This window comes from Aegilops tauschii, chromosome 6 (genome assembly GCF_002575655.3).
Source record: "Aegilops tauschii subsp. strangulata cultivar AL8/78 chromosome 6, Aet v6.0, whole genome shotgun sequence".
Taxonomy (NCBI): Eukaryota; Viridiplantae; Streptophyta; class Magnoliopsida; order Poales; family Poaceae; genus Aegilops; species Aegilops tauschii.
The window spans coordinates 361156933-361733648 of NC_053040.3; the positions used below are offsets into that span (position 1 = coordinate 361156933).

Below are 576716 nucleotides of genomic sequence, written 5' to 3' on the forward strand. Positions count from 1 at the left end.
TGATATAATGTCACGAGGGCAAGGTGGGCGTGTATAACTTACACGCGGGAATCATCCGGGCTTATGCCCAAATCTTGGATATATTCCATGTATCGGAACTCCAATCCCTAGCCTTACCCCGGGAATAGAATGCCTCAACAAAAGTACTAAGGGCATCTCAAATGCTGACTCCCAAACCGAACACCGTATCCATCCGCCTGCTGGCCCGATGAACCACGACTTCGGCATCGTTAGATGAGCGGAGAGGTGAGGATGTGTGATGAGTGGAGACGGAGAGGAGCGGAGAGAAGGTGAGTGGAGAGGAGTGGTGCAGACAACGCCGGAGCCATGCTTAAATAAGTGCGGCCAGGCAAACGGACACACAACCGTCTTCAATGCGGCGCACTGGTCAGAGTAGGATTCTTAATTGCCGTGTCGGTATTAAAGCGGCGCCGCTCACTTGTCCAATCACGTCGCTTTGACCGACATCAATGCCGTGTGGAGTTAGTCCACTCTGGAGCGGCCTGATCGACATAAATGTGCGGCGACCGCTTCATGCGAAGAGGGTTTTTCGCGCGGAGAGGGTTTTGAGGTGAGACGCGGCGGGCAGGCGCGTACGTGGCGGCAGTCCAGATGCCACAAAGATCCCTCTAATTTGTGTCTGATTTACAAAATTTTGAAGAAGCAGACGCTTCCACGAACCGATGGGGTACTGCTTTGAATGACTTGCAGCATCTGGACACCATAGTCCAGACGTTTGCGGACGTTTTAAGAGGGAAAACGTTTGTTTTAAGCCGGCTGATTACAGCCCGACGTAAGCCTCCTCCAACATCTGCCACGCGTTCCAGTGGGGCTTGCGCATCGCTTCTCCCTCCTGAACGTTATCCCCGCGCGAGCTCGGGCACACAAAGAAATCCAATTAGGTCATTGACCCAGGTGCCCAACTCCTCTGAGTTCTAGCTCGTTTTCCTCCCTCCGATCGATGCTCTTCCTTCGTCGTCTGCCCCGTCTATTTCACCGGTGAATCAAAAGCAGCAGCCGAGCGCAGAGTCGTGTTGTGGGAGGCGCCGCTGTCAGGCTCTTTTTTTTGAAGGAGATGTTTCAATCCCAGCGGAGATGAAACTCACCGACGCTGGAAGACCAGTCGGAGACGCTGCAACGCGATGCTGCCAAAAGGGCTCGTCACCGATGTTGCAGCACCGACTGCCTGAGGAGAGGGGGTGCTGCCCCTGTGCTGCAATGGACAGCTAGGAGACGCCGCCGCTGCAAGCCCGCCCATGGACACTAGCACAAGGGGATCACCGATGCTGCGATGGGGAGTCGCACGAAGGTGCTGCAATGGGCGGAGGGTCGCGCGGCGATGCTGCAATGGAGCACTCATCAGCGGCTCCCAGTGCTACGATGCAGCGCCCGTCGGCAGCCCGGAGCTGCGATGCAAACCTCAATGCTACAATGGAGCTTCGCCAACGGCTCCTAGTGCTGTGATGCAGCGCTCGCTGGCGGCCCGGAGGTGCAATGCAACCTCGGTGCTGCAATGGAGCTTCATCGGCAGCTTCCGGTGTGCAATGCAGGGCTCGCTGGTGGCCCCGGAGTTGCGATGCAAATCTCGGTGTTGCAATGGAGTTTCATTGGCAGCTTCCGGTGTGCGATGCAGCGCTCGCCGGCGGCCCCGGAGCTGTGATGCATACCTCGGTGCTGCAATGGAGCTTCGCCAGCGGCTCCTGGTGCTGCGATGCAGAGCTCACTGGCGGCGGCCGTGATGCTTGCAACGACGGCACTTCGCGTTGCTATGACGTCAATGTAAGCTGCACCGTCTGTGCTGTGCTAGGCACGATGTGCAGGGCGCGGTGGAAAGCTGCGGTCAGAGGAGATCGAAGTCGACATCCAAAGTTAACGCGATGTGAAGAACGACATGGTGTGCGTTGACCGAATCCAACGGTTTACGAGTGAGCAATCTGACGGCCCAGTACCCAACTTATTTCTTCGGAAAATCAAATTAGTCGGTTGATTTGTAAAATGCCTTAGAATACCCATTACCTGAACCAACATGTGGTTGGATGGTTAGAGGGACTGTGGTATCCCCAACCCATCAGGGTTCAAATCCTGGTGCTCGCATTTATTTCAGGATTTCCGGCGATGTACATTCAGTGGGAGGAGACGTTCCCATCGACAACGAGGTGTCTATGGTGACTTCGTAAATTTCAAAATGATATGCCGGCTCAGTCTTTCAGAGGTGCTCATAGGAGTAGGGTGTGCGTGTGTGCGTTTATAGGGGTGAGTGTATGCGCGTGTATATAAGTGTTTGGGTGTGTTAAAAAAGAAAAAATACCCATTACCTTGTCACGGAGGTGTTACTCGGAAAAAAGATGATTATCAAATCGATGAGTATTCCGATTAATCACATCGATGCACAGGCCGTTGCGTTCTTTGTTCTGGTGTGTCACTGGATACGCCATCCGTTTGCTTAGCCGCGTCGATAGGTGTCCATCCAAGCAGTCAAAGTCAGCCCTCTCTAGCCTCGATCGGTTACGGACCGGTCAAAGTACCAAGTTAAACGCCTCAGCCGATGAGTTTTTTTTTTCCCTTTTGAGAACCACCATACCGGGATGCGTATATCTGCCTGCACTTCACGGCACCACACAAATGCCATCTTCATACGAACGTATGCGTCCACGTGCATGCATGCCTCAACAGTGTATCCGAAGGCTTATCAAAATGAGACCAACCAAGGGCTAAGGGCATCTTCAACGCCGACTTGTAAATTTCTCCAATATATGTCCGTTTTTATATTTGAACGTGGTTTGCAGACATAATACGGGTGAGAGCAATCCAACGCTAATTGCGGCTGTGAGGAAAAAAAGTAGATGAGGACCATTCATGTGGTGGAATATTTGTGGGTTGGGAGGAGAGAGAAGAGAGGGATCATGCATTTGCGGATGGGAGAAGAGAGAGAAGAGAGAGACCATGCATGTGATTGGTCAATTGTATGTCCGGACTCTGGTTAATCTTACGAAAAAAGGTCCCCCCTCGCTTTATATTATAAAGCACAACCGCCAAGCATCCAACAATATAAGAAAGTACAGGACAGAGTACATAAAGCAAATAAATGAGGTCCGGTTGGGGGCACAGCCAAACAAGCCCCAACTACAAGGAAAAGAACTCTAGTCAAGCTCCGGTGGTGGGGGTGGAGATGGCGGGGACATCGTGGCAGCCGAAGACGAAGACCGGCGACGATGGAGTCAATGGAGCCAAGATCACGCCGCTTGCTAAGCGGTCTCCAGAGTTGTAGAAATCCACACATTTTAAAGATGGCGTCAGTGACACGACAAGGAATGGCGTGCTCGATCACTAATTTATTACGACAGTTCCAAAGGGTCCATGCCAGGGTGCCCACTGCGACCCAAAGGGACGGCCTACTAATAGGTGGGCAATCTAGGACCTCCCTGAATAGGCCAGGGAGGTTATCATGGCGCCATGACCCGCCCACAACGTCCCGCAAGCAACTCCATAAGAATCGCGCCGCCGGGAATCGAAAGAAGATGTGGTTGGAGTCTTCCGGGATGCCACAGAGGGGGCATAGGCCATCACCCGGGCCATTCCGCTTCTGGACCTCCGCGCCCGAGGGCAAGCGGCCACGAACCCATTGCCACATGAAGATACGTATCTTAAGTGGCAACTTGATTTCCCAAAGAACCATAAGTTCATTGGGACCCGGAGCCGGCAAGATTGCCCGGTATAGGGACTTAGTCGAGAATGTCCCACTCGACTCAAGGTGCCAGGCCACAGAGTCTGGTTCGAGCGAGGGAGTGTGTAGAGCCACACACTCCAAAAGCTCGTCCCACTGTGCTCGCTCAAGATCCCCAAAGGTGCGACGAAAGGAGATGGTGCCAATGTCATGAAGGGCAGCTCCCACCGAAATTTGTGGGTGGGAGCAAATCGAGAATAAGGCATAGAACCTTTCCGCGAACGGCCTAGTTCCCGACCATCTATCTAGCCAGAATAACGTGTTAGAGCCTGAGCCCATAGCAATCGACGTGCTGATCCGGAGAACCGGCAGCAATTGAATAATTGACTGCCAGAACTGGGACCCCCAACCCGGGGGCAAAGGCGAGTGGTTGTTCGCGCAGATACTTTGCGCGGATAATATCCAACCACGGCCCACCGGTACCGGTCTCAATGCGCCACAACCACTTGGCGAGAAGAGCGATATTCATACGCTTCGAGGAGATCACACCAAGCCACCCTAGTCCTTGGGTTTGTAGATCTCAGACCACTTGACCATGTGGTATTTCTGCTTATTGTTTTCTTCGGCCCAGAAAAACCGGGAGAGGTATTTGGCAATCTCCTGGTGAAGGGATTCATGCAGACTATAGAATCCCATAATATACATGAGAAGGCTAATAAGGGATGAGTTCATAAGAACCACCCGAGCTGCCTAGGAGAGCCACTGCCCTTGCCACGGCTCTACCCGGAATTGGAGCTTGGAGACTGTAGGGCGGAGGTCTTTTCCCTGAAGGCGAACATCACTAATTGGCATGCCGAGGTAAGTCGTCGGGAAGGATCCCAAGCGACAGTTAAGGCGGTTAGCTATACTGATCGCCTCCTCCGTGGAGTAGCCAAGCACCATTACCTCGCTCTTTGCGAAGTTTATTGTAAGCCCCGACATCTCATGGAAACACAGGAGCAAGAACTTGAGGTGTTGGATGTCCTCATCCGATCCCTCCACCATCAAGATCGTATCGTCCGCATACTGCTGGTGCGTGAGCCCACTATCTCCAGTGAGATGGGGACATGTACCTCTAATGTGGCCAGCCCGCCTGGCCAAGTCCAGGATTGTAGCCAAGGCGTCTACCACCAAATTAAAGAGGAAGGGAGAGAGAGGGTCTCCCTGACGCACCCCCTGACGAGTGGGAAAGTATGGCCCCACCTCTCCATTGATATTGATCGTCGTGCGTCCGCTAGTCACTAATTGCATCACGCGCGTGACCCAATGAGGGTCGAAGCCGCGCTTCAACATTATTTCCTGAAGGAAGGACTAGTGGACTGAATCATAGGCCTTGTGAAAGACGATCTTAAAGAAGACCGCCCGGAGGCATTTATGCTTAACTTCATGCAGGATTTCGTGAAGGACTAGGATCCCATCTAAGATAAATCTGCCTTTGGTGAAGGCCGATTGGTTGGGGTGATGGATCCTAGGAGCAAGAAGGGCCGCCCTAGTGGCGTATCCCTTAGCCAAAATCCGAAAGGTTACGTTGAGGACCGTAATCGATCGGAATTGCCTAATATCCGAGGCTCCTCGGATTTTCGGGATCAAGGAGATGATCCCATAGTTAAGGCGGGCAACATCAAGGGTTCCTCTAGAAAATTCAAGGAACAAGGCTAAGACGTCATCCTTGATGGTAACCCAGAACGCCTGAAAGAACCGGCCATCCGGATCGGGCGCCGACGCCGGGTTCATGGACTTGACAAAACACTCAACTTCAGCAGCATCTAATGGGGCCATCAGGGCCGCATTCTCGTCCAGGGAGACCTGCTGGAGAGGGGTCCAGATGTGATCCGCCAAGGCAACACCCCCTAGGGCGCCCGGTGAATAGTTCCTTATAGAAATAATCCACATGCGCCCGAATCTCATTCGGGTCCTGGAGCACCCGATCACCATCCCATAATAGAGGGATGGTACCACGTCTACGCCTACCGTTGGCGATAGCCTGGAAATATGCCGTATTGGCATCACCAAAAAGAACCCAGTTCTGGGTTCCACGCCGTCGCCACTATTCCTCCTCCTTGGAGTAAATATCCATGAGAGTATCCTCAAGATTGTAGCGGTGAGCCCATTCCTGCGCGGAGATCCCCATAGAGTCTACCCGGAGGTCGAGAGCTTTGATCTCATCTAGGAGAGCTGCTTTGTGGACCCGAAGGTCCCTTCCTAAATTCGCCCCCATCCAAGGGACAACATGGACCTATGGGGCTCGGTACGAGCGAGGGTCCAACGCTCCCGAACCGCCGTCATGAAGCCTGGCTGCCGAAGCCAGAACGATCCGAAACGGAAACGAGGAGGAGGGTGCGGTCGTTCATCCCGAGATGAAAGAAGGACAGGGAGATGATCCGAGCCAATGCGAGTGATAGCCTGAAGCACAACTAGTGGGAACCGGAGTTCCCAATCGGGGGAAATAAACACCCGATCGAGTACGCTAAGGGTAGGAGCTACCTGTCTATTGGTCCAGGTATATCTTGCTCCTACCCCGTCGAGCTCACGTAGGCCGAGGTCGGCAACCCAATCATTAAATCGTTGTATCTCGGCAAGGTCTACCCGAGAGTTATTCTTGTCTGCGGCAGAGCGAAGGAGGTTGAAGTTCCCTCCTACAACCACCGGAAGGGTGGCGGATGTGATTTTGGCCCATAGTTCTGCCAAGAACGCGGTCGATCGGCTATGATCAGCAGGGCCATAAACTACATGACTTCCCATTTGAAGTTCACATCCCTCTCCCAAATCTCCATGCTGACAAGAAGTCGCCTCTGTCCATAGAGCCGACCTCAAAGGCCTCAAAGGTGGCATCCTTCACTCCAAGAAGGATGCCACCGGAGTGACACGCCACTCCACTAGAGGGCAACCAATGCCACGCAAACAAGTGCCTACTAAGGCGTTCCAGCTCGGCAAGGGAGAAGTCTGCCCTCATCGTCTCCTGGATTGCGACAATATCAATGGATTCCTCGCTCATATAATCGATTAACTGGCTGCGGCGGCCATCGTGGCTGAAGCCCCGCAGGTTCCAGAAGAGGGCCCGCATGATTACTCGCCTAGGGGTCCTCTCTGGACCCTACAGTAGTAGAGGCAGTCTATGCACGACGCAACTGGGCCTTGCGCGAACGGGTCCTGCCACGGACCTCCTCGAGGGCCAAATTGGGGTGGCCCCGTCTACCTAACGGGCGCGGGGTTGGGAGAGACCCCTCGTCAGCAGATACCGCCTCACAGGCCCGGGCGGCCGCAAGGCGGCCCTCGAGGATCTCTTTGGCCTGGAGGGATGCGGTTTGCTCAAGTACTGGGCCTTTCTCACCACGAAAAACTATGGCAGAGTCTACGGCCACCTTAGCAAGGTGGCCCAAAGGAACTCCCGCAAGAGCCGAAAAGGACGCATCCCAAATATCATCGAGAGCATCAGAGAAGGGAACGGCGGGGGTGGACGGACCTGCATCAAGGTTCCGTGCGGCAGCACGACGCACGACCTTCTCCACCGCGTTCGGCGAGGCCCCATCCGGACGTGACGCCGATTCCAGTCGGGCGCTCTTCCGGGCCGAAGATGCCGGTGTCGAGGCCGAGCGGGGGCGCCTCTTGGTCTTGGAGTGGGGTAGTGCAGCCGTCGTCGCCGAAGGGTCCGGTGCCACCGGGACCAGCGGCACCGGGACGGGAGGCGAGGCCCTGGAGGGGAGACCCCATCCATCGGAGCCGGAGACGGAGGTCGTGGCGAAGACGCGGGCTGGACCTCCATCCCGACACTCTGTTGTCACTCACCCCACCATCCGAGGAAGAAACTTGAGGCTCCATGAAGAGCGGTATGATCACATCGGGCGGGAGGGAGGCTGCCTCATCCAGCATTGCGGCGATCGCCGTGATGTCCTCCTCCCCAGTTCCCTCCGCCAAGAGGGCCGCGCCGCGCTGCTTGGGTTGCGAAGGGGGAGCAACGCCGGTCCAGGTGAGGGGTCTTCCTGTTCCCGCGAGTCACCCTCGGACTGATCCGAGCCAGGGGGCCAGCTGCGCGAGCGGCGAGGCCGACCGCGGTCGGGACGGTGATCGCCCGCCCCCAGGCCCATTTTCCCCATTCGAGTCTGCGCCATCATCGGGGTTGGTGGGGGAGGCAGTGAGATCATCTTCCACCGAGATGTGCAGGTCATATCCCGCATTGTTGAAGAACATCCGCAGAGTCGTCTGAAGCTTGGAGGGATTCGGAGATTTAATCTGTGCACGCACGACATGCCCCTTGATCAGAGAGAGGGTGTCAACCGCCACAATCTTGCCCAGGAGCTGGGACATGCCTCGGATGACGCTCTCCACACCAGCAATGGGAGGGAGCCCGCAAATTTGAATCCAAACCGAGGACAAGGAGGCCATAGCAAGCGGATCCACCAAAGGCATCAAGATGCGGACCTTAAGCTGGTTGAGAGCCAAGGTCAACTGGGCGCTGTGAGTGCCCAAGCGAAGGCTGGCCGCATCCGGGAACACCGCCTTGAACTCTTGGTCCGAGATTGGAGAAACTTCCCAATCCCAGTCCGGCCTGAACAAGTGGCGGAGCTCCTCTGACTGGGGACGTCGTCTTGCCATCGAGGACCGAGATGAGTGCAGTCAGGGCGGGGGAAGCCACTGGCACAGGAAGGTCCATCTGGAAGAAGCCCAGGTCATCCAAGGCATAGCCAAAGAGTCCGAGCACCCCGGGAGCCTGATGATCCGGACAAAGCGCAGCGGGGTGATCGGACCTCTTGCACTTGAAGCATGCGGGAGGTTGCTTGCAGTCCACCTGGCAATGCCCCTCCAGGCCATAGTTGAAGCACGTCACCACCGGTGCCGGCGGCCGGGGTGCCGCCACCGCAGGTGTGCTAGAAGGGTTGGAAACGGAAGATGTCGGGCCGGACGCTGCAGCCTCCTGTTGCTGCACTGCGCGTTTCTTCTTCTTCTTCTTCGCGAAAGCCCCGTGGCCATTGCGGTTGTTGGGCCCAGCCGGGGGAAGCTGCGCCTGACGCCGGGGAGGATCATACCGCCGTGGGGGGGGGAGATGTCGGAGCGGCCAAAACGTGCTGGGGAGCGGGAGCGACGCGGCGGGGAGCGCCGGTCCCGGTCGCAACCGCGGTCGCGCTAGTGCGCTGCAGAGCGATCTCGCGGCCGAGAATCGCGCCACCCAGCCCGCTCCGCTGACGCGGCGCCTTTGCCCTTGAGCATGGAGTCCCGGAGCTCCGATTCCCGACGAGCGCCTTCCGGGGAGGGGCGGCGCGAGTCTTGCGTGGCCCGGCCGTCCCGTCCCTCCGCACGCCGCTTGGGTCAGGGGTGCCCCATCGCTGGACTCACGCGCCATGGTGGCCGGGTTAGCAAGGGGTAGGGGGAGGGGAGCACAGGGGGAGGGGACATAGGATGGAGGCGGCACGGAGGGAGTGGGGAGCGAAACAGGAGCGGAGCGAGAGGGATCGAACCCTAAACGGAGAGAGGAGGCGGGGCCCAACACCGCCCGACCCAACATAGGTCCAGACCGGGCCGGCCCCGCCACAGCGGCCCAAGAGGGCACGGGGTCACCCCCCAACCCAGGCGGCCCATACGGCCTGGGTGAGGGGACGGTAGGGTTTCCCACGGGTGCGCCTGCGCCGTCGCCCGATCGCCGACCGGAGCCGGCGCAGAAGGGCGGAAAGGGCGGAACTTGGCCACGTGGACCACAACAGCCGGCAGCGCGGGAGGGACCAACGGCAGCAGGGGGCCCGAATCACCGGCGTCCCAGGGATCGCCGGCGGAGATCGCAGCCACGACAGTGCCGCGCGACCCAGCTCCGACCTCCCGGCCACCCCCCAAGCTTTCGCTCTGGCCCCACGACCACGGCGACCGGTAGCCTGACTAGTGCCAGATGGTGGTGGGGAAGGTGGTGCGAGACGGGCAGGACGCCGCATTCGCAGGGGGAGGGGAGGGGCCGAGCTCCTCGGCGACAATGGCCTCAGCGAGCCGGTCATCGAAACACCGAGGACGCCGGGGAAGGCCCGACGCGAGGGCCGCAGCCTCGGCGCTGTCCTCGTCAGCAGCCCAATCCACCCAGCAAATTCGAGCCGGGGAGGCCGGGGCCGGCGTCGAGGGGAACGAGGGCGACAGGCCGGAGAGGAAGGACTGGAGACGGAGGGGCGAGGACGGGGAGGCGGGAGAGGCCGCCGGGGGCGCACCTGCGAGGGGGGGTGGCCACCCGCGAGCGACACTGCAGACGCCGCCGCGGTCGCCTCAGGAGTCGCCTCAGCCATCGCTCCCACCCTCGCTACTCCCGGCTACAAAGAAGTTATCGACTCTGGCTAATCACCCCGACACTTGTTTCCAAAATACAGGAATTAGAACGTCCGAATAGCTTCGCGGACTAATACATTTCCTCATTGAATTGCAAAAGTGAACAAATGTGTCCGGTCGGACATATACCGGCATTTTAAAGGTCTCCCTTGGAGATGCCCTCAGAGCATTTACAGCCGGACTTGGAAAATCGGACCCCTCACGCGGACGTGAGCGGATGCGTCCGCGGACAGTGACCGGTCACGCCTTAAATATTTGATTCTACAACTGGATACCTCAAATTAGAAATCTCAAATCCATATTATTACTTGCAATGTAAACAGATTTTAAGCGGGCGGCTCCGCCGTGCCCATGTCCGTGCTCGTGTTGGTCTGGTCGTCGACAAGGTAGAGTAGGGCATGGGACACGAGCCGGCTCACGGGACTCAAGGCGCCGCCGTCTTCCATGCCCTACTCTTTCTCGTCGGAGCCCGGAACCCGAATGGTGCCGGTGGATGTCAGATCGATGATGGATCTGTCCTGAGACGAGCCGGCGACATGCACCATGACGAAGTTGCGGCGCCCGAACTGGTGCACCATACGGGGGCACTAGAGAATGCAACTCCGCCTCGTCGACGTCCACCGCCGCGAGGGCTGCTGCCGCCTCCCGCGCCAGCTGACTCACACGACACGTGATACGTCTCCAACGTATCTATAATTTATGAAGTATTCATGCTATTTTAGTATCATTCTTGGATGTTTTACAACCATTTTATAGCAACTTTATATCATTTTTTGGGACTAACCTATTGACCCAGTGCCCAGTGCCAGTTGCTGTTTTTTGCTTGTTTTTTACATCGCAGGAAATCAATATCAAACAGAGTCCAAACACCGCGAAACTTTTTGTGGATTTTTTATGGACTAGAAGACATCCAATGGGCCAGAGCATTACCTGGGGGGTGCCCCGAGGGGGGCCCAGGCGTGCCCTGGTGGGTTGTGCCCACCTCGGTGGCCTCCCGCACCCCCTCTTCGTCCTATAAATCACCAAATATTCCAAAAACCCTCAGGGTAACCCTAGATGAGAAGTTTCGCCGCGGCAAGCCTCTGTAGCCACCAAAAACTAATCTAGACCCCGTTCCGGCACTCCGCCGGAGGGGGGAATCATCACCGGTGGCCATCTTCGTCATCCCGGCGGCCACCATGATGAGGAGGGAGTAGTCCACCCTCGGGGCTGAGGGTTTGTAGCAGTAGCTATGTGTTTAATCTCTCTCTCTCTCTCTCATATTCTTGAGGTGTCACGATCTTGATGTATCACGAGCTTTGTTAATATAGTCGGATCATATGGTGTTTTTCCCTCTCTATCTTGTTGTGATGAATTGAGTTTTTCCTTTGAGATTTCGTTTTATCGGATTGAATACTTTTATGCATTTGAGAGCACTTTATATATGTCTTGCATATGAATACTCGTGGTGACAATGGGGTATCATATTGATTCACTTGATATGTGTTTTGGCACTCAACTCGCGGATTCCCGAGGTGACATTGGGGTAATCTATGCATAGGGGTTGATGCACGTTCTCGTCTTCGTTTCTTCGGTAGAAATCTTGGGGCACTCTTTGAGGTTCTTTGTGTTGGATTGAGTATTATGAATCTAAATTTGCCTTAGTGTTATTTTAGTACGAACTCTTGGTTAGACCGATCGGAAAGAATAGCTTGATGTTATTTTAGTACGAAGTCTAGAATAGATTGATCGGAAAGAATAGCTTTGAGGTGGTTTCGTACCCTACAAACAATTTTTTTCTTATGTTCTCCGCTAGATAGGAACTTTGGAGTGATTCTTCATCGCACTTTGAGGGATGGTTATATGATCCAATTATATTAGCATTGTTGAGAGATTGCACTAGCGAAAGTACGAACCCTAGGCCTTGTTTTCAAGCATTGCAATACCGTTTGTGCCCACTTTTATCGATTGCTACCTTGCTGTTTTTATTTATTCAGATTATAAAAATATATTTCTACCATCCATATTACACTTTTAGCACCATCTCTTCGCCGAACTAGTGCACCTATACAATTTGCCATTGTATTGGGTGTGTTGGGGACACAAGAGACTCTTTGTTATTTGGTTGCAGGGTTGTCTGAGAGAGACAGTCTTCATCCTACGCCTCCCACGGATTGATAAACTTTAGGTCATCCACTTGAGGAAAATTTGCTACTGTACTACAAAACTCTGCGCTTGGAGGCCCAACACGAGTCTACAAGAACGAGTTGTGTAGTAGACGTCAACCTCTTTTCTGGCACCGTTGCCGGGAAGGCTAGGTAAGCGGCACTCACACCCCGTCAACGAAGCTCTTTTCTGGCGCCGTCACCGGGGAGGTGAGTGCTTGAAGGTATATCTTTAGATCTTGCAATTGAATCTTTTAGTTTCTTGTTTTATCACTTGTTTGGTTAATAAAAGAAAAATACAAAAAAAAAAATTGAGATGGTCTCATATTGTTCATCTTTACCATGTCTTTCTTGAAAATGATGGAAAGGAAAATTGTGCTCAATTGATAGAAGAAGAATTCAATAAAATGTTTGACATAAAATCTTTGAATGATGAGCATGGTTGCAATGTTGCTAGTATTAATTCTTTGAATACCCACGATGCTAGTGATATGCAAAGCCATAAGCTTGGGGATGCTATGTTTGATGAAGATGATATTTTTAGACCCCCAAGTTTTGATGAGAATATTTATTATGATGATAGCATGTCTCCTACTTATGGTGATTATATTGATGAAAGTGGATTTGGTGAGGTCATGACTTTATTAGTGATGAATCCACTATCTTGGAAGAGGTTTCAATTGATTATGAGAACAAAGTTTCTATCTATGATGATTATTGTGATGACATGTATGCTATAAAGAATAATGATAACCATGAAACTTGTCATCATGATTTTAATTTTCAATCACATCAGAATTATTTTGTTGAATTTGCTCCCACTATTATTCATGAGAATAAATTTGCTTATGTGGAGAGTAACAAAGTTTCTATGCTTATGCATCATGAAAAGAGTGCTTTATGTGATGGTTATATTGTTGAATTCATTCATGATGCTACTGAAAATTATTATGAGGGAGGAACATATGCTTGTAGGAATTGCAATAATATCAAGTTTCCTCTCTTTGTGTTGAAAGTTTTGAAATTGTGCTTGTTTTGCCTTCCTATGCTAGTTGATTCTTGTTCTCATGAATTGTTTGATCACAAAATCCCTATGCATAGAAAGTGGGTTAGACTTAAATGTGCTGTAATATGCTTCATGATGCTCTCTTTGTGTTTCAATTCTTATCTTTTACGTGAGCATCATTGAAATCATCATGCCTAACTAAAAAGGCATTAAAAAAAAGCGCTTGTTGGAAGACAACCCAACACTTTTACCTACTGTTTTGGTGTGTTCACAGTATTAGGCTACTGTAGTAATCATGTTTTATAGCTTTTGTTTCAATAAAGTACCAAGTAAAGCCTTTGGGATAGTGTGGATGATAGTTGACTTGATTCTGTCCAAAAACAAAAACTTTTGCGCTCAGTTCAGGAATTTTGAAAATTCACTGGAACATGCTTTTGATCTGATTTTTTACAGGTGATAGATATACAAATTATGTACGTTGTCCTAAGTTTTCAGAATTTTTGGAGTAGCAGAAGTATGGTTGGAATACAGATTACTATAGACTGTTCTGTTTTTGACAGATTATGTTTTCAATGCATAGTTTGCTTGTTTCCTAGTTTCTATGGCCTATATTGCTCAATATAAATTGTCAAAATGATATGGTACAGTAGGCATTGTGTGAGAACAATTATGAATCTTTTCTTTGGCAGTACCAAAAGTGAGTGGTTTGCTCTTTATCATACTAACCTATCTCACAAAGTTCCGTTAAGTTTTGTGTGATTGAAGTTTTCAAGTTTTAGGTGAGATGTCGATATGAGGAGAATAAGGAGTGACAAGACCCTAAGCTTGGGGATGCCCAAGGCACCCCAAGGTAATATTCAAGAAAGATCCAAGCAACTAAGCAAAGGCATCCCCTCCTTCGCCTCCAACATTATCGGTAACCTCACTTGAAGCTACATTTTTATTCGTCACATGATATGTGTTTTGCTTGGAGCGTCATTTTCTTTTGTTAGGATTTACTTTATGTTATTTAGAATAATGTTTTGCATCTTTGTTTTCAATAAAAATGTCAAGGATAGCCTTTACCATGCTTATTTTGCAAGTCTACATGTTGCTGTTTCAAAACAGAAAGTTTATAGCTGTTGCAAAAATTCCCGAGAAAAGTCAGAATGTGATACAATGTTGAAACTTTTTGCAAAATAAGCTTTGATAAATTTTCTAAAGTGTGGTAAATTTTCAGAATTTTTGGAGTTAAAGAAGTATTGATACTCTTGCATCCTTTACAAACTATCTTGTTTTGGTATATTGCTGTTATGTTTGTATATGTTTGCTTGTTTAATGATTCTATTTGAGGATAGGAATATTAAATATGAAGAGGTATTTAGTATGCAATGTTAAATAATAATTTTAGTGATTTGTTACAGTATAGAATGATAAGGTTTTGCATTGGTTTATACTAACGTATCCCACGAGTTCTTGTTGAGTTTTGTGTGGATGAAGTTTTTGAGATTTAGGGAAACCGTGATATAAAAGGAATTAAGGAGACACAAAAGCTTAAGCTTGGGGATGCCCAAGGCATCCCAAGATAATATTTCAAGAAGTATCAAGCATCTAAGCTTGTGGATGCCCCGGTAGGCATCCCACCTTTCTTCATCAACAATTATCGGTTAGTATCGGTTGAGCCTAAGTTTTTGCTTCGTCACGTGAGATGTGCTATGCTTGGAATGCAATTTTATCTTGTTTGCTTGCTGTGTTAATAAAATACTTAGATCTGAAAGTTTTAAATAAGAGAGAGTCCTCACATAGCTATCTATTTACTTAACTACTCGATTGATCTTCACTTATATCTTTTTGGAGTAGTTCGTCATTTACTTTTGTGCTTCACTTTTATCCTATGAGTAAATTGTTGAATGAATCGAATGTAATGAAGTTGAAATTATATGTTCATATCATGCCTAGTGGTAGCTTCACATTGGGTTTAGAAAGTGAAATCTTTTGAGGCTTGACAATCACAATATTGGTCATACAGGAAATTCACGGATGATTAGTAGAAGGAAGAGAACTTTCACATGAAAATACACTATCTTGGAAATCTTTTGTGATTGTGAGCCCCCATTAAAATATTATATGCCAAAATTGTTGACGTTGGACAAGGAAGTCAACGTAATGATTTATGTTTTTTCATATTCACATAGAAGTTATATTGTCATAGATCCTTCAACATGTGGTGCTTTCCCTTCATCTTTGCTAGCCAAAAATTCCGCACCAAGTAGAGATACTACTTGTGCATCCAAAAATCCTTAAACCCAAATCTTATTCTCAAGAGTCCACCATACCTACCTAAGGATTGAGTAAGATCTTTCAAGTAAGTTGTCATCGGTGCAATAAGGCAATAAAAATTGCTTCTAAAAGTGTTAGATCATTTAGTGTAAAAGAAAATTGAGCGTCGTACGAACTTGTGATGGCGAAGAATAAAAGCGACACACTGCATAATAAAGGTTGCTATCACAAGGGGCAATATAATGTGATGTTCTTTTGCATTAAGGGATTGAGCATACAAACAAAAAGTGCATGTCAACCTCTGCTTCCCTCTGCGAAGGGCCTATCTTTTACTTTTATATATTTACTTTCATGCAAGAGTCAAAGTTTTTCTCTCTATTTCTTTTTATTTTGCTCTTTTGGCAAGCATCATCTGGTGAGGAAAGATCTAGGCACATATATCCAGTTGGATATGGGTAGCATGAGTCATTATTGTTGACATCACTCTTGAGGTGAATACGTTGGGAGGCGAAATTATAAGCCCCTATCTTTCCACGTGTCCGGTTGAAACGTTTTGCTCATATGTATGCGGTGAGCGTTAGCAATCATAGAAGACTATATGATGGTTGAGTATGTGGAGCTTTTACTTAAACTCTGTTGAATAAGTTGAATTGCAATTGCTTGGTGACTTAGAACATAGGTTGTTGAGTTTCAAGAAAATTCATTGTTTGAACCTTAACATGTGAATTGGTTGCTACTTTAACATGAGAAATTTTATGAGAAAGAATTGTTGTTATGATGCTAGGAAAAGTGATTGCACTTGTCATTGATCAAGCTTGTGCACTTTGCTAGCATCCACACTTCATAAATTGTTTTTTATCATTTACCTACTCGGGGACGAGCAGGAATTAAGCTTGGGGATGCTGTAAGTCTCCAACGTATCTATAATTTATGAAGTATTCATGCTATTTTATTATCATTCTTGGATGTTTTACAACCATTTTATAGCAACTTTATATCATTTTTTGGGACTAACCTATTGACCCAGTGTCAGATGCTTTTTTACTTGTTTTTTGCATCGCAGAAAATCAATATCAAACGGAGTCCAAATACCGCAAAATTTTTTATGATTTTTTTATGGACCAGAATACATCCCATGGGCCAGAGCAGCACCTGGGGGGTGCTCCGAGGGGGGCACAACCCACCAGGGCGCGCCTGGTCCCCCAGGTGCACCCAGGTGGGTTGTGCCCACCTCGGTGGCCTCTCGCACCCCTTCTTCGTCCTATAAATCACCAAATATTCCAAAAACCCTCAGGGTAACCCTAGATGAGAAGTTCCACCGCAGAAAGCCTCTGTAGCCACCGAAAACCAATCTAGGCCCCATTCCGGCACTCCGCTGAAGGGGGAAATCATCACCGGTGACCATCTTCATCATCCCGGCGGCCACCATGATGAGCAGGGAGTAGTCCACCCTCGGGGCTGAGGGTTTGTACCAGTAGCTATGTGTTTAATCTCTCTCTCTCGTGTTCTTGAGATGTCACGATCTTGATGTATCACGAGCTTTGTTAATATAGTCGGATCATATGGTGTTTTCCCTTCTCTATCTTGTTGTGATGAATTGAGTTTTCCCTTTGAGATTTCGTTTTATCGGATTGAATACTTTTATGGATTTGAGAGCACTTGATATATGTCTTGCATATGAATACTCGTGGTGACAATGGGATATCATATTGATTCACTTGATATGTGTTTTGGCACTCAATTCGCGGATTCCCGAGGTGACATTGGGGTAATCTATGCATAGGGGTTGATGCATAATCTCGTCTTTGTTTCTCCGGTAGAAATCTTGGGGCGCTCTTTGAGGTTCTTTATGTTTGAGTATTATGAATCTAAATTTGCCTTGGTGTTATTTTCGTACGAACTCTTGGTTAGATCGATCGGAAAGAACAACTTGATGTTATTTTAGTACGAACTCTAGAATAGATTGATCGGAAAGAATAGCTTTGAGGTGGTTTCATACCCTACAAACAATTTCGTCTTATGTTCTCCACTAGATAGGAACTTTGGAGTGATTCTTCATCGCACTTTGAGGGATGGTTATATGATCCAATTAAATTAGCACTGTTGAGAGATTGCACTAGCGAAAGTACGGACTCTAGGCCTTATTTTCAAGCATTGCAATACCGTTTGTGCCCACTTTTATCGATTGCTACATTGCTGTTTTTATTTATTCAGATTATAAAAATATATTTCTACCATCCATATTACAGTTTTATCACCATCTCTTGGCCGAACTAGTGCACCTATACAATTTGCTATTGTATTGGGTGTGTTGGGGACACAAGAGACTCTTCTTTATTTGGTTGCAGGGTTGTTTGAGGGAGACCATCTTCATCCTACGTCTCCCACGGATTGATAAATCTTAGGTCATCCACTTGAGGAAATTTGCTACTGTCCTACAAAAACTCTGCGCTTCGAGGCCCAACATGAGTCTACAAGAATAAGTTGTGTAGTAGACATCAACACGCCACGCCATGTTTGCGTCAGGCGATGCCTATGGTGTGTCCATGGCCTCGGCGTGCCAATGGAGGGGTTGCGTATCCGCCACCGTGTTCGGACGCCAGACGGATGGCACCGCCTCCGGTGAGGCATTGAGGGCTCACCTAGCGCCGGATCCATGCGCCATTTGAATGGACTCAATAGATTCTCGACAAAAGGAGTCCGAACGCTGCCTCACACGGGCCTCCTTCCGGGAGCGTCGGAGCGCAAACCAGATGGCCATCTCCCCCTCTGGGCCGCGTGGGATGAGCTCGTTGTCGACGGATCTGGAGGTGAAGGCAGGCCCGGCCTTAAAGGGGCGCGAACGGGGCGGCCGCTCCGGGCCCCCTGTTTGGAGGGCCCCCTAGGTATGTGTTATGCTTTTCTATGAGCCTAGCGCCTAGGTATCATCTACTGCCAGATTCAGAAAAAGAAGGGTATTATCTAGTCCCTCTGTCAGGTAAAGAGTGTGCATTTGACTTTAAAATTTGTCCACCAAAAAAGTGTACTCGTATCTTCCAATGCACTTTAAAGTAGAAAAAAATGTTTTTCTCTCTCACCACACGGTAATCAAGACCAACAACATTGTACACATGGTCTTCTTAATTTCTACATGCACTTAGCTCATTAGGAGTTGGGTAATTAATGAGGAGAGAGATGGTGGCTTGCACATTTTCAATATATTTTTTGCTCCACTCCATAATTTATCTTAAAATTTCCATATGTACATTTTTCACCGGGCAAAGGGGGTAGTTTGCAAATGAGCATCCGTCATTTTCCCTGATTTCCTTCCTGCTAACCGCTACTTTTGAGGAATATAGCAGTTATTGCACGCAGTTAATTAGGGGGTGGTTATGGGGGAAATCGCTCCTGAGTTCCTTCCCTAGTCCACGAGCCAATTGTGCACCCAATTTTTGGAAAAAGAACGGACGCTGAGATGCTAGAGAAATGGAAGAACCAAACGTGATCTAGATCGTCCCCTGCGGCAACCGCACGATGCTTGCTTCATGTGCCTGCGTGGCGCCGTTTGGAGTCGGAGGAGGCCAGGCGGGTTGCCGGAGATAGCCTCGCCGCTGCCTCCCACGCAACCACACAGACTCGTCGAGAGGCGAGATCGCACCGTGAAGATGCGATTACAGTTGCAATGAATTGAAAGTATGTCTCTAATCTCTATTTATATAAGTAGCCTATATGCTCTTTGAAATTTTACCATGTTGGTTCTTGATTGATTATAAATTGATGAATGATCATCAGTATTACCTCCCTGTTGTTGCAACTGGTCGCAGATAGATATTGTTTATCGTTATACATTGTTTGGGTTATGAATTTTGAGTTTGGCGACCTACTGATATTTACTAATCTCAGTTGATAAGACGACGGCTATACATGTGTTGACATCAACATGAATGATAACAACATGACTGTGATTAGGAGTATTTAAATCATTTGTTAGTCCTGATGAGGTATTTGTTTTTACTATGATGCTTCGCACAACTAAATACTAACACACTTTACTTCTGTACAATGGAACATATTTGTAAAGAATATAGTAATATATAAAATAATAGTGTATTTCATTTAGCTGACAATTCAACATATTTCGTACAATTTTCTTTTATGTTTATGTTAAGGGCATTTGAGTCTAGCTTTCGCCCTGGACCCCCGAAATCTCAGGACCGGCCCTGGGTGAAGGATTCGGACCCGCTGCCCACTGTGCTGGAGACGGCCGGAGATCGGCGAACGAGAGCTTGGGTGGCGGAGGGGAGTGGAGCAGAGTGGAGTGAAGTGGCTCGGGTTTGGTCCGGCAAGCGGATGGGGAGGAATATATGTGGGGTCGAGTGGGCCAGCGTGGGCCGGGTCCGACGTGGCGGACGCGCCAGAGCGCCCCATATCCACCCCATATTTGGGTTGGATATGAGGGGTGCCGGTCAGCCCGGCATTTGAGGCCCGTTTGAGGCGCCCGTCTGGATCGATTTTTTGTGACTGGTCAGTAACCGGGCAGTCCGCACAGACATTTGAGGCGGGTTTGAGGCATCCAGCTGTAGATGCTCTAACTCTCGTTGGCTTTTTTTATTGGAGATACTCTGTGAGCGCCACGCGCTAGAGCTCAGGCTCGAACGCTGACGGGATGGCAGCTACCCCAGCTGCCCAGCCAACGGGTCGATGCCCCGTTCTCTACCCGAAGGCTTATCACGCGTGCAACATCTCAGCTCAGAAACCGGGCATACATAAAAATGAGTTAGCCACTAGCAACAAGTGCATAATTTTACATAAGAAGCCCACTCAGATGAAGCACAAGAAATTCGCTCAGGGTTCAAACATACATAGACCGCACACAGATAAATTATTTAACTTTTTGCCTATGGTGCTGCGTTGTGGCTAACTGTTGACTGAGCTCACGTAGCATAAACCCAAAAGTTAACCCACTCACAAAGATCACTAAGATCACCGGTCAGTCTGATATAGGCTTCTTAGAGAAGGTTATATGTTACTCAACGTGCAGTAAACAATTGGCATGTTGCTCAGGGTATGAGAATAAAATTGGAAGGGACAAATGGTGGTAAAGGTGGAATAAAGATAGGTACGTACACGTGAAACTGCGTCTATGTACTGTTATTTCTTGAAAAGTACTTCTCTGTCCTTTTGCTTGGCGAACATAACACATTTCAGACATAGATCTTTTGACTGTCTTATTGGATTCTTTAAAGTGGTTATATCGTTTTGACCATAAAGTCCGTATGATTTCACATGAAGCACCCGCGTTGGGTTTTCATAAATTCGTGTGCAATGACTTTTCCTACAAAATTAGTTGCATTTTTATGCTCTAGCTACGATCGCGTGACAATAGTTTTCTTTTTTTGAAACAAGGCAAAAGATTTGTCATTTTCATTGATTAAGAAAGAAGGTTTACATTTATGCCCGCAACGCGGGGAAGAAAACAACTACTCTCGCGACATTACATTACTCAAGTATTTCGCACCCGCTAGAGCCCAAAGATGGGCCTCTTCCTTAATCCTCCCGACAATTAACATGGTGGGTGCGGCGGTGTTGCGGAAAACTCTCGCATTGCGTTCCTTCCAAATCTCCCAAGATACCAACATCATCAGCGAAGTGAGAGCCTTCCAGTGCGGTCTTGTATTGTTCACTGTATCAGTCCACCAACCTCTCACCGAGGTGGCATTTGCCCAAGCCAAAGTAGAGAAATCCAGGAGGCCAAGCCAGTTGGCGATCTCGGTCCAGATACGGGTCGTGAAGCGGCATTGGGCTAGAAGGTGCATAGCGGACTCAGGAGCTTGCTTGCAAAGAGGGCAAAGACCGCAATTTGGCCATCCACGGCGGCTTAGTCTATCGGCTATCCAAATCCTGTGTTGTAAGACCAACCAGGCGAAGAACTTGCACTTGGGGGTGGGTGGGTGGGGGGGGGGGGGGGGGGAACCCTTCCAAACGGTTGCAAGCATGGTCGAGATGGTAAGACCCTCAAATTACGCCTTGTAAGGCGAGGACGTAGAGTACACACCATCAACACAGAGCTTCCAAGTAATTGAATCGCGAACCCCGTCCGCGAGAGTGATGTCAGCGAGCCTTTCCCAAAGCATAACCACTTCCTGGATGTGTGTGAGAGATGCCCTGCTGGGTTACCCTTAGTTGTGACACTGTGATAATTTTTATTCCATTTTGTTACTTTACCCAACTAAGAAGCTATTAGATCCATTTGGGCGGAAAATTCCAATGCGTACTCGTTAGAGGCAATACAAAATTCCCCGCGAAAAACAGGTAATATAAAATGATGTCAAGCTTGATCATATTCAGTCAAATTCCAATGATGACTAGCTCACCACATTGCCCATGTGTCATACTAAGAATGAGTTGTCCAGCTAGTCGTTTTGACCCATCATCATTGACACATGGGTCCACCCTGTCAGCTTGGGTAAAATAATAAAATTCTTATTGTAGGTACAACCCCGTCACAAAGTCACTACTACTCACAAGATCACAACTAAGGGTGAAAAGGCAGAATTTACTCAAAAGAAATGTTGCTAACCAAACACAAGACAAGACGGACGAGGTGTTAGTGTAGCAATACTATCACTTGCCATTCCTGGCAACTAAATTGTTCTTTGCCCTTGCATACATCGATGAAGTTACAGCTTGTCCACATGCCAGTCTGCACTAAACTCACATGAATATGACAAGGGTGTGGCTAGGTCTCAGTCAATCAAGTCTCAGTCAAGTGATCTAATATGTAAGAAGAAAAGAAAAACTGAAAATAATGTTTTTTGTAGGAATCTCCTTGCAAAATTAAAGGAAGATAGCATTGACTGAGACATAAGTCTCAGTCGACTGAGACAGACTTACCAAAACTGATTTGACAAACCATGTTATACTGTCTACTGTCGAGTTGGCAGTTTGGAGAGATTATGCTGATTGCTAGCTACCATAGAATCCTAGAACATACTGTACTTGGTTTGCATGAGTTGTCACCTATGACTCCTAGCACAGACTTGCAGACAACTTTCGTGCCTATGAACCGCCAGAAAGTTGATAGTTCAGGGATTTCAGGCTAATTTTCTTATTCTGTTTTATTGGCTGGCATCGTTCGCAGGTAGCAGCAGCCAGCAGCCCATCTCGTTCCCTTTCTGAAAGAGCAACGTGACGTGCCTATGTTTCCAAAGGCAATGACCTGACAAGAATTGCAGTTCGGTTTTGTCGATAGACTGGTCAAGGCAAACCTCGGATACATGCGAATGCATGGACACTAGCTTGAAGCAACAAGAAAATGTCTCAACTTGCTCGTGCATCACATGCTGTGCTCTTTTTTAGGCCAAAGACTTTCCCCTGGTGTTATAAGAGCAACTCCAACCGGGCAATCCATTTCATCTGTCGACATCTGTTTTGGTTGGTGCGGACAAAAACGCCGGCCCAACACGTCGACCCATTTCTAAAATCCGTCTGCATTGCGTCCGCGCAGGCCCATTTCCAGCCCAAAATTGTGCCTGAAATGCGTCGACGCGGACGCACCGCGCGTCCCCTGGATATCCGCCGCGGTCCCATTTGTCGGCCGCCCAACGACCACCCACGTCTTATTAAATGCCAGCACCTAACTCAGGGCTCGCCTAGCAGCGTGTGGAAGGTCCGCGAGCCCGTCCTTTTTAATGGAAGCGTTCGGCGTGGCCGGCCTCATCCACTTCCAACACCCGTCCACATCTGGCTGCACCGTGCTCCCTCGCCGGTGACCGGGAACCCTAGCAAGCCCAAACCACCATGGGGTTTTTCAGTGGCAAGGGGAGGGGGAAGCTGACCCCCGGTGCGAGCTCTTCCCGCGGCTCGCCACTGGAGCGGCAGCGTCTGTATATACCAGTCCACCAGGCGCGGTGGCACTGGCAGTACCGCCGGCCACTGCAGTATCCGGATATCAACCCGCCTCACGGTTGGCATCTGAATCGGCAGTGGATCCCTATTCCGGTAGTGCCACGCACGCCATGGGCGCACGACGAGGAGGTTCGCCGGCGTCGCGAGGCCCTCACTCCATACTTGGTTTGCATGAGTTGTCACCTATGACTCCTAGCACAGACGTGCAGACAGCGTTCGTGCTTATGAACCGCCAGAAAGTTGGTGGTTCAGGGACTTCGGGCTAATTTTCTTATTCTGTTTTATTGGCTGGCATCGTTCGCAGGTAGCAGCAGCCAGCGGCCCATCTCGTTCCCTTTCTGAAAGAGCAACCGAGGTGCAAGTTGAGAGGTGCCATGTTTCCAAAGGCAATGACCTGACAAGAATTGCAGTTGGGTTTTGTCGATAAACTGGTCAAGGCAAACCTCGGATACATGCGAATGCATGGACACTAGCTTGAAGCAACATGAAAATGTCTCAACTTGCTGGTGCTTATTTGCTATGCTCTTTTTTAGGCCTGTTGTTATATACTCATGAAAATGTCTCAACTTGCTGGTGCTTCATATGCTATGGTCTTTTTTAGGCCTGTTGTTATATACTCCCTCCGTCCCAAAACAAGTGTTATAATAGAGTTGAGACACTTATTTTGGGACGGAAGGAGTAGGAGTATAAAGCCACAAAATCTTACAGTACAACAGACGCCACACACACTGAAAACCTCAGTTTGCAGTTACAGTCGAGAACCGGGCAGAAATGCAAGGCAAATCGGCAACCACGTACGCATCCTTTTTTTTAGAACGAAGATGCTAGGTGCGTCCGGCTTTAAATTAATAAAGCCCACAACATAGGCAGCGTACCAAGGATCCAAACCGTACAAACACAAAAGCCCTCAGGCCACACACGGGGGAAGTCATAGGGTTCAAGGCCAGAAGACCGCGAAGCAGAGTTACAAGGCACGGAGGCCATAAACTGGGCACGCAGGCTCGCTAAATACCAAAAGGGGCCACTCCATTAAGAAGTGGCAGCTGGCTCCCTAGCCATCACATACACCTGGTGAAGACGGGCTTGAGCTTGCTCCATCCTCTCAACATCCTTGCGCCTCGTCAACAGACTCCACTGCTGTAGAAACAGATTGCATTTGTAGATAACATTAGCCGGGTGAGACGGAAAAATTCCTTCAATGGCTAGTTTGTTCCTAGTCAACCAGAGAGCCCAAAACAGTGCCCCAACACAGCTCCACAATACACGATTTCCGCTCCCCTGGACCGAGTCTAGAATGCCAACTAAATCGCCGGTGGACCGCGGATCCCACTGAACTCCCGCCGCGGTCCGAACAGCGCTCCAAGCGAACCTAGCTAGCGGGCATCGGAAAAAGACGTGGTTTGCGTCCTCATTAACCCCGCACACCGCTCATGTGCATGTTGTCGGCCCCTGCCATTTTGCCACATTTTCGGACGTAGGTAATCTGTTACGGAACATTTGCCACATAAACACTTTGATTTTAAGAGGGATACGTGCCTTCCAAAGGCACCACTGGCTGGGCCGTCCCTTGGCATAGCTTGTGGTAAAGCGATTTGACTGTAAATCTGTCGAACGCGGTGAGCGCCCATGTCACCGAGTCGGGCGCTGTGGACAGCGTGGACGAGCTAATCAGTTCAAGCATCGATGTGTAACTCACCCGCTCTTGGTTATTGAGCTCGCGGCGGAAGTGGACCGCTGGGGAGGGGGCGAGGCTAAAGCCGAGGCCACTGTCATGTTCGGGTCTACAACTATGGCGTACAGGTCCTGGTATTCCGACCAGAGCGGTTGGGAGCCAACCCAAAAATCTAGCCAGAACCGGGTCGAGCGGCCATCTCCAATGGCAAACTTTGCCCCCATGGCAAAGTCCGGCTTGATGGCTTGGATGTCATTCCAGAAAGGTGAGCCCCTAGCTTCACCTTCAAAAAAATTCCCACTCGGGAAATACTTTGCGCGTAGGAGATCCACCCACAAGGCCGTCGCCCCTTGCGACAGCTTCCAGATCCACTTGCACATGAGTGCAATGTTTAAAATCCTGGTGTTAGTGATCCCAAGGCCCCCCAAGGCCTTGGGCCGGCAGACCGTCGCCCACTTAACATGTTATTTGCGCTTTGGGCCCGTTCCTTCCCAAAAGAAACGCGATCGTGGCGTGTCCATTTTGGCGTGGACTCCTTCAGCAAGAAGAAAGAGACCCATCGCAAACACAGGTAGGGAGGAAAGGCTCGAGTTCGTGAGCACTAGCCTCGCTGCGGCGGAGAGAAATTTGCATCGCCAAGGGCACACCCTTCCCCCTATCTTGGCGCAAAGCAGAGCCCAATCATCGATCGTTAGGCGTTTAGTATCTAAAGGTAGGCCTAAATACGTGAAGGTGAACTTCCCAACTTTACAGTTGAGCATGTCCGCGATGCGCCTACCCTCCTATAAGTCCAATCCCATGGACAAAACTTCACATTTATCGAAGTTGATCTTCAGCCTGGACATGAGCTCGAAGCTAAGGAGAAGGGCTTTGACCATCGCTACGCTGTGGAGGTCCGGCTGGAACAGCAATAACGTGTCATCGGCATACTGTAGGTGGGAGACCCCCCCTGGGATGAGGTGACCAACCACACCTTTTATGTGACTGGCCTCAATGGCTTTCCGCGACATAGCCGCCAGTGCATCGACCACGAAGTTGAATAGGATCGGGGACATTGGGTCGCCCTGACGTAACCCACGCCTGTTCCGAAAGAAGTGCCCTACTTCTCCATTGACCGAGATTGTTGTCTCGCCTCCCGAGACCAGCTGCATCACTCGATGAACCCAAACATCCAAGAAGCCACGGCTAAGGAGAACTTGACGAAGGAAATCCCAATTAACCTGGTCGTATGCCTTTTCGAAGTCCAGTTTTAGCAAGATGGTTGGTTCCTTCGTTCGTTTGAGCTCGTGGATTATTTCCTGCGGGGCTAAAGGACCCTCCAGGATGTTTCGGCCACGAATGAAAGCTGACTGCATTCGACTAATCGTGTGGTGAGCGATCAGGACGAGACGTGTCGTGCACGCTTTGGAACAGATCTTGAACGGCACTTTAATCAGCGGAATGGGTCTAAACTGGCGAATATTGTTAGCCCCCGCTACTTTGGGGATAAGCGAGAGAACACCATAGTTGAGTCTAGCGATGTCTACTGTTCCTCGCATAAAGCCATTACACAACTAAAAAATGGGTCCTCTAAGCAATGGCCAAAAATGTTTGAACATTGCCACCGGCCACCCGTCCGGGCCCGACGCCGTGTCCGACTTCATGCTCATGAGCGCGTCATCGATCTCCTTGGGGAGGAACGCTAGTCCGAGCTCCGCGTTCTCACTATCTAGGATGATCTGAGAGGGCGTCCAGACATCCGTGCGCAGGCCAGCCCTCTAGTCCTCGCAAGCCCCCATCAATTGGATATAGGACTCGTAAATGTGGCTCATTATGTCCGCTTGGCGCAACAACAACCCCTGTTCTGATTGCAGCCGCAGGATCACACATTTCCGACGTCTTCCATTGGCATAGGCATGGAAGTACTTGGTGTTGGCGTCCCCTTTTAGAGTCCATTTGAGGCCGCCCCGGCGCCGCCAGTATTCCTCCTCTGCACGGAGCAACGCTTCGACTTGTCCTTCCAGAGCGTAACGGTGCGCTCACTCTTGCTCTGAGAAGGACCTCTCATCGGCATGGGCGTCGAGCCGCGAGATCTCATCGACTTTACTCGCGCTGAGTAGCTTGTCGTCGCGCCCTTGGTTCGCGCCCCAGCCCTTGAGGCTAGCACGGAGGCAGCCCCCTGTCGCGTTCCATAACTCCATAGGACCATGTTGTGGGCCTATTTGTTGCACACTGTGCAACCATTTTTCCCTAAAAATGGTATCAAATTCAGGTATTTCGAACCAGGCCATCTCAAAAAAGAAAGAGGGCTTCGCCGGATCCGTCCTCCCCCGAGGACAGGACCAAGGGTACGTGATCTGACCCAATGCGAGTTTCCGCGATGAGCGAGCAGAGAGGATATAGCACCTCCCAACCAGGTGACACGAACACCCGATCCAGCACTGAACGCACCAGGGCGAGCTGCTTGTTCGTCCGGGTGTACCTGGCACCAGACCTAGCCACTTCCTGGAGAGCCATGGATGCAATTGCGTTGTTAAACATGGCCACCCGAGGCCAGTTGATGATATTATTGTTTTTGTCCGCTCCGGAGCGAATCAGATTGAAGTCGCCCCCTACCATCACATGGATCAGGGCTACGGAAACCGCAAGCACCTTGGCTTGGAGTTCTCCCAAGAACTCCGCCGAGCGTGAGTGAACCACGGGCCCGTAGACTTGGATGACCACTAGCTCCCTTAAGGATGCGCGAATGTGAATATTCGCAGCGATGAAAAAGAAACTGACATCCCAGGAAAGCACCTCGTATATGGATAAGTTAAAACCTAATAGCACGCCGCCCGAATGCCCTATCGCAGGTACGTGGTTCCAAGCGAAACGTTCCAGAGGGTCTACTTAAAGTAATTCATGGTGGCGAAACTCTGCTTTGATCATTTCTTGTAACCCTACTATGTCGACGTCCTCTTCCCTGATGTAATCCTTAAGTTGGGTGCGTCGCCCCACGTGTCCGAAGCCACGGATATTCCAGAACATAGCCCGCATCTAGATAATACGATTTCGCAACCGAACACCCCGAGAGGTGATCACCTTGGCCATGCGCCTCACCTTGCCACGACAAGGCGAGGGAGGAGAGGCAACCCCTATTGTCGGATCCTCTTCGGGCCGGACCACGAGCGCATCCGAGGCCCCTGCCTCGGTTGCCATCTGGTCCGCGTGCTTCGTAGCCGCCACCGCAAGCGCTGCTTGCGCCAATTCCTTGGCACGGATCAGCGAGATCAACTCGCCAGTTCCTCCCGCACCCAGTGGGTCCACTCCATTGTCCCCTAAAACCTCGCTCAAGTGATCATCAGAAAAGGAATCAAGAACCATGAAACGAGGGGGGGGAGGGTTACCCGAGATCTCCATGTTCTTCTGTGCTTGGAGGAGTTGTGCGCGTTGGAGAGATGGCATGTTCCCCTTGGCGCCCTTGGGACGGGAGCTGGTCCTCACCGGTGCCGCCGGCACCGCCTTGGAGCCCCTGGCCTTAGAGATGGGCGCCGTCTTGCTGGCCTCCTGAAGGAGAGGGTCGATGAGAGGCGGGGCCATGGGTGCCGCCAACGCCATGACCGTCTGGCGAGGGGTTGCTGGCGCTCCCAGCGGCTCCGCGAGCCGGACCGCCTCGGCACTCACCTTGCGAACTGCTGCCTTCTTAGCTTGCCTCACCGAGCCGGTCTTGCTGCTGCTGCGCCCACCCTGCATCGGAGAGCGCGACAGGGGGAGCTGCGAGGTGTCCGTTGACAGGACCAGAGGGGTGCGCGCGCCCACCGGCACGTCCGAGTCCTCCATGTCCGCGAGCCCCTTGTCCACCGCACGCACCGGTGGTGAGGTCACCGAGCCCAGGTTGGAGCCGTACTGGTTGGGGATCGACACCTCTAGCCCGTTGGACAGCCCAACCTGCGCCACCTCAGCCGCAGGGGCAGTCTGCCGAGGAGGAACCGCCGCCGTGCCCCTGTCATAGATGCCAAGCTTTTCCCAAGCCGTCGTGTCAATGGAATCGTCCTCCATACTTGTATCTTGTTCCTTGTCCCCATCCCGCCCCTGGTCGCCCTGATCTAAGCCCTTGCCATTGTTGGGAGGTGGAGGAAGGGGAAGGGCAGGGGCCCCCTGGCGGGGCAGGTCGAGCTCCAGCTCCACTTTGATGTTGTAGCCTGCTCCGTTGAACCAAATATGCACCATGCCCCGCAGCTTGGACGGGTTATGGCAGGCGAAGCACATGCGGACCGGCCCCGGACGGATTAGCAACTCCTCATCGACTAGAAGAGGCCTGCCGAGCATCATAGTTGCCGCCATCAGCCGATCTGTCCGCAGCTGCTTGGGCGGCACCCCCCGTAGGTTGACTCAAACCTCAGGCATAGCCTCTCCCTTTGGCTCGTCGAGAACGGCGTCGTGGATGTCAGTCGTGATGTTGTTGATGGAGAGGAAGAGCTTGCCGCTGCGCGTTGCCATCCGCAACATGGTCGGGTCCGGGAACACCACCGAGAAAGAATCGCCGTCAAGCTGGGTAACTTGCCAGTCCCAGGACCCCTCGAACAGGTGCGGCAGCTCCACCTCCCGAATCGCCTTCGAGAGCGTGTCCCGAGCCGCAGACAGAACGACCGCGTTGGCCCCGAGTAAGCCTTGCGGCTCCTGCCCCGAGTCTTCAGCGTACTGCAGGCAGAAGAACCCCTCCCCGGCGATGGCGTGCCCCATGGTTTGGAGCAGCAGGGGTCTCCCGCGAGAGGGGTCGTGTGCGGATGCGTGGCCCTCCTGGGTGCACACCACACACAACGGCTTGAAGGTGCAGGTTTTCTGGAAGTGGCCGGTGCGGGTGCACTTGAAGCACTTCAGGTCGTCCGCCTCCTCGACAGGGAACGGCTCCGAGAAGAAGGCACCGTAGGTTGCTGCGGGAGGGGCGGCTTGGAGGCCGTCGCCCTCAAGGTCTTGTACTTCTGCTTCTTCGCGAAGGGATCTCCGACGCGGTCGCCGCCATGGGGAAGTGGCAACACCTTGTGCTTGAGCTCGAGGCGCGCTTCTTGTGCTCCTCCTCCTTCTTTTTCCGCTCCTATTCCTTGAGCCACCAAGTGGGCGGTGGACGCCAGCCTCCCTCCTCGCTGGCGCGCTCCGCCCCCTGCGCCGTGGGTTGCGCCCGCCGCTCGCGGTCCCGTGACCTCTCCGCCACCGGATCTTGAGATCCCACGACCCTCTTGTCTGCCCGGCGATCTGCCTTGGAGCCCATCACCACCACCTCGGCGAAGGAGCGCACGAGGGGTGGAGGTGGGTGGGTGGGGAAGAGGGTGCGGGAGGATCGGCCGAATCGCCGCACCTCAGATCTGGTGGCTGGAAACCCTAGAGTGGCGTCTAGGGTTCCCCGGCGCAGCCACAACCACTTATATGGCCTCGCCAACGGGCCTGGGCCGGGCTAGGGAACCACTTGTTGAACCAGTTGGGCCTGAGCGGTGTTTGCGCATGATGGGTTCTCAGCAGGCGAAGACGACTGCACCAAGGCTGCCACAGGCTCCGGCGCAGGGCTACAGCCCACTTGCCCGACCTGGCCCACCATCCCTGGGTTCGTCTCCTCCCCAACCCTAGGCGCGGAATCCCGTGGCACTGTCGGTGCCGCCGCCCCCGCGGACCGAGCCACCGCCGGCTAGAGCTGCCCCGGACTAGCATGAAGGAGAAGGCCGTCGCCTGCCTCCGTACACATCTGCCCACACAAGGCCGCCCCCGTCGGAGCGGCCCGTGGCACCGGCCAGGGCATCGACCCAGCCTGCCTGGGGCCGCGGCCACCGCCCTGCCTTGAAGGAGCCCCCGAGCTCCTCCGCCTGCACCACGAAATCGCCAACAGAGCACGGGCCCTGCCACGCTCCGCATCAACCACTGCATCGCTTTCCCCCGTCTCCTCGTTTGAGCTCTCTCCGGCCAGAGCCTGGAATCTGCTCCCCGACCAGCCGCCAGCTCGATCTGGGCGTGGAGCCAGCTCCTTGCACGGCGAGAGGCGCATCTGCCCCGTCACCGGCCGGACCTTTGTCCACTCGCCCCCCTCGTCGATGGCGCCCGCGGCGTGGCCGCACGGAGCGGCGGCGCACGCGCCATCGCCGCCCGGACCGCCCAGGTCGCCAGACAGTACAGGAGCCGTTGGAGCCATCTGAGTCCAACCGGCAAGGGTCTTCACACGGAACTTTGACGCGGCCCCGTATGCAGCTCTCGGGGCCTACAAAGTCTTAATTAACGAGTGAAGAGCCCTAATCGCCTTCATTGCGGCCCCGGCAGCGCTTGTCCTTCCCCTGATGGCATCCAAAGCTACAAGAAAATAAGCATTTTGCGAGCCACTAAGTCATTATGCAGGTGGATTTTTTTTGTATGCAAATACTTTTCTTCTTGCCGCCACAAGAAAAATCCCACCTGCCCTATCACCCGGTTTTCAAAATGTGAAGATTTTCACATTCAAAATGGGCCGAATCGGGAGGTCAGGCTTGCAACAACATGCCAGCCTACTCAACAAGGATCCACGGGCCCAAGAAAAGCAGCCCAGGATAATAAAATTTCAATCGCCAGGCCGTAAAAGCAGTCCAAATCAGGACCGAACAAATTAACCTGTTCATGTACCGCGAAACTGTTGGCCTTGCTGTTACAACTGTTAGCTGCGAGTGTTTGGCCACTCCTCCGTACTGTCCAAAATATGTGGGCATGCAGTATGGACCAATGGCAAAGTTTCAGATCAGACGCTTTAGACTTTAGAGAGGCCTCCTGCCCTGTCAATATGTCTATCAATTCAATTCATGACCCCATTGTCCCCCCTAGCGCTTCTGAGACGGTCCCCATTTTGTCGCCGGTCGGGCATCCTAAGCATGTAGCCTCGCACAGTTGCGAGATCTGAAGAAGAAAAATGGCATATAGCCTCACACAGTTGCGAGATCTGAAAGCCTAGGTCTGCTATGAATAAATCCTTAATCCGGTGTTGCTCATCGGTTAACTTTTCTGAAGACGTAGCCAAGCTGGATTTTAAATACTCACCCGTATCAAAATATAAGACGTTTTTTGACAGTCATGGTATCAAAAAACATCTTATATTTTGAAACAGAGGGAGTAACTCGCAAACAGTACTTCTATTAATCACTTTGTGCAATTTAGCGATCAAGTGACACATACAAATTATGCTGTGTTTTACAACTTACTTGGAGACGAATTTCCTATATAAAGACATAAATAAAGAGCATAAAATAAGCAGTTCATGGAGCTACAACAAATGGCGATCCAACTTTGAGATCTTCTGAGCGATGTGCTTATGAGCAATACTATATACTCCCTTCGTTCCTAAATATAAGTCTTCGTAGAGATTCCACTATAAACCACATACCGATGTATATAGATGCATTTTAAGTGTAAATTCATTCAATTTGCTCCGTATATAGTCCACCTAGTGGAATCACTAGAAAGACTTATATTTAGGAACGGAGGGAGTAGATGCTATACTCCACTGGTGCTATTGGTTCTTGGCAGTCCAATACGTCTTGGCAACCAGGAGGATCTTCTCCCGGACGAGCGGGCCGTCTTCGTGGTCGACGATCTGGCTGTCCCACCTCATCCCGTCGGCGACGCTCTTGACCTTCACCAGCATGTCCACGTCGTCTCTGATGATCACCGTGCCCTCGGGCCTCAGGACCCTGTCCATCTCCAGCAGAATGGTGTCCATCTCACACCTTGCAGAATTGCAAGCCGGCCGGTCAGAGAGGGTGAACACTGACGCAAGTTAATTACAGGGAAGTTTTGATGCAGATTATGTATGTATGTTACCTGTTCTTGTACAGAGTGAACACCGAGTCGGCGTGGATGAGATCGTAGGTCCGCGGATAGGTGGACGTGCCCTCGCACCTGCAGTGAATTAATGGATGCAACGAGATCAGAAACCGTTGCCAGACCACGACGCCGACACCGACACCGGCACACCGCTGGTGATCACTGTGGTAGGGCCTTGTGGTGGTACGGTTGACGTGCCCTGTGGTAGAGGACTAACCAGTCCTGGTAGCTTCCGATGAGGCCGCGCTCGTAGACCACCCCGAGTGCGCTGGAGTTGGCCACGGTCGGGACCATGTTCATGACCCACTGCGGGTAACTCGCCAGCGCCGCCGCGAAGCCGCCGAGGCGGGCGTTCATGTCGAGCACGTTCCGGTACCGTCCTTTCTGCTCGAACTGGTTGATCACCGCCTTGTAGTGGCGGACCCGCTTCTTCCACAGCTCCGTGTCCTGCTGGAACGCCTTGGCCGTCACGCCCTTGACCGTGCCCCGGGAGACCCTGGGCGGCACGGCCGTGAGCCTCTGCGGCCATTTCTTCACCGCGCCGCCGGCCACCTCGCTCGCGTCCGAGACCTCCGGCAGCGGCGTCACGCAGGCCTCCATCTTGTCGTACCTAACGTGAGAGGTCAATTACAGCAACGAAACTGGTAAGTGTGCCATTGATTTGACTGACCAAAATGTTGATGACTCGGATGTGGTGCTATGATAATTACCATGCTGCGTCGGCATTCTTCTTGGAGCAGAAGGGCGGGGACTTGGCGGCCTTGCGGGAGGCCTTGCAGCCGGCGTGGTTGGCGGGTTTCTGCCAGACGGCGATGTCGCCGGCCTCCTTGATCTTCTTCCAGCAGAGGCTCCGGGCGACCGCCTCGATCGCCTCCTGCTCGGCGTTGAGGTCCTCCTTGCTCCTCTCCCACCCCTTCCAGTACTTCTTCCAGTTGATGGGCGGGCCGGACAGGATCCAGTAGCCGCCGGGGCGCAGGACACGGTCGACCTCGATCAGGTACAATCCATCTGCACAATTTTTCACAGTGCATGTGTATATATGCCTGAGTGACTAGGGTGGAATGGAATTGCGTTTGGGTGAAGAGATGAGGTGGGCGTACCGTAGAGGTGCCAGGGGATGAGGCAGCGGGAGCAGTGCGCCATGTCGAAGGCGCGGGCTGGGTAGGTGAGGCGGTTGGAGGCGAGGACGCCGATCATGGCGGGGACGCCGCGCTCCAGCGCGAACTGCACCTGCGCCTCGTGCGAGTCCCGCGGCGCGAAGGACATGGCCAGGATGTCCCGGGAGAGCAGGTACGCGCCCCAGCTCGCCACCTGCACGGGCCACTCACGACGCATCAGAGAGAAAGAAATGCTACCACTACTACGTGCCATTCCCATGCTACGTACTACCACCACGGTTGGCTTGTTCTGAGGTCGAAAGTGGAAAGTTTCTTCCTACGGAATTACTTCTGGGTTCAGATAGGAGGTCGGCATTTGTGCAGGCAAGTGGTACTGAAATTCAGCCCTATGCGGATCAGCAAATGCACGTGAAGGCGGTACATTTGATCGCAAAGAAAAGTTACCCTGTAAACGTTACTGAAAAGATAGACGACACTTGAACGGTGTCACAGGTGCAGACTGGCAGTGGCCATAATTGTGCTACTGTGCATTCGTTGAAAAAAGGCCACTATATTTTTGTCAATAATTTCGTGGCACCAGCTGAAAAGTGACAGGTCAAGTTTTTTTAATGAGTGACAGCTGAGAACTCAGCAGTCAAGTGACAAGCAGATTTTACAGTCCACTCGTGCTGTTTCAGTGGAGGGAAAAAACTTTACAAGCCAAATTTGTTACCATCTTGTACTAGTACTAGTTGTAGTTCATAGTTGCATAATTCGCAGCTTTAGGTGAAAATCGCCGATTCAAATATTGAAAAATTGAACAAATGTGATATTAGTACTACTAATTAATTCACCCCATGTAATATGTTTTCAACATTCTCTAGGACTGCTACTATCTGAGAGTATCTGACAGACCTGTTTGACCTCGGTTGAGCAAGAAATGTTCGCGTTTCCATTTCTCACTACTCCAGATGTAGTAATACTACCACAAGAACTAAGCCGGATTCGAGCAAGCAATCCGTTCTAAACCTAGTTAAGCAATCAGAGCTAATTAAGATTAAGAAGCTTGGTAACTTACCCCGCAGCCGGTGTCGAGCGCGGTGCGGATGGAGCCGTCGTGGAGCGGGATGAGCTTCCCAATGTCGTCGATGTAGGCGTCGGCGCCGTGCGGGAACATGGTCCCGCCGCCGGGGAACCGGAGCTTGTCCCCGTCCACGCGGATCCAGTTCTGCACCGCCTTCTCCACGGTGAGCTCCTTGTGCGGCACGTTGGCGAACCAGGCGACGTCGCGGCTGGCCGGCCACGGGAACGGGTTGCGGTACCCGGCCGGCGCCGGCACCAGGCACCGCAGCCGCTCGCGCCCCGAGGGGCAGTGCCGCTCCCGGTACACCAGCCGGTCCCGCGGGTACCGCAGCGACCGCTTCACGTCCTCGCACGGCGTGTACTCCGAGTACTCGGCCGGGCACGCCGGGTACCTCCGCGGCGCCGAGGACGCGGAGGACGCGGCCCTGGCCGCCACGGCGTCGACCGCCGCCGCGTGGTGCGCGGAGAAGTCGAGGGACTGAGCGGTGGTGGTGGTGGTGGTGGTGGTGGAGGGGGTGAGGGTGGTGGTGGTGCAGGAGATGTCGGTGGCAATGGTGACGGAGCGGGAGGGGGAGGAAGGGGAGAAGCCGCCGCCGTGGTGCCAGGCGCCCAGGAGGTAGGAGGCGGAGCAGAGGAGGGCGACGGCGGCGAGGGGCAGGAAGAAGGAGCGCCGGGCGGCGGAGTGGGTCGGGGGGATGTGCAGCTTCGTGGCCGCCGAGCGGACCCCCATTGCTCCTTCCTCGCTCTGCTTCGGCAAGCACCCGCCCTGTGCTCACTGCTCAGTGCCCACTTCACTCTGGCTTGGTCAGTGTGGTCACTCACTGAGCTGGTAGCCCTGCCCGTTAGGTAGCCAGGCGGGGACACGGGTGTGAATAGCGCGTTTGATTTGATCTACTGTGCGCGGATTAGGTAGTGATTACGAGTAAAAGTCACCCGTAAACAGCTTTTCACCGCGCATCGCTCTGTAATTCTGTGTTCTTATCATCGTGAGGCCACTGGATCTTGATGCTCATGTGACTTGCTCACTGCACACCATTGTAACCTTTTGTTATTTGTCTTTACTGCTCATGGCCGGTGGCTCTAGCACGTGTTGGAAACATTCGCTGAGCTCAAGTATAAACAAATAGCAACAGTTTTATTAGGGCATTGCCAACGTTAAACCGCCAATTTTCTCCCGCGTCTGTCCGCTAACAGGGACCAGTTCACCGACATTGATGTCTGAGACTGTCATCCAACGCTGTCAGCGTACATTTCAATAATTAATTAAACTAACCGGACGAAATTTATGCAAACACGACGAATTTTCATTACATTTCAAACATTTAGAAAGAAAGAAAAAAAGTCCCGGCCCTAAACCTATCCTAAGGCGGCGGCCAGCGTCCAAGCCCTTGTTCTCCTCCATCTGCCGTCTCCATGGGCATCAATGATAAGACCGATGAAATGAAGTTGCGTTCTCCGGCGAGGGAGAGTAGAATAAGGTAGACGGACTGGCCCACACAAGACACAAGGCCCCTGCCTCCCATGCCCTACTCATCCTCGGAGAAGTTTGTGCCTTGTCCGTCACCGGTGGGCGTGAGGTCCACGATGGAAATGTTGGTGCCGCGTTGTCGTCGTCCCACTCCTACCGAACCGCACGAAAGTTTGTCGGTGGCGCGTAGGAGGTGCAACTGGTGGTGTCCTCGTCCGTGATGCGCCTCTGCGGCGACCGCTTCCTGGCGAGTGGCGGCTTGAGCACGGGCAGGCTCGTAGATCGCACGCTGCTCTGCACCGAAGTTGTGGTTCGTCCGGCCATGCCCGCCACGGCCTCCTCACTCGCGCGCTCGCAGTCGATTGGAGGAACGGGTTGTACCGTTGTTTCTCCTACGCCTGCCGGAACACAGACATAGGCACCGGCGTAGGCCGCTCCTCCGCCGTGGCGGCCCTGAGATGCACTAACACTTTGCTAGTTAAATATGTGATCAAATTTAACCACGATAAGACTAATAAACATACACGGAGGGTAGTGCCATCAACGGCCTAGCATACTTGCTTTCACGGGAATACTGTTGATGGTGTGTAAGAGCATATAGTGATCACATAATTTGGGACCCTATATACCTGCGCGTCCGCTAGGGTGACTGGGCAAACCGCGTTTCTCTCACTTCATATCCACACACCTCATATGTCCTACCTTAAATCCTTAAAAAAACATGCAAATGACGTACTCCCAACGCAAACTAATATATAGCAATACGACACAGATAACATATAAACATGACAATCCGACATAGATATGACATTAAAAAATTAACACAATCTGATTCAAAAGGCCTGCCGGAATTCATCACCTAACTAATTTAGATACTTATTAAAACTAAGAGATAGGGCAGCCAGATTTCACCTCTTCCTAGCGGGACGCTTCCTCTTGGGGTCTCGGGAGCAGCGACTGTCCTCGTCGTAGGCGTCGGTGGCGGGTGGCACATCGCCGTCCGTTGTATCGCCCGACGGGGAAGAGGAGGAGGACAAGATGATGATTCCTTCGCCGGAAGCCATACGACTCCCTTCGTCGCTACCCTCTTCATTGCCAATCACCGGGACTCCTCGAGCCCCATGTGGAGCCCGCCGTATTTTTACGGTGATGTTGGCGTGCGTCTGTCTTTGCGGATGTGTAGGAGCGGCGGATGGCGTCGCAGATGGCCTCATCATCATTGTTGGGGGACGCAGCGATGAAGGAAATATGCCCTAGAGGCAATAATAAAGTTACTATTTCCTTATATCATGATAAATGTTTACTATTCATGCTAGAATTGTATTAATCGGAAACGTAATACTTGTGTGAATACATAGACAAACAGAGTGTCATTAGTATGCCTCTACTTGACTAGCTCGTTAATCAAAGATGGTTATGTTTCCTAGCCGTTGACATGGGTTGTCATTTGATTAACGGGGTCACATCATTAGGAGAATGATGTGATTGACTTGACCCATTCCGTTAGCTTAGCACTCGATCGTTTAGTATGTTGTTATTGCTTTCTTCATGACTTATACATGTTCCTATGACTATGAGATTATGCAACTCCTGTTTACCGGAGGAACACTTTGTGTGCTACCAAACGTCACAACGTAATTGAGTGATTATAAAGGTGCTCTACAGGTGTCTCCGAAGGTACTTGTTGGGTTGGCGTATTTCGAGATTAGGATTTGTCACTCCGATTGTCGGAGAGGTATCTCTGGGCCCACTCGGTAATGCACATCACTTAAGCCTTGCAAGCATTGCAACTAATGAGTTAGTTGCGGGATGATGTATTACAGAACGAGTAAAGAGACTTGCCGGTAACGAGATTGAACTAGGTATTGAGATACCGACGATCGAATCTCGGGCAAGTAACATACCGATGACAAAAGGAACAACGTATGTTGTTATGCGGTCTGACCGATAAAGATCTTCGTAGAATATGTGGGAGCCAATATGAGCATCCAGGTTCCGCTATTGGTTATTGACCGGAGACGTGTCTCGGTCATGTCTACATAGTTCTCGAACCCATAGGGTCCGCACGCTTAACGTTTCGATGACAGTTATATTATGAGTTTATATGTTTTGATGTACCGAAGGTTGTTCGGAGTCCCGGATATGATCACGGACATGACGAGGAGTCTCGAAATGGCCGAGACATGAAGATTGATATATTGGAAGCCTATATTTGGATATCGAAAGTGTTCCGGGTGAAATCGGGATTTTACCGGAGTACCGAGGGGTTACCGGAACCCCCCGGGGGCTTAATGGGCCATAGTGGGCCTTTGTGGAGAAGAAGAGAGGCGGTCAGGGCAGGGCTGCGCGCCCCTCCCCCTAGTCTGAATAGGACAAGGAGAGGGGGGCGGCGCCCCCCTTTCCTTCCTCTCTCCCTCCTCTTTCCCCCTCCACTCCTAATCCAAGTAGGAAAAGGGAGGGAGTCCTACTCCCGGTGGGAGTAGGACTCCACCTGGCGCGCCCCTCCTGGCCGGCCGCACCTCCCCCCTTGCTCCTTTATATACGGGGGCAGGGGGGCACCCTAGAAACACAACAATTGATCGTTTGATCTTTTAGCCGTGTGCGGTGCCCCCCTCCATCATAGTCCACCTCGATAATACTGTAGCGGTGCTTAGGCGAAGCCCCGCATCGGTAGAACATCATCATCGTCACCACACCGTCGTGCTGACGAAGCTCTCCCTCAACACTCGGCTGGATCGGAGTTCGAGGGACGTCATCGGGCTGAACGTGTGCTGAACTCGGAGGTGCCGTGCGTTCGGTACTTGATCGGTCGGATCGTGCAGACGTACGACTACATCAACCGCGTTGTGCTAACGCTTCCGCTTTCGGTCTACGAGGGTACGTAGACAACACTCTCCCCTCTCGTTGCTATGCATCACCATGATCTTGCGTGTGCGTTGGAATTTTTTTGAAATTACTACGTTCCCCAACAGTGGCATCCGAGCGAGGTTTTATGCGTTGATGTTATATGCACGAGTAGAACACAAGTGAGTTGTGGGCGATATAAGTCATACTGCTTACCAGCATGTCATACTTTGGTTCGGCGGTATTGTTGGATGAAGCGGCCCGGACCGACATTACGCGTATGCTTACGCGAGACTGGTTCTACCGACGTGCTTTGCACATAGGTGGCTGGCGGGTGTCAGTTTCTCCAACTTTAGTTGAACCGAGTGTGGCTACGCCCGGTCCTTGCGAAGGTTAAAACAGCACCAACTTGACAAACTATCGTTGTTGTTTTGATGCGTAGGTAAGAACGGTTCTTGCTAAGCCCGTAGCAGCCACGTAAAATTTGCAAGAACAAAGTAGAGGACGTCTAACTTGTTTTTGCAGGGCATGTTGTGATGTGATATGGTCAAGACATGATGCTAAATTTTATTGTATGAGATGATCATGTTTTATAACCGAGTTATCGGCAACTGGCAGGAGCCATATGGTTGTCGCTTTATTGTATGCAATGCAAATCGCCCTGTAATGCTTTACTTTATCATTAAGCGGTAGCGATAGTCGTAGAAGCATAAGATTGGCGAGACGACAACGATGCTACGATGAAGATCAAGGTGTCGCGCCGGTGACGATGGTGATCATGACGGTGCTTCGGAGATGGAGATCACAAGCACAAGATGATGATGGCCATATCATATCACTTATATTGATTGCATGTGATGTTTATCTTTTATGCATCTTATCTTGCTTTGATTGATGGTAGCATTATAAGATGATCCCTCACTAAATTATCAAAGTATAAGTGTTCTCCCTGAGTATGCACCGTTGCGAAAGTTCTTCGTGCTGAGACACCACGTGATGATCGGGTGTGATAAGCTCTACGTTCAAATACAACGGGTGCAAAACAGTTGCACACGCGGAATACTCAGGTTAAGCTTGACGAGCCTAGCATATAACAGATATGGCCTCAGAACACGGAGACCGAAAGGTCGAGCGTGAATCATATAGTAGATATGATCAACATAGTGATGTTCACTGTTGAAACTAATCCATCTCACGTGATGATCGGACATGGTTTAGTTGATATGGATCACGTGATCACTTAGAGGATTAGAGGGATGTCTATCTAAGTGGGCGTTCTGAAGTAATATGATTAATTGAACTTAAATTATCATGAACTTAGTACCTGGTAGTATCTTGCTTGTCTATGTTGATTGTAGATAGATGGCCTGTGCTGTTGTTTCGTTGAATTTTAATGCGTTCCTTGAGAAAGCAAAGTTGAAAGATGATGGTAGCAATTACACGGACTGGGTCCGTAACTTGAGGATTATCCTCATTGCTGCACAGAAGAATTACGTCCTGGAAGCACCGCTGGGTGCCAGGCCTGCTGCTGATGCAACTCACGACGTTAAGAACGTCTGGCCGAGCAAAGCTGATGACTACTCGATAGTTCAATGTGCCATGCTTTACGTCTTAGAACCGGGACTTCAACGACGTTTTGAACGTCATTGAGCATATGAGATGTTCCAGGAGTTGAAGTTAATATTTCAAGCAAATGCCCGGATTGAGAGATATGAAGTCTCCAATAAGTTCTACAGCTGCAAGATGGAGGAGAATAGTTCTGTCAGTGAGCATATACTCAAAATGTCTGGGTATAATAATCACTTGATTCAACTAGGAGTTAATCTTCCGGATGATAGCGTCATTGACAGAATTCTCCAATCACTGCCACCAAGCTATAAGAGCTTCGTGATAAACTATAACATGCAAGGGATGGATAAGACGATTCCCGAGCTCTTCGCAATGCTAAAGGCTGCGGAGGTAGAAATCAAAAAGGAGCATCAAGTGTTGATGGTCAATAAGACCACCAGTTTCAAGAAAAAGGGCAAAGGGAAGAAGAAGGGGAACTTCAAAAAGAACAGCAAGCAAGTTGCTGTTCAGGAGAAGAAACCCAAGTCTGGACCTAAGCCTGAGACTGAGTGCTTCTATTGCAAGCAGACTGGTCACTGGAAGCGGAACTGCCCCAAGTATTTGGCGGATAAGAATGATGGCAAGGTGAACAAAGGTATATGTGATATACATGTTATTGATGTGTACCTTACTAATGCTCGCAGTAGCACCTGGGTATTTGATACTGGTTCTGTTGCTAATATTTGCAACTCGAAACAGGGGCTACGTATTAAGCGAAGATTGGCTAAGGACGAGGTGACGATGCGCGTGGGAAATGGTTCCAAAGTCGATGTGATCGCGGTCGGCACGCAACTCTACATCTACCTTCGGGATTAGTTTTAGACCTAAATAATTGTTATTTGGTGCCAGCGTTAAGCATGAACATTATATCTGGATCTTGTTTGATGCGAGACGGTTATTCATTTAAATAAGAGAATAATGGTTGTTCTGTTTATATGAGTAATATCTTTTATGGTCATGCACCCTTGAAGAGTGGTTTATTTTTGTTGAATCTCGATAGTAGTGATACACATATTCATAATATTGAAGCCAAAAGATGCAGAGTTGATAATGATAGTGCAACTTATTTGTGGCACTGCCGTTTAGGTCATATCGGTGTAAAGCGCATGAAGAAACTCCATAATGATGGACTTTTGGAACCACTTGATTATGAATCACTTGGTACTTGCGAACCGTGCCTCATGGGCAAGATGACTAAAACGCCGTTCTCCGGAACTATGGAGAGAGCAACAGATTTGTTGGAAATCATACATACAGATGTATGTGGTCCGATGAATGTTGAGGCTCGTGGCGGATATCGTTATTTGCTCACCTTCACGGATGATTTAAGCAGATATGGATATATCTACTTAATGAAACATAAGTCTGAAACATTTGAAAAGTTCAAAGAATTTCAGAGTGAAGTTGAAAATCATCGTAACAAGAAAACAAAGTTTCTACGATCTGATCGTGGAGGAGAATATTTGAGTTATGAGTTTGGTCTTCATTTGAAACAATGCGAAATATTTTCGCAACTCACGCCACCCGGAACACCACAGCGTAATGGTGTGTCCGAACGTTGTAATCGTACTCTACTAGATATGGTGCGATCTATGATGTCTCTTACTGATTTACCGCTATCATTTTGGGGTTATGCTTTAGAGACGGCCGCATTCACGTTAAATAGGGCACCATTAAAATCCGTTGAGACGACGCCTTATGAACTGTGGTTTGGCAAGAAACCAAAGTTGTCGTTTCTTAAAGTTTGGGGCTGCGATGCTTATGTGAAAAAGCTTCAACCTGATAAGCTCGAACCCAAATCGGAGAAATGTGTCTTCATAGGTACCCAAAGGAGATTGTTGGGTACACCTTCTATCACAGATCCGAAGGCAAGACTTTTGTTGCTAAATTCGGAATCTTTCTGGAGAAGGAGTTTCTCTCGAAAGAAGTGAGTGGGAGGAAAGTAGAACTTGATGAGATAATTTTACCTGCTCCCTTATTGGAAAGTAGTTCATCACAGAAACCGGTTTCTGTGACGCCTACACCAGTTAGTGAGGAAGTTAGTGATGATGATCATGGAACTTCAGATCAAGTTGTTACTGAACCTCGTAGGTCAACCAGAGTAAGATCCGCACCAGAGTGGTACGGTAATCCTGTTCTGGAGGTTATGCTACTAGACCATGACGAACCTACGAACTATGAAGAAGCGATGGTGAGCCCAGATTCCGCAAAATGGCTTGAGGCCATGAAATCTGAGATGGGATCCATGTATGAGAACAAAGTGTGGACTTTGGTTGACTTGCCCAATGACCGGCAAGCAATTGAGAATAAATGGATCTTCAAGAAGAAGACTGACGCTGACGGTAATGTTACTGTCTATAAAGCTCGACTTGTTGCAAAAGGTTTTCGACAAGTTCAAGGGACTGACTACGATGAGACCTTCTCACCCGTAGCGATGCTTAAGTCTGTCCGATCATGTTAGCAATTGCCGCATTTTATGATTATGAAATTTGGCAAATGGATGTCAAAACTGCATTCCTGAATGGATTTCTGGAAGAAGAGTTGTATATGATGCAACCGGAAGGTTTTGTCGATCCAAAGGGAGCTAAGAAACTGTGCAAGCTCTAGCGATCTATTTATGGACTGGTGCAAGCCTCTCGGAGTTGGAATAAACGCTTTGATAGTGTGATCAAAGCATTTTGTTTTGTACAGACTTTTGGAGAAGCCAGTATTTACAAGAAAGTGAGTGGGAGCTCTGTAGCATTTCTAATATTATATGTGGATGACATATTGTTGATTGGAAATGATATAGAATTTCTGAATAGCAGAAAGGGATACTTGAATAAGAGTTTTTCAATGAAAGACCTCGGTGAAGCTGCGTATATATTGGGCATCAAGATCTATAGAGATAGATCAAGACGCTTAATTGGACTTTCACAAAGCACATACCTTGACAAAGTTTTGAAGAAGTTCAAAATGGATCAAGCAAAGAAAGGGTTCTTGCCTGTGTTACAAGGTGTGAAGTTGAGTATGACTCAATGCCCGACCACTGCAGAAGATAGAGAGAAGATGAAAGGTGTTCCCTATGCTTCAGCATAGGCTCTATCATGTATGCAATGCTGTGTACCAGACCTGATGTGTGCCTTGCTATAAGTTTAGCAGGGAGGTACCAAAGTAATCCAGGGGTGGATCACTGGACAGCGGTCAAGAACATCCTGAAATACCTGAAAAGGACTAAGGATATGTTTCTCATTTATGGAGGTGACAAAATCTCATCGTAAATGGTCACGTTGATGCAAGCTTTGATACTGATCCGGACGATTCTAAATCGCAAATCGGATACGTGTTTACATTGAACGGTGGAGCTGTCAGTTGGTGCAGTTCTAAACAAAGCGTCGTGGCGGGATCTACGTGTGAAGCGGAATACATAGCTGCTTCGGAAGCAGCAAATGAAGGAGTCCGGATGAAGGAGTTCATATCCGACCTAGGTTTCATACCTAGTGCATCGGGTCCAATGAAAATCTTTTGTGACAATACTGGTGCAATTGCCTTGGCGAAGGAATCCAGATTTCACAAGAGAACCAAGCACATCAAGAGACGCTTCAATTCCATCCGGGATTTAGTCTAGGTGGGAGACATAGAAATTTGCAAGATACATACGGATCTGAATGTTGCAGACCCGTTGACTAAGCCTCTTCCACGAGCAAAACATGATCAGCCCCAAGGCTCCATGGGTGTCAGAATTATTACTGTGTAATCTAGATTATTGATATGGAACAGTGATCCAGAGGCCTTCCAAAATGTAATCGTGTGCGATGCAGCACACACTAAATTCTTTCGCACGTGTGGTATCGGTGATTAAGCGTTTCTAATGACGCAGTGAAACCATACGGTCTGTCGTAACGAACCGTTTGGGAAACAGTATGTAAGGCACACGGGCCAACATATGAACTGTGTGTGATTTGTGCCCTATCGCACACGAGTTTTCTGCGTAACCCGTCTGCCATGCTAGACTCTATCGCACACGTTTTCCAACAATTACTGTCTGCGACAATGTTCTATCACAAACGGTTCAGGAGCCCCTTCGCACACATACAAGTGATGCAGACCGTTTGTGATTTGTTAGGTATCATCGACGGTTGCCGCAAGAGTGACGTGTGCTTTTCGTTTGGGATCACACACGTTTCCTGAAAAAAATACGACTGGGATTGTATTTTGCATTGGGCACGGTTTACTCCCAGTTCTCGTGTGCGATAACGCGATATCACAAACGGTTCTGGAGAACCTACGCACACGTAGTAGCGCTGCGAATCGTTTGCGATCTGCTGTGTATCACCAACGGTTCCAATACGATTGACATATGCTTTCCGATGTGGATCGCACACACTCATTTAGTTGAACCGTGTGCGGAGCAATTGCCAGGTTAAAACAAAAATATCCCATTTTGAATCGGCACGCAAAAAGCAAAGTCGCCACAATATTCAATTGAACAAATAAACATAAATATCCCATTTTGAATCGGCACGCAAAAAGCAAATTCGCCATAATATTCAATTGAACAAATAGTGTCCACAGGAAGAACATTCATCAGATTTCGCAACAATTGCAATTGAACATATGGTAGCTAAATTCCAATGATTTGTCCACACATATATGCATTACATAATTAATCATAGTGTACGAAATACGAAAACCTCATCAGATGGAAAACAATGGATCCATGCGTTATATGTTTAGCGGCTAACTCTTACTCAATGTTTCACGAGAACACATGCTGAAATCTTCATTATCACCAGTGGGATTGATGTAGTGATCCAGGAAGAAGTCGTTGGTAAATCTCCGAACCATCAGCAATTCACCAGCCGGGAGCGGTTCAGGGGTCCTCGGTTTTAAGATGAGTTGCAGTATTTTTAAGATCAGAATGTGTCATATGAGTGGAGTAGAAGATATTAATTAAGATAGGCTTACTGGTACTAATTCGCGAGGATCGTCACAACTATCAGCATATTTGCAGATGGAGATCATGTGTCTGCAAACATAGTATCCACAAAGGTTGGTCCCTGCTTCTTGCTGAGGACACTAAAATTTTTTGTACAAAATTAGTCATGTATTTGTCTTGTTAGGAACAACCTAACCGGTGTTAGATGTATTATTTTTTCTTTGGACAAAATAGAAAGAGGTTTATTTAGAAGCTTGAACATTTGACTAGCATAAGGAAAAGTATTTGCAGACTGTTGGATAAATTTTCCGAAAATAATGGATTTCGGTGTGTTACCGGAGAAACGATCTCGTGCTGCAGAGGTAATTTCCTCTTGAACAGGTTCCCTGTTTTAGTTTCCCACAATGGGAGCACACTGCAAATGATGATGAATTTTCACAACATCAATTATTTTGGATTTGCCCAAGATCTTTGGAATTCATTTATTTCTTGCAGGGGTGGCTTGCTTTGGCTTTGGGGCATTTCACATAACGGGTTTGTATGGTCCTGGGATATGGGTATCCCGTGCTTTTGAACCATAAACTAATGCCGCCTCTCGGGAGCGTGTGTTACTATTCCATTCTCTGGAGCACAATCCAACGGAAAAAGTATGTTTCCAACCTACACCTTTAGTTGTTCTAGCTCATGAGGAAGACGACTATGGAATTCAGATTTCCTTTCTCTCGAAGCAAGCCAGTCCTTAATTAATGATAGGGAAGGAAGGAATTGCTCTTAGGCTTGTGAGTCTTTTTATCATCCCAGATATGAATGCAAATTAATTTCAACATCATAGAATTCAATACCTATCCAAGAATTGTTGAAGGTGCGTCAGATCCTGGGCGTTTGTTGACTCTCTAAGAGAATCGATGTAGTAAACTGTGCTCTTGTTTGGAACAATGAATACCAATATCCAGTGATTGCTACATATTAAGAAAGCCATGAACTTACGAATGATGTCGAAATCTGAAAGACAATCAGTGTATGCGTGGTTGTTTACTTGACTTACCCTTCATGATATGGCCAGAGAAATGATTCTGCATGGGACGTGTTTTCGAAGATACGGACGACCGTGTTAACAGCCTAGTCCCGTCGGTCCTTTTCATGTAATGTTGTGCCATTTGCTAATGCAGGATCTATGAAATACACACTCTCACTTTGTCTTCTCTGCGCGTTCAATCCCCTGAGAGGGATAAAATGCAGTTAGTTGTTTATCATTTACAGCCTTGGATGGAGAAGTTGATCATAGTTTGTTAAGTACTTACAAAATCACGCATCTAATAAGAGTGGCATCGAGCACGTTGAAGTTGAAGAAGAGAAGTAAGTCCTCGAAACTCACAATGATGGAACCAGCATCGTGTCGGAAATGATCTCTGTTGTAGTGGACTAGCAAATGGTGATGACCTTCTTACATTTGATCCATGCAATATTCATGTAACTCGCGGCAACTGGAGCTGCATTCATCAAAGTATTTGCCAACAAGAAATGGCTGACCATGGACGTAATTGCGTGCTTCAAGTACGTCTGCTTTTCTTTTAGCAAGCAACAATTCTACTTCTTCATCATCCATGGCGTCAGAAATAATATTACTCCCCGATTCAAACAAGCTGCTATTAATTTGGCTCTGGGCGATGAGTGCTTTAAGTAAGAGGCAATCGTTCTCTTTCCTCTTCACTTTCCCGCTGCGCTTCCTCGTGGTCGTGGGTGTAGCCTTTTTGGCCACTTCCTTCTTGGTACTTGAAGCATTTCTGGCAGAACGTCTGGTTGCCTGCACGGTAGACTGCCGAGCAGACGGTGAAGTTTGGACGGACTTTTTAGCAGACTGTTTATCTATGTCGGACCGCTGAGCTGGCGGTGCTGCAGTGACGGACTGCTAGGCTGTAGGAGCAGAGGCATCGAACTGCTGACCATGCGTTGAAGCTATGTCGTGTTTCTGCGCAGGTGGTGCCAACTTGTCGGTGTGCTGAGGAGGCTGTGCCAACGCGTTGGTTTGCTAAGCAGGAAGTGCTGACGCATTGGTATGCTGATCACGTGCCTGCGGACCGACGGACTGATGAGCAGTCGGTTCTGGACCTACAGACTGCTTAGCAGGCGATTCCGAAGCATCAAACTGCTTAGCAGTCTGTTCCACTAGGTTGGTCTACTGAGCATGTGCTGCAGCTGGGTCTCCCCCCGCTGCTTCAGCGATCGGCATCTAGACCGGTGGTGCATCATCAGCAGTTGTAGGCCTTGCCATTGGCTGATTTGGGGCGGAGGATGACATGGCCTGTACGCCACAAAGTCGGTCCGGCTGATCACAGGTTGATGCATCAGCCCGTGAGAGCTGCTCTGGCAAGGAGAGCGTCACCAGTTGAGGGGCGACAGTAGTTGCTCTTGGCGGGGCTTCAGGAATCTCATCGATGAACTCTATTTCCTTTCGTGGCCACTGGATGTGATGTAACAGTGTTTATCCCAAGGTCCTTTGCTCATCGAAGTCTCCTAGGACATTCTTCAGGGAAAATTCATTGAATCCAGGCTTTACTTCAGTCACGTAGCACTTCACACAGCCCGGCTTCAATGGCACATTGTCCAAGAAGAGGACATCTTCGAAGAAGGGTGGGCAAACTCAGGCTGTGCACATTTTAATGTACCTTCATAATGTGTAAGCACGCCCTTCAGTCTGTCTTTCATTCCAGATAGATCAGATATAGCATCATCACGAGCAGCTGCAGTCTTAGTGTCGCCGGGGTCAGTTGATGCACAGCTACTCTTGTGCAGTGTTGTCACACAATAAGCAGCATCATCCATGCCCGCCTCCCCCCATCTGCTGGCTATCTGTCAGTTTTAGAGTCTTTTGCATCATCATCATTGACTCCTCAACATCCTTTCGAACAACCGGATAAATCTCCTTCTTCAACTTTTCAAACAATGCATTCTGCTTCATTTCACTCCTCGCTTTTTTCATGCTGAGCCTCTCTTCTTTGCTGAGTGTGAAAGCCCTCTTGTGCGGGACATTAACACCTATACCCCTTGCACGGCCAGGGGGCTCTTTTGTGTCCAGAGCAATGGACATAATGTCACATGGCCCTGAGTTCCTGTAGAACCTTCCAGGGATCTTGGAAGCCTCTACCATCACTTCATACAGTTTGGCGTCACGTGCGTTTTCAAAGTAATAAGTTCCGTCATCACGCCTCTTTGCACGTGCCCGCAAGTAGTCTCTGGCGCGTTCGCCCTTGATTTCACTAAAGGCTGGACTCCCAGCCGCCGCTACTGCTCCTTTGTCCTCCTGTTCCCATATCAGTTTCATGTCATAGTATCCTGCCACACCCATACGGTGGGGGTGTATGTTCTTCTTTTGAAGTTCCAATTGCTTGAAACTCTTCGCAGCAAACTCTGGAGTTGCCCTGACCCTTTTGAATTCTGCCCAGTCTGCCTTTGTAATTTGGGGATATGTGGGGATTGGGTCCTTGCCTTCACTCAAGTACTTCTTGTACAACACGTGCTTCCAGTTTCTCCAAGCATCCCTAGCCTTCTTTAGTGCAGCGTGTTCCACCTGCATTCTCCACTACTCTGGAACGTTGAAGTGATCCATGATCTCCCGGACTATCCTTCGCCGTGTTTCTGTGTCAGCCTTTCGAAACCGCGGCACATTAATGTTGAGCCTTGCCCTGCCAACAAATCCACAGACACTCCTGAACCTCACGCATGCTTTATCTGGTTTAGTTGGAGCCCAGGACTTCAAATCAATCTCGGTTACTTCATATACACCTTTAGGCTGGTGTGTGGGATTACTTGGAGCATTCCTCCGTGTCCTGACCGGAAGGGTAATTGCTTCAGCTCTATCCCGTTCAAGACTACTTGATCCCTCACAATCTGCCGAAGACCTAGGGTTGTCCGAATCAGATGAAGATACATGGCCTGAATGAGTGATGTCGCTGCTACTCGGCATCTACAGAGAACACATGCGAAACTCAAGACAGGAGGATAAGCATAAAACTAACAACTTGGTATCAAGTTTTCTAAACATGCCATGCAATAATTTAGAAAATGTACGGCTAATTTGTTAAGTTTGTGTGACTCGGGCGTCCGCGATCTGTAAATAGGCAGTAACTTATTGGAACAAATACAACTTATATGTAGCAAGGAAGGTAGATAATGAACATATATACGCTCTCCGTTATTTTATAGCCAATTTGGGAACATACAGAACGAAATTGGAAGAGGGATTGCGAGGAAATATGCCTCACCGCGATGGAGAGCAGTAACTAACAGGCTTATTAATGCAAACCCGGCCGGACCACAGGAGAGGCGAGGGTTACTGCATCGATATGCTCGAGGGTGGCTGGCGAGCAAACGAAGACGGCGAGGCGCGGGCCGCCGCGTGTTGGGAACGGCAGTGGAGGTAGGCTTGACGCCAAAGAGTGGGTACATGGCCGGGGTGAGCACGACGGCGCCAGAGAGGGTTCTGCTATGGATCTGGGGGAGGGGGGAGCTGGTGAAGGAGATTGGATGGATTAGTTGAGTGAAACACGGGCGGACGGTGGGGGGTGTTGGCGGCCTAGGTGAAAAGGGTGAAAAATATCCCCGGTCGCCACGCGCGCGGAAAGGCCTATGCAAACGGTTGCCTCTAAGCGCTCATGTGCACAAACAGAATAATTTCGTTTGAAATGAAGACGTACTAATTTTGAAATGAAGACGTGAGTTCATCGTTTCTCATCTAAATTTTTCGCACGTAAACCAATCACAATTTTACCACGGGTTTGATTTGCTGGTGCATTTCAGGTCTCGTGTGCTCTATGTAAGAATTTTTTTGGCATTTACCGTGCATGTTTGCATATAAATCAATTCCTAGCCGGACTGCATTTCCTGTCGAAAGGGATGAGGATTGTCGTTCGATCCGGGAGCAATCAACGGTGCAGACGTACGATCCGTGGGGTTTGGGTTCTGGCCAATCAGAACGCATGACTCAAATCGCACGCGCAGCGAGGCGGGGGGCATCGGCCACGGTTTGGTAGGCACACGGCTTTCGTGTGTGAACCGTGTGCTATTTGAAAACATTTTTTGGGGAGGGGCTATTTGAAAACATGTACATGTGTTGTCGAAAGGGATGAGGACCGCCGTTTGATCAAGGAGAATCCAACGGTGCAGACGTACGATCCGTGGGGTTTGGGTTCTGGCCAATCAGGACGCACGACTCAGATCGCGCGCGTGGCAGAGGGGTGGGGGGGGGGTGCATCGGCCACGGTTTAGTGGACACACGGCTTTCGTGAGTGAACCGTGTGCTCTTTGAAAACATTTACATTACCCATATTTTTGTTCGAGTGAAAACATGAGTTCATCGTTTCGCCTCCAATTTATTTCCACGGTAAGAAATCATGAGTATAGTGGAGAGTGTCATATACTAGTATCATGAATATCCAATACATATGATACTACCTTTAATTAATTATAGCGCATAGTATAATACATAGAGTATAGTATATCATATATATATAGATCATATTTATTGCCATGCATGACACAAATTAGCATCGCATTTAACATGATACAGTATCTACCTACTATGTGTTACTCTAACCCTCTTTATATATATTTAATTCTTTGCCACATCAGCATATATACTTGCTATTTCCGAGTGCATGACATCGCCGGCTATGATACCATCACTATGGCCAGCCTTATATAGGGAGTATCATATAGTACTATATATATAGTATCATGCATATGATACTACATACGTACCTTCATAGTGCATATATAGTATCATAGAGTAGTACTAGCTCCCTCTGTAAACTAATATAAGAGCGTTTAGATTACTAAATAGTGACCTAAACGCTCCTATATTAGTTTACGGAGGGATTATATATCATAGATGACCGTATTTATGGCCATGCATGACACAAAGTAGTATAGCATTTATTATATATATATATATATATATGTTACGGTATCTACCTATGTTACTGCTTATTTGCCACATCATCATATTTTCTATTCCCGGGTGCATGATACCGGCTATGATACCCCCACTATGGCCACCCTAATAAGGCTGGTCATAATATGGTAGTATCAAGCGGTATGATGCATGCCAACTAGACTTTTTGGATGATGTGGCACACAGTTAAATGATGAAAGAGAGGGTGTGTGGTATCATATCACGATACCGTATCATATTAAATGTTGTACTACTTTGTGTCATGCATGGTAATTAATAAGGAACCTAAGATACTAACTCATGATACTATGCATGCGCGCATTACGGAGGTATTGCCGATCATATACTAGTATCATGCATATATACTCCCTCCTTTCCGGTTTATAGGCTTATCTCAGAATTTTAGTTTTTCCATTTTATAAGGCTCAATTTGGTTGTTCCCCATCACATGTCCAGATTCCAAGGTGCATTAAATCATTGCATGCAAGTATTAAGAGAAAGTTGACCAATGCATGTACTTTATATATGCATGCATGTATTGCAATTAATACATTGGAAAACATAAATTTTTGAGGAAAACAAAAGCATTAATTGGGTGTTCTTGCAAACTACAAAAGGTATTCCACCACTCACCATATACCTTAGTTGGTGAGATTTTTGAATTGAGCCATATAAGGCTAGTTGTAATGGGGAGTATCATATATATACTAGTAGTATCATGCATATATATGATAGTGTAGCTAGGATACTAGCTACTTCTATAATGCATAGTATCATAAGTTAACATCTTAGGTTGCCTTACTAATCACACAAAGTAGTAGTATAACATTTAATATGACACGGTATCATGATATGATACCACATCCTCTCTTGTGTGCCACATCATCCAGAAAGTCTAGTTGGCATGCATGATACCGCTTATGATAATACCATTACAACCAGCCTAGCTAAACCGGAAAGGAGGGAGTATGAGACTAGCTAGCCACAACGGAGAGTAGTACACTGGTAACATACACATATCCCTAGACTATATATGTTACTACCTTCATAGTGGGTAGTAACATAGGTGTAGTGTCATGCAAATCTTCATTTCTTAGGTTATAGACTCATATTGCATTGGGACATGTGATGCTACAATAACTATCTAAGTTACTGAAACTATCTCTCTCCTCATTAACTTATTGCCACATAAGCAAGTTTGCTGAGTTGGAGTCGGTGTTATTGCTGAAGTTACTCCCACTGTGGCTAGTCTGATACTAGCTAGTCGTCTGTGATATACTAGCTACCTCACTAAGAGCATGGTTAATAATACATCCAAGGGTCGCTATAAGAAGTTGACATGTCATATACAGCCAACCTCTTAGCGGGTATGTACAATAATAAGTTTTATATACGTACTAGTTTATCAATAGTTGGCCCACCTTACATCCTCACAAAGTGTCTTGGGTCTCCTGTTGCAGCTGGCTCTACTAACCAAGAGCCCGCTTCTCTTCTCTTTCCTTGAACTAATAAGCACATATATATTATTCTATTCCTTATAGCCAGACTACCCATAGTGGGAGTAACATAGGTAGTAACATCACACATATCTAGATAAAATAGATGATGCGGCAAGCAATAAATGAAGAAATGGAGGAAAGTGGATATGTGTGATGTTACTACCTATGTTACTCCCACTGCGGGTATAGTCTCACTATAGTATGAGACTACCCACAATGGGAGTAACATAGGTAGTAACATCATACATATCTAGATAAAGTAGATGATGTGGCAAGCAATAAATGAAGAAAGAGAGGAAAGTAGTAACATAGCTAGTTACTAGTAGTATGAGTAACATCACATGTACATATCAAGGCAAGATATGTCTATAGCCTAATAAATGAAGTGTTGCATGTTACCACATATATATGTTACTCCCCACTATAGAGGTAGTAACATAGACTAGTGTAACACATGGGCATGTTACTAGTCTATGTTACTACCCATTGTGGCTAGTCTGAGTAACATCACACATCTCAAGGCAAGATGAGTCTATAGCCTAATAAATGAAGTGTTGCATGTTACTACACATATGTTACTCCCCACTATAGAGGTAGTAGCATAGACTAGTAACATTCTATGTTACTACCCATTGTGGCTAGTCTTATGTAGGGATGTAAATGGTACGGATAATTTCCGTTCCGAATCCGCATCCGCATCCGTTTTTAAGGATATGGTATGCACTTTCACAAATCCGACGGATACGGATGCGGATACGGATAATTGTTAACCGGATATCCGACGAATATGGTAGCAGATATGGTATCGATAATATCCGATGGATGTGAATTATTCGGTATTTTTTGCGGATTATCCGGTATTATCAAATAGGATTATCCGATAAATTTGGTCCAATCGACAAGCCCAACGACCCAATTAGACCACTGATTAGAATCACCACACATAAATATCATATAACCCTAAACCTAATAGCACCACCGTACGACTGTACACATAAAATGTACGTACAAGAGCAGCCAATAGACTTAAGAACACATACTGTACAAGCTCACTTACATAGTATATAACATATTCTGTTATGAACCAAGAACACTATGAACCTATGATGGCTAATGTCTTGCTTGGTGCAGCGTGTAAGTTATTAACTTCATTGATCAATAAAAATTGATTGGTTACTTATATATTGTTCTTCTTTGCATAGATCATGATATATATTATGGACAAGATGTACATAGATTTTTTATCCTCTTTCGGTCCGAATCCGCTCCGCTTCCGCTCCGAATCCGTAGTCTGATATAATCCGTATTCGAATCCGCATCCGGTCATTATCCAATCCGCTCTGAATCCGACAAAAAAATGTGGTAAAGGATATGGTAAAGGCATTATCTGATCTGATCCGATCCGTTTACATCCCTAGTCTTATGTCACTCTATTGTGTACTTACTTGCTCTAATAATGCATAGTATCATAGAGTAGCTAGTATCATATGTAGTACTTTATTTATATTGTCATGCATGACACATATAGTAGTATAACATTTATTATGATACGGTTTCATGATATGATACTTAACCCTCTCTTTCTTCATTTAATTAATTCTATGACAGCTCATCAAAATTGCCTAGTTGGCATGCATGATACTAGCTATGATACCCCCTTACTATCAGCCTAGCAAAGGTGTACAGATCATTTGTGCGTCACTTTGTGAGTTTTCATCCGTTTGTTCGAGAAGCGGGGAGAAGTTTCAAACATTTCGGCCGTGAGGTGCGGCCACTGGCGTAGGCCTAGTTGGTATTTTAATTACAGAAAATTCAGATGGAGTTCGGACATCATCAAAATCGATGTGTGCATGTGGCGTGGTGTCACGACCCCGTGGAAAAAAATTGGTAAAGTTTGGCACAAGTTTTGATGACCGCTCCTTCCAAACCGGAGCATCTCACATGAAGGATCATGGTTTTCCAAAAGGAGACGTGTCAATTCAAACTCCTGTGGCCGGTGACTTCATCGTTTGGCCTCATAAAAATTTCCACGATACGCAATCACCATTATACCACGGGTTTGATTTTCTGGCGCATTTCAGGTATCGTTAGCTATATTTAAGACATTTTTTGATATGAACATGCATTTTGTGCATAAAAATAAAATTACAACCGGAACTGCATGTGCTATCGAAAGGGATGAGGATCGCCGTTCGACCTGGGAGCATCCAACGGTGCAGACGTACGATCCATGGGGTTTGGGTTCTGGCCAATCAGAAAGCACGACTCAGATCGTGGGCGGGGTGGTGGCGGGGTTTGGTCGGCACACGGCTTTCATCAACGAACCGTGTGCTATTCGCAAACTAGATTGCATATTTTTGTTCACACATACTGTAGTGAGATCGATTGAGTGTGTTACCTCTATGATATAATAATAATAATATTAACAAAAAATGGTTCATATTCATTGCCTGAGCTGACAGCATGTCAAGGTCAACATATTAATGGTTCTTACACCAACAGAAAACCAAGCATTACTCACAAATTCAGTACACCCGACAGTTCTAAATTGAACGAATTAAGTTGCAGGGTAGGCATAAAGACTAGTCTTACAGCTTAATTCCCATGTACATGGGGGAACTGGGATCATTAAGTTGACCTCGAATGAACTTGGGGTTTTTGATGATTTTAAACTTCTTCTCTGTTGCATTGGTGCGTGATCCCTTGGCTGGCAACTCATCAAATTCATCGTACTCGTCCTGATCGGCAACATCGTCGACACCCAGTACCCTTCTCTTCCCATGCATCGCTAAATGGCCGTTCTTATGCAAGGGGTCTTCCACAAAGAAAATCTGGGTAGCATCGCTGGCAAGAATGAATGGGTCCGCGTGATATGCCATCGTTGTCCTGTTAACACAGGTCTTCCTATACTCATCAATCCTTACCTGACCAAGAGGGATCCATGCGCACCTGAATAAAGCCACCTTAACTTTCACATAGTCAAGCTCCCAAATCTCTTTGATGGTTCCATAGTATACCCTTTTATCAGCTTCATTTACAGTCATGCATTCTATTTGAACAGAGCTGTTCTGATACGAGGTCTTCTTATCACGTTCCTCAGTGTAGAACGTGTATCCATTTATGTCATATGCTTGGTACGTCAGCACCGTAGGTGATGGCTTTTGTGCCAACCACGTAGCAATGTCATCGATGGATCCCTGTGTCAAACGATTCTTCAACCATTTGGCGTAGTTCTTAGTCTGCTCCTTCATCTCCACCTCTGATGAAGGCACCATTGGTAAGAATCTTTGGCGTATCTCCGCCAAGTGTTCTTCGGCATAAGCGATGAGAACTGGGCTGTTAAGCAGTACTGTCAAATGGGCTTTCTCTACCAATTCTCCGGGTGCAGCCATTTGTGTGCCAGTAAGGACTGGCTTACCTTTCAGCCTTCCCTCGTGGCGAGAGAGGGGCAAACCTATAGGTATTTGTTTCATGTATTCGGTGCAAAACTCAACCACCTCCTCCACGGTATAACCTTGTAGGATGCTTGCCTCTGGATGGTTTCGGTTCCGACAAAAGCGCTTCAGGATTCCCATGAACTGCTCGAAGGGATACATGTTGCGAAGAAACACAGGACCACAATACTTTATCTCGTCGACAAGGTGCACAGTGAGATGGACCATGATATCAAAGAATGACGGTGGGAAAAACATCTCTTGGTTGGACAATATTCTTGCAATATCATCTTGCATATGATCCAACTCTTCAGGATCTACAACTTTTTGCCATAGTTGGTTGAAGAAATCATAGAGGTCAATGAGTGTGTTTCTTATATCTTTGTCCATCAGATTCCTGATGGCCACCGGGAGGATTTGTGTCAACATTACGTGGCAATCATGTGACTTCATGTGTCCCAACTTCATTTTACCTGAGCTCACATCCACGAGACTTTTGATGTTTGCGGAGTAGGAAGAGGGTGTCTTAACTGACAACAAATAGGTGAAGAACTACGTTGCTTCTTTTGTACTGAAATTGTAACTCTGGCGAGCTTTGATGAATTTGTCATCATCTTCTGCTTCACTCTTGCATTGTGATTGATCAGCAAGCATATCGAGCCGTGAACCGTCACCATCCTTTCTTTTACCTTTAATCTTGAACAGAGTACCAAGGATGCTTTCACATACGTTCTTCTCTACATGCATGACATCGATGCAGTGACGTACACGTAGAATCTCCCAGTGAGGTAATTTCCAGAACACCGATTTCTTCTTAAATACTTGATCCTTGGGTGTTAGTTTCACCGTCAAAGGGTGGTTCTTGCCAAGCACAACATTATTTTTTTAGCCATGTTGTGGACCACCACCCCTTCATAGGGTCTTGGGGATGCAGCTGCCTCTGCCGTACCATCAAATTCAGCTTTCATCTTTCGGTATGGCTGATTTTTCCGTAAGAACCTACGATGACGCAAATACACTGTTCTGTGCGAGTTGGGAAGTCTTCTGCTAGCTGTCCTATCCATGCATGTGACACACCCTACTTCTCCCCTTGTTTTCTGCCCCGATGTGTTGCCTAAGGCCGGCATTCTTGAATGGTGTGCACCAGCATGGCATGTAGATCGAAAATCTCCTTTCTGTAAGCATCATAACATTTTACAGCAGGCGCATCTATCCACACCGTCAGCAGTTCTTCTACCAGTAGCTGAAAGTAAATGTCGATGTCATTTCCAGGTTGCTTCGGGCCTTGGATAATCATTGACATCATAATGTATTTTTTCTTCATACACAACCAAGGAGCTAGGTTATATATGCACAGAAGCATCGGCCATGTGATGTGATTGGTGCTCATATCGCCAAAAGGATTCATCCCGTCAGTACACTCCCCGAGCCTTATACTTCTAGGATCCTTGGCAAAATTTTCAAACTTTTTGTCGATTAATTCCCACCGAGCCCCATCTTTCGGGTGCCTCATATACCTATCCGCAATTCGCTCATCATGATGCCACCACAACCTCTTTGCCTCTCTAGGGTTTGCAAACAAACGCCTCAACCTTGGCAAGTACCAAACAACCTTGAACGGGACTCTTGTCTTGATCTCGTCGTCCAATTTGTACTTGTCCTTTGCTCTCCTGCGCTTGTATCGTGCATGCTTACATGTGGGACATGCACAAAAATCTTTGTACTCATCATGGTACAATATACAATCATTCACACAAGCGTGTATCTTCTGTACTTCAAGTTCCTATGGGCAAACAATTTTCTTCGCTTCATTCGTGCTCCTGGGGAGCACATTATCTTCTGGAAAAATTTCTTTCAAAAGACCTAACATCTCTGTGAAGCCCTTTGCTGCTTTAAATCTTAGAAGCACCAGGATGGCACTCAACCTGGAATATTTCTTTTTGCAACCTGGATACAATTCTTTCTTGGATTCCGCATCAATGGTTGGCAGATCCTTGTACCCAATCATATGCTTATCTGGGCCTCAAAATCTTCAATCATAGCAGCAAAATCTGGCATATCAAGATTGTCGTCATCTGCGTCGACGTCTTGGTTTTCCAGTGGGCGTTTTGGCTTTCTGGTGTTCCATTGGTAGCTTGACGCCTCTGCCCCGATGTTAGATTCAACATCCATGTGACACTGATCGGGGTTTGGCATCTCGCTGCCCCGGGTATCTTCATCCATGACCTCCTCTTCACCGTGTCTGGTCCAACGTGTATATTCATCCATGAATCCCCTAGAGACTAAGTGCTTCTGGACATCTGCAACTTCATGTGACTCTGTATTGGCACAATCAGTACATGGACACAGGATGTAATCCGCATCACCAATTCTCCTCTTTGTACTTTCAGCCAAATTCATGAACTCTATCACGCCACTGATAAAATGTGCGGTTTTCCGATTCTTCATCCATCGAGATCGTTCCATCTGCACCACACGAGTGGTAATTAAAAACAAAACAACAACATTAATACACGGATTAACTGCTGTCCAAAGATGCGTGCATAAATCACAAGGTTTTATTTTAATAATTACTGAGGGCGCTCCATGTTGTTATCCAGACGTGCTATGACAAAAATTAATGGCCAGTCAATTTACACGCAGAGTACTAGTACAACACTACACTTAGGAATTGAATAACTAAATTTAGCCACTCACGAAAAGAATACCTTAATTAATTAGCCGCGCGACGATCTCCACCCTGCAGACAGACAACCGCGATGCGGCGGCACGCCGAGACAGCAGGGTCGAGGAGCAAAGCTTAGTGCGGCCGCCGCCTAAAGTTCGACCTCCACTATCCCGCCATCGACCACGATGGATGTGCTCGAATCACGCCGCCGCCGACCTCGATGGTTGAGCTCCTCCTATCTCCCGCCGCAGAACGAGGATTGACCTCCTATGATGCCACCACCACCCACCGACCGAGGATTGACCTCTTCTCTGGTAGCCGCTGCTTAGGCCGCCGCCGCCATCTCTATATGCAGAGCGACTATTTTTTTACGGATATCCGTGGAGCGGCTGTTTACACGGTATCTCACCGTAACTCAATTATATGGACAGGGTAGTACATCACATACAGTTATGTAACGGCAACCATGTCTAACCTACGTTGTCTTCTCACACGGTTTGGTGCGGAAATCGTGTGTGATGTTGTAATACCTAACACAAACGACATGTACAAAGAATGTGCCATATACAACATATATATAGTGCCATTAGTAGTTCTCGACCGTTAGCTTATCTCCACAGTTTCCCCATTTCCCCCAAATCCCTACATAGCTTCCAAATTCCCTCGCATGGCGCTGACATTGGGGGAATGCGGACGAGTGGTGCTGATGGTTTCGGTGCGGCTGCTCCTGCTCGTATCGCCGCCACGACGGCGGTCGCCGCCGAGCACTTGCCTAAGGTCATCAAAAGGCAGGTGTACTACGGACCCGAATCATCCTGTCAGGTTCCAATCTATCCCGATATTTTTTACCATGTCCAAAGTATGGCTCCTTGCTGAATCCGTCCTGAATGACCCCCCCCAGGAAAGCGATCTGCCGCCGGATCCGGAGCTTGACTCCAGACTCCCGCAACACGAGTTCGACTCCGAGTTTTGTGCCACCGAGAAGTACCAAAAGCTGAGTTGTGTGCACGGGCACACTCCCGCTCGACGTGTATGCACGGAGGGATTCGACATTGGCAGGCGGTTTCTCAGTTGCCCCTTAGAGGTTAGTGCTAATTAAGTTCATCATTTTACTTCAGTTAATGCCACCACTCATCCAGAATACTATTTAACATTGGCAGGGATATGAGGCTTGTGCCTTTGTTAACTGGCTGGATGAAGAACGGCATGGCAGGGCCCGGAGTGTTATCACCAAGCTCGCAGAAGATAACGTAAAGTTGAAGAAGAAACTGGCTGATCTGGAATGTACAATCAGTATGATGAAGCAAGAAAGAATCAATCACAGGCAACAAATGAAAGCAAGAGACAAGAAGGAACTAACATGTGTAGTTGTGGTTGTCGCATTAGCCATGTTCTATGCGCTGTTTGTAATGATGATTAGGGGTTTTGTTTGACAGTATTTCTAAAGCACATCTAGATGTGCTCTAAGTAATGCACATCTAGGTCTTATATATGCCATTGATGTTACGTGAAGATTCGTGCAGATTTTTTTGTCTTTTTTCTTTTCCTTTCTAGTTTGATTATTACTGGCTTTATCAATAAGAAGAGCTCAATGTATTGCTTGCCAACTGTGCTACTCCGTTCGTACCGGTACCGGTGCATAATCCCAAAACTCGTTCCTTGTTTTTGTCCTGAAAAAGGAAACCAGCCAAATAGCCAATAGGAGTCCTGCGCAACCCCGGGAATTTGGAGCGACTAGGTACAAATAACTACGGTTGATTATACCAGCGGTTAGATAATACGGCAACCCCGCTTCAATCCCCGCTTCAATTGGCAGTTCCTCTTCTCTGCATACCCCGCTTAAGTGTCCACCATCTTCATCGTCCCCGGCAGGCCGCGCTACACACTGCCACATACTCTGCAGCCATGTCGAGCGATAGCGAGGACGACAGTTCAGCCAGCAGTCTGGCGCCCAATGGTAGGTCAACATCAGAATCATCCCGCTCGTCTTCCATGAGTCCGACGTCGAGCCCAGACCTCGATTATATCCGGTTCATGGAAGGGACGCCGCCTCCGGAGTCGTCAGACGACAACCAGACGGACGAGGAGCCGTCAGAGGACGAAGAAGAGGACGACGATGATGAGGAGGAGGAATGGTCGAACAAGGAGGACGCCGACGATGACAGCAACGACGATGACGACGGCGGCGGTGATGAAAAGCCAACGGTCAGCGGCAAGAAGCGTCCTCGCCAAGACGATGTCACGGGGCCATCCAACAAGAACAACAAGAAGAAGAAGGACTAAATTAAGCAGACTGTATATATCTCTATTTATCCTGTCAATGTCATCACAGACGGTTAGTAATATGTATTCGACAGAGATCTTCTACATTATCGCCAACAGGTTGGTTTGTTGAACTGTGTGCCCTGACGAGCACACAATTCACAAAAAAAATACCGTATGGGCTGTCTATAATGATCGCACAGAATTCTGATTACCGACCTGTTTGCCGGGTATCACACACATCTTGTTACGCCGAATCGTTTGTGTTCACCTCAAGCATCGGAAATGGTTCATCGGAGTGAACTGTATGTCGTATATCGCACACCCCTTGATTTGGCTGCCCGTTTTTGTTGTTCTGTCTCATCGCAAACAGTTCATACAGATCAACTATATGCCCCTCATCGCACACGCAACTATAATCTGAACCGTGTTTGATGTATCATTCGTCGCAAGCGTTTTGCATCATTTCTGACGGTTTTCATACACCACCGTTTGCGATTATTGCATCACACATAGTTTCTCTAAGGGTCTCTGATCGTAGTGTCGCGTTAGCAACATCCTACAGTAGTGCTTGATGCATACAGTTGTCCCTATATAACCATTTCCCGTATCTCGAATATCCCAAACGCTTCATCCTTGCTACTCGTTTGTGCTCGCATTGCCATCGCAGTCCGAGTTTTGTGGTTTTGCCTAAAACCAGGCAGATTACAGCATGAGAGTTTTCTAGGTAGATTCTAGGCACGGGAGTTTTATGATGCCTGGCACGTCACAAACAGTTCATGATTATAAACAGTGTACGATAGGTAGACAATCACACACATTTAGTTATCCCGTAGTGTCTCACATCACACACGGTTTGCAAACGGCAACTGTGCATGCTTGCACAGGTTTCCTCTCTGTGAACCGTCTCGGATTATGGTGTATACCACAAACGTTTGTGTTTTACCAGCCGTGTGTGCCGTAATGACCTGCACAATGTAATTTCACCTTAATTTAATTGCTGCTATTTAAAATTGTACCTAATTTAAACTTGAAAGTAGGCTATAGCTTTATTCATATCCATTAGGTTCAAACAACCAATGCATTATTCGATTCACAGGTACATTTGTTTAAGAATTACATAAGCACCAAATAAAGAATGATGTACCAGGTTTCTATACTTGTACTATTACAGATGGTAAAGAAAGAGGCGACAAACATTCCAGTTGCTGAACAAGGTGAAGCGGAATGGCCCTATTCTGCTCTCCTGGATGCAGAAGGCATGCAGGACTCTAGTCCAACCCCTTGTGATGGCTGGCCGCCAATCATGTAGTTTGAGAGGTAATCTTGAGTAAACTGCTTCAGGATCCACTACAAAAGGAAAAAGATTCAGATATTGTCATCTAACACAACTCATTACGGGCAGTAAAAAGAAGGCTACAGGGTTCTTACTTACCATCCTGCAGTACACTGTTGTCTTGCATAAAGTGTAAACAAATAGTTAGATTAACATCTTTTGACCCATTTTAATAACAATCTTTATCAGTTTCCTCACTTGATGCTGGTTCATGAATATCTCATTGCCCCATACGCAGACAGGGTTGAAGTGTGGATCTTTGGCAATGATATATGTACCTAAAAGCACCAAGTTAATATTAGAAGCTAAACAACAATTGAAAAATGATGTAGTACAACACTCCACCCATCCCATTATATAAGATTTTATTACATGTATATCTAGACATCATCAGAACATCAAGGTAACACTCTTCCTTGTTGCTATGTAGCCTGGGATTGCATATTTAGTCATTCAGTACAATGCATGTTGCTAAACAAAAATTGAAAACGAAAAGGCATGTTACCTGCAATATCCTTAACAGCAACCAAATATCGTAATTCATAGTGGTATTGTTGAAACTTTTAGTGATGAAATTGAACTGCACGGCAAATAGTTGCACATATAGAGCATAACATTGTGAAGAACTGAAATAAACAAGTCATAAGGACATCTCTAGGTGATCCTTAAAAAGTTAAAGGACTAAAACCCTTAGTGGATATATATATATATATATATATATATATATATATATATATACTCCAGCAATTTTTGGCCTTTTCTAGTCGATCCCCTAAACTTAAGGTTGTAAACTTCAATTTGATCAAGTTCAAAGCAGGTTCAACCGAAAGTAGCATGCATTCAAACATAAACATAGATAGTTTTGCATAACCGAACATAAAACATAAATTTAAACCAAGCTAAACTACTTTCGGTCGAAGTAGAGGTCGAGCCAATCCTTCCTCCACTACAAAAAAAAGACACACCCGTGACATTTTGGGCTGAACGAATTTTTTTTCTGTCATACATATGACACTTCTATGACGATAATTGTGACAAAACCCGGTATCATCATACATGTGGTGGGCTCCTACTTCTATGACAAAAAACCATGACAGAAAATGGGCTTTTCGTCCTGGGCGGGCCGGAGATGCAGCTGCATGACATTCTTTGGGCCGTCCATGATGGAAAAAACCGTGGTAGAAGCGAGGGGGAGGAAAATTTCGGGGAGTTCCCGGTTACGGTGGGAGGCCGGGGGCCGAGCGATGCGCGTTTCTCTCGTACACGTACGCGCGTGTGTGCGAGGCGTTGGCTCTAACTGAACCCGAGCGAGGCGTCGGGCTCTAACTGAACCCGAGCGATTGCACTGCAGGCTACGCGTTACTGTACCCGAGCGATCGATCGATGGCTGTTAACTGAACCCGATCGAGTGATTCCTTCGCTATTGCTGCTAACTGAAGCCAATCGATTGGATGAACAGTGAGCGTTGCGGGGGGGGGGGGGGGGGGTTGGATGAACAGTGAGCGGTGGCGTTGCCTCTGGATGAACAGGACCCCGTGGTGTGGAGGGCTGGATGAACAGTACTCGGTGGAGGGGTGCCCGTGGAGGGGTGGTTGAACAAGACCCCGTGGTGTGGAGGGGTGGTTGAACAGTAGCCGGTGGAGTAGCGCGCGGTGGAGGCTGGATGAACAGGAGCCCGTGGAGGCTGGAGGAGGTCGACGGTGGAGATGAACAGTATCCCGTGGAGTCCTGTTTTGCGGTACGCCACACCCCTCCCAATCAACACGACCCTCGTTTCGACTGTAGCGCTCCAACACAAGTCCGTTTCCTCCGTTTTGCGGTATGCCCCACCCCACCCGATCAACAGGACCCTCGTTTCGACCGTAGGAGGTCCGTTTCCTCCGTTTTGCGGTACACCAGACCCCTCCCGATGAACAGGATCCCGTTTCGAACGTGGCCGGTCGAACACAAGGCCGTTTCCTCCGTTTTGCGGTACGCCATGCCTCGTTTCCATCGTCTGTTCCGTGCAAGCCCTCCCGATGAACACGACCACGCATTCCGTTCCGACCCAGCCGGTTGGCTCCCACGCGTTCCGTTGCCTCCCGATGAACACGACGCATTCCGATGCCTCCCCATGAACACGACACATTCCGTTGCCTCCCCATGAACACAACGACGACGCTGTTTCTCCATTCTGACCCAGCCATGTACACGAGCCCTGGCCGTACGTATGCGCGAGTAGGCATTCGAGACCCTGCCCGTATGTACGTACGTGGCCGTATTTTCTTTCTTGCACCCTGGCCGCTGTACGTATGTGTACATGCTACATGCGCGCCTCTACTACGACACGCACGCGCCTCTACTACGACACGTGCGCGCCTCTACATCGACCAGTATATATGTACGTACACGTTCGCGACCAGAATGACAACGCTACATACGCTTCGACCAGGTGGGTCCCGACTGTCAGGCACTTCCTTGCCTACGAAGATGTAGCTGGTGGGTCCCAGCAGTCAGGGGGGCGAATCGTTTTTTTTTGCCCGGACGCACTTCCTTGCGTGCGAAGGTGTAGTTGCTGGGTCCCAGCAGTCAGGGGGGAATTGTTTTGGTTTTTTTCCCGGACGCACTTCCTTGCGTGCAAAGATGTAGCTGGTGGGTCCCAGCAGTCAGGGGGGCGAATCGTTTTTTCGGACGCACTTCCTTGCGTGCGAAGACTGCTGGTGGGTCCCAGCAGTCAGGGGGGCGAATCATTTTTTTTCGGACGCACTTCCTTGCGTGCGAAGATGTAGCTGGTGGGTCCCAGCAGTCAGGGGGAAACGTTTTTTTTGCGAAATACGGTGGCCCGTCCGGTGGGTCCCCGCTGTCAGGTGGAGGAATAATTATTTTGCGTGTAATGAGGAGGCACTTCCTTGCTGCGGCCGTGAACCCAGCTGTCAGCCTCTCCACGTACAGTCCACGTCCGATGGAAGCCATTCCTTGACCACGTTGACCACGCCGCGCCGAGAGCACCAGGGCGGTGGACGACGGCGAGGCCTAGGAAGGGGACGACATGGAGCCGGGGAAGACGCGGCAGTGGATGCCCACGCGTAGAGGAGTATGAGGGTTCACTCGTTCGGCTGCGGTGTGAGGCTGCCATCGCCGCAGAATCACAGCCGGCCACGGGCGGCAGGAGTAGGCGGCACGAGCGGCGCTACTTTGGGTGGCTGGAGCAAGAAGACCAGAGGTTGAAGAAGCACTACGGCCGTTGGATGGACATCGTACGGTCACTGGAGCTAGAATCGTTCATATATTGACTAAAGTTGACAAAGGCCTCCGTCCCAGTCAACTTAGTAGGCCCACAAGTCAGCCTCCCACCAAGGTGGGTCCCAGCTAGCAGGGGGGTATTCATTTTTTGTGCGTAATGCGGAGGTACTTCCGGTGGGTCCGAGCTGACAGCGGGGGGGACGTTTTTTTCACGAAATACGGTGGCCCGTCATGTGGGTCCCAGCAGTCAGGGGGAAACTTTTTTTTTTCATGAAATACTGGTGGCCCGTCTGGTGGGTCCCTGCTGTCAGGTGGAGGAATAATTATTTTCCGCGTAATAAGGAGGCACTTCCTTGCGGCTGCCGTGGACCCAGCTGTCAGCCTCTCCATGTACAGTACTCTTCCGATGGAAGTCGGTCGTTGACCACATTGACCACGCCGCGCCGAGAGCACCGCGGCGGTGGACGACGGCAAAGCTTAGGAAGGGGACGACGCGGAGCCGGGGAAGACGTGGCAGTGGAAGCCTGCATGGAGAGGAGTACGAGGGTTCACCGGTTCGGCTGCGGTGTGAGGCTACAGTCGCCGCAGAATAACAGGGGGTGTGGGTGAGTAGAGGGATGCCCTGGCCAGCGGTGGGAGTAGTAGGGGGCGCTGATGTCACATCCCTAGTTCTGGTATGACCTAGGCTAGCCTTCTTGTGAGCATCATGTTTAAATTCAATTTAAAATTGAAATGGGGATTTGTGAAACCCTCAGAAATCATTTATGGAAATGACCCAGATAAAAATTGCTCCAAAAAGGTCCAAGAAAATGTTCACGTTACTCTCTGAAAATATTGGACAGAGATAAAAATCAAACCAATATTTTCAGGAGCTCATAAGTATTTATTTTGGCCATTTGGAATTAATGCATAATTATTTGCTTTGGATATATATTTGCTATATATATATATAATATATGTCCAAAAATTCTGTTAATTGGTGAGGAGTTTTGGAGCAATCCAACTAGTTCCTACAAAAATTGACAGAAGTAAATAAAATGATTTAGTGTTTAAAACGATATCAAAACAAATTACAGAAAACAAAAATAGAAAGAAAGGAAGAAAACCCACCTGCACTTACCTCACTGTGCAGCCTGGCCTGGCCCAGCGGCCCAGCCAGCTGGCCGTGCCAGTCGTCCCCTTCCTCGCGCGAGGAGGACAGGGGCACATGCTCGGTGCGCGCGGCCACGCGTCCGGCCACCTCCTGCTTCTCCCCCTCGTCTCCTGGAACACCCGCGCGACGCCACGCGCCGCCCCGCACCTCTCTCGCTCTCCCCCGTGCCCATTCCCTCTTCCCCTTCGCTCTTTCTCTCGCGGCCGAACGCGCCCGTAGCCGCCGTCCACAGCCACCGTGGCCTCGGCCACTGCCGCACCTCCCCGACACGCTCCACAGCTCCGCCGCGACCCCCTCTCCCTCCTCACCGAGCCAAGGAACCCGGGCGAGCTCCGCTTCGTCCTCGGCGTCGTCGTCTTCGTCTCCGGCCGCCAGAGATCAACGGCGACCCTCCGGCCGCACCAGCCCTTCGCCGAGCTCTCCGACGATGCCACCGAATCCGCCGTGAGCCCCTGCATCGGTTCCCCCTTCTGTTCTGCTTCCCCGTGCTCTGTAGCCCCCCGCAGCCGCTCGAGCCCGAGCTCCGGCCGCCGCCGCGAGCTCCGCTCCGGCGAGCTCCAGCCACCCCTCCTCCTCCTTCCTGACCCACCAGATGCGCGAGAGCCCGGGCTACGCCCCGGTGCCCTTAGCCGCCGCCCCCGTGGCCTGTAACGCGGACGCCGCCGCGTCCTGAGGTCGCCGACGACGACCTCGCCGGTCTGACAGTGGGCCCCGTCGGTCAGGTAATTAGCTCAGTGCTAATCACCACCTAACCTAAGCCCCTGACACTGACCAGTGGGCCCCAGCGCCACTAACCCTGTATTTAGGATAAGTTAAACCCCCTGTTTAACCTGTGAGACTGACGTGTGGGCCCCACACGTCAGGTTTGACCTGGTCAGCGCCGTTGACCTGCTGACGCAAGCATGATGCAGTGCTGACGCAGTTATTCATTTTCTAGATTTAAATTAAATCAGGAAATTCCAGAAAATGATATAAACTTCAAAAATTTATAGAAATTCAACCGTAGCTTAGATTTAAATAATTTATATATGAAAAATGATCAGAAAAATTCAATCTATCCATCTGTGCCATTTTCATGCATGACAAACCAACCTATACATGCTGTATATATGAAAACACACTTATGGCATTTAAAGGGACTTATATTAGAGTTGCATTTGAACCTTTGGTTCAAATGGATCTCTTCCAAGTTGAATGCTAAATGCATTGGCTCAAAACACATCACATATTCATACCATATTCATGCATCATATTGTTGCATATGATTGTGTTTTGATTGTCGACACCGTTCCTTCTCGATAGGTCCTGCTCCGGAGAGTGTTCCAGAGTACCTGTCTGAGGAGCAGTGCCACCCTGTTGATCTACCAGGCAAGCAAACCCCCTTTGTTCATTCCGATACAATCCAACTCTCTCGCTTATGCTCACCTTTACTGCATTAGGACAACAAAGATTCAACTGCTACTTTATGCTGCGGTAGTTGAACCCATTCCTCTGCATGACCTGTCATTGCCACAGTAAATAGTTGAAACCCACTAGCATGTGTAGGAGTTGTTTGAGCCATGTTGTGTTCCTACCATGCCTTGCCTGCTATTGCTTAGAGTTGTGTCAGGTCTGATTCATAGGGAATGAATTGGAGTGTTATGATATGTTCTGATGCTGAGAGTTAAGTGTGTGAACACGATTTGGTAAAGGTAGAGGTGAGAGGCCATGTAGGAGTACATGGTGGGTTGTCTCACTGGAACCGTCCTTAAGCACTGAGTTCTGTGTATGTTGTCCAATGACTAGCTACTACCACACATTGGAATGCTTAAGTGCCCCTCTCGACTTATTAACCAACTTGATCTCTGTCCAAGAGTTGCAACTAGTTTCTGGTGTTTGTAGGTAGTGCTATTTTTCTAACGAGTGGCACTCGGCAGGGTGGGCTTGGGACAGAATAGGCACACGTGGCCCGGTGTACCGAGTGGCACCCGGATGGTGGGCTCGGGAACCCTGCACACATCGTTTGGGGCAGTGAGCGAAACCCCGGCCGGATCTCCTTGCGGATGGAACTCGAATAGGAGATAAACCTGGACTAGAGTCTTGTGTGGTTAGTCAGGTCGTGGCCGACACCCTTGCCAGGCTTCCGCTTGAAGGTTGCCGAGATACATGACGTGTACATGGCGGTAAGTGGCGAGAGCGTGTGTGAAGCAGTACACCCCTGCAGGGTTATCATGATCTATTCGAATAGCCGTGTCCTCGGTTATGGACTTCTTGGATGCTTACGTGGTACATAGAAAACTTGAAGTGGATACTCTAAAATGCTCAAGATAAGTTTGAGTGCTATGGATGGCTTCTCGTAGTGAGACGGGAATGAATCCATAGTGGTGTATTGAGGTGGTGATTAGTGGACTCGTGTGCGCCTTCTTACCTCAAAGAAGTTTCTCGTAGTCGTAGAACAGGATAGCCACTGAGTCAAAGCTGGCTTGCTGCAACTAAACCCCACACTACCTTCTTGATACAAATGCATGTATGATAGGATCTGATGTAAGTCTTGCTGAGTACCTTTGTACTCATGTTGCTTTATTTATGTTTTCGCAGCGGAGACTTCAGTCTTACTAGTAGTTCCGCTTGGACTTCGACGAGTAGCTTGTACCTCAGCTACGATCTTGTACCCTTGGGAGGGGCTTGTAGATAGTCAGGCTTCTCATCCTTTTCTTTTGTAGTTGTCTGTACTCAGACATGTAATGCTTCCGTTGCTTGTATGCTCTGAATGATGGGTCATGTGACCCCTGTTTGTACTTAATGCTTTGTGGCTCTTCTGGGCCTTATATCTATATGAGTTTGGGTTATGTTGTGATGCCATGTTGTACAGCACATACTTGCATGTTATGCGTACGTGTAACGTGTATTGCTATGTGTGGGATCCGACAACCTAGTTGTCCATCCTTGGTAGCCTCTCTTATGGGGAAATGTAGTCTAGTGCTTCCACCGAGCCATGGTAGTCCGCTACAGCCCGGTTTACCGGACTCCTGCTAGCCCAGCACTACTGCTCCGGAACACTTAGGCTGGCCGGCATGTGATTCACTTCATTCCTGTGTCTGTCCCTTCGGGGAAATGTCACGCGGTGACATCCGGAGTCCTGCCTAGCCTGCTACAGCCCGGGTTCCCGGAGTCCTGTTAGCCCAGTTGCTACAGCCCGGATTCACATGCTGCTGACCGACATGCGCGATGTTGTTTCATGTATGCCTATCCCCGTAAGTTAGTGCCACTTTGGGTTCACGACTAGTCATGTCGGCCCGGGTGCTTTGTCATATGGATGCTAGCGACACTATCATATACGTGAGCCAAAAGGCGCAAACGGTCCCGAGCCATGGTAAGGCGACACCCGTGGGAATACCGTGCGTGAGGCCGCAAAGTGATATGAGGTGTTACATGCTAGATCGGTGTGACTTAGAATCGGGGCCCTGACAGCTTTGGTATCAGAGCCTGACTGCCTGTAGGATTTCCAAGCCAACCTGGTCGAAGTTGAGTCTAGAAATTCTTTAGTTATGTAAGGAAATTGATTGTGGAAGGGAACGTAAGGCTCTTTTTACTTCTTTTACCTCATGCCCTTCTGATCTGAGTCATCCTATCTTTCCTACGGGGTTAAGGAACTAGGCTTCCTCTTCTGTCTATCAGGATCACGTGTTACTACTCCGTAGTCTCTTAGGATTGGTTGATCAGAGTCATATCCCAGTTTGAGTACCTCCAGTGTAGCCTGTTTAGTAATATCTCAGAACCTTGAGTGATGATGTTGAGTATGGTGCTACCCCGTCCTTTGCAGAATGTCTCACTTTGAGCATTTTACTGCCGTTATGCTGCCGGAATTGTCCTAGGAGTTCGAGAGATACAAATCTCCTTGTGCTACATGTTGCATCCTATAGTTGTTGTTGACCTCGTCCTTGGTTCCGCTTCTCAGGATGTCGTCAGTTAACCGTTGCCTGAACCACGGAGGTGGTAGGGATGAGGAGGATCCTTCCGACCAGCCTTCATTGGCAGAGTTTATGTTAGAGATGGAGAGGAACAAGCATGAGTCTAACCGCTTGTTAGCACGTATCGAGGAGAACACCGCACCCCAGTGCAAAGAGTCAGCGACCATCTATGATTTCATTGGTCTGAAACCACCTACCTTCCATCATTCCATTGAGCCACTCGATGCAGATGTCTGCCTCCGTAGTATCACACACAAGCTGCATTCTGCGAACGTAGGTGAAGGTGACAAGGTCACCTATGCTGCATATCACCTGGAAGGTCTTGCTAGTCTTTGGTGGCAGAACTATGAGGCTATGCTTCCAGCTGGCCATATACCGACCTGGAGAGATTTCACTGAGGCTTTTCGCGAGCATCACATTCCTCAGGCTCTCATTGACCGCAAGAGAGAAGAGTTCTGTAGTTTCACCCAGGGTAAGATGGCTGTTGATGCTTACAGTAGAGAGTTTGAGAACCTCGCCCGCTATGCTACAGAAGAAGTGTCCACGGACGCTAAGAAGCAGGCTAGGTTCCGGAAGGGTCTCAACCCCAAGTTGCGTCGTGATCTCCAGTTGCACCATTGCAATACATTCCAGGCTCTTGTGAACAAGGCCATTAATGCGGAGACAGCTCAGCTCATCTACGAGGAGTCTCGTAAGCACACCCGTGATTTGGTTTCTTCCTCTGGTTCTAGTTCTCATAAGCGCCGGATTTGGGTTCCGAACTCCGCTCTTCCACCTGGATATGCACCGAGGCCATCTTATGTGCCGCCTCACCCAGTTCAGCAGTATGCTCCACCCAGGCCTATTGGTAGACCGCTTGTCAATGCGGGTCCACATCCAACTTCAGGGACTTGCTTCACATGCGGGAAGCCAGGACACTATGCACGTGACTGCTCTCAAACTAACTATGCCCCACCCCTGCCTGAGAAGTCTGTTGGCTGTGGTAAGCCATCACGCAAGATGATCAGTGTCAAGCCAGCTCCCACTGAACGTGGACTTGTGCATCACGTCTCAGCTAAAGACGCTCATGGTGATCCGGATGTCGTTCTTGGTACACTCCTTGTCAATTGCCATCCAGCTTCGGTTCTATTCGATACTGGAGCATCTCACTCCTTCATCTCTGAAGGCTATGCTCGTTTGCACGACATGTCATTTTGTGATATGCCAACTCCACTTGAAATCCAGACTCCAGGGTCTAGATGGCAAACTACCAGAATAAGCCATGGTAATGAAATCCTTGTTGACAGACTTGTATTCCTTGCCTCACTTATAGCCCTGAAGTCTACAGATATTAACATCATCTTGGGTATGGACTGGATGATAGCTCATCATGCCAAGATTGATTGTTACACCAGGTCTGTTCAACTCACACACCCATCTGGCAAGTTAGTCACTGTCTCCACCAGAGTTGCAAAGCGTCAACTCTATTCTCTTAATGCCAGTCCTCTTCCAGACCTTGAAGATATCCCGGTAGTCCGTGACTTTCCGGATGTCTTTACAGAGGAACTGCCAGGTATTCCACCTGACAGAGATGTAGAGTTTGTCATAGATCTTATCCCAGGAACTGCCCCAATCTCTAGGAGACCTTACAAGATGGCACCTTTAGAACTAGCTGAGCTTAGGAAACAACTTGATGAGTCCTTGCAAAAGGGTTTCATCCGTCCTAGTTCTTCTCCCTGGGCTTGCCCCGTCCTCTTCGTCAAGAAGAAGGATGGTACGGACCAGATGGTTGTAGATTATCGTCCTGTTAATTTGGTCACGATAAAGAACAAGTATCCGCTCCCCAGGATCAATGACCTGTATGATCAGCTCGCTGGATCCTCAGTCTTTTCCAAGATGGATTTGAGGTTAGGCTACCATCAAATCAAGATTAGAAATGGGGACATTCCTAAGACGGCTTTTGTCACTCGTTATGGCCAGTACGAGTACACCGTCATGTCTTTCGGTCTAACCAATGCTCCAGCCACATTCTCCCGCTTGATGAACTCGATCTTCATGGAGTACTTAGATAAGTTCGTCGTGGTTTACCTCAATGATATCCTTATTTACTCAAAGAATGAGGAAGAGCATGCCGAACATCTTAGACTTGTGTTAGAAAAACTCAGAGAGCACCGCCTTTATGCCAAGTTCTCCAAGTGCGAATTTTGGTTGCCAGAAGTGACCTACCTAGGCCACGTGATCTCTGGTAAGGGCATTGCTGTCAATCCTGAGAGAGTTCAGGCCGTTCTTGATTGGACTCCACCTGAAACAGTTAAACAAGTTAGGAGTTTCCTTGGTCTAGCCAGTTATTGTCGCCGCTTCGTTGAAAACTTCTCCAAAGTAGCCAAACCCCTCACGGAACTTCTCAAGAAGGATAAAAAGTTTGAGTGGTCCCCACAGTGAGAATATAGCTTTCAGGAACTGAAAAGATGCCTGACTTCTGCCCGCATACTTGTGCCACCGGATTTCACTAAAGACTTTGTTATCTACTGCGACGCCTCACGACAGGGACTAGGCTGCATTCTTATGCAGGATCGTCATGTGATTGCCTATGCATCTCGACAGTTGCATCCACATGAGGAGAATTATCCTACACATGATCTAGAGCTTGCAGCCGTAGTCTATGCACTTAAGACATGGAGACATTACCTTCTCGGTAAACGTTGCGAGATTTACACCGATCACCAGAGTCTCAGGTATATCTTCACCCAACCAGATTTGAACCTTAGGCAAAGACGTTGGTTGGAGTTGATATCAGATTACGACTTAGGGATTACCTACACCCCAGGCAAGGGCAATGTCATGGCTGATGCGCTAAGTCGTAAGTCCTATTGCAACAATCTTATGTTGCAGCAGGGCCAACCACTTCTCCATGAGGAATTTTGTAAGCTTAATCTTCATATTGCTCCTCATGGATTCCTTTCTACCTTGGTGGCGAAACCTACCCTTGAGGATCAGATCATTTCTGACCAGAAGTTTGATAGGGGTGTTACCCGCATCAAGAGAAACATTAAGAAGGGAGTTGGTGGATGTTTCTCCATGGATGATCGAGGTGCTATATTCTTTGAGAATCGCTTGGTGGTTCCCAAGAATCAACATCTGCGACAATTGATCCTTAAGGAGGCACATGAATCCCCTCTCACGATTCATCCCGGTAGTACTAAGATGTATCAGGACCTACGCCAGAGGTTCTGGTGGACTAGGATGAAGAGAGAAATTGCTGAGTTCATAGCTAACTGTGACGTTTGTCGTCGCGTTAAGGCAGAGCATCAAAGGCCTGCTGGCACCCTTCAACCTTTAGCCATTCCTGAGTGGAAATGGGATAAAGTTGGTATGGACTTCATCACCGGCTTTCCCAGGACCAAGAAAGGGAATAACGCTATCTTCGTAGTCATTGATCGTCTTTCCAAAGTGGCTCACTTCCTACCTGTTCGAGAGAGTATCACTGCTAGTTAGCTCGCTGACATATATTTCTCGAATAGTGTCACTTCATGGTGTTCCACTGGAGATCAATTCAGACCGTGGTAGTCTCTTCACTTCTCATTTCTGGGAGAGTTTCCAAACTGCCATGGGCACCCATCTTTCCTTCAGTACCGCTTTCCACCCTCAATCAAGTGGTCAGGTGGAAAGGGTCAACCAAATTCTCGAAGACATGCTTAGAGCTTGTGTTATCTCATTCGGTATGGATTGGGAGAAATGCCTACCTTTTGCCGAGTTTGCTTATAACAATAGCTATCAATCCAGTCTTAAGAAAGCTCCTTTCGAGATTCTGTATGGATGAAGATGTCGAACACCTTTGAACTGGTCAGAAACCGGTGAAAGACAATTCTTTGGACCGGACATGATCCAGGAAGCAGAAGAGCAAGTTCGCATCATTCGTGAGAATTTGAAAACAGCCCAGTCTCGTCAAAAGAGCCAGTATGACCGTCGTCATAAGGAAGTGGCTTATGAAGTTGGCGACAAGGCTTACCTTCGGGTTACTCCTCTAAAGGGTACCCATCATTTCGGTATCAAGGGCAAGTTGGCTCCTCGTTACATTGGTCCTTTTCGCATTCTCGCTAAACGAGGAGAGGTTGCCTACCAGTTGGAACTACCCCCACATCTTTCTCGAGTCCATGATGTCTTCCACGTCTCTCAACTCAGGCGTTGCTTCTCAGATCCCATCCGCGGAGTGGACCATGAAACGCTTGATCTCCAAGATAACCTCACATATCGAGAGTACCCTATTCGCATTCTTGATCAAGCAGAGCGTGTCACCCGACGTCAGAACATCAAGTTTCTCAAGGTTCACTGGTCTCATCATTCCGAGAGAGAAGCTACTTGGGAGCGAGAAGATCGTCTTCGACTGGAGTACCCCACCTTCTTTCCATCGACCCCTGAATCTCGGGACGAGATTCTTTCAAGTGGGGGCGAGTTGTCACATCCCTAGTTCTGGTATGACCTAGGCTAGCCTTCTTGTGAGCATCATGTTTAAATTCAATTTAAAATTGAAATGGGGATTTGTGAAACCCTCAGAAATCATTTATGGAAATGACCCAGATAAAAATTGCTCCAAAAAGGTCCAAGAAAATGTTCATGTTACTCTCTGAAAATATTGGACAGAGATAAAAATCAAACCAATATTTTCAGGAGCTCATAAGTATTTATTTTGGCCATTTGGAATTAATGCATAATTATTTGCTTTGGATATATATTTGCTATATATATAATATATGTCCAAAAATTCTGTTAATTGGTGAGGAGTTTTGGAGCAATCCAACTAGTTCCTACAAAAATTGAAAGAAGTATATAAAATGATTTAGTGTTTAAAACTATATCAAAACAAATTACAGAAAACAAAAATAGAAAGAAAGGAAGAAAACCCACCTGCACTTACCTCACTCTGCAGCCTGGCCTGGCCCAGCGGCCCAGCAGGCCAGCCCAGCCAGCTGGCCGTGCCAGTCGTCCCCTTCCTCGCGCCAGGAGGACAGGGGCACGCGCTCGGTGCACGCGGCCACGCGTCCGGCCACCTCCTGCTTCTCCCCCTCGTCGCCTGGAACACCCGCGCGACGCCACGCGCCGCCCCGCACCTCTCTCGCTCTCCCCCCGTGCCCATTCCCTCTTCCCCTTCGCTCTCTCTCTCGCGGCCGAACGCGCCCGTCGCCGCCGTCCACAGCCACCGTGGCCTCGGCCACTGCCGTACCTCCCCGACACGCTCCACAGCTCCGCCGCGACCCCCTCTCCCTCCTCACCGAGCCAAGGAACCCGGGCGAGCTCCGCTTCGTCCTCGGCGTCGTCGTCTTCGTCTCCGGCCGCCAGAGATCAACGGCGACCCTCCGGCCGCACCAGCCCTTCGCCGAGCTCTCCGACGATGCCACCGAATCCGCCGTGAGCCCCTGCATCGGTTCCCCCTTCTGTTCTGCTTCCCCGTGCTCTGTAGCCCCCCGCAGCCGCTCGAGCCCGAGCTCCGGCCGCCGCCGCGAGCTCCGCTCCGGCGAGCTCCAGCCACCCCTCCTCCTCCTTCCTGACCCACCAGATGCGCGAGAGCCTGGGCTACGCCCCGGTGCCCTTAGCCGCCGCCCCCGTGGCCTGTAACGCGGACGCCGCCGCGTCCTGAGGTCGCCGACGACGACCTCGCCGGTCTGACAGTGGGCCCCGTCGGTCAGGTAATTAGCTCAGTGCTAATCACCACCTAACCTAAGCCCCTGACACTGACCAGTGGGCCCCAGCGCCACTAACCCTGTATTTAGGATAAGTTAAACCCCCTGTTTAACCTGTGACACTGACGTGTGGGCCCCACACGTCAGGTTTGACCTGGTCAGCGCCGTTGACCTGCTGACGCAAGCATGACACAGTGCTGACGCAGTTATTCATTTTCTAGATTTAAATTAAATCAGGAAATTCTAGAAAATGATATAAACTTCAAAAATTTATAGAAATTCAACCGTAGCTTAGATTTAAATAATTTATATATGAAAAATGATCAGAAAAATTCAATCTATCCATCTGTGCCATTTTCGTGCATGACAAACCAACCTATACATGCTGTATATATGAAAACACACTTATGGCATTTAAAGGGACTTATATTAGAGTTGCATTTGAACCTTTGGTTCAAATGGATCTCTTCCAAGTTGAATGCTAAATGCATTGGCTCAAAACACATCACATATTCATACCATATTCATGCATCATATTGTTGCATATGATTGTGTTTTGATTGTCGACACCGTTCCTTCTCGATAGGTCCTGCTCCGGAGAGTGTTCCAGAGTACCTGTCTGAGGAGCAGTGCCACCCTGTTGATCTACCAGGCAAGCAAACCCCCTTTGTTCATTCCGATACAATCCAACTCTCTCGCTTATGCTCACCTTTACTGCATTAGGACAACAAAGATTCAACTGCTACTTTATGCTGCGGTAGTTGAATCCATTCCTCTGCATGACCTGTCATTGCCACAGTAAATAGTTGAAACCCACTAGCATGTGTAGGAGTTGTTTGAGCCATGTTGTGTTCCTACCATGCCTTGCCTGCTATTGCTTAGAGTTGTGTCAGGTCTGATTCATAGGGAATGAATTGGAGTGTTATGATATGTTCTGATGCTGAGAGTTAAGTGTGTGAACACGATTTGGTAAAGGTAGAGGTGAGAGGCCATGTAGGAGTACATGGTGGGTTGTCTCACTGGAACCGTCCTTAAGCACCGAGTTCTGTGTATGTTGTCCAATGACTAGCTACTACCACACATTGGAATGCTTAAGTGCCCCTCTCGACTTATTAACCAACTTGATCTCTGTCCAAGAGTTGCAACTAGTTTCTGGTGTTTGTAGGTAGTGCTATTTTTCTAACGAGTGGCACCCGGCAGGGTGGGCTTGGGACAGAATAGGCACACGTGGCCCGGTGTACCGAGTGGCACCCGGATGGTGGGCTCGGGAACCCTGCACACATCGTTTGGGGCAGTGAGCGAAACCCCGGCCGGATCTCCTTGTGGATGGAACCCGAATAGGAGATAAACCTGGACTAGAGTCTTGTGTGGTTAGTCAGGTCGTGGCCGACACCCTCGCCAGGCTTCTGCTTGAAGGTTGCCGAGATACATGACGTGTACATGGCGGTAAGTGGCGAGAGCGTGTGTGAAGCAGTACACCCCTGCAGGGTTATCATGATCTATTCGAATAGCCGTGTCCTCGGTTATGGACTTCTTGGATGCTTACGTGGTACATAGACAACTTGAAGTGGATACTCTAAAATGCTCAAGATAAGTGTGAGTGCTATGGATGGCTTCTCGTAGTGATACGGGAATGAATCCATAGTGGTGTATTGAGGTGGTGATTAGTGGACTCGTGTGCGCCTTCTTACCTCAAAGAAGTTTCTCGTAGTCGTAGAACAGGATAGCCACTGAGTCAAAGCTGGCTTGCTGCAACTAAACCCCACACTACCTTCTTGATACAAATGCATGTATGATAGGATCTGATGTAAGTCTTGCTGAGTACCTTTGTACTCATGTTGCTTTATTTATGTTTTTGCAGCGGAGACTTCAGTCTTACTAGTAGTTCCGCTTGGACTTCGACGAGTAGCTTGTACCTCAGCTACGATCTTGTACCCTTGGGAGGGGCTTGTAGATAGTCAGGCTTCTCAGCCTTTTCTTTTGTAGTTGTCTGTACTCAGACATGTAATGCTTCCGTTGCTTGTATGCTCTGAATGATGGGTCATGTGACCCCTGTTTGTACTTAATGCTTTGTGGCTCTTCTGGGCCTTATATCTATATGAGTTTGCGTTATGTTGTGATGCCATGTTGTACAGCACATACTTGCATGTTATGCGTACGTGTAACGTGTATTGCTATGTGTGGGATCCGACAACCTAGTTGTCCATCCTTGGTAGCCTCTCTTATGGGGAAATGTAGTCTAGTGCTTCCACCGAGCCATGGTAGTCCGCTACAGCCTGGTTTACCGGAGTCCTGCTAGCCCAGCACTACTGCTCCGGAACACTTAGGCTGGCCGGCATGTGATTCACTTCGTTCCTGTGTCTGTCCCTTCGGGGAAATGTCACGCGGTGACATCCGGAGTCCTGCCTAGCCTGCTACAGCCCGGGTTCCCGGAGTCCTGTTAGCCCAGTTGCTACAGCCCGGATTCACACGCTGCTGACCGACATGCTCGATGTTGTTTCATGTATGCCTATCCCCGTAAGTTAGTGCCACTTTGGGTTTACGACTAGTCATCTCGGCCCGGGCTCTTTGTCATATGGATGCTAGCGACACTATCATATACGTGAGCCAAAAGGCGCAAACGGTCCCGGGCCATGGTAAGGCGACACCCGTGGGAATACCGTGCGTGAGGCCGCAAAGTGATATGAGGTGTTACATGCTAGATCGGTGTGACTTAGAATCGGGGTCCCGACAGCTTTGGTATCAGAGCCTGACTGCCAGATTTAATACCAAAATGTCGAGCCAGATTTAAAGTACTTTGAAGATATATTTAAATTAGGTTAATGCCCAGTGGAATAGGAATCTGAAAATGTGAAAAAATTCAGAAATTATAAAGTAATTGCCAATTTGTCATCTGTTTTTATATTTACAACCCATTTCATATTACTTTCATGATTTGCAGGCGTCTTGAAAGAGTTGCAGCCTATCAGGGCGTAGAAAAATAAGTAGGCCTGGATTGGGTGTTCTTCAGAAAAAATAAACTGGGCTCATTTTCATAAAGAAAAAATAGCTGGGCTGGTCACATGGTGAACATAAAATATAAGCCTGGGCTAGACGGGCCACAGCCCAGTTCAAACCCTGCTCCGTCTCAACAATACCAAACAAAAAAAAATACTGCTCGAGTAGCTACGTCCCAGGTGTCAGCCGATCTTGTGCTGTTCTCTTGTCTATTGACTATATACGCTCACAATGTCGTGGGTCCCAGATGTCAGGAAAACACTAGGAGGAAGCATTTTATTTTTCCATACGCTGACGTGGTGGGCCCCTACTGTCATCCTCTCCATGTACTTCTGCCGATTCCTGTTGTTTGTTGACCATGTTGACAACGCGAGAGGGCGGCGCCGCGGCGAGCGCATCAAAGCGCGCGGAGGACGTCGGCGTTAACGATTTAGGAGACGGTGGGGCGGCGATGCATGCGCTGAGGCGCAGCCAGCCGTGGGAGGCGGAAGCAGGCGGCCCCACTGGCGCTGGTTTGGTTTTGGCGGCTGGAGGAAGACAGGACTGAAGAAACACGACAGACTGTAAAAGTAGCAGGAGTACTTAACAACCTTAACTGAAACCAGCAGGGGGCACTTAACAACCAAAGCTGAAAGCAGTATGAGTACTTATATAGGTTAAACCGTACAAAGCATGCCTCGAACAGTGCTACTTTGCCTACAGACCAAGGGTGAGGCCGCCAAGCCCCAGGACAAGGCCCAGGCGCCACCCCGCGCATCCACAACCTTCTGAAAGCGGCTTCATCTCGCAACATGGTCAATAAACAGGATATTCGCTTTAGAGCCATGGAAAAGCATGAACATAATCTTCTGTCCTATTTTCCAAGATGGACGGGCCTTCATTATTTGAGACCACCCATGAATAAGTATCTTTTCACCTCCAAGGGGAATTGAGTAGGTCGACATAAACATCATGTTGTGACCAAGCGCAAGTCTGACCCAACCATGGTCAGGCATCTGTATAGGAACAATAGAACTCGGCAGTTCCTGTTTCAAGATCACAGCTGTAAAACTGTGTATAAGCAATAGTTTATGAACAACATATATAACAGAAAACAGCTCGTACCATAAGTTTCTCAACACAGTTGGACCTGTTCAACGAGTGCAACAGTGGCACACATATCCCACGTGGCCTTCCACCATTGAAACGCCCCACAAGGACCTCAAGACGATCAATAAAGTGTAGGAACTTGTAGATGTCGATCCAGTCAACTTCAGTGCCATTAGTAACAGCCGAGTTATTACAGAGTAACAAACGAGAAGACTGCTTAACTCTGAAAAACCTACACGTGCCACCAATTATAAGAAAATATTAGTTAGAAGTAGCATCTTCGTGAGAGATTTGTTGCTACTTATAAAGTTAAATTGTGATTAGTTAGACAGAATAGGTGGATTAAGAAGTAATCGAGGCAACAAGCAAGAACCAGATACAAAACTAACATGGATGAACAATTGGAACGACGTCGGGGAGGAAGATCGCAGTGAAGATGAGACCAGGTTCTGCTATTTCCATCAACATTCGTGCGCCAACTTTCAGTTTGTAACACTTGAGAAAGTTTATCCATGTTCGGCCATAAAAAAAGCAGCGATCTTCTTGGTTCATGAACCCAACTCGGAACTTATATCCATGGCTTGTCTTCACTGTGACCATTAAACTAGTGTATTCAGTTATGGCAAGGCCGAGCATCTTGAGTACATGTGTTCTGGCAGAGCAAATAATACACTGCAGGAAAAATAATATGAGAACACAGCATGTTCAAAAAAACCCCACCCTCCCGGATAGAAAAGAGGATTCTAGGAACATACTGTGCGCGTTTGAAAATGCTGTGTTAGGATGAGAAGGAACAAGTGTGGCGTCTCGCCGAGGGCGCAGAAACCTGTAGGGTACTCGCACTTTGGGCACTGCAAATGAAACACACTAGATTCGGTAGGAAGAAAAATGCATCAACGGCGGCGACTGCCATCCTAGGATTACTTGCGACCAAGGGACTTGGATTTATCGGGGATGGATGAAGAATTCGTACCTGGTTCTCCATGAGAAAACCCTATGCAATCGCCGAGAGGGGGTTTTCTCTGAACAAGAAGATGAGGGAGAAGGGGATTCAGGCCCAGTGAAATATTGCCGCTTCGTCCGTCCAGCTTACTGCTAAAGCTGGAAAGGGGGGTTGTGATTTGACGGCTCATTGGGCAGTACTGCGGTGCTACGACCGAGGTGTGTCTACCGTGAAGTTGTGCACTCTAATTTGTGCATATGGCACGTGGACCCCGTTGCCGGTTGCCCCACATATCAGCGAAAGGAAGTAGAAAGATAGGAGTAACTAGTTACACATAAATATATATTTTGACAGAGAGATACTCCCTCTGTAAAGAAATATACAAATCTTTTATATCACAGGCTCAGCTTGCCGAGAAATATACTCCCTCTGCAACGCACGGGCATTATGGGGGTTCAACTTCTTTTTATGGGGGTTCAGCTGAGAATATAATACTCAGATAGGCTCACGGTTCTAGACTTTGGGCCGCAGGCGGACCTTGCATGTTTGGGGGCCCATGTGTTCTACCTCAGCGCTTTTTATATTGCAAGCGATCGGTACGGCGCTGGTTTTTGATGCTGTCGCAAGGCGAATACACAAAATTGAATAAAGCACGGCAGCTGTTGGAATGAAATCGAACGACAGTTCCTAACCAGCAATCAGAGTTGCAATTCTATCAACGATATACCATGTGATAAATAATACTGTCTACTACTTATACACACAGGACACTTGTTTCACCATCCCAGATTATTACATCAAAATCTCTCGGAGGATAGATCAGTTCGGCAGTTGCGTGCTGCTACTGAAGAATTCCAAAGTTGATTTGGACCAGCTCTCCTTGCCGAGAAAGTTCGATTTTGACATCATCCCCTACCGCAAGATATGATTTAGATTTGAACCTTGACCATCCTTTAGCATCAATCATCATGCGACCATCCTTTGTACTTACGGTATATTGAGCAGGTTCATTCACACCAAGGCTGCGCATGGTAAGAGAAACTTGGCCACAGTCACCCGGATTGTTGAACGACTCCCTCGTTGCTCTAGGAATTCTCTGTTTGCAAACAAGAAGACATACCCAAACAGTTAGATCAACACAGTGAATCATGTGAAACAACATACAGTGAATCATGTGAAACAACATGGAAAGAAAAAAGAACGAAGCACTTGGGCGGCCAATGCTTACCAAGAAGGTGGACATGTCGGTTTTTGTAAGGACTTTGGTATATGAAGTGCAAACTGCAGCCCAGTCTGTTGCCGGTGCAACTGCACGGGCCGGAGCAGATGCAAGTGCAAGTGTTGGTGCAGGTGCCGAAGCCGCTGCTGCTGCCGGAGATGGTGCTCCTTGTAGAGCTGGTGCCGGTGTTGGAGCAGGTGCCGGTGTCGATGCCCGATCCTCCGGTAGATCGGACTGATCCGCTGAAGCGGTCAGTGCCCAATCCTCAGCTGGATCAGACTGAGCTGCTGCCGCTGTCAGTGCTAGAGCAACTGCCGGTGCTCGATCTGTGCGAGACAGCGGCGATCGTGTCTGGTCTGCTATGATCAACTTTCTAACTTGACTAGGATCCGTGACCGTGATCCAGTTTTTTTCTTCATTTATTTAAACGCGAGAAGGACTAATTGTGGCGTTTTTGTTAAACCAAACTGCAGTTCATCATAGGGATTCAGCTTGTACTCAGACAACAGACTGATCCAATTTTTTTCCAGTAATATAAGTGATGGACAGTGCCTTCATTACTAACACGACATAAGAAGTGAAACCTGCAAAAATAGCCATTGTAGAGCAAACCAAACGGTTTATTCTGTGATGAATGTCACATGGCAAAACCTGCATCGTAAAATTGCAGGAAAAGAAAGAAAACATGACATTAAATCAATAAGATTTAGACAGTAAATCAATAAGATTTACTTGATGTGACACGAGTGAATCCTTACCAGGAAATCACTATGTTGAAGTACTAAACAAAAGATTGATCGTCCAACTACGCGTGGCATGCAGGGGCCCCGCCTACTCCCACAAGCAGGACAGTCCAAAGGACGTGACAAATCGTATGGACCGAACATCCATGGGACTGGAAATCCTGGTGGGTGCGATAAACCCTGCAATGCATACAAATATTGGAGTGTAACCATAATTGATAAACCGTCCTCACAAAAAATATGATCTGGATACTTCAAAATATATAGACTGAATTGAGTGGACAGACATTAACATAGACCGTTCACACACCAAAAGCGGCAGTACTAATAAACAATACAGGGTTCACAAACACAAATCAAGTACTGAACAATAGTACTTACTACAGACAAGCAAAGTTGCACTAACTAAACTCTGCAGACTATTTCTTACCACCGACCTACGGGATGAACCCCGCATAACTGACTAGGCCATGGACTTCGTGTGAGATGTCTACATGCACCATCACCATCTTGTCAACCTTGGAGAACCTAACAGAGTGGTCTTTCCACTCATAAACATGATGATGAAGATAGGCCGCATCAGATTTGTTGGGAAGCTTTACAAGAACCACACCCTTCGTAATCGAAGGCACAGCCAGGAAATTGTTGTGGTCAAGTACAGCCTCGAGAACACGCCTGACAACAATGCTACAGGAAAACACTAGTTTAGGACACGTGGCGACAAGGACACAGCAGCTGGATAGTTCAGCAATAGAACTCATCATTAGGTCTTCCAGTTCACACGGCATGACTTTGAGAACTTCATCTCCATCGCGGACCTGGTTCTAATTCAAACAGAAACCATATTTTATTACTACCTCCGTTCAGAAATATAAGATGATTTTCGTTATTATACTCCATATATGACTACATATATGCACAGAAATGAGTGAACAAAGACACTAGAACATGTCTTCAAAGGCATGAGAGCAGAGGGATTACATGCAATATCCATAACACAAGTTACTGAGGCAAATATACCCTCTTAAAAGGTAGCATTGATGTTCATAAAGTACTCCCTCCGTCCCAAAATTCTTGTCTTAGATTTGTCAAGATACGGATGTATCAAGTCACATTTTAGTATTAGATACATCCATATCTAGACAAATCTAAGACAAGAAATTTGGGACAGAGGGAGTAGTTCAAAGTAATCTATAAGAAATCAGTGTCAACCTCTCGCATGTTTTGGTCAAAAGAGGAATTTAGAACCATCATTTGGCACACTAAAATCACATGCAAGATCACCCAGAAAGTTGTACTACCAGTACTAGTACTGCGTGTTAGATGAAAAAACACGATCAAGATCGAGAAAAAGATCGTCAACAAGAGACATTACCTGGACTTGCTTAATGAGGGATCACGGAGAGGGGGGCTTGGACAGGGCGATGGCTTTGAGCTTGTCTGTGGTAGTCTCGCTGGGGTGCTTGCGCTTCTTCGTACCATGAGCCTCGACAGTTTTGGCCAGAGCCATAGACATCACGTCGGCCGGTGCTCCGGCGTCCATCCAAGAGAGGAAGCTGAGAGAGAAGAGTGAAAGGAGGAACGAGATGAGGGAGAAGCGAAGCGAGTGGGGGTTTTCTTCAAGAGAGGAAGCTGAGAGAGAAGAGTGAAATGATGGTTGCTTCGTCCGTCCAACTTACTGCTGGAAAGGAGGTTTTTTTGATTTGACGGCTCATTGGGCATTACTGCGGCGGTTCGATCGGGGTAGTCTACCGTCACTCTACTATGGAGTAATTTAGTGCATGGCTGGTGGACCCTGGTGCTGGCTGTCCCACACGTCGGCGAAAGTGAGTAATTTAGTGCATGGCTGGAGGAGGATCCGCACAGTAGAGCGTGTCCATTGTTTTTCTGAAGAAAAAAATGATTACAGCAAGCGTTTCGACTCTTACGACGGAGGAGTGCGAAACACGACAACCACTTGAACATACATAGTGCTCCTACTACTAGGCATGTGCAGTGGTTCATACGTCAGTACTACACAATCTTGTTCCTAGTGTAGTAAGATATGACGATAACAAATGATGTTGTGCGCATGTCAACTACTCCTATATAACATAGTACCGCTTTTTCGACTGTCTGGTCGAGAATGAACGGTGAGATCAATGTTAACAGAACTAGGTCCGTAGCGCACGGAGAGTACGGTGCTACAGTACTCCACGAAACATGAACCATATGAAGCACGAATAGTGTTAGGCAGGGTGTATGAAGGGTGCACGGGATGGGAGCAAAAGTTCCCTTCTCGACCCACTTGTTTGGCAGAGTGCATGAAGGGTGCATGAGTCCACACTAGTAGGTTGACAAAAATACACGAAGAGGAAACAACTATATTGAGATGAGAATGCAACCAAACACACCCACACGCTTTGTGCTACATTGACTGATCTGCATCGTCTGAGTTTGATCCAACGGTCATGTTGCGCCGAGACATGGACATGCCCATGCAGAGGGCGCCTAAACACCACCGAAGTCCCTCTGCTTCTCGAGACGCATGACGTTGGTGATGCAGGGTGCAACCGCCCACAGAGCCCGCTCCCGGTCGACGGGAGCCAGCTCGTTAAAGACGGCGTCCAATGGCACGAATGGATTCCGGTGACGGAGCCCTGAAAGGATTCGCCCGGCAATGGCGACGGCAGCCCGCAACCCCTCCTTGTCCAGCTCAGCCCCCACCATCGCGCGGAGACGGCTCAGCTCCTCAGAGATATAGGTGAAGAAGGAGACCAGGTCAGGAAGCCGCAGCTCGTTGAAGTCGACCGGGTGGTCGAACGGGTTTAGCCCGACGGCCGGCATCGTCGCGCTGGCACGACGGTAGGCATCGCGCAGCCGCAACACGTGCGTGGCAACTTGGTTCACCAAGTGGCTGAGGCGATCCTGGACCTCGTCACGATCGGCCCGCTCGCGCTCCAGCCGGCTCCCCTGACAGCCTATCGTATCTCCCGCTTTCTGCAGCAACGCCGCCGACGCCTCGAGCATCTTTGTGGTGGACGCCTGCCGCTTTTGAAGCTCCGTGAACTCCCGCACATAACGGAGGAGCATGGCACTCCTCTCCTCCTTGAGCTCACGGAGCTCCACATCCTTGGCCCTGAGCTCCGCATCCTTGGCATGGAGCTCCTGTGTCAGGCGCTTCACCTCAGACTCCGTGATCTGCTGCGCCGCCATGGCACCAGGTAGAAGCAATGGGGAGAGGAAGCAAAGGGGGCGAAACGGCTGAAAGGCAATGCAATCTACGGGAAGGCGGAGGGAGCGGGGAATCTTTTGGTTTTCACCATGGTAAAACGCCAGTCGACGACTTCTCACATCAGGGAGCAGTGCGTTTTTACAGGCGGAGTCATCATGACTAATTGCTGCCGCGCCTGCTCCCGTCAATCAAAAAATTAAAAATCCTGCCGTGCCTGCTCCTGTCAATCAAAAAATTAAAAATCCTGCCGCACCCAAACACCAGAGCAACGCCACGGTGGATATTTAAATTTACCTGCCGGCAAGTAGATAAAAAAGGGGTGAAAAAACAAATGTGGCGGCGGCCTAGCTAATCGGTCGAACTAGCCCAACTAGCTAGCCACCATGCTTCACTGATGTACTCGGCGGGAAAGGTGGTCTTTCGTGATTTGATGACTCATTTACTTGCTTTGGCGCTACGACCGAGGAGGACCTAGAAAACGCGTGGTAGGGCGTCCCACCTCAGGAAGAATATATGCGTGCACCACCCGGGAGGACCCCGAAACCGCGCGGTAGAGTGTGCCACGTCTCGGCATGGAGGAAAAATGTGCGTGTAAAAATATACTGTATCAGACGTAGTAGCTATGGTTCGACCTCGGAACCCAGCCAGTCGGTCAAAAACACCCCACTAGCCACACAACTTCATCATGCAAACATGGCACGGAGGATAGATGTGGTTAGCTCCGTCTCGACCAGCCACAACGTCTCTTGTTCTAGGCGATTCTTCTATTTTCCAATTTTTTTTAGTTGTAATAACACCACGGCAAGCTAGCGCCGCTCTTCGTGTGTGCCCGTGCAAAGGTTAGACGATGGAGAGAAGAGAGATTGAGATCGCAGACCTGGGACCCACCAGTAAGTGAGACAACGGTCATGCACGTGTTGACGAGGCACTCCCTCTACTCTACTCAACGCAAGTACTGTATAAAATCAAGTTATGAGACAAAGCCAACAACCGTTCGTTTTTTCAGGCTATCGACTTACGCTTTGTAGTCCAGGTTGCCAGTTCGAATCTCGTCTTTCAGATTTGTTAGTTTTAGGTCCAAATTTGATTAATGACAAGTGGGACCCCCGTGTGCTGTTCCGATATTTCAGTGTAGGATGGTTTTTTTGAACAAACATTTTGCGCGGTTAGACAAGTAACGGCACGAGTTACACGTATTTTGCAAGTTTACAAACAAAAATGACAGTGGCATAGAATATCACATCCACCCCGCAGCTTAGATACTATGGTGATACGAGTTTTTACACCGTTGGAAGTGAGATCCAATGGCTTCGGAGTAGTCTTTGTAATTATGCGCAATTTCCAAACTCTCCAAAGGTTTTTTTGCAAATAAAACATTCAGGCCTCGTGTGTGCCGCTGCATCTTCGATCCAACGGCTCCCCGGTGCTCATATTAGGTGCTCCCCGTAGCTTAATTACCCGCTACGGTGATATGAGCATCTAGGTCGTATGATCAGTGATCAGATGGCACATGCGTAGTACTTGTACTTTCTGCGCATTTCCCAAACTCTATCAGCCGTATATTGCAAAAACATTCAAACCTCCTACTGTGGGCCGTTAGATCTCAGTGAACTCGTGTCACCATAGAATCTACGGTGCGGGAGCACCTCATACTCTCCCATGCAAGAAAACATAAGGTGCTATCGCAGCTTGGATGCTACGGTGATACGAGCTTGGAGGTCGTTTGATCTGAGATCCAATGGCATCTGAGCAGTCTTTGTGCTTGTATGCAGTGGCCGAACTCTTTTGGGGCTTTTCTGCAAAAAACCATTCAAACCACCGAGGAGGTGTTGGGTCACAAATCCAACGCCTCCGAAGAGCTTGTATCACCAAAGCATCTAAGGTGTGGTAGCACATGATATTCTTACATACAGGAGAATATGATGTCCTCCTTCATCTTAGATGCTACGGTGATACGAGCTTCGAGGTCGTTGGATATGGGATCAAAGGGCATCTAAGTAGTTTTTGTACAAATTGTGTGCAATTCTCAAACTCATCAAGGTTTCCTGCAAAAATATTAAGACACATCATGTGATCTGCTATATCTCAGATCTACAAGCTCCAAGCAACTCGTATCGGCATATAGCCTCTAAGGTATGGGGGCACATGATATTCTCCCGGGGAGGAGGGGTGGGGGGTGCACAACCAATCGGTGGTTGGGAGGGTGGGGACAAATATAATCTAAACAACCCTAAATAGAGCTCCACAATTTTATCTAAGGTCGAGGGGTTGACCCCCGACAATTATAGCTCCGCCTAAACACAACATTTGCATGTACTGTAGTACTAGACTTAATATTCATGTTTCAGTTTCATGTTCATTTTAAATATTGAACTGAGGACCATGGATGTCTTACATTTTACTCTCTTCGTTCCTAAATATTAGTCTTTTTAGACGCTTCAAATGGACTGGCACATACTGATGTATATAGACATATTTTAGAGTCTAGATTCACTCATTTTGCTCCGTATGTAGTCACTTGTTGAACTCTATAAAAGACTAATATTTAGGAATAGAAGGAGTATTTTTGAATTCGTGTCATACATGCATGGTTTGGAAAAATAGATGCACTATACTTATTGGATTGTTGTTGTGTTCGTGCGTGTGTGTGTCTATGTGTGTGTCACAATGATGTTAATAACTACTTTTTAGCATCCAATTGAAACTCTTTAATTCCTTGTTTGTTTAACTGGTTTGCTGTTATAACTCCCAGTTGAGATGTTTTGCTAACTTCAACTTTTCTGAATCCAATCGGAACTTTAATGGCAAAACAGGTTAGCCCAAGATCAAAGAGCGAGGTCCCCATGGACGTTGCATCATCCCACAGCAGTGGCACCGACCCAATCGTGCATTATGAATTGCCAACTGCTGATGCTCTAGAGGCTAAACTAGTGGATTCTGCTTCTGCACTTAGAGATGGAGTTGACATGTTGAGGAAGCAAACAGAACAATCACAAGCAGTACTCAAGAAAACCATTAAATATTTGGTGGATTTCAAAATGAAGCAAGCTGAGACTGACCAGATTGTTAAGGTCCCGAAGGAAAAAAGGAAATTAAATTCCTACTTGGTAAATCATAGGTGAAATGTTCTTTCCATAGTTGAATAACCTTTGTGTTGTCTGTTCATGTAATCAATCAAACCATTTGTTTTAGAGATCATGTAATAATTGTTTTTTTTGTTTTTTGGTTTGTAATTTTATTTGAGCGCAAGTCTGTATTAATTGATAAGACTTGGAGACATTTCATTTGGATTGCTGTGCCAGACCTACAAATATGCCAATCGGGCTGAATGTGCATTTAGCAATAGTAGTAGTATAGATGGACCATAAGTGGCACGCATCGGAAAGGGCCAAGATGCTGGCTAAAAAAAGGATGCTGTTGTAGCCAAAAAAAAGTACAGCGGCCTGGCTTATGTATGTTAGTTGATATTATTGATCCATATACTCTATAAGTGTTTATATGTCTGTTAGTTCTGTACATTCTTGGTTGATTGACTTGGTATTTGAATCTTGATACATCGCTTGTGTACATATCTAAATGGGAGTACACATTATGCTGCGTGTGACATTTGAGTTGGACATGAAGTGTTCCAAATATTTGAATTCACCTTAAACTGGATTCTAGTTTCTGAATTTGAGTATCGGCATTTGTAAACCATATTCATATATGACAGTGGAATACATCTTTGTCGTCATTTTGAAGATATATAAAAACACATAGAATGATTTATAAAGATTCATATAGGAATACAAAATGGATTCGAATTTAGTTGCCAGGTTAAACGTGGATGCTTATTGTCCCAAAATTCGAAAGAAGCAGCAAAATGTCCACTCCCACGTCGGCTGCCCGAAGCCAAGTGTTTGGGAGATGGAAATTACTATCTACCCATTACACGGACAATCCATCGGCCCGATTTCCACTGCTCTAAATAGGGGTAGGTTAGTAACTTCAATTAGACGTGACACGACCGCCTTTGAGCCCATTCTGACACGGTGGGCGTCAAACATGGGCGGCAAAACTCATTTGATTCAAGCTCGTCCGAAAGACCTCTGTTTCTCCCTCCATTCCCCATTCATACACGGTGGGCGGCAAAACAAACTCGACTCGGCCGAAATCGATGTCGGTAAATATTTTCAATAGGGGCAGGTTTGTAACTTCACTCAGACGTGACACAACCGCCCTACCTGTCAGCCCCGTTCATACACCGTGGGCGCCAACCATGGGCGCCAACCACCCTCTCCTCGCCCGAAATCGCTCTGGGCAAATATTGGCGAGATGCGAGATTACCGTCCTATCCCCAACCGACGAGACGTCCAAATTTTAAACGGGGGCTAAGTTTGTAACTTTCCCATATTTCAGACAGGCGCGTCCCAAAAACATGGTTCCCCGTACCTCTCCCTCCATTTTCCCATTCATACACCGTCCGCGCTAGAACACCCCATCCCCACACCAGCCTCCGTCCGCCACCCCATCCATCGCCGCCGTCCTCCACCACATCCATCGCCACCGTCCTCCACAATGCCGGAGCGCCTACCAAGACCGCGTCGTCCACTGCTAGAGATGGACGTTTCTCATCCACGGCGACGGACAATTAGTCTTGCATCGCGTCCTCTCGCTTCATCGGCGCCATCGTCCTCTTTGCCGGGGCCGCTCACACGACCTTCTCTTCCACCGCAACGGGACTTATCCCCCGATGCACCCGTCTACCTTCGCAGATCTGCTTCAACGTCACCGACAGCCATCGCACCCCCGATGCCTACACGACGCCACAAGAGAGGTGGTACTTCATATCTCCTCAACTTTTTGATCTCAACCAGAAAATAGATCTTAACTTGGTTACTCTACTTTCTTTTCAGCTCTTAGAATTTAGTTCTTAGTTCGAAGCAAACAATGGATGCTAAATATCATTTCTCCGGTTTGCAGCTTCAAATCTGCCATGGCACAACCATAATACGATTTAATTGATCATGCTTAGGGTTTAATTGATCATGTTGGTTCTGTGGTGGTTTCTTTAATAGAAATCGGAGGGGAAACCCTCTTTTGCTAAAAAAATATGCTTAGAGTTTCCCCCTTTTATGATCACTATACGATCAGAATACGTGCTTCGTGTCATAATAACACTGCTCCACCCATCAAGCTAAACAAGCTTAGTTGTTCAAATACGAATATGATATTATGAAAACAGAGTTGTTTAATTGGTCAGCTAAATGTTCCTAAATTAGTTTCGAAAATGCATGTTCGCCGCTCGGGTGTGTATCTCTACAGGGTGCCCATGGTGGGCCGGCGCACCCTGGGATTTTGGGTCGTCCCAGGCCCTGATTCCCCTCTGTTCTGCTGCGCGCTTCCGATCTCTACTCGCCCCCAGCCGCCTGCCTCGCCGGCGACTTGCCGTCCCCGGACGGCATGACTCTAGGAGGAGACGCCGGACTAACAGGAGGCCAGGAGCCGCTCGCCCAACAACGTCACCGCTGCTCGGGCGCGCCGCCGTGCCTACCTTCCTAGTCCGTTCAGGGCTCAGGCGTGCAGCACCCACCAAGCCAACCCGATTTATCCTGAGATACATCCTCAACACTCAGTAGCCACTCCTCATCACCCATTTTCTAATTGATTCTTTACTCATTAGGCAGGACTGTCATTAGGGTTTGTTGTGTGCTCAGTGCTACCTACACTTAATGGTTCAGATGTATTTCGGTAATCTTTAGTACCTCTAAAGTTCACAGGGTTTTCAAAATTCCGGCCCTCAGAACAGAAACTAGTCATTTTGGATTGTTGGTCGTAGTGACATTGACCCAGATTACTACTGCAAGCTAGGTTTGTTAACAATTTTACTTGTCTTTCTTACTCATTCGATATAATATCCAATTATTCACGTCGATTAGTTGCAAACTATAAGTGCTAGACAAACTTCTTCATTAGGATTTTGGACGGTCTCTTACTGCAGTTACAATTCTGCATACTTGTCATAGTAAGCTCACAAGTAAATGATTGATTCACTACATCTATGCTTGCCTTGTCATATTTGTTGTCAATATTCTTTTAGGGTGGTCCACCCTATTTCTAAATACTGGAACCGTAGACATGAGTGAATAGTATTTCTCTATGTGATCTCTTCCATCATGTGTGGGTAACGAACACTGCATTGTATAGAAAGAAAGTATCATTTCCAGCTTTTACATAGGTTTCAATCTTTTACATGGAATACAATCTGCCTACTTGCTTTGTGTCTCACTACCAACACTCCACCCTTGAACCTAAAAATTACGCCAATCATAATTGCTTAGTTTATTTGTTCAAATACGAATTTCATATGATTCTAATGTTCCTACTTCAGTTTTGAAATGTGTGCCTGCCTGTTATAGAGACATAAGGGGTTTGTATTTCTGTCTGTGGTCTGGTCAGCACGGTTGGGGAGGTGAACTTTGCATATGCAGGGGTTTATAGGGAGACACTCTCCGAGTTGAATCCGCAATGCATTCCATAGATAATCTGACTACTTTTATGTTTTCATGAATCTCAGATTCTGAACAGCATCATAATGATTATGAGCTTGCGCGCATGAAAAGAATAAAGCAGAACAATGCCATGGCTGTCAAACTTGGCATTAAGGGACTGAAATCAAGTCTGGATGCAATGCAATGCAAACGCTCTCCACCTACAGATTCATGCTCATAATATGATCCTAACTATGATTCTGAGCTAGAGGGAGACCTAAGTCAATGTAGCTCCCTAGTGGAGGAGTCAGTGGAAGATGCCCTATCTTATTCACCCATCAAGGTACTTGCTCTAACTTTCCAAGGTTACATTGCTCGCACATATCTTGCAACTGATGCTTTGCATTGCTTCTACTTTGTTGAACTGCCATTAGCTTAGTTTACACATCGTGTATGTGAATACGCCCTGCCTATGCATTTTCAGTACATATTCCATCTGTCATCATACCATATTTATCCATTCAAATGTTGTTCTTGTGTATCAGACGTTCAAAAGGAAGAGGGCGATTGCTGATCGTGGAGGAGCACAAGCAAAGTATTTGGAAAAGGTAGTGGCACCTGATAAATCAAATAGCCCATTAGGTGTAGTTGCAATATCACCTGACCCACAAAATACCCCAACTCTAGCAGACTCTAGCCCTACTACACTGGTCATTTCTGATGCCCCAACTCAGCAGACCCCAACTGCAGCAAACAGTATGATTATGCCAGTTGACCTAGCACCAGCTGTACGACGCAAAACCCCCATTCCAGCAAAGAGTACAACAAATCCAGTTGCCAAATCCCTTTTCGAACCAGAGAGAGCCCCAATTGCAGCAAATAGGACCCCTGTTCCATTTCTTCCCAGTTTAGAAGACGAAGCTTATGTTGTTGTCAGGAACTTTGTGCGCATCTTTCCTTCATGGAAAGATTATACCGCAGACACAGAACAATTTCCAGTCTTCCTCCGCAACTTACGCGTAAGTAATGTACTAATGTTATTCATGGTCATTACTGGATATGTTTCTGCTGACAGAAGACACAAGATTTCATCTTTTAAATATGCGAGGAGCAAACTGGATTGTGATGACGAGCAAGGGTTGGTTGCGCTTTTCAAGCACTCGTTGATGAAGTATCGTTCCTACCAGAGGCAAGCGCACTTCGACGGCAAGCCTCTGAACGAAATTTCTGTGAAGTCTCCGGTGCTACATTTATCCGACGGTGACTGGAATAATCTTGTTACACATTGGTCTCGGCTGCAGCGTATGGTACTGTCTATGATATCACATCACAATTTGAACTACATTTCTGCATTTGCCTTAATGTCTCACTTGTATGAAAACTGTTAGCAGAAGAACATTCGTTCTCAAGGGACCACAGAATCTCGCAACTATACTGCACACTGCATTGCTCTTGTGAGTACCTCTTGCCCTGTATGACCATACTTACTTTCATAGTTGTTTGATTATGTAGCATCACTGCACATGATAGCCTCGTAATCGTCCATTTGGTGGACATTATAAGATCCTTATGGACTCTTACATAAATTTAGAATCAACCCAATGCTTTTGAAGAGGTTTAGCTCTGCAGTCCTCTTGTAAGGACTGAACGTGGTCTATCACTGTACTTACATTCACAACTACTCCCTCCGTCCCATAATATAAGAATGTTTTGTACAGTACACCAGTGTTCAAAACACTCTTGTATTATGGGAAGAGGGATTGGTTCATTTTGTAGCATTCTGCATCTTATCTCCCTCGCCCACCATTTACTAAAAAAGACCAGATCTATATTTAATCTTACCAACAAGTAGAATACACAGACAATGCCAGTGCAGAAGTGTAGCCCATTGCTCTTGTCAGTACATTTTGTCCTGTAACGCTTGTACTTCCAGGGATTGGTAGTTGATTATGTAGCATCAGTCTGCATCTTATCTTCATTATCCTCTATCCTTCCAGTATTATCATATCTATAATTACTCTCTACAAAATGTAGAGTACAGGCAGTGCTTATGAAGAAGATCCTGTGCTGAAATTCTTGAGTTATCCTTCCCTTGACATGGAGAAGGGCATTATAAAGCCGGTGTTAACTGTTAATGTAAGTCAGTCCTTCTAAAGCCTTTATCCTCAACAGCTGTTTAATTTGCTCATACTCCCTATCGTTTACTGCTGTTTAGTTTGCTGTTTCTACCAAAATGCATGTTCGTAAGAACCGTAAGTTCTAAGGTTTACTTGTAAAACCAAATGCCTTATTCATACCATGCACATTACTTAATACTCCCTGTATGCATGCTTGTTTTTGTGGATCTATAATCCAGTGTGTGGTGAAGCATCCCACGTTTGCACCTTGTCATCTCCTGTTTTATCTTACTGATGTGGCTGATGATATGAACAACATGCCATGCACATTATCCAAAATAGATACATTGATTTTCTTTACCCTTCATCTATGCTTGTTATGTTGACATGGTAATCCAGTAGTGTGGTGAAGCTCCTCGCATTATGAACAATGCCAAATTATGCTATTGATATTTTGAACTTACTCTTTATTTTCTAATTTGAAATTGGATAGAATTGACAGAACAGTTATCATCTTTGTTTATACACGTGCAAAACCTGTCACCTCTCTGCTTTGTTTCAGGGTGATATGCCTGATGGCATGCACAAGTCTGTTGAAGGCTGTGAGACAAACCCAACATATATTGCAGCAAAGAAGGCAAAACATCTTGAAGATAGCGAGACAACCCCAAAGTCTTGTCTTGATTCAGTGTTCAAGTTACTTGAGACTAACAGTCAGACAAGCTCACAGAATTCGTTGTCTCAATCAGTTCAACTTCTTCAGTCCCAAGTTCTAGCAGAAAGGCATTCTGCAACTCAACTTCAACTTGAAGTCCTATCTCTAAGAAAGATTGCGGAGAACACCAATGAGAACCTCATCGCTAAACAGCTACACCTGGAAGCTATGACCGACATGCTAGGCCGGTCTCACAGCCTTGCTCAGCAGCTTGTGCAGCTGTTCCTCCTCAAGGCTAACCTTTCTTGAACTGTCTTGGAAGTGGTCTCGGTTCAGTATTATTTTGTTACGCTGTAATGGTGCCCAGTTTTTGTAATCTGCTTCTTCGTTGCACTTTATGATCACTGGTGGCGAACTTCGATGCCTAGTGGATGTAATATACCTTAAATCCTTTATTGTATAGTGTAGGTTTATTCTTAGTTACTATGCCGTAATTTCTTTATTGTATAGAGTAGGTTTGTTCTTAATTCCTACTAGTTACTGCCATCATTCGCTATCTGAAAAAAAATCAGATGTAGTCGACCGGACCGAAACATTCGACTCTAACGGGCCAGGTTTTTAGCGGGCCACAATTGGGCCGGCCTGCGTCTTTCTTGGGCCCGAATAATTGGGGCCTTCACACATTGCGCCAGGCCCAAACTGACACCGGCCTATATTTTAGTTGGGCCTTTTGTCGACCCAGTGCTTAGTTTGGCCCAGGTAGCGTTGGGCCATTAACAGGCTGAATATTGTACTGGCCTGTTACGGCCGAGATGAAACCACGGGCCTTTAGCAGGCCAAAATGCATGTTGGGCCTCAATTTTCACTAGTCGTCGACGGGCCTTCAGCAGGCCGAAATGTAGATCGGGCCGTTTTGGGCCCAGTTAGCTCACGGGCCGTTACCAGGCCGAAACATATCTCGGGCCTTAGTTGGCCCACTGATATCATGGGCCTTTAAGAGGCCGAAAGCTTAGCAGAGGCATCAACGGGCCGCATTACGCGACAGGCCTTTAACAGGCCCAAAGTCACGTTGGGCTTAACTGTTGCCACCTTTACCACGGGCCATTAATGGCCCCGAAGTCCCGTCGGACCATATATGGCCCATGGGCGGCACGGGCCATTCCCAGGTCGAAAGTCACACCGGGCTGAAATGGACCCATGTCTACATCAGGCCTCTAACAGGCCGAAAGTCACTGGGCTGTAGTTGGGCCCAAATATTCGGCGAACAATTAACGGGCCAAATCTGGCTTCGGGCCGCAAATGGGCCCAAGTATTTGGCGAACAATTAACGGGCCAGATCTGGCTTCGGGCCATAAATGGGCCTTTATTAAGAAGGCCATTATTGGGCTGGCCCACTAGTACCTGATTAAGTTCTACGGGCCTTTGACTGGGCCGGCCTTTTTAACCTATATGGGCCTTTGTTGGGCCCAGCCATGTGTCGACGTATCATAGGCATGTCTCCTCCAATGGACGGGCGACATCTGGCCCACTGACGAGCTGACAGGTGTTCCCTTCGGCCAATCAGAATTTTACACGTGGAAATTTCCCATTGGTGAGGGCTGTTAACGGGTTATCGGATCCAAAATCCGACCGGATAGCTTAACGGCGTTCCGTTACGGTGGATGCCACATGTCGGTCACCCTTGACGAAAGCACTTCTGTGACGCGCGATTTATCGTCATGGAAGTGGACACTTCCGTGATGATAATTTTGGTAATGTCATGGAACACTTCTACGACAGCACAGGTATGACTATCTTGATTCTGTCATAAAATCGTCATGGATGTACATGCATGACAAAAAACGCGACCTACTGTGACAAACACGTATAATCACGGAAGTGTATTTTTTTGTAGTGCTCGTCATGTACGGTGTGCCGCGAGCCGGGTCCAGGCCGGTACCGTCGTCGGGGTCGTTGGGGAAGGCACTCCTCCACTCGTCGACATCGATCTCCTCGTCCTCGGCGCCCACCTCGACGCCCTCCGCGCCGCCGCCTTCGACCTCATCATCGGAGGAGAGTGTGGTAACCTCGCCGCCCTCCGCGCCACTGTCCTCACCGCCTTCAACCTCATCATCGGAGGAGAGCGCGATAACCTTGCCGCCCTCCGCGCCGGCAAAGATCGCCCGCTTCGCCTCCACGAGCTCCTGGTGCTGCCGGCGGAGCTCTTGCATGTAGGCCTCGTCGGCGGCCTCAGCCTCGAGGTGCTCCCATGCCTCGCGGTCCTCCTGCGCCATAGCCGAGCTCACCACCCCTAGCTCCGAGGAACGAGGTCGACCGGACGTGTGCCAAAGGGGAAATTGAGCCTAGCCACCGCACCGTGGTAGTGGACCTGCCAACAGTCATACTCCATGTCCGCGAGCTCGGCCGTGTGGAAGCTACCGAGCCACCGGCAGGTGTGGGTCTCTCAATCTATAATCTCGGCGACCCACGTCCCCCACGCCACTGCCGGACCCCGAGGTAGGACTTCGTCGGCTGCCGGGTCCGAGGGAGGACGGGAAGTCCTCGAACCGGCGTAGGGGCGTGCGGCGGGCAGATCGGGGGACCGGCAACGGCGGATTGGGCCCGCAGAGGACGACGGGGACACCTCGGCAGTCACCTCGCCGGCGCCGGGCGAAAAGGCCGTGATAAACCTCTTTTTGGCCATTAGCTCCTCGAGCTCCCCGGCACACAGGCAAAGGTTGAGGATGGAGGCGCCGGCGATGGCGGCAACCTACCAATGGTTTCGAGGGTTGTGTGTGTCTATGTGAACGGAGGTTTTGGGGTATGTGTGGAGGGGGGCGGGGGGGGGGGGGGGGGTTGTGTTTGAGGAAATACTGCGGCAACCAAATTTTTTACTAGGCGGGAGTAACAAGGCGGGGCCACTGAAAATTTGGATCAAGAGCGAGCAGATATTTTTGGGATTGTGAGGGATGCAGAGGCGGGAGTAAAATGCCAGTGCTACTGAAAATGTGAATCACGGGACTGAAGCAGAGCGGGAGTAATAGACATCGCACACGGTCCGCACATACTAATCGTGTGCTATCAAACATTAAAACCTTTCAGGTGGTAGATATTTTCGGGATTACGAGGCAGTAATATTTTCAAGATTGCGAGGGATGCAGAGGCAGAGTTTTTGGGGAGCATGCTAGTGTGCTTGACACGCCGGCTGTGGACTGTAGCCGACGCACCTTCTCGCGTAAGCCATATGCATACTATACACCAACGGTGCTCCAAGATATTTTGTACTACATCTCACACGGTTGGTGATAATAAACTGTGTGGGATCTACTTGATTTGAATTACAAAATGGGGTCACAGTTGCAATGGACGCTATTTGAATTGCTAGACCTTTTATCTGCAGTGAGCATGCAACTATATGTGTGTCATAAAAGAATTGGAATTATTCAGGGTTCGTTTGGACATTTTATACATTAAACTGGTTTTCTAGCCATTTCAGGTGCACAAATCAAAATTAAACTACATGCACATGCTCCGGTGCATACAAATTGGTTGAAAAAGCAAATCTGTGTCCTTCAATGCATGCTTAGGTCCCATGCAAGAAATGGGAATAATTTTTTTGGGGTTCGTTTGGCCTTTTTATACAATAACTGGGTTTTCTAGGCATTTTATGTGCATAATTCAAATTTGAACTACAAGCACATGCTCCAATGCACCAAAGTTGGTTGAAAATCACATGTGTGTCCTTGGGTGAATTTCTAGGTCCCATGCAAGAGATGGGAATGAATTTCAAACACCAGGGCACTGTTGATTGCCGGCAAAACGTTGAGATACCTAGTTTTTAAATTCTAGTAAATCCAAAACTCGTCTGAAATTCATGAAACTTGGCATGCTATCATGGAGCGGCATCAACATGCCATGGTGAAAATTTTATCCCATTTGGGGCAGGTTTGGGTATAAGCTTCTCACAAACTAGAGCTTCTCACAACAAGCATGATGGTTTCGGTAGGGAACGTACCACCTTTGGGGACGGGACGATATCTGTTGCCTCTTATTGCTTTCAAATTTTTTCTAGTGTCAACATAGAACAACAGGAGTGTTGTGTTTAATCTTGGAATTTTTTGGGGTTCATTTGGCCTTTTTTATACATTAACTAGGTTTTCTAGGAATTTTATGTGCATAATTCAAATTTGAACTACAAGCACATGCTCCAATGCACTAAAGTTGGTTGAAAAATCACATGTGTGTCCTTGGGTGAATTTCTAGGTCCCATGCAAGAGATGGGAATGAAATTCAAACACCAGGGAACTGTTGATTGCCGTCAAAACATTGAGATGCCTGATTTTATATTTCTAGTAAATCCAAAACTCGTCTAAAATTCATGAAACTTGGCATGCTATCATGGAGTGGCATCAACATGCCGTGGTAAAAAAAATTGTCCCATTTGGGGTAGGTTCGGGTATAAGCTTCTCACAAACCAGAGCTTCTCACGACAAGCATGATGCTTTCGATAGGGGACGTCCCACCTTTGGGGACGAAACAATATCCATTGCCTCTTATTGCTTTCAAATTTTTTCTCGTGTCAACATTGAACAACAGGAGTGTTGTGTCAATTTTTCTGATTTTTCGGGGTTCGTTTGGACATTTTTTTGCATTAACTGAGTTTTCAATGCATTTATGTGCATAATTCAAATTTGAACTACATGCACATGCTCTAGTACATATAAATTGGTTGAAAAATCAAATATGTGTCCTTGGGTGCATGCTTAGGTCACATGCAAGAAATGGGAATGAATTTCAAACACCAGGGCACCGTTGATTGCCGGCAAAACATTGAGATGCCTGGTTTTTAAATTCTAGTAAATCCAAACCTTGTCTGAAATTCATGAAACTCGGCATGCTATCATGGAATGGCACCCGACATGCTGTGGCATTTTTCATGCCCATTTTGAGAGAAGGCGCACTCGAATAATGACAGCCAACAAAGGCATTTTGAAAAAATAGCTGCCACTTTAATATCTCAAACATTTGTATAATTCAAACCATGTGCGTTCTGTTAACCATTCACGTGACACCACGTGTCTTGGTTTTAATGGCTGTAGGAGGTGCCTTGCGGACAGCTGCTTGACCATGACTGAACGGGAGGTGTGTGAGCGCAGTCCGGTGCGCAGGCTGACCGAGAGGCGTACAAGCTGTCCTCCAATGCGCAGGCTCACCGGGAAGCATGCGAGCTGTACGCTGCGCAGGCTCATTGGGAAGCGAGCCCTTTGACTTCCATGGCCGCCCGCCTACCTCTCCATTAATGGCTCCCTATCCGCTGTTTAATATGGGCGGCCTTACTGTTCGCCACCCATTCCCCTCCCTCCCGCAGACCTCCACCAACGCCATGGTGCAGAATGATCATCTGCCACTAGTCTTTAAGTTTGGTGAAGTCGACTCCGAGCCGGAGGAGATAGAACATAAGGAGGAATGGGGCCTCATGGACATAGCCCAGAACAAGCTGGCCGCGACGGTTGCTGCCCCCGCTCTCGTCCCAGCTCCCATCCCCGCGCCCGCGCCAGCGATCATCCCTGTAGCATTGAGGGGCTGGTCGCCGAGCACTATGGCAGAGCTGGAAGCCGCAGGCGTCAGGGAGGTCTCCGCGGACCCGCGTGAGCTCATGTACATGCCAGCGCCCGTGCCCATGCGCGCCCCTCCACCCATCGTAGCGCCGGCCCCCGTGCGTTTGGCTGCACCCGCCGCGCCCGTGCCCCTGCCCGTGCGCGCCCCTCCACCCACCGCGGCGCTGGTCCCCGTGCGTTTGGATGCACCCGCCGCGCCCCCTCAGCGGCATGGGATGCTGCCGTCGACCGCTACCTCTCAGCGGTGCCAGTTGTCGTCCTCCCGCGCCCCGCCCATCGATCGCGCGACGACATGATGTTTGATTTACAAGTGAAGAACATTTTGTGCTGCCTTGAAGACTTCAACAACGGCGTCCCGGAGGATGACAATGACAACGACGGCGCGACACGCCGCCTCCGCCGCCGCCGGAAATAGTTTTTTTGGGGTTTAATACTGTATCTCGAATTCTCGATCATATGAATATAAATTCGCAGTGTGACTGAATGAAAGATATGGTTTGAACGAACCTGCGTTTTTCTCTCTTAATATACAGATTTATCAAACGATTTTCTTTTGGAAAAAAGTCAATGGTTTTTAAATATAAAACACTCATCGCAAACATTTTAGTTAGAACACCCGTATGCAAACCGACAGCTTCCCCAGGAAGCCAAGGGAAAATGTGCCGAGCAGGATTTCTGCATCCCTTCAACGCAAACGGTTGTTTTGCATGACCCATGTGCAATCACGTACAAACAATTGGGTAAGATTTGCATATCTGTCATTTTGGGTATGTTGCCATTTGTCAAACTGGAAAGTTTGACATTTGTTTATCTAGTAACATTGCCATTTGTCAACCTTGTAACACTGCGATTTGTCAAAATATGCAGCTAAAAATCACTAGCACTATCTAATTTTTGCAACTAAAATCACTAGCACTGTTCATATGGGCACCAGTAGCAGGCGTGAGTTGATGGACGCATATGCAGATGTACCATTGATTACATACACCAAGTCATCAACCCACAACGACAACGAGGATACACGTTGGATTATAGATCATTTCCAACAAAACATTCTAGTAAAGTAAAGTTTTTCTCACACAACAAATAACAAAGCGATGAAATGAACTTCAGCTCAACCACTCGTCAGCGTTGGAAACGCTTGCTTTGAACCAGAAGTGATTCTCTGGGAAGGGCCAGCTACTGTCAATCTTGAGACCAACGCAGGACTGATCATCCAGGCCGAAGCGGCCTATTTCAGGACCCAGATTGGGACAGTAGGGAAGCATAGCAATTTCCGAGGTATATATACAGTTGCTTCTCATAAATGGTAGTAACGTTGTGTCAACAGCAGTTGGATCGCCTTCCACCATCATTTGATAGTTTTGTCCAAGGAAGAGCGAGTTTCCTCTAAGACTTTCAATACCGAACCAGGGAGAAGGTGTTGGCGCTAGTACACTAGTATCCATCCCGAATACCCTGCAACAGATGTTGGAATAGGTCAGGAGAGTGCGACCATGCGAGACAACACCTGCTTCCTTAGTAACATCAGCAGTGCCCTGTATACAGACAAGAAGAGGTGATCCATCGGAATAAGTTGCCAGGCACCACTGAGTATATGGGTCATGCTCGTCCTCATGCTCGTGATCATCAGCATCGTCATCTCCCCCTTGGTTATAAAAATTTTCAAGTATAGGTGGTGGAATGTTCACAGGACCTTGAAAACACAAGAAGGTTAATTAGTATAGGGAAACTAGCTAACCCGCATGCATGTGGATGAAACAATTATAATTATGGTGGAAGACAAACATACCGAAAGCATCAGGGTTCCATGCAAAAATAGTGCCACGAGTGGTGGCAGCAAACACAAGACCCTCGTATTGAATTGCATCACAGTACTCATCCGTGTACAGAAATTTATTTTTGAGCAATATCCATCGAGCGGGGAAGTAAGGACGGCAACAAGCTTGTCGAAGATAGCAACAACTTCATAGTTCGTGTAATCCCAAGAGCGGTTGGGAACTCGACAAATTTCTATCTTCCGTAGACGACAATCACCATGATCGTATTTGAACTCACGTAGAATACCGGTGTACTCAACCTCTGGGCAGTCATCTGAGATTTTTGGAATTGGAACCCGGTGACGAGTGTACACATTCACAAGTTCCCACTCGCAGTTGTACCCAATATAAACAACCCAATCTCCATTTGCGCCTGCCCAAGTCTTGCCCTCAAGCGATGGCATCTTAACATCATACGTATCATTATCAAGCGGCATCAACTTGCACAAGGCGAGGCTTCCCTCGTCCCCGCGCCAGTCAGCAGGGTGATGGCGAAGAAGATAGGGGAGATCAAACCGCTCCTGGACCCTTAGGTTCCTTGTAATGATGTTATTAGTTGAGTCGAGAATGGTCTTGAATGAACCTGCCATGCTAGCCAAGGTGATGACGTCGCACCGATCAATGAGTTCCTCCACCACGTCATCTTTCAGATCGGGGAAAGAATAACGGGGTCATTTTTGGCCTGTTCCCTCCATGGAGAAGATGATTGAACAATGGCAGAAGGAAGGGTGAAGGCAAATGGAGGGAGGAAGAGCGTGCCACTGTCGTTCCAAATCGAGAGGGAAAGGCGAAGGGGCGGTGGACGGTTGCCACGGTACACGAAGAGGTGCCTGGGGAGCGAACGGTTGCCACAGAGGTCACACACTGAGGACAAGGGCCGAGTGAACCGCATGCGTATATCGCACACACCTTGATCTGGCTGACTGTTTCTTTTGTGTTGCCTAATCACAAACAGTTCATCCGAGTGAACCATATGCTGTATATCGCACACACCTTCATCTGGCTGCCCGTTTCTTTTGTGTTGCCTAATCACAAACAGTTCATCCGAGTGAACCATATGCTGTGTATCGCACACGCCTTCATGTGGCTGCCCGTTTCTTTTGTTCCTCCTCATCGCAAACAGTTAATTGAACTGAACCGTATGCCCTTCATCGCACACGCAACGAAAATCTGAACCGTGTTTGATGCATCCGTCATCACAAATGTTTTATACATTTCGACGGTTTTCATACACCACCATTTGCGATTATTGCATCGCACACAGTTTCTCGAAGGGTCTCCGATCGTAGTGTCGTGTTAGCAGCATCCGTCAGTAGTGGCCGACTGCCTTGCAGCAGGCACGAGCACCCATCGACTCCCCGGAGGAGCAGCTCCTGGCAGTGTCGTGCGCCTTTGCTTGCCCTGTCACTTGATAGGGGATGACAGGGACCGCGTCAGGCTGTCGCGGGGTGCCCGAGAGCTGCAGTTGCCCACCCGGCTTGTCGGCGCCGCCGTGAAAGAGGACCTCCCATTCCGGTCCATCCGCAACCAACGGAGGCCAATGCGGAGTGCTACCTCCTCCTCGTCCGGTGCCGACGAGCTTGAGGACTTCACAACGAGATTCTTCCAGCTGATGGAGTCAAAATCGCTGCCGGCCATGGAGGAGGGAAGGGGATTGGGCGAAGATGGGAGGTGGATGAGACGGACGAGGAACAGATTGGTTGAGCTAGTGAGGTTTGACTAGGATTTGCTTGTCCGTCTTCAGGTATTTGTGGTGCAGGTGAGGTGGCGGCGTGGGACATCGTGAGATGGTTCGACGTGGCGAACGCGCCATGGCGCGTTTGAGTCTCCTATAATCGCCTCTGTATTGTATATAGGGTTGTTAGTCCGGACGTATGAAGTCGGTATAATGAGCCCATCTAGATCGGCTTTATTTTATCGTTGAGTGACCGAGCGGTTTCGTCGGTGGTGTTGGATAGCATGGCTGTTATAGTTGCTCTAAATACATGGTCTAAATCCTAGGAACGTCATATCTGGCTTGTTGAGGCTCAGGGTGGTTGCTTCGGCGTGGTCGACAGCGCACATCACATTGGGGAGAATATGGGCGGTGCTCGCCGTCGCCGGCAGCCCATGCGTGAGACGGTGAGAGAGAACTTTGAAATGGAAACGTGGGAGACGAGTAAGGGAACTCGGGCTGCAATATTTGTTATGTGGAGGGTGCTTATGAAAAATGTCTAGCATCTCTCCCCCTTTACTCGGTCCGTACCATAAGATTTCCATCGAATGGCCTTGTTGACGGGGGGAACTTGTATATGATCAGCACCTTAAGTGCGATCATGCGATCTCGTCAACAAGAATATTTTTTGAATTTGGAGCATTTTTAAAATACCATTTTCTTTTAAGAATCTTGAATAATTGTGAAAAACAATAAAAAAATTAAAAATGGGAAACTTTTTTCAAGTTCTGAATATTTTCCAAAATAGCAACAAAATTTTTGAGTTCTAAACATTTTCTATAATTTATTTTTTAAAAATTCTGAAAGTTTTTTTGAGAATTTTGAATTTATGAAATAAATTCTATAAGAAAAATAAGCTTCGAAGGTAAAAAAGAGATAGGGGAAGGAGAATAAAAATAGAAGTTAAAACAAAAAGACAGAAAAATGGGCCATCCCATTATATTGATTGTCCTGTGCGAAACTCCGACTATTTGCCGCCCGGTGCGAAAAATAGAATTTTCCCAGCTGTGTGAGCAGAAAAATAAGTGGGTTGGCTTCGCTGGGCCACAGCGCCAGGCCCACAGACGAAATTCTGGAAAAGCCTTTTTTCTCTAGCAGACGAATGCATAAGAATTTAGTACCATCTTGGATAGCAAAATTTCTTTTCGACGGTGAACGGATGAAAAAATTGGCGAAACGCACCTTGCTTTATTAGTAGGTATAGAGGTATAGATATAGATATAGATATAGACATAATTTTGTAGCATATGCACAACATTATTAATGGAGTAGTAGCACATATTCTGTTCTTCCCTAAAAAAATCACATATTCTATTCTGTAGACTACTAAAATGTCCAAGTACAAGGGCTCTAATGTAAAATGCACCATCAATCCCAGCTATGCTCGATCTGTACCACAAGAAATGCATCCAATGGTTCAGCCGACTAGATCGCATGATCGCACCACAGGTGGCAAAATTTCATTTTTTAACCCTTTTGTGGTCTAAATTGGGGATCTGGCCCCTGTTTGATTTTTTTTGAAATCTAACCTTTTTTCTACCGCCACAGGTCTCAGCGGTAGGGTCGGGCAACCTGTCGGTGTCAAAACCGGCGGATCTCGAGTAGGGGGTCCCGAACTGTGCGTCTGAGGATCGAAGGTAACAGGAGACAGGGACACGATGTTTACCCAGGTTCGGGCCCTCTTAATGGAGGTAATACCCTACTTCCTGCTTGATTGACTTTGATAAGTATAGGGGTTACAAGAGTTGATCTACCTCGAGATCATAATGGCTAAATCCTAGACGTCTAGCCTGTATGATTTTGATTGCCTCTACGGACTAAACCCTCCGGCTTATATAGACACCGGAGGGGACTAGGGTTGTACAGAGTCAGTTTATAGAGAAAGGAATCTTCACATCCGAACGCCAAACTTGCCATCCACGCAGAGGAGAGTCCCATCCGGACACGGGGGAAGGCCTTCTATCTTGTATCTTCACAACCCATCAGTCCAGCCCATGTCACATAGCCCGGACGCCCGAGGACCCCCTAATCCAGGACTCCCTAAGTAGCCCCCGAACCAGGCTTCAATGACGATGTGTCCGGCTCGCAGATTGTCTTCGGCATTGCAAGGCGGGTTCCTCCTCCTCCGAATACTTCAAAGCAATTTGAACAAAAGAACTGCATTTGGCTTTCCGATGACGACGCAATATCCGGCTTCATGTCTTCGGCTTTGTAAGGTGGCTCCTCCCTGATACTTCGGGCAGCTTCGGCTTTACATTAAATATCATACCCTTCAACTTCCGCGCCACCGTCGCCTCGGCTTCCATGTGTCAGACGAATACAAAGGGTCCAAGTGTTTTTACAGATAACACCCTGACTTGGTAGGGAAGGCGTCTATTTAAGGAGATTGGATCTCAGATGCCATTGCACAACAGGCGAAAATCGTTAGAGCTTGCCACAGGAAACTGCGCAAACATGGCTGGCGCTCCCAGCTCTTCCTCACGCCCCCACGATCCGCAAAAGGGCGATTGGGAGAGTTGCTCAGTATCCCACGCCCAGCTGACCAAGCTTCAGACGCAGGGATATCTTCCTCCCGCGGATCTGGTCCCCGTTCGGGCGGGATTAACTTCCATTAACGGCGAAGCCCTGGCGGAAAACTTCCCCAACCCTACTGAAGGGGAGCGAGTGTGCTTTGTTTCCTTCCTATTAAGAGGCGTTGGATTTCCAATCCACCCTTTCCTCCGAGGTCTCTTGGAGCACTACGGCCTCCAGTTGCACAATCTCACGCCGGCTCCATTCTGCATATCGCGGGCTTCGTTGCTCTTTGCGAGCTATTCCTAGGCTGCGAGGCCCATTTTGAGCTATGGAGGAGACTTTTCTGCCTCGTCCCCAACTCCCAAAAGGGATCTATATTCGAGGTGGGCGGCGCGAAAGTATGGCGTATAGCCAGGACAGGATACCTGTCCGGCACTCCGAAGAAGGCATCTGAAGAGTGGCCCTTAGAGTGCTTTTATATTGAAGACGTTGTCCTCCCAGACCCAATCATACGGGGCCTACCCGAATTTTCCAATGCTGTGGTAAAGAAGCGCCACAGCTGGCGCCCCCGGAGCCTCGAGGAGGAAGACAGTGCGGAGGTCAAGAAGTTAATGAGCAAGATAAAGACACTTGCCCAATCCGAATTATCTATAATCGAGGTAATGGCGATTTCAATAATGTGAGGTGTTCAGCCACTCCAATCCAGAGGGCTCCCCATGTGGCACTACAACGGGGAAGACGACGCATCACGCTGCGGGCACAAGGGGCCGGACAATTTTGCCGCCTTGGCTGCCATGTCGGCTGATCTTTACAAAGGGGAGAGAGAAGACTTTACTCGCCTTAAGTGCCGAGAGGGATTTTCCATGTACAATCCTCCTAGTTGGGTGAGCTTTCGCTCTGTAACCTTATTCAATCCTCTTCCTGAGTCGTACCTAGTTTGAACTCAATCCGACTATTTTTGACAGGAATGGAGAAAGGTTGTGGCGGGGATCTATAGCCCTGCTCCGCAGCCGGAGGACCATATTCAAGACTTGGATCCCGGATTTGAAGAGGATCCGGATATATTTATAGAGCTCAAGGAGGGGGTCTTCTATCGGGCGAGCTACAACGACACAGAAGTGGACATTGTAGCCGATTACCCCGGCCTTCTCCCCTCCTCCCACATAAGTACCCAAGAGACGTCTCCTCCAAAAGAGTTTTCTCGTTGCACCTCACCTACCGCACTGTCTCATGCTCCAAAGGGGCGGCGCTCGTCTCGCCACGCCGTATCAGAGGCGTCCCTTAAGAGGGTGGCACCCACGCAGGGTGTTTCTTCGAAAAGAAAGGCGGATGGCAATACTGCCGAGCCTTCATCACAGAGGTATGGTTTTTAATATGTCCTTGGCAGATAAACCAAATTATGACATTTCCTGTTGTGCCATATTTTCAGGAAGAGTATTCGCCGGACTATGTCTGGAGACCTGACTGGTCATGCATCAATCAATCCGGCCCTGGACCCTACCCCAAGGACTAGAGTTGATACAGGTGCAATGCCGGATTGTCCTCTCCCCGAGGATTCAGATAATGTATCCATCACGAACTCCGAAGTGGAGAGTGCAATGAACCATCGGCGCTGGAGGGCAGCTATGCGTGACCCAAACTTCACCGAAGAGGCATTCAATGCCTTCAGCTCAGCGGATGCATACATCCGAGCTGCCCGAGATGGGCTTGCTGGAGCCACTCACCAGCTTTCAAAGGATATGTGGGTAAGGACTATTGTGTAGATTTAATAATCATATGCCAGTAGCCCCCGAGCCTTGAAGCAGTTAGCCCAACTGATTTAAGGGTCGTTACGCCCTTAGGTACTCACGGAGAAGAATAACACATTATCCAAGGAGCTGGAAGAATGCCGAATGAAGCTAACTGTCGCCACTGCCGAATTTGAGAATTCGAAGAAATCCAAGGGGGCACCCGATGGTGAGTAAAATAGTATCAGGAGGATATTATTCCATGCCCACAATGATTCTAACTATGCATTGTTTTTGTATGCAACGGCAGGATCGTCGGACCGGTTGGACGAAAGGCTAAGGGCTGCTCAGGCGGACAAACAACATGCCGAAGGGCAAGAAGCCGCTGGTAAACGTGTATTAACATGGACCATTAATGAGAAGAACAAACTACAAGATGCCAACATCAAGCAAGCCGAAGAGCTGAAGGATAAATGAGCCCAACTGGCGGATGCCTTGAAGGAGAACAGAAAGCTGAAAGGCGGCATATTCAGTATGCTCTTAAACCTCACTTTCGTATGGTCCCCTGATGGAAAATTTAACAAGATTGTTTCTGTAGGTGTGCTGACTGGGTGGCCCTTGTTTCTGTAGGTGTGCTGACTGGGCGGCCCGAAGGAGAAGTTTCCGGGTTTCAAGGCAATCTGCTACAAGAGCTGTCCAAAGTGCATGAGCGAGCTCGGAAGGCAATGAGAAACATTGCTAAGGCTTTATGGCCATTCGATTCTCCTCCAGGAAGTATGGAGGAACTCGTGAATTTATTCAAGGGGCCTCGTCGCTGCTTCGGGCTATGGAAGATATCAGCATGCCAAGAAGGCGCAAGAGAGGCCTGGGCCATGGTGAAAATGCGGTACACCGGACTTGATCCGAATCATATGGCCCGGGTCGGACCTCGAGGACCAGATGGACAAGAAATTCCTGTTAGCTTGGTGTATGACCAAGTAAAGATAGCCGCCAAGTTTTCACAATAGGATTGCAAACTAGACAACCTGTTAGATGGTCTAGAGGAGGAAGAAGTTTTTGAGTCCAAGTAGCAATGTACTTTTATCGACAAACTTTTCTCTAGCCGAATTGTAAAACGATTGTCATGGCAGACCCTCTACTTCAACCTCCGAAACCCAAGGTTTGGAGTGTTTCCGAATACTACACCGTTGGTAAACACCAAAGTATGTACGGAAACAAGGCAGTCAGGTCATAGTTGCTTGAACAGACAAGTTGTATTCGGCGAGTTATGTTATATTACATTTATTCATAAGAAACATCTTCCAGAGAGAATAGTTCCGTTAAGGGTTCCTCTCCCTGGGTGTAGCATGCGTTGTTTTCATGCCTAGGCTGTGATGCTAGAAAGCCCAGTTCACTTTTATATTTTGGGGGCTTATGTTACAACGAAGGTAGTTCGTCTTTTGTTCGCCGACCAATTATTCCCTTAAGAACGCTAGCTTTCGGCTTCACCCGTCTGAGGTACACGTCCGGATGACCTGGCGGTAATAATCGTAGAGGTGCTCCCTTTATGCCCTAGCCGAACAATCAGGAACGTAGGGCATAAGCACAGGAGCCAGACAACCCAGCTTGGCAAGAACTTAAGTCATAAAGGTGCATATAATGGCGAATGAAAGACATATATGAGAAGGTGACACATATATACAGTGAGCTTGATGCTCGAAAAATAATAATAAGCTTCTGTGGAAAGAAGCCCCCAGGTATTGTGGGGCATGTAAATTTAAGGATGTATACCCCTTCAGTGTGCGGTTTATCCGAACGTGAGCTAGAAGTCGTATAAAAACGAAAAGAAGAAAGAGAAAAAAGAGAAAAAAGGTAACGAACAATGAGTCCGGACTTAGGCATAGAATCTTCGGAGTCTGGCGGCGTTCCATGGGTTCGGCTCTAAGCGATTGTCCGATGCATTACGAAGGCGATAGGCTCCTCCAGTGAGAACTTCATCTATAATGAAGGGACCCTCCCATTCGGGCTTGGGCTTGTCCTTTTTCTTCTCTGGTAGGCGTAGAACGAGTTCACCGACATTATAAGTCTTGGCCCGCACTTCCCTGCTTTGGTATCTTCGTGCTTGTTGTTGGTAGAATGCTGAACGAGCTTTTGCGACATCGCGCTCCTCCTCCAGGCCATCTAAGTCATCCTGCCGATCGAGCTCGGCCTCTCTCTCTCTCTTCATACATGCGCATTCGAGGTGAGTCATGAATAATATCGCAGGGCAAGATAGCCTCTGCGCCGTACACCATGAAGAACGGTGTGTATCCGGTCGTGCGATTGGGTGTGGTCCGCAGCCCCCAGAGTACGGAGTCGAGCTCCTCAACCCAGTGTTTATCTGACTCCTTTAAGGATCGCACTAGTCCGGGTTTAATGCCGCTCATTATTAGGCCATTGGCCCGTTTGACTTGACCGTTTGTTTGAGGGTGATACACGGAGGTGTAGTCGAGCTTGATGCCCAGATTAGCACACCAAGTTTTTACTTTGGCGGCTGTAAAGTTAGAGCCGTTATCGGTGATGATGCTGTGTGGGACACCATAACAGTGTACGACACCGGATATGAAATCTATCACTGGTCCGGTTTTACCCATTTTAACTGGTTTGGCCTCTATCCACTTGGTGAATTTATCTACCATGACCAGCAGGTATTTTTTCTTATGGCTTCCCCCTTTAAGGGGTCCGACCATGTCAAGCCCCTAGACCGCAAAAGGCCAAGTAATGGGGATTGTTCGTAGGGCGGTAGGCGGCAGATGGCTTTGATTGGCGAAAAGCTGGCATCCTACACATCGTTGGACGAGGGCTTGTGCATCTGCTCGGGCCGTAGGCTAGAAAAAACCAGTATGGAAGGCCTTGCTTACAAGGGCCTGAGCTGCACCGTGATGGCCGCCAAGACCAGCATGGATTTCGGCTAAGAGCTGTCGCCCCTCTTCTTCGGAGATACATCTTTGAAGGACTCCGGTAATACTTTTCTTGTAGAGCTCTCCTTCATGAACCTTGTAGGCCCTCGAGCGTCGAAAGATGCAATGAGCCTCATTCTGGTCCTCAGGGAGCTCCCGCCTATTACGGTAGGCCAGGAAGGGTTCGGTCCATGGGGCGATTACGGCCATGATTACATGGGCGGAAGGTGTTGGTTCTGTGCCCGAGCCCCCGATGATATCTGAATCGTGTTCGGCATCTGGGGGTGTGCTCGGCGCTGGACCGGTGGTTCCGCTCTCGTCCTACCATATTACGGATGGCTTGAATAGCCGCTCCACAAAGGTGTTAGGCCGAATGGGGTCTCGTTTAGCGCCCATTCGAGCAAGGATGTCCACTGCTTGATTACTGTCTCAGGCCACATGATGGAACTCAAGCCCCTCGAACTTAGCTGATATTTTGAGCACGGCATTGCGGTAAGCTACCATCTTTGGATCTTTTGCGTCGAATTCTCCATTTATTTGGGATATTGCTAGATTTCAATCCCCTCGCACCTCAAGGTGTTGTATGCCCATAGAAACATCCATCCAGAGACCATGCAGTAGGGCCTCATATTCGGACGTGTTGTTGGAGTCCGTATACATGATTTGCAATACATAACGAACTGTGTCCCCTGTACGGGATGTTAGGATAACACCGGCCCCTAATCCGGCTAACATTTTAGAGCCGTCGAAGTACATCACCCAGTTGGAGTATGTGCCATACTCTTTAGGGAGTTCGGCTTCTGTCCATTCGGCGAAGAAGTTGGCCAACACCTGAGATTTAATTGCTCGGCGTGGTTTGTACGTTATTTCAAATGGTAGGAGCTTGATGGCCCATTTTGCAATGTGGCCGGTGGCGTCCCGATTGTTGATGATGTCATTGAGTGGTACCTCGGAGGCCACCGTGATCGAGCACTCTTGAAAGTAGTGTCTTAGTTTTCGGGATGCCATGAAAACCGCATATGCTATCTTTTGATAGTGCGGGTATCGGGATTTGCATGGTGTGAGAACCTCCGATGCATAGTATACGGGTTTATGGAGTGGGAATTTATGTCCCTCTTCCTCTCGTTCGACGACGAGTACCGCGCTCACCACTTGGTGAGTTGCAGATATATACAGGAGCATAGGCTCGCCGATGTTAGGTGCGGCAAGGATTGGGTTGCTTGCTAGCAGAGTTTTTATTTCTGCCAATCCGGCTGTTGCCGCGTCCATCCACTCAAAGTGGTCGGTAAGCCGAAGCAGGCGGTATAGTGGCAGCGCCTTTTCTCCCAATCTGGAGATAAAGCGGCTCAAGGCTGCCACGCACCCAGCTAGTTTTTGGACCTGTTTTAGGTCTGTTGGTATTGCCAACTGTGACGAGGCTCGGATTTTGGCTGGGTTCTCGATTGGAAACAATGAACCCGAGCAGCCTTCCGGCCGGGACGCCGAAAACGCATTTTCTAGATTGAGCCGTATGTCATATGTTCGGAGGTTGTCGAACGTGAGACGTAAGTCGTCTACCAATGATTCGACGTGTTTGGTTTTGATGACTACATCACCTACATATGCCTCCACCGTCTTGCCAATTTGTTTTTCCAGGCATGTTTGAATCATGTGTTGGTAGGTGGCACCGGCGTTGTTAAGTCCGAAAGGCATAGTGTTGAAGCAGAAAGGCCCATACGGGGTGATAAATGCCGTTGCGGCCTGATCGGATTCCTTCATCTTAATCTGATGGTATCCAGAGCATGCGTCGAGGAAACACAGATAATCATGTCCTGCAGTTGCATTAATGATTTGGTCAATGCGGGGCAGTGGGAAGGGGTCCTTAGGGCAAGCTTTATTGAGGTCCTTAAAATCGACGCAAAGGCGCCAGGATTTGTCCTTCTTTGGCACCATGACCAAGTTTGCTAGCCAATCCGGGTGTTTTATTTCTTGAATAAACCCCGCTTCGAGTAGTTTGGCTAGCTCCTCTCCCATAGCTTGCCGCTTGGGTTTGGAAAACCGCCGTAGCCCTTGCTTAACTGGCTTGAACCCCTTTATTCTATTAAGGCTGTGTTGGGCCAGTCTGCGTGGGATTCCTGGCATATCCGAAGGGTTCCAGGCAAAAATATCCCAATTCTCGCGCAGGAATGCTCTTAGAGCTGCGTCGACCGCCGGATCCAGCTATGCCCCAATGGCTGCTGTTTTACCGGGATCCGTTGGGTGGACTTGGAATTTGACGATTTCATCTGCTGGCTTGAAGGAAGTGGATTTAGGCCTTTTATGTAGAATCACGTCGTATCTATCTACTGTGGAACTCAGAGCGGTGAGCTCCTCGGCCGCAAGGGTTTTGGATAGTGCCTCGAGGGCCAGGGATGCGGTTTTGTTTTCGGCGCGGAGTGCTATGTCTGGATCACTAGCGATAGTGATAACTCCGTTGGGCCCGGGCATTTTGAGCTTCATGTACCCGTAATGAGGTATGGCTTGAAAGCGTGTGAATGCATCTCGCCCTACCAGGGCATGATATCCGCTGTTGAAAGGCGCCACCTGGAAGATTAATTCTTCGGATCTGTAGTTCTCAGGCGTGCCGAATACCACATCAAGTTTTATTTTTCCCGCACACCGTGCTTCTCGGCTGGGGATAAATCCTCAAAAGGTTGTACTACTCTGCTCAATGCAGCTCCTGTATATTTGCATTTCGCCGAGCGTGTCCTCATAAGTGAGGTTTAATCCGCTACCTCCGTCCATGAGCACTTTAGTAAGCCGAAAACCGTCCACAATTGGGTTGAGAACTAAGGCGGCTGGTGCTTGGAATGATCGTCTCGTGGTTCGTCAGTGGCGTTGAAAGTTATCGCCATGTCGCTCCAAGGGTTTGGTGTGGTTACTTGGTTAATTTCGGCAAGGTCGCGGAGCGCCCTTTTACGCCGATTATTTGAGGAAAAGGTCTCGAAGACCGTGAACACATTGAGTTCGCTATCCTCAGGGGAGTACCTTGCCGGGGTAGTATTGGTGAGGATGACCTCACCGCTTTTAGCCACCTGCCGGAGTATCCAACATGCCTGAAGGCTATGTGTTGGTTCGGAATTCAGCATCGTGTGTATATGACAAGGCTTGTCGAGCCATTCATCAAGTACAGTTCTATGTCCCGTTGAGGGTTTAGTTTTCCTGTCCGTGAAGTGATGATCAGGTGCCCCGTAAGGGTGCGTCCTTTTGCCCGACCGGTGGGTGGCTTAAAGGCCGGTGGTTCCCACCGAGCTGTCTGGGCTTTCCATTGCACAATACTTCTGTACTATGTGTGCCAAATCTGCGAAGTGCAGTATGCGGCGTCTATTGAGGGCATTGAGGATCCCCTCGTCCGTAGAGTTGCGGCAAAATACTGATACCGCATCATCGTCGCAGCAATCTTTAATCTTGTTTTTAGTAAGTAGGAATCTAGCCCAAAAGTGATGGACTGTTTCCTGAGGTTGCTTTCGTATATACATTAAGTCGCATATGTCCGGGGGACCGGAATTGCTTGGAGAGTATTGATTGTGTTGGGAGGGTGGGCTTAAATCCGAACCCTGACCCACTGTGGAATCCGCATTTTGAAAAATTTCTGAAGTCATTGGCCCAGGATCCGGAGTGTCCTGGGGGTTTTTAGGTTTAGCGCCTGATTCTATGTTCGGAGGACACATGATCACTTTGATATGTCTCCAACATATCTACTTTTCCAAACACTTTTGCCCTTGTTTTGGACTCTAACTTGCATGATTTGAATGGAACTAACCCGGACTGACGCTGTTTTCAGCAGAATTGCCATGGTGTTATTTTTGTGCAGAATAAAATTTCTCGGAATGACCTGAAACTTCACAGAGAATATTTTGGAATTAATAAAAAATGATGACGAAAGAATCAACACCAGGGGGCCCACACCCTATCCACGAGGGTGGAGGGCGCGCCCACCCCCCTGGGGCGCGCCCCCTGCCTCGTGGGCCCCTTGAGGCTCCACCGACCTCAACTCCAACTCTATATATTCACGTTCGGGGAGAAAAAATCAGAGAGAAGGATTCATCACGTTTTACGATACGGAGCCGCCGCCAAGCCCTAATCTCTCTCGGGAGGGCTGATCTGGAATCCGTTCGGGGCTTCGGAGAGGGGAATCCATCGCCGTCATCATCATCAACCATCCTCCATCAGCAATTTCATGATGCTCACCGCCGTGCATGAGTAATTCCATCATAGGCTTGCTGGACGGTGATGGGTTGGTTGAGATTTATCATGTAATCGAGTTAGTTTTGTTAGGGTTTGATCCCTAGTATCCACTATGTTCCGAGATTGATGTTGCTATGACTTTGCTATGCTTAATGCTTGTCACTAGGGCCCGAGCGCCATGATTTCAGAATCGAACCTATTATGTTTTCATGAATATATGTGAGTTCTTGATCCTATCTTGCAAGTCAATAGTTACCTACTATGTGTTATGATCCGGTAACCCCGAAGTGACAATAATCGGGACCCCTCCCGGTGATGACCATAGTTTGAGGAGTTCATGTATTCATTAAGTGTTAATGCTTTGGTCCGGTACTCTATTAAAAGGAGGCCTTAATATGCCTTAGTTTCCAATAGGACCCCGCTGCCACGGGAGGGTAGGACAAAAGATGCCATGCAAGTTCTTTTCCATAAGCACGTATGACTATATTCGGAATACATGCCTACATTACATTGATGAACTGGAGCTAGTTCTGTGTCACCCTATGTTATAACTGTTGCATGAGGAATCACATCTAACATAATTATCCATCACTGATCCCATGCCTACGAGCTTTTCACATATTGATCTTTGCTTAGTTACTTTTCCGTTGCCACTGTTACAATTACTACAAAACTGTTACTGTTACTTTTGCCACCATTACCGTTACTTCCATACTACTTTGCTACTAAATACTTTGCTGCAGATATTAAGTTTTCCAGGTGTGGTTGAATTGACAACTCAACTGCTAATATTTGAGAATATTCTTTGGCTCCCCTTGTGTCGAATCAATAAATTTGGGTTGAATACTCTACCCTCGAAAACTGTTGCGATACCCTATACTTGTGGGTTATCAAGACTATTTTCTGGCGCCGTTGCCGGGGAGCATAGCTCTATTCTTTGAGTCACTTGGGATTTATATCTGCTGATCACTATGAGGAACTTGAAAGACAAAAAAACCAAGATTTATCCCTCAACTACGAGGGGAGGTAAGGAACTGCCATCTAGCTCTGCACTTGATTCACCTTCTATTTTGAGTAAACTTGCGACACCTAAACCTACTCCTGCTATTGATTCTGATATGTCACATGTTGTTGATGATGCCACTTCTGCTTTGCATGATACTTATGATGAAACTACTTCTATGCTTGATAATACTGTGCCATTAGGTGAATTTCTTGATGAACAACTTGCTAGGGTTAGAGAGAATGAAACTATTGAAACTGATAATATTGACGAAAGTGATGATGAGGATCCCCCCTAGATATGAATTGCCTGATGTACCTGAGGGTTATGTTATGGATGAAGAAACTGCTAGAGACTTTTTTTCTTGCAAAGATAGATATGATCTTAGGAAACTGTTAGCTAAGGTGAAAGAAAAGTCTTTAAATGCTAGAATGAAATATGACACTGCTTTTGCTACTTCACCTATCTGTATTTCTGATAAGGATTATGATTTCTCCGTCGACCCTGAGTTAATTACTTTGGTTGAATCAGATCCTTTTTATGGCTATGAATCTGAAACTGTTGTGGCACATCTTACGAAATTAAATGATATAGCCACCCTATTCACTCATGAGGAAAAAATTCGTTACTACTATATCCTCAAGTTATTTCCGTTCTCATTAAAGGGTGATGCTAAAACATGGTTTAATTCTCTTGATCCTGGTTATGTGCGTAGTCCCCAGGATATGATTTATTACTTCTCTGCTAAATATTTCCCCGCTCATAAGAAACAAGCTGCCTTAAGGGCAATATATAATTTTATGCAAATTGAAGAAGAGAGTCTCCCACAAGCTTGGGGGAGGCTTCTCCAATTACTTAATGCTTTGCCTGATCATCCTCTTAAGAAAATGAAATACTTGATATCTTTTATAATGGACTAACTGATGCTTCCAGAGACCACCTGGATAGTTGTGCTGGTTGTGTTTTCAGGGAAAGAACTGTTGATCAAGCTGAATTGTTATTGAATAATATGTAGTGTAATGATAATAAATGGACACTTCCTGAACCAACTCCTAAGCCAACTCCAAAAAAGGGGGTATTCTATTTCTCAGTCCTGAAGATATGCAAGAGGCAAAGAAATCTATGAAAGAAAAGGGTATTAAAGCTGAAGATGTTAAGAATTTACCACCTATTGAAGAAATACATGGTCTTAATAACCCGGCACAGGTAGTAAAGGTAAATTCTCTCTATAGATTTGATGAAGGTGGTATTCCTTGTTATAAGTCTGCTAGCCAATGCTTGGATGAGTTTGATAATTTTATTGTTAAACAAGAAAGCTTCAATGCTTATGTTGGTAGACAATTGAAACGCAATGCTTATATGATCGAACACTTGAGTGATTATATGTCTAGAGTTAAAGGTGAACTTAAACTTACTAGTAAACATGCTTCTATGGTTACCACTCAAGTAGAACAAGTGCTTAAAGCTCAAAATGATTTGATCAATGAATTAAATAATAAGAAAAATGAAAATGCTGTCAGAGTTCTGACTAGAGGGGGTAGAATGACTCAGGAACCTTTGTATCCTGAGGGCCACCCTAAGAGAGTTGAGCAAGATTCTCAGAGAACCAATGTTGATACACCTAGTCCTTCTAAGAAGAAGAAAAATAAAAATGGTAGGACTTTGCATGCTTCTAGTGAACCTGTTGTTGACACACCTGATAATCCCAATGATATTTCTATTTCTGATGCTGAAACACAATCTGGTGATGAACATGATCCTAGTGATAACGTTAATGATGATGTTCATAATGATGCTCAACCTAGCAATAACAATGATGTAGAGATTGAACCTGTTGTTGATCTTGATAACCCACAATCAAAGAATCAACGTTATGATAAGGGAGAATTTGTTGCTAGGAAGCACGGTAAAGAAAGAGAACCATGGGTTCAGAAACCCATGCCTTTTCCTCCTAAACCATCCAAGAAAAAGGATGATGAGGATTTTGAGCGCTTTGCTGAAATGATTAGACTTATCTTTTTGCGTATGCGTTTGACTGATATGCTTAAAATGAATCCTTATGCTAAGTATATGAAAGATATTGTTACAAATAAAAGAAAGATACTGGAAGCTGAAATTTCCACCATGCTTGCTAATTATACTTTTGAAGGTGGAATACCTAAGAAACTAGGAGATCCAAGAGTACCAACTATACCATGCTCCATTAAAAGAAACAATGTTAAAACTGCTTTATGTGATCTTGGAGCCGGTGTTAGTGTTATGCCTCTCTCTTTATATCATAGACTTGATTTGAATAAGTTGACACCTACTTGAAAGTGCGTTATATCGACTAGAGGGGGGGTGAATAGGCGATTTTTATGAATTCTTCACTGAGGAATTTGCCAGCGAGGAAATTCCTTAGTGAAGAACTACTTGCAGCGGAATAAGTACTCAAAAGTATGCATAGCAGAACACAAGCATGGTCATCATAATGAAATGAAGACAAGCACAGAGTACAGAAAGCGTAAACACAGGATGAAGACAAACAGACTGAACAAATTGAACTGAGAAAATTGACAAAGTCTTCAGTCAAAGTCTTCAAACACAGATATGAACAAGTGCACAACACAGTTATGAGGAAATGAAAGATTTGAGGAAATAGAACCAGTTGGGTTGGTGAAGACAATGATTTGGTAGACCAGTTCCAACTGTTGTCTCAGTTGTACATCTGGTTGGAGCGGCTAGGTATTTAAACTTGAAGACACACAGCCCCGGACACACAGTCCTCACCATATTGTCCTTGAGCTAAGGTCACAAGACCTCGCCCAATCACTCATGGTAAGTCTTTAGGTGACTTCCGAACCTTCACAAACTCGGTCACTCGGCGATCCACAATTCCTCTTGGATGCTCTAGACCATGACGCCTAACCGTCTGGAAGAAGCACAGTCTTCAAAGGTAACAAGCGTCAGATCCACGCAGGATCAATCTCTTCAGTGATGCTCAATCACTTTGGGTTTGTAGGTGTTTGGGTTTGGGTTTTCCTCACTTGGTGATTTTCGATCAAAGTCGTCGGAGGATGGGATGCTCTCAAATGACAAGTGTCAGTTTCTCTCGGAGCATCCAACCAGCTAGTGGTTGTAGGGGGCGGCTATTTATAGCCTAGGGAGCAGCCCGGCATGATAAGACACAAATGCCCTTCAATGATTTGACCGTTAGGTGGATAAGATATTTTGGGACAGCCGGCGCGTAGCACAGCAACGGTCGGAAATTTGAGTATCAAATTCCTCAGGGCTATCATGTTCCTCACTGTGTAGGCAATTCGCACTGGCGAATTCCTAACTCCTCAGCCAGAACAAATTCCTCAGAGACCAGAAGAACTTCATCTCTGTCACTGAAGAATATGACTGAACTGTATGAGATTTCCAATGGCTTCACTCGAAGGGATTGGTAGGTGTAGGATTTTGAGTTGAGCATCACATGGAAATTTTTCCTTAGTATTTCCTCGACCCCCTTTAACAGTACGGTGTTTCCTATGACTCAAGAAAGAGAAAATGAAACTACGAAAACAAAAGTCTTCACGCTTCATGTTCCTCAAATGAATACCAAGTCTTCAAGGTCACACCAATTTCTTCACTTTCAAAGTCTTCAGAAAGTCTTCAGAAATCCAAAGTCTTCAGTCGAAGAACTTCATTTTTAGGGGTCGACTTTCTCTGTAAATATCAAACTCCTCATAGACTTATAGACCTGTGTACACTCATAAGCACATTGGTCCCTTAACCTATAAGTCTTCAATACACCAAAATCACTAAGAGGCACTAGATGCACTTGCAATCTTCCCCTTTTTGGTGATTGATGACAATATAGGTTAAGTTTTCAACGGGGATAAACATATGAAGTGTAAATACTGATATTGAGGAATTTGATTGCAAGATATAGAAGAACTCCCCTTGAATATGTGCATACTGAGGAATTTGCTTTTGAAGCAATGCACACTTGAAGAGTAAAATCATGGAGATCTCCCCCTATATCTTGTAATTCATACACGCATTTGACATAATATATGAAGAATTTGAAATGCATGATGAAATATGGTGACTGATGTAATTAAGCATGCGTGCAATAACATTAACGAGGAATAAGCATGCAGAAGAAACATCAAAAGTATCAGGCCACCATAGAGTTTAAGTTTACAACTCGATCCAACAAAGTCATCAGAAGAACGAGAGTTGTAACTTAGAAAAAAATGCCCATATAAGATAGACCCGCTTGAAGACTAACTCAAATTTCTCCCCCTTTGTCATCGAATGACCAAAAGGTTCGAAAATGAGGACTAACGCCCCTGAAGAATATCAAGTTGATGAAGGAGCGCCAGCGTTGTTGGGGTCGTTTGTTGATGAAGGGCCTGCCGCAGTGTCATCCAAGTCTTCATGCTCGTCGGTATCAGGTCATGAAGAATAGGAGCTGGCCACCAAGGACGGAACCTTGACCTTCTTGTATTTCTTCGGTGGAGGTGCAGACCAGTCAAAGTCCTCCTTGAGACCCATTTTCTTCAGATCTTCTGCGCTAAAAATGTGCGACAGAACAGCCCAGGTGCGGTTGAGGGTTTCATGAAGGTAGTAATGGTTTTTCTTCACTGCATTGTGGGTAGCAGTCATGTTGTGAAGAATTGAACCAACTGACGCTTGACCCATTTGTGATTGCGATCAACCTTGTGGTGAAGACTAAGGAGAAGCTCACGGTCAGTCATCACCCTGAGAGCTGTGCCTTGAGGATTTGGCTTGGTTGCGTTGGCGGCAGAGTCATGGGTGGCAGAGTCATCATTGGTGGAGTAGGATGCAGCCTTGCGAAATTGACCATCCAATGGACGAATGCCTTCATCAATAACAGCAGTAGCCTTGCCCTTTTCATCAGCTGAGGAAAATGTCCGTTTGCGGACTTCAATCGGGGGCAAGTAGCTGCAATGGTTCAGTGTATCAACTTTGTAGTTGAGTGAAGACCTTGTTCTGATGAATCTCATAATCCACAGAGCATAAGGCTTCAACTCAAATGGTGACATTGCGATATTTGCCAGAGTCCTCATGAAGAAATCATGGAAGTTGACGGGAACGCCATGAATGATATTGAAAAGAAGATTCTTCATGATGCCAACGACTTCTTCTTCATTCGAGTCGTGGCCCTTGATAGGACTCAATGTCTTCGTCAGAATGCGATAGACAGTCCGAGGCACATATAACAATTCCTTCACAAGGAATTTAGTTCTTGGGGCCTGACCTGGCTTCAATGGCTTCATCAGCACTTGCATATAGTGATCTGTAAGCTCAGGTTCACTGTAGACGCAACGAGCAGCTTCAAGGGGAGGACTGAGAGGCAAAGCACGAAGCAATTCAGTAGCTGGTGCCTTGTAGTGAGTATTTTCAGACATCCAATCCAGCACCCATGAATTCACATCTTCAGAGTCTCCGGTGATGTGTAGAGTTGCATAAAATTGAAGAATGAGCTCTTCATTCCAATCACATATATCAGTGCAGAAATTTAACAGTCCAGCGTCATAAAGAACACTGAGGACTGGCACGAGGCACGGCAGAGATTCCATATCCACGTGAGGAATGTGCTCATGATCGAAGACTTTGTCTTTGTTGAACAACACTGAGGAATAAAAATTTGCCTGGCTGGCAGTCCAGAAACGCCTCTTCCTAATGCGAGCAGAGTCATAGGTGTTGTAATCAGTGAAGAATACGTGCTTGCCGAAGAAATCATTAGCCTTGAATTTTTGCTTCCTTGAGAATGGATCCTTTGGTTTGGGCAGAGGAGTGTCAGTCAGTTGCATTACAACCTCAGGAATCGCAATCTCAGGTTCTTCAGGCTAAGGAATTTCTGGTTCTTCTTCTGTGGCAGCCTGGGTCTTCAATTCTTCATTGTCATTTTCTTCAGCACTAGTCGCTGGAATTTCTTCATGAGCTTCATCAGATCCCATTTGAACTGTAGTTGCTGGGGACTGAGGAATTTGTTGCAATGGTGTGAAGAGTGAGGAGTTGGGGTGCTGAATTTCCCAAAAGTCATCATTCAACACAGGTGTGGTACAGCCAATGTCCACATCTTCATCTTCTATTTCTTCAACGCCGGCCTCTTCAGCAGTAAACTGAGGCATAGGCGAGGAAACTATGGGGGTTGAAAGGATTTTATCCACTTCAATTTCTTCATCCATCTGCTCTGACGAAGCAGCAGAAGGATTTTCTTCATCAGATCCGCTAGGGATCACATATTCTTCATCAAAAGGGACGATTTCCTTTGATGGCACGGAGGAAATGAGCTTGTCAATTTCTTCATCTTCTTCGGTGTTGAAGAATCTGAAGGAGCTGATGCTTTCCTTTTCTTCACTGCTACACGCTCTGCAGCCTTGGTCTTCTTCACATCTGATGCAGATGGAAGAATTGGAGTTGGGGTAGGCACAGGAGGAGCAGAGGAATGTGGTTGATTTTCTTCAGGCACAACTGATGCAGTTGCCCTGGCCTCTTCATTTTCTTCAGGCGCACCACTAGTGGATGCCCTGGCAATTTCATCAGCGGCTCGAATGCAGTCATCAGCCCTGGAACTCACATTTTCTTCAGCAGCCTGAATGTCATCAGCGGTGCTAGCATGTTCTTCAGTTGGCTGAGCAGATGCTTCAGCCTGAGGAATTTCTTGTTGCGATGGGGCTGCAACATTGGAGGTGAACTTCTCAGTCAGTTTAACAAACCTGACCTTGGCTCCTTTCCAATCAGCATAGTAAGCATTGAAATCATCGCTGGGGACTTTGATTTCAGACTGGATCTTCACAAGTTCATCAGTTATCATAGAGACAACGTTGTTCTTCAGGAATTTCTCCTTCCTGTACTGCGCTTTCTTGACCTGCCTGTCCTTCTCAAATTTCCATTTCTCTTCTTGGATGAAGGCAGTCAGGATATGACTTTGGCCAGGAGTCAGCTTGAATTCAGGCATAGGAGTGTTTGGGTCCTTGTGCCAGAGATCAATGTAATCAAGGATCAACTTTGGATCCAAAAGCAGAGGCACATTTGTGCCCTTGGCTCTAGCGTCCCTGACTTGCCTATCTCTGATGATTTCAGCAAGTTCTTCATCATCAGCTTCGTCTTCTTCAGACGGCACTTGGAAGGCGACCTGCTTCTTGTGAGGGCTTGGGCGAGAGCCTCATCCAGCAGTGGTCTTTGTCTTCAGCAGAGAGGGTCATGTTGAAGAATTTGGTGCAGCTAAGGAACTAGCTGAAGCTCCTGAGGCAATAGAGATGCCTGTAGTCCTTTGGCACGTGGCAAGATGCACAGGTGCTGAGGATTTGGTCGGAGCAGCTGAGGACTTTGGAGGAGCAGGAGCAGCGTGAGGAATTGGCCGTGAGGGCATTGAAGGTGAAGCACTTGGCTTACGCGCAGGCTTCTTTTCCATGGATTTCTTCGGCTTGACAGAGACCCCAGCGGCAGCAGCAACAGCAGAGTCTTCATTGAATTTCCTCACTGCTTCTCTAGCTTGTTTAGCCAGCTTGGCCTGGCGCTTGGCCCATTCATCAGGATAATCTTCACCACGCTTGAGGCTGGTGAGATCAGCTTCTTGGCCAGGTGCCAACGGAGGTCTTGAGCATGGAGGATTGAGTGCGAATTTCTTCATGTATTTGGGAGTCACATACCCGTACTCCCTCCACTCTCTTGCCCATCTCCTCTCTATCTTCTGAATGCGCACCTTGCGCTGATTTTTATCTTCCTCAGGGGGTGTGCAGTACCCAGCATAGATGTCCTCAGGGATTTCAAATGCAGTGTTGATCTCAGGCCTCTTTCCTCCTTTCTGTGGCTTCTTTCCATCAGCCATTTTCTTTAGATGAGGAATTTGAACAATTGAATTCTCTGAAGAAGTATGCAACCTTTCTTCGAGGAACGCTGCAAATGAGTTAAGTTGATGAGAACCTAGTGATTCAGCTGCGGACATGAGTACCTGTGAACAGAGTATAGTTGCGAGCAATTTGAAGAGGTCATATGCGTTCTCAGAAGATTTTTCAAAAAGAACAAGTTTGAGGAATTTGACCAAATGAGTCTTGAAGAATTTCACTAAGCGTTCTTTGTCTTAGGTTCCAGAGTTGTATAGATCGAAGATCCACACAATTGAGGAATCTTGAAGAAAAATTATTGCTTAGAGAGACGAATCAAGAACAGATGACATGTGAGGTGTTTAGTGTGTGAAGAATTTGAAGAATAAACACCTTTGAAGATTTTGTAGAAATCATTTGAATCAAAGAGGGAAGTAAAAGTAACTTTTAATTACCCTGAACGAAGAACACGACGAACTATGAGGTAGAGATGAGAAGTTCGTCTGTGCAGATGTTCCACGCCCTAACTCGGCGGAGGAAGACGGCTACGGCGGTGGCGGAGTGAAGATTTCCGCGGCCAGCGCGAGTACGGCGGCGACGAGGTCGAGGCAGTGAAGCTCTTCCTCACTGGCGACGATGAAGTAGCGGTGGTGCTAGGGTTTGAGAAGCTCGAGCTGGAGAGAGGTCGAGCGGAGTAAAGGAAGTGAGGAAGGGGAGAGGGGGTATTTATAGCCACGGTGAAAAACTGTTCGCCCAAAGAAATTGGACGACCGTGCCCCTGACCCTTCTCATTCGCTTGACATGTGTCACCCATGTACTGAGAAGTTGAGATCGTGTTAGATCGTGGGTGAATAGAATAGTATTTCATGGGATGCGGAACGGTTTGAGCGGCAACGCCAAAAATTTGGATAAGATAAGTTAAAAGTTCTATTTGCAAATTTTTCAGCTGACAAGGACACAGTGAAGATTTTGAACGAGTTTCAAATAGAACGCACATGAAGAATTTGTGAATAGATTGGGTTGAGTATAGCATAGAGGGGGAAGGGTACGATTACATTCACTTAGCAGAAAAACCAACTTGAAAAATTAGCCATAAGTGAATGCTGTAGAGGCCATAAACTATATATATACATATATATATATATATATATATATATATATAGCTAATGAAGAAAAATGACGGAAACAGTGAAGACATTGCAAAGTTGAAGAATTTGAACAACTAAGGAATTTCAAAAACCAAAAAAACTCAAATTGAAGATTTTCAACTTTTGTGGTGGCGTGACCCACCGTATAAGAATGATGATTTCAGACACCGCGTAAAATTGTCGTAGGGCTCTGAGAATCAAATTCTTCATTAATTTCTTCACACTTAGAGTGTTATTCTTCATTGGTTGAAGAAAAACGTTTCTTCATGTGTTGCACATCTAAGTCATCTATTTTGCATAAGTGTTAGGATGAGTGTCCTTTTCAAAGAACATTCGAAGATTCTAGGATATTTAGCTCACACCGCAACTTGCTAAATCTCTTCTCATCCAAGGGCTTTGTGAAGATATTGGCTAGCTGTTCTTCAGTCTTCACATGCACAATAGAAATGTCGCCCTTCAACACATGATCGCGAAGAAAATGATGACGAATTTGAATGTGTTTTGTCTTCGAGTGCTGAACTGGGTTGTGAGCAATCTTGATGGCATTCTCATTGTCACAGAAGAGAGGCACATTCTTCACGTTGACGCCGTAGTCCTTGAGAGTCTGCTTCATCCATAGCAATTGAGCACAGCAAGAACCAGCAGCAATGTACTCAGCTTCAGCAGTAGACAGTGATACGCAGTTCTGTTTCTTCGAGGACCAACAGACCAAAGATCGTCCGAGGAAATGACATGTACCAGATGTTGACTTGCGGTCCACACGATCACCAGCATAGTCAGAGTCAGAATATCCAATGAGATCGAAAGCTGAGCCCTTGGGGTACCATAATCCAAGTGTTGGTGTGTGAGCTAGATATCGAAGAATATGCTTCACAGCCTTATGGTGCGATTCCTTCGGTGTAGCTTGAAATCGGGCACACATGCAAACACTAAGCATAATATCTAGCCTAGATGCACATAAATACAATAAAGAACCAATCATGGAGCGGTATACCTTTTGATCGAAGTCAATACCATTTTCATCAGTGCACATATGGCCATTTGTGGGCATCGGAATTTTGACGCCTTTGCAATCTTGCATGCCGAATTTCCTCAGTAGATCCTTGAGGTATTTCTCCTGAGATATGCATATGCCATTGCGCTGTTGATGAATTTGAAGACCTAAGAAGAATTTCAACTCTCCCATCATAGACATTTGATATTCTTCACTCATCATATAGGCAAATTCATCACTATAACGTTGGTCAGTACAGCCAAAGATAATATCATCAACGTATATTTGGCACACAAACAATTCACCATCATAAGATTTAGTGAAAAGAGTAGGGTCGAGTGAACCAGGTTTGAAGCCTTTCTTCATGAGGAATTCCTTCAAAGTATCATACCATACCCGAGGGGCCTGCTTGAGGCCATAGAAGGCCTTATTGAGTCTGAAGACTTTTTCAGGATGCTTTGGATCTTCAAAACCTGGGGGTTGAGCAACATATACTTCTTCCTCAAGCTTACCATTGAGGAATGCACTTTTCACATCCATTTGATATAAAGTTATATCTTGATGGTTAGCATAAGGAAGTAATATGCGAATAGCTTCAAGTCTAGAAACAGGTGCAAAAGTTTCATCGAAATCAATTCCTTCAACCTGTGTGTAGCCTTGAGCTACAAGCCGTGCCTTATTCCTCACCACAAGGCCATTTTCATCTTGCTTGTTGCGGTAAATCCACTTCGTGCCAATGATATTGTGCTTGCGAGGATCTGGACGTTTAACCAGTTCCCAGACGTTGTTGAGTTCAAATTGATGTAATTCTTATTGCATGGCCTGAATCCACTCAGGCTCCAGAAATGCTTCATCTACCTTAGTGGGATCTGTGATAGAGACAAACGCATAGTGCCCACAAAAGTTAGATAACTGTGAAGCTTTTGAGCGTGTGAGAGGACCTGGTGCTTCAATGTCATCGATGATCTTTTCAACTTGCACTTCTTTTGCAACGTGAGGATGAGTTGGTTGTTGTCGAGGAATTTGATCAGCATTTTCTTCAGCACCATTTTCTTCAGCATTTTCATCAGGTGTATTAGCTCGACGTTCTTCACGTTCTGGAATGAATTCTTCAGCAGATTCTTCGGTAGGAATGACATCCTCAGTAGCCTTGAACTTGATAGCTTCCTTAGGTGTTGGTTCATCTATCACAGAGGGTAGGTGCTCTCTTTGCGAGCCATTAGTTTCATCGAACCGCACATCTACAGTTTCAACAACCTTGTGAATAAGGTTGTTGAAGACTCTGTAGGTGTGCGAGTCCTTTCCGTAACCAAGCATAAAACCTTCATGTGCTTTCGGTGCAAATTTAGCATTGTGATGAGGATCTCTAATCTAACATTTAGCACCGAAGACTTTGAAATAACTCACATTGGGTTTCTTGTCAGTGAGGAGTTCATAGGTAGTCTTCTTGAAGAATTTGTGAAGATATACCCTGTTGATGATGTGGCACGCAGTATAAATTGCCTCAATCCAGAAGTGACGAGGCGTCTTGTACTCATCAAGCATAGTGCGAGCCATCTCAACAAGAGTTCTATTCTTGCGCTCCACGGCGCCATTCTGCTGAGGAGTATAAGGAGCAGATAACTCATGAGTAATACCAAGTTCATCAAGATAGTCATCAAGACCAGAATTCTTGAACTCAGTTCCATTGTCACTTCTGATGTGCTTGATCTTCACACCAAAGTTGGTTGAAGCCCTCAAGGAAAATCGTTTGAAGACTTCCTGCACTTCATGTTTGTAAGTAACAATGTGTACCCATGTGTATCGAGAGTAATCATCAACAATAACAAAGCCATAGAGAGATGCGTCATTTGTGACTGCTGAGTAATGGTTAGGACCGAAGAGATCCATATGAAGCAATTCAAATGGTCGAGTAGTGGTCATGATAGTCTTCGCTGGATGCTTAGCCTTGGTCATCTTTCCAGCTTCACAAGCTCCACACAAGTGATCCTTGAGGAATTTGACATTCTCAATGCGAATGACATGCTTCTTCTTCCCAAGCGTGTGCAAATTCCTCATGCCTGCATGACCAAGTCGTCGATGACATAGCCAGCCTTCTGAAGCTTTTGCAAGTAGGCAGCTGGTTGCGGTCCTGTAGAGAAATCAACAATATACAAGTCTCCTCTCCTAAAGCCTTCGAAGACTTTGGAATTGTCAGCTTCCATAACCATAACACAATGATACTTGCCAAAGAGAACAACCATATCAAGTTCACAAAGCATTGAGACAGACATGAGGTTGTATCCTAAGGACTCGACAAGCATGACTTTGTCCATGTGTCGATCCTTTCTGATCGCAACCTTACCTAGACCCAGTACCTGACTTTTGCCTTTGTCAGCGAAGATGATATGCTTCGGATGGGATGGTGATAAGGGAGCGTCCATCAATAGATCTTGTCACCAGTCATGTGATTTGTACATCCACTATCGAGGACCCACTCAGTGGCTTTGGGTTGATCATCCTGCAGATGAATTAGTGCGACTTACGAACTTCATATACTTCATCAGTGAAGAATATGACATCACAATTCATCAGACCAATTTCATCAAGCAATGCAACAGTTAGAACAGTATGAGGACGTGAGAAATGAAAGTTCATTTCTTCATGATTAGCCTGCGTCCTTTCAGGCACTTTTCAGGTCTCCAGCAAATTCTTCAGACATTAAAGTACGTCTGGAGACCTGACCCGCATAAAAGATTAGTTGTTTTCCTTCACCACCCACATCTGAAGGGGTGGCAAAGAGTTCATCACTCTGTGAGCTCCATACGAGAAAGGTGGCATAGAAGCCAATCCATTTCGTTTCACATAAGAGGAGTTAGGGTAAGCATATGAATAAGCAGAGAAATTCTTCGAGGACTTATGAACATAATGATTAGAAGAATAATGCTCATATTCATAGCCCTTATCTCTTCCTTTCGAAACAGAGTTGTTAGCACGATGATGTTCATATGAGGACTTTGATCCTTTTGAGGAATATGATCCACGAGAGGAATTCGATCCGTATGAGGACTTGGATCCATATGAAGAATTTGGTCCATATGAAGAATTTGATCTAGGGTTCCTATTCTTCACAGGTGGTGTCATGAGGACATTCACCTGAAGACTTTCAAGGCACCTTTTGGGAACCCAGATTTTCTTCATAGGAGAACCGTTCCTGCAGTTAGTGGCAACATATCTAGCAAATACTTCACCATTCTATTTTTAAACAGTTTATAGTTGGAGTCAAATGACTCATCAGAAGAATGAGAAGATTCACATGTAAAGCCAGATAAATTAGATGGATCTACTAGAGGTCCCTTTGCAGCAACCCATGAGGTTTTGGGGTACTTCTCAGGCTTCCAATATGTACCATTAGCATTGAGTTTCCTCTCAAAGGCAATACCCTCTTTCCTAGGGTTCCTGTTGAGGATCTGCTTTTTAAGCACATCACAAAGAGTTTGATGCCCTTTGAGGCTTTTGTACATGCCTGTCATGTACAACTCCTTCAGCCCAGCATCGTCAGTGATACTAGCAATGTCCTCAGATGAGGAATTAGTGATAGCAGAGACAGTTGAAGAATTTGTAGCATTAGAAGCATTTGAACATTCAGGTGAAGAATTAGCAGATTCATGTTCAATGCATTTCAAACATGGAGGAACAAATTCTTCCTGAGCAGCGCTGATTTGTTGAGCAAGTAATGAATCGCGCTCCTTCTGAAGATCTTCATAACTCACTCTTAGCTTCTCAAGATCTTGCTTTCTTTGAAGAAATTCATAAGAAAGCTTCTCATGATCAGATAAGAGAGTGTTATGTTGATCTTGAAGGGTGTCATACTTAGTATGAAGTCTCTGAAGACTTTCAACCAATGCTTTTGACTGATCCATTTCTTCAACCAACATATCATCGCTCTTATTTAGCATGTATTGAAATTTTTCCAAAGCTCTTTGTTGTTTAGTGGCAAGGGAAGCAAGTTTGACATAGCTGGGTCCAAATTCATCACCAGATTCATCATCACTTGACTCGGATAGGTAGCATTCAGTTACCTCAGTACTTTTTGCCATAAGGCATGATGAAGAGGATGATGATTCTGGTTCGAATGTCATTGCTTTGAGAGATTCCTTGAAGTCCTCAAACCAAGGATCATGACAGGTTCGATAACCTTCATAGACCTTAGAGAGACGGTCCCACATAAGCTTCGCATGATTGAGATGCATGATGTTCCTGAAATGATTTTGAGACAGACAGGAGCAGATGACGTCCTTCGCCATGAGGTTGAGAAGAGTGTACTTGTGAATGTCATCAGCTTCCGCCGTCTTGCACAAATCGGTAAGACCAATCTCAGTGACGGTCCACAGTTCGCTGTTCATCGCCATGAGGCGCTTCTTCATCATGGCCTTCCACTTGGGATACTCGTGACCGTCAAAGATGGGGCATGTCACTTTCTTCATACCTGCGGTCGACATAACTAAAACTCCAGGCGGTTAAACCAAAATCACATAGAACAAGGGAGTACCTTGCTCTGATACTAATTTAAAGTGCATTATATCGACTAGAGGGGGGTGAATAGGCGATTTTTATGAATTCTTCACTGAGGAATTCGCCAGTGAGAAATTCCTTAGTGAAGAACTACTTGCAGCGGAATAAGTAATCAAAAGTATGCATAGCAGAACACAAGCATGGTCATCATGTTGAAATGAAGACAAGCACAGAGTACAGAAAGCGTAAACACAGGATAACACAGGATGAAGACAAACAGACTGAAGAAATTGAACTGAGGAAATTGAGAAAGTCTTCAGTCAAAGTCTTCAAACACAGATATGAACAAGTGTAGAACACAGTTATGAGGAAATGAAAGAGTTGAGGAAATAGAACCAGTTGGCTTGGGGAAGACATTGATTTGGTAGACCAGTTCCAACTGCTGTCTCAGTTGTACATCTGGTTGGAGCGGCTAGGTATTTAAACTTGAGGACACACAGTCCCGGACACACAGTCCTCACCGTATTCTCCTTGAGCTAAGGTCACACAGACCTCGCCCAATCACTCATGGTAAGTCTTCAGGTGACTTCCGAACCTTCACAAACTCGGTCACTCGGTGATCCACAATTCCTCTTGGATGCTCTAGACCATGACGCCTAACCGTCTGGAAGAAGCACAGTCTTCAAAGGTAACAAGCGTCGGATCCACACAGGATCAATCTCTTCAGTGATGCTCAATCACTTTGGGTTTGTAGGTGTTTGGGTTTCGGTTTTCCTCACTTGATGATTTTCGCTCAAAGTCCTCGGAGGATGGGATGCTCTCAAATGACAAGTGTCAGTTTCTCTCGGAGCAGCCAACCAGCTAGTGGTTCTAGGGGGCGGCTATTTATAGCCTAGGGAGCAGCCTGGCATGATAAGACATAAATGCCCTTCAATGATATGACCGTTAGGTGGATAAGATATTTTGGGACAGCCAGCGCGTAGCACAGCAACGGTCAGAAATTTGAGTATCAAATTCCTCAGGGCTATCATCTTCCTCACTGTGTAGGAAATTCGCACTGGCGAATTCCTAACTCCTCAGTCAGAACAAATTCCTCAGAGACCAGAAGAACTTCGTCTCTGTCACTGAAGAATATGACTGAACTGTATGAGATTTCCAATGGCTTCACTCGAAGGGATTGGTAGGTGTAGGATTTTGAGTTAAGCATCACATGGAAATTTTTCCTTAGTATTTCCTCGACCCCCTTTAATAGTAGGTGTTTCCTATGACTCAAGAAAGAGAAAATGAAACTACGAAAACAAAAGTCTTCACGAAGTCTTCAAGGTCACACCAATTTCTTCACTTTCAAAGTCTTCAGAAATCCAAAGTCTTCAGTCGAAGAACTTCATTTTTTGGGGTCGACTTTCTCTGTAAATATCAAACTCCTCATAGACTTATAGACCTGTGTACACTCATAAACACATTAGTCCCTTAACCTATAAGTCTTCAATACACCAAAATCTCTAAGGGGCACTAGATGCACTTACACTACTGAAATATCTTTGCAAATGGCCGATAAATTAACTGCTATACGTGTCGGTATTTGTGAGGATGTGCCTGTTGTGGTTGCAAACGTTACTATTTTAACGGCATTGTTATTCTTGATATTCCCGAGGACGATAGTATGTCAATTATCCTTGGTAGACCCTTTTTGAATACTGCAGGGGCTGTTATTGATTGCAACAAAGGCAATGTCACTTTTCATGTTAATGGTAATGAGCATACGATACACTTTCCGAGGAACCTCAAGTCCACAGTATCAATTCTATTGGAAAAACTTCATCGATTATTATTGGAGGTTTTGAATTTCCTCTTCCTACTTTCAAGAAGAAATATGATATTCATATTGTTGGGGACATACATATCCCCGTTGAGGTAACCTAGTGTTATTTCGAAAATTCTCCGGTTCATGCGATTCTGAAAGAGTTTGTTAACAAGACTTGATCAACCTTGTTAGTGGATTCCTTTAGATGAGCATGAGATGGATGAAGTTAGAAAGCACAACTCTCTGTATCCTCCTTTTACTTTCTGTTATTTAGATTAAACAAAGAAAATTAGTATTTTCTGTCTGTTTTCTGAATTATCCTTGCAATAAAAATACCCCAAAAAAAAGTTCTCCAAATGTCCTGAAAATGAAAGATGATTTTTTGTAGAATATTTAAGAATATCTGGCACTGAGAACTCACCAGAGGGGGCCACCACCTGGCCACGAGGGTCCAGGGAGTCACCTGAAGACTTCCAGCTCAAACCCGTGTTCTAGCTCATCTTGTTGCCATTTTCGATCTCCTTGCTCAAAGCTCCATTCACAAAACTGTTTTGGGTGATTGTTCTTTGGTATGTGACTCCTCCAATGGTCCAATTAGTTTTTCTTCTAGTGCTTTATTTATTGCAAATTTTTGCTGCTTAGGTGACCCTGTTCTTGAGCTTGCATGTCAAATTTATATGGTCCCAAGTAGTTCTAATTCATGATATAGTCCCTAGGCACTTGTGGTAGTAGTTGCTATCAATCTTGTTGAGTTTGGTTCACTTTTATTTTGAGTCACTAAAAATTTCAAAAAAAACAGAGGAAGAAAAATGTTTAGGAAAATGTACCAAGGTGGTTCCTCAAGGAAGCAAGCACCAAGGCTCGCGATACGTGAGCCAGACAATGAACTACCAAGGGAAGCTCAAGTGCGGCCTTGTGAATGGCCGTCAGAGGAGTTTATGGTTGGAGCAGGTTTCAAGGATGAATTTGACGCGACTGTGCGTAATGCTGATCTTGAGGGCTTCGTGTCAGATAAGTGCCCGCAATACTACTACCTTACTGATTCCTTTGTGAGAAGGTTTAAATTTACATCCTCACGCAATTCTCACACTGTTCTATTTGATCTCTATGATAAATCATATACCATGGACCTAGAAGATTTTAATACTGCTTGTATACTCCCGCAGTGGGGCAATGTTAGTGAGCCTCGCAAATCTGAATATATAGACTTTCTTGCTAGTATCAATGTGGGGGAATCTAGAGAAATCACACAAGCTACCATAGGGAGCATTCACTTTCCTTCCATACATTATTTTGCTCTCTTTATAGGTAGATGCATTAACGGTAAGGAGGAGGCATGTCACATGTGCGTTCCCGATCTTAGTGTTCTCAAGAGTGCTGTATTAGGAGATAAACAATATAACTTGGGGGCTATTGTTGCACGAAGGTTGCATCATAACAATATTAGTGGAGATTTGTTTGGTGGAATTTATGCAACTCGTGTAGCTAATTATCTTGATGTACCCATACATGAAAATGATATGGAGTTACCTCCTGCTTATTTAGATTATAATGCTATGGTTCGCCATCAGTTTGTTGAGAGGAATGAACAGTCCCTCCAGTACTGACTAATCTTTGACAGACGTTGCAGTGTCCATGTTGCTCTCCCTGCTCCTACTTTCTTTGACTTTCAGGCAAAAAGGAGATATGTTATAACGAGGGAGGAGGCGAACAAGTACGAGAGGAGGACGGGGGCAACTCGCCTCCAAGCTGCAGCTCATCAGGCAGTAGCTGCTGCATCTCAGTACGACCCCAGCTACAACTTTGGATATCCGCCAGGCCAGCCGTGGCCCTACACCAACTTAGGCCAAAAGCCTAAGCTTGGGGGAGTACGTATTTCTCACCGAAATTACATTCATGTTCACACTCATGCCAGTTGTCGGTGCTCATACTTTTTCATTGTACTATCCATGCTAGTTTATTTTCTTTTCTAAGCTTCTTCTTGTGTGTTTGAAAAACCTTAAGAAAAACCAAAAAAAATTAGTTATAGTTTTTAGCTAGTTTACTTTTCACGCCTGTAGTAGTAATAATGAAATGAAAACCCAAAAAGATTTCTCGTTCTTGTTGGGAGCTTTCCCGTGTAAATAGTTTTATTTCCTTTCTTTTCTTTGGGGGTCAAGAGGAGAAGACCATGATGAAAATGTTGAGTAGCTCTCATATGCATTATTGTTGATTTAACCAAAGAGCCCGTATTACCGTGTCTTCTCCCTTTAATTAAATGCTTGCAGATTCCAGCTTAGTCCAATGCACGTGCACTATTATTATTATCCACACCATTCGGTCGTGCAAGTGAAAGGCAATAATGACGATATATGATGGACTGATTGAGATGAGAGAAGCTGGTATGAACTCGACCTATCTTGTTTTTGTAAATATGATTAGTTCATCGTTCCTGATTCAGCCTATTATGAATGAAACATGTTTGCAATGACAATTAGAGATTATAGTTGCTCATGCCATGCTTAATTTGCTAGGAGTTTATAATGGGTTACCTTGCGTGCCAACATGATATTAAAATGGTTGTGATGTGGTATGATAGGGTGGTATCCTCCCTTGAACGATTCGAGTGGCTTGACATGGCACATGTTCATGCATGTAGTTGAAACAAAATCAACATAGCCTCCACGATATTTATGTTCATGGTGAATTATATCCTACTCATGCTTGCACTCAGTGTTGATCAAGTTAGTTTCGTTAGGGTTTGATCCCTAGTATCCACTATGTTCTGAGATTGATGTTGCTATGACTTTGCTATGCTTAATGCTTGTCACTAGGGCCGAGTGCCATGATTTCAGATCTGAACCTATTATGTTTTCATGAATATATGTGAGTTCTTGATCCTATCTTGCAAGTCTATAGTCACCTACTATGTGTTATGATCCGGCAACCCCGAAGTGACAATAATCGGGACCACTCCCGATGATGACCGTAGTTTGAGGAGTTCATGTATTCACTAAGTGTTAATGCTTTGGTCCGGTACTCTATTAAAGGAGGCCTTAATATCCCTTAGTTTCCAATAGGACCCCGCTGCTACGGGAGGGTAGGACAAAAGATGTCATGCAAGTTCTTTTCCATAAGCACATACGACTATATTCGGAATACATGCCTACATTACATTATTGAACTGGAGCTAGTTCTGTGTCACCCTATGTTATAACTGTTGCATGAGAAATCGCAGCCGACATAATTATCCATCACTGATCCAATGCCTACGAGCTTTTCACATATTGATCTTTGCTTAGTTACTTTTCCGTTGCCACTGTTACAATTACTACAAAACTGTTACTGTTACTTTTGCCACCGTTACCATTACTTCCATACTAGTTTGCTACTAAATACTTTGCTGCAGATATTAAGTTTTCTAGGTGTGGTTGAATTGACAACTCAACTGCTAATACTTGAGAATATTCTTTGGCTCCCGTTGTGCCGAATCAATAAATTTGGGTTGAATACTCTATCCTCGAAAACTGTTGCGATCCCCTATACTTGTGGGTTATCACTCTTCTCGAAGATGAGTGCCCGGCTTGTCTGGCTCGGAAATCCGAACATAGTTTGTTTTTAGCGTAGGAGGAGCGGTATCCTCGACTTGTTCTTCCACGACAGCCACCAGGTGTGTGACAGGTGGAGACCTGATTTCCCTCTGATCGGGTTTAAGCCCCATCATATCGTAATCTACTGTGACCCCTAGGGCGGCGATGCGATCTAGCAATTCGTTTAAAGACGAGATATCTGCCGTATCCATCTTATCGACGCTTTTGGGGTTGATGCAGAGATGATTTTTGGTAATCCGGGGGGTCGCCCTGGGCTTAACGGGTGGGCGGGCGCCTATGGTGAAACTGCCGATGTGGAGGGTTGACCAGGAGCTAGGGCCCTTCCATAGGTGATTTTGTCGTTGACGACAAGGTGAGCCATCGATCCTTCTGTCGACCACACAGAGGAACTCTCAATGAAAGCACCAATGTCGCTGTCAAAACCGGCGGATCTCGGGTAGGGGGTCCCGAAGTGTGCATCTGAGGATCGAAGGTAACAGGAGACAGGGACACGATGTTTACCCAGGTTCGGGCCCTCTTAATGGAGGTAATAGCCTACTTCTTGCTTGATTGACTTTGGTAAGTATAGGGGTTACAAGAGTTGATCTACCTCAAGATCGTAATGGCTAAACCCTAGATGTCTAGCCTGTATGATTCTGATTGCCTCTATGGACTAAACCCTCCGGCTTATATAGACACCGGAGGGGACTAGGGTTGTACAGAGTCAGTTTATAGAGAAAGGAATCTTCACATCCGAACGCCAAACTTGCCATCCACGCAAAGGAGAGTCCCATTCAGACATGGGGGAAGGCCTTCTATGTTGTATCTTCACAACCCATCAGTCCGGCCCATGTCACATAGCCCGGACGCCCGAGGACCCCCTTCTGAGTTGAATTTGGACCCAGTTATGTCAAACTTGCTTCCCTTGCCACTAAACAACAAAGAGCTTTGGAAAAAGTTCAATACATGCTAAGTAAGAGTGATGATATGATGGGTGAAGAAAAAGATCAGTCAAAAGCTTTGGCTGAAAGTCTTCAGAGACTTCAGTCTAAGTTTGACACCCTTCAAAGTGATCATAACACTCTCTTATCTGATCATGAGAAGCTTTCTTATGAATTTCTTCAGAGAAAGCAAGATCTTGAGAATCTAAGATTGAGTTATGAAGATCTTCAGAAGGAGCGCGATTCATTACTTGCTCAACAAATCAGCGCTACTTGTAAGTGCATCGAGTGCCCCGTAGTGATTTTGGTGTATTGAAGACTTATAGGTTAAGGGACTAATGTGTTTATGAGTGTACACAGGTCTATAAGTCTATGAGGAGTTTGATATTTACAGAGAAAGTCGACCCCTAAAAATGAAGTTCTTCAACTGAAGACTTTGGATTTCTGAAGACTTTCTGAAGACTTTGAAAATGAAGAAATTGGTGTGACCTTGAAGACTTGGCATTCATTCGAGGAACATGAAGCGTGAAGACTTTTGTTTTTGTAGTTTCATTTTCTCTTTCTTGAGTCATAGGAAACACCGTACTGTTAAAGGGGGTCGAGGAAATACTAAGGAAAAATTTCCATGTGATGCTCAACTCAAAATCCTACACCTACCAATCCCTTCGAGTGAAGCCATTGGAAATCTCATACAGTTCAGTCATATTCTTCAGTGACAGAGACGAAGTTCTTCTGGTCTCTGAGGAATTTCTTCTGACCGAGGAGTTAGAAATTCGCCAGTGCAGATTGCCTACACAGTGAGGAACATACTAGCCCTGAGGAATTTGAGCCTCAAATATCCTACCGTTGCTGTGCTACGCGCCAGCTATCCCAAAATATCTACCCACCTAACGGTCATATCATTGAAGGGCATTTTGTCTTATCATGTCGGGATGCTCCCTAGGCTATAAATAGCCGCCCCTACAACCACTAGCTGGTTGGCTGCTCCGAGAGAAACTGACACTTGTCATTTGAGAAAATCCCATCCTCCGAGGACTTTGAGCGAAAATCATCGAGTGATGAAAACCCAAACCCAGACAACTACAAACCCAAACTGATTGAGCATCACTTAAGAGATTGATCTTGCGTAGATTCGACGCTTGTTAACTTTGAAGACTGTGCTTCTTCCGGACGGTTAGGCGTCATGGTCTAGAGCATCCAAAAGGAAATTGTGGATCGCCGAGTGACCGAGTTTGTGAAGGTTTGGAAGTCACCTGAAGACTTACCACGAGCGATTGGGCGAGGTCTGTGTGACCTTAGCTCAAGTAGAATACGGTGAGGACTGTGTGTCCGGGACTGTGTGTCCTCAGGTTTAAATACCTAGCTGCTCCAACCAGATGTACAACTGAGACAGCAGTTGGAACTGGTCTACCAAATCATTGTCTTCACCAAGCTTACTGGTTCTATTTCCTCAACTCTTTCATTTCCTCGTTACATTAGTTGTGTGCTTGTTCATATCTGTTTGAAGACTTTGACTGAAGACTTTCTCAATTTCCTCAGTTCAATTTCTTCAGTCTGTTTGTCATCATCCTGTTTTATCCTGTGTTTACGCTTTCTGTACTCTGTGCTTGTCTTCATTTCACCATGATGACCATGCCTATGTTCTGTTATGTTTACATCTGAGTACTTATTCCGCTGCAAGTAGTTCTTCGCTTAGGAATTTCCTCACCCTGAAATTCCTTAGTGAAGAATTCATGAAAATCGCCTATTCACCCCCCCTCTAGTCGATATAACACACTTTCAATTGGTATCAGAGCAAGGTACTCCCTTGTTCTGTGTGATTTTTGTTTAACCGCCTGGAGTTTTAGTTATGTCGACTGCAGGTATGATCAAGGTCTCTGCTGGGTGTCCGACGTTCAATGGGACGGACTACCCTTACTGGAAGAATAAGATGCGAATGCATCTTGAGGCAATTGATAACGATCTCTGGTATGTTGTGGAAAATGGTGTTCCCTCAGTCACATCTACTCTGAACGCTACTGATGTGAAGAGATTCAAGCAACTCGATTCTCAAGCGAAGAACATCATATGTGGCCATCTGAGCAAAGGGCAGTATGGAAGAGTGAGTGCTTTGGAAACTGCTAAGCTTATCTGGGATAGGCTGTCCAAAGTGAATGAAGGAGTCTCAACTCAACGTGACTCTCATGTTGACGTTCTTCACAATCTCTTCAACCGCTTCAAGAGACTTGTAAGTGCATCTAGTGCCCCTTAGTGATTTTGGTGTATTGAAGACTTATAGGTTAAGGGACTAATGTGTTTACGACTGTACACAGGTGTATAAGTCTATGAGGAGTTTGATATTTACAGAGAAAGTCGACCCCCAAAAATAAAGTTCTTTGACTGAAGGCTTTGGATTTCTGAAGACTTTCTGAAGACTTTGAAAGTGAAGAAATTGGTGTGACCTTATAGACTAGGTATCCATTCGAGGAACATGAAGCGTGAAGACTTTTGTTTTCGTAGTTTCATTTTCTCTTTCTTGAGTCATAGGAAACACCGTACTGTTAAAGGGCGTCGAGGAAATACTAAGGAAAAAATTTCATGTGATGCTCAACTCAAAATCCTACACCTACCAATCCCTTCGAGTGAAGCCATTGGAAATCTCATACAGTTCAGTCATATTCTTCAGTGACAAAGATGAAGTTCTTCTGGTCTCTGAGGAATTTGTTCTGACTGGGGAGTTAGGAATTCGCCAGTGCAGATTGCCTACACAGTGAGGAACATGATAGCCCCGAGGAATTTGAGCCTCAAATATCCAACCGTTGCTGTGCTATGCGCTAGCTGTCCCAAAATATCTACCCACCTAATGGTCATATCATTGAAGGACATTTATGTGTTATCATGTCGGGCTGTTCCCTAGGCTATAAATAGCCACCCCCTACAACCACTAGCTGGTTGGCTGCTCCGAGAGAAACTGGCACTTGTCAATTGAGAGCATCCCATCCTCCGAGGACTTTGAGCGAAAATCATCAAGTGAGGAAAAACCAAACCCAAACACCTACAAACCCAAAGTGATTGAGCATCAATGAAGAGATTGATCTTGCGTAGATCCGATGCTTGTTACCTTTGAAGACTGTGCTTCTTCCAGACGGTTAGGCGTCATGATCTAGAGCATCCAAGAGGAAGTTGTGGACCGCCGAGTGACCGAGTTTGTGAAGGTTCGGAAGTCACCTGAAGACTTACCACGAGTGATTGGGCGAGGTCTATGTGACCTTAGCTCAAGGAGAATACGGTGAGGACTGTGTGTCCCCAGGTTTAAATACCTAGCCACTCCAACCAGATGTACAACTGAGACAGCAGTTGGAACTGTCTACCAAATCATTGTCTTCACCAAGCCTACTAGTTCTATTTCCTCAACTCTTTCATTTTCTCATTACAGTTGCTGTGTGCTTGTTCATATCTGTTTGAAGACTTTGACTGAAGACTTTCTCAATTTCCTCAGTTCAAATTCTTCAGTCTGTTTGTCTTCATCCTGTGTTATCATGTGTTTACGCTTTCTGTACTCTGTGCCTGTCTTCATTTCATCATGATGACCATGCTTGTATTCTGTTATGTTTACTTCTGAGTACTTATTCCGCTGCAAGTAGTTCTTCGCTATGGAATGTCCTCACCTACAAATTACTCAGTGAAGTATTCATAAAAATCGCCTATTCACCCCCCTCTAGTCGATGTAATGCACTTTCAATTGGTATCAGACCAAGGTACTCCCTTGTTCTGCGTGATCTTGGTTTAGCCGCCTGGAATTTTAGTTATGTCGACTGTAGGTATGATCTAGGTCTCTGCTGGGTGTCCTACCTTCGATGGGACGGACTACCCTTATTGGAAGAATAAGATGCGAATGCATCTTGAGGCAATTGATAACGATCTTTGGTATGTTGTGGAAAATGGTGTTCCCTCGGTCACACCTTCTATGAATGCTACTAATTTGAAGAGATTCGAGCAACTCGATTCTCAAGCGAAGAACATCATATGTGGCCATCTGAGCAAAGAGCAGTATGGAAGAGTGAGTGCTTTGGAAACTGCTAAGCTTATCTGGGATAGGCTGTCCAAAGTGAATGAAGGAGTCTCAACTCAACGTGACTCTCGTGTTGACGTTCTTCGCAATCTCTTCAACCGCTTCAAGAGACTCGATAATGAAAATGTTCAGCAAACCTTCGATCGCCTCACTGACATCTCAAATGAGCTTCAAGCACTTGGTGCTACTAACATCACCGACCATGAGGTGGTGAAGAAATTGCTGAGATCGCTTGATTGCTCATTTGATACTCTGGCACTGGTGATACAAGAACGTGCTAATTACAAGTCACTTGATCCCGCTGATAGCTTCGAGAGGCTAAACACTCATGAGTTCCAGCTTGCTGAGAAGAGAGATCTCTATGGTTGGAGCTATGGCAGATCACGTGCCCTGAAGGCCAAGGTTGTCTCTGAATCTGAAGGTGAAGATTCTGGTTGTAGCCTTGGTCATCCTGAAGAACTGAGCCAGGAGCTAGCACTGCTCGTGAAGAAATTCCAGAAGTTCTCAAGACATGGTCGCTTTGGAAAATCCTCAAGGAGCAATGATTCCTCATCCAGTGACTACAAGAAGAGGCTATGCCACAAATGCAAAAAACCCGGTCACTACATTCAAGATTGTCCTCAGTGGGAAAAGCAATCAAAGAAGAAGAAATACAAGGATTACAGTTCTGATGACTCGAAGAAGAAGAAGAAATCTTCAAAGTCTTCATCATCAAAATCTTCAAAGTCTTCATCTCATAAGAAGAGCAGCTCCAAGAAGGCTCGGGCATTCATTGGCAAGGAAATGGACTCTGAGGCTGAATCTAAGGAACATGAGGAAGAGGAGGCATCTGAGGAGTCCGAGTCTGGTGTGGCAAGTCTAGCTCTCGCTACTACATTCGTCAGCAAGTCTATCTTCAACCCTGAAGAAAATGGCTCCACCAACAAGGCTGATGAAGGCAATGATGACTAAGCTCCCACCTATTGCTTCATGGAAAAGGGTGCCAAGGTACTCAAATATACCTCCTCTGAATCAAGTGAGAATGAATCTGATGAAAACCTCAAGCCCAGTTACTCTAAACTTGCTAAGATTGCTGTGAAACAACAAAAGGCTTTTGAAAAGGTTCAAAACACATTAGACAAAAGTGATGATATGTTCGGTGAAGAAATGGATCGCACTAAAACCTTGACTGGAAATCTTCAGAGACTTCAGACTAGGTTTGACAACCTTCAAGGTCATCATAACACTCTCTTATCTGATCATGAGAAGCTTTCTTATGAATTTCTTCAGAGAAAGCAAGATCTTGAAAAGCTAAGAGTGAGTTATGAAGATCTTCAGAAGGAGCGTGACTCATTACTTGCTCAACAAATCAGCGCTTCTCAGGAAGAATTTGTTCCTCCATGTTTGAAATGCATTTAACGTGAATCTGCTAATTCTTCACCTGAATGTTCAAATGCTTCTATTGCTACAAATTCTTCAACTGTCTCTGCTATCACTAATTCCTCATCTGAGGACATTGCTAGTATAACTGATGATGCAGGGCTGAAGGAATTGTATATGACAGGCATGTACAAAAGCCTCAAAGGGCATCAGACTCTTTGTGATGTGCTTAAAAAGCAGATCCTCAACAGGAACCCTAGGAAAGAGGGTATTGCCTTTGAGAGGAAAATCAATGCTGATGAAACATATTGGAAGCCTGAGCAGTACCCCAAAACCTCATGGGTTGCTGCAAAGGGACCTCCAGTTGATCCATCTAATCTATCTGGCTTTACATGTGAATCTCCTCATTCTTCTGATGAGTCATTTGACTCCAACTATGAACTGTTCAAAAATCAGAATGGTGAAGTATTTGCTAGATATGTTGGCACTAACTATAGGAACGGTTCCCCTATGAAGAAAATCTGGGTTCCCAAAAGGTGCCTTGAAAATCTTCAGGTGAATGTCATCATGACACCACCAGTGAAGAATAAGAACTCCTGATCAAATTCTTCATATGGATCCAAGTCCTCATACGGACTAAATTCCTCACGTGGATCAAATTCCTAAAATGGATCAAAGTCCTCATATGATCATCGTCGTGCTAACCCCACTGTTTCACAGGGAAGAGCTAAGGGCTATGAATATGAGCATTACTCTTCTAACCATTATGTTCATAAGTCCTCGAAGAATTTCTCTACTCATTCATATGCTTATCCTAACTCCTCTTATGTGAACCGAAATGGATTGGCTTCTATGCCACCTTTCTCATATGGAGCTCGCAGAGTGATGAACTCTTTGCCACCCATTCAGATCTGGGTGGTGAAGAAAAAGAACTAATCTCTTATGCAGGGTCAGGTCTCCAGACGTGCTAAAATGTCTGAAGAATTCGCTGGAGACCTGAAAGTGCCTGAAAGGACGCAGGCTAATCATGAAGAAATGAACTTTCATTTCTCACGTCCTCATACTACTTTATCTGTTCTATTGCTTGATGAAATTGATCTGATGAATTGATGTCATATTCTTCACTGATGAAGTATATGATTTCGTAAGCTACACTAATTCATTTGCAAGACGATCAACCCAAAGCCAATGAGTGGGTCCTCGATAGTGGATGTACAAATCACAAGACTGGTGACAAGAATCTATTGATGGACGCTCCCTTATCTCCATCACGTCTGAAGCATATCATCTTCACTGACAAAGGCAAAAGTCAGGTATTGGGTCTAGGTAAGGTTGCTATCTCAAAGGATCGGCACATGGACAAAGTCATGCTTGTCGAGTCCTTAGGATACAACCTCATGTCTGTCTCAATGCTCCGTGATCTTGATATGGTTGTTGTCTTTGGCAAGTATCGTTGTGTTGTGATCATGGAAGCTAACCATTCCAAAGTCTTCGAAGGCTTTAGGAGAGGAGACTTGTATATTGTGACTTCTCTACAGGACCACAACCAGCCGTATGCCTACTTGAAAAAGCCTCAGAGGGCTGGCTATGGCATCGACGACTTGGTCATGCAGGCATGAGGAATCTGCACACGCTTGCGAAGAAGAAGCATGTCATTGGCATTGAGAATGTCAAATTCCTCAAGGATCACTTGTGTGGAGCCTGTGAAGCTGGAAAGATGACCAAGGCCAAACATCCAGCAAAGACTATCATGACTACCCCTCAACCATTTGAATTGCTTCATATGGATCTCTTTGGTCCTAACCATTATTCTGCAGTTACAAATGATGCATCTCTATATGGCTTTGTTATTGTTGATGATTACTCTCGTTACACATGGGTACATATTGTCACTTACAAACATGAGGTGCAGGAAGTCTTCAAACGATTTTCCTCGAGGGCTTCAACCAACTTTGGTGTGAAGATCAAGCACATCACAAGTGACAATGGAACTGAGTTCAAGAACTCTGGTCTTGATAACTATCTTGATGAACTTGGTATTACTCATGAGTTATCTGCTCCTTATACTCCTCAGCAGAATGGCATCGTGGAGCGCAAGAATAGGACTCTTGTTGAGATGGCTCGCACTATGCTTGATGAGTACAAGACGCCTCGTCACTTCTGGATTGAGGCAATTTATACTGCGTTCCACATCATCAACAGAGTATATCTTCACAAATTCTTCAAGAAGACTCCCTATGAACTCCTCACTGACAAGAAACCCAATGTGAGTTATTTCAAAGTCTTGGGTGCTAAATGTTGGATTAGAGATCCTCATCACAACTCTAAATTTGCACCGAAAGCACATGAGGGTTTTATGCTTGGTTACGGAAAGGACTCGCACACCTACAGATTCTTCAACAACGTTCACCACAAAGTTGTTGAAACTGTAGATGTGCGGTTCGATGAAACTAATGGCTCGCAAAGAGAGCACCTACCTTCTGTGATAGATGAACCAGCACCTGAAGAAACTATCAGGTTCAAGGCTACTGAGGATGTCATTCCTACCGAAGAATCTGCTGAAGAATTCATTCCAGGATGTGAAGAACGTCGAGCTGATGCACCTCAAGAAAATAGTGCTGAAGAAAATGCTGATCAAATTCCTCGACGACAACCAGCTCAACCTCGCATTTCAAATGAAGTGCAGATTGAGAGAATCATCGATGACATTCAAGCACCAGGTCCTCTCACACGCTCAAAAGCTTCACGTTTGTCTAACTTTTGTGGGCACTTTGCTTTCGTCTCTATCACAGAGCGCACTAAGGTAGATGAAGCATTTCTGGAGCCTGAGTGGATTCAAGCTATGCAAGAAGAATTACATCAGTTCGAGCTCAACAACGTCTGGGAACTGGTCAAACGTCCAGCTCCTCGCAAGCACGATATCATTGGCACAAAGTAGATCTACCGCAACAAGCAAGATGAAAATGGCCTTGTGGTGAGGAATAAGGCACGGCTTGTAGCTCAAGGCTACACACAGGTTGAAGGAATTGATTTCGATGAAACTTTTGCACCTGTTGCTAGACTTGAGGCTATTAGCATATTACTTGTTTATGCTAACCATCATGATATCACTTTATATCAAATGGATGTGAAAAGTGCATTCCTCAATGGTAAGCTTGAGGAAGAAGTATATGTTGCTCAACCCCCAGATTTCGAAGATCCAAAGCATCCTGACAAAGTCTTCAGACTCAATAAGGCCCTCTATGGCCTCAAGCAGGCCCCTCGGGCGTGGTATGATACTTTGAAGGAATTCCTCATGAAGAAAGGCTTCAAACCCGGTTCACTTGACCCAACTCTTTTCACTAAATCTTATGATGGTGAATTGTTTGTGTGCCAAATATACGTTGATGATATTATTTTTGGGTGTACTGACCAACGTTATAGTGATGAATTTGCCTATATGATGAGTGAAGAATATGAAATGTCTATGATGGGAGAGTTGAAATTCTTCTTAGGTCTTCAAATTTGTCAACAGCGCAATGGCATATTCATATCTCAGGAGAAATTCGGCATGCAAGATTGCAAAGGCGTTAAAATTCCTATGCCCACAAATGGCCATCTATGCACTGCTGAAATTGGTATTGACTTCGATCAAAAGGTATACTGCTCCATGATTGGTTCTTTATTGTACTTATGTGCATCTAGGCCAGACATTATGCTTAGTGTTTGCATGTGTGTCCAATTTCGAGCTACACCGAAGGAAGCACACCATAAGGCTATGAAGCATATTCTTCGATATCTAGCTCACACACCAACACTTGGATTATGGTACCCCAATGGCTCGGCTTTTGATCTCATTGGATATTCAGACTCTGACTAAGCTGGTGATAATGTGGACCGCAAGTCAACATCTGGCACATGCCATTTCCTCGGATGATCTTTGGTCTGTTGGTCCTCGAAGAAACAGAACTGCGTATCACAGTCTACTGCTGAAGCTGAGTACATTGCTGTTGGTTCTTGCTGTGCACAATTGCTGTGGATGAAGCAAACTCTCAAGGACTACGGCGTCAACGTGAAGAATGTGCCTCTCTACTGTGACAATGAGAGTACCATCAAGATTGCTCATAACCCAGTTCAGCACTCGAAGACAAAGCACATTCAGATTCGTCATCATTTTCTTCGTGATCATGTGTTGAATGGCGAAATTTCTATTGTGCATGTGAAGACTGAAGAACAACTAGCCGATATCTTCACCAAGCCCTTGGATGAGAAGAGATTTAGCAAGTTGCGGTGTGAGCTAAATATCTTAGAATCTTCAAATGTTCTTTGAAAAGGACACTCATCCTAACACTTATGCAAAATTGATGACTTCGATGTGCAACACATGAAGAAACGTTTTTCTTCAATCAATGAAGACTAACACTCTAAGTGTGAAGAAATTAACGAAGAATTTGATTCTCAGAACCCTACGACAATTGTACGCGGTGTCTGAAATCATGATTCTTATACAGTGGGTCACGCCACCACCAAAAGTTGAAAATCTTCAATTTGAGTTTTTCCTTAGTTTTTTGAAATTCCTCAGTTGTTCATTTTCTTCAACTTTGCATTGTCTTCACTGTTTCCGTCTTTTTTCTTCATTTGCTATATATATATATATGTATATATATATATATGAGTTTATGTCCTCTACAGCATTCACTTATTGCTATTTCCTCAAGTTGCTCTTTCTGCTAAGTGAATGTGATCGGACCCTTCCCCCTCTATGCTAAACTCTACCCAATCTATTCACAAATTCTTCATGTGCGTTCTATTTGAAACTCGTTCAAAATCTTCATTGTGTCCTTGTCAGCTGAAGAATTTGCGAACGAAACTTTTAACTTATCTTATCTAAATTTTCGGCTTTGCCGCTCAAACCGTTCCACATCCCACGATAATACTTATCTATTCACCCACGATCTCACACGATCGCCACATCTCAGTACGCGGGTGACACATGTCAAGCGAATGAGAAGGGTCAGTGGCACGTTCATCCAATTTCTTCGGGCAAACAGTTTTTCACCGTGGCTATATATACCCCTCCCCTTCCTCACTTCACTTTTACTCCGCTCGAGCTTCTCCAACCCTAGCGCCGCCGCTACTTCATTGTCGCCAGTGAGGAAGAGCTTCACTGCCTCGACCTCGTCGCCGTCGTACTCGCGCTGGCCATGGATTCCTTCACTCCGCCGCCACCGAAGCTGTCTTCCTCTGCCAAGTTAGGGCGTGGAAGATCTGAACTGACGAACTTCACATCTACACTTCCCAGTTCGTCGTGTTCTTCGTCCAAGGTAATTAAAACTTACTTTTACTGCCCTCTTTGATTCATTTGTTTTCTTCAAAATCTTCAAAAGGTGTTTATTCTTTAAATCTTCACACACTAAACACCTCACATGTCATCTGTTCTTGATTCGTTTCTCTAAGCTACATTTTTCTTAAAGATTCCTCAATTGTGTGGATTTTCAATCTATACAACTCTGGTACCTAAGACCATGAACGCTTAGTGAAATTCTTCAAGACTCATCTGGTCAAATTCCTCAAACTTGTTCTTTTTGAAAAACTTCTGAGAACGCATATGATCTCTCCAAATTCCTCGCAACTATACTCTATTCACAGGTACACATGTCCGCTGCTGAATCACTAGGTTCTCATCAACTTAACTCATTTGCAGCATTCCTTGAAGAAAAGTTGCACACCTCTTCAAAGAATTCTATTGTTCAAATTCCTCAGCTGAAGAAAATGGATGATGGAAAGAAGCCACAGAAGGGAGGAAAGAGGCCTGAAATCAATACTGCTTTCGAGATCCCTGATGACATATACAAAGATTATTGCACTCCAGATGAGGCCAAGTTTGGCAAAGAGGATAAAAATCAGCGCAAGGTGCGCATTCAAAGAATATAGAGGAGATGGGCAAGGGAATGGAGGGAGTACAGATATGTTACTCCCAAGTATATGAAGAAATTCGCTCTAAATCCTCCATGCCCAAGACCTCCGTTGGCACCTGGCCAAGAAGCTGATCCTACCAGCCTCGAGCATGGTGAGGATTATCCTGATGAATGGGCAAAGCGCCAGGCCAAGCTAGCCAAAATGGCTAAGGAAGCAGTGAGGAAATTTAATGAAGACTCTGCTGCTGCTGCTACCACTGCTGAGGCCTATTCAAGCAAGCCGAAGAAGGTCATGTCAAAGAAGCCTGCTCATAAGCCAAGTGCTTCATCTTCAATGCCCACACGGTGAAGTTCCACAGCAATGCCCTCACGGCCAGATTCTTCAAAGCCCTCACGGCCAACTCCTCAAGCTGCTCCAGCTCCTCCAAAGTCCTCAGCTGCTCCGACCAAATCCTCAGCACCTGTGCATCTCGCCAGGTGACAAAGGACAACAGGCATCTCTATTGCCTTAGGAGCATCTGCCAGTTCCTCAGCTGCACCAAATTCAACAACTGGCCCCTCTCTGCTGAAGAAAAAGGCCACTGCTGGATGAGGCTCTCGACCAAGTCCTCACAAGAAGCAGGTCGCCTTCCAAGTGTCGTCTGATGAAGACGAAGCTGATGATGAGGAACTTGCTGAAATCATCAGAGACAGGCAGCTCAGGGCCGCTAGAGCCAAGGGCACAAATGTGCCTCTACTTTTGGATCCAAACTTGATCCTTGATTACATTGATCTCTGGCACAAGGACCCAAACACTCCTATGCCTGATTTCAAGCTGACTCCTGGCCAAAGTCATATGCTGACTGCCTTCATTCAAGAAGAGAAATGGAAATTTGAAAAGGCCAGGCAGATCAAGAAAGCGCAGTAAAAGAAGGAGCGTTTCTTGAAGAAACACGTTATCTCTATGACAACTGAACAATTTGAGATCAAGAAACTCAGTGAAGAATTTGACGTATACCATGCTGAATGGCTTGGAGCCAAAGTCAGGTTTGTGAATTTGACTGAAAAGTTCACTTCCAATGTTGCAGCCCCAACGCAACAAGAAAATCCTCAGGCTGAGGCATCTGCTCAGCCGACTGAAGAAAATGCTAGCACCGCTGATGACATTCAGGCTGCTGAAGAAACTCAGAGTACCAGGGCTGATGACTGCATTCCAGCCGCTGAAGAAATTGCCAGGGCAACCACTAGTGTTGCGCCTGAAGAAAATGTCAGGACTGCTGAAGCTTCAGTGGCTGTGCTTGAAGAAAATGAAGAAGTCAGGGCAACTGCATCAATTGCGCCTAAAGAAATTCAACCAATTTCCTCTGCTCCTCCTGCACCTACCCCAACTACAATCATTCCATCTGCATTAGATGTGAAGAAGACCAAGGCTGCAGAGCGTGCAGCGGTGAAGAAAAGGAAGGCATCAACTTCATCAGATTCTTCAGCTCCGAAGAAGATGAAGCCACTGACTTGTTCATTTGACAACCCAATTGATGCTATTCCTTTCTCATGCATGCCATCAAAGGACCTTGTTCCTTTTGATGAAGAATATGTGATTCCAAGTGAATCAGATGATGACATTCCTTCTGCTGCTTCGTCAGAGCAGTTGGATGAAGAAATTGAAGTGGATGCAATCTCTTCAACCCCAATAGTCTCATCGCCCATGCCTCAGTTCACTACTGAAGAGGCCGGCGTTGAATAAATGAGCGAAGAAGAGGAAGATGTGGACATTGGCAGCACTACTCCAGTGATGAATGATGACTTTTGGGAAAGTCAGCACCCCAATTCTCCTCTGTTCACACCTCTGCAACAAATCCCTCAGTCCCCTGTCACTACTGAAGTACAAATGGGATCTGAAGAACCATTTGCAACCCCGTCTGTCCATGAAGAAATTCCAGCCACTAGTGCTGATGAAAATGTAAATGAAGAATTGAAGACCCAGGCTGTCACTAAAGAAGAACCTGAAATTCCTCAGCCCGTGGATCCTGAGATTGCGATTGCTGAGGTGGTGATGCAATTGACCGATACTCCTCAGCCCAAGCCAAAGGATCCCTTCTCGAAGAAGCAGAAGTTCAAGGCTGATGACTTCTTCGGCGAGCACGTGTTCTTCACTGATTATAATCCTTATGACTCTGCTCGTCTTAGAAGGAAGCACTTCTGGACTGCCAGCCAGGCCAATTTTTATTCTTCACTCCTCTTCAACAAGGATAAAGTCTTCGACCACGAGCATATTCCTCAAGTGGACTTGGAATCACTACCATGCTTCTCACCTATCCTAAGTGTGCTTCATGACGCAGGCCTCCTCAACTTTTGCTCTGACATTGTTGATTGGAATGAAGAACTTATTCTTCAATTCTACGCAACGATGCACATCACAGGAGATGCTGATGATGTGAACTTTGGGTATTGGACTGGATGACCGACAACACTCATTATAAAGCACCGGCCTCCGAATTACTTCACGCCCCGCCAACCAGTCCTCCCCTTGAAGGTGCTCATTGCCTGTAACAAGAGCCTGAGCTCACTGCTCATTACATGCAAGTGCTTATGAAGCCTCTGAAGCCCGGACAAGCCCCAAGGACCAAATTCCTCATGAAGGAATTGCTATATGTGCCAAGAACAGTCTATCACGTTCTGACGGCGACAATGAGTCCCATCAAAGGTCACGACTCGTCTGATGAAGAAGTCGTTGGCATCATGAAGAATCTGCTATTCAACATCATGCATGGCATTCCTGTAAACTATCATGATTTCTTCATGAGGACTCTGGCCAATGTTGCACTCTCTCCGTTTGAGTTGAAGCCTTATGCTCCTTGGATTATGAGATTCCTCATAACAAGGTCTTCACTCAACTACAAGGCTGATTTTCATAATCACCTCAGCTACTTGCCCCCAATTGAAGTCCTCAAGCGGACATATTCCTTAGCTGATGAAAAGGGCAAGGCACCTGCTGTCATTGATGAAGCCATTCGTCCATTGGATGGTCAGTTTCGCACAGCTGCATTTTATTCCACCAATGATGACTCTGCCACTCATGATTCTGCTGCCAATGCATCCAAGCCAAATCCTCAAGCCACTGCTCCTCGAGTGATGACTGACCATGAGCTGCTTCTTAGTCTTCACCAGAAGGTGGACCAAAACCATAAATGGGTTAAGCGTCAGTTTGGTTCTATTCTTCACAACATGACTGCTACACATAATGCAGTGAAGACAAACCATTACTACCTCCATGAAGTCTTCGGTCACACCTGGGCTATCTTATCTCATCTGTATGGTGAAGAAGATCTGAAGCAAATGGGTCTCAAGGAGGACTTTGACTGGTCTGCACCTCCACCGAGGAAATACAAGAAGGTCAAGGTTCCTTCCTTGGTGGACAGCTCATATTCTTCATCGCGCGAAACCGACGAGCATGAAGACTTGGACGACATTGCGGCAGGCCCTACTAGGACAAACGACCCCAACAACACTGGCGCTCCTTCATCAACATGATATTCTTTAGGGGAGTTAGTCCTCATATTCAACCCTTTTGGTCATTCAATGACAAAGGGGGAGAAATTTGAGTTAGTCTTCAAGCGGGTCTATCTTATATGGGCGTCTTTGCGAAGTTACAACTCTCGTTCTTTTGATGACTTTGTTGGATCGAGTTGTAAACTTAAACTCTATGGTGGCCTGATACTTTTGCTATGTTTTTTCTGCATGCTTATTCCTCATTAATGTTAATGCACGCATGCTGAATTACATCAGTCACCATATTTCATCATGCATTTCAAATTCTTCATATTATATGTCAAATGCGTGTATGAATTACAAGATATAGGGGGGGATCTCCATGATTCTACTCTTCAAGTGTGCATTGCTTCAAAAGCAAAATCCTCACTATGCACATCTTCAAGGGGAGTTCTTCTATATCTTGCAATCAAATTCCTCAATATCCGTCACTACAGGAAACAGCTACTTTGCCGTCTGCCACGGCGGACGGCAAAGGCTCGAAAGGCGGACGGCAAAGGCTCGAAAGGCGGACGGCAAAGACCTTTGCCGTCAGCCGCGGACGGTAAAAGGCTCCGGCAAAGAAGGCTACGGTAAACAGCTGCTTTGCCGTCTGCTTCCTGGAGGCGGACGGCAAAGGCTCTTTGCCGTCTGCGGCGGACGGCAAAGAGGGCGGACGGCAATAATTGCGCTGTCAGTCCGTTAAGTGGCTAACGGCAGACCTTTGCCGTCTGCCGCAGACGGCAAAATTTCTCTGGTCTTTGCCGTCCGCCTTATGATGTCATCTACACGTCACTAGATGGCAGGTTCTTTGCCGTCTGCCACTGATGGCAAAGTGCAGGTTCTTTGCCGTCTGCCACTGATGGCAAAGTGCAGGTTCTTTGCCGTCTGCCACTGATGGCAAAGTGCAGGTTCTTTGCCGTCTGCCACGGACGGCAAAGTCTTTGCCGTCTGCCACTGTAGGCAAACTGACCAAATGGGTCAGCTCCCAGGAAGCACAGTTGGCTGCCACGTGGCTTCTTTGCCGTCCGTGGCAGACGGCAAAGAGCTCTTTGCCGTCGGTGGCAGACGGCAAAGAGCCTGCATATTGTCTGTTTTTTCTGTTTTTTATTAAATCCCACAATTTTCACAGAAAATATATAAGTTTCATATCACATATCCAGCACATATCCAGCACATAAGTTTCATATCACATATCACATCAGTTTCCTCCATACACATTGTTCATACATAAGCAAGTTCCATCCATACACATAGTTCCATCCATATATATATATTACAATGCAAAGTTTCATCAACATAGCAAGTTAGATGCAATGATCCATATCACATAGTTCCATCCATCATAACAAGCTAGATACAATGCAAAGTTTCATGAAAGGAAAAGCAAGCACTCCATCATAGCAAGCTAGCTTCCATGAAGTGAATGAAATCTGCAAAATGGTAAATAAGAAAGTTAGAAATAGGTGACTAGAACAAGAAGAAGACTAGAACAAGAAGTATATGTCATTTATGAGCTAACTTAGGTGAAATGGATCATATATGAGCTAACTAAGTTGAAATGGGTTGTTTATGATCTAACTTAGTTGAAATGGATCATTTATGAGCTAACTTAGTTGAAATGGGTCGTTTATGAGCTAACTAAGGTGAAGGGCATCGTTTTTGAGCTAAGTAAGGTGAAATGGGTCATTTTGGAGCTAACCTAGGTGAATTGGGTCATTTTGGAGCTAATCTAGGTGAAATGGGTCATTTTGGAGCTAACCTAGGTGAAATGGGTCATTTTAAAGCTAACGTAGGTAAAATGGATCATTTAGGAGCTCATCTACGTAAAATGGGTCATTTTAGAGCTAATTTAGTTGAAATGGATCTTTTTGAGCTAACTTAGGTGAAATGGATCATTTAAGAGCTAATTTAGGTGAAATGGATCGTTTTTTAGCTCACTTAGGTCAAATGGATCGTTTATGAGCTAAATTAGTTGAAATGGATCGTTTATGAGATAACCTAGGTAAGATGGGTCATTTTGGAGTTAACCTAGGTGAAATGGGCCATTTTAAAGCTAACGTAGGTAAAATGGATCATTTAGGAGCTAATCTAGGTAAAATGGGTCATTTTTGAGCTAACTTGGATGAACTGCATCATTTATAAGCTAACCTAGGTAAAATGGGTCATTTTGGAGGAAAATAAGCTAACTCTAGGTCATTATGGTAAGCATATTGGAGGAAATAAAGCTAAGTCTAGGTCTTTATGCATTTGTTAAGCAAAACACTAGAGAAACTTACCGTGATCAGGGAGGTGTAGGAGCGGGGTGGCTAGTGCCGCTACCTGGAGAAGGATCGTGCGATGCGTTTCTGGAGTTAAGCTGCACCAAAGATCATTTCCAATGTCTCGTTAGCATTACGACACACAAATGTTAAGACTACCAAGTAATGTCCATTCAAACTAAACTCACCGTGCTCCCAGGAGCAATCACTGGCATCGGCGGAGCGGGCTGACCGGACTTCTCGCACACAGACTGCACATTTGGTTTTCAGAACAGAGTCATACTAGTTAGTAATGAGACTCAAATGTTAAGACTAGCAAGTAATCTGCAGAAGAAACTTACCACAAGGAGCTCGTACATGGCCCTTGCCTGCATGTCATTCCGTGCCCTCTCCTCCTCCATCATCTTTCTCGTCCTCTCCTCCATCTCCCGCTGCCTCTCCGCCGCCTCCGCCAGAAGTTTCTCCGTTCTATCTCTCTCAGTCTGTATAGCAGCCTGCAACACCACTCACATGACCATTTGTAATCATTGATGGAAGCGCACACAATGTAATGGAGAAAGATAACTAAGTACGTATCACTAACCTTGATGGCGAGTTGCACTGGCCGTTCACGAGGCCTTATCTCAGGAGCGGAGCTCGACTGGCGCGCCTTGATCTCCGGGAGAGTGCTAGGACAACGGATAAGTCCATCTCCAATGGCTATGGAGCCATGGGACCTCCCGCCACCAGATATCATCACCAGCTCTGGATCAATGGGACCCTGGCTCGGGTTAAAGTCCTCCCCTTTCCTCGCCTTCCCCTCATCTCTATATCTCACGAGCTTGTTGTGGGAGGAGATGTTGGTGAAGTTGTTTGCATCATCGAGGTCAGACTGAGAGAAAGCCTTGACTTTCTTGAAAGAGCCAGTGTGGGCCATGGCATACAGGTCGTACACCTCTGGCACCTTATCCGCCTTATTGTGGCGTGCCTGAAAGAGAGAAACAATGAAAATTAGTAATTAAAGGGCTCAAGCTAGCATGATGAATGAATTGCATGAATCATGAAGCAAACCACATACCCAGTTGCGCCCGAACTGATATAAGTTGGAGCTGCCTTGATGGTGTGGCACACCTTCCATTTGGGCACGTTTGTCCTTGGCCTGGTTGTGGAGGGCTAGCCATTCTTGTGAGCACCACTCATCGACCAACACCTCCCAACAATCCATCCGATCCGCACACCATCTCGGAGGCGCCTATAAGTTAGCAAATAGAAACTTGAGCGCTACGGCTAAGAATTACTAAATGAAGGAACTTAAGTAGAAGGCCTTAAGAATTACCTTCATGTACTGCTCCTTACTCAGGAACTTATCGCGGCACGCCGGCTTGGTCTTCTTGATACCACGCAAGGCGTAGTAGTCTCGAACAGCCTGCACCCGAGCCTCGTGCCGTAAGTTCTGGAGTAGGCGCTTGCGGACGTTCTGGATAACATTTGCGCTGTCCTCCTCGTATCCCTCCTCACACCTGTAGAATGTCTGCAATCAAATGAGACAATATTGATTAGTACAATTAATAACTAGCTAGTTGAAGATTTTGAAATGTGTAAAGGAGAAATTACCCAGAACGTCCTGATCACCATGTCAGCCCTCGTGTCGCACACGACACCGTCGATAATGACATCCGGCGGGGCCGGGGCAGCCACGTAGTGCTCCCAGCTCAACCCAAGCTCTGGAAGCCGACCCTCACCAGGCAACGTGACAAACCCCGGGAAGTTTTGCCGGCAAAGAACTCCAAGGACGGAGTTGGGCCGGCGGACACTATGATGGTGGTCCCAACCCCTGCAGCATGACAAGGCCAACGCATTAGTTATTTCAAGAAACGTGAATGCAGAAGGTACAAAAATATTAAATGCACTTACGTACCTCTCCCCATCAGGGAAGATCAACCACCTCTGCTCGCGGGTCGCCGGTACGGACGGGAGCCGTGTAGCACCACGCTGGTAGACGGTGCCACCCTCCTCCTCAAGATCAGTCGGCTCCCCGCCCTCATCAGCATGGCCACTCGGCTCCTCGGGCTGATCCGGCCAGGTACCCCATCCGGACGTGTGCTCCTCCGGGGTCTCGTGGGCCGAACTCTCGTGGGCCGAAGGCCAGTCGACCCGAGGCTCGTGGGCCCAAGACCCGTGGACCGGAGGCTCGTGGACCGGAGTCCGTGTAGCCTCCTCCTCGGACGAGTCCACCCTAGCAATCACGTGCTCGGGTGAAACAGCTGGGGGTGGCGGCGAGGAAGGTGCCCTAGCAGTCACCCTACCTCCTCTCCCGCGACCACGTGCCCCACCTCCTCTCTTCCTACCTCGTCCCCTGCTGGGCACCGCGGTCGACGAAGAAGGGCCCAGCGGTGTGGACATACTGTCCAGCAACGCTCGGCGGAGAGGTACGTCTGGAATCGAAGACCTCAGACCACGCGCCGACGAAGAAGGGGCCTTGGCGCGCTCCCGACCAGCGCCCACCATCTTTCAACACCTGCCATGACAAACAGTAAACGAAATTAGTACATCATAAAAAAAAGACCGACATGAATAATAATATGTGTATCACTTAAGTGTATCATCATCAAGTACAACATTAAAAAATTTAATACCTGACACTACTAATAATCTCGATCAGTATCATCAATAAATGCATAATCATCATCATCACTATAATCAATGACGGGCTCATAGGGTTCAGTGGCATCAACATGTGCAAGGCCACCTTGACGTAATCGGTCAAGCAATGACAGGTCATCCGCAGCAGTAACCTCTTCTTGTTCCGGCTCTTCTTGTTCCTCCTCTGGGGTGATGTCGGATTCACTATCGCTTTCTACTTCAATGTTTTGGGGTGAAGTATAGCGGTTCTTGAAACGCTTTTTGGAAAGACGTGTCTCTTGGAAGAATTCTCCTTCATATGTGTCTGGGTTAATGTGAGGTTCATAATCCTCTTCCTTTGGGGGAGATAGTCTAGCACGTGGCGGCACTTCATAAACGACATCCCAACCTTTTAGATTTGGATTAGTTTGGCAGGCCCACGGTAGATAGAATACTTGGGTCGCCTGTTGAGCCGTAATATAGACATCAGGAACATCTAAATGGGTGCTTTGGTTGATTACAACTAGCCCTATATGTTCATGAGTCCTTCTAGTCTCCTTGGCTGAAACCAATAACATTTGAAGACTACGACATTCGGTGGGTTTTCACCATAGAATAGAAGTTCGTAAATTGCTTCAACTCTCCCATAATACTCGGTACCTCCTTCGCCGATAGCAGATACACAACAATTTGTAGACTTTCGGTCGGCCATAGATAGCTCTTTGCCATAGGTACGAAAGCGATACCCGTTGATGTCGTATTTGTCAAATGAACGGACCTTATAGTCGAAACCATTAGCCACTTGTCTCAATTCGGCGTCCATAGACTCTGAATTAGCCTACAAGTTTAATATGAAAGGATTGTTGCATTACTCACAAATTAGCGAATGAAACCGGGATAGCCGCCTACAAATTAGCCTACAAGTCTAATAGAAATTACCGTTTGTTTGAACCAAGAGATGAAACCGGGATAGCTGCCTCCTTGCTTTGCGAGAAGCTCATACTCTTCGACAGAATCCTTTTGGATCACCGCTCCATACGAGAATAAGGCGACGTATTGACTGTATGAAATATCCAGGAATAAGAGCAGTTCAAAGGAAATAGAAGTTGCGAAACTATGTACCGAGAACTTACTCGATGTACGGCCGCACTTCTATCAGGTTGTTGAAGATATACAACGAAATGGTCTGCCATTGTTCGTTATCCAAAGATACTGGATTTGAAACACTGGCTGGTGCGAGATTCCCTTTGAAAAGGCTGAGGTTGGATCCACCCTTTTTAGGGTCGTCAGCATTGTACCGAGGCTTCGGATTATGCAAATGACGATTTTTGGCTTCGTAGTGTGCTGTCACGAAGTTTGCCGCCTCCTCAGTGATGAATGCCTTAGCCATCGATGCTTCAATTCTACGTTTATTTTTACATTTTTGTCGAAGCGTCTTCTGCATCCTCTCAGTTGGGTAGCACCAACGATTTTGCACGGGCCCCCCCCCCAATCTTGCCTCGGTCGGGAGATGCAAAATCAAATGTTGCATTGGATTAAAGAAGCCCGGTGGAAAGATCTTCTCTAACTTGCAGATCAACTCCGGCGCCAACTCTTCCATTTCTTCTAGCACGCCAGGCGATAGTTCTTTCGCACAAAGAACACGGAAGAAATAGCTGAGTTCTGCCAGTACTAGCCATTCATCCTCAGGGATGAAGCCACGCAACATCACCGGCATAACCCGCTCAATCCATATGTGCCAATCATGACTCTTGAGACCAAATATCTTCAATTTATCAAGACTGGCTCCCCTCTATAGATTCGCTGCATACCCATCGGGGAACATCAACTGCATTTTCACCCACAAGATAATTTCCCTCATAGCTGGCCTTCCAAGATTGAACCATGCCTTTGGCTTCGTCCAGTTCTGCTTTCCTTTCGGTTCTTTCATGTTTTGTAACGGCCCATCACATAGCGCCTCCAGATCGACTCTAGCCTTAGTATTATCCTTTGACTTCCCATCTATGCCGAACAATGTACCAAAAAGTGCCTCGACGATATTCTTCTCAGTGTGCATCACGTCGATGTTGTGTGGGCAAAGGAGGTCTTTGAAGTAAGGCAGATCCCATAAGCATGTTTTGTGAGTCCAGGCGTGCTTAGAATTATACCCCTTGAAGTACCCTGGACGCTCTGGATCTGGCTCGAGAGCGTTTAACTGATCCAGGGTCTGTTGGCCTGTCAATGCTTGTCTTTCCTGAACTTATGGCGAGGATTCAGGAACTGTCTATGCATGTCTAAGCAACAAAACTTGCGACCGGCCTGAAGCCAACGAAACTCAAGAGCTCCCTTGCATGTGGGGCACGGGAACCTTCCATGCGCACACCAGCCAACGAATAGCGCATACGCCGGCAAGTCATGCGTCGAGTACATGTACCAGACACGCATTATGAAGTTCCGTTTGCTATAGGCATCGTATGTCTTGAACCCATTATCCCAGGCTTCTTGCAATTTGTCCTTAAGCGGTTGCATGTACACATTCATATTTTTTCCCGGATAGTTGGGCCCTGGAATTATCAACGTCAGGAAAATGTTCTTTCTTTGCATAATCTGTCCGGGGGGGAGATTGAGTGGAAAGACAAATACGGGCCAACAACTGTATTGGGCTGCCGTCATACCAAACACACTGAACCCATCCGTGCTGATGCCGACTCGAGGATGCCTCGGATCTGCCGCTTTGTCACCATGTAATTCATCAAACTTTTTCCACGCAACACCATCCGATGTGTGTACAATCATCAGATTCCCATTTGCATCTAGTTCGGTTCTTTTGCCCGTTTTGTGCCATGTCATCTGTCTGGCCGTCTCTTCGACCATGAAAAGACGTTGAAGTCTTGGTACGATTGGCATATACCGAAGAACACTAACGGGGATTTTGGTCTGTGTCTTCTCACCCATACCGTTGTCTACCACAACATACCTGGAAGACTTGCAAATGGGACAATAGTTGAAGTCCGCATAGTCAAGCCTAAACAAGACACATCCTTTCTCACAGGCATGTATCTTATCATAGGGCATCTTCAGTGCACGGAGGATTTTGTCCGACTGGTACAGGTTTGCAGGCATTACAAGGCCTTTGGGTAGAAAGCGTCCAAATACTGTCATCATTGCATCGTAGCATTCTCTGCCCAAGTTGAACTGAGCCTTCAGAGCCATTACTTGTGAGATGGCATCCAACTGACAAAGCTCAGTGTGCTCATGGAGCGGACGTTTTGAAGACTCCAACATTTCATTGAAGGCCTTTGCAGATTCCTCCATCTCCTCGTCCGAATCCCGAGCATCATCAAAGTCTTGCACCATGTTTTCCATCCCGGTACCATGCTCGTCGGTGCGACGACGATCCACCTCAGCTCGGTCACGTTGGGCAGACTCACCATGAATATCCACACCGTATAATCGGGCGTAAAACCACTCTTCTGCAGGTGTTTGCCCATTTCAGCCTCTGTCCTCTTTTCCCAATTGCCGCACCGTAAACAGGGGCACCAGGTTTTCCTCTGGCCATTTGCAAATGCGGCTCGCACAAACCCCTTGGTTTTTGTGAACCATTCAGTGCTCCATTTGTTCTGACCAGTGTGACTGGTGTACATCCACGCACGATCACTCATCTTGACTTTCAGAGCTACTAGACACACAACAAATATATATATAATTCACCATGTATGTATTCATCAGTTGATCTACTTTGTCAATTTTATTATGTCCATGCAACCTACACTCTAATAGGTAATGATAGGTCCTAATCCCACCCGAGTATGTTTAGATTGGGTTCATTTTCCCATGCTATGCCCCGGATCCTACGCAAAATTTCGGCAGCACCTCCCCGCTGTTCTCTTGATACACGTCTCTGCAATAAACAGAGAGGATGTGTACCCGGAGAACAACAGGGGAGGCACTGACGAAATTTATGCGTCGGATCCGGAGCAAAGCATATGGGAAAACGAACCCAATCTAAACATACTCGGGCTGTCCATGGATAGCGTTGGACAATTCGACAGAATCAAGGTTATAAATATGCAAATGCATGCATATTTATAACTATGACGCTTTCGAATGGGAGACACATATTGGTTACGCATACTGATGATTCAAGACACATATATATCTAGCTATCAAGTTTCATCGGAATAGATCAAATAATTAATGGGGGAGGAGGACATGTCATTTGTGCTCACCCACGAACGAAGGGGCAGAGCTCGTCAAACGCACGGCGAGGTCGTCGAACACCAAACCTCGCAGCGATGAAACAACTGGACATTTAAAACTACCCGATCAACACAATTATATATGATGTTTTTCATAACAAAATCGAAAGATATATGACCTAACTAATAATTCACAAATATATGACCCCGTCGGCTTCTGGAAGGCCAAAGAACACCTTTTCGGGAGGTGTCGGGGGTCGGGGTGTCGTGTCGGTCTCGGGGTGCCGTGTCGGGGTCGGGGTCTCGGGGTCGGGGTGTCGGGTCGGGGTCGGGGTGCCGTGTCGGTGTCGGGGTCGGGGTGTCGGGTCAGGCTCGGGTTCGGGGTGTCGGGGTCGGGGTCGGGGTCGGGGTCGGGGTCGGGGTGTCGGGGTGTCGGGGGTGTCGTGTCGGGGGTCGGGGTGTCGTGTCGGTGTCGGGGTGCCGTGTCGGTGTCGGGGTGCCGTGTCGGGGTCGGGGTGCTGTTTCGGGGTCGGGGGGTCGGGCTGTCGTGTCGGGGTCAGGGGGTTAGGGGGTCGGGGGGTCGGGGTGTCGTGTCGGGGTCAGGGGGTTAGGGGGTCGGGTGTCGGGGTGGAGTCGGGGTCGGGTGTCGGGGTGTGGTGTCGGGGTTGGGGGGTCAGGGGGTCTTCTCATTCTTCTACTACTTCTACTTCTTCTCATTCTTCTACTTCTTCTCATCCCCCGTCTTCTTCTTCTTCTTCTTTCTCCTCCTCCTCCTCTTCTTCTTCTTCTTCTTCTTCTTCTTCTTCTTCTTCTTCTTTCTCCTCCTCCTCCTCCTCCTCCTCCTCTTCTTCTTCTTCTTCTTCTTCTTCTTCTTCTTCTTCTTCTTCTTCTTCTTCTTCTTCTTCTTCTTCTTCCTCCTCCTCCTCCTCCTCCTCCTCCTCCTCCTCCTCTTCTTCTTCTTCTTCTTCTTCTTCTTCTTCTTCTTCTTCTTCTTCTTCTTTCTCCTCCTCCTCCTCCTCCTCCTCCTCCTCTTCTTCTTCTTCTTCTTCTTCTTCTTCTTCTTCTTCTTCTTTCTCCTCCTCCTCCTCCTCCTCCTCCTCCTCTTCCTCTTCCTCTTCTTCTTCTTCTTCTTCTTCTTCTTCTTCTTCTTCTTCCCCCTTCTACTTAACCTAAACCTAAACTAAAAACCTAAACTAATTAAAACTAAACTATTTAAACTAATTAAACTAAATAACCTAAACTAATTAATTCTAAACTGAAAAAACATAAACTAAAAAACCTTATCTAAACAGAAAAAAAAACAAAAAACAGAAAAAAATGGGAGGGGCTCACTGTGGGGGGCGCCGACGGGTCGGGGAGGGGCCGGCGACGGGGGGCCGGGGCGGGGCGGTGGAGGAGGCGGGGCGGCGGGGGGCCGGGGCGGGGCGGTGGAGGAGGCGGGGCGGCGGGGGCCCGGGGCGGCGGGGGGCCGGGGCGGGGCGGTGGAGGAGGCGGCGAGGGGCGCGGGGTGGCGGGGGGCCGGGGCGGCGGGGGGCCGGGGCGGCGGTGGGGCGCGGGGCGGGGGGGGCGACGGGGCGGTGGGGCGGCGGGGAGCCGGGGCGGCGGGGGCGACGGGGCGGCGGCGGCGGCGGGATCGGAGGAGAAGGGCGCGCGAGGACGAAGTGAGTAACGGGCGGGGGGCACTTGCCGTTAGTCAAGTGCCCTCTTTGCCGTCCGCCAGCCTTTGCCGTCCGCCTTTCTGCCTCTTTGCCGTCTGCTAGCGGACGGCAAAGAGGTGAACCGTTAACATTTTTTCAAATGAGCGGGGGGTGGGGGCCACCACACTCTTTGCCGTCCGCCGGCGGACGGCAAAGATTCTTTGCCGTCAGCTGGCAGACGGCAAAGAGCTTCTTTGCCGTCAGCCTTTTCTTTGCCGTCTGCTTATGCGTAGCTGATGGCAAAGAGCTGTTTTGCCGTCAGCTAGCAGACGGCAAAGAGCTAGCAGATGGCAAATTAGCTGATTCCAGTAGTGCGTATTTACACTTCATATGTTTATCCCCGTTGAAAACTTAACCTATATTGTCATCAATCACCAAAAAGGGGGAGATTGTAAGTGCATCTAGTGCCCCTTAGTGATTTTGGTGTATTGAAGACTTATAGGTTAAGGGACTAATGTGTTTATGAGTGTACACAGGTCTATAAGTCTATGAGGAGTTTGATATTTACAGATAAAGTCGACCCCTAAAAATGAAGTTCTTCAACTGAAGACTTCGGATTTCTGAAGACTTTGAAAGTGAATAAATTGGTGTGACCTTGAAGACTTGGTATTCATTCGAGGAACATGAAGCGTGAAGACTTTTGTTTTCGTAGTTTCATTTTCTCTTTCTTGAGTTATAGGAAACAGCGTACTGTTAAAGGGGGTCGAGGAAATACTAAGGTAAAATTTCCATGTGATGCTCAACTCAAAATCCTACACCTACCAATCCCTTCGAGTGAAGCCATTGGAAATCTCATACAGTTCAGTCCTATTCTTCAGTGACAAAGACGAAGTTCTTCTGGTCTCTGAGGAATTTGTTCTGACTGAGGAGTTAGGAATTCGCCAGTGCGGATTGCCTACACAGTGAGGAACATGATAGCCCTGAGGAATTTGAGCCTCAAATATCCGACCGTTGCTGTGCTATGCGCCAGCTGTCCCAAAATATCTACCCACCTAATGGTCATATCATTGAAGGGAATTTATGTCTTATCATGTAGGGCTGCTCCCTAGGCTATAAATAGCCGCCCCCTACACCCACTAGCTGGTTGGATGCTCCGAGAGAAACTGACACTTGTCATTTGAGAGCATCCCATCCTCCGAGGACTTTGAGCGAAAATCATCGAGTGAGGAAAACAGAAACCCAAACACCTACAAACCCAAAGTGATTGAGCATCACTGAAGAGATTGATCTTGCGTAGATCCGACGCTTGTTACATTTGAAGACTGTGCTTCTTCCAGACGGTTTGGCGTCATGGTCTAGAGCATCCAAGAGGAAATTGTGGATCGCCGAGTGACCGAGTTTGTGAAGGTTTGGAAGTCACCTGAAGACTTGCCACGAGTGATTGGGCGAGGTCTGTGTGACCTTAGCTCAAGAAGAATACGGTGAGGACTGTGTGTCCGGGACTGTGTGTCCTCGGGTTTAAATATCTAGCCGCTCCAACTAGATGTACAACTGAGACAGCAGTTGGAACTGGTCTACCAAATCATTGTCTTCACCAAGCTTACTGGTTCTATTTCCTCAACTCTTTCATTTCCTCATTACAGTAGTTGTGTGCTTGTTCATATCAGTTTGAAGACTTTGACTGAAGACTTTCTCAATTTCCTCAGTTCAATTTCTTCAGTCTGTTTGTCTTCATCCTGTTTTATCCTGTGTATCTTGATCATGCGAAGCTTATCTGGGACCGTCTCTCTGAGGTCTATGAAGGTCATCAAACTGTCATGATCCTTGGTTTGAGGACTTTAAGGAATATCACAAAGCGATGACATTCGAACCAGAATCATCATCTTCTGCACCATGCCTTGCGGCAAAAGATGCAAAGGTAACTGAATGCTATCTATCTGAATCCAGTGATGATGAATCTGGTGATGAATTTGGACCCAGCTATGTCAAACTTGCTTCCCTTGCCACTAAACAACAAAGAGCTTTGGAAAAAGTTCAATACATGCTAAATAATAGCGATGATATGTTGGGTGAAGAAATAGATCAGTCGAAAGCTTTGGCTGAGAGTCTTCGGAGACTTCAGTCTAAGTTTGACACACTTCAATGTCATCATAACACTCTCTTATCTGATCATGAGAAGCTTTCTTATGAATTTCTTCAAAGGAAGCAAGATCTTGAAAAGCTAAGAGTGAGTTATGAAGATCTTCAGAAGGAGCGCGATTCATTACTTGCTCAACAAATCAGCGCTTCTCAGGAAGAATTTGTTCCTCCATGCTTGAAATGCATTGAACGTGAATCTGCTAATTCTTCACCTGAATGTTCAAATGCTTCTAATGCTACAAACTCTTCAACTATATCTGCTATCACTAATTCCTCAATTGAGGACATTTCTAGTATCACTGATGATGCAGGGCTGAAGGAATTGTACATGACAGGCATGTACAAAAGCCTCAAAGGGCATCAGACTCTTTGTGATGTGCTTAAAAAGCATATCCTCATCAGGAACCCTAGGAAAGAGGGTATTGCCTTTGAGAGGAAACTCAATGCTGATGGTACATATTGGAAGCCTGAGCAGTACCCCAAAACCTCCTGGGTTGCTGCAGAGGGACCTCCAGTTGATCCATCTAATCTATCTGGCTTTACATGTGAATCTCCTCATTCTTCTGATGAGTCATTTGACTCCAACTATAAACTGTTCAAAAACAGAATGGTGAAGTATTTGCTAGATATGTTGGCACTAACTGCAGGAACGGTTCCCCTATGAAGAAAATCTGGGTTCCCAAAAGGTGCCTTGAAAGTCTTCAGGTGAATGTCCTAATGACACCACCTGTGAAGAATAGGAACCCCAGAGAAAATTCTTCATATGGACCAAATTCTTCATATGGGTCCAAGTCCTCATACGGACAAAATTCCTGACGTGGATCAAATTCCTCAAAAGGATCAAAGTCCTCATATGAATATCATCGTGCTAACAACTCTGTTTCGTAGGGAAGAGCTAAGGGCTATGAATATGAGCATTATTCTTCTAACCATTATGTTCATAAGTCCTCGAAGAATTTCTTTGTTTATTCATATGCTTATCCTAACTCCTCTTATGTGAACCGAAATGGATTGGCTTCTATGCCACCTTTCTCATATGGAGCTCGCAGAGTGATGAACTCTTTGCCACCCATTCAGATCTGGGTGGTGAAGAAAAAGAACTAATCTCTTATGCAGGGTCAGGTCTCCAGACGTGCATAAACGTCTGAAGAATTTCCTGGAGACCTGAAAAGTGCCTGAAAGGACGCAGGCTAATCATGAAGAAATGAACTCTCATTTCTCACGTCCTCACATTGCTTTATCTGTTCTAGTACTTGATGAAATTGATCTGATGAATTGTGATGTCATATTCTTCACCGATGAAGTATGTGAGTTCGTAAGCTGCACTAATTCATCTGCAGGATGATCAACCCAAAACCATTGGGTGGGTCCTCGTTAGTGGATGTACAAATCACATGACTGGTGACAAGAATCTATTGATGGATGCTCCCTTATCTCCATTGCATCTAAAGCATATCATCTTCGCTCACGAAGGCAAAAGTCACGTATTGGGTCTAGGTAAGGTTGCGATCTCAAAGGATCGACATATGGACAAAGTCATGCTTGTCGAGTCCTTGGGATACAACCTCATGTCTGTCTCAATGCTTTGTGATCTTGATATGGTTGTTTTCTTTGGCAAGTATCGTTGTGTTGTGATCATGGAAGCTGACATTTCCAAAGTCTTCGAAGGCTTTAGGAGAGGAGACTTGTATATTGTTGATTTATCTTCAAGACCACAACCAGCCGTGTGCCTACTTACAAAAGCTTCAGAAGGCTGGCTATGGCATCGACGACTTGGTCATGCAGGCATGAGGAATTTTCACACGCTTGCAAAGAAGAAGCATGTCATTGGCATTGAGAATGTCAAATTCCTCAAGGATCACTTATGCAGAGCCTGTGAAGCTGGAAAGATGACCAAGGCCAAGCATCCAACGAAGACTATCATGACTACTACTCGACCATTTGAATTGCTTCACATGGATCTCTTCGGTCCTAACCATTATTCTGCAGTTTCAACTGATGCATCTCAATATGGCTTTGTTATTGTTGATGGTTACTCTCGATACACATGGGTACACATTGTTACTTACAAACATGAAGTGCAGGAAGTCTTCAAACGATTTTCCTCGAGGGCTTCAACCAACTTTGGTGCGAAGATCAAGCACATCAGAAGTGATAATGGAACTGACTTCAAGAATTCTGGTCTTGATGACTATCTTGATGAACTTGGTATTACTCATGAGTTATCTGCTCCTTATACTCCTCGGCAGAATGGCGTCGTGGAGCACAAGAACAGGTCTCTTGTTGAGATGGCTCGCACTATGCTTGATGAATACAAAATGCCTCGTCGTTTCTGGATTGATGCAATTGATACTGCGTGCCACATCATCAACAGAGTATATCTTCACAAATTCTTCAAGAAGATTGCCTATGAACTCCTCACTGACAAGAAACCCAATGTGAGTTATTTCAAAGTCTTCGGTGCTAAATGCTGGATTAGAGATCCTCATCACAACTCCAAATTTGCACCGAAAGCACATGAAGGTTTTATGCTTGGTTACGGAAAGGACTCGCACACCTACAGAGTCTTCAACAACGTTCTTCACAAGGTTGTTGAAACTGTACATGTGCGGTTCGATGAAACTAATGACTCGCAAAGAGAGCACCTACCTTCTATGATAGATGAACCAGCACCTGAGGAAACTATCAAGTTCAAGGCTACTGAGGATGTCATTCCAACCGAAGAATCTGCTGAAGAATTCATTCCAGAACGTGAAGAACGTCAAGCTAATGCACCTGAAGAAAATGCCGAAGAAAATGGTGCTGAAGAAAATGCTGATCAAATTCCTCGATGACAACCAGCTCATCCTCGCATTGCAAAAGAAGTGCAAATTGAGAAGATCATTGATGACATTGTAGCACCAGGTCCTCCCACACGCTCAAAAGCTTAACATTTATCTAACTTTTGTGGGCACTTTGCTTTTGTCTCTATCACAGAGCCCGCTACGGTAGATGAAGCATTTCTGGAGCCTGAGTGGATTCAGGCCATGCAAGAAGAATTACATCAGTTCGAGCTCAACAACGTCTGGGAACTGGTCAAACGTCCGGATCCTCGCAAGCACAATATCATTGGCACAAAGTGGATCTACCGCAACAAGCAAGATGAAAATGGCCTTGTGGTAAGGAATAAGGCACGGCTTCTAGCTCAAGGCTACACACAGGTTGAAGGAATTGATTTCGATGAAACTTTTGCACCTGTTGCTAGACTTGAGGCTATTCGCATATTCCTTGCTTATGCTAACCATCATGATATCACTCTATATCAAATGGATGTGAAAAGTGCATTCCTCAATGGTAAGCTTGAGGAAGAATTATATGTTGCTCAACCCCCAGGTTTTGAAGATCCAAAGCATCCTGACAAAGTCTTCAGACTCAATAAGGCCCTCTATGGCCTCAAGCAGGCCCCTCGGGCGTGGTATGATACTTTGAAGGAATTCCTCATGAAGAAAGGCTTCAAACCCGGTTCACTCGAGCCTACTCTTTTCAATAAATCTTATGATGGTAAACTGTTTGTGTGCCAAATATATGTTGATGATATTATCTTTGGCTGTACTGACCAATGTTACACTGACGAATTTGGTTATATGATGAGAGAGGAATATGAAATGTCTATGATGGGAGAGTTGAAATTCTTCTTAGGTCTTCAAACTCGTCAACAACGCAATGGCATATTCATATCTCAAGAGAAATACCTCAAGGCTGTACTGAGGAAATTCGGCATGCAAGATTGCAAAGGCGTCAAAATTCCTATGCCCACAAATGGCCATCTATGCACTGATGAAAATGGTATTGACTTCGATCAAAAGGTATACCGCTCCATGATTGGTTCCTTATTGTATTTATGTGCATCTAGGCTAGATATTATGCTTAGTGTTTGCATGTGTGCCCGATTTCAAGCTACACCGAAGGAGTTACACCATAAGGCTGTGAAGCATATTCTTCAATATCTAGCTCACACACCAACACTTGGATTATGGTACCCCAAGGGCTCGGCTTTTGATCTCATTGGATATTCTGACTCTGACTATACTGGTGATCGTGTGGACCGCAAGTCAACATCAGGCACATACCATTTCCTCGGACAATCTTTGGTCTGTTGGTCCTCGAAGAAACAGAACTGCGTATCACTGTCTACTACTGAAGCTGAGTACATTGCTGCTGGTCCTTGCTGTGCTCAATTGCTATGGATGAAGCAAACTCTCAAGGACTACGGCGTCAATGTGAAGAATGTGCCTCTCTACTGTGACAATGAGAGTGCCATCAAGATTTCTCACAGCCCAGGTCAGCACTCGAAGACCAAGCACATTCAGATTCATCATCATTTTCTTCGTGATCATGTGTTGAAGGGCAACATTTCTATTGAGCATGTGAAGACTGAAGAACAGCTGGCCGATATCTTCACAAAGCCCTTGGATGAGAAGAGATTTAGCAAGTTGCGGTGTGAGCTAAATATCTTAGAATCTTTGAATGTTCTTCGAAAAGGACACTCATCCTAACACTTATGCAAAATTGATGACTTAGATGTTCAACACATGAAGAAACGTTTTTCTTCAATCAATGAAGACTAACACTCTAAGTGTGAAGAAATTAACAAAGAATTTGATTCTCAGAGCCCTACGACAATTGTACGCGGTGTCTGAAATCATCATTCTTATACGGTGGGTCACGCCACCACCAAAAGTTGGAAATCTTCAATTTGAGTTTTTCCTCAATTTTTGAAATTCCTCAGTTGTTCATTTTCTTCAACTTTGCATTGTCTTCACCTTTTCTGTCGATTTTCTTCATTGGCTATAATATATATATATATATATATATATATATATATATATATATATATATATGAGTTTATGTCCTCTACAACATTCACTTATTGCTATTTCTTCAAGTTGTTTTTTCGGCTAAGTGAATGTGATCGGACCCTTCCCCCTCTATGCTAAACTCAACCCAATCTATTCACAAATTCTTCATGTGCGTTCGATTTGAAACTCGTTCAAAATCTTCACTGTGTCCTTGTCAGTTGAAGAATTTGTGAACGGAACTTTTAACTTATCCTTTCTAAATTTTCGGCTTTTCCGCTCAAACCGTCCCGCATCCCACGAAAACACTTATCTATTCACCCACGATCTCACACGATCTCCACTTCTCAGTACGTCGGTGACACATGTCAAGCGAATGAGAAGGGTTAGGGGCACGTTCGTCCAAATTCTTCGGGCGAACAGTTTTTCACCGTGGCTATAAATACCCCTCCCCTTCCTCACTTCTCTTTTACTCCGCTCGATCTCACTCCCGCTCGAGCTTCTCAAACCCTAGCGCTGCCACTACTTCATCATCGCCGGTGAGGAAGAGCTTCACTGCCTCGACCTCGTCGCCGTCGTACTCGCGTCGGCCGCGGATTTCTTCACTCCGCCGCCGCCGTAGCTGTCTTCCTCAGCCGAGTTAGGGCGTGGAAGATCTGCACAAACGAACTTCACATCTCCACTTCCCAGGTCGTCGTGTTCTTCGTCCAGGGTAATTAAAAGTTACTTTTACTGCCCTCTTTGATTCAAATGATTTCTACAAAATCCTCAAAGGTGTTTTTCTTCAAATCTTCACACACTAAACACCTCACATGTCATCTGTTCTTGATTCATTTCTCTAAGTTATATTTTTCTTCAAGATTCCTCAATTGTGTGGATTTCTGATCTGAACAACTCTGGAACCTAAGAAAAAGAATGCTTAGTGAAATTCTTCAAGACTAATCTGGTCAAATTCCTCAAACTTGTTTTTCTTGAAAAACCTCTGAGAACGCATATGACCTCTCCAAATTCCTCGCAACTATACTCTGTTCACAGGTACTCATGTCCGCTGCTGAATCACTAGGTTCTCATCAACTTAACTCATTTGCAGCATTCCTCGAAGAAAAGTTGCATACATCTTCAGAGAATTCCATTGTTCAAATTCCTCATCTGAAGAAAATGGCTGATGGAAAGAAGCCACAGAAGGGAGGAAAGAGGCCTGAGGTCAATACTGCTTTTGAAATCCCTGATGACATATATGCTGACTACTGCACTCCTGATGAGGCCAAGTTTGGAAAAGAGGACAAAAATCAGTGCAAGGTGTGCATACAGAGGATTGAAAGGAGATGGGCAAGAGAGTGGAGGGAGTACATGTATGTTACTCCCAAATACATGAAGAAATTTGCACTCAATCCTCCATGCCCAAGACCGCCATTGGCACCTGGCCAAGAAGCAGATCCCACTAGCCTTAAGCATGGTGAGGATTATCCTGATGAATGGGCCAAGCGCCAGGCCAAGCTGGCTAGACAAGCCAGAGAAGCAGTGAGGGAATTCAACGAAGACTCTGCTGCTGCTGCTGCCCCTGCTGAGGCCTCTGCTAGCAAGCCGAAGAAGGCCATGGCAAAGAAGCCTGCGCATAAGCCAAGTGCTTCACCTTCAATGCCCTCAAGGCCAAGTTCCTCTTCAATGCCCTCATGGCCAGATTCCTCAAAGCCCTCACGGCCAACTCCTCAAACTGCTCCTGCTCCTCCAAAGTCCTCAGCTCCTCCGCCAAAGTCTTTGGCTGCTCCAACCAAATCCTCGGCACCTGTGCATCTCGCCACGTGCCAAAGGATTGCAGGCATATCTATTGCCTCAGGAGCCTCTGCAAGTTCCTCAGCTGCTCCAAGTTCCTCAGCTGGCCCCTCTCTGCTGAAGAAAAAGTCTGCTGCTGGACGAGGTCCTTGACCAATTCCTCACAAGAAGCAGGTTGCTTTCCAAGTGCCCTCTGATGATGATGAGGCTGATGATGATGAACTAGCCGAAATCATCAGAGATAGACAAGTCAAGGCCGCTAGAGCCAAAGGAAGCAATGTGCACTGCTTTTGGATCCGAAGCTGATCATAGACTACATCGATCTCTGGCACAAAGATCCCAACACTCCTTTGCCAGAAATGAACCCCACTCCTGGTCAAAGTCATTTTCTGACTGTCTTCATTGAAGAAGAAAAATGGAAATTTGAGAAGGCCAGGCAGCTGAAGAAAGCTCAGTACAGGAAGGAGTGCTTCCTGAAGAAAAACTTTGTCTCTATGACAACTGAAGAACTAGTGAAGATCTAGGCTGAAATCAAAGGCCTCAGCGATGACTTCAATGCTTATTATGCTGATTGGAAAGGAGCCAAGGTCAGGTTTGTAAAACTGACTGAGAAATTCACTTCAAAGGTTGCAGCCCCATCGCAAGGAGAAATTCCTCAAGCCGAAGCATCTGCTCAACCAACAGAAGAGCACGCCAGCACCGCTGATGAAAATCAGGCTGCTGAAGAAAATGTCAGGGCTGATGACTTCATTCCAGCCGCTGAAGAAATTGCCAGGGCATCCACTAGTGGTGCGCCTGAAGAAAATGAAGAAGTCAGGGCAACTGCATCAGTTGTGCCTGAAGAAATTCAACTAAATTCCTCTACTCCTCCTGCGCCTACCCCAACTCCGATCCTTCCATCTGCATCAGATGTGAAGAAGACCAAGGCTGCAGAGCATGCAGCGGTGAGGAAAAGCAAAGCATCAGCTTCATCAGATTCTTAAACTCTGAAGAAGATGAAGAAATTGACCAGATCATTTGAAAATCCAATTGATGTTGTTCCTGTTTCCAGTATGCCATCAAAGGAACTTGTACCTTTTGATGAAGACTAGCAGATCCGATGAAGACATTCCCTCTGCTGCTTCCTCAGAGTAGATGGATGAAGAAATTTAAGCGGATGCAATCCCTTCAACTCCAATTGTCTCCTCGCCCATGCCTCAGTTTACTACTGAAGAGCTCAGCGTTGAGGAATTGGATGAACAAAATTCTGACGTGGACATTGGGAGTACTACTCCATTGATGAATGATGATTTTTGGGATAGTCAGCATCCAAACTCCCCTCTGTTCACGCCATTGCAACAAATCCCTCAGTCCCCAGCACATACTGTTCCATTGGGCTCTGAAGAAACTCACCCACTCCGTCTGTACATGAAGAAATTCCAGCCACTAGTGCTGAAGAAACTGCTGCTGCTGAATCACTGAAGACGCAGACTGCCACTGAAGAGGAACCAAAAATTCCTCAGCCTGAAGAACCTGAGATTGCGATTCCTGAGGTTGTGATGCAACTGACTGACACTCCTCAACCCAAGCCAAAGGATCCATTCTCAAGGAAGCAAAAATTCAAAACTGATGATTTCTTCGGCGAGCACGTATTCTTCACTGATTACAACCCCTATGACTCTGCTCGCATTAGGAAGAGGCGTTTCTGGACTGCCAGCCAGGAAATTTTTTATTCCTCAGTGCTGTTCAACAAAGACAAAGTCTTCAATCATGAGCACATTCCTCACGTGGATATGGAATCTCTGCCGTGCTTCGTGCCAGTCCTCAGTGTTCTTTACGACACTGGACTGTTAAATTTCTGCACTGATATATGTGATTGAAATGAAGAACTCATTCTTCAATTCTATGCAACGCTGCACATCACCGGAGAGACTAAAGATGTGAATTCATGGGTGTTGGACTGGATGACTGAAAATACTCACTATAAGGCACCAGCTACTGAATTGCTTCGTGCTTTGCCTCTCAGTCCTCCCATTGAAGCTGCTCGTTGCATGTACCAAGAGCCTGAGCTTACAGACCACTATATGCAAGTGCTGATGCAGCCATTGAAGCCAGGTCAGGCCCCAAGAACAAAATTCCTCGTGAAGGAATTACTATATGTGCCTCGGACTGTCTATCGCATTCTGACGAAGACATTGAGTCCTATCAAGGGCCATGACTCGAATGAAGAAGAAGTCGTTGGCATCATGAAGAATCTGCTTTTCAATATCATGCATGGCGTTCCCGTCAACTTCCATGATTTCTTCATGAGGACTCTAGCCAATGTCGCTATGTCTCCATTTGAGTTGAAGCCTTATGCTTCGTGGCATATGAGATTCATCAGAACAAGGTCTTCACTCAACTACAAAGCTAATACACTGAACCATTGCAGCTACTTGCCCCCGATTGAAGTCCTCAAACGGACATTTTCCTCAGCTGATGACAAGGGCAAGGCTTCTGCTGTTATTGATGAAGGCATTTGTCCATTGGATGGTCAATTTCGCAAGGTTGCATCCTACTCCACCAATGACGACTCTGCCACTCATGACTCTGCCGCCAACGCAACCAAGCCAAATCCTCAAGGCACAGCTCCCAGGGTGATGACTGATCGTGAGCTTCTCCTCAGTCTTCACCAGAAGGTTGATCGAAATCACAAATGGGTCAAGCGTCAGTTTGGTTCAATTCTTCACAATATGACTGCTACCCACAATGCAGTGAAGAAAAACCATTACTACCTCCATGAAACCTTCAACCGTACCTGGGCTGTTCTGTCTCACATTTATAACAAAGAAGATCTGAAGAAAATGGCTCTCAAGGAAGATTTTGACTAGTCTACTCCTCCACCGAAGAAATACAAGAAGGTCAAGGTTCCTTCCTTGGTGGCCAGCTCCTATTCTTCATCGCGCGACACCGACGAGCATGAAGACTTGGACGACACTGCGGCAGGCGCAACATCAACAAACGACCCCAACAACGCTGGCGCTCCTCCATCAACATGATATTCTTCAGGGGCGTTAGTCCTCATTTTCAACCCTTTTGGTCATTCGATGACAACGGGGGAGAAATTTGAGTTAGTCTTCAAGCGGGTCTATTTTATATGGGCGTTTTTGCCAAGTTACAACTCTCGTTCTTCTGATGACTTTGCTGGATCGAGTTGTAAACTTAAACTCTATGGTGGCCTGATACTTTTGCTATGTTTTTTCTGCATGCTTATTCCTCATTAATGTTAATGCACGCATGCTGAATTACATCAGTCACCATATTTCATCATGCATTTCAAGTTCTTCATATTATATGTCAAATGCGTGTATGAATTACAAGAGACAGGGGGATATCTCCATGATTCTACTCTTCAAGTGTGCGTTGCTTCAAAAGAAAATTCCTCACTACGCACATATTCAGGGGGAGTTCTTCTATATCTTGCAATCAAATTCCTCAACATCAGTATTTACACTTCATATGTTTATCCCCGTTGAAATCTTAACCTATATTGTCATCAATCACCAAAAAGAGGGAGATTGTAAGTGCATCTAGTGCCCCTTAGTGATTTTGGTGCATTGAAGACTTATAGGTTAAGGGACTAATGTGTTTATGAGTGTACACAGGTCTATAAGTCTATGAGGAGTTTGATGTTTACAGAGAAAGTCGACCCCTAAAAATGAAGTTCTTCGATGGAAGACTTTGGATTTCTGAAGACTTTCTGAAGACTTTGAAAGTGAAGAAATTGGTGTGACCTTGAAGACTTGGTATTCATTCCAGGAACATGAAGCGTGAAGACTTTTGTTTTTGTAGTTTCATTTTCTCTTTCTTGAGTCATAGGAAACACCGTACTTTTAAAGGGGGTCGAGGAAATACTAAGGAAAAGTTTCCATGTGATGCTCAACTCAAAATCCTACACCTACCAATCCCTTCGACTGAAGCCATTGGAAATCTCATACAGTTCAGTCATATTCTTCAGTGATAGAGACGAAGTTCTTCTGGTCTCTGAGGAATTTGTTCTGACTGAGGAGTTAGGAATTCGCCAGTGCGGATTGCCTACACAGTGAGGAACATGATAGCCCTAAGGAATTTGAGCCTCGAATTTCCGACCGTTGCTGTGCTACGCGCCAGCTGTCCCAAAATATATTATCCACCTAACGATCATATTATTTAAGGGCATTTATGTCTTATCATGTCGGGCTGCTCCCTAGGCTATAAATAGCCGCCCCCTACAACCACTAGCTAGTTGGCTGCTCCAAGAGAAACTGACACTTGTCATTTGAGAGCATCCCATCCTCCAAGGACTTTGAGCGAAAATCATCGAGTGAGCAAAACCCAAACCCAAACACCTACAAACCCAAAGTGATTGAGCATCACTGAAGAGATTGATCCTGCGTGGATCCGACGCTTGTTACCTTTGAAGACTGTGCTTCTTCCAGACGGTTAGGCGTCATGGTCTAGAGCATCCAAGAGGAATTTTGGATCGCCGAGTGACCGACTTTGTGAAGGTTTGGAAGTCACCTGAAGACTTACCACGAATGATTGGGCGAGGTCTGTGTGACCTTAGCTCAAGGAGAATACAGTGAGGACTGTGTGTCCGGGACTGGGTGTCCTCAGGTTTAAATACCTAGCCACTCCAACCAGATGTACAACTGAGACAGCAGTTGGAACTAGTCTACCAAATCATTGTCTTCACCAAGCTTACTGGTTCTATTTCCTCAACTCTTTCATTTCCTCATAACTGTGTTGTGTGCTTGTTCATATCTGTTTGAAGACTTTAACTGAAGACTTTCTCAATTTTCTCAGTTCAATTTCTTCAGTCTGTTTGTCTTCATCCTGTATTATCCTGTGTTTACGCTTTCTGTACTCTGTACTTGTCTTCATTTCATCATGATGACCATGCTTGTGTTCTGCTATGTTTACTTTTGAGTACTTATTCCGCTGCAAGTAGTTCTTCGCTAAGGAATTTCCTCACTCGCAAATTCCTCAGTGAAGAATTCATAAAAATCACCTATTCACCCCCCCTCTAGTCGATATAACGCACTTTCATGCTTGTCTTCATTTCATCATGATGACCATGCCTATGTTTTGTTATGTTTACATCTGAGTACTTATTCCGCTGCAAGTAGTTCTTCGCTTAGGAATTTCCTCACCCTGAAATTCCGTAGTGAAGAATTCATAAAAATCGCCTATTCACCCCCCTCTAGTCGATATAACGCACTTTCACTACTCAGGAAGAATTTGTTCCTCCATGTTTGAAGTGCATTGAGCGTGAATCTGCTAATTCTTCACCTGAATGTTCAAATGCTTCTAATGTTACAAATTCTTCAACTGTCTCTGCTATCCCTAATTCCTCACCTGAGGACATTTCTAGTATCACTGATGATGCAGGGCTAAAGGAATTGTACATGACAGGAATGTACAAAAGCCTCAAAGGGCATCAAACTCTTTGTGATGTGCTTAAAAAGCAGATCCTCAACAGGAACCCTAGGAAAGAGGTTATTGCCTTTGAGAGGAAACTCAATGCTGATGGTACATATTGGAAGCCTGAGCAGCACCCCAAAACCTCATGGGTTGCTGCAAAGGGACCTCCAGTAGATCCATCTACTTTATCTGGCTTTACATGTGAATCTCCTCATTCTTCTGATGAGTCATTTGACTCCAACTATAAAGTGTTCAAAAATCAGAATGGTGAAGTATTTGCTAGATATGTTGGCACTAACTTCAGGAACGGTTCCCCTATGAAGAAAATCTAGGTTCCCAAAAGGTGCCCTGAAAATCTGCAGGTGAATGTCATCATGACACCACTAGTGAAGAATAGGAACCCCAGATCAAATTCTTCATATGGACCAAATTCTTCATATGGATGAAAGTCCTCATACAGACCAAATTCCTCACGTGGATCAAATTTCTCAAAAGGATCAAAGTCCTCATATAATCATCATCATGCTAACACCTCTACTTCGCAGGGAAGGGCTAAGGGCTATGAATATGAGCATTACTCTTCTAACCATTATGTTCATAAGTCCTCGAAGAATTTGTCTGCTTATTCGTATGCTTACCCTAACTCCTCTTATGTGAAACGAAATGGACTGGCTTCTATGCCACCTTTCTCATATGGAGCTCGCAGAGTGATGAACTCTTTGCCACCCCTTCAGATGTGGGTGGTGAAGAAAAAGAACTAATTTGTTCTGCAGGGTCAGGTCTCCAGACGTGCTCAAACGTCCGAAGAATTTGCTGGAGACCTGTAATTGCCTGAAAGGACGCAGGCTAATCATGAACAAATGAACTTTCATTTCTCACGTCCTCATACTGCTTTATCTGTTCTATTGCTTGATGAAATTGATCTGATGAATTTGATGTTATATTCTTCACTGATGAAGTATATGAGTTCATAAGCTGCACTAATTCATCTGCATGATGATCAATCCAAAGCCAATGAGTGGGTCCTCGACAGTGGATGTACAAATCACATGACTGGTGACAAGAATCTATTGATGGACGTTCCCTTATCTCCATCGCATCTGATGCATATCATCTTTGCTGACAAAGGCAAAAGTCAGGTATTGGGTCTAGGTAAGGTTGCGATCTCAAAGGATCGACACATGGGCAAAGTCATGCTTGTTGAGTCCTTGGGATACAACCTCATGTCTGTCTCAATGCTTTGTGATCTTGATATGGTTGTTGTCTTTGGCAAGTATCATTGTGTTGTGATCATGGAAGCTGAAAATTCCAAAGTCTTCGAAGGCTTTAGGAGAGGAGACTTGTATATTGTTGATTTCTCTACAAGACCACAACCAGCCGTATGCCTACTTGCAAAAGCTTCAGAATGCTGGCTATGGCATCGACGACTTGGTCATGCAAGCATGAGGAATCTGCACACACTAGCGAAGAAGAAGCATGTCATTGGCATTGAGAATGTCAAATTCCTCAAGGATCACTTGTGTGGAGCCTGTGAAGCTGGAAAGATGACCAAGGCCAAACATCCAGCGAAGACAATCATGACTAGCACTCGACCATCTGAATTGCTTCATATGGATCTCTTTGGTCCTAACCATTATTCTGCAGTTACAAATGATGCATCTCAATATGGCTTTGTTATTGTTGATGATTACTCTCGTTACACATGGGTGCATATTGTCACTTACAAACATGAAGTGCAGGAAGTCTTCAAACGATTTTCCTCGAGGGCTTCAACCAACTTTGGTGTGAAGATCAAGCACATCAAGAGTGACAATGGAACTGAGTTCAAGAACTCTGGTCTTGATGACTATCTTGATGAACTTGGTATTACTCATGAGTTATCTGCTCCTTATACTCCTCAGCAGAATGGCATCGTGGAGCGCAAGAACAGGACTCTTGTTGAGATGGCTCGCACTATGCTTGATGAATACAAGACGCCTCATCATTTCTGGATTGAGGCAATTCACACTGCGTGCCACATTATCAACAGGGTATATCTTCACAAATTCTTCAAGAAGACTGCTTATGAACTCCTCACTGATAAGAAACCCAATGTGAGTTATTTCAAAGTTTTCGGTGCTAAATGCTGGATTAGAGATCCTCATCACAACTCTAAATTTGCACATGAGGGTTTTATGCTTGGTTACGGAAAGGACTCGCACACCTATAGAGTCTTCAACAACGTTCACCACAAAGTTGTTGAAACTGTCGATGTGTGGTTCGATGAAACTAATGGATCACAAAGAGAGCACCTACCTTCTGTGATAAATGAACCAGCACCTGAGGAAACTATCAGGTTCAAGGCTACTGAGGATGTCATTCCTACCGAAGAATCAGCTGAAGAATTCATTCCAGAACGTGAAGAACATCGAGCTGATGCACCTGAATAAAATGGTGCTGAAGAAAATAGTGCTAAAAAAAATACTGATCAAATTCCTCGACGACAACCAGCTCATTCTCGCATTGCAAATGAAGTGCAGATTGGGAGAATCATCGATGACATTGAAGCACCAGGTCCTCTCACACGCTCAAAAGCTTCACATTTGTCTAACTTTTGTGGGCACTTTGCTTTCGTCTCTATCACAGAGCCCACTAAGGTAGATGAAGCATTTCTGGAGCTTGAGTGGATTCAAGCTATGCAAGAAGAATTACATCAGTTCGAGCTCAAAAACGTCTGGGAACTGGTCAAATGTCCAGATCCTCGCAAGCACAATATAATTGGCACAAAGTGGATCTACCGCAACAAGCAAGATGAAAATGGCCTTGTGGTGAGGAATAAGGCACGGCTTGTAGCTCAAGGCTACACACAGGTTGAAGGAATTGATTTCGATGAAACTTTTGCACATGTTGCTACACTTGAGGCTATTCGCATATTACTTGCTTATGCTAACCATCATGATATCACTTTATATCAAATGGATGTGAAAAGTGCATTCCTCAATGGTAAGCTTGAGGAAGAAGTATATGTTGCTCAACCCCTAGGTTTTGAAGATCCAAAGCATCCTGACAAAGTCTTCAGACTCAATAAGGCCCTCTATGGCCTCAAGTAGGCCCCTCGGGCGTGGTATGATACTTTGAAGGAATTCCTCATGAAGAAAGGCTTCAAACCCGGTTCACTTGACCCAACTCTTTTCACTAAATCCTATGATGGTGAATTGTTTGTGTGCCAAATATATGTTGATGGTATTATTTTTGGCTGTACTGACCAATGTTATAGTGATGAATTTGCCTATATGATGAGTGAAGAATATCAAATGTCTATGATGGGAGAGTTGAAATTCTTCTTAGGTCTTCAAATTCGTCAATCGTGCAATGGCATATTCATATCTCGGGAGAAATACCTCACGGAAGCATTGAGGAAATTCGGCATGCAAGATTGCAAAGGCGTCAAGATTCCTATGCCCACAAATGGCCATCTATGCACTGATGAAAATGGTATTGACTTCGATCAAAAGGTATACCGCTCCATGATTGGTTCCTTATTGTACTTTTGTGCATCTAGGCTAGATATTATGCTTAGTGTTTGCATGTGTGCCCGATTTCAAGCTACACCGAAGGAGTTACACCATAAGGCTGTGAAGCATATTCTTCAATATCTAGCTCACACACCAACACTTGGATTATGGTACCCCAAGGGCTCGGCTTTTGATCTCATTGGATATTCTGACTCTGACTATGCTGGTGATCGTGTGGACCGCAAGTCAACATCAGGCACATGCCATTTCCTCGGACAATATTTGGTCTGTTGGTCCTCGAAGAAACAGAACTGCGTATCACTGTCTACTACTGAAGCTGAGTACATTGCTGCTGGTTCTTGCTGTGCTCAATTGCTATGGATGAAGCAAACTCTCAACGACTACGGCGTCAATGTGAAGAATGTGCCTCTCTACTGTGACAATGAGAGTGCCATCAAGATTGCTCACAACCCAGTTCAGCACTCGAAGACCAGGCACATTCAGATTCGTCATCATTTTCTTCGTGATCATGTGTTGAAGGGCGACATTTCTATTGAGCATGTGAAGACTGAAGAACAGCTGGCCGATATCTTCACAAAGCCCTTGGATGAGAAGGGATTTAGCAAGTTGCGGTGTGAGCTAAATATCTTAGAATCTTCGAATGTTCTTCGAAAAGGACACTCATCCTAACACTTATGCAAAATTGATGACTTGGATGTGCAACACATGAAGAAACGTTTTTCTTCAATCAATGAAGACTAACACTCAAAGTGTGAAGAAATTAACGAAGAATTTGATTCTCAGAGCCCTACGACAATTGTACGTGGTGTCTGAAATCATCATTCTTATACGGTGGGTCACGCCACCACCAAAAGTTGGAAATCTTCAATTTGAGTTTTTCCTTAGTTTTTGAAATTCCTCAGTTGTTCATTTTCTTCAACTTTGCATTGTCTCCACTATTTCCGACGTTTTTTTCTTCATTTGCTACATATATATATATATATATATATATATATATATATATATATATATATATATATGAGTTTATGTCCTCTACAGCATTCACTTATTGCTATTTCTTCAAGTTGTTCTTTCTGCTAAGTGAATGTGATCGGGCCCTTCCCCCTCTATGCTAAACTCAACCCAATCTATTCACAAATTCTTCATGTGCGTTCTATTCGAAACTCGTTCAAAATCTTCACTATGTCCTTGTGAGCTGAAGAATTTGCGAACGGAACTTTGAACTTATCTTATCTAAATTTTCGGCTTCGCCGCTCAAACCGTTCCACATCCCACGATAATACTTATCTATTCACCCACGATCTCACACGATCGCCTCTCAGTACGTGGGTGACACATGTCAAGCGAATGAGAAGGGTCAGGGGCACGTTCGTCCAATTTCTTCGGGCAAACAGTTTTTCACCGTGGCTATATATACCCCTCCCCTTCCTCACTTCACTTTTACCCTGCTCTATCTCTTTCCCGCTCGAGCTTCTCCAACCCTGGCGCTGCGGCTACTTCATCGTCGCCAGTGAGGAAGAGCTTCACTGCCTCGACCTCGTCGCCATCGTACTCGCGCCGGCCGCGGATTTCTTCACTCCGCCGCCGCCGTAGCTATATTCCTCTGCCAAGTTAGGGCGTGGAAGATCTGAACTGACGAACTTCACATCTACACTTCCCAGTCCGTCGTGTTCTTCGTCCAGGGTAATTAAAAGTTACTTTTACTGCCCTCTTTGATTCATTTGTTTTTTTCAAAATCTTCAAAAGGTGTTTATTCTTCAAATCTTCACACACTAAACACCTCACATGTCATCTGTTCTTGATTCGTTTCTCTAAGCTACATTTTTCTTCAAGATTCCTCAATTGTGTGGATGTTCAATCTATACAACTCTGGAACCTAAGACCATGAACGCTTAGTGAAATTCTTCAAGAATCATCTGGTCAAATTCCTCAAACTTGTTCTTTTTGAAAAACTTCTGAGAACGCATATGACCTCTCCAAATTCCTCACAACTATACTCTGTTCACAGGTACACATGTCCGCTGCTGAATCACTAGGTTCTCATCAACTTAACTCATTTGCAGCGTTCCTCGAAGAAAAGTTGCACACCTCTTCAGAGAATTCTATTGTTCAAATTCCTCAGCTGAAGAAAATGGTTGATGGAAAGAAGCCACAAAAGGGAAGAAAGAGGCCTGAAATCAATACTGCTTTCGAGATCCCTGATGACATATACAAAGATTATTGCACTCCAGATGAGACCAAGTTTGGCAAAGAGGACAAAAATCAGCGCAAGGTGCGCATTCAAAGAATAGAGAGGAGATGGGCAAGGGAATGGAGGGAGTACAGATATATGACTCCCAAGTATATGAAGAAATTCGCTCTAAATCCTCCGTGCCCAAGACCTCCGTTGGCACCTGGCCAAGAAGCTGATCCTACCAACCTCAAGCGTGGTGAGGATTATCCTGATGAATGGGCAAAGCGCCAGGCCAAGCTAGCCAAAATGGCTAAGGAAGCAGTGAGGATATTTAATGAAGACTCTGCTGCTTCTGCTACCACTGCTGAGGCCTCTGCAAGTAATCCAAAGAAGGCCATGTCAAAGAAGCCTGCTCATAAGCCAAGTGCTTCATCTTCAATGCCCTCACGGCCAAGTTTCTCAGCAATGCCCTCACGGCCAAATTCTTCAAAGCCCTCACGGCCAACTCCTCAAGCTGCTCCAGCTCCTCCAAAGTCCTCAGCTCCTCCGCCAAAGTCCTCAGCTGCACCAAATTCATCAACTGGCCCCTCTCTGCTGAAGAAAAAGGCCACTGCTGGACAAGGCTCTCGACCAAGTCCTCACAAGAAGTAGGTCGCCTTCCAAGTGTCGTCTGATGAAGACGAAGCTGATGATGAGGAACTTGCCGAAATCATCAGAGACACGCAGCTCAGGGCCGCTAGAGCCAAGGGCACAAATGTGCCTCTACTGTTGGATCCAAAGTTGATCCTTGATTACATTGATCTCTGGCACAAGGACCCAAACACTCCTATGCCTGATTTCAAGCTGACTCCTGGCCAAAGTCATATGTTGACTGCCTTCATTCAAGAAGAGAAATGGAAATTTGAAAAGGCCAGGCAGATCAAGAAAGCGCAGTACAAGAAGGAGCATTTCCTGAAGAAACACGTTGTCTCTATGACAACGAAAGAACCTGTCAATATTCAATCTGAGATCAAAAAACTAAGTGATGAATATGACATATACCGTGCTGACTGGCTTGGAGCCAAAGTCAGGTTTGTGAATTTGACTGAAAAGTTCACTTCCAATGTTGCAGCCCCAACGCAACAAGAAAATCCTCAGGCTGAGGCATTTGCTTAGCCGACTGAAGAAAATGCCAGCACCGCTGACGACATTCAGGCTGCTGAAGAAACTCAGAGTACCCGGGCTGATGACTGCATTCCAGCCGCTGAAGGAATTGCTAGGGCAACCACTAGTGTTGTGCCTGAAGAAAATGTCAGGACAGCTGAAGCTTCAACGGCTGTGCCTGAAGAAAATGAAGAAGTCAGGGCAACTGCATCAGTTGCGCCTGAAGAAATTCAACCAATTTCCTCTGCTCCTCCTGCACCTACCCCAACTCCAATCCTTCCATCTGCATCAGATGTGAAGAAGACCAAGGCTGCAGAGCGTGCAGTGGTGAAAAAAAGGAAGGCATCAACTTCATCAGATTCTTCAGCTCCGAAGAAGATGAAGCCACTGACTAGTTCATTTGACAACCCAATTGATGCTATTCCTGTCTCATCCATGCCATCAAAGGACCTTGTTCCTTTTGATGAAGAATATGTGACATCAAGTGAATCAGATGATGACATTCCTTCTGCTGCTTCGTCAGAGCAGTTGGATGAAGAAATTGAAGTGGATGCAATCTCTTCAACCCCAATAGTCTCATCGCCCATGCCTCAGTTCACTGCTGAAGAGGCCGGCGTTGAAGAAATGAGCGAAGAAGAGGAAGATGTGGACATTGGCAGCACTACTCCAGTGATGAATGATGACTTTTGGGAAAGTCAGCACCCCAATTCTCCTCTTTTCACACCTCTGCAACAAATTCCTCAGTCCCCTGTCACTACTGAAGTACAAATGGGATCTGAAGAACCACGTGCAACCCCGTCTGTCCATGAAGAAATTCCAGCCACTAGTGCTGATGAAAATGTAAATGAAGAATTGAAGACCCGGGCTGTCACTGAAGAAGAACCTGAAATTCCTTAGCCTGTGGATCCTAAGATTGCGATTCCTGAGGTGGTGATGCAATTGACTGATACTCCTCAGCCCAAGCCAAAGGATCCCTTCTCGAAGAAGCAGTAGTTCAAGGCTGATGACTTCTTCGGCGAGCATGTGTTCTTCACTGATTATAATCCTTATGATTCTGCTCGTCTTAGAAGGAAGTGCTTCTGGACTGCTAGCCATGCCAATTTCTATTCTTCACTGCTCTTCAACAAGGATAAAGTCTTCGACCACGAGCATATTCCTCACATGGACATGGAATCACTACCATGCTTCTCACCTGTCCTCAGTGTGCTTCATGACGCAGGCCTCCTCAACTTTTGCTCTCACATTGTTTATTGGAATGAAGAACTTATTCTTCAATTCTACGGAATGCTGCAAATCACAGGAGATGCTGATGATGTGAACTCTTGGGTATTGGACTGGATGACCGACAACACTCATTATAAAGCACCGGCCTCTGAATTACTTCACGCCCTGCCAATCAGTCCTCCCCTTGAAGGTGCTCGTTGCCTGTACCAAGAGCCTGAGCTCACTGCTCATTACATGCAAGTGCTTATGAAGCCTCTGAAGCCCGGTCAAGCCCGAAGGACTGATGGTGTCCTGGACCAGGGGGGACTCACCACGTCGTCTCCCGATCAGTTAGATTGGGCCGAGGACCCCCATGGCCGTATACTCATGGGCTAGTTCGGGCAGCCCCTGCTGCATACAAGGAAGACTCCACAAGACTTGGCGCCCAAGGCGAGGACTCTCCTAAACCCTAGGCCTCCGGTGTGTTATATAAACCAAGGCCAGGCTAGTCAATAGACAATCTAATATTCATTACTAGTATCTCGTGGTAGATACATGTACTCTGTACTACACCCATATGAGTACAATCAAAAGCATCATGTAGGGTATTATCTCTTCGAGAGAGCTCAAAGCTGGGTAAAATCCCGTGTCCATGTTACCGTCGCTCCAAGACGCCTAGCTTAGGACCCCTACTCCGAGATATGCCGGATATTGAACCGACATTGGTGCTTTCATTGAGAGCCTGCTGGGTGTTCGTCGCGGATCGATGGGATAATCAGGTGATATTCTTCTGATTAGATCGTCCTGTAATGAATAATCTATTTCGAGGCCTGTTGCTGGTCTCCACTAATTATTCGCAGATCAGAAGTATAGGCGGCCGTGTCCATGAGCGACAGGCGCCACCGTTCCCTGATGGTCTGGTCATGGACGTGTTGTGGCCGACTGGCCGCAAAGCATACAAGAGCACCAGCCAAATACTAGTCCAACTAGTGGTCAAATTGGAGATGATCGGCCGCCACTATTTTTTCCTCCACCGGCCAAAGTCCCAAGCCAAGTCCCCTGGCTGATTTCCTCCTGCTAGTAGTGTTCCCATAGAAAGATAATCTACTACACGTGAAGCATCAGGGAAGTTGTTCAATTTGTTAATTGATATTATTAGTATAAGTGCAACACGATCTTCGAGATCTAATCAATGCGTAGTATGCCTTAGCTTTGCTTTTCTAATTCACGTGAAGGCCAGATTTAATGCTTGATTTTTTGTTGATTCTTCGTCAATTGCCACTGCAATTTCTCCCGGAGGATGGTCTGGTTTAGTACTAGGTCACCTGGGGTCTTGAAGAATTTCCTCTTCGGTCTGCTACGTGCAAAATAATTCTAGGTTTCGTCTTTCCTAACTATTCGGTTAGCACATAAAGTTATTACGCATGGAATTTTTTTTCTCTGTTGGCGTGTACTGCATTATTTTGGCAGAGAAATTCTACCGACGTTTGTACCTGGCGTTAGTCCGGCCAGCCTCTCCCTGTCACCTGGGTAGGCCGACCTTCGCCGACATCGTCGTACCACGACGCCATCGCGCCATGGAGCTAGTCGCAGCGCTCATGCCATATTTACCAAACCTTTTTCGCATAAATTAATTATGCACATTTTTTTAACTATTATTATTTCTTGGTTGCACTACTTTGTGCGTGTAGGCAATCTATTTAGGTTGGGCCGCGCTAACACCTCGGCAAGGCGATATCGTCGTCCCGCCGACGTTGACCAAGTCATCACATCGCGTCAACGCGTGTCCCTGTGTCAACTTTTCCACATTGCGGCTCCGCCGGGCTGATCTTGTCGCCCAGGCCATATTTATTCAAAAAAATTCACTTATGTCAATTAAATAGAAGATTTTCTATTTTTTGACTGCACTATTTTATGTGCGCTGGTAATCACCTTTGACTACGTCACGCGGTCAACTCTATGGGGCCAACAACGTCGTCCTTCCTACGTTGATCAAGTTGGGGAGTCGCCTCGGCGCACATCCCTTTGTCAGCATTACCACGCGACCACTTCACCGAGCCGACCTCGACGCTCAGGCCATATCTCTTTCATTATTTACTTCACTTATATTAATTAAGTAGAAGAATTTTTTTAATATACATTATTATCTGTCATTACTTTTGGTTTGCACTATTTTATCTGTGCAGTCAATCGACTTAGACTGAGCCGCGCTGTCGCCTCCGTCGACCAAATTGTGTTGTCGCCTTGGCGCGCTGCCTTATGTTGGAAACCCCGCGTCGTCGCTTCGTCAACCTACTCAGCCGGAGACTCCGGTGTCACCCGCTGACCTGCTCCATCACTGCGGCTGGACTGGGGGCTTCACCTTTTCGGAGTGCCGAACTCTCTGGTCGGCCACCTCGGGACCAGCATGGGGGCTGGAACCTTGTCCCGCATCAAGCTCGGACCGCGTCATCAATACCGAACACATTAACTAGCTAAGTCACTTTCATGCTCAAAAACTTTCAGTTTTAAATTTTGTTCGGTCCGACCAAGCATTATACTTTTTTGGCAACAAGTTGTTTGTGAAAAAATTCATTGTCATAACTTTGTTTGTGACACGCAAATTCAAATACCCCGTTTACTTGGGGGCTTCCTTTATGAAGCCTTTCCTCTCGCATATGATTATACTTGTATGGCTTCGTTCCTTGTTCGTGTATTACGCCACAATATGCACCATATTGATTTAAGTGTTCCGCAAGCTGGGTTGCCTTGCTCCTGTGTTTACCCCTACGTTCCCGATTGTTCGGCTAGGGAGTAAAGGGAGCACCTCTGCGATTGTCACGATCGGGTCATCCGAGCTCGGACCTCAGTCTGGGTGAAGCCAAAAGCTAGCGCTCTTATTGTTTTCAATCATGGTTGGCACACAACGGAACTCATGAGTACAAAAAATCTATTGCATAGGTCTCATAGTAATAATGAGCAACCGAAGAAAGGTATCGGTGGGGGTACTATTTTCTTCGAAGATGCTTCTTACACTTCGTCAATAATATAGCATAAGTTCCCTGAGCGTGCTTTGTCTGTTACAGCCTTATGGCTTGATTGCCTGGTTATCGGAAACACCGTTGATATTCTCGACAGGTGGAGTACATAACACTTTTTGGCCCTTGACCGAAGAGGGAGAAGCCGACGGTCGGTTAAGACGTGTTTAAAGTTCGGGTGAACACATATATGATATAAGTACTTCGGTACATACAATCATTATACATAAAATTCTTTTACCCAAGTCACTTGGGGGCTCTTAAATTTATATGAGTTGTTTTATAATAAGTGTTCTTCTTCTTAGTCGTTGCAAAGTCTTTTTTATCACTCCTTTTTTTCCACGAGTGTGTGGTCACTAGCCGGGGAGCCTAATTTCTCTCTCAAAGCCGCTAGAGTTTAGTTTGCTAAACTGGCCTAACGAGAAGTACTCCGCCTTCGGGATAGGAGGTTGAAGCCGTAGGCTGACCCGCTTTAAGTATTGAGATAGGATGTGTCATGTTAAAGCATGATAGAAGCACTTTTTTTTCTAAGACCAATTTTTGATTTGGCACCGAACACTTGATCTAGTTCAGACGTCCAGTTTTTACTGAAGTTTTTTGGTTTTCCAAGCCTATGGCACTTTTAAACTATTTGCGTGTTTCCAGCATAAGTCTTGCAGTGCAACGCCGGACACCTTTAGAGATCTGGCAAAAACATCCTCGGATATTGCTATATATGCACTAGTTTCGAATTGTGTCTTCGGTCAATAGTTGGGTTGCCCGGCCCCTGTGCTTGCCTCCTACGTTCCGCTTTGTTCGGCTAGGAGCACAAAGGGAGAACCACTACGATTGTGCTTCCAGCTTGCATGGTTAAGCGCCTCATTGGAGAAAGCCGAAAACTGACTGTCACAATAAGCGTAAACTGGTCAGCGATCCGATGACTGTATTAAACTATAAAGATCGATATAGGTCACCCCGTGTTAAATGATGGTCCGTTCATAACATTGGCCGAAGTGTTTACGGCTTGACCTCGACTGTCGCCAAACACTAATCGGGGGCTAGTAACTAACCTCCCAACTTTAAGCTCCTATGACTAAGTGAAAGTTATAAAGCCCGCATATCTGATTGCCTCGTTTCCGCTAACACAACCGCCTTCGGGCACCGAGACTTCGGCTAAGGGTTGTCTTGTTATTACGGAAACACCCTGCATAGTATCTACAAGGGGGTGGAAGCCGACGATGGGCCACTTTCAACTGATAAACGGTCGCAACGGAGTGAAAATTATCATATCATTAGCATTTGTATTTAATATACGAGGGCTGCCTTCCGTAATCATCATTATAAAGCCATAAATATGCATCAATTTGACTTAATATTTTGGCCAAGCTGGGTTGCCTGGCTCCTGTGCTTACCCCTACGTTCCTGATTGTTCGGCTAGGCGGTAAAGGGAGCACCTCTGTGATTGTTACTGCCGAGTCATCCGAGTTAGTACCTCAGACTGGGTGAAGCCGAAAGCTAGCAATCTTAAAGTATCACATTGGTTGGCAACGACGGAAGTGAAAATTTTGGTTCATTAATACCATAGAGTTCGGGAACTTTCCCCAAACTAAATCCTCAATATTTTTCTCCTGCATTGATCGGAAGTGAGGTTTCATGATCATGGTTGGCATGACAACCCAAAGAAAGAAACCGATAGCGGGACTATTTTCTTTGGAAGATGTTTCTTACGTTATAAAGTAATATAACATATCTCTCCGCGTCCTTTGTTTATAAAACCGTATGGCCGGATTGCCTTGTTTGTCGTAATCTTTGCCCTTGTAAAGGCTCTATAAAGTAGGACAAACACTCCCCGGCTACTGGCCGAGGAGGTTGAAGCCGATGGTCGGTCAACAATGTTTTGTACAATGCGGATCCGAGCATTAATGATGTAGAGTACTTGGATACATAGAATCATTACACGTAATTTGTGATTTTACTTCAGATATCGATCCTTAATTCGGCCACCCGTGCCCACATTAAGGCTCGGGGGACTACTGGGCTTCGTGCTTATTATTTACAAATATTAAAGGGGTACATTGATCCCCTGATCTGGTGTTGCCACCCGACCAGTGTCTCGGGGGCTACTGCATTGCCTATTCAAGGCAGAAAATTCAAAGTGCTCAGTGTTCGGCTTGACCGAACTATGTGCAAACGCGTCTTCGGACAACAATAGGTCCCATATGGACCTATCCGGCATCAAGCTGGTATATTACGGCGACTTCTCAAAACCCTCTCTCAAGGGTCCGTCCGCCGATCACTATCTCCTCTAAAGTGCATCTCGGAATGTTAGACCGACACATACCTTGAGGGCTACTGGCTACATATCTTGTCAGTAATTAAATTGCATCAATCGGAAATAAAATGCGCAAACAATCAGCCCAAGCCCAAGGTGGTGCGTCACCTCGGAAGCAGCCTGGCATAAAGCTCGGGCGCTAGTGGATGGCTCCATAGAGGGCATTTCCGGCATTAAGCTCGGCTAAACTCCTTCAACTTTTTTGAACCAAGGTGATCTATGACACCTCGGATGCAGTTCGGCGTTGGAGCTCGGCTGTAACAATACTCTTCGGATACAGTCCGGCGGTGGAGCTCGGATACATTCCGGCGGTGGAGCTCGGAAGCGGTCCGGCGTTGGTGCTCAGCCGCAAAAGATACCTCTAATGAAGTCCGGCGTTGGAGCTCGGACGCAAGAGGACACTGCCGCCCGGGAACAACTTCAAACCCGAGGTGTGGCATAAAAATAACAAGGCATTGATAAAGGCCGGAAACTTAAAGGGGCTCCTCGGATACCTGACGTGTAAACTCTTTGGATTCACTTTGGCGATCCTCAAGATCGAAGATGGAAAGATTTGTTGAACCAGTTTTCAAGACCGACGACCGAAGATGAAGAACAGTTCGGAAGAATCGAGGAGCGTCCCCAACTTGAAGACCAGTTCAGGGGGCTACTGACGGTGTCCTGGACCAGGGGGACTCACCACGTTGTCTCCCGATCAGTTAGATTGGGCCGAGGCCCCCATGGCCGTATACTCATGGGCCAGTTCGGACAGCCCCTGCCGCATACAAGGAAGACTCCACAAGACTTGGTGCCCAAGGCGAGGACTCTCCTAAACCCTAGGCCTCCGGTGTGTTATATAAACCGAGGCCAGGCTAGTCAATAGACAATCTCATATTCATTACTAGTATCTCATGGTAGATACATGTACTGTGTACTACACCCATATGAATACAATCAAAAGCAGCATGTAGGGTATTATCTCTTCGAGAGAGCCTGAAGCTGGGTAAAATCCCATGTCCATGTTACCATCGCTCCAAGACGCCTAGCTTAGGACCCCTACTACAAGATATGCCGGATATTGAACCGACAAGGACCAAATTCCTCGTGAAGGAATTGCTATATGTGCCAAGAACAGTCTATTGCATTCTGACGAAGACAATGAGTCCCATCAAAGGTCACGACTCGTCTGATGAAGAAGTCGTTGGCATCATGAAGAATCTGCTATTCAACATCATGCATCGCATTCCTGTCAACTATCATGATTTCTTCATGAGGACTCTGGCCAATGTTGCACTCTCTCCGTTTGAGTTGAAGCCTTATGCTCCTTGGATGATGAGATTCCTCAGAACAAGGTCTTCACTCAACTACAAGGCTAATTTTCAGAATCACCTCAGCTACTTGCCCCCAATTGAAGTCCTCAAGCGGACATATTCCTCAGCTGATGAAAAGGGCAAGGCACCTGCTGTCATTGATGAAGGCATTCGTCCATTGGATGGTCAGTTTCACAAAGCTGCATCTTATTCCACCAATGATGACTCTGCCACTCATGATTCTGCTGCCAATGCATCCAAGCCAAATCCTCAAGCCACTGCTCCTCGAGTGATGACTGACCGTGAGCTGCTTCTTAGTCTTCACCAGAAGGTGGATCAAAACCATAAATGGGTTAAGCGTCAGTTTGGTTCTATTCTTCACAACATGACTGCTACACATAATGCAGTGAAGACAAACCATTACTACCTCCATGAAGTCTTCGGTCGCACCTGGGCTATCTTATCTCATCTGTATGGTGAAGAAGATCTGAAGCAAATGGGTCTCAAGGAGGACTTTGACTGGTCTGCACCTCCACCGAAGAAATACAAGAAGGTCAAGGTTCCTTCCTTGGTGGCCAGCTCATATTCTTCATCGCGCGAAACCGACGAGCATGAAGACTTGGACGACACTGCGGCAGGCCCTACTACGACAAACGACCCCAACATCGCTGGCGCTCCTTCATCAACATGATATTCTTCAGGGGCGTTAGTCCTCATTTTCAACCCTTTTGGTTATTCGATGACAAAGGGGGAGAAATTTGAGTTAGTCTTCAAGCGGGTCTATCTTATATGGGTGTTTTTGCGAAGTTACAACTCTCGTTCTATTGATGACTTTGCTGGATCGAGTTGCAAACTTAAACTCTATGGTGCCCTGATACTTTTGCTGTGTTTTTCTGCATCGTTATTCCTCATTAATGTTAATGCACGCATGCTGAATTACATTAGTCACCATAATTCATCATGCATTTCAAATTCTTCATATTATATGTCAAATGCATGTATGAATTACAAGATATAGGGGGAGATCTCCATGATTCTACTCTTCAAGTGTGCAGTGCTTCAAAAGCAAAATCCTCACTATGCACATCTTCAGGGGGAGTTCTTCTATATCTTGCAATCAAATTCCTCAGTATCCGTATTTACACTTCATATGTTTATCCCCGTTGAAAACTTAACCTATATTGTCATCAATCACCAAAAAGGGGGAGATTGTAAGTGCATCTAGTGCCCCTTAGTGATTTTGGTGTATTGAAGACTTATAGGTTAAGGGACTAATGTGTTTATGAGTGTACACAGGTCTATAAGTCTATGAGGAGCTTGATATTTACAGAGGAAGTCGACCCCTAAAAATGAAGTTCTTCAACTGAAGACTTTGGATTTCTGAAGACTTTGAAAGTGAAGAAATTGGTGTGACCTTGAAGACTTGGCATTCATTCGAGGAACATGAAGCGTGAAGACTTTTATTTTTCGTAGTTTCATTTTCTCTTTCTTGAGTCATAGGAAACACCGTACTGTTAAAGGGGGTCGAGGAAATACTAAGGAAAAATTTACATGTGATGCTCAACTCAAAATCCTACACCTACCAATCCCTTCGAGTTAAGCCATTGGAAATCTCATACAGTTCAGTCATATTCTTCAGTGACAGATGATACGTCTCCAACGTATCTATAATTTATGAAGTATCCATGCTATTATATTATCCATCTTAGATGTTTTATATGCATTTATATGTTACTTCATATGATTTTTGGGACTAACCTATTAACCTAGACCCTAGTGCCAGTTTGTGTTTTTTCCTTGTTTTTGAGTTTTACGGAAAAGGAATACCAAACGGAGTCCAATTGACGTGCCAATTTTTGTTGATTTTTTATGGACCAAAAGAAGCCCCTGGAGCAAAAGAGTTGGGCCAGAAGAGTCCCGGGCTGTCCATGAGGGTGGGGACGCGCCCACCCCCTGGGCGTGGGCCCCTGCCTCGTGGACGACTCGGAGACCCCCCTGACGTGAAACCAACGGCAAAAATTCCTATAAATACAGAAACCCCCAGAAAATAACCTAGATCGGAAGTTCCGCCGCCGCAAGCCTCTGTAGCCACGAGAAATCAATCTAGGCCCTCTCTGGCACCCTGCCGGAGGGGGCCATCATCACCGGAGGCCATGGAGGAGGATCCCGGAGGGGCCATCATCGCCATGAAGGCCAAGGAACAAAGGGAGAACCTCTCCCCATCTAGGGGGGAGGCCATGGAGGAGGAAGCACAAGGGGGAGAACCTCTCCTCCTCTCTCTCGGTGGCGTCGGAGTGCCATTGGGAGGGGAATCATCGCCGCGGTGATCGTCTTCATCAACATCACTATCATCATCACCATCCTCATCTATTTAACGCGGTCCACTCTCCCGCACCCCGCTGTAATCCCTACTTGAACATGGTGCTTTATGCCACATATTATGATCCAATGATGTGTTGCCATCTTATGATGTTTTGAGTAGATATCCTTTGTCTTTGGGTTGATTGATGATCTAGATTGGTACGAGTTGTATGTTATATTTTGGTGATGTCCTATTGTGCCTCCCTATCGTGCAAGCGTGAGGGATTCCCGCTGTAGAGTGTTGCAATACATTTATGATTCCCTTATAGTGGGTTGCTTGAGTGACAGAAGCATAAACCCGAGTAAGGGGGTTGTTGCGTATGGGATAAAGGGGACTTGATGCTTTAATGCTATGGTTGGGTTTTACCTTAATGATCTTTAGTAGTTGCGGATGCTTGCTAGAGTTCCAATCATAAGTGCATATGATCCAAGAAGAGAAAGTATGTTAGCTTATGTCTCTCCCTCATATGAAATTGCAATGACGACTATCGGTCTTGTTAACAATTGCCTAGGACAATTCCGCACACCAATCCATCATTATTCCACACTCGCTATTTATAATATTTAGTAATATATTCTAACTTTATGATAACAGCACCTACTTTTATATTTTAGCTCTCCGATACCATACAAAGTTATCCTCTTCATACCCACAACGTAGTTTTATTTCTCGTTTCTAGTTGGAAGCAAACGTTCGGTGCACGTAGAGTCGTATCAGTGGCAGATAGGGCTTGAGAGAATATTGATCTTACCTTTAGCTCCTTGTGGGTTCGACACTCCGTACTTATCACTTCCACCTTTGGAAATTGCTACGATGATTCCCTGCACTTGGGGATTATCAACAGAGACAAAGTTCTTCTGGTCTCTGAAGAATTTGTTCTGACTGAGGAGTTAGGAATTCGCCAGTGCAGATTGCTTACACAGTGAGGAACATGATAGCCCTGAGGAATTTGAGCCTCAAATATCCGACCGTTGCTGTGCTATGCGCCAGCTGTCCCAAAATATCTACCCACCTAACGGTCATATCATTGAAAGGCATTTATGTCTTATCATGTCGGGCTGCTCCCTAGGCTATAAATAGCCGCCCCCTACAACCACTAGCTGGTTGGCTGCTCCGAGAGAAACTGACACTTGTCATTTGAGAGCATCCCATCCTCCGAGGACTTTGAGAGAAAATCATCGAGTGAGGAAAACGCAAACCCAAACACCTACAAACCCAAAGTGATTGAGCATCACTCAAGAAATTGATCTTGCGTAGATCCGATGCTTGTTACCTTTGAAGACTGTGCTTCTTCCAGACGGTTAGGCGTCATGGTCTAGAGCATCCAAGAGGAAATTGTGGATCGTCGAGTGACCGAGTTTGTGAAGGTTCGGAAGTCACCTGAAGACTTACCACGAGTGATTGGGCGAGTTCTGTGTGACCTTAGCTCAAGGAGAATATGGTGAGGGCTGTGTGTCCGGGACTGTGTGTGCTCAGGTTTAAATACCTAGCCGCTCCAACCAGATGTACAACTGAGACAGCAGTTGGAACTGGTCTACCAAATCATTGTCTTCACCAAGCTTACTGGTTCTATTTCCTCAACTCTTTCATTTCCTCATTACAGTAGTTGTGTGCTTGTTCATATCTGTTTGAAGACTTTGACTGAAGACTTTCTCAATTTCCTCAGTTCAATTTCTTCAGTCTGTTTGTCTTCATCCTGTTTTATCCTGTGTTTACGCTTTCTATACTCTGTGCTTGTCTTGATTTCATCATGATGACCATGCCTATGTTCTGTTATGTTTACATCTGAGTACTTATTCCGCTGCAAGTAGTTCTTCGCTTAGGAATTTCCTCACCCTGAAATTCCTCAGTGAAGAATTCATAAAAATCGCCTATTCACCCCCCTCTAGTCAATATAACGCACTTTTAGTACGGTTGCACATCCTACCGCCAGGGCCTTTGGCGGTAGGGGCTTACCGCCACGACGCCTGGCGGTAGGGTATGCAACCCTACCACTGATTTGGTGGCAGTTTCGGTCACTGGAGGCTGGCGTGCGGTGGGAGGCCACTTTCGGCATATGTTGTCGTCCACTGTGGCCTTAGGCGCAGACAATGCTTGATGCCATCGTCGTACCACAGCAAGTGATCCGCGTACTCCTCCCAGTCAATCACTTTTCTCTCCACATCTTTGCGAGTTTTCCACTGGTTCCATTCAGTCACGTATTTGGCATGTTGCTCTCCCCAATCGGTTATAGACTGATTCTTCTTCCTGCTCAGCCTGCAAAGCATAAGAAAGAATGTAAAACACCATTAGGAAGAATGTAAAACATCAAAACGAAACTTGGTAACGATGAGAACAGGCGGTGGTACTCACAAGTGCAGGTCTTAGCCACCGGTATCTTTGACGATGCCGGCTGGTCGTGTACGTTGCGCCTTACCAAATTGCGCGGTAGCGCGCTCTAGCAAGTGGTACTCGACGGCATAGACACAAATCATGGCCACGATGCACCGCCAGAGAAGCCGGTCCTACTTGCACATCGCGTTCAGCTCAAACCCCCACTCTCGGTCGTCAGCATACGGCCGCCAGTTAACCTAGTACCAAAAGTGGTAAGCTCAAGTGAAAGTGTTGTCGACCACATTCGAAATCTAGTTCTTATACCTGGAAAGGTGTCAGAGCATCAAGCTTGTTGATGAAGATCTTGCACAAGGCCTTGCACTACAAAAAAAAAAGACACATCCGTGACATTTTGGGCCGAACGAAAATTTTTCTGTCATACTTATGACACTTCTATGATGATAATTGTGACAAAACCCGGTATCATCATAGATGTGGTGGGCTCCTACTTCTATGACAAAAAATCATGACAGAAAATGGGCTTTTCGTCCTGGGCGGGCCGGAGACGCAGCTGCATGACATTCTTTGGGCCGTCCATGACGGAAAAAAACATGGTAGAATCAAGGGCGAGGAAAATATTGGGGTGTTCCTGGTTACGGTGGGTGGTCGGGGCCGAGCGATGCGCGTTTCTCTCATACACGCACGCGCATGGGTGCGAGGCGTTGGGCTCTAACTGAACCCGAGCGAGGCGTTGGGCTCTAACTGAACCGAGCGATTGCACTGCAGGCTACGCGTTACTAAATCCGAGCGATCGATGGCTGTTAACTGAACCCGATCGAGCGATTCCTTCGCTACTGCTGCTAACTGAAGCCGATCGATGCTGCCTCTGGATGAACAGTGAGCGTTGTTGGGGGGGTTTGGATGAACAGTTCCCGGTGGGGGTGGATGAACAGGACCCCGTGGTGTTGCCTGTGGATGAACATGACCCCGATTGATCGAGCCGGTTGGGGCTGGATGAACAGGACCCCGTGGAGGGATGGATGAACAGGACCACCCCATGGAGGGCTGGATGAACAGTAGACGGTGGAGGGCTGGATGAACAGTAGCCCGTGGAGGGGTGGTTGAATAGGAGCCTGTGGAGATGGCTGGTTGAACAGTATCCGGTGGAGTAGCGCGCGGTGGAGGCTGGATGAACCGGAGCCCGTGGATGAACAGTCGCAGGTGGAGGCTAGAGGAGGTCGACGGTGGATGAACAGTAGCCCGTGGGGGCTGGAGGGGGTCGACGGTGGAGATGAACATTATCCCGTGGAGTCCCGTTTTGCGGTACGCCACACCCCTCTCGATGAACAGGACCCCCGTTTCGACCGTAGCGCTCCAACACAAGTTTGTTTCCTCCGTTTTGTGGTACGCCACACCCCTCCCGATGAACAGGACCCCCGTTTCGACCGTAGGAGGTCCGTTTCCTCCATTTTGCGGTACGCCAGACCCCTCCCGATGAACAGGATCCCATTTCGAACGTGGCCGGTCGAACACAAGGCCGTTTCCTCCGTTCTGCGGTACGCCAGGCCTCGTTTCCATCGGTTGTTCCGCCCAAGCCGGTTGGCTCCCACGCATTCCGTTGCCTCCCGATGAACATGACGCATTCCGTTGCCTCCCCATGAACGCAACAACGACGCAGTTTCTCCGTTCCGACCCAGCCATGTACACGAGCCCTGGCCGTACGTATGCGTGAGAAGGCATTCGAGACCCCGCCCGTATGTACGTACGTGGCTGTATTTTCTTTCTTGCACACTGGCCGCTGTACGTACGTGTACATGCTACGTGCACGCCTCTACATCAACCAGTATGTACGTACACGTTCGCAACTAGAATGGCAACGCTACGTACGCTTCGACCAGGTGGGTCTCGACTATCAGGCACTTCCTTGCGTGCGAAGATGTAGCTGGTGGGTCCCAGCAGTCAGGGGGGCGAATCATTTTTTTCTCGGACGCACTTCCTTGCGTGCGAAGATGTAGCTGGTAGGTCCCACCAGTCAGGGGGAAACATTTTTTCATGAAATACGGTTGCCCGTACGGTGGGTCCCTGCTGTCAGGTGGAGGAATCATTATTTTCCGCATAATAAGGAGGCACTTCCTTGCTACGGCCGTGGACCCAGCTGTCAGCCTCTCCACGTACAGTCCATGTCCGATGGAAGCCGTTCCTTGGCCACGTTGACCACGCCGCGCCGAGAGCACCAGGGCGGTGGACGATGGCGAGGCCTAGGAAGGGGACGATGTAGAGCCGCGGAAGACACGGCAGTGGATGCCCATGCGTAGAGGAGTATGAGGGTTCACTGGTTCGCTGCGATGTGAGGCTGCCATCGCCGCAGAATAACAGGGGGTGTGGGTGAGTAGAGGGATGGCCTGGCCAGCGGTGGGAGTAGTAGGGGGCGGTGAGGCCTCCGCGGCATCGCCGCCGGCCACGGGAGGCAGGAGCACGAGGCACGACCAGCGCTGGTTTGGGCGGCTGGAGCAAGAAGACCAGAGGTTGAAGAAGCACTACGGCCGTTGGATGGACATCGTACGGTCACTGGAGCTAGAATCGTGCATATTGACTAAGTTGACAATGCCCTCCGTCCCAGTCAACTTAGTAGGCCCACAAGTCAGCCTGCCACTATACTGGGTCCCAACTAGCAGGGGGAGTATTCATTTTTTTGTGCGTAATAAGTAGGCACTTCCTTGCGTGCGAAGATATAGCTAGTGGGTCCGAGATGTCAGTGGCGGTAACGTTTTTTTCGTGAAATACATAGGCCCTTTCGGTGGGTCCCAGATGTCAGGCGGAGGAATCATTATTTTGCACGTAATAAGGAGGCATTTCCTTGCGTGCGGCCGTGGACCCAGCTGTCAGCCTCTCCACGTACAATCCACTTCAGATGCATGTCGGTCGTTAACCACATTGACCAGGCCGCACCGAGAGCACCAGGGCGGTGGACGACGGCGAGGCCTAGGAATGGAACGACACGGAGCCAGGGAAGACTCGGCAGTTGGTTCCCACGCGGAGGGGAGTACGACTGTACACGGGTTTACCGGTTCGTCTGCCATTGCCGGAGAATAACAACAGGTGGGGGTGTGTAGAGGGATGGTAGGCCAGCGATAGGAGTACGGTGGGGCGGTGAGGCCTGCGCGGCAGCACAGCCGGCCACGGGGACGAGGGAGCAGGCAGTCCCGCCGGCGCTTGTTTGAGCGGCTGGAGCATGAAGAGCAGAGATTGAAGAAGCACGACGACTGTTGGATGGACATCCAACAGTCACTGCTTGTGCGTCAACCTTTTTTTAGGAAAGCCTCAAATATGTGGAAAACAACATACATCCCATCTGCCATTATTACTAATAATTTACAGCCCATTTGCTAATTCTTAAGGTTTTTTTGGAGCCCATATTCTTTTTGTTAGCATTACAGCCCATATTGTGGCCACGATTAAAAAATTATACGAAATTTTGCATATTTCGGTGCGGTCCGAACTGTTTTTAATCCCGAAGTTTCGAGTCACATTCAAACTGATTTTAAAAATAAATGCATATCAATATAAAATCCAACAAATTGTCCAGGCATAAAAATCAATGCAATTTAAAATCTCAAAATGAAAAAAAGAAATTTGAAACTAATTGCCGGTTTGATGAGTTTTAAAAATGTACAGCCCATTTCTCATTACTGATAGGCCATTTTCTCGGCCAGCCGAATGAAGCTCTCCTCGTCTTTAAAGATTTGCATCCCAACAGGCCTGACAAAGCGACTTACTTGGCAAATCACAAAAAATGGGCTGTGGCCGTGGACCCAGCTGTCAGCCTCTCCACGTACAGTACTCTTTCGATGGAAGTCGGTCATTGACCACATTGACCACGCCGCGCCGAGAGCACCAAGGCGGTGGACGATGGCGAGGCTTGGAAGGGGACGACGCGAAGCCGGGGAAGACGCGGAAGTGGATGCCCACGCGGAGAGGAGTACGAGGGTTCACTGGTTCGACTGCGGTGTTAGGTTGCCGTCGCCGCAGAATAACAGGGGGTGTGGGTGAGTGGAGGGATGGCCTGGCCAGCGGTGGGAGTAGTATGGGGGCGGTGAGGCCTCCGCGGCAGCACAGCCGGCCTTGGGAGGCAGGAGCAGGCGGCACGACCGGCGCTGCTTTGGGCGGCTGGAGCAAGAAGACCAGAGGTTGATGAAGCACTATGGCCCTTGGATGGACATCGTATGGTCACTGGAGCTAGAATCATTCATATTGACTAAGTTGACAAAGCCCTCCGTCCCCGTCAACTTAGTAGGCCCACAAGTCAGCCACCCACTATGGTGGGCCCCAGCTAGGAGGGGGTATTCATTTTTTTTTGTGTAATAAGGAGGCACTTCCTTGTGTGCGAAGATATAGCTGGTGGGTCCGACCTGTCAGCGGGGGGAACGTTTTTTTCACGAAATACAGAAGCCCTTCCCGTGGGTCCTAGCTGTCAGGTGGAGGAATCATTATTTTGCGCGTAATAAGGAGGCATTTCCTTGCGTGCGGCCATGGACCCAGCTGTCAGCCTCTCCACGTACAGTCCACTTCTGATGGATGTCGTTCATTGACCACGTTGACCAGGCCGCGCCGAGAGCACCAGGGCGGTGGACGATGGCGAGGCCTAGGAAGGGAACGACACGGAGCCAGGGAAGACTCGGCAGTTGTTTCCCACGCAGAGGAGTACGAGGGTTTACTGGTTCGTCTGCCATCCCCGGAGAATAACAGCAGGTGTGGGTGAGTAGAGGGATGGCTAGGCCAGCGATGGGAGTACGATGGGGCGGTGAGGCCTGCGCGGCAGCATAGCCGGCCGCGGGAGGAGGGAGTAGGCAGTCCCGCCGGCGCTTGTTTGAGAGGCTGGAGCAGGAAGAGCAGAGATTGAAGAAGCACGACCGCCGTTGGATGGACATCCAACAGTCACTGCTCTTGTGTGCATTATTTCTAATAATGTACAGCCCATTTGCTAATTCTTAAGAATTTTTTTTGGAGCCCATCTTCTTTTTGTTAGCATTACACCCCATATTGTGGCCACGGTTAAAAAGTATACGAAATTTTGCATATTTCGGTGCGGTCAACTGTTTTTAATACCGAAATATCGATTCACATTCAAACTATTTTGAAAAATAATTTATATAAATTAAAATCTAAATAATTGTCCACGCATAAAAATCAATGGAATTTAAAATCTTGTAATGAAAAAAATTGAAACTAATTCCCGGTTTGATGTGTTTTAAAAATGTACAACCCATTTCTGGGCAAACCGAATGAAACTCTCCTCGTCTTGAAAGATTTTCAGCCCAGCAGGGCTGATAAAGCAAGTAGGCCTCGTTTGGGTACTTCTTTAAAAAAATAGAACTGGGCTAGCCATTTCCAGCAAGAAAAAAACACAACTGGGCTCATGATGTGGTAAACATAAACAAAACCCTGGCTAGACGGGCCACAGCCCCCGCACAGCCCCGTTGTTACCCTGATCCATCGCTAAAACTAGTATAAATAACAACTGCTTGTTCCTCAAAAAAATAAACTGCGCGACCTGCTAGGTCCCTGGTGTCAGCCGCTCGTAGTGTAATTCTCTCGTTTATTGACTACGTTGACAATGGCGTGAGCCTCAGATGTCCAACCATTAGGAGGAACCATATTTTTGGGCTTGTAATGTAGAGGCACTTTCTTGCGTACTGCCATGACGCTGGTGGGTCCCTACTGTCATCCTCTCCACGTACAGTTATCTCCTTGTTCCTCTCGGTTGTTGACGACATTGACAATGCAAGAGGGCGGCGCACCGCACACGGCGAGCGAACCAAGGCCGCAAGGCGGAGGACAACGGCGAGGCCTCGGACGGAACGAACAGAAGCCGTGGAAGATGCGCCGGTCCAGTCGCAGGCGGAGGGGAGTACGAGGGTTGACTGGTTCGGGTGCGGGTGCTTGTTGGGGCTGACGTCGCCGGAGAATAACAGGACATGTGGGGGAATAGAGGGAGGGACTGGCCAACGTTGGAGGGTACGTACGATAGGGCGGCGGAGGCGCAGCCAGCCATGGGAGGCGGGAGCAGGCGGAGCCGACCAGGTTGGTTTGGTTCGGGTGGCTGGAGGAAGAAGAAGACAAGAGATAGAAGATACACGACAGATGTTGGATGTCAATCCAACGGCTGGTAGGCAAAATCGTTTGTTGACTCGCTAGTAAGTCGACACCACCTTGGATAGGCTATTTCCTCGCGGGTCCCAAATGTCAGAATCCAAATCTATCACGGTCATGCAGCCTTTCCTATGAAAATTTACAGCCCATTTGATGTGCTAGTTCGAAATAAGTTCATGGGTGCTGGTGGGGGCTAATCACTTGGCTTCTATAATGCACAGTGAGCTCAAGCAACCGGCGAGAGTGATGTTACTTCCCTTGGTTGGGATTTGTTAGTTGTTACAATATTTCACTCTAAATTAAACGACTGGCAAGCCATTTGCCTTGCTTCAAAGAAAATATGACAGTCACAGCCGAGTTGAAAAGGGCAAGAACATCTAACTCCATCTTACAAACTGTACAAAAGCACGAGGGTTAATTGTTCATCAGGTTTAATAAAAAACCCAGGTTGAAAAGGGCAACAACATCTAACTCCAGCACTGTTTTCGGCAGTCACAGTCAAATGGATCGGTCAGGTCCATAGAATGAACATACTGGGTCGTAAAATTTACTAGATTATGACCACAATATGTTGTAAATAGAAGCCCGGCACGTTCAGAAGCTCTTTTGCCCACCTGAAACTCCTTTTTTTTGCTCTTCCACATACCCATCCGTCAAAACCATGCTGCTGATAAACTTAAGCCTGATGGCCAATAGTAACCTCGCATTCAGCAGGAAGAATGTGACAAATCTAGTGTTTGCACGGTTGGCTACATATCGTTCTAGCGTTATTGTCTTCAATCGAATCTCATGAGAAGTGAGAAAATCCCGATGCTTACGAATCCACTGATTGGTTATAACTTTCTTACACTGTCTTGTTGCCTAAATAGACATGAAGATTGAAAACAGTTAAGGTCTAAAAAAAGAGTGTCGAAAGAGCAACAGCTGAACGGTTAATTCTAGTACACTATATGCGGGCTTCCAATGTGCATGAAATTATCACCTTTATATACAACTTCTCCAGACATGGAAAGCATTGTAGCAAGCCAATAATCTTGTTCAGATCAAAACTATTCATTTGGATATATAAGATCTTGACAGAATCCAGCACCATTGATAGGCCATCCATGGAGAAACTCTTCATTGAGCATAGAACATAATATTAGTACAAAATGTGTACTCCAAGATGACATATAACTTATGCGCAGAAATTTAAAATGCAGCTTATGGTTACAAGTGTAGACTATAATATAAAGTACCTGAATAACTGTGGAGCCAAACACCATATTGAAATGAGCACAGAGATCATGTATTACACCCAAGGTCTCCAGTTTAGGCGCAGAGAGGACGGTTATTTGCAACGGTGAATAACTAGAATCAAGGATCAACCTTTGAAGTGGAGGGGCATCTTGGATGATGAGCTGCCTTCTGTCAAAAGAAATTCCAATTCTTACAAGGTTAGGCGACTTTATTTGGAGACAACCGATTCTAACTGTGAAAACAAGCACCAAGCACTCCAGGGTAGGGCAACTGGAGTGGATGATGTTGTGCAATGAGGCCTCCGATATACGAACCCGCACAAGTGAAAGTTTCTTGAGAAATGGGAGTCGAAGGTTTAGTACCAGATTGTCTGGTAGGTCGCACAACGCAAAGGTGGCGGTGTGGAGAGAGGAGGAAAACCGCGAGATGGACATCGATGCTGAGGGCACAGGTAGATGGCGTTCGGTTTCTGGTAGGTGATTTCCAGGGGAATAGTAGAACTCAAGTAGCTGTAGTTCTGTGAATTCAGGGGATTTCAGCCAGGCGTCCACCATGCAGGGCATGGTATGCTTGCTCAGGTAGCATGACGGGATGTAGAGGCTTTGAACGGAGCCCTGGTGGGAGGAGATGATGGCTCTGGGGATTTCAAAATCATTGAAGAGAGATAGCTGACGGCAGTCGAGATTAAGGGGCACGGCGCGACATAGAGGGCGCCATCGAATTGAGAGGACTTGGGTGCGGCAGCAATCCTTGGTGGGGAGAAGCGAGATGATCTCCCCAAGGACGGCGTCCAGGAGATCGCTGATGTGGTCCAACCGAGATTCTACGGCTTCCTGGGATCCGGTGGGGGCGGGGTCGCCGCTTCTCCCCGCGTTGCAGGGTGCGGGATCTACAACAGGCGTCGCCGCTGGTGAGAGCCTCATCTTCTTGGTGCTGGGGGTCAGCCAACTCCATTTTCCTCGAGGGCGTCGTGTCGCATTCATGGATTTGAGCAGAGTAACGAATGACGAGCCTAGTTGTAGTGCGAGTGAAGAAGAAGGGGAGCTGGGGTTTTTCTGTAGTAGTGAGGAAGAAGGGGAGCTGGGGTTTTCTGTAGGAGTGAGGTGAGGAATTTGGGGGTACGAGTGGAGCAAGCTGACGTGAGGTGGGTGGGAGTGAGGAGGAAGAAGAACACCCAGGTTTTTTTGGGGGGCGGTGTGTTGGGTGTGGGTAGCGCCTCTCATTCAGTAAATATATGGACTTTTGAATTGATTTTAGTATTTACTAGGGTGGATGGGCTGTTTTGTCTTCGGCCCAGAGAAACAATTACTACTAGTACAGTGGAGACACTCTACAGCTACCTAGAAAAACAATTACTACTAGTACAGTGGATACAATACCGCTTCTGGCTCCTCCTAGGTCATCGAAACGTCTCCCTCTACTGAATGCCGTTATACTTTTGTTCACCGACATGCGGGCCATGCAGTGCGCGGGCCCAAATGCCATCCACCAAATTCGAAGGCAGTATGCAGGTGGAGAGTCACCCCGGTCGTAGCGCGGCAATAACGAGCCGTCGTATCACAAAACCCCACCTCCCCGCAGTCTAAGTTTGTCGGACGAAGCAACCATCATTTCACTCTTCGCTGAATCCCCTTCTCCCTCACCATCTTCAAGAAAGGCAACACTCACATCTGCCACTATTCTTCTCTCCCAACGAAGGGAAGGTAAGCGGATCCGTGATGTTGGTATATTTTCATTCAGAGAAAAAAAAGAACTTTTGCAAAGCAGTAACCGATCCTCACTCTCTTTTTTGTTTCATTGTCATTGCGATTGCGTTTTCCTTTCAGTGGTCTCCTAGTATTCGTCAGTTTCATGATGGACCAAGGAGAACCAGGCAAAGATTTGCCGATATTGGAGCAAACGTGGGAGGCTGATCCCCACGAGACAGAGAGCTCCAAGAAGATGGAGGCAGCCACCGAGCCGACCCCAGATACGCTCATGGCCACTACTGAGATGGTCAACGCCCCATTTGAGGTTACAGCCCCCGTGGCACTGCAGGAGCAGTTTTCCCCCTTCGAGGATGTGTCCCCCCCCCCCCCCCCCCCCGCTGAGCTGCGCAAGCTGATTTTCTTCTTTGCCAATCTCGATTGTGGTTTTTCATCTAAGTATGTGGTGATGAATAATGCAAAAATTTATTAGCTTCGATGCCATGCTATACATAGTGGTTTAAATAACTTGTGTTTCTTATACTGGAAAGTAATTCAGAATTTGCTTCTGTTTCAATTAGAGCCCTGATGCGGACAAGGATTGTGTGGTTGTACATGTCACTCGCTATGAGGCGGATGACCTGAATATACGCACTGGGAAAACAGAGTTTTTAGGTTGTTGGATCCTGGAAGCCATTTGCGCTTATACCAATGAAGAGTTGTATTCCAGCCCCACTGTTGTCAGGCGTGTTGTCCAGGGTGTACTGAAGCACAAGAAGTTCAAAGCTACTCCTTCATTTGTGAGGCATACTGTTCTTGTCAAGCTTACGCAGGAAGATGACGTGGCATGCCTCCACAAACAAGTTTATGAGTGGCAAGGCCACAAGGTTGTCTTCATGAAGGTTCACAGGATTGAGCTGCTGCCGGACGTCCTCGATGTGTTCATGGCAAGGTTCGTCTTGTGTCCAGCCCAAATTAGATCGGGGCATGAAATAGTTTCCCCAGCTAGTGTTTAATAGTAGTTTGGATTGTGTCTAATTATCCGAACCTTGCATGTTATCGAGCTCTCTGGGGCTAGTATCCGTCTATGGGAACTGCTGCTACTTTTGTGTGCCCGTGAATCATGTGAGAACCATCGTAATTGTTGCCGAAACAGATGTGTCCTCACTAGTTTTTTCATGAATATGGCATGGTAAGACATAAGTTGTCACGGTTTATCATACGAGCAGTGTGTTTTGATGAAATAGAGTACTCGTTCGAGAACTGTGCGCCGACGTATACATAAGTACTTGTAAACACTGTTGGTGCTACCCCACTTGTAAGCAGTTGTGCAAAACACGGCACATTGGCTCAGCTCGCTTAAACACTAGGCTATTGACCAGCTAACAACCAACAATCTGTTGTCTGACATATAAGCAACTATGTATCTTGTTACAGTGGTTCATGTAGTTAACTGAGACCACAATGTAAATTCCGAACGTTCACACGCTAGTCCAGTGTTCATGTGGAACACTCACATTAAACTCGGCTTCATAAAAAACTTGAAAAGCATAAGTTAAGTAATTTTATACATCTCAATGATTCATAGAACATAACAAACATATACTAGTTCACAGCAGAAGACAAAGTTGTGAGAAGGTTTACAAATCAGGAAAAAACAAGCAAGACTTCTCTGAGCAAAGGGCCTCCCAGCAGGCTTAAATTTCCTGGAGTTCACTCTGGTTTTTTCTTGTTGCCACCATCCAGGGTTAGGTTCTCTCATTCCAGAATAACCAATTATAATTGTGTTCTCAGCTGGAATGCTGAACTGAACCATGTAGTGTACTGACTAGCTGAAAGTCTTGTGCATTCCACTAAATTTAAGCACCGCTATTTGCAGAAATAAGCAGACCACAATGCCTCTTGTCCATGCACCTGTCCAAAAAAACGCCGTGCAGCTGTGCCAGCTAGTCCTCGGTCCATGGATGAACTGGTAGAAAGTGCATTCCGAACTAGGATGCGGTTGTTTTCGCTCGTCCCTACACTGCAATCAGGAAGTAAAACATATGAATCAACTTCTTTTATATTGCGTTGGTCATTCTACCTAGTAACTACCAATGCAGGAATACCTGGAAGACGGGTGGTTAGACGACGGCAACGAGGGATAGCCATCTCATTTTGCGCAGTTCTACTAAAACTGAGGTGTGTGCTTTTGATTCGCGGATAGAAATGATACAGAGACAGACAGCCCAAAACGATATGGAGACAGACATCCCTGTTTGCGCAAATACGAAATACGGTTATTTAAACAGTGACAGATATTTGCAGTAGCGTATGATTAACAGCAGCATCTATTGTGTTATAATTGGCACTAGATTGACAGTATGAAAGTGTCCTTAAGTAAGTAGCATCACATCACATCAACACTGCCACTACATTAACATGCAGAACAATAGCATTAGTATTACTGTCATGAGAGTAGCACATGGTCAGTAAATGTGCAATCAAATTTGTGCAGTTCCACTGGGATGAAGCAATGTTAGCGGTGTGAGATTTAAGTGTAACTGCAAAAACACAATTCATGGGAAATAAAGCAAGACGGAAGCACTTCATAAAATGGTGGTGGCATTGCTTCAATTTATCGATGGCGCTAGACCATTACTTATAGTGACATTAGGTGGCATTGCTTAATGCTTCATGTGATTTTACATTAACGGTAGCGATATGGGCGTAGGGACAGCAGGGGCATAAAGTGGTGAGGCAGATGTGGTTGCCGAGAGCGGCAAACACTCAGGCAACATGTCTGCATTTGTCCCATTTTTTTATCTCCTCGACGACATTTTCCTATGTGAGCACAGGAAATCTAGACCTGCTCATTCTCATTTGCATTGTCCCCCAACACCCCTCACTTTCTTTCCTTTTTCAACCAAGAGATAGGTCCACTTCCCCCCACCCTTCGCCATCCACCATGCTTTCTTCGTCTTTTCAACCAAGAGACCGATTGGGTAGCCAGTATCTACTACTTTCCCCTGTTTCCTCTTAGAACCAAGTCCTAGATTCATGCTACAGCTTTCCCACTTTCTTCCGTGTTTAAACCAACTCTTAGAGTTGACTATATGAACTAGCTTTACCTCTAATAATAGTAAAAGTCTAGGTGGATTTGGAACAGCGGACGGAAGTAGAAAAAGATCCACACGAAGCCAAGTGGGGAGCTGGGGCAGTAGAGCAAGGTAGGTTTCGAAGGAATATATACCTGAGGGTCGTCGACATGTGGCAAAGACGGCATCGGGAGGCCACATCTTGGCCACAATACCGCAAGGAGGAAGAAGGGGTCGGAGGCCCTCCGGAACCGGCGCTCTCTCGGAGAGAACGGCATGGCCGCCGATCGGGACGCACGGGCAGCCGTTGGTCTCCTCCCTCTCCGCCGACGACAGCGTGAACGATGCACCTACACCCCTTCCCCGGTCGAGGTTGTCCGACCGGATTTGTGACCAGCCGTGAGCTGAGAGAGAGTGTGGCCACCTATGTCTTGCTTAGATCTGGAGAGCATGAGAGAGTGAACGAGGGGAACCCTAGTAAAGCAAGCGCTAAGGCTCCTGCTTATATATATAGTGGACTAATTTTGTTGTACCAGCTTCAAAAAAATGCGCTCCGACGTATACCCGCGAGTGGGTGTGAGAGAACTAGTGTGTGCGTGCACCGCTTCTCTTCGTGAGAGTACAATATACTATGCCCAAAGAATGTTCGCCACAAGAGTAATAGTATAAGTGTGTGACGTGTGAGCTAAAATAAAATGTGCGTGACGTCTTTTGATTTTTAGAACTTCTGAGGGTAGGGTGTGAAGAGCACATATGTGTGTGACGTCTACCTGCAGATAGACGGTGGGTGCAAGAGGACTCGGGAGGGTGCATGTGTGTGGGAGAGAGGGGGGCACGTATCAATGCAATGCATGTGTCCGTAAATCATTATCCGACAAACGTTCTCCACAAGCCTTTTCCTGATGAACGCCGTAAGAACCATTAGATCGGCATCCGACAGTGTCAGTTTTGCCATGTCATTTAATAGAACAGCCACTCCTCCTACACACAAATCTTCCACGTGAGTGTTAGCAACTGCCGTATGCTCCCTCCATTCCAAAATGCAGTGCATATAGCTTTATTGAAAATTCGAACCTCGCAAACTTTTACCGAGTTTTCGTGTACCAAATTGCACATGTAGAATACCCTGTATATATCATTTCATTCATCTTCGAGAGGTAACTATAAAGATGGGGGAGGAGTCTACAAAGAAAGACCATCGTATCACCTACAGCAATTTCAACCATCCTTTGGTGTGGAGGAATATCATAGGAACTCTATATGATATGATTTTTATAGGATTTTTTTCCTTTAGAGCCAATTGGTTCATAGGAATAGATTCATATACTCCACATTTCAAAGGAAATAAACATGATATCATTTCTATAGCTTTAGAGCCACTTGGTTCATATGAATGGATTCCTATACTCCCATAACTTGAAAGGAAAATAAACATTAGCGTATATTCAATAGAAAAGTTCCTATGATATGAACCAAATTGCATCTCTTTTCTAATCCCTCTTCATAGGAATTGAGATACATGTCATCTCTAGATTCAATAGAAAAGTTCCTATGATGTGAACCAAATGGCATCTCTTTTCCAATCCCTACTCATAGGAATTGAGATACTCCATGTCATATCTTTCCCTACAACTTCCATGTATACATCTTCTATTCCTAAATAGCTAGTACAACCCACTAGTAGCTTTTTTCCAAGACATGCAACTATGGCACAAGAACTATATAGTGTGCGAATAACTTGAAAGATGGTCACTGGATGAAGCTAATCCGACAGTGCAGAGATGGCAAATCCGAGCACTACTGGCCGTTGGATATCATCAACATTCCACCAGATTTGCCACATGTACAATTTAGAAGACTCCATGGTTGAACTTAAGCATAATGCACAAACCTCAAAACACAAGCACTTCTCATTTGTTCTAGAATCTTTCGTATCATAATTGATTTATTTTTTCTAAATGAATTGCCATTATTTGTTTTTTACTTTATGCTTTACAATGCACAACCCCATGAATCTTAACATTTTTATAAAACTAATTGATTTTGAATGAGATGAACTATAAGAACTAAACGAACATCTACATCATGCATATATGACTCAAAGCTTTACATGCTATAGTGTGTATTTATTCATAATTTGGTTTCGAAATCTCATGCGTTCAATGCATGTGTACCTTACTAGTTTTGAGTAGAGTAGCAAATTTCACGCGGCCCCGGGTATATCAAAATGCAGGGCCCATGCATCATTGCCTTTCGGTCGAACCTACGTCCACAATTTTTTGTACGTACTATATCTCCACTGGTCCCCGAACCCAAAATGCTGCCTCGTTCCCCTAAAACCAAGCGGCCCACACATATTTAAGGCGTCGACTCAAACTCAATCCCTCTCCCGTTTACTACGACGTGGCCCCACACGCCGTAGTAGTACTCCTACAAACCCTACCGCCGCACGCGTCATAGGTTTTCTTCAAGAGGACGAGGGAGAAGCCGATTTGTAGTGGAGGCGCTTTAAAAAAATGATCTATAGTGGAGACCCCTACCCTAGGGTGCCCTAGGTAGCTGCCGCACGCATAATTGGTTTTCTCTTTTCTTTATGCTCTTCCGCCCTAGAGTGAAATGATGGTTCCTTCGTCCGTCCAGCTTAATGCGGGAAAGGTGGGGCTTTGTGATTTGACCGCTCATCGCTCATTTTCTACTACTGCGGCGCTACGACCCGGGTGCCTCCAATTCCAACTGCTGCTCCAAACTATAATTTGGTGCAGCGCACGTGGAACAAGACGGTGGATGAGCCACATGTCGGCCAAAGGGGTCCTGTTATGTGTGTCGCCATTTCATATGCGGACTGACCCTACTTGAGTCGCTACGCCAACACGATAGGTGCAGCCTACCACTTGGTTTTGCTCCTTGGTGAATCTCGACTATATTGATCTAAAAAGATACGTACTGAACTACCCTCTCCGTCTCGTTTTTTTAGGCGTCTCGGTTTATAGGGTATGCACGTAGTTCTAGGTCATCCATTTGACTAACTAAATATGAGTTACTATGTCACAAAAAGTATATCATTGGATTATTAAGCGGATGTAGTTTCTAAACATATACTGTTCATCACATATATAGCCAGTTAAATTCTCAACCTAGAACGACATGCATGCCATGTAAACCGATACGGTGGAAGTATAGTAATAAAAATGAGGTGATTTTACCGAGCGATCGGCGGGGGAGCATGGCCTGTCATGTGGTCCCACATGTCATGATGTACCAAGGCAATGCGCGTGTCCCTCTTGAGGTAGAAGCAGTACTACGTGGTTTGAGATGATGGCGAACCGAAGTGTGAAATAATGGTTGCTTCGTCCGTCTGGGAAGGTGCGGCATTGTGATTTGACATCTCATTGCTCATTACTACTACTACTGGGGCGGTACAACTGGGGTGCGTCCCCCCTGCTGTTCTGCACTGTTATTTGGTGCTTGACATGTCGACCCGGTTGCTATATGTCCCACATGTCGGCGACAGGAAGTACAGAATTCATGAAAGGGAGCGTCGACAGAGGAGTACAAGACACGGCTTGGGTTTTTGCTGCTTCGCGCGATCCATCGATACAAACCCGGACTAAAAAAGGCGAGGGCGGGTCTTTTCGCGCGCGGTAGGCAGGGGAGTTTGGCATAGTCTGTTCGAGGCAAGGAGGCAGGAGGGAAACAAGCAAATAAAGGTTGATCGACTTAGTTTTGGGAAAATCTGATTTTACGGAGTACGTACCCACTAGGGTTTATAGGGCTCATCTAAAAAACATTCGTTTTTCCGTTTTATAAGTCTCAATTCTACTACTAGTAGTAGTACCATCACATGTTGGATTTAGAGGTGCGTTAGATCACCCGATGCAAGCAGTGTCAAGAGAAATCTCACCAATGCATGTAGAAGTTCATGGAAATTTAGTGGTCATTCATGCATTCGTTCTAATTAATGCCTCGGTAAACATAACTTCTTGAGAAAAACGAGCGTACTAATTACTTGTGCAAACTAGGAGTACGAAATTAATTCGACCACTCACCGTCTACCTTGGTTGTAGAGATTTTGAAATTGAGCCATAAACTGGAAAGGAGGGAGTAGTAACTTTTGTCTCGATTACTATTTGTGGCCTTGTATAGATGCAAAATGTATTTTTCTATAGTGGCCTTGTATAAGTAAATGGAGGGAGTACTAAAGGACATATATATTCCAAACAATATGATAATCTCCCTAACCAAGGTAGTAGGGACGAGGAGTAAACGGAGGGAGTGGTAAAATTTTCTCCTTGTCCTGCGAGCCACCATGCGCATGGGCGAGGGAGTTGGCGTAAGGTGTACAGTAGTACTACTAGTAAGCAAGCTTCACCTCATCCTACGAGCCACCGCGCCCATGGGCGGGGGAGACGGCGTACTAAGCAAGCTTCTCCTCGTTCTACGAGTTGACGGGACACATCAAAAGTACTCCAGTGTATAGAGCCTTACCTCTAAGGTAGGCCCCACATGGTTTGCCTCTTTTTTAACATAACGCGTCAAGTCGCAATTTGTTTATTCACCCCGTGGTAGATGATCCTCCCTCCACCAAGTGGACAACCAGTACATGGTCAAATTACCACCTGGGCTGCCTTTTCGTACAGAAATGAGCTCCACCGTGTACCCGCGCGGGTGTGGTTGGGAAAGAGACGAGAGTACGTGGGCCGTGCGTGCACCTCTTCTCTTCGTGCACGTCCCCCACCTACGTGGGTGTGTGTGAGAGATACAAACCTAGACAAATGGCTTGTGCGGAATAGCTACTCTTCATAAGCCATTGTAAGAGTGGACAAAATGGTGAAGGAGGAGATAGGGGAGCGGCGGAGGTGTGCGGTTCTTGGCCGGTGTTTGGCCTCGTTTAAATAGGAGATTAAATAGACGGCGGACGGGAGGAGCTCGGTCGGCGTTGCGTTTAATGTCGTCCCGGTCATGAACGGACGTGTGTCCAGAGTGGGTTTCTCAGCTTCCACACGGGCGGGTTTCATGGAGGCGTTTGAATGCGGCAAGGAGGCGTGTTCAGCCGAGCGTGCAGCGAGTGGCACCCTCGACTCTAACATAGGACACCGCGCCGTTCTTCCACTGACGTGTGGGCTCTTTGGGTACATGGCCTGCATGTCAGTGACCCAACGCAGGCAGCGCACAGCAGAGGAACCTTTGGTGGGCCAGGGCGGTCAGAAGCGGGCATTTCATAAACCGATGATTGTTCATTGAGTGTGACATCATCCTTTTCATTTAGATAAGCCTACTATGTTGATAGCACGTTCGATACATTGGGATTCATAAAGACCGCTGCAAACATCAATGTTTTGCTTATCACAGATAAGATTGATTAATACCCGTAACAATCCATGTCCTTAACAAAGGGTGCATGCACGTATAGGTTGAGCGTGTGTCTTGCGTCATGTGTTGTGTGCATGCAGGCGTGCGAGTGTTGCATGCGTGCAAGGGTACATTTCAGTATTGCATGCATGTGTGCGTACGTGCGTGTGTTCGTGAGTGCATGTGTACGTGTCAGTGTTGCACGCCTGCATGCATGCGTGTGTTCGTTATGTGTACATGTCAGTGTTGCACGCATGCATGTGTGCGTGTCTTGCGTGCGTGCATGTGTACGTGCGGGCTGAGGCTACACGTCAGTCGACTGACTTTTTCATCTCTGGTCATTAGATTTTCCAGCCGTTGGATACGAAATCAAGGGCCGCCAGCCACCACCGACCGAACCGCCGGCTCCCGCCGCCCGCGGCCGGCCCGCGCCGCCATGTCGCCCCGCCCGCCCCGAAACCACTCCCAACCGCCGGTCCACCGCTGCACCGGCCATCCCTCTAGGCCCCCCGCGCCGAGCTTTTTCTCTGGCGATCCCCACCCCACCGCCCAATCAGCGCGCCCCCACCGCCGGCGACTGCCAACCAGAGGTCTCACGACTTCGAGTACCCACCGACCACTAATTTATTACCATTTCTGTCCTTCATATACGCGCTGAAGGGTGGGCCCTATGGTAATGTGCGCTGCTAAATGTGGATCGTTTGACTGGTCAATTGATCGTGTCATCAACAAATTACGGAGCTATGTGGTGAGCCAGTGACCGTATGATCACCCTAAAATGTATTTTATTAACACAGTACAGACTTAAACTACCATTTCTTTCATTCATATACGGGCTGATAGGTGGGCCCCACGGTTACGCGCCCCGATGGTGCAACACTAGTTGCGCCACGTGGAATGTTTGACTGGTCAATTGATTGTGTCATCAACAAAATACGGAGTTGTACGGGTGAGCCAGTGACTGTATAATCATGACATGTATTTTTTTAACACGGTACAGACGCAAGGGCTCATATATACGCGCAAGCACTCACCGCTATAAGCGCACACACGCAGACACTACCCCTATGAGCACCTTCGAGAGAGTGAGCCAGCATATGATCTAGAGATTTTAGGAAGTCACCATAGGTGCCTCGTAGTCGAGTGGAACGTCTCCTCCCATTGAACACACATCGCCGGAAAATACTGAAATTAACCCAGGATATATGCGAGCACCGGGACTTTAACCCTGGTGGGCTCGAGAAACCACTGTCCTCCTAACCATCTAACCACATGTTGGTTAGCATGACAAAATGTATGTGGTGACCGTGATGAGCTTATTCTGAAGTCCAGTGGCCATATCGTGCTTTTGCTTCAAATACAATGACCGTAAGTGTCGTCAACAAAATACGGAGCACGCATCAAATGCAAAGTCCGTCAGTGTCATCAAGAAAATACGGAGACGTATCGTGAGCTAGATACCGTATGATCACCACGGGAATGTATACGGTGATCATAATGAGCATATTCTGAAGTCCAGTGACCGTATAGTGCTTTAGCTTCAAATACAGTGACCGTCACGCGTGAATGTGTCGTGGGCATGCATACTTTTAGAGGGCCGAGAGATAGTTTGTGTGCGTACGTGAAAGTGGTGTAGAAAGAGGGGATGTCCGATGGAGACAAGGAGAGATATGCCCTTCGTTTCTCTTTCCCGTGATTAATATTTTAGGAGAATATATAAACATTCACAATGCAGAACAAATATTTTTGGATGCACCATGCAATTAACTTTCATGTATAACATTGTACTATTGTATATGCTTATTTTCTTAGTGGCCGATTGCGCGTGTGGTGTGGTGGGCACATCATTTCTAGTTGTGGTGGGTCAACATGAGGACTCATGGGTCGGTTCCATCCTGCGCCACATAGGTTGGATCGAGACGCGTTATATGAAGACACATGTGGAGTACTCGGCGTACAACACGAAGCTAGCTACCAGAGTCGCGGAGGACTCTATCCCCACTGGTGATAAGCCGACTATATATGATTTGTAACCCTAGGCCCCCAGTATGTTATAGAAGCTTGGGGGCTAGTTCATCGATAGTATACACACACGCACAATGCCAGGTGTTCACGTGTACTTTGTACACACCCCTATCACTAATATACAGTACCAGGAGTAGGCTTTTTCCTCAACTGCAAAGGTCCGAACTAGGGTAAAACTTTGCCTCATATTACCATCCAGCCTAACAGTCAGGGATATCCTACCGAATGATATGATGGAATCATATCTGCCAACTACTAAGACAAAGGTGTGTCTGGGGGGGCAATGTGTGCGAGAGAGGCCTAAAGATAATGTGTGTGCGGGAGACACGTAGGCACATATATGTGCGTATAGAGGGCTAGTAGAGACCGTGCATGTGTATATATCCATGTGAGAGAAATAGTGTAAAGAGTGGTACATAGTAGTCAGAAAGAGAGAGAGAGAGAGAGAGAGATACAGAGGGAGAGCATGTGCGTGAGACTCCCCGACACCCCGAGAGAGATTGTGAGCATGTGTGAAAGAGAAATGCCGATGCATCTAAAGTGTGTGCACTTATGCGGTAGATAGAGAGATATATAGCGCGTTTGTGAGAACGGGCTGAGGCATAGTGCATCTACGTGTAAAAGGCGGTTCTACGCATTAAATTAAAATATAAATGGCATTATTATTTTTGGATGAGATCATGAATTTTGCAAATTGCGTATGGACGAAAATTGGTCTATCAGACACCCATACTCTATTGATGTGTTTATTTCATATTATCGATCCATAGAGTGAGAGCGGTTTGAAATATAGGCAATGGATGCTTTTGCAATTCGTATATAAACATTAATTAGTGCACTCCATGTTGTTAGTGTGAAGCACTTTATACATTTGTCACTTGCATGGATACATTCCAAATTGCTAGCTACGAAATAGAATACATGTCGAATTCAACATAAAGGGGGTTTCGAAGATTCGAATTCATAGGAAGTGCATTCATCTATTTGAACCCGAGATAATGGCATTTGTAAATCAGATGTAAAAGGGGGCATCAATCTTTGTTGTGCGTTTGAACATGCTATATTTATTGATATGCATGTGTAACTTTTTTTTTGCAACCTAGGAGATTATATCTGGAACCATGCATGAACTGAGGTAAGTTGCATATTTTTAATATATACTCGTGTACAATGTATATTCAAATGTACCCCCTCCATTCCAAAATAATCGTAGCTTTAGGATTTTCAAGAGTAAAGATTTGTGAAGTTTGACAAATCCTGAAAGTTCAATTCGAGAGAACCGAAAATGTTAATGCTTCTGCTCCCAAATATTGAACGAAGCGCCAAATAGGCCTCTGGCCACCCGAAACCGCGCGAGACTAATGTTTGTTGGTAGGAAATTACTGTCCTGACTCTGGCCCGTGTAGCCTATCGGCCCGATGTCCAAATGTCTAAACCGGGGTAGGTTTGTAACTTCACCAAGACGCCAGTCTCAACCGCCTCCGAGAAGCATTCATATGCCGTGGGCGCCTAAACACCCATGCGCTCGGCCGAAATCTATCCCGCCCACATTTGGGACACCTGAGATTACTGTCCTACCCCCAATATGCAATATGTCCGAAATTTTAGATGGGGGCAAAGTTTGTAACTTTCCCCAAATTTCAAACAAGCGCGTCCCAAACCGAAACATTGTTCCCCCTTAGTGGGACGCCTCCCTCCGTTTCCCCATTCATACTCGTGGGCGCCAAAACACCCTCTCCACCAGCCGCGAAACCCCAGCCTCCTCCGTCCTCCACCCCATAGCGCCCAATCCACCGCCGCCCTCCTCCATCACGCCGGAGCCGGTACCCCGACGTCGTCGTCCAACACAACCGCAACCTCAACGCCCTCAAGGACTTAGCAGCTGAAGCCGAGGTAGAGCTGCCTCCATGACACCGACGCTGATGTGCGCCATACCAGAACCACTCCGACCACACCGTCCTGCGCCTCACTACTGCCGCTCCACTGTCGCCACCGTCCACCGCACCGGAGTTGTTCCCTCTACGTCATTGTTCGCCACCTCGGATCTGGTTCCCCGCCGCCGACAGACGGCCACCGCACCACACTCAACAACTTGGCCATGGGTTCGTCCAAGGCTCCACCGTCCTCCACAACTTCTCGTTTCCAGCGAACCACAAGAAGATCGTTGGAAAAATAGAAGGAGGACACAGCACTGCCAGCAGAAAGAGTTACTCCTCTTCCCTTATTCGTGCAAACCTTACGTCTATGCTCACACCGTATTCATCCCACGAAAGAAACTAGTTCAGTGCTTCTTACTGCATCTTCTTCGTGATACTAAATACACAAGGTTTCCTCCCTTTACTGTTTCACCTTTGCTAGAGGTCAGTAGCCCGCCTGGATTTCAATTCAGGGTCAGTCGAACCACAATTAAAAGAAGCAGCACCCGCTTAGGCGCGCGGAGCACCTAGTCCGCATGTTCATCGAGGAAGCGGTGCATCGGTGTCTATCATAGGGGTGTGGGGCGCAGAAGCTGCTTGCGCCCGATCTGGAGGTCGGCGGGGTTTGAATGGATGGCCGGGGGCGGTGCCAAGCACGGCGGTGCGGTGAGGTCGAGGGGAGGGCGCAGGCAGGGGACTGGGCCGGTGGTCGCTGCCGTTTCGAGGAGGATTGTCAACACTGACTGGCTGGAGGTAGATGAAGGCGATCTGCCCGTTCTTTGTACATTGGACGGTGCAGAAAAATGGACTGGCCTATTTTTTCAGTCGAATGTTATTTTCATAGAATCCTGTAGTAATTTAGTGTGCCATGCATGTTGTAGAGCTATCATATGTCTCCCGTCATTTATTTCTCACCGACCTGCTATCTGCTACCTTTACACTATACTAATTGTGCACACACTTCACCCATACTCACACTATTGTTTTTTATGCATGGGTATTTCAGACTCTGACGCAGTGTTGATGAATGCTGAAAAGAAAAGATAGAAGTTGCTCCAGTGTAATTTGAAGATAAGCACTAAGCGTTTCAGCGCTCTAAAGGGTGCAGTGTCAGCAGTTGGGGACAGTAAACGTAGCTCTGCAGTTGATGATCTCAATTGCCACACACAACCATCCCAGGTGCTTGCTTTAACTTCACGCTGTCAAATGTGGTTGCATGTTGCATATGGTGTCTAGCTTGTATTGCTTCCAATTTGGTTAAATTGCATATGCTTACTTTACACATTATACCTTTGATAATGACATGCCTTCCTGTTTTTTATACTACATATGTCCATTAACCATGTTCGTACATCAAAGTAATGCTCTTTTGTATCCCTTGTCAATCACTTATGATGAGACAGTCACCCGAGTGGGTTACCGTGAGATGCCATACTCGTTTAAAGAGTGCAGTGTCATCCTCCCCACATGATTCTCAAGAAACAGCAAGGCTAAATGAAGATAGTCAACATAGCTCTCTAGTTGATGAACGCAATTCCCCCACACCACCATCACAGGTGCTTGGTCTAACTTCGCAGTGTGATATGTGGTTGCATGTTGCATACGGTATCTAGCTTGTAATGCTTATAATTAGGGTAAATTGCATCTGCTTAGTTTACACATTATACCTGTGAATATGACATGCCTTCCTATTTTTGGTACACACTACATCTATGTGTTAACCTTGTTCTTACATGAAACTACCTCTCTTCTGTATCCTGCATCAATCACTTACGATGAGTCACCTTTATTCGTTGCATATTGCATATTATTTCTAGCCCGTTGCCATGTATTGCTTCTAATTTGGTCAAATACATTTGTTAGGGCACCCTTTTAATTTGGCAGAGTGATATTGGTTTCATCTTTCATATGGTTTCTAGCTTGCATTGATTCTAACAAGTTCAAGCACCTTGTGCTTAGTTTACACTTTATACATCATACATGTCAATATGTCACGCCGTCCTGTTTTTCATACATATTCCATCCTCCTATCATGCGGATGCCTTACATGAAAGTAGTGTTCATCAGTATCATGCATCAATGAGTTCTGAAGAGCAAATTTATTCCTTTTTCTTATGGGTTTGACTTGACAAGGCAAAATCAAGAAAGAGGAAGGAAAATAATAAGGAAGGCGATGATGGTGGTCCTCTGCAGCAATGTAAACGGAGCATCTGTACCGATTCTCCTTGTACTGATAGTGCATTACAAGGTCCAAGTCTCCGCTCCCCTACTCCACCATCCAAGGTGCTTGCTCTAACTTGGCAGTGTGATATCTGGTTGCATGTTGCATATGGTGTATAGCTTGTATTGCTCCTAATTAGTGTAAACTGCATCTGTTTAGCTTACACATGATACGTGTGAATATGACATGATTTCCTGTTTTTGGTACATACTATATCTGTCTATCACACCATGTTCTTACATGAAACTACTCTTCTTGTGTATCCTGCATCAGTCACTTATGATGGGACACCTTTAAGTTGGCAATGTGATATTGGTTTGCGTCTTGAATATGATTTCTAGCATGTATTGCTTCTAGTTTGATGAACGCCACCTATGACGAGACAGTTTTAACTTGGCAGAGTGATAATGATTGCACCTTTCATATGGTGTCTAGTTTGCAGTGCTTCTAATTTGTTGAAGTGCCTTCTGCTTTGTTACCACATCATAGGTGTGAATATGTCAAGCCGTCCATTTTTTCGTACATATTCCATCCTCGTATCATGACTTTGCCTTTCATCAGAGTAGTGTTCGTCAGTATCATGCATGAATGAGTTCTAAAGAGCGAATTATATTCCTTTTTCTTGTCGGTTTGACCTCACAATGCAAAATCAATAAAGCTGAATGAAATTGGCAAGGAATTGGATGATGGCGGTCCTTCCGAGCAACTGAAACGGAGGTTCTCTACAGATTCTACTCTGCCATCCTCCCAACAAGATTCGCAAGACAACGCAAGGCTAGACAGTCAACGTAGCTATGTAGATGATGAGCACATCTCCCCTACTCCACCATCACAGGTGCTTGCTCTAACTTGGCACTATTATATGTGGTTGCATGTTGCGTATGATGTCTAGCTTGTATTGCTTCTAACTTTGTTGAATTGCATCTGCTTACTTTACACATAATGCCTGTGATATGACACGTGTTCCTGTTTCTAGAACATACGTGTACATGATGAGCACATCTCCCCTACTCTACCATCACAGGTGCTTGCTCTAACCTGGCACTATTATATGTGGTTGCATGTTGCGTATGATGTCTAGCTTGTATTGCTTCTAACTTTATTGAATTGCATTTGCTTACTTTACAAATAATGCCTGTGAATATGACACGTGTTCCTACTTCTAGAAAATACGTGTACATGATGAGCACATCTCCCCTACTCCACCATCATAGGTGCTTGCTCTAACTTGGAACTGTTATATGTGGTTGCATCTTCCGTATGATGTCTAGTTTGTATTGCTTCTGATTATGTTGAATTGCATCTGCGTAGCTTACAACTTATACCTGCAATGATCACTTACCCATAAGACACATTTAACTTGGGACTGTGATGTAGGTTGCATCTTGCATTGTCTTCTAGCTTGTACTGCTTCTAATTTCTTGAAATGGCACTTACGACCAGACACTTTTTACCTGATAGAGTGATATTGGTTGCATGTTAATATGGTGCCTAGCTTTCATTTCTTCTAATTTTGTTGAAATGCCTTCCGCGTACTGTTTTTTCATACATATTCCATCCTCCTATCGTACGTGTGAATATGAAACGCTGTCTTTTTTGTATATATTCCATGCTCCTATCCTCCGCTTGCCTTACATCAAAGTAGTGTTCGTCTGTATCATGCATCAACCAGTTATGCAGAGCTAATTTTATTCATCTTCTTGTGGTTTTGACTTCATAAGGCAATATCAGAAAATAGGAAGGAAAACAGTAAGTTAGGGGATGTTGGTGGTCCTCCGCACCGAAGCAAACAGAGACTCTCTAGATTTGCCACTGCTACTGCTAATGAAGTTGAAGTCCCAAGTCTACATGATGAGTTCATCTCCCGTACTCCACCGTCGCAGGTGCTTGCTCTAAGTTGACAGTGTGATAATTGGTTTCATGTTGCATATGTTGTCTAGCATGTATTTCTTCTATTTTGATTAAATTGCACCTGCTGAGTTTATACGTTATACATGTGCATATGACATGGCGTTCTGTGTCTAGAATACACTGCATCTATCTATCATACCATGTTCTTACATCAAAGTACTGTTGTTGTCTATCCCGCATCAGTCACTCATGATTAGACACTTTTAACATGGCAGTTTGATAGTGGTTGCATCTTGCATTGATTTCTACGTTGTACTGCTTCTAATTTTTCGAATTGCCACTTATGACAAGACACTTTTAACTTGGAAGAGTAATATTGGTTGCATTTTCATATGGTGTCTAGCTTGCATTACTTCTGTTTTCTTGAAAATCCTTCTGCTTAGTTTACACATCGTAGCTGTGAATATGTCATGCCGTCCTATTTTTCTTACATATTCCATCCTCATACGGTTGTCTTACATCAAAGTATTGCTTGTCTGTATCATGCATCAATGAGTTCTGAAGAGCGATTTTATTCTTTTGTGTTGTGGGTATGGCTTGACATGGCAAAGTCAAAAAAGAGCAAGGAAAATAATATAGTAGGGAGTGGTGTTACTCGTCGGGTGAAACGGAAAAGGATCTGCCGTCCAGATTCTGCTGGTACTTATAGTGCAGTAGAAGGCCCAAGTCCACCGGCTAAATCTACAAACACAGTATCACCTGCTCCACCAGCTGCAGCATCCGCTTCAACTGTACCAGCCTCTCAATGAGTTACTCGTTTGTTTGCTCCGGAACTGGCCAGTTCCCAAGCTGCCTTCACACGTAACACTACTTCCGAAGCACTGCTAACACAACAGGACTTGGCAAGATCAGATGAACCTCATGAGCATCAACACCAAGACGGTACCTGACCGAGTCAAGTTGCAGTTGCATGCTCCTTTATATGTACTCTCACAGTTTGATGTACACTAACACTTTCCATATTCATTGTTGAACTAGCACCACGGCGCAAGCGGAAACAGACATCAAGGATAATGCTTGACAAATTAACAAAATCTAAAGAAGGAAGAATGGAGATCCATTTTGAGGCAGGTTTAAAAAGGCCACGTGATGCTACAGAGTCAGCCAAGTTAGTATCAGAGGCAGTCGATGCCGTTAAGTGTCATCCACGTATCCTCCCAACGTGGATCCAGTACAGGAATGAGAAAGACAATACCCAGTTTAACACCTTCCTTGACCATTTATCCGTAAGTAATGTTATTCATCGCAATTAGTAATATTGTCTTGCTCTGTCCCATACTTTCTAGCTTCCTCCTAATAAGACTCACATTCTTTTTTCAACAGATGAGGTTCAAGTTGGATCCGAAAGATGATGCAACTAAACAAGTGTCGGCGTTCTGGGAACGGGGGTCCCCAGACTTGCCTGCCTGCGGCCCACGGCGTGACTAAGCCAGCAGGCCGTACGGCCCATCTTCATCAACAAGGCATCCAAGACCCTCGCGAGGGTCCAAGCCTTGCGAGGCGGACGATGCAAGACCTCCTCTGGAGTGGCCAAGCCAGGCAGGCTCACGAGGAGCGGAGATATCAAGGCGGGGCAAACCTCACAAGGCTCTCGTGACGTGAGCCATGACGAACGACACCAGGCCGGCGCCAGCGTGCGCAGCGTCCTTATTTCCTCTTTGGTGCTAAGGAGGCCAGCGCAGGCGAAGAGTACCGAGGCATCAGGCAAAGGTTGCTATATTGGTGCAACGAGACCAAGACTAGGAGGATGTAACACCCCGCATGTAACTTGCCATATTTGTAACTCCGACTCTTGCCATTTCCGGCTATGTGATATGTTTTTCCCTCCGTTGTCGGGTTTTGGTTTTCGTTTTGTATTTTGTTCATGTCATGCATTTTTTATATCATGTCATCATGTGCATTGCATTCGCATACGTGTTCGTCTCATGCATCCGAGCATTTTCCCCGTTGTCCGTTTTCCAATCCGGCGCTCCTATCTCCCCCGGTGCACCCCTCTAGTTTTCTTTCGTGTGCGTGTGTCAAACTTTCTCGGAATGGACCGAGGCTTGTCAAGTGGTCTTAATATACCACCCGGAGTCTACCGGTCAAGTTTCGTTCCATTCGGAGGTCGTTTGGTACTCCAACGGTTAACCGGGCATCCGCAAAGTCCATTTGAGTGTCCAGCAAAAAACCCCTCCAAAACCAGCCCAAAGCCCACCAAACTCTCTTCCATGCTCTAGGTCGTTCGATCACGATCGTGTGGGCGAAAACCGCACCTCATTTGGAGTCTCCTAGCTCCCTCTACCTATAAATGAGTGGACATCCCGAAAAACGAAATTTCAGACGAACCCTAACCCTCTCCCTCCGCGCCGCGCCGGACGCGTCCGCCCGCGCCGGACACGTCCGCTGCCACGCCCCGGCGAATCCGCTGTTGCCACGTGTCCCGCCGGCCTCTCCCTCCGCGCCGGCCCGCGAGCCCGCCGCGGGCCCGCCCGAGCCCGCCGCCGCCTCCTCCGCGCCCGCGCGCGCGCCGCCCCGCACCCGCCGGCGGACCCGCGCGCCGCCGGGCCTCCTCGCCGCCGCGCCGGGCGAGCTCGTCGCCGGCCGCCGCCCGTCGCCACCTCCGGCGCCGCCGCCTCCCCTCCGGGCCCCGCCGCCGGACCCGCCGCCCCCGGGTCCCCTCCTCCTCCGCCGACGCCCGAGACCGTCGCCCCCTCCTCTCCTAGCTCCGGCCACGGCGAGCAAACTCCGGCCAGATCCGATCCAGAGAAATCGTGCGTTGACTTTTCCCGTTCTCAAAAATCCTCTAAGTCATTTTATTTTACATTAAGTGCTCCTATTCGAGATGCCATAACTTTGTGCATGTAGCTCCGATTCATGCGTATAATATGTCAAATTGTTCGTCTCGTGATGCTCTTCATTTTATTCAATTGCACCATTTTCATTAGAGGTCATATTGATGCCCAAATCTTCGTTGGAAGAGGGCTAGTTGCTGTTAATCTCTGGTTCTTATCAGAACTTGGAGATTTGTCATTTTTGTATCATTTAATCTGTGCATCTTTTGAGCATGAGCTCTACATGTGTTTTGAAGTATGCCATGCCATCTTTCCACTGATATAGTCCATGTATTTTTTTTTGGTCTTTGTGGTGACTAGCACAAGCATGCAAAGTAGGCCCCGTAATATTTCTGATTTCAGGGACTTAGTGATTTCTCGAAGTCCTCGTCTGCTGTAATTTTGTTGCCATGTAAACTTGATGCTAGAGAGAGATCCATGCATAGTTTGGAGATGTTCAGTAAGGATGTTTTGTAGCTATAGTTGTAATTGATCCATTCCTGCAATTGTTTGCAATTTTAGAGCACCATACCATGACTCAATCTTACTCTACTTTTGCTGTAAAATATTTCTAGCAGATTCTTAACATGATATGCATTTTTTCCAAGCTTATTGTAGTTGATCCACACATGCTATGAATTTGTTCTTGCCATGGATAGCTTCATAAACATGCCATCTTGCTGTAGGTATGCTTGGTTTTTCATGCATTGCTCTGTAGTGAGTGCATCAAGCTCACAAAGAGGCCTACATATTAATATTTCTGCCATGCTCTGTTTTCTGCTAAGTCTGAAACCTGATAACGAAACTTGCTATGTTTACATGCTTGCCATCATTTCTTCGGGCCCTTTTTGGCTTATGGTCAGTAAGGGACTTTTGTCATGTGCATTTAGTAGAACACTACCATGCCTTGTCTTGCTATGTTAAGTTCCTGTAGCATGTTGATTGCTTGCTCTAAACATTGCTACCTGATGATGATTTCTGCCATGTCCAGTTTTTCACTAAGTCTGTGAACCTGTAATCTTTTGCACTTTTGTCATGCTTGTTTGAGCTTGATATGTTGTGAACTAGCAGTAGCTCAGTGTTCATCTTTTGTCAAGCATCTCCTGTAGATTACTGCCATGTGCTTTGTTGCTATGTTGGGATGCTGTAGTATTGTTACTTGTTGTATTTTAAGTGCTATCTTGCTGTTTATCGCAGATTAGTGTCATTCTTGTTTTGCTTGCCATTTGCAAACCGTGCATCCGATTCCGGTGATCTTTATATCGATTTCGACTGAAATCATCTCATCTTTCCAGTGGCATGCTTGGTTTGCCAAGTTACTGCCATGTTCATCATTTTCCTTCCGGAGCACGCATATGCATCGCATATCATACATGTCTTGCATCATGTTGCTTGCGCATTCCTCGTTGTTGATTGTGGTTCCATTTGTTTGTATTCTTGTCTTGGGTAGAGCCGGGAGACAAGTTCGTGAACGAGGAACCTGTCGAGTACACTTACGAGGATCAAGCTTTCGACAACTCTGAGAACCTTGCAGGCAAGATGACCACCCCTCGAAATCACTTCTATCTTCGTTATGCTAGTTGTTTCGCTCTATTGCCATGCTCCGCTACCTATCACTTGCTATATCATGTCTCCTATTTCAGCCATGTCAGCCCTAACCATCCTTTCCTAGCAAACCGTTGTTTGGCTATGTTACCGCTTTTGCTCAGCCCCTCTTATAGCGTTGCTAGTTGCAGGTGAAGTTGAAGTTTGTTCCATGTCGGAACATGGATATGATGGGATATCACAATATCTCTTATTTTATTAATGCATCTATATGTTTTGGTAAAGGGTGGAAGGCTCGGCCTTATGCCTGGTGATTTGTTCCACTCTTGCCGCCCTAGTACTGTTATACCGGGATTATGTTCCTTGAGTTCGCGTTCCTTACACGGCCGGGTGATTATGGGACCCCCTTGACAGTTCGCCTTGAATAAAACTCCTCCAGCATGGCCCAACTTTGGTTTTACTATTTGCCGTCTAAGCCTTTTCCCCCGGGTTTTCGCGAGCCCGAGGGTCATCTTATTTTAACCCCCCCCCCCCCCCGGGCCAGTGCTCCTTCGAGTGTTGGTCCGAACTGAGCAGACTGCGGGGCCCCCTCCTGGAAACTTGAGGTCTGGTTTTACTCGTAGGATGTCTCATCCGGTGTGCCCTGAGAACGAGATATGTGCAGCTCCTATCGGGATTTGTCGGCACATTCGGGCGGCTTTGCTGGTCTTGTTTTACCATTGTCGAGATGTCTTGTAAACCGGGATTCCGAGACTGATCGGGTCTTTCCGGGAGAAGGTTTATCCTTCGTTGACCGTGAGAGCTTATGATGGGCTAAGTTGGGACACCCCTGCAGGGTAATATCTTTCGAAAGCCGTGCCCGCGGTTATGAGGCAGATGGGAATTTGTTAATGTCCGGTTTTAGATAACTTGTCACTTGACCCAATTAAAATACACCAAGTGCGTGTGTAGCCGTGATGGTCTCTTCTCGGCGGAATCCGGGAAGTGAACACGGTCTGTGTTATGTTTGACGTAAGTAGGTGTTCAGGACCTCTTCTTGGTCATTGCTAGATGACGTCCGTTCCTTTGCTTCTCTTCTCGCTCTCATTTGCGCAAGTTAGCCACCATATATGTTTTGCCGCTGCAGCTCCACCTCTTTGCACCTCTTGTCCTATAAGCTTAAATAGTCTTGATCTCGCGGGCGTGAGATTGCTGAGTCCCCGTGACTCACAGATACTTACAACAACAGTTGCAGGTGCCGACGATGCCAGTGCAGACGATGGCGTCGATCTCAAGTGGGAGTTCGACGAGGAACGTGGTCGTTATTATGTGTCTTTTCCTGATGATCAATAGTGGAGCCCAGTTGGGACGATCGGGGATCTAGCATTTGGGGTTGTCTTATTTTCATCTGGATTTTGACCGTACTCGGTCTATATGATTGAGTTTTGGATGATGTATGAATGATATTTATGTATTGTGTGAAGTGGCGATTGTAAGCCAACTCTTTATCCCATTCTCGTTCATTACATGGGATTGTGTGAAGATGACCCTTCTTGCGACAAAACCACTATGCGGTTATGCCTCTAAGTCGTGCCCCGACACGTGGGAGATATAGCCGTATCGTGGGTGTTACAGAGGACGGCAAGACGGAGGTCATCGTGGAGTCCAAGACGGCGTCACCACCAGAGCTTTTCGCAGGCGAAGACCACTTTTGTCAGGATAGCTTGTACTAGCTGTCCCCCTTCAAATTTGCCCGCCGTTGTTGGCTCCCTTCCCGCTCGATATTTGGGAAGAGGACCAGGGCCTATATAAGTAGAGCTAGCCAGCATAGTAGGGGCATCTCATCTTAGCTTGATCCAACCCGATCGAGAGCCTACCCTAGCCACAAGAACGCCTCAACCTCAGGAGGTTGTTCTTCCCTTGTACTGTTCATCATCAGCCCTAGAGGCAATCCACCACCACCACACTGGAGTAGGGTATTACACCACAACGGTGGCCCGAACCAGTATAAACCTCGTGTCTTTCTGTGTTGCGAGTTCGTCGAGTTCGTCCGCGAGATCTTAGCGAGCTAGGGCGTAGATCGGTAGGAGGAAAAGACTTCGCGCGCACCCCAGTGTTCAAACCTTAAGGGTTTGCCGGAACCCCACATCCGACATTTGGCGCGCCAGGTAGGAGTGCGCCGTAGCCTCCCTCGCGTCGATCAGTCGCTCCGTCGCTCCGTCGTCTCCATGGCGGACGCTCGCCGTGCTCGAGCTGAGCGTCGGGCTGCCCTCACCGCCCACGTCGCTCAGACGGCTCCCGTCGGCGGGCCACCTCGTCGTTCTCCGTCTCCCGCCGCCAACGCTGCCACCGGCCTGGCGGGGAACAAGCAGCAGGCGTCCTCGCTGCACCCTTCGGTGCGGCAGGACGGCCGCACCACCACCCCATCGCTGACCCCTGCCGGCTCTTCGTCTCACGCGCGCCGCGCTCCCATGGAGGCGCGGGCCGCGCTCCTCGCGGCGAACTAACTCCTGCGCTATCGCCCAGTCGACGACCTCTATGAGGAGTGACTCGACCGTGTCGCCGAGCTCGTCAGCGCCGCAGGGGGCTCTCCGGCGCCGTCCCTCTCTCTACCTCCCCCTCAACCAGCCATGGGCGACGAGGCTCATGGCGTACCTCCACCACCCCTGCCTCAAGACGGTGCCTTGGCACCAAGGCGCGCGGCCCCGCGGCATGATCCACCGCGCCCGGTGCCCGTGCGCGAAGAGAGAAGCTGCCAAGAAATCCCTAGGCCGCGAGAAGCTGCACCTGTGCTTCCCGCGCCGCCTCCTCAAGACCGCGCACCGCCCACAGCAGCACAGCGTGGACCTCGTCAAGACCAAGCTCCACCTCCGAAGCAGGCCCCGGCAACCATGGTCGGCTGCCGTGCCTTCACCCCCGAGCTGCGTAGTGTCGCCTGGCCAGGCAAGTTCAAGCCGGATCTGCCTCCTCGCTACGACGGTACCGCCGACCCCGCGGAGTTCCTGCAGCTCTATGAGCTGAGCATCAAAGCGACCAACGGCGACGAAAAAGTGATGGCGAACTGGTTTCCACTGGCTCTCAAGGATGGAGCCCGCTCCTGGCTCCTGAACCTGCAGCACGGCTCGATCTCCTCTTGGGACGAAATGCGCGACCGCTTCGTCGCCAACTTCCAGGGCACACGCGACCGCCGGCCGGCCGCGGGTGATCTACGCCGCATCAAGCAACAACCAGGAGAGACCCTCTAGAAGTACATCCAGCGCTTCAACAACACCCGCCTCAAGATCCCCAAGGTCACGGACGAAGCCATCATCTCCGCGTTCTCAGACGGCGTCCGTGACGTCAAGATGAAGGAAGAGCTCGCCATCCACGAGGAGCTCTGCACCTCTCAGGAGTTGTTCAACCTGGCGACCAAGTGCGCAAGAGCTGAGGAGGGGCGTCTCTCTCTCTCTTAGAGCTGCCAGCCGCAGGTGCAGAGGAGAAGAAAGCCAAGGCCAAGGACGTGAAGCGCAAGGAGGCGGTTGTGCTCGCAGCGGAGCCCGACACCAAGCGGGGCAGAGATCTACCCGAGTCGTCTAAGAACAGCCGACCGTTCTGCGCCTTCCACAACCTGAACACCCACAACACTAGGGACTGTCAAGAGCTCAGAGCCATACGAGAAGGACGCTTCGGTCGATGCCCCGAGCGCAGCGACCGGGGCTACGGCCACGGAGGAGGACGTGGGGGCGGACACTGGGACGACCGTGGCCCGCGCCAGGAATGGCACGACAGGCCTCGCGAGGACCGCTGGCAGGACCAACCTTGCGAGGGCGCCTGGAGGGATCAGCCTCGTGAGGATCGCCCTCAGGGCAACACCGGTCTTCCCCCACTGCCGCCACCAAGAAGGAACGACGACCACCACCAGGACGAGGGGGCTGGGGGCTTCCAGGAGCCGCGTGCGATCGCTTGCATCTTGGGCGGCGCCCAGGCCCCAGCCTCTCAGCGCATCTTCAAACAGTTCGCTCGCGAGGTGAACGCGGTGCTTCCCAAGCTCGAGGCCGCGCGCCCGCTCAAGTGGTCCCAATGCTCCATCACTTTCAGCTCGGCAGATCAGCTCAAATGCGCGGCCACCGCCGGTGCCCTCCCGATGTTGTGTTCCCCAGTCATCAGCAATGTGTAGGTTACCAAGACCCTCATCGACGGCGGCGCAGGGCTCAACGTCCTGTCCGACGACACGTTCGACAATCTCCAAGTGCCATATGAACAGCTCCAGCCCACCAAGCCTTTCTCAGGAGTGACCGACGGTTCCACCACACTGATAGGGCAGGTCCGCCTGCCTGTCACCTTCGGGGAGCGCAAGAACTACCGTACTGAGCTCATCGACTTAGACATCGCGCACATCTGCCTGCCGTACAATGCCATCCTCGGGTATCCGGCCCTGGCCAAGTTCATGGCAGTCACCCATCACAGCTACAACGTCCTCAAGATGCCAGGAAGCAGAGGAATCATCATAGTCCCATGTGAAGAGAGGGATGCGGTGTGCTCCCTCGAGTGCGCCTTCCAAGCTGTAGCAATCGACGACCCCGACAGCAGAAGTGAGGGCCCTCCGGAGGCCATCCCCAAGAAGAAGAAGCTGCGCCGCGCAGGACCTCAGTAGGATGGCGTCGCGGCAGGAGCCTCATTCGGATCAGCGCCTGTCCCAGGGGCGCCTCCCTCCGTCGCATAGGAAGGCGCGCCCGACGCCCTCCTCAGGCAGGCGGGGGCTCTCTTCTGGAGGGCCTCAGACCTTGCCGACCTCACGAGGGAGGCGCTTGGGCACTACCTGGAAGCGTGCTTCGCGGCACATGTTCCTCAGGAGAGCACGGGGCAAGGAGTGCCCACCACCTAGGAGTTCATCACCAAGACCACCCAGGAACTGCAAGACGCAAGAGCCATGCGCGGCGACCGCCGCTCACGAGGCGCAGCCCCCCATCCTGGCGAGGATGTTGGGCTGCGTGTCTGCATCGACGTCCTAGGGCTCAACAGGGCTGCGTCTCAGGAGCGCTTCTGGCCTTCGCGTGTGGGCCGCTGCGAGGGCCCGCCACACAGCTACATTTGCATGCCCTTCGGCTTGCTGAGCGTGGCGTCAGCCTATCAGCGCAACATGCGGCGTGTCCTGGCGGCTCAGGAGGCCAGGTACCACGCCGTCCTGGCGGAGATGGAGACGGTCTTCGAGGAACCACTCGAGCCCCCAGAGCCTCCCGAGGCTCAGGGCTCCGGCGGCTCATGAGGAGTCATTTCTTCAACGCACGCCTTCAGCTGCACCGACTCTACTTCGTCTATGGAACTAGGTGACCTCTTCCAAGCTCGTTTAGCTGGGAGCGCCCCTCGGGCTGCATTATTCCCAGGCCGCGTGGGTCCGTCCCTGTGGCATGTATCCCTTTTGTTTATGTCTTTAGCTTACCTTGCTGGGGGCGCCCCTCGGGCTGCATCATCCCCAAGCCGCTCGGGCCGGACCCGGTGGCATGTATCTTCCTGCATTTATCCATGTTGATCTGATTTTCATGCTTAACATGCCAACTGCTATCGCCTGCTCGATCGCTGCCCGTCTAGAGTCTGTTCATCCTATGCAATTCGCTTGCGCGTTAAAAGGGGGGCTCCTGAGCATTGCGACTCAGGAGCTTTTACTGGCTCTCCAGCCCTCCCCCCTTGCCTTGACCACGGCATCACGACCTGGCATACCAGCGGCGGCTGAGCTCGCTCGAGGGCCGGGACCTGAGGACGTAGAGTGCTTGCATCTAACCGCCTTGCAGGAACACACAGTCACCAAGGCCCAAGACCAGGCGCAACCCGCCTTGAGGTAGGGCCTCGTGAGTCCCGCACTGGCTCACGAGTGCCCAGATACACCTCGCAGCCCTGCCGTGCAAGCCATGTGTCAGGGCGGGGCTGTACACTCCCCGGGGGCTCCTCCCGGAGGGGGCCCCCATCCCACGCACAAGTGGAAGCACCATGCTCCGCGCTGGCTGACGACACTGCCGAGGAGCGGCTATGCCCGTGCACAAGCGGAAGCACTATGCTCCGCGCTGGTGATAAACAACTGAGGGCGGCCCCACGGTCGTACCAACCTCAGGGAGCCCAGAGCTCAGCGTCCAGCCTCATCGCAATGCCTCCCCTCGGGAGAGCCACGCGAGGGGGCTGGGCACGGGGGCTGCGCTCGGGTCGCGCCCCAGCGCATGCCACCCAACCAGGTCACCCGGACCTGGGCGTCGCGCACCCCTCCCGAGGCCTCGGCGAGGGCAGGTATGGAAATTGTTTGCATGTCAAGGGGGACTCCTGAGCATCGTGACTCATTAGCCTAACTGGTCACGTAGCCCCTCACTCCTTGGTTCGTCCTGGTCTCCGGTCAGCCCAATGGCGGTTGAGGTATGCGCGGGGCCGGGCTCTACCGACGTAGAACATTCATCTATCCTCGCGAACTCTCCCTATAGGCCGTTTGCGCATCAAGGGGGACTCCTGAGCATCGCGACTCAGGAGCCTAACTGGTCACGTAGCCCCTCACTCCTTGGTTCGTCATGGTCTCTGGTCGGCCCAATGGCGGTTGAGGTATGCGCGGGGCCGGGCTCTGCCGACGCGAAACGCAAAGCAAATAGGAAGGAAATCGCAAAGTCTCCGAGCAAATATTACAAGCATATTGTCCTCACAGTACCAAATGAAAAGTCTAAACGCCTCCACAAGGCCTGATACATGTTGTAGGAACGAAACGGGAGAAACAGCTGCAGGTCACCCCTGGACGTCGCCATCGCCTGCGGAAGGCGCTTCCCCGTGGGCAACGATGTTCTTGCCTTCACCACCCGCCGCAGGATCGGCAGCGTCGCCGGACAGAGGAGCGGAGACAAAGCCGCAGAACTTCTTCAGCAAGGCCTCCACCTAACCTTGCACGGCTACGGCGGCGGCCTCGCATTGATCTTCAGCAACAGGCTCCAGCAACTCGTCAAGGCACGCGCTGGGGTCGCGAAGGTGCAGGTGGCTGATGATGTGGGTCAACGCAGCTGAAGACAGGACGCGAGCTTCCGGCTCCGCCATGGGACCAACGCCATCAATGACTTCCTCCAGCGCCTCCACCAAGAGAGGAAGCAGCTGGGCGGGGCCGTCCTCATCAGTGGCAAGCGACTTCTCCAGGCCGTGCTCGTACAGCGTCTTCAGCGCCTGGCGAGATCTCTTCTTGAGATCGGTGAAGGCCACGCGGTCTTCGGCCAGGACTCGCGCCTTGGCATCGAGATCGGCCTCCCTCGTCGTCGCCTTCCACTCCAGCTCTTCCAACCAGTTGCGCTCGGCGGCCTGTGTCCTCCCCAACTCCGCCAGCTCAGCATCACGGTTTTCGACGGCGTCCTCCCGGGCCTTCATCTCCTCCTCCCTTGATTGGCGGCAGCGTGCTTCTTCGGCATGCTTGTCACGCAGACACTGCAGCTCGTCCTCCAGCACCTGGCAGCGATCACGGGCGGCCTTGGCGTCTTTCAGTGCCGCCTCACGATCGGCTGCGGCGTTGGCGGCACTCTGCTTATCCTTCTCAGAAGCCGCAGCGGCCCGGCCCAGCGTCGCGCGAATAGCCAAGTCGGAGTGGAGCCAGCCTGAGGCCAGCTCCAAGCGCCCGGCCACAAGGCATGGGTCCGCGCTCAGGAGATCCGCCTGCAGCTGGGTCATCTCCGAAAGAGCGCGTTCCAGAACAGCAGCAGGAGCAGAAGAACCTGGGAGTGGAGGCGCAGTAGTGGGAGGAGGCGACTTCGTCACCAGGACCTGGGAGATCACGGGTTACGAAGCAGCTGGGACCTCATCAGCCGCGCCAAGTGCCGGCACCTCTGGAGCCAGCGGGGCCATGGGGGTGATTCCACGTGGCGATGCTCCTCTTGGCCTCGCGAGGACGATCGGGCTGGGGAGATGCGGGCGCTGCTGCCTCCTTTCTCCGCGGAGGGAGGCACGACCGTCGTATCCTCTTTCCTCTTCTTCGCCGAAGACGTCGGCCTGATCAACCAAGGGCGAGCATCAGGAAATGGCGAGCACAAACAAGGACAAGGCGAAGCTCAATACACTTACCGATCCACTGCGATGTATTCCACTGTCCGCTTGGGAAGCTTGAAGCCTGACAGCTTTGGGACCTGAGGAACAGGCGTTCGGGCTCCGGCGGCGCCAGGCGGAGCAGAGGCAGAGCCGGAGCCAGCCCCAGGAGGTGCCAAGGCGGAGGCGGCACCGCGGGCCACCAGCGACGACCTACCCCTCATCAGGATGAGGGGCTACTCCCTCTCCCCTTGGAAGGCGTCGGCCTCGGCATCGGCAGGAAGGGCGCGGAGAATCTCGGCCTTCCTCAGAGGGGAAGTCTCCCCCATCTCTTCCAGAGTCTTCTCCGAGTCCACCTCATCTTCCCCCTCTCCGCGAGACTCGCCAGAAGACACCTCCACCGGTTTCTATGCCGCAGGAGCCCCCAGAAGCGCCGGCGGCACCAGCCCGCGCGCGTCAAAAGTCGGCCTAGAGGCGACGAATTCCTCCCGGTCCCTGCGTTGAAACAAGGGAACGAAGGCGCTAGGCGGGTACTCTTGGTTGTCCCCGACTATGAGGCGCGGGATGGCGTCCAATTCATCGCCAGGCAGGTCCCCCGGCCTCAGGCGGGTCTTGTTTCCCTCTTCTTCAAGCTCCCACAGGGGGCGCACGCGCGCCTGGAGTGGGCAACCTACAGCATCAAGAACTCCCTCAGGAACATTGCCCCCGTTACCTTGGCCGCCCTCGCGTTGCCTGGCTTCAAATCGGTCATCATCTGCCCCAACACTGGCGATGCCCGCTCATCGGCAAGCTCCGCCTTGGGCCACCCCCCGTTGGAAGGGGGCGCCGCCGTTGGCAACGCCAGGCGAGGGTCGGCGTGCTTGGCGTCCATCATGACCCATTTGGATCGAATGTTGTCGGCCCTCTTCCCGGTGCTCGAGATCGAGTTGGCCTTGCCGCATGCAACGAAATTAGCGCATCCGGAGATGTGCGTCTCGCTAACACTGAGGAAGAAGAAATGGCGCAGGAGCGCCACGGACGGCATAACGCCCAGGTACGCCTCACAGTAGTAGGCGAAGATGGACAGGAGGAGGACAGAGTTGGGATGGAGATACAACGCCTGCAGACCGTAGTGGTCGAGGACTTCATAAAAAATCAGAGAAAGGAGGGACCAACCCAACGGCGACGCTGCTCGAGAAGAAAGGGAAGAAGGTGCTCCCCTCAGGCTCCGGCTCGTCGGAGGCGAGCCGGAGCTCCGTGTTCCCCCACTCATTGCTCTCCCCCGCCGTCAGTAGGCGCACGGAGGCGAGGCTCTTCTCCGTGATGGTGGGCGCTTCAAGAGCGGGCTCATACCAAGCCGGTGCCGAGGAAGTCTTAACCTTGCGCGGCGCCATGGGATGCAGATGCAGAGCAAAGTTGGAGCAGATCTGGAGGTAGCGGTGGCGAGGAACGAGAAAGGGGATCTGGAGTGAGGCGATGAGGAAGCAATGAAGGCAAGAACTGCCTGCGCCAGCCTTTTGTCAGATCAAGGAGTTGCCGAGGCAGCATGGGAAAGCGGAGACGCCCACGTCCAATCGACCGCCACGCGTCAACCGAGGCCGCGGGCTTTTGGGGCCCGCGCTGCTCCGAACTTGACCCTTGGCTTCACCGCGAAGCCAAGCCCGAGCGCACCTTGGGCCCGGGGGCTACTGTCGGTGTTCTAGGAATGGGGATCCCCAGACTTGCCTGCCTGCGGCCCACGGCGAGGCTAAGCCAGCAGGCCGTATGGCCCATCTTCATCAACAAGGCATCCAAGACCCTCGCGAGGGTCCAAGCCTCGCGAGGCGGACGATGCAAGACCTCCTCTGGAGTGGCCTAGCCAGGCAGGCTCACGAGGAGCAGAGATATCAAGGCGGGGCAAACCTCACGAGGCTCTCGTGACGTGAGCCATGACGAACGACACCAGGCGGGCGCCAGCGCGCGCAGCATCCTTATTTCCTCTTTGGTGCTAAGGAAACCAGCGCAGGCGAAGAGTACCGAGGCATCAGGCAAAGGTTTCTATATTGGTGCAACGAGACCAAGACCAGGAGGACGCCAAGACGGAGGTCATCGTGGAGCCCAAGACGGCGTCACCACCAGAGTTTTTTGCAGGCGAAGACCGCTTTTGTCAGGATAGCTTGTACTAGCTGTCCCCCTTCAAATTTGCCCACCATTGTTGGCTCCCTTCCCGCTCGATATTTGGGAAGAGGACCAGGGCCTATATAAGTAGAGCTAGCCACCATAGTAGGGGCATCTCATCTTATCTTGATCCAACCCGATCGAGAGCCTACCCTAGCCACAAGAACACCTCAACCTCAGGAGGCTCTTCTTCCCTTGTACTGTTCATCATCAGCCCTAGAGGCAATCCACCACCACCACACTAGAGTAGGGTATTACACCACAACGGTGGCCCGAACCAGTATAAACCTCGTGTCTTTCTGTGTTGCGAGTTCGTCGAGTTCGTCCGTGAGATCTTAGCGAGCTAGGGTGTAGATCGGTAGGAGGGAAAGACTTCGTGCGCACCCCAGTGTTCGAACCTTAAGGGTTTGCCGGAACCCCACATCCGACAACAAGCATGCACTCATGTTTTTTAGTCTACTCTGCGACAGTATCGGTACCACCTTAGAAAATCTCACTTTGAAGGAAAGGCTAATGATGAAATCGCCCAAACATCTCCAGTGGAATATATTACAGATGAAGACTGGACAGCCCTCGTTAAACACTGGTCTGATCCAAAGTATCAGGTAGGCTATATGTATTTGATCAGACCACATATTGAACTTGTATTTATGTATGTGCCTTACAAGTGTATCTTCTTCTAGGCTAACTGTTTGAAGAACAAGACCAACCGTTCTAAAGTGAAATTCCAACAGACAACAGGATCTCGTAGCTATATTGCACACTGTGAGGCTCTTGTAAATAGCTGCTACTTCCTTCTTTTTTCTGTGCCATATTATCGTATCTATATTGACTTGTTCCAAATACAGAGGAAAGCCTGTGCGGACCAAAAAGAACCTGAACCGAATGCAGTGCAAATCTTCAAGGATTGCCACACCAGCAAGATGAAGGGCATGAGCACACCAGTTCAAGCCGCTATTGTAAGTCCTTACTCCTCCTGCCTTTGAACTGATTGGTACTGTGATGTGTTCATTTAACTACTTGGTTTGCAGCCAATGTAAGTTACCCTGTTCACTTTTATACACAGTTGTCTTAATGTATCATTTCACCCTACATGGTTTAAAAGAGATGAAGGATATTCTTTTGTTCTTGATCTGTAATCTAGTTGTTATGTTCACGTGCGCACACAATGATAAAATAGCCTGTTTGTTTTATATCTGTTTGCCCATGATATGAATGATATCATACTATGTTCATCCTACTTTAAACCATGTCTCTTTATCCTTAGATGTCAATGAATGTGAGGAAATAGACAATACAGTAGGCATGCTACATGGACATATGTTCCAAAAGTGATTTTATTATGTAGTTCGCACTACAATACATGCTAATGTATTACAGTAGTTCACCAAAATAAGTTATGTATAAATGTGTAACCTACTTTGTTTGTTTTTGTCTCATTAGTAACTTATCTGGTACACTAATCTACAAGTTCAAACTTTCAGGAAGCTACGGAACAAATGATTGAACAGCCACAACCACCTGAAGGTGACGAGGCTACCACAGGCACAATGTCACCTCTTGCTGCTGTGCGTCAGTATCTCTCCACTAATAGTGCAAAAAGCACCTTCCTGCATAATTCTGGGTTGGTTGTCAAGGTAACCTCGTCCAAATCGCCTACTGAACAAAATCTTCCTGCTAGACAGAGTGATATATCTGTGCTCCAGACACAAGTCCAATCCCTAATGGACGTCGTTTTGGAAACAAGAATAGTGGTTGACAAATGTTGTCAAGATATGAATGGTTTTGAAACCAGACTATCAGACATTCGCTTCGTTGTTCAAGAGCAATGGCGGAAAAAAGGTGAAGATCGTGCTGCTCCATCAGATTCTACAGCCTGAAACATTAGCACTCAGGTCAAATGATATGTGCTTCTATACATCTGATGGTGCTTTTATCTGCAAGGACTGTAAACTTTATGCCAACAGGCCTTTTGTTGTATGGTTGGAATTTATTTTGTTGTGATACAACATTTATGATGCTGCCAAAGGCTGCAATAATTATGACGCTACTTTTGTGTAGTGTAGGTTTATCTTAGTAATGTATTCGGCCGAAAGCTTTGTAGGAGCCCAACATGCCAACATTCGTCGGGCCCATTCCAATTGGGCTAAAAACGATTATGGGCCGAAATTTGCATGTAGCCCACTAAAAATATCTGGGCCTAAATCAGCATAAGCTTTCATATTTTTCTGGTAGGCCTATGCTCATAGTGGGCCTTTAACAGGCCTAAACATAATTTGGGCCCTCGGTAACAATAGGCCGTTTACAGGTGTAAATATCTCGAGCCCATAAAAAACATGGGCCTTTAATAGACAAGTGAGATTGGGCCCTGATTGTGCCAAATAACCCACTGGTCTTAGCAGGCCGAAATGGTGGCCCATTTACGATGCGGATCTTTCACAGGCCGAAATTCGGACGGGCCGTAAATGCGGCGACCTAATACACGGGCCTTTAACAGGCCGGAAGTTCGGTCGGGCTAGATTATCGTCATTTTTATATGGGCCGTTAATGGGCCCGATGTGACGTTGGGCCACATATGGCCCATGGATTTCGTCCGACATTAACAGGCCAAAAATCACAACAGGCCGAAAGTGGCCCAAATCTATAGTGAGCCTCTAACAGGCCGAATGTCAGACATGGCCGAATATGACCCAAATCCTTCAAGGTCGTTTATGGGCCGAAAGTTTCAATGGCATGTAAATGGGCCCAAATTGTGGCGCCCCCGATTTGACCGTACACTAATCATACACGCAAATGTGTACGATCAAGATCGAGGACTCACGGGAAGTTATCACAACACAACTCTAGACACAAATTAAAATAAAACAAGCTTTATATTACAAGCCAGGGGCCTCGAAGGCTCGAATACATAAGCTCGAAAACACAAGAGTCAGCGGAAGCAATAATATCTGAGTACAGACATAAGTTAAACAAGATTGCCTTAAGAAGGCTAGCACAAAAGTAGCAACGATCGAAAAGGCAAGGCCTCCTGCCTGGGACCTCCTAACTACTCCTCGAAGCCGAACTCCACGTAGAATCATCCTCGGGATCTCTAGCTCCTAGACTCCAACATCTGGTTGCGACAACCAGGTATAGAAAGGGGAAAAGAGGGAGAAAAGCAACCGTGAGTACTCATCCAAAGTACTCGCAAGCAAGGAGCTACACTACATATGCATGGGTATATGTGTAAAGGGCCATATCGGTGGACTGAACTGCAGAATGCCAGAATAAGAGGGGGATAGCTAATCCTGTCGAAGACTATGCTTCTGGCCACCTCCATCTTGCAGCATGTAGAAGAGAGTAGATGGTAAGTTCACCAAGTAGCATCGCATAGCATAATCCTACCCGGCGATCCCCTCCTCGTCGCCCTGTTAGAGAGCGATCACCGGGTTGTATCTGGCACTTGGAAGGGTGTGTTTTATTAAGTATCCAGTTCTAGTTGTCATAAGGTCAAGGTACAACTCCGGGTCGTCCTTTTACCGAGGGACACGGCTATTCGAATAGATAAACTTCCCTGCAGGGGTGCACCACATAACCCAACACGCTCGATCCCATTTGGCCGGACACACTTTTCTGGGTCATGCCCGGCCGCGGAAGATCAACACGTCGCAGCCCCACCTAGGCACAACAGAGAGGTCAGCACGCCGGTCTAAATCCTATGCGCGCAGTGGTCTGGGCCCATCGCCCATTGCACACCTGCACGTTGCATACGCGGCCGGAAGCAGACCTAGCCCCCTTAATACAAGTGCGAGCTTACGGTCCAATGCGGCACGCGCCGCTTAGTCGCTGACGTCATGAAGGCTTCGATTGATTCCACGACGTCGAGTGCCCATAACTGTTCCCGCGTAGTTGGTCAGTGCGTATAGACCAAATGGCCAGACTCAGATCAAATACCAAGAACTCGGTAAGCGTGTTATTTTTAAGTATCCGCGGACGCCGACCAGGGCCAGGCCCACCTCTCTCCTAAGTGGTCTCAACCTGCCCTGTCGCTCTGCCACAAAGTAACAGTCGGGGGCCGTCAGGAACCCAGGCCCACCTCTACCGGGATGGAGCCACCTGTCCTTTCAGCCCCCTCATCAGAACCACTTGCGGGTACTCAACGAGCTGACCCGACTTTAGTCACCACATGTGTCATGTATATAAAGTATGTAGTATATACCCGTGATCACCTCCCTAGTGATCACGGCCCGATAGTATAGCATGGCAGACGGACAAGAATGTAGGGCCACTGATGGAAAGCTAGCATCCTATACTAAGCATTAGGTAGCAGGTAAGGGTAACAACTGTAGCAACAATGACAGGCTATGCAACAGAATAGGATTAACTGAAAGCAGTAACATGCTACACTACTCTAATGCAAGCAGTATAGAGAAGGAATAGGCGATATCTGGTGATCAAAGGGGGGGCTTGCCTGGTTGCTCTGGCAAGAAGGAGGGGTCGTCAACAGCGTAGTCGGTCGGGGCACCAGCAGCGGCGTCGGTCTCGTAGTCTATCGGAGAGAAGAGGGGGAAGAAACAATGAATACAATGCAAACAGATGCATAACGATGCATGACAAAGCAAACAGCGGTGTTAGGTGTGCCCTAACGCGGTAAGAGGTGATACCGGCGAAGGGGGGAAACATCCGGGAAAGTATCCCCGGTGTTTCGCGTTTTCGGATAGATGAACCGGAGAGGGAAAGTTGCATGTTCGATATGCTAGGGGTGTGTGTCGGACGAACGGGCTGCGTATCCGGATTCGTCTCGTCGTTCTGAGCAACTTTCATGTAGAAAGTATTTTCATCTGAGCTACGGTTTGTTTTATATGATTTTCTAAAGTTTTAAATCATTTTTAGAATTTATTTAATTAATTTAATTCAACATTATCCAGAATAGTGCATGCTGACATCATCATGACATCATCAGTCAACAGAGGTGTTGACTGGTCAAACTGACGTGTGGGTTCAGTGTGACCCACCTGTCATGCTCTGTTTAGATTTATTAGGATTTAGCTAATCTAATTATTGTTTAATTAACCTAACTAGTTAATTAGATTAATTAAACAGGATTAATTAACTTAATTAATTTACTAATTTACTAATTATTTTATTAATTCATTTTTATTTTTAAAAAAATCGTTCTGGGGGTGGGGGCCCGCTGTCCAGTGGCACAGAGGACTAGCGGGCATCGGGTGCAGGGCACAGCCCGAACGGGTGATGGAGCCCCAGGGTGCTGGCGCGGGCGTCCGATGCCGGGCACCGAAGAGTTTGGCGACGGCGGGGGGCGGCAGGCACGGCGGGCGCAGGCCTGGGCGGCGACAGGGCGTGGAAGGGGAGGCCGGCGAGGTAGGCAGCAGCAGGCAGCATAATGGAGGGCGTGGGCGCCTAGCTGCGGGCGTGGAGGGGGTGGAGGCCGACGCGGGCGCGGCGACGCAGGGGCGAGCAGAAGTGGGGGCCGGTCGACGACGTTCGCCGGCGAGCAGCTACAGCGGGGCTCGGGGGCGGTCGGAGCTCAGCCCTGGAGCGGAGGGCCGCGGTGGAGCTGGCGAGGCGTGGGCGCGCATGTCACGGGGCCGGGCGCGCACGCTGGGCGCGGCCAGCGCGAGGTGACCGCGGTCGGTGACAAGACCGGACGGGGAGAGGCGATGGGGGAGAGACGCGACGAGAGGCGCGGAGGAGAAAGGGAGGGGGCGGTTGCTCACTGGGCCCTGCAGGTGTGCGAGAGTGAGCTCGAGGCGGCGGTGGCAACGGTGACGACGAGGACGAGGAAGCAGCGGCCGGTGAGGAGTGGTCGAGGATGGGGGAGGTCGAGGCGGCGGTTCGGCGTGTCGGCGACGCGGGCTCGTGGAGGCCGTTTGGGGATGAGGACGAGGACGGCGTGGTCGAGGTGGAGAGGCTCCGGTGAGGTGGCCTTCGGCATCGGCGACGGGCGCGGGGTCGAGGCCCGAGCGCCCCGATCCAGATCGAGAAAAGGGGAGGAGTCGTGGGGAGAGTGGGGAGGAGAGGGATAATGGCTAGGGTTTCGGGGGGTTATAGGGAAGTGGGGCCGGTTGGGCCGCCCGGTTAATGGACTGGCCTGCTGGGCCGTCTAGCCCAGTTGGCCAGGGGTCTTTTCCTTTCTTTTATTCCTTTTGTTTTATTTCCTTTTATTTTAGTTTTTGTAAAATATATAATTAGCATTTAGTTCTTCAATTTAGTCCACTGTCACAAAAAGTCTAGTCCCCAAATAATTTAGTTTGACATTTTACTAATTAGTAAAGGCATTTAAATAATTAGGTTTGCTACTATTTAAATCATTTTAGTGCAGTTAAGCATTTCATAAAAAAATTGGTTTCACCACCATAATCACCTATGCATTATCTGGCACGGCCCAAACATTTTAGTTTTAAAGTTTGAATTTTTTTCATGTTTGCTTTTAATTCAATTTTGAATTTGAATCGGTTTTGAACTAACGCGAGATTAGCAATAGTAATCGAGGTGACGTGCATCATTAGCGGAGAATCACTGTAGCTTAATTATCCGGGCGTCACATAAATGAAGCAGGACCTTTAACAGGCCGGAAATACACCGGGTCGTAATTCGGCCCATATACGTAGCGGACTGTTAACGGGCCAGAAGTGACCATGGGCCGCGATGATGACAAGTTTAGGACAGGCCGATTTGACACTAGCCGTACAGGCCTTAACTGAGAATGTTGGGCCTTTAGCTGGGCCGGCCCATTATGGTCTGCAAAATCTTGTGGGCCTTTAGCTGGGCTGGCCCATTATGGTCCGCTAAATCTTGTGAGCCTTTAGCTGGGCCGGCCCATTATGGTCTGCAAAATCTTGTGGGCCTTTAGCTGGGCCGGCCCATTATGGTCCGCTAAATCTTGTGGGCCTTTAGTTGGGCCGGCCCATTTAAACTTTATGGGCCACTTTTGGGCCCGTCCACATGTCAACATATCATAGGCCCATCTCGACCGTTGGATGAGTGACACCTGTGCCAACGCGGAGCTGACGCGTGGTTCCGTCGGCCAGTGAGAATTTTACACGTGGAAAATCGGCATTGGTCGTGGCTGTTAGCGGGTTATCGGATCCAAAACCGGACCCGATAGCTTAACGGGGTCCCGTTACGGTGGATGCTACGTGTCGGTCACCCTTGACGAAAGCACTTCTATGATGCGCGATTTATCGTCATGGAAGTGGACACTTCCGTGATGATAATTTTGGTAATGTCATGGAACACTTCTACGATAGCACAGGTATGACTATCTTCATTCTGTCATAAATTTGTCATGGATGTACATGCATGACAGAAAACGTGACCTACTGTGACAAACAACTACCATCACGGAAGTGTATTTTTTTGTAGTGTTGGATTCACCCGAGATTGTACCCACCACGTTCCAAGTGTATGCAGCGGTCGGGTATCGAGCATCGTCGCCATCTTCGCCATAGTCAGTCCATGCACGCGCTCTAAGATTCTCTGGACGCCCCACTGGGATTCGCTCCCACATCCAAATGGAGAGGCCCCATACAGATCCACACATACTGGACGTAGATTCCGTCCTCTGGGTTGCGTCGTCAAGCTACAAAACAAGTATAGATGATAAGATGAAAAAATCCAAAGCAACACACCCCATGATATTTGAAACAATGATGTGACATTCACTTCCCGAACAGTATAGGTAGGCGAGGCCGGCGGGCCCCCAGCTGTACCCCGCATCCCAGTCCGCCAAAAAGTCGAGATACATCCAGAGGGCAGTGTCCCTCGAGCAGTCTGGAAACACTACCTCCGTGAGAAGATACCGCAGGTAGGCCCTATCGTACTGCTCCACCACACGGGGTTCGGCCCCTTTCGGGCACTTGCTCCGGTACTTCAGGAGCCAGGGCAGCGGGACGCCGGAAGTCCGATTCTTCTTATCTGGGGGCAGTCGCCGATGAGGGCGATGACCCTATCGTGCCAGTTCTTCCTCTCCACTCGTCCTGTGAGAGCATGTCCCTCGAGCGGTAGGCCCGTAATCATCCCCCAATCCTCGAGTGTAACTATCATCTCCCCACCTGGAAGATGGAAGCTGTGCGTCTCTGGCCGCCACAGATCGATCAAAGCCGTGAGAGCTGAGTGGACGAGCGTCGGCGGCTTGCACTTGAACTGCAGGACGAAACCCAGCAGTTGGGCTCTCCTGTAGAACGGCGTGTATCGCTCATTGTACTCCATCTTCACGGTCGTCCCGTGACCCCACATCCGCAGTGGCGGGAGCATCTGTCGAAATGAAGACCCAAAAAATTGGTAAATTTTTTCATCGATTCGAAATATTTGGTTTAAGAAAGGTACTTACCACTCCGTTCTCAATAAAATGGGCACGATGGCCCTTGTCGAACGTAGGGTCAAGCATTGTATACTTGATGCCAATGTCATCCGCAAGAGGTGGCCTCCTAAAAAAATTGCATAAACATAAGCATAAGCATATAAAAAATAATTAACAATTATCACTTATTGAACAAACATTCATCCATTATCATATATCCAACCAATATCAATGATCAATGCAAATGAATAATATTCAACCAACATCTATCATTCAACAACATTTAACAATGCATCATACCATATCAACATCTTTCACTTATTGAATAAAGTTTTTAACACTATCCACTACTTGCATCATAGCATATGAACATGCATCGTCATTGTCGGTGTCAAAACCTGCCGATCTCGAGTAGGGGGTACCGAACTGTGCGTCTGAGGATCGAAGGTAACAGGAGGCAGGGGACATGATGTTTACCCAGGTTCGGTCCCTCTTAATGGAGGTAATACCCTACTTCCTGCTTGATTGACTTTGATGAGTATAGGGGTTACAAGAGTCGATCTACCTCGAGATCGTAATGGCTAAACCCTAGGTGTCTAGCCTATATGATTTGTGATAGCCTCTACAGACTAAACCCTCCGGTTTATATAGACACCGGAGGGGCCTAGGGTTGTACAGAGTCGGTTTACAGAGAAAGGAAAGTACTCGTCCGAACGCCAAGCTTGCCATCCACGCAAAGGAGAGTCCCATCCGGACAAGGGGGAAGGCCTTCTATCTTGTATCTTCACGGCCCATTAGTCCGGCCCATGTCACATAGCCCGGATGCCTGGGGACCGTCTTATCCAGGACTCCCTCAGTAGCCCCTGAACCAGGCTTCAATGACGATGTGTCCGGTGCTCAGATTGTCTTCGGCATTGCAAGGCGGGTTCCTCCTCCGAATACTCTAGAGCAGTTGAACAAGAGAACTATATCCGGCTCTGTATAATAGTTACAACCCTGAACCACAAGGGCAAAATACTTAAACAAAAAATAAGTCATGTCTACTGATAGCTTTTCCAGTGAGACGTTCCATCTGGCCTTATTATTAGTTTGAACCGTTTTATGGCCTCCCACATCGCGTTTCGAAGCGCATCCTCTATTGACACGTCTTGTCAAAGCAGAGATCGTGTCCCTTTATTACGGGATTATCATCAATGCGGGTTTGGGTATTCCAACCGTGCCGTTTGCACGATCCCTTGGGAATAGGCGAGTTTTAAGGCTCATGAAGGGGCACTTGATATTCACTGCCTTTACAAGAGGATAAGGACCCATCTTTTTACCCCACGCCTTCTTCTTCCTTAGCCCTTCCGTCCTCGAGCTCCAGCGCCCAAGTTTCGATCCTTTCCGTCCCCACCAAACACTCCAGCCATGTCCGGATCCGGTTCGCAGGGCAAGTGGATGCCTTCCTCCGTAACGGAGAGGAACGTCAAGGAACTCCAGGAAGCGGGATACTTGGCCGCGAACATCGTGCACCGGCTCCCTGCCAAAAAGCAGGTCATCCCTACTTCGGAGCCCAATGAGAGGGTGGTGTTTATCCCCCACTTCCTCCGCGGACTAGGGTTTCCCCTCCACCCTTTCGTCCGCGGCCTCATGTTTTATTATGGGCTAGATTTCCATGATCTAGCCCCAAATTCCTTTCTCCATATTTCGGCGTTCATCGTCGTGTGCGAGGCGCTCCTCCGCATCCCCCCTTCGGCCTATGGATTAAGGTCTTCAATGTGAAGCCGAAAGTGGTCGACGGGCAACACGCGGACTGCGATGGCGCCATGGTGAGAAAGCTCCCCAACGTCACTTGGCCCAAGGGGGCCTTTGTGGAGACCGTGAAGGGATGGCAACAGGAGTGATTCTACATCACGGAGCCTCGCGACATCACATGGGCCGCCACTCCCGAGTTTAAATCCGGGCCTCCAATGCGGCTTGCATCGTGGATTAACAAGGGCCTGGATTGGGCGTCTTCCGATGAGGTGATGATGCTGCAGAAGCGGATCAAGAATATGATGGAGAAGAACACCAATCTTGCTGATGTCATCCAGGTGATGCTTTTTCGCCGGATTCTCCCCTGCCACCGCTGGTCTCTCCACATGTGGGAGTTCAATCCGGATGGCCCTCGGACCCTGCAGCGATTCTTCGGCACGACGCACGAAGATATCTGGAAGCTGCTTTTCAAGGCCCAGAAGTCGTGGCCGGAGACGATCGAAGACATCGGCCTCGACTGCGCTCATCTGGCCACTCCAGTAAGTTTTATGATTTCCGAACATAACTTCAACTTGTAAACCCAAGGGGTATGCTGAGCATTCCATTCTTCCCTCAGGGCTGGACAAAGAAGGCGGAGCGGCTCTGATGTACGGCTCTGCTACCCGAAGACCCAGCCATCCCTCTATTAATGAAGATGCTGGTCTCGGCGCCGTACCAGGCGCCGGAGAAGAAGGCCAAGAAAAAGGGCAAGGAGGCCAAAAGTGGCCTCCGCCGTAAAGGTACTTCAGACGCGGTGTCCAGAGATACCGAAGCTCTCTCCTCCCATGGGGGAGATGAAGACGAAGAAGAGGAGGAAGAGAGCAATTCTCCCCTCAAGGAGAAGAAGAAGAGGGCGGCCTCCGCCGACCTAGATGCGGAGGCATCCAAAAGGGGGAAGATATCCCTCTCGGATGGCTCGGACTCGGATGCCGAAGCCAACCCCCAATGGCGCCCCAGGGCGAAGCCCTGCTACCTCTTGAGCACTGCGTTGGTTTTCCCTTGAAGAGGAAAGGGTGATGCAGCAAAGTAGCATAAGTATTTCCCTCAGTTTTTTAGAACCAAGGTATCAATCCAGTAGGAGGCCACGCACGAGTCCCTCGCACCTACACAAACAAATAAATCCTCGCAACCAATGCAATAAAGGGGTTGTCAATCCCTTCACGGTCACTTACGAGAGTGAGATCTGATAGATATGATAAGATAATATTTTTGGTATTTTTATGATAAAGATACAAAGTAAAATAAAAGGCAATAAACATAGCTAAGTGTTGGAAGATTAATATGATGGAAAATAGACCCGGGGGCCATAGGTTTCACTAGTGGCTTCTCTCAAGAGCATAAGTATTACGGTGGGTGAACAAATTACTATTGAGCAATTGACAGAATTGAGCATAGTTATGAGAATATCTAGGTATGATCATGTATATAGGCATCACGTCCGAGACAAGTAGACCGACTCCTGCCTGCATCTACTACTCCACACATCGACTGCTATCCAGCATGCATCTAGAGTATTAAGTTCATAAGAACAGAGTAACGCTTTAAGTAAGATGACATGATGTAGAGGGATAAACTCATGCAATATGATATAAACCCCATCTTGTTATCCTCGATGTCAACAATAAAATACGTGCCTTGCTGCCCCTACTATCACTGGGAAAGGACACCGCAAGATTGAACCCAAAGCTAAGCACTTCTCCCATTGCAAGAAAGATCAATCTAGTAGGCCAAACCAAACTGATAATTCGAAGAGACTTGCAAAGATAACCAATCATACATAAAAGAATTCAGAGAAGATTCAAATATTGTTCATAGATAAACTTGATCATAAACCCACAATTCATCGGTCTCAACAAACACACCGCAAAAGAAGATTACATCGAATAGATCTCCACAAGAGAGGGGGAGAACATTGTATTGAGATCCAAAAAGAGAGAAGAAGCCATCTAGCTCGTGCCCTCCTACCTCGTGCCCTCCTGGTTGATGTCTTGACGTAGGGTCCAAGTCCGCTGGGTCACGTTCGTTCCGAAAATCACGTTCCCGAAGGTTTCATTCCATTTGGACTCCGTTTGATATTCTTTTTCTGCGGAACTCTGAAATAGGCAAAAAACAGCAATTCTGGGATGGGCCTCCGGTTAATAGGTTAGTCTCAAAAATAATATAAAAGTGTATAATAAAGACCATTAATGTCCAAAACAGAATATAATATAGCATGGAACAATCAAAAATTATAGATACGTTGGAGACGTATCAAGCCCCTGGCCGAATCGTGAGTATTCGAAGATACTATGCATATGTCCAGCCTTTTACAAATTGCAGGATAACATATCATTTATGTATTTCAGTCCGGCCCGTGATCTCCCCCAACAATCATCGTCCTCGGGGAATTCTTTGGCGCCGGAGATGATGGAGAGCGAAACGCCTCCGTGAGCCTCCCCGCCCCATGCCGCGGATGACACTAAGGTGTTATCCCAAAGGACCTCTCCGGGCCAGGGAGAGGTGCGGAATGCCGCTGAAACAGCGCCAGAGGGTAATACCTCGGCCGCCGAAAACATGGGGGGCCCAACCCCCATGTGAACTGACGACGGGGGCCCAGACCAGTCCGGCCCCCAGCCGAATACTACTCCGGAGACCCACATGGCTCTAGAATCGAGCGAGCAGCCCCCTTTGAGGTAGGGGGAGTGCCGACTCCACCGCCGACCTCCACCAATCCGGAGGTGCCAGATACTTTGGGGGAAGTACTTCGACGTGCTTCCGTCGTGGAGGAGCACCGTGCCCTGATGGGTACAGTGGTGGAGAAGGTTCAGTTCACCAAAAGCGGACTGAACGACGCTTTCACCAGCCCGCTAACAGGCTTTGAGGTATACGATGTAATATTTTAAGTCGCTTTTGCATGTGCAGAAAATATGCCTGTGTATAGATAGTAGCCCCTGAGACTCTGTTCGGCTTTTTGAAAAAGGGCCAAACAGAGGATCAAATATTCGTCGGAGATAACATACTTGTCTATTTTGATAAACAGGCTTCACTGTTAGCGGCTTCCGCCCAAGCCGCTGAAGTTTCCGAACTCAAGCGGAAGCTGAAGCTGGCTGATGATGAGATCGACCGCATTAACAAGTGGTTCGATGAGGCACAAGGTATTCTTTTTAAAAGATCCCTTATAAGCCCGAATTGTAATGCAAACTCAGAATTTAGGCTGATGTGCTGCTATGTGTATGATTGCAGGCAACGCGGCCGAGGTCGAGACCCTCAAAAGCGCCCTTGCCGAAGCCAAGGAGGAGGCTACAGCGAGCAAAGCGGCCGCAGACAAATCGGCCGCGGATTTAAAGGCCGAACAGGTCGCCCGCCGCCAGTATGAGGAGAGAGTGACCGAGGTGGAGCGAGAGCTCAAGGACGCCGCCGACAAGTGCGAGTCCTTGGAGGAGCAGAATAAGGCCGAGGCAAGCAAACTTGCCAAGGCTCTACAAGAGGCCAAGGAGGCGCGAACCGAGTCCTGGGCGGCTCGCGAGGAGATCAAGCAAGCCGAACAAATAGCGGCTGGTAAGCCTTTTCTTTTACAGAGTATATTTGGCAGTCGAAGATATGCTTTGCTAAATCGACTATGGAGTGCTCCAGCCGCGTTTGCGGATCTCCCGAGGAGTGCAGCCACGCCGCACAGTATTTCCGGGCCCAAGAGGGGAACACGACGGAGAAGCTCTTTTGGTTGCAATTTCTGGCGCCGGAGCGGCCAGCGCTGTTGAACAACCAGATGATGCAGCTGGCGGAGCTGCATAGGATGTCTGGTTTGGCCATGAAGGACATCATAGTCCGGCTATGGCCGGCCGGACCCATTCCTAGCAGCTACTTCGGCCTAGTCAAGCGGCTTGGCAATGCCTTGCCCCGAGTTGAGGCTGTGAAGCGCTCGGCGTGCATAGAAGGTGCGCGGATGGCCTTTGCCCGTGTCAAGATGCATTGGACGAAGATGAAGGCCGCCGTCGTGGCAGTTGAGGGTTCGCCCGGAGGCAAGGACCACCGCAAGCCGGAGCGCTATTTTGAAGATGTCCTAGAGGGTGCCCGTCTGATAGAGGGCCAATGCTTGAAGGACATTATGTTCGAGTGAATGTATTTGAACTGCCCAGACGTTGTATGATAAACCAAGGCTTTGTAATATATTTTTGCCTTTTATCTTAAAGTATTTTTCCTCATGTGCGGTCGTTTTTATTCCTGAGAATTTGCCAGTCGTCGGCTTCAGCCCCCACGTAGATACTACGGGGGTGTTCAGAATTGCACATGACCACACTTGACCCAACGTCTTGGTCCATAAAGGAGGTGTCAGTGCGGCGAACCAGGCAATCAGACTATGCGGCTTTATCACTCTCATTTAGCCATAGGAGTTTGACAATGGGACTGTAAAATAGCCCCTGGTGCGTATGCGGCTATCCGAACTTGGATGCCTGATGCACATGACTGGAAGAGAACCAGTCATTCGTATAATACGGAAGAAATCGCTAGAGATTTAGTAAGTCGCTGAATTGCTGACCAGCTCTCGCCGCATCATGACAGTCAGTTTTCGACTTTCTCTACTGAGGTGCTTAACCGGGCGAACCAGAAACACAATCTCAGTAGTTCTCCCTTTACTACCTTAGCCGAACAAGCGGAACGTAAGGTAGTAAACACAGGAGCCGGGCAACCCAACTATTGACCAAAGACATGATTCGGAGCCGATGCATATAATATAGTATTCGGGACACCGAAGTCTACTCTGAGAGTGTCCGGACTTTCTGTTTTCGAAAATATATATAGCTGAATAGAGCCCCTGGCGATTTAATTCGTGCCGAGGTGCATACACCAATCTGACTTAAAGGGGGAAGACAGATTAAGAAATAAGCCAATACCGAACAAGGTTGGGCGAAACTGTTTCCATTATAGTCTGATTGGTACGTCAAAACGTATTTTTACAGAAGATGCCATAAGCATCAAGGCTATTTTACATGCCGAAAACAAGGGAAATCTGTATACAGGTCCTAAAAAAGGAAAAGATGATCTTGAAGATCTTTTGGACACTCTGCCGCATGTCTGCGCCGCTTTTCTCCTTGGTGTATGATCCTTTGAGAGGATCAACGATCGAGTATACATAAGGGGCCTGGAAAAGGGCCCTTGGTACCATCGAAAAGTGGTGTGGTGTGGTTTGTAAAGAACCTGAAAAATAAAAATAAGAAGAAAAAGGGGAAGAATATGAGGGTCCGGATAGGGTCGAGCCGTATCGTGGACTTTTATTTTTAGTATGCCTCCGTCCCTGCCCATGGTATCTTTAGTGCGTAGTTATGTACGCACGGTACGTATGCCACTATCAGGTTGGGGTTTTGGCAGAGGCCGAATTGCTAATCTAGCTCTGGACGAGCCGGACTATTATTCTGCAGGGTAGACCGGACTCGCTTGAAAGCGTCCGGGGGCTTGACTGCCGATGTATTGATAAGGCCACCCTGTACTTCGGCTGCGAGGGCCGTGGTATGCTTCTCAGTACGGAGGGAGCGTCCATTTTTCCATTGACTGTTATAACGCTGTGTGGTCCGGGCATCTTGAGCTTGAGATATGCATAGTGCGGGACCGCATTGAAACGGGCGAAGGCGGTCTGTCCGAGCAGTGCGTGATAACCATTGCGGAAGGGGACGATGTCGAAGATCAAGTCTTCGCTTCGGAAGTTGTCTGGTGAACCGAAGACCACTTCCAATGTTATTGAGCCAGTGCAGCGGGCCTCTACACCAGGTATTACTCCTTTAAAGGTGGTTTTAGTGGGCTTGATTCTTGACGGATCGATGCCCATTTTGCGTACAGTGTCCTGATAAAGCAGGTTAAGGCTACTGCCGCCGTCCATAAGGACTCGCGTAAGATGGAATCCGTCGATGATTGGATCGAGGACCAATGCTGCCGATCTTCCATGGCGGATACTGGTCGGATGGTCTCTACGATCAAAAGTGATCGGGCAGGCTGACCATGGGTTAAATTTTGGGGCAACTGGCTCTATGGCATAAATGTCCCTTAGTGCGCGCTTGTGCTCCCGCTTGGGGATATGAGTAACATAGATCATGTTCATTGTTTTTACCTCGGGGGGAAATTTCTTTTGCCCCCCTGTGTTCGTTGGGCGAGGCTCTTCATCGTCGTCCTCGTTGGGTGGCCCTTTCCCCTTATGTTCGGTGTTTAGCTTACCGGCTTGTTTAAAGACCCAACAGTTTCTGTTGGAATGATTGGCAGGCTTGTCAAGGGCGCCATGAATCTGGCAAGGCCGATCGAGTATTCTGTCCAAACTGGATGGACCATCTTTGTTTCCTTTGAATGGCTTCTTCCGCTGACCGGGTTTAGAGCCACTGAATCTGGCGTTGATTGCCGTGTCTTTGGTTTCTTCGTTGTTGCTTCGACGCTTGTGTCTGTTGCGCCGTGGCTTGCCGTTGCCGTCTCAAGCTTCAGAGGTGCCATGGTCGCTGGTGCTATTGCTTCTATGAGCTAGCCAACTATCTTCTTCCACGCAAAAGCGGGTCATAAGTGTTGTGAGAGCTGCCATGGACTTCGGTTTTTCTTGGCCGAGGTGTCGGGCGAGCCACTCATCATGGATGCTGTGTTTAAAGGTCGCGAGGGCTTCGGTGTCCGGACAATTGACAATTTGGTTCTTTTTAATTAAGAACTTGATCCAGAGCTTCCGGGCTGACTCTCCGGGTTGCTGGACTATGTGACTGAGGTCATCCGCATCTGGAGGCCGAACATAGGTACCTTGGAAGTTGTCTCTAAAGGCATCTTCCAAATCTTCCCATCTACCAATAGAGTTTTCTGGGAGGCTGTTTAGGCAGTGCCGAGCTGGTCCCTTTAGTTTTAGCGGGAGGTACTTAATGGCATGGAGATCGTCACCGCGGGCCATGTGGATATGGAGAAGAAAATCTTTGATCCATACTGCCGGATCTGTCGTTCCATCATATGATTCAATGTTCACGGGCTTAAACCCTTCTGGGAACTGGTGCTCCATTATCTCATCGGTGAAGCATAAGGGCTGAGCAGCGCCTCTGTATCGGGCAACGTCACGATGGAGTTCGGATGACGTCCGTATCCGGTTTTCGGCCCGGGTGAGGTTGTGCTTATCGCGCGAGGCCTCATGGTCGTCTTCTCGTGTTGGAGCACGCCCCCTTGATCCATAGATTGATCTGGTCTGACCAGCTCTATTGTCCAGGTCCTTACGTAGGTCGTAGGTGTAGCCCGTAGCTGCTACCTCCTTGCCTCTACGGCGGGGAGGTGCGGGCTGGTGTTTGGCGTAAGTGGCTGCTCTGTCTCGCCCACGTGGTGGTCGGTCCGGTTCGTCAACAGCTTTATACTTTGGCGGTATTGGCTCAAGAGCCTCGTCGTCAAATTGTGGTAGTATCTTGCGCTTCGGGTAGCTCTTTGTTGGGCGTTCGAGGTCGTATTCTTCGGCTGCCAGGACTTTGGTCCATCTGTCGTTGAGTGTATCCTGTTTGGCTTGAAGCTGCTGCTACTTCTTTTTTAGGCTTCTCACTGTTGCGATTAGCTGGTGCTTGAAGCGCTCTTGCTCGAGGGGTTCCTCTGGCATGATGAAATCTTCGTCGCCGAGGCTCACATCATCTTCGGAGAGTGGTAGATAATTACTATCCTCTGAATCCTCATTGCCGACTGGCTCATATGGGTTGACTTGCCCCTCCTCCCAATCATCCTGTTCGGATGTTGGCTCAACGGGGGCTTCAGGGTCTTCGGCGTTCTCCGGAGTGCTATTGGCTTCGGTGCCGGTATTACTGTCTTTTTTGCGACGCAATTTTGAGCGGCGCTGCTGACGTCGACGCTTTGGAGGTGCCTCAGCAGGCTTGTCCTCAACCGGATCCTTCATGTCGTCGTCGCCATCCTCTTTGGGTGTGTTCACCATATACACATCATATGTGGAGGTGGCCGTCCAACGTCTGGTAAACGGCGGGTCTTGGCCTTGTTCGTCTCCGGCATCGTCGTTTGTGCTGTCGATGTCTTCGGAGGCATAGTCCAGCATGGCAGTTAAGTCCTCTATAGTGGCTATGAAGTGGGTGGTGGGTGGGACGTAAAATTCCCCGCTTTCAGCCCCTAGTCCGGGCTGAGCGTAGTTCGGAAGTGATTCCTCTGCGATGGCGAGGGATCGCATTAAGTCCAGAGCCTCGTTTAAGAGCGAGGCTTGGACGGGGGAACGAGAGTCCGTGGAGCTAGGCAGGGCAGGAGCCTCCTGGCCATGCTCACGTGACGTGGACCTCGAGAGTTTGGAGCTGGTATCCGGGGGCGAGTTCGGCTCTTCAATGAAAGGGGGAGCCCGGTTCGACTCCGGGCTTGCCGATGACGCAGCCCCCTCCGGATCTCCGATAGTGAGCTCCATAATTGCAGAGAGTCCGGTGGGCTCTAAACTCCCATCTTCGGATCTGGTAGTTTGCTCCGGATTAACGGCCAGAGCGGTGATCGGGGCCGCGAATCCTTCGAAGATTAAGTCTCCTCGGATATCAGCGACATAGTTCAGATTTCCGAAACTGATCTAATGACCAGGGGTGTAGCTGTCGATCTGTTCAAGGTGGCCAATCGAGTTGGCACGCAGCGCGAAGCCGCCGAACATGAAAATTTGTCCGGGGAGAAAAGTCTCCCCTGAAACAGCATCGTTGTGGATGATTGATCGAGCCATCGAACCTTCTGTCGACGGCACAGTGGAACTCTCAATGAAAGCACCAATGTCGGTGTCAAAACCGGCCGATCTCGGGTAGGGGATCCCGAACTGTGCGTCTGAGGATCGAAGGTAACAGGAGGCAGGGGACACGATGTTTACCCAGGTTCGGGCCCTCTTAATGGAGGTAATACCCTACTTCCTGCTTGATTGACTTTGATGAGTATAGGGGTTACAAGAGTCGATCTACCTCAAGATCGTAATGGCTAAACCCTAGATGTCTAGCCTATATGATTTGTTATAGCCTCTACGGACTAAACCCTCCGATTTATATAGACACCGGAGGGGCCTAGGGTTGTACAGAGTCGGTTTACAGAGAAAGGAAACTACTCGTCCGGACGCCAAGCTTGCCATCCATGCAAAGGAGAGTCCCATCCGGACACGGGGGAAGGCCTTCTATCTTGTCTTCACGGCCCATCAGTCCGTCCCATGTCACATAGCCCGGACGCCCGGGGACCCCCTTATCCAGGACTCCCTCAGTCATATCACATCGAATTCCTCCAAAGAATCCTATAGTTCATATATGAACTAGGGTTCATCTTCACAAAACTAGGGTTCATATGCATCACATCAAAAGAAAATCCTATAGTTCATATATTCACAAAACTAGGGTTCATATGCATCACATCAAAAAAATCCTATAGTTCATATATGAACTAGGGTTCATCTTCACAAAACCATACCAACTATTGCCTAGAGTTCATATCTAACTCATTTCCTCCACTAGAAACAATCTAAATCAATCATAGCGTTCAAAAAGTTTAAATCTAATTCAAAAATGGGAGGGATTTGAATCAAATAATGCGACGAATCGAAAGGTGTTTGACTAAAACTAATTGGAGGGATCGAAAGAGCTTACTTTTCTCTTTTCGGGGCCATCTCGATCCACAAAAACGGTGAACAAACGACGAAGATCAGAGGGGGAGTGGAGGAGATGAGAGAGGGGCGAGTTGGAACTGCTATGTTCTTGGGGGCGGCTGGGTGGGGGGAGGGGGTGGGCCGGCCGGCCCACAGGTTATATATGTCCATACCCTACCGCCAGGAGCAGCGGCGGTAAGGTGTGACGGAGGGGGACGGGAGGCCGTTAACGCTGCTGACGTGGATAAGTTTCCTACCGCCGGGCCTCGTGACATTAGGTTGCCTGACCCTACCGCCGGGCCTCGTGACATTAGGTTGCCTGACCCTACTGCCGGGCCTCGTGATGGTAGGAAAAATGGTCAGATTTCAAAAAAAATTCAAACGTGTCAGACCCCCAATTTAGACCACAAAAGGGTTAAAACACAAAATTTTGCCACCACAGGTGCTGATCCTATACAAGTTGCCCCATTGATTTGACCCCCGCAGGGTTTGTGCCTCTCGCCGGCTCCGCCGCAGGTCCGCCTCGTCTCCGGTGGCCCTAGGGCCATGGGAGCGCGGTGGATCCTGACAAGGACCGGCGGGAGGGCTCCATTGTTAGTCGTTTCTTCGAGATTTGTTAGGGTTTGTGTCCTACTCAGGAAGACGAGACAGTGGCGGCTCCCTGAAGATGGAATAAATGTCTCCCCGCCTAGTCCCCGTTCCGGTGGTGCGTCTAGCATCGTTGGTGGGCGTGTGGAGGTGTGTCTCCGGCGGATCTATCCTCGGTGGATTTGCTTGGATCTGGTTGTGGTTTGTCTATGTTCATGTGTCTTCAGGTTGGATCCTTTCGATCTACGTTATTCTTCATCAGCGGCAGTTGCTGTTCTGGTGCGCTGGTCCTACGGGGCCTTAGCACGACGACTTCCCAACTGGCTACTACAACAAGTTGTGCCTGACTACGACGAGGGAGGGGTGATGACGGCCGCGCGCCTTCGGCTCGCTTCAGTGACTGTAGTCGTCGCTAGGTGGTCTACGGATCTGGATGTAATTTTTATTATTTCTAGTGTTTGTTGTACTGCTATGATAGAAGATGAATAGATTGAAAGTTTTCTCGAAAAAAGAAAAAAGAAGAAGAGAAGGATGGGTTACCGGCTTTCCTGTCACTGGAAAGTGGGCACAGTGGGCATGCATCGTGGCCGTACATGTCTAGTCTCGTAGGTACCTGTAGGTTGCACAGGTCAGATCTACGAGTCGAGCAGTGGTAAATTTTGAAGCAGAGTAGAACAGTACACAAACATTAATCGTTGAGCGAGTGCACACGCAATGGCCAGCGCCTGGAGATTAGCAGGCGAAGCTGCAATCGGACGATAGCATAGCATCCAGACCATCCCGTACACTGCGCCCGACAGGTAGTGGAAGAATTCGTGGAAGGGCAGGAAATATGTGTTTTTCTTTTTTTGAGAACGGCCATCAAGGAGCTTTATTCATTTTGGCGGATTACATCCGATGGCAAAACATAAGTACTAGTAGAAAGTAATCTTTTTTTGAGAACGGCCATCAAGGAGCTTTATTCATTTTGGTGGATTACATCCGATGGCAAAACATAAGTACTAGTAGAAAGTAAGGGATTACATCAAGAGATAGATAGTCTGACACTCACACTAGAGCTTCCTTTCCTAAAAAAAAACACTAGAGCTTCGTTAGTGCATTTTCAGCACAGACTCTTAAACCGTCTGTATAATACGGACCGAGTGGTTCGGATGAGTTGTGCCATCCAACACGATCCTGTATCGATCCGCCGGACGGTCTGGACCACTTTTTCAGCAAACTGAAACCAAATGTGCGGGTTTTGCGGGAGTGTGGACTCCAACACCACCGGCCCACCCAAAAGGCAGGCGAAGCCCACGCTTTTGTTGCTACCCGCCATGTTTTCGCGGCAAAATCCCCAATCTCTTCTTCCATCCCACCGCTCCCCACCAACCCCCGCCCTTTTATCCCACTCTCTTCTTCCCGCTCACCGCCGTTGTCGCCGCCGCATGGAACCAGAGGAGAGCCTGCTGGAGATAGAGGACATGTTGGAGGTACTGGAGGATTCGACCATCGCGCTCGCTCGGAAGATCAACTCGGCGATGCGGCAAAAGCGTTGCGTCAAAGTGAAAGCCACAAAGGAGGAGACCCTCAACAAGCGCGCCGCCGGCGGAGGGCGTGCTGGTCGTGGAGGAGGTGGAGGTCGTGGTGGCGGTGCGTAGATGGTGTTGCCCACTGTACAGACGCTGCCATGGTGAAAGTGCAACTAATCCTCGGATGGTTTTTGTAATTAATAACAACATATATGTCATTGATCTAATGAACATTGATGATAGATTTCAGAAAAGATCAATGATTGGCATGGTAAGGACCAATGGATGTGGACCCCTCAAAATGTCAAGGACTAGAATTGTCTACCCCAAGACTACATTTTTTGTTTAGTGACCCAAGATCACATTGAGTCCCTTAGGAAAGCCAATACTATTAAAAGGGGATGAGGTATTGGTGATGATGTTGTTGCTCAAGTGCTTAGTGATATTGCTCCAAGAACCCTCAATCACTTTCTCAAAACACATCTATCCAAAACCCTAAATCTTCATTTCAGTCCCACCAATATCACCTACTTCGGACCCACCAAGATGACCCTTCCATTGCCACAACAAAAACCCTAGTAATTCGGTCTGACCGAAATGGTTCTCGGTCCCACTGATACGGCCTGAACCAGTTTCTGTGATGAAGGAGCTTCATTACGGAATCACCCAGATGAACCAATCGGAATTACCGAAACGAGGTTTTGCCCTAGCCATTGCACTTCGGTCCCACCGAGTTGGTATAATCGGTCTCACCGAAAAGCCTAACGGTCAAGTCTTTTGCACTAGTCGGTCTCACCGAGATTTCACGGTGCCACCGAGTTGAGTCAAAGACTTGTAATGGTTGGATTTTTTGTGCTGCCTATTTATACCCTTCCATCACCACTTACTCTAAAAGAGAGCCATGAGAATGAAACACAACTTCCGCCATTTATTTCCTGAGAGAGAACTACCTACTCATGTGTTGAGATCAAGAGATTTCATTTCTACCATTTGAACCTCGATTTCTAGCCTCTTCAAGTTGCTTTCCACTTCAATCCTTCTCCTACCCAAGCCAAATCTGCGAGAGAGAGATTGAGTGTTGAGGAGTCTATCATTTGAAGCACAATAGCAAGGGATTCATCACCAACACAATATCTATTACCTTTTGAAGAGTGGTGTCCCCTAAATTGGTTAGGTGTCACTTGGGTGCCTCCAAGATCATGTGGAGTTGAACCAAGGAGTTTGTAAGGGCAAGAAAATCGCCTACTTCGTGAAAATCTACCCGAGTGCAAAGTGCATGATGGTCCTCCAATAGGCGAAAATATACTTTGGATCTCCATCACGAATGCTCCTCGTGCCAAAATTATTTTTCAAAATTTTCATTTATTAAAAAATCACCACAAAATATACACATGTAGCAAAAAAAACTTCGTTGAACATGCAAATTTTCATCAAATAACTCAAAAGACTGCGACCTGTGCAAAGTTAAGAATTTTAGTCATGTTTCTACAAATTTGAATTGGCATTTCGACCACTGTTGATTGGTAGTATTTTTGTACATAATGCAAATCTCAGTATAATTTTTTGACAATTTATATTTTTAATGAACATTCAACTCTGCATGCTTGATTTTCTAGATCATTTTTTTGTATTACAATAAATGTTTAAAAAAAAAAGTGCACCAGAAGCACTAGTGCGCGAGAGGAAAAGGTTGCGTCCTTCCATAGGCCACTAGCAAATCTCGGTCCAAAGTCCAAACACACAGTTTGGCTACCCCCCAAAAAGGCATTGTTTGCCTACAAAAAGTAACTCCATGATTGTAGCACAACCCCAAAGAAATGGGGCCCGGAGGGCTGCTACAGGAAAATGCTATTCTTGGCTTCTTCTTTTTTAAGAGGAATGCTATTCTTCGCTCGTTACAACGAATAGCATTCCTCTCTCTCTTAAAAAAAAGAATAGCAAGCGCTTCTATGTCTCGCTTTCTGCGAGGTGCATGGGGTGCTTGTTGACAGAACACGGTAAATGGCTCGGGCCCCAGTTCATATCTGCTTGCCGATAGCGCTCGCCTCTTGACAACCCATCCTTTTCTCTTTCTCACACCTTTTGTTTCCGTTGTTATTTTTTCTCAATTTATAAGTGTAAGTACAGTTTTGGTAAAAAAGTAATATAATAGCTTTTGTATGTAATTACCAAAAAAATGGTCCATGCAATTCAAAAAAGTGTTCAAGAGCCTTTAAAAAATGTTTGCAGTCTTTTCTAAATTGTTCGTATTAACTTTCAGGGCATTTTAACTAAATTTATTGCATTCAACAAGACTGTTCACACACTTAAAAAATTCCTCATACATTTTGAAAGAAATATTAATGAAATCTAAAAAATATTAGCCCAATTTTTAAAATAGGTTCATAAAACATAAGAAAAGTTTGTATCACTTAAAACATGCATACCTTAAAAAGTATGCGCGCATTTAACAAATTTTCCTGAAAATGCGAAGATTTGCTATCATTTTCTTAAAATTCACATGAGACAATGTTCGTACAACAAAACCATGTAGTTGAAAAAAGTTTATGAATTTTGAAAATGAAATAAAAAACGAATAAATAGAAACTAGAAGGAAAATAAGTAAATAAAACAAAAGAAAATAAGCGGTAATTGGGCCCCGCATAAGGGTGTCCGGTAGCGCAAGCAGTTGCTCTGCTTCTACGATTTCCTATTATAGTTTTTCTTGCCTTTTTTGTTTCCCAGGTTTTATGGCTTCTCTCTTTTATTTCCTCCATATTTTCATTGGTTTTATTCTACTTTTGAAATTATGAACATATTCTAAATTTTTAATATTGATTTCAGAATTTACAAATACCCCTTTTCGAATTCATGAACAATTTATAAAATTATAATTCATGAATAAGTTATGAAATTACATGAACATTTAAAACAAATCATCAATATATTTTAAATTCATGAACATTTTGGAAATTCTTGATTTCTCACGGCCATTTTTATTCGGCAAAAAAGAGGTGCATGGTTTTTTCTGGAGTGAGAGTTGTCGTTCTTTTTGTCAGGAGTGAACTTGCCAATTTTCCTGCATGACAGGAGCGAGCAACACATGTGTTGTAGGGACTATTCGTCGTACAAAGCGATAAATAGGAGGTCCTGCTACTACAAGATACTTTTCGGTCAAATAGCATGGCGTCGTCTGTGACGGCAGAGAATGAGTAGGCCCCTTAGCCATTGACACCGTCGTACCTAGCGGCTTGCCCACAGATGATCAAAATGTTTTTTTTCTCATTTCTCACTTTGATTGTATTTTAACAGTTATTTTTTTTACAAAATAACATGTTTAGATAATTTATAATGTGTTCTATATAGTGTTCACTATATTATAAAAATGTTCATGAATTGTTTTAAAAGTATTCATGAAATTCTTGAAAACTCCTAATGCATCTTGAAAAAGTGCATGAAATTTAAAAGAATGTTCACACCTTTTCATGCATTTAAATCCTCTTCATATAAATAAAAAATGGCTACATATTTAAAAATATTTATTAAAGCAAATGTTCATCCATTAAGAAATGTATACACATTTTGGAAAAAAGTGTTCATAAAAATGTTCATGTTATTTTAAAAAGTGTCTACACGTTTTGGAGAACTGTGTACAAATTAAAGAAATGTGCTCAACTACTTAAAAAAAGGTTAGTGTAATTTAAATAGGTTTTCATTTCTTTAAAAAATGTTTATTTAGTTTTAAAAAATATTCGACCTTTTGGCAAAACTTATATTTCCTGTAACAAAATAAAAAAAAGAAACCAAAAATAGGAAACAAAAGAGAAAAGTAGAGGCGAAATTAAGTGACCGATGGTCTAGGCGGAAGCCTGACAGGAAATACATGAAATATTACGGGGAAGGTCGTGCTTAGCTAGGTGATGGGTCGAAAATGCATAGGAGCTCTCGGGTGCTACGCCCCCCTATATTCAAAAATAATTTAGTAATTCAAAAAAAGTTAAAAAATTCGGAACTTTTTATGTAATCAAACATGACCAAGTATTGCACTCATTTAAAAAGATTAAGTAGGGAATGGCTTTTATTGTATCCGGGGCCAAAGATTTCCCAAAAAAATGCTAGATACAAGTACTATTCATGCTATACTCTTGTCATTATTTTATTTTTTTTCCTGAAGTCAATGGGAATCATTCCTTGGCCAAACTTTTTATATGAGTACAGTACCTAGTCATATTTGGTTCAAAAATATCTCCAGGGTTTTTTGATTTTTTTGAATTATTAAATTATTTTTGAATATAGAGGGGTGGAGCACCCGAGTGCTCCTAATCCGCTTCCGGTGATGGGTCCTCTAACATAGCATTCTTTATGTCACCAGCCATACGAACATCTTTATAGTTAGGAGCCCAAGCACTTCAAATTGGACCATGTGAACAAGTGTGGTTCAACGAACACACGCTCGATTAGCAATTTTTTTCCCTAAAAGAGCAAATAAAAAAAAGGGAATTTTCACAAATACACAATATTTGAGACTGAGATAGCACATAACCAAAAAAGAGGATTTTAACCCAAAAAAATTACAACCGTACTACTAACATTTAACAAAGAAAAACTAAAAAAAATCCTCCAATTAGGCAGTTAATAAGAATTATGTCATGTTGGTCCAATGATTTTTAGTTTGATGTGGGTGCCATGTTAACCGACTATTGCAACGGCATTTAGCCCAGCCATCAAATCTGGAAAACGTTCAGCCTATTTAGCCAAGCCATTTTAAATTTTTGATGGTTTTTATAAGCTAAAACATGTATGCAAATTTATTTTGAGCTTGGTTCGGCTCAACTCTGACATCCGGCGTGAGCTTGGGCTAAAAATTAGCTTTCCACCACTTTGTGTCTACGACTAGTGGGCCCACTTGTTAGATTTGTGTTCGGTAGATTTAAGATTTTTGTTACCGATTTGTCCTAGAGTTGTAATTTTAACAAAATCCCGAGTTTTGGTTTTGCGTTGCCTCAGCCCCCAAAGTTGTGTGTTTGTGCAAGTTTCTCATAAAAAAAAGGACAATACTAACGCCCACGCGTGTGGTGGGAGCCAAACCCGCACACACGCCTTATAACATACAGACTACGCCATGTCACCGTATGCATGCATGTGGAAATCTTTTTGGATTTTCAGTTTTTAAAATGTTTTATCTCTTAAATGAAAAAACCGATTGAAGATCCGTTTTCACCATTAAATCCCTCGCGACGAGATCTTCGAAACTAGATCTCATATCAATATATTTCGACAAAAAAAAATTTGGGTTAAAAGTTGCCATGTCTGTTGCACATGAATTGCCATGATGTTTACACTAAAGTCGCCACGTTATGTTTCAGCTATTTTCTTCTATATTAAAAAGTAAATTTTGACATATTATAAAACGGAGAATTAAGAAACTGGACTTGCCATGCACCATAAACTAAAATTGCCATGATACATGCACTTAAAATTGCCATGGTTCATGCAAAAATATATTTTCATGGTCAAAGTACTGGAATTGCCATCATCAAAAATTAAAATTGCCATGATCTACAAACTAAAATTGCCACATGGCAACTTTAGTTTAAGCACCATGGCAACTACAGTGTAAACATCATGGCAACTTTTGGGTGAAAAATAATTTCGTCGAAACATATCAACATGGGGTCTATTTTTGAAGATCTCGTCGAGACGGATTTAATGGTGAAAACGGATTTTTAATTCGCTTTTTAATTAGGAGATAAAACATTTTTAAGCCAAAACCAAAAAGATTTCTGCTGATGTCATTTGTTCATACGTGGCAAAATGAGTGATGATGGGGGCGTGTGGGCGATGTGTAAACGTCCACACGTGTGGGCATTAGTTTTTCCGTAAAAAAAACATGCACTCTATGCAAACTCTTTTTGATGAAGCGCTCATATGCAAACTGGAATCAGTTAATGTCATAGCTAATGTGTTAAATTAACAAATTCCATGCACATGATTATAGTCATAAATGTCGTGCCGCAGCCAGCAACCAAAGATGATCGTTCTCTTTCTTGGACTTGCATGCAACGCGTCGATGTATCATGAATAAAATATTGATGTATGGCGAACGTGGTTTGTTATATACATTGTTTGATCGATACATCTTAGTCTTACAACCCATCTCAATCTTGATTCATGTGATCCACATCATCATCAATGAGGTCACTGACTTAACTTGTAGTACTCTCTCTGATTCAACTTAATTGACGCAGCTTTAGTATAATGACATTTTGTTATAATTTTCATGCCTGCCCATGAAGCTTGTTCCTGTCCTCTCTCTGTGCGTTTGCCTCTAGACTACTCCTGCAATAGGTACCATATACACGCGTCCGCAAAGGACAACACAATTTCGTTCATCATGGAATGATATTCATGAAAGATGTGGCAAACAAAATCGATGTGGTAAAAATGTTATTTTTGAAAGCACTTTAGAGTTCTAGTTTTTACTTTTGCCACAACTTCCACAAATATCATTTTATGATGAAACTTTGCAAGCATTTAAAATATTCGTCAAAGTTTGTCCAAAAAAACTCAGTTTTTTTTTTTCATACCGAGCTCATATGAGCTCGAGCTGATAAGGGCACTTTCGGTCGACATCGAAAGGCAAAGATATACCAGCACTTCCCCCTGTCTCATAGATATCGTAACAGAAGATGTGCGTTCTCAATTTTGGACTTGCATGCAGCGAGGTAGGTATGGTCCGTGTTTGACAAAAAAAAAATGGTCACACTTCCATCACATGAATTACAAAATTCTGCATGGCGAACGTGTTTAGTTGTATATGTTGTTTGATCGGCAGATCTCATTCTCACCCATCTTGATCTTGATTCCCGGGGTCCAAATCATCACTAGTGAGGTCATTACCTAACATGTAGTCATCTAACGACATTTTGTTATATTTTGTATGCCTGTCCATAAAGCTTGCTCCTGTCCTCTCTCTATCAGTTTGCCTGTACACAACAACTTCATCAGGCACACACTATCAATTGATCCAAGCGTGCAAAAACGACAACCCGCCACAAGTGTTTGCCAACGGGATTGCGTTGACCAAAGATATGAACAGTCCACGTATCGATTGAATCTATATCGTTTACAGTAAGAAACAGACGTACAGCCCAAAGATGCACAAGTAGTACCTTCCCTGCGTAACTGCGTTTCAAAAATGTCACACCCTCAGTTGGCTTAATTTCAATTATTACATATGAGATGTATCAACTGTCTGGTCTTGTATCAGCGGATTGGTATACAAAGTTACAAACACCCATGAATATGGCGCGTCCGGCCGGAACCGTTTCCATAGTCTTTTTTTTTTTGGTGCGTCAAGTCATGGCGCACACTACTGTCGTATTAACAACTTGAGTCAACACGCCCAACGTGGCCCCTAAGATTAAACATATTCCCATGCAAGATGCGTGGGTTGAAAAGTATAGTAAAAGTACTCCCTCCTTCCCATATTATAAGGCATATTAGTTTTAGCACGAAAATTAACGCACAAGTTATCATTAGAGCAACTCTAACGGGGCGACCCATTTCGTCTGCCCGCGTCTGTTTGGGTCGGCGCGTACAAAAGTGGCGTCCCAACGCGCCGACCCAAACTCAAATCGTGTCTGCCTGGCGTCCACGCCGACCCATTTCTGGCCCAAAATTGCGCCTGGAATGCGCCGTCCACCGCGTCCCCACCTGGCGGCCACCCAACCGCCACCGGTTGTTTTATTTATGACGATCACCGACAGCGGGCCCACGCGTCAGCCAGTGGAAGCGTCCTTTTTTAACCACGCGTGCGGCGGGGTCGGCCTTATCCACTTCTCCCGTCCACATCTGGCCCCCACCACTCTCTTTGCTTCCTCGCCGGCGACCGCAAACCCTACCGCGCCCATTGGCCTCTTCGGCAGCAGCAAGGGCAAGGGCACCCCCGGCGCCTCGTCCTCCCGTGCTCCCCTTCCCCCTCCTCCTCCGGCGGCGACGCGTTTCCGCCCTGGTCGCCGGCGCCTGCACATCCCGGTGCACCAAGCGCGGTGGCACTGGGAGTACAGGCAGCCACTGCCGTACCCTGATGTCACGTTGCCGCGCCGTTGGCATCTGGATCCGCAGCGGATCCTGGTGCCGGCGGTTCCGCGTACCCAGCGGGCGCACGACGACGAGGTGCGCAGGCGCCGCGCGCAGCTCACGCCGGAGCAACGTCGGCTGCCAGAGTACGCCGCCGACTCCCCCAACTGGGAGGCGTGGTTCGCCCTCGAACACGAGGAGCAACGACGCTCGGGTGTCTACGTCGTCCCACCGCCGCCCCCGCAGGTAGAGCCGGAGGACATGGAGGCGGAGGCGGAGTACCAAGCCGCTCTCGAGGAGGCCCTGCAGCACGCGCTGGAGGCTAGCCGTCTCCAGAAGGACGCGCACTGGGATGGGCTGGAGCAAGCCCTTGCCCTGTTGGCGGCGGGGGACTCCGTCCACATCCCGCTCTTCGTGCCGCCACCGGCACCGTCGCCGCCCGTCCAGCCCAAGCTGGAGCCGGAGCCGACGCGTAAGCGCTCCCCGCCTCCACCCACTTGGCCAGAGGAGGCCTCCTCGTGGATGGGCCAGTACCGCGAGTGGGTGAGCGCGCATCCCGTCCACTTCGTCGCGACGCCGGAGGAGTAGGCGGCCCACCTCGAGTGATGAAAGGAGCACTGGCTCCGCCAGGAGCAGGCCGATGGCGAGGAGCAGATGCGCTACGAGGCCATGCTCCAACGCGACGCGGAGGCGCTCCGGCTCGAGGAGGAGGAGGAGGAGCGCGCGCGGCTTGCCCCAATGCCACCGCCCCAGCAGACGCCGGAGGAGGCTGCCCTGGCAGCGTACCAGGCGGCGTTCGGGTGGGCTGGCCCTGCTCCGGTCTTCATCGACCTCACGGACGACGGCGGCGTCGACGGCAAGGGCAAGAGCAAGGCCGACGACGTCTAGGACAGCGTGCGGGACGGCAGCGGGCGGGCGCAGACTTTTATTTATGTTCTATTTAATGTTTATTAGATTTAGGTGGACTTTGGCCGACGTTTGACCGGCCACTTTTATGTTTAATTACGTTTATTATGTTTATTTCGTGCAACTTGTTTTTTTTTCACGCCGGCATATTTGGGTCGGCCTCCACGTTTGGCGGTCAAGCTGACCCATCTTAAAATACGGACGAGCACATCCGCCTGGCCGACCAAAACGGACAAAAGGCGGACAAAACCCGCGTCCGTCTGGGTCGTCCCGTTGAAGTTGCTCTTAGTTGAGCCATCATAGTAGGAAGCGTACATGGCTCAAAAAGAAAGAATGAGGCATGCACGACATCTTGTGACCATCTCCAGGAAATTAGAGATCCTCTGTAACTACTCCAAACATGAAATCGACTGCATATGCCTTACATATTGGGATTGCATGCAAAAGCTAATACGCCTAACAAAATGGGAAAGAGGGAGTACTAATTAAAACCGAGCCACGGATTTTCCTGCAAAAGAAGAAAACGTGTCATGAACGGTAAGAGGGGTTACCAAAGTTTGGGGTTAGAGCATCTACAGCTGGACCCCTTATATTTTTTTTATATGTCTTCGCGGATGGCCCGGTCACTGACCGGTCAAGAAATCGTGATTCATATGGCCCCATCAAATCGGTCTTATACGTCCGAGCTGACTGACACCAATCATATTCAATTCATATCTAGGGTGAATATGGGGCCCAGGCGCACCGGCGGACTAGATAGAAGGGAGCCACCACAAATTTCATTAAATCACCCCCGACCTAGCCGGACCCGCCCTTTTCCCCTCCTTCTCCCCCCTCGTCTGCCCCGGCCCTCCCCTAGCTCCATAGCCGTCTTGATCCCACAACGCTACCACCACCAGCACAAAACTCCTACCCGACATTGTTGCCGCCTCGCGGCCTCGGGCACAACTATAACATGGGGTACAACGTTGTCGATGGTATTTATTCTCGGTGGGCGATATTTGTGAAGACCATATCCGATCCCCATGACAACAAACCATGCCAGTTTGCAACAATGCAAGAAACATTTAGGAAGGATGTGAAGAGAGCATTCGGAGTGCTTCAAGCTCGTCCGAATATTGTTTGTGTAGCTGCAATGATGTGAGAATCATAGACTTTATGATTGCCGATGACATGTTGTGTCATTTTGCATATTATGATTCTCAAGGATGAGTGTGAAGGGGCAGCCCGAACGCATGACTTTAAGAAGCCCAGAGTACACGTCCGCCTCCCGGAACAAGATGCAGCGCATATTGTGAACTTTCTGGAGATGCATCGAACTTCGAGATCATTAGGTGCATGCGCGACTAATCAATGATGTTGTGGAACATATGTGGACTCATAATGAAAACCAATAAGTTTAATGTTTGAATTATGCACTTCCAATAAATCATATGTTTGAACTATGTATTTTTTTTTGCTATGAACAAATGTATTTTAAGTCATGTATGTATGTGATCAACGTGAATTTGCATGGATTTGAGGTTTTCATATGAGCAGCGTGGACATTTGAGGGGCCGTCTGGCGCTGTCCGATGACATAATTGGACGCGTCCGTGGACATTTAGGGACCGAATTTGCTAAGTCCGGAGGTAGATGCTGTTAAACCGGACTTTTGGTCCACGATTCTCTCCTGCTTGTCCGTTTCTTCGGGGTCACGACGTCTCACAAATCACAGCTCGACGTCCCGATCGATCGATCGATCGGTCCCGCCCGACCGGCTGCTACGTCTGGAAGCACATGCGATACATGATCGTTCGTACGTCCGGGTGAATGGACAACCGCGCCTCGCTCTCGCGCCGTATCGGTCAGGCGATCACAGCCCGGCCCCGGACCCCGTCCCCGCGACGTAGCCCCGTGCCGAGCAGCACCATGCAGTGGCCAGTGGGCGTCATCGCCCCACGTCGCCCCGCGCCTCCGGCAACCCAGCTGGCCCCTGCACGGCTGCACCGTCGGTGCGGCTCCGTCTTTTCCCGCACGTTTCGCGCGCGGCCAACCAGGCAACCACACGTACGTGATACGTCCCGAACCCCGGGCCGGCCGGTTTGGTGGCACATGCTGTGGGGGTGGGAAACCGATCGAGAGAGGGGGTCGTACTCCACGTCCCGTCACGCATTTGTTGCATGGTGGGCTATGGACCCTGTGACGGCCTGTGGGCATCTCCAATGTATATAGCTTGACCTCGGCCACTACTGTGACGGCCTATGGGCATCTCCAATGTATGTAGCTTGACCTCGACCACTGACATCGAGTGTTTCGGCGTGACGACGGGTGCGCATCCGATGTTACTAGTACCAACTTGACGACTCAAGTGCGCGCGCGGATACACAGTCCCCTACCACGGCCGGCTGATTTGATCCACCGATGTCCCTCTTTTGAGTGCAACTGCTAGGTGCAACTGGCTGAATTTGTTTGACGTGGGGCCAACTTGACACGAGCACACTAGGGAATCCTAATCCGTATAGTATACATGAATCTTTAGTTTCTAGTGTTGCAGGATTAAAGCAAGAATTTTCTACCATCGGGTACGATCTTGATGGAAATCGCAGGAATGACGCGACAGACGGGCCCAAATTGCGTAAGTTATGTGGCTCGCGATACACTGGGTAGTACGTGTTCCAAGACGATCGGCGGATGTGGCCAGCATTTCAACCCGCGAAATCTGCATGCTGCTCTGCTCGTCACCAGCTCGATGTTAGTATAAGCTGGCTAGTTCAAATAATGTGCGAGTAGATGCACATGGGGGAGGTACACTCGTGAAAATAGATTTTCATTTCCGTTCGATGAGCGTTGAAAATTAACAGCTTCTGCACTGGCATGGAACATGCACCACGTAATAGGCGAAGCAAAGCATGCGTCCCGTGGAAACGAGATCAAGCAGACCCTCGAAGCAATCTAAATTCTTTGTATTAATACTGCCGGCAGCAACCACACTCTCACCACGTTTTATTGGCCAGTTCGATCGGCCAGCTCCGAGAATGATACATGCTATTTTCCCTCTACCTCCTCCCCTTCCCCATCTCTAACCCTAGCAGTCGCCGCTGCTTTCCCCGGCCTCCGGAGGTGGCCCGTCGGCTTGTGGTGGCATGGTACGGTCGCGGTTCAGAGGGCCCGTGGCCACACCTCTTTGTTCCGCCACGATCCAATATGCAGGCCTTTTCGAGGCGGCGGCCCCGGAAGGTGAGGCTGCGCAGATGTCTTTTTGGCGAGTAGCGTGGCAGCGGTGGTGGCTTCTTCCTTTGCTGTGTAGATGGCTAGGGGCTGAGTGGCATGTGATTCTAGTGTCGTGATGGCTTCGGCGGTGACCGGTCCTTGGTCTTGATCTGGACGCCTCGAGTGGGCGACGACGATCTTACCCTTGGTTTGGGTCGGTATCTGATACGTCCTAGAAGTATTTATAACTTTTGCTTGTTTCATGCTACAATTATATCACCATGGCATAGTTTGGCATCAATTGTTACTAATTCCTATACTAACTTATTAATTCAGTGCTCAATGTCAGTATTTTTTTGGAATTTTCAGAAGAAAAAAATTCGGGGGACAAAAAATCAGGAAAATTTATATTCAGAAGTTTTGAGACAAGACGAAACCAGAGGGCACATGAGCCAGCAGAGGGCCCCTCCATGGGCCCCGCGCGACCAGGGGCCCGTGTGACGGTGTCCTGGGCCAGTGGGTACTATCCTAGACAGCCCACGCTCCTCTGATTGGGCTGGAGGCCCCTTATCCTTCTCAAGATGGACTCCGGAGGCTGCACGCTGGAGGCAAGATCAAGACCCTATTTACCGAAGACTTGTTGTATACTCCAAGACTTCTTTTGCTACCACTACGCCAGGATACCGACCTTGTAACCCTAGATACCATACCTGGCATGTATATAAGCCAAGGGGTTTAGCCCGTAGAGGGGACATCAACGCAATCTCATTCACCTAGCCCTAGAGTTAGAACACACCTGAAGATCTCGAGGTAGATCAACTCTGTATTTGTAAACATCTTCATCGATATAAACAAGAGCAGGACATAGGGTTTTACCTCCATTAAGAGGGCCCGAACCTGGGTAAACATCGTCTCCCTGTTCTTCTTACCATCTGTCCGAGATCCACAGCTCGAGACCCCCTACCCCGAGGTCTGCTGGTTTTTACACCGACACTCATAATTTCATTGAGAGTTCCACTGTGAGATCGACAGAAGGGTCGATGGCTCACCTGCAGATCAACTGGGGAAACGGCTGCGGGAACGTTTTGGTCCCTGGCCAACTTTTTGTGTTCGACGGCATGACCTGTTGGGGAACGTAGCAGGAATTCAAAATTTTCTACACATCACCAAGATCAATCTATGAAGTCATCTAGCAACGAGAGAGAGGAGTGCATCTACATACCCTTGTAGATCGCGAGCGGAAGCGTTCAAGAGAACGGGGTTGATGGAGTCGTACTCGTCGTGATCCAAATCACCGATGATCCTAGCGCCGAACGGACGGCACCTCCGCGTTCAACACACGTACGGAGCAGCGACGTCTCCTCCTTCTTGATCCAGCAAGGGGGGAGGAGAGGTTGATGGAGATCCAGCAGCACGACGGCGTGGTGGTGGAAGTAGCGGGATCCCGGCAGGGCTTCGCCAAGCGCAAGCGGGGAGGAAGAGGTGTCACGGGAGGGAGAGGGAGGCGCCAGGGCTTAGATATTGCTGCCCTCCCTCCCCCCACTATATATAGGGCCAAGGGAGAGGGGGGGGGCGCAGCCTTGGCCCTTCCTCCAAGGAAGGGTGCGGCCAGGGAGGAGTCCATCCTCCCCAAGGCACCTCGGAGGTGCCTTCCCCCTTTAGGACTCTCCCTTTCCCTTATCTCTTGGCGCATGGGCCTCTTGGGGCTGGTGCCCTTGGCCCATATAGGCCAAGGCGCACACCCCTACAGCCCATGTGGCCCCCCGGGGCTGGTGGACCCCCGGACCCCTTTCGGCACTCCCGGTACAATACCGATAATGCGCGAAACTTTTCCGGCGACCAAAATAAGACTTCCCATATATAAATCTTTACCTCCGGACCATTCCGGAACTCCTCGTGACGTCCGGGATCTCATCCGGGACTCCGAAAAACTTTCGGGTTACCACATACTAATATCTCTATAACCCTAGCGTCACCGAACCTTAAGTGTGTAGACCCTACGGGTTCGGGAGACATGCAGACATGACCGAGACGACTCTCCGGTCAATAACCAACAGCGGGATCTGGATACCCATGTTGGCTCCCACATGCTCCTCGATGATCTCATCGGATGAACCACGATGTCGAGGATTCAATCAATCCCGTATACAATCCCCTTTGTCTAGCGGCATAGTACTTGCCCGAGATTCGATCGTCGGTATCCCGATACCTTGTTCAATCTCGTTACCGGCAAGTCTCTTTACTCGTTCCGTAACACATCATCCCGTGATCAACTCCTTGGTCACATTGTGCACATTATGATGATGTCCTACCGAGTGGGCCCAGAGATACCTCTCCGTTTACACGGAGTGACAAATCCCAGTCTCGATTCGTGCCAACCCAACAGACACTTTCGGAGATACCTGTAGTGCACCTTTATAGCCACCCAGTTACGTTGTGACGTTTGGTACACCCAAAGCATTCCTACGGTATCCGGGAGTTGCACAATCTCATGGTCTAAGGAAATGATACTTGACATTAGAAAAGCTCTTAGCAAACGAACTACACGATCTTGTGCTAGGCTTAGGATTGGGTCTTGTCCATCACATCATTCTCCTAATGATGTGATCCCGTTATCAACGACATCCAATGTCCATGGTCAGGAAACCGTAACCATCTATTGATCAACGAGCTAGTCAACTAGAGGCTTACTAGGGACATGGTGTTGTCTATGTATCCACACATGTATTTGAGTTTCCTATCAATACAATTTTAGCATGGATAATAAACGATTATCATGAACAAGGAAATATAATAATAACCAATTTATTATTGCCTCTAGGGCATATTTCCAACAGTCTCCCACTTGCACTAGAGTCAATAATCTAGTTCACATCACCATGTGATTAACACTCACAGGTCACATCACCATGTGACCAACATCCAAAGAGTTTACTAGAGTCAACAATCTAGTTCACATCACTATGTGATTAACACTCAATGAGTTCTGGTTTGATCATGTTATGCTTGTGAGAGAGGTTATTAGTCAACGGGTCTGAACCTTTCAGATCCGTGTGTGCTTTACAAATACCTATGTCATCTTGTGGATGCTACCACGCGCTACTTGGAGCCATTTCAAATAACTGCTCTACTATACGAATCTGGTTTACTACTCAGAGTCATCCGGATTAGTGTCAAAGTTCGCATCGACGTAACCCTTTACGACGAACTCCTTTTCACCTCCATAATTGAGAAAACTCCTTAGTCCACTAGATACTAAGGATAAGTTCAACCGCTGTCATGTGATCCATTCCCGGATCACTATTGTACCCCTTGACCAACTCATGGCAAGGCACACTTCATGTGCGGTACACAACATAGCATATGTAGAGCCTACGTCTAAAGCATAGGGGACGACCTTCGTCCTTTCTCTCTCTTCTGCTGTGGTCAGGTCTTGAGTCTTACTCAATACTCACACCTTGTAACACAGCCAAGAACTCCTTCTTTGCTGATCTATTTTTGAACTCTTTCAAAATCATGTCAAGGTGTGCGTTCTTTGAAAGTATCATCAGGCGTCTTGATCTATCTCTATAGATCTTGATGCCCAATATGTAAGCAACTTTATCCAGGTCTTCCTTTGAAAAACTCCTTTCAAACAACCCTTTATGCTTTCGAGAAATTTTACATCATTTCGGATCAACAATATGTCATTCACATATACTTATCAGAAATGTTGTAGCGCTCCCACTCACTTTATTGTAAATACAAGTTTCTAACAAACTTTGTATAAACCCAAAAACTTTGATCACTCCATCAAAGCATATATTCTGTCTCCGAGATGCTTGCTCTAATCCATGGAAGGATCGCTGGAGCTAGCATACATTTTAGCATCCTTAGGATCGACAAAACCTTTCTGATTGTATCACATACAACCTTTCCTTACGAAAACTGGTAAGGAAACTTGTTTTGACATCCATCTGCCAGATTTCATAAATGCAGCTAATGCTAACATGATTCCGACGGACTTAAGCATCGCTACGGATGAGAAAATCTCATCGTAGTCAACTCCTTGAAATTGTGAAAATACTCTTTGCCACAAGTCGAGCTTCATAGACGGTAACATTACCGTCCATGTCCGTCTTCTTCTTAAAGATCCATTTATCTCAATGGCTTGCCGATCATCGGGCAAGTTCACCAAAGTCCATGCTTTGTTCTGATACATGGATCCTATCTCGGATTTCATGGCTTCTAATCATTTGTCGGAATATGGGCCCACCATCGCTTCTCCATAGCTCGTAGGTTCATTGTTGTCTAGCAACATGACTTCCCAGACAGGATCATGTACCACTCTGAAGTAGTACGCATCCTCGTCGTCCTATGAGGTTTGGTAGTGACTTGATCCGAAGTTTCATGATCACTATCATAAGCTTCCACTTCAATTGGTGTAGGTGCCACAGGAACAACTTCCTGTGCCCTGCTACACACTAGTTGAAGTTATGGTTCAATAACCTCATCAAGTCTCCACCATCCTCCCACTCAATTCTTTCGAGAGAAACTTTTCCTCGAGAAAGGACCCGTTTCTAGAAGCAATTACTTTTGCTTCCAGATCTGAAATAGGAGGTATACCCAATTGTTTTGGGTATTCTATGAAGATGCATTTATCCGCTTTGGGTTCGAGCTTATCAGCCTGAAACTTTTTTCACATAAGCATCGCAGCCCCAAACTTTTAAGAAACGACAACTTAGGTTTCTCTAAACGGTGTCGTCTCAACGGAATTGCGTGGTGCCCTATTTAAAGTGAATGCGGTTGTCTCTAATGCCTAACCCATAAACGATAGTGGTAAAGAGACATCATGGTATGCACCATATCCAATAGGGTGCAGTTATGATGTTCGGACACACCATCACACTGTGGTGTTCCCAGGCGGTATTAATTGTGAAACACTTTCCACAATGTCTTAATTGTGTGCCAAACTCGTAACTCAGATATCTCTATGATCATATCATAGACATTTTATCCTCTTGTCACGACGATCTTCAACTTCACTCTGAAATTAATTGAACCTTTCAATAATTCAGACTTGTGTTTCATCAAGTAAATACACTCAGCATCTACTCAAATCATCTGTGAAGTAAGAACATAACGATGTCCACTGCATGCCTCAGCACTCATTGGACTGCACACATCAAAATGTATTACTTCCAACAAGTTGCTCTCTTGTTCCATCTTACTGAAAACGAGGCCTTTCAGTCATCTTGCCCATGTGGTATGATTTGCATGTCTCAAGTGATTCAAAATCAAGTGAGTCCAAACGATCCATCTGCATGGAGTTTCTTCATGCATATATACCAATAGACATGGTTCGCATGTCTCAATCTTTTCAAAAATGAGTGAGTCCAAAGATCCATCTACATGGAGCTTCTTCATGCGTTCTATACCAATATGACTCAAATGGCAGTGCCACAAGTATGTGGTACTATCATTACTATTTTATATCTTTTGGCACGAACATGTGTATCACTGCGATCGAGATTCATTTTAGGTGCAAGACCATTGAAGGTATTATTCAAATAAACTGAGTAACCATTATTCTCCTTAAATGAATAACCGTATTGCGATAAACATAATCCAATCATGTTTATGCTCAACGCAAACACCAAATAACAATTATTTAGGTTTAACACCAATCTCAATGGTAGAGGGAGCATAAGATGTTTGATCACATCAACCTTGGAAACACTTCCAACACATATCGTCATCTCACCTTTAGCTAGTCTCCGTTTATTCCGCAGCTTTTATTTCGAGTTACTAACACTTAGCAACCGAACCGGTATCTAATACCCTGGTGCTGCTAGGAGTACTAGTAAAGTACACATTCATATAATGTATATCCAATATACTTCTGTCGAACTTGCCTGCCTTCTCATCTACCAAGTATCTAGGGTAGTTTTGCTTCAGTGACCGTTCCCCTCATTACAGAAGCACTTAGTCTCGGGTTTGGGTTCAACCTTGGGATTCTTCACTAGAGCAGCAAATGATTTGCTGTTTCATGAAGTATCCCTTTTGCCCTTGCCCTTCTAGAAACTAGTGGTTTTACTAACCATCAACAATTGATGCTCCTTCTTGATTTCCACTTTCGCGGTGTCAAACATCGCGAGTTGCTCAAGGATCATCATATCTATCCCTGATATGTTATAGTTCATCACGAAGCTCTAATAGCTTGGTGGCAGTGACTATGGAGAACCATCACTATCTCATCTGGAAGTTTAACTCCCACTCGATTCAAGCGATTGTCGTACCCAGACAATCTGAGCACATGCTCAACGATTGAGCTTTTCTCCCTTAGTTTGCAGGCTTAAGAAACTTGTCAGAGGTCTCATACCTCTTGACGTGGGTACTAGTCTGAAATCCCAATTTCAGTCTTCGGAACATCTCATATGTTCTGCGACGTTTCAAAACCGTCTTTGGTGCCACAATTCTAAACCGTTAGCATTACGTACTGAACTATCACGTAGTCATCAAAACGTGTATGTCAGATGTTTTGCAACATCTACAGACGACGCTGAGGTTCAGCACACCGAGCGGTGCATTAAGGACATAAGCCTTCTGTGCAGCAATGAGGACAATCCTCAGTTCACGGACCCAGTCCGCATAATTGCTACTATCAACTTTCAACTAAATTTTCTCTAGGAACATATCTTAAATAGTAGAACTAAAGCGCAAGCTATGACATAATTTGCAAATACCTTTTGACTATGTTCATGAATTAAGTTCATCTGATTATTTAATGAACTCCCACTCATATAGACATCCCTCTAGTCATCTAAGTGATACATGATCCGAGTCAAACTAGGCCGTGTCCGATCATCACGTGAGACGGACTAGTCATCATCGGTGAACATCTCCATGTTGATCGCATCTACTATACGTCTCATGTTCGACCTTTCGATCTCTTGTGTTCCGAGGCCATGTCTGTACATGCTAGGCTCGTCAAGTCAACCTAAGTGTTTCGCATGTGTTCCGAGGCCATGTCTGTACATGCTAGGCTCGTCAACACCCGTTGTATTCGAACGTTAGAATCTATCACACCCGATCATCACGTGGTGCTTCGAAACAACGAACCTTCGCAACGGTGCACAGTTAGGGGGAACACTTCTCTTGAAATTTTAGTGAGGGATCATCTTATTTATGCTACCGTCGTTCTAAGCAAATAAGATGTAAACATGACAAACATCACATGCAAATCATAAAGTGACATGATATGGCCAATATCATCTTGCGCCTTTTGATCTCCATCTTCGAGGCACGGCATGATCACCTTCGTCACCGGCATGACACCATGATCTCCATCATCATGATCTCCATCATTGTGTCTTCATGAAGTTGTCTCGCCAACTATTACTTCTACTACTATGGCTAACGGTTAGCAATAAAGTAAAGTAATTACATGGCGTTTTTCATTGACACGCAGGTCATACAATAAATTAAGACAACTCCTATGGCTCCTGCCGGTTGTCATACTCATCGACATGCAAGTCGTGATTCCTATTACAAGAACATGATCAATCTCATACATCACATATATCATTCATCACATCCTTTTGGCCATATCACATCACATAGCATACCCTGCAAAAACAAGTTAGACGTCCTCTAATTGTTGTTGCATGTTTTACGTGGCTGCTATGGGATTCTAGCAAGAACGTTTCTTACCTACGCAAAAGACACAACGTGATATGCCAATTTCTATTTACCCTTCATAAGGACCCTTTTCATCGAATCCGATCCGACTAAAGTGGGAGAGACAGACACCCACTAGCCACCTTATGCAACTAGTGCATGTCAGTCGGTGGAACCTGTCTCACGTAAGAGTACGTGTAAGGTTGGTCCGGGCCGCTTCATCCCACGATGCCGCCGAATCAAGATAAGACTAGTAACGGCAAGTAAATTGACAAAATCGACGCCCACAACTACTTTGTGTTCTACTCGTGCATAGAAACTACGCATAGACCTAGCTCTGGTACCACTGTTGGGGAACGTAGCAGAAATTCAAAATTTTCTACGCATCACCAAGATCAATCTATGGAGTCATCTAGCAACGAGAGAGAGGAGTGCATCTACATACCCTTGTAGATCGCGAGCGGAAGCGTTCAAGAGAACGGGGTTGATGGAGTCGTATTCGTCGTGATCCAAATCACCGATGATCCTAGCGCCGAACGGACGGCACCTCCGCGTTCAACACACGTACGGAGCAGCGACGTCTCCTCCTTCTTGATCCAGAAAGGGGGGAGGAGACGTTGATGGAGATCCAGCAGCACGACGGCGTGGTAGTGGAAGTAGCGGGATCCCGGCAGGGCTTCGCCAAGCGCAAGCGGGGAGGAAGAGGTGTCACGGGAGGGAGAGGGAGGCGCCAGGGCTTAGATATTGCTGCCCTCCCTCCCCCCACTATATATAGGGCCAAGGGAAGGGGGGGGGGGCGTAGCCTTGGCCCTTCCTCCAAGGAAGGGTGCGGCCAGGGAGGAGTCCATCCTCCCCAAGGCACCTCGGAGGTGCCTTCCCCCTTTAGGACTCTCCCTTTCCCTTATCTCTTGGCGCATGGGCCTCTTGGGGCTGGTGCCCTTGGCCCATATAGGCCAAGACGCACACCCCTACAGCCCATGTGCCCCCCCGGGGCTGGTGGACCCCCTTGGTGGACCCCCGGACCCCTTTCGGCACTCCCGGTACAATACCGATAATGCGCGAAACTTTTCCGGCGACCAAAATAAGACTTCCCATTTATAAATCTTTACCTCCGGACCATTCCGGAACTCCTCGTGACGTCCGGGATCTCATCCGGGACTCCGAACAACTTTCGGGTTACCGCATACTAATATTTCTATAACCCTAGCGTCACCGAACCTTAAGTGTGTAGACCCTACGGGTTCGGGAGACATGCAGACATGACCGAGACGACTCTCCGGTCAATAACCAACAGCGGGATCTGGATACCCATGTTGGCTCCCACATGCTCCTCGATGATCTCATCGGATGAACCACGATGTCGAGGATTCAATCAATCCCGTATACAATTCCCTTTGTCTAGCGGCATAGTAGTTGCCCGAGATTCGATCGTCGGTATCCCGATACCTTGTTCAATCTCGTTACCGGCAAGTCTCTTTACTCGTTCCGTAACACATCATCCCGTGATCAACTCCTTGGTCACATTGTGCACATTATGATGATGTCCTACCGAGTGGGCCCAGAGATACCTCTCCGTTTACGCGGAGTGACAAATCCCAGTCTCGATTCGTGCCAACCCAACAGACACTTTCGGAGATACCTGTAGTGCACCTTTATAGCCACCCAGTTACGTTGTGACGTTTGGTACACCCAAAGCATTCCTACGGTATCCGGGAGTTGCACAATCTCATGGTCTAAGGAAATGATACTTGACATTAGAAAAGCTCTTAGCAAACGAACTACACGATCTTGTGCTAGGCTTAGGATTGGGTCTTGTCCATCACATCATTCTCCTAATGATGTGATCCCGTTATCAACGACATCCAATGTCCATGGTCAGGAAACCGTAACCATCTATTGATCAATGAGCTAGTCAACTAGAGGCTTACTAGGGACATGGTGTTGTCTACGTATCCACACATGTATTTGAGTTTCCTATCAATACAATTTTAGCATGGATAATAAATGATTATCATGAACAAGGAAATATAATAATAACCAATTTATTATTGCCTCTAGGGCATATTTCCAACATGACCTTCTGCGCCGACTCGGCTGGCCTTCTGGCCTCCATCGAGAACTATGGCCCAGGTCAGATCTTGATCTTTGTAGGCCTGGAGTACACCGCGGATTCCCGTGGCGAACTCATCCCGACAAGCTGGACGCCCAGCTTGGGGCGGGGTCTTCCGACGTTGGAGTCTCAACTCTGGAACCGATCTCTGTTGAGGACGTCAGAACGGGATATTTGGCGTCGCCAGAAAGCCACGACACAGCAACTCCGGACGATCTCTCCCTGGCCCGGATCCAAATCCGGCCCCTATCTCTGAAGCTACATCAAATTCAGAGCCGACCCTGGCGCAGGACCTAGAACCGTCTTCGGGTCCTCTCTGTGCTGAAAATGCACCAGGCTATACACCAGGTATACTTTGAGTCTACCCCGCCTATAGCTCGGCCATGAGTACCGAAGAGTTCTCTCGCCTAAATCAGATGCTTGACCGCATCTAAAGCATGTCAATCTCGGATGGCGAGACTTCGGTTTATGATAAAATTGGACTTAAAGCCGACGACCGAGAAATTTACGTCCCACCCACCACCCACCTAGTCGCCACCATCGATTATTTAACCGATGTACTCGACTATGATGAAGCAACCGACATGGATGAAGATGTCGAGGGCCTCTTTGGAAATACTTCACCATTGAGATATACCGGCAAATGGATCGCAACATCCACTTGTGATGTTTACATGGTCGATACTCTCAAATCCTATCCAAGATGTCGGCGAAGACGCAGAAGGGGTACCAACAGGGAACCCAGTGGGAACAATGTTACCGCCGACACGACGGCCAACAATACAGAGTGCCCAGGGGAGGACCTTCAAGCCTCCCTGGATCACCACGTCGATCCCGAAGGAATCCCCAGAGACTTGGATCCCGACGACCTCTTTGAAGGGCCAATGACAACTACATGCCGGAATCTGAGGAGGACGTGAGCCTCAGTACCGAAGACTTCATAGTCCCTGAAAACCCTGTCGAGCAAGAACACTTTCGATGGCGCCTAGTCGCTACCGCCGAAGCATGAAACGGAAGCAGCTGCTGCTGCTGCACGCCAACGAGGATGCATTAAATGACAAGTGGGTTGAAATACTTTCGGCCGAGCAAGACCTCGAAGAATGGCGCCATATGCGCCCAAATTTTACCCACGTAGGCGTATGCTGCCTTAATTTGACGATGAACTAACCACCGATACACCTGACCGCCCCCCTCGAGGACGAGTGTAACATCCCAAATTTTCAATTTGGAATGTTATACATAGATCATCATTGCATATCATGTTTTGTTGCATTTCGACAAATCCTCGATAAATCCTAAGCAACTCAAGGACCCTCGGAGAGAGTTGGGGATTTTTCTCGTATTTTCAATTTGATTTTTCAAACGAGGATTTTGGTTTTAATTATTTTTCTCTCCGGAAAAATATTTCAATTTTAAATAAACGAGAGGAGAAAATATGACTTCTCCAAAACAATTGAAACACTGGAGGAAAAATGTTAAAATCATTATTTGGAATTTATTTGCAATTTTTATTGCATTTAAAAATATGCATGTTTTCAAAGTATTTATTTTTGATTTTAAAAATGTTCACCCTATTCTAGATTTTCTAACTAGACGGGGAAAATTTATTTCTGATTTTTATTTATTTTTCTACGCAATTTTTTTTCCGTGGAACTTATTTAAAAAAAAAACAAACGCGCCGCGCCGACTGGGCCGAGCCCAGCCGACGGCCCGCCCCGTCGCCCCTCTCCTCTTCCCGCACGCCTCGTCGCCGCCGGAGTCCGCCATCGCCACGGTAGCCCCCGCCGCCTCGGATGCCCCTTCCCCAAGCCTCCCTAGCCCCCCTTCCATAAATAGACCCCCCCTCCGTTTTCCTCACCACCGCCGCCGGAGGATCCCGCCGCTGCCGCCCGCATCCGGCCGCCGCCGCCCGCCGTTTGCCTCGACGCCCGCCGCCGGGAGTCGCCGGAGCCGCCGCCCCCTCGCCGCCGGAGCCCCCTCCCCGAGCCCCGCACCCCTCGCGCCCGAGCCCCGCCCGCCGGAGCCCCTCGCCGAGCCCGCCGTCGAGGTACTGCCACCGGCCGTCTTCGTTGTGACCGGTTTTCTGAATAAAATAACCTAGATCGTTTTTTTTCGGTTTTCTTATTTCGCGAGCGTTCACCGAACCGTTCGTTTTAACGAACGCGTTCATCGGTTTTTCTCTGTTAACGAACGTCCGTTATTTAACCGTTCGTCCGTTTTTCTTTTTCGTCGGATTTTCTCGTTATTTTCTCGGATTCGATTTCTGATCGAATTTTCGAATCTGTTTAACTTTTCGCTCGTTTATCGGAATCAGGTGATTCAAGCGCCTAGAGTTTCGTCTCGAAATTCTATTTCCGTTTAACCTACTCAAACAAGTTTTTGCTACAGTAAAATTTGACCTAGATCCAGATTAGCAAACGAAGTTTCTCTCTTTCGCCGTTTGACTTTCGTTGCTTCTTTCGAGTTGATTCTTTTTGCAAACCGGAGTTCTTGAGTTGAATTTTCTGGTTGGATCTTTCATTCGAGTTTTACCTGTGCATTAGATGAGTACTGATTGTATGCTTGTTTGTTTGCGATAGAGTACCCGGAGTGTGCCGCTTGTTACTTCGACTCGCTAGGTTTTGCGGATCATCAGCAAGGCAAGTAACACTTTGATCATACCCCGTTCATACCCAGTTTTATTGCATTAGATCTTTTCCTTCAAACATTGCATGATTAGGATCTAATTAAACTGTGGGTATTGGGAAGTAGTTGAGGTAGTACCTATTACCTGTTTTACTATATCAAACCCTTGGGAGTTACTTCTACGGTTCTATTATATTGCCATGCTATGCTCGTAGACGTGGATTGGGTTTGAGTGATATTCATGACAGATGTGAGATGTTTAATAATGGTTCAACTTAAGGTGGCAACTAAAACTCACATCTGGGTGGATTGAGGCACCTGGAGAACCCAGTGTTGTCTGTTTGTATAAGGACCGCCACCCAGGCTCAAAGGGATCATAAGATTATTCATGCTAGAAACTTCCGTGTGCAGCCACAAACTATTATGGGCTCTAGCATAGCTGAGTAGGTTACAGGATCTCTTGAAGAGGTGGACTAGCAGATGTAGGGGAAAGTAGGTGTACCGGTCCATCCAGAGTAAAGAGTGATTGTTTCTGAAAGACTGTGTCTCGGTCATCCGTTTCTCAAACATCATGCAGTGCGAGAATCAAGCGGAGGCGATCGAGTCTTGTGGGGAAAGTGCACAAACCTCTGCCGAGTGTACAAACTAATCATGATTAGCCGTGTCCCCGGTTATGGACAACTTGAGTATCTAGTACCTGGATTGTCATTTGAATCTCATCACCGTGATACTTATAATTAATTTTGTTGGGTTAATGATGATACTTAATTGGGATTGAGTTGGAGGTACCTTCTCAATGTTTCAACCACCATGATAGTTAAATAAAATTTATTCCTTTGCAGTAGGATAAAATTGGCTTTTCGCAAAAACTGTAACCATAGAGCTTTCCACCAGCCATATATGCATATAGTATAGCATTATCATTGTTCATTGTTCTCTATGTGTTACATTGCCAGCATATTCCATGTGCTGACCCGTTTTCGGGCTGCAATGTTTCATGTTGCAGACTTTTCAGACGACGAGTAAGGTGCCTTAGGTCGTGGTCTTATACTCAGTGATGCCGCTGGAGTTGATGGACTCACTTATCTTCCAAGTCTTCCGCTGTTATCGTTATTAGATGGCCTTAAGCCATGTTTTTTTTATACTTAATCTCTTTGGAGATTTTCGATGTAATAAGTGTGTGATTGCTACTCTGTTATAAATCCTCCATTTGTACTGTGTGTGTCAGCATTACTGATCCAGGGATGACACTGGTGCACAGCAGCACAGGCCATTTGAGGTCTGGTCGCTACAAAGTTGGTATCAGAGCACACGTTGACTGTAGGACACGACCACTAAGCTTAAGCCCTAGAAAACTTCTCTCTTCTCATTTCTGACCCCTCTCCACTTTCTACTCTTTTAGGAATGGCGAATGCAAGGAGCAAGTTCATGCAACCAGATGAAGACACGCCGTTTGGACGACATTTGAAGGAAGTCACCAAGTACTTGAACATAGGAATACCAAGCGTCACCGGAACCTACAACGCCACCTTACCTGAAGAGGAGAGCTGGAAGATTCAAGTTATCATTCCAGGAAGGATGTTTAGTGCCATGAGATTGGTTTTCGAAGCACCAACTTGGAGTTTAGGGAAGAGCATGGCCGCACATATCGCCATGGGACGCATTGGAGAAGTCTATCACCAGGAGCTTAAGGATACAATTTATCAAATTTGTGGACGTCGAGACACGCAATGGGAGATGATCAAGACCAAGAAGGATGGATCAATTGCAGCTTTCATCCAGGAGCAGAACCAACATATTCGACGCCAGGAGAATCAGATGTGCACGGACAAGGAAGAACTGAAGAAGGCATTCACGAAGATCAAGGAGCTCCAAGAAGAACTCAAGGCTAACCGCGAAGATTATTTGGAGGAAATCAACGCACTAGTCGGGAAGATTGACGACCTGGAGAATAAGATTGGAGCATTCGTGGGAAATCCAGTGCCAAAAGCAGAAGTCGACGAATGCACTTGTCCGGATAACTACATCATCATCGACGACACCGACTCGGAACCAAGTGAAGACGAATGGATTGATGAAGCTGGAGCGGACATCATGGAGTCTTCAACGGATCAGAGTTTCTAGTAGACCACCATATCAGTAGTAGTTTTCCCCCATTTAGTAGTATAGCTCAAGCACTTTGTAACGCTAGATAGATCGATTGTTTTGCCTTGTTTGGATTGATTGAGTGATATTGATTGTATTTGTCTCATGAGCATATGGGTAGTGTTTTCTCTCTAGACCTCATTCTATTCTTAATTCTCATCTTTTCTAAACCTATCAGATGCCTCCGAGACGCGACCCCGGATTTGTTTTCCCGCCAGAGATCACCCAGTTGATTCAGCAACAGAATGCCCTGATGCAAGTGTTAGTTCAGAACCAAGGCAACAACAACAACCCACCGCCACCACCACCTGTTGATCACTTAGCCCGTTTCTTAAGGCTAAACCCGCCGGTGTTTTCCAGTAGCACCGAGCCGATAGTTGCAGATGATTGGCTCCGCAAAGTTGGAAGGGAGTTGACCACTGCAGGATGCACAGATGCGGAAAGAGTGCGTTTTGCCGCACATCAGCTTGATGGACCCGCAGCATCATGGTGGGAGAATTATACAGCCACGCACCCTATTGACACTGTCACATGGGACCAGTTTCAGCAAGCTTTCCGTACAGCTCATGTTTCAGCAGGAGCTATGGCTATGAAGAAGCGTGAGTTTCGCAACCTACGCCAAGGAGGACGCACCGTAGGCCAGTATGTGGAGGATTTCAGTAAGTTAGCACGTTATGCACCAGATGACGTTGCTACGGATGCTGCCAAGCAGGAGAAGTTTCTGGAAGGATTGAATGATGAGCTGAGTATGCAGTTGATGGTAGCAACTTTCAACAACTACCAGGAGCTGGTAGATAGAGCTCTCATGATTGAAGGGAAGCAACAGCAGATTGAAAACCACAAGAGGAAGTATGGACAAGGGAAGTACAATTCTGGAGCCCAGCAGAAGCCACGATTTACCCCGAAGCCGGGAGGACAGTTTCAGCATACCCATGGAGGAGGTAGTTCGCATAACCATAATGGCTCCAAGAATGGTAATGGGAATGGAGGAGGAAACAGACAGAACCGCACCAATCCATCTACCCCAACCAAGAGAGATCTAAGTCACATTACCTGTTTCAAGTGCCAGAAGACGGGACATTATGCTACCGATTGTCCCGAAGCCCAAAATGGAAATGGCAATGGAAGCTCTGGGAAGAAGCCGAACCCGTTCAACAAAGGACATGTGAACCACATGAGCGTGGAGGAGATTGAAGCTCAGCCTGATGCAGTAATAGGTAAGTTTTTGGTTAAGTCATTTACTGCAACTGTTTTTTTTGATACTGGTGCATCGCATTCATACATATCAAGGGGATTCGTAAACAAGTTTAAGATGTCCACCCAAGTTCTCAAAACCCCTATGTTAGTAACCTCGCCAGGAGCAGAGTATATGGCCACCCAAGGATGTTTTCAGATACCGTTGGCCATTGGAAGGCATGTTTTCCCCTCAGACCTCATTGTTTTGGAATCACAAGGTTTGGATGTGATTTTGGGAATGGATTGGCTATCGTTGTATGGAGGAAACATCGATTGTGCCAGCAAGACGATTTTGCTTACCACCCCGGAAGGAAAAAGGATCATGTATGTATCCCGGCATATGCCGAAGAGGACTCAAGTGAATTCCTTATCAGGAGTTGTACAGGAGGAAGTACCAGTGGTGAAGGATTATCCAGATGTATTTCCAGAGGAGTTGCCAGGCATGCCACCAGATAGAGACATTGAGTTTTTGATTGAACTTTTGCCAGGCACAGGGCCAATATCTAAGAGACCGTACAGGATGCCCGCAAAGGATTTGGAGGAAATTAAGAAGCAGATCAAGGAGTTACTGGATAAAGGCTATATTCGCCCAAGTTCGTCACCTTGGGGATCACCAGTACCTCTAGTAGAGAAGAAAGATGGATCACTAAGGATGGTTGTTGATTACCGAGGATTGAATGAAGTGACCATCAAAAACAAGTACCCACTGCTGATGATAAATGATTTGTTTGACCGCTTGCAAGGAGCTAAAGTATTTTCCAAGATCGATCTACGATCGGGATACCATCAGTTAAAGATTCGAGAGCAGGATATACCTAAGACGGCATTTACCACCAGATATGGATTGTATGAGTATACCGTTATGTCATTTGGACTGACTAACGCACCTGCCTATTTCATGAACCTGATGAACAAAGTGTTTATGGAGTTTCTGGATAAGTTCATCGTGGTGTTCATTGATGATATTTTAATCTTTTCCAAGGATGAAGAAGAGCATGAGGAGCATTTACGATTGGTACTTGAGAAGCTCAGAGAACATCAGTTATATGCCAAGTTCAGCAAGTGTGAGTTTTGGTTGAAGGAAGTTGGATTCCTTGGACATGTTATTTCTGGAGAAGGAATAGCAGTAGACCCTGCCAAGGTTGACACAGTGACAAGTTGGGAATCGCCCACGACAGTTGGAGAAATCCGGAGTTTTCTTGGACTTGCAGGATACTACCGGAGATTCATCGAGAATTTCTCAAGGATTGCTAAGCCTATGACCGAGCTATTAAAGAAAGACACCAAATTCAATTGGACTGAAGAATGTGAAGCTAGTTTCCAAGAGTTGAAGAAACGATTGGTTACCTCACCAGTGTTGATTCTGCCAGATCAACGCGAGGACTATGAAGTTTATTGCGACGCTTCTCGTCGAGGACTTGGAGCAGTGCTTATGCAGGAAGGAAGAGTTGTTTCGTATGCTTCACGACAACTTAAACCCCATGAGAAGAATTATGCTATGCATGATTTGGAATTAGCAGCCGTGGCGCATGCATTGAAGACATGGAGACATTTTCTCATTGGAAACCATTGTGAAGTGTACACGGATCACAAGAGTTTGAAGTACATTTTCACGCAGAAGGAGTTAAACCTCAGACAGAGGAGATGGTTGGAGCTCATCAAAGACTATGATATGAGATTGCATTATCACCCTGGAAAGGCTAACGTAGTAGCAGACGCGTTGAGCCGCAAGAGTCATATCAACACCCTCATGACAGGAGAGTTACCTCAGGAGTTAGCCGAGGACCTACGTGAGCTATGTTTGGAGATAGTCCCTAGAGGCTATTTAGTGACATTGGAGATTCAGTCTACCTTGATGGAAAGGATCAGAGAAGCTCAGAAGACAGACAAGGAGATTGAAGAGATAAAGGAGAAGATGAGCAAAGGAAAAGCCAAGGGATTTCGTGAGGATGAGCACGATACCTTATGGTTCGAGGACCGCGTATATGTGCCAAATGATCCGGAGATCAGGAAGTTGATTTTGCAAGAAGCCCATGATTCACCGTACTCGATTCACCAAGGGAATACCAAGATGTATTTGGATCTGAAGAATACTTTCTGGTGGATCGGAATGAAGAAGGATATTGCGGAGTTTGTAGCAGTTTGTGATGTATGTCAGAGAGTGAAGGCAGAGCATCAGAAGCCAGCAGGATTGCTACAGCCATTGCCGATACCCGAATGGAAGTGGGATAAAATAGGCATGGATTTTATCACAGGATTACCCAGGACTCGTTCAGGCTATGACTCGATATGGGTTGTAGTTGACCGTTTGACGAAAGTGGCTCATTTCATTCCAGTGAAGACCACCTACACCAGTGCTAAGTTGGCAAAGATATACATGACCAGGATAGTATGTTTGCATGGAGTTCCGAGGACCATTGTATCAGACAGAGGAACCCAATTTACCTCGAAGTTTTGGAAGCAGTTACATGAAACATTGGGAACCAGGCTGGAATTTAGTACAGCATTTCACCCGCAGACAGATGGACAGACCGAGAGAGTCAACCAGATTTTGGAGGATATGTTGAGAGCATGTACACTAGATTATGGATCTAGTTGGGACGACAATTTGCCATATGCGGAGTTTTCATATAACAACAGTTATCAAACCAGTTTGAAGATGGCCCCTTTCGAAGCTTTGTACGGAAGGAGGTGTAGAACACCGTTGTTATGGGATGAAGTTGGAGATCGTCAGTTGTTTGGACCAGATTTGATTAAGGAGTCTGAACAGAAAGTAAGGTTGATTCGCGATAGGCTCAAGGTAGCCCAGTCCAGGCAGAAGAGTTATGCTGATTCTAAACGAAAGGAGACAGTTCACGAAGTCGGAGACAGAGTGTATCTTCGAGTATCGCCACTTCGAGGAGTGAAGCGCTTTGGAGTTAAGGGAAAGTTAGCGCCCCGTTTTATCGGACCATACAGAATTTTGGAACGTATGGGAGAAGTTGCCTACAAGCTGGAATTGCCCGAAGGATTGTCTGGAGTACATGACGTATTTCACGTTTTGCAGTTGAAGAAGTGCCACGCAGAGATGGCTGAGATACCGCTGAGAGATACTGTGCCACTGGAAGCGATTCAGTTGGAAAGTGATTTGACCTATGAGGAGAAGCCAGTTAAGATTCTCGAGTATGCCAGCCGAGTTACCCGCAACAAGGTTATCAAGTTTTGCAAAGTTCAGTGGAGTCACCACACAGAAGATGAGGCCACCTGGGAGCGAGAGGAAGATCTACGGAAAAACCACTCCCACCTGTTTTCTAGCCAACCCGAATCTCGAGGGCGAGATTCATCTTAAGGGGGGTAGGTTTGTGACATCCCAAATTTTCAAATTGGAATGTTATACATAGATCATCATTGCATATCATGTTTTGTTGCATTTTGACAAATCCTCGATAAATCCTAAGCAACTCAAGGACCCTCGGAGAGAGTTGGGGATTTTTCTCGTATTTTCAATTTGATTTTTCAAACGAGGATTTTGGTTTTAATTATTTTTCTCTCTGGAAAAATATTTCAATTTTAAATAAACGAGAGGAGAAAATATGACTTCTCCAAAACAATTGAAACACTGGAGGAAAAATGTTAAAATCATTATTTGGAATTTATTTGGATTTTATTTGCAATTTTTATTGCATTTAAAAATATGCATGTTTTCAAAATATTTATTTTTGATTTTAAAAATGTTCACCCTATTCTAGATTTTCTAACTAGACGGGGAAAATTTATTTCATTTTTTCTGATTTTTATTTATTTTTCTACGCAATTTTTTTTCCGCGGAACTTATTTAAAAAAAAAACAAACGCGCCGCGCCGACTGGGCCGAGCCCAGCCGACGGCCCGCCCCGTCGCCCCTCTCCTCTTCCCGCACGCCTCGCCGCCGCCGGAGTCCGCCATCGCCACGGTAGCCGCCGCCGCCTCGGATGCCCCTTCCCCAAACCTTCCTAGCCCCCCCTTCCACAAATAGACCCCCCCTCCGTTTTCCTCACCACCGCCGCCGGAGGATCCCGCCGCCGCCGCCCGCATCCGGCCGCCGCCGCCCGCCGTTTGCCTCGATGCCCGCCACCGGGAGTCGCCGGAGCCGCCGCCCCCTCGCCGCCGGAGCCCCCTCCCCGAGCCCCGCACCCCTCGCGCCCGAGCCCCGCCCGCCGGAGCCCCTCGCCGAGCCCGCCGTAGAGGTACTGCCGCCGGCCGTCTTCGTTGTGACCGGTTTTCTGAAGAAAAAAAACAAACCTAGATCGGTTTTTTTTCGGTTTTCTTATTTCGCGAGCGTTCACCGAACCGTTCGTTTTAACGAACGCGTTCATCGGTTTTTCTCTGTTAACGAACGTCCGTTATTTAACCGTTCGTCCGTTTTTCTTTTTCGTCGGATTTTCTCGTTATTTTCTCGGATTCGATTTCTGATCGAATTTTCGAATCTGTTTAACTTTTCGCTCGTTTATCGGAATCAGGTGATTCAAGCGCCTAGAGTTTCGTCTCGAAATTCTCTTTCCGTTTAACCTACTCAAACAAGTTTTTGCTACAGTAAAATTTGACCTAGATCCAGATTAGCAAACGAAGTTTCTTTCTTTCGCCGTTTGAATTTCGTTGCTTCTTTCGAGTTGATTCTTTTTGCAAACCGGAGTTCTTGAGTTGAATTTTCTGGTTGGATCTTTCATTCGAGTTTTACCTGTGCATTAGATGAGTACTGATTGTATGCTTGTTTGTTTGCGATAGAGTACCCGGAGTGTGCCGCTTGTTACTTTAACTCGCTAGGTTTTGCGGATCATCAGCAAGGCAAGTAACACTTTGATCATACCCCGTTCATACCCAGTTTTATTGCATTAGATCTTTTCCTTCAAACATTGCATGATTAGGATCTAATTAAACTGTGGGTATTGGGAAGTAGTTGAGGTAGTACCTATTACCTGTTTTACTATATCAAACCCTTGGGAGTTACTTCTACGTTGCTATTATATTGCCATGCTATGCTCGTAGACGTGGATTGGGTTTGAGTGATATTCATGACAGATGTGAGATGTTTAATAATGGTTCAACTTAAGGTGGCAACTAAAACTCACATCTGGGTGGATTGAGGCACCTGGAGAACCCAGTGTTGTCTGTTTGTATAAGGACCGCCACCCAGGCTCAAAGGGATCATAAGATTATTCATGCTAGAAGCTTCCGTGTGCAGCCACAAGCTATTATGGGATCTAGCATAGCTGAGTAGGTTACAGGATCTCCTGAAGAGGTGGACTAGCAGATGTAGGGGAAAGTAGGTGTACCGGTCCATCCAGAGTAAAGAGTGATTGTTTCTGAAAGACTGTGTCTCGGTCATCCGTTTCTCAAACATCATGCAGTGCGAGAATCAAGCGGAGGCGATCGAGTCTTGTGGAGAAAAGTGCACAAACCTCTGCCGAGTGTACAAACTAATCATGATTAGCCGTGTCCCCGGTTATGGACAACTTGAGTATCTAGTACCTGGATTGTCATTTGAATCTCATCACCGTGATACTTATAATTAATTTTGTTGGGTTAATGATGATACTTAATTGGGATTGAGTTGGAGGTAACTTCTCAATGTTTCAACCACCATGATAGTTAAATAAAATTTATTCCTTTGCAGTAGGATAAAATTGGCTTTTCGCAAAAACTGTAACCATAGAGCTTTCCACCAGCCATATATGCATATAGTATAGCATTATCATTGTTCATTGTTCTCTATGTGTTACATTGCCAGCATATTCCATGTGCTGACCCATTTTCGGGCTGCAACGTTTCATGTTGCAGCCTTTTCAGACGACGAGTAAGGTGCCTTAGGTCGTGGTCTTATACTCAGTGATGCCGCTGGAGTTGATGGACTCACTTATCTTCCAAGTCTTCCGCTGTTATCGTTATTAGATGGCCTTAAGCCATGTTTTTTTATACTTAATCTCTTTGGAGATTTTCGATGTAATAAGTGTGTGATTGCTACTCTGTTATAAATCCTCCATTTGTACTGTGCGTGTCAGCATTACTGATCCAGGGATGACACTGGTGCACAGCAGCACAGGCCATTTGAGGTCTGGTCGCTACAACGAGACAGGCCAGTGCAGGAGGATTTCCACACCCAACCTGCTCCACGCTGTTATGGAAAGGACCCAGTGGATTACCTAGACCCTCACGACGCTTGACGTCATGTCGAGGCAAACCGAGCGCCTCCTCGGTCCATCTACGGATCACGAGGACTCGCGCCGGCTGGGCCGGACGGCTACAACGCCTGGTTAGATAGGAACAGCCGGGACCGAGATCAAACATCTGTGCATCGTGGCTCGGTCGTAAACATTGAGAAACTTGGTTTTAAAATTCATGTTGATCCAAAACTCGTCTGAAAATCATGTAACTTGGCATGGTGTTATGACATGCATCAACGTGCTGTGGTAAAAATATTGTCTGATTTGGGACAAGTTTTGGTATAAGCTTCTTACAAACCGTAGCTTCTCTCAAGAAGCCTCATGGTTTCGAGAGGGAACGTGTCACCTTTGTATGTGAAACGACATACACTGCCTCTTCCCGCCTTGATTTTATTAAAGAGGCAGCATGCAGCTATAGGACGGTCGTGTTACAATTTGGAATTATTCACGGCATATTTGGCCTTTTTATAAATTATTTGAGTTTCTAGGCATTTAATGTGCATAATTCAAATCTGAACTACAGACACATGCCCCAGTGCACCAAACCGGGTTGAAAATCATATACGCGTCCTTGGGTGAATGTTTAGGTCTCATGCAAGAAATGGAAATGAATTTCAACCATCTGGGCGTCGTGGCTCGACCGGAAACATTGAGAAACTTGGTTTTAAAATTCCTGTCAATCCAAAACTCGCCTGAAAATCATGAAACTGGGCATGGTGTCATGACATGGCACCAACGTTGTGTGGTATTTTTTTACTGATTTGGGACAAGTTTTGGTATAAGCTTCTTACAAACCGTAGCTTCTCTCAAGAAGCCTCATAGTTCCGAGAGGGAACGTGTCACCTTTGTGTGTGAAATGACATACGCAACCTCTTCCTGCCTTGATTTATTTTACTAAGGCAACATGCAACTATTGGAGTGTAGTGCTAAAATATGAAATTATTCAAGGTTCATTTTGCCTTTCTTGTACATTATTTGAGTTTTCTAGGCATTTAGAACAAATAGCTGCCATGTTATTATCGCAAATGGTTGTATTATTCCAACCATGGGCGTTCCACTAACCATTTACTACCGCGGGCAGCTTTTTGATTAGATGGGACGCGTGTGAGCCGTTCGCCGTGCAGGCTCGATGAGACGCGTGCGAGCCGTTCGCCGTGCAGGCTCGATGAGACGCGTGCGAGCAGTCCGCCGCACAGGCGCCAGTGGTGCCAAAAATTTATTGATGGTTTTGGTTTTGGCCACCTCGTGAAGGTATGTAGAACAGTTTCCAGTGCTCCTCCTACTCCTCCGTTATTATCTATAAGCGCCGCCGCCGAGGATCGCCGCCTGCCGTGATGGAGGACGAGCCGACCAACAAGTGGGGGCGGGTCGAGCCAGAACCACAAGAACCTTCCGTGAGCGTGGACTTCATCAGCAGCCTCCACGACGAGATGTTGGTAACCATCATATCCCTCCTTCCCATCAAATCTGGCGTGCGGGCCACTACCCTCTCCTGACGGTGGTGCCCCCTTTGGCACTCCACCCCCTGGACCTCATTGACGACGGTGAGCTCTGCAGCGGGGAGCGCAAAAACTTGGACGCATTGTCCCACATCCTCGCCATGCACCCTGGGCCGATCAAACACCTTGCCATCGGCAGGTTCCGTTCCAACTGTAACGACGAAACCAAGTTTCACGAGTGGTTCCTATCCCCTGCCCTAGATCGGCTTGAGGAGCTCAGCTTTCATGCTGGACGTCCTCGCTCGGTGCCGCCGTCTGCGCTCCGCCTCGTGCCCACGCTGCGCCGCTACGTTTAGGTAGTGCTTTCCCCCCCAGTTTGATGCCACACCCACTCTTCATCTCCCTAAACTGAAGCACCTGGAGCTCATGGGCATCCACACCTCGAAGGAGGATTTGGAGGGCCTGCTCGGCGGCTGTACAACGCTCGAGTACCTTCGTCTTCAGGTGATGGATGGGTTCAGTACTCCACATCGCCTCGATGAATGTCTGTATGATTTATGTGCATTGCTGGTACTGCAACATGTTGTTAGTTGAGTGGTTTCACGATATGGTCATTGAGAATTTGCCTTTCCTTGAAAAAATTGTTTGTACTTATTAAAGAAGGTCCAACAAGAATCAGGGTCATTGATGCACCGGAATTGACAGTGTTGGGCTATTCGTGTGCTGAATTCTCGAACTTGTTACTGGATCATTTTCGTTCAGGTACAATAGTCTTCTTCTTCTCCTTCTTCTTATTGGACATCACATTTTATCTATTTTTGTTGATCAATGTTCGACTGACATCCAGAAAATGATTCCCACAAGCTTGACCCCGTCTCTGCGCATAGTGAAAAATATCTTGGCACTACATCTTGTCGACCTCGATCTGGATGAAGTTGTTAGATTCCTTAGATGCTTTCCGTGCATGAAGAAGCTATACATTGAGGTGATTCTCCTTTCCTGTAAATTGTTAACCACAACAAAGTTCAATTTGTTGTTACTTTTACCCATAATTACAATGACAAATGTAGTATGATTTCTAAAGGAAATTTGGAGGATTTCAATATATAAATCTTTTGGGATGTTAACCATGAAAGATTGAAGATGGCATGCATGTCACTCTTCATGCATTTTAGAAATCCTGCAAATCAAAGAGGCCCAAAGTGTTCAAAACTACAACTAGGCATTAATATGTTATCTCCGTTTGCAGATACAAGTAGGCCTAAAAGTGGAAAATGTGGCGCAATATAACAATCCCATTGAATGCCTTGATCTTGATGTCACAGAAATTACATTGAACGAGTACCGAGGCACCACACCAGAGATTAAATTTGCCAGGTTCTTTGTTCAGAAAGCAAGTGTGCTCAAGGTAATGAGGTTTGCCCTACATATAGCATGCAGAAGTGAAGGGTTTGCTAATCCGCAAAGGCGTCTACAGGTGAATGGAAAATGCTGTGCAGAAGCTGATTTCAGTTTGTAGCTTCAGATGATAATTTATTCGGAAGTTACTGTACCAAGCCGCTATATGACTTCTCGGTGTCTGATCCTTCCACAGAAATAATGCATGACTCAGATTCTGAATAAGATGAATTTGATTTGTAAGAATGGTTTGAACGTTGTAATCTTTGAATGTGGGCCTTGTAATACTGGAATTTGAACCTTGCAATATTTCTGGTATTTGTGATATAACATAATTGGATGTTTAATTTGGTTATGAATTCATGTCTTTATAAGTATCACTACAAAAAAAGACACTTGCGTGATGATACATGTTTGTCACACTAGGTCACGTTTTCTGTCATGCATGTACATCTATGACGATTTTATGACAGAATCAAGATAGTCATACATGTGCTGTCGTAGAAGTGTTCCATGACATTACCAAAATTATCATCACAGAAGTGTCCACTTCCATGACGATAAATCGCGCGTCATGGAAGTGCTTTCGTCAAGGGTGACCGACACATGGCATCCACCGTAACGGGTCGCCGTTAAGCTATCGGTTCCGGTTTTGGATCCGATAACCCGTTAACAGCCCAGACCAATGAGGATTTTCCACGTGTAAAATTGTCATTGGCCGGAGGAAACACGTGTTGGCGCACCGTTGGGACAGATGTCATCCATTCATTGGACAGGAGACGCCTATGATAAGTCGACACGTGGCACGGCCCAACAGAGGCCCATTCCGATGAAAAGGCCGGCCTGTTTGACTTGGTCAAAAGGTAACGGACCGACCCACGGAAAGCCTATTCCTATATAGCCCATTTACGACCCGCTAACTCACGACCCGTTACAGCCTATCGGAATTAAGCCCAATAGCTTCATCTGGGCCGTCCAATATGATTCCAGCCCATTGTAACTTCCGGCCCATGTATGGCCCATGATGTCTTTCAGCCCATACGAGGCCATTTATAACTCTTGGCCCATTAACGGCCCGTAGTGAATCTGGCCCGCAATGAACAGTGTATCGCTTCATACCCACTAACGGCCCATTATTCCATTGGGCCGTTTCCAACCCGTGTTATCTTTCGGCCTTCTCAGGGCCCATTTATTCTTGGGCTTATGTCCAGCATTCGGTTACTTACGGCCCATTACTGGCCTTTTTTGCTTGTGGGCCAAATTCAGGTCGTGGTTACAATAGGCCCGTTTGCGGCCCGTTAATCCGTTGGATCATTTTCATAGCATCATCAAATACGGCCGATTAATGATGGCCTGTTATTGTCGGCCCATGAACGGACGATTCCAAATCTAGCCCGTTTACGGCCCATAATGCGGTTTGTTATTGGCCCATGTTTGACCGATCGATCATACGGCCCGTAGAAGGCCCATTGATGCTATGGCCCGTAGAAGGCCCATTGTTTCTACGGCCCTTACAAGGCCCATTGTTTCTACGGACCTTACAAGGCCCATTGTTTCAACGGCCCGTAGGAGGCCCATGGTAACTACAGGAAATATGTAGCCCATGGTTATTGTGGCCTAGTTTTAAAAAATAGGTTATTGCGGCCAAACCGCGGAAAAAGAATTGCACTGACTACAAGCAAACAAATAAACAAGATAACAAGGAAATAAATAAGCAAGCAACTTACGGTAGGCTATCACGGCTATTACACATATTACATCCACTGGGCATCAAAGTTCGCCACCAGTGCAAATATAGGGAACAAAGCAGCATATCATATACACTGGTTGTCAAAGTTGGCGACCGGTGCAAATAAACGCCGCAGCAAAACAAGTCCAGAACTGAAACCACTTCAGAAGATCTCAAGAAACAATATCCTGGGTACCCATAATGCTGGCAAGATGCTTAGCAAGCTTATTAACTTTCTCTTGTTTGGCGCTTAAATCCTCCAGCGCTTGCTGTTGCACCAGAAAGTATGCATCTGAATTCTGCAGGGACTTCCTCAGTCCTTCAGCTTCCTGTCGCAACACATCTGATCGATGTCTTTCAACTTGAAGTTGAGACTCAAGAAGACGAACTGATTCAGGCAGCGAGTTCGAAGAGCTTGTGCCAGCAGTAGTGGCCAGTAACTCGAACACTACATCAAGAGGACTTTTGGGTTCTCTCACTGTCATCAAGATAGTTTTTATCAGCTTTCTTTGAGACCAATAGGGATGTCTCACTATCTTGAACCTTATCTGCATTACTTCCTTTACCATTGCATAACGGGGTACTGTTCTCCAATATTTTGTCCGCATTCTAAAAGAGAAACAAGCAGACACATCACAGGTTTACCATGTTGTATATGAAACTCATTTTGGTAAATTAGTTTAGTAGTAAAGTGGACAGGATAACAACATGAAACAAACATATATCTATGTACCATGGTCACTTTATGGTCTATATCATTCTAGTTTTTGTTTCCAAATCAAGATAGAGACACCGTTCAAATAATATTTGTTCAAGACAAAGTAGAATAGACAGAATATAAGTGTGGGAAACTATAGAGCAATAACAACACTTGTAATGTGCATGACATGAGAACATAACTTTTTATTCAATTGAAACTGAAATCAACATAGAGCAAGTTACAACAGCAAACCAGTTAAAGAAACAGGTTTAAAACATACCTATTGCGCCATTGGAGTTTCAATTCCATCCTTCAAATTTGAAAATAGGTTGTATGAGTAAATACAGTGATGCAAGAGCAAAGGAGTATGAACCATAGCTACAGAACCTGACCTGAGAACAATTCTTCTTCTCCTTTAAGCGTTGAGTTGGGATTCAGAGTGGTGGTCCTCGTGCTTTGGGCACCGCAGTTCCCTTACTAACTGATCGTGTTTGGGTGCTCTGTGGTGGAGATGGTGCTGTGTCAACTGGAACTGGGTTACTATCTGCTGGGTTGGGGTTAGAAGGGGTGTAGTTGGTTCTCTGTCCAACTGGGTAGGGGTACAATCTGCGAGAGTCTGGGTTATGTGTGGTGGGGCTGGTTCTTGGGCAAGTACAACCGTGGTTCTATCTGCATCAACTGGTAGCACTATCTTTTCTGAAGACCGTGTGTTACTCCCTTAGATACTGCCATCACCCTCTCCAATTCAAATGGCTAATAAACAAGTAAAGTAATTGAATGTACATACATTGTATGATAAGACAGGTGCAATGGATAGTGGGGAATAAAAGAGGGCATGAAATAATTCACATTTATGTTGTCTAACCAAACAAGATAGCATGACACAATTTCACATATATGATGGCTAACTAAACAGGATAGCATGACACAATTTCACATTATGATGGCTAACTAAAAAAGATGGAAAGACATAGTTCAAAATATGTTGACTATGTAAACAGGATGACATGATATAACTATATAATGTGTTTATTAAATAGGTTGGCATGCCATAATTCACATACATGCCGCCTATGGAAACATGATAGCATGATATAATTCACGGATAGAATGACATAATTCAAAATATGATGACTGTAAACACTAAATAGGATGAGATGATATAACTATATGATGTCTTTATTAAATGGGTTGCCATGCCATAATTTAGATAGATGCTGTGTATGTAAACATGATGGCATGATATAATTCAAATATATGATTTATATAGTAAGCAAGTAAGGAGATGGCAATCCATATATGATGTAAAAACTAAGCAATGCAAGACAACATGCATGACATGGGTAATATAACCCTGCCAAGTTTGAGCATAGACCTTAGGGGGGAAATAGGACTGGTCATCAGTCTCTGAATCCTCCTCTGAGGAGCTCTCTATAACCAGCAAAAGGTCTGCTTCAGCAGGTAGCATTGTCTGCTCTGAATACCTTGTTTTCACTCCAGATACTTCCATCACCGCTTCAAATGGCTGATACACATGAAGAGTAGTTGAATATACAAATGTTGTCGACAAATGGAACATGTAATACAAAAAAATGACAGCATGATATAATTCACATACATGACGATTGGCTAAACAGCATGGCATTGGATAATTCACATATATAATGCCTTTGCAACAAGATAGCATTGCATAATTCACATATATAATGTCTTGCAACAAGATGGCAATGAATAATTCACATATATGGTAATTAGACACTAAACAGGTGGCATTCACACAAAGCATGTCTAAACTAATCAAATGACATAGCAATGCAAGACACCATACACACGATATGAGCAACATAACCCTATCAAGTTAGAGCATACACCTTGGGGGGGGGAATAGGACCGGTCATCTGTCTTTGAATCCTCCTCTGAGGAGCTATCCGTAACCAGCACTTCGTCAGATAGCATAGTCTGCTCTGTAGACCTTGTTTTCACTCCAGAATTTTCCATCACCGTTGAGGGAGTCCTGGACTAAGGGGTCCTCGGGCGTCCGGCCTGTTAGCCATGGGCCGGATTGATGGGCTATGAAGATACGAAGACCGAAGACTCTACCCGTGTCCGGATGGGACTCTCCTTGGCGTGGAAGGCAAGCTTGGTGACCACATATGAAGATTCCTTTCTCTGTAACCGACCTTGTACAACCCTAGTCCCCTCCGGTGTCTATATAAACTGGAGGGCTTAGTCCGGATAGATATACTCATTACCATAGTCATACAGGCTAGACTTCTAGGGTTTTAGCCATAACGATCTCGTGGTAGATCAACTCTTGTAATACTCATATTCATCAAGATCAATCAAGCAGGAAGTAGGGTATTACCTCCATAGAGAGGGCCCGAACCTGGGTAAACATTGTGTCCCCCGTCTCCTGTTGCCATCGACCTTAGACGCACAGTTCGGGACCCCCTACCTGAGATCCGCTGGTTTTGACACCGACATTGGTGCTTCCATTGAGAGTTCCACTGTGACGTCGAAGATAGGATCGATGGCTCGCCTTGTTCTCAAGGACAATATCACCTCTGGAGGAGCACTGGTCCCAGGCCAAACCCTCCGGCTGGGCGGCTTTACCATGACCGCTCGTTTGGCCGTTAAGCCGACGATGACCTCTCGGGTCATCGAAAATTCCCTTCGTATTGACTCCGAACACTCCAAGCAGATGGATCCGACAGAGCTTTCGTATTTAAATGAGCTCCTAGATCGCATCACCGCCCTGGGGGTCGCTACAGACTACGATCGAATTGGGCTTAAACCCGATTAGAGAGAAATCAAATCTCCACCGATCACCCACCAGATAGCGGTAGTCGAGGAGCGAGACGATAACTCTTCCCCTATATTGAGGACGGACTACGTCCGGATCTCCGACCTCGAAAAGCCGGACACCCACTTGCGAAGAGATGCATCCTGCCCTCCGAACATGGAATCGGACGATGGACCTAAGAAATCAGTTGATATCCCGGAGCCCAAACTGTTAAGTTCGGAAGATCTCCAGACTCCGGATCCAAAATTGGGTCAGGGTTCGGATTTAAATCCACCCACCACCCACATATAAGCACTCTCATGAGCATACAGCAGCAGTCTCAGGAAACGGTCCATCACTTCTGGGCCAGATTCCTCCTTGTCAAAGACAAGATTAAAGATTGCCGCGACGAAGACACGATCTCAGCGTTCCAAAACAATTGCATGGATGAAGGAATCCTCAACGCCATCAACCGCCATCGCATATTACACTTCGCTGACTTGGCAACTATCGTACAGAAGTCAAGCGCAATGGAAAGCGCCTGGAAAACTCAGGCAGCCCATTGGGAGCCATCGGTCCCCACTCAACCCCTCGTTCAGACGAAAAGGGCGCACCCTCGTGGCACGCCCGGTCCAATTGTAAAGAAATATAAGCCAATTACGGGCGCGGAACCGTTCTGGGAGGATGGCTCGACGGGCCATGCAAAATACACACAAAACCGGATAATATACCGACCCACAGCCTTAGAGCATGTTGGATACTCCGGCAAGTGGTCAAGAGCGGCAAGGATATCCTCACCAAGAATACCCTAGAACAACACCCCCGGAAGACGACGACCTCAAAGTATTGACGGTCTTCGAGACATTCACTTCAAACAATAGGCGCAAAAGGGCACTCAGCGAACTTGCCAAAGTCTGCCAAATCGCAGCAATAAACCCCTGGAACGACACGGCTATAACTTTTAATGCCGGTGAGAAACCCAAATACAGGACAGACTGAGCACCAGCCGCCTTGGTCCTCAGTCCAATTGTGGGCGGCTTTCGGCTCACCAAGGTTCTCATGGACGGCGGCAGCGGACTAAACCTCATCTACGAGGATACACTCCAAAAAATGGAAATAGACAGGAGCCGCATTGAGCAAAGCAGCACAACCTTCTGAGGAATCATTCCCAGCCGCGAGGCGCGGTGCGCGGGAAAAATAACACTTGACGTGGTATTCGGCACGTCGGAGAATTATCGGTCCAAAGAGATAACCTTCCAAGTGGCCCCTTTCAACAGCGGATATCACGCCCTCTTGGGGCGGGAGGCATTTACATGCTTCCAAGCTATACCTCATTATGGGTACATGAAGCTTAAGATGCCCGGGCCCAACGGCATAATCACTCTCGCCAGTGATCCGGACATAGCACTCCGCGCCAAAAATAAAACCGCATCCCTTTCCCTTGAGGCATTATCTGAAGCCCTAGCGGCCGAAGAATTAACCACAATGCGCTCCACGGTGGACAGGGATGATGTGATCCTAGACAAATGACCCAAATCCATCTCCTTCAAACCAGCAGAAGAAATAGTCAAATTCCAAGTCCATCCAACGGACCCTAAGAAGACAGCATCTATTGGAGCACAACTAGACACAACGGTTGATGCCACGCTACGAGAGTTCTTGCGCGAGAACTGGGACATATTCGCATGGCACCCTTCTGATATGCCAGGAATCCCACGTAAGTTGGCTGAACACAGCCTCAATATATTGAAGGGATACAAACCGGTCAAACAAACACTGCGGCGTTTTTCCGAACCCAAACGTCAAGCTATGGGGGAGCTAGCCAAGCTAATCGAGGCCGGATTCATTAGAGAAATAAAACACCCGGACTGGCTGGCAAACCTGGTGATGGTGCCAAAGAAGTACAAATCCTGGCGCCTGTGCGTTGATTTCAAAGACCTCAGTAAGGCTTTCCCCAAGGATCCCTTCCCCCTCCCCCGCATCGACCAGATCATTGATGCTACCGCAGGACATGACTCACTATGCTTCCTCGATGCATATTCCGGATACCATCAAATTAAAATGAAGGAGTCCGATCAAGCTGCAACAGCATTCATTACCCCATATGGGCCATTCTGCTTCAACACCATGCCCTTCGGGCTCAAAAACGCCGACGCCACCTACCAACGCATGATTCAGATATGCCTGGAGAAACAGACCGGCAAGATAGTTGAAGCATATGTTGTCGGCATTCTGGGAACGGGGGTCCCCAGACTTGCCTGCCTGCGGCCCACGGCGTGGCTCTCCAGCGGCCCCGTACGGCCCATCTTCACTAGCAAACACTCAAGACCCTCGCGAGGGGCCAAGCCTCGCGAGGCGGACGACACAAGACCTCCTCGGGAGCGGCCTCACCAGGTTGGCTCGCGAGGAGCGGAGAGATCAAGGCAAGGCAAACCTCGCGAGGTTCTCATGACGTAAGCCATGACGATCAAGGCTAGGCGGGCGCCAGCGCGCACACTGTCCTTGCTTCCTCTTTGGTGCTAAGGAGGCAAGCGCAGGCGAGGAGTACCGAGGCGTCAAGCAAAGGTTTCCATATCGGTGCAACGAGACCAAGACCAGCAGGACGGCAGGATGGAGGTCACCGTGGAACCCAAGACGGCGTCACCACTAGAGCCTTTGGCAGTCGAAGACCGCTTTTGTGAGGATAAGCTGTACTAGTTGTTCCCCTTCAAACTTGGCCGTTGTGGGGTCCCTTCCCGCTCAATATTTGGGAAGAGGACCCGGGCCTCTATAAATAGGACTAGCCACCACAGAGGGAGGGAGGATCGAACCCTTCTCCAACCCACCAAGCACAAGAACACCTCACCTCAGGAGGCTGTTCTTCCCCTTGTATTGTTCATCCTCAGCCCAAGAGGCAATCCACCACCACCACACTGGAGTAGGGTATTACACCACAACGGTGGCCCGAACCAGTATAAATCTTGTGTTCTCGTGTTCTTTGGGTTCGGCGAGTTAGTCCGCTAGATCGTGGAGTGCGAGAGCTTGGGAGTGGAGAGATCTTCGTGCGCACCCCAGTGTTCGAACCTCAAGGGTTTTGCCGGAACCCGAAATCCGACATTTGGCGTGCCAGGTAGGGGTGCGCCAGAGCTTTCCTTCCGACGATCTGCGCTTCGCCGCCACCGTGCTCCGCCCCCACGGCAAGCGCAATGCTTTCTGCTCCAACGACCAATGCCAGCGGCGGGGCTAGGGGGCTCCGAGCCTTGGCCCCCGCCTTACGACAGGTGTAGTGGCCGCCCAAGTTCAAGCCGGAGATGCCACTGCGCTATGACGGCGCGGCGGATCCGGTGGCTTTCCTACTGGCGTACGAGGAGGCCGTCCTCAAAGCTGGGGGCGTCGACAGGGTCATGGCCAACTAGCTTCCCATGGCACTTACGGGCGCACTGCGTGCCTGGCTGCTCACCCTCCCAGGATCTTCCGTGGCGTCTTGGGAGGAGTTGCGCGACCTCTTCACTGCGTGCTTCGCGGAGCCGGCACCCCACGCTGTAGCGGCCCTCCTCGGTGGCTCGCAAGCACCGCCCTCAGACCGCCACCTCAAGTCGTTCCTTTGCCAGATCGGCGCCGCTTCCACACGCCAGGGGCTCCCCCGGGCTGGGCGGCGCCCGAGGCCGACCTCACCTTCGACTCAGGGGACCACCCTGTCACCACCACCGGCTCGGGTGTGCTCCCAATGCTTTGCACGCCCACCATCTGCAACGTGGCCGTCACCAAGACCCTCATCGACGGCGGCGCCGGCCTCAACGTGCACCCAAGACAAGGCACCCCACGCTGTAGCGGCCCTCCTCGAGTGGCACCAACCAAGAAGAAGCAGTTGTTCACCCAAGACAAGGCTGAAACCAAGCGGGTGCCAGTCGATGAAGACGGGTCCTTAGGAGCCACCTTTACCATAGGTGCAGACCTCGACCCTGATCAAGAGGAAGCGTTGGTGAAGTTCTTGCGTGCGAACAAGGAGATATTCGCATGGGAACCCAAACAGCTGGTGGGGGTCCCGAGAGAGGTGATTGAGCATCACTTAAAGTTGTGCCCCAATGTACGCCCTGTGAAGCAGCGGGCGAGGCGACAGTCCATGGAGAAGCAGGCCTTCATCGTCCAAGAAACCCGCAAGCTGGAGGCGGCGGGTGCCATTCGCGAGGTTCGGTACCCCAAGTGGCTGGCGAACCCCGTTGTTGTGCCGAAGAAAGGCGGGAAGGAGCGCATGTGTGTCGACTTCACCAACCTCAACAAGGCCTACCCCCAAGATCCGTTCCCACTTCCATGCATCGACCAGATCATCGACTCCACCGCCGAGTGCGATTTGCGATGCTTCCTGGATGCGTTCGCAGGCTATCATCAGATCAAGATGGCGGTAGAAGATGTGGAGAAGACCGCCTTCCTGACCCCGTGTGGGGTGTACTGCTATACTTGCATGCCTTTCGGACTGCGCAACGCAGGAGCGACCTTCCTGCGGCTGATGCACATCGCCTTAGGGCGGCAGCTCGGGAGAAACGCGGAGGCCTACGTTGACGACATTGTGGTGAAGTCTCGGGAGGCGAGAACTTTGATCCAAGACCTGGAGGAGACCTTCGCGAGCCTACGCCAGGTGAACTTGCGGCTCAACCCGGAGAAGTGCGTGTTCGGTGTCCCTTCCGGCAAGCTGTTGGGATTTCTCGTGTCCCACAGAGGGATCGAGGCGAACCCAGAAAAGGTCAAGGCAATCAAAGAAATGAGCCCACCGCAGACCCTCAAGGAGATGCAGAAGCTTGCCGGCCGTGTGACTGCGTTGGTGCGCTTTATCACCAAGCTGGGAGAGCGTGCCCTACCGTTCTTCAAGCTGATGAAGAAGAAGGGCCCATTCGAGTGGACTCCGGAGGCCGACCAAGCGTTTAAAGACCTCAAGAGATACCTGACCAGCCCACCAGTGATGGTGGCGCCTCGACCCCTCGAGCCATTGGTGCTCTACCTGTCTGCCACACCCCACTCCGCCAGCGCAGCACTGGTGGCCCTCAGAGAAGAGCGCCAGGTCAAGGGCCCGCCAAGTGGAACCACCAGGCCGGACGAGGCGGCGTGGCACCAAGGCGAAGCTCCTGAAGCAGCGGCTGCTTCGGCAGACCACCAAGCCCCTGAAGCCGAAGACCCCGAAGAGATACCTCGACCCCCGGAATCCGAAGACTCCGTCAGCTCTCCCGCCCTCGTCGAGCACCCGGTGTACTTCGTCAGCACAGTGTTGTGGGATGTGAGGGCACGATACCCCATGCCTCAGAAGATCCTACTCACGCTCTTGGTGGCCTCGCGCAAGCTGCGCCACTACTTCCAGGGTCACCCCATCAAGGTCGTCTTGGCTTACCTGCTGGAGAGAGTGCTCAGGAGCCCCAATGCTGCCGGGCGAGTCGCTGAATGGAACATCGAGCTGCAAGTGTTTGACTTGGAGTTAAGCACGACCAGGGTCATCAAGGGGGCTGCGCTCGCAGACTTTGTGGCAGAATGGATAGACGCCCCAGAACTCGAGGCAGGCGAGAACCAATCCCTATCTCCAGGGAGCGAAGCGCCGGACGACCGGGTCATGTACTTCGATGGAGCGTTCTCACGCTAGGGCGCGGGGCTGGAGCGGTGCTTATCTCACCCACCCAGGACAAGCTCTGCTACGCTGTGCAGCTCTTCTTTCAGCAGGGCGAGTCTCCAACAACATAGCAGAGTACGAGGGCCTCATAGCTGGCCTCAGGGCTGCGGTGGCCCTGGGGGTGAGGCGTCTCACCATCAAGGGCGACTCACAGCTCCTCGTCAACTTCTCCAACAAAGTATATGAGACGAAGGACGAGCACATGGAGGCGTACCTTGCGGAGGTGCGCAAGATGGAGAAACAATTCTCGGGGCTGGAATTGCAGCATGTGCCCCGTGGCACCAACAAGGAAGCTGACGACATCGCCATAAGGGCATCCAAGCGGCTACCCCAAGAGCCTGGCGTCTTTGAGGAGCGGCTCTTCAAACCATCAGCAACAACGCCGCTCTCAAGAATAGCGCTGCCTCGGGAGGAGCTCCCTCAACCACCTGCCTCAGGAGCCTCGGCCTGCGGCCCGACCTCGGGAGCGCGCTTGCTCTTAGCACTCGAACCTCAGGAGGGGTGCTGGATCAAGGAATTCAAGGAATACCGGACGAAAGGGACACTGCCGGAAGAGGAGGAGGACATGGAGCATGTGGCCCGACAAGCCACGACGTACTTCATCCGGGATGGTGAGTTATACAGGAAGCGGCCAAATGACGTTTCCCTGCGTTACATCTCCAGGGAGCCAGGAAGAGAGCTGCTGGCCGACATACACGGCAGGGACTGCGGGCACCACTCGTAGTCATGGACCCTCGTCGGCAAGGTGTTTCGTAGTGGATTCTACTGGCCCACGGTGTTCAACGACGCGACTGAGTTGGTGAGGTCCTGTGAGGCCTGCCAGTTCCACGCCAAGCAGATTCATCAGCCGGCTCAGGGCCTCTAGACCATCCCACTCTCGTGGCCATTCGATGTCTGGGGGCTCGATATCTTGGGCCCGTTCCCCCTAAGCGCCTGAGGGCTACCGCTACCTCTACGTCACCATCGACAAGTTCACCAACTGGGCAGAGGTAGAAGCCGTCCGCACCATCCCAGCTGGCTCCGCGATCAAGTTCATCAAGGGTCTCGTGAGCCGTTTCGGGGTCCCCAACTGCATCATCACCGATAACGGCTCGCAGTTCACTAGTAATCTCTTCAAGACATATTGTGCTAACCTTGGAACGCAGATCTGCTACGCTTCGGTGGCGCACCCCAGGAGCAATGGTCAGGCCGAACGCGCCAACGCGGAGGTCCTGAGGGGCCTCAATACTAGGACCTTCAAGAAGAAGCTTGAGGCCTACGGCAGGGGCTGGCACGACGAGCTCCAGTCCGTGCTGTGGTCCATCCGCACCACCACCACCAAGCTGATGGGTGAGACCCCATTCTTCCTCGTCTATGGAGCAGAAGCAGTTCTCCCTCACGAGGTCAAACATCGCTCCGCGCGGGTCCTGGCATTTGATGAGGCGCAGCAGGACGCCATGCAGGGGATGGACCTCATGCTGGGGGAGGAACGCCGCCATGAAGCCGTGCTACGAGCGGCAAGATATCAGCAGGCGCTGCGGCGGTACCACTGCCGCAACATCCGCTCCAGGAGGCTCGAGGTGGGTGACCTCGTCCTAAGGCGGGTGTGAAAGGATCGAGAAGAGGTGTCTAGAGGGGGGGGGGGTGAATAGACTCTTAACAATAAAAGTTGCAGTTTTTAAATTCCTTAAGTTGGAGTGGAATTTTAGCACAGGTTCACACATTTACAATACATGTCAAGCAAGCATGATAAGAGTATATGAGCAGAGGAAAGTAAAGCATGCAAGTTGCAAGAATGTAAAGGGATGGGATTGGAGTGTGCAAACGCAATTTGGAGACACGGAGATTTTTTATCCGTGGTTCCGATAGGTGGTGCTATCGTACATCCACGTTGATGGAGACTTCAACCCATGAAGGGTAACGGTTGCGAGAGTCCACGGAGGGCTCCACCCACGAAGGGTCCACGAAGAAGCAACCTTTTCTGCCCACCATGGCTGTCGCCCATGAAGGACTTGCCTCACTCGGGAAGATCTTCATGAAGTAGGCGATCTCCTTGCCCTTACAAACTCCTTGGTTCAACTCCACAATCTTGACGGAGGCTCCCAAGTGACACCTAACCAATCTAGGAGACACCACTCTCCAAGAGGTAATAGATGGTGTGTTGATGATGAAATCCTTGCTCTTGTGCTTCAAATGATAGTCTCCCCAACACTCAACTCTCTCTCATAGGATAGGATTTGGTGGAAAGATGATTTGAGTGGAAAGCAACTTGGGGAAGGCTAGAGATCAAGATTTATGTGGTTGGAATGGAATATCTTGACCTCAACACAAGTGTAGGTGGTTCTCTCTCAGAAAATGTATGTTGGAAGTGTAGGCATGTTTCGATGGCTCTCTCTCCACCAATGAAGAGTGGGTGGAGGGGTATATATAGCCTCCACACAAAATCTAACCGTTACACACAATTTACCAAACTCGATGGGACCGATTCAGAGATCTCGGTCGGACCAATTTGGTTCATAATGTGACCGTTAGGGTTTTCGGTGGGACCGACATGTCAACTCGGTGTGACCGATGTCATTAGGGTTAGGGCATAACGTAATCTCAGTGAGACCGATTACTCAAACTCGGTGGGACCGATTTTGGTAATAGACAAACAGAGGGTTGGTTAGGCAAACTCGGTGGGACCGATTCGCTCATCTCGGTTGGACCGAAACGTTACGAAAGGGTGACAGAGAGTTTGCATTGCAATCTCGGTGGGACCGATTGCATATTTTGGTTAGACCGAAATTATTGTAATAGGCAATAGAGAGTTTGCAATCCCATCTCGGTGATACCGAGATCCCTATCGGTGAGACCGAGTTGATTACGATTTGTGGCAGTGGCTATGTCAAGTGAACTCGGTAGTGCCGGATAGAACAAATCGGTGGGGCCGAGTTTGAATTTTGGTTTGGGACATATGTGGATGTGATAAAGTGGTTGAGGGCTTTGGAGCATATCATTAAGCATTTTGAGCAAGAACCTCATTAAGCAACACCTCACCCCCTCTTAATAGTATTGGCTTTTCCTATGGACTCAATGTGATCTTGGATCACCAAAAATGAAATGTAGAGTCTTGTGCTTTGAGCTTGAGTCAATCCTTTTGTTCTTAGCATTTAGAAGGGGTTCCACATCTTCTTGTCCATGCCACTCCATTGTTGAACTTATCTGAAATATACTAGGTGAAAACATAGTCCAACAAGAGATATGTTGACATTAATTACCAAAATCACCCAGGGAGCACTTGTGCTTTCAATCTCCCCCTTTTTGGTAATTGATGACAAGATACATCAAAGCTTTAGATAAAGATATAGAGAATAACAAGTAAAGCTTTTGAAATACATGTAACATGCATGGGCTCAACCTACATGTATGCAATCATGTGAATATGGAACATAAGAGCATATGAGTGCATAATCATGACATAGCAAGCAATGAGTTACATGTATCTTGGCTATATGCATCAGAGCAAATGGTGTGAATATAGGAAATGTACCTTCATGCTCATGAGTCCTTGCAAATACTATGTACATCAGCAAGATATCCTCATGCACATGAGTGTGATGCATATACTTACCTTGTGGTCTTGAGTTGGCTTAGAAAGGGATGAACCTGAGTAAACAAGGTTAGATAACACAGATACATCTACTAGCCAGAGCAAACAAAAGGAACCACAAGAGTACCAAGACTGGGATGACATGTAGAGTGTGAGCACTGGATACTCTATTAGATATAAACATGTCCCCAAAGGTAAAGATATGCAATGAATTCGAAGATTTTCTTCCCTTAGATGTCTTGCTCCCCCTGAATCTTATATGTGATACTGGGAGAAGATAGGGAACAGAAAATCAGAGCAAAGAAAATACACAAACAACATGAACATGTCTTTCCCCTCTAAAGACATGTGACTTCTCTCCTCTTGAACACCAAGCATCTGGGGTATGTAATTCTTCTCTCCCCCTTTTTGAAGGATTAAGCTTTGATGTGAACTCTCTCTCCCCCTTTGACATCAACTTCCAAGAAGGGATCCTCTGGAGTGTGAGTCAAAATAGGGTTGTTCCTTGAGTCACAGAGCAAAGCAGCGTATAAAATGTGATGCTGGTAGAGGACAAGAATCATTTAGTGGAGCTGGTGCAAAATGGAATGCAGGATCAAGTGGCAAGCTGTCTTTTCTGCAGTGAAATCGGTGGCACCGAGTTGTGTGCTTCGGTTGCACCGAAAGGATTCGGTTGGACCGAAAGCAACAAATCGGTGTGACCGAGTTCATCACAGAGAAAGCACTTGTCACCTCAGCTCACTAGGTAAGAAAGATCTCACAAGGATTTGCAATGAATTAACTGAAGAATTTTCAAGGAATTGGATGTAGGGAATGCAGAACATAACAAAGAAAAGAAAATCTAGATGAAGTTTTTTTGAAAGGGAAAACAAATATGCATGAGACAAATGCAATAACACTGAGAAACACAAGGGAACTTCATCTAGAAATGGGCGGTGACAAAGTCACCTAAGTTAGAGTATATTGACTTAGGAGTCAAGTGAGGGCACTTGATCATGGGTCATACTCATCGTTTAAGCTCAAAATGGGGTTGCCATTTTTCGTTTAAGCATTTGATGTATTCACATCTTGTTGAGTTGCTTTGACCTATGACTTGAGGTAAAGCTTCTCTAAGATGGAATGACATACCTTGGGTGGTGGTGTTGATCTTAGTCATGTAGTGGAACTTGTGTGGGTTGCTCGAGGTTGATGTAGCTCATCAAGAGTTGGGAGCACCACTTGGAAGTGAGTTCATCTACCTACATGGGTTAGTTTTGCAAGGAAGAGCACTTGTGTATCCAGAATGACAATCATGAAATTTGATACCAAAAGAAATTTGATATATAGAATTTGTCAAAGGATATGTTGAAGGGTTTCATGCTTCCTTGTCATCAACCACCGTTTTGTAGAGACTTGGTGATGTAGAGATTGCTCAAGATGTGAGTGAGTTGCAATCTCATAGATTTAGATTCATCCAAGTACCTACAAGGGTTAGATAACATGCAGGGTGCAAATATATCCAAGACATCTGAATATCATCATAAGAGAAATATCAAGGATTAGTCATAGATTCATGCCTTGCATGTATCCAAAATGGAGTTCCTACTCCAAGTTTGAATCATCAATGATGTTCAATTCACCTCTCAGCCGGCAAAATACTTTCTCATCAAGCGGTTTGATGAATATATCCACCAATTGCTTATCGGTACGAACATGCTTAAGATTAATGTCTCCTTTAGCAACATGATCTCGAATGAAATGATGACGAACTTCAATATGCTTAGTTCGAGAATGTTGCATGGTATTGTGAGCAATCTTAATAACACTCTCATTGTCACAAAGCAATGGAACATGTTTCACATATATCCCATAATCCTTAAGAGTTTGGGTCATCCAAAGTAATTGAGTACAACATGAACCAGCGGCAATGTATTCCGCTTCGGCGGTGGATAAGGATACTAAGTTTTGTTTCTTGGAGGACCAAGAAACAAGAGATCTACCAAGAAATTGACAAGTACCCGAAGTGGACTTCTATCAACCTTGTCTCCGGCATAGTCCGAATCGGAGTAGCCGACAAGATCGAAAGAAGACCTCTTAGGATACCAAATGCCAAAATTTGGTGTATGTATTAAATATCTCACTATCCTTTTCACAGCCATCGTGCACACACTTAGCATAATGTCGGGACGAGAGGCACATAGATATAACAATGAACCGATCATAGAGTGGTAAACTTTTTGATCATCAGGTTCACCGTCCTTAGTCAAGTCAAGATGTCCACTAGTAGGCATGGGTGTACTAATACCTTTGCATTCTTGCATATTGAACTTCTTGAATAAGTCCTTGGTGTACTTTGTTTGAGAAACAAAGGTACCTTCCTTAGTTTGCTTGATTTGCAAACCAAGAAAGAATTTGAGTTCACTCATCATAGACATCTCAAACTTCTCCGACATTAGCTTTCCAAACTTCTCACTAAAATGAGGGTTAGTCGAACCAAATATAATATCATCAACATAAATTTGGCACACAAATAGTTCTCCATTAAACCTTTTAGTAAAAAGAGTAAAATCTATATTTCCAATTTCAAACCCTTTTTCAATAAGGAACTTGGTCAAGCATTTATACCACGCTCTAGGAGCTTGTTTAAGACCATAAAGAGCTTTGTGAAGTTTGTAAACATGATTAGGTTTCTTAGGATTGACAAAGCTGGGAGGTTGCTTAACATAAACTTCCTCCTCAATTTCACCATTTAGAAAAGCACTTTTAATGTCCATTTGGTACAAGGTGATATCAAGGTGATTAGCATAAGCAAGTAAGATACGAATGGACTCTAGTCTAGCAATGGGGGCATATGCCTCACCATAGTCCATACCTTAGATTTGAGTGTAGCCTTGGGCGACTAGACGAGCTTTGTTGCGGATGACTTGACCATCTTCATCTTGCTTGTTGCGAAACACCCATTTGGTACCGATGATGTTGTGGTTGTTGTCGGGCTTTTCAACCAATGTCCACACTTGATTTCTCTCAAAGTTGTGTAGCTCTTCATGCATGGCATTTATCCAATTCGGATCTTCCAATGCTTCTTCAACCTTCATAGGTTCAATGCTAGAGATGAATGAATAATGTTCACAAAAGTTAGCCAAACGAGTTTTAGAGCGAGTGATTCTCCCGGTTTGGATATCATTGTAGATTTGTTCGACGGGATGGTCTTTGGTGACTCTTGCTCGAACTTGTGGGAGCTTTTGCTTTGTTCGGGGTGGAACATCTTCTTCATCTTGTTCTTCTTCTTGGCCTTCTTCATTGTTGACGTTGTCGTTCTCTTGTCGTGGTGGAGAGGGAGGTTGATGAGGTTCATCTTGGTGTACATCCTCGTTTTCTTTGTTTTGGTGTGTCCCACTCGTGGATGCTTCCATGTCAACTCTCGGTTCACCTTGTCGTGAGGTAGAGGCTTCCACTTGTACGGACGAGGTACTCTCCTTCACCTCCGTTGGACGAACCTTGCCAATAGACAAGTCTTGGATTGCTTCCGAAGGGTCTTTGTCTCCTACATCAATTGGCAATTGCTCTACTTGCGAGCCGTTAGATTCATCAAACTTCACATCTACCGTTTCTTCAACCTTTCGGGTGAAATTGTTGTAGACACGGTAATTGTGAGAGTTTGAGCCATAACCAAGTAGGAAACCTTCATGAGATTTAGGAGCAAATTTAGAACGACGATGCTTATCAAGAATGTAGCACTTTGAGCCGAATACTCGAAAGTATCCAACTTGGGGTTTGTTACCGGTGAGGAGCTCGTAAGCCGTCTTGCTGAGTAGCTTGTGAAGATACAAGCGATTTGTTGCATGACAAGCTGTCTCAACCGCTTCCGCCCAAAAGTGTTTTGGAGTCTTGTACTCATCAAGCATCGTTCTCGCCATCTCAATAAGAGTTCGGTTCTTCCTCTCAACAACACCATTTTGTTGAGGCGTGTACGTAGCCGAGAACTCGTGTGAAAGCCCTTCTTCGTCAAGAAATGTATCCACATTTGCGTTCTTGAACTCCGTTCCATTGTCGCTTCGAACCTTCTTGATCTTCACTTCAAATTGATTTTGGGCCTTCCTAGCGAAGTCTTTGAAGATCTTTTGGACCTGCGATTTATCATCATGAAAGAACACCCACGTAAATCTTGAAAAATCATCTACTATGACTAGACCAAATGAGTTACCACCGAGACTCTTGTAGGCATTGGGACCGAAGAGATCCATGTGAAGTAGCTCGAGCGGTCTTCTCATGGTCATGATGTTCTTCACGGGGTGACTTCCTCCAACTTGTTTTCCTGCTTGACAAGCACTACAAAGTCTATCCTTGTCAAAATATAACATCTTTTACTCCAAGGATATGATCACCCTTAATAAGCTTATGAAGATTTCGCATGCCCACATGACCTAGCCTTCTATGCCACAACCAACCTTTAGAAGATTTAGCAATTAAGCAAGTTCTTGGTTGAGCCTTTTTAGTGAAATCAACAATGTAAAGATCACCTCTACGTATACTGGTAAAGACCATTTTATGATTATCTCTATGAAGCACTTGGCAATCTACTTCAGTAAATAGGACGTTGAAACCAAAGTCAGCAAGTCTAGATACGGAAAGTAAATTGTAGCCAAGCGATTCAACGAGCATAACATTTTGTATGGAGCTGTCATGTGAGATGGCCACCTTACCAAGGCCAACCACCTTACCCTTTGAGTTATCACCGAAAGTGACATACTTTCGAGGGCCGTCATTTTCAGCAAGCTCATGAAACATATCTTTGTCTCCGGTCATATGATCGGTACATCCACTATCAAGGACCCATTCCTTTCCTCCAGCCATGTAGCCGCGAAGATTTGCCATAAGACCAAAGTGTCTCATCGCATCATCAAGATCATAGTCACTATCATCATCCTCATCGTAGTATCCATGTTCAACATCGTCTTGTATTTGATCAATTCCTAGAGATGGTAATTCATTAGATGAATGATCATCACAATGGTCATCTTTATGAATTCTGATAGCATCGGAGATGATATTGCTAATGATTCTAACATCTCCTTTGGCACGCATGAGATTGGTAAGCTCAAATAGACAATCACCAAACATAGGATCACTAGAATTCTTCTTACTCAAGGCAATAGACTTATGGAGAATTTCGTCTAAGTTTTGCAAGGAATAGTTTGGAAATCTTTCCTCAAGAAATCTCCATATAGTGTAAGCACAATCAAGATTAGGCAAACATCCAATCAAGTTTCTAGGCAAGCCTCTAGTGATAAGATTGGTAGTTCAAAGATTGCGAATCATGTCAAGATCCTCATTGGGTGTGGGATGCAAAGGATCAATATGAGGTGCACAAGGGCTAGTAATGTACTTGTTCAAATGATATTCATTGAAAATCTCAAGCATCTCATTTTTCCACTCATGAAAGAACTCTCCATCAAGAATAGGCACTCTACGTCTAAGACTCCCCAACGTTGACTCATCCATCTTCCTCCAATGGTGATTAAACCAAAGCAATGGAGACCAAAGCTCTGATACCAATTGAAAGGATCGAGAAGAGGTGTCTAGAGGGGGGTGAATAGACTCTTAACAATAAAAGTTGCAGTTTTTAAATTCCTTAAGTTGGAGTGGAATTTTAGCACAGGTTCACACATTTACAATACATGTCAAGCAAGCATGATAAGAGTATATGAGCAACGGAAAGTAAAGCATGCAAGTTGCAAGAATGTAAAGGGATGGGATTGGAGTGTGCAAATGCAATTTGGAGACACGAAGATTTATTATCCCTGGTTCCGATAGGTGGTGCTATCGTACATCCACGTTGATGGAGACTTCAACCCATGAAGGGTAACGGTTGCGCGAGTCCACGGAGGGCTCCACCCACGAAGGGTCCACGAAGAAGCAACCTTGTCTATCCCACCATGGCCGTCGCCCACGAAGGACTTGCCTCACTCGGGTAGATCTTCACGAAGTAGGCGATCTCCTTGCCCTTACAAACTCCTTGGTTCAACTCCACAATTTTTACGGAGGCTCCCAAGTGACACCTAACCAATCTGGGAGACACCACTCTCCAAGAGGTAATAGATGGTGTGTTGATGATGAACTCCTTGCTCTTGTGCTTCAAATGATAGTCTCCCCAACACTCAACTCTCTCTCATAGGATAGGATTTGGTGGAAAGATGATTTGAGTGGAAAGCAACTTGGGGAAGGCTAGAGATCAAGATTTATGTGGTTGGAATGGAATATCTTGACCTCAACACAAGTGTAGGTGGTTCTCTCTCAGAAAATGTATGTTGGAAGTGTAGGCATGTTCTGATGGCTCTCTCCACGAATGAAGAGTGGGTGGAGGGGTATATATAGCCTCCACACAAAATCTAACCATTACACACAATTTACCAAACTCGGTGGGACCGATTCAGAGATCTCGGTCGGACCGATTTGGTTCATAATGTGACCGTTAGGGTTTCGGTGGGACCGACATGTCATTTCGGTGTGATCGATGTCATTAGGGTTAGGGAATAACGTAATCTCGATGAGACCGATTATTCAAACTCGGTGGGACCGATTTTGGTAATAGACAAATAGAGAGTTGGTCAGGCAAAGGCAAACTCGGTGGGACCGATTCGCTCATCTCGGTTGGACTGAAACGTTATGAAAGGGTGATAGAGAGTTTGCATTGCAATCTCGCTGGGACCGATTGCATATTTCGGTTAGACCAAAATTATTGCAATAGGCAACAGAGAGTTTGCAATCCCATCTCGGTGATACCGAGATCCCTATCGGTGAGACCGAATTGATTAGGGTTTGTGGCAGTGGCTATGTCAAGTGAACTCGGTGGCGCCGGATAGATCAAATCGGTGGGGCCGAGTTTGACTTTTTGTTTGGGACATATGTGGATGTGAGAAAGTGGTTGAGGGCTTTGGAGCATATCATTAAGCATTTTGAGCAAGAACCTCAATAAGCAAAAAGTGGTTGAGGGCTTTGGAGCATATCATTAAGCATTTTGAGCAAGAACCTCATTAAGCAACACCTCACCCCCTCTAAATAGTATTTGCTTTTCCTATGGACTCAATGTGATCTTGGATCACGAAAAATGAAATGTAGAGTCTTGTGCTTTGAGCTTGAGCCAATCCTTTTGTTCTTAGCATTTAGAAGCGGTTCCACATCTTCTTGTCCATGCCACTCCATTGTTGAACTTATCTAAAATATACTAGGTGAAAACATTAGTCCAACAAGAGATATGTTGACATTAATTACCAAAATCACCCAGGGAGCACTTGTGCTTTCAGGGTGGTCTCCAGGGGAGGGCCCGTTTAGGGTTGCCCACGTCTCCAGGCCTGGCGCTGCGCGCCTGGAGACGCAGGACGGGGTACCCATCCAGATCGCCTGGAACATCCAGCACCCCCGGAAGTTCTACCCATGAAGAAAGGCCCAGCGCCTGTGAAGAAGGCCCAGTGCCTGTGAAGGTCTCCGCTCGTGACAGTCTCACGTAATAATGAGTGGGGCTATACACGCCCCGGAGTCTCTGGAGTGCCGCCCTCGGGCCTCTGGGGCTCCCTCCCATGTCCTAGTGGCAGCACTTAGCTCCGCGCTGGTGAGAAGACAAGAAGACTAGACTAGGCGCCGGACGCGGCTTTTCATTTGCTTTATGAAGTTGGCTCGCCCCTCTTTAATCAAATTTGCTTTCTGGTGTTCTCTTGTCGGTCTCGTCCTGTCGCTTTCCGCCTCTGTTCTGCCTTCGTTTCTTTGTTTGTCCTGTACTCTCTCTCGCGTCCCTCGCGAGGGGGCTGGATAGGTGCCCTCGTGAGCGTCTTGTTTTTTCGCGAGGCACCCTCATTCGAGCTGCAAGCTGGCACTCCTCCACTAATCCGTGCCCCACGGGTACCGCGATGCGAGACGTTGAGTCATGGCTGGCGGCGCCTGCGATCAGGGCTCGGAATTTCCTAACTAACAAATTTTTGCAATTCCCAAAAAGCCTGGTCAGGTGTTGAGGAATGCGCGCCTCGTAAGGCGGAAACTACTTCAAACACGGCAAGCTAAGTTATTCCTACGCGCCTATATAAGACATTTATGCTACGACACGACACAGGAACGATAAACATAGCATAACAACTCGGAAACCACAGTTTTGTTGCGCGCCCCTGCGGGGCCCCATACTCGTCTCTCTTGATGCAGGAAGAAAAGGAAGAACAAAGCAAAAGTGGCGCGTGCCTCTGCAGCGGTTCATGAGGTCAGGCCCATGGTGCTCTCCTGAGCTCAGTCGGACCCTTCCTCGCGCTTCACTGAGGCGCGACGGTGAGATGACCCGCTGCCACCTTCGAAGTGGGCGCGGCGGCTGGTCGTAGCCACCGCTGCTGGAGCTGTCGCCAGAGGGAGAGTCGCCGTAGCTGGGCGCGAGGTCGTCCTCGCCCTCATCTCGACCATCGCCATGGCTGAGCACCTCGTCGCCGTCGTTGACCTCGGGGCAGCACCCGGCGCGGCGACCATCTTCCCCAAACACCCTCACGAAGAGGGTCGCGTCGCCGTCGTACTTGAAATGGAGGGTGCACCACCTGCCCAGGCCGCGCGCGCGGGGTAATCGTCTGCTAGCCGCAGGCCAGGGCTATGTTGCCCGCGACGGAGACCTCAACCACAACCCAGGAAGCCCTATTGCAACAGTCGTCCACCTGGACCTGCGGCTGGCAGCTCGTCGGCGAAGAAGCGCGGAAGTTGAAGCCAGTTGTCGGCCGGGTCCTCCGACCAGACGACGAACTCCGGCAGCTCCTCCGCCGAGTGGAAGCGCGGCTGGGGAGGCCACGCGACCACGACACGTCTCTCTTCACCAACAGGGCTGCCACGACCGGGGCGACCCCCACTGAGGGTGTCCTGGACTAAGGGGTCCTCGGGCGTCCGGCCTGTTATCCATGAGCCGGACTGATGGGCTGTGAGGACATGAAGGCCGAAGACTGTACCCGTGTCTGGATTGGACTCTCCTTGGCGTGGAAGGCAAGCTTGGCGACCTGATATGAAGAGTCCTTCTTATGTAACCAACTCTATGTAACCCTAGATCCCTCCGGTGTCTATATAAACCGGAGGGCGTAGTCCGGATAGCATACTCATTACCATAGTTGTACAGGCTAGACTTCTAGGGTTTAGCCATTATGATCTCGTGGTAGATCAACTATTGTAATACTCATATTCATCAAGATCAATCAAGCAGGAAGTAGGGTATTACCTCCATAGAGAGGGCCCGAACCTGGCTAAACATTGTGTCGGATGCGGGGTTCCGGCAAAACCCTTAAGATTCGAACTCTGGGGTGCGCGCGAAGTCTTTCCCTCCTACCGATCCACGCCCTAGCTCACTAAGATCTGACGGACGAACTCGACGAACTCGCAACACAGAAAGACACGAGATTTATACTTGTTCGGGCCACCGTTGTGGTGTAATACCCTACTCCAGTGTGTGGTGGTGGATTGCTTCTTGGGCTGATGATGAACAGTACAAGGGGAAGAACAGCCTCCTGAGGTTGAGGTGTTCTTGTGCTCGGTGAACTGGTGGATCAGAACTCTCCCTTCTACTTATATTGAGCGGGAAGGGAGCCAACAACGGCGGGCGAATTTGAAGGGGGACAAATAGTACAAGCTATCCTGACAAAAGTGGTCTTCGCCTATGAAAGGCTCTGGTGGTGACGCCGTCTTGGGCTCCACGATGACCTCCGTCCTGCCGTCCTTCTGGTCTTGGTCTCATTGCACCGATATGGAAACCTTTGCCTGATGCCTCGGTACTCCTCGCCTGTGCTTGCCTCCTTGCCACCAAAGAGGAAACAAGGACGTTGCGCGCGCTGGCGCCCGCCTGGCGCCCGCCTGGTGCCAATCGTCATGGCTCACATCACGAGAGCCTCGTGAGGTTTGCCCTGCCTTGATATCTCCGCTCCTCGTGAGCCCGCCTAGAGGTGCCATTCCTGAGGAGGTCTTGCATCGTCCGCCTCGCGAGGCTTGGCCCCTCGCAAGGGTCTTGGATGCCTTGTTGATGAAGACTGGCCGTACGGGGCGCCGACTTAGCCACGCCGTGGGCCGCAGGTAGGCAAGTCTGGGGATCCCCGTTCCCAGAACGCCAACAGTAGCCCCCGGGCCCAAGGTGCGCTCGGGCTTGGCTTCGCGGCGAAGCCAAGAGTCAAGTACGGAGCGCTGTGGGCCCCAAAAGCCTGCAGCCTCGGTTGACGCGTGGCGGTTGATTGGACGTGGGTGTCTCCGCTTCCCCATGAAGCCTTTGAATCCGCCTGGCTATGCGGCCCCCGCAACTTACACAGTTATTCCTCCGTTTTCTGCGCCTCGCTTCCCCAATCTCCCATGTTCCTCGAGACTCTGTTTCTCTTCTCCAATCTGACCTGCCCTCCGCCCGCTTCGTTGACATGGCGCCAAAACAAGCAGGTAAGGGAAAGAAGCCCTTTTCTTCGCTAAGCGTTCCTCCGGCCGTCGAGCCGGCGCTAGGTCGATCCCGAGTGCTCAACGACGAGGCCATGGACAAGGTGCGTCCGATGCTTGCTTCTAGCTTCAACGAGTGGGGAGAGACGGTGGCTTGGCCACTGAAGTCCCAATCTTCATAGATGCCCTCTGGGCTGGCCTGATTCCTCCCTTCTCCGCCTTCTTCAATGCGGTGCTCGAGCATTATCAGATCCACATGCTGCACCTTGACCCTCAATCTGTGACCCTTCTTGCCGTTTTCACCTTCTTGTGCGAAGCCATGGTGGGCATCGCTCCCTCGGTGGCCTTCCTCCGCCATTTCTTCTCGCTGCATCTGGCTAATCCTTGTCAGAGCTTGGGGTGCGTGAGCTTCCAGGCCGTGGCCGTGACGATGGGCGCGGGGATTGACTTCGAGCTTCCTTCATCCACAAGCGAGTTTCGTACACGATGGGTGTTTGTTGACGCCGGCGTGCTCAACCCCCTGCTCCAAGTTCCGGCGGGGCCTGCTGTTCCAAACTCCGGTTGGGGCCATCAAAAGCTCACAAGCCCCCGCCTCGCTCCCGTCTGGGCTAGGCTGAGGAGGTTGAAGGACCATGGAGTGACTGCGCCTATGGTGGTGAAGGAGTTCGTCAAGCGCCGAGTCGCGTCGCTTCAGCGCCATTCTCGCCCAATGTGGGACTTGCTCAGCAGTCAGGACCATATGAGGTTTCAGGAGAAGGGGCTTCCTCTTACAACGCGACAAACAGTGCTCACGGTCCTATCGGGTGTCCCTCTGCCGGATGACATGCCCAGGAATAGCTGCCTACTGTACCGCTGCGTTTGCCGCGAGCATGCCTTCCTTTGATGAGTGGGGGCTGCGCCCAATTGGCCTGGTGGGGTCCCGCGAGAACCCCATCGACATGATTCCCCTCCTCGCCGCCGGTGCCGAGCTCGCCCCAGGTGAGGGTGCAGGAGGGCGAGCTCCGACGGGGGCCGGTGGCTCGAGTGCTGAGGTGCACATGCTGAGTGGTGATCCTGGGGCGTCGTCCTCGGGAGCTTGCGACCCCTCTCCTGAGGCGTTGGTCACTGAGGAGACGCGGCATGCGGCTCCCGAGGCCAAGGCTCCAGGAGCCTCGGGAGGTTGTGGTGAGACGGCACTCGGCTGTTCGCCGCAGCCGGGCACCCCTGAAGCTGTCCTTCCCAGCTCTTCTTCGGCCCCGCCGCGCACCGGCCGTCATGTCCAGCGCTTCGGTCATCTTTGTGTGGACTTCGAGGAGCTCCGCAAGAGGAAAGGATCCCCAAGCGGCAGTAACATCTTTGGGCTGCTGAAGCGGAGGAAGTACATTGCCGTCGACGTGTAAGTACTATATCGCTGTGGCTCCTTGTGTGCTGTTTCCATTTCTTGACGTTAGTTCTTCAGGGCTCCTTCCGTTGAGGCGGCTGCGTCTTCTGAGAAACGGCCTCCTCCTTCCTCGACTCCCCCGTCGGCCTCAAGTACTTCGGGCCCGCTTGCTGCCCCTGGAGCAGGGTCAGTCGAAGGAGCACTCTTGCCTTCATGGCGCGCTGAACCCGCGGCTTGGTCGCCCCTCCCCCACGGACTGGCGTGGAGCTTTGCGGGCGCGCCCAAGACCCCTCCTTTGGTTACGGTCAGTAGCTGGTTGGCTTCGATCTTCGGTTCCTCTTCAACAAGCGAGCCCCGATTGGCTTGGGCTCCTCACGAGGACTAGTTGACGTCAGGTGCAGTGCCAGCCCCAAGCCCTCTGCCGAGAGGTGGTGCGCCGCTTGGTGCCCCGCCCGCAGCCCCCGAGGTGGAGGACGAGGTGGACCGAGCGTTCGAGCTCGAGCGCGGGCGGAGCGTAGTTCGTCACGAGCTCTACCAGGAGGCAATGGGCGCAATGAGCCGACTTGGTGAAGAGCTCGCGGGTGTCGACTCACGCCTTGAGGCTGAAGGTCTCCGGTTGGCGGAGGAATGGCGCAAGCTGAGGGTGGCTATCAACCTTGGCCTCTACCAGTGTGATCTTGACAATGCGAAGGTTGAGGCATCTCTCAAGGTTTCCCGCAAGGCTTGCTCCCGAGCCTTGGAGGAGGCTCATGAGGCCGACCGCCGTTGCGAGGCCGCGGAGAAGCGCGCGTGGGAGCTCCACGCCTGGAGCGCGTCCCTAGAGTAGCAGGTGGAGGCGCGCAGAGCCGCCCTTGCGTCGCTGAGGGGGACGCCTGCCGAGGTGGAAGAGGTCCGGAAGCGCGAGGAGGCATTGGCGCTGGAGGCCGTGGAGCGCACAGCCTCGAGTTTGAACAATTGGAGACAAGGGAGCGTCAAGTTACCCAAGCAGAAGATGCCGTCGTGGTTCGCGAGGCCAGGGTCCAAGAGGAGGTGGACCGCCGGGTGGCCGAGGTTCACGCAGAACTGGAGGGAAGGTATGACTTGAAGTTGAAGCTCCCAGGTACGGAGGGTGCGGGCAGGGCTGCTGCCCTCAGGCCCAGGTTGGACGAGGCTGAGAGGCGTGCGGAGGCCACGGCTGTCGCCCTGGTCACGGCGCAGGCGGACTTGGCCTCCGCCCGCGCCGAGCTGCTTTCTCTTCGGGAGCGGGTCGATGACGCCGAGGCCGTCGCACGACAAAACAGGGAGGAAGTGCTCCAACGTCGGACGCTGGAGCGCGAGCATGGTCCTATGCGTCAGGATCTCCGGAACAGAGCCAATATCGCCTTGGGCTACATCTGCGACGAGAATGCTCCTGCCCCCCACTCGAATGACTATGCCAGCCATCTGGCCTTCTTCACCGACGTGGTGATGCGCCTGGAAACCCGGTCTGACAGGGCTCGCCGGCTCGTGGAGGAGAGAAGTCGGGGCCTGCTCGGGTGCGCGTTCTCCCGTGTCTTCAGCCACCTCAGGAACACCTTCCCCGACTTCGACTTCGACTTCGACGCCGCCATTGCCGCCGTACCGCAGGCCATCCGGGGTGATCTGGCGCGGTGGGTGGAGGACAACGTGGACGCGCTGCTCAAAGCCTTTGCCTCTGATGACGACGCGGTGGTGGTTGCCGCAGACGAAGGCGACGTGGTTGATGACGGCGACAGAGGCGTCGCCGAAGGCGGCGATGGTGCCGGCGAAAACAACGACGACGCGAGTGACGCGTCCGAGGGCGATGTAGCGAGTGACATATCTGGTTGATCCCATGTCCCATTGTCGTTTTACCCTGTACGCAAAAACTCAGGCGTGGCCCTTGGAAGCCCCTCATGTAAGCAGGTAGCAGCCTTTACTTTCCTATGCGGTATTGAATCTGTGCCCTCGTGGACTCATGAGTCCGGGGGCGAGTTCCCCGTCGTGGGTTACCTTAGTCTGCGCCAGCCTCAAGCTGGGTCACGAGGCTACGAGTTTCTGAGAATCCTGCGGAGCTTGTCGACCTGTCAGAAGGGGCCCCGCAAGAGGCAAGCGCCAGTTGCAACGTTAGCGCACGCTGGGCGCGTGTGTGCTTCACGCAGTCCCGCTCGCGAGGGGCTCGTGAGGGGAAGGCGACGGACATGAGTCCTAGACAAAACGAAATCCAGAAAGCAAGAAACTGCTCGAACAAGAAGAGGTACCCCCCACGCGTATCGACAAAAACTCGGCTTCAACTTAAATCCAGATCCAGAAAGCAAAGCTACAGAAAGAGAGATCCAAAGCAAATGTCCGCGTCCGGCACCTAGTCTAGTCTTCTGGTCTTCAAGTCTTCTCACGAGCGCGGAGCTAAGTGCTGCCACTAGGCATGGGAGGGAGCCCGAGGGCCTGAGGCCGGCACCCCTGAGACTCCGGGGCGTGTACAACCCCAACTCATTATTACGTGAGAGTGTCACGGGCGGCGAGCTTCACAGGCACTGGGCCTTCTTCACAGGTACCGGCCTTGCTTCATATCACCAGACGAGGGCCCCGCCTTGTGCCACCCTCGACCACCTTTGAGCCGACCGGCAACCTGGATGACACAAAGGGGGGAAAGGGGACGCCAGCGGTGCCCTCGGCGACCACAGGTCCTCTGCCGGGGGAAGGGTCGTCGAAGCCTCCTCGGCAGAGGGCCTACCTCCGGGTGTCCCCTGGCTTCGCGCGCCGTGGGGAGGGGCCTGGCTCCCGACCCCTCTCCTGCAGCCCCCAACGCGATCCCCTTGCTGGCAGGGAGGCCACCGAGCTTGGGCCGCCGGCCGTTGTGGTGATCTGTTCCTCCTGCGACTCATGGTTAGCATAAGCTTGCTCCTGAGGGATTAGGGGTACCCTGTAGTGGTCGTTGCACACGCGGTCGTGGTGGTTCCCCAGCGGCTCCTGGAAGGCTTCGACTCCTAGCGCCCCTTCTTCCCAATCTTCTCCAACGAACGAGCCCGGGTTGTCCTCCGGTGTGTACTCCTGGTCCATCATGCGGGGCACGTAGGCTTCCAGGGCTGTTACCCCGAACACCTCGCCGTAGTGCTCCACACTCCATGTTGCCCGGCCCAGCGTGGCTTCCTGAGGATAGTAGTGCGGCATCTCACCGGGACCATGGGGGGTGACGCTTGTGCCCGTGCTTGTCGCGGGCGGTATGGGGGCGGCGGGGCCCCCGGCGCCGCCGGCCGCGCTGGTGTTGACGAAGCCCCCATGCGCGCCCGACGGCGCGTGGTTGCGGTGAGGCCCGCCACGAGGCCCCGTAACGGCCTGAGAAGGGAGCCGATAGCAGAAAGGCGGCGCTCCTGAGGCCGCCGCGTCCAGCAGCTCGGCAACGTGTTCCAGCAGCGCGTCCCGGCCGCTCTCCATCAGCCGGCACCGCAGCAGCTCCCTTGCCACGGTGAGTGCTGCCCGCATGTTTGCCTGCTCTCGCCGTGAGTGCGGTGCTGTTGCCGCGACGTGGCTTGCTGCCCTTGTAGCGGCTCGTACCTGTCATGGAGTGAGGGTGGACGACGCCTGGCCGCACCGCCCGCGCCACCTGTAGCGCGGGGTCGAGGTCTTCATGAGCAGGCGTCGTCGCCCGGGCCGGCCAGGCTGCCCAGCGATCGGAGTCAGCTCTTGGGTCGCCGGACATATTGACCGTGGAGCGTCGGCAAGTCGATTGTCGAGGAAGAAGCTCTGGCGCACCCCTACTTGGCGCGCCAAATGTCGGATGTGGGGTTCCGGCAAAACCCTTAAGATTCGAACTCTGGGGTGCGCGTGAAGTCTTTCCCTCCTACCGATCCACGCCCTAGCTCACTAAGATCTCACGGACGAACTCGAAGAACTCGCAACACAGAAAGACACGAGATTTATACTGGTTCAGGCCACCGTTGTGGTGCAATACCCTACTCCAGTGTGTGGTGGTGGATTGCCTCTTGGGCTGATGATGAATAGTACAAGGGGAAGAACAGCCTCCTGAGGTTGAGGTGTTCTTGTGTCGGTGAACTGGTGGATCAGAACTCTCCCTTCTACTGTGGTGGCTAGCTCTACTTATATAGGCCCTGGTCCTCTCCCCAAATATTAAGCGGGAAGGGAGCCACCAACGGCGGGCGAATTTGAAGGGGGACAGCTAGTACAAGCTATCCTGACAAAAGTGGTCTTCGCCTGCGAAAGGCTCTGGTGGTGACGCCGTCTTGGGCTCCACGATGACCTCCGTCCTGCCGTCCTTCTGGTCGTGGTCTCGTTGCACCGATATGGCAACCGTTGCCTGATGCCTCGGTACTCCTCGCCTGTGCTTGCCTCCTTGGCACCAAAGAGGAAACAAGGACGCTGCGTGCGCTGGCGCCCGCCTGGTGTCGATCGTCATGGCTCTCGTCACGAGAGCCTCGTGAGGTTTGCCCCGCCTTGATATCTCCGCTCCTCGTGAGCCCGCCTAGAGGGGCCGTTCCTGAGGAGGTCTTGCGTTGTTCGCCTCGCGAGGCTTGGCCCCTCGCGAGGGTCTTGGATGCCATGTTGATGAAGATGGGCCGTACGGCTCGCCGACTTAGCCACGCCGTGGGCCGCAGGCAGGCAAGTCTGGGGACCCCCGTTCCCAGAACGCCGACACATTGTGTCCCCCGTCTCCTGCAACCGTCGACCTTAGACGCATAGTTCGGGACCCCCTACCCGAGATCCACCGGTTTTGACACCGACATTAGTGCTTTCATTGAGAGTTCCACAGTGCCGTCGATGAAAGGTTCGATGGCTCCTTCAATCATCGATAGTGACGCCGTCCAAGGAGAAACCTTCCTCCCCGGACAGATCTTCGTCTTCGGCGGCTTCGTACTGCGGGCCAACTCGCTAGGCCATCTGGAGCAGATCGATAGCTACGCCCCTGGCCATCAGGTCAGATTCGGAAGCTTGAACTACGTCGCGGACGTCCGTGGAGACTTGGTCTTTGACGGATTCGAGACCGCGACGATCACCCCCTTCGCTCCGATGAACACGACTTAAATCTGTCATCGGATCACATCCAGGAGATGGTTCCTGTTGCGGCAATGGCCTTAGAGCCGGAGCAGATCGTGCCATCTGAGGCCACAGAGTGTGCGGCGTTGGAGCCGCACACATATTCGACACCCTGCAATATTTGCGTCAACGGAACTCCGGACTCGTCTCCGACTATAAGTTCCGGACCATGTACGCCTGCGGACACCGAGCTGGATCGGTTATCGACTTTCGAATTCAGCGCCGCAGACATCTTCCAGCACTCACCTTTGGGTGATGTGCTAAACTCTTTAAAGAATTTGTCCTTGGAGAAGGACTCACAGCCGAACTATGTTCGGTTCGAGCTAGAGGCGGATGATGGGGAATTTTGCTTCCCACCCGCCACCCATTTCATAGCCACTGTCGATGAGTTAACCGACGTGCTTGATTGTGGCTCCGAAGACATCGACGGTATGGATGACGATGACGCTGGATGGCCACCTCTTTGTATGATGTGTACATGGTTGACACACCTAAAAAAGCTAGCGACAATGATAAGGAAGATCCAGTCGCGAATAAGCCTTCTGAGACACGGTCCAAGCGCCGGCGCCCTAAACGCCGTTCTAATCCACGTCACTCAAAAGATGGCAACACTAGCACCGGAGAAAATAGTACTCCGGGCGACGCCGATAACAATGAAGACCCTGTTGGAGCTGCATCCGAACAGGAGGAACAAGACAACGGGCAAGTTAACCCTGATAAACAGGCCATGCCCAATGACCCGGATGACGATAGTTATCGTCCAGTCTCCGAGGACGGGGAGAGCCTCGGCAGTAAGGATTTCATCGTGCCAAAGGCACCCCTCGAGCAGAGCGCTTCAAGCGCCAGCTAATAGCTACTACAAGAAGCCTGAAGAAAAAGCAGCAGCAGCTCCAAGCCGATCAAGACCTACTCATTGACAGATGGACCGCTGTCCTGGCAGCCGAAGAATACGGCCTCAAGCGCCCAACCAAGAGTTACCCAAAGCGCAGACTGCTACCTCAGTTCGATGAGGAGGCACCAGATCCCATACCTCCCTCGCGTAATGTGGAATGACCACCACGTGGTCGGGATAGTGCGGCGGACCGACCACCCCGCGGTCGGGATAAAATGGCAACTCAGGCCGAACAACAGCCCGGCCCACCGCCTCGCAAAAACAGGGACAGTATAGCTCGGGACCATACATACGACCTTCGGCAGGACCTGGACAGTAGAGCAGGACACACCAGATCAATCTACGGATCACGAGGACGCTCCCCGACTCGGGATGACAGCTACTTATTCGGACGTGACAAACCTAGTCACACCCGGACCGATAACCGCAGACGGACTTCATCGGAGGTGCGCTGTGACGCGGCCCGATATAGAGGCGTCGCACACCCTCTTTGCTTTACAGATGAAGTACTGGATCACGAATTCCCCGAGGGGTTCAAGCCCGTCAATATTGAATCATATGAGGGAACAACCGATCCCGCAGTGTGGATCGAAGATTTTTATTCTCCACATCCATATGGCCCGAGGAGACGACCTCCACGCCATCAAGTACCTCCCACTAAAATTAAAAGGGCCAGCTATACATTGGCTAAACAGCCTGCCTGAAAATTCTATCGGCAGCTGGGAGGTCTACGTGGCAGAGCCACTCAGGGACGTCTACGCGGCAGAGCCAGTCGCCCCAAAATTCAATCCGTGGTCATCATTTCCGATCACCTTTGATCGACGAGACCACCCAACTAGTATCCGTCATGGCGGATCGGCCGCACTGGTCCTTGACCCAATCATCGATGGATTTCACCTAATACGAGTTCTAATGGACGGTGGTAGCAGCCTCAACCTGCTCTATCAGGATACAATGCGGAAGATGGGCATTAACCCCTCACGAATCAAACCCACAAGGACTACCTTTAAAGGAGTCATACCAGGCGTAGAGGCCCGTTGTACGGGCTCAGTCACGCTGGAGGTGGTCTTCGGTTCTCCGGACAACTTCTGAAGCGAGGAGTTAATCTTCGATATCGTCCCCTTCCGCAGCGGCTATCACACACTGCTCGGACGAACCGCGTTTGCTAGATTCAATGCAGTGCCACACTACGCTTATCTCAAGCTTAAGATGCCCGGTCCATGCGGTGTCATAACAGTTCATGGCAACACGGAACGCTCCCTCCGTACTGAGGAGCACGCAGCCGCCCTAGCAGCAGAGGTACAGAACAGCCATCTCAAGCAGGACTATAATCCGGCTGCCGAGCCCCCGGACATCGTTAAGAAGGTTCGGACTACACTGCAACAGGACAGCTCGGCTCGTAAAGAGCTTGATTAGCAATTCGGCCTCCGTCCCACGCGTACATAATTACGCGCCCAAACAATATGGACAGAGGCATAGCTAGCTCGCGATCCACAGTGCGGCCCGACCGACCCCAGGATTCGCGTACCTTTTCTTTTCCATTTTAGGTCAATTCTCTCTTTTCGAGATTTCTTCTGACAAACCGTCTGTCGGACACACCAAGGAGGCAAGGAGCTTTGGCGCACAAGGGAACCCCCAGGTGGCCTCCGTTAACAATTGCTATACCTGTTTTACATACCTGCACGTAGCTCGCACTTGGTCTTGGCATGTTAAATAGCCTTTTTTGCTCATCATATTGCACGTACAAATACATCTCGACGTATTAATCACACCATAAAAATAAAGGGCAGCGTCAGTTTTTAATTAATCTTCCCCTTTCTTCCTCTGTATTTATTACTTGTTGCACACGTACACTCTGGTACGTATTACCGCGCCAGGTGCTTCATCACGCCCCGAATTACGGCAACAAAAGTCCAAACACTTTTACAGTACAGTTCGGCACCCCGAACTTATAACATTATATGCATCGGCTCCGAATCATGTCTTTGGTCAATAGTTGGGTTGCCCGGCTCCTGTGCTTACTACCTTAGTTCCACTATATCGGCTAGGGTAGTAAAGGGAGAACTTCTGCGATTGTGTCCCGGTTCTTCCGGACGAGCACCTCAGTAGAGAAAGCCGAAAACTGACTGTCATGATGCGGCGAGAGCTGGTCAGCTGTTCGAGAGGTCTCAAATCCTTAGAGATTTTATCCGCTTTACACGAGGAATCGGTGTTTCTCCGATTAGGCGTGTATAGCGCCCCTAGTTCGGCCTTCCGAACACGAGGGGCTTCGCCGAAATTTTCATTGTCAAACTCCTATGGCTAAGTGAGGGTGATAAAGGTCGTATAGTCTGATTGCCTTGTTCGTTGCGCTAAACACCTCTTTTATGGACCAAAATGTGGAGTAAAGAGTGTTTAGATTTATCCTGAACACCCCCGTACTACTTACGTGGGGGCAGAAGCCGACGACTGGTCAACCCTCAGATTTCATAAACGGCCGCACATGAGGTAAAATTTTAAAAATCAAAAGCATTATATTACATAACATCATTTTTTCATCCTACAGGACAAGATAATATGGATGTTTTCATGGGAAAATAACATCCTTCGCACATTGCTCCGCCACCAGGCGGGACCCCTCCAGGACACTATCAAAATATAGCTCGGGTCGACGATGCTCCTTGCCCTCAGGCGGCCCCTCGGTCACCAGCTTCTTGGCATCTAGCTTCGCCCAATGCGTCTTGACGCGGGCAAATGCCATCCGTGCACCTTCAATGCAGACCGATCGCTTCACGGCTTCGAGCCGTGGGCAGGCGCTCACGAGCTGCTTCACAAGTCCGAAGTAGCTGCTGGGTATAGGCTCGGCAGGCCACAGCCGGACTATCAGGTCCTTCATGGCTAGTTCGGCCGACCTGTGCAGCTCGACCAGCTGTTTCAGCTGGTCGCTAAAGGGCACCGGATGTTCTGGTCCAAAATATTGAGACCAGGATAGCTTCTCCGTAGACATCCCCTCTTCGGCTCGATAAAACTCAGCAGCATCTGATATGCTACGCGGCAGATTCGTAAACGCCCCTGGAAAACCCGAATTCGGGTCAGTACAAGGTAGGTTTCCTTCGCCTACTGGCTTTGCATAGCAAAAGACTTACCCGCCGTAATCTCCTTGGCCGCCTGAATTTCTTGGAGGGCGCTCCGGGCTTCGGCTCGGGCATCCTGTGCACTCTGACGGGCCTTCGCAAGCTCGGACTCTTGCGTCTTAAAATCGCGCTCCAAGGACTCGAGCTTCTCGACGGCGTCCTGGAGCTCTTGCCGGGCCTTGCTAACCAGGGCCTCGTGCTTCTCGCGCGCGGCGCGTTCCTTGGCCACTTTGTCCTCGGCCTCGGCTAATGCCTTCTTGAGGGCCGCCACCTCGGTCGTGGCCCCTAATATAGTTCATGACACTTTAGTCAGCTTGAACAATTTATTCTTCAATATATACGCATGTTACTGCATACCTTGGCTATCCTCCAGCTGCTTCTTCACGAGGCCGAGCTCTTCCTCGGCCCGCTCCAGTTTCTGCTTTAGTCTGTAGACCTCCGCAGTTTGAGCGGTAGCAGCCCGCAATCAGGCCTGCTTATTCACATAGACACCTTATGTTAGACTCCTGCGAAAATTATTTTTGATCCTCTGTTCGGCTTTTCCTTTCCGGACACCGAACAGAGCATCAAGGGCTACTGTCTACTCTGTGATATTCTTACATTACTCACCTCAAAGCCTGCTAGAAGGCTAGTGCAAGCCTCGGTCAGTCCGTTTTTGGTGGACTGAACCCTTTCAATCACCGTACCCATATGGGAAAGGTGCTCATCCACAATGGAGGCGCCTTGCAGCGCTTCCAGTAGACGATCCGGCGCCTCCGGTTGGACAGAGGTCACCGGTAGCTCACCCCCTCCTTTTGGGAAGGACCACTTCCCGGACTCCGGAGCCGCATATGTCTTCGGAATAGAATCCGGCTGAGGGTCGAGTAGAACTCGGCCCACACAGTCTGTCTCCGTAGGGGCTTTTCCCCCCGTATATCCGGCGGCCCGGGAGTCATTCTGGGGCGCCACCCTGACGATCTCCGGAGCTCCCCCCGGCCCGAGGAGGTCCTTTGGGACGCCTCCTCGCCATCACCCTTGGCCGAAGGGGAGTAGGCCAGTGGAGGTGACATGCTGGCCCGCTCCTTAGGGTCCAGCGAACCTTCTGATGAAGATCACGGAGAACTGTCCCGAGCCGGACTATAACAACACGATTCAAACATATCAATATGTTAAAGCGGAAAGGACGAACGTTCGGGCGTGAATAAAGATTTTTGATACTTACGATGCGGCCCGAGGCTTGGCCCGGGAAGGCCGCTCCGGACTGCTGTCGACATCCCACGCGGAGTTATCCGCGGAGAAGCCTTTCCCCCTCTTGGGTGCCTTCGCCTCCAGATGTGTGGAGGCCGTTCTCTTCTTCCTCCCCACCTCGGGTGGGGAGTCATCTTCCTCTTCCTCCTCCTCGTCATCGTCCTTGGCGGACGAAGAGCGATTTTTGCCTTCGGACATCACGTCTGGAGCGCCTTTTCGACGAGGGCCCCTCCGGACCCCTTTGGACGCTTTCTTGGCCGTCTTCTCCGGCACCTCATAAGGTGCTGGAAACAACATTTTCGTCAGTAATTGAAATTCGGGGTCTTCGGGTAGCGGAGCTGGACAGTTAATCCCCCCTGCTACCTCGATCCAGGCCTGAAAACATGGATAGGAAGGCTTAGGCTATTTCCTCAAAATATGCTAGTAAAGGGTATGCCTTGAAAACATGAAACAACTTACTGAATTAGCCTAACGCTTTAAGCTGAGCCCGCAATCCTCGGTCGTGGGCGGTGGTGTCTCGCCGGCCTTGAAGAGCACTTTCCAGATGTCTTCGTGCGTTGTGCCGAAGAGCTCTAGTAGCGTCTGGTGCTTGGCCGGATCGTACTCCCACAGATAGCAGTCCGGCGTTGGCACGGAAGAACCCGACGAATGAGCATGACCTGGATCACGTTGACGAGCTTGATTTTCCTGTCTATCATGTTTTGGACGCACGTCTGGAGCCCAGTCAGCTTGTCCGAGGGACCCCAGGTTAGACCCTTCTCTTGCCAGGAGGTGAGCCGCATCGGGGTTCCAGGTCGGAATTCGGGGGCCGCTACCCAGTCAGCGTCACGCGGCTTGGTGATGTAGAACCATCCCGATTGCCACCCCTTTACCGTCTCCGCGAAGGAGCCTTCGAGCCAGGTAACATTGGGCATCTTGCCCACCATGGCGCCTCCGCACTCTGCTTGTTGACCGCTCACCACCTTCGGCTTCACATTGAAGATTTCAGCCATAGGCCGAAATGAGGTGGGATGCGGAGAAAGGCCTCGCACACGACAATGAATGCCGTGATGTTGAGAATGAAGTTAGGGGCTAGGTCATGGAAGTCCAGCCCATAGTAAAACATCAGTCTGCGGACGAACGGGTGGAGAGGGAATCCCAGTCCGCGGACAAAATGTGTGAGAAACACAACCCTCTCATGGGGCTCTGGAGTGGGGACGATTTGCCCTTTTACCGGGAGTCGATGAGCAATCTCCTTGGCCAAATATTCGGCCTCCCGGAGCTCCGTGATGTCCTTCTTCTTAACGGAGGAGGCCATCCGCTTGCCTCCAGCTCCGGATCCGGACATGTTTGGAGTGCTTTCTCGAACGAGGACAAGCTAAAGCTTGGGCGCTGGAGCTCAAGGACGGAAGGATTGAAGGAGAGAAAGCGTGTGGGTGAAGGCAGGGAATCCTTATCCCCTTATAAAGGCCACGAATATCAAGCGCCTCCCTACTCTCCCTAAAAACTCGCCTATTCCCAAGGGTTGTATAAACGGCACAGTTGGTGTCAGAACCCCGATTCTAAGTCACACCGATCTAGCCTGTAACACCTCATATCACTTTGCGGCCTCACGCACGGTATTCCCACGGGTGTCGCCTTACCATGGCCCGGGACCGTTTGCGCCTTTTGGCTCACGTATAGGATAGTCTCGCTAGCATCCATATGACAGAGAACCCGGGCCGACATGGCTAGTCGTGAACCCAAAGTGGCACTAACTTATGGGGACAGGCATACGTGAATCAACATCGAGCATGTCGGTCAGCAGCGTGCGAATCCGGGCTGTAGCACTGGGCTAACAGGACTCCGGTGACCCGGGCTGTAGCAGGCTAGGCAGGACTCCGGATGTCACCGCGTGACATTTCCCCGAAGGGGCAGACACAGGAACGAAGTGAATCACATGCCGGCCAGTCAGGTGTCCGGAGCAGTAGTGCTGGGCTAGCAGGACTCCGGTGAACCGGGCTGTAGCGGACTACTATGGCTCATGGAAGCACAAGACTACATTTCCCCATAAGAGAGGCTACCAAGGATAAACAACTAGGTTGTCGGATCCCACACATACCAAGCATTTCAATCATACACGCAATATGCTTGATATGTGTAAATACAACATGGCATCACAACATAACTCTACGACTCAAGTATTTATTCATTAGGCTTCGAGGAGCGAGATGTTGGTTAAATGTAGTAATTTCAAAAAAAAATTCCTACGCACACGCAAGATCATGGTGATGCATAGCAACGAGAGGGGAGAGTGTTGTCCACGTACCCTCGTAGACCGACAGCGGAAGCGTTATCACAACGCGGTTGATGTAGTCGAACGTCTTCACGATCCGACCGATCAAGTACCGAACGTACGGCACCTCCGAAGTTCTACACACGTTCAGCTCGATGACGTCCCTCGAACTCCGATCCAGCCGAGTGTTGAGGGAGAGTTTCGTCAGCACGACGGCGTGGTGACGATGATGATGTTCCACCGACGCAGGGCTTCGCCTAAGCTTCGCGACGGTATTATCGAGGTGTAATCTGGTGGAGGGGGGCACCGCACACGGCTAAAATATCGTATATCAAGTGTGTTCTTAGGTGCCCCCCTGCCCCCGTATATAAAGGAGCAAGGGGAGGCCGGCTGCCTATGGGGCGCGCCAAGGAGAGGGGGGGAGTCCTCCTCCTAGTAGGAGTAGGACTCCCCTTTCCTAGTCCTACTAGGAAAAGAAGGGGGGAAGGAAAGAGAGGGAGAGGGAGAGGGAAAGGGGGCTGCGCCCCCCTCTCCTAGTCCAACTAGGACTCCTCTGGGAGGGGGCGCACCACCTCATGGCTGCTGCCCTCTTTCTCCCCTCAAGGCCCACTAAGGCCCAATACTTCCCCGGGGGGTTCCGGTAACCCTCCGGCACTCCGGTTTAATCCGAAACTTCTCCGGAACACTTCCGGTGTCCGAATATAGTCGTCCAATATATCAATCTTTACGTCTCGACCATTTCGAGACTCCTCGTCATGTCCGTGATCACATCCGGGACTCCGAACAACCTTCGGTACATCAAATCACATAAACTCATAATATAACTGTCATCGTAACTTTAAGCGTGCGGACCCTTTGGGTTCGAGAACAATGTAGACATGACCGAGACACCTCTCCGGTCAATAACCAATAGCGGGACCTGGATGCCCATATTGGCTCCCACATATTCTACGAAGATCTTTATCGGTCAGACCGCATAACAACATACGTTGTTCCCTTTGTCATCGGTATGTTACTTGCCCGAGATTCGATCGTCGGTATCTCGATACCTAGTTCAATCTCGTTACCGGCAAGTCTCTTTACTCGTTCCGTAATACATCATCCCGCAACTAACTTATTAGTCACAATGCTTGCAAGGCTTATAGTGATGTGCATTACCGAGTGGGCCCAGAGATACCTCTCCGACAATCGGAGTGACAAATTCTATTCTCGAAATATGCCAACCCAACAAGTACCTTTGGAGACACCTGTAGAGCACCTTTATAATCACCCAGTTACGTTGTGACGTTTGGTAGCACACAAAGTGTTCCTCCGGTAAACGGGAGTTGCATAATCTCATAGTCTTAGGAACATGTATAAGTCATGAAGAAAGCAATAGCAACATACTAAACGATCGGGTGCTAAGCTAACGTAATGGGTCATGTCAATCACGTCATTCTCCTAATGAGGTGATCCCGTTAATCAAATAACAACTCATGTCTATGGCTAGGAAACATAACCATCTTTGATTAACGAGCTAGTCAAGTAGAGGCATACTAGTGACACTTTGTTTGTCTATGTATTCACACATGTATTATGTTTCCGGTTAATACAATTCTAGCATGAATAATAAACATTTATCATGATACAAGGAAATATATAATACTTTATTATTGCCTCTAGGGCATATTTCCTTCAGTCTCCCACTTGCACTAGAGTCAATACTCTAGATTACATAGTAATGATTCTTACACCCATGGAGTCTTGGTGCTGATCATGTTTTGCTCGTGGAAGAGGCTTAGTCAACGGATCTGCTACATTCAGATCCGTATGTATCTTGCAAATTTCTATGTCTCCCACCTGGACTAAATCCCGGATGGAATTGAAGCGTCTTCTGATGTGCTTGGTTCTCTTGTGAAATCTGGATTCCTTTGCTAAGGCAATTGCACCAGTATTATCACAAAAGATTTTCATTGGTCCCGATGTACTAGGTATGACACCTAGATCGGTTATGAACTCCTTCATCCAGACTCCTTCATTCGCTGCTTCCGAAGCAGCTATGTATTCCGCTTCACACGTAGATCCCGCCACGACACTTTGCTTGGAACTGCACCAACTGACAGCTCCACCGTTCAATGTAAATACGTATCCGGTTTGCGATTTCGAATCGTCCGGATCAGTGTCAAAGCTTGCATCAACGTAACCATTTATGATGAGCTCTTTGTCACCTCCATATACGAGAAACATATCCTTAGTCCTTTTCAGGTATTTCAGGATGTTCTTGACCGCTGTCCAGTGATCCACTCCTGGATTATTTTGGTACCTCCCTGCTAAACTTATAGCCAGGGACACATCAGGTCTGGTACACAGCATTGCATACATGATAGAGCCTATGGCTGAAGCATAGGGAACATCTTTCATCTTCTCTCTATCTTCTGTAGTGGTCGGGCATTGAGTCTTACTCAATCTCACACCTTGTAGTACAGGCAAGAACCCTTTCTTTGCTTGATCCATTTTGAACTTCTTCAAAACTTTGTCAAGGTATGTGCTTTGTGAAAGTCCAATTAAGCGCCTTGATCTATCTCTATAGATCTTAATGCCTAATATATATGCAGCTTCACCGAGGTCTTTCATTGAAAAACTCTTATTCAAGTATCCCTTTATGCTATCCAGAAATTCAATATCATTTCCAATCAGTAATATGTCATCCACATATAATATCAGAAATGCTATCGAGCTCCCACTCACTTTCTTGTAAATACAGGCTTCTCCAAAAGTCTGTATAAAACCAAATGCTTTGATCACACTATCAAAGCGTTTATTCCAACTCCGAGAGGCTTGCACCAGTCCATAAATGGATCGCTGGAGCTTGCACACGGACAGACTTAAGCATCGCTACGGGTGAGAAGGTCTCATCGTAGTCAATCCCTTGAACTTGTCGAAAACCTCCGCAACAAGTCGAGCTTTATAGATAGTAACATTACCATCAGCGTCAGTCTTCTTCTTGAAGATCCATTTATTTTCAATGGCTTGCCGACCATCGGGCAAGTCAACCAAAGTCCATACTTTGTTTTCATACATGGACCCTATCTCGGATTTCATGGCTTCAAGCCATTTTGCGGAATCTGGGCTCACCATCGCTTCTTCATAGTTCGTAGGTTCGCCATGGTCTAGTAACATGACCTCCAGAACAGGATTACCGTACCACTCTGGTGCGGATCTTGATCTAGTTGACCTACGAAGTTCAGTAATAACTTGATCTGAAGTTTCATGATCATTATCATTAACTTCCTCACTACTTGGTGTAGGTGTCGCAGAAACTGATCTCTGCGATGATCTACTTTCCAATAAGGGAGCAGGTACGGTTACCTCATCAAGTTCTACTTTCCTCCCACTCACATCTTTCGAGAGAAACTCCTTCTCTAGAAAGGATCCATTTCTAGCAACAAATATCTTGCCTTCGGATCTGTGATAGAAGGTGTACCCAATGGTCTCCTTTGGGTATCCTATGAAGACACATTTCTCCGATTTAGGTTCGAGCTTATCAGGTTGAAGTTTCTTCACATAAGCATCGCAACCCCAAACTTTAAGATACGACAACTTTGGTTTCTTGCCAAACCATAGTTCATAAGGCGTCGTCTCAACGGATTTCGATGGTGTCCTATTTAGAGTGAATGCAGCCGTCTCTAAAGCATAACCCCAAAACGATAGCGGTAAATCAGTAAGAGACATCATAGATCGCACCATATCTAGTAAAGTGCGATTACGACGTTCAGACACACCATTACGCTGTGGTGTTCCGGGTGGCGTGAGTTGCAAAACTATTCCGCATTGTTTCAAATGTAGACCAAACTCGTAACTCAAATATTCTCCTCCACGATCAGATCGTAGGAATTTTATTTTCTTGTTACGATGATTTTCAACTTCACTCTGAAATTCTTTGAATTTTTCAAATGTTTCAGACTTATGTTTCATTAAGTAGATATACCCATATCTGCTCAAATCATCTGTGAAGGTGAGAAAATAACGATATCCGCCACGAGCTTCAATATTCATCGGACCACATACATCTGTATGTATGATTTCCAACAAATCTTTTGCTCTCTCCATAGTTCCGGAGAACGGTGTTTTTGTCATCTTGTCCATAAGGCACGGTTCGCAAGTACCAAGTGATTCAAAATCAAGTGTTTCCAAAATTCCATCAGTATGGAGTTTCTTCATGCGCTTTACACCGATATGACCCAAACGGCAGTGCCACAAATAAGTTGCACTGTCATTATTAACTCTGCATCTTTTGGTTTCAACATTATGAATATGTGTATCACTACTATCGAGATTCATTAAAAATAGACCACTCTTCAAGGGTGCATGACCATAAAAGATATTATTCATATAAATAGAACAACCATTATTCTCTGATTTAAATGAATAACCGTCTCGCATTAAACAAGATCCAGATATAATGTTCATGCTCAACGCTGGCACCAAATAACAATTATTTAGGTCTAAAACTAATCCCGAAGGTAGATGTAGAGGTAGCGTGCCGACGGCGATCACATCGACTTTGGAACCATTTCCCACGCGCATCGTCACCTCGTCCTTAGCTAAACTTCGCTTAATCCATAGCCCCTGTTTTGAGTTGCAAATATTAGCAACAGAACCAGTATCAAATACCCAGGTGCTACTGCGAGTATTAGTAAGGTACACATCAATAACATGTATATCACATATACCTTTGTTAACCTTGCCATCCTTCTTATCCGCCAAATACTTGGGGCAGTTCCGCTTCTAGTGGCCAGTCTGCTTACAGTAGAAGCACTCAGTTTCAGGCTTAGGTCCAGACTTGGATTTCTTCTCCTGAACAGCAACTTGCTTGCTATTCTTCTTGAAGTTCCCTTTCTTCTTCCCTTTGCCCTTTTTCTTGAAACTAGTGGTTTTACTGACCATAAACACTTGATGCTCCTTTTTGATTTCTACCTTCGCTGCCTTTAGCATTGCGAAGAGCTCGGGAATCGTCTTATCCATCCCTTGCATGTTATAGTTCATCACGAAGCTCTTGTAGCTTGGTGGCAGTGATTGAAGAATTCTGTCAATGACGCAATCATCCGGAAGTTGAACTCCCAGTTGAATCAAGTGATTATTATACCCAGACATTCTGAGTATATGCTCACTGACAGAACTATTCTCTTCCATCTTGCAGCTATAGAACTTATTGGAGACTTCATATCTCTCAATCCGGGCATTTGCTTGAAATATTAACTTCAACTCCTGGAACATCTCATATGCTCCATGACGTTCAAAACGTCGTTGAAGTCCCGGTTCTAAGCCGTAAAGCATGGCACACTGAACTATTGAGTAGTCATCAGCTTTGCTTTGCCAGACGTTCATAACTTCTGGTGTAGCTCTTGCAGGAGGCCTGGCACCTAGCGGTGCTTCCAGGACGTAATTCTTCTGTGCAGCAATGAGGATAATCCTCAAGTTACGGACCCAGTCCGTGTAATTGCTACCATCATCTTTCAACTTAGCTTTCTCAAGGAACGCATTAAAATTCAACGGAACAACAGCACGGGCCATATATCTACAATTAACATAGACAAGCAAGATACTATCAGGTACTAAGTTCATGATAAATTTAAGTTCAATTAATCATATTACTTAAGAACTCCCACTTAGATAGACATCTCTCTAATCATCTAAGTGATTACGTGATCCAAAGCAACTAAACCATGACCGATTAACACGTGAGATGGAGTAGTTTCAATGGTGAACATCACTATGTTGATCATATCTACTATATGATTCACGCTCGACCTTTCGGTCTCTGTGTTCCGAGGCCATATCTGTATATGCTAGGCTCGTCAAGTTTAACCCGAGTATTCCGCGTGTGCAACTGTTTTGCACCCGTTGTATTTGAACGTAGAGCCTATCACACCCGATTAACACGTGGTGTCTCAGCACGAAGAACTTTTGCAACGGTGCATACTCAGGGAGAACACTTTTATCTTGAAATTTTAGTGAGAGATCATCTTATAATGCTACCGTCAATCAAAGCAAGATAAGATGCATAAAGGATTAACATCACATGCAATCAATATAAGTGATATGATATCGCCATCATCATCTTGTGCTTGTGATCTCCATCTGCGAAGCACCATTATGATCACCATCGTCACCGGCTCGACACCTTGATCTCCATCGTAGTATCGTTGTCGTCTCGCCAACTTATTGCTTTTACGACTATCGCTACCGCTTAGTGATAAAGTAAAACTATTACATGGAGATTGCATCTCATACAATAAAGCGACAACCATATGGCTCCTGCCAGTTGCCGATAACTCGATTGCAAAACATGATCATCTCATACAACACATTATATCACATCATGTCTTGACCATATCACATCACAGCATGCCCTGCAAAAACAAGTTAGACGTCCTCTACTTTGTTGTTGCAAGTTTTACGTGGCTGCTACGGGCTTAGCAAGAACCGTTCTTACCTACGCATCAAAACCACAACGATAGTTTGTCAAGTTGGTGCTGTTTTAACCTTCGCAAGGACCGGGCGTAGCCACACTCGGTTCAACTAAAGTGAGAGAGACAGACACCCGCCAGTCACCTTTAAGCAACGAGTGCTCCGAACGGTGAAACCACTCTCGCGTAAGCGTACGCGTAATGTCGGTCCGGGCCGCTTCATCTCACAATACCGCTGAACCAAAGTATGACATGCGGGTAAGCAGTATGACTTATATCGCCCACAACTCACTTGTGTTCTACTCGTGCATAGCATCAACGCATAAAACCAGGCTCGGATGCCACTGTTGGTTAAACGTAGTAATTTCAAAAAAAATTCCTACGCACACGCAAGATCATGGTGATGCATAGCAACGAGAGGGGAGAGTGTTGTCCACGTACCCTTGTAGACCGACAGCGGAAGCGTTATCACAACGCGGTTGATGTAGTCGAACGTCTTCACGATCCGACCGATCAAGTACCGAACGTACGACACCTCCGAAGTTCTACACACGTTCAGCTCGATGACGTCCCTCGAACTCCAATCCAGCCGAGTGTTGAGGGAGAGTTTCGTTAGCACGACGGCGTGGTGACGATGATGATGTTCCACCGACGCAGGGCTTCGCCTAAGCTTCGCGACGGTATTATCGAGGTGTAATCTGGTGGAGGGGGGCACCGCACACGGCTAAAATATCGTATATCAAGTGTGTTCTTAGGTGCCCCCCTGCCCCCGTATATAAAGGAGCAAGGGGAGGCCGGCTGCCTATGGGGCGAGCCAAGGAGAGGGGGGGGAGTCCTCCTCCTAGTAGGAGTAGGACTCCCCTTTCCTAGTCCTACTAGGAAAAGAAGGGGGGAAGGAAAGAGAGGGAGAGGGAGAGGGAAAGGGGGCTGCGCCCCCCTCTCCTAGTCCAACTAGGACTCCTCTGGGAGGGGGCGCACCACCTCATGGCTGCTGCCCTCTTTCTCCCCTCAAGGCCCACTAAGGCCCAATACTTCCCCGGGGGGTTCCGGTAACCCTCCGGCACTCCGGTTTAATCCGAAACTTCTCCGGAACACTTCCGGTGTCCGAATATAGTCGTCCAATATATCAATCTTTACGTCTCGACCATTTCGAGACTCCTCGTCATGTCCGTGATCACATCCGGGACTCCGAACAACCTTCGGTACATCAAATCACATAAACTCATACTATAACTGTCATCGTAACTTTAAGCGTGCGGACCCTTTGGGTTCGAGAACAATGTAGACATGACCGAGACACCTCTCCGGTCAATAACCAATAGCGGGACCTGGATGCCCATATTGGCTCCCACATATTCTACGAAGATCTTTATCGGTCAGACCGCATAACAACATACGTTGTTCCCTTTGTCATCGGTATGTTACTTGCCCGAGATTCGATCGTCGGTATCTCGATACCTAGTTCAATCTCGTTACCGGCAAGTCTCTTTACTCGTTCCGTAATACATCATCCCGCAACTAACTTATTAGTCACAATGCTTGCAAGGCTTATAGTGATGTGCATTACCGAGTGGGCCCAGAGATACCTCTCCGACAATCGGAGTGACAAATTCTATTCTCGAAATATGCCAACCCAACAAGTACCTTTGGAGACACCTGTAGAGCACCTTTATAATCACCCAGTTACGTTGTGACGTTTGGTAGCACACAAAGTGTTCCTCCGGTAAACGGGAGTTGCATAATCTCATAGTCTTAGGAACATGTATAAGTCATGAAGAAAGCAATAGCAACATACTAAACGATCGGGTGCTAAGCTAACGTAATGGGTCATGTCAATCACGTCATTCTCCTAATGAGGTGATCCCGTTAATCAAATAACAACTCATGTCTATGGCTAGGAAACATAACCATCTTTGATTAACGAGCTAGTCAAGTAGAGGCATACTAGTGACACTTTGTTTGTCTATGTATTCACACATGTATTATGTTTCCGGTTAATACAATTCTAGCATGAATAATAAACATTTATCATGATACAAGGAAATATATAATACTTTATTATTGCCTCTAGGGCATATTTCCTTCACGAGATATTACAAACATAGGTCTCATGACCCAACATTCAGAGCATATAAGTCAAACACTTGCGGAAGCTTAACATGTCTGAGTACAGACATCTACAAATAAAAAAGGCTGAGAAGCATGACTATTTACTAGATCCTGCCGAGGGCACAAGATCGTAGCTGAGGTATCAAGCTAAACGTCGAAGTCCACACGGAACTACTAGCGAGACTGACGTCTCTATGCAAAACATAAAATAAGCAAACGTGAGTACAAATGTACCCAGCAAGGCTTACATCAGAACTATCTACATATGCATCGGTATCAACAAAGGGGGTGGTGGAGTTTAACTGCAGCAAGCCAGCTTTGACTCGGTGGCTATCCTAACTACGACTGCAAGTAACTCTTTTGAGGTGGCGCACATGAGTCCACATATTCACCATATCAATACTCCACTATGGATCCGCTCCCGTCTCCCTACGAGTACGCCATCCATAGCACTCACGCTTATCTTGCGCATTTTAGAGTATCCACTTTCACTTGTCTATGAACTATTATAGGCAACCCAGAAGTCCTTTACCGCGGACACGGCTATTCGAATAGATGATGTTAACCCTGCAGGGGTGTACTTCGACACACACGCTCTCACCACTTACCGCCGTTTACACAGCATGTACTCGGCAACCTTCAAGCGGAAGCCCAGCGAGGGTGTCGGCCACAGCCTACCTAAACACTCAAGTCTCTAGTCCAGGTTTATCGCCTATTCAGGTTCCATCCGCAGGGAGTCCGGCCGAGGTTTCCACATACGGCCCCAAACGATGTGTGCAGGGTTCCCGAGACACCAAACGGGCGCCCGGTACACCGTGCCACGAGCCTACCGCATCACAGCCCACCCCTCCGGTCAGCGCTGCCCACGGCCTCCAGCATACTACAGACACCAGAAACTACTTGCAACTCCTGGACAGAGGACAAGGGTGATTAAGAAGCCGAGAGGGTCCATTGGTTTCGGGCCCAATGCGTGGTAGTAACTGTATCATGGATCACAAACATAGAACTCAGTTCCTGAGGACGGCTTCAATGAGACAACCCACCATGTACTCCTACATGGCCTCTCACCGCTACCTTTACCAAATCGTGTTCACACACTTAGCTCACACACAGTAGGACATGTTCACACGACTCCAATTCATCCCCGATGAATCAGACCTGACACAACTCTAAGCAATAGCAGGCATGACAAACAAGCATGAATGAGTAGGCACATCAGGGCTCAAACAACTCCTACTGATGCTAGTGGGTTTCATCTATTTACTGTGGCAATGACAAGTCATGCAGAGGATAAGGGGTTCAACTACCGCAGCATGTAACAGTTGAATTGTTGTTGTCCTAATGCAGTAAAAGAGAGCATGAGCGAGAGAGTGGGATTGAATCGGAATGAACGAGGGGGTTTTGCTTGCCTGGCACTTCTAAAGATATTATAGTTCTTCATCGGTGTCATCGATCACGTCATCGGGGCATCGGCTACTGAGAGGGGACGGTTACCGGCAAACAGAGAAGGACACAATCAATGCAATGCAACAATATGATGCATGGTCATGATATGTCAAGAATGTCATGATTTACACTAATGTATCTAGCAACAATTTAAATGAAGTCCATATGAACTAAGGGTTCATATGCAAACTCCACATTTAGAATTTATAATGTCATTATCATGTTTTCACCTAAACAGCAGGTATAACTTAGTTTGACATGCATGAATATTATACAGATGGATAGATTGCATTTTTCTGATAATTTTTCATATATAATTTGTTTCATTCTGAGCTATAGATTATTTTCTATGATTTTTAGAAGTTTATAGGATTTTCTGGAATTTTCTGAATTTTTTTAAATCCAGAAAACCAATACTGCGTCAGCATGACATCATGCTGACGTCAGCAGGTCAACGGGCCACGGTCCAGGTCAAACCTGACGCGTGGGTCCCGTATGTCAGTGTAATAGGGCAAGAACAGAGGCTGACCAGTGGGTCCGGGTCAACGTACACGTCAGCATAGTCAAAGCTGACGCGTGGGTCCATCGTGTTTAGATTAATCTTAATCTATTTTTGTTAGCTGGTTAATTAGGCAGTGGGGCCCGGCTGTCATTGACTCAGGTGGTAGTTAGTGGGGTGATTAGCTCCTAACAGCCGGGTTAGGTCGGCGGTTAGTCGCCGGCGACGAGCTTGCTCGGTTGCTTGCGAGGGAGAGAGCAGAGGAGGGGGAAAGCACGGGGAGAGGTCGAGGGGATTCCAGGGGTGTCGTGGCGCTCGGGGCCGTCTCCAGCAGCGAGCACACAGGCAGGAGGTGGCCGGCGTGTGGCCCCGCGCGGCGGGCACACGCCCTCGTGCCCACTGGCACGAGGAAGAAGACGCCCCTGTCCCTGGGCTAGGCCAGGAACAGTGCTCGGCCGCTACAGTAGCAGGCCAGGTAGGTCAGGTGGGTTTCCTTTCTCTCTTTTTTTTATTTGTTTCTGTTTTCTAATATTCTGTAGTCTTTAGGGCTTTATTAAAAATACTTAGACACTTCCAAAAATCATGAAACTACTCATGATCACTGTTGGGAATATATCCTACAGTAAACATTTTAGTTTATTTGCATTTGAGCATTTAAAATATTTAAAAGCATTTAAATGCCCAAATGCAAATAGAGTATGATTTAATCCAGAGCCCAAATATGTCATTGGAAAGATGTGCATCACCTTTGGTTACTGTTTCCAGCATTTTCCAAGAATGATGAACATTTTTGAAAGCCATGTGGATTTACTAGAAATATTTTGGTTGAACCTAGTGAATTCCTTTAATGCTAGGGTTTAGGCAATCCCCATTTCAAGTTTCTTTCAAAGTTAAAACATGATGCACACATGAAGTTAGCCTAGTGCAATGTCAGAAGCTAGTGATGTGACAGTTGGGTTACCCATGCCCCCATTGATGAGAATCCCGCGATAAGGGGACATAATCTCTGCTTTGACAAGACGTGCCAATGGCAACCGTGTCTCGTGACGTGGGCATCGAACACAAAAACAGTTTGGAATATGACCGGTCAGACGTAATGTCATGCTACAAAAATTTGTCAGCCGATTGGATTCGTGTAAAACTATATTTTCTCTATGGTTGCGTATGGTGCGTGTGACAGGTCCGGATACTATCACTGCATTCGAAGACTATCTTGGAGTTCGGAAAGAAGGGAAGCCGCCATGCAATGCCGAAGACAATCTGCGCGCCGGACTCCTCGTCATTGAAGCCAAGTTCAGGGGCTACTGAGGGAGACCTGGACTAAGGGGTCCTCGGGCGTCCGGCCTGTTATCCATGGGCCGGACTGATGGGCTGTGAGGACATGAAGGCCGAAGACTGTACCCGTGTACGGATTGGACTCTCCTTGGCATGGAAGGCAAGCTTGGCGACCTGATATGAAGATTGCTTCTTATGTAACGAACTCTATGTAACCCTAGATCCCTCCGGTGTCTATATAAACTGGAGGGCGTAGTCCGGATAGCATACTCATTACCATAGTCATACAGGCTAGACTTCTAGGGTTTATCCATTACGATCTCGTGGTAGATCAACTCTTGTAATACTCATATTCATCAAGATGAATCAAGCAGGAAGTAGGGTATTACCTCCATAGAGAGGGCCCGAACCTGGGTAAACATTGTGTCCCCCGTCTCCTGCAACCATTGACCTTAGACGCACAGTTCGGGACCCCCTACCCCAGATCCGCCGGTTTTGACACCGACACCCACCACGCGAAGCGGCACCGCCGTGGCTATGGGGGGCCGCGGCGGGAGTCACGGCGTGCTTGCGGGGACGGCCGCGTCCATGCTTGGGCACAGGAGAGCCGGGCCCCTCCTGACGGGCCTTCCCCTTCTCCGCGGCGGAGAACCTCTTTGACAGCGCTATTGGTGTCGCTATTGGCAATGGAGCGAGGAAGAAGAAGCGAGCGGAGCGAGAAGGGGTGAGCGAGGGGGGCTCCGCCCCCCTCCTCATTTATAGCAAGAGAAGGCCAACCGGCGACCCCCACGATCGCAGGTAATGATAACCCTTTTTGCATGCAGCAAGGACTCATCAAATCGGGCAGTTGCCTAGGCAGCGTGGGGAAGCGGAGACGCCCACGTTCAATCAACCACCACGCGTCAACCAAGGCCGCAGGCTATTGGGGCCCGCGGCGCTCCGCACTTGCCCTTTAGCTTCACCTCGAAGCCAAGTCCGAGCGCGCCTTGGGCCTGGGGGCTACTGTCGGCGTTCTAGGAACGGGGGTCCCCAGACTTGCGTGCTTGCGGCCCACGGCGTGGCTCTCCAGCGGGCTCGTATGGCCCATCTTCACCAACAAATACTCAAGACCCTCCCGAGGGGCCAAGCCTTGCAAGGTGGACAACACAAGACCTCCTCGGGAGCGGCCTCACTAGGTTGGCTCGCGAGGAGCGGAGAGATCAAGGCAAGGCAAACCTCGCTAGGTTCTCATGACGTAAGCCAGGACGATCAAGGCCAGGCGGGCGCCAACGCGCACAGTGTCCTTGCTTCCTCTTTGGTGCTAAGGAGGCAAGCGCAGGCGAGGAGTACCGAGGAAGCAAAGGTTTCCATATCGGTGCAACGAGACCAAGACCAGCAAGACGGTATGACGGAGGTCACCGTGGAGCCCAAGACGGCGTCACCACTAGAGCCTTTGGCAGGCGAAGACCGCTTTTGTCAGGATAAGCTGTACTAGTTGTTCCCCTTCAAACTTGGCCGTTGTGGGATCCCTTCCCGCTCAATATTTGGGAAGAGGACCCATGCCTCTATAAATAGGACTAGCCACCACAGAGGGAGGGAGGATCGAACCCTTCTCCAACCCACCAAGCACAAGAACACCTCACCTCAGGAGGCTGTTCTTCCCCTTGTACTGTTCATCCTCAGCCCAAGAGGCAATCCACCACCACCACACTGGAGTAGGGTATTACACCACAACGGCGGCCCGAACCAGTATAAATCTTGTGTTCTCGTGTTCTTTGGGTTCGGCGAGTTAGTCCGCTAGATCGTGGAGTGCGAGAGCTTGGAGAGGAGAGATCTTTGTGCGCACCCTAGTGTTCGAACCTCAAGGGTTTTGCCAGAACCCGAAATCCGATATATGTGGACGACGTCATCATCAAAACTAGACACGTCGAAACACTTATAGATGATTTACGTCTCACATTCGACAACCTCCGCGCATATGACATTAAGCTCAATCCGGAAAAGTGTATTTTCAGCGTCCCCGCTGGAAAACTGCTGGGCTTCATCGTTTCCAATAGAGGAACTGAAGCAAATCCAGCCAAAATCCGAGCTTTGTCACAGTTGGCTATGCCAACGGACCTTAAACAGGTCCAAAAACTCGCCGGTTGCGTGGCAGCTTTAATCCGCTTTATCTCCAGATTGGGGGAAAAGGCATTGCCACTCTATCGCCTTCTACGGCGCACCGATCACTTCGAGTGGAAGGACGCGGCAACGGCCGGACTGGAAGAAATAAAAGCCCTTCTAGCGAGCAACCCAATCCTGGCCGCCGAGCGTCGGCGAACCCATGTTATTATACATATCAGCAACACACCAGGTTGTGAGCGCCGTGCTCGTCGTTGAACGAGAACAGGACGGACACAAATTCCCGCTTCAGAAGCCAGTATATTACGTATCCACTGTCCTCACACCATGCAAATCCCGGTACCCTCATTATCAAAAGATAGCATACTGTCTTCATGGCATCCCGGAAGCTACGACACTACTTCCAGGAGTGTTCGATCATGGTGGCTTCTAAAGTACCACTCAATGACATAATAAACAACCGCGATGCTACGGGCCGGATTGCTAAATGGCCATTGAGCTCCTTCCATTTGACATAACATACAAACCGCGTCGGGCCATTAAATCCCAAGTACTGGCTGACTTTGTCGCCGAATGGACAGAGGCCTAACTCCCTAAAGAGTACGGCACATATTCCAACTGGGTCATGTATTTTGAAGGTTCCAAAATGCTGGCAGGATTAGGAGCAGGCGTCATTTTAACGTCCCCCACTGGAGGTGTAGTCCAGTACGTACTCCAAATATTATATACAGACTCCAACAACGCAGCCGAATATGAGGCGTTATTGCATGGTCTTCGGATGGCCGTCTCCATGGGCATACAACGCCTAGAAGTGCGCGGGGACTCAAACCTCGCAATATCTCAAAGAAATGGAGATTTTGACGCCAAAGATCTGAAGATGGCGGCTTATTGCAATGCCGTCCTGAAAATGTCGGCTCGGATCGAGGGGCTCGAGTTTCATCATGTGGCTCGAGAAAGTAATCAAGCGGCGGATGTCCTTGCTCGCATCGGTGCCAAGCGCGACCCCGTCCCACCTAACATCTTCCTGGAAAGGTTCTTTAAGCCATCCGTGGTGTGGCAAGGGGAGAGCGGCAACACCAGTACGGATCCGAACACAACCCCAGATTCCGAACACACCGATATCATCGGGGGCTCTGCCACTGAAATAACACCGTCGGCCCATCTCATTATGGCAGTAATTGCCCCATGGACTGAACCCTCCTTGGCCTACCTTAATAGGAAAGAACTCCCTGAGGACCAGAACGAGGCCCACCGCATTGTCCGGCGTTCGAAGGCCTACAAGGTTCACGACGGAGAGCTCTACAAGAAAAGCGCTACCGGAGTCCTTCAAAGATGTATCTCCGAGGAGGAGGGGCGGCAGCCCTTGGCTGAAATTCATGCCGGTCTCGGCGGCCACCATGCCGCAGCTCGGGCCCTTGTTATCAAGGCCTTTCGTACAGGTTTTTATTGGTCGACGGCCCGAGCAGACGCGCAGGACCTTGTCCAACGTTGCATCGGATGCCAGCTTTTCGCCAACCAGAGCCATATGCCACCCACCGCTCTGCAAACAATGCCCATCACTTGGCCTTTCGCGGTCTGGGGGCTTGATATGGTCGGACCCCTTAAAGGAGGAAGCCATAAGAAAAAATATCTGCTGGTCATGGTGGATAAATTCACTAAGTGGATAGAGGCCAAACCAGTTAAAACGGCCGAAGCCGGACCAGTGATAGACTTTATATTCGGCGTTGTACACCGTTATGGTGTTCCACATAGCATCATCACTGACAACGGCTCCAACTTCACAGCCGATGAGGTGAAAAATTGGTGCGCCAATCTAGGCATTGAGCTCGATTACGCCTCCGTCTACCACCCGCAAACAAATGGTCAAGTCGAATGGGCCAATGGTCTTATTATGAGCGGCATCAAACCCAGGCTGGTGCGATCTTTGAAGGAATCAGACAAGCACTGGGTTGAGGAGCTCGACTCTGTACTCTGGGGGCTGCGGACCACGCCCAATCGCACTACCAGATACACACCTTTCTTCATGGTGTACGGCGCAGAGGTTGTGCCACCCTACGACATTATTCATGACTAACCTCGAGTGAGCATGTATGAAGAGAGAGAGGCCGAGCTCGATCGGCAGGACAGCCTAGACACCCTGGAGGAGGAGCACGACATTGCAAAAGCCTGTTCCGCATTTTATCAACAACAGGCCCGCAGATATCACAGCAGAGAAGTATGGGCCAAGACTTATAATGTTGGCGAACTCGTTCTACGCTTGCCGGAGAAGAAAAAGGACAAACTCAAGCCCAAATGGGATGGTCCCTTCATCATTGACGAAGTTCTCACCGGAGGAGCGTACCACCTGCGTGATGCGTCAGATAATCGCCTCGAGCCGAACCCTTGGAACATGGCCAGACTTCGAAGATTCTATGCCTAGCGCCGAACTCTTTGTTCGTTTCCTTCTCCTTATTGTTCCCATTGCTTTTTCCTCTCTTTTCGCTTTTTCTTTTTTTATTAGCCTTAAAGCTTTTCGTGCGGCTCAACCGTGCACCTGTGACATACACATACTCAAATATGTACGTCCATTATGCCTGGGGGCTTCTTTGACAGAAGTTTGTTAATGTTATTTTTTGAGCATCAAGCTCATCACATATGCGCGTTTTCCCCATATGTACCTTTTATTCACCATTATATGCATTGATATGACTTAAGTTTTGGCCAAGCTGGGTTGCCTGGCTCCTGTGCTTATGCCCTACGTTCCCGTTAGTTCGGCTAGGGCATAATGGGAGCACCTCTACGATTGTTACTGCCGGGTCATCCGAACGTGTACCTCAGACTGGGTGAAGCCAAAGCTAGCGTTCTTAAGGCAATATTCGGTCGGTGGATTAAAGATGTTTTTGCTTTCACCCCATCGTGAACCCTTAGATGTTACTTATACTGCAATTGTTCCAATCACAGTCTGGACATGCATTTTTACGCATGCACACCCAGGGAAAGGAACCCTTAACGGAACTATTCTCTCTGGAAGATGTTTCTTACAATCATAATGTGATATAACATAACTAGCCGGATACAACTTGTCTGTTCAAGCAACTATGACCCCTACGGCTGGTTTCCACGCATACCCCGGTCTATTTTACCGCTTAAGTATTCGAAAACACTCTGCACCTTCGGGTCCAGAGGTCAAAGCGAAAAGGTCTGCCATGACAATCGTTTTACAATTCAGCTAGAAGGAAAATACATAGTCACCTGGACTCAGAAATTTCTTCCTCTATACCGTCCAGCAGGCTATCTAACTTACAATCCTGCTGGGAATACGGGGCGACTTCTTCTACTTGGTCATACACCAAATTTACAGGAACTTCTTTCCCATCTGACCCTAGAGGTCTGACTCGGGCCATACGATTCGGATCAAGCTTGGTATACCGTGTTTTCACCATGGCCGAGGCCTCTCGCGCACCATCCCGGCAGGCCGATATTTTCCATAATCGGATACGCCGCCGCGCTCCCTTGAATAGCTCTACAAGCTCGTCCATACTTCCTGGAGGGGAGGCGGATAGCCATAAGGCCTTGGCAACACTCCGCATTGCCTACCGAGCTTGCTCGTGCCTTTGGGATAGCCCTTGCAGTAGATCGCTCGACGATCTGGATACCTCCTCTTCGGGATGGCCCGTTAGCATACCTAAAACATAGCTTTGTCAGATACCTTCATCTCCGAATTACTATAAGGTAAAGTTCGGTCACATACTTAATATGCCGCCTCGCAGCCTTTTATTTTCTTTTACGGAGTCAGCCAGCTAGGCCCGCACATCTTTCAGCTCTTCGCCCAGCTGGGTGTTCAAATCTTGGAGCTTGTTTTTCTCCTCCCTGGCTCGGGTCAGCACCCGCTCGCCCGCGACGTGTAGTCTTTTGGCCTCTTTCTCTCCCGCCTGTGCGGTTTTCAGCTTCTCCTCCAGTTGATCTGGCGATCCTGTCATGATATAAGCAACAATTTTAGCATAACTGGTATATAATTATTATTTCTCGATGGAGGGAAAGATTACCTGAAGACGCCTTCTTGGACTTTTCCAGTTTGGCGGTAGCAGCAGTTAGGTGCGTCCGACACTTTTCTAGCTCTTGGGCTAGTAGGATGTTCTTCTCTGTAAGAACCTGGTTGTACAACGATTATTAAATCAGTTGGGACAGACTACTTCAAGTCTCGGGGGCTACTGGCATATGGTTAGCATATTCGGACAAATTAAACTTACCTATACATCTTTTAAATGCTGCTCCGTGGCCCTGTTAAGACCGTCTCGAGCAGCCCGGATGTATGCATCAGCCGAGCTGAAGGCACTGAATGCCTCTTTTGAGAAGCGAGGATCTCCTAAAATGTCCCTCCGGCGCCGGTGATTCATGGCGCTCTCCACTTCCGAGTTGGTAACGGACATATCTTTCGAGCCCTCGGCCGAAGTACAGTGCGGCATCGCCCCCATATTGACCCCCGTCTCCTCGGCTGGGACCGAATCCCGGGTGTTGGGAGTACGACTTGCGGCAAACCCTTTTCCTGATCCAAGGCGAACATAAAAATCACAGTTGGATACAATTGCTAAAGAACATATTCGCGAATCTATACCTCTTTGACGAAGGTTCGGCCGTATCTTTGTTTGCCTTCCTCTTCGAAGGCTTGCCCGGCATAGGGGCCGCTGTCTTTGGAGATACCCCCGAGGCAGCATGGTGCACCGAACGCCTCCCCTTTTGAGCACAGGATGGTGCGGTGGGTAAGGCAGAATGAGAGAACTCTTTCAGATGAGATGTCTCCTGACTGCTTACGTGTGAAGCAGGGAGAAGACCGGGGTAATCGGCGATGATGGCCACTTCTGTGCCATCGTAGCTCGCCTGGTAAAACACCCCGTCCTCAAGCACCACGAATATATCTGGATCCTCTTCGAATCCAGGGTCAAGGTCTCGATTGTAGCCCTCGGGCTGCGGGGCGGGGCTGTGAAGCCCTTCGGAAACCTTTCGCCAGTGCTGTTATAAATGGACGAGTTAATATTCATAAAAAGTAGCTCAGGGAGTGGAATGAGTAGAGCAGAGGAGTCGGGGCTTACCTAGCTAGGAGGACTATACATGGAAAATCCATCTGTGCGCTTGATACGCAGGAATTCCTCTTCCTCCCGTTTGAACAGTTCGGCCAATATTTTGGCCAGAGCGGCGGGGGTATCCGGACCCTTTCTGCCGCAGCGGGAGGCGTCATCCTCCCCATTGTAGTTCCACATGGGAAGCCCTCTGTACTGGAGTGGCTGAACCCCCCGTACTATGGAAGTCGCCATTACTTCGACTATTGATAATCCGGACTGAGCGAGCGTCTTTATCTTGCTCATGAGTTGACGAACTTCCCCACTATCTTCCTCCTCGAGGCTCCGAGGGCGCCAGCTGTGGCATTTCTTCAAAGGAACGCTTGTGAAGTTGGGAAGACCCCTCCGAACCGGGTCTGTAAGTGCGACACCCTCAATATAGAACCATTCAGAAGGCCACTCTTCGGATGCATTCTTTGGTGTGCCGGATAAGTATCCGGTCTCGGCGATGCGCCATATTTCGGCTCCGCCCACTTCAAATATTGATACCTCGTGGTTACGTGGGACAAGGCAGAATAGCTTCCTCCACAATTCAAAGTGGGCCTCATAACCCAGGAACAACTCACAAAGAGCGACGTAACCCGCGATATGCAGAATGGAGGCAGGAGTAAAGTTGTGCAGTTGGAGGCCGTAATACTCCAGAAGCCCTCGGAGGAACAGATGAATTGGAAATCCGACGCCTCTCAGCAGATAGGGGACAAAACAGACTCGGTCCCCCTCAGATGGATTGGGGAAATCCTCTGCCTGGGCCTCATCATTGAAGGAGGTCAACCCTGCTCGAACAGGGACCAGATCCGCAGGAGGAACAAATCCCTATGTTTGCAGCTTCTCTAGCTGACTATGGGGAACAGAGCACCTCTCCCACTCGCCTTTTTCTGGGCCACAGGGACGGGAAGATGAGCTGGGAACGCTAGCCATGCTGGAATGTACTTCTCTGGCGAGGCTCTGGGCATTTTTTCTGTGTGGCGCTGAAGGGATCTGAGATCCAATCTCTTTATAGACGCTTTTCTTACATGGTTGGGGTGTTATCTGTAAAAATACCCCAACCTCTCGCATTCGCTTAACATGTGGAGGCTGAAGTTGCTGATGCACAGAAGCCGAGGGGTATGATATTAAATGGAAGGCCGAATACATCTATTTGAAGTCATCGGAGGAGGAACTCGCATTGCAATTCCGAAGATAATCTGCGCGCCGGACACCTCGTCATTGAAGCCTGGTTCGGGGGCTACTGAGGGAGTCCTCGACTAAGGGGTCCTCGGGCGTCCGGCCTGTTAGCCATGGGTCAGATTGATGGGCTGTGAAGATACGAAGACCGAAGACTCTACCCGTGTCCGAATGGGACTCTCCTTGGCGTGGAAGGCAAGCTTGGCGACCACATATGAAGATTCCTTTCTCTGTAACCGACCTTGTACAACCCTAGCCCCCTCCGGTGTCTATATAAACCGGAGGGCTTAGTCCAGATAGATATACTCATTACCATAGTCATACAGGCTAGACTTCTAGCGGTTTAGCCATAATGATCTCGTGGTAGATCAACTCTTGTAATACTCATATTCATCAAGATCAATCAAGCAGGAAGTAGGGTATTACCTCCATAGAGAGGGCCCGAACCTGGGTAAACATTGTGTCCCCCGTCTCCTGTTACCATCGACCTTAGACGCACAGTTCGGGACCCCCTACCCGAGATCCGCCGGTTTTGACACCGACAACCGTGTCAAATGGCTGATGCACACGAAGAGTAGTTGAATGTACTAACATTGTTGACAAATGTGATACGTACCAAAAAAAAGGATGGCTTGATATAATTCACATATAAGATGACTAGATAAGTAGGATGGCATTGCAAAATTCACATATATGATGCCTGGCTAAACAAGATGGCGTTGCATAATTCACATAAACGATGAATAAACTAAACAGATGGCATTCACACAAAGCATGTCTAAACTAAGCAGATGACATATTTGATGTATAAAGTAAGCAATGCAAGGCACCATATGCATGATATAACCAACATCAGCATACCAAGTTAGAGCGAAGACCTCAAGGGGTAAATAGGAGTGGTCTTCTCCTTCTGAATCCCCCTCAGAACAGATATCTTCCCCTCGATTACAATCCGAAATGGGTGGAGGGGGGCTGCCTTTGCGCCTACCATGGAGCGACGTCTGCATGAAATTTTATTGCCAGCAAGGCTCGTCTCTTTTGCTCTACATGTTCAGTTCCATTGTGTACAATAACTAACATGCATAGGAATAAAACATAGTGAGATTACGTAAGGAGTGCATGCGGAAATCCAGAGTGATGGTAGCAACCCGTGGATTGACCCAAAACCAATGATAGCAGGCAGATATGGCTTCAGTTAAAAAATACAGTTAATGGCTTCTTTACTGTTTGTTTCCCACCCAACATGAAACTCATAGTAGACACCAGAGATTAACCAGATAGTACATAGATACTATTGATTGCGGCCCCGGTATGTACCCCACAACCATTTAAAAACTCAAGTTTGACCATTAGTTTGGAGCTGACTCAGAGTCTAATCGGTGAACAGGACGATAAACTAGCATGTAATATTAAGCGATGCATAACGTAAGCAGACACGAAAGTGTGCGACCTCTCTTGCGGACCCATGTAGTCCTCGAGGTCATCTGCTCGATTGATGATGGTAATGAAGTTGTCATGGCTACCAGCGGCGGGGAAGAAGATTTGAGGCGGTGAAGGACAGTCTGGAGGCCGGATCCCTGCTGTGCTGGACCCTTCTGTCGTTGGAGCAGCTGAGATGAGGTGGACGACGGCGCAATAGGAGCGGGACAAACCCCACAAGGTTTTCTTTGACTACTATCTGTAAGAGAAGTAATTCTATAAGGGCTCGTTTGAATTGGAGGATTCTAACAACGCGGGGATAGGAAATACATAGTAATAGGATAGGAATGCACGTGCAAAATAGAGAATTTAAAAACACATGATTTCTGCCAATATGGGTGTTTGGTTCACAAGAATTGGAAGATCACAGGATGCAAAGAAGCACGGTGAGATTAAGTTAAACCACAAATAAATGTACTGTTATAATGCTATTATGCTACTATCTCTTATTCTTGTGCTACATGAATAGGAATTTGAAAAGGAGGACAAGTGGATATTAAAATTCCTACGGGTTTTCTTTCAAGGAGACACTAAAGGAACAAATCCTACAGTTTTCCTTTGCTCCATTCCTTTGAACCAAATGCATGAATAGTAGTACCATAGGAAACTTTCCAATTCCTATGTTTTCCTTCACTCTTCCTTTCAAGCACTGGCGATTCTAGCAGGCAGGCTTGAGCAAGGAAAAGCCTACACTAAAAAAATGTTTTTGTGCTACTTCTACTACTTTGGACCTAGGCCACTGCCCTACTAGCTGAACTCCCAGGCCCATCGACAAATGCACATCTCAAACGCGCAGAGATAAATAATGATGACGTTCAAGAGAGTCCATCACGGATAGCTAAGTTTCCTGGTACCTCACTGCTTGTCATATAGTAGGAGAAACTAATCGTATTTCACGTTACTGCGTGTGCTCAGTGGACAATATATATAACATGTAGAGTAAAAAAGAGATGCAACAAGTGTACAACCTCTTTGGCGAAGCCATGTCGATCTCAGCGTGATTGGGTTGGTCGGTGAGGATGATCCGGCTGACTTGGCTGTCGGAGGAGGGGAAGAAGATCTTAGGTGTCTTGAGATGGAGCCCGGGGTACTGCTCCGCTGCGATGGAGGGTTTCGTCGTTGGAGCAGCTCCGGTGAGTTGTACGATGCCGAGGCTGAAGCAGGACAGGAGAGACAACGTTAAACTGAGTGGAATTCTAATAGCATCTGATGTAAAATACATAACCACAAAGTGCTAGATGTAAAATACATCAGCCGCTCATCTCTGAACTTAACTGTCAAAACTGAATTTAACTGTCGAAACTGAACTTAACTGTCAAAACTGAATTTTGCTATCGAAACTGAATTGTACTGTCGAAACTGAACGCACTAGTAGAAGAAAAGAAGTAGTAGTAGCAGCAGCGCGTGCGAGAGCCAGGGCAGCTGGTCATGTAGCAGCATCAGGTGAGGCTACACGTGAGTCGACTGACTTTTTCATCTCTGGTCAGTCGATTTTCCAGCCGTTGGATACGAAATCAGGGGCCTGCAGTTCATCTTCAACCTCCACCCCCCTGAGCCGCCACCCACCACCGGCCAAAGAGCCGCCCCCCACCGCCCGCGGCCAGCGGTGCGCCGCCTCGCCCACCCCGAAACCACTCCCCACCGCCGGTCCGCCGCCGCCCCGACCATCCCTCTAGCCCCCCCCCCCCGTGCCGAGCTTTTTCTCCGATGATCCCCACGCCACCACCCCACCACCGCCGCTGACCACCGCCCCACCCTGAACCCTAAGATAGATAGTGGGGTACCTCTCCGGCGAGCCCCCCTCCCGCCGCGGCTGGTTCTTCCTTAACTCCGGCGAGCCCCCTGTCGGTGTCAAAACCGGCGGACCTCGGGTAGGGGGTCCCGAACTGTGCGTCTAAGGTCGATGGTAACATGAGACAGGGGACACGATGTTTACCCAGGTTCGGGCCCTCTCTATGGAGGTAATACCCTACTTCCTGCTTGATTGATCTTGATGAATATGAGTATTACAAGAGTTGATCTACCATGAGATCGTAGTGGCTAAAACCCTAGAGGCCTAGCCTGTATGACTATGGTAATGTATCTCTCTCCTCCGGACTAAGTCCTCCGGTTTATATAGACACTGGAAGGATCTAGGGTTACACCAGGTTGGTTACAAAGAAAGGAATCTACATATTTGGTCGCCAAGCTTGCCTTCCACGCCAAGGAGAGTCCCATCCGGACACGGGTGCAGTCTTCGGTCTTCGTATCTTCACAGCCCATCAGTTCAGCCCATGGCTAACAGGCCGGACGCCCGATGACCCCTTAGTCCAGGACTCCCTCAGTAGCCCCTGAACCCGGCTTCAATGACAAGGTATCCGGCGCGCAGATCTGTCTCAGCATTGCAAGGCGGGTTCCTCCTTCCGAACTCCAAGATAGTCTTCGGACGTATTGAACGTGTCCGGACCTGTAACACCCACACTACACACAACCGTAGAGAGAATATAATATTCCATGAGTCCAATCCGCTGACAACTTTTTGTAACATGACATCACGTCTGCCCGATCATAATTTGAACCGTTTTTCGTCTGCCGCTCCACGTTTCGAGATGCGGTTTCCATTGGCACGTCTTGTCAAAGCAGAGATCGTGTCCCCTTATTGCGGGATTTTCAATAATGCGGGCATGGGTAATCCAACCATGCCATTTACACATCCCTTGGGAATAGGCGAGTTTTAGGGCGAGTGGGGAGGCGTTCGATATTCACCGCCTTTATAAGGAGATAAGAATCCCTTTTCTTCACCCACGCCTCCTCTTCCTCTCCGTCCTTCCACTCTTGAGCTCCAGCGCCCAAGTTCCCATCTTTTCCATCTCAACGAAGCACTCAATCATGTCCGGATCCAGAGGCCAAGGCAAGTGGATGGTCTCCTCCGTCAAGGAGAAGGACATCACCCAACTTTGGGCGGCCGGGTATCTGGCGAAAGGAATCGCCCACCGTCTGCACACCAAGGGGCAAGTGATCCCCACCCCGAAGCCTACTGAGAGGGTAGTTTTCCTCACTCACTTCATCCACGGATTGGGGTTTCCACTTCACCCCTTCGTCCGCGGACTGATGTATTATTACGGGCTAGATTTCCATGATCTAGCCCCGAACTCCTTCCTCAACATCTCGGCATTCATTGTCGTGTGCTAGGCCTTCCTCCGCATCCATCCCCACTTCGGCCTATGGCTCAAGGTCTTCAATGTGAAGCCGAAGGTGGTGGACGGCCAGCACGCGGAGTGCGGAGGCGCCATGGTGAGCAAGATGACCAACGTCACCTGGCCCATAGGCACTTTTGTGGAGACTGTCAAGGAATGGCAGAAGCAGTGGTTCTACATCATAGAGCCACGCGGCACCACTTGGGCGGCGGCTCCCGAGTTCAGGGCTGGAGCCCCTATGCGGCTCACCTCCTGGAAGGAGAAAGACCCCAACTGGTCAGCGTCAGACGAGCTGATTGCGCTGCAAATGCGAATTCAGAGCATGGTGGATAAAGACGTCAAGCTTGTTGACGTGACCCAGATGATGCTGGTTCGCCGGATTCTCCCCTGCCAACGTCGAAGCTTCCCTTTATGGGAATACGATCCGGTGAAGCACCAGACCCTGGAAGGGCTCTTCGGAACTACTCACGAAGGTGCCTGGAAGTTGCTCTTCAAGGGCAACGAGAAGCCACCGGTCATAGATTCAGATCGCGGGCACGATCACACCCATCCCGCCAATGAGGTAGGTCCATCTTTTCTTAAGGTGTACCTTCTACTTGTTTATTCAAGGAGGATGCCTAACCTTTGTTACATTTCTTTAGGCATGGATGGAGAGAGCGGAGCGGATCCATAGTTTGGCTATGCTGCCCGAAGAGCCAGCCATCCCGCTTCTGGCGAAGATGCTGGTTCCTGCGCCCTATAGGCCGCCGGAAAAGAAGGCCAAGAAGAAGGCCAAGGGGGCCAAAGTTGGCCCCCGTCGGAAGGGTGCTTCGGACGTGACGTCCGAAGATGAAGTGACACTTTCCTCCGTCGCCGAGGATGACGAGGACGAGGAGGAAGAGCAGAACAACCCTCCCCCTGAGGAGGGAAAGAAGAAGAGGACGGCCTCCATGAACCTGGAGGCGGAGACATCCAAGAATGGGAAGGGTTCCCTCGCGGATAACTCCGCGTGGGACGTCGAAAGCATTCTGGAGCGGCGCCCCCGCTCTAAGCCTCGGGCTGCATCGTAAGTGTTAGGACTCGTACATACCCATATATCCGGCCTCTCCTCTTTATTGTATTGACATGATTAATTTATGCAATTGCAGTCTGGCCCACAACAGCTCCCAGCGATCCTCATCAGGAGGTTCGTTGGATTCAAAGGCAATGGCTAGCGAGTCACCGCCGACCACTCACTCTCCCAAGGCCAAGGGCGACGCAGAGGTGCTGTCCCGAAGGACTTTCCCAGGCCGGGGAGAGGCTCAGGAGGCGCCAGAAGGCAAAGCCTCCGTCACTGCACACCAAGGGGAGCCAATCCCCGTGGAGACTGGTGATGAGGGCCGTACTCAGTTCGGCCCTCAGCCGGACTCGATTCCGGAGACCGATACGGCTCCGGAGTCTGGCGCGCAACCTCCTTCGAAAGAAGGGGGTGTGCCTGTTCTGCCGGTGACTCCTATCCAACCAGGGGCACCGGATAATCTGCTGGAAGCGCTGCGAGGCGCTTCCATTGTGGATGAGCACTGTGTTCTTATGAGCACGGTGATTGAAAGGGTTCAGTCCGCCAAGAGCGGACTAACCGAAGCCTGCAGCAGCCTGCTGACAGGCTTTGAGGTAAGCGACGTAAATTGCGAAAATCCCCATATAGACAGTAGCCCCTGAGACACTGTCCGGTGTTCGGAAAGAAAAAGCCGAACGGGGGATCAATCCTTTATTGCAGGAAACTAACCTAATTTGTCTGATATGAATACGCAAGCGTCGCTACTGGCTGCGGCCTCGCATACCGCCGAAGTCTCCGGACTGAAGCAGAGATTGGAGCAGGCCGAGGAGGAGCTCGGCCGGGTGAGGAGGCAACTCCAGGAGAATCAAGGTATGTAATAACCCGTGATATACTCGAAAAGAGTAAAATGATATATAATGACAGAAGTGTCATGATACGCATAGGAGCAACTACCAAGGTCGAGGCCTTGAAGAAGGCCCTGGCCGAAGCCGAAGGGAATGCTGTCAAGGAGCAGGACGCTCATAAGAAGCTCAAGGCCCAGCTCAACGAGGTCCAGCAAGAGCTCCAGGACGCTGTGAGGAAGTGGGAGACCTTGGAGCGCGATGTGTCGGCTCGAGAGACCGAACTCGCCAAGGCTCGTCAGAGTGCGGAGACGGCCCGGAATGAGGCCCAGGGCGCCCTCCAAGAGATCCAGGAGGCCAGGAAGATAGCGGCGGGTAAGGCATTTAGTATGCGAAGCAAATATGGGAAGAGGAAGTGTCTTTTACTAACCCGGATTTGGAGTTCTCCAGGAGCCTTTGCTGATCTGCCACATAGTGTGTCCGACGCCGTGGAGTTTTTCCGAGCCGAAGAAGGGAGCTCCACGGAGAAGCTGTTCTGGTCGCAATATCTTGCGCCAGAACATCGGGTGCCCTTCAGCGATCAGCTAAAGCAGCTAGTCGAGCTGCACAGGGTGGCCAAACTGGCCATGAAGGATTTAATAATCCGGTTGTGGCCAGCCGAAGCTATACCCAGCAGTTACTTCAGCCTTGTGAAGCGGCTGGTGGATGCCTGTCCTCGGCTGGACACCGCCAAGCGGTCCGTCTGCATCGAGGGCGCGTGCCTGGCCTTCTCCTATGTCAAGGTGTGGTGGGCGAAGATGGACGCCATCAAGCTAGCGACCGAAGGGCCGCCCGAGGGCAAGGAGCACCGCACACCTGAGCGATATTGTCGGAGTAAATGGCCACGGCTGGCCGGCTATCTCACGGACCAACTACGGGAAGACGGCCTGGCCCTAAACCCCCCGAAGAGAGCCACAAGATGGCCGGCTCCAAGAAGCCGGCCACAAGAGGACCGACTCCAAGAAGCCGGCCACCAGAAGACCGACTCCCAAAAGCCGGCCGCAAGAAGACCGGCTCCCGGCAAGCGGCCAAGATTGCACCCTCAAGGGCTGCACCCACATAACGGTGACGAGACGGGGCGTGGCTACAGTACAGCCTACCACCCCCGAATCCCGGAGCACGCATGGCCACAGTGCGCCGTACGGGTCGGCCATCCCCCGTCCAGCGCGGCACTGTTTCCATGTTGACCATGACGCCACCCACGATAGGCTGTCAGTACGGCCCGCGGGCGGCGGGCCCCTTCAGCCAGAGAGATGCTCGAAGACGGCCAAGCCTCCCCCAATCGGCCTGGGGCGTAGCCGGCTCCCAATAGCCGGCTACCTCCCTCCCTGAAAGTATGTGCATCATTAAGGAGACAAGACGAGGTAAGGCTATACTGAGAGCCCGACAGGCGGCGGCACTGTAGCCATGCTTACCTCGGCAAAGCCCTCGTCATCAGGGGTGAGGCTACAATAACCAGCCACCGGCAAGACCCCCAGGCAGTGGGGCCGGCCTGTCGGCCAAGAGGCCGGCAGCCGGCGGGACCCACCAGTCGACGGGCCCCAGTGGCCGGCGGAGAAGCCGGCGAATACAGACATTGACGGCTAGGACCCACGTCGAGCCAGATTACCATTGTACCCCTGGGGGGTAGGCCTATATAAACCCCCCGGGGCACCCATGCAAAGGGTTGATCTCTTAGAGTTTTAGACACTACATAGAGAGAAGAGGAGAGCTAGCCTTGCCCTTATTCTTCCTCTAGCCAAACAGCTCAAGGAGCCACTTGTAGCTACTTGTGTTGATCTAGTGATCATGCGGAGACCCCGCAGAGCAGGACTAGGGGTGTTATCTCCACGGAGAGCCCCGAACCTGGGTAAGATTTGCCGGCGTGCATGTCTTCGCCTTATCCCGTTTCCAGGCACCGGCGATGTCTTACTGGCTCCCACAATGATAAGCCACCCGTTGGCATATGTCGCACCTACCACCCGACATTTGGCGCCCACCGTGGGGCCAGGTGCACCGTCGTCCGGAGACCTGTTCTGGACGGGAACCCTTTCCCTTCCCAGCGAGCGTAGCCAGCCCGGCACGCCCGATGGCGCTTGCCCCGACGCGCTGCAAGGCGTCGACAACACGTGCGCGGCGAGCTGCCTCGCCGATCTTCTTGGCGAGGCTCGCATCTCCGATGAGGCTGCGTCCGATGCGGGCACAGACTGCCCCGAGAGCCGCCTCGTCAGCCTCCTCGACCAGCTTCACGTCTCCAGCGAGCTTGCTGTGGACTTGGAGTCGGTCGGCTCTACCGACCCGATGCTTGTCGACTCCGACACGGCATCGCTTGACGCCTTCCCCACCAATGTGGTGATCATCGACGACCCTCTTCCTCGAGCCGATAGTGGCAGCAGCGCTATCACCGAGGTGCTGGTCATCAGCCACGGCGCCGCCTCAGGCGAGAACGCCCACGACGCCCTACAAGCGGCGCTACACGACTTGTCCGCCCCCATCCCGGCCGACGCCGACGCCGAGAACTGGAGGCACGCCGCCTCGCCCTCATCGCGGAGGGCCAGAAGATAGCATCCATGAGACGCCTCATTGAGGCTCACCAGCGCGAAGTCGAGCGCACCGCCTTTGGTACGCCACCTCCTGGCGGGCCGAGCCGAGCCGGCATCGTCAAGAAGCGCGGCGCGGCCATCGCCAGCATGCTGGGAGCAGACCACCCAGTCTACGCCATGCCACTCGAGAACCTGCGTGCTGCTCAGGCAGCCGTAGACGAGCTGAATGGGCTGGGGGCCGACGAGCTCCCCTACATGACTAGACGCATCCAACAACTGATCGACGCGGCCGTAGAGCGGCATGAAGCCAGCGCCTGCGCTGAAAGTCCTCCCCCACGCCCAGAGCACGGTGCGACATCCCAGACGCCGACTGCAGACGGCGCCCGCGCAAGAAAAGACAAGGAGCCGGCTGCTAGCCGCAGTCGGACTCGGCTCACCATCGAGCGCGACGCAGAAGGCCGCCCCCGAGCTGTGGAACAACGAGGCGATCCGCCTCCTCCCCCGCCACGTGGGGAGAGATATCCCACCCCACCGCCTGTTACGCATCCGACTCTCGGTGGCCGACTAGGCCACCGCGAAGGAGTCGGCGAGAATAACGCCCGCCACCGGATCGACCGCCTAGCGCGATCCTTGGCGCTAGAAGAAGAAGATGATGTCGGCCCGCCTTGCTTTGGCCCCCGCATCCGCGACGAGCCCTTCCCCAAAGGGTTCTCACTCCCAAGAGACACGCCAAAATACAACGGCTCTGTGAAGCCGGAAGACTGGTTGATCGATTACTCCACCACAGTCCGCATAGTGAACGGCAACAGGCGCGTTGCCATGAAGTACGTCCCGCTCATGCTTCAAGGCACGGCAGACACTTGGTTGAACAGCCTCAAGCCCTACAGCATCAACAGCTGGCTAGACTTCACGGAAGTCTTCATCCGCAATTTCACCAGCACATACAAGCGGCCTCCCAAGCCCCGCCAGCTCTCCTTGTGATTCCAAGGGCCCAATGAATCAACTCGCGACTACCTCACGCGTTGGGCCGAGCTCCACAACTCCTGCGAAGGGGTGCACGAGGTTCAAGCCATAGAGTACTTCACCGCCGGGTGCCGAGAGGGCACCCTCCTCAAGCACCGGCTCCTCTGCGACGAGCCGACTACCCTCGATGAGCTGCTGATCATAGCAGACAAGTACGCCACGGCCGACTCTTCAATGAAGACCGAGCTTCGATGGGATGCCTCTGGAAAGGTGCTCGCTCCGGCTCCCAAGACGCCGACTGGTGACTCCAGTCGACGCCCTTACCAGAACGACAACAAGCGCAAGGCCCCTATGCCGCCTTCCACCAGTCGGCAAGTAGCCACAGTCGAAGACGAACAACCTGAAGAGCGGCCCATGCCCAAGAAGCAGAAGGGCGGCAGGCCGGCTTGGCAGCTGGCTTTCTCCTACGAGCAAACCCTTGATGCCCCCTGCAAGTTCCACAGCGGCGCGAAGCCGTCCAACCACACGATTCGGAAGTGTCATTGGCTCAGGCGGATCTCCAAAGGCGAGGGGCTAGTGCCGCCTCCACCTGCTGGCCAGCCGCCTCCAGCCCCTCAGCAACTGGCTGCCCGACCAGCAGTCGGAGCCATTCAAGACGAGTTCCTGGACAAGCACGCCGCCTACGTCGTCTTTACAAGCCAAACTGAAGACAGGCGCAGTCGGCGCCAACAGCACCAAGAAGTCAACGCGGTTGCCTCTAACAACCCAGAGTTTATGCATTGGTCTGAGAAGCCTATCAGCTGGAGCCGGGCCGATCACCCAGATGTGATGCCGTCTCCCGGCTCTTATGCATTGGTATTGGACGCCACCCTCGCGACAGAAAGGCGAGCTGCCCATTTCTCCCGTGTACTGATTGACGGTGGGAGCAGCATCAACATACTGTACCGTGACACCATGGAGAAGCTGAACATCAAGACGAAGCAACTCATGCCAAGCCGGACTGTGTTCCATGGCATCGTACCCGGCCTGTCCTGCTCACCAATCGGCAAGATCAAGATGGATGTTCTCTTCGGAGACAAGGATCACTTCCGCCGAGAGGCAGTCTGGTTTGAAGTGGTGGATCTAGAGAGCCCTTACCACGCGTTGCTTGGCCGACCAGCCCTGGCCAAGTTCATGGCTGTGCCCCACTATGCCTACCTCAAGATGAAGATGCCAAGTTCAAAGGGGATCATCACCATAGCCGGAGACTACAAGAAATCCTCTGAGTGTGCTGCAGCCAGTAGCCGGCTGGCCGAGTCCCTCGTGATTGCCGAAGAAAAAAGGATGCTGGACCGAGTCGTGGCCATGGCCAGCAAGCAGCCGACCCTGTCCCCTGACCCCAAGGAACACGATGCTCAAGGCTCCTTCCAGCCGGCCAAGGAAACAAAGAAGATACCTCTGGACCCGGAGAACCCGGAGAGGTTTGCCGTCATTGGAGCAAACCTGGACAGCAAATAGGAAGGCGAGCTCGTTGATTTCCTTTGTGAGAATCGGGACATCTTTGCATGGTCCCCAAAGGACATGCCGGGTGTTCCGAAGGATTTCGCCGAGCACAAGCTACATGTCCGAGCAGAAGCAAAACCAGTCAAACATCCTCTCCGCCGACTGTCGGAGGAAAAGAGAAGGATTGTAGGAGAAGAGATAGCCCAGCTTCTGGCAGCCGGCTTCATTATGGAGGTGTTTTTTCCAGAATGGCTTGCCAACCCGGTCCTGGTGTTGAAGAAAAACAATAAATGGCGCATGTGTATAGATTATACCAGCCTCAACAAAGCCTGCCCCAAAGATCCGTTCGCCTTACCTCGAATCGATCAAGTGATAGACTCCACAGCCGGATGCGAGCTATTGAGTTTCTTGGATGCTTACTCAGGCTACCATCAGATCAAGTTCGATCCAGCCGACCGCCTGTAGACCGCCTTCATCACACCATTCGGAGCTTTCTGCTACCTGACTATGACATTCAGCTTGAGAAATGCCGGTGCCACTTTTCAGCGTTGCATGCAGAAATGCCTCCTCAAGCAACTCGGCAGAAATGCCCACGTCTATGTAGACGATATTGTGGTGAAGACGGAGAAGCGCGGCACCCTGCTGGAAGACCTTAGAGAAACATTTGACAACTTGCGCCGGTTTCAGATCAAGCTCAACCCTAAGAAATGCGTGTTCGGAGTACCAGCCGGCCAGCTTCTAGGCTTCTTGGTCTCCGAACGCGGCATCGAGTGCAACCCAGTGAAGATCAAGGCCATAGAGAGAATGGAGATTCCTACCAAGCTGCGAGACGTCCAAAAGTTTACCGGGTGCCTGGCCTCCCTGAACTGCTTCATCAGCCGGCTAGGAGAGAAGGCTCTCCCCCTGTACCGACTCATGAAATAGTCCACCCACTTCGAGTGGAACGACCAAGCAGACCAAGCTTTTCACGAGTTGAAGAAGATGCTGACCACGCCACTTGTCTTGGCGGCGCCGACTGAGAAAGAGCCCATGCTCCTTTACATTGCCGCGACTAGCCGAGTGGTTAGCACAGTTATTGTGGTCCAACGCCCAGAAGAAGGCCGGGCTCAGTTAGTCCAGAGGCCGGTGTATTATTTGAGCGAAGTACTGTCCACCTCGAAGCAAAACTACCCGCACTACCAGAAGATGTGCTATGGAGTATACTTCGCCGCCAAGAAGCTGAAGCCCTACTTTCAAGAGCATCCCATCACGGTTGTATGTACTGCCCCGCTTGCCGAGATCATAGGCAGCCGGGATGCATCCGGTCGGGTGGCTAAGTGGGCCATTGTGCTGGTTCCTTACACGATCTTCTACCAGCCTCGCACCGCCATCAAGTCCCAAGCATTGGCCGACTTCCTTGTCGACTGGGCCGAGACCCAGTACCTACCGCCGGCTCCCGACTCTACTCATTGGCGGATGCACTTCGATGGATCCAAGATGCGCACCGGCTTGGGAGCCGGCATCGTCCTCACCTCTCCCAAGGGTGACAAACTCAGATACACATTGCAAATTCATTTTGCCGCCTCCAACAACATGGCCGAGTACGAGGCGCTCATACATGGGCTCCGGCTAGCCAAAGAGCTCGGCATCCGCCGGATCCTGTGCTATGGTGACTCGGATTTGGTAATCCAACAATCATCCGGCGACTGGGACGCCAAGGACGCAAACATGGCGAGCTACCGATTCCTCGTTCAACAAATCAGCGGATACTTTGAAGGATGCGAGTTCCTCCATGTGCCACGGGCCGACAATGAGCAAGCAGATGCCCTGGCACGAATCGGCTCCACCCGACAAGCTATACCAACCGGCGTCTCTCTCCACCGCCTCCTCAAACCGTCTGTCAAGCCGTCTCCAGAATCAGACTCCATCTTCGTACCGCCTGACCCAGATGCAGTCGGATCCGACTTGGGGAACCCAGCAGGCGGCTCGGGGACTTCGACAGGCGGCCCGGGGACTGCCGTAGTCGCACCCGGCTCGGGGACTTCAGAACCCAGCCCGGGGACTGCAGCAGTCGGCCCAGGGACTGAAAAGACACAATAGGCGGTGGCCGACTCCAACTCTTCACCACCCAACCCACCCACCCTGGTCGCAGTAGCCGTATTGGCAATAGAAGAAGTCACAGCTCCATCATGGGCCCAACCCATCCTCAACTTCCTGGTAAACAGAGAGCTACCGACTGATGAGATCTCAGCAGGACAAGTTCAACGCCGAGCCGGAGCATACACAATAGTAAACAGAGAAATCGTTAGGCGCAGCGTCACTGGAGTCTTCCAGCGCTGCGTCGAGCCAGAGAAGGGCATAGCAATCCTCAAGGACATCCACCAAGGCGAATGCGGCCACCACGCGGCCTCAAGATCACTTGTCGCCAAAGCTTTCCACCATGGGTTCTTCTGGCCGGCTGCTTTGGAAGACGCCAAGGAATTAGTCAAATACTGCAAAGGGTGCCAAGTCTTCAGCTCCAAGCAACACCTGCCGGCTTCTGCACTCAAGACCATCCCCCTCACCTGGCCCTTTCAAGATGGCGCGTGGCGGCATGACACATCTGCTTGTCGCCGTGGACAAATTCACCAAGTGGATTGAAGCGAAGCCAATCAAGAAGCTGAACGGGCCGACTGCCGTGACATTCATCGCAGATATCACCATCCGTTATGGCGTACCACAAAGCATCATCACCGACAATGGCACGAATTTTGCCAAAGGAGCACTGGCACGTTTCTGTGCGACACAGGGCATCCGACAGGACTTAGCGGCCGTTGCCCACCCGCAGTCGAATGGCCAAGTCGAGCGAGCAAACGCCCTCATCCTCTCCGGCATCAAGCCCCGACTGGTCGTACCACTGGAGCGGTCGACCGGCTGCTGGCTTGACGAGCTGCCGGCCGTCCTCTGGAGTCTGCGTACTACCCCGAACAAGTCAACCGGCTTCACCCCTTTCTTCCTTGTATATGGTGCCGAGGCTGTCATCCCAACTGACATTGAGTTCGACTCACCTCGGGTCACCATGTACACGGAGGCGGAGGCCAAGGAAGCGCGAGAAGACGGCGTTGACCTGTGAAAGAGGGCCGGCTGTTAGCACTCAGCCAGTCCGCCATCTACCAGCAGGGTTTGCGCCGTTACCACAACCGGAAGGTCAAGCCAAGATCCTTCCAAGAAGGCGATCTTGTGCTCCGGCTGATCCAGCGAACAGCCGGCCAGCACAAGCTCTCGGCCCCTTGGGAAGGCCCCTTCGTCATCAGCAAGGCCCTAGGCAACGACTCCTACTACCTGATCGACGCACAGAAGCCGAAGGCACGCAAGAGAGATGATTCTGGCAAGGAGTCGGAACGACCATGGAACGCCAATCACCTCCGAAGATTTTACAGTTGAAAGCAGTATGTACCATGCTATCTTTTGTATTAAGTACAAGACAACGGGGCCCCCGAGGAGCACTCGGGGACTACCCTCTTTCTATCTATGTATGACGAGTGTCATACCTATGAATGTATTGCTACATTTGTTTTTCTGTCCGGCACCGGGTTAGATCAGTCGGCCCGGGGACTTGCCGCCTTGAGTTATATTAAAGTTCTACCTGTAGTCAGACAAGTAGTGTGCCGGCACCCAAGCCATCTCTTGTTGAAAGTCGCAGCTCGAAGAATCGACTGTCCGACTGGCAAGAGTCAAAGGCAGGAAAGGATGCCCACACGAAAAACGACTAAGGACTAACGAACTTATATAACACAAGCCGGCCCCCACCCCGCCTACCGGCTGTTAGAACAGCCGGCTGGCCGGCTTCCCATTCACCTTGCTACAATCCAAGAAAGCTAGAGTACTTGCCCTCCCAAACGCCCAAGCCCTTCCCCAGCGACATACTGTAGAGCAGCTGTCCGGCTGGGAAGGCGGCGACCAAGGGAGGGCGGCAAAGGAAACAGCCAAAGGATGAAAAGCAAATACAATCGGAAGCCAAGCACATGCATGATTATATTTACACAAAAGGCCTTCGACAGGCCGGCATTCAACATAGTTTGAATACACCCCCAGTGGGTGGAACTGCGCAAACTTAACAAAATATTGTTCAAAGAGTAATAAACAGGAAAGCAAAGGTGGCGGATCAGGCTAAAGGTGCAACAGGCAAGCCAGGCAGGTCAGTGGAGACGGCAGTGCTAGCTGGAGGAGTGGCCGGCTGGCGAGTCTCGGGTTGATCATCACCGGCTACAGGCGGCGCGCTCGCACGCGCCTCGTTGCTGGAGCACGATCAAGCTGAGGTTGTCCGGTTGCTCCACCGTCTGGCACGACGTCTTCACCATCCTCTCCCTCCTCCTCCTCGCCCTGGTCACTGGAGTCGATCTCCTCCGCCGAGTCCTCACTATCCGCTGGGTTCAGCCCAAACCACTCCTTCGGCTGAGCAACGCCGTCATCATCCACCTCTGGGGCAAAGGCACTGGTGTCGGTGTAGTCGGCGATCGCCGAGGCGCGCTGGATGATAGCTGGCCGCACCACCTCCAGCTCCTCGTCGGCCTCCTGCCGCCAGGTGGCCAGCTGGTCCAAATTCAGCTCAGGATACCAAGCTCGGACGAACTCCAGCGCTCGCTGGCGCCTGACTGAGCTGCAGAAGCTTTCCAAGCCTCGAAGCGGCCAACCGCTACCTCCAGCCAGTCGGTAGTCCGACTGGGGGTATGGGGAACCACCTCGCCAGGCCAGAGGGCGGCCAGCACTTGCGCCCCAATGCGCTGAAGACAGCGGAGCATGCGGTGAGCCGGCTGGAGGCGGGCTTGGATCGCCAGAAGCTGCTCCTCAAGCGACCGACGAGCATCTGGCGCGATTTCTGCTCCAGCCTGCCTTTGCACCTCGCGGTGGGCCTCGATGACTTGGCTGGCGGCAACGGAGTAGCCAGGGATGTACTCTGCACAAGTAACAAAGGAAGAGAAAAAACACAAAGTCAGAAAATGGACCAAATGGCAGGCGGCAAGTAAAGGAACGAAGAAGAAGGCGGCCTACCGTCAACCAAATATTCGATCTGGCCGTAGCCGTTGATCAGCGATTGCCTTGCCTCAGCCCAGCTCGCCGCCTCGGTCTCGTATTCGGCTTGGAGGGCAGCCTCGCTGTCCTGCGCCGCCTTCAGGGCCGCCTTATGGCTCTCCTTCTCGTCGTCCAGCTTCTCGACCAAGCGGTCACGCTCCTGAGCCAAGGCGTTGCACTCGGCTTCCTTGGCGCGAAGGGCGGTCTGGGTCCCACCCAACTGCTCCCTCAGGTCGGCATTGGCCTCTGCAGATATGGTAAAGAAGAAATAAGCAATAAGAAAGAAGTTGCCAGGAAAGATCCGGCCCGACTGCTCAGCAGTCGGCCCGAATCTCGGGGACTACACCTAGTGGGTGCGCTGACGCGCCCCCACGTGAGATAAAAGATGAAGCACTTACTCCGGCTCTCAGTCAGATCAGTGGTGTTCTTGTTCAGCTCCCCGGCCTGGGAGTTGAAGGCAGCCGCGCGGAGGTTGTGATAGTCCTGCAAGTAGGACAGAGGAGCGAATAAGAACAAGATAGCAATCGAAGTCTACTAAGAAGTTCCAAGCCGCCTGCTCAACAGCCGACTCGGAACTCGGGGACTACACCCAGTGGGTGCGCTGACGCGCCCCCACGGAAGAAATCAAGAACAAGAAACAAAAAAGCGGGAAGACTCACCCGAATGGCCGTCCACATCACAAGGAACTCTTGGGTATACTGCTGCAGCATGGTGGCCTGGGATTGAAGCCGGTTCCGGACTTGTTCAGCCGCCACGTTCAGCACGGCCGTCCCGCCACCCGGCGTCGACCCCGAGCTAGCGCTGGCCGTCTCCAGATCCTGGGGCGACGAGCTAGAGCCCGCGGCCTTCTGCGGGTCCGGCGCCGAAGTCGCCTTCCCTGCGCGATGGCGACCGGACCACAAGGTCTGCCCTCGCAGCCGGCTCACCTCCAGCCGGTTGCACGGGCGGCGCGCTAGGCCGGCTGCCTTGGTCCGTCCCAGTCAGCGATGGCGGTGCCGCCCCCCTCTCCCAGACGACGACATCGTCCTCCTCCCTGTCCATCCCCAGCTGGTCGCCCCCGGCTTCCTCCGGCGGGGGCTCCGGGATCTCGGGCGCCACAGCGCGCATGGGGACGACAAGCTGCGGAGGCCGGTTACGCAGGGCCTCCGCCGCCCTCTCTGTGGCTGCAGCCTCCGCCTGAGCCTTGGCCGCTGCGTCGGCTTGTGCCTCCGCCGACTCCTCCGTCGTCTCCTGCGCCGCCTTGGTGGCGGCCACCCTCAGCTCCTCCGCCTCCCGCATCTCCCGCGCCTCCCGTGCATTCCGCTCCGTCGTCGCTTGAAGCTCGGCGCGGGGGTCCACTCAAGAGAAAGCGGAGCCCTATTTTTTAAGTCAAGACAAGGACTCAGAGGAACATCAACAAAAAAGAAGAAGGAATACATGAGAGAATTGACACTTACACCGAAACCACTTGTGGCTGCTTCACCACCTTGCGGAAGCGGGCAGCCTTCATGGCTGCCTCGTCCCGCTTGGTCACCGCCGCCGCGCTCTTGGGCTTCTTCGGCCGACTACCGAATAGGCTCGGCGCGGCAGATGAACCCGCGCCATGAGCGGACGCCGGCTGGCGGCGCGGGACGACTTCTGCCTCGTCATCATCTGGCCAGTCGTCAAAGCTGGCTCCAAGCCCGGAGCCGCCTGCCTCGCCGCCTCCCCTCATGGTGTCGTCGACCAGAGCGGCCGCCCCCAAGTCGGGGTCATCCAAGTCGTGCGTCACCCGGTCGGGGAGATATTGGCGCTCCACCCCCGCTGCCCCGGCCGCCGGTCGAAGGAGTGGGCTCTGTCAAGACAAACCGACTGGTCAGAGGCGGCGAAGAGAAACTTGGTGACAAAAGTAAAGAAGAGAAGAAAAAGAAAGCTTACCATAGGCGGGGGATTGGCACGGGAGTACGGCTCCTTGCCAAACTGCCACTCGTCGGTGAGCTTGCAGTTCGCGAGGTAGTTCACCATGAGAGCTACCTCGGCATGAGGCATCTCCTTGGTGCATAGCCGACTCGGATCGAGTGGGCCGCTCATTTGACAAATCATATGAGGGCGGTCTTGGAGCGGGAGCACCCGACGTGCCACGAAGGCGGCCAGTAGGTCGGGCCTGGTCAAGCCCTCCGACTGGACCATTACCCGGAGTCGCGCGACGGCGGCGGCTCCAGCAGGCGATAGCGTTCTGGCCCGATAGGACCACCGGGGCCGCCTCCCAGCCGGTGGGTCGGCTACATAAGCCGACAAGTTGACGAAGTCGCCTTGCAGAGCGACGTTCTTCACATAGAAGTAGGATTTCTGCCAGAGCTTCACCGACTGGATCAACGTGATGGGAGGAAAAGGGTTGTCGGCTACCGGCCTCCACACCACGATGAAGGCGCCGCTCTGAGCCGGCACACCCCTCATGGCAGTACCGAGCTTGGACTGGAAGAATTCCCCCCAGAGCTCGAGGGTGGGAAGGACGCCGAGGAAGTCCTCGCACAAGGTGACGAAGGCAGACAGCAGCACCACCGTGTTTGGAGTAAGGTGGTGCGGCTGGAGCTGGAAGATTTCGAGGAAGGAACGGAAGAAGCCGCTCGCAGGCAGGCCGAGGCCGTGCAGGCAGTGCGAGCGGAAGATTACCTGCTCACCCTCCTCCGGCGCCGGCGAGATCTCCCTCTCCGGCGCAAGACAGACCCGCACATGGTCCCTGCCGGGCAACCGCCGCATCTTGCGGAGGAAGTCGATGTGGTCCGCATGGACGTTGGAGCCGTCCTAGTCTCCGCCGCGCAACATGAGGGCAAGAAGCCGATGAGAAAGGTGCAGCGACGGCGAAAGCACGGCCCTGCGGCGGCGAAGCTGCGGGGTAGTGCGATAACTGGAGGGACGGCGCGGCGGCAAGGGGCTACGGCGATGGAGAGGAAGAAGAAGAAGATGGCGGTGCGAGGGTGAGCGTGCGAGCGTCTGCCGCCCCTCCTCCTCCCCCTATTTATAGCCTCGTGCGGCGAAGCCGAGGAGGCGAGGCATGGGGGGGGGGCGTGGGATTAACTGCGCCCACTACCCCACGTCCCGTGATTATTGCGCCCTAACGGCGTGCGGAAACTGCCGTTGGAAGGCGAATGTCCCGTTTTGGGCCACAGAAGATCCACACCTAGGCCTAGGCATGGACGTGGTGGGCCCCGACCTACAGCAGCGTCCCGTCACGCGCGTGGGCTGGTAGGCTCTTCCAGCCGGAGGGTGCTACGTGGTGCCCGGGCGGCAAGCGGCCGGCCCGCAACCCGGCGTGCGCGCCAGCTGGCTCCCGCTTTCAGACTTCAAACCCTCACCAAGACGGCGCACCTGACCAATGCCGGCTCCTAGCTGCTGGCTCTTCAAGATAGGAAGCTGATTGAGCTTCTTGTCCTCCTCTCAGCCTCGAAGCCCAACCAGCTTCGGGGACTACTATCGGAGTAAATGGCCACGGGTACCCTAACCGACTCCCCCTGGCTCTTCAAGAAATTATCGGGCCGATCGAGCCTTCAAGCACCCAAAGCACATGGCCGCCTATCTCACGGACCAACTACGGGAAGACGGCCTGGCCCTAAAAACCCTCCCGAAGAGAGCCACAAGATGGCCGACTCCAAGAAGCCGGCCACAAGAGGACCGACTCCAAGAAGCCGGCCACCAGAAGACCGACTCCCAGAAACCAGCCGCAAGAAGACCGGCTCCCGGCAAGTGGCCAAGATTGCACCCTCAAGGGCTGCACCCACATAACGGTGACGAGATGGGGTGTGGCTATAGTATAGCCTGCCACCCCCGAATCCCGGAGCACGCATGGCCACAGTGCGCCGTACGGGTAGGCCTTCCCCGGTCCGGCGCGACATTGTTGCCATGTTGATCATGACGCCACCCACGACAGGCTGTCAGTACGGCCCGCGGGCGGCGGGCCCCTTCGGCTAGAGAGATGCTCGAAGACGGCCAAGCCTCCCCTAGTCGGCCTGGGGCGTAGCCGGCTCCCAATAGCCGGCTACCTCCCTCCCTCGAAGTATGTGCATCATTAAGGAGACAAGACGAGGTAAGGCTACAGTGAGAGCCCGCGAGGCGGCGGCACTGTAGGCATGCTTACCTCGGCAAATCCCTCGTCATCAGGGGCGAGGCTACAGTAACCAGCCACCGGCAAGACCCCCAGACGGTATGGCCGGCCTGTTGGCCAAGAGGCCGGCAGCCGGCGGGACCCACCAGTCGGCGGGCCCCAGCGGCCGGCGGAGAAGCCGGCGAATACAGACACTGACGGCTAGGACCCACGTCCAGCCAGATTACCATTGTACCCCTAGGGGGTAGGCCTATATAAACCCCCGGGGCACCCATGCAAAGGGTTGATCTCATAGAGTTTTAGACACTACATAGAGAGAAGAGGAGAGCTAGCCTTGCCCTTCTTCTTCCTCTAGCCAAACAGCTCAAGGAGCCACTTGTAGCTACTTGTGCTGATCTAGTGATCATGCGGAGACCCCGCAGAGCAGGACTAGGGGTGTTATCTCCACGGAGAGCCCCGAACCTGGGTAAGATTCGCCGGCTTGCATGTCTTCGCCTTATCCCGTTTCCAGGCACCGGCGATGTCTTACTGGCTCCCACAATGATAAGCCACCCATTGGCATATGTCGCACCTACCACCCAACAGATATTTTTGAGACGTCCTGGAGGGGTCTCACATTGTAGCAACGCAGTGTGGGCAAGACATTATTTTCGAATGAATACATTCATGTTGTCTTTGCCTTGTACGACGAAACAAAGTCGGTTTGTAATATAATGCTCGTTATGTTCAATTTTTTCCTCCTGTGCGGCCGTGTTGTATGAAATCTGAGGGTTGGCCAGTCGTCGGCTTCTGCCCCCACGTCGGTAGTACAGAGGTGTTCGGAATGGAATCTAAACAATCTTGATCCAATTATAAGGTCCTTAAAGGAGTTGTTTAGCGCAACGAACCAGGCAATCAGACTATGCGGCTTGAACGCCCTCACTTAGCCATAGGAGTTTTACAATAAAACATGGGCGCAGCCCCTAGTATCCGAACCAGAGTGCTATGAGCGTCTGATTGGAAAGTACCGATCCTTCGCGTAATGTGGGAGAAATCTCCAATGATTTGCAACCTCCGAACAGCTGACCGGCTCTCGCCGTATCATGACAGTCAGTTTTCGGATTTCTCTCCTTTGGATAAACTAGGGCATAATCGCAGTAGTTCTCCCTTTACTACCTTAGCCTATATAGCGGAACGTAAGGTAGCAAGCACAGGAGCTGGGCAACCCAACTATTGACCAAAGACATGATTCGGAGCCAATGCATATAGTGCTAAATTCGGGGCGCCGAACTATACTGTAAAAGTGTTCAGACTTTTGTTGCCATGTTGTGGGGCGCTATGAAGCCCCTGGCAAGTTGGAACGCACCGAGGGTACGGGTGTTATCTGATAGAATTACCAGAAAGGAAAAGGCAAAAAGAAAGAAAAAGGAAGAACCAGTGGTAAGCTAGAGCCGTGGAAATTTGGGCCGCAAATTGTTTCTATTATAATTTCATTGGTGCGTTAAAGCGCATTTATACAAGTGGTGCAATAAGCAGAAAGCCTATTTACTATGCCTTCACCAAGAGAGAGCCGCGTATGGGTCCTAAAGACAGGTAGAGTGATTGTTAACGAAACCACCTTGAGATTCCCCAATACGTTTGTGCTTCTTGCCATCTTGCGTATTTGTCCTTCGAGAGGATCGGTGATCTAGCCATCAGGGAAGGTCTGCGGAAAAGAAACCTGAAAAAGGAAACAATTAAAGTATATGTGCCCAGGAGCGGTCGAGCCGTATTGTGGGTCACCGACTAGTTATGCCTCCGTCTATGCCCATGGTATTTTTAGTGTGTAATTATGTATGCGCGGTACTAGTGCCGCCACCTGATCGGGACTGAGACGGAGGCCGAATTGCTAATCGAGCTCCTGACGAGCCGAGCTGTCATGCTGCAGGATGGTCCGGACTCTCTTGACAGTGTCCGGGAGCCTTGCCGCCGAATTAAGGTTCTGCTTAAGAAGGCCGCTCTGTACTTCTGCTGCTTAGGCAACGGTGTGCTCTTCTGTACGGAGGGAGCATTCCGTGTTTCCATTAACTATTAAGACACTGCGTGGCCCGGGCATCTTGAGCTTGAGGTAGGCATAATGAGGCACCACATTGAATCGAGCAAATGCGGTTCGTTTGAGCAGTGCGTGATAGCCGCTGCGAAAAGGGACGATGTCAAAGATTAACTCCTTGCTTCTGAAGTTTTCCGGGGATCCGAAGACAACCTCTAGCGTGATTGAGCCCATACAGCGAGCCTCTACACCAGGTATGACTCCTTTAAAGGTGGTCTTTGTGGGCTTGATCCGTGATGGGTTAATGCCCATTTTGCGCACTGTATCCTGGTAGAGCAGGTTCAGGCTGCTGCCGCCATCCATAAGGACTCGCGTTAGGTGGAATCCGTCGATTATTGGGTCAAGGACCAATGCGGATGAACCGCCATGACGGATACTGCTCGGGTGGTCCCGTCGATCAAAAGTGATCAGGCAGGACGACCATGGATTAAATTTTGGGGTGATTGGTTCTATCGCATAGACGTCCCTGAGCGCGCGCTTGCGCTCCCTCTTGGGGATGTGTGTAGCATATATCATGTTCACCGATTTGACCTAGGGGGGACTTCTTTTGTCCCCCTGTGTTCGGTTGTCGGGGCTCCTCGTCTTCGTTCTCGCTTTGCGACCCCTTTTCTTTGTTCTCGGCATTTAACTTGCCGGCCTGTTTAAAACCCCAACAATCTCTGTTGGTATGATTGGCTGGTTTATCAGAGGTGCCATGGATTTGGCACGGACGATCGAGTATGCGATCCAAGCTTGATGGTCCCTGATTGTTTCTTTTATATGGCTTTTTCCGCTGACCGGACTTGGAACCACTGAATCCGACATTGACTGTCGTGTCATCGGTGTTGTCACCATTACTTCGGCGTTTGTGTCTGCTGCGTTGTAGCTTGCCGTTGCTATTTTTGGCCTTGGAGGTGCCCGTGTCACTTGCTGTATTTTTGCTACGGGCCAGCCAACTATCCTCTCCTGCACAGAAGCGGGTCATGAGTGCCGTGAGGGCTGCCATGGATTTTGGCTTTTCCTGGCCGAGGTGGTGGGCGAGCCATTCGTCGCGGATGCTATGTTTAAAGGCCGCTAGGGCTTCGGCATCCGGACAGTTGACGATCTGGTTCTTTTTAGTTAGGAACCTAGTCCAGAATTTCCTGTCTGACTCTCCAGGTTGCCGGACTATGTGACTTAAGTCATCGACGTCTGGTGGCCGGACATAAGTACCTTGGAAGTTGTCAAGGAAAGCTTCTTCCAAGTCCTCCCAGCTGCCAATGGAATTTTCAGGCAGACTGTTTAGCCAGTGCCGAGCTGGCCCTTTGAGTTTTAGTGGGAGGTATTTGATGGCGTGAAGATCATCTCCGTGGGCCATGTGGATGTGGAGAATGAAATCCTCGATCCATACCGCGGGATCCGTTGTGCCATCGTATGATTAAATGTTTACGGGTTTGAATCCTTCTAGGAATTCATGATCCATTACTTCGTCAGTGAAGCAAAGAGGGTGTGTGGCGCCTCTATATCGGGCCGCGTCGCAACGTAGCTCCGATGGAGTCCCTCTGCGGTTTTTGGCCCGGGCGTGACTGGGTTTGTCACGTCCAAATAGATAGCCATCCTTGCGTGTCAAGGCACGTCCTCGTGATCCGTAGATCAATCTTGTATGACGTGCTGTACTGTCCAGGTCTTGACGAAGGTCATATGTATAGCCCCGGGCTGTCTTATCCCTGCCTTTATGGTGAGGTGGGACAGTCTGGTTTTCGGCTCGGGTTACCGTTTTATCCCGACCACGTGGTGGCCGATCAACCGCGTTGCATAATGCTGGTGCGGGCTCTGGCACCTCATCATCGAACTGAGGTAGCAATTTGCGCTTCGGGTAACTTTTGTCTGGGCATTTAAGGATGTATTCCTCAGCTACCAGGACATCGGTCCATCTGTCATTGAGCAGGTCTTGATCAGCTTGAAGCTGATGCTGCTTATTTTTCAGGCTCCTCGCAGTGGCTATTAGCTGAAGCTTAAAGCTCTCCTGCTCGAGAGGTTCCTCAGGCACGATAAAGTCTTCGTTGCCGAGGCTCGCCTCCTCCCCGGAGAGTGGATGGTAACTACCGTCCTCCGAGTCTTCTTCTATGGCCTGTTTGTCAGGGCTGACTTGCCCATCTTCCCAATTGTCTTGTTCGGCAGTTTGTTCATCGGGTTTTCTGTGTCTTCGGCACCATCCGGAGTTTTGTCGTCTCCTGTGCCGGTGTTGGCGTCTCTGCCGCGGCATGATTTAGAGCGGCGCCGCTGATGCCGACGCTTTGGTTGTGTCTTAGGAGGGTCACTCTTCTCTGGGTTTTCCTTGTCGTCACCGCTATTATCTTTTGGTGTATCCACCATGTATACGTCATATGAGGAAGTGGCCGTCCATTGTCCCGTGAACGGCGGGTTTTGGGCCTCCTCTTCTCCGGCATCGTTGTCCATGCCGTCGATGTCTTCGGAGTCATAGTCGAGCGTGTCGGTTAGGTCTTCGACAGTGGCTATGAAGTGGGTGGTGGGTGGGAAACGAGATTCTCCATCATCAGCCTCCAGTTCAAACCGGATACAATTCGGCTGTGAGTCCTCCGCCAAGGACAGGTTCTTTAATGAGTTTAGCACATCACCGAAGGGCGAGTGTTGGAAGATGTCTACCGTGCTGAACTCAAAGATCGATAAACGGCCGAGTTCGGTGTCCGCAGACTCACATGGTTCGGAACTTATAACCGGAGACGAGTCCGGAGTTCCGGTAACACAGATATCGTGTGAGGTTAAGTCCATGTGCGGATCCACCACCGGGGAGTCTGTGGCCTCTGTGGTGGGGTTGAGCCTCCCGTCCTTGGATGGCACAGTCTGCTCTGGATCTAAGGCCAGAGCGGTTATAGGAGCTGTCTCCTGGATGCGACCCGATGACAGATTTAGGTCATGTTCATCGGGGTGACCAGGAGTGGTTGCCGCAGTCTCAAATCCGGCGAAGATCAAATCTCCACAGATGTCCGCAACATAGTTCAAGCTCCCAAATCTGACCTGGTGGCCAGGGGCGTAGCTATCGATCTGCTCCAGATGGCCAAGCGAGCTGGCCTGCAGTGCGAAGCCGCCGAAGATGAAGATTTGTCTAGGGAGGAAGGTCTCGCCTTGGACAACATCGTCGCTGATGATTAAAGGGGCCATCAAACCTTGAAGGGACGGCCCAGTGGAACTCTCAATGAAAGCACCAATGTCGGTGTCAAAACCGGCGGATCTCGGGTAGGGGGTCCCGAACTATGCATCTAAGGTCGATGGTAACAGGAGACAGGGGACACGATGTTTACCCAGGTTCGGGCCCTCTCTATGGAGGTAATACCCTACTTCCTGCTTGATTGATCTTGATGAATATGAGTATTACAACAGTTGATCTACCACGAGATCGTAGTGGCTAAAACCCTAGAGGCCTAGCCTGTATGACGATGGTAATGTATCTCTCTCCTCCGGACTAAGTCCTCCGATTTATATAGACACGGGAGGATCTAGGGTTACACCAGGTCGGTTACAAAGAAAGGAATCTACATATTTGGTCGCCAAGCTTGCCTTCCACGCCAAGGAGAGTCCCATCTGGACACGGGTGTAGTCTTCGGTCTTCGTATCGTCACAGCCCATCAGCCCGGCCCACGGCTAACAGGCCGGACGCCCGAGGACCCCTTAGTCCAGGACTCCCTCACCCCACCCCCTGAAAATAGACTGACCCAAAAGTCGATTCAGTCAACTAAAGTGTAGCTAAATCGGAGCAGCATCGCAAGCAAGAGCAAGAGCGAGAGCAGCAGCGCGAGCAAGAGCAAGAGCAAGAGCAATAGCAATATCAGACCATGCAGGGGACCGAGAGCAAGAGCAGAGCAGCAGCGCGAGCGAGAGCTAAAGCAGCAGCAGCTCCTACTGATGTGGACGTCGCCGCCGAGGGCGCGACTTCGTGGAGGAAGTGGCCGGCGACGCCGCCGTGGATGGAGCCGCGCCGTGTCGGCTCGGGACCGAGCGCCGGCAACACCGTGAGATCGAATCAAGAAGAAAATGCAACGATTAGTGTACAACCTCTTTGGTGGCGCCGATTAGGCCTCAGCTTCATCAGAGGAAACGGTGATGATGATGCTCTTCCGGTGGTGCAGGTGAAGACGGTGGTGTGGGAATGGAGGTGGCGCGAAAGACGAGGGGAACATCGGGGCAGCTCCTTGGAGGTGGAGGACAGGGTGGCTGAACCGGCGGGACGGCAAGATCGACGACGGATCCTCATCCGGTACTGTGGATGAGGGAAGTCAAGGTGTTGCTGTGGACGACGTCGTCGGGGAAGAGGCTCCGGCTGGGTGGCGGACGGAGGAGGGTGTGGGGCTTCGCGGGTTTTCGCGGCCTCGGTGTACGAATGGGTGGGAGGATGGGATGGGAGTGGGGAATCATGGATTAGGGACGCGCTTGTCCGAAATGTGGGGTAAGTTATGAAAGTACCCCCACCGATTTGACCTAGGCGGTTCTTTTGGTTCAGGGGTATCACGGGCATTTCACGTGTTGGGATTTCATAGGAGGTGGGAGTTTTTGCGCGCGTTGTAATTTTGGAATAGCAAGGCGCGGGTTGAAATGGAGGGTGTAGTCGGAGCACAACGAGACAAAGATATATCTTAAATATTTTGGGGTAACAAGGCGCGGGTTGAAATTTCCAGACAAGCCTAACGTGTACTGTACCAAATCAATTCACACTTCCATCAACAAAAAAACAAAAAGAAATCAATTCGCAGCACACAAGAGAGTCTAGTCCCGTGTACTGTACCAAATCAATTCACACTACAAATGTCATTCAAAACTTTGAATTCATGTTATGTTCAACTAAAATATTTCGCTACGTGTATAATGCATGCAACCTACTACTCAAATGAACGTTTTAGTGCATTCCAAACGTATATACTACCGCTTCAATTTGAACTAAATTTGAATTCATTTCTCTATTTAAATAAGATCTCCAATAATGATTGTTGTGAAGTCAAAGCATTTGAATTCGTTTCTCTATTTTAATAAGATCTACAATCATCATTATTGTCAAGTTAAACCATCGTTTGTGTATTATCTTCACAGCACACCACATGATTACTCTCGAGTTAGATATGAACTATGTGTACTATATGAACTCGAACTCGATTTTTTGAATCCACTTTATGTTGTTTTCAAATCACAAGACATTTCAAGCTCTAGCTAGATCTTCATAATCTAAACCATGTCTCATATGTATAATGTGTTTATCACATAATGTATGGTGCCCCGCCCCCTACGCCTACAAGTATTTAGATGTGAGTTGCAAACACCACACATTACCACAAATTCAAATGAAATGTGAGATTGGTCGATATATAGTATTGTTTAGATTGTTCGATATTTAGTTGTAAGCTGCAAACGCCACACATTATCACAAATTCAAATAAAATGTGAGATTGTTCGATGTATAGTATGGTTTAGATTGTTCGACATTTAGCTGTGAGTTGCAAACGCCATGCATTATCACATTATGGTATAACATGTGCAAAACCACAGCACGCGTATCACCGCTATATTCATGCATGCATATGTTTATAACACTATGATCTCCTATTCAAATATATGAATCCACTTTCGTATCAAATTATGATCTTTGTTAGTCTCTTACACCCACACAATCCACTAACCTTTGTAGCTAGCACTAACTTTCTGTCGTGCACGCACACGCCCTCCTCGCCCTCCCCCTCCCTCAGCATTCTATCCATCGCGCACATTCATTTTTTTCTTTAGGTCGTCCTCCCACAGTCTCCACAACTCCTTTCCGACACACACTGATCGATAAACCTCTCCAGCGATGTCTGCCTACAACATACACATGCACCTTCCATCTCCTCGTTTCTGTGTCCATGCCTCGTGTCTCTCATACGGTCCCACACACGTGTAAACTCTCGCCCCTCTTTTCATCGATCTCACAACCGCACACTCCTCCCCCTATCTAGGTAGTAGCTCGGTCTCTCGCACCACCTCCTAGCTCCATTCTCTCTGTCTATCCATCTCGCTGGGCCTTATTTGCCTCTAACAAATGGATGTACACCGACCGATCTCCCGCTATACATATAGCTAGCTAGGTCCTTATAACTCATTCCCCCCACGCGTCGATCGATCTACCTCATTACTTATGTCTCTCCGTTCCTCCGACAAACAACAATTTATCTACCGATCTAGTTAGATTTGCTTACCAAACACATGGTTCCCCTTCATCATCCATGCATGCGTCCCGACAGATCTATCACGCAGAAGCACACACAGAAACACATCGCCACTCTTATTGATAATATTGCAGTTCTACCCTCAGTTTGTCTAGTAGGTGTAACACCCCGTATGTAACTTGCCATATTTGTAACTCCGACTCTTGCCATTTTCGGCTATGTGATATGATATGCCCTCCGTGGTCGGGTTTTGTCTTTCGTTTTGCATTTTGTCATGTCATGCATTTCATATCATGTCATCATGTGCATTGCATTTGCATACGTGTTCGTCTCATGCATCCGAGCATTTTCCCCGTTGTCCGTTTTGCAATCCGACGCTCCTATCTCCTCCGGTGCACCCCTCTTGTTTTCTTTCGTGAGCGGGTGTCAAACTTTCTCGGAATGGACCGAGGCTTGTCATGTGGCCCTAGTATACCACCCGGAGACCACCGGTCAAGTTTCGTTCCATTTGGAGGTCGTTTGGTACTCCAACGGTTAACCGGGCATCCGCCATGTCCATTTGAGTGTCCAGCAAAAACCCTCCTCAAAACCAGCCCAAAACCCACCAAACTCTCTTCCATGCTCTAGGTCGTTCGATCACGATCGTGTGGGCGAAAACGGCACCTCATTTGAAGCCTCCTAGCTCCCTCTAGCTATAAAAGAGCATCCCCTCCCGTATACATTCGCAGACGAACCCTAACTTTTTCCCTCGCGCCGCGCCGGACGTGTCCGTACGCCGGCCGGACAAAGCCGCCCTCGCCTCCAGCCACTCGCGAGCCGCCACGTCAGCGCACCGGATCTCCCACCGCCGCCGGCCCGCGACGCCCACCGCGGGCCCGCTCGGCCCGTACCGCCGCCACCCGGCCTCCGCCTCCCCGCGCCGCCAACGCTCCGCCGCTCCCGCACCTTCGCCGTCGCTCGCCGGCGCCGGCCCGCCGCCGCCTTGCCGCCGCACGCCGGCGCTGCCCCGCCGCCACCGCGCCGCGGCTCCCCGCCGCCGTCGCCAACTCCTCCCCGTCGCGGCCCGCCGTCCCTGGGTAGGCGCCGCCCCTCCGGCGCCCTCCTCTGTCGCCGGCCCGCCGGCCACCTCTCCTCCTCCGGCGAGCAGCCGAGCCCGAGCTCCTCTCTCCCTCGATCGGATCTGGATCCGGTCAACGCGCAGGTTGACCCCGAGCCCCCTCAAAATTTCCTAAGTCCTTGAATTTTAACAGCAGATGCTCATGTTCGATAGTGCATAACTCTTTGCATGTAGCTCCGATTCGCGCGTGTAATATGTCGAATTGTTCGCCTCGCGATGCTCTACATTTTGTTCAATTGCACCATGTTCATTAGAGGCCATCTTGATGCCCAAATCTCTGTTGCAAGAGGGCTAGTTGCTGTTATCTGCTGGTTCTTATCAGAACTTGGAGATTTGTCATTCTTGTATCTTTAAATCTGTGCATCTTATGGGCATGAGCTCTACATGTGTTTTGTTGTATGCCATGCCACCTTTCCAAGGGTGTATGCCATGTATTTTTGTGATCTCCTTGGTGACTAGCACAAGCATGCAAAGTAGGCTCCGTAATGTTTCTGATTTCAAGGACTTGTTGATTTCTCCAAGTCCATGTCTGCTGTTATTTTGTTGCCATGTAAACTTGATGCTACAGAGAGATCCATGCATATTTTGGAGATGTTCAGTAAGTATGTTTTATAGCTATAGTTGTAACGGAGCCATTCCTGCCCTTGTTTGCAATTATGGAGTGCCATAACATGACTCAATCTTGCTCTCCTTTTGCTATAAAATATTTCTGGCAGATTCTTAACATGATATGCTGTTTTGTCAAGCTTGTTGTAGTTGATCCATACATGCTATGCTCTTGTTCTTGCCATGGATAGCTTCATTAACATGCCATCTTGCTGTAGGTATTCTATTTTTGTCATGCATTTCCCTGTAGTGAGTGCATCAAGCTCACAAAGAGGCCTACATATTATTATTTCTGCCATGCTCTGTTTTCTGCCGTCTGAAACCTGATAACGAAACTTGCTATGTTCACATGCTTGCCATCATATCTTCTGGTCCTTTTTGGCTTAGGGTCAGTAAGGGACTTCTGTCTTATGCATTTAGTAGTATACTTCCATGCCTTGTTTTGCTATGTTAAGTTTCTGTAGCATGTTGATTTCGTGCTCTGAACATTGCTACCTGATGCTGTTTTCTGCCATGTCCAGTTTTTCACCAAGTCTGTGATCCTGTTATCTTTTGCACTATTGCCATGCTTGTTTGAGCTTGATATGTTGTGATCTAGCCGTAGCTCAGTGTTCATCTTTTGTCAAGCATCTCCTGTAGATTACTGCCATATGCTTTGTTGGCTTGTTGGAGTGATGTAGCATTGTTACTTGTTGCATTTTAAGTGCTATCATGCTGTTAATCACAAATTCGTGTCATTCTTGTTTTGCTTGCCATTTGCAAACCGTGCATCCGTTTCCGGTGATCTTTATATCGATTTCGACCGAAATCATCTCATCTTTCCAGTGGCATGCTTGTTTTGCCAAGTTACTGCCATGTTCATCATTTTCCTTCCGGAGCACGCATATGCATCGCACATCATATCTTGCATACCATACATGTTTTGCATCATGTTGCTTGTGCATTTCTCGTGGTTGATTGTGGTTCCGTTTGTTTGTGTTCTTGTCTTGGGTAGAGCTGGGAGACGAGTTCGTGAACGAGGAACCTGTTGAGTACGCTTACGACGATCAAGCTTTCGACAACTCTGAGAACCTTGCAGGCAAGATGACCACCCCTCGAAATCACTTCTATCTTTGCTTTGCTAGTTGTTCGCTCTATTGCCATGCTGCGCTACCTATCACTTGCTATATCATGTCTCCCATTTTGCCATGTCAGCCCCTAACCATCCTTTCCTAGCAAACTGTTGTTTGGCTAAGTACCGCTTTTGCTCAGCCCTTCTTATAGCGTTGCTAGTTGCAGGTGAAGTTGAAGTTTGTTCCATGTCGGAACATGGATATGTTGGGATATCACAATATCTCTTATTTAATTAATGCATCTATATATATTTGGTAAAGGGTGGAAGGCTCGGCCTTATGCCTGGTGTTTTGTTCCACTCTTGCCGCCCTAGTTTCTGATATACCGGGATTATGTTCCTTGAGTTTGCGTTCCTTACGCGGTCGGGTGATTTATGGGACCCCCTTGATAGTTCGCCTTGAATAAAACTCCTCCAGCAAGGCCCAACCTTGGTTTTACCATTTGTGACCTATGCCTTTTCCCCCGGGTTTTCTAGAGCCCGAGGGTCATCTTTATTTTAAACCCCCGGGCCAGTGCTCCTCTGAGTATTGGTCCAAACTGTCAGTCGCCGGTGGCCACCAGGGGCACCTCTGGGCTGGCCTATCGGGAGCTTGGACAATCCGGTGTGCCCTGAGAACGAGATATGTGCAGCTCCTATCGGGATTTGTCGGCACATTCCGGCAGCTTTGCTGGTCTTGTTTTACCATTGTCGAAATGTCTTGTAAACCGGGATTCCGAGACTGATCGGGTCTTTCCGGGAGAAGGTTTATCCTTCGTTGACCGTGAGAGCTTATGATGGGCTAAGTTGGGACACCCCTGCAGGGTATTATCTTTCGAAAGCCGTGCCTGCGGTTATGAGGCAGATGGGAATTTGTTAATGTCCGGTTGTAGAGAACTTGTCACTTGACCCAGTTAAAATACATCAACTGCGTGAGTAGCCGTGATGGTCTCTTCTCGGCGGAGTCCGGGAAGTGAACACGGTTTGAGTTATGTTTGACGTAAGTAGGAGTTCAGGATCACTTCTTGATCATTACTAGAAGACGACCGTTCCATTGCTTCTCTTCTCGCTCTTTCTTGCGTATGCTAGCCACAATATATGCTTATTGCCGCTGCAGCTCCACCTCATTACTCCATCCTTTCCTACAAGCATAAATAGTCGTGATCTCGCGGGTGTGAGATTGCTGAGTCCCCGTGACTTACAGATTCTACCAAAATAGTTGCAGGTGCCGACGATGCCAGTGCAGATGATGGGGTCGATCTCAAGTGGGAGTTCGACGAGGAACATGGCCGTTACTATGTGTCTTTCCCCGATGATCAGTAGTGGAGCCCAGTTGGGACGATCGGGGATCTAGCATTTGGGGTTGTCTTATTTTCATCTGGATTTTGGCCGTAGTCGGTCTATATGTTTGTATTTTGGATGATGTATGAATTATATTTATGTATTGTGTGAAGTGGCGATTGTAAGCCAACTCTTTATCCCATTCTTGTTCATTACATGGGATTGTGCGAAGATGACCCTTCTTGCGACAAAACCACTATGCTGTTATGCCTCTAAGTCGTGCCTCGACACGTGGGAGATATAGCCGCATCGTGGGCGTTACAAGTTGGTAATCAGAGCCATCCCCGACTTAGGAGCCCCCTGCTTGATCGAATCGCTGGCGTTGTTCAGTCTAGAGCAAAAATGTTTTGAGTCTTAGGATTATATATATCGGAGAGTAGGATTCTTTTTACTCCTCAGTCCCTTCGTCGCTCTGGTGAGGTCTCCTGACGTAGAAGTTTTGACTATTCTCTCCTCAAATTTCACTAAATTTTTTTTAGGATCACGCGGGTATCTTGGAATCGTTCCGATGGTTTTGTGACGAGAACATTGTTCTTGGTGCCTCCTGACATTTAGGGGTTGTGGCCGTGTCCCGGGGAGTTGAGGTCCGAGGTGTTGTCGTCACAATTTTATCGTTGCTGTTCTGGAATACCTGAGTTTCGCCGACATCGAAATCTCTTTTATGCAGTTGTTGGTGAGATCACCTCGATGCCACCCAGTACTGGGGCGGGAGTTCGGGAGTATTGCCATAACTTGTATAACGGATGTTTTTCGAAGGTTGAGGTAAACGATTTCCGAAGGTTTCTTGGTTATGTGTTGACGGATGGATACAGCTGGATCTAGGGATTGCTAGTTTGGGTGATATATATTGTGTCCCCTGTATCCCCAACACCAGATTTTATAACCAGAAAGTTTCGGGAGTTTATAAGTGGGAATTCTAGTAGCCTTAGGATATCCTTCCGACAGACGCATCATATGAGATTGGGGTTCGACGTCTAGTTGTCCGCCTGTACACGGTTGATTTTACAGTGGTCTCGTAGTGTCTTAAAGAGTCCTTGGCTATGCCGACTCGGGGACGCTTCGTATGTCATGTGCACACCTTGTACATGATGGTGCTGTACGATTGAGCCCGTGTGGGCCCCACCACGAAAACTTCGGACGAAATCTCTATCATATGTTTGTTCCGGCTTATTCTGCAAGCCAATACTTTGTTTTGTTTTGTATTGTGGTATTCGAGTTGCTTCGAAGTTATACGTTGATTCCATATCTTTTTCAAGTGGCTTCTCAACTTATGGAACTGTGATGAGTTACTACGGATTTCATTCATTCATCCTCGTTCGAATGTTTATTGTGAAGACTATATGTTGCAATTTCTATCCATTGATTCTACTTATCTATTTGTCTATCAAGATGCTAACGGATGTCACCCTCTTCAGGATGGCTCCGCCAACGCGTCAGAATCCGGATCGCAATGAAGGGAGTCAAGCGAACCCTCCGCCACCACCTCCGCCTCCGGAGGCATGGCAAGCTATCATGGCAGCCACCAACGCCAATGCTCAGATGATTCTGCAACTCTTGCAAGAACGCACCCAAGGGCAAGGCAATCAAGGCAATCAAGGTCAAGGCAACAATCAGCCTAACTTCGCTACACTCAACCAGTTTCTCGCAAATCAGCCCAAGTCTTTCAGCTACTGTGCCGAGGCCATGGATGCCGATGATTGGCTCGTGGACATCAACAGCATTTTGAATGTAGCAATGTCAGGCCTGAGGACTTTGTCAAGTTCGCTTCTTTTCAGCTCAAGGACCAAGCTGCTGATTGGTTTCAGCAATACAAAGATTCCAGAGGAGGTCGTGTGATCACTTGGACTGACTTCTGTCGGGACTTCAAAGCGCACCACATTCCACAAAGTGTTGTTGAGAGCAAGCGTGAGGAGTTCCGCAATCTCAAGCAAGGCAACATGTCTGTGTATCAATACAACATCCAGTTTCAGAAACTTGCTTGCTTCGCTAAACAAGACGTTCCTGATGAAAAGAGCATGATCTATCACTTCAGAGGTGGCCTTAAAGAGGATCTGCAGTTAGCTCTCGTTCTTGTTGAGCCTACTCAGTTTGATCAATTCTATAATATGGCACTGAAGCAAGAGGCTGCTCAGCTCAAGTGTGAGGCTTCTAAGAAGAGAGTCAGAGACGCAGTTCAGTCTTCTTCTTCCTCACATGTGACAGCTAAGCAACAGAAGTTCTGGTTGCCTCCTCCTCCTCCGTTTCGTCAGCCTTTCCAGCGGAAGAACAAAGGTGGCCATGGTTCTTCCAACTCTGGCTATCAGAACAAGTCTCAGAATCAAGCTCCAAAGTCCAATGCTCCTTATCACCGTCCACTCTCAGAGGTGACTTGCAACAAATGTCAGCAGAAAGGTCACTATGCTAACAAATGCTTCAACCAAAGGCGCCTGCCGCCTGCTCCTCCTGTCAAATCTTCCAGCAATGTAGTGGTCAAGCATAATCCAAAGTTTGCAAAGGTGAACATGATGAATGCAGCTCAAGCGGAGGAATCGGGTGATTTGATAATGGGTAATCTTCCTGTTAATGATATTCCTGCAAAAGTTTCTTTTGATACTGGTGCATCGCTTTCTTTCATCAAGACCATTTGCATCTAAGCATGAGTTGCATTTCCAAGGATTGCCTAGACCGTTAGCAGTTGTCTCTCCGGGCAAATGCATGAATGCAAGTTCCATGGTTCCTGATGTTTCCATCAAGATGGGGGACTATAAATTTCTGTCTTCTCCAATTGTTCTTGGTGACTCGGATATTGATCTAATTCTCGGGATGGACTGGCTTTCTAAGCACAAGGCTCAACTTGATTGTGCTGCCAGGGAAATTCAATTTACACACTCTTCTGAGGATGTCATTATTTATGCCGCTCGTGATGAAACCATTCGGTTTTTCTCTCTCAATGAGAAGGGAGAATTGAATGCCATCTCTCAGATTCCAGTCGTTTGTGAGTATCAAGATGTCTTTCCAGAAGAGCTTCCGGGTATGCCTCCTCATCGGCCAGTTGAGTTCGTTATCGAACTAGAGCCTGGCACCGAACCCGTTTGCAAGCGTCCATACAAGCTTGGACCCAACGACCTGAAGGAATTGAAGAAACAGCTCGATGAACAAGAGCGTCTGGGTTTGATCAGACCGAGTTCATCTCCATGGGGTTGTGGTGTTCTTTTTGTCAAGAAGAAGGGTGGCACGGACCGACTTTGTGTCGACTACCGTCCATTGAACAAGAAGACAATCAAGAACAAGTATCCACTTCCCAACATCAATGAGCTATTCGAGCAACTCAAGGGTGCTAAAGTATTCTCGAAGCTTGACCTTCGTATGGGTTATCATCAGATTCGCATTCGTGAAGAAGATATTTCCAAGACAGCATTCAGAACAAGCTTTGGTTCTTATGAATATACTGTCGTGTCTTTCGGCCTTGTCAATGCTCCTCCAGTATTCTCTCGGATGATGAATTACATCTTCAACCCCTATACCAATGAATTCGTTCTGGTGTATCTCGATGATATCTTGGTCTTCTCCAAGAATAAGAAGGATCATGCCAAACATTTGCGATTGGTGCTCGACAAGCTCAGAGAGTATCAATTCTATGCGAAGTTCTCCAAATGTGAGTTTTGGCTCGATGAAGTTCTTTTCCTTGGTCACATCATCTCTGCCAAGGGCATCGCTGTTAATCCCAAGAAGGTGTCCGCAATTCTGAATTGGGAACCTCCTCAGAATGTCAAGCAGCTCTGCAGTTTTCTTGGTCTTGCAAGCTATTGCCGAAGATTCGTTGAGAATTTCTCCAAGTTTGCAAAGCCTCTTTCCAACCTCCTCCAGAAGCATGTGAAGTATGTCTAGTCTCCTGAGTGTGACATTGCTTTCAACACTCTCAAAGAGAAACTAGTCACAGCTCCTGTCTTGACTCCTCCTGATGAATCCAAGCCGTTTGAAGTTTTCTGTGATGCTTCTCTCCAAGGTCTCGGTGCTGTGTTAATGCAAGAGAAGAAAGTTGTGGCCTATACCTCTCGTCAGTTGAAGCCCAACGAGAAGAACTACCCCACTGATGATCTTGAGTTGGCGGTAGTTGTCCATGCATTAATAACGTGGACACACCTCTTGTTGGGAAGACAAGTGGACATTTTCACTGATCACAAGAGTCTCAAGTATATCTTCACTCAACCCAACCTCAACCTCAGGCAGACTTGATGGGTCGAAATGATTCAAGAGTACAATCCGAGTATTGAGTATACTCCAGGCAAGGCTAATGTCATTGCAGATGCTTTAAGCAGGAAGGCTTATTGCAATAGCTTAATTCTCAAGCCTTTCCAACCGGATCTTTGTGAAGCTTTCCGCAAACTGAATCTCCAAGTTGTTCCTCAAGGCTTTCTTGCCAACCTCATAGTATCTCCTACTTTGGAAGATCAGATTCGGGAGGCACAACTCCTTGATGCCATGGTGAAGAAGGTGAAACGTGGTATCGATAAGGGTCTTTCCAAATACAAGTGCTATCACATTGATGACAGAGACACTTTGTTCTTCGAGGACCGGATTGTGGTTCTGAAAGGTGATCTAAGGAAAGTCATTATGAACGAGGCGCACAATTCTCTCCTATCCATTCATCCTGGAAGTACGAAGATGTATCATGACCTCAAGCAGTCGTATTGGTGGACTCGAATGAAGCGAGAAATTGCTCAGTTCGTGAATGAATGTGATGTCTGCCGAAGAGTGAAAGCAGAACACCAATGACCAGCTGGTCTCCTCCAACCTCTTGCTATCCCAGAATGGAAGTTTGATCATATCGAAATGGACTTCGTGACTGGTTTTCCCAAGTCCAAGCATGGAAATGATGCTATCTTCGTTGTCATTGACAAGCTCTCTAAAGTGGCTCATTTCCTTCCAATCAAAGAATCCATCACAGCAGCTCAGTTGGCAGAGCTTTACACCTCCAGAATTGTCTCCTTGCACGGCATTCCACAATTGATTTCTTCAGATCGTGGAAGCATCTTCACCTCTAAGTTCTGGGACTCCTTCCAGAAGGCCATGGGCACAAACATTCGCTTCAGCACAACTTTCCATCCTCAAACTAGTGGCCAAGTCGAGCGAGTCAATGAAATTCTTGAAGATATGCTCAGGGCTTGTGTCATTTCTTTTAGCATGAAATGGGAAGATTGTCTTCCATATGCTGAATTCTCCTACAACAACAGCTTCCAAGCAAGTTCGGGCAAGGCCCCATTCGAGATTCTCTATGGCAGAAAGTGCCGTACTCCTCTCAATTGGTCAGAGACTAGTGAACGCCAACTTCTTGGCAATGACTTAATCACTGAAGCTGAAGAAATGTGTAAAGTCATCCGTGATAATCTCAAAGCCGCGCAATCGCGCCAGAAGAGTTACTATGATAGTAAGCACCGTGATTTGGCTTTCGAGATCGGAGACCATGTCTACCTCCGCGTCTCTCCAATGAAAGGCACTCGTCGCTTCGGTATCAAAAGGAAGCTTGCCCCTAGATATGTGGGTCCTTTCAAGATCGTTGGCAAAAGAGGCGACCTTGCCTATCAACTTGAGCTTCCTTCCAACTTCGCGAACGTGCACGATGTGTTCCACGTGTCACAGCTCCGCAAGTGCTTCAAGACGCCTGAGCGCACTATCAACTTCGAAGAGATTGACCTCCAAGAAGATTTGTCTTATCATGAGCACCCCATTGCTATTCTTGAAGAAACTGAGCGCAAGACTCGCAACAAGTCAATCAAATTCCTGAAAGTGATGTGGTCGCACCATTCCGACCGGGAAGCCACCTGGGAACGCGAGGACCATCTCCGTTCCGAATACCCGGAGTTCTTTCAGTCCTAGATCTCGGGACGAGATCCTCTCATAGTGGTGGAGTGTTGTAACACCCCGTATGTAACTTGCCATATTTGTAACTCCGACTCTTGCCATTTTCGGCTATGTGATATGATATTCCCTCCGTGGTCGGGTTTTGTCTTTCGTTTTGCATTTTGTCATGTCATGCATTTCATATCATGTCATCATGTGCATTGCATTTGCATACGTGTTCGTCTCATGCATCCGAGCATTTTCCCCGTTGTCCGTTTTGCAATCCGGCGCTCCTATCTCCTCCGGTGCACCCCTCTTGTTTTCTTTCGTGAGCGGGTGTCAAACTTTCTCGGAATGGCCCGAGGCTTGTCATGTGGCCCTAGTATACCACCCGGAGACCACCGGTCAAGTTTCGTTCCATTTGGAGGTCGTTTGGTACTCCAACGGTTAACCGGGCATCCGCCATGTCCATTTGAGTGTCCAGAAAAAACCCTTCTCAAAACCAGCCCAAAACCCACCAAACTCTCTTCCATGCTCTAGGTCGTTCGATCACGATCGTGTGGGCGAAAACGGCACCTCATTTGGAGCCTCCTAGCTCCCTCTAGCTATAAAAAAGCATCCCTCCCGTATACATTCGCAGACGAACCCTAACTTTTTCCCTCGCGCCGCACCGGACGTGTCCGTACGCCGGCTGAACAAAGCCGCCGCCGCCTCCAGCCACTCGCGAGCAGCCACGTCAGCGCGCCGGATCTCCCACCACCGCCGGCCCGCGAAGCCCGCCGCGGACCCGCCCGGCCCGTACCGCCGCCGCCCGGCCTCCGCCTCCCCGCGCCGCCGGCGTTCTGCCGCTCCCGCACCTTCGCCGTCGCTCGCCGGCACCGGCCCGCCGCACGCCGGCGCTGCCCCGCCGCCACCGCGCCGCGGCTCCCAGCCGCCGTCGCCGGCTCCTCCCCGTCGCGGCCCGCCGTCCCAGGGTAGGCGCCGCCCCTCCGGCGCCCTCCTCCGTCGCCGGCCCGCCGGCCACCTCTCCTCCTCCGGCGAGCAGCCGAGCCCGAGCTCCTCTCTCCCTTGAACGGATCTGGATCCGGTCAACGCGCAGGTTGACCCCGAGCCCCCTCAAAATTTCCTAAGTCGTTGAATTTTAACAACAGATGCTCATGTTCGATAGTGCATAACTCCTTGCATGTAGCTCTGATTCGCGCGTGTAATATGTCAAATTGTTCGCCTCGCGATGCTCTACATTTGGTTCAATTGAACCATGTTCATTAGAGGTCATCTTGATGCCCAAATCTCTGTTGCAAGAGGGCTAGTTGCTGTTATCTGCTGGTTCTTATCAGAACTTGGAGATTTGTTATTTTTGTATCTTTAAATCTGTGCATCTTATGGGCATGAGCTCTACATGTGTTTTGTTGTATTCCATGCCACCTTTCTAAGGGTGTATGCCATGTATTTTTGTGATCTCCTTGGTGACTAGCACAAGCATGCAAATTAGGCTCCGTAATGTTTCTGATTTCAGGGCCTTGGTGATTTCTCCAAGTCCTTGTCTGCTGTTATTTTGTTGCCATGTAAACTTGATGCAACAGAGAGATTCATGCATATTTTGGAGATGTTCAGTAAGTATTTTTTGTAGCTATAGTTGTAATTGATCCATTCCTGCCCTTGTTTGCAATTATGGAGTGCCATAACATGACTCAATCTTGCTCTACTTTTGCTATAAAATATTTCTGGCAGATTCTTAACATGATATGCCGTTTTGCCAAGCTTGTTGTAGTTGATCCATACATGCTATGCTCTTGTTCTTGCCATGGATAGCTTCATTAACATGCCATCTTGCTGTAGGTATGCTAGTTTTGTCATGCATTGCTCTGTAGTGAGTGAATCAAGCTCACAAAGAGGCCTACATATTATTATTTCTGCCATGCTCTGTTTTCTGCCAAGTCTGAAACCTGATAACGAAACTTGCTATGTTCACATGCTTGCCATCATATCTTCTGGTCCTTTTTGGCTTAGGGTCAGTGTCGGGTGGTTGGTGCGACATATGCCAAGGGATGGCTTATCATTGTGGGAGCCAATAAAACGTCGCCGGTGCCCGGAAACGGGATGAGGCGAAGACATGCACGCCGGCGAATCTTACCCAGGTTCGGGGCTCTCCGAGGAGATAACACCCCTAGTCCTGCTCTGCAGGGTCTCCGCATGATCACTAGATCGATAAGGGGTAGCTACAATCGCTCCTAGAGCTGTTGGGATCAAGGGAGAAGAAGAACAAGGCAAGCTCTTGCTTCCCTCTCTCTATGGTGTGTGTACTATGTGTGGGTGTTAACCTAGAAGCCAACTATGCTCAGAGGCCAACCTAGAAGTGAACCCTTTGCATGGGTGCTCCGGGGGGTTTATATAGGCCTACCCCCCGGGGGTACAACGGTAATCCGACTGGGAACTGGTCCCAGCCGTCAGTGTCTTCGCTCACCGGCTTCTCCGCGGGCTGGTGGGTCCCGCCGGCTGCCGGCTACTTGGTCGACAAGCCGGTCCCACCGCCTAGGGTCTTGTCGGCGGCTGCTTACTGTAGCCGTGCTTCTGATGATGAGGGCTCTGTCGAGGTGAGCATGGCTACAGTGGGCCGCCTCGGGGGCTATCACTGTAGCCTCACCTCGTCTTGTCTCCTTAATGGGGCTCCTGCTTCGAGGAAGGGAGTAGCCGGCTTCTGGAGGCCGGCTATACTCTTGGCCGACTAGGAAAAGCCGGCCCCCCCTCGCGCCTCTCTCTGGCTGAAGGGGCCCGCAGTCCTTAGGCCGTACAGGAGTGGGTCGCGGATGACGTCAAGACTAGCGTGGCTACAGTGCCGAGCCGCACGGGAGACGTCCCTCCCGTACGGCCTCCCGTAGCCATGCCCGCCTCGGGCTTCGGGGGTCGTGGGCCGCACTATGGCCACACCCCGTCAGGTCGCCGTTATGTAGGAGTGGTTGTGGTCTTGGCCGGCTCCTAGGAGTCGGCGTCCTTCTCGGCCGGCTTCTTGGAGTCGGCCACCCCGTAGTCGTCCTGGGGAGGAGTCGGTGAGGCTGGGTCGCCTTCCGGGAGTCGGCTTTAGTGGTAGCTGGCCAGGGAAGGCGGCCCAAATGCTTGGAGTGCTTGAAGGCCCAAAGGCCTGATAAATTTTCCGAAGAGCCAGGGGTAGTCGGTTAGGCTACCCGTGGCCATTTCCTCCGACAGTAGTCCCCGAAGCTGATTGGGCTTCGAGGTGGAGTGGGGTTCGAGAAGCTCGATCAGCTTCCTATCGTGACAAGCCGGCAGCTGGGAGCCGGCCTTGGTCAGGCGCGCCGCCTTAGTCGAATTCTTCTGGAGTCGGGGGGGGGGCGGGAACCCGCGGGCACGTGCACCGGGCCGCGGGCCGGCCTCGGGCCGTTGGCGTGCCACGTGGCCGGAAAGCCTGCCAGCCCACGCGCGTGACGGGACGTCGCCGCAGGGAGGGGGCCCGCCACGTCCGCGCCCCGGCCCAGGCGCGGATCCTTTGTATCCCGAAACCGCCCGCACGTTCCGTGCGGCTGTTTCGGCTCGCACTTATGCGTAATAAACGCGAGACGTGGGGGGAGTGGGCGCGGTTAATCCCACGTCTCCCCCCCCCCACGTCCGGCCTCTTCGGCCGCGTGAGGCTATAAGTAGGGGGAGGTGAAGGGCGGCAGGCCCTCGCACGCTCCTCCTACCCCCACCGTCTTCTTGCCTTGCTCGTTCTCGCGACAGCGCTTCGCCGCCGCGCTCTTCCTCCGCACGCTCCTCCGCCGCCGTGCTAGCTTCCGCTATGCCTCCCCACGTAGAGCAGCTTGGCGGGGATTGGGACGGCTCCATTGTCCATAACGATCACATCGACTTCCTCCGCGACACCCGGCGTCTGCCTAGCACGGACAAAGTGGAGGTCCGCCTCACGCCGGAGAAGGAAGTCAGGCCGGCGCCGCGGGAGGGCGAGCAGGTGGTCTTTCGCTCGCACTTCCTGCGCGGCTTTGGCCTGCCAGTGAGCGCCTTTTTCCGCTCCTGGCTGGAATTCTATCAGCTCCAGCCGCACCACCTCACCCCCAACGCGGTGGTGCTGCTCTCGGCCTTCGTCACCCTGTGCGCGGCTATCTTGGTGTCCTCCCCACCCTCGAGCTCTGGGGGGAGTTCTTCCAGTCGAAGCTGGGCACGCGCGTGCGGGGCGTGCCGGCTCAGACCGGCGCCTTCATCGCGTCGCGGAGATCAGGCGCCGACAACCCCTTCCCCATCATCACACTGATCCAATCGGTGAAGAAGTGGCAGAAGTCATACTTCTACGTGCGGAGCATCGCTCCCCGGGGCGACTACCTCAACTTGCCAGCCTACGTGGCCGGCCCACCGGCGGGCAGGCTGCCCCAGTGGTCCTTCCGAGCCGTGACGCTGTCGCGGGGACGAAACGCCGCCATCGCCCGCCTGCGGGTGATGGTCCAGTCGGAGGGCCTGACGGGGCCCGACCTCCTGGCCGCGTTCGTCACGCGCCGGGTCCTTCCGCTCCAAAGCCGGCCTCATCTGATCTTTCAGATGAGCGGCCCGCTCGATCCGAGCCGAATGTGCACCAAGGAGATGCCGCAGCCCGACACCGCCGACATGGTGAATTACCTCGCCAACTGCCAACTTTCCGAAGACTGGCAATTTGGCAAGGAGCCATACAGCCGCCCCAATCCTCCGCCTACGGTACGCTCCCCTCGTCTCTTTTTTTCTCTCTCTCTCAGCTTTGTCGCCGAGTTCCTCTGGGCTGACTCTAACTCAGTCGGCTTGCTTTTTTTGACAGAGTCCTCTACTTCGGCCGGCCGGCGGGACAGACGTGGAGCGCCGCTTCGTCCCCGACCGGACCGAACACGACCAGGAGGACCCCGACCTGGGGGCGGTCCATATGGAGGATGCAGTCGAGCCGGCCGGCGGCCAAGCCGACGGCGAAGCAGGCGGCTCCGGGTTCACCGCTACCTTCGACGACTGGCCGGACGAGGACGAAGCCGAAGCCGTCCCGCACCGCCAGCCGGCATCCGGACGCGGCGCGGGCTCCTCCGGCGCGCAGCCTGCTCGGGGTAGAGGCCAGAAACGTCGCGCCACCCAGGGCATGTTCGGTTGCCGGACGAAGAAGCCCAGGGGTGGGGCGGCAGCCACTAGGCGGGAAGAGGCGGCCGCGAAGGCGGCTCGCTTCCGCAAAGTGGTGAAGCAGCCGCAGACTGTGTCGGCGTAAGTTCTCTCTTTCTATGTACTATCCTTCTTTCTTTCCTTTGGTGGTTCTTGAACCTTCGTCTTCTTTTTCAATGGTCAGAGCTCCGCTGTCACTTGAGCGGGCGGCTGCCGGCTCCGTCGTCGAGTCGCCAGGGGGCTCTGGGAGCACCACCCGCCACGTAGATCCCCGCGCCGCCCTCCTGGAGGCGACGGAAAGGAACGCGCGGGAGGTGCGAGAGGAGCAGGAAGCGCGGGATGCGGAGTTACGGAGGGCAGCCGCCGCCCAGGCAGCTCGGGAGGAGGAGGCGGCGATGGCGCTCGCCGAGGCCGCAGCCGAGGCCCAGGCAGAGGCCGAGGCTGAAGCGGCGGCAGGGGAGGCTTTGATGGTCACCCCCCTGCGCACCATGGCGCCCGGGGACGTGGATCCCTCGCCAGGGGGAGCCGGCGGTTCCCAGCCGGGGCTGGGAGGAAGCGGCGACGACGTCGTCATCTTGGGGGAGGCGCCGGGGCCGACTCCTCCGACTAGGGCGACCCAAGGCCGCCAGCCTGAGCCTGTGCCCGCACAGTCGGCGGAGGGCGAGCTGGCCGCGGGGGCTAAGGTGGCGGTCCGGGTTCCGCCAAGCCGGCGTGCAGGGAAGGCCGCGTCTGAGCCGCAGAAGGCTGCGTCGGAGCCACAGCCGGCCGTGGGCTCCAGCTCGTCGGCCCGAGATGCGGAGGCGGCCAGTGCTACCTCGGGGTGGACGCCGGGCGGAGGGACAGCCGTGGTGAACGTCGCTGCACAAGACGTCCGGACCCGGCTGCAAAGCCAAGCCGCGGCGCTGAGGCAGTTCACCAACGAATTCCTCGCCACGCGGGCATCCATCCGGGTTAGTATTCCTATCTTGTTCTTTCTTGATCTTGATTTCTCTCGTGGGGGCGCGTCAGCGCACCCACTGGGTGTAGTCCCCGAGTTCCGAGTCGGCTGCTGAGCAGGCGGCTTGGAACTTCTTGGAGATTTTGTTTTTGCTGCTTTTGTTCTCACTTCGGTCTTCTATCCGTCTTGCAGGACTACCACAACCTCCGAGCGGCCGCCTTCAACTCCCAGGCTTGGGAGCTGACCCAGAAGACCGCCGATCTTACTGAGAGCCGAGGTATGTGACTTGATCTTTATCTCATGTGGGGGCGCGTCAGCGCACCCACTGGGTGTAGTCCCCGAGATTCGGGCCGACTGCTGAGCAGTCGGCTCGGATCTTCCTTGATGATTTCTCATTGTTCTTCTTCTTCTTCTATCTCTGCAGCGGCCAACGCCAGTCTGAGGGCACAGCTGGGGGAGTCCCAGACCGCTCTTCGTGCTAAGGACGCGGAGCTCGCCGCCTTGGTGCAGGAGCGCGACCGCCTGGTCAAGAAGCTGGCCGACCAGGAGGAAGGCCACAAGGCGGCGCTGAAGGCTGCGCAGGATCGTGAAGCCACCCTCCAGGCCGAGTTCGAGACGGAGGCGGCCGGCTGGGCAGAGGCGAGGCAGACTCTGGTCTCCGGCTATGGCCAGATTGAGGATCTAGTTGACGGTAAGTCGTCTACCCCTTCGTCCTTTCTTGCCATCTGCCACTTTGGCTTGTTTTTCTGATTTCGGTGCTTTTCTTTTCTATTCTCCTTCGCGCAGAGTACTTCCCTGGCTACTCAACTGCCGCCAACCAGGCCATCGAAGCCCGTCGCCAGGCGAAGAGGCAAGCCGGCTTCGAGATCTCGCCAACCGCCGGCCGCTCGCTGGAAGAACAGCTCCTGGCAATCCAGGCTCGCATCCAGCCGGCTCACAGGCTGCTCCGCCGGCTTCAGCGCGTGGGATCGCAGGTCTTGGCCGCCCTCTGGCCCGGCCAAGTGGTCCCTCGCACCCCCAATCGGACCGCCGACTGGCTGGAGGTGGCAGTTGGCCGCTTCGAGGCTTGGAAGGCGTCAGCAGCTCGCTCCGGCGCCAGTCGGGCGCTGGAGTTTGTCAAGGCCTGGTATCCCGGCCTGAACCTGGACCAGCTGGCTACCTGGCGGCAGCAAGCCGACACGGAGCTGGAGCCGGCACGGCCGGCCATCATTCGGCGGGCTTCAGCGATCGCCGACTACACCGACACCAACATCTTCGCCCCCGAGGTGGACGACAATGGAGTCGCCCAGCCGGAAGATTGGTTCGGGCTGGACCCGGCGTACGGCGAGGACTCGACGGAGGAGATCGACTCCAGCGATGAGGGCGAAGAGGAGGAGGAGGAGGGTGAAGACGCCGAGCCGGCTGGCGGAGTAGCCGGCCAGCCTGACCGCGCCTCCAGGACTACGTCGCGTGCGAGTGCGTCTCCTGCCGTGGGAGGTGTTCAAGCCGGGACCAGCTAGGCGGCCACTCCTTCAGCCGGCGAGGCCGCCTTCACCGACCAGCTCGGCCTTCCTGTCGCGCCTTAGTCTTCTTTCTTTTGTTTTCCTGTCTTGTTACTTTTGAACAATGTTTGGTTAAGTCTGCACAATTCCACCCACTGGGTGTATTCGAACTCAAGTCTGTTGCCGGCCTGTGGGCGGCTTTATGTATGTAAGTTATGCAATCGGTCTTTCCTTGTACTTTCACTTTTTGTCCTTCTGCTTTTTTCCTTTGCCGCCCTCCCTTGGTTGCCGCCTCCCTGGTCAAACAGTTGCTCTGCAATCTGTAGCCGGGGAGTGCCTGGCCGATTGGGGAGGGGGAAGTACTTTTAGCTTTGCCGGACTTAAGCTAAGTTTTTTGGGAAGCCGGCCAGCCGGCTGCTTTGACAGCCGGCAGGCATGTTTGGAGGCCGTCTCTTTGCTATATAAGTTAGTTGTTCCTTAGTCCTTTTTCGTGTGGGCGTCCTTTCTGTCTTCTCTCTTGCTAGTCGGATAGTCAGTTCTTTGAGCTGCGACTTTCAACAAGAGAGGACTTCGGAGCTGGCGCACTACTTTGCTGACTTCGGGAAGAACTTTGAATATAGCTCAAGGCAGCCAGTCCCCGGGCCGACTAGTCGGACCCGGTGCCGGACAAGAATGCGAAATGTAATAATACATTCAAGGATATGACACTCGTCATTCATAGATAAATAAAAAGGCAGTCCCCGAGTACTGTTCGGGGGGCCTGTTGGTTTGTATTTAATACAAAAGGGGTAGCGTGATACATACTGCTTTTCTGCTGTAAAACCGTCTTGGGAGGTTTGCGTTCCATGGTCGCTCCGACTCCTTGCCGGAGTCGTCTCTTTTGCGTGCTCTTGGCTTTTGCGCGTCGATCAAGTAGTAGGAGTCGTTGCCGAGTGCCTTGCTGACGACGAAGGGGCCTTCCCAAGGGGCCGAGAGCTTGTGCTGGCCGGCTGTTCGCTGGATCAGCCGGAGCACAAGGTCGCCCTCTTGGAAGGATCTTGGCTTGACCTTGCGGTTGTAGTAGCGGCGCAGGCCTTGCTGGTAGATGGTGGACCGGCTGAGGGCTAATAGCCGGCCTTCTTCCAGTAGGTCGACGCTGTCTTCTCTTGCTTCTTTGGCTTCCTTCTCCGTGTACATGGTGATCCGAGGCGAGTCGAACTCGATGTCTGTTGGAATGACGGCCTCGGCACCGTACACAAGGAAGAATGGAGTGAAGCCGGTTGACTTGTTGGGTGTAGTGCGCAGACTCCAGAGAACAGCCGGCAGCTCTTCGAGCCAGCAGCCGGCGGATCGCTCCAGTGGTACAACTAGTCGGGGCTTGATGCCGGAGAGGATAAGTCCATTTGCTCGCTCGACCTGGCCGTTTGACTGCGGGTGGGCCACGGACGCTAAGTCCAGTCAGATGCCCTGCGTCGCGCAGAAATGTGCCAGTGCGCCTTTGGCGAAGTTCGTGCCGTTGTCGGTGATGATGCTGTGCGGCACGCCGTACCGAGTAGTGATGTCGGTGATGAATGTCACGGCAGTCGGCCCGTTCAACTTCTTGATGGGCTTGGCTTCGATCCACTTTGTGAACTTGTCCACCGCCACGAGTAGATGTGTCATGCCACCGCGGGCTGTCTTGAAAGGGCCCACCATGTCCAGTCCCCAGACGGCAAAAGGCCAGGTGAGGGGAATGGTCTTGAGGGCAGAAGCCGGCAGGTGTTGTTTGGAACTGAAGACTTGACATCCTCTGCAGCTCTTGACTATTTCTTTAGCATCCTCCAAGGCGGTCGGCCAGAAGAACCCATGGCGGAAAGCCTTGGCCACGAGGGATCTTGAGGCGGCGTGATGGCCGCATTCGCCTTGGTGGATGTCTTTGAGGATTGCCACTCCTTTTTCTGGCTCAACGCAACGCTGGAAGACTCCGGTGACGCTGCGCTTCACGAGCTCCCTGTTGATTATTGTGTATGCTGCGGCTCGTCGTTGCACTAGTCTTGCTGTGATCTCATCAGCCGGCAGCTCTCTGCTGACTAGGAACTTGAGGATGGGCTGGGCCCATGAGGGAGCTGTGACTTTTTCTGCTGTTAATGTGGCCACCATGACTCGGGTGGGTGGGTTGGGTGTTGCATTGGAGTCGACCACCGCTTCTTGTGTCGTTGCAGTCCCCGGCCCGACTGCTGCAGTCCCCGGGCCGGGTTCTGAAGTCCCTGGGCCGGGTGCGACTACGTCAGTCTCCGGGGCAGTCATCGAAGTCCCCGTGCCGCCTGCGGGATTTCTTGAGCCGGATCCAGCTATTTCTGGCGCAGGCGGTACGAAGATGGAATCCGACTCTGGAGACGGCTTGATGGACGGCTTGAGTAGGCGCTGGAGGGAGACGCCGGTCGGTATGGCTTGTCGGGTGGAGCCGATCCGTGCTAGGGCATCTGCTTGGTCGTTGTCGGCCCTTGGCACGTGAAGGAACTCACACCCTTCAAAGTATCCGCTCATCTGCTGGACGAGGAAACGGTAGCTCGCCATGTTCGCGTCCTTGGCGTCCCAGTCGCCAGATGATTGCTGGACCACCAAGTCTGAGTCGCCGTAGCACAGGATCCGGCGTATGCCGAGTTCTTTGGCTAGCCGGAGCCCATGTACGAGCGCCTCGTACTCGGCCACGTTGTTGGAGGCGGCGAAGTGGATCTGCAGCGTGTACTTGAGCTTGTCGCCTTTGGGAGAGGTGAGGATGATGCCGGCTCCCAGGCCGGTGCGCATCTTGGACCCATCAAAGTGCATCCGCCAATGGGTAGAGTCGGGAGCCGGCGGTAAGTACTGGGTCTCGGCCCAGTCGACGAGGAAGTCGGCCAATGCCTGCGACTTGATGGCGGTGCGGGGTTGATAGAAAATCATGTAGGGCGCCAAGGCAATGGCCCATTTGGCCACCCGGCCGGATGCATCCCGGCTGCTTATGATCTCGGCGAGCGGGGCAGTGCGCACGACCGTGATGGGGTGCTCTTGGAAGTAGGGCTTCAATTTCTTGGCAGCGAAGTACACCCCATAGCACATCTTCTGGTAGTGCGGGTAGTTTTGCTTTGAGCTGGACAGTACTTCGCTGAGATAGTAGACCGGCCTCTGGACCAGCTGGGCTCGGCCTTCCTCCGGGCGCTGGACCACAACAACAGTGCTGACGACTCGGCTTGTCGCGGCGATGTAGAGGAGCATGGGCTCCTTCTCAGTCGGCGCAGCCAGGACAGGCGGAGTGGTCAACATTTTCTTCAACTCATGGAAGGCTTGGTCGGCTTGATCATTCCACTCAAAGTGAGTGGACTTCTTCATGAGTCGGTACAGGGGGAGAGCCTTCTCTCCTAGTCAACTGATAAAACGGTTCAGGGAGGCTAAACAGCCAGTGAACTTCTGCACATCTCGCAGCTTGGTGGGAATCTCCATCCTCTCGATGGCCTTGATCTTGACAGGGTTGCACTCAATGCCGCGTTCGGAGACCAGGAAGCCTAGCAGCTGGCCGGCTGGCACTCCGAACACGCACTTCTCGGGGTTAAGCTTGATCTGGAATCGGCGCAAGTTGGCAAATGTTTCCTTCAGCTCTTCCAGCAAGGTACCGCGCTTCTCTGTCTTCACCACAATGTCGTCTACGTAGACGTGGGCATTTCTGCAGAGTTGTTTCAAGAGACATTTCTGCATGCAACGCTGAAAAGTGGCACCGGCGTTTCTCAAGCCGAATGTCATTGTCAGGTAGCAGAAAGCTCCAAAGGGTGTGATGAAGGCAGTCTTCAAGCGGTCAGCCGGGTCCAGCTTGATCTGATGATACCCTGAGTATGCATCCAAAAAACTTAACAGCTCGCATCCGGATGTGGAGTCTATCACTTGGTCAATCCGTGGCAAAGCAAAAGGATCCTTTGGGCAGGCCTTGTTCAAACTTGTGTAGTCTATACACATGCGCCATTTGTTATTCTTCTTCAAAACCAGAACTGGATTGGCAAGCCATTCTGGAAAGAACACTTCCATGATGAAGCCGACTGCGAGGAGCCGGGCTATCTCTTCTCCCACGATTCTTCGCTTCTCTTCCGATAGTCGGCGGAGGGGTTGCTTGACCGGCTTCGCATCAGCTCGGACATGTAATTTGTGCTCGGCGAAATCCTTCGGGACACCCGGCATGTCCTTTGGGGACCATGTGAAGATGTCTCGATTCTCACGGAGGAAGTCGGCGAGCTCGCCTTCCTATTTACTGTCCAAGTTCGCCCCAATCACGGCGAACCTCTCCGGGTGCTCCGGGTCTAGAGGTATCTTCTTCGTCTCTTTTGCAGGCTGGAAGGAGCCCTGCGCATCACAGTCCTTGGGGTTGGGGGACAAGGCCGGCTGCTTGCTGGCCATGGCCACAACCTGCTCCATCATCTTCTTCTCTTCGGCCACCACGAGGGACTCGGCCAGCCGGCTGCTGGCCATGGCACACTCGATGGACTTCTTATAGTCGCCGGCCACCGTGATGATCCCCTTCGAGCTCGGCATCTTCATCTTCAGGTAGGCGTAGTGGGGCACGGCCATGAACTTGGCCAACGCAGGTCGGCCAAGCACTGCATGATAGGGGCTCTCCAAATCCACCACCTCGAACCATATTGCTTCCCGGCGAAAGTGATCTTTGTCTCCGAAGAGAACATCCATCTTGATCTTGCCGATTGGAGAGCAAGATAGGCCGGGCACGATACCATGGAAGACGGTGCGGCTCGGCATGAGCTGCTTTGCTTTGATGTTCAGCTTGTCCATGGTATCGCGGTACAGTATGTTGATACTGCTTCCGCCATCTATCAGGACGCGGGAAAATCTGGCAGCTCGCCTCTCCATCGCAAGGGTGACGTCCAAGACCATAGCATAGGAGCCAGGCAAAGGCATCACCTCTGGGTGGTCGGCCTGGCTCCAGCTGATGGGCTTTTCCGACCAATGCATGAACTCGGCGGTGCTAGAGGCGACTGCGTTTACTTCTTGGTGCTGCCGGCGTCGGCTGCGCTTATCGTCGACTTGACTTGTGAAGACGACGTAGGCGTCGTGCGCTTCGGGGAACTCGTCTTGGATGGCGCCGACTGCGGGCCGGGCCGCCGGCTGCTGGGGAGCTGGAGGCGGCGGGCCGAGAGGCGGAGGCGGCACCATCCCTTCGCCCTTGGTGATGCGGGTGAGCCAGTGGCATTTCCGTGTTGTATGGTTGGACGGCTTCGCGCCGCTATGGAACTTGCAGGGAGCATCGAGTGCTTGTTCGTAGGAGAAGGACGGCTGCCAGGGCGGCCGGCCACCCTTCTTCTTGGGAGCGGGCCGCTCTTCGGGCTGCGCGTCTTCGATTGTGGCCACCTGCCGACTGGAGGAAGTCGGCATGGGGCCCTTGCGCTTGTGGTCGTTCTGGTAGGGGCGCCAGTTAGGGTCGCCAGCCGGCGTCTTGGGAGCCGGAGCAATTACTTTCCCCGAGGCGTCTACTCGGAGCTCGGTCTTCATGGAGGAGTCGGCAGTGGCGTACTTGTCAGCGATGACTAGTAGCTCGTCGAGGGTAGCCGGCTCGTCGCAGAGGAGTCGGTGCTTGAGGAGGGTGCCCTCTCGGAACCCGGCAGTGAAGTACTCGATGGCCTGGACCTCGTGCACTCCCTCGCAGGAGTTGCGGAGCTCGGCCCATCGCGTGAGGTAGTCGCGGGTCGACTCGTTGGGCCCCTGGACGCAGAGGGAGAGCTGGGGAGGCTTCGGAGGCCGCTTGTAGGTGCTGGTGAAGTTGCGGTCGAAAACTTCGGTGAAGTCCAGCCAGCTGTTGATGCCGTAGGGCTTGAGGCTGTTGAGCCATGTGCGCGCAGTGCCTTGCAGCATCAAGGGGACGTACTTCACGGCGACGCGCCGATTGCCGTTGGCGATGCTGACGGCTGTGGAGTAGTCGATGAGCCAATCTTCCGGCTTCACCGAGCCGTTGTACTTGGGTGTGTCTCTGGGGAGTGAGAACCCTTTGGGGAAGGGCTCGTCGCGGATGCGGGGGCCAAAGCATTGCGGGCTGACATCGTCTTCTTCTTCTAGCGCCAAGGATCGAGCAAGGCGGTCGATCCTGTGGCGGGCGTCGTTTTCGCCGACTCCTTCTCGGCGGCCGAGTCGGTCGCCAAGAGTCAGATGGGTGACAGGCGGTGGAGTGAGGCGTCTTTCTCTTCGAGGCGGGGGAGGCGGCAGGTTTCCCTGGTGCTCTACAGCTCGAGGGCGGCCATCCGCGTCGCGCTCGATGGTAATGCGAGTCCGGCTGCGGCTGGCAGCCGGCTCCTTGTCTTTCTTCTGGCGCGCACCGCTCGCAGTCGGCGAGCGGGACGTCGCGGCGTGCTCCCGGCGCGGGGGATGGCTATCAGCTCGGGCGCCGGCTTCGTGCCGTTCTGCAGCCGCGTCGATCAGCTGCTGGATCCGTCTTGTCATGTAGGGGAGCTCATCGGCTCCCAGCCCATTGAGCTCCTCTGCAGCCGCATGAGCGGCTCGCACATTCTCGAGCGGGGTGGCGTAGACGGCGCGATCTGCGCCCAGCGCGCTGGCAACGGCTGCGCCGCGCTTCTGGACGAAGCCGGCTCGGCTCGGGCCGCTAGGCGGCGGCGTCCCGAAGGCGGCGCGGTCGACTTCACGCTGGTGGGCCTCGGCAAGGCGTCTCATCGAGGCTATCTTCTTGCCCTCCGCGATGAGGGCGAGGCGGCGTGCCTCCAGGGTCTCGGCGTCGGCGTCGGCCGGGATGGGGGCGGAGAGGTCGTGCATCGCCGCTTGATGAGCGTCGCGGGCGTTCTCGCTCGAATTGGAGACGTGGCCAATGACCAGCACTTCAGTGACAGCGCTGCTGCCGCTGTCAGCTCGAGGGAGGGGGTCGTCGAAGACCACCACGTCGGAGGGGTAGGCGTCGAGCGACGCGGTGTCGGAGTCGATGAGCATCGGGTCGGTGGAGCCGACTGACTCCATGTTCGCAGGGGGCTCGCTGGAGACGTGAAGTTGGTCGAGGAGGCTGACGAGGCGGCTCTCGGGGTAGTCGGTGCCTGCGTCGGACGCAGGCTCGTCGGAGATGCGAGTCTCGCCAAGCAGATCGGCGAGGCGGTTCGTTGCGCAGGCGTCGTCGACGCCTTGCAGCGCGTCGCGGCAAACACCGTCGGGCGCAGCAGGCTGGCTGCGCTCGCGGGGAAGGAAGAGGGTTCCCATCCAGAACAGGTCTCCGGACGACGGTGCACCTGGCCCCACGGTGGGCGCAAAATGTCGGGTGGTTGGTGCGACATATGCCAAGGGACGGCTTATCATTGTGGGAGCCAATAAAACGTCGCCGGTGCCCGGAAACGGGATGAGGCGAAGACATGCACGCCGGCGAATCTTACCCAGGTTCGGGGCTCTCCGAGGAGATAACACCCCTAGTCCTGCTCTGCGGGGTCTCTGCATGATCACTAGATCGATAAGGGGTAGCTACAATCGCTCCTAGAGCTGTTGGGATCAAGGGAGTAGAAGAACAAGGCAAGCTCTTGCTTCCCTCTCTCTATGGTGTGTGTACTATGTGTGGGTGTTAACCTAGAAGCCAACTATGCTCAGAGGCCAACCTAGAAGCGAACCCTTTGCATGGGTGCTCCGGGGGGTTTATATAGGCCTACCCCCCGGGGGTACAACGGTAATCCGACTTGGAACTGGTCCCAGCCGTCAGTGTCTTCGCTCGCCGGCTTCTCCGCCGGCTGGTGGGTCCCGCCGGCTGGTGGGTCCCGCCGGCTACCGGCTACTTGGTCGACAGGCCGGTCCCATCGCCTAGGGTCTTGTCGGCGGCTGCTTACTGTAGCCGTGCTTCTGATGATGAGGGCTCTGTCGAGGTGAGCATGGCTACAGTGGGCCGCCTCGGGGGCTATCACTGTAGCCTCACCTCGTCTTGTCTCCTTAATGGGGCTCCTGCTTCGAGGAAGGGAGTAGCCGGCTTCTGGAGGCCGGCTATACTCTTGGCCGACTAGGAAAAGCCGGGCCCCCCTCGCGCCTCTCTCTGGCTGAAGGGGCCCGCAGTCCTTAGGCCGTACAGGAGTGGGTCACGGATGACGTCGAGGCTAGCGTGGCTATAGTGCCGAGCCGCACGGGAGACGTCCCTCCCGTACGGCCTCCTGTAGCCATGCCCGCCTCGGGCTTCGCTGGTCGTGGGCCGCACTGTGTCCACACCCCGTCAGGTCGCCGTTATGTAGGAGTGGTTGTGGTCTTGGCCGGCTCCTAGGAGTCGGCGTCCTTCTCGGCCGGCTTCTTGGAGTCGGCCACCCCGTAGTCGTCCTAGGGAGGAGTCGGTGAGGCTGGGTCGCCTTCCGGGAGTCGGCTTTAGTGGTAGCCGGCCAGGGAAGGCGGCCCAAATGCTTGGAGTGCTTGAAGGCCCAAAGGCCTGATAAATTTTCCGAAGAGCCAGGGGTAGTCGGTTAGGCTACCCGTGGCCATTTCCTCCGACAGTCAGTAAGGGACTTCTGTCTTATGCATTTAGTAGTATACTGCCATGCCTTGTTTTGCTATGTTAAGTTTCTGTAGCATGTTGATTTCGTGCTCTGAACATTGCTACCTGATGCTGTTTTCTGCCATGTCCAGTTTTTCACTAAGTCTGTGATCCTGTTATCTTTTGCACTATTGCCATGCTTGTTTGAGCTTGATATGTTGTGATCTAGCCGTAGCTCAGTGTTCATCTTTTGTCAAGCATCTCCTGTAGATTACTGCCATATGCTTTGTTGGCTTGTTGGAGTGATGTAGCATTGTTACTTGTTGCATTTTAAGTGCTATCATGCTGTTAATCACAAATTCGTGTCATTCTTGTTTTGCTTGCCATTTGCAAACCGTGCATCCGTTTCCGGTGATCTTTATATCGATTTCGACCGAAATCATCTCATCTTTCCAGTGGCATGCTTGGTTTGCCAAGTTACTGCCATGTTCATCATTTTCCTTCCGGAGCACGCATATGCATCGCACATCATATCTTGCATACCATACATGTTTTGCATCATGTTGCTTGTGCATTTCTCGTGGTTGATTGTGGTTCCGTTTGTTTGTGTTCTTGTCTTGGGTAGAGCTGGGAGACGAGTTCGTGAACGAGGAACTTGTTGAGTACGCTTACGACGATCAAGCTTTCGACAACTCTGAGAACCTTGCAGGCAAGATGACCACCCCTCGAAATCACTTCTATCTTTGCTTTGCTAGTTGTTCGCTCTATTGCCATGCTGCGCTACCTATCACTTGCTATATCATGTCTCCCATTTTGCCATGTCAGCCCCTAACCATCCTTTCCTAGCAAACTGTTGTTTGGCTAAGTACCGCTTTTGCTCAGCCCTTCTTATAGCGTTGCTAGTTGCAGGTGAAGTTGAAGTTTGTTCCATGTCGGAACATGGATATGTTGGGATATCACAATATCTCTTATTTAATTAATGCATCTATATATATTTGGTAAAGGGTGGAAGGCTCGGCCTTATGCCTGGTGTTTTGTTCCACTCTTGCCGCCCTAGTTTCTGATATACCGGGATTATGTTCCTTGAGTTTGCGTTCCTTACGCGGCCGGGTGATTTATGGGACCCCCTTGACAGTTCGCCTTGAATAAAACTCCTCCAGCAAGGCCCAACCTTGGTTTTACCATTTGCGACCTATGCCTTTTCCCCCGGGTTCTCTAGAGCCCGAGGGTCATCTTTATTTTAAACCCCCGGGCCAGTGCTCCTCTGAGTATTGGTCCAAACTGTCAGTCGCCGGTGGCCACCAGGGGCGCCTCTGGGCTGGCCTATCGGAAGCTTGGACAATCCGGTGTGCCCTGAGAAAGAGATATGTGCAGCTCCTATCGGGATTTGTCAGCACATTCGGGCGGCTTTGCTGGTCTTGTTTTACCATTGTCGAAATGTCTTGTAAACCGGGATTCCGAGACTGATCGGGTCTTTCCGGGAGAAGGTTTATCCTTCGTTGACCGTGAGAGCTTATGATGGGCTAAGTTGGGACACCCCTGTAGGGTATTATCTTTCGAAAGCCGTGCCCGCGGTTATGAGGCAGATGGGAATTTGTTAATATCCGGTTGTAGAGAACTTGTCACTTGACCCAGTTAAAATACATCAACTGCGTGAGTAGCCGTGATGGTCTCTTCTCGGCGGAGTCCGGGAAGTGAACACGGTCTGAGTTATGTTTGACGTAAGTAGGAGTTCAGGATCACTTCTTGATCATTACTAGAAGACGACCGTTCCGTTGCTTCTCTTCTCGCTCTTTCTTGCGTATGCTAGCCACCATATATGCTTATTGCCGCTGCAACTCCACCTCATTACTCCATCCTTTCCTACAAGCTTAAATAGTCTTGATCTCGCGGGTGTGAGATTGCTGAGTCCCCGTGACTCACAGATTCTACCAAAACAGTTGCAGGTGCCGACGATGACAGTGTAGATGATGGGGTCGATCTCAAGTGGGAGTTCGACGAGGAACGTGCCCATTACTATGTGTCTTTTCCCGATGATCAGTAGTGGAGCCCAGTTGGGACGATCGGGGATCTAGCATTTGGGGTTGTCTTATTTTCATCTGGATTTTGGCCGTAGTCGGTCTATATGTTTGTATTTTGGATGATGTATGAATTATATTTATGTATTGTGTGAAGTGGCGATTGTAAGCCAACTCTTTATCCCATTCTTGTTCATTACATGGGATTGTGTGAAGATGACCCTTCTTGCGACAAAATCACTATGCGGTTATGCCTCTAAGTCGTGCCTCGACACGTGGGAGATATAGCCGCATCGTGGGCGTTACAGTAGGCCTCTCCCACCATCTTCGAGAAGCAACTCCATCACCCATCCAGCACTCTACCCCTCTCCCTCTCTCTCTCTCCTCTCTCGCTCTCTGTCCCAACCTATTTCCCGTCCTTCAGTTATGTATGGACGTCGACCGCTCTCCCTCAAGACATAGCTGGGTCTCTCCTTCTCAACACATACACAAGTCGTTCTACCTCTCGAGTTAGGCCTCTACCCCCCCCCCTCCCCCACCCCCCACACACACCGATACATCGAGTGCTCTAGTCATGTCTCCCTGCCACACACAAACTTGTTCTGTGCCCTCTGACGTTCCGGTAGGTCACTCGCCCTATATCTTTGACTTGCACACACACAATTTCGATGTCTCTCTTCATCGATCTCGCACCCACCCACTTGATCCTCTCTTCGACTCTATCGATATCTATGACCCCTCCCTCTCTTCTCGTGGATCGCCCCCTCTATATATGATACGGATAGGCCTCTATTTCACACACATTGCATGCAAAATTTTGTTTGAGATGTCATCGACATATATTCCCACAGTTACATTCACGAAATCACACACCCCCAAACAAAAAACACTCACGAACGCACACACCATCTGTCTAGGTTAGTATCTCTCTCACACACACACCCACGTAGGTGGGGGACGTGCACGAAGAGAAGAGGTGCACGCACGGCGCACATACTCCCGTCTCTTTCCCAACCACACCCACGCGGGTGCACGGTGGAGCTCATTTCTGTACGAAAAGGCAGCCCACGCGGTAATTTGACACGTGTACTAGTTGTCCACTTGATGGAGGATCGTCTACCACGGGTGGACATACAAATTGCGACTTGACACGTTACGTTAAAAAAGAGGCAAACAGTGTGGGGCCTACCTTAGAGGCAAGGTTCTATACACTCGAGATGCTCTGTACGTATTACTTTTGATGTGTCCCGTCAACTCGCAGAACGAGGAGAAGCTTGCTTACTACGCCGTCTCCCCCGCCCATGGGCGCGGTGGCTCGCAGGACGAGGTGAAGCTTGCTTACTACTACTCATTCTATATTGGTTTATTGGTCCCCATTGTCTATTTTGTCAAATTTTGACTATAGATTGAACTAACAAAACGTTCGTGCATGTTACCAAAAATTATATCATTGAAAACTATGTTGAAATACGAATCCAACGATATAATTTTTGTTGACATGCATTAACATTTTGTTAGCTAAATGTTTGGTAAAAATTTGGCATGAACTACAAAGGTGACCTATAAACCAGGACGGAGGTAGTAGTACTATGCCTTACGCCCGCTCCCTCGCCCAAGCGCGCGGTGGCTCGCAGGACGAGGAGAAATTTTTACTACTCCCTCCGTTTACTCCTCGTCCCTACCTTAGTTAGAGAGTTTTTCATATTTTTTGGAATATATGTCCTTTAGTAGATTTCAATATGAACTACTAGTACATACTCCAAACACTGATGTATATAGACGTATTTTAGAGTGTAGGTTCACTCATTTTGCTCCGTATGTAGTCCATATTGAAACAGAGGTAATAGTACGCACTCTCCCTCACCCCTCGACCCTCGCCCATGTGGTGGACGTGCAACAATTCATTCGGTCTCATATAGCCAGAACGATATATACTGCAGTACTATTATTGCTCGACTTCCCCAAGAGGCGAAGAGCCAATTGCAAGGTTAATATTTTGGAGATGCTAAGCGCAAGGTTTACAGGAGAACGAGTAGTAGGTGTCGCGTCATTTATAAATAAAGTTTTTTTTTCTTCAGTGGAACGTACGCAATATAAATAGGTTCATATGGAGAGAAAAGGAAACCGCTCCACTATATACATAGGTAGGACGAGCCTACATAGTTGCTTGCTGGGGTTGCTCTCTTCACACTCTCTCGCACAAAACGACTATGGCCACATCTCTAACATCCCTGCGGATCACGTCCGCCGGGGGAAGGGGTGGATGCTTAGTGTAGATGCGGTCGCCGTCGCCGACGGCGAAAACCCACTGTCGGCACGTCCCGATCAGGGGTCCCCGCCGTTCTTTCTCACAAAGCCGGTGAGGTTGCCTTCGTCCCTTGCTCACTGCTGCGATGTGGGCAGTTGCCGCCTCCCGCCGCCCTCGTCTAGGTTGAGCTACGTCCCAACATCCCTCAGGTACAACTCCCTTTACAGCCGGCTTGCACCACTGCTCCAGCTTCCCACATCACTCCATGTGGATATTTCTCTACTTCTTTGCCCTGCACATACCTCTACTGGCTTCTACGTACTACATTTGTGATGAGTTTATGTCTCATCAACTAGTCCCAGTAATCTTATTCTAATCACGCTTCATCAATTTCTTTGCCACAGGGATGCTCATCTCGATTTTGGTGAAACTGCACAAAATGATCCGATGGTGAAAGGGTTGCAAACTTCATTTCTTCGGAAGCTCCAATGTTGCCAGCAAATTAAAGCCTGGTTAGGGTTTACGGTTCAAGGGCTAGGGACTGCATGGATCGTTTTTTTTGTTTAGCTGTCTCTGAATAAGTGTCAACTTTAGTAGTAGTACAACTTTGTACTAAAGTTTGCATAATGTTGAGACACTTATTTTGGAACAGAGGGAGTACATATTGGCTATGATCTGTCAATCATTGAGATGCAATAGCATGCATGTTAGTCTCCTTTGTATTTGATGAAATGTTGCAACGGGCAACCTAGGACACAAGATACATGAAACAGAAACTGGAAGCTTCATAGCATTGTACAAATTTATTTCGCTGCTAAATTACAGTACGTACTATCCTAGTAATACTATGTAAAGAGTTAGGTGTCACATGGTGTCCAGAAAATATGGTGATAATGTGAGGTGGGCCATGTAATCACCGAGCCTGCATGTTTTCACTTCTCTCGCACTCCTCCGCTGTAAGAATGGAGAAAATTGTAATCTAGTAGTACCTCCTTTTGTCGAAAGCGTGGGACATCCAGCAGTCCTACCACCTCAGTAATAATGACCAATGAGCCGTCAAATCACACAGACCCAGCAGTAAGTTGGATGGACGAAGCAACCATCACTATTGAATCCGCTTCTCTCTTCAACACACGCGCTAGTGAGAGGTCGCGTCCGCTCTGCCCGGGCATGAATGCGACACCGATTCTTGGGAGCAGCGCTGACTGTTTCGTGCGGGAAGTGCGCGCGGGTGATGGAGGGGCTTTGGGTGGGCCAGGCTGGTCAGGAGCGGGCGTGGCAGCGGTCCGCCTGTCCCGACCGGACGCCTGGAAGAGGATGCACCGAATCTCGTGGCTAAATCGTACACTACACACCATCTCTCTGTAGGAGTAGGTCGATGTGTCGCTCTCTCTAACACACACATGCTGTTAAACACACATGCACACGCACACACAGGTTCATAGAATAGGAATATCGTGCATGTTACTAGTCCAAGTTACTCACCACTATGACCAGCCTAAGCAATGTAACCAAACGCTCCTTACTCTGCCATGTTATCTCCCCCGAAAACCCAATGCATGGAGCGCAACACGTGTTGATCAGTCAAGAAATCAAAGTCGGCTTGCATGTGAGTTAATATGTGGCCCTGCATGGTAGCTAAAACGACATCTCTTAGTTGTTGGGATTAATTGTTGCGTTTAGAGACAGAAATCCGGGCTTCGATTGGAGGAAGGACCGGTCAAGTTTCTCCTTCTCCTCCAATCTGCTTGCACCTTCGTCCCGCTGCACCTTCTAACGTGACTTATTACACCTAGATGGAGGGAGTAGTACGAGATACGGTGGCACACTGACTTAGGTCGAATACAAGTGCCCAAAATTGTGTGCATGTTATAATAAGGATTCACTTAAAATAGTACATGAGCGAGCAGAGGGATCAATTTGGACAGTGTTCACGAGCAGTAGCGAGATGTGTGAGGTAAGATACAACACTGGCGCTTTTAATTTTTCTTATTAATTTGTTTGTTTCATCCTCTGACTGATGGGACCCAACGTACTACGTGGAGAGAGGTAAGGTGACTAAGGCTGCATTATTTCTATACTTCCAACACTGCTTTAAATCCCAAAAGACCTTACCACCAAAGCCACATGACACGATTATGATTTAAATCTCAATGACTCGCACGCAAAAAAAACACAACATGCTTGTCACACGAATGCAGGAATGTATAAAAGATTATTTTCCTCTCGTTGAACATAATGGGAGGGTGGTGTAGCTGGTTAGCATGTTCGCTCATCAAACTTGAGGTCTCGGGTTGGATAACTACACTTGAGCATAATTTTGTTTTTGTTCGACTTCTTTCTTTTTCCCAATGACAGGTAGGCCCCGCATGGCAGAAAGAGAAAGTGATCTGAGGCGGTGCCAGGAAGATTCTTTGACTGGTCAAAATGGATGGATACGGAGCTATACGATCTTGTAGTGACCGTATAATCACCTCATCACGTATACGCTGCAGCCTGGGCGCTTGTTTTCCAAGGTTTGCACTCTTCACACTCTCTCTCCAGTATATATATACACGCTGGAGCCTTGGCGCTTGTAGTTGCTCTCTTCACACTCTCTCACCCTCTCCAGATCTAAACAAGACTTCGTTGGCCTCACTCTCTCCCCTCACTGCTGGTCAAAGAGCCGGCAGGATCCGTCTGCCGGGAAGGGAAGGAGGCTTAACGCTGTGGCCATCGGTGAGGGAGGGAATCCACCACCAGCGCAACTGTTCTTTTTCACCCAGCGGCGGCGCGGGAGGGCCTCCGACCCCTTCTTCCTCACCGCCGTACGTAGTGTAGGCCGAACGGCCTCCGGTCGCCCACCGAACCACACCCCAAGAACCTTAAGGTATAATTTACTTATTCCACATGCATTGCTCTAGCTGCATGTGGGCTTTTCCCGCTTCTCCACTCGAATCTAGGTGTTGGATCAAACAAGAAAGTAGTGGGGAAAGTTGTATAGCATGAATCTAGGACGTGGTTCAAAGAGGAAAGGAATGGGGGAAAGTTGTATAGCTTGAATCTAGGACGTGGTTCAAAAAGGAAAGGAAGGGGGAAGTAGTGGGGAAAGTTGTATAGCATGAATCTAAGGTGTGGTTCAAAGAGGAAAGGAACGGGGGAACGTAGTGGGGAAGTTGTATAGCATGAATCTAGGACGTGGTTCAAAGAGGAAAGGAAGGGGGAAAGTACTAGTACAGACTGGCTATCCAGCACCTACGTTGGTCGAAAAGGGAAAACAATGACAAACGCAGTACGCACATCTGTAACGAACTGATCTTTTTGTTTTGGGGGACAAGGCTGTAGAGTTTGAGCATGACTAGATTTGCTGCGCTCACATAGGGAAAGGTGTCTAAAGATAACAAAACTGGGACCAACACAAATATGCTCCTTGGTTGTTTGTTCTTTGTTGCAACAGACTGTGCATCACCCCTTCATACATCGGTTGATGCACATGGTGCTAGTGCGTCCACTGTCTCGTGCAACTCTTTAGCTGTTGTTAAGCTAAGGCCCTGTTTGGTTAAAAAGTCCCTAGTCCCTACCTGCTTGGTTCCAGGGACTAAACATGGACTAGAGGTTATTAAATAACATGCTAGAAGACCATGTTACCCCTAGTAATGAACTAATAGAGACAAGGTGCGATGCGGGGCATGGGCAACTGTTGGAAAAAGTCCCAAAAAGACTCTTCCTCGGGGTCTTCTTTCTTGAGTTCCAAATGCCCACTTTTAGTCCCTAAAAGTCCCTCCTGTTTGGTTTAGATGTGACTGACACGGACTTTTTTTAGTCCCTACACAAAAAGTCCCTGTAACAAACACCCTCTAGTAATGCCGCTGGAAAATTGATGCAATGCCACAGTTAAAGCAAATTACATGTTTAACAAATTTTATTGTTAATATAAACTCTCTGTTAATATTAATCAATGCCACCGTTTGAGAAATGCTACTGTCTTGCTTTCTTTCTTTCCCATTTAGATAAGTTAGATGCTTCTTTTTGTTGGCTTCTGTGTCATCCACCGTTATTGACCACTAGCTGTTTCCTTTGTACCTCTGTGTAAACAGGGTTATCTACTTAACCTCGTTGCTATTGTGAACTTTCGTTGCACTGCACAAAACACTGAGTGTTTTGTGCAGTTCAACCAAAATGTCACACCGACAATGTTGCTTGATTGCTTGATCTTAGTGGAACTGCACAAGAGGAGATCTTACTTCCTATCCGTGTTGGCAAATTTGGTTCAGATCTTCTTCTTGTGAGTTGTTTGAATTCCGCATCATGAGAGGTCAGTACTAGCTTTCTTTCACATGATTGTGTAGTGTGCTTTCATATGTTGTGCTACTTGTACGGTAATGTTGCTTGATTTTAGTGAACTGCACAAATGGAGACAAGACTTCCAATCTATATGTGCATCATAATATCCCATTGAGGTAAGATATGGATATTTCAAAACTGTTGGCCTGTATTTTGCCACTTTCATCAGAAAATTAATGTCGTTGTTTAGTGCTGTACTTGTGCTCCCTAATTTACATGCCAAATCTTACATTGAAGGCGAAGCTTGTCTGTTATTGAACCAAGTGATGAAAGGGAAGAACAAGCGGAAGAAAAACAAAAATCAACTCCCGGTGCTGTAATGAAGCACTGGAACTGTGATGACACAAGTAATAATATAGTTTTGCATCTTAATTTATTGCTATGGCTGGAACGAGCAATTGTTTTGCCACTGATTTGATGCCACTCTTAATGTAATATGTAATTATCTATACTTGTGCAAACAGGGATCTTCTTTGAAGATACCATATATTTTAGTGGAACTGCACAAGAAGATGTTGGAAACATTAAACTAATCGAGGAGTATATAGTAAGCATGGCAACCACAGTAGATAACAACAGATGGTTCCAGAGAAGTGCTTGATCTGTATGCTCTACACAATAAGCCTCCTGACAAAGGTTGGTACTCGCCCACGGATTTCATCCATATGATTGAGCTTTGTCATCTCTATTGGTGTTGTGCTACTGTTTAGATACTGTCATGAGAAAGTGGTATTGTCCTTGAGAAGTGCTTCATCTATGCTGTTTTAAATATTTCCTTTTCTTTTTTCCGAGCAAACAAAGATGCTAGCATTTAGTTGTCCTCTTGTCTTTGCACAACAGGTTCATCCTCCTCTGATGAAGAATATGGAGTACATGAAGTGACTAGTTCTGATTATGCCAGGATGAAGGAGCCCTGTCTATCTTCTCATCAAAAAGAGCAGTTGAAGGATGGTTACATTACTCCCCACAAGACCAAACTAACTTCAGCTCAGAAGGACTGACATATCTCCATCTTTTTGCTGTGATGCGCAAGTACAATGTTGTTCTAGGATTCTTTCTGGTGAGTTCCATTTTTTAAAGTGTGCTCTACATGGATCATGTAGGTGCCTGTTTAAACTGTCAATTCATAGTACAGTTTGCTTTATACTAATCACTTTTTTGTATTTGTGCAAACAGGGTGCTCAGCTTGATTTCAATGGGAACTGCACAAAATGTTTATGAATACATCGAATCATTCATTTCCACCACAAGAAAGGAGGTGCCGATATGTTCAAGGTGTTCAACATATAAGGGCGAAATCATACAAGCTACGTGCGAATTTGGTTGATTTTGGTGGAACTACACAAAAAGAACAGCTGGTTTATTTAGCACGAGGTGCCATGTCAATGTCTGAACTAATGGCAAACCATGCCCATTCCACAATCGTAGGCATTTGATATTTTGGAATGGGAAAACCTTGTCAAAGTTTGCTCATTGATGTACGCAGAACAACAAGCATTTGACATTTTCGAATGGGACAACCTTGTCAAATTTTGCTCATTGATGTTAGCAAGAAGACATGCGTTTGATATTTTCGAATGGGACGCCCTTTGCTGTCAGCAGCGTCGATCTACTTCTTTATTCTTTAGTTGTGAAGTAAATATTGGCTCTAACATGTGAATCACTGAGATGCATAATCATCGATTGTTTTGAATGTTCTCTATGAATTGCCAGGCCTGTGTGTTTGATTGCAATGTACAGGAACACTAAAAAGCCGCTCAAACTCTTTGTACTCCGGTCAAAGTAGAGATACTTTGACTGCAGACAAAACTTGTATGCAGACTAAAAAGGACCGGAGGGAGTACATGTGAAACTGCTGCAAATGAGGTGATCACCCTGGGAATAATGCTAGTACGTTTTGTTTTGCATGTTCATCCAATGCCAGTGATACAAGAATTCGAACTAATCGAACTAAATTCATTCATGCACAGTCGGATTTCATATAAACATGTTGGATTTCATTACATTTCATACATTCTTCAACTAAAAAGGGGTGCGCTGGAGGTATAATTAATTAACCGAAGCTACCCACCTGTGTCCGGCTGAGCCAAAAAGAAACTTCTTCTCCAGCGGACTGAGCTTCAGTGACTTAACTGCAGGGGCAGTTAAGTAACTGACATGTGGCCCAGATGCTTGTTGGGCCCACGTGTCAGTGAGCCAACTGCACCAGCAGTTAAGTAGAAGCAGCGTCCTTCTCCAACATAACTCTCCGACTCCACGTCACTGCCAAGAAGCTAATCGGCCGTCAATGGTCAACCCGCCTAGCTTGGCTTCAACCGGAGGGTAGTAGCAGTGGCCTTACTTCGACCCGAGCGGTGGAGAGTTCTATTCTTCCTCATTTTCTGTGTGGCGTGGCCTTGTTGGCAGTGGGGCGGGGCCTAGATGGAGCCGGCGATGTCCTCTGTCTCGTTGCCGGCAGGGCGGCGCCTTGGTGGAGTGGGGGAAATCCTCCCCCTCGTTGTCGGCAGGGTGGGGCCTTGTCTGAGCCAGCGATGTCCTCTACCTTGTTGTTGGCGGGGCGGGGCGTTGGCGGAGTAGGGCCTCCGCCTCGGTGCAGGCGGGTCGGGGCCTCGGTGGAGCCGGCGGTGTCCTCTGCCTCGCTGCTGGCGCCGCGTGGCCTCGGCGGAGCAGGGCCTCGTCGACGCCACCGGAGCGGGGACTCGTCGGAGCCGGCATTGTCCTCTGCCTCGTCCTCGGTCTCGCCAAACAGCGCCTCGCCCGCTTGATCGCCCTCTTTGTAGGCGTCCGCAGCCTCTGCCACCCGCATGGGGTGCCACCAGCGCTCGAGGCGGCCCTCGCGGGAGGACCGGTACGAGTCGAGCAGCGCCTCCTGCTCCGCCCGCTCCGCGGCGATCTGCTCCTCCGCTTGCAGGTGCTCCTGGAGGAGATGGTGGTTGTAGGCGGCGTCGGCCTGCGCCTCCCGGAACTGCTCATCACGCTTCTGCCTCACCGTGTCCATGTATTGGGCACGGGCCTCGCCGATGGTCATGGTGCAATGCACCGGCAAGGATGGGCGGAGGAGTGGGTTGGCACCGGATCATCAACTACCATGTTCTCCATTGGGACGTCGTCGTCCTCCGGCTGCCTGCCGGCCAGGCAGCTGGCAGCAATGGCTGCCATCTCCTTGTGGCCCGTCGTCTGCCCGTCCCGAAGAGCGCTGGAGCGCGAGGAAGCCATGGTGGGCAGTAGTGGTGTGGACAGGAGAAAGGGAATGGAGGCGGATGACTGCGGCTATGGCCGGCGCAGCAGTTTATATAGCAATGGTGGGCGGTCGAGGGACCGACGTGTGGCGCCAGAGTACCCGCCTCGGCAGTCGCGTATCATTAATGTGGGCGGCAGATGGACGGATGGACGACACTTGTGTCGTTTGAAGGCGAAGCAATCGCCTGCACCGGGAAGCGGGGCGGGCGGCGCTGACCGTTTCGGGAAGAAAGCGTGCGCGGGCGAGGGAGGCGGTCTGGGTGGGCCAGGACAGTCATGCTCGTCCTTGGCCGCGGGTCGGTCCAGCAGCCGGACATGCTGGTTCGCCAGCAAGCTCGCCGAGCAGAGCGACGACAATCAGACGATGGACGTAGCTTCCGACCAGGAGCCGGCGCCACTGTCCAAGCCGGTTCATGCCGTGTTCACCATAGAGCAGGTGCGGCCACACTTCGACCCCCTAATGGCGGAAGAGCTAGTAGCCTAGGAGGACCTGTGCTGCAACCTCCGTCTCGTCAACGAGCACCGGTGAACAAGCGAACGACAATGTCGTTGCGGACATGTGGCCCTATGATCCTTGCTTCCCGAATGAGCAGCGGGCGCTGTATCCGACCATCCATAGGGCCCGCGAGTCCTTCGAGTTGTTGCGCTCGCCGTGGTGCCGCCGTCTCGCGTTGTCAACATGGTCAACAGACATGAGGAATGAGGAGATGACTTTACTTGGAGTGGATGACAGTGGGGACCCACCAGGGCCATAGCCGCACGTACGCAAGTGCCTCCTTATTATATAGTACAACTGTATTTTTTTTGCTTCCTCCTGGTTTCCTGACATCACGGTCCCACACCATTGTCAACCTATGTAGTCAATAAATGAGAGAATTGCGCAAGGAGCGGCCGACAACTGGGACCAAGCAGCTCGAGCAGTATTTGTGTTTTTGAGGTGTGGGCACTGCAAAGTTTTTCTTGAGCGATGTTTTCGTTTTTTTAGACAAGAGCGATGTTTTCGTTGTTGTTCAGAGGAGAGCAGGGTATTAGCTGGGCGGGCTATGGCCCGTCTAGCCCAGGCCAGATATCCAGCCCAGATATTAATTTTTTTCAAGCTGAAAATGGCTAGCCCAGCTATACTTTTTTTGAGGAATACCCAGGCAAGGTCAACTTGTTATTCTCCGCCCCGCTGGGCTGCAAATCTTTCCTAGGAACGATGCATTAGGCTTAACAAGAAAATGAGCTTTAAGAAATAATAAATGGGATGTAATTATAAAAACTGGGCTATAACTATAAAAAATGCACCAAACACATAACTAGTTTATAAAATATTATTTTTGGATGTTGAAAATTTTAATTTCATTAATTGTTGCGCGCGTAACGTTTCCTTGGATTTTTACGTAAGACAAATTTATATTGAAATTGTCTTTAATCTGACTAGAAATTTAGGGATAAAAATATTTCGGATTCCATCAAAATGTGTGAAATTTTAAATTCTGTTTTTAACGGTTGGTTGAAATTATTAATCATTGTCCTAGATAGAAAATGGGCTGTACTTTTAACAAACTGTAAATGGGCTGTAGTAAATTCCATTAGAATTCAAAAATGGGTTGTACATTCTTACAAATCTCAAATGGGCTATAAGTTCTCTGCCACACACCTGTGGGCCTACTAAGTTGACACGTCCCCTCAAAAAACAAAGTTGACACGTATGCAAGGCTTTATCATTATAGTCAACACACGGTTCTAGCAACAGTGGCCGTTGGATGTCCATCCAACAGATGTCGTGCTTCTTCTTCAATCTCAGATATTCTAGCTTCACCCGCCCAAAAAATGATTCCTCCCTTTGACATCTAGGGTGCACTGTTTCGGAGGCTGACCTGTGGGCCTACTAAGTTGACGCGTACCAAGGGCTTTGTCAACTTAGTCAATATAAACGATTCTAGCTGCAGTGACCATACGATGTCCATCCAACGGCTGTCGTGCTTCTTCAACCTCCGGTCTTCGTGCTCCAGCCGCCCAAAGCAAAGCCGGTCGTGCCGCCTGCTCCTGCCTCCCATGGCCGGCTGTGGTGCCGCGGAGGACTCACAAGCCCCTACTCCCACCGCTGGCCAAGCCCTGCGGCGACGGCAGCCTCACACCGCAGCTGAACCAGTGAACCCTCATATTCCTCTCCGCGTGGGCATCCACTGCCGCGTCTTCCCCGGCTTCGTGTCGTTCCCTTCCTAGGCCTCGCCGTCGTCCACCGCCTTGGTGCTCTCGGCGCGGCGTGGTCAATGTGGTCAATGAACGACTACCATCAGAATATACTATACGTTGAGAGGCTGACAGCTGGGTCCATGGCCGCATCAAGGAAGTCCCTCCTTATTACGCGCAAAATAATTATTCCTCCACTTGACAGCAGGGACCCACCGTATGGACCACCGTATTTTGCAAAAAAACATTTCCCCCTGACTGCTGGGACCCACCAGCTACATCTTTGCACGCAAGGAAGTGCGTCCATATTACGGGCAAAAAAAATTGATTCGCCCCCCTGACTGCTGGGACCCACCAGCTACATCTTCGCACGCAAGGATGTGCGTCCATATTACGGAAAAAAAATGATTCGCCCCCTGACTGCTAGGACCCACCAGCTACATCTTCGCACGCAAGGAAGTGCCTGACAGTCAGGACCCACCCGGTCGAAGCGTACGTAGCGTTGTCATTCTGGTCGCGAACGTGTACGTACATACGATCGGTCTGTCTGCAGGCTGCAGGGATGAACCGTGGCCGTGTAAGGAAGGGCACGTGTCATAGTAGAGGCGCGCACGTAGCATGTACACGTACGTACAGCGCCCAAGGTGCAAGAAAGTAAATACGGCCATGTACGTACATACGGGCGGGGTCTCGAACACCTACTCGCGCATACGTATGGCCAGTGCTCGTGTACTTGACTGGGTCGGAACGGAGAAACTGCGTCGTCGTCGTGTTCATGGGGAGGCAACGGAATGCGTCGTGTTCATTGGGAGGCAACAGAACTCGTGCTGTTCATCGGGAGCCAACTGGCTTGGACGGAACAGCCGATGGAAACGAGGCCTGGCATACCGCAGAACGGAGGAAACAGCCTTGTGTTCGACCGGCCACGGCCGAAACAGGATCCTGTTCATCGGGAGGGGTCTGGCATACCGCAAAACGGAGGAAACGGACCTCCTACGGTGGAAATGGGGTCTTGTTGATCGGGAGGGGTGTGGCCTACCACAAAACGGAGGAAACGGACTTGTGTTGGAGCGCTACGGTCGAAACGGGTGTCCTGTTCATCGGGAGGGGTGTGGCGTACCGCAAAACGGGACTCCACGGGATACTGTTCATCTCCACCATCGACTGCCTCCATGGGCTACTATTCATCCACCGTCGACCTCCTCCAGCCTACACCTGCGACTGTTCATCCACGGGCTCCTGTTCATCCAGCCTCCACCGCGCGCTCCTCCACCGGCTACTGTTCAACCAACCCTCTCCACGGGGTCCTGTTCAACCACCCCTCCACGGGCTACTGTTCATCCAGCCCTCCACCGGCTACTGTTCAACCAGCCCTCCCCCGGCTACTGTTCAACCAGCCCTCCACGGGGTCCTGTTCATCCAGCCCTCCATGGGGTCCTGTTCATCCAGCCCTCCACGGGGTCCTATTCATCCACCGGCTCGATCGATCGGGGGCTTGTTCGTCCAGTGGCAACGGCCTCTACTACCAAGGGGTCCTGTTCATCCAACCCCCCCCGGAAACTGTTCTTCCAAACCCCCCAACAACACTCACTATTCATCAAGGAAAGGAGGCAGCAGTGTTCGGTCGGCTTCAGTTAGTAGCAGTAGCGAAGGAATCGCTCGTTCGGGTTCAGTTAACATCCATCGATCGATCGCTCGGGTTCAGTAACGCGTAGCCTGCAGTGCAATCGCTCGGGTTCAGTTAGAGCCCAACGCCTCGCACCCACGCACCTACGTGTATGAGAGAAACCCGCATCGCTCGGCCCCCGACCACCCACCGTAACCGGGAACTACCCAATATTTTCCTCGCCCCTCGCTTCTACCACGGTTTTTTCCATCATGCATGGCCCAAAGAATGTCATGCAGCTGCGTCTCCGGCCCGCCCAGGATGAAAAGCCCATTTTCTGTCATGATTTTTTGTCATAGAAGTAGGGGCCCACCACATCTATGATGATACCAGGTTTTTTCACAATTATCATCATATAAGTGTCATAAGCATGACAGAAAAAAAATTCGTTCGGCCCAAAATGTCACGGATGTGTCTTTTTTGTGTGTATATGTGTTGTTGTTCTATAGACAAAGCATGGATGTTGTGCAGACTTAGCAAAAAACATCGCACACAGACTAAACTAGGGATCCCATTGGTGAGATTTCATCAATCGCTGACAATTGTATACCAGCAAGTGTTTGCCCACAACACACATGGCTTATTGGCAGCAATCGTCTGTGTTGTTATCGGTCTTCGCACAGATTTCTGATTATGGACCTGTTTGCCGCGTACCACACACATCTTGTTAAGTTGAACAGTTTCTATTGTCTTTGATCATTGCAAATAGTTCATCCAAGTGAATTGTATGCCCTATATCGCACACACCTTCATTTAGCTGACCATTTCTGTTGTGTTCCCTAATCACAAAAGTTCATCCGAGTGAACTGTATGCCATATATTGCACATACCTTGATCTGGCTAACCGTTTCTGTTGTTCCGGCTGATGACAAAAAGTTCATATGGATCAACTGTATGCCACGTATCGCACACGCAACTCTAGTCCGAATCATTCTTGATGTCACCGCCATTGCACGTAGTTCATCTTATTCGTGACGATTTTATTACGACATCGTTTGCGATTCATGCATCGCACACAATTTTGTCAAAGGGTCTCTGATTCACGTGTCGCATTAGCAGCATCCTACAATACTGTTGCCTCTATCCAGTCATGGGAACATGAAGTGGGCACAGTCGTGTGCTGCTCCTATTTGAAGGTCCTCCTTCATCTCGCAAACAGTTCATGCTGCTTGACACCTCGAGTTCTCCTCCACTCCTCGAAGTCGGCGAAACAACGTCGTTGTTGAATCCCACCCCCCTCGAAAATGAAGACAGTTAGCGGTCTCCCAATCTTCGCCGACGACCGAGGATCATCTTCAATCTTGAGGTTAAGGTTAACACGATTGATAACCCACAAGTATAGGGGATCGCAACAGTTTTCGAGGGTAGAGTATTCAACCCAAATTTATTGATTCGACACAAGGGAGCCAAAGAATATTCTCAAGTATTATTAGCAGTTGAGTTGTCAATTCAACCACACCTGGATAACTTAGTATCTGCAGCAGAGTATTTAGTAGCAAAGTAATATGGAAGTAACGGTAACGATAGCAAAAGTAATATTTTTAGGTTTTGTAGTGATTGTAACAGTAGCAACGGAAAAGTAAATAAGCTAAGAACAATATGTGAAAAGCTCGTAGGCATTGGATCGGTGATGGAGAATTATGCCAGATGCGGTTCATCATGTAAGAATCATAACATAGGGTGACACAGAACTAGCTCCAATTCATCAATGTAATGTAGGCATGTATTCCGAATATAGTCATACGTGCTTATGGAAAAGATCTTGCAGGACATCTTTTGTCCTACCCTCCCGTGGCAGCGGGGTCCTAGTGGAAACTAAGCGATATTAAGGCCTCCTTATAATAGAGTACCGGACCAAAGCATTAACACATAGTGAATACATGAACTCCTCAAACTACGGTCATCACCGGGAGTGGTCCCGATTATTGTCACTTCGGGGTTGCCGGATCATAAAACATAGTAGGTGACTATATACTTGCAAGATAGGATCAAGAACTCACATATATTCATGAAAACATAATAGGTTCAGATCTGAAATCATGGCACTCGGCCCTAGTGACAAGCATTAAGCATAGAAAAGTCATAGCAACATCAATCTCAGAACATAGTGGATACTAGGGATCAAACCCTGACAAAACTAACTTGATTACATGATAAATCTCATCCAACCCATCACCGTCCAGCAAGCTGATGTCTACTACGCAACCTTCTCCTTGTAGACGTTGTTGGGCCTCCAAGTGCAGAGGTTTGTAGGACAGTAGCAAATTTCCCTCAAGTGGATGACCTAAGGTTTATCAATCCGTGGGAGGCGTAGGATGAAGATGGTCTCTCTCAAGCAACCATGCAACCAAATAACAAAGAGTTTCTTGTGTCCCCAACACACCCAATACAATGGTAAATTGTATAGGTGCACTAGTTCGGCGAAGAGATAGTGATACAAGTGCAATATGGATGGTAGATATAGGTTTTTGTAATCTGAAAATATAAAAACAGCAAGGTAAGTAATGATAAAAGTGAGCGTAAACGGTATTGCAATGCTAGGAAACAAGGCCTAGGGTTCATACTTTCACTAGTGCAAGTTCTCTCAACAATAATAACATAATTGGATCATATAACTATCCCTCAACATGCAACAAAGAATCACTCCAAAGTCACTAATAGCAGAGAACAAACGAAGATATTATGGTAGGGTACGAAACCACCTCAAAGTTATTCTTTCCAATCAATCCATTGGGCTATTCCTATAAGTGTCACAAACAGCCCTAGAGTTCGTACTAGAATAACACCTTAAGATAAAAATCAACCAAAACCCTAATGTCACCTAGATACTCCAATGTCACCTCAAGTATCCGTGGGTATGATTATACGATATGCATCACACAATCTCAGATTCATCTATTCAACCAACACATAGAACCTCAAAGAGTGCCCCAAAGTTTCTACCGGAGAATCAAGACGAAAACGTGTGCCAACCCCTATGCATAGGTTCATGGGCGGAACCCGCAAGTTGATCACCAAAACATACATCAAGTGAATCACGTGATATCCCATTGTCACCACAGATACGCACGGCAAGACATACATCAAGTGTTCTCAAATCATTAAAGACTCAATCCGATAAGATTACTTCAAAGGGAAAACTCAATCCATTACAAGAGAGTAGAGGGCGAGAAGCAACATAAGATCCAACTATAATAGCAAAGCTCGTGATACATCAAGATCGTGCCAAATCAAGAACACGAGAGAGAGAGAGATCAAACACATAGCTACTGGTACATACCCTCAGCCCCGAGGGTGAACTACTCCCTCCTCGTCATGGAGAGCGCCGGGATGATGAAGATGGCCACCGGTGAGGGATCCCCCCTCCGGCAGGGTGGCGGAACAGGGTCCCAATTGGTTTTTGGTGGCTACAGAGGCTTGCGGTGGCGGAACTCCCGATCTATTCTGTTTCCCGAAGTTTTTAGGGTATATTGGTATATATAGGAGGAAGAAGTACATCAGGGGAGCCACGAGGGGCCCACGAGGGTGGAGGGCGCGCCCTAGGGGGGTGGGCGCGCCCCCCTACCTCGTGGCTCCCTCGTTTCTTTCCTGACGTGCACTCCAAGTCTATCAGGTTGCTTTCCTTCCAAAAATAACTTCTCCAGAAGGTTTCATTCCGTTTCGACTCCGTTTGATATTCCTTTTCTTCAAAACACTAAAACAAGGGGAAAAACAGGAACTGACACTGGGCTCTGGGTCAATATGTTAGTCTCAAAAATAATATAAAAGTGTAAAATAAAGCCCATAAACATCCAAAATAGATAATATAATAGCATGGAACAATCAAAAATTATAGATACGTTGGAGACGTATCAGCATCCCCAAGCTTAATTCCTGCTCGTCCTTGAGTAGGTAAATGATAAAAACAGAATTTTTGATGTGGAATGCTACTTGGCATAATTTCAATGTAATTCTTCTTAATTGTGGTATGAATATTCAGATCCTAAAGATTCAAGATAAAAGTCCATATTGACATAAAAGTAATAATACTTCAAGCATACTAACTAAGCAATTATGTCCTCTCAAAATAACATGGCCAAAGAAAGTTCATCCCTACAAAATCATATAGTTTAGTCATGCTCCATTTTCACCACACAAGAATGATCTCATCATGCACAACCCCGATGACAAACCCTCACGCAATACATGAGCGCGAGCCATGGACATAGCACTATGGGTGGAATAGAATATGATGATGGGGTTATGTGGAGAAGACAAAAAAGGAGAAAGTCTCACATCAAGGAGGCTAATCAATGAGCTATGGAGATGCCCATCGATTGATGTTAATGCAAGGAGTAGGGATTGCCATGCAACGGATGCACTAGAGCTATAAATGTATGAAAGCTCAACAAAAGAAACTAAGTGGGTGTGCATCCAACTTGCTTGCTCACGAAGACCTAAGGCACTTGAGGAGGCCCATTGTTGGAATATACAAGCCAAGTTCTATAATAAAAATTCCCACTAGTATATGAAAGTGACAAAACAAGAGACTCTCTATCATGAAGATTATGGTGCTACTTTGAAGCACAAGTGTGGTAAAAGGATAGTAACATTGTCCCTTGTCTCTTTTTCTCTCATTTTTTTGGGCCTTCACTCTTTTTTATGGCCTTTCTCTCTTTTTTTATTCCTCACTTGGGACAATGCTCTAGAAAATGATGATCATCACACTTCTATTTATTTACAACTCAATGATTACAACTCGATACTAGAACAAAGTATGACTCTATATGAATGCCTCCGGCGGTGTACCGAGATATGCAATGAACCAAGAGTGACATGTATGAAAGAATTATGAACGGTGGCTTTGCCACAAATACTATGTCAACTACATGATCATGCGAAGCAATATGACAATGATGAACGTGTCATGATAAACGGAATGGTGGAAAGTTGCATGGCGATATATCTCGGAATGGCTATGGAAATACCATAATAGGTAGGTATGGTGGCTGTTTTGAGGAAGATATAAGGAGGTTTATGTGTGAAAGAGCGTATCATATCACGGGGTTTGGATGCACCGGCGAAGTTTGCACCAACTCTCAATGTGAGAAAGGGCAATGCACGGTACCGAAGAGGCTAGCAATGATGGAAGGGTGAGAGTGCGTGTAATCCATGAACTCAACATTAGTCATAAAGAACTCACATACTTATTGCAAAAATCTACAAGTCATCAAAAACCAAGCACTACGCGCATGCTCCTAGGGGGATAGATTGGTAGGAAAAGACCATCGCTCGTCCCCGACCGCCACTCATAAGGAGGACAATCAAAGAACACCTCATGTTTCAAATTTGTTACACAACGTTTACCATACGTGCATGCTACGGGACTTGCAAACTTCAACACAAGTATTTCTCAAATTCACAACTACTCAACTAGCACAACTTTAATACCACTACCTCCACATCTCAAAACAATCATCAAGCATCAAACTTCTCTTAGTATTCAACACACTCATAAGAAAGGTTTTACTAGTCTTGAATACCTAGCCTATTAGGATTAAGCAAATTACCATGCTGTTTAAGACTCTCAAAATAATATAAGTGAAGCATGAGAGTTCATCTATTTCTTCAAAATAAAACTACCATCGTGCTCTAAAAGATATAAGTGAAGCACTAGAGCAACCAACAAACTACTCCGAAAGATATAAGTGAAGATCCATGAGTAGTCGGATAATTATGCAACTATGTGAAGACTCTCCCATTTAATAATTTCAGATCTTGGTATTTTATTCAAACAGCAAGCAAAACAAAAGAAAATAAAACGACGCTCCAAGCAAAACACATATCATGTGGTGAATAAAAATATAGCTCCAAGTAAAGTTACTGATGAACGAAGACGAAAGAGGGGATGCCATCCGGGGCATCCCCAAGCTTAGGTTCTTGGTTATCCTTGAATATTACCTTGGGGTGCCTTGGGCATCCCCAAGCTTAGGCTCTTGCCACTCCTTATTCCGTAGTCCATCGAATCTTTACCCAAAACATGAAAACTTCACAACACAAAACTTAACAGAAAACTCGTATGCTCCGTTAGCGAAAGAAAACAAAACACCACTTCAAGGTACTGTAATTAACTCATTCTTTATTTATATTGGTGTTAAACCTACTGTATTCCAACTTCTCTATGGTTTATAAACCATTTTACTAGCCATAGATTCATCAAAATAAGCAAGCAACACAATGAAGACAGAATCTGTCAAAAACAGAACAGTCTGTAGTAATCTGTACCTAACGCAAACTTCTGGAACTCCAAAAATTCTAAAATAAATTGGTGGACCTGTGGAATTTGTATATTAATCACCTGCAAAAATAATAAACTAAATAGCACTCTCCAGTAAAAAGTTTTAGCTAATCTCGTGAGAGCTAAAGTTTCTGTTTTTACAGCATGATCATAAAGACTTCACCCAAGTCTTCCCAAAGGTTCTACTTGGCACAAACACTAATTAAAACATAAAACCACATCTCAACAGAAGCTAGATGGATTATTTATTCCTAAAAAGAACCAAAAAGCAAGAAACTAAAATAAAATTGGGTTGCCTCCCAAAAAACGCTATCGTTTAACGCCCCTAGCTAGGCATGATGATTTCAATGATGCTCACATAAAAGATAAGAATTGAAACATAAAGAGAGCATCATGTAGAATATGACTAGCACATTTAAGTCTAACCCACTTCCTATGCATAGGGATTTTGTGAACAAACAACTTATTGGAGCTAGAATCGTCTAGCATAGGAAGGAAAAACAAGCATAGCTTCAAGATTTTCAACACATAGAGAGGAAACTTGATATTATTGCAATATGTAGAAGCATGTGATCCTCTCTCATAATAATTTTCAGTAGCATCATGAATGAATTCAAAAATATAGCCAGCACCTAAAGCATTCTTTTCATGACGTACTTGCATAGAAATTTTACTACTCTCCACATAAGCAAAATTCTTCTCTTCAATAGTAGTGGGAGCAAACTCAACAAAATAACTATCATATGATTGAAAATTAAGATCAAGACGACAAGTTTCATGGTTATCATTATTCTTTAGAGCATACGTGTCATCACAATAATCATCATAGATAGGAGGCATGCTTTCATCATAGTAAATTTGCTCATCAAAGCTTGGGGGACAAAAAATATCATCTTCATCAAATATAGCTTCCCCAAGCTTGTGGCTTTGCATATCATTAGCATCATGGATATTCAAGGAATTCATACTAACAACATTGCCATCATGCTCATCGTTCAAATATTTAGTGCCAAACATTTTATAGACTTCTTCTTCTAGCACTTTGGCACAATTTTCCTTTCCATCATACTCATGAAAGATATTAAAAAGATGAAGCGTATGAGGTAAACTCAATTCCATTTTTTTGTAGTTTTCTTTTATAGAATAAACTAGTGATAAAACAAGAAACTAAAAGATTCGATTGCAAGATCTAAAGATATACCTTCAAGCAATCACCTCCCCGGCAACGGCGCCAGAAACTGCTTGATGTCTACTACGCAACCTTCTCCTTGTAGACGTTGTTGGGCCTCCAAGTGCAGAGGTTTGTAGGACAATAGCAAATTTCCCTCAAGTGGATGACCTAAGGTTTATCAATCCGTGGGAGGCATAGGATGAAGATGGTCTCTCTCAAGCAACCCTGCAACTAAATAACAAAGAGTCTCTTGTGTCCCCAACACACCCAATACAGTGGTAAATTGTATAGGTGCACTAGTTCGGCGAAGATATAGTGATACAAGTGCAATATGGATGGTAGATATAGGTTTTTGTAATCTGAAAATATAAAAACAGCAAGGTAACTAATGATAAAAGTGAGCGTAAACGGTATTGCAATGCTAGGAAACAAGGCCTAGGGTTCATACTTTCACTAGTGCAAGTTCTCTCAACAATAATAACATAATTGGATCATATAACTATCCCTCAACATGCAACAAAGAGTCACTCCAAATTCACTAATAGCGGAGAACAAATGAAGAGATTATGGTAGGGTACGAAACCACCTCAAAGTTATTCTTTCCAATCAATCCATTGGGCTATTCCTATAAGTGTCACAAATAGCCCTAGAGTTCGTACTAGAATAACACCTTAAGATACAAATCAACAAAACCCTAATGTCACCTAGATACTCCAATGTCACCTCAAGTATCCGTGGGTATGATTATACGATATGCATCACACAATCTCAGATTCATCTATTCAACCAACACATAGAACCTCAAAGAGTGCCCCAAAGTTTCTACCGGAGAATCAAGGCGAAAACGTGTGCCAACCCCTATGCATAGGTTCATGGGCGGAAGCCGCAAGTTGATCACCAAAACATACATCAAGTGAATCACGTGATATCCCATTGTCACCACAGATACGCATGGCAAGACATACATCAAGTGTTCTCAAATCATTAAAGACTCAATCCGATAAGATTACTTCAAAGGGAAAACTCAATCCATTACAAGAGAGTAGAGGGGGAGAAGCAACATAAGATCCAACTATAATAGCAAAGCTCGCGATACTTCAAGATCGTGCCAAATCAAGAACATGAGAGAGAGAGATCAAACACATAGCTACTGGTACATACCCTCATCCTCGAGGGTGAACTACTCCCTCCTCATCATGGAGAGCGCCGGGATGATGAAGATGGCCACCGGTGAGGGATCCCCCCACCGGCAGGGTGGCGGAACAGGGTCCCAATTGGTTTTTGGTGGCTATAGAGGCTTACTGCGGCGGAACTCCCGATCTATTCTGTTTCCCGATGTTTTTAGGGTATATTGGTATATATAGGAGGAAGAAGTACGTCAGGGGAGCCACGAGGGGCCCACGAGGGTGGAGGGCGCGCCCTAGGGAGGTGGGCACCCCCTACCTCGTGGCTCCCTCATTTCTTTCCTGACGTGCACTCCAAGTCTATCAGGTTGCTTTCCTTCCAAAAATAACTTCTCCAGAAGGTTTCACTCTGTTTCGACTCCATTTGATATTCCTTTTCTTCGAAACACTGAAACAAGGGAAAAAACAGGAACTGGCACTGGGCTCTGGGTCAATATGTTAGTCCCAGAAATAATATAAAAGTGTAAAATAAAGCCCATAAACATCCAAGATAGATAATATAATAGCATGGAACAATAAAAAATTATAGATACGTTGGAGACGTATCACAAGCCTACGATGGAATTACTCACGCACGACGGTGAGCATCATGAAATTGGTGATCGAGGATGGTTGATGATGACGATGGCGACGGATTCCCCCCTCCGGAGCCCCGAACGGACTCCTGATCAGCCCTCCCGAGAGAGTTTAGGGCTTGGCAGTGGCTCCGTATCGTAAAACGCGATGAATCTTTCTCTCTGATTTTTTCTCCCCGAACACGAATATATGGAGTTGGAGTTGAGGTCGGTGGAGCTCCAGGGGGCCCACGAGGTAGGGGGCGTGCTCAGGGGGGTAGGGCGCGCCCCCACCCTCGTGCCTAGGGTGTGGGCCCCCTGGCCTTGATTCTTTTGCCAGTATTTTTATATTTTCCAAAAATAACCTCCGTGGAGTTTCAGGTCATTCCGAGAACTTTTGTTTCTGCACATAAATAACACCATGGCAATTCTGCTGAAAACAACGTCAGTCCGGTTTAGTTCCATTCAAATCATGCAAGTTAGAGTCCAAAACAAGGGCAAAAGTGTTTGGAAAAGTAGATACGACGGAGACGTATCAACTCCCCCAAGCTTAAACCTTTGCTTTTCCTCAAGCAATTCAGCTGATAAACTGAAAGTGATAAAGAAAAACTTTTACAAACTCTATTTGCTCTTGTTGTTGTAAATATGTAAAGCCAGCATTCAAGTTTTCAGCAAAGATTATGAACTAACCATATTCACAATAACATTTAGGTCTCATATCTACTCATGTCAATGGCATAATCAACTAGCGAGCAATAATAATAAATCTCGGATGACAACACTTTCTCAAAACAATCATGATATGATATATCAAGATGGTATCTCGCTAGCCCTTTCTGAGACCACAAAACATAAATGCAGAGCACCTTTAAAGATCAAGGACTGACTAAACATTGTAATTCAAGGTAAAAGAGATCCAATCATAGTCATACCCAATATAAATTAACAGTAATGAATGCAAATGACAGCGGTGCTCTCCAGCTGGTGCTTTTTAATAAGAGGGTGATGACTCAACAAAAAGGTAAATATATAGGCCCTTCGCAATGGAAAGCAGGGATTTGTAGAGGTGACAGAGCTCGATTTTGAAATAGAGATAAATAGTATTTTGAGCGGCATACTTTCATTGTCAACATAACAACCAAGAGATGGCGATATCTTCCATGCTACACACATTATAGGCGGTTGCCAATAAGAATGGTAAAGTTTATACTCCCCCTCCACCAACAAACATCAATCCATGGCTTGCTCGAAACAACGAGTGCCTCCAACTAACAACAGTCCCAGGGGGAGTTTTGTTTGCAATTATTTTGATTTGGTTTGCATAAAGCATGGGACTGGGCATCCCGGTGACCAGCCATTTTCTCGTGAGTGAGGAGCAGAGTCCACTCCTCTTGAGAATAACCCGCCTAACATGGAAGATACAGACAACCCTAGTTGATACATGAGCTATTCGAGCATACAAAACATAATTTCATTTGAAGGTTTGGAGTTTGGCACATACAAGCTTACTTGGAACGGCAGGTAGATACCGCATATAGGAAGGTATGGTGGACTCATATGGAATAACTTTGGGGTTAAGGGATTGGATGCACAAGCAGTATTCCCGCTTAGTACAAATGAAGGCTAGCAAAAGACTAGGAAGCGACCAACTAGAGAGCAACAACAGTCATGAACATGCATTAAAATTAATAAACATTGAGTGCAAGCATGAGTAGGATATAATCCACCATGAACATAAATATCGTGAAGGCTATGTTGATTTGTTTCAACTACATGCGTGAACATGTGCCAAGTCAAGTCACTTAAATCATTCAAAGGAGGATACCACCCCATCATACCACATCACAACCATTTTAATAGCATGTTGGCACGCAAGGTAAACCATTATAAACTCCTAGCTAATTAAGCATGGCATAAGCAACTGTAATCTCTAATTGTCATTGCAAACATGTTTATTCATAATAGGCTGAATCAGGAACGATGAACTAATCATATTTACAAAAACAAGAGAGGTCGAGTTCATACCAGCTTCTCTTATCTCAGTCAGTCCATCATATATCATCATAATCGCCTTTCACTTGCACGACCGAACGATGTGAATAATAATAATAGTGCACATGCATTGGACTAAGTTGGAATCTGCGAGCATTCAATAAACAAGAGAAGACAAGGTAATATGGGCTCTTGGTTAAATCAACAATAATGCATATAAGAGCCACTTCAACATTTTCATCATGGTGTTCTCCTATCGACCCCCAAAGAAAAGAAAAGAAATAAAACTATTTACACGGGAAAGCTCCCAACAAGCAAAAGAAGAACAGGAAATATTTTTGGGTTTTCTTTTTAATTATTACTACTACAGCAAGAAAGTAAACTAGCTAAAAGCTACAACTATTTTTTTTGTTTTTCTTAAGGTTTATCAAACACACAAGAAGAAAGCCTAAAAAGGAAAATAAACTAGCATGGATAGTACAATGAAAAAGTATGAGCACCGACAACTAGCATGAGTGTGTGAACATGAATATAATGTCGGTGAGAAATACGTACTCCCCCAAGCTTAGGCTTTTGGCCTAAGTTGGTCTATTGCCACGGCTGGCCTGGCGGATATCCAAAGTTGTAGTTGGGGTCGTACTGAGATGCAGCAGTCATTGCATTGTGGGCTGCAGCTTGGAGGCGAGCTATCTCAGCCCTCCTCTCGTACTCGGTCGCTTCCTCTCTGGTTATGAAATATCTCCCCTTTGCCTGAAAGTCAAAGAAAGTAGAAGCAGGGAGAGCGACGTGATAGGTGCGTCGTCTGTCAAAGATTAGTCGGTACTGGAGGAACTGATCGTTCCTCTCAACAAAACGATGACGAACCATAGCCTCATAATCTAAGTAAGCAGAAGGCAACTCAATATCATCCTCACGTATGGTTACACCAAGAAAATTAGCTAAACGGGTTGCATAAATTCCACCAAAGAAATCTCCATTAAATCTATTATTATGCAACCTACGTGCAACAATGGCTCCCAAATTATAATGTTTATCCCCTAACATAGCACTCCTGAGAACACTGAGGTCAGGGACACACATGTGACATGCTTCATCCTTACCATTTATGCACCTACCTATGAAGAGAGCAAAATAATGTATAGCAGGAAAATGAATGCTCCCTATGGTAGCTTGTGCTATGTCTCTAGATTCCCCCACAGTTATACTAGCAAGAAAATCTCTAAATTCAGATTTGCGAGGTTCATTAGTACTACCCCATTGTGGAAGTTTGCAAGCAGTGGAAAAATCCTCTAAGTCCATAGTATAAGAATTTTCATAAAGATCAAACAGGACAGTTTGAGAATTTCGTGAAGATGAAAATTCAAACCTCCAAAAATAATCGATGGAATTTTTCCAATAGAGTTGATACTATGAACTTGAGGTTGTTTCCTCGGAAAGTGTACCGTGTGCTCATTACCATTAACATGAAAAGTGACATTGCCTTTGTTGCAATCAATAACAGCCCCTACAGTATTCAAAATGGGTCTTCCAAGAATAATAGACATACTATTGTCCTCGGAAATATCAAGAATGACAAAGTCCGTTAAAATAGTAACGTCTGCAACCACAACAGGCACATCCTCACAAATACCGACAGGTATAGCAGTTGATTTAACAGCCATTTGCAAAGATATTTCAGTAGGTGTCAACTTATTCAAATCAAGTCTACGATATAAAGAGAGAGGCATGACACTAACACCGGCTCCAAGATCACATAAAGAAGTTCTAACGTAATTTCTTTTAAGGGAACATGGTATAGTTGGTACTCCTGGATCTCCATGTTTCTTAGGTATTCCACCCTTAGAAGTATAATTAGCAAGCATGGTGGAAATTTCAGCTTCCAGTATCTTTCTTTTATTAGTAACAATTTCTTTCATATACTTAGCATAATGATTCATTTTGAGCATATCAGTCAAACGCATACGCAAGAAGATAGGTCTAATCATTTCAGCAAAGCGCTCAAAGTCCTCATCATCCTTTTTCTTGGATGGTTTAGGAGGAAAAGGCATGGGTTTCTGAACCCATGGCTCCCTTTCTTTACCGTGCTTCCTAGCAACAAAGTCTCTCTTACCATAACGTTGATTCTTTGATTGTAGGTTATCAAGATCAACAGCAGGTTCAATTTCTACATCATTGTCATTACTAGGTTGAGCATCAACATGAACATCATCATTAACATTATCACTAGGTTCATGTTCATTACCAGATTGTGTTTCAGCATCAGAAATAGAAATATCATTTGGATTCTCAGGTGTGTCTACAACAGGTTCACTAGAAGCATGCAAAGTCCTACCATTTTTCTTTTTCTTCTTCTTAGAAGGACTAGGTGCATCAATATTATTTCTCTCAGAATCCTGCTCAATTCTCTTAGGATGGCCTTCGAGATACAAAGGTTCCTGAGTCATCTTACCAGTTCTAGTAGCCACTCTAACAGCAAAAATCATTATTCTTACTATTCAATTCATTGAGCAAATCATTCTGAGCTTTAAGTACTTGTTCTACTTGAGTGGTAACCATAGAAGCATGTTTACTAATGAGTTTAAGTTCACCTTTAACTCTAGTCATATAATCACCCAAGTGTTCAATCATATAAGCATTTTATTTTAATTGTCTACCAAAATAAGCATTAAAAGTTTCTTGTTTACCAATAAAATTTTCAAACTCATCTAAGCATTGTCTAGCAGACTTATAGTGAGGAATATCACCTTCATCGAATCTATAGAGAGAATTTACCTTTACTACCTGTGTCGGGTTATCAAGACCATGAGTTTCTTCACTAGGTGATGAATTAAGATCTTCAACAGGCGGTAAATTAAGACCATGTATTTCTTCAATAGGAGGTAAATTCTTAACATCTTCGGCTTTAATACCTTTTTCCTTCATAGATTTCTTTGCCTCTTGCATATCTTCAGGACTGAGAAATAGAACACCCCTTTTCTTCGGAGTTGTCTTAGGAGTTGGTTCAGGAAGTGTCCAATTATTTTCATTTGTCAACATATTATTCAATAGAATTTCCGCTTCATCTTGTGTTCTTTCCCTGAAAACAGAACCAGCACAACTATCCAGGTGGTCTCTGGAAGCATCGGTTAGTCCATTATAAAAGATATCAAGTATTTCACTTTTCTTGAGAGGATGATCAGGCAAAGCATTAAGTAATTGGAGAAGCCTCCCCCAAGCTTGTGGGAGACTCTCTTCTTCAATTTGTACAAAATTATATATATCCCTTAAAGCAGCTTGTTTCTTATGAGCAGGGAAATATTTAGCAGAGAAGTAATGAATAATATCCTGGGGACTACGCACACAACCAGGATCAAGTGAGTTGAACCATATCTTAGCATCACCCTTTAATGAGAACGGAAATATTTTAAGGATATAAAAGTAGCAAGTTCTCTCATCATTAGTGAACAGGGTTGCTATATCATTTAATTTAGTAAGATGTGCCACAACAGTTTCAGATTCATAGCCATAAAAGGATCAGATTCAACCAAAGTAATTATATCAGGATCAATAGAGAATTCATAATCCTTATCGGTAACAAAGATAGGTGAAGTAGCATAAGCAGGATCATATTTCATTCTAGCATTCAGAGTTTTTTGTTTAAGCTTAGCTAATAATTTCTTAAGATCGCTTCTATCATTGCAAGCAAGAAAGTCTCTAGCAGTTTCTTCATCCATAACATAGCCCTCAAGCACAACAGGCAATTCATATTTATTGGGAGAGTCTTCATCATCACTTTCATCAATATTATCAGTTTCAATAATTTCATTCTCTCTAGCCCTAGCAAGTTGTTCATCAAGAAATTCACCAAGTGGCATAGTAGTAACAAGCATAGAAGTAGTTTCATCATAAGTATCATGCATAGCAGAAGTGGCATCATCAATAACATGCGACATATCAGAATTAATAGCAAAAGGAGGTTTAGGTGTCGCAAGCTTACTCAAAACGGAAGGTGAATCAAGTGCAGAGCTAGATGGCAGTTCCTTACCTCCCCTCGTAGTTGAGGGATAAATTTTTGTTTTCTCATCGTTCAAGTTCCTCATGGTGACCAGCAGATATAAATCCCAAGTGACTCGCAGGAATCACCAGCAGAGTATTGTCAGGCCCTTCAGCAGCTTGGACTGACCCAGTAGTGTTGCCATGAGAATTAGAATCCCAAGTAGAGTTCAGACTGTCTGAAATGTTATCTTCAGGCAGAATGCCATCTTGAACATGCAGACCCTGAGCCGCTAACCAAGCTTGAAAGTTAACCAGGGCGGCATGCATTTGAGACGCTGGAGGTTCAGGCCAAGCATCCCATTGGGCATGTTGAGGAGCATCTTGATGGGCAGCATTGTGAGGGCCATTTTCATTGGCAACACCATTCTGAATCAGCCAGTTTTGTAGCTACTGCTGGTAGAGCTGCTCGATAGTAAGGCCGTGCCCAAACATGGGGTGAGGCACACCATTAGCCGGCGGTGGTTCTTCATCTGCAACGGGTACTTCAGGATCATGGGCATTCCAGTCTGCTCCCCGAAGAATGAAGACTGCAGCAGTCCATCAAGCACGGTCCCCTCCCAACTGACGGACAATGATGCTCTTAGGGATCAGACGCATGTGAATAACCCGGACTTTGATCAGCACAACACGATGGTCAATATTGGGGTTATTCCAAGAGACAAGATGGCCATAGTCATCTACAGAACGTTGCAGGTAAAAGTCCGTCTGATAATCATCAGGAAATCCGATGTACATATGCCAAACCTCTGGCCCATAGGTAGTGTTACGCATGTTCAGAGCCGCGTTGTGGCGCACAAATGAAACTACCAGATCTTCATCATCAAGCTGGAAGGTAGTGTTTACTGCAGTATCTCTGATGAAGGAGTTGGCAAATGCAAACATACCGATACCCAGGGGATGGTCAGATGCTTCGGTGGTGTGCAGACCCGCTTCATGCAGAAGACCTTCAATAGTGTCGCAGAGCCCCTCCCGGAGATGCCGTGGCACGAATCTGCTCACCTCCGCAATAGCCAAAAAGCTATTATTGAGCGGAGGGATGGGGTTGAATGCCATGTCGGCGCGAATCTTGCGGTCCGCCGGCCCAGGCTCTACCGACCAGCCGGGCGGCAGAAAGGGAATGGGGTTCACCGGGTAGTTGGCCATGGTGGTTTGGGCGGCGGAGGGCACGAGACAGGCGATGAGATCGTTGGTGGGTGGCGGAGCAGCTAGAGCAGAGAGCTCTACCTCATTGGGAAGCGGGGCAGGCGGAGAGGTGGAATGCGAGCAGTCCGGGGCGGCTGAGAGGGTTTTTGGTCTCCATTGCCAGCGCTGGGCCCATCATCGCCGCCAGCAACGTGCTCATGAATGACATAATTCCCTAGGCATGAAGTCATTGCTGTTGATATTGCTGTCTCTGCTGATAATCTTCGTGTTAGCGTCTCTGTGGAAGGTAATGATCTGACCAATGTGCTCATGAATGACATAATTCCCCGCAACACATTTACGACATACCTCTCTAGCTCTATTTTGTCTGTTGTCGCTGCCTATGGCCCTCGGAGCTCTGGATATGGTTTGCCCCCGCTTGCCCTGCAAACAACTGTCCCTGCCACGGAATTCCAAGTGGGAACTGCTGATGCTCTGTTTTCAGTTCGTCTCTCTCCACGTATTCTGAACATGCCCCCAAGGCCATCTTCAGTTCAGATCTCGGAGCTCTTGTCTGATGAAGAAGCCCCTTCTAAAGAAGCTGTTTTACACCCACCGCTTGCTATGTCTGTAACTGCTGCAGAGGAACGTATTGAGCACCCTCCTGAAGATGGTCCTCACTCTATTTTGCCTGTCTTGCCTAACCAGCTGGTTACTAATGCCGAGGTTGCTGCTGGACCTGTTGACGCTCTTGTTCAGCAGGAGGAGGATACTGCTTTGGCGCCAACTGAAAGTTCAACTCCTGGGCCTCTTGCTATGACTTAACCTTTTCAGGCAACTGATTTGGGCTTGGCCCAAGTGCTACCAGAGCCAGGCCCATCTCCTGCTCGCACTCGTCGCTCCAAGTTTCAGGTTCCACAGGTCACTACTGAAGTTAGGCGCAGTACTCGCTCCACTAGATATGATGGTTTCAGAGTGCCACAGATTTCTGATGTTCGAGCTCCTGTTTCCAAGGTCAAGCCAAGACAGGCTCCATCTGCTGCTTCAAGCTCCTCTGCGCCTCCACCTGTCCAAGCCCCTCCCCCCACACCTCTTCGCACTATGCAGGAGATCGGCATCAACCGCTGTGCTGTGCCTCCTTCTGAGCTCACGGAAGAGGCGCTGCTCGCTGCTGCAATCCCTGGCGATCAGGCAGGGACTGACGGGGAGGAAGCTACCTCCTTGGAGTAATTTCCGGGTTCTTCATTATGCCCCTTTTGCGTAACCGGAATGTACTTTGTTGGAATGTTTGTGGTTTAAAATCAGACAAAAAACTTCTGGCTCTCTCTAATGCTATCTCTATTAGTGGTTGCGCCATAGTTTGCCTTCAGGAAACTAAAAAACCTCTTGTTGATCAGGCGTTTATCAAAACTTGTTGCCCTAAGAGATTCGATAAGTTTGCTTTTGTTCCCTCTCGAGGTGCCTCGGGTGGCATCCTTACTATTTGGAACAGCTCTGCTTTTACTGGTGATGTGGTCATCTCGAATGACTTTGTTTTGGGTGTCAAATTCACCAGCACAATTTCTGCATAGTCATGGTCTCTATATAATGTTTATGGACCATGCACAAGTCCGGCCCGGGAGGATTTCACTCAGTGGCTATATGGCATGGATATTCGATCAAATGATGATTGCCTTCTCCTTGGTGATTTCAACTTCATTCGTGGCCCTGACAACCGCAACAAACCTGGTGGCGACCCCAATGACATGTGCACTTTCAATGATATTATACGTAAACACAATCTAATTGAATTACCACTCAAAGGGCGCATGTATACTTGGAGAAATATGCAACAAGACCCGTTGCTAGAACAACTCGACTGGTTCCTTACTTCTCTGCACTGGACGCTTACCTATCCAAATACAATTGTCAAACCTCTTTCCAAGCCGGTCTCAGATCATACTCCTTGCGTGGTAACCATCGAGACAAAAATCCCCCATGCCAAACTCTTCAGATTTGAAGCATATTGGTTACTCCATCCTGGATTCATGGATGTTGTTAAGAAGGTTTGGTCTCGGCCTATCAACTCCTCCAATGCGGTCACGGTTCTTTTGCCGAAAATTCAAGCTCCTGCGTCAAGAGCTCAAAGTATGGAGCAAGAATATCTCTAGATTATCAGTGGCAATTGAGAACACTAATAAAATGCTCAATGAGCTGGACGATCTAGAAAACATAAGACCTCTCACCAACCCAGAATGCAACTTCCGTAAGATCATCAAACATCATCTGCTCAGGCTGTTGGACTATCAAAAGCAGTATTGGAAAAAACGTTGCATGTTACGTTGGGTTAAATTCGGAGATGAAAATACCAAATTTTTCCAAGTTGCCACTGAGAGGTACAGGAAGAACAATGTGGCTATACTCCAAACTGATGATGGCATGATGGTTGAGGATCATACGGGCAAAGAAGCTTTGTTGTTTCATGCATACACGGAGATGCTTGGTACGTCCAACCCTACACAAATGCGCTTTGATCTTCCGGCTCTTATTCAACCGACTGCTAACCTTGATCACCTCACTGATCCATTTACAAAGGATGAAATTTATGGGGTTGTCAAAGAAATGCCTGCAGATCGAGCTCCGGGCCCAGATGGTTTTAGTGGTTTATTTCTTAAAGCTTGTTGGCAAATTATCAAGGAAGACTTCTATACGCTGTGCGCTCAATTCCACGCTGGTGATCTTAATCTCCAAAGTATTAATGATGGCCTAATTACTCTCATTCCCAAGAATGGATCACTAACCACAGTTAATGACTATCGCCCGATCACCTTACTTAACCGTTGTCTCAAACTTATCACTAAGCTGCTGGCCAATCGTCTACAAAAGGTGATCCTACGCATCATTCATCGCAACCAATACGGTTTCATCAAAGGGCGGTCCATCCAAGATTGTCTGGCTTGGACATTTCAGTATATCCATCAATGCTAGGCCTCCAAAAGACAAATTGTGCTTCTGAAGCTAGACTTTGCTAAAGCCTTCGACACCATTGAACATGAAGCAATGATTAACATTATGAAACACATGGGTTTCAATGAAAAATGGCTATCTTGGATCAGAATGATCTTCTCCTCAGGCCGCTCGTCTATTCTGCTCAATGGTGTGCCAGGCCGCCAATTTCACTGCAGACGTGGTGTCAGACAGGGAGACCCCCTCTCACCTCTCATTTTTGTCCTCGCTGCGGATCTTTTGCAATCTGCTATTAATGATGCCTTCAGGAGAGGTCTGATTCACCTACCTTTCCCCTCCAATGGTAATATGGATTATCCGATCGTCCATACGCCGATGGCACGTTACTTCTCATGCCTGCATGCCCTAGACAAGCTGTGATCATCAAGAACATTCTATCTGATTATGCCATTCTATTGGCCTGAAGATCAACTTCCATAAATCCACATTAATACCCATCAACTTGGACCCGCAATTGGCTGCAGATATTGCCTCTATCTTCGGATGCTCTATTGGTTCCATGCCTTTCACCTACCTTGGCCTACCCCTAGGCACCTCCCGACCAACACTTGTTGATTTTATGCCTCTGGTTAGCAATGTGGAATGAAATCTTTCTTCCACGCTCTCACTCATGTTGTACGCTGGGAAGCTCACATTGCTCAACACCACAGTCACGTCCCTACTCATTTATGCTATGTGTACGCTCAAGTTCCCACCTAAACTCATTGAGATACTGGATAAATTCAGGAGAAGATGCCTCTGGTTCAAAAAAACTGATCAAGGTGAGAAATCCAACTCACTTGCTGCTTGGGACATGGTTTGTAAACCTAAGAAGAAAGGAGGGCTTGGTGTCATAAACCTCAAGATCAAGAATAAAGCTCTTCTCTTGAAGTTCTTACACAAGTTCTATAACAAACTGGATATTCCATGGGTGCAACTTACTTGGGACACATACTATGACCAGAAAATCCCACACGCAGTGCATCCGGTTGGATCTTTCTGGTGGCGTGACATACTGAAGCTCACGCCGACATTTCGCGGGATTTCTCATGTTAATATTGTGTGTGGCTCCACCACCCTATTTTGGAAAGGTCTCTGGGCTAATCAACTGTTACTAGACTCTCATCCTCGGGCTTACTCGTATGCAATTAATGAAGATATTTTTGTTCGTGATTTCTTGGGGAGCACGTCTCTTGGATTGGCCTTTCACCTGCCACTTTCCCCCCAAGCGCTTGATGAAGTCCGGCACATTCAAACGATTGCTTCATCATTCCAACCTATGATCTCCGCTTCGAATGTCTGGAGCTATGTTTGGGGCAAATCTATTTACAGATCAACGGACTACTACCAATTCTTCTTTCGGGAGGTCCACGCTCATAAAGTTTTTGACTGGCTTTGGAGGTCTAAATGTACTATGAAGTTGAAAGTCTTTGCATGGCTTCTCCTCCACGACAGGCTGAACACCCGGAATATGCTGAAAAGACGCCACTACAACATCGGTGATGACCACAACTGTCTGCTGTGTGGGCGCAACATCGAGGAAACAGTGGAGCACATGATTTTCACGTGCTCGTTTAGTAAGCGATGCTAGCGAGCCCTGGATATCAACTGGGAACCTTTCAGGGATAGGGTGCAAGCTATTGAAGACCAAAAGTCAAACCACCCTATGCCCATGCTGTTTGAAAAATTTGTTGTGGCGGCGTGGAGAATCTGGAAGGAACGAAACAACATACACTTCAGATCAATCGATCCTTCCTTCCGATCGTGGCTAGATAGATTCAAGAAAGACTTTGAACTTCTGCAGCATAGGGTCAAAGAGGCAAATAGGCCTCTAGTACTGGATTTTGTAAACTCTTTCCACTAGACCCCCCTTTTTTAGTTCTTCTGGGTGGGACCCAAAGTGGTCTAACCCACAAGTAGGGGATCGCAACAGTTTTCGAGGGTAGAGTATTCAACCCAAATTTATTGATTCGACACAAGGGAGCCAAAGAATATTCTCAAGTATTAGCAGTTGAGTTGTCAATTCCACCACACCTTGATAACTTAGTATCTGCAGCATAGTATTTAGTAGCAAAGTAATATGGAAGTAACGATAACGATAGCAAAAGTAATATTTTTGGGTTTTGTAGTGATTGTAACAGTAGCAACGGAAAAGTAAATAAGCTAAGAACAATATGTGAAAAGCTCGTAGATATTGGATCGATGATGGAGAATTATTCCGGATGCAGTTCATCATGTAACAATCATAACATAGGGTGACACAGAATTAGCTCCAATTCATCAATGTAATGTAGGCATGTATTCCGAATATAGTCATACGTGCTTATGAAAAAGAACTTGCATGAAATCTTTTGTCCTACCCTCCCGTGGCAGCGGGGTCCTAGCGGAAACTAAGGGATATTAAGGCCTCCTTTTAATAGAGTACCAGACCAAAGCATTGACACATAGTGAATACATGAACTCCTCAAACTACGGTCATCACCGGGAGTGGTCCCGATTATTGTCACTTCGGGGTTGCCGGATCATAACTCATAGTAGGTGACTATAGACTTGCAAGATAGGATCAAGAACTCACATATATTCATGAAAACATAATAGGTTCAGATCTGAAATCATGGCACTCGGGCCCTAGTGACAAGCATTAAGCATAGCAAAGTCATAGCAACATCAATCTCAGAACATAGTGGATACTAGGGATCAAACCCTAACAAAACTAACTCGATTACATGATAAATCTCATCCAACCCATCACCGTCCAGCAAGCCTACGATGGAATTTAGGGCGTGGCGGCGGCTCCGTATCGTAAAACGCGATGAATCTTTCACTCTAATTTTTTTCTCCCCGAACACAAATATATTGAGTTGGAGTTGAGGTCGGTGGATGTAACACCCCGGATGTAACTTTGCATATTTGTAACTCCAACTCTTGCCATTTTCGGCTATGTGTTATGATATTCCCTTCGCGGTCGGGTTTTGTCTTTCGTTTTGCATTTTGTTCTTGTCATGCATCTCATATCATATCATCATGTGCATCTCATTTGCATACGTGTTCGTCTCATGCATCCGAGCATTTTCCCCGTTGTCCGTTTTGCAATCCGGCACTCCCACATGCACCGGCGCACCCCCTCTTGTTTATTTTCGTGAGCGGGTGTTAAATGTTCTCGGAATGGACCGAGGTTTGTCAAGTGGCCTTGGTATACCACCGGTAGACCACCTGTCAAGTTTCGTTCCATTTGGAGGTCGTTTGATGCTCCAACGGTTAACCGGGTAATCGCAAAGTCCTTTTGTGTGTTGCAGCAAAACCCCCCTCCAAACAGTCCAATAACCCCTCTAAGTCCCGTCCATGCTCTCGGTCGTTCGATCACAATCGTGTGGGTGAAAACCGCACTCCATTTGGAGTCTCCTAGCTCCCTCTACCTATAAAAACACCTCCCCCTCCGAAATATTCGCGGTGCAAACCCTAGTCCCCTTCCCCTCTCAGCAGCCGGACGCGTCCGCCGCCGCCGGATGAACCCGCTGCCACGCCCGGCCTCTCCCGCGCTGCCACGTGGCCCAGCCGGCGCCGCCGTTGCCCGCGGCCCGCTCGGCCCACGCGGGGCCCTCCCCGAGCCCGCGCTCCTCCGCCGACCGCGCCCTCCCGCGGCCGTCTCCGCCGCCCGCGCCGCCGCCGCACCGCCTCCAGCGCCTCGCCGCGCCGCCCCCGTCGCCTCCATCGTCCGGTCGCCGGCGCTCCTCGTCTCCGCCGCCCGTGCCCACGAGCACCGCCGCCGTCGCCTCCGGAGCACTCGTCGCCGGCCGCCGCCGGCTCCCCGTCCCCGTCCGGTGCCTCCCCCCAAGCCCTCCGACTCCGGCGCCCACCTCCTTCCCTGCTCCGGCGAGCTCGAGCCTCAATCCAGATCTCGAACGGTTGACTTTTTCCCTTCCCTGAAATTTCTCCAAGTCCCAGAGATTTTACATTATGTGCTCATGTTCGTTGCATCATAACTCTCTGCAGACTGCTCCGTTTCGTGCGTGTAATATATCAAAAGGTTCGCCTCGAGATGCTCTTAATTTTGTTCCATTGTGCCATGTTCATTTGAGTCCATCTTGATGCCCAAATCTCTGGTGCAAGAGGGCTATATGCTGTTACCTCCTGTTACTTATCAGAACTTGAGGAATTGTTATTTTTGTTGCATTTAATGTGTGCATCTTATGAGTAGGAGCTCTACATGTGTTTTGCTGTATGCCATGCCATCTTTACAGAGGTGTATGCCATGTATTTTTTTGATCTCTGTGGTGACTAGCACAAGCATGCAAACTAGGCTTCGTGATGTTTCTGTTTTCAGGGACTTAGTATTTTCACCGTCTGTTACTGCTGTTATTTTGTTGCTATGTATCCATGTGGCTACAAAGAGATCCATGCTCCTTTTGGTGATGTTCAGGAAGGATGTTTTGTAGATATAGTTGTGCTCTATCCATCCATGCCCCTGTTTTCAACTATGGAGTTCCATAACATGTCTTAATCTTGCTCTACTTTTGCTATAAAATATTCCTGGCAGATTGTTTACGTGTTATGCAATTTTGCCAAGCTTGTTGTAGTTGATCCTTTCATGCTATGAACTTGCTCTTGCCATGGTTAGCTTCATAAACATGCCATCTTGCGGTAGGTATGCTTGTTTTGTCATGCATTGCTTTGTGGTGAGTGAATCAAGCTCACCAAGATGCCCTCATGATTTCTGTTACTCTCATTCTCTGTTTTCTGCCAAGTCTGGAACCTGTTAACGAAACTTGCTATGTTTACATGGGTGCCATCATATCTTCTGGTTCTTTTTCGTTCATGGTCAGTAAGGTAATTTTATTCTATGCATTTAGTAGATTCATGACATGCCTTATATTGTTATGTTAAGTTCCTGTAGCATGTTGATTGCTTGCTCTGAACATTGCTACCTGATGCTGTTTCAGCCATGTCCAGTAATTTCACCAAGTCTGTGAACCTGATATCTTTTGCACTTTTGCCATGCTTGTTTGAACCTGTTATGTTGTGATCTAGCCGTAGCTCAGTGTTCATCTTTTGTCAAACATCTCCTGTAGATTACTGCCATATGCTTTGTGGCTATGTTGGAGTGCTGTAGCATAGTTTCTTGCTGTATTCTAAGTGCTATCATACTGTTAATCGCAGAATCGTGTCACTTGTTTTGCTTGCCATTTGCAAACCGTGCATCCGTTTCCGGTGATCTTTATATCGATTTCGACCGAAATCATCTCATATTTCCAGTGGCATACTTGGTTTTTCCAAGTTACTGCCTTGTTCATCCTTTTTCTTCCGGAGCACGCATACGCATCGCATATCATATCTCGTATATCATTCATGTATTGCATCATGTTGTTTGTGCATTTCCCGTGATTGATTGTGGTTCCATTGCTTGTGTTCTTGCTGTGGGTACAGCCGGGAGACGAGTTCGTGAACGAGGAACCTGTTGAGTACACTTACGAGGATCAAGCTTTCGTCAACTCTTAGAACCTTGCAGGCAAGATGACCATACCCTCGAAATCACTTCTATCTTTGCTTGCTAGTTGTCCGTTCTACTGCTATGCCGCGTAACCTACCACTTGCTTATCGAGCCTCCCAAATTGCCATGAAACCACCTCTAACCTTTGTCACCCTTCCTAGCAAACCATTGTTTGGCTATGTTACCGCTTTTGCTCAGCCTCTTATAGCGTTGCTAGTTGCAGGAGAAGATGAAGATTGCTCCATGTTGGATTATGTTTATGTTGGGATATCACAATATCTCTTATTTAATTAATGCATCTATATATTTGGTAAAGGGTGGAAGGCTCGGCCTTATGGATGGTGTTTTGTTCCACTCTTGCCGCCCTAGTTTCCGTCATACCGGTGTTATGTTCCTTGATTTTGTGTTCCTTACGCGGTTGGGTGATTTATGGGACCCCCTTGACAGTTCGCTTTGAATAAAACTCCTCTAGCAAGGCCCAACCTTGGTTTTACCATTTGCTACCACCTACCCCCTTTTCCCTTGGGTTCTGCAGACTCAAGGGTCATCTTTATTTTAGACCCCCCCGGCCAGTGATCCTTCGAGTGTTGGTCCGAACTGAGCTGCCTGCAGGGCCACCTTGGGGAAACTTGAGGGCTGGTTTTACTCGTAGCTAGTCTCATCCGGTGTTGCCCTGAGAACGAGATATGTGCAGCTCCTATCAGGATTTGTCGGCACATCGGGCGGCTTTGCTGGTCTTGTTTTACCATTGTCGAAATGTCTTGTAAACCGGGATTCCGAGACTGATCGGGTCTTCCCGGGAGAAGGTTTATCCTTTGTTGACCGTGAGAGCTTATAATGGGCTAAGTTGGGACACCCCTGCAGGGTATTATCTTTCGAAAGCCGTGCCCGCGGTTATGTGGCAGATGGGAATTTGTTAATATCCGGTTGTAGAGAACTTGACACTTGACTTAATTAAAACGCATCAACCGTGTGTGTAGCCTTGATGGTCTCTTTTCGGCGGAGTCCGGGAAGTGAACACAGTTTTTGAGTTATGTTTGACGTAAGTAGGAGTTCAGGATCACCTCTTGATCATTGCTAGCTTCCCGACCGTTCTGATGCTTCTCTTCTCGCTCTTATTTGCATATGTTAGCCACCATATATGCTTAGTGCTTGCTGTAGCTCCACCTCACTACCCTTTCCTTCCTATAAGCTTAAATATTCTTGATCTCGCGGGTGTGAGATTGCTGAGTCCTCGTGACTCACAGATACTTCCAAAACAATTGCAGGTGCCGACGATACCAGTGCAGGTGACGCAACTGAGCTCAAGTGGGAGCTCGATGAAGATCTTATTCGTTGTGTTGTTTCTTTTCATGTTGATCAGTAGTGGTGCCCCGTTGGGACGATCAGGGATCTAGCAGTTGGGTTATCTTCTTTTCTTTTGGCTTTGACCATAGTCGGTCTATGTGTGTACTCTGATTGATGTATGATTTATTTATGTATTGTGTGAAGTGGCGATTGTAAGCCAACTCTTTATCCCATTCTTGTTCATCACATGCGATTGTGTGAAGATGACCCTTCTTGCGACAAACCACAATGCGGTTATGCCTCTAAGTCGTGCCTCGACACGTGGGAGATATAGCCGCATCGTGGGCGTTACAGTGGAGCTCCAGGGGGCGCGCCCAGGGGGTAGGGCGCGCCCCCACCCTCATGCCCAGGGTGTGCCCCCTGGCCTTGATTCTTTCGCCGGTATTTTTTATATTTTCCAAAAATAATCTCCGTGGAGTTTCAGGTTATTCCGAGAACCTTTTTTTCTGCACATAAATAACACCATGGCAATTCTGCTGAAAACAGCGTCAGTCCGGGTTAGTTCCATTCAAATCATGCAAGTTAGAGTCCAAAACAAGGGTAAAAGTGTTTGGAAAAGTAGATACGATGGAGACGTATCAACGATCTGCTGAGTGTTAGTAGGAAGAGAGTATCAAGGATTTATTTGTGGAATTGTTTCATTAATATTCATAATAGTTTCGAGAGGAACTGGAAGCATTTCGGGGTCACCGAAAGGGTTTCGGAGTTTATAGGGCAATACCGGGTATTCCTGATAAATAATATATAGGTGGAAGATGTTTCCGGTGGTGTTAAATTAATAATAAAAGCTCTGGTAATGGTGAGAAGGCTTTTATATTTAATTTAATATCCATGAGCCTTAAAAGGCCAAGTGGTGGAAGGAGAATTGGGCCACCAAGGGCCAATAAGGGGAGGAGCACCCCTTTCCCACTTGGGAGGCTGAATTGGAGTGGGGGGAGGACTCATTCCCTCCTTGTGTGGCACCCCCTCTCTCCCCTCCAACCTATATATACTAGAGGATTTTGCACTATTTTATACGCAAGTTTTGGAGCCTCCTCTAGTTCTCTAGTTCTAGTTCTAGTTCTAGTTGGTCCTAGTTGATCAATTAAAGCTTGATCTAGATCCTCTAATCCTCATAATTGGAAGCCAAGTGTGGTTCTTTCTCCTCGCTCAAATTCTCCAGCGACGGTTAGCTCTGGACGGTGAAGCGCTGCCGGACCATGAAGATCGTACGCTTGCAACCAAGTAGGGAGGTTGTGTTTTTGATCTTTCATTCGAAGGATCGTACATGGGCGGTTCGCGGGATCATTCATCTACATTTCGAGGGACTCCAAGTTGATCTACACTGGCTCGTCTACTCCAGCCGCTAATCAGAGTCGGTAACGATCGTGATCCAAACCGATTATGCATCTTCATATTGTTCCTCGGTGATCATAGGACGAATTGTTTTTCTACTACGTTTCCCAACACCGTCGTCGTCGCCACCATCGTTGTTATTGACGTTGTTGATGCCATTGTTGTCATCATCGCTGCTTCCATTGTTGTAGCCACCATCGTTGCTATTGGCGTTTGACGTGTCCACCATGTACATGTCATAGGTCGAGATCTCCTTCCACTTGTTCGTGGTTGGTGGTTGGCTATCCGCGGACTTGCCGATTTCTTCTTCCTCATCTTCAGCTTCCTCGAGGTCACCCTCGATGATGTCAGTGAGAATTTTGACGTTGGTGATGAGATGGGTGGTGGGTGGGTTGAAACAACTGATTCCTTCTGACATCTCCAAGATCCATTTGACACCGATATCGAGAGAGCTAACTTCGCAAGTTCCTGGATCCGATCTACCATCAAGTCCATAAGAATTTTCTCGAACTTCTCCTGTGCCCGATCTGACACCAAGTACCAGGGAAGCAGCTCCAGATTCGATCTGACATCACCTCTGGCAAGGGTTTCGCACTCTCCTTCAAGGCCTGATGTGACATCATGTCCGAGAAGAGTGGTTTCGGGATTCAGTTTTACATCAAACGCATCAAAGGCTTCTGACGGTCCACCTGGGCCTAATCTAACATTGTGCCGGGGGGAAAACATCTCATGCTGCTCCAGGATTTGGTGAGACACCAAACCTGTGAAGATTAGCTCTCTGTGGCAGTCTACGGTGTACTCCATATTGCTGAATCTTACGATCCCGCCTGAGGCAAAGGTTTTGATCTGTTCAAGGTGGTCAGACCAGTCAGCAACGAAGGTGGTGACACCGAAGAAGAGCATTTTCCCTGGCACAAAGGTCATACCGGAGCCGATCAGAGCGCGGACACGAACTCTCATGGAACCACGACGTTCACCTAGCAGGACCTGTATGGGCCACTGATACGTCTCCAACATATATATAGTTTTTGATTGTTCCATGTTGTTATATTATCAAACTTCGATGTTTTATAATCATTTTATAGTCATTTTATATCATTTGTTGGTACTAACCTATTGACATAGTGCCAAGTGCCAGTTGTTGTTTACTGCATGTTTTTTACATCGCAGAAAATCAATACCAAATGGAGTCCAAATGCAACGAAACTTCACGAAGATTTTTTATGGACCAAAAGACACCTAATGGGCCAAGGCTGTGCCTGGGGGTGCTCCGATGGGAGCACAAGCCACCAGGGCGCGCCAGGAGACCCAGGCGCGCCCTGGTGGGTTGTGCCCACCTCGGGTGCCCCCGGACCGCCTCTTTGCTCTATAAATACCCCAAAATTCCAGAAACCCTAGGGGAGTCAATGAAAATCAATTCTAGCCGCCGCAGAGTCCAGAACCACCAGATCCATTCTAGACACCATCACAGAGGGGTTCACCACTTCCATTGGTGCCTCTCCGATGATGCATGAGTAGTTCTTGAAGGAAATATGCCCTAGAAGCAATAATAAAGTTATTATTTATTTCCTTATTTCAAGATAAATCTTTATTATTCATGCTAGAATTGTATTAACCGAAAACTTAGTACATGTGCGAATACATAGACAAAAACAAGGTGTCCCTAGTATGCCTCTACTTGTCTAGCTCGTTTATCAAAGATGGTTATGTTTCCTAACCATAGACATGTGTTGTCATTTGATGAACGGGATCACATCATTAGGAGAATGATGTGATGGACAAGACCCATTCATTAGCTTAGCATTATGATTGTTACAGTTTCATTGCTACTGCTTTCTTCCTGACTCACACATGTTCCTCAGACTTTCAGATTATGCAACTTCCGAATACCGGAGGGACACCTTGTGTGCTATCAAATGTCACAACGTAACTGGGTGATTATAAAGATGCTCTACAGGTGTTTCCGATGGTGTTTGTTGAGTTGGCACAGATCGAGATTAGGATTTGTCACTCTGTGTATCGGAGAGGTATCTCTGGGCCCTCTCGGTAATGCACATCACTATAAGCCTTGCAAGCAATGTGACTAATGAGTTACTTGCGGGATGATGCATTACGAAACGAGTAAAGAGACTTGCCGATAACAAGATTGAACTAGGTATTGAGATACCGACGATCGAATCTCGGGCAAGTAACATACCGATGACAAAGGGAACAACGTATGTTGTTGGAGCCAATATGAACATCCAGGTTCCGCTATTGGTTATTCTCCGAAGACGTGTCTCGGTCATGTCTACATAGTTCTCGAACCCGTAGGGTCCGCACGCTTAACGTTCGGTGACGATCGGTATTATGAGTTTATGTGTTTTGATGTACCAAAGATAGTTCGGAGTGCCGGATGAGAACGGCGACATGACGAGGAGTCTCTAAATGGTCGAGACGTAAAGATCAATATATTGAAAGGCTATATTCGGACATCGGAAAGGTTTCAAGTTATTCGGGTATTTCTCGGAGTATCGAGGAGTTACGGGAATTCGTATTGGGCCTTAATGGGCCATACGGGAAAGGAGAGAAAGGCCTCAAGGTTGGCCGCGCCCCTTCCCCATGGAATGGTCTGAATTGGACCAGGGAAGGGGGCCGCCCCTTCGTTCCCTCTCCTTCTCCCTTCCCCTTTTCCTATTCCATGTGGGAGGTGGAATCCTACTAGGACTAGGGAGTCCTAGTAGGACTCCACACTTTGGGCGCGCCCTATCAGGGCCGGCCTCCTCCTCCCTCCATCCTTTATATACGTGGCCAGGGGGCACCCCATAGGCACAAAAGTTGATCATTGCTCTTTTAGCCGTGTGCGGTGCCCCCCTCCACCATAATCCACCTCGGTCATATCATCGTAGTGCTTAGGCGAAGCCCTGCGCCGGTAGCTTCATCATCACCGTCATCACGCCGTCGTGCTGACAAAGCTCTTCCCTGACACTCTGCTGGATCGTGAGTTCGTGGGATGTCACCGAGCCGAACGTGTGCAGATTGCGGAGGTGCCATACCTTTAGTGCTAGGATCGGTCCATCGTGAAGACGTACGACTACATCAACCGCATTGTCATAACGCTTTCGCTTATGGTCTACGAGGGTACGTGGACAATACTCTCCCCTCTCATTGCTATGCATCACCATGATCTTGTGTGTGCGTAGGAATTTTTTTGAAATTACTACGTGCCCCAATAGTGGCATCCGAGCCAGGTTTATGCGTAGATGTTATATGTGCGAGTAGAACACAAGTGAGTTGTGGGCGATAATAGTCATACTGCTTACCAGCATGTCATACTTTGATTCAGCGGTATTGTTGGATGAAGCGGCCTAGACTGACATTAGGCGTACGCTTACGCGAGACTGGTTCTACCGACGTGCTTTGCACACAGGTGCCTGGCGGGTGTCAGTTTCTCCAACTTTAGCTGAATCGAGTGTGACTACGCCCGGTCCTTGTTGAAGGTTAGAACAGCACATACTTGACAAAAAATTGTTGTGGTTTTGATGCGTAGGTAAGAACGGTTCTTGCTCAGCCCGTAGCAGCCATGGCAACAACAAAGTAGAGGACGTCTAACTTGTTTTTGCAGGGCATGTTGTGATGTGATATGGTCAAGACATTATGCTAAATTTTATTGTATGAGATGATCATGTTTTGTAACGGAGTTATTGGCAACTGGCAGGAGCCATATGGTTGTCGCTTTATTGTATGAAATGCAATCGCACTGTAATTGCTTTACTTTATCGCTAAGCGGTAGCGATAGTCGTAGAAGCAATAGTTGGCGAGACGACAACAATGCTACGATGGAGATCAAGGTGTCGCGCCGGTGACGATGGTGATCATGACGGTGCTTTAGAGATGGAGATCAAAGGCACAAGATGATGATGGCCATATCATATCACTTATATTGATTGCATGTGATGTTTATCCTTTATGCATCTTATTTTGCTTAGTTCGGCGGTAGCATTATAAGATGATCTCTCACTAAATTTCAAGGTATAAGTGTTCTCCCTGAGTATGCACCATTGCGACAGTTCGTCGTGCCGAGACACCACGTGATGATCGGGTGTCATAAGCTCTACGTTCAAATACAACGGGTGCAAGCCAGTTTTGCACACGCAGAATACTCGGGTTAAACTTGATGAGCCTAGCATATGCAGATATGGCCTTGGAACACTGGAGACCGAAAGGTCGAGCGTGAATCATATAGTAGATATGATCAACATAGTGATGTTCACCATTGAAAACTACTCCATCTCACGGGATGATCGGACAAGGTTTAATTGATTTGGATCACGTGATCATTTAGATGACAACAGGGATGTCTATCTAAGTGGGAGTTCTTAAGTAATATGATTAATTGAACTTTAATTTATCATGAACTTAGTCCTGATAGTATTTGCACATATATGTTGAGATCAATAGCTCGCGTTTAGCTCCCCTGTTTTATTTTTGATATGTTCCTAGAGAAAACTAAGTTGAAAGATGTTACTAGCAATGATGCGGATTGGATCCGTGATCTGAGGATTATCCTCATTGCTGCACAGAAGAATTATGTCCTTGATGCACTGCTAGGTGACAGACCGATTGCAGGAGCAGATGCAGACGTTATGAACGTTTGGCAAGCTCGATATGATGACTACTTGACAGTTTAGTGCACCATGCTTTACGTCTTAGAATCGGGGCATCAAAGATGTTTTGAACGCCACGGAGCATATGAGATGTTCCAAGAGTTGAAATTAGTATTTCAGACTCATGCCCATGTCGAAAGCTATGAGACCTTTGACAAGTACTTTGCCTACAAGATGGAGGAGAATAGCTCAGCTAGTGAGCATGTGCTCGGAAAGTCTGAGTACTACAATCACTTGAATCAAGTGGGAGTTAATCTTCCAGATAAGATAGTGATTGACAGAGTTCTCTAGTCACTATCAGCAAGTTACTAGAACTTCGTGATGAACTATAATATGCAAGGGATAACGGAAACGATTCCCAAGCTCTTCGTGATGCTGAAATCGACGAAGATAGAAATCAAGAAAAGCATCAAGTGTTGATGGTTGACAAGACCACTAGTTTCAAGAAAAGGGCAAAGGGAAGAAGGGGAACTTCAAGAAGAATAGCAAGCAAGTTGCTGCTCAAGTGAAGAAGCCCAAGTCTGGACCTAAGCCTGAGACTAAGTGCTGCAAAGGGACTGGTCACTGGAAGCAGAACTGCCCCAAGTATTTGGCGGATAAGAAGGATGGCAGAGTGAACAAAGGTATATTTTATATACATGTTATTGATGTGTACTTTACTAGTGTTTATAACAACCCCTCAATATTTGATACTAGTTCAGTTGCTAAGATTAGTAACTCGAAACAGGAATTGCAGAATGAACAGAGACTAGTTAAGGGTGAAGTGACGATGTGTGTTGGAAGTGGTTCCAAGATTGATATTATCATCATCGCACACTCCCTATACTTTCGGGATTAGTGTTGAACCTAAATAAATGTTATTTGGTGTTTGCGTTGAGCATGAATATGATTTGATCATGTTTATTGCAATACGGTTATTCATTGAAAGTCAGAGAATAATTGTTGTTCTATTTACATGAATAAAACCTTCAATGGTCATACACCCAATGAAAATAGTTTGTTGGATCTCGATCGTAGTGATACACATATTCATAATATTGAAGCCAAAAGATACAAAGTTAATAATGATAGTGCAACTTATTTGTGGCACTGCCGTTTAGGTCATATTGGTGTAAAGCGCATGAAGAAACTCCATGCTGATGGGATTTTGGAATCACTTGATTATGAATCATTTGATGCTCGCGAACCATGCCTCATGGGCAAGATGACTAAGACTCCATTCTCTGGAACAATGGAGCGAGCAACTGAATTGTTGGAAATAATACATAATGATGTATGCGGTCCAACAAGTATTGAGGCTCGCGGCGGGTATCATTATTTTCTAACCTTCACAAATGATTTGAGCAGATATGAGTATATCTACTTGATGAAACACAAGTCTGAAACATTTGAAAAGTTCAAAGAATTTTAGAGTGAAGTGGAGAATCATCGTAACAAGAAAATAAAGCTTTCTGCAATTTGATCGCGAAGACGAATATTTGAGTTACGAGTTTGGCCTTCAATTAAAACAATGTGGAATAGTTTCACAAACTCATGCCACCCGGAACACCACAGCATAATGGTGTGTCCGAACGTCATAACCGTACTTTATTGGATATAGTGCAATCTATGATGTCTCTTACCGATTTACCACTATCGTTTTTGGGGTTATGCATTAGAGACAGCTACATTCACGTTAAATAGGGCACCATCTAAATCCGTTGAGATGACACCGTATGAACTATGGTTTGGAAAGAAACCTAAAGCTGTCGTTTCTTAAAGATTGGGGTTGCGATGCTTATGTGAAAAAGTTTCAACCTGATAAGCTCGAACCCAAATCAGAGAAGTGCATCTTCATAGGAAACCCAAAAGAAAATGTTGGGTACACCTTCTATCACAGATCCGAAGACAAGATCTTTGTTATTAAGAATGGATTCTTTCTAGAGAAGAAGTTTCTCTCAAAAGAAGTGAGTGGGAGGAAAGTTGAACTTGATGAGGTAATTGTACCTTCTCCCGAATTGCAAAGTATTTGAAATCTGTTCCAGTGATGCCTACACCAATTAGTGAGGAAGTTAATGATGATGATCATGAAACTTCAGATCAAGTTACTACCGAACCTCGTAGGTCAACCAGAATACGTTCTGCACCAGAGTGATACGGTAATCCTGTTCTGAAAGTGATGTTACTAGACCATGACGAACCTACGAACTACGAGGAAGCGATGATGAGCCCAGATTCCGCGAAATGGCTTGAGGCCATGAAATCTGAGATGGGATCCATGTATGAAAACAAAGCATGGACTTTGGTGGAATTGCCCGATGATCGGCAAGCCATTGAGAATAAATGGATCTTCGAGAGGAAGACGGACACTGATGGTAGTGTTACTATCTACAAAGCTCGACTTGTCGCGAAAAGTTTTCGACAAATTCAAGGTGTTGACTACGATGAGTTTTTCTTACTCGTAGCGATGCTTAAGTCTGTCCGAATCATGTTAGCAATTACCGCATTTTATGAAATCTGGCAAATGGATAAACGAAACTCCATTCCTTAATGGATTTATTAAAGAAGAGTTGTATATGATGCAACCAGAAGGTTTTGTCAATTGATACGTCCATTTTGCATCATGCTTTTATATCGTGACCACAAGTATTGCGTGAGTGTTAGCAATTATGAAAGACTAAATGATAGTTGAGTATGTGGACTTCCTAGAAAGCTCTGACATAGACTCTTTCCGATGTTATGATAAGTTGCAATTGCTTCAATGACTGAGATTATAGTTTGTTAGTTCTCAATAAAGTTTCTGATTCATACTTTGCATTGTGAATAGATTATTACTTGAGCATAAGAAATCATATGACAATATTCATATATGTTGCTGTTATGAGAATAATCATGATGCCCTCATGTCCGTATTTTATTTTATCGACACCTCTACCTTTAAACATGTGGACATATTTATTGTTATCGGCTTTCGCTTGAGGACAAGCGAAGTCTAAGCTTGGGGGAATTGATACGTCCATTTTGCATCATGCTTTTATATCGATATTTATTGCATTATGGGCTGTTATTACGCATTATGTCACAATACTTATGCCTATTCTCTCTTATTTTACAAGGTTTACATAAGGAGGGAGAGTGCCGGCAGCTGGAATTCTGGGCTGGAAAAGGAGCAAATATTAGAGACCTATTCTGCACAACTCCAAAAGTCCTGAAACTCCACGAAAGTTATTTTTGGAAATAATAAAAAATATTGAGTGGAAGAAGTACGTCAGGGGGGCCCCACCTGGCCACGAGGGTGGGGGGCGCGCCCTACCCCCCTGGGCGCGCCCCCTGCCTCGTGGGCCCTAAGTTGGCCCTCTGGTGCCCATCTTCTGGTATATGAAGTCTTTCGTCCGAAGAAAAATGAGAAGCAAGCTTTCGGGACGAAACTCCACCGCCACGAGGCGGAACCTTGGCGGAACCAATCTAGGGCTCCAGCAGAGCTGTTCTGCCGGGGACACTTCCCTCCAGGAGGGGGAAATCATCGCCATCATCATCACCAACGCTCCTCTCATCAGGAGAGGGCAATCTCCATCAACATCTTCACCAGCACCATCTCCTCTCAAACCCTAGTTCATCTCTTGTATCCAATTATTGTCTCTAAGTCTGCGATTGGTACCTGTAGGTTGCTAGTAGTGTTGATTACTACTTGTAGTTGATGCTAGTTGGTTTATTTGGTGGAAGATCATATGTTCAGATCCTTTATGCATATTAATACCCCTCTGATTATGAACATGAATATGTTTTGTGAGTAGTTACGTTTGTTCCTGAGGACATGGGAGAAGTCTTGCTATTAGTAGTCATGTGAATTTGGTATTCGTTCGATATTTTGATGAGATGTATGTTGTCTATCCTCTAGTGGTGTTATGTGAACGTCGACTACATAACACTTCACCATTATTTGGGCCTAGAGGAAGGCATTGGGAAGTAATAAGTAGATGATGGGTTGCTAGAGTGACAGAAGCTTAAACCCTAGTTTATGCGTTGCTTCGTAAGGGGCTGATTTGGATCCACATGTTTCATGCTATGGTTAGGTTTACCTTAATTCTTCTTTTGTAGTTGCGGATGCTTGCAATAGGGGTTAATCATAAGTAGGATGCTTGTCCAAGTAAGGGCAGCACCCAAGCACCGGTCCACCCACATATCAAATTATCAAAGTACCGAACGCGAATCATATGAACGTGATGAAAACTAGCTTGACGATAATTCCCATGTGTCCTCGGGAGCGTTTTCCTTTATATAAGAGTTTGTCCAGGCTTGTCCTTTGCTACAAAAAGGATTGGGCCACCTTGCTGCACCTTATTTACTTTTGTTACTTGTTGCTCGTTACAAATTATCTTATCACAAAACTATCTGTTACCTATTATTTCAGTGCTTGCAGAGAATACCTTGCTGAAAACCGCTTATCATTTCCTTCTGCTCCTCGTTGGGTTCGACACTCTTATTTATCAAAAGGACTACGATAGATCCCCTATACTTGTGGGTCATCATCAATCCTAAAGGTGCTAACAAAATATGCAAGCTCCAGCGATCCATCTATGGACTGGTGCAAGCATCTCGGAGTTGGAATATACGCTTTGATAAGTTGATCAAAGCATATAGTTTTATACAGACTTGCACAACAGCCTTTCTGATAAGTATATGTGAATGACATATTGTCGATCGGAAATGATGTAGAATTTTCTGGAAAGCATAAAGGAGTGTTTGAAAGGAGTTTTTCAAAGAAAGACCTCGGTGAAGCTGCTTACATATTGAGCATCAAGATCTATAGAGATAGATCAAGACGCTTGATAAGTTTTTTCAATGAGTACATACCTTGACAAGTTTTTGAAGTAGTTCAAAATGGAACAGTAAAAGAAAGAGTTCTTGCCTGTGTTGCAAGGTGTGAAGTTGAGTAAGACTCAAAGCCCGACCATAGCAGAAGATTGAGAGAGAATGAAAGTCATTCCCTATGCCTCAGCCGTAGGTTCTATAAAGTATGCCATGTTGGGTACCAGACCTATTGTATACCCTGCCCTGAGTTTGGCAAGGGAGTACAATTTTGATCTAGGAGTAGATCACTGGACAACAGTCAAAATTATCCTTAGAGGACTAAGGAAATATTTCTCGGTTATGGAGGTGATAAAGAGTTCGTCGTAAAGAGTTACGTTGATGCAAGTTATTACACCAATTCAGATGACTCTAAGTCTCAATCTAGATACATATTGAAAGTGGGAGCACTTAGCTAGAGTAGCTCCGTGCAGAGTATTGTAGACATAGAATATTTGCAAAATACATACGGCTCTGAATGTGGCAGGCCCGTTGACTAAACTTCTCTCACAAGCAAAACATGATCACACCTAGTACTCTTTGGGTGTTAATCACATAGCGATGTGAACTAGATTATTGACTCTCGTAAACCCTTTAAGTGTTGGTCACATGGCGATATGAACTATGGGTGTTAATCACATGGTGATGTGAACTATTGGTGTTAAATCACATGGCGAAGTGAACTAGATTATTGACTCTAGTGCAAGTGGGAGATTGAAGGAAATATGCCCTAGAGGCAATAATAAAGTTATTATTTATTTCCTTATTTCATGATAAATGTTTATTATTCATGCTAGAATTGTATTAACCGGAAACTTAGTACATGTGTGAATACATAGACAAAAACAAAGTGTCCCTAGTATGCCTCTACTTGACTAGCTCGTTTATCAAAGATGGTTATGTTTCCTAACCATAGACATGTGTTGTCATTTGATGAACGGGATCACATCATTAGGAGAATGATGTGATGGACAAGACCCATTCGTTAGCTTAGCATTATGATCGTTACAGTTTCATTGCTACTGCTTTCTTCATGACTCATACATGTTCCTTAGACTATGAGATTATGCAACTCCCGAGTACCGGAGGAACACCTTGTGTGTTATCAAACGTCACAATGTAACTGGGTGATTATAAAGATTCTCTACAGGTGTCTCCGATGGTGTTTGTTGAGTTGGCATAGATCGAGATTAGGATTTGTCACTCCGTGTATCGGAGAGGTATCTCTGGGCCCTCTCGGTAATGCACATCACTATAAGCCTTGCAAGCAATGTGACTAATGAGTTACTTGCGGGATGATGCATTACGGAACGAGTAAAGAGACTTGCCGGTAACAAGATTGAACTAGGTATTGAGATACCGACGATCGAATCTCGGGCAAGTAACATACCGATGACAAAGGGAACAATGTATGTTGTTATGCGGTTTGACCGATAAAGATCTTCGTAGAATATGTGGGAGCCAATATGAACAGCCAGGTTCCGCTATTGGTTATTCACCGGAGACGTGTCTCGGTCATGTCTACATAGTTCTCGAACCCGTAGGGTCCGCACGCTTAATGTTCGGTGATGATCGGTCTTATGAGTTTATGTGTTTTGATGAACCGAAGATAGTTCTGAGTCCCGGATGAGATCGGGGACATGACGTGGAGTCTCTAAATGGTCGAGACGTAAAGATCGATATACTGGAAGACTATATTCGGAGATCGGAAAGGTTCCGAGTGATTCGGGTATTTTTCGGAGTACCGGAGAGTTACGGGAATTCGTATTGGACCTTAATGGGCCATACGGGAAAGGAGAGAAAGGCCTCAAGGTTGGTTGCGCCCTTTCCCATGGACTGGTCCGAATTGGACTAGGGAAGGGGGCCGCCCCCTTCCTTCCTTCTCCTTCTCCCTTCCCCTTTTGCTATTCCATGTGGGAGGTGGAATCCTACTAGGACTAGGGAGTCCTAGTAGGACTCCACACTTTGGGCGCGCCCTATGAGGGCCGGCCTCGTCCTCCCTCCATCCTTTATATACGTGGCCAGGGGGCACCCCATAGACACACAAGTTGATCATTGATCTTTTAGCCATGTGCGGTGCCCCCCTCCACCATAATCCACCTCGATCATATCGTCGTAGTGCTTAGGAGAAGCCATGCGCCGGTAGCTCCATCATCACCGTCATCACATCATCGTGCTGACAAAGCTCTTCCCCGACACTCTGCTGGATCGTGAGTTCGTGGGATGTCACCGAGCCAAACGTGTGCAGATCGCGGAGGTGCCATACCTTCGGTGCTAGGATCGGTCGATCGTGAAGACGTACGACTACATCAACCGCGTTGTCATAACACTTTCGCTTACGGTCTTTGAGGGTACGTGGACAATACTCTCCCCTCTCGTTGCTATGCACCACCATGATCTTGCGTGTGCGTTGGATTTTTTTTGAAATTACTACGTTCCCCAACAGTTCTTTGTAGACCTTCGGGTCCGTAGTTAGTAGCTAGATGGCTTCCTCTCTCTTGCTGAATTCTCAATACAATGGTCTCTTGGAGATCCATATGATGTAACTCTTTTTGCGGTGTGTTTGTTGGGATCGGATGAACTTTGAGTTTATGATCAGACCTATCTTTTTATATCCATGAAAGTTATTTGAGTTTCTTTTATCTCTTATATGCATGATTGCTTATAGCCTCGTATTTCTTCTCCGATATTTGGGTTTTGTTTGGCCAACTTGATCTATTTATCTTGCAATGGGAAGAGGTGCTTTGTAGTGGGTTCGATCTTACGGTGCTTGATCCCAGTGACAGAAGGGGAACCGACATGTATGTATCATTGCTACTAAGGATGAAACGATGGGGTCTATCTCTACATAGATAGATCTTGTCTACATCATGTCATTGTTCTTATTTCATTACTCCGTTTCTCCATGAACTTAATACACTAGATCCATGCTGGATAGCGGTCGATGTGTGGTTTAATAGTAGTAGATGCAGGTAGGAGTCGGTCTACTAATCTTGGACCTGATGCCTATATAATGATCATTGCCTGGATATCATCATGATTATTTGAAGTTCTATCAATTTCCCAACAATAATTTGTTTACCCACCGTTTGCTATTTTTCTCGAGAGAAGCCACTAGTGAAACCTACGGCCCACGGGTCTCTTTCTCATATTATTTGCCTTTACGATCTATTTTTCCTTTGCTTTTATTTTTAGATCTATTAAATAAAAAATAAAAAAATACCTTGCTGTGTTTTATTCTTATTCATTTTATTTGGCGTTCGATCTATCAATCTACTACAATTTTATTCACGTTCGTTTGCCAATTTCTGGCGCCATTGTCCGAAAGGGATTGACAACTCCTTTAACACGCCGGGTTGCGAGTAGTTGTTATTTGTGTGCAGGGGTTGTTTACGTTGTGTTTCTTGGTTCTCCTACTGGTTCAATAACCTTGGTTTCATCACTGAGGGAAATACCAACCGTCGCTGTGTTGCATCATCCCTTCCTCTTTGGGGAAATACCGACGTAGTCCTAGCAGACATCAGCCACCACTGTTGGACCTAAATCCAGCAGATCCCTCAATAGGGTATCCTAAGCTAGGCTACTTGGTGCGATGGTAATAAGGACACGGGATTTACCCAGGTTTGGGATCTGCGGAGGAGATAATGCCCTACATCCTACTCTTCTTTTATTGTGTTGGGGATGTATTAAGAGTACAAAGTACCGAGAGATTATAAGTTGTCCATATATGAGTTGTACCTTGGTTTATATAGCATATTGGGGACCTTATGGTACATGGATACTAGTTGGCTATGTAGGGGGAGGTAGAATCCTCCACGAATCTAGCTTCTTATCTTGTATGTCAAGTCTTCTGGAACCTTTCGTTTATCCATCATGGGCCGCCTAATGTGTCCTAGGACGGAACCGACAAAGGGGGTCCCCAGCCCGGCCCACTAGTCCAGAAGTTGATGTGGTGAGAAACCCCTTAGCTGGGACACCGTCAAGAGCTTTGTCTTCTATATCATGGAACTAAAAAAATCCTCATTTTACTTTCATGTTATTCAATCCTATGAAGCTTTAACCGTGGTTGTCATCGAATCATCCAAAAGGGGGGAGATTCTAAGTGCATCTGGTCCCCCCTAAGGGTTTTGGATGATTCAGTGACAAAACAATTAAGGGGCTAATGTGTTTGTGAATATAGGTGATGGGCCCTAAGAATTTGGTTTAACTTAAGAGTGTGACCTCTAAAAAAATGCGTGGAACAATTGAAGGCTATGGTGTTCCTTGTGAGGAATATGAAGTTGGGTGTATACTTATGTTTACTAGTTTTATTTTCTCCTATTGAGTTTAAATAGGGAAAACCGTACTACTGAGGGGGGTTAAAGTGAAAGTTATATTGAAGTCTTTGTATGCATGCTCAATCCAAACCTAATTCTTCAAGTGAAGAGTGAATATTTTGAAATCTCATTTGAGGTGTGACCTTTATCTTCAGTGTCAAAGTGTGTTTTCCGGTAGTGAGTTTAAATGTCTTTGTTGTGGAGTTGGATGTTTTGCACGGCAAGGCAATCCATGTCAGAGAGTTGTTTGAAATCCGACTGTTTCTCATGTGTCGTGGTAATGTTGTGAGTGTGCCTTCAACAGTCATATCATCCCCTGGGTTTGCTTCGCCGGCTATAAATAACCACCTGATGAGTGATATTTTTACACTCCTCTACCCTTTGTTTAAACCGAGATACTTCAATTAAACTGAGATATTCGCTCCAATATAGCCACTAATGACTAATGAATGCATAGGATTCCATAAATCTCTCTTTATTGTGTTTCCACAGGAAATGGGCTAAATATGGACGAAATCAAGTGAGAACATGGAAAGGAGTGAAGGAGGAGATAGAATAAATCAGGAGGAGGCGCACCAGAAGCCACAGGGCAAAAGATAGTGTTTCATGCATCTACAACCGCTCGCATGAGCGGTCGTATAACATGGAAACAGAGGCCTCTCATCCACCTGAACAACTTTTATAAAGGGGCCGAGGCCAAAATGTCAACAGAACATCTGCGAGCGAAGCTAGAATAGAGTCATCTTCATCCATCTCCATCAACCCTAGCCGTTACTATTTCCATCTCCATAGCCATCAGCACCACCATAGTTCTTCTTCCGCTAGATCATTGTCGGCGTCCTGGGAACGGGGGTACCCAGACTTGCCTGCCTGCGGCCCGTGGCGTGGCTCCATCAACGACCCGGTACGGCCCAGTTTCAGCAACAATGGCTCAAGACCCTCGCGAGGTGGACGACACCAAGACGTCCTTGGGGGCGACCTCACTAGGCTGGCTCCCGTGGAGCAGAGATATCTATGCAAAGCGCACCTCGCGAGGTTCACATGACGTGAGCCATGACAACCAAGGCCAGGCGGGCGCTAGCGGGCGCAGTGCACCAGTTTCCTATTTGGTGCTAAGGAGGCAAGCGCAGGCGCGGAGTCCCGAGGAATCAAGCAAAGGTTTCCTTATCGGTGCAACCAGACCAAGACCACCAGGACGATAGGACGGAGGTCATCGTGGAGCCCACAACAGTGTCACCACCAGAGCCTTTGGCAGGCGAAGACTACTTTTGTCAGGATAGCTTGTACTAGTTGTCTCCCTTCAAAATTGGCCGTTGTGGGATCCCTTCCCGCCTACATTTGGGAAGAGGACCAAGGCCTCTATAAATAGGGCTTAGCCACCACCATAGGGAGGAGGGATCATTGAGATCATCCTCACACCCACCAGCTCATCGAGCTCAAGAACACCTCACCTCCTGAGGCAGTTCATCCACTGTACTAGTTCATCCTCAGCCCCTCGAGGCAATCCACCACAAAACTGGAGTAGGATATTACACCGTAAGGTGGCCCGAACCAGTACAAATCTCCGTGTCTCTTGTTCCTTGGGTTTGTCGAGCTAGGCCGTGGAATCGTCGAGTAGGCAAGCTGGGGAGAGAGAGTTCTTTGTGCGCACCCCAGAGTTCGAACCTCTCAAGGGTCTGGGGAACCCATAATCTGACATTTGGCGCGCCAGGTAGGGGTGCGTCGAAGCTTTGCCTCTCCGCCGCGCCTTCGTCTACTTCATCTCTCCGTTCGGCTCTCATGGCAGGCGCCGCCCCTCTAGCTGGATCGACGGGCGCGCACAGAGGCGCCATGGGCCTCCGGGCCTTCACCCCTGCCTTACGACGAGTGCAGTGGTCACACAAGTTCAAGCTGGAGATGCCGCCTCGCTACGATGGTGTGGCGGATCCAGCGGCCTTCCTCTTGGTGTACGAGGAGACCGTTCGGGAAGCCGGAGGCGACGACAGGGTCATGGCCAACTGGTTTCCCATGGCCCTCATCGGCGTGCCGCACACCTAGCTGCTCAACCTCTCGAGATCCTCTATGACCTCCTGGGAAGAGCTGCGCGATCTCTTCGTGGCGCGCTTCACAGCACCTGGGGCCCAAGGGGCTGCACCGGCAAAGAAGAAACAGTTGTTTTCTCAAGATCGGGCCAAGACGAAGCAGGTACCGGTCGACGAGGATGGGGCCTCGGGGGCCACCTTCACCATAGGTGCCGACCTTGCCCCAGACCAGGAGAAGGCAATTTCCTGCGTGCGAATAAGGAGGTATTCAGGTGGGAGCCCAAGCAGCTGGTTGGGGTCCCAAGGGATATAATCGAGCATCACCTAAGGGTGTGCCCTAACGTGCGCCCAGTGAAGTAGAAGGCGCGACGACAGTCCACGGAGAAGCAGTCCTTCATCGTCCAGGAAACCTGCAAGCTGCAAGAAGCAGGCGTCATCCGTGAGGTGTGGTACCCGGAGTGGCTGGTGAACCCGGTCGTCGTGCCCAAGAAAGGCGGGAAGGAACGCATGTGCGTGGACTTCACCAACCTCAACAAGGCCTGCCCTCAAGACCCGTTCCCGCTTCCGCACATTGAACAGATCGTCGATTCCACCACTGAGTGCGACCTGCTGTGTTTCCTAGATGCCTTCTTGGGCTGCCACCAGATCAAGATGGCGGTGGAGGACATCGAGAATACAGCTTTCTTGACCCCGTGCGGGGTATACTGCTACACCTGCATGCCGTTTGGGCTGCAATGCTGGGGCGACTTTCCAGCGACTGATGCACATCGCTTTAGGCCAGCAACTCGGGAGGAATGCTGAGGCCTACATTGACGACATTGTGGTGAAATCTCGGGAGGCAAGGACCCTCATCCAGGACCTGGAGGAGACCTTCACCAATCTGCACAAGGTGGACCTGCGGCTCAACCCAGAGAAATCCATGTTCGGCGTCCCCTCCGGCAAGCTGCTGGGTTTCCTCGTGTCGCATAGGGGGATCGAGGCGAACCCGGTGAAGGTCAAGGCAATAGAATACATGAGCCCGCCGCGGACTCTCAAGGAAATGCAAAAGCTCGCGGGCTGCGTGACTTCACTGGGGCTCTTCATTTCCAAGCTAGGGGAGCGCGCCCTCCCGTTCTTCAAGCTGATGAAGAAGAAGGGCCCGTTCGAGTGGACTCCGGAAGCCGATGTGGCATTTCAAGACCTCAAGAGGTACCTCACCAGCCCACCGGCGATGGTGGCGTCGCGTCCTCTTGAGCCCCTTGTGCTCTACCTGGCTGCCACGCCTCACTTAGCCAGTGCAGCGCTGGTGGCCGTCCGGGAAGAGAATCAGGCCAAGGGCCAGCCGAACGGCACCACGGAGCCGGTCAAGACGATGCAACACCAAGACGGAGCCCCTAGAGCCGCGGCGGTGCCAGCGGATGATCGGGCTCCACAAGACGGCCCTCCTGAGGCTGCAGCTGCCCCAATAGGCGACCGAGCCCGTGAGGTCCCCCGACCTCAGGGGGTGCCCCAGCCTTAAGAGGTCTCAGACTCTACCAGCGCCTCCGCCCTCGTCGAGCACCCTGTACTTCGTCAGCATAGTACTGCGGGGCGCGCGGGCTCGCTACCCCATGCCGCAGAAGCTACTACTCGTGCTCCTCTTTGCCTCGCGCAAGCTGCATCACTACTTCCAAGGCCACCCCATTAAGGTTGTTTCAGCTTACCCACTGGAGAGAGGGTGCTCCAGAGACCCAATGCTGCAGGGAGGGTCGCTGAGTGGAACATCGAATTGCAGGCATTCCAGCTGGAGTTTAGTACCACCAGGGTCATCAAGGGAGCCGCACTCGCTGACTTCATGGCAGAATGGACCGACGCGATGCTCCGGAGCCCGGAGTAGGTGAGGGCCGGTCTCTCTCGCCAGGAAGCGAAGCGCCAGACGGCTATATCATGTACTTTGACGGTGCCTTCGCACGTCAGGGCGTGGGGGCTGGAGCCGTGCTCATCTTGCCCACCCAGGACAAGCTCTACTACGCCATGCAGCTCTGCTTCCAGCACGGCGAGAAGGTCTCCAACAACATCGCAGAGTATGAAGGTTTGATCGCCGGCGTCAAGGCTGCGGCGGCGTTGGGAGTAAAGCGCCTCACCATCAGAGGCGGCTCCCAGCTCCTCGTCAACTTCTCCAACACGGTACACGAGCAGAAGGACGAGCACATGGAGGCATACCTCACCGAGGTACGCAAAATAGAGAATCAATTCTTGGGCCTAGAACTGCAGCATGTGCCCCGCGGAACGAAAAAGGAAGCTGACGACATCGCCAAGCGGGCATCCAGGCGCCTGCCTCAGGAGCCTAGCATCTTCGAGGATCGGCTCTTCAAGCCTTCAGCAGCCCCTCCGATTACGGGGCCAGCACCGCCTTAGGAGGAGCTTCCACCGCCCCCAACCTCAAGAGCTCCTTCCTGCGGCCCGACCTCGAGAGCACGCCTACTCCTCATGCTCGAACCCCAGGAGGGGTGCTGGACCAAAGAATTCAAGGCGTACATGATGCAAGGAACCCTGCCAGAGAAGGAGGAAGACGCGGAGTGCATAACCCGGCAGGCTACAGCCTACTGCATTCAGGACGGTGAGCTATATCGAAAACGACCGAACGATGTTTCCTTGCGATGCATCTCCAGGTAGCAGGGGTGCGAGATGTTAGCTGACATACACGGCGGAGACTGCGGGCATCATTCGTCGCCGTGCACCTTGGTGGGCAAGGTGGTCCGCAACGGATTCTATTGGCCCACGGCACTCAACGACGCAACCGAGCTGGTGAGATCATGCGAGGCCTGCCAGTTCCATGCCAAGCAAATCCACCAGCCAGCTCAGGGCCTTTAGACTATTCCGCTCTCATGGCTGTTCGCGGTATGGGGGTTGGACATTTTGTGTCCGTTCCCTCGGGCGCCCGGGGGCTACCGCTACCTCTACATCGCCATCGACAAGTTCACCAAGTGGGCGGAGGTGGAGCCAGTACGTACCATCCCTGCCGGCTTAGCGATCAAGTTCATCAGGGGCCTCGTGAGCTAGTTCGGAGTCCCTAATCACATCATCACCGACAATGGCTCACAGTTCACTAGCAATCTCTTCAAAACATATTGTGCTAATCTTGGAACGCAGATATGCTATGCCTCAGTGGTGCACCCCAGAAGCAACGGCCAAGCTGAGCACGCCAACGCGGAGGTCTTGAGAGGCCTCAAGACAAGGACCTTCAAGAAGAAGCTAGAGGCCTGCGACAGGGGCTGGCACGATGAGCTCCAGTCCGTGCTGTGGTCCATCCGCACCACTGCCACCAAGCCGACGGGCGAGACCCCGTTCTTCCTCGTCTACGGAGCCGAAGTGGTTCTCCCTTACAAGGTCAAGCATCGCTCCATGCGGGTGTTGGCGTTTGACGAGGCACGTCAAGATGCCATGCAGGGGATGGACCTCGTGCTGGGGGAGGAACGCCGCCGCCAAGCCTCGCTCCGAGCGGCAAGGTACTAGCAGGCGCTGCGGCAGTACCACTGCCGCAACGTCCCCTCCAGGACGCTCGAGGTGGGCGATCTCGTCCTGAGGCGGGTGCTCTCCAGGGAAGGGTTGCATAAGCTCTCGCCCATGTGGGAGGGCCCATTTAGGATTGCCCGCGTCTCCAGGCCCGGCGCCTGGAGACGCAGGACGGGATCCCCATCTAGAACGCCTGGAACATCCAGCACCTCCGGAAGTTCTACCCATGAAGCAAGGCCCAGTGCCTGTGAAGGTCTCCGCTCGTGACACTCTCACATAATAATGAGTGGGGCTGTACACGCCCCGGAGTTTCTGGAGTGCCGCCCTCGGGCCTCGGGGGCTCCCTCCCACGTCCTAGTGGCAGCACTTAGCTCCGCGCTGGTGAGAAGACTAGACTAGGTGCCGGACGCGGCTGTTCATTTGCTTTCTGTAGCTGGTTTGCAACCTTTTAATGAAATTTGGAGCTCTGGCGTTTCCCGATTGCTTAGTTGAGTTTTCCCTCCTTTTTACTTTGCTCGTTTCTTTGCCTTGCGTCAGGGGGGACGGCAGTTGCCCGACGCTCCCCCTCGCACATGGGCTGGGCAGGTGTGCGCACGCGCTGGGTTAGCCCACGCCGCGAGCACACCTAGCCAAAGCCCTGTCGCCCCAGTGCTTCGGCTCCCTTGATCTTCGCGAGGCGCCCTCGAATGAGCTCGTGATTGGCGCACCCTCTTAAGTCCGTGCCCCACGGGTACCACGACGTGGTGCACTAAGCCATGATTAGCCCATGCGTGAGGGCTCGCCCAAGGAGGAACAAGGCACCCGACAGATTTCCTAACAAATTCTACAGCTTTGGGATGCCTCCCGAGGTTAGCGGCTCCCGACTCGGCGATAAGGAGGCCTCACCAGATGCCAAAAGGCGCGCCCTCATGAGGCGGGAAGCTACCCCGAGCGTATCAAGCTAAGTTATCCCTCTACATCTACGTGGAGCGCGAATATCATAACACAACGCAACAACAATAAACATAGCATAGCGGCATGAATACCACGGTTCATTACACGTCCCAGCAGGGCCATCTACTTGTTTCAAATGCATGAAGAAAGGAAAGGTTAAACAAAAGCGGCCGCACGACCGCAGCGGCCCTCGGACTCAGCTTAGCCTGAGCCATCCCCACGCTTCACCGCCGCATGGCGACGGGACGACCCGCCACCGTCCTCGAAGCAAGCCCGGCGGCTGGTCGTAGCCACCGCTGCTGCTGCTCTCACTGGCAGAGGAGCTGCCACCGCTGGATGAGCCGCGGCCGTCGCCAAGGGAAAGTTAGCCCTCAGCCTCGTCACGGTCATCGCCAAGGCCGAGCTCATCGTCGCTGCCTCTATCTTCGGGGCGGCACCCCGCGCGGCGACCGTCTCCCCAAACACCCTCACGAAGAGGGTCGCGGCGCCATCGTACTTGAAGTGGAGGGTGCACCGCCTGCTCAGGACGCGTGCGCGGGCAAACGTCTATTAGTCGTGGGCCAGGGCCATGTTGCCCGCGGCGGAGACCTCCACCGCGACCCACGAGGCCTTATTGCAGCAACCTTCGGCCTACAGCCAGAGGCCGTCAAGATCCCCGGCCGGCAGCTCGCCGGCAAGGGAGTGCGGAAGCTGGAGCCTGGTGCCGGCCGGACTCTCCGACCACAGGATGAATTCCGGGAGCACCTCCACGGAATCGAAGCGCGGCCGGGGAGGTCGGACAACCATGGTGCGCCTCCCCTCGGCAGGGGGGCTGCCTCGCCTCGGGCGGCTTCCGCCATGAGAAGAGATGCCGCCGTGGCCGCCAAGGATGATGCCGGTCCCTGAAGGAGTGCGCCCGCGCCCCTGAGGCACCACTGCAGGGGTAGCAGCGTGCTTACGAGGGTGGCCCCGCCCTCTCTTGGGTGGCGGTGAGCCAGGCCCCTCCTGGCGGGCTTTCCCCTTCTCTGCGGCGGAGCAAGGAGGAAGATGAAGGAGAAATTGGCAAGGAGAAGGAGATGAGCAAGGGGGGCTTCTCCCCTCTCCTCATTTATAGCCAGGAGGAGGCCAACCGACGACCTCCATGACTGTACACAATGATGATCTTCTCTCTGCATGCGGCAGAGTCTCGTCAAGTCGAGAACGGTTGCCGAGGCATCATGAGGAAGCGGGGGCGCCCACGTCCCATCAATCGCCACGCGTTGACCGAGGCCAGAGGCGGTTGGGGCCCGCGGCGCTCCACACTTGCAATTTGGCTTCGCCTCGAAGCCAAGTTCATGCACACCTTGGGCCCGGGGGCTACTGTCGGCGTCCTGGGAACGAGGGTACCCAGACTTGCCTGCCTACGGCCCGTGGCGTGTCTCCATCAATGGCCCGGTACGGCCCAGTTTCAGCAACAACGGCTCAAGACCCTCGCGAGGGGCCAAGCCTCGCGAGGCGGACGACACCAAGACCTCCTTGGGGGCGGCCTCAGTAGGCTGGCTCCTGAGGAGCAGAGATACCTATGCAAGGCGCACCTCGCGAGGTTCACATGACGTGAGCCATGACGACCAAGGCCAGGCGGGCGCCAGCGGGCGCAGTGTACCAGTTTCCTATTTGGGGCTAAGGAGGCAAGCGCAAGCGCGGAGTCCCGAGGAATCAAGAAAAGGTTTCCTTATTGGTGAAACAAGACCAAGACCGCCAAGACGGCTGGACGGAGGTCATCGCGGATCCCATAGCAGCATCACCACCAGAGCCTTTGGCAGGCGAAGACTACTTTTGTCAAGATAGCTTGTACTAGTTGTCTCCCTTCAAAATTGGTCGTTGTGGGATCCCTTCCCGCCTACAATTGGGAAGAGGATCAAGGCCTCTATAAATAGGGCTTAGCTACCACCATAGGGAGGAAGGATCATTGAGATCATCCTCACACCCAGCAGCTCATTGAGCTCAAGAACACCTCACCTCCTGAGGCAGTTCATCCACTGTACTAGTTCATCCTCAGCCCCTCGAGGCAATCCACCACAAAACTGGAGTAGGGTATTACTCCGCAAGGTGGCCCGAACCAGTATAAATCTCTGTGTCTCTTGTTCCTTGGGTTCGTTGAGCTAGGCCATGGAATCGTCGAGTAGGCAGGCTGGGGAGAGAGAGTTCTTCGTGCGCACCCCAGAGTTCTAACCTCTCAAGGGTCTGCGGAACCCAGAATCCGACAATCATACTTGTAATCATGCATCACACACGGCATTCATTGTAAGACATATTATCAATTAATCCATCTCCATGATGTGTCCTTTGTTTGATATGATCTCCATGTGTGAGTAGTTCGGTAAGGTATGGGTTGAGGCAAGAGCCTTTCAACCCTCTGTATTTGTTGTGGGGATTAATGGAAGTGCTTTGAAATAATGTCCTGTATGTGTGAAATAAAATTGTTCTGTAGTTGTGTCTTTTCTCATCCGCATTCTTCATCCCTGCAGGTACCGAGGATTATGGAGAGTGGACCACATAGAGGCTAAGGGTAGGGAGACCATGAAGTGTTATCCTGAACACTAGTGACAGAAGGGTTTAGTACGGTAACACGGATCCTATCTTTGGGGATTCAAGAGGTGTAGTGATTAAATGCCCAAATCTCTTGTCTGATTATTGCAATCTTAATTATCAAGGCAATCCCGTGAGACAGATAGGGCCTTTGGTTGGAAAACTAACTCTTGATGCAGGACGTGTGCCAGTCAAGACATAATTTGGACACATCCCCCACTTCGGTTCGTAACAAGCACATCTCGATGGGTGACTTCCAGCGCACAAATTAAGATCATATTTGGTCCCAGCACAAATACATGTTGTAAGCATTAAGATCTCATACCCGTACCTATATTTATTACAAGTGTTCAACTCAAGGATGTTTGATTTTGATTCAGTCAAATATGGAATTGTTTCTTTAACAAAAGTTTGCTAGAGACCGTAGCTTAAAGGGTACCTTCCTCCTGTGGGTTTGATAACTCATGGTCACCTATGGGGAAATAGGCGAGAATCCTTTCTGCTTCATTTCTGGATCGCTAAAGGAAGTAATCACCACCCAACTTCATCATTGGTTGACTTCTTTGTGAGAGAATTGACAAGAGTTTGTTTGAGCAACCCATTCTGAAGAAGAAACAAAGAGAATCCTATGTGGGAATAAATTAACTTGTAAATTAAAACTACTAAGAGTTTGATCGAAGCTAAACTTCAAATTTTACTCTTGAGGACTGACATCCTCTGGATGGCCAGGTGTCTATTCAAGAGCATCCAAGAGTTATTGTGGATCGCCGAAGAAAAAGTATGTGAAGGTCGAGAGATCACCTTGAAGATCTACCACAAGTGTCTTGGCGGGATCTGAGGGATATTAGCTCAAGGATAATAGGCGAAGATGAGCATTATTTTCTGAGTTAATTATCAAGCCCCCTCTAGTCATACATCGAGTTGTGTCAGCAACTTGAACTTGGTGTGCAAATCATTGTCTTCACCGAGCTACTGGCTTCTATTTCTTTGTTCTGTATTATGTTCTATAATTCCTCCATTGCTAAGCATTTCCCTAGCCTGCCTTCTCTATGATTGTAGTGAAGACATTGATTAGAATTATCTTATTCCATGGTTATACTCATGTTTGGCTTTGTATTTTCCTCATAGTACTTTAAGTTGTATGTCTATTTGTTAGCCGTGAGTTCATTTACTGCTAGCTTGTTATTCTTCTACCTAGCTTGCTCCTATCTTTTTCTTAGTCGTACTAGCTTTGCTATCTGTTCAGTTTGTCTTCTTTTTAGCTTTGCATTGTATTTTGTAGTGTTGTTTTTCTTCGAAGAACTTGTGTTTACATAGACTTGTCGTATCACTCATCCCCTCTCCAGTCAATACCCAACCTTACACACCTTGTGTCCCCATGAACGGGGTGATCTTTGTTGCGCATGTGTCACTTGAACTATAGGATTTTCTATGGACATTTTTGTGTGGGCCACCATCACCGTTGAGGATCCTATTCTTCCAGTAATGGATATTTAGTGTATAAAATACAATAGCTCTATGTTTCTCTCCATTATTCAATTCCATACATCTGGTGACACATGGTGCCGAAGTGAATCCATGGGTAGCCCCTTCACGCCCTTAGCTACAATACGGCACATGAGGCACTGGTGGTAATCAGAATGCATGGGAGGGGGTTCTCATGCAGGTCAACAATTCATCATAGGTGGACCCTTCTCGTGCAATTGATGGTCGTGGCGGTGTGGTGGCGCATGAGCCATTACCATCGGTGTGCTGCATGGAGGGTGTCGGTGTCAAAACCAGCAGACCTCAGGTAGGGGGGCCCAAACATTGAGATAAAATTGATGGGTAATAGGAGACAAGCAACACAGCGTTTTACCCCAGTTCGGGCCCTCTTGAGGAGGTAAAACCCTACGTCCTGCTCTTGTTTAGATTGTGGGTGTATCAAAGTACAGTGTTGATCTACCTCGAGATTGTAAGTCATGGACTAAACCTAAGGCTAATGATGATGATAATCGGTGCCCCTCTATAGGCTAAACTCTCCAGTTTATATAGGCACTGGGGGTAGGGTTACACCTGGTCGGTTGCCATCTAGGGGTTACATGCCGAACTTAAATGATATCCTTGGAGTACACACCAATCTTCGGTAAAGTCCGATATAATTACGCCACAGGTTTGAGGCCTCCAGAGTCCCTCCTTATCAATGGGCCGTAAGTTCAGCCCATGGACTAGACCAGCTTGGCCGGGACCCCCTAGTCCAGGACACTTTCAGTAGCCCCTGGACTTGTCTTCAAAGCCGAGGATGGCAATCTTGTTCGGATAAACGTCTTCGGCTTGAGGGACTTCGGCTTCCCAGGCAAGTTCCTCTCAACGACCTAGGCTAGACACCCATGATACGTCCATTTTGCATCATGTTTTCCTACTAATATTTATCATGACTAGCACAAATTCCCGTGCGTTGCAACGGGAGAAAACGTTGGTTTCTATGAATCTGCCAGATCAAGGAACCATGTCATTGGACAGCGCTCGAGAAGTTGGTTCATTTCATCAGCATATGGGGTATGATTTCAAGTAAACTGATATGTCTAAACAACCACCTCTTGATTGTTAGTTCATGCTTTAGGTTATTTGTTCATTCTTGAACTTCAATAAATATGAAGTAATAGAAGCAAGCAAACTAACCTAGAATAATAATTGCAGCAACAAGCAAACGAATCAAGAGAAGTAACAGTTGCAGCAAGCATAATCCGTTCATTTAAAAACATTGTTTAGCTGGCATCAAAATGTATTTGTTTATCAATAATCTAGTGATATGTAGTATATATCCATAAGCACGTGAGTATTTTTTGCAGAAATTTTGTAAACTTACTTAGAGGTTCGTTTTCAAGTTCTGCATAATTTGGCTCCATGCCAAGAGTCAAAAATCGTTTACATGAAAGATGAACCATGTATAAGTTGCATCCACACTATTTATAGAGACATGTGACAACAACCTTGCAATGGAGGCAGCCCGTGCGTTGCAATGGGAGAGAAAGAAATCAATGGCGCGGTGATGCATATAGTAAATTCCCGTTGGCGTGGCGGGGGCTCTGGTTGTATGGCATTGAGTGCAATAGCAATGCCTATCCAGAAATACCATCACAAAGTTCAAATTATTAATGTTTGAATAGACCTCATGTGTTTCCTTTGTCAGGTTTTTCAATGTGTCCAAAACTTTCAAACTGATGTCCAGATACACAAACATTGGTTGAGCCTGCTCTGCCTCCTGAAGATGTGTGTCATACTGTCTTCTCTCTTCTCCTTTATAGTTTTTTGGGTTGTCCTTATATAAATTAAAATCCCACAAAATAAGCAAGGCATACCTGCAATAGAACTCCTTTTCAACATGGAATTTTACAAGTAGAAACATGCAGCCGATAAACATGTGTGGCAGTAGGAGTATTCAATAGTAGCGTGAAGGATTTGTAACACTACTCTTTCATGTCAAAAGGACTGCAACTGCATGAAGACTTGCTTTCACTTGGGAAACCAAGCTAAGTAGCAGTCCAGAGAGACATTATAAGTACATTGCATCAGGTAAACACCACGAGCAACAAATGGTCAAGAAGAATGATATGATGCAAGTCTTTAACATTATAGCACATATGTCCGTGCGTTGCAATGGAGAAAATAAATGTGTCCAGCAAAATGCCTATCGGTGGCTTGACAACATCCTTGGAGGCAGGTAGGTGCATGCCGAGGTATAGAAGAAATACATATCATGCTTTAGTCTCCATTAACCATGGTGAATGGATGTGGTGCCCACTGAATGATTAGGAATGTTGCATGGTCATTTTTTTTAATCCTTGCATGCAAAAATAGTGCATCGTCTAATCTAAACAGATGAGTGAAAGAAATAAAAGGAGGAGTTACGAACAAAAAGGATAATGGGATAGAGTAAACAAACCGGAATGAGGAAGAGTATGTATGTATCATACCCCACACTTATGTTGTACTCCTTAGGAATGCATTCTGAATGACTTGTGTTAAGAAGCACTGCCCTGCTTGAAAGCTTATCCATTCGTATCCCCTCGACTGCTAGCGCTCCATCTATCATGTCCTCATTTGACCATATTGTATCAGATTGACAAAAACTACCTTTTTGTTTCCTTTGCCCTCTCATAGCACTCCCGACTCTCCAACGCCTGCTCTCCCCTTCTACTCGGCCGGCTCATCCGAGCGGAGTGCTAGACAAAGATGAAATTGAATATATGTTGATTATTTCTACGACCCGGGAGAAATATCTATCTTTGTCTAAATCCCTTCTCTAGTCTTGTATTTCTTTTCTTATGCAAAAGTTTCTGTTTAATTGAAAAGGATGAGAGGGAAGCCCATCGGCCAGCGCAGCCCAACACCATCGGGCCCAACCGACTCCCGCTATCCATCGATCCCATATCGCCTCCCTCCAGCGCCGCCCCCCACGCCGGCCTCAACCCTCACCTTCCTCCGCACCACAGGTGACCGCCGCCACTGGGAAGCCAACCAGATGAGCACGCCCCCTCCCTGCCTGTTCTTTCCTCCCCTTTCTCCTTACTCCTTCTTACTTTTCTCTCAGCAGGAGCCCGCCGCCTTGGACGCCTCTGCCTCACGCTACCCACCGGATCTGGTTATCCAGGGAGAGATCCGCCCATTCCCGGCCTTCACTCACCCACTCGCCAACCGCCGGAGTCTGAAGTCCCGCCGGCGCCGTGACCCACCGCCAGGAGCTCGTGTTCAAGCTGCGACGACTGCCTCCTCCGCACAGCACCCCACGCGCCCAAATCCCTCCTCCTCCTCTGGTTTTACGAGACCTTGGTCATTGTTTTTGCCACCATTCCCTTCTTTGGTCGATTCGTGTACGCCTCATCCTCCTGACCTCTGTTTGAGGTTTAGTTTGGTTCCTTGTTGAAATCATTAGTTTGTACCTATATGAACTGGTTAGATTGAGCGTAAATTCATGATGTGGGATTATTGCTGGTCGAACCATACGGGGAAAGATCAAGACGAAGGGATGAAAAAAGTCACATTTGTTTTTGTTACCCATCTCTTTTTATGCTCTCAGGAACAGGCCCATTAGCCCTCGATGTGGCCCAGGGAGTTTGGCGGGGAAGGGAGCAGGTGCGATCGTTCGATGCACCCGCGTGGTTCCTCCAATTAGTACCACCTCGTGTATATGTTTTAAATTCAAACTGAAAGCGTAAATTCACAGAAAGAAAGCGTATTGTGATGGTGAACCCGAGAGACTCAACCCGTGCTTTATTATTAGGGATAGATTTGGATTGTTATTTCACTTTATGATGCAATTGTTATGCATTTTCTCTCTTATTTTGCAAGTTTCACGTGAAGAGGGAGATTGCCGTCATCTGTAATTCTGGACCGGAAAGTGCTATATCAGAGATCCCTATTCTGCACAACTTCAAATGACCTAAAAACTTACGGAGAATTATTTTGGAATATATGAAAAAAATACTGGCAAAGGAATTACCAGAGGGGACCCACTAGGCAGCCACAAGCCTAAGGGGCGCGCCCCCTGGAGTTGTGGGGCCCCTGACGGGCCTCCAGAGCCCATCTTCTACTATAAGGTGTATTTTGACCTAGAAAAAATTGGAGGGAAGCTTTCGGGATAAAGCACTGCCATCTCGAGGCGGAACCTGGGCAGGAGCACTTTTGCTCTCGATGGAGTGATTCCATCAAGGAAACTTCCCTCCAGGAGGGGGAAATTGAAGCCATCGTCATCACCAACGATCCTCTCATCATGGGAGGACCCATCTTCATCAACATCTTCACCAGCACCATCCCATCTCAAACCCTAGTTCATTTCTTGTATTTAATCTTTGTCTCAAAAACTCATATTGGTACACGTGGGTTGCTAGTAGTGTTGATTACATCTTGTAGTTGATGCTAGTTGGTTTATTTGGTGGAAGATTATATGTTCAGATCCTTAATGATATTCAATACCCCTCTGATCTTGAACATGAATATGATTTGTGAGTAGTTACTTTTGTTCTTGAGGACATGGGATAAGTCTCGTTATAAGTAATCATGTGAATTTGGTATTCATTCGATATTTTGATGATATGTATGTTGTGATTCCCTTAGTGGTGTTATGTGAACATTGACTACATGACACTTCACCATATTTGGGCCTAAGGGAAGGCATTATGGAGTAGTAATTAGATGATGGGTTGCTAGACTGACAGAAGTTTAAACCCTAGTTTATGCGCTATTACATAAGGGGCTGATTTGGATCCATATGTTTCATGCTATGGTTAGATTTATCTTAATTCTCTTTCATAGTTGCGGATGCTTGCGAGAGGGTTTAATCATAAGTGGGAGGATTGTTCAAGTAAGAACAACACCCAAGCACCGGTCCACCCACATATCAAATAATCAAAGTACCGAACACGAATCAAGTAAACATGATAAAAGTGACTAGATGAATTCCCATGTGTCCTCGAGAACGCTTTGCTTACTATAAGAGAAAGTTCCGGCCTGTCCTTTGCTATAAAAAGGATTGGGCTACCTTTCAGCACCTTTTTTTACTATTGCTACTTGTTTCTCGTTATGAGTTATCTTGCTATCAAACTATCTGTTACCGATAATTTCAGTGCTTGCAGAAAATACCTTGCTGAAAAACGTTTGTCATTTCCTTCTGCTCCTCGTTGGGTTCGACACTCTTACTTATCAAGACTCTTTTCTGGCACCGTTGCTGGGGAGTGAAGCGCCTTTGGTGAGTGGAATTTGGTAAGGAAATATTTATATTACGTGCTGAAATTTACTATCACTCGTTACTCTGGGAGATAATCCTTTGAGAGGTTTGTTTGGGGTATCTTCACCTCTACCGGAAGCAATAAAACTTTCGCCTCAACCTACTGAACCTACTAAAAATATTTATTATGAGATTCCTCGGGTATGTTAGAGAAACTACTAGCTAATCCTTATGCAGGAGATGGAACGGTACACCCTGATATGACTTGATATATATATATATATATATATAGAGAGAGAGAGAGAGAGAGAGAGAGATGAAACTTGTGGATTGTTTAAGCTTGCAGGTTTATCCGAGGATGGAGTTAATAAGAAGGTATTCCCTTTATCTTTGGAGGGAAAGGCATTGACATCGTATAGGCTATTGGATGATACTAGAACATGGGATTGGAACCAGGTGAAGTTGGAATTTCATCAGAAGTTTTATCCTATGCATTTGGTTCATCGTGATCGGAATTATATATATAATTTTGGGCCTCCTGAAGGAGAAAGGAGCGCTCAAGCTTGGGGGAGGCTTAAGTAAATGATGTACACATGCCCCAATCATGACCTCTCAAGAGAAATAATTATTCATAATTTTTATGCTCGGTTTTCTCATAATGATCAATCCATGCTCGATTCTTTTTCTATTAATTCTTTTATAAAGAAAACTACTGAATTCAAGTGGAATATTTTGGAAAGAATTAAACGCAACTATGAAGATTGGGAAACCTACAAAGGTAAAGATTCAGGTATAAATCTTGAGTTTGATTGTGTTATATCTTTTATGGAAACTGATGCTTTTCATAAGTTTAGTACTAAATATGGCCTTGACTCTGAGATAGTAGCTACTTTTTGTGAATCCTTCCTGCTCATGTTGATCTTCCTAAGGATAAGTGGTTTAAGTATCATCCACCTATTGAAGAAAATATTGAAGAACCTATTATAGCTAAAGATGAAACAATCATTTACAATGTTGATCCAGTTGTACCTACTGCTTATATTGAGAAATCTCCTTCCCCTGTTAGGATTAAGGTACATGCTCAAGCTTCAACTGTGGTTAACAAAAGTAATATTAGAGAATCTAACCCCCCCTAAGGAAATTAAAGTTGAACCTAATATTGCTATGGTTAAAGATCTCTTGGTTAATAATGTTGATGGGCATGTTATTCACTTCTGTGATGAAGCAACTAGAATTGCTAAGCCCGATAGTAAAGACAGGAACAACCCTGTTGTTGGCATGCCTGTTGTTTCTGTTAAAATTGGAGATTATTGTTACCATGGTTTATGTGATTTGGGTTCTAGTTTGAGTGCTATTCCTTTTACCTTATATCAAAAGATTATGAATGATATTGCACCTGGTAAGATACAGGGCATTGATGTTACTATTAAGCTTGCTAATAGAGATACTACTTCACCACCTGGGATTGTTAGAGATGTTGAGGTCTTGTGTGGAAAGATCAAATACCCTACTGATTTTCTAGTTCTCGGTTCTCCACAAGATGATTTTTGTCCCATTATATTTGGTAGACCTTTCTTGAATACAGTTAATGCTATGATTGATTAAAATAAGGAAACAGTCAGTGTTAACTTTGGTGATATAACTCATGAGTTTAATTTCTCTAAATTTCGTAGACAACCTCATGATAAAGAAATACCTAGTAAGGATGAAATAATTTGTCTTGCTTCTATTTTCGTACGTCCTACTGATTTGTTAGAACAATATTTGCTGGAACATGAAAATGATATGCATATGAATGAAAGGAATGAAATAGATAATATATTCTTTAAAGAAGCACCTATCCTTAAGCATAATTTGCCTGTCGAAACTCTTGGGGACCCCCTTCCACTTAAGGTCGATCCCATGTTTGAATTGAAGAAATTACCTGATACATTGAATATGCTTATCTTGATGAAAATAAGATGTATCATGTTATTATTCATGCTAACCTTTCAGAGCATGAAGAAAAGAGATTACTTAAAGCTCTGGGAAAGCACAATGATGCTATTGGATATACTCTTGATGATCTTAAGGGCATTAGTCCCACTCTATGTCAGTAGAAGATTAATATGGAGTCCAATGCTAAGCCAGTTGTTGATCATTGACGACGGCTGAATCCTAAAATGAAGGATGTTGTAATAAGTAAAATATTAAGGCTTCTGGAGGTAGACATAATTTATCCTGTAGCTGATAGTAGATGGGTAAGTGATGTGCATTATGTCCCTAAGAAAGGAGGCATTCCCGTTGTTCCTAATGATAAAAATGAACTTATCCCACAACGAATCATAACTGGTTATAGGATGGTAATTGATTTCAGGAAATTAAACAAAGCTACAAGAAAAGATCATTACCCCTTGCCTTTTATTTATCAAATGTTAGAAAGGCTGCCTAAGCATACACACTTTTGCTTTCTAGATGGTCATTCTGGTTTCTCTCAAATATCTATATCATAAGAAGATCAAGAGAAAACCACTTTTACTTGTCCCTTTGGAACTTATGCTTATAGACGTATGCCTTTTGGTTCATGTAATGCTCCTGCTACTTTTCAAACATGTATGACTGCTATATTCTCTGAATTTTGTGAAAAGATTGTTGAGTTATTCATGGATGATTTTTCCGTTTATGGGACTTCTTTTGATGATTGCTTGAGCAACCTTGATCGAGTTTTGCAGAGATGTGAAGAAATTAATCTTGTGTTGAATTGGGAGAAGTGCCACTTTATGGTAAATGAAGGTATTGTCCTTAGTCATAAAATTTCTGATAGAGGTATTGAAGTTGATAAAGCTAAAGTTGATGCAATTGAGAAAATGTCATGTCCTAAAGATGTTAAAGGTATAAGAAGTTTTCTTGGTCATGGTGGTTTCTATAGAAGGCTCATCAAAGATTTCTCTAAGATTTCCAGGCCTCTTACTAATGTTTTGCAAAAAGATGTTCCATTCATTTTTTATGATGATTGCGTAGAAGCCTTTGAATACTTAAGAAAGCCTTAATATCTGCACCTATTGTTCAACCACCTAATTGGAACTTGCCCTTTGAAATTATGTGTGATGGTAGTTACTATGCTGTTGGTGTTGTTCTAGGACAAAGAGTTGACAAGAAATTGAATGTTATTCATTATGCTAGTAAAACTCTAGACAGTGCTCAAAGAAATTATGCTGCTATTGAGAAAGAATTCTTAGCGGTTGTGTTTGCATGTGATACATTCGGATATTATATTGCTGACTCTAAAGTAACCATGCACACAGATCATGCTGCTATTAAATATATTATGGAAAAGGAAGATGTTAAACCTAGGTTGATTAGGTGGGTTCTTTGCTACAAGAATTTGATTTGCATATTATTAATAGGAAGGGAGGTAAGAAACCCGTAGCGGATAATTTGTCTAGATTGGAAAATGTTCTTGATGACCCACTGCCTATTGATGATAGTTTTCCTGATGAACAATTAGCTATCATAAATGCTTCTCGTAATACTCCTTGGTATGCAAATTATGCTAACTACATTGTTTCTGAATATATACCACCTAGTTTCATATACCAACAAAAGAAAAAGCTCTTCTTTGATTTAATACATTGCTTTTGGGATGACCCACATCTATATAAAGAAGGAGTAGATGTTGCTATTAGACGTTGTGTACCTGAGCATGAACAAGAACAAATCCTACGGAAGTGTCATTCCGAGGCATACGGACGACACCATGCTGGAGATAGAACTGCACACAAGGTATTATAGTCTGGTTTTTATTGGCCTACTCTCTTCAAGGATGCACGTAAGTTTGTCCTTTCTTGTGACGAATGTCAAAGAATTGGTAATATTAGTAGACGTCAGGAAATTCCTATGAACTATTCGCTTGTTATTAAACCATTTGATGTTTGGGGCTTTGATTATATGGACTTTTCCTTCCTCTAATGGGTATACAGATATTTTAGTTGTTGTTGATTATGTTACTAAGTGGGTAGAAGCTATTCCAACTAGTAGTGTTGATCACAACACCTATATTAAAATGCTTAAAGAAGTTATTTTCCTGAGGTTTGGAGTCCCTAGATATTTAATGACCGATGGTGGTTCACATTTTATTCATGGTGCTTTCCGTAAACTTCTTGCTAAATATGATGTCAACCATATAATTGCATTACCTTATCATCCTCAGTTTAGTGGTCAAGTTGAGCTGACTAATAGAGAAATAAAGTTAATTTTGCAAAAGACGGTTAGTAGATCCAGAAAGAATTAGTCTAAGTAACTTGATGATGCATTGTAGGCATATAGAACTGTTTATAAAAATCCTATGGACACGTCTCCATATAAAATGGTCTGTGGAAAATCATGTCATTTACCTCTTAAGTTAGAACATAAAGCTTATTGGGCAATTAAAGAACTTAATTATGATTTCAAACTTGCCGGTGAAAAGACATTATTTGATATTAGCTCACTAGATGAATGGAGGGCACAAGCTTATGAAAATTCCAACTAGTTTAAAGAAAAAGTTAAAAGAAGGCATGATAAAAGAATTGAAAAACGGGAATTAAAAGTAGGTGATCAAGTTCTATTATGCAATTCTCATTTAAGATTTTTTGCAGGAAAACTTCTCTCTAAATGGGAAGGACCATATATTGTCGAGGAAGTTTACCCCTCCGGAGCTATCAAGATCAACAACGCCGAAGGCACTAATCCGAGAGTGGTTAATTGGCGAAGAATTAAACATTATATCTCAGGTGCACCCATTAATGTTGAAACCAATAATATTCAAATGATGACGCCAGAGGAGCACATAAGGAAACCTTCTGGAATGCTCCAGAACCCTGAAAAGGAGTAGGTATGTGGTACGATAAGTACACCGACTCCAAAAGTTGCACCGAAGTACTTTTTGTTCGTTTCAGAATTTTTTAAAAATTAGGAAAATAATAAACAGTCCGAAAAGTGCACGAGGGAGTGACAAGCCAGGGGCGCGCCCTACCCCCCCCGGGCGCGCCTACCAGGCTTGTGGCACCCTCGTGGACATTCTGTCGGTGTCAAAACTGGTGGACCTCGGGAGGGGGTCCCGAACTATGCGTCTAAGGTCGATGGTAACAGGAGATAGGGGACACGATGTTTACCTAGTTTCGGGCCCTCTCGATGGAGATAATACCCTACTTCCTGCTTGATTGATCTTGATGAATATGAGGGTTACAAGAGTCGATCTACCACGAGATCATAATGGCTAAACCCTAGAAGTCTAGCATGTATGATTATGATTGCCTCTATGGACTAAACCCTCCGGTTTATATAGACACCGGAGGGGCCTAGGGTTATACAAAGTCGGTTACAGAGAAAGGAATCTTCATATCCGAACGCCAAGTTTGCCATCCATGCAAAGGAGAGTCATATCCGGACATGGGAGAAAGTCTTCTGTCTTGTATCTTCACGGCCCATCAGTCCGGCCCACGTCACATAGGCCAGACGCCCGGGGACCCCTTAATCCAGGACTCCCTCAGTAGCCACTGAACCAGGCTTCAATGACGAGGTGTCCGGCGCGCAGATTGTCTTCGGCATTGCAAGGCGGGTTCCTCCTCCGAATACTCCAAAGCGACCTTCGAACACACGTGTCCGGCTCTACAAAACAATTATCACACACAACCATAGAGAGTATAATATTTCACGAGTCCAATCTGCTGACAACTTTTTTAGCGTAACATCACGTCCCTGCCCGGTCATTATTTCGAACCATTTTTTAGCGAGATGCGGTTTTATTGGCACGTCTTGTCAAAGCAGAGATTGTGTCCCCTTATTGCGGGATTCTCATCAATACGGGCGTGGGTAATCCAACCATGCCGTCCACACGACCATTGGGGAATAGGCGAGTTTTAAGGCGAGTGGGGAGGCGCTTGATATTCGCTGCCTTTATAAGGAGATAAGGATTCACCTTTTCACCCACGCCTTCTCTCTCTCTGCCCATCCATTCTCGAGCTCCAGCGCCCAAGATTCCATCCTTTCCACCTCAAAAAAGCACTCCGACCATGTCCGGATCTGGAGCGTAGGGCAAGTGGATGGTCTCCTCCGTCAAGGAGAAGGACATCACCAAGCTCCGGGAGGCTGGGTACTTAGCCTAGGAGATCGCCCACTGGCTTCCCTCAATGGGGCAGATCTTCCCCACCCCGGAGCCCCATGAGAGGGTGGTATTCATCCCCCACTTCGTCCGCGGACTGGGATCGCCCCTCCACCCATTCGTCTGGGGACTCATGTTCTACTACGGGGTGGATTTCCATGATCTGGCCCCCAACTGCTTCCTCAACATCTCAGCATTCATTGTCGGGTGCGAGCCCTTCCTCCACATCCCACCCCACTTCGGATTGTGGCTAAAGATCTTCAATGTGAAGCCGAAGGTGGTGGGTGGCCAACGCGCAGAGTGCGGAGGCGCCATGGTGAGCAAGATGCCCAACGTCACATGGCCCAAAGGTACCTTCATGGAGACCGTCAAAGGGTGGCAACAACAGTGGTTCTATGTCACTGAGCCTCGCGACGCCACCTGGGCCGCGGCTCCCGAATTCCAGTCCGGAGCCCCGACGCGGCTCACCTCCTAGCTAGAGAAGGGCCTAGACTAGTCTTCGTCGGACGAGCTGATAGCGCTTCTGACGCGCATTAGGAGCATGGTCGACAAGAACATCAAGCTCGTCAATGTGATCTAGGTGATGCTAGTTTGTCGGATCCTTCCATGCCAAAGCCGGACTTGCCATCTGTGGGAGTTCGATCCGGCCGAGCACCAGACCTTGCAACAGTTCTTCGGAACTACGCACGAAGACATCTGGAAGGTGCTCTTTAAGGCCAACGAGACATGGCCGAAGACGACCAAGGACCGTGGGCACGACCTGGCCCGTCCCACCAGTCCGGTAAGTCTTTCGTATTTCAAGGTGTATCATTTACTTGCTTACTCGAGGAAGATGTCTAAGCTTCCCTATTTGTTTTTTCAGGGCTGGACAAAGAAGGCGGAGCGGATTCAGTGTACGGCTCCGCTGCCCAAGGAACCAGCCATCCCGCTTCTAACGAAGATGCTGGTTTTGGTGCTCTACCAGGCGCCGGAAAAGAAGGCCAAGAAAAAGGCCAAGGAGACCAGAAGTGGCCTCCGCCGCAAGGGCGCTTCGGACATGATGTCCGAAGACGCCGAGACTCACTCCTCCGCCGCCGAGGACGATGAGGAGGAGGAGAAAAGCAACTCTCCCCCTGAGGGGGGAAGGAAGAAAAGGGCGGCCTCCACACATCAAGAGGCAGAGGCGTCCAAGAAGGGGAAGATCTCCCTCGCGGATAACTCCGCGTGGGACATCGACAGCAGCTCCGAGTGGCACCCCAGGGATAAGCCCCTGGCCGAATCGTAAGTACTCAAAGACATGCACATATATGCAGCTCCTTTACTCCCTGGTTTTAACATGTTGAATCATGCACTGCAGTCCGGCTCGCTCCGACCTCCAGCGATCCTCCTCTTCAGGGAGTTCACTGGATCCGAAGGTGATGGACAGCGGGTCCCTTCCGGCGGCCTCTAATCCCAAGGCCAGGGATGACACCGAGGTGTTGTCCTGAAGGATCCCAGGCCAGGGAGAGACGCAGGAGGCCGTCAGGGCGACGCCGGATGGTGGAACCTTGACCGCCGGACACATGGGGGAGCAAATCCCCATGGAGACGGGCGATGGGGGCCATATCCAATTCGGCCCCCAGCCGAATACAATTCCGGAGACCTATACGGCTCCGGAATCAAGAAAGCAGCCTCCTTCAAAAGAAGGAGGTGCACCAATTCCACCGGTGACCTCTGTCCATCCAGAGGCACCGGATACTCTACTGGAAGCGCTACGAAGTGCTTCCATTGTTGAGGAACATCGTACCCTCATGGGTATGGTGATTGAGAGGATTCAGTCCGCGAAGAGCGGACTGACAGAAGCCTACACAAGCCTTCTAACAGGCTTTGTGGTATGAAATGCAATTTATGCAAAAGGAATGTCATAGTATAGACAGTAGCCCCTGAGACACTATCTGGTGTTCTTAAAGAAAAGCCGGACAGAGGATCAAATAATTTTCGCAGGAGACTAACCATATGTGTCTATGTGAATAAACAGGCGTTTTTGCTGGCCGTGACCTCTCATACTGCTGAGGTTTCTGGACTAAAGCAGAGTCTGGAGCGGACCGAGGAAGAGCTCGGCCGTGTGAAAAAGACTCTGGAGGACCATCAAGGTATGCGATGACCTTGTGTAGATTCAGAAAGGATGAATGATTTGTGTTGACCATAATGCCATTATATTTTGTAGGAGCAGCGACCGAGGTGGAGACCCTCAAGAAGGCGCTGGCTGAGGCTGAGAAGAGAGCGGCAAAGGAACAAGCCGCCCGTGAAAAGCATGAGGCCAGGGTCGGCGAGGTCTAGCAGGAGCTCCAGGACGCCGTGAAGAAATGCGAGTCCTTGGAGCGCAATATTGCGGATCAAGAGTCCGAACTTGCCAAGGCCCGCCAAAGCACACAAGATGCCCGGGTCGAAGCCCAGGGCGCCCTCCAGGAAATCCAGGAGGTCAGGAAAATTGCGGCGGGTAAGGCTTTTATTATGCAGAGCAAGTATGTGAAGAAAAGGCACCTCTTACTGACCCGGATTTGGAGTTCTCCAGGGGCGTTTGCAGATCTGCCGCACAGTGTTTCTGACGCTGCGGAATTCTTCCGAGCCGAACAGGGGAGCTCAACGGAGAAGCTGTTCTGGTCGCAATACCTTGCGCCAGAACATCCGGTGCCCTTTAGAGATCAGCTGAAATAGCTGATCGAACTGCATAGGGTGGCCGCACTGGCCATGAAGGATTTGATAATCCATTTGTGGCATGCCGAAGCCATATCCAACAGCTACTTCGGGCTCGTGAAGCGGCTGGTCAATGCCTGCCCTCGGCTTGATGCCATCAGCGGTCGGTCTGCATCGAAGGTGCGCGGTTGGCCTTCGCCCGTGTCAAGATACAGTGGGCGAAGATGGACGCCCTCAAGCTCACGACCGAGGGACCGCCCGCTGGTAAGGAGCACCGCACGCCAGAGCGGTATTTCGATGATGTCCTCAAGGGATCCCGCATTATAGAGGGCTAGTGTTCAAAAGACATTACCTTCGAACGAATACATTCATGTTATCTTGTGTTGTATGATGAAACAAAGCCATTATGTAATATAATGCTTGTTTATTGTTAAAAAATTTACCTCCTGTGCGGCCGTTTTATTTAAATCTGAGAGTTGGCTAGTCGTCGGCTTCAGCCCCCACATAGGTAGTACGGGGGTGTTCGGGATGAATCTAAACACTCTTGATCCCAGATTTTGGTCCTTGAAGGAGGTGTTTAGCGCAACGAACCAGGTAATCGGACTATGTGGCTTTATCACCCTCACTTAGCCATAGGAGTTTGACAATAAAAATGTAGGCGCAGCCCCTACTTATCATTTAATCTGGACTAGGGTGCTGTAAACACCTGATCGGATGAAGGCCGATTCATCGCATAATGCGGAAAAAATCGCAAAAGATTTTTAACCTCTGAATACCTGACCAACTCTCGCCGCATCATGACAGTCAGTTTTCGGCTTTCTCTACTGAGGTGCTCATCCGGATAAACCAGGACACAATCGCAGTAGTTCTCCCTTTACTACCCTAGACGATATAGCGGAACGTAAGGTAGTAAGCAAGGGAGCTGGGCAACCCAACTATTGACCAAAGACATGATTCGGAGCCGATGCATATAATGCTACAATTCGGGGTGCCGAACTGTACTGTAAAAAGTCTTTGGACTTTGTTGCCATAGTATGGAGCATAATGAAGCCCCTGCGAGTTAAAGCGTACCAAAGTGTACGAGCGCAATCGATTAGAATAGCGAAATAAAATGAAGTAGTAAGCTAGTGCCACGTAAGTTGGGCCGCAAACTGTTTTCATTATAGGTTGATTAATACGTCAAAGCGTATTTGTACAAATAGTGCGATAAGCAACCTGGCTATTTAACATGCCAAAACCTAGGGGGAGCTGCGTGCGGGTCCCAAAAACAGGTAGAATGATCGTCAGGAAGAACATCTAGAGATTCCCAAACATGTCTATACTGCTTGCCACCTTGGTATATCTATCCTTTGAAAGGACCGATGATCAGGCCGTCAGGAAGGGCCTGTAAAAAAGAGACCAAAAATGGTAAAGAAGGAAAAGGAAAAGTATGCGTGGGAACCGTATGATGGACCACAATAAAGTTACGTCTCCGTCTATGCCCATGGTATTTTGAGTGCGTAGTTATGTACGCGCGGTACGTACGCCGCCATTTGGTCGGGACTGAGACGGAGGCCAAATTGCTAGGCGAGCTCTTGACGAGCTGGATTGTCCTACTGTAGAGTAGTCCGGACTCGTTTTACAGTGTCCGGGAGCTTGGCCGCCGAATTAAGGTTCTGCTTGATAAGGCCGCTCTGTACTTCTGCTGCCAGAGCTGCGGTGTGCTCCTCAGTATGGAGGGAGCTCTCCATGTTTCCATTGACCGTTATGACACCGCGTGGTCTGGGCATCTTAAGGTTGAGATAAGCATAGTGTGGCACCGCGTTGAATCGAGCAAATGCGGTCCGTCCAAGCAGTGCGTGATAGCCACTGCGGAAGGGGACGATATCGAAGATCAAGTCTTCGCTTCGGAAGTTGTCCGCAGATCCGAAGACGACCTCCAATGTGATTGAGCCCGTGCAGTGGGCCTCTACACCTGGTATAACTCCTTTAAAGGTAGTTTTTGTGGGCTTGATCCTTGATGGATCGATGCCCATTTTGCACACTGTATCCTGATAGAGCAGGTTAAGGCTACTTCCCCCGTCCATGAGGACTCGCATGAGGTGGAATCCATCAATGATTGGGTCAAGGACCAGTACGGCTGAACCGCCATGACGGATACTGGTCGGATGATCCCTACGATCGAATGTGGTCGGGCAGGATGACCATGGGTTGAATTTTGGGGCGACTGGCTCTATCGCATAGACGTCCCTGAGCGCGCGTCTGCGCTCCCTCTTGGGGATATGGGTAGCGTATATCATGTTTACCGTTTTAACCTGGGGGAAACTTCTTCTGTCCCCCTGTGTTCGTCGGACGGGGCTCTTCGTTGTCGTTCTCACTTTGCAACCACTTGTCCTTATCCTCGGCATTTAACTTGTCGGCTTGTTTAAAGACCCAACAACTCCGGTGGGTCTGATTGGTTGGTTTATCAGTGGTGCCGTGGACCTGACATGGACGATCGAGTATGCGGTCCAAGCTGGAAGAGCCCGGATTGTTCCTTTTGTATGGCTTCTTCCGCTGACTGGACTTGGAGCCACTGAATCCGGAGTTGACCGCCGTGTCATCTGTATTGTCACCATTGTTTCGACGCTTATGCCTGTTGCGCCGGGGCTTGCTGTCGGTGTACAAAAGTAGGGGCTCTCCTTTTTGACCCCTTTACTTGTGCACGGGCAGTCAGAGCCACGCGCTGTGGCCACACGAAGCAAGGCAAGGGAGGGAAGCCGGAGAGAAGCCGAAGTACAAGACAGCCAAGGCAACGCCAAGGCCAAGAACACAAAGAGCAAACAGACGAAGCAGGTTCCCCCGGCAAGACCCTTGCTGGGGCAGCCTCTGCGGCCCCGGCAAGGCCCTTGTCGGGGCGACTCGTCCAACACCAGCGGAGCGCACCACCCTTGAGCCCACGGTCTCCAACACCATCAACCACGTTCGGCCAGGGCTCAGGAGGCACCTCCATGGTGGCATGTAGATCTTTGTGAAGACAAGGAATATTCAAGATCAGGTGAGGATTAAAACACAACGATCCTCGGCAAGATCCTTGCCGAGGGGCGCCACAAGACCCCCGGCAAGATCCTTGCCGGGGACAACAGCACGCCACGGCAAGGCCCCTTGCCGGGCCACCCGGCGAGGCCCTCACCAAGGGCGCCAGCGGGGCCACCTCCAGGCCCGCACCAACCAAGTCTCCACCGCCGTTCGCATGCAGCTGCCAGCCCAACCAGCTGGGCTGGCACCTGCGTGGCAACATGCAGCTCCCAGACCAGATCAGCAAGCACATGCGTGGCGGCATGCAGATCTTCGTGAATACCCTACCGCCGCGCCACCTCAGTTGCTTGCCTGCCTACATGGCGCCGCAAGCGGCGCTGGCCAGGGCGCGTGTCGAAGCGAGGGGGAGCGGCGACGGACAGGACGGGCCTCGCCCCCGTCCCCGATAAAGCTTGGGGACACCTAAGCAATGCATTAAATGCGTCTTGTCCGGTAATACGAGTGATAAGCTCGTAGCACTGTACGCCTTTCCACCTCCTGTGTGCCACTGTGGCAGCCCCTTTCAATTATAAAAGGAGGCCCATGGCGTACTGGAGAAGGATTCAGCCATTTGGAACTACTCAGCCACCGTAGCTAGTTCAAGGGCTCAAGAACACTCAATACATCCACCAAAGCAGGACTATGGTTTTACGCATCCTCGCGGCCCGAACCTGGGTAAACGATCCTTGTGCTGATTACTAATCCTGCTCTTCTTGCAACCCTGCGCCTCGGTAACCGTAGGAGGGATTCTTGTGATCCCATAGGTGTCGTTTCCCACCGACATCTTTGGCGCGCCAGGTAGGGGGCGCATGTGAAAATCTGGTCTAGTAGTTAGCCTAGCGGTTCTTCATCGTCATGGCTCCCAAGAAGAAGACGGCCACGGCGATCGGCTCGTCGAGGGCCGAACGACCCATGCCAGTACAGGCGAGCAGTGGCTCGGTCGCATACAGAACCCGGGCCGCGATCCGCGAGCACCAGCATCGCCCTGGCAGTCAGAGCGAAGGGCCGCACGCCACCAAATCTAAAGACGGGGCTGGGCCACGCGCGGGAGGTGCGGGGCCCCCCAGGAGTGTCGTTGTGCCACCCATGGGTGGCGTAGCAACCTCCAAGACGGCCACGCCAGCGACCACTGCGCGCTCTTCCCATGGTGTGTGCGACGAGCAGCGTCACCACGCCGGTGACCCTGGGCACCGCCGTTGTAACATCCCAAATTTTCAATTTGGAATGTTATACATAGGTCATTCATGCATATCATATTTTATTGCATTTCGATTTGTGACCCTTGAAATTCAAAGCAACTCAGGGACCATCGGAGAGAGTTGGGGATTTCACCGTTTTTCATGTTTGACTTTTATCAAATATTGAAACAAGGATCACTTTGGTTTATTTATTTTTCTCTACAAAATATTTCATATTAAAATATATGAGAGGAGATAATATGACTTCTCCAAAATAAATGAAATATTGGAGGAAAAATATTAAAATCAAATATTTGATTTTATTCGGATTTTATTCTATTTTATTTGCATAGGAAAAATACGCGTTCTCAAAATTGCACTATAGGCCCAAATAAATGTTCACCTTGTCCGGCATATTTTTAGAGGACGGGCAAAATTTATTTCGGGATTTTTGGAGTCCGTTTGGTATTTCTTTTCATTCTTTTTCTGCACGTCGGATTTAAAAAAACGGTCAACCGACTCCGGGCCGTAACCGGCCACGACTCCTCGGCCCGGCTTTAAAGCCCGAGACCCCGAGCCCCCAGCTGCCGCCCGCCCACCCGAAACCCTAGCCGCCGCCCCACCTCAGGAATCGCGCCGCGCCGCCGCCGCCGCCTATTGCGCCGCCGTCCGCCGCCGCTGCCGGAGCCGCCGCCCCGCCGGACCTCGCCGCCCGTCGGTAGCCGCCGCCGGTTTTTCTGCTTAAACCGTTCGGGTTTTTTTAAACCCTAGTTACATTTTTTTCATTTTATTAGATCTGTTTTTTTTTCGGTTCGGCTAAATAGCTGACGTTTGTCCGTACGTTCGTTTTAACGAACGGTTTTCGCTCGTTAGTCACAGACAGCGAACGTTCGTTCGTTAGCCTGTTCGTCAGTTTTCTTTTTCTTGGATTTTTCACGATTATTTCCGATCGCGATTTCTGATCCGATTTTCGTTTTAGCGTATCTTTTCGCTCGTTTATCGGAATCAGGCGATTCAAGCACCTAGATCTTCGTCTCGAAGCCCTCTTTCCGCTTAACCAACTTGAACAAGATTTTTGTACCGTAAAATTTGACTTTAGTCCAGATTAGTAAATGGATCTTGTTTCTTTCGCTAGTAAGTCAATTCTGCTCACCACCCCGGAGGGAAAAAGGATGAAGTATCTATCCAGGCATGCGTCTAGGAGGACCCAAGTAAATTCTCTCACGGGAGTTGTTCAGGAGGAAGTGCCGGTAGTGAAGGATTACTCGAATGTATTTCCGGAGGAGTTTCCAGGCATGCCACCAGATCGAGATATTGAATTTTTAATAGAGTTGTTGCCAGGCACCGGGCCAATGTCAAAGAGACCATACCGGATGCCCGCAAATGATCTAGAAGAGATCAAGAAGCAAATTAAGGAGTTATTGGAGAAAGGTTACATTCGAAGAAGTTCATCACCATGGGGAGCACCAGTGCTCTTGGTTGAGAAGAAGGATGGATCCTTAAGGATGGTTGTTGATTACCGTGCGTTGAATGAAGTAAAGATCAGGAACAAGTACCCACTGCCAATGATCAATGATTTGTTTGACCAACTGCAATGAGCTAAAGTGTTTTCCAAGATCGGTCTGCGATCAGGATATCACCAGCTGAAGATTCGAGAGAAGGATATACCAAAAACAACATTCACCACAAGGTACGGGTTATATGAGTATACGGTCATGTCATTTGGACTGACCAACGCCCCTGCCTATTTCATGAATATGATGAATATGGTGTTCATGGAATTTTTGGATAAGTTCGTTGTGGTGTTCATTGATGATATAATGGTATACTCCAAGAATGAAGAGGAGCACAAGGAGCATTTGCGTTTAGTTCTCGAGAAACTCAGGGAACATCAGTTGTATGCCAAGTTCAGCAAATGTGAGCTCTGGTTGAAGGAAGTTGGATTCCTTGGACATGTTATATCAGGAGAAGGTATAGCAGTAAACCCCACCAAGGTTCAGTCAGTCACTGAGTGGTTGGCACCCACCTCAGTTAGCGAGATCCGCAGTTTCCTTGGACTCGCGGGATACTATCGGAGATTCATTGAGAATTTTTCCAAGATTGCGAAACCCATGACGGAATTATTGAAGAAAGATACCAAATTCAAATGGACGGAAGAATGTGAGGCAAGTTTTCAGGAGTTGAAGAAACGTTTGACTACAGCCCCAGTGCTGATTCTGCCGAATATACGCAAGGACTTCCAAGTGTATTGCGATGCTTCACGCTCAGGACTTGGAGGTGTACTTATGCGGGATGGAAGAGCTGTTTCGTATGCATCCCGATAGCTTCGACCGCATGAGTTGAATTATGCTACTCATGATTTAGAGTTAGTAGCCATAGTGCATGCGCTCAAGACTTGGAGACATTACCTTATTGGAAACCGTTGTGATGTGTACACGAATCATAAGAGTTTGAAGTACATTTTCACACAGAAGGAGCTGAACCTCAGGTAGAGGAGATGGTTGGAGCTTAGAAAGGAGTATGACATGAAGCTGCATTATGATCCAGGAAAGGCCAATGTCGTAGTAGACGCTTTGAGCCGAAAGACTTATATAAACACCCTCATAAGCGGAGGGATGCCAAAGGAGTTAGCTGAGGATCTCAGGGAACTACGTTTGGAGATAGTCCCTAGAGGTTTTGTTGCAACAATGGAAGTTCAGTCTACATTGTTGGGAAAGATTCGAGAAGCGCAGAAGGATGATAAGGAGATCGCCGAGATAAAAGAGAGAATGAGCAAAGGAAAGGCCAAAGGTTTTTGTGAGGATGAGCATGACGCCCTATGGTTTGAGGACCGCATTTATGTGCCCAATAATGTAGAGATCAGGAAGTTGATACTTCAAGAGGCTCACGACTCGCCATATTCGATACACCCCGGGAACACCAAGATGTATTTGGAATTGAAGGAGCGTTTCTAGTGGACCAGAATGAAGAAGGATATTGTCGAGTATGTAGCCGTATGTGATGTATGTCAGAGAGTAAAGGCAGAACATCAGAAGCCAGCAGGATTACTGCAACCTATGTCGATACCCGAATGGAAGTGGGATAAACTTGGCATGGATTTTATCACTGGATTGCCCAGGACCCGATCAGGATATGATTATATCTGGGTAGTAGTGGATCGCTTGACCAAAGTAGCCCACTTTATCCCAGTGAAAACCACTTATATGAGTGCGAAGTTGGCCAAGATATACATGACCAGGATCGTATGTGTGCACGGAGTTCCGAGGACCATCGTATCGGATAGAGGAACACAGTTTACTTCAAAGTTTTGGCATCAGTTACACCAGACTTTGGGAACCAGGCTAGAGTTCAGTACAGATTTTCACCCGCAGACAGATGGACAGACCGAGAGAGTCAATCAGATTCTGGAGGGACATGTTGAGAGCTTGTGCGTTGGATTATGGATCTAGTTGGGATGACAATTTACCCTACGCGGAGTTCTCATACAACAATAGGTACCAGGCCAGTTTGAAGATGGCACCATTCGAAGCTCTGTATGGAAGGAGATGCCGAACACCGTTGATGTGGGATGAAGTTGGAGACCGCCAGTTGTTTGGACCGGATTTGATTAGGGAATCTGGAGAGAAGGTTAAGCTAATTCGAGATAGACTGAAGGTAGCCCAGTCCCGACAGAAGAGTTATGCAGATTCAAAAAGCAAGGAGGTAGTCTATGAAATCAGAGACAAAGCGTATCTGCGAGTATCACCTCTTCGAGGAGTTAAGCGTTTTGGGGTGAAGGGAAAGCTAGCCCCGAGATTTGTAGGACCATACCGAGTCTTGGAACGCATGGGAGAAGTTGCCTACAAGTTGGAGTTACCTGAAGGACTGTCAGGAGTACATGATGTGTTTCACGTTTCCCAATTGAAGAAGGGCCATGCAGAGATGGCCGGTATACCGCTGAGAGATACAGTGCCCCTGGAAGCGATTCAGTTGGACAGTCATTTGACATATGAGGAGAAACCTGTCAAGATTCTTGAGTTTGCTAGCCGAGTTACTCGCAGCAAGGTTATCAAGTTTTGTAAAGTTCAGTGGAGCCACCATACCGAGGATGAAGCCACCTGGGAACGAGAGGATGATCTTCGCAAAGACCACCCACACCTATTCTCTAGCCAACCCGAATCTCGAGGGCGAGATTCATCTTAAGGGGGTAGGTTTGTAACATCCCAAATTTTCAATTTTGAATGTTATACATAGGTCATTCATGAATATCATATTTTATTGCATTTCGATTTGCGATCCTCGAAATTCTAAGCAACTCAGGGACCCTCGGAGAGAGTTGGGGATTTCACCGTTTTTCATATTTGACTTTTATCAAATATCGAAAAAGGGATCACTTTGGTTTATTTATTTTTCTCTCCAAAATATTTTCATATTAAAATATATGAGAGGAGATAATATGACTTCTCCAAAATAAATGAAATATTGGAGGAAAAATATTAAAATCAAATATTTGATTTTATTCGGATTTTATTTCTATTTTATTTGCATAGGAAAAATACGCGTTTTTCTATACTGCATTATTGGCCCAAATAAATGTTCACCTTGTCCGGCATATTTTTAGAGAACGGGGAAAATTTATTTCGGGATTTTTGGAGTCTATTTGGTATTTCTTTGCTTTCTTTTTCTGCATGTCGGAATTTAAAAAATAAAGCGCAACCGACTCCGGGCCGTAACCGGCCAGGACTCCTCGGGCCGGCTTTAAAGCCCGAGACCCCGAGCCCCCAGCCGCCGCCAGCCCACCCAAAACCCTAGCCACCGTCCCGCCTCGGGAATCGCGCCGCGCCGGCGCCGCCGGATCCGCCGCCGCCTCTCGCGCCGCTGTCCGCCGCCGCCGCTGGAGCCGTCGCCTCGCCTCGCCGCCCCGCCGGACGCCGCCACCCCACCGGACCTCGCCGCCCGCCGGTAGCCGCCGCCGGTTTTCTGCTTAAACCGTTCGTTTTTTAAACCCTGGTTTTATTTTTTTTATTTTATTAGATCGGTTTTTTTTCAGTTCGGCCAAATAGCGGATATTCGTCCATACGTTCGTTTTAACGAACGGTTTTCGCTCGTTAGTCACAGACAGCGAACGTTCGTTCGTTAGCCTGTTCGTCAGTTTTCTTTTTCTCGGATTTTTAGCGATTATTTGCGATCACGATTTCTGATCCGATTTTCGTTTTAGCGTATCTTTTCGCTCGTTTATTGGAATCAGACGATTCAAGTGCCTAGATCTTCGTCTCAAAGCCCTCTTTCCGCTTAACCAGCTTGAATAAGATTTTGGTGCCGTAAAATTTGACTTTAGTCCAGATTAGTAAACAGATCTTGTTTCGTTCATAGTTTGAGTTTTGTTGCTCCGTTTTATTTGATTCTTTTTGCAAACCGGAGTTCTTAAGTTGAACTTTCTTGTTAGATCTTGTTATTTGAGTTTTACCCGTGCATCTTTGCTCGATTGATTATGTATATTATTGTTTGTTTGCGATAGAATTCCCGGAGTGCAAAGCGTGCTACTACGAGTCATTAGGTTTTGCGGATCGTCAGCAAGGCAAGTAACACATTGATCATACTCCTTTCATACCCAGTTTTTATTGATTAGTTCCAATCCCCAAACCCTGCATGATTAGGATGTGATTAACATGTGGGTATTGGGAAGTAGTTGATGAGGTCGGAACCTATTGCCCTGCATTCAAACCTTGGGAGTTACTATTACATTATGCTTATAATGCCATGCTATGCTCGTAGACGTGGATTGGGTTTGAGTGTATCCATGACAGATGTGAGATTTTTAATTAATGGTTCAACTTAAGGTGGCTACTTCAATACACATCTGGGTGGATTGCTTGTTTGGGCACCTGGGGAATCCAGTGTTGTCCTAGGAGATCCCGGGGTATCCGTGTGATCATCCTACGGTTCGCCACCCAGGCTCAAAGGGATTGTGAGATATTTCATGCTAGAAACTTCCGTGTGCAGTCACAAGCTATTATGGGCTCTAGCATAGTTGAGTATGTTGCATGACCTCTTCTAGTGGTAGGCTAGCAGATGTAGAGGGATGTAGGTTGGTACTGTCTACCCGGGGTTAGAGCTAATGCTTCTGAAAGACTGTGTCTCGGTCATCCGTTTCTCAAACACCATGTAGTGCGAGAAATCCAACGGAGGAGATCGAGTCTTGTGGGGAAAAGTGCGCAAACCTCTGTAGAGTGTACAATCTAATCATGGTTAGCCGTGTCCCCTGTTATGGACAATCTTGAGTATCTAGTACTTGGATTATCAAATGTATCTCATCACTCTAATTTAATATGTTGGGTTGATAATTACTTTTAATTGGGATTCAGTTGGAGGTACCTTCTCGATGATGTTTCAACTACCATGATAGTTAAATAAAATCTACTCCTTTCTTGTAGGGAAAAATTGGCTTTTCGCAAAAACATAAAACCCTAGAGCATTGTAGCGACCCGACCCGAATGGATCAAGTCTCTGTGCTTAAGTGTCATCCCTGGATCGGTATGCTGACACACACAGTACTCGAGGATTTATAACAGAGGTAAATCACATGCATAAAGTAACGTAAATACCATTACCTCAATCCAAATAGCGGAAGTAACAAGGTTGTGGATTCCCATCAACACCAACGGCAAAGTTGAGTGTAGAAATCGTAACCCTAATGAATCACTTACTCGTAGTAAGATATCCTGCAACATGAAACGTTGCAGCCCGAAAACGGGTCAGCACATGGAATATGCTGGCAAATTCACACCATAGAGAAATGATGAACAAAGGCTATCACTACATGCATATATGGCTGGTGGAAAAGCTCTATGGTTATAATGTTTTTGCGAAAGCCAATTTTTCCCTACTTCAAAGGATAAATTTTATTTAACTATCATGGTGGTTCTGAAACATTGAGATGGTTGACAGCATCTCAATCCCAATTAAGTATCATCATTAACCCAACAAGATTAATTAAAGTAACATGATGAGATCAACGGGATAATCCAAGAACTAGATACTCAAGATGTCCATAACCGGGGACACGGCTAACCATGATTAGTTTGTACACTCTGCAAAGGTTTGCGCACTTTTCCCCACAAGACTCGATCGCCTCCGCTTGATTCTTGCACTACATGATGTTTGAGAAACGGATGACCGAGACACAATCTTTCAGAAACAATCCCTCTTTACTCTGGATGGACCGGTACACCTACTTTCCCCTACATCTGCTAGCCCACCTCTTCAAGAGATCTTGTAACCTACTCAACTATGCTAGAGCCCATAATAGCTTCTGGCTGCACACGGAAGTTTCTAGCATGAATAATCTTATGATCCCTTTGAGCCTGGGTGGCGGTCCTTATACAAACAGGCAATACTGGGTTCTCTAGGTGCCTCAATCCACCCAGATGTGAGTTTTAGTTGCCACCTTAAGTAAACCATTATTAACAATCTCACATCTGTCATGACTATCTCTCAAACCCAATCCACGTCTACGAGCATAGCATGGCAATATAATAGCAACGTAGAAGTAACTCCCAAGGGTTTGATAAGATAACAGGTAATAGGTACTACCTCAACTACTTCCCAATACCCACATGTTATCAATCCTACTCATGCAATGTTTGAGGGTTGAATCTAATGCATAAAAACTGGGTATGAAAGGGGGTATGATCAAAGTGTGAACTTGCCTGCAATGTTGATGAAGATGATTCGCACTCAAAACTCTTGATAGATCTACTCGTCACACTCCGATCAATCTATCGTAAGCAAGCAATAGTAACCACACATAAGCAATCACTCAAAAGATCGAGAAGAACGAAGAAGACGATTCGGGAAACATCAAAACCAAGAAAATAACTCTTGCAACATAAAACAATCTCTAACAGTACCAAAATTATATGAATTTGGCCTTATCAGAAAGTTTAGGTCAAGAGCTTCGATTTGCAAAAAGAATCAACTAAATCGGAGTTACGAAACTTAAGTTATGAACAAAAGAAGTTTGAATACAAATCTGTTTGAATTCAAATTTTAAAACTTTCAAAAACATGTTTAAGTTATTTTACTGGATAGAGGGGATCATAACGAAGAAGTGGGCGTTGGTTTCATTGAATTTGGACAAACAAGTAAAAAGTTATAGACGTTTGAAGAACAGGGACTAAACTGTAAATAAAATCAGCACAGATAAGTCCCTGGCGAAAAACTAAAATAAAAGAAAAGACTAAATAGCGAACGTTCATTTATAGGATCTAAATAGTGGACGTTCGCTGTTTAATAAAACCTAAAAAAACAGAACTAGGTTTTCTTAATAAAACCAAAAAGAAAAAAATAAACCGGGGCGGTTCACGGTTTATACCGGTTCGAGGGAAATTAACCCAAGGCGGCGGCTACTCCGGCGAAGTGCGGCGGTGAGGCGGAGCGACACGGCGGCGGCGGCTCGGGTCCGGCGGCTCCGGTGGTCGACGAGGCCGGCAAAGGGGTCGAGGAGAGGCGGCGCAGTGCGGCGGAGCCGATGGTGGCGACGGCGGTGGTCCACGGCAACGGGACGAAGCGCGGCGGCGGCAGCGGATCTCGTCGGGGCGGGCTCCGGCGAGGGCGGCGGTTGCGGCGGGGAGGAGGAGAGAGGGGTCGGGGTGGCCCGGTATTTAAGGAGAGGCGAGGCGTGGAGGAGGGGGCGGGGCTGGGCGGCGGCGGGGCGTAGCCGAGCCGGACTCGGTGGCGTGCGGCGGCGGGAGTCGTCCCGTGCTCGGGGACGAGGCGGACGAGCAGCGTGGGCTGGGCCGTGGCCTGGCCTGGGAGCTGGGCCGGCCTAGTTCGGCGGAGGGTTTTTTTTAAAAAACAAACGGAGAAAGAAATAATAAAGACAAAAATGAAAATATTATATAGGCATATAATATATTAAAATTTTCAGAAAAAGATTTCCAACAGCGTGAACATTTTTGTAAAGTCAAATAAAATCCACACAAATTTGAATAAATCAAACAGTGCTACTGCCTTAATAAAATCCAATAAAAATCATTTTAAAAAATACCAAAATGATTTCAAATTTATTTTTCTCCAATTTTCTGATGTAGGGAATCATGTTACCCTATTTTCTGTTTATTTTATTTTTGGAAAAAATAATTTGAATAAAACTCAAATAAGTCCAATATTGGAAAATAATTTCAATGGGACTTTGAATTTAATCCTTTGAAACTCCCAACTCCTATTTCATATGTTTTGAAGAAGTCATTTTATCTTCTCTCGTGAAAATCATTGAGTTGCATAAAGTTTCAGAATTGGAAAATATTTTCAAATGAAATTCAAATATTTTCAACACCCCCTTTCATTTAAATAAATGGAAGAAGTCATGTCATCTTCTCTCGAGGGTTTTGTGATGAAAAGAATTCATGGAGATCATAAAAGCAAAATGAAAGTTTGGGAAAGTCCTTTTATTCCCTCTCATTTAACTTTCAAAAGATTTCGAATTCCACTCACTTTCAGTCAATCAAACAATCAATCCAATCTATCTGTTTATTATAACATTCCAAAATTTAGAATTTTGGGATGTTACAAACCTACCACCCTTAAAATGAATCTCGTCCTCGAGATTCGGAGAGGCTAGAAAGTAATAGGTTAGGGTTTGGGGGTCTCCTCAAAATCCATCGATCATCTCAGGGGTCTGGGGTGCTACCACCCTTAGAAGCATGGTTACGGTTCCATCAAAACTCGTATACTCCATCCTTGTTGTTGACAGTGTCAGTCTTCTCAGATTCTCAGTATAATTCCTTCTCTGGGTTCTTCCGGTGGTGGCATAACTTTGACCACAATTCTTCTGTCCTTTCATCTTGGTAAGGTTCTTCCATGACTGGGTCTTCTTAGCTGACGGGTCAGGCGCCAATACTAAACAACTATCGATATCTCATGGTGGTCAACAATTTATGGTTTCTCCTGCAGGAAAATGGGTCTGGGTTGAACCTCACCGTATAACCTACGGTTGGCAACAACTGCCGTGTACAAGGGACAATACCTATACCATTCTAAGGTTTAAACAAGGTTTAAATCGTCATCACTCTACTATAGGTAAGTCACTCAGATTTACCATCCCATATAGCAAAGCGAACAATAAGAGTAAGTCGGTATGGTGATCAATCCATCCCGCACCCAAATCATTACCTTGTATATGGTTTAGCGAATCTCACATTCTTACACTCGGTCATCCTCGCAAGCATTGCAGAATTTCTCTTGTCGACGAACCAAGTTCGGATAAATCCATGGATTCTGCAAGCCAAACAAACATCTATCGTTCCTTCACAACTCTCAGGTTTTGCGTTACTCCTATAAAATCGTCTGTCGATAAAATCGTAACTTCCTCCAGGGTTTTTCCTTCAGCAAGAATGCGCTTGCTTCTTGGCAGCTCCTGGGGCCTGTGGGTTCTGGCCCATCTCATTACTTGTAAACCTTGAACTCATCATCGGGCAACTGATTCTTAATCCAACATCCAACTTCCTAGTATTTTTAAATCCATCCAATTGTACTGTCTTCCTTCCTTCTATTGGCACCACTAGGACATGATTACTCAGACTCGTCATGGAATTTCCATTGGTACATATTTCCAACATCATACCTCCTTTATATCCAATAGTAATTTATCTCTTCATCCTCGGGGAATATCCCACATACCAAGATAAAACTTATACTTATGAAGTCCATACTCCACTTCGTGGGACATCATTATCCTTTCCAGGGTCAAGCGTCCTTACAGGGGAATATTGGCCATCTCTGCATGGCACTTCTTCAACTGGAAAACGTGAAACACATCATGAACTCATGACAGTCCTTCAGGTGACTCCAACTTGTTGGCCACTTCTCCCATACGTTCCAAAACTCGGTATGGTCCTACAAATCTCGGGGCTAACTTTCCCTTAACTCCAAATAGTTTAACTCCTCACAGAGGGGCACACGAAGACATGCTCCGTCTCCAATTTCATAGACTACCTCCTTTACATCCAATAATACTCCATACCCTCATATTCTTGGGGTATCCAACATATCGAGATAAAACCCATACTTATTTTGTTCGAAATCCAGTTCGTGGAATATCATTACCTTTTCCAAGGGTCAAGTTTCCTCACATGGTACTACCACCTTTAAGATGCACAATTTTCCATAGACCATATTTCTCATATCCTCGAAAATGGTCAAAATCTTTCTTCATAGAGTAACAACTCATAAAATCCAAATCAATACCAATGATGCTAACTTTATTGATTCTCAAATATTACAATCTCCTTCATTCCATTACATGCCTCAATCCGACACCTCACTAATAAAAGAAATGTCCACACTACTACTACTATATTTCTCGTTGCACTCAACTATTTATCACAAGTCTCCGTCTCCTTGGGGCATTCTCTGGCAAAGTGCCCTGCTTCATCACAACGGAAACATATTACTTCTGACATATCTCGGGGTTTCCTTGTGATTATATAGCCTCCTAGGGTCCTCATCTTCCCTTTTGGGCAATCATTGTGGTAGTGTCCTGAATTTTTGCACCTGAAACATGTGATATGACTCAGGTCTCTCTTTGTAGAAATTGGGTTGTTCCTGGGATCCAATCTACTTTTCTTCCTGGACTTTTCCGTTCCAATCAGGGCTTCTATTTCCTGTGGGTCATACTCTACTTCCTCTGTCGGGAATTCTACTAAATCCCCATTCAGGCAATTTTGGGAGATGTGTCCTTCTTCTCCACATGAATAGCATGACTTGGTGCAGGGTTTAATTGGTTCTTCTTTGGGTGTGTCCTCCACCTCTTCCTTCATCACAGATTCCTCTAACATTTCCATGAGGGCTCTTTTCATTGCTTCTTTCTTCTGCTGGACGGTCCTTTGTACCATGGGGTAGATGTGACACTGAGCAGGGTAGTGGGTAGTCCCTTCACACAAGAAACAAGTGATCTGTCTAATTGGGCATTCTTCAGCTGGGTGACTTCCTTCACAATTAGGGCATTCATCCTTGTGTTCCTTATGGTTGTGTCCTATTTCTCCACAAGGCTTGTATGCACAAGGTTTCTTCACATCCTTTCCATAAGGCTTCAATTTCTGGGACACAAGACGAGATCTTTGTAGAGTCCACTTAAATTCTTTCCAAGTGGTTACTCCTTGCCATCCATTGGTGGTTTGGTACATCCTCCACCAAGTAGCAGCACCTCTTTCAAAACATTCAAGAGCATGCCGGGTCATATCCTTTCCGACTATAGGGTTATTCTTCATGTGATCCTCCATGTTCTGAATCCATCGGTCCGTCTCCAATTGACTCATCGGTCCAGAAAATACAAGCTCATCTCCATTCATCCTCTGTTGGGTCCATGGATTTGGGGTGAGATAAGAGAGGTCGAGAGGGATGCACACAATACAAACAATAGTTTTGAAAAGACAGATTTTTATTGTGGCTGTCGGAAAAACAACAACAAATGACAGCTCACAAACGTCACATCTAACGTAGGTATAACAGGGGTTTGGTCTTCTAAAGGTCAATAAATCTTCAACGTCGCCAAACTCTTCAAGTCTTGTTCATGTCTCCGATGGCTTCTTGCAATCATGCTTGTCCTTCTCAAGTTCTTTTGCCAAATCATCTCTGTTGACGCGAAGTCTCTCGTGACGTCCTTTAATATTTCTGGAGTTGCGCTCCAACTTCTGGGTTTCAACATCCTTGACATGAACCATGATCCTATTGTCCTTCAGTTCATGACGAATCTTTGATGTCTCGAGGTTTTGCTCCTCTAGCTTGGCTACTTTCAGTTTCTGGGTTCTGAGTTCTTCACGAAACACTTCTTTGTCAAATACAGCTTCCTGCAGGTCCATCCTAAACTTCTTGATGTAATACTCCAGATCCTGGTGATACACCGGCTAAGGTTAAAACTTCGTCTTGCTGATAGGTGCTCCATCAGTTTTCTACCATCCAATCCTTCCATGCATCTGCATGCTTAAGTCCGCACGGTGACAATAGCATAAGCGGACGATAACATCATGGATAGCCGTGTTTATGCCCATGTTACTGCCATGAGCTTTCATTCCATAACTGATATCTCCTGTCTTTGGGTTTCTTAACAAAACCTTGAGTTTCTAACTCTCCATGTTTCGGTCTTTCTCCGATACACCTTGATCTCGGGCATTGACGACTTCCATAGTCTGCCAAGTTCCATAAGGGTAACCTTCCTAGGTCATACACATCTGGCAATTCTTCAGAGCCTTCAAATTCTCCCAGTCTTCGGAATCTTCAACCGTTGTAGTTTCCATTATCATAATGCATGGTAAAATCCTCTTCATTCCAAAATGGTCTTTAGTTGTCCGATATCTTGTACTTCTTGAAGTGGTCTCATCCGTCGAATCTTCGAGTGGTCCAAAAGGAAAAAGGGTATGGTCTCACTAAAAAGGGAATATTTGAATAAGACTCGGAAAAGAAGAGAGGTAAAAGATCTTTTTGAAAAGGAAAGTTTTAGGGAAAAATCTTTCCTATGGGCTTGCCAGTTTCTAGGGTCACGTCCTACAGTCAACATGTGCTCTGATACCATCTTGTAGCGACCCGACCCGAATGGATCAAGTCTCTGTGCTTAATTGTCATCCCTGGATCGGTATGCTGACACAGACAGTACTCGAGGATTTATAACAGAGGTAAATCACATGCATAAAGTAACGTAAATACCATTACCTCAATCCAAATAGCAGAAGTAACAAGGTTGTGGATTCCCATCAACACCAACGGCAAAGTTGAGTGTAGAAATCGTAACCCTAACGAATCACTTACTCGTCGTAAGATATCCTGCAACATGAAACGTTGCAGCCCGAAAACGGGTCAGCACATGGAATATGCTGGCAAATTCACACCATAGAGAAATGATGAACAAAGGCTATCACTACATGCATATATGGCTGGTGGAAAAGCTCTATGGTTATAATGTTTTTGCGAAAGCCAATTTTTCCCTACTTCAAAGGAATAAATTTTATTTAACTATCATGGTGGTTCTGAAACATTGAGATGGTTGACAGCATCTCAATCCCAATTAAGTATCATCATTAACCCAACAAGATTAATTAAAGTAACATGATGAGATCAACGGGATAATCCAAGAACTAGATACTCAAGATGTCCATAACCGGGGACACGGCTAACCATGATTAGTTTGTACACTCTGCAGAGGTTTGCGCACTTTTCCCCACAAGACTCGATCGCCTCCGCTTGATTCTCGCACTACATGATGTTTGAGAAACGGATGACCGAGACACAGTCTTTGTTGAGAAGGTTAAGCTAATTCGAGATAGACTGAAGGTTGCCCAGTGCTGAGTCTATGAAACGAGGTAGTCTATGAAATCAAAGACAGAGCGTATCTGCGAGTATCACCTCTTCGAGGATTTAAGCGTTTTGGGGTGAAGCGAAAGCTAGCCCCGAGATTTGTAGGACCATACCGAGTCTTGGAACGCATGGGAGAAGTTGCCTACAAGTTGGAGTTACCTGAAGGACTGTCAGGAGTACATGATGTGTTTCACGTTTCCCAATTGAAGAAGTGCCATGCAGACATGGCCGGTATACCGTTGAGAGATACAGTGCCCCTGGAAGTGATTCAGTTGGACAGTCATTTGACATATGAGGAGAAACCTGTCAAGATTCTTGAGTTTGCCAGCCGAGTTACTCGCAGCAAGGTTATCAAGTTTTGTAAAGTTCAGTGGAGCCACCATACCGAGGATGAAGCCACCTGGGAACGAGAGGATGATCTTCGCAAAGACCACCCACACCTATTCTCTAGCCAACCCGAATCTCGAGGGCGAGATTCATCTTAAGGGGGGTAGGTTTGTAACATCCCAAATTTTCAATTTTGAATGTTATACATAGGTCATTCATGCATATCATATTTTATTGCATTTCGATTTGTGATCCTCGAAATTCTAAGCAACTCACGGACCCTCGGAGAGAGTTGGGGATTTCACCGTTTTTCATATTTGACTTTTATCAAAAGTCGAAACAAGGATCACTTTGGTTTATTTATTTTCTCTCCAAAATATTTTCATATTAAAATATATGAGAGGAGATAATATGACTTCTCCAAAATAAATGAAATATTGGAGGAAAAATATTAAAATCAAATATTTTATTTTATTCGGATTTTATTTGCATAGGAAAAATAGTGTTTTTCAAAATTGCATTATAGGCCCAAGTAAATGTTCACCTTGTCCGGCATATTTTTAGAGAACAGGGAAAATTTATTTCGGGATTTTTGGAGTCCGTTTGGTATTTCTTTTCTTTCTTTTTCTGCACATCGGAATTTAAAAAAAACGTGAAACAGACTCCGGGCCGTAACCGGCAAGGACTCCTCGGGCCGGCTTTAAAGCTCGAGAGCCTGAGCCCCCAGCCACCGCCAGCCCACCCGAAACCCTAGCCGTCGCCCCGCCTCGGGAATCGCGCCGCGCCGCCGCCGCCCATCGCGCCGCACCGCCGGATCCGCCGCCGCCTCTCGCGCCGCCGTCCGCCGCCGCCGCCCCGCCGGTAACCGCCGCCGGTTTTTCTGCTTAAACCGTTTGGTTTTTTAAACCCAAGTTTTATTTTTTTTATTTTATTAGATCGGTTTTTTTCAGTTCGGCTAAATAGCGGACATTCGTCCGTACGTTCGTTTTAACGAACGGTTTTCGCTCGTTTGTCACAGATAGCGAACGTTCGTTCGTTAGCCTGTTCGTCAGTTTTCTTTTTCTTGGATTTTTCGCGATTATTTCCGATCATGATTTCTGATCAGATTTTCGTTTTAGCGTATCTTTCCGCTCGTTTATCGGAAGCAGGCGATTCAAGCGCCTAGATCTTTGTCTCGAAGCCCTCTTTCCGCTTAACCAACTTGAACAAGATTTTGGTACTGTAAAATTTGACTTTAGTACAGATTAGTAAACGGATCTTGTTTCTTTCGCAGTTTGAGTTTCGTTGCTCCGTTTGATTTGATTCTTTTTGCAAACCGGAGTTCTTAAGTTGAACTTTCTGGTTAGATCTTGTTATTTGAGTTTTACCCGTGCATCTTTGCTCGATTGCTTATGTATGTTATTGTTTGTTTGCGATAGAATTCCCAGAGTACGAAGCGTGCTACTACGAGTCACTAGGTTTTGCGGATCGTCAGCAAGGCAAGTAACACATTGATCATACTCCTTTCATACCCAGTTTTTATGCATTAGTTCCAATCCCCAAACACTGCATGATTAGGATGTGATTAACATGTGGGTATTGGGAAGTAGTTAATGAGGTAGGAACCTATTGCCCTGCATTCAAACCTTGGGAGTTACTATTACGTTATGCTCATAATGTCATGCTATGCTCGTAGACGTGGATTGGGTTTGAGTGTATCCATGACAGATGTGAGATTTTTAATTAATGGTTCAACTTAAGGTGGCTACTTCAATACACATCTGGGTGGATTGCATGTTTGGGCACCTGGGGAATCCAGTGTTTTTCTAGGAGATCCCGGGGTATCCGTGTGATCATCCTACGGTTTGCCACCCAGGCTCAAAGGGATCGTGAGATATTTCATGCTAGAAACTTCCGTGTGCAGCCACAAGCTATTATGGGCTCTAGCATAGTTGAGTATGTTGCATGACCTCTTCTAGTGGTAGGCTAGCATATGTAGAGGGATGTAGGTTGGTACTGTCTACCCGGGGTTAGAGTTAATGCTTCTGAAAGACTGTGTCTCGGTCATCCGTTTCTCAAACACCATGTAGTGCGAGAAATCCAACGGAGGAGATCGAGTCTTGTGGGGAAAAGTGCGCAAACCTATGTAGAGTGTACAATCTAATCATGGTTAGCCGTGTCCCCGGTTATGGAAAATCTTGAGCATCTAGTACTTGGATTATCAAATGTATCTCATCACTCTAATTTAATATGTTGGGTTGATAATTACATTTAATTGGGATTGAGTTGGAGGTACCTTCTCAATGATGTTTCAACTACCATGATAGTTAAATAAAATCTACTCCTTTGTTGTAGGGAAATATTGGCTTTTCGCAAAAACATATAACCCTAGAGCATCCACCAGCCATATATGCATGTAGTGATAGCTTTTATCTGTTTAATGCTCTATTGTGTTACATTGCTAGCATATTCCATGTGCTGACCCGTTTTCGGGCTGCAACGTATTATGTTGCAGACTTTTCAGACGACGAGTAAAGGTGCGATAGGTCGTTGTCATGCACTCAGCTATGCCGTTGGAGTTGATGGACTCACTTTATCTTCCAAGCCTTCCGCTGTTATCGTATTAGATGGCCTTAAGCCATATTTATTGTAATAAGTTCTCTTTTTGAGACATTCGATGTAATAAGTGTGTGATTGCTACTCTGCTATAAATCCTTCGAGTACTGTGTGTGTCAGCATTACCGATCCAGGGATGACACTGAAGCACAGAGACTTGACCATCTGAGGTCGGGTCGCTACAGTCGTGGGAAGGGCCCTGTGCGTCGTCCGTGGGGCGAAGGAGTTCAGCATGCCCGCGATAGTGCTAGCGAAAATGGCGCGCAGCCGCTGGGTCGTGATAGAGCTCCTTCTAACGTGGTTAGAAGTCGAAGCGCGCCACGGTCCACGCAGCTGCCGCCGCCACCCACGCCAGCAGAAGCTTTGGTGCGCGCGCAGCTGCTCCTCGACTTCCCTCCTACTGCGGAGAAGCTCGGCGAGTGGAGGGCCACCATCTGGAGCCTCGTCGTCGTAGCCAACAAAGATGATCCGCGACCGGCGGGACCCTCGGACCGGCGCTCCACCGAGCCACCACATGCCAGCGCTGGGAGGACCGGGGGTGCTGCGTCACGGTGTACTCTCCTCCTCCTCGCCAGCCGCCGCGGGCGTCGGCTCGTCATGACGACGCTTGTGATAACATCTCTATGGCGTCGTCCGACCCGCGAACCCACCGCGAACAGTGCCAAGTTCTTCGAGAACGAGCTCACGAAGATGCTCGAACCACTATCGAGCGCCGGCGTGATACACGACACCAGTCGGACAAGCGGGCGGGACCCGCTATGGACCACCCAGCGCCGGGGGGCTCCGGCGGCCTACCTTACGAGGTGGGCTGCCCAGCCTTTACCCGCGAGCTGCGGTAGTTCTAGTGGCCGTCCCACCGCACATTCAAGCCCGACGTCGGCGAGAAGTACACTGGCAAGACCCATCCATCCGAGTTCCTCAGCATCTACACCATCGCGATGCAGGCTGCCGGAGCTCGCGACGACAAGGTGCTTGCCAATTACTTCCCGTTGGCACTGAAGCCCAATGTTATGTCTTGGTTGATGCACTTGCCGGCGGATTCCATTTCTTCTTGGTCGGATCTATACCATGAGTTCGTTGGCGCCTTCACTGGAGGCCACCAACCTCATGGCCAGGCCAGTGATCTGCATATCATTCCCCAGAAGGAAGGGGAAACCCTGCGCAAGTACATCCAGAGGTTCAGCCAGGTGCAGTACAACATCCCGCCGCTATGATCAGCGTGTTCCATCAGAACGTGCGCAACTGCAAGATGCGAGAAGAGCTGGCGATGACCAAGGTTAAGGATGTGGCCAAACTCTATGTTCTGGCCGATAGGTGCGCCCGAGCTGAAGAGGGAAGGAAGTACCCCGGCGAGGACGCCGGCGCGGAAACCAACACTACTGATGAAGACACCGCCGCCCCGACGAAGAAGGGCCAGCGTCGCAACAGGAAACGCAAGGGCAAGGCCGTGCTTGCCGTTGAAGGGTCTGACGACAACGGCGCTGCCAAGAAGGTCAAGGCAGACGACCCCAGCAAGGAGATTGCCGGGTGCGTCGCCTGCCGGGCCTTAGCAGTTGCCGACAAGCCAGGGTGCTCCGGCAAGCAGTATTGCAAGATCCACCGCACCAAGGGTCACGACCTCCAGAACTGCCGGCAAGTCGAGCTGCTTCCTGAAAAGCAAAAGGCCGAGTATGAGAGGCGGGACAAGGAGAAGGGCCAGGACGGTGCCGAGGGATCCGGCAAGAAGCATGGCGGCCAAGGAGGCCGCCGCGACAAGGACAGCCAGCAAGAGAGGCCCGCCCGGGGCCGTGACAAGAAGCAAGAAGATGATGATCATGACAAGGACGACGAGTCCGGCGAGCAAGAGTTCTAGAAGGCTACAGAGGCCATGTGCGTCGACGGTGGCGCCTCGCTGCATACTTCTCACCGCCAGCTTAAGCAGTGGGCGCGTGAGATTACAGCAGTGGAGTCGTCGTTCGACGCTCACAAGCCGCTAAAGTGGTCCAGCATGCCCCTCATCTTTGACGCCGAGGACCACCCTGACCGCACAACCGTGGTTGGGTGTTTGCCGTTGTTGGTCTCGCCAACAATACGCAACGTCAAGGTGAACAAGATGTTGGTCGACGGCGGGGCCAGCCTGAACTTGATCTCGCCCGTCGTGATCAAAAGGCTGCAAATCCTTGATGGAGACCTCTAGGAAACGGGCACGTTTCAAGGGGTCAATCCGGGGAGGAGCCAGCCGAAGGGGAAGGTCACGCTGCCCGTGACGTTTGGAGGGGAGTTGAACCACAGGACGGAGAGGATCGTCTTCGACGTGGCCGAGATCCCCTTGCCCTACAACGGGATCCTCGGCCGCCCGGCACTAGCCAAGTTCATGGCAGCGTCGCACTACCTCTACAACATGCTAAAGATGCCCGGGCCGTTGACCATCATCTCCGTCCCCTCCGACAAGAAGGACGCGCTGATTTGCGCCGACCAACTCTACCGGGAAGCAGTTGCAGTAGCTGCCGCCAAGGCACTTGCTCCTACCGCTGAAGCCCCGGGAGGGAAGAAGAAGCTCGGCAAGACCTCTCGCACCCACTCCGGCAAGCGCACCTCCTCGGAGTGTTGTGCTACCGTCGAGGATGTGCCAGAGAGCTCTACCGGCAAGAGCAGGAAATCCAGAGCTGAGCCACCGCAGACCAAGAAGGTGTCCGTCAGAGAGGATGGCAAGGGAGGGGTTTTCACCATAGGCTCCACCCTCGACAGCAAATAGGAAGGCGCGCTCGTCACCTTCCTGCGGGCGAATTTCGACGTGTTTGCATGGCAAGCATCCGACATCCCCGGTGTTCTTAGGGAGGTGATTGAGCACCACCTAGCTGTCTGTCCTCATGCACGGCCCATCAAGCAGAAGGTCAGAAAGCAGGCTCTGGAGAGGCAGGAGTTCATCACAGAGGAGATCAGGAAGTTGGAAGCAGCGGGTTTGGTGAGAGGAGTGCTCCATCCGACGTGGTTGGCAAATCTGGTAGTGGTGCGCAAGGCGAATGGGAAGCGGAGGCTGTGTATTGACTACACAGATATCAATAAGGCTTGTCCTAAGGACGCCTTCCCGTTGCCGCGCATCGACCAGATTGTCGACTCCACGGCCGGGTGTGATTTGCTGTCATTCCTCGACGCCTACTCGGGCTACCACCAAATCTTCATGACAAGAGAAGATGAAGAGAAGACAGCATTCATCACCCCATGTGGTACGTATTGCTTTTTATGGATGCCTTTCGGGTTGAAGAGTGCTGGCTCGACGTTTGCAAGAGCAGTCCAAATTGGTTTTGAACCCCAGCTCCATAGAAATATGGAAGCATACATGGATGACATAGTAGTCAAAACCAAGGACAGGGCAACTCTTGTGCAAGATCTGGAAGAGACATTTGCCAACCTGCGCAAGATCAACCTTAAGCTGAACCCTGAGAAGTGTGTCTTCGGTGTTCCGTCCGGCAAGCTTCTCAGATTCTTTGTGTCGCAGCGCGGGATCGAGGCAAACCCAGACAAAATCAAGGCTATTGAACAGATTGAGGCGCCCAAGCGGATCAAGGATGTGCGTCGGCTCACTGGCTGCGCCGCCGCCATGAGCTGATTCATCTCCAAGTCTGCCGAGCGCGCCCTTCCCTTTTTCAAAATCTTGAAGAAGGCAGGCCCGATGGAGTGGACCCCAGAAGCTGAGGTGGCATTGCAGGATCTGAAGAAATACCTTTCCTCCATGCCAATACTGGTTGCGCCTAAACCACAAGAACCGTTGCTGTTGTATCTAGCGGCAATGAATCAAGTGGTCAGCGCCGCACTGGTGGCACAGAGGGAGGTCGACGAGGAGGCAGTGGCGACGACAGAACCAGCGGACGGCAAGCCAAAGATTCCCCCGGCAGAGTCTGACGCCATCAGGGCAACGCCCCCACAGTCAAGATAAGTGGTGCAGAAGAAGAAGTTGATGTAGCACCCGGTTTACTTTGTCAGCTCCCTCTTGCAGGAGGCTAGGTCGAGGTACTCCGGTGTGTAGAAATTGCTCTTCGGCCTCCTTATGGCCTCGAGGAAGCTGTGTCATTACTTCCAAGCCCACGAGATCATTGTCGTCACCCGCCTCCCATTACAACGGATACTGCACAACCCAGATGCAACCGGAAGGATTGTGGAATGGGCCTTGGAGTTGTCGAGCTTTGGGTTGAAGTTTGAGAGTACCTCAACAATCCAGAGCAGAACCTTGGCAGAGTTCATTGCGGAATGGACCTCAACACCTGACGAAGAAATCCAAGAGACCGCTCTCCCCGGCAAGGAAGCGGACCGCGACTGGATCATGTACTTTGACGGGGCTTTCTCGCTGCAAGGCACCAGTGCCGGTGTTCTGCTTGTCACACCCACCGGAGAGCACCTCAAGTACGTGATCCAGATGCACTTTCCCAGGGAGATGTCCACAAACAACACTGTTGAGTACGAGGGGCTGCTTGCCAATCTCAGGATCGCGGCAGACCTCGGGGTGAAGAAGCTCATCGTCAGGGGTGACTCGCAGCTTGTCGTCGGACAAGTCAACAAGGATTACCAGAGCCCATTGATGGAGGCCTACGTAGATGAAGTGAGGAAGCTGGAGGAGCGCTTTGACGGTATCCAAGCGGAGCACGTTCCCCGAGCGGAGAACGACATCGCCGATTACCTGTCGAAGCGTGCTGCATTCAAGCTACCTGTCGAACCAGGTACCTTTTTGCTCCGGTTAACTCGTCCATCCGTCGAACCGTCGACGGGGCGGAACAAGCGGAGGAAATCAGGTCCCGGCAAGTACTTTCCCGCCAAGCCCCCTGGGACTGCCGGCAAGGATGCTGTCGTGGATGCCGAGCCTGCCAAAGAGCAACTGGCTCTGGCAGGGCGTCAAGCCCTGGCCGTGGAGACAGCCGCTCATGGCAGAGGAAATGCCTTTGGTCCTTGCCGTCGAGCCCCAGGCTCCAGCGTGGGTGCAACATACTGTCCGGTTCCTCCAAACAGGGTAACTTCCTGAGGAGCAGGAAGAAGCGGAAAAAGTAGCCCGTCGGTCTTCCCTATACCAGCTCGTCGATGACATCCTGTACAGGAGAAGGTCGAACGGTGTGAAATTGAAGTGCATCCCCCGGGAGGAAGGACTGGAGCTGTTGGCAGAGATACATGGAGGCATATGTGGCTCCCACATAGGGTCGAGGGCCCTTGTCGGCAAGGCGTTCCGGCAAGGTTTCTTCTGGCCCACCGCCCTACAGGATGCGACGACACTAGTAACCAAGTGTGAAGCGTGTCAGTTCCATTCAAAGAAGCTTCATCAACCAGCTCAAGCCCTTCAAACGATCCCTCTCTCCTGGCCATTCTCGGTCTGGGGGCTCGACATATTGGGCCCTTTCCCCCGTGCTGTCAGGGGCTTTGAGTACTTGTAGGTTGCAATCGACAAGTTCACAAAGTGGCCAGAGGTGGAACCAGTGAGGAAGGTGACAACACAGTCAGCCGTCAAGTTCTTCAAGGGACTAGTCTGCCATTTTGGTGTGCCAAACAGAGTCATCACCGACAACGGCACACAGTTCACAAGCCACACCTTCATGCAGTACATTCAAGACCTCGGCAGCAAGGTATGTTTTGCTTCCGTGGCACACCCCCAGAGCAACGGCCAAGCAGAGAGGGCGAATGCTGAAGTGTTGCGAGGCCTGAGAACGAAGACCTTTGACAGGCTGCACAAGAGCGGAAGGCGCTGGATTGATGAGTTACCGGCGGTTCTTTGGTCGATCAGGACAATGCCAAATCGAGCCACCGGTCACACACCCTTTTCCCTAGTATATGCGGCGGAGGCAGTTCTCCCCACGGAACTCATATATGGGTCACCTCGAGTGCTCGCTTATGATGAGCTTGAGCAAGAGCAGTTGCGGCAAGATGACGCGACGCTCCTTGAGGAAGATCGTCTTCGGGCGGCTGTGAGAGCAGCACGCTACCAGCAAGCCTTGCACCGCTACCATAGTCGCAAGGTTCATGCCCGAAGCTTTGAGGAAGGCGACCTTGTTCTTCGGCACGTTCAGTCGGCCAAGAATTCCAACAATTTGATTCCAAAGTGGGAAGGCCCTTATCTGGTAATATGAGTCGCCAGGCCTGGCGCAGTCCGCCTGGAGACCGAAGATGTTGTTCCAGTGAGCAACTCCTGGAACATCGAGCATCTTCGCAAGTTTTACCCATAAGGCGCGGCTTGCCGGGCCCCCCGACAAGCCACCTTTTGTACAAGCCTTGCCGGCAAGGCATGCAACCCTTTGTACAAAGCCAGGCGCAGACCATGAGCACAAATAAATGAAGCTCTGGCGCCCTAAGTTATAGCATGCATGCTAGGTCGAGTCTCTTCCTTGGTTAGGGTTGATAGTGCTTAGCGGCGACTAACCCCTAGCCTAGAGGTCGAATGCGCGTCTCTCTATACTTTTCTGCCCTCCTTTGGTTCGCAGGGCACGTGGGCACTTCTGCTGAGCTACTTGGAAGAAAGAGAACGGACCGGCGTCCCGACCCCGGCAAACCAGAGTTGCCGGGGGCTGCAAGTACAAGGATCCAACCGCGGCAAGACAAGGTTGCCGGGGGCTGCAGATCCAGATAAGGCTTTCATCCTCTGTCATGCATTTCGGTGCGGAACTGGGACATGTGAAACCTCGTTTTATCTCCAGACTACCATGCTCCCCTTTTTCCTATACCTAAGGATTATCTCCTGTGTCCGGATTTGGTTTTAGCCGTGGCGGCAAGGAGATAGAATGAGGAGCCTAAGCGCACTTCATCCCTGCCTCCGCCAAGGGCGCGAGAATGGTCGAGCGAAGTGAGGGGGATGGCAAGGCCTGTTGCCGAGCGAAAAACGTTTATCTTAAATAGTAACAAGGATTCGCTCCTTGTCGCGGGGTCCACCCACGAACGAAAAACCCGGCAAACATCCCTTTTTCATTAAAAACATCCCACATAGGTACAGTTCATACGGAATGAAAAACATGAGCAAGGGGATTACAAGTTCTAAATTTAACGAAGGCCCGAAGGCTTACAAACTAAAAAAGAGATGAGATGCCCGTAATCCCTTTCTTGTCCCTCTCCTCAGGAGGCAGGTCAAGAAGGGGAAAGGGCAAAAGGGGCGCCGAGGCGAGCTACGAGCAGCAGAAAGCACCAAGAGAACACCTCGGTGGCTACCCAAGGGTGGGCCGGTGATGACGGTGCCGGGAAAGGAGCTGGAAGACGAGGCGGCAGGTCGCCGGACACACGACGAAGGCGTCGGTGTCCGCGTACTCCGAGTTGACGGCCTTGCCGCCCGCCCTCTTCCTCATCCGTAGCCTCCCGACGCCAGCCGCCCAAGGAGACGGCCCCGAGAAGTTCAAGGAGCTGGCACCTCCCCCGGCAAAACTCCACCGGAGGAGCGGCCAGGTGCAGATGCTGCTGCTGCCGCACCCGCCCAGGCGCGGGGCGTCCGACGCCTCGTCGGACTCGTCCCCATAATCTGCCCCGCTGTCCTCCTCGTCACTTTCGCTCGAGGAAGAGCTTCCATCGTTGGAGTCTCCGTCGGAGGAGCTCTCCACGCAGCACTTCAGGCGAGTTCCAAAATCCCCGAAGACCTTGACGGAGAGCAACCCGTCCTCCATTAATTTAAAGTAGAGGACGAGCCCCGCCGTCAGGCTGTGGATGCGGGCGAACGTCTTCCATCCACGGCAGAGGTACATGACCCGAGGAGCCAGGAAGTCGACGTCGACCCGCGTGCCCCCATTCCCGCAACCCCTCATGTGTAACCTGAGGGTCTGGGGCGGGTCACGCTCCATCTCCTGAGCAAACGGGGCGGGAAGACAAAGACGGCGACGCGGAGGCCAGCGCAGCCTGATGAAGAACTTGCGGGGCTGGTCTCCAACGTGGCCCTCCGTCGGGAAAGGCATCATTGGCGGGGGCGAGGCCGGCGCGCCGCCCCGTCCTCCTCTTCCCCGAGCACCACGACCTCTGCCACGGCTTCGCCCACGGCCTCGCCCCCTCCCCCTTCCCCTCGCGGCCGGCTCCACCACCGCGGGCTCAGGAGGAGGAGGAACGCGCTGTCGAGCGGTGACCCTCGCTGCCACCGTCGAGGGACCAGGGTTCCCCTTCTCCATGGCGGATGAGAGGAAGAAGCAGAAGCAGGAGGAGATAGAAGATAGAAGAATGCGGGATGCCATCCCCCCTTCCCTCTCCTTATAAAGGGGCGGGGTCGGGGCTCAGCCGCCCCGCTCGGCCAATCCAGCCACCAGAGGCGCAGGGAATCGAGACCGACCGCTGCCCCAACCAGCGACGGCCCGGTTTCCCGTCTCCACTGCTTGCCACCCCAAGCGCATGGAGTGGCGAACGTGCAGAACCGAGGGGACGGGTGAAGCGACCTCTCCCCACCCCGTGATCGTGGGGTGTGGACGCCTTGAAGACCGCGACTCGGCCCCATTCAGTAACTGGGCCGCGCCTTTATGCCTCTCCCTCTTCATGGGGAAGGCGCGAGCCGCCCCTGTATCGTGATGTGACGCATGCCTACGGAAACCGCCCCACGCATGCCGCCCACGTCGCGTACGCACCCTTCCCACGTCGCGCATTCAACGCGGGTCGTGGGGAAGCTCAGTGGACGAAGAGTTACATCGGTGAAAATCCGCCCCGCCTGCCCGCACACCGTTTTGGGCCTAGCCCAACAACGTGTCGCGCTTGTATATGGCCCAGGCCCGGGGGCTCCTGTCGGTGTACAAAAGTAGGGGCTCTCCTTTTTAACACCTTTACTTGTGCACGGGCAGTCAGAGCCTTGCGCCACATGAAGCAAGGCAAGGGAGGGAAGCCGGAGAGAAGCCGAAGTACAAGACAGCCAAGGCAACACCAAGGCCAAGAACACAAAGAGCAGAGAGACGAAGCAGGTTCCCCGGCAAGACCCTTGCCGAGGCAGCCTCCGCGGCCCCGGCAAGGCCCTTGTCGGGGCGGCTCGTCCAACACCAGCGGAGCGCACCACCCTTGAGCCCACGGTCTCCAACACCATCAACCACGTTGGGCCAGGGCTCGGGAGGCACCTCCATGGTGGCATGCAGATCTTGGTGAAGACAAGGAATATTCAAGATCATGTGAGGATTAAAAGACAATGATCCTCGGCAAGATCCTTGCCGAGGGCCACAAGACCCCCAGCAAGATCCTTGCCGGGGACAACAGCACGCCACGGCAAGGCCCCTTGCCGGGCCACCCAGCGAGGCCCTCGCCAAGGGCGCCAGCGGGGACACCTCCAGGCCCGCACCAGCCAAGTCTCCAACGCCGTTTGCATGCAGCTGCCAGCCCAACCAGCTGGGCTGGCACCTGCGTGGCAACATGCAGCTCCCAGACCAGATCAGCAAGCACATGCATGGCGTCATGCAGATCTTCGTGAAGACCCTACCGCCGCGCCACCTCAGCTGCTTGCCTGCCTACATGGCGCCGCATGCAGCGCTGGCCAGGGCGCGTGTCGAAGCGAGGGGGAGCGGCGATGGACAGGACGGGTGTAACACCCCGCATGTAACTTGCCATATTTGTAACTCCGACTCTTGCCATTTTTGGCTATGTGATATGTTTTCCCTCCGTTGTCGGGTTTTGTCTTTCGTTTTGTATTTTTGTCATGTCATGCATTTTCATATCATGTCATCATGTGCATTGCATTCGCATACGTGTTCGTCTCATGCATCCGAGCATTTTCCCCGTTGTCCGTTTTTCAATCCGGCGCTCCTATCTCCTCCGGTGCACCCCTATTGTTTTCTTTCGTGTGCGTGTGTCAAACTTTCTCGGAATGTACCGAGGCTTGTCAAGTGGTCTTATTATACCACCCGGAGACTACCGGTCAAGTTTCGTTCCATTCGGAGGTCGTTTGGTACTCCAACGGTTAACCGGGCATCCGCAAAGTCCATTTGAGTGTCCAGCAAAAACCCCCTTCAAAACCAGCGCAAAGCCCACCAAACTCTCTTCCATGCTCTAGGTCGTTCGATCACGATCGTGTGGGCGAAAACCGCACCTCATTTGGAGTCTCCTAGCTCCCCCTACCTATTTATATGTGGGCATCCCGAAAAACGAAATCTCAGACGAAACCCTAATTTCCCCTCTCCGCGGGCGGACGCGTCCAGCCGCCGCCGGACAACGTCCGCCGCCGCGCCCCGACCAATCAGAGCGCGACACGTGTCCCGCCGGCCTCTCCACCGCGCCGCCGGCCCGCAGGCCCATCGCCGGCCCGCCTCCTCCCGCCGCCGCCGCCTCGGGCCCCGTGCCCGCGTCCGCCGCCCGAGGTCCCGCGTCGCCGCCGCCGCCACCGGCCGGTCCAGCCGCCTCCGCCGCCGCCCGACGCGGCTCCGCCGCCGCCCGCCGCCGGCCTCCCCTCCGGGCCCCGCCGCCGGCGACCGCCGCCCCGGGTCCCCTCCTCCTCCGCCGGCGACCGCCGACCGCCGGCCCTTCTTCTCCTCCGGCGAGCGAGCTCGAGCGACAGCCGATCCGATCTGGTGGAAACCCCCCCCCCCCTTGACTTTCTCGCTTCGTTTTTTCCCAAGTCTGAGAATTCTATCCGCAAGTGCTCCTGTTCCCGATGCCGTAACTTTGTGCATGTAGCTCCGATTCGCGCGTATAATATGTCAACTTATTCGGCTCGTGATGCTCTTCAGTTTGTTCAATTGCACCATTTTCATTAGAGGTCATCTTGATGCCCAAATCTTCGTTGGAAGATAGCTAGTTGCTGTTAATCTCTGGTTCTTATCTGAACTTGGAGATTTGTCATTTTGGTATCATTTATTCTGTGCATCTTTTGAGCATGATTTCTACATGTGTTTTGAAGTATGCCATGCCATCTTTCCAGTGGTATAGTCCATGTATTTGTTTGATCTCTGTGGTGACTAGCACAAGCATGCAAAGTAGGTCCCGTAATATTTCCGATTTCAGGGACTTAGTGATTTCTCCAAGTCCTTATCTGCTGTAATTTTGTTGCCATGTAAACTTGATACTACGGAGAGATCCATGCATATTTTAGAGATGTTCAGTAAGGATGTTTTGTAGATATAGTTGTAATTGATCCATTCCTGCAATTGTTTGCAATTTTAGAGTGCCATAGCATGACTCAATCTTGCTCTACTTTTGCTATAAAATATTTCTGGCAGATTCTTAACATGACATGCATTTTTGCCAAGCTTTTTGTAGTTGAACCATACATGCTATGCTATTGTTCTTTCCATGGATAGCTTCATAAACATGCCATCTTGCTGTAGGTATGCTTTGTTTGTCATGCATTGCTCTGTAGTGAGTGCATCATGCTCACAAAGAGGCCTACATATTAATATTTCTGCCATGCTCTGTTTTCTGCCAAGTCTGAAACCTGATAACGAAACTTGCTATGTTTACATGCTTGCCATCATATCTTCTGGTACTTTTTTGCTTATGGTAAGTAAGGGACTTTTGTCAAGTGCTTTTAGTAGAACACTAACATGCCTTGTTTTGCTATGTTAAGTTCCTGTAGCATGTTGTTTTCGTGCTCTGAACATTGCTACCTGATGCCGATTTCTGTCATGTCCAGTTTTTCACTAAGTCTGTGAACCTGTAATCTTTTGCACTTTTCCCATGCTTGTTTGAGCTTGATATGTTGTGAACTAGCAGTAGCTCAGTGTTCATCTTTTGTCAAGCATCTCCTGTAGATTACTGTCAGATCCTTTGTTGCTATGTTGGTGTGCTGTAGCGTTGTTACTTGTTGCATTTTAAGTGCTATCTTGCTGTTTTTCGCAGATTAGTGTCATTCTTGTTTTGCTTGCCATTTGCAAACCGTGCATCCGATTCCGGTGATCTTTATATCGATTTCGACCGAAATCATCTCATCTTTCCAGTGGCATGCTTGGTTTGCCAAGTTACTGCCATGTTCATCATTTTCCTTCCGGAGCACGCATATGCATCGCATATCATATCTTGCATATCATACATATTTTGCATCATGTTGCTTGTGCATTTCTCGTTGTTGATTGTGGTTCCGTTTGTTTGTGTTCTTGTCTTGGGTAGAGTCGGGAGACGAGTTCGTGAACGACGAACCTGTCGAGTACGCTTACGAGGATCAAGCTTTCGACAACTCTGAGAATCTTGCAGGCAAGATGACCACCCCTCGAAATCACTTCTATCTTTGCTATGCTAGTTGTTCGCTCTATTGCCATGCTCGCTACCTATCACTTGCTATAACATGTCTCCTATTTTAGCCATGTCAGCCTCTAACCATCTTTTCCTAGCAAACCGTTGTTTGGCTATGTTGCCGCTTTTGCTCAGCCCCATCTTATAGCGTTGCTAGTTGCAGGTGAAGTTGTAGTTTGTTCCATGTTGGAACATGGATATGTTGGGATATCACAATATCTCTTATTTAATTAATGCATCTATATATTTTGGTTAAGGGTGGAAGGCTCGGCCTTATGCCTGGTGTTTTGTTCCACTCTTGCCGCCCTAGTTACCGTTATACCGGGATTATGTTCCTTGAGTTTGCGTTCCTTACGCGGTCGGGTGATTTATGGGACCCCCTTGACAGTTCGCCTTGAATAAAACTCCTCCAGCAAGGCCCAACCTTGGTTTTACTATTTGCGACCTATACCTTTTTCCCCCGGGTTTTCGCGAGCCCGAGGGTCATCTTATTTTAACCCCCCCGGGCCAGTGCTCCTTCGAGTGTTGGTCCGAACTGAGCAGACTGCGGGGCCCCCTCCTGGAAACTCGAGGTCTGGTTTTACTCGTAGGATGTCTCATCCGGTGTGCCCTGAGAACGAGTGATGTGCAGCTCCTATCGGGATTTGTCGGCACATTCGGGTGGCTTTGCTGGTCTTGTTTTACCATTGTCGAGATGTCTTCTAAACCGGGATTCCGAGACTGATCGGGTCTTTCCGGGAGAAGGTTTATCCTTCGTTGACCGTGAGAGCTTATGATGGGCTAAGTTGGGACACCCCTGCAGGGTATTATCTTTCGAAAGCCGTGCCCGCGGTTATGAGGCAGATGGGAATTTGTTAATGTCCGGTGGTAGATAACTTGTCACTTGACCCAATTAAAATACACCAAGTGCGTGTGTAGCCGTGTTGGTCTCTTCTCGGCGGAGTCCGGGAAGTGAACACGGTCTGTGTTATGGATGACGTAAGTAGGTGTTCAGGATCACTTCTTGATCATTGCTAGATGACGTCCGTTCCGTTGCTTCTCTTCTCGCTCTCATTTGCGCAAGTTAGCCACCATATATGCTTTTGCCGCTGCAGCTCCACCTCTTTGCACCTCTTGTCCTATAAGCTTAAATAGACTTGATCTCGCGGGTGTGAGATTGTTGAGTCCCCGTGACTCACAGATACTTCCAAAACAGTTGCAGGTGCCGACGATGCCAGTGCAGATGATGGCGTCGATCTCAAGTGGGAGTTCGACGAGGAACGTGGTCGTTACTATGTGTCTTTTCCTGATGTTCAGTAGTGGAGCCCAGTTGGGACGAACGGGGATCTAGCATTTGGGGTTGTCTTATTTTCATCTGGATTTTGACCGTAGTCGGTCTATATTATTGTATTTTGGATGATGGATGATATTTATTTATGTATTGTGTGAAGTGGCAATTGTAAGCCAACTCTTTATCCCATTCTTGTTCATTACATGGGATTGTGTGAAGATGACCCTTCTTGCGACAAAACCACTATGCGGTTATGCCTCTAAGTCATGCCTCGACACGTGGGAGATATAGCCGCATCATGGGCGTTACACCTCACCCCCGTCCCCGATAAAGCTAGTGGACACCTAAGCGATGCATTAAATGCGTCTTGTCCTGTAATACGAGCGATAAGCTCGTAGCACTTTACGCCTTTCCACCTCCTGTGTGCCACCGTGGCAGCCCCTTTCGACTATAAAAGGAGGCCCATGGCGTACTCGAGAAGGATTCGGCCCTTTGGAACTACTCAGCCACCATAGCTAGTTCAAGGGCTCAAGAACGGTCAATACATCCACCAAAGTAGGACTAGGGTTTTACGCATCCTCGCGGCCCGAACCTGGGTAAACGATCCTTGTGCTAATTACTAATCCTGCTCTTCTTGCAACCCTGCGCCCTGGTAACCGTATAGGGATTCTTGTGATCCCATAGGTGTCATTTCCCACCGACACTTGCCGTTGCTATTCTTGGCTTAAGAGGTGCCAGGTTCACTTGCATTATTATTGCTACGGGCTAGCCAACTATCTTCGCCTGCGCAAAAGCGGTGCATGAGTGCCATGAGGGCTGCCATGGACTTCGGCTTTTCCTGGCCGAGGTGTCGGGCGAGCCATTCATCGCGGATGCTATGCTTAAAAGCTGCTAGGGCTTCGGCATCCGGACAGTCGACGATCTGGTTCTTTTTAGTTAAGAACCTAGTCCAGAATTTCCTGGATGACTCTCCGGGTTGTTGGACTATGTGACTTAAGTCATCTGCATCCGGAGGTTGGACGTATGTACCTTGGAAGTTGTCGCGGAAGGTGTCTTTTAGGTCCTCCCAGCTGCCAATGGAGTTTTCAGGCAGGCTGTTCAACCAGTGCCGAGCTGGTCCCTTGAGTTTTAGTGGGAGGTATTTGATGGCATGAAGATCATCACCGTGGGCCATATGAATATGGAGAATAAAATCCTCAGTCCACACCGCGGGGTCTATTGTCCCATCATATGATTTGATATTCATGGGTTTAAAACCTTCTGTGAATTCGTGCTCCATTACTTCACAGGTGAAGAAGAGGGGGTGTGCGGCGCCTCTATTTCGGGCCAAGTCGCGACGTAGCTCGGATGGAGTCCGTCTGCGGTTTTCGGCGCGGGCGTGATTATGCTTATCGCGTCCGGCTGGATAGCCGTCGTCATGCGTTGGGGCGCGCCCCCGCGATCCGTAGATCGATCTGGTCTGACCTGCTGTATTGTCCAGGTCTTGCCACAGGTCATATGTATATCCCCGAGCTGTTGTGTCTCTACCTTTACGGCGAGGCGGTATGGTCTGTTGTTCGGCTTGAGTTGCCACTTTATCCCGGCCACGTGGTGGTTGGTCAGCTGCGTTACGCACTGATGGTAAGGGGTCCAGTGCCTCGTCGTCGAATTGAGGTAGAAGTTTACGCTTTGGGTAACTTTTGGTTGGGCGCTCAAGGCCGTATTCCTCGGCTGCCAGGACGTTAGTCCATCTGTCGTTGAGCAGATCTTGATCAGCTTGAAGCTGCTGCTGCTGCTTTTTCAGGCTCCTTGCAGTGGCAATTAGCTGGAGCTTAAAGTGCTCCTGCTCGAGAGGTTCCTCAGGCACGATAAAATCCTCGTTGCCGAGGCTCACCTCTTCCTCGGAAAGCGGAGTATAATTACTGTCATCCGGGTCTTCATTTACAGCCTGTTCATCAGGGCTGACTTGCCCATCTTCCCGTTCGTCCTATTCGAAAGTTGGCTCAACGGGGTCTTCTTTGTCTTCGGCATCGTCCGGAGTATTGTTTTCTCCTGTGCCGGTATCGCTATCTTTTCCACGGCGTGATTTAGAGCATCGCCGCTGATGTCGACGCCTTGGCTGTATCTCAGGAGGTTTATCCTCGACTGGATCTTCTTTGTCATCGCCGTTACCCGCTTTGGGTGTATCCACCATGTATACGGCATACGAAGAGGTAGCCGTCCAACGTCCGGTGAACGGTGGATTTTTGGCCTGCTCCTCTCCGGCATCGTCGTCCATACCGTCGATGTCTTCGAAGCCATAATCGAGCATGTCAGTTAAGTCCTCGATAGTGGCTATAAAGTGGATGGTGGGTGGGACATAAAATTCCCCGCTCTCGGCCCCTAGTCTGGGCTGGGCGAAGTTCGGACATTGCTCCTCTGTGATGACGATGGATCGCATCATGTCCAGAGCCTCGCTTAAAGGCGAGGTTTGGCCAGGGAGAAGAAGATCCATGGAGTACGGCGGGGAGGAAACTCCTTGGCCGAACTCACATGATGCTGACTCCGAAGGTTCGGGGCCAGCGTTCGGAGAAGAGTCTGGCTTCCTGACGGTTACCAGCGAGACTGCTTCCTCTGGCTCTCCCGTACTGGGTTTAGTGGCCGCAGATAGTCCGGTAGGATCAGAAATCCCGTCTTCGGACAGGGTGACGCGCTCCGGATCTAGGGCCAGAGCGGAGGTTGGAGTCGTGAACCCTTGGAAGATCAAGTCTCCTCGGATATCAGCGACATAGTCCAGGTTTCCAACACTAATCTGGTGACCTGGGGCGTAGCTGTCGACCTGCTCTAGATGGCCAAACGAGTTGGCCTGCAGTGCGAAGCTGCCGAACACAAAGATCTGGTCGGGGAGAAAAGCTTCCCCCAAGGCAGCATTGTTGTAGATGATTGATGGAGCCATCGAACCTCCTGGAGACGACACAGCGGAACTCTCAATGAAAGCACCAATGTCGGTGTCAAAACCGGCGGATCTCGGGTAGGGGGTCCAGAACTGTGCGTCTAAGGTCGATGGTAACAGGAGACAGGGGGCACGATGTTTACCCAGGTTCGGGCCCTCTCGATGGAAGTAACACCCTACTTCCTGCTTGGTTGATCTTGATGAATATGAGGGTTACAAGAGTCGATCTACCACGAGATCGTAATAGCTAAACCCTAGAAGTCTAGCCTGTATGATTATGATTGCCTCTACGGACTAAACCTTCCAGTTTATATAGACACTTGAGGGGACTAGGGTTATACAAAGTTGGTTACAGAGAAAGGAATCTTCATATCCGAACGCCAAGCTTGCCATCCACGCAAAGGAGAGTCCTATCCAGACACGGGAGAGAGTCTTCTGTCTTGTATCTTCACGGCCCATCAGTCCGGCCCACGTCACATAGGCAGGATGCCCGGGGACCCCTTAATCCAGGACTCCCTCACCTTCCTAACTATGTTTTTCTTCCATACTACTTATCCTGCACAAAAAAATCATTATATATACTCCCTGATGTTTTGACCATCGTATCGCAAGTTCCTCCTCTGTTCTTGTTTCGTGCTATTTTTCTGCAAGGTTTACAAAGCCAGGCATCATGTCTTCCTCCTCCTTCAACAACGCTGGAGACAATGCTTCGTTAATGTAGATGGAACTCGGGAGGGAGGAGGCCGAGGAAGTCACCATGGAAGAAGATGAAGGTGATTCTCTTGAGGTCCACCCTCCGGCTTCGGAAAGGGACACTCTGGCTAGCATCTCCACTACTCCAAACCCTAGCAAGCAATAGAACGACAATCAAGCAAGGAGGTCAAGAGGTACAAGAAGTACTTCCTCCTAGGAGGCCCTTACATAGTTGCATCGGAACAATTTTCATAATTCGGTTCATAATTATGGGGTAGAGAATACTCCTCGTATACACATATCTTCCAATTGGGGAGAAAGCGATGCAGGGAAGAATTCCTGGGGGGGCGGAGAACAAACGCATTATGGCTGAAGGGGAAAAGAATGATGAGATTCTTCGTCACGTACTTCGGGAAATTCAGAGTTTGAAGGATATCTTGATTAATCCTACGAAGGACAAGCCTACTACATCATCATCGACATCCCCGAAGAAGGAGACTTGAGTACATGGGTATGGGCACCATCCTTGGCTTGTGCCAAGCTTGGGGGAGGTGCTCCGGTATTGTATCACCATCACTTTTACCATCATTATCTATTTTAGTTCAATCCTTAGTTATCTCGTGATTTAGAAGAATAAAGTTTTAGTTCGGTCTATTTTCGAGTGTTTGCTAGTTATCTATCTATCTATGTAATCGAGTGTGATATTTATATAATAAAGAGTAGGTAGTTTGAGTTGAGTGGTTTTACTTTCTTGTTTCAATCTTAGAGATGGAAAGACTAAGAAGAATAAAAAGATCATATGATAATCCCATGGGGAGTGATGACTTCACATAAAAGAATATAATTGATAAAACTTGTTGGAAGTTGACAAACATAGCAATGGTCATTGTTGCAATTCATGAAAAGTAATAAAGAAAGAGAGGTCTCACATATAAATACACTATCTTGGACATCTTTCATGATTGTGAACCCCCATTAAATATTCTATGTCAACTAGTTGACGTTGGACAAGGAAGACAACGTAATGAATTATGATTGCTTATATTCACATAGAAGTTATATTGTCATGGATCCTCTAACATGTGGTGATTTCTCACTATCTTTTGCTAGCCAAAAATCCGCACTAAGTAGGGATACTACTAGTGCATCCAAAACCCCTTAAAACCTAGTTTCATGTCATGAGAGTCCACTATATCTACCTATGGACTGAATAAGATCATTCAAGTAAGTTGTCATCGGTGCAAAAGCTATAAAATTGCTCCTAAACATGTATGATATTTTATTGTAAGGGAAAGTAAGCTTCGTACAATCTTGTGATGGTGAAGAAATAAAAGCGACAGACGGCATAATAAAGGTTGCTATCACAAGGGGCAATGTATATAAAGTGATGTTCCTTTACATTAAAAGTTTCCACATCCAAAAACAAAAAGTGCATGACAACCTCTGCTTCCCTCTGCGAAGGGCCTATCTTTTGCTTTATGTATTTACTTTTATGCAAGTGTCAACAACATTCTTCTCTATTCCGTTTTTATTTTCTCTCTCACAAGCATCATGTGTTGTGTAGCGATCCGACCTTAGACGGTCAAATCTTTGTGCATAAGTGTCATCGCTGGATCGGTAATGCTGACACACACAGTACTCGAGGATTTATAACAGACTGTAATCACACACTTATTACATCGAATGTCTCAAAAGAGAACTTATTACAATAATATGGCTGAAGGCTATCTAAATAAGATAATTATGGAAGCATCAAAGATAAATGAGTCCATCAACTCCAACGGCATAACTGAGTGCACGACAACGACCTAGCACACCTTACTCTTTGTCTGAAAATTCTGCAACATGATACGTTGCAGCCGTGTAGGTCAGCACATGGAATATGCTGGCAAAATAACACTACAGAGCAATGAACAAATAACACCTATCACTACATGCATATATGGCTGGTGGAGGCCCTATGGTTATCATTTTGCGTAAAGCCAATTTTTCCCTACAACAAAGGAATATATTTTAATTAACTACAAAGTTGGTTGAAAACATTGAGAATGGTAACCCCATCTCAATCCCAAATTAATAATCAATAACCCCACAAATTAATTAAATAAAGTGATGAGATCAATGTATTAATTCAAGCACTAGATACTCAAGATGTCCATAACCGGGGACACGGCTAACCATGATTAGTTTGTACACTCTGGAGAGGTTTGCGCACTTTTCCCCACAAGATTCGATCTCCTCCATTGAATTTCTCGCACTACATGATGTTTGAGAAACGGATGACCGAGACACAGTCTTTCAGAAGCATTAACTCTTTACTCTGGGTAGACAGTACCACCTACATCCCCTACATCTGCTAGCCTACCACTGAAAGAGGTCACACAACATACTCAACTATGCCAGAGCCCATAATGGCTTGTGGCTGCACACGGAAGTTTCTAGCATGAATAATCTTATGATCCCTTTGAGCCTGGGTGGCAAACCATAGGATGATCACACGGGTACTCCGGGATATCCTAGGACAACACTGAATTGCTCCAGGTGCCCTGCAACCAATCCACCCATATTTGTATTTAAGTAGCCACCTTAAGTTTCCCTTAGTTAAATAATAACTCTCACATCTTGCATGAATGTCTCAACCAATCCACGTCTACTAGCATAGCATAACAGTTACAGCGTAGCATAGCAACTCCCAGGGTTTGAATACAAGACAGTAGGTTCTACCTCATCAACTACTTCCCAAAACCCACATGTTAATCAGATCCTACTCATGCGATGTTTGAGGATTGAAACTAATGCATAAAAACTGGGTAATAAAGGGGTATGATCAGACTTTTACTTGCCTTGATGACGATCTGAAAACCCTAGTGACTCATAGTAGCAAGCCTCGCACTCCGGAAACTCTATCGTGAAGAAAAAATAGCATACATAAGCACTCAAGCATAACATGCAAGGGTAAAACTCATGAGAAAAGATCTAGACTGAAAGTTCAACTGAAGAGCTTCGATTTGCAAAAAGAATCAATCAAATCGGAGCTACGAAACTCAAACTACGATCAAAAGAAGTTCGAATTCAAATCTGCTTGAAACAAAATTTTAATTGGTGAAAACCATGTTCAAGTTGACTATCTGGAAAGAGGTGAACAAGACGAAGATTTTGGCATTGGTTTCACTGGATTTGGATAAACAAGCAAAAAGTAACGAGGGTTTGAAGATCAGGGACTAATCTGTGAGAAAAGTCTTCGCGGATAGGTCCCTGGCCAAAAAAATAACAGAAAAAAAACTAACGAACGTTCGCTAACAGAACTAAACGAATGAATACGTTCGTTAAAACAATCTAACGGGTGAACGTCCATTAATTAACGAACTAAAATAAAGACCGATCTGATCTAACTAACCGAAAAAAACCGAAGGAACCGGAGAAAAACCGAACGGTTTTATACCAGTCAAAACAGGCGGCGAGGTCAACGGCGGGGTCGGCTCCGGCGGCGGCGGATCGGGCTTTGGCTCTGGTGGCGGATCGGGGCGGCGGCTCTTGCGCGGGGCGGCGGGAGCAGCAAGCGGCGGCGGCGGCCCTCGTTGGAGGCATCGACTTACGGCTTATGGCTGCGGCGGGGCGAGGTGGTGGGCTGTGGCGGGGAGCGGCGCGAGGTGGTGGCGCGCGGCGGCGGCGGCTTGCGGTGGAGGAGGAGGCGGCGGGGTGGGCGGCTATTAAAGGCTGGGGGCGGCGGATTGCGCGAGGGGGCGGCGCAGTCCGACCCGTACTCCTCCTCGCCGGAGTCCGGCGTCCGCTGGGCTTGGCCTGGCTCGGCTGGGCCTTCGGCCCAGTCGGGCGACGAAGTTTTTTTATATAAATAAATTTTGCTCGAAAGAAAAATCCTAATAAAATAAAAAATTCTAAAAAAATACCACAAACAATTTGCACCGTCGAAACCTAATATTTAGGACAAGGTGAACATTTTTCTGGCCTAAAATGCAATGTTCAAAAATGCATATTTTTCTCTAATTCAAATAAAATACAAATAAATAATAATAATTTTATTTTAAAATTTCCTCTCCAATATTTCTCTCTTTTTGAAGAAGTCATTTTATCTTCTCTCTTTTATTTTTATTATTGGAAATAATTGGAGAGAAAAATATTAAAATCAAATTGATCCTCTTTTCAAATTTGAGAAAAAATTCAAATATGAAAATTGGTGAAATCTCCAACTCTCTCCTTGGGTCCTTGAGTTGCTTAAGATTTCTAGGATCACAACCAAAATGCAAATAAAATATGATATGTATATGATGACCTATGTATAACATCCAAATTGAAAATTGGGATGTTACAAACCTACCCCCCTTAAGATGAATCACGTCCTCGAGATTCGGGTTGGCTAGAAAATAGGTGTGGGTGGTCTTTCCGTAGGTTGTCCTCTCGCTCCCAGGTGGCTTCCTCCTCGGTATGGTGGCTCCACTGAACTTTGCAAAAGGTGATGACCTTGCTGCGTGTAACTCGGCTAGCAAACTCGAGAATCTTGACAGGTTTCTCCTCGTAGGTTAGGTCACTCTCCAACTGATTTGCTTCCAGGGGCACTATATCTCTCAGAGGAATATCGGCCATCTCAGCATGGCACTTCTTCAACTGGGAAATGTGAAACTCATCATGAACTCCTGATAATCCTTCGGGTAACTCCAACTTGTAGGCAACTTCTCCCATATGCTCCAAAACTCGGTATGGTCCTACAAATCTCGGGGCTAACTTTCCTTTAACTCCGAATCGTTTAACTCCTCGCAGTGGTGACACACGAAGATATGCTCTGTCTTCGATTTCATAGACTACCTCTTTGCGTTTAGTACCGGCATAACTCTTCTTCCTAGACTGAGCTAGCTTCAGTCTATCATGAATCAACTTAACCTTCTCTTCAGATTCCTTGATTAAATCTGGTCCAAACAACTGACGGTCTCCAACTTCATCCCACATCAACGGTGTCCTACACCTCCTTCCATACAAATCTTCAAAAGGGGCCATCTTCAAACTAGCCTGATAACTGTTGTTGTATGAGAACTCTGCGTAAGGCAAATTATCATCCCAACTAGATCCATAATCTAGCGCACAGGCTCTCAACATGTCCTCCAGAATCTGGTTTACTCTCTCGGTCTGTCCATCTATCTGCGGATGAAAGGTTGTACTAAACTCTAGTCTGGTACCCAAAGTCTGGTGCAACTGATTCCAACTTCGAGGTAAACTGTGTTCCTCTATCTGATACGATGGTCCTCGGAACTCCATGCAGACATACGATCCTGGTCATATATATCTTGGCCAACTTCGCGCTCGTATAAGTGGTTTTCACGGGGATAAAGGGCCCACTTTGGTCAAGCGATCAACTACTACCCAGATAGAATCATATCCCGATCGAGTCCTGGGTAATCCGGTGATGAAATCCATGCCAAGCTTGTCCCACTTCCATTCGGGTATCGGCATAGGCTGAAATAATCCTGCTGGCTTCTGATGTTCTGCCTTCACTCTCTGACATACATCACATACTGCTACATACTCGGCAATATCCTTCTTCATACCTGTCCACCAGAAATGTTTCCTCAAATCCAAATACATCTTGGTGTTTCTGGGGTGAATTGAGTATGGCGAGTCATGAGCCTCCTGAAGTATTAACTTCCTGATCTCCGCATTATTGGGCACATATACACGATCCTCAAACCATAAATTTTCATGGTCATCCTCACGAAAACCTTTGGCCTTTCCTTTGCTCATCTTCTCCTTTATCTCGGCAATTTCCTTATCATCCTTCTGAGCTTCTCGAATCCTTCCCAATAATGTAGACTGAACCTCCATTGCTGCAACAAAACCTCTTGGGACTATCTCCAAACGAAGTTCCTTGAGATCGTCGACTAACTCCCGTGGTAATCCTCCGCTTACGAGGGTATTGACATAACTCTTGCAGCTCAAAGCGTCGGCTACGACATTGGCCTTTCCTGGATGATAATGCAGCTTCATATCATAATCCTTTATGAGCTCCAACCATCTCCTTTGCCTGAGATTCAACTCCTTCTGCGTGAAGATATACTTCAAACTCTTATGATCCGTGTATACATCACATCGGTTTCCAATGAGAAAATGTCTCCAGGTCTTGAGCGCATGCACTACGGCTGCTAACTCCAAATCATGTGTGGCATAATTCAACTCATGAGGTCGAAGCTGATGTGAGGCATATGAAACAACTCTTCCGTCTTGCATAAGTACACCTCCAAGTCCCAAGCGAGAAGCGTCGCAATACACTTGGAAATCCTTGCGTATATCCGAAAGAATTAGCACTGGGGTTGTAACTAAACATTTCTTCAACTCCTGAAAACTGGCCTCACATTCCTCGGTCCATTTGAATTTGGTATCCTTCTTCAACAACTCTGTCATGGGTTTCACAATCTTGGAAAAATTCTCAATGAATCTCCTATAATATCCTGCGAGTCCCAGAAAATTGCGGATCTCTCCAACTGAGGTGGGTGCCAACCACTCAGTGACAGACTGAACCTTGGTAGGGTCTACAGCTATACCTTCTCCTGATATAACATGTCCAAGAAATCCAACTTCCTTTAGCCAAAATTCACATTTGCTGAACTTGGCATATAGCTGATGTTCTTTGAGCTTCTCGAGAACTAAGCGCAAATGCTCCTTGTGCTCCTCCTCATTCTTCGATCATACCAAAATATCATCAATGAACACCACAACAAACTTATCCAAAAACTCCATGAACACCTTGGTCATCATACGCATAAAATAGACAGGGGTGTTAGTCAATCCAAAAGACATAATGGTGTACTCATATAGCCCATACCTTGTGGTAAAAGCTGTCTTGGGTATATCCTGTTCTCGGATCTCCAGCTGGTGGTATCCTGATTGAAGATCGATCTTGGAGAATACTTTAGCTCCTTGCAGCTGGTCAAACAAATCGTTGATCATCGGTAGTGGGTACTCGTTCTTGATTGTCACTTCATTCAATGCCCGATAATCAACAACCATTCTCAAAGATCCATCCTTCTTCTCAACTAAGTGCACTGGGGCTCCCCACGGTGATGAACTTGGTCGGATATAACCTTTCTCCAATAACTCCTAAATCTGCTTCTTAATTTCCTCCAGATCGTTTGCGGGCATCCGATACGGTCTCTTTGATATTGGCCCGGTGCCTGGCAACAACTCTATCAAAAACTCTACGTCTCGATCTGGTGGCATGCCTGGTAATTCCTCTGGAAATACATCCAGGTAATCCTTCACTACAGGCACTTCCTCCTGAACAACTCTCGAGAGGGAATTTACTTGAGTCCTCCTTGGCGCATGCCTAGACACATACTTGATCGTCTTTCCCTCCGGGGTGGTGAGTAAAATTGACTTACTAGCACAGTCGATGTTTCCTCCATACTTCGATAGCCAATCCATGCCTAGTATTATATCTAATCCTTGTGACTCCAAAATTATTAGGTCTAAGGGGAAAACATGGCTACCAATGGTTAAGCGTAACCGATCACACCATCGGCTGGCCATATACTTTGTTCCTGGCGAGCTACTTACATGGGTGACCTAAGGGCTAAGGTTGGCAACTTAAACTTGTCCACAAATCCCCTTGATATGTATGAATGCGATGCACCAGTGTCAAAAAGAACGAGAGAGGTAAATGACTTAATCAAAAACTTACCAATAACTGCATCAGGCTCCTCCTCAACTTCCTCCATGTTGATGTGGTTCACCTGACCTCTGGTAAATGGGTTTGGCTTCTTCCCTGAGCTTCCATTACCCTTACCATTCTTTGCTTCAGGACACTCGGTGGTGTAATGTCCAGTCTTTCCGCATTTGAAATAAGTAATGTGACTCAGATCTTTCTTAGCGGGTGTAGTGGGGTTGGAACGGTTCTGATTGTTATTTCCTCCACTCCCATTGCCATTCTTAGGGGCCATTGTGGTTATGTGAGCTTCCTCCATTATGGGAATGGCCTCCATGGTTATGTCCTCCTTGGGTATGAGTGTGTCCTCCCGAGTACAGGGTATAGCGAGGCTTCTGCTGAGCTCCAGAGTTGTACTTCCCTTATCCATACTTCCTCTTGCGGCTCTCTATCAGCTGTTTTTTGTTTTCAATCATGAGGGCCCTGCCTACCAGCTCCGGATAGTTGGTGAATGCCGCCACCATCAACTGCATACTCAGCTCATCATTCAGTCCCTCCAGAAACTTCTCCTGCTTCGCGGCATCTGTGGCCACATCATCTGGGGCATAGCGAGCTAACTTGCTGAACTCATCCATGTACTGCCCCACAATACGATTCCCTTGTCGTAAGTTGCGAAACTCACGCTTCTTCATACTCATAGCTCCAGTTGAGAATGTGCAGTGCGGAATGCTTGCTGAAACTGATCCCAAGTGACATTAGCCACGGGGAAAGTAGTAGTGTAGTTCTCCCACCATGAGGCTCCGGGTCCATCCAGTTGGTGTGCGGCAAAGCGCACCCTCTCAGCATCTGTGCAACCTGTGGTGGTCAGCTCCCTTCCAATCTTGCGGAGCCAGTCATCAGCAACAATCGGCTCGGTGCTACTAGAGAACACCGGTGGATTCAACCTCAGAAAACGGGCTAAGTTGTCAACTGGAGGTGGTGGTGGTGGGTTGTTGTTGTTGTTGTTGTTGTTGCCTTGGTTCTGGACTAGCAACTGCATCAAGGCATTCTGCTGTTGGATCAACTGAGTGAGCTCCGGTGGGAAGACAAATTCGGGGTCACGTCTCGGAGGCATCTGATAGGTTTAGTGGGGTGAGAATAGAATAGAGTGAGGTCTAAGGAGAAAATCACTACCCATATGCACCTGAGACAAACATATTCATTTCACACCACTCAATTCAAACAAGGAATACAAACGATCTAATCTACCGTTACAAAATACTCGGACTATTACTATATACATGGGGCAATACTACTGTCGGATGTGGGGTTCTGGCTAACCCTTAAGGTTCGAACTCTGGGGTGCACACGAAGTCTTTCCCTCCTACCGATCCACGCCCTAGCTCGCTAAGATCTCGTGGACGAACTCGACGAACTCACAACACAGAAAGAAATGAGGTTTATACTGGTTCGGGCCGCCATTGTGGTGTAATACCCTACTCCAGTGTGGTGGTGGTGGATTGCCTCTTGGGCTGATGATGAACAGTACAAGGGGAAGAACAGCCTCATGAGGTTGAGGTGTTCTTGTGCTCGACGAACTTGTGTGGGCAAGATACCTCCGAATGAGTTCTCTTCCCTACGGTGGTGGTTAGCTCTACTTATATAGGCCCTGGTCCTCTTCCCAAATATTGAGCGGGAAGGGAGCCAACAACGGCGGGCAAATTTGAAGGGGGACAGCTAGTACAAGCTATCCAGACAAAAGTGGTCTTCGCCTGCGAAAGGCTCTAGTGGTGACGCCGTCTTGGGCTCCACAATGACCTCCGTCCTGCCGTCCTTCTGGTCTTGGTCTGGTTGCACCGATAAGGCAACCTTTGCATGATGCCTCGGTACTCCTCGCCTGCGCTGGCCTCCTTAGCACCAAAGAGGAAACAAGGACGCTGCACGCGTTGGCGCCCACCTGGCGCCCGCCTTGTCTCGATCGTCATGGCTCACATCACGAGAGCCTCGTGAGGTTTGCCCCACCTTGATATCTCCGCTCCTCATGAGCCTGCCTGGCCAGGCCACTCCTGAGGAGGTCTTGCGTCGTTCGCCTCGCGAGGCTTGGCCCCTCGCGAGGGTCTTGGGTGCCTCGTTGATGAAGATGGGCCGTACGGCCCGCTGACTTGGCCACGTCGTGGGCCACAGGCAGGCAAGTCTGGGGACCCCCGTTCCCAGAATGCCGACAGTAGCCCCCGGGCCCAAGGTGCGCTCGGGCTTGGCTTCGCGGCGAAGCCAAGGGTGAAGTACGGAGCACCGCGGGCCCCAAAAGCCTGCGGCCTCGATTGACGCATGGCGGTTGATTGGACGTGGGCGTCTCCACTTCCCCACGCTGCCTCGGCAACTGCTTGACCTGACAAAAGGCCGGTGCAGGCAGCACTTGCCTTCATTACTTCTTCCTCGCCTCGCTCCAGATCCCTCGCCTCGCTCCAATCTCATCCTGCATCTGCGATCCATGGCGCCGCGCAAAGTCAGGACTTCCTCAGCACCGACTTGGTATGAGCCGACCCTTGAGGCACCCACCGTCACGGATAAGAGCCCCGCCTCCGTGCGCCTGCTGACGGCAGGTGAGAGCAATGAGTGGAGAGAGACCGAGCTCCGGCTTGCCTCCGACGTCCTGGAGCCTGAGGAAAGTACCTTCTTCCCCTTCTTCTCGAGTAGTGTTGCCGTCGGGTTGGTTCCTCCCTTCTCTGATTTCTTTTATGAAGTCCTCGACCACTATGGGCTGCAGGCGTTGCATCTCCATCCCAACTCTGTCCTCCTCATGTCCATCTTCGCCTACTACTGTGAGGCGTACCTGGGCGTGATGCCATCCATGGCGCTCCTGCGCCATTTCTTCTTCCTCCGTGTCAGCGAGGGGCACATCTCCAGATGTGCTAACTTCGTCGCATCCGGCAAGGCCAACTCGATCTCAAGCACCGGGAAGAGGGCCGACAACATTCGATCCAAGTGGGTCATGATGGACGCCAAGCGCGCCGATCCGCGTCTGGAGTTGCCAACGGTGGCGCACTCTTCCAACAAGGGGTGGCCCAAGGCGGAGCTTGCTGATGACCGGGCATCGTTAGTGTTTGGGCAGATGATGACCGACTTGAAGCCGGGCAACGCGAAGGCGGCCAAGGTGACGGGGGTCATGCTCCTGAGGGAGTTCTTGACACTGCGAGTTGCCCCGCTCCAGGTGCGCGCGCGCCCCCTGTGGGAGCTTGAAGAAGAGGGAAACAAGACCCGCCTGAGGCCGGGGGCCCTGCCTGACGATGAATTGGCTGCTGTCCTGCGTCTCATAGTTGGGGACAACCAGGAGTACCCGCCAAGCGCCTTCGTTCCCCTGTTCCAATGCAGGGACCGGGAGGAATTCGTCGCCTCCAGGCCTACCTTTGACGCGCGCGGGCTGGTGTCGTCGGCGCTCCAAGGAGCCCCTGCGGCACCGAAGCCGGTGGAGGTGTCCTCTGATGAGTCCCGTGGGGAGAAGGAAGAGGAGGTGGACTCGGAGAAGACTCTTGAAGAGGTGGGGGAGACTTTTCCTCTGAGCAAGGTCGAGATCCTCCGCGCCCTTCTTGACGATGCCGAGGCCGGCACCCGCCAGGAGGAGAGGGAGCAGCCCCTCATCCCGACGAAGGGTAAGTCGTCGTCGGTGCCTTGCGAAGCCGCCTCCATCCCGACTCCTTCTGGGGCTGGCTCCGGCCCTGCCTCCGCACCGCATGCCGCTACTGGAGCCCGCACGCCTGTTCCTCTGGTCCCAATGTTGTCAGCCTTCAAGCTCCCCAAGCGGTAGTATGTCGCGGTGGATCGGTAAGTGTCTTAAGCTTCGCCTTGTCCCTGTTTGTACTTGTTATTTCCTGATGCTCGCCCTCGGTCGATCAGGCCGGCGCCTTAGCGAAGAAGAGGAAGGAGGATACGGCGGCCGTGCCTTCCTCCGTAGAGAAAGGAGGCAGCAACGCCCATACCTCCCCAACCCGGTCGTCCTCGCAAGGCCAAGAGGAACATCACCATGTGCAATCAGCCCCCATGGCCTCGTTGGCTCCGGAAGTGCCGGCGTCTGGCGCGGTTGAAGAGGTCCCAGCTGCTCCGGAACACGCTATCTCCCAGGTCCAGGCGACGACGTCGGCTCCTCCCACTGTTGCACCTCCACTCCCTGGTTCTTCTGCTCCTGCTGCTGTTCTGGAACATGCTCTTTCGGAAATGACCCAGTTGCAGGCAGATCTCCTGGGCGCAGACCCACGCCTGGTGGCCGGGCGCCTGGAGCTGGCCTCTAGCTGGCTTCACTCCGACCTGGCAGTTCGTGCGACGCTGAGCCAGGCCGCTGCAGCTTCCAAGAAGGAAGTAGAGAGCCGCCAACGCTGCCGCCGATCGTGAGACGGTGCTGAAAGACGCCAAGGCCGCCCGCGACCGCTGCCGAGAGCTGGAGGACGAGCTGAAGAGCCTGCACGACAAGCACGCTGAAGAAGCACACTGCCGCCAAGTGAGGGAGAAGGAGATGAAGGCCCGGGAGGACGCCGTCAAGAACCGTGATGCTGAGCTGGCGGAGTTGGGGAAGACGCAGGCCGCCGAGCGCAACCGGTTGGAAGAGTTGGAGCGGTAGGTGGAGGCGAGGGGGGCCGACCTTGATGCCAAGGCGCGAGTCCTGGCCGAAAACCGTGCGGCCTTTGCCAATCTCGAGAAGAGATCTCGCAAGGCACTGAAAACACTCTACGAGCACGGCCTGGAGAAGTCGCTGGCCACCGATGTGGACGGCCCCGCCCGGTTGCTTCCTCTCTTGGTGAAGGCGCTCGAGGAAGTCGTTGATGGCGTCGGTCCTATGGTGGAGGTAGAGGCTCGCGTCCTGTCTTCAGCTGCATTGACCCGCGTTTTCAGCCACTTGTACCTTCGCGACCCCAACGCTTGCCTTGAGGAGCTGCTGGAGCCTGTGGCTGAGGATGACTGCGAAGCCGCTGCCGCAGCTGTGCAAGGTCAGGTGGAGGCCCTACTGGGGAAGTTCCGCAGCTTTGCCTCCTCACCATTGTCTGGCGATGCTGCCGACCCTGCGGCTGGTGGTGCAGGTGAAGGCGTCGCCACCCGGGATGGAGCACCTTCTGCAGGCGACGGCGGTCTCCAGGGGTGACCTGCAGCTAGTTTCCTGTCTTGTTCCTGCACCATGCATTAGGCCTCGTGGAGGCATTTAGACTTTTCATTTGATATTGTGAGGACAATATGTTTGTAACATTTTCTTCGAGATTTTGCGATTTTCTTCCTATCCGCTTTGTGTTCTGCGTCGGCAGAGCCCGACCCCGCGCATACCTCAACTGCCATTGGGCCGACCGGAGACCAGGACGGACCAAGGAGTGAGGGGCTATGTGATCAGTTAGGCTCCTGAGTCGCGATGCTCAGGAGTCCCCCTTGACGCGCAAACAACTTATAGGGAGAGTACGTGAGGATAGATTAATGTTCTACATCGGCAGAGCCCAGCCCCGCACATACCTCAACCGCCATTGGGCCGACCGGAGACCAGGACGGACCAAGGAGTGAGGGGCTACGTGACCAGTTAGGCTCCTGAGTCGCGATTCTCAGGATTCCCCCTTGACATGCAAACAATTTCCATACCTGCCCTCGCCGAGGCCTCGGGAGGGGCGCACGACGCCCAGGTCCGGGAGACCTGGTTGGGTGGCGTGCGCTTGGGCGTGACCTGAGCGCAGCCCCCGTGCCCAGCCCCCTCGCGCGGCTCTCCCGAGGGGAGGCGTTGCGGTGAGGCTGGACGCTGAGCTCTGGGCTCCCTGAGGTTGGTACGACCATGGGGGCTGCCCTCAGTTTTTTATCACCAGCGCGGAGCATAGTGCTTCCGCTTGTGCACGGGCATAGCCGCTCCTCGGCAGTGTCGACGACCAGCGCGGAGCATGGTGCTTCCACTTGTGCATGGGATGGGGGGCCCTCTGGGAGGAGCCCCCGGGGCATGTACAGCCCCGCCCTGACACGTGGCTTGCACGGCAAGGCTGCGAGGTGTATCAGGGCACTCGTGAGCCAGCGCGGGACTCACGAGGCCCTACCTCAAGGCGGGTTGCGCCTGGTCTTGAGTCTTGGTGACTGTATGTTCCTGCAAGGCGGTTAGGTGCAAGAACTTTACGTCCTCAGGTCCCGGCCCTCGAGCGAGCTCCGCCGCCGCTGGTATGCCAGGTCGCGATGCCGTGGTCAAGGCCAGGGGGTGAGGGCTGGAAAGCCAGTAAGAGCTCCTGAGTCGCGATGCTCAGGAGCCCCCCTTTTAACTCGCAAGCGAATTGCACGGGGTGAGTAGACCCGTGGCGGGTGGCGATCGAGCAGGTGATAACCGTAGGCAGGTTAAGCAGGGAAGGCAAATCAGCTTGGGTAAATGCAGGGAGATACATGCCACTGGGTCCGGCCCGAGCGGCTTGGGGATGATGCAACCCGAGGGGCGCCCCCAGCAAGGTAAGCTAAAGACATAAGCAAAAGGGATACATGCCACAGGGACGGACCCATGCGGCCTGGGAATAATGCAGCCCGAGGGGCGCTCCCAGCTAAACGAGCTTGGAAAGTGTCACCTGGTTCTGTAGACGAAGCAAAGTTGGTGTAGCTGAAGGCGTGCATCGAAGGAATGACTCTTCACGAGCCACCGGGGCCCTGAGCCTCAGGAGGCTCTGGGGGCTCGGGAGGTTCCCTGAAGGCCGTCTCCATCTCTTCCAGGACGGCGTGGTACCTGGCCTCCTGAGCCGCCAGGACACGTCGCATGTTGCGCTGATAGGCCGACGCCACGCTAGGCAAGCCGAAGGGCATGCAAACATAGCTGTGCGGTGGGCCCTCGCAACGGCCCACACGCGAAGGCCAGAAACGCTCCTGAGATGCGGCCCTGTTGAGCCCTAGGATGTCGATGCAGACACGCAGCCCAGCATCCTTGCCTGGATGGGGAGCTGCGCCTCGTGAGCGGCTGTCGCCGCGCATGGCTCTTGCGTCTTGCAGTTCTTGAGTGGTCTTGGTGATGAACTCCTGAGCGGTGGGCACTCCTTGACCTGTGTTCTCCTGAGGGAAACGTGCCGCGAAACACGCCTCCAAGTGGTGCCCAAGCGCCTCCCTCGTGAGGTTGGCAAGGTCGGAGGCCCTCCAGAAGAGAGCCCCCGAGCCCTGCCCGAGGAGGGTGCCGGGCGCACCTTCCTATGCGACAGAGGGAGGCGCCCCTCGAGCAGGCGCTGATCCTGACGAGGCTCCAGCTGTGATGCCACCCTCCTGAGGCTCGGCATGGCGCAGCTGCTTCTTCTTGGGGATGGCCTCCGGAGGGCCCTCACTTCTGCTGTCGGGGTCGTTGATTGCTGCAGCTTGGAAGGCGTGCTCGAGGGAGCACACCGCATCTCTCTCTTCACATGGGCCCGTGATGATCCCGCCGCTTCCTGGCATCTTGAGGACGTTGTAGCCATGGTGGGTGACTGCCATGAACTTGGCCAGGGCTGGATACCCGAGGATGGCATTGTACGGCAGGAGGATGTGTGCGACGTCGAAGTTGATGAGCTCAGTGCGGTAGTTCTTGCGCTCTCCGAAGGTGACGGGCAGGCGGACCTGTCCTATCAGTGTGGTGGAACCGTCGGTCACTCCTGAGAAAGGCTTGGTAGGCTGAAGCTACTCATATGGCACTTGGAGGTTGTCGAACGTCTCGACAGACAGGATGTTGAGCCCTGCGCCGCCGTCAATGAGGGTCTTGGTAACTTGCACATTGCTGATGACTGGGGAGCACAGCATCGGGAGGGCGCCAGCGGTGGCTGCACACTTGAGCTGATCTGCCGAGTTGAAAGTGATGGCACATTGGGACCACTTGAGCGGGCGCGTGGCCTCGAGCTTGGGGAGCACCGCGTTCACTTCGCGAGCGAACTGTTTGAAGATGCGCTAAGAGGCTGGGGCTTGCACACCGCCCAAGATGTAGGCGATTTCACGCGGCTCCTGGAAGCCCCCAGCCCCCTCGCCCTGATGGTGATCGTCGTTCCTTCTTGGTGGCGGCAGCGAGGGAAGACCGGCGTTGCCTTGGGGGCGATCCTCACGAGGCTGGTCCCTCCAGGCGCCCTCGCGAGGATGGTCCTGCCAGCAGTCCTCGCGAGGCCTGTCGCGCCACTCTTGGCGCGGGCCGCAGTCGTCCCAGCGTCCGCCTCCACGTCCTCCTCCACGGCCGTAGCCCCGATCGCTGCGCTTGGGGCGTCGACCGAAACGTCCCTCGCAAATGGCTCTGAGCTCTTGACAATCACTGGTGTTGTGGGTGTTCAGGTTGTGGAAGGCGCAGAACGGTCGGCTATTCTTGGATGACTCGGGCTGATCTCTGCCCCGCTTGGTGTCGGGCTCCGCGGCTAGCACTGCCGCTTTCTTGCGCTTCATGTCCTTGGCCTTGGCCTTCTTCTCTTCTGTGCCCTCGGCCGGCAGCTCGAGGAGGGAGAGGCGCCCCTCCTCAGCTCTTGCGCACTTGGTCGCCAGGTTGAACAGCTCCTGAGATGTGCACAGCTCCTCATGGATAGCGAGCTCTTCCTTCATCTTGACGTCACGGATGCCATTTGAGAACGCGGAGATGATGGCCTCGTCTGTGACATTGGGGATCTTGAGGCGAGTGTTGTTGAAGTGTTGTATGTACTTCTGGAGGGTCTCTCCTGGTTGTTGCTTGATGCGGCGCAAGTCACCCGCGGCCGGCGGGTGGTCGCGAGTGCCCCGGAAGTTGGCAACGAAGCGGTCGCGCATCTCGCCCCAGCAGGAGATCGAGCCGTGCTGCAGGTTCAGGAGCCAGGAGCGGGCTCCATCCTTGAGAGCCATGGGGAACCAGTTCACCGTGACTTTCTCATCGCCGTTGGCCGCTTTGATGCTCAGCTCGTAGAGCTACAGGAACTCCGCGGGGTCGGTGGTGCTGTCGTAGCGAGGAGGCAGATCCGGCTTGAACTTGCCTGGCCAGGCGACGCTATGCAGCTCAGGGGTCAAGGCGCGGCAGCCGGCCGTGGTTGCCGGGGGCCGCCTTGGAGGTGGAGCTTGGTCTTGATGAGGTCCGCGCGGCGCCGCTGCGGGCGGTGCGCGGTCTTGACGAGGCGGCGCGGGGAGCGCAGGCGCAGCTTCTCGCGGCCGTGGGATTTCTTGGCAGCTTCTCTCTTTGCGCGCGGGTGCCGGACGTGGCGGATCACGCCGTGGGGCCGCGCGCCTTGGCGCAGTCTTGGGGCAAAGGTGGTGGAGGCGCGCCATGAGCCACGTCGCCTGTGGCTGGCGGAGGGTGAGGCAGAGAGTGGGACGGCGTCGGGGAGCCCCCTGCGGCGCGGACAAGCTCGGCGACACGGTCGAGCCACTCCTCGTAGAGGTCGTCCACCGGGCGGTAGCGCAGGAGCTCGTTTGCGGCGAGGAGTGCGGCCCGCATCTCCATGGGAGCGCGGCGTGCGTGAGACGAAGAACCGGCCGGGGTCAGCGACGGAGTGGCGGTGCGGCCGTCCTGCCGCACCGATGGATGCAGCGAGGACGCTTGCTGCTCGTTCCCCGCCAGGCCGGTGGCGGCGTTGGCGGCGGGAGATGAAGAACGACGAGGTGGCCCGCCGACGGGAGCCGTCTGAGCAACGCGGGCGGTGAGGGCAGCCCGGAGCTCAGCTCGGGCACGGCGAGCGTCCGCCATGGAGACGACGGAGCGACGGAGCGATGAATTGATGGAAGGGAAGCTACGGCGCACCCCTACCTGCGCGCCAAATGTCGGATGTGGGGTTCCGTCTAACCCTTAAGGTACGAACTCTGGGGTGCGCGTGAAGTCTTTCCCTCCTACCGATCCACGCCCTAGCTCGCTAAGATCTCGCGGACGAACTCGACGAACTCACAACACAGAAAGATACGAGGTTTATACTGGTTCGGGCCACCGTTGTGGTGTAATACCCTACTCTAGTGTGGTGGTGGTGGATTGCCTCTTGGGCTGATGATGAACAGTACAAGGGGAAGAACAACCTCCTCCTGTGCTCGACGAACTTGTGTGGGCGAGATGCCTCTGAATGAGTTCTCTACCCTACGGTGGTGGCTAGCTCTACTTATATAGGCCCTGGTCCTCTTCCCAAATATTGAGCGGGAAGGGAGCCAACAACGGCGGGCAAATTTGAAGGGGGACAGCTAGTACAAGCTATCCTGACAAAAGTGGTCTTCGCGTGCGAAAGGCTCTGGTGGTGACGCCGTCTTGGGCTCCACGGTGACCTCCATCCTGCCGTCCTTCTGGTCTTGGTCTTGTTGCACCGATAAGGCAACCTTTGCTTGATGCCTCGGTACTCCTCGCCTGCGCTGGCCTCCTTAGCACCAAAGAGGAAACAACGACGCTGAGCACGCTGGCGCCCGCCTGGCGCCCGCCTGGTCTCGATCGTCATGGCTCACGTCACGAGAGCATCGTGAGGTTTGCCCCACCTTGATATCTCCGCTCCTCATGAGCCTGCCTGGCCAGGCCACTCCTGAGGAGGTCTTGCGTCGTTCCCCTCGCGAGGGTCTTGGGTGCCTTGTTGATGAAGATGGGCCGTACGGCCCGCTAACTTGGCCACGCCGTGGGCCGCAGGTAGGTAAGTCTGGGAACCCCCGTTCCCAGAACACCGACAACTACTGATAATTTGGTGGTCGACTAGATATTTTGATCGATGGAAGACTCCATGATATCTGCTCCAGCTTCGTCTTCAAAATCATCATCACTATCGGGGTTGGAGTCGGTGTCGTCGATTATGATGTAGTCTTCAGAACGGATGTCCTCCTCAGGTTCGGGATCTCCCATGAATATTCCTAGCTTCTTCATCAGGTCTTCATTCTTCTCTAGTAGTACTGCAATTTCTTCTTCATATCCATCGCGTGTAGACTTGAGTTCCTCTTCAAGCTCCATGTTCCTGGTCATCACTTTCTTCATATCTATCATGCTGGCGCACATCTGGTTCTCCTGATGATGAATGTGTTGGTTTAACTCCTGGATGTAGGCTACAATGGATTTATCCCTCCTGGTGCTGATCCTCTCCCATTGCTCATCTTGGCGCCCGCATATCTGTTAGATGGTGTCCTTAAGATCCTTGTTGTAGACTTCGCTAATGCGTCCCATGGCGATGTGGGCGGCCATGCTCTTTCCTAGGCTCCAGGTTGGTGCATCAAAGGAAAACTCTATGGGCTCGGTAACTGGCGCGAACGTCCTTCCGGGAACATGAACTCGAATCGTCCAGCGCTCCTCTTCTGGTAAAGTGGCGGTGTAGGTCCCGGTGAAGCTTGGTATTCCGATGTTCAGGTACCTAGTGGCTTCCTTCAAGTGTCGTCCAAAAGGTGTGTTTTCATTCGGTTGAGCAAACTTGTTCCTTGGATCCGCCATCTATAGAGTAGAAAATGGAGAAGAGTCAGAAATGAGTAGAGAAGAGAGTCATATGGCTTATCTCAGTGGTCGCGTCCTATAGTCAGCGTGTGCTCTGATACCATCTTGTAGCGATCCGACCTCAGACGGTCAAATCTCTGTGCATAAGTGTCATCCCTGGATCGATAATGCTGACACACACAGTACTCGAGGATTTATAACAGATTGCAATCACACACTTATTACATCGAATGTCTCAAAAGAGAACTTATTACAATAATATGGTGAAGGCCATCTAAATAATATAAATGTGGAAGCATCAAAGATAAATGGGTCCATCAACTCCAACGGCATAACTGAGTGCACGACAACGACCTAGCGCACCTTACTCTTCGTCTGAAAATTATGCAACATGATATCTTGCAGCCGTGTAGGTCAGCACATGGAATGTGCTGGAAAAATAACACTACAGAGCAATCAACAAATAACAGCTATTACTACATGCATATATGGCTGGTGGAGGCTCTATGGTTATCATTTTGCGTAAAGCCAATTTTTTCCTACAACAAAGAAATGTATTTTAATTAACTACAAAGTTGGTTGAAAACATTGAGAATGGTAAACCCATCTCAATCCCAAATTAATAATATAACCCCACAAATTAATTAAGGAAAGAGATGAGACCAATGTAATAATTCAAGCACCAGATACTCAAGATGTCCATAACCGGGGACACGGCTAACCATGATTAGTTTATACACTCTGTAGAGGTTTGCGCACTTTTCCCCACAAGACTCGATCTCCTCCGTTGAATTTCTCGCACTACATGATGTTTGAGAAATGGATGACCGAGACACGGTCTTTCAGAAGCATTAACTCTTTACTCTGGGTAGACAATACCACCTACGTCTGTAAGTGCATCTAGTGCCACCCCTAGTTGGTTTTGGAGTATTGACGACAAACCTGGTTGAGGGACTAATGTGTTTGTGAGAATTGCAGGATAACACAGGTAGTAGTCCATCATTGATTCGGTTTACCTACCGGAGATGACCCCTAAAAATGTATGAAGACATTGAAGACAATGGTGGTATGTGAAGATATTCACATTGAAGACGATGACAAGAGAAGACATCGCGTGAAGACTATGGAGCGCGAAGACATAGTTGTTTCATTGTTTCCTTTTCTTCTTTGTTGAGTCGTAGGAACCACCGTACTGTTAAGTGGGGTCCCAGTGAACAAAGTCAGAATGACTGAAGTGATTCTCAACCAAAATCATATGTCTTCGAGTGAAGACAATGAGAGCAAATCTTATCCAGAGCTGGATGAGTCAGCTTTACTTGTAGCCCAAGTAAAGTTGTCGCATGTGTTTGAAATCTGACCGTTGGGACACGTGTCAGTTCCTGAGTGACCCACGGTCATTTCGGACAAATCAGGTCGGGTTGCCTAGTGGCTATAAATAGCCCACACCCTACACCATAAATTGGTGGCTGCTTAGAGTTAGTGCACGGCTTTTGTCGTTTGAGAGCAACCCACCTCTGATGCTTTTGAGAGAGAGAAATCCTTGCGAGGACAAAGCCCAAACACCCAGAGTCAAAGATTGTTAGGCATCACTGAAGTCTTTCTGTCCACGTGACCTAAAGACTTGTTACACTTGAGGACTGTGAATCCTCCAGCCGGTTAGGCGTCGCGTTCTGAGCATCCAAGAGTCATTGTGGATCGCCGGTGAACGAAGTCTGTGAAGGTTTGGAAGTCTACCTTGAAGACTTACTAGAGTGATTGGGCGAGGACTGGGTGTCCTTAGCTCAAGGGGAATCAGGTGAAGACGTGGTCTTCCGAGTTGAATCTCAGCCTCCCTAACCAGACGTACAGTTGTCACAGTAACTGGAACTGGTCCAACAAATCATGTGTCCTCACCAAGTGACTGGTTCTATCCTCTCCCTCTCTTTACTTACAGTTTGTCTTCGTGAAGTCATTGCCTGCTTGCACTACTTGTTTGACTTCACTGCGTGACTACTATCATTGTTTGGCTTCATACTATCTTCCATCCTGATCTTTACTACCTAGCTGCTATTAGTCTTCGTGCTTTCACTTCATTGCATACTTGACTATGGCTTGCTTAGTGTAGTCTACCTTCCGCTGCATATCAATAGGTTCATTTCTATTGTTTGTCTTCGAAACTCTTATGTATTGAGGACGTTCATAAAAATCGCCTATTCCCCCCCCCCTCTAGTCGATAACTAGCACTTTCAATTGGTATCAGAGCAAGGTACTCCCTTGTTCTGTGTGATTCAGTTTAACCACCTGGAGTTTTAGCTATGTCGACTGCAGGGATAATCAAAGTCTCCGCTGCTTGCCTCGTCTTTGATGGAACTAAATATCCCTACTGGAAGAATAAGATGCGCATGCATCTTGAAGCCATTGATGTCGACCTCTGGTATGCCGTCAAGAATGGCGTTCCCAAGACTGGTGAATGTGTCACTCCTGCTGATGTCAAGAAGTTCATTCAACTGGATTCTACTGCCAAGCACATCGTCTGTGGTCATCTGACCAAAGGACAGTATGGTCGTGTGAGTGCTCTGGAAACGTCGAAGCTAGTCTGGGACTGGCTCTCCAAGGTCAACGAAGGCATCTCAACCCAGAAAGATCAAAGGATTAGTGTTCTTCGCAACCTCTTCAATCGCTTCAAGAGAAATGACAGTGAGAATGTCCAGCTCACGTTTGATCGCCTCACTGACATCACAAATGAGCTTCGTGCTCTCGGCGCCACTGAGATCACCAAGCATGAAATCGTCAAGACACGGCTGAGATCACTTGACAGCTCATTTGACACCCTTGCCCTGATGATACAAGAATGCCCTGACTTCAAGACACTCGATCCGTCTGACATACTTGAGAGGCTCAACACACATGAGTTCCATCTATCTGAGAAAAGAGATATCTATGGTCCCAACTATGGCCGAACTTGTGCTTTGAAGGCAAAGGTTGTTTCCTCATCTGAAGAAGAATCTGACTGCAGTTCTGATGATCCTGAAGACATTGGAAAGGAACTTGCTATGCTTGTGAAGAAGTTCCAGAAAGTCTTCACGATCCAGCTCAAGAAATGATGAAGCTTCCACTCATGGCTACAAGAAGAGAACATGTCACAAGTGTAAGAAGCCTGGACACTACATCTCTGAGTGTCCACAGTGGGACAATGGGAACAAGAAGAAGAAGAAGAGCAAGGAATATGATTCTGATGACAAGAAGAAAAATAAATCCTCAAATTCTTCTTCCAACTCCTCATCCAAGTCTTCATCTCATAAGAAGAGCTCATCTGGAAAGGCTCGTGCTTTCGTTGGCAAGGAGATGGATTCAGAGGAGGAGTCTGCGTCTGAGGAGGCAGAGGTGGAGTCTGAGGAGGAGTCCGGCCCTGGCGTTGCAAGTCTGGCTCTAGCTACAGCCTATGTTGCCAAGTCCATCTTCAACACTGAAGACAATGGCCCCGTCACCAACGCTGATGCTAATGACAAGGACGACTCTGCTCCCACCTACTGCTTCATGGCACGTGGTGCCAAGGTAAAATCACGCGATGCTTACTTTCAAACATCAAGGGAAGACGACTCTGATTGTGAATCCAAACCCAGCTACAAAACACTTGCTAAAATTGCAACTGAACAACAGAAAGCTATGGAACATACTCAAAAACTGTTAGACAAAAGCGATGACCTATTGGACGCAGAAATGACCCGTTCTCAGTCCTTAATTGAAGACATAGAAAATCTTCATGTTAAGTACCAGGAACTTGAAGGTCGTCATGAAACGCTCTCAACCACTCATGAAAAGCTTTCCTATGATTATCTTCAAAGGAAGCAAGAGCTTGAGAAATTGAGAGCGGCTCATGAAGATCTTCAAAAGGAGAATGAGTCACTTCGCGCTCAATAGATCAGTCCCGCTCAGGAAGGATTTGAACCACCATGTCTAAAATGCCTTGAGCGTGATAACGCTGCTTGTGTTGCTGAATGTTCTACTACTGCTACTGTTGCAATATCTTCAACTGTTGATGTGGTAACTAACCCCTCTGCTGAGGATACCACTACTATTGTTGATGAAAATGCTAGGTTGAAGACATTGCTTGAAACAGGGATGTACAAAAGTCTTAAAGGGCATCAGACACTGCGCGATGTCCTCAAAAAGCAGATTCTGAACCAAAATCCTAGGAAAGAGGGTGTTGGGTTCGAGAGGAAAATGAATGTTGATGGATCCTACTGGAAGCCTGGGCAGTATCCCAAAACCACATGGGTTGCTGCAAAGGGACCTTCAGTGGATCCATCCACCTTATCTGGCTTCACTTGTGCTAACCCTATTATCATTGATGAATCCTTTGATGCAAACTATAAACTGTTTAAGAATCAGAATGGTGAAGTGTTTGCGAGGTATATTGGTACTAACTGCAGGAATGGGCCACCTATGAAGAAGATCTGGGTTCCCAAAAGTTGTCTTGAGAATCTTCCTGTGAATGTCATCATGACACCACCTGGGAAGAAGACAAATCCCAGACCAAAGGCTTCATATGGTCCAAAGGCTTCATACAGATACAGGACTCAACTGAGTCACCCTAACGCCAATGTTTTGCAAGGAAATCATACTTAGACTTATGAATATGAGTGTGTATCTTCAAACCGCTATGTTCATAAAACTAAGAACTTTTCTGCTTATTCATATGAGTATCATTCATCTCCTGCAAGGCTATTTGCTAGGGCTCCAAAGCCGAAGTTCTCAGATGCTGCACTTAGACTCATTGCTTCTAAGCCACCCCTGAAGATGTGGGTGGTTAAGAAGAATTAACTTTCTTTTGTAGGGAAAGGTCTCCAGCCGGAAATCAAAGGCGTCTGATGCTATTGCTGGGGACCTAAAACATCTTGTAGGGCGCAAGATCAAATGCCCAAATGGTCTTACTATGTATATTGTTCCTGAATCGCTTGCCAATCATCCTATCAGTCCTAATCTTGATCTGAGCTTTGATAATCCTCTTGTGCGTCAAATGTTTATGCTTCACAATCCTCTTGGTGAAGCCTATCCCCCTAACTGTACTGTAGGGTATGACACCTCATGCTTCAGAATGGATTATGGACAGCGGATGCACTAATCATATGACTGGTGATCGAAGTCTTCTCATGGGCTCAACTTTACGTCCATCTGACAAGAGTCACATCACATTTGCTGATACTGGTAAAAGCAAGGTATTGGGTCTAGGTAGAGTTGCAATCTCAAAGGATCAGCACATGGATAGAGTGATGCTTGTTGAATCCCTTGGTTTCAACTTAATGTCTGTCTCAATGCTTTGTGACTTGAACATGATTGTGATATTTGGAAAATATCGTTTCCTTGTACTAATGGAATTTGACAAGTCTCTAGTCTTTGAAGGGTACCGGAAAGATGATCTGTACATGGTAGATTTCTCAGCAGGACCACAGCTTGCCGTATGTCTTCTAGCAAAAGCTTCAGAGTGCTGGCTCTGGCATCGGAGACTAGGGCATGTTGGCATGAGGAACTTACACACTCTCGCAAAGAAGAAGCATGTCATAGGCATCGAGGGCGTCAAGTTCAAGAAGGATCACTTGTGCGGTGCCTGCGAAGCTGGAAAGATGACAAGGGCCAAGCATCCCTCGAAGACAATCATGACGACATCACAACCCTTTGAGCTGCTACACATGGACTTATTTGGCCCTACTCACTACTCTACTCTCACTACTACTGCTTGTCTTTATGGCTTCGTCATTGTTGATGATTACTCAAGATATACGTGGGTGCACATAATTCTCTACAAGACTGAAGTGCAGGATGTCTTCAGACGATTCGCCAACCGTGCCATGAACAACTATGGCGTCAAGATCAAGCACATCAGAAGTGACAATGGCACAGAGTTCAAGAACACCGGCCTCGACCTTTACTTGGATACATTAGGCATCACTCATGAGTTCTCAGCTCCGTACACACCTCAGCAGAATGGCATCGTGGAGCGCAAGAACAGAACGCTCATTGAGATGGCACGGACAATGCTTGATGAATACAAGACTCCAAGAAATTTTTGGCCTGAAGCTATTGATACTGCATGCCATGTCATCAACCGTGTTTATCTTCACAAGCTTCTGAAGAAAACATCCTATGAACTCCTCACTGGTAAGAAGCCAAATGTCAGTTACTTCAGAGTATTTGGTGCTAGGTGCTGGATCAAGGATCCACATCACACTTCAAAATTTGCACCGAAAGCACATGAAGGTTTTATGCTCGGTTACGAAAAGGATTCGCACTCCTACAGAGTCTTCAACCTCTTTCACTATAAAGTGGTTGCAACTGTGGATGTGCGGTTCGATGAGACTAACGGCTCACAAAGAGAGCACCTGCCAAATGTGCTAGATGAAGTTCCACCTACTGAATCCATCAAGCTCATGGGAACTGGAGAAATCATACCGTCTGAAGCACAGCCTGAAGAGGAACTTATCATTTCTGCACCTAATCAACCAGAAGACAATGCTCAGCCCGAAGACAATCCTCCTAACAATGACAATGATCAGCAAGAACAAAATCTTCGTCCAGTTCATCCTCATGTTGCAAATGAAGTACAGATTGAGAAGATTATTGATAGCATCAATGTGCCTGGTCCACTCACTCGTTCAAGAGCAACACAGCTAGCAAATTTCTGTGGGCACTTTGCATTTATCTCAATATCTGAACCCAAGAAAGTTGCTGAAGCCTTCATGGAACCTGAATGGATTCAAGCTATGCAAGAAGAGCTTCAACAGTTCAAGCTGAACAATGTCTGGGAACTTGTCAAGCGTCCTGACCCTCGCAAGCACAACATAATAGGCACAAAATGGATATATCGCAATAAGCAAGATGAGCATGGTCAAGTTGTCAGAAACAAGGCTCGTCTCGTTGCTCAAGGATACACTCAAGTTGAAGGGATTGACTTTGATGAAACATTTGCTCATGTGGCTAGGCTTGAAGCTATTTGCATATTGCTAGCCTATGCAAATCATCACAACGTCCTGCTGTATCAAATGGATGTGAAGAGTGCATTTCTCAATGGAAAGATTGAAGAAGAAGTGTATGTTTCACAACCTCCTGGCTTTGAAGATCCAAAACATCCTGATATGGTGTACAAGCTAAGTAAGGCACTGTATGGCCTCAAACAAGCCCCTCGCGCTTGGTATCATACACTCAAAGACTTCCTGAAGAGCAAAGGCTTCAAACCTGGTTCCCTGGATCCCACACTCTTCACGAAGACATATGATGGTGAACTGTTTGTGTGCCAAATATACGTGGATGACATTATCTTCGGCTGCACCAACCAGAAATACAGTGATGAGTTTGGACACATCATGCAAGAGCAATATCAGATGTCCATGATGGGTGAGCTGAAGTTCTTCCTTGGTCTTCAAATCCGTCAACAAAGCAATGGCATCTTCATATCTCAAGAGAAATATCTCAAAGATTGCCTAAAGAAGTTTGGAATGCAAGACTACAAAGGTTACACGACGCCAATGCCAACCAAGAGTCATCTGGGTCCTGATGCCAATGGTAATGAGTTCGATCAAAAGGTATACCGCTCCATGATTGGTCCTTTACTTTATTTATGTGCATCTAGGCCAGATATTATGCATAGTGTTTGCATGTGTGCTCGATTTCAAGCAGCACCAAAGGAATCGCATCACTTAGCTGTGAAGCGAATTCTTCGATATTTGGCTTACACCCCAACATTAGGATTACGGTATCCAAAGGGATCAGAGTTTGATCTAGTTGGATTCTCGGATGCTGATTATGCTGGTGACAAGGTGGATCGCAAGTCTACATCAGGCACATGTCACTTTCTGGGACGATCACTTGTCTGTTGGTCTTCAAAGAAGCAGAACTGTGTATCACTCTCCACTGCTGAATCTGAATACATTGCTGCTGGATCTTGCTGCGCTCAGCTTCTATGGATGAAACAAACACTCAAGGACTATGGCATCCATCTAAAACAAGTACCACTCTACTGCGACAACGAAAGCGCCATCAAGATTGCCAACAACCCAGTTCAGCACTTGAAGACAAAGCACATTGAAATTCGTCATCACTTTCTCAGAGATCATGTCATGAAGGAACATATTGATATCATACACGTCAACATTGAAGAGCAACTGGCAGATATCTTCACAAAGCCCTTGGATGAGAAAAGGTTTTGCAAGTTGCGGTGTGAGCTAAATATCTTGGAATCCTCAAATATCATGTGATCAGGCACACATCCTAACACTTATGCATGTTGATGACTTAGATGTGCAACACACGAAGTAAAGTATATCTTCAATCAATGAAGACTTGCACTCTAAGTGTGAATACATTAATGTGGAATCTGACTTCGGAGCGCCACGATAATTGTGCGCCGTGTCTGGGTCTAATACTTCCTATACAGTGGGTAACGCCACCACCAAATTCTTCTGTTTGAAGTGTTTTTCTCATGGCGTTATATTTGCTATGTCTTCGCATTTGGTTTGTCTTCATTAACAACATGCCTTCATGTTTATCCTCACAATGTTGATTTGTTTTTATTCTGATATATACATTAGTGTTCTTTCCTCTACATCATTCACTTATAGCTATGTCTTCTTGTTTGAATCTTTTGAACTAAGTGAATGTGATCGGACCTAACCTCTCTATGCTTTCTACCTCAAACTCTATCTATCCAAATCATATGCATTTTGTTGAAACTGTTGAATGTCTTCTCTGCGTCCTTGTCAGCAGAAGATACAGAGACAAACATTAAATCTGTTTTAAATGCTCAATTCTTTCTTCCTGAAACCCGGAGAAGCCGGAACGACCATCCGACAGTCCAGGCGGGCATGGGAACGTGGGACAACTCCCAATGTGTTGCATGTTCGCCACGTGTCCCTCAGATGTGAACCGCCAGGGGCACCTGCGTAATTCTGTTGTGCCGTCCCTTTCCCTATAAATGCACATCCAATCGTGGTCGAAATCCTTCTTCCACCTCTCCACCTCGACAAACCCTAGTGCCACCGCTAGCTCTCGACGACGCCGGCGACGAAGTGCTTAGCTGCTGCGACCTCTCCGACGCCGCCTTCACGCCGGCCGCGGACATCGTCTTCTCCGCCGCCGCCGTAGGTGTCCTCCGTCACCAAGTTAGGGCACGGAAGATCGAACTGCTCGGCCTCATCTTCTACTCCGTCTAGCAGTTCATCGTGTGGTAAATTAAAACCCTCTTTTTACCGTCTTTTTGATCCTATAGATTCATCCTTTCTACCAAAAGTGGTTTCTGCCTCCACAAATTTGGATCTATCCTGTCTGCATCTCATATGATGCCTAGTATATTCACTTATGCTTCACACGGAGTTAGATTCCTCACTTGTACTTATTCTTGGATTTGTACAAATCTGGAACCAACTCTCAACATATAAGTGAATGTCTTCGCGCTATGAGGTCAATATCATCTAAACTGATTTATCTTCAAAATCTTCTGAGAATGCATATGACCTCTTCCCCTTCCCTCGCATCTCTAATGCTGTCACAGGTACATGTCCGTGGGAGAATCCCTTGGTTCTCATAGTCTGCATTCAATTGCAGAATTCTTACAGCATCATATCAACTCTCCCGAAGCCAGTTCCTATCTGACCAGCAGACGGAAGCCTTTGACAGTGTTGAAGCCATTCAGTCTGAACTTCATGGCAACAGAAAAGTCTGCAAGGAAGGGTGGCAGACAGCGCTGTGGGAACACATAGAAGGATTTTCCACCAGATCTCTATGAGCTGTACAAGACAGATCCAGAAGAGGACTACAATCAACGAAAAACCCGAATCCAATGGATTTGAAGATATTGGGCAGAACAATGGTACAAGTACAGGTTCGTGACCCAGGAATATGCTGAGAAGAATGCCATCAAGCGACCCTGGGGAGACATCTTGTACAAAAATCTTCCACCCAGGTCCAGAGCTGAAGCCATTGAACAAGGCTTCTACCCTTGCATGGTCCGTGGACCACAGCCTGCAGATGCCGACCCATCTTCATTGCTATGGTGTCGTGACGACAATCTGTTCAAGCGCAACTTCCAGTTTGCCAAGAACTCGGCCAAAGAAAACAAGAAGTCGCGGGGATTAGACTGCAACCCTGGTCCCTCTGCTCCTCGTGCCGATGGCACACGTGAAGCTGAACCCAATCTTGTTGGGCCCTTCTACAACCTGGAAGGTCTCATCACTCATATTATGGTTCAAGGGACAGACGTGGATCAACCTGCAGATGACGCTGATTCTGACAAGGCGCCTGCACCACCGAAGCCTAAGAAGCTGAAGAAACCCAAGGCTTCGAAGCCTTCCACTGCACCAAAAGCTTCGCGAGCGAAGCCTCTGGCCACTGCTCCTCCTGCACGAAGTGTGTAGTCTGAAGATCTCTCACGCATCTCCAAGTCTGAGAAAAAGAAGAAGAAGCCCATGCACACCACTGGTCCAGCTCTGACCCCTGCTACTGTTCTGAGGAATGAAAATGACGCCATTGATCTGTCAAGTGACGACGATCTTGCTAATGACACTCTTGAGCAGCTGATAAAGAGCAAGCAAGAGGCGGAAATCTTCAATGATTTGCCTCTCTTTGACGTGGAAGTATTGAACAACTTCATTGATGAGTGGTTTGATACCCCCAATCTCAGCTTTGATGATCTGCAACTTCCCGTCGGCCTAAGCGTCTCCTTCCATGGAGCCATTGCTCCTGAGCTGGCTCTTGCTCAGAAAATTGTTGAGCTGAAGCACAAGATTGATTATGAAAAGGCTCAGTTCAAGAAGCATGTGGCCAAGCTCAGCGTAACAGACGTCCAGAACTTCAAGGTCATGTTGCATGAGCTCAAGGAAGCGTTTCACAAGAAACGTGAAGAAGCCAAAGGTTCTCGAGAGCGCATGAAGCTTCTGGCTGCAAAGTGTGTTCAAGCTTACAATGAAGCTGAGAAATGCAAGGCACTTGGGCGTCCCGGCATCGACCCTAAGATGGCTGCCAAGCAGAAGAAGAAGCCTGTTGTGGACCAAGCTGAACCATCCAGGCGGGAAGAACCTCGCATTGTCTTCCCTGCTAGTATGACAGGCGTGAAGCCTAAGGTCCCCACAGTGGCTTCAAAGCTTCAGAAGACAAGGGCAGCTGAAGCCAAAGCCAGAAAGCGCAAGACCAAGAACACCACTGACGATGCTCCACCGACCAAGAAGCGCAAGACCAAGAAGAAATATCGGGCTGCTCCCACAGAGCCCCTTGTCGTCGAGCCAATTTCTGTTGCTCGTCCTCCATCTGCACAACAAGAACGATGTTTGATAGTTCATGAGCCTGCTTCTCCAGAGGCTCCTGAAGCTGAAGACATTCCAGCTGTTGACCCCACCGCAGCTGAAGACATTGGTCATCAAGACAATGTTGAAGATGATGAAGTCCTTCCTCAGATTGAGCATAATGTGGTATCATCGCCTGTTCTCACGAACAGCGAACTCATCAGCATTGGTCGTCCTTTGACGCCAATTGCTCAGGATCACTCATGGGCTGATCACCCTCAAGACTCCCCCCCCGTCAAGAAGAAACACCAATTACTCCCCCAACTCAAGTCACCACTCTGGTGATTGAAGATGAAGACTTTGTGGCCCAACCAACTCCATCTCCACAAGCGTCGCCAGCGTTCCGCAGGCTTCGCAAAGGACCAAGGCCACAGGTCACTCTGTCAAGTGTTCCAGAAGGAGAAGAGCGCCAATTGGTTTCACGCCAAGTCTTTCGTGAAGCCTCTCCAACTATGAACAACCCCGAGACTGAAGCCAACATGGCTGAAGATATTCCGGCTGCATCAGCCGATGACCAAGAAGAACCACGAGTTGAAGAAGAACGTGTTGCTACACCCCCAACCAATCCTGAAGTTGTTCTCGAGCAGAACGTGTCCGGCCCTCCAGCTACTCAAGTGGAGGTTAACAACATTGAGGCGACCACCAACACCAACACTGAAGCCAATGACGTTGTCATGGCTGAAGCTAATGTGGCGCCTGAAGTCAATGTGGTGCCAGAAGTGATAGCACCTGAAGTCAATGTTGCACCTGATGCAAATCTGCAGCCTAAAGTCACTGCCACTGCTCCTGTACCGCCTCCCAGGCCACATACTATCGAGCAAGCATACAATTATGATCAGCTAGTCACTGTCAGATGGCCTATTATGGTTCCTCCACCTGCTGCTGGTCCGCAATTTGATTATCATGTCGAGCACAGGCCTCAGGTCTAGAAGCCAAAGCCAAGATTGCCCAGTTTTCCAGGTACTGCCACTTCACCAGGGTCCTTCAATGCAAATGGCTTCATTGCGCACAACACCTTCTTTGATAGCGCCAAGAACCCCTATTCCAAGCCAAGGATTTCATCTGATCGGTTCTGGAGCTATCAGCAGCACAGCTACTACTCATGTGTTCTCTATGATCAAGGGCGCATCTTCCCTCATATGCGTCTTGACTGCGAAGCCATTGCTGGATTGCCATGTCTTGAAGAAGCCCTTGACTGCTTCCGTGATGCTGGATTGCTGAATTTTGTGACTGATAAGGAGCATTGGAATGAAGAGCTTCTGCTGCAATTCTATGCCACCCTCCATATTCGCGGCTACAACAGGGATCCGAAGACATGGGTCCTTGAGTGGATGACAGGCAACGTACACCATGAAGCTAAAGCTTTTGATATGATTGAGCTCACTGGTCTACCCACTCCAGGTGAACTATATGAACCTGGTTGTCAGCTTCACCGCAATGCATTGGAGAGCACCTTTCAGAAGCCAGAGCCCAACATGAGCCAAATGTTGAGCATGATGAAGCCTCTGCCACATGACGCTGATTACCCAAAGGAGTTCTTTGTCGAAGATCTAGAGTATCTTGCCCGCACTATTTATCATATCATCGGGCAAACTCTATGGCCTGTCAAAGGACATTCTTCAGCAGCAAAACTGGAAGGAGCAATGAAGACTTTGCTCTTTTATATCTTCAACGGCATCAGCTTCAATGCTCAAGACTTCTTTATCAGGCAGTTGGCTGCATCAGGCTCTGATCTCTTTGGACTGAAGTTCTATGCTCCATGGGTTATGCGCCTCATCAAGCTACATTCAACTGTCAACTATCAGCCCTCTGCTCGCAACCATCTGATCTTTCTGCCAGAGGTTGATATGTTAGTTGAAGCCATATACCCAGAGCCTGCCAAGGAGCCTGTTTGTATTCACAATGCTGATCACCAAAGCTTCACGCAACCCATTGAAGGAGTCCAGGCAGTCACTCGTGTTTATCCTTTGGCTGGCAATACACGCTTACCTCACCGTGCTCAAACTGAAGCCACTGAAAGCACTATTGCTCAAAGGCCTCGGAAGCGATCTCGTGTTCTCAATGACCGAGAGCTTCTCATCGCACTGCATCAGAAACAGGATAAGCATCACTACTGACTGAGGCAGCGGATGCAAAGCCTCTTGGTGGACGTCAATCACATTCGCAATCTTGCCACCAAAAATGCCTTTGTTACACATGAAACCTGTCGGAGGTCATGGAAGAGTTTGACATTGCTGAGTGCTGAAGCAGATCTTCAAGACGATGGCTTCACCGAAAGATTCAAGTTTGACTCCACTCCTCCAAGGAATGCTGTCTTGCGTCGAACTCCGTCTCTTGAAGACTCTGCTTATTCCTCCTCAGCTGCAACGGTGAATGCCAGAGTGATAGATGATCAAGATGATGCTACTTCACCATCTCCATCTTCAGCGCGTATCGACACTACACCAAGTACTTCTGCACCGCCAAACCCCGATGTCGACCCTGCATCTTCTCCTACTCCTTCTGGGAACGAGTAGAGGCTCTGTGTCTTCAAACCTTTTTGGTCCTTACCGACAAAAGGAGGAGAAGCATATGAGTTGATAGTCTTCAAGTGGGTCCATATGGGCGGTTGCTTTATATTTTGCCTAGTGTTTACAACTCTTGCTTTTGATACATTTGGTTTTTTGAGTTGTAACACTTAAACTTGATGGTCGTCTGCTACTTTTTCTGCTATTCTGTGATGCGATGATAAATTCCGCATGTGCGATGATAAATCCCGCACGAAGTCATATTGCAGACGTCCATTTTTCATTATGTATGTCAATATTTTCGTTATATCAAATCATGCATGATGAATTGTCTTCATAAGTTGAAGAGGATCTCCACAAGTACAACCTGCCATGTGCATTTGCATTCCAAAAGCAAATTACTTATATGCACATCTTCAGGGGGAGCCTTTTGCTACTTATGAAGACAATACCTAAATCCTTTACAATTTCACATACTTTTATCCCCGTTGAATACTTCAACCAGTTTTTCATCAATCACCAAAAAGGGGGAGATTGTAAGTGCATCTAGTGCCACCCCTAGTTGGTTTTGGAGTATTGACGACAAACTTGGTTGAGGGACTAATGTGTTTGTGAGAATTGCAGGATAACACAGGTAGTAGTCCCTCATTGATTCGGTTTACCTACCGGAGATGACCCCTAAAAATGTATGAAGACATTGAAGACAATGGTGGTATGTGAAGATATTCACATTGAAAACTATGACAAGAGAAGACATCGCGTGAAGACTATGGAGCGCGAAGACATAGTTGTTTCATTGTTTCCTTTTCTTCTTTGTTGAGTCGTAGGAACCACCGTACTATTAAGTGGGGTCCTAGTGAACAAAGTCAGAATGACTGAAGTGATGCTCAACCAAAATCCTATGTCTTCGAGCGAAGACAATGAGAGCAAATCTTATCCAGAGCTCGATGAGTCAGCTTTACTTGTAGCCCAAGTAAAGTTGTCACGTGTGTTTGAAATCTGACCGTTGGGACACGTGTTAGTTTCTGAGTGACCCAGGGTCATTTTGGACAAATCAGGTCGGTTGCCTAGTGGCTATAAGTAGCCCACACCCTACACCATAAATTGGTGGCTGCTCAGAGTTAGTGCACGGCTTTTGTCGTTTGAGAGCAACCCACCTCCGAAGCTTTTGAGAGAGAGAAATCCCTGCGAGGACAAAGCCCAAACACCCAGAGCCAAAGAGTGTTAGGCATCACTGAAGTCTTTCTGTCTGCGTGACCTGAAGACTTGTTACACTTGAGGACTGTGAATCCTCCAGTCGGTTAGGCGTCGTGTTTTGAGCATCCAAGAGTCATTGTGGATCGCCAGTGAACGAAGTCTGTGAAGGTTTGGAAGTCTACCTTGAAGACTTACCAGAGTGATTGGGCGAGGACTGGGTGTCCTTAGCTCAAGGGGAATAAGGTGAAGACGTGGTCTTCTGAGTTGAATCTCAGCCTCCCTAACCAGACGTACAGTTGTCACATCAACTGGAACTAGTCCAACAAATATTGTGTCCTCACCAAGTGACTGGTTCTATCCTCTCCCTCTCTTTACTTACAGTTTGTCTTCGTGAAGTCATTGCCTGCTTGCACTACTTGTTTGACTTCACTGTGTGACTACTATCATTGTTTGGCTTCATACTATCTTCCATCCTGATCTTTACTACCTAGCTGCTATTAGTCTTCGTGCTTTCACTTCATTGCATACTTGACTATGGCTTGCTTAGTGTAGTCTACCTTCCGCTGCATATCAAAAGGTTAATAAAAATCGCCTATTGTATTGAACTCTCATGTATTGAAGACGTTCATAAAAATCGCCTGTTCACCCCCCCCCCCTCTAGTTGATAACTAGCACTTTCAACATCCCCTACATCTGCTAGCCTACCACTGAAAGAGGTCACACAACATACTCAACTATGCCAGAGCCCATAATGGCTTGTGGCTGCACACGGAAGTTTCTAGCATGAATAATCTTATGATCCCTTTGAGCCTGGGTGGCAAACCATAGGATGATCACACGGGTACTCCGGGATATCCTAGGACAACACTGAATTGCTCCAGGTGCCCTGCAACCAATCCACCCAGATGTGTATTTAAGTAGCCACCTTAAGTTTCCCTTAGTTAAATAATAACTCTCACATCTTGCATGAATCTCTCAACCAATCCATGTCTACAAGCATAGCATAACAGTAATAGCGTAACATAGCAACTCCCAGGGTTTGAATATAAGACAGTAGGTTCTACCTCATCAACTACTTCCCAAAACCCACATGTTAATCAGATCCTACTCATGCGATGTTTGAGGATTGAAACTAATGCATAAAAACTGGGTAATAAAGGCGTATGATCAGAGTGTTACTTGCCTTGCTGACGATCTGAAAACCCTAGTGACTCGTAGTAGCAAGCCTCGCACTACGGAAACTCTATCGTGAACAAACAATAGCATACATAAGCACTCAAGCATAAGATGCAAGGGTAAAACTCAAGAGAAAAGATATATACTGAAAGTTCAACTGAAGAGCTCCGATTTGCAAAAAGAATCAATCAAATCGGAGCTACGAAACTCAAACTACGATCAAAAGAAGTTCGAATTGAAATCTGCTTGAAACCAAATTTAAATTTGTCAAAACCATGTTCAAGTTGACTATCTGGAAAGAAGGGAACAAGACGAAGATTTTGGCGTTGGTTTCACTGGATTTGGATAAACGAGCAAAAAGTAACGAGGGTTTGAAGATCAGGGACTAATCTGTGAGAAAAGTATTCGTGGATAGGTCCCTGGCCGAAAAAAATAACAGGAAAAAAACTAACGAACGAACGTTCGCTAACAGAACTAAACGAACGAGTACGTTCGATAAAACAATCTAACGGGTGAATGTCCGTTAATTAACAAACTAAAATAAAAACCGATCTAATCTAACTAACCGAAAAAACCGAAAGAATCAGAGAAAAACTAAATGGTTTTATACCGTCAAAACGGGCGGCGAGGTCAACAGCGGCGGCGGATCGGGATTACGCTCCGGCGGTGGCGGGGTTGCGGAGCGGCGGCTGATCGGGGCGGCGGCTCTTGCGCGGGGCGGCGGCGGCAGCAAGCGGCCGCGGCGGCTCGGCGGCGGCGCTCGGTGGAGGCGGTGGCTTGCGGCAGCGGCGAGGCGGTGGGCTGCAGCGGGGAGCGGCGCGAGGCAGTGGCGCACGGCGGCGGCGGCTTGCGGTGGAGGAGGAGGCGGAGGGGTGGGCGGCTTATAACGGCCGAGGGGCGGCGGCTTGCGCGAGGGGGCGGCGCAGTCCGACCCGGACTCCTCCTCGCCGGAGTTCGGCGTCCGCACGGGCGGCGAAGGCGACGGCAGCTCGGCTGGGCCTTCGGCCCAGTCGGGCGACGAAGTTTTTTTTATAAATAAATTTTGCCTGAAAGAAAAATCATAATAAAATATATAAAAAATTTCTAAAAAATACCAGAAACAATTTTCACCATCCAAACCTAATATTTAGGACAAGGTGAACATTTTTCTAGCTAAAAATGCATATTTTTCTCTAATTCAAATAAAATACAAATAACAAATAATAATTTGATTTTAAATTTCTTCTCCAATATTTCTCTTTTTGAAGAAGTCATTTTATCTTCTCTCTTTTATTTTTATTATTGGAAATAATTGGAGAGAAAAATATTAAAATCAAATTGATCCTCTTTTCAAATTTGAGAAAAAATTCAAATATGAAAATTGGTGAGATCTCCAACTCTCTCCTTGGGTCCTTGAGTTGCTTAAGATTTCTAGGATCACAACCAAAATGCAAATAAAATATGATATGTATATGATGACCTATGTATAACATCCAAATTGAAAATTGGGATTTTACATGTTGGGAAAGATCTGGGAATATATATCTAGTTGAATGTAGGTGATCATGAGTTATTATTGTTGACATTACCCTTGAGGTAAATAAGTTGGGAGGAAAAATTATAAGCCCCTATCTTTCTATGTGTCTGACTGAAACTTTTTCTCCATAAATATGCCATGTGAGTGTCAGCAATCATAGAAGACTAAATGATAGTTGAGTATGTGAACTTGCCAAACAAAGCTCTTACATAGACTCTTTCTAATAATATGATAAAGTGCAATTTCTTCGGTGACCGAGATCATAGTTTGTTAGTTTTCAATGATGTTTATGGTTTATACTTTATGTTGTGAACGAATTGTCACTTACTTATGAGAAGTTTTATGATGATATATTTTTGTTATAATAATGATCATGATGCTCTCATGTCCATATTTTGTTTTTATCGACACCTCTCTCTCTAAACATGTGGTCATGATTATCGATTTCGGCTATCGCTTGAGGACAAACAAGGTCTAAGCTTGGGGGAGTTGATACGTCCATTTTGCATCATGTTTTCCTACTAATATCTATTGTGTTTTGGATTGTTATTTAACTTTATGATACAATTCTTATGCCTTTTATCTCTTATTTTGCAAGTTTCACATGAAGAGGGAGATTGCTCGCAGCTGGACTTCTAGACCGGAAATGGCTATATCAGAGATGCCTATTCTGCACAACTCCAAATGACCTGAACATTTATGGAGAATTATTTTGGAATATATAAAATACCAACGAAGGAATTACCAGAAGGGGACGCACCAGGAAGCCACAAGCCTGGGGCCGCACCCTACCCCCAGGGCGCGCCCCTGGATTTGTGGGGCCCCTGGCAGGCCTCCAGAGCTCATCTTCTGCTATAAGTTGTATTCTGACCTAGAAAAAATTGGAAGGAAGGTTTCGGGACGAAGCGGCGCCGTCTTGAGGCATACCCTAGGCAGGAGCACTTTTGCTCTCCGGCGGAGCAATTGCGTCGGGGAAACTTCCCTCTGGGAGGGGGAAATCAAAGCCATCGTCATCACCAATGATCCTCTCATCATGGGAGGACCCATCTTCATCAACATCTTCACCAGCACCATCCCATCTCAAACCTTCATCTCTTGTATTTAATCTTTGTCTCAAAACCTCATATTGGTACACGTGGGTTGCTAGTAGTGTTGATTACATCTTGTAGTTGATGCTAGTTGGTTTATTTGGTGGAAGATTAAATGTTCAGATCCTTAATGATGTTCAATACCCCTTTGATCTTGAATATGAATATGTTTTGTGAGTAGTAACTTTTGTTCTTGAGGACATGGGAGAAGTCTTGTTATAAGTAATCATGTGAATTGGGTATTCATTCGATATTTTGATGATATGTATGTTGTGAATCCCTTAGTGGTTTTATGTGAACGTCGAATACATTACACTTCACCATATTTGGGCCTAAGGGAAGGCATTGTGGAGTAGTACTTAGATGATGGGTTGCTAGAGTGACGGAAGCTTAAACCCTAGTTTATGCGCTATTAAATAAGGGGCTAATTTGGATCCATATGTTTCATGCTATGGTTAGATTTATCTTACTTCTTCTTTCGTAGTTACGGATGCTTGCGAGAGGGGTTAATCTTAAGTGGGAGACTTGTTCAAGTAAGAATAGCACCCAAGCACTGGTCCACCCACATATCAAATTATCAAAGTGTAGGATCGAAACTATGTCTAGAGGGGGGTGATTAGACTACTTGACCAAATAAAAACTTAACCTTTTCCCAATTTTAGTTCTTGGCAGATTTTAACAACTTAGCACAAGTCAAGCAATCTTATCACAATTCAAGCAAGCATGCAAAGAGTATATGAGCAGTGGAAAGTAAAGCATGCAACTTGCAAGAATGTAAAGGGAAGGGTTTGTAGAGTGCAAACGCAATAGGGGACACGGATGTTTTTGGCGTGGTTCCGATAGGTGGTGCTATCGTACATCCACGTTGATGGAGACTTCAACCCACGAAGGGTAACGGTTGCGCGAGTCCACGGAGGGCTCCACCCACGAAGGGTCCATGAAGAAGCAACCTTGTCTATCCTACCATGGCCATCGCCCACGAAGGACTTGCCTCACTAGGGTAGATCTTCACGAAGTAGGCGATATCCTTGCCCTTACAAACTCCTTGGTTCAACTCCACAATCTTGTCGGAGGCTCCCAAGTGACACCTAACCAATCTAGGAGACACCACTCTCCAAAAGGTAATAGATGGTGTGTTGATGATGAACTCCTTGCTCTTGTGCTTCAAATGATAGTCTCCCCAACACTCAACTCACTCTCATAGGATTGGATTTGGTGGAAAGATGATTTGAGTGGAAAGCAACTTGGGGAAGGCTAGATATCAAGGTTCATATGGTTGGATTGGAATATCTTGGTCTCAACACATGAGTAGGTGGCTCTCTCTCAGAAAATGGGTAATGGAAGTGTAGGCACGTTCTGATGGCTCTCTCCACGAATGAAGAGTGGGTGGAGGGGTATATATAGCCTCCACACAAAATCTAACCGTTACACACAAATCATCAAACTCGGTGGGACCAAATCAGAAAACTCGGTCAGACCGATTTAGTTCAAAATGTGAACGTTAGTATTTTCGGTGGGACCGACATGTCAACTCGGTAGGACCGATACATTAGGGTTAGGGCATAATGTAATCTCGGTTGGACCGATTACACAAACTCGGTGGGACCGATTTTGGTAATAGACAAACAGAGAGTTGGTCAGGCAAACTCGGTGGGACCGATTCGCTCTCGGTGGGACCGAAGCGTTACGAAAAGGAAACAGAGAGTTTGCATTGCAGACTCGGTGGGACCGATCGCTCATCTCGGTTAGACCGAAATGTTATGAAGGGAAACAGAGAGTTTGCAATCCCATCTCGGTGAGACCGAGATCCCTATCGGTGAGACCGAAAAGACTAGGGTTTCTGGCAGTGGCTATGTCAAATGAACTCGGTGGCGCCGGATGGATCAAATCGGTGGGGCCGAGTTTGACTTTTGGTTTGGGACAAATCTGGATATGAGAAAGTGGCGGAGGGCTTTGGAGCATATCACTAAACACTTTGAGCAAGCAAGCCATTAAGCAACACCTCACCCCCTTTTAATAGTATTGGCTTTTCCTATGGACTCAATGTGATCTTGGATCACTAAAAGTAAAATGTAGAGTCTTGGACTTTGAAGCTTGAGCCAATCTTTTGTCCTTAGCATTTTGAGGGGTCCACATTCCTTATCCATGCCATGCCAATCATTGAAACTTTCCTGAAATATTTATCTTGTAATGGCATTAGTTCAATGAGCTATATGTTGTTAATCATTACCAAAACCACCCAGGGATAGTTGCACTTTCAATCTCCCCCTTTTTGGTAATTGATGACAACATATAGATCAAAGCTTCGACAAATGATAATAAGATTGAAATACATTGTCTCTTTGAGAAGTATGTGACAAACAAGAGCTCCCCCTAAATTTGTGCATTATTTAGAATTTGCTTTGGACTGCAAATGCACAATGTGTTAGGATCATGGGTCACTCTTCCATGTCACATACATCTTGGTGGAGCGCTCGAAATGATAATAATTAAAAACATGCACTCATCACCAAGCAAAGTGAATGATCATATATAAGATATAAAAGATAGTATCATCCAAATAAGAATTGGACTGCAAATGATCAATCACATGATCATCCAAGTATCTCACAAAAGACACAATGTAGCAAGCAAACACACAATAAAGTTCAAGCAAGTAAAATGCAAAGAGAGACAAAACAACACTCTCTCTCTCTCTTGAAGACTATGATCTATACATATCCCCCCCTTGGCAACAAGTACCAAAAAGTTAAAAATATGCATAGTGATATGCGTCTCTCAAGCTTGGTCTTCATGAGGTGGTGTCGAGATGACTCCAAGGACAAAAGCTTCTATTGATGTAGATGGAGCTAGTGGAGTGGCTGCTGGAGCTGATGGCACTAGGCTGTGGCTGCTGGTGCAGATGTAGTAGCTCTTGTGTCTAGGACAGGCACTACAGCAGACATCTAGCTTCTGGGCACTCTAGTAAAAGCATCTGTAGTAGACTTGCCCTTCTTCTCCTCCACTTCCTCCTGAAGTTGCTCAACCACTGACTGAATCTCAGTTACCTTGACATCAAGATCATAGAATTTCTGCTCAATGATCCTCTCCAAGCTCTCCTGGTTTTCAGTCAGGGTGGCCAAGCCCTTCTCAATCCTCAAGGTGGATTGGATCAGATATCCAAGCTGATGTTGCTTGCTCTTCAAGAACACTTGATATGCCTCTTCAGTAGTTGGCATCCTTGCAGCTTTCTCTGCCCTTGCCTTCTCTCTCTTCTCATGTGCTTGCACTGATGATGGATCTTCCTCAGTCATGACAACAATATTGTCCTCAAAGTCTGGCCTGAGGGGTAAATGCTCTTTGTCCAATAGATATGTGCATGTGCCCATCTTGGAGTTGATGAGCACCTGAATTTGTGGAGCATACCCACAAGATCTCTTCTGATCTACAGCTGTTCTCTTGATTGTTTCCACAATCAGACTCGTCACTTTGAACTTTTGAGGAACATCAAATATATGCAGCAAGTTGATGGAGTGTCCTCTGACCATTTTGTGATCACCTGACTTTGGCAACAAAGTGTGCCTCAGAATGGTATTGATTGCAGGCAGGCCTGACAGTAAGTGCTTCACAGAGCCAAACTTGTGAGTCTCCAGGTCTGCATCAGGAATCTCCTTGTACATGATGGCCATTGAGTTGTGATCCTTCTTCTTCTTGGCATATACATCCAAGTCATCTTCATGAGCTTCTGGAGCATTAATCAATCTAGCCCACTCATCAACTATAGACTGGTACCTTGTACCCTCTGACATCCATACGATTCTGCCATCTAGATAGAAATGAGCAGTAGAATAGAATTGCATGATCAGCTCATCATTCCACTTGGTGAGCTTTTGGCCAACAAACTTGTCAACCTCACATGCCTTGAAGCTGTCATAAACACCTGGGAAGTGATCTTCATTCTCTCTTATGTAGGTCCATTCCACCCATCTCATGTCACACACTATGGGCTTCTTGTCAAGCAGGATAGTCTCATAGAAATCTTGTTATTCCTTTGTGTGGAACCTATAATCCACAGCAGTTCTCCTCCTGACAGCATATGGGTCGGCCTTTCTCCATTGTCTCAGTCCTGCATCCTTCCTGATCCTCATATCTTCTGCAACAGGATGTGCATCATTATGGTCAGGGATCTTTGGCTTTAGCTTCCTTAGCACTTGGGCTTCAGCTTCCTCTTCTTCAGTATCAGGCACTGGGGCCTTGTTCTTCTCCTCAGCAGGTATGTTCCTGGTACTCCTCTTGGGTGCAGTCTTGGGAACTGGAGCAGTAGTTTTGGGCTTAGCAGCAGCCCCTGACTTTATAGCATCTCCCATGAGCTTCTGTGCCTTAGGTGCTGGAGCAGCATCCTCTTCCTCTTCATCATCTGATCTCACCATTGAGGACTTTCCAAGAACTTTAGTTGTTGTAGTTCTTGCCCTCTTCTTCTTCTTGTCCTCACCAGCTGCTTCTTCTTCAGATTCAATGGTGAACTTCATAGTTTCTCCTGTTGCAACCTTCCTTGGCTTTAACATTGGCATCCTCCTTGCAGGTGCCTTCTTGTTCAGCCCTTGCTTACTTGCAGCAGCTGTGCCATACTCCTTCTTCAGCACCTTCTTTTTGGAGCTTACTTCCTCTTCAGTGGCCACATAGTCCTCATCCTCATATTCTGAGGTTCTCTTCTTCCTAGATCTGGTGGCTGCCTTTGGCAAGTTGCTTGGAGTGCTCCTGCTGCCATCATCAGAAGTGCTAGAGGGATCTCAACCCTCACTCATCTGCACATGTGCCTCAGACCTGTTCTGACTATCACTCTGATCAGACATCTCTGCAAACTTACTAACAGCAGACCCTGTGAATAGATATAGATGAGGTAGAGTGGATGAGCATCACAAAGTACAGAGGTTTTGCAAAACAAATTGAGTCAAAAATCTTAGTTTTAGTTCTCTACAGAAGTGATCTCGGAGCTACCGAATTGACAAACTCGATGATACCAAAGCAACACTTGGAACCTAAACTAGTGAACTCGGTTGGGCCGAGTCACAGTTCGGTGGCACCGAGATTGCTAGGGTTTCACAGAATCTTGAACTCGGTCACACCGATTTGCACGTTTCAGTCGGACCGAAAAGCGCATGTGCAATGGCCTAAGCCGAATCGGTGAGACCGATTTCTACATTTCGGTCGGTCCGAGATGAGTTCTGCGGAGAGCTAACCCTAAAATTTTCGAATCAATCTAGACCTAAGGAAGTTTTAGCTGGATAGATTAATCACATTCGTGGCAAGAAACATGGCATTTTCCTTGTGCTAGGAATCGGAGTGAAAAAGACAGCAGAAGGGGTCGAACACTTACCCTAGAGCGGCGAGTGTTCGCTACAGCGGCGACGGCGGAGCAGATTCTATCGACGGCGGCAGAGTCCAACGGTGGGAGGTCATTGGCGGCGAGGAGACAATCCGGAGACCCGAGGAGGCAGAGCAGGACACGCGCGGGCTGAGAGAATTTGAAGAAATTTCCAAAGTCTCACCCGTGGGTATTTATATCCCAACCCTGTCGGTGTGACCGAGTGGAACAACTCGATGGCACCGAGATTGCAGAATCGCAAGCGGTTGCTGCAACTTGGTGTGACCGAAGTGTTCAAATCGGTTGCACCGAGATGAAAACCTAGATCAACTTAGTGAACTCGGTTTGACCGAAATGGATTTCTCGGTTAGACCGAAATGCACAAAGAGGTTTTGGAAGTTTAAGTCTATGACGAATCGGGGACTCCGAGTGCTCCTCACACAAAGTGGTTCGAATCTGACTTGATCAAACTTTGTGATGTAGCATGAATAGAGTTTGAGACGAGAAAAGCATAGATAGCTAGAGAAGGTTCTTAGGCATTCTTGTCCATACACTTGGCAAAAGAAAAAGATCCAAACAATCAAAGCAACAAGTGGATGTCCTCGAATGAGTAAAATATGCAACCAACATGCTCACACAATAAAATGACAAATGAAATATGTGGCAAAGCATGCACAACCAATTCTAGCATCTATCAAACAATTGGCAATGACTAGGTCATCTATATATGAGTATATTGACTTAGGAGTCAAAAGAACATTTTATCATAGGCCATACTCATCGTTTAAGCACAAGTGGGGTTACCACTTTTACATAAAGCATTGATGTGTTCACATCATTAGAGTTGCTTTAGCTCAATTGATTAGAGTAAAGCTCCCCCTAGATGTGAGATCCCCCTAAGAGGGATGAACTAACCTTGGGTTTTGTCGATGATGACTTCATGTAGGTGTTGAAGATGTGAATGCTCAATGTTGTTGTAGATCATTCGGAGCAATCCTTTGGAGTGAGTTGCACTTTCAATACCTACACGGGTTACTCCCACAAGGAACAAACAAGGATATCCATAGATATAGAGTGATGTTCACACAAGATGATGTCCATGAAAGCATTGGGTTACCTTGTCCCTTGTCTTACCAACAAGAGGGTTTGTGACTCCTTGAACTAGTGCAAGATGTGGAAGTTTATTTCACTTGCCCTTGCCAAAATGATATGAGTGAAGTATATTGGTGGAGTCACCCTCAAGAACTCTCTAGTTCTTCTTCTTTGGGATCCACATCATCTTGATGGGAATCCTTGGAGTTGTAGTCGTACTTAATGAAGTGGAACTTGATGTAGTCTTGGGAACCCACTTGACCAAGGCTTCAGGTGCTTCTTCAAATGCATCAATCTCCTCTTGAAGCTTGTCCTTGCCTTTTAACTTGTGGTCTTGTAGAGGAAGATCATCTTGAGCTTGTGTTCCTTGGAAATAGTAGGATCATACTTCTCTTGTTGAGGAACAAACTTCGTCTTGGGGTATTGATCTTCTTCCCACTCAACTCCATTGGCATTGAACTTTCGTTCAAAACCAACACCTTGATTCTTCCGGTGCCTTCCTTGCTTGCGGATAATTTCCTCAAATTGCTTACTTCCGGCAATACTCTTGTAAACACCTTTCTCTATAATTCCCTTCAATAAGTTATTTTCTTGCTCAAGTGTAACTTGGCTAATAGAATCATTAGTGGAATCAAGAGAACTACTAGAAGCAACAACATTGGATTTAGCATGATTATTGTTACTACTAGAAGAATCTTTCTTACTCTTGTTACTAGACTTAACTTGTGGCATGTAAGTAGACAAGAGTAAATGCTTGGCAATGTAAGAAGAACTTTTCTTGCGAATATCATCGTTGATTGCCTTTTAAAAACTCATGCTCTTGCTCAAGGTTGAGCTTTTCAAAGCATAGCTTCTCATGAGTCTTTAAAAGTTATCGATGATCTTCCAAGGTAGTTTCATGAGCTAACTTAAGAGTGTTTAGTTCTTTAGTTAGACGCTCAACCTTCTCCTTATCATTGTCATTCGTTTTATCTTGATTAGCATGATTAATTGACGTTTCATCATAGTATTCATCACTAGAGTTGTCAACAAGTAAATCATCATCACCTAACAAGTCATCTTCACCACTATTGAAATCAACATACTCGGGGTGTGATACCTTTGGGCCTTTAGCCATGAAGCATCTTCCAATTCCTTCATTTGGTGAGTCAAATATGTCATAGGAGTTGGTTGAAACAAGTGCTAGACCGGCAACACCTTCATCTTGAGTATATTCGGAGTCGGAGTGATAGCTTCTTTCGGAGTGATGGTCGGAGTCGGATCCAGATACCCATTCACCAACATGAGCTTGATGTCTTATTTTTGTGTAGCTCTTTGATGATTTGTCCTTCCTCTCCGAATCCTTGCTTCTCCGATAGGGTCTTCATTCATAACAATCATCTCTACTCCTTCTCTCTCTTGGTGGTGATTCTTCTCTTCTACTTCTTCTCTTGGGAGAATCTTCTCTTCTTTTGTAGGGAGCCGTACACTCATTTGAGTAGTGTCCAGGTCTTCCACAATTGTAGCAATTCCGTTCACGACTTGAAGATCTCTTGTCATTGTAGGACCTTGACTTGGAGCTTCTTTCCTTGCTTCTACTCTTGTAGAATTTGTTGAAGTTCTTCACCATTAGGCTCAATTCTTCATTGAAGGTTTGTTTCTAACTTGATGATGTGGGAGCATCACATGAGGCTTTGTAAGCACCGCTTGACTTGTTGTGAAGCTCTTCCTTATCCTTGAGTGACATCTCATGAGCAACAATTCTTCCAATGACTTCCGTTGGCTTGAGATCTTTGTAGTTGGGCATCATTTGGATCAATGTGCACACGGTTTCATATTTTCCATCCAAGGCTCTTAGGATCTTCTTGATGATGAATTTGTTGGTCATCTCTTCACTTCCTAAGCCGGCAATCTCATTTGTAATGAGAGCAAGCCTAGAGTACATTTCAGCGACACCTTCACCATCCTTCATTTTGAACTTGTCAAGTTGACTTTGAAGCACATCCAATTTGGATTCCTTGACGGAGTCGGTACCTTCATGCATGTCAATCAAAGTAACCCAAATTTCCTTTGCATTCTCAAGGTGACTGATCTTGTTGAATTCTTCGGGCACAATCCGTTGAAGAGAATATCACAAGCTTGAGCGTTGTATTGCAGCATCTTCAAATCTTCCGCGGTAGCTTCACGGTTTGGTTCTCTCCCATCAAAGAATTCACCTTGCAAGCCAATACACACAATAGCCCAAACGGTAGGGTTATGTCCAAGAATATGCATTTTCATCTTATGCTTCCAACTTGCAAAATTTGTACCATCAAAGTAAGGACCTCTACGTTGGTAATTTCACTCGCTAGACGCCATACTCTCCTAGGTTGTGAAACCAAGGCTATGATCACCAAAAGCTATGGAAATCAAAGCAAATGGACCAAAGCTCTAATACCAATTGTAGGATCGAAAGTATGTCTAGAGGGGGGGTGATTAGACTACTTGACCAAATAAAAACTTAACCTTTTCCCAATTTTAGTTCTTGGCAGATTTTAACAACTTAGCACAAGTCAATCAATCTTATCACAACTCAAGCAAGCATGCAAAGAGTATATGAGCAGTGGCAAGTAAAGCATGCAACTTGCAAGAATGTAAAGGGAAGGGTTTGGAGAGTGCAAACGCAATAGGGGACACCGATGTTTTTGTCGTGGTTCCGATAGGTGGTGCTATCGTACATCCACGTTGATGGAGACTTCAACCCACGAAGGG

General features: G+C 48.3%; 1 protein-coding gene across 2 annotated transcripts; it reads right to left on the reverse strand.

The window, feature by feature from the left end:
* Window positions 1-32063: 32063 nt before the first annotated feature.
* On the reverse strand, window positions 32064-35769 carry LOC109765354 (probable methyltransferase PMT16). 2 transcript variants are annotated; one of them, XM_040392638.3, is made up of 7 exons: window positions 34932-35769; window positions 33857-34067; window positions 33467-33764; window positions 32974-33366; window positions 32754-32831; window positions 32421-32659; window positions 32064-32259 (listed from the first exon to the last, which is right to left on the reverse strand). In XM_040392638.3, the coding sequence occupies exons 1-6, from the start codon at window positions 35664-35666 to the stop codon at window positions 32443-32445; spliced, it is 1932 nt and encodes a 643-aa protein (XP_040248572.1). In that variant the 5' UTR covers window positions 35667-35769; the 3' UTR covers window positions 32064-32259; window positions 32421-32442. The 2 variants fall into 2 exon arrangements, with proteins under 2 accessions (XP_040248572.1, XP_040248571.1); XM_040392637.3 differs by having other exon boundaries at window positions 32064-32659; window positions 34932-35768.
* Between the last annotated feature and the right edge of the window lie 540947 nt (window positions 35770-576716).

Excerpts from the sequence above, each read along its gene's own strand:
- LOC109765354 (XM_040392638.3), bottom strand. The coding sequence starts at position 35,666 with ATGGGGGTCCGCTCGGCGGCCACGAAGCTGCACATCCCCCCGACCCAC. Across the intron at positions 33,765-33,856 it reads CATCCCCTGGCACCTCTACG|ATGGATTGTACCTGATCGAG; the intron begins GTACGCCCACCT and ends AAAATTGTGCAG. Across the intron at positions 32,660-32,753 it reads TTCACTCTGTACAAGAACAG|GTGTGAGATGGACACCATTC; the intron begins GTAACATACATA and ends CAATTCTGCAAG.